Source organism: Patella vulgata, chromosome 1 (assembly GCF_932274485.2).
Source record: "Patella vulgata chromosome 1, xgPatVulg1.2, whole genome shotgun sequence".
NCBI lineage: Eukaryota > Metazoa > Mollusca > Gastropoda > Patellidae > Patella > Patella vulgata.
The window spans coordinates 43737070-44288514 of NC_065879.2; the positions used below are offsets into that span (position 1 = coordinate 43737070).

At 36.4% G+C, this 551445-nt stretch overlaps 11 protein-coding genes and 1 long non-coding RNA gene across 17 annotated transcripts; 6 read left to right on the plus strand and 6 right to left on the minus strand.

Moving 5' to 3' along the window:
• Positions 1–3771: 3771 nt before the first annotated feature.
• LOC126820998 (ubiquitin-like-conjugating enzyme ATG3) lies at positions 3772–21977 on the minus strand. 2 transcript variants are annotated; one of them, XM_050549240.2, is made up of 10 exons: positions 21827–21977; positions 18620–18661; positions 18269–18389; positions 17828–17935; positions 14775–14833; positions 12758–12874; positions 12205–12357; positions 10922–11049; positions 8284–8352; positions 3772–7105 (listed from the first exon to the last, which is right to left on the minus strand). In XM_050549240.2, exons 1-10 carry the CDS (start codon positions 21896–21898, stop codon positions 7024–7026), a joined length of 951 nt encoding a protein of 316 aa, XP_050405197.1. In that variant the 5' UTR covers positions 21899–21977; the 3' UTR covers positions 3772–7023. The 2 variants fall into 2 exon arrangements, with proteins under 2 accessions (XP_050405197.1, XP_055955840.1); XM_056099865.1 differs by having other exon boundaries at positions 12205–12353; positions 12754–12874.
• A 10679-nt stretch (positions 21978–32656) lies between these two features.
• LOC126821008 (uncharacterized) lies at positions 32657–45478 on the minus strand. Its single transcript, XM_050549251.2, has 4 exons — positions 45345–45478; positions 36447–36819; positions 34383–34556; positions 32657–33856 (listed from the first exon to the last, which is right to left on the minus strand). Exons 2-4 carry the CDS (start codon positions 36789–36791, stop codon positions 33524–33526), a joined length of 852 nt encoding a protein of 283 aa, XP_050405208.1. The 5' UTR covers positions 36792–36819; positions 45345–45478; the 3' UTR covers positions 32657–33523.
• Positions 45479–54528: 9050 nt separating this feature from the next.
• Positions 54529–80859, minus strand: LOC126826099 (uncharacterized). Its single transcript, XM_050555547.2, has 15 exons — positions 80774–80859; positions 78985–79209; positions 77965–78159; positions 68917–69135; positions 66846–67070; positions 66258–66476; positions 62420–62644; positions 61488–61691; positions 59919–61211; positions 59427–59645; positions 58569–58799; positions 57499–57693; positions 56739–56969; positions 56004–56231; positions 54529–55325 (listed from the first exon to the last, which is right to left on the minus strand). The coding sequence occupies exons 2-15, from the start codon at positions 79178–79180 to the stop codon at positions 55072–55074; spliced, it is 4134 nt and encodes a 1377-aa protein (XP_050411504.1). The 5' UTR covers positions 79181–79209; positions 80774–80859; the 3' UTR covers positions 54529–55071.
• LOC126826115 (G-protein coupled receptor 84) lies at positions 71319–77481 on the plus strand. 2 transcript variants are annotated; one of them, XM_050555548.1, is made up of 2 exons: positions 71319–71401; positions 75913–77481. In XM_050555548.1, exon 2 carries the CDS (start codon positions 76111–76113, stop codon positions 77410–77412), a length of 1302 nt encoding a protein of 433 aa, XP_050411505.1. In that variant the 5' UTR covers positions 71319–71401; positions 75913–76110; the 3' UTR covers positions 77413–77481. The 2 variants fall into 2 exon arrangements, with proteins under 2 accessions (XP_050411505.1, XP_050411506.1); XM_050555549.2 differs by lacking the exon at positions 71319–71401 and adding an exon at positions 75400–75727.
• A 15740-nt stretch (positions 80860–96599) lies between the features above and the next one.
• Positions 96600–157477, minus strand: LOC126819664 (tyrosine-protein kinase HTK16). 3 transcript variants are annotated; one of them, XM_050547837.2, is made up of 19 exons: positions 157210–157477; positions 155137–155304; positions 149712–149855; positions 149224–149295; positions 148710–148825; positions 139985–140125; positions 139101–139206; positions 138604–138671; positions 133898–134047; positions 131901–132030; positions 125467–125547; positions 122989–123176; positions 122252–122354; positions 114724–114803; positions 114006–114155; positions 113306–113494; positions 112566–112657; positions 111621–111747; positions 96600–99693 (listed from the first exon to the last, which is right to left on the minus strand). In XM_050547837.2, the coding sequence occupies exons 1-19, from the start codon at positions 157472–157474 to the stop codon at positions 99514–99516; spliced, it is 2550 nt and encodes an 849-aa protein (XP_050403794.1). In that variant the 5' UTR covers positions 157475–157477; the 3' UTR covers positions 96600–99513. The 3 variants fall into 3 exon arrangements, with proteins under 3 accessions (XP_050403794.1, XP_055956821.1, XP_050403787.1); XM_050547830.2 differs by lacking the exon at positions 96600–99693 and adding an exon at positions 101204–102161; XM_056100846.1 differs by lacking the exons at positions 96600–99693; positions 125467–125547 and adding an exon at positions 101201–102161.
• A 4407-nt stretch (positions 157478–161884) lies between these two features.
• Positions 161885–171948, plus strand: LOC126819983 (RING-box protein 2). Its single transcript, XM_050548053.1, has 3 exons — positions 161885–162130; positions 168366–168413; positions 170247–171948. Exons 1-3 carry the CDS (start codon positions 161971–161973, stop codon positions 170363–170365), a joined length of 327 nt encoding a protein of 108 aa, XP_050404010.1. The 5' UTR covers positions 161885–161970; the 3' UTR covers positions 170366–171948.
• Positions 171949–187418: 15470 nt separating this feature from the next.
• On the minus strand, positions 187419–344107 carry LOC126809899 (tachykinin-like peptides receptor 99D). Its single transcript, XM_050534762.2, has 4 exons — positions 343547–344107; positions 212392–212492; positions 198018–198108; positions 187419–188270 (listed from the first exon to the last, which is right to left on the minus strand). Exons 1-4 carry the CDS (start codon positions 344090–344092, stop codon positions 188049–188051), a joined length of 960 nt encoding a protein of 319 aa, XP_050390719.2. The 5' UTR covers positions 344093–344107; the 3' UTR covers positions 187419–188048.
• A 28830-nt stretch (positions 344108–372937) lies between these two features.
• LOC126820021 (uncharacterized) lies at positions 372938–373744 on the plus strand. The gene is made up of 3 exons (XR_007679887.2): positions 372938–372973; positions 373084–373235; positions 373412–373744. It is a non-coding gene; the product is annotated as an uncharacterized LOC126820021 (long non-coding RNA).
• Positions 373745–460886: 87142 nt separating this feature from the next.
• On the plus strand, positions 460887–480814 carry LOC126819839 (uncharacterized). 2 transcript variants are annotated; one of them, XM_050548044.2, is made up of 13 exons: positions 460907–461249; positions 462910–463030; positions 466648–466775; positions 467102–467213; positions 468272–468393; positions 468955–468999; positions 471165–471312; positions 471997–472112; positions 472631–472720; positions 474190–474310; positions 474996–475108; positions 475862–475949; positions 480564–480814. In XM_050548044.2, exons 1-13 carry the CDS (start codon positions 461213–461215, stop codon positions 480688–480690), a joined length of 1368 nt encoding a protein of 455 aa, XP_050404001.2. In that variant the 5' UTR covers positions 460907–461212; the 3' UTR covers positions 480691–480814. The 2 variants fall into 2 exon arrangements, with proteins under 2 accessions (XP_055959485.1, XP_050404001.2); XM_056103510.1 differs by lacking the exons at positions 474996–475108; positions 475862–475949; positions 480564–480814 and having other exon boundaries at positions 460887–461249; positions 474190–474314.
• A 12510-nt stretch (positions 480815–493324) lies between these two features.
• On the plus strand, positions 493325–496688 carry LOC126819755 (glycoprotein 3-alpha-L-fucosyltransferase A). The gene is made up of 2 exons (XM_050547957.2): positions 493325–494622; positions 495718–496688. Exons 1-2 carry the CDS (start codon positions 493397–493399, stop codon positions 496031–496033), a joined length of 1542 nt encoding a protein of 513 aa, XP_050403914.1. The 5' UTR covers positions 493325–493396; the 3' UTR covers positions 496034–496688.
• A 27781-nt stretch (positions 496689–524469) lies between these two features.
• Positions 524470–535868, plus strand: LOC126819687 (protein fem-1 homolog C). The gene is made up of 2 exons (XM_050547872.1): positions 524470–524539; positions 530569–535868. The coding sequence occupies exon 2, from the start codon at positions 530582–530584 to the stop codon at positions 532625–532627; it is 2046 nt and encodes a 681-aa protein (XP_050403829.1). The 5' UTR covers positions 524470–524539; positions 530569–530581; the 3' UTR covers positions 532628–535868.
• A 2983-nt stretch (positions 535869–538851) lies between these two features.
• On the minus strand, positions 538852–544012 carry LOC126819967 (uncharacterized). The gene is made up of 2 exons (XM_050548052.2): positions 543939–544012; positions 538852–539851 (listed from the first exon to the last, which is right to left on the minus strand). Exon 2 carries the CDS (start codon positions 539845–539847, stop codon positions 538852–538854), a length of 996 nt encoding a protein of 331 aa, XP_050404009.1. The 5' UTR covers positions 539848–539851; positions 543939–544012.
• Positions 544013–551445: the final 7433 nt, after the last annotated feature.

The following is a 551445-nucleotide window of genomic DNA, read 5'->3' on the forward strand; positions in this document are numbered from 1 at the left end:
AGTTGGGCATTGTAGGTGGGTCATGGGGTCAGGCATTTAGTAATTGAAGCATAATCAAATAACACACTATTTATGGATAACAAATTCTATAGTTTAATTCACATGTCCTTACCAAGCATATAACATTAATAAACAAGCCAACAGTGAGGCTGATGACCCCGTCGAAATCCCTAAATAAATAGATGACCCATAATAATTAATCGCACATTTATTTTTTTCAAAAGTATCGAGCAATCAAACTGATTATCAACTATACACTAAGTTTCATCACTCTCTATCAGATAGAATCAAAGTTATCTTGTCCCAAAGCATCGATCATTGAAATTGCTTAGCTCTGCTTAGCTTTAGCCCGAAATGTTAATTACTGAACTGAGTCAAGACATTCAGCTAATGAACATTTACATCAAGTTTCAGCATTCTACCTTAATTAAGAGGAGTTATTGCGTTCCAAAGTCCTGACCAATCAAATTGCTTATCGCCCTTTAGCCTAAGCAGCAAATTCTCACGATCGAACTTAGTCAAGCTAATATCGCCCTCACTTCATTATAACCAAAGTTATCATGCCCCAAAGCATCAACCAATCAGATAGCTTATCTCTGCTTACCCTTAACAGACAATGTTCATGATCGAACTCCATCAAGGCATTCAATTAATGAACGCCTACACCCAGTTTGAACATTCTACCTCAATTAGAATGAGAGTTATTGTGTTCTAAAGTCTCGGCCAATCAAATTGCTTATCGTTCTGCTTACCCTGAGCAGAAAACTCTCATTATCGAACTTAGTCAAGGTATTGATGTAATGAAACTATACACCAAGTTTTATCACTCTCACTTAATTAGAACTAAAGTACTATCGTGTCCCAAAGCATCAACCAATAAAATTGCTTATCTCTGCTTACCCTAAGCAAAAAATTCTCATCTTCGAACTCCATCAAGGCATTGACCTAATAAACACCTACACCAAGTTTGAACATTCTTGTTCAATTAGAAAGAGACTTATTGTGTCCCAAATAGTGTGACGGACGGACAGACGAACCCATTTTAATAGTCATCTGCTTTCTTCGAAAGGCGGGGGACAATAAAATGAAAAGAATATGGCTATTTATATACAAGAGCGGTGCTGACCCTCCAAAGGGATGCAAAGTCAGCTAGTATGGGCATTGTAGTGTCCCAAGCCGTTAGATAATCAAATGCACATATACAGGTATAAACTGTAATTGGTATAGATAAGCACAAGAACAAAAGATCAAACAATTATTCAAGCGGTATAATGAACCACGAGCAATAGGCCATAACAGTAAAAACATGATAACGACATGTAAAATCTTGTTGAAACGTCACAGTGAAATAAACTATAGTAATTGTTATCCACAAATAGTGTGTTATTTGCTTAAAAAGACATATTACAAGCTACATTAAACAGAAAATCGATCATTTTACGGAAATTCTGGCCGCCATTATGAATATTCACCATCTTGGATTTTTTTAAACACTCTGTGTTTTGGTTAATTTTAATGTCAGTAATCCCTTTCAATTGGATATTACATGTAATATCAAACTGTGAAATAACTATTATCTGACAAATTGGCCATTTGAGCAACTTTTGGCCGCCATTTTGAATTTATGCCATCTTGGATTTTGGACACTCATATTAGAGATTATTTTTTTATGATCAATGTTTCTGATATCTAGTAAATCACTTTAGTTGACCAAATAGATAAATTGGCTTATATGGGTCTGAACAAGATTTTTTTAGTAAAATTATGAACAGACATCATGAAAAAAAAACCGAAAATATTGCTGTTTTCAGATCAGTCTTTTATTTTGAAACCGAAAGCATTTCTTAAACAACACGAGTCATATACCAGCAGATTTAGAATTGTATTATGAACATTTTGAGCCATTTTACATATCCATAGGTGAACCTGTTGAGGAGTTGTGTGTTAATGTTCTTTATTTCACCTTTTTATAATTATACTTTCATTTTACCTTTATCACTTTACTTTCACTTTGTTTATACCGGAAGTGGAACTCTTCACTGAAGGAGTCTGGGTTAGTGTGAAATAAATATGGTTGACAGAGCACATGTGTTTTATTGAATAAGAGCCAATTTTAGCTGATTAACAGTGGTAGCAGAGCGTGGTTGATAAACTATAGAGTGTAATATTGAAATATTAAGTGAACAATCAAAATGACCACAAAAATTTACCCACCAGATTAACATTGTGGAGGTTTCCCTGACTTGCACTATTTCAAATAAAAAAATGGCGGCCATTTTTAAAGATGGCCGCCAAACTCACATTTGGCAAAGTGACCCGGATGTCCATCAACCAATTTTGGACACTTTAGACCTAAGGCTAACTGAAAATCATGGTTAAATTTATTCATCAAATTGGTAATGAAAATCTGTCTGTCACATGGACTATAATTTCTAGAGTTATGGCGGTAGTGAACCTTGTCACAAAAGTGATCATCTAATCTGTATGAAATTTATATGCATTATTTAAATTAGTAAAACGAACAGCCTGTCAAATTTCAACAATTTCTGTAGATTACTTCGAGAGTTGAGACCCTTGTTTCAGTTTGTAGAACCTTGTGAACCCTCAAACGGCAAAAATTATAATCTGATCTGTATGGAACTGTCTTGTAAAGGCCCCCAAACCTACAAAGGAATAAATATGCGACAACCCTTGTCGATCACTCGGACAAATTAGTTGCTGTGGGCGTATGTTTCGTAGCTTTGCAACCTATCTTAAGCTTGGTGCAGACGGTCAACTTTTCGTCGCTTGTTGCTGCAATAGGCAACTACTGGCAACTCCGAGCAATTGGCAACTCGAGGTCTCCCGTGTGCGCTGACTGGCAACGAGAAGCAATTTTTCCCCGGATGTATCCGGAATGCCGATATCACGTGATCAAAGAGACAGCCATGTTTTTTTGCACGATCCGAAATCCGAATACTCGGCTGAGCTTACATCATACAATACTGGCCGCTCAGCCCACATTTCCACCAACATGTCTTCCATCTCCACGGACCATGTTAATGTTGTTAGCTGTTCCATCTTGAAGTATCATATGACAGTAGAGTGCTCGCTGATTGGACAGTTAACCAGTTGCTTGTTGCCTGTTGTCGCCTACCGCCGCAGACGAGCAATTTTGAAGCAACAGATGAACAATTTCTCCGCGACAAGCGATTTTCTGTTGTCGAATATCAAACATGTTTGATATTTAGCAACTCGGAGCAACAGCAGGCAACTATTGTTGCCCGTTGGCGCAGACGAGTGATTTTTTCTTTCAACGACCAGCGATTTCACTGTTGCCTGAAAGTTGCTCGAAAAAGTTGCCCGTCTGCGCCTGGCTTTAGTCCAAATATATCATCAAATCACAAAGTTTGTGCGCGGGAATGTATCTTTAAGTTCATCTAAATCGGATAAAAATTCTGAACTTTAAAATCGATCTGATTTTCAGAAAATTTGGACGTAACAGTGATATATTTGAACGGTTTTGAAAATAATATTAAAATGGTTATGTCTTGAGGGCCCACAAGCTAAAAACGTGATATTTCGTATAATCTGGGGTCATAATCCAGAATGTTACGGTCAAATATGCACCAATATCGAAAGGAACCCAGACCTTTTGAGATATATCAAAATTGGATAAAAATTCGAACCTCTGGATGGCCCACAACCTGGGTATTACATTCTTTTAAGGGTAGCGTTCATTTTTTCTAGCAGTTTTGTTCTGATTTTCACAAAATTTGAACTCGGACGTAATTATGGTGTAACAGTGATATATTTAAATGGTTTTGACAATCAAATAAAAACTGTGAGGTCTAGAGGGTCCACAAGCTAAAAATGTTGAGATCTTTCGGTTATAAACATACATTGTCAGTTTCATCAAAATTGTATAACAATTGTGAACTTCTAGGATGGTAGCCCCACCTAATCAAGAACTGCTTTCGCCGGCCCCGTACATGTGTCAGTCACGATTACTTGTGAATACTCTAGAGACTATGTATGATTTTTATCAGGGATATAATAATACTTGTATAATCCCTCTTATTTGAATAGTTAAAATTTTCAGTGACAAAACTGAACATGTTAATAGACAGAGAGACGTGTATGGCATAATAGTAAGCCTTTTGGGTTAAAAAGAAAAACAAATTACATTGTACTTATTCTTCGTTGATAATCATTATTAGTGCATAAAAACAGAATCAGTACAAACAGATCCAAGTTATAATTTATTTAATAGTGACAGGATGAGATTAAATAAATATATAACAGACATTTATGATAAATATATTTAATTCAGTATTTAATTCAGTTGACATACACCTGCTTAATATTGTGATTCCCTCTTTGAGAAATACAGATTTGATCCCAAATTTATGATAAACATGCAAGTTCCATAGAGTTTTCCTGTATTCTCTGATTAATAGGAGTTTAAAATGTATTTCTTATTGAACCAAATAAATGTATAATCCAGAATAGCATGAACAAGAAATCATAACTTTTTGGAACAATTTGAGTCCAAATTTTGAGGGAAGATAACATCTATTATATAATGTTGAACAATGAATGAATTTTAAAATTTTGTCCCCTACAGCAATATTATTTGTTGTTTATTTCTTGCAATGTGTGTATTTTGTCTTATCGGTCATCCTGCACTTACTATTAACCGATTAAGAAGTAATCCTTGCTTAAATTCATTATTTCTTAAAAAATTAAAGTTTATTTCAATCATCATATACAATAATTTAATTAAACTTGAAGTATGACCCAATTGAAATGAGTTACAATTAATTTCATTTGTCTTAAACATGGACAGAATTAAACCTCATTACCACATCATCATATAGGCAAAAAAAACACCCTTTCTTAAAAAGCTTGAGAAATAATGTTTCATATCGGTTTCTAGGGTTGTACGTAGTTGCATAATCATACAGAAGAAAGTAAGCAATGCATTCGTATTATTATTAGTACTATTCACATATCTTTCATAACAACTATTGACACATCAACATTGTTCAGTCTGGGCACTAGAAAAATCTTACCTGCAAGACAATGTTGATTTTAGATACAAAATTACCCAAACACATTCTAGTTGTATTTTAAGTTTAGTGAATTGACGATGTCTATGGTTATTTCTTATATCGAATGCTGATTTTCCTATTCAAATATTTTCCTGTGAATACAAGGTATCCTTACACTTTCTAGAACACAGATATCACTTCCCATTGATGAAGTAGGGCTTTAAACTCCATTTCATTTCATTTAGGTTTTTATTTATCACAGTTTGAATTTTATGTTGACTTGCAAAGAGAAAAGCTTAAAGGAGCTAAATCGCTAACATTTAGGACCTAGAAATTGACACAAGTGGGTCGCAACTCATATAATACTGTAATATGAATGTATATAAACTGATATACATTCAATGGTTTCCGTTTTTACTCTAATTTCAAATCAGTTATGTTCCGCGAAATAAGCCTGAAGTCTCAATCGAATGCAAATTTTTAGCGCCTGGTTATTCCAGTCTACACACGCCGTTTGGTTTGGTGCAATATGTCTAGCCTCGTTCCTCGAGTCTCTTGCTAGAACTGGGGCTGAAACGCATTATGGTGCACGATTCATGTACCAATGGCAAAATGTTTATTTTGGCTGAAACGCATTATGGTACACGATTCATGTACCAATGGCAAAATGTTTATTTTGTCTTAAACATTGGATATCAGAAGCCCATCTTTTTCCGGTAAGATCACAGCATTAATGTTGATTTAAATTGACAAATAATTTGTGTTTTCAATGTTGAAGATTTTGGATGATACTGAGTTAGAGACTTTGCTACTTTAAATAAGGTTTTAAGATTTTTCTAGTACCCGACTGCTGTACTCCAAGGGAAAACTCTTTCTGAAATTAGCTAGATTAAATACTAGTATAAATATGTATATGATAAATAATAGTAGTATACAGGAAGTTAAACATGCAATTTGACTTGGTACCCTGTTTGGTTTGGTACCATAGACTTGAAATTTTGAAACAAAAATGGTAAACATAAGCCTCGTTTACACTTGGCCGCGATAAGCATGCTGTTCTGGGCACGGTACCAGGCCGCGATAAATTTCAAGAAATTGACCGGTTTACATTACTCTAAAATAACCGGTCTCAGAACCGTGCCAAGCACGCTAAATGTGGAACTCTTAACAGAAAAGTTAATTTCAGTCCCTATACAAATTACCCAGATGAAAACAATTATGATGGTTGATTTAGTTTGAGAAGCCATTTTGACAGAACTGATGACAGAGCTGTCAAAGTTTGTGGGGAAAAAGGTTAAGGTTCATTTGGCGCATGTGCAGTAATCCATGCTCAGACCGGTTAGCGTTTACACTACGAAAATTTAAAGCGAGCCAGTCCTGGTACCGTTCCGAGACCACCTCACTTCAGTGGGCCAGATTGGCACCGTACCAGGCGTGGCACGCTTACGTTTGACCTGTATACACTACAAAAAAGCAAAGCGTGCCGTACCCAGTACCGTGCCTGGTGCGCTTAAAATTTGTAATGTAAACAGGGTTATACATAACATACAAGACAGTAAACGTATTTAAAGACCTAAATAGACCTAATAATAATGAATAGTAAAGGAATATGAAAATAAATTTTAAACCATATCAATGATTCATAATAATGATTCATATCAACAGGTTGTTGAAAGTTTTTCAGCAATGAAAAGGTAAGAAGTGAAGCAACGTGATACATTTATTCTCAGTCAGTAAAAAAATTGAAACCGTATGAAAACAAATGATGGAACCAAATAAATATGTCCATGTAAATTGAGTCACATTCAAGTAACCAAGCCAATTCAAGTACCAAGTCAATCCATGACAAATGAAAGTTATTTGTAGTTTAACTTTGTGGAAAAATTTAGTACCTATATTTTAATAGAATCATTGACCCCTGTATATTTTCGTATTAATGACATATTTTTTATCTGCTGTATATTGAAGTTGAGATGAAATGTTGTAATGATCACATGGTAAAATGGCGTGTATAATCGTATTCTATCGTAGGTATCACAGCTTGTACAAATTTTAAAAATATCATCAAATACCTGGAATAATTGTTAAGGAAAATATAAATCTAATTATCTTTGAGTCATCAATTTTTATATTCAAAGAGAGAGAGAGAAATGGGGTTTAAGGTCCACAAGACACAAACTAGGTCATTTCTAGACTAATGGATGGTTCAATTTTATTTAAATAATTAGCTTCACGTGTAAGGTTCTTTAGCTGTGGAAGGAAAGCAGACAAGCAGGTAATGGAAACCATGTTAAAGGGACAATAACACTCTTGCTGGCTTGACAGCTCCAGAAAATAAATAATAGCCTTATTCTAAGTATTAGATGTTTAAGTATCCTACCTGTTCTGTAAATTATCCATTAAATCCTATTTTACTTGTCCAGAGGGTTCGAAAATATTTTTAAATCCAAGTCACATTTGAAAAGCTTTACGTTAGGCTTTTCAAATCATTTAGTTGAATTTTTCCAATTTTTTCAATTAGGTGTGTTAAGATGAAATTTGTATCATCAATTAATTGGAATATTGTAAAATAGTACAATTTGTTGACCAGAATAAAGATTGGGACATATTATTCAGTTACAACAAGAGTGGTATTGAGCCTTTAAACGATTTGGCCACCCAACCCCCTATTTTTTTTATTCAATCTATTTACAGATTGTTTTAAGGAAGGCAACATAATATGCATGCCCACCAACAGCCATCTTAACGGAGGTATAGTATAGTATGTTGTAATGTACAAATGTTCTCAAGAAGATAACAAAGATTTTGTAAATGGGACAATAACTCCACACAAAAAGATGCACATCTCTGAATTTTGATTATGGTTCATCTTTATGACTAGCAGAATATTTTGGATAAAAACTCAACAGCAGGTGGTTATAGGGTTGGCGAGAATGGCAATGATTCTTTGTAAAATTATACGTCATGAGTAGATCATAAAGAATTTTGAAATCCAAAAAATGGTTGTTTACAGTAAGTGACATTATAGAGAGATAAAACTACCAGAATTTCTAATGTAAATTGCATTGTCAAGAATTAACATGATTGGAACTATCTCGCCATAATAGATTAAAAAAAACCACCACAATTGGAATTCAACCATTTTTGGAATGATATTCCTTTTAGAGATTCAACTCTCACAATAGTAAAGTTTGCAAAGGATTTGTAATCCCTCAAATCGGCTTAAAGAAATCATATAATACAAGGATACATGTGAACACCAAGTTCTCCCCCTCCTTCTGCTACTGTTTGTATAATCTTCTTCATAACATCAGCATGTCTACAATAATACACAAAATCTCTTGATATTGTTCTTGTATTGATAATTTTCAAAACAATAAATTATATTCAGATATCTTCTGTACCGACTGGGCTATTGAAGACGGACATAAGTGTGCTATGAGGGAACTTTTGTCTGGACAGCGTTGCTATGGCCTACTTTTATTTCGAATTCCAACTGTCAAGGGTTCTTTTATGTGCATACCCATGTGTACACAGGACCGTGTTTTTTTTTGTCCCATCCAACCAACTAGGCACTGTCCTTGCCAGGCCCTTCATCCTGCACTACTGACTTGAGAAAATCGTGGCAGAAAATCCTGAGAAACTTTCTAAGCCAACACTGGAAGCAAACCTGACACGTACTGGTTAGCCTCTTACTCACTAAGCCACCAGCATTCTGGCAGATATATACCAGCGGTTGCCAGGCAGGATATGCCCACATTTTGCAAGAGATGAATAGAGAACAAGCTAAAAACAAAAAGGATTTTTTGTACAATCAGGGGTCATAATCCAGAAAGTTATGGTCTGAAATGTGAGATTTTTGGAATATAAAGATATGTTTAAGTTTTATCAAAATTGGATAAAATTGTGACCGCTAGAGCGTCCATAACCTTTGTATTTCATACTTATCCACAATTTGCGTACAAAGAGCGGCCATTTTGTCGCGCAGTTTCATTTCGATTTTCCCAAAATTCCAATTCAATCTTCATTATGGTGGAATGGTGATATATCTAAACGGTTTTTAAAATTGGAAAAAAAATTCTGACCTCTAGAGAATCCACAAGCTAAAAATGCAATTTTCGACCAATCAGGGGCCATAATCCAAGACATTATGTTTGGATATGTGTGATTATCAAAAGGAACCAAGACATATATTTAAAGTTTCATCCAAATCGGATAAAAACTGTGTCCTCTAGAGGGTCCACAACCTTGATATACCATTTTTTTTACACAATTTGCGTACAATTTTTGTCAGATTTTCACGAAATTCGAACTCAACCATCATCAGTGTATAACTATGATATATTCACAAGTTTTTTTTTTAAATCGGATAAAAATTGTGACCTCTATAGGGACCACAAGGTCAAAACGCGATTTTTCGTACAATAAAGTGCCATAATTCAGGAAGTTACGATCCGATATGCGCAAATATCGAAAGGAACCAATATCGTTGGGTTATAAACATGTATTTCAAGTTTCATCAAAATTGTGACCTCTAGAGGGTCCACAACCTTGATTTACCAGATGTTTACACTATTTGCGTACGAGGGGTGGCCATTTTGTCCGTCAGTTTTGGACTGATTTTCACAAAATTCGAACTCAACAAACATTTTGATGTAACGGTGATATATTCTTAATCGAATCAAAATTGTGCCTTCTAGGAGGTCCACAACCTTGATATACTAGATGTTCACACTATTTGCGTACAAGGGGCGGTGATTTTGTCCGACAGTTTTGGTCCGATTGTCACGAAATTTGAACTCAACCATCATTAGGGTGTAACGGGGATATACTAAACCGTTTTTTTAAATCGGATAAAAATTATAACCTCTAAAGTGACTCACAAGTTAAAAGCATGATTTTTTGTACAATCAGGAGCCATAATTCAGGAAGTTACAATCCGATATCGAAAGGAACCAAGATCTTTGGGATATAAACATCCATTCTAAGTTTCATCAAAATTGAATGAAAATTGTGAATTCTAGAGGGTCCACAACCTCGATATACCATATTTTACACTATTTGCAACCATTTTGTCTGGCAGTTTTGGTCCGATTTTCACGAAATTCTAACTCAACCATCATTAGGGTGTAACGGTGATATACTAAAACGCTTTTTTTAAATCGGATAAAAATTGTGACCTCTATAGGGACCACAAGCTCATACAATCAAGGGCCAAAATTCCGGAAGTTACGATCCGATATGAGCGAATATCGAAAGGAACCAAGATCTTTGGGTTATAAACATGTATTTCAAGTTTCATCAAAATCAAATCAAAATGTGGGCGTATAAAAAAGATTCATGCTTTATACAATGTACCAAGGCATTTTGAACATGTTATCCGAGTTGTAAAGTTTGGGAATCAGAATTCAATTTGCAGTACTTAAGCATTTACCATGATCTTATTGTTACTAGAATACTACTGTACTATTAAGAAATAACCAACAAATGCCAGTTTTGAAAATAATGTATAAACAATCACTCCCGATGGCGAAATGCCACAGAAAAGTTAAAGTTTACAATCTTTCGTTATTCTTAAAAAAATAATTTGAGAAACTGAGAATGATAGAAATCAACACAAACTAGGTCATTTTGGGACTAACATATTGTTCAATTGTAATTCATTAATTTGCTTGCACATAGGGGTCTTTAGCTGTGGGGTGAAACTAGAGAAAACCCACGCAGTTGGACAGGCGACTCAACTCCTTGTCACGTACAAGCAGGGAATTGAAACCACGTGACTTGACTTAATGACAGACCTTATGATCTTATGTGCACATGTTAACCCATTTGGCCACCCAATTCCCCTCAAGAAACGGAAGTGAAACAATCATTTTAATATTACTTACTTGCATGGATGAACAGACGCTAATGGTGGTCCTGGTAAATGAGGATGTGCTTCCATGGTGACAGTTTTTTTGGCATGATCTTGACTAAAATCATCATATAATTCATCTACTGTTAAAGGTTTTCTATTCTAAAAAAACAATTCATTTAAATTATTTCTTTATTTTAATATTTCATAAAAGCAAAACAAGCCAGCTAGTTCACATTACTAAATATGTAAGATTTTAATTTAAAGACTGTTGCCCTAATATCAAGCATAACATTTTTTTCCAAGGATTGCTGAGAATCTTATTAGGCTAATTTTCAACACATCCGAATTCTTATCCCCCAAAATTAAACAGGCATTATGCAAGAGCTAAATCTTCCTATTTCAGATCTTTCTTTGGGCATTAAATGTTACTCAAACTATATTTAGACATTTATTAACTTGACAAGACCATAATCAACTCTTGATGCCATCGAATGGTTCCGATTTTAAGTAGATTAGAACTGTTTGGCTATTTAATGATTTAATTTAAAAATGGTGAAGCAAGACTAAGTCTCGAACAACCGGTACAGTGGTTACAGTCAGTGAACACATCTTGTCAAACCTTCAAATACTAATATCTTTGCCCAGAATAAAGAAATTTTAATGAAGTTTTCAATATATTCATTTTGCCTTATCTATTTTTGAACTATTATAGCAAGAACGACCAGCTCTTTATAAATAAATCTTACATACTGCTTCTTTAATCTAGTTTCTTCATGTTACTGGTCTAGAAATTACCATATCCCTAAATGAATTGACTAGAGGTTGAAGCATTTGTCCAAGTTTCATAAAGTTCTTTAAGATTTAATGTAGTTTTTAAAAAAAAACAGGGACAACCCAAAAAATTTGACCTTAATCTTTAACTTTCAGTGACTTTCATCAAAGGGAATCAAAGACATCAATGAACAGTGGACAAGGCTTGACAGCAAAATTGTTGCCATCATTGCGGAATAACAATTAAGAATCGATCATCCAGTGCTGTTTGTGATTGTCAGTAGTGTTTCCCATAGTTATGTACTTAATAGCTGAGTCTAGTGTTCAGCTCCTCTTTTCAAGAAATGTTTAATAGAGTTACTTCTGTTGATCATGGGCAATATGAACATGCGGAAATTGTTAACTTCGTTTTTATCGCATTTTTACTTAAAAATAAAAATAGGTGACACAGTCGATTTATGATGACACAGTGGTATCCGAGAACCAGAATATTTTTTTATTTTTTCTTTGTGTGGTCTAAAATTGAAAATTAAAACAACTTACTTCATCATAACCAAAGAGCCATAATCGAGGTGTTTGATAATATTTATCATAAGTTATATTTAAATCATAAGTTCTAGTTTGTATAATACCACTATCACCACCACCAGCAGCGCCATCAGATTCTGATACTACTGCCTCTGGTTTCAATGCTGCCTGCAAAATAAAAATGAAGCAATAAATTAATCATGGAATTATACAAATATATCATTTGCTCAGTTACAGAAAACATGACGTTTAGATCATGGAATTCTTTTAAACATTTCTGATTTGGAGGCAATGCAATATTTGAATTTGAGTGTGTTATGCAAAACTATAAATTTCAATAAATAAAACCTTTTGCATTAAGAATTACAAACATTTATGTACTGTGTTAGAAATATCAATTAACATTTTAAATCCTATTCAGAATGTACATGCTTTATGTATAATTATATACAGAAATTAGAAGACAAGTGTGGACCATTTGCTACCATTATATCAAGTAAACATTTCTGAGCAGAGCAGTCAATTAAGTGACTTAGCAAATTAATGTTCACAAAATTAAGGTACTTACATCATCCTCTTCTTCTAACATGCCACCTTGTTCAAAAGCTTCCATGTCTTCTGCTTCACCATCATCCTCTTCATCGTCATCATTATCTTCATCACGGTCTGCTTTTGTTTGACTAGTCTAAATTTAGAAATAAGTGTAATGATGGACTGACTCACAATCCCCGAAATATTGAGTTTAGGACAATTTACTAAGGCAAACTTCCCATCATATTCTCAATTCTTAAACTGATATTTCATGCATCTTCAAATCCATAATTCAAATAATACAAATGTTCTGTTTACATATAAACAGTTAAAAATACTGCCATGTTGGACTGTCTTTTGTGGCCTACTATTCCATTGAAATACATTCATGGAATTTTTCTAATGGAGTTTTGGAATAAGAATGCATGATTGTGATTTAACTAAAAGTTCATTCAATATAAAAAATAGATGTCCAAAGTCACCAATAATTTACACACACTCTTGTTGATCTTTTGTCTACATGAATTTTAATAAATCAAATGATAGAAAGTGTGTTGTACTCAATTGGACAACCATCAAAGTTAATTTACAAACAAAATGAGAGTAGAGTGAAAATAATGATACACCATGAATTTTTTACAAAAAGCACTACAGACATGTGCTAGTGCTTCTCAATCTCAATTAATAAAAATGTCTGTATACCAGTTGAGTTTAAAAATGAAAAGACAATACTTAATTAATCATAATTTCTTATCTCAGGCCTGGCAGAGTGGGGGGGGGGGTACTTTTAAAAAAGAAAAAACTGTTATGCTCTATACTGATCCCTAGGTAAAGAGACTCCCAGTTGCGAGTCACGATTAGTTTACTGAACAGTCAATCTTTATTTCAAGCCCATTTCACTTCCATTGTATCTCACTTTCGTCCCTTATCTGTCAAATAATTCACTGCTATCAGTTATGAACAGTTAAATCAAGAGGTTGCCATACAAAATACGCCTACATTTTCCAAGAAATGTATGGAGAAGAGGCAAAACCAATAGGACTCATCCTCACCAATTGTAGCTCCACTAGAGGCCCTAAAAATTCATACACATTTCACATTTTGCGTAAAAAGCAGGGGCTATAGCTCTAAAACGTGAGGTCTGCTCACTCTGCTGCATACCAAAGTTATCCAAAAACTTTTGATCCTTATACATAGTTTAAGTTTCATCTCATGAATCAGAAAAAAAATGTAGCCTTAAGAAGGTCCACAAACTTCATTCATATTTTACATTTTGCGTAAAAGGCAGGGGCCAATGCACACCAAAATTGAACTCATCCAAGAGCTAGTGATACTGTTTTATGTTCATATAAATCGGATAAAAATTCTGAACTTTCAAATACATGTATATTTGAACGGTTTTGAAAATAAGATTAAAATGGTGACCTCTAGAGGGGTCCACAAGCTAAAAATGTGATATTTTGTACAATCAGGGGCCATAATTCAGAAAGTTACAACCCAATACGAACCTTTGGAATATATCAAAATTGGATGAAAATTTGAATCTCTGGATGGCCCACAACCTGGATATTTAATGGTTTTAAGGGTAGCGACCATTTTGTCAGGCAGTGTAACAGTGATATATTTGAACGGTTCTGACAATCAAATAAAAACTGTGAGGTCTAGAGGGTCCACAAGCCAAAAATGTTGAGATCTTTCAGTTATAAACATACACTGGACAGAAGTACAAATTAAACGATTTATGGTGATTTTAAACAGTTTTTACGAATTTTTAAACAAAGATTTGATATTAAACGAATGTGAAAGAAATTAGTGCTAGATACACAAGATTAAATGATACCTGGTTTACAGTGATATCCCCAGGAGTTTTCGGCTCCTGGACCCTCGCCTCAAGTCCTAGGATGGTAGCACCCCCAATCATGAATTGCTTATGTCGACCCTGTATCTAATAAGTGCAGCTAAAGAAAGTGAGTATTTTATAACCAATTTGTATCTTCCTTCAAATGACAAACTCAATGTATTAACTCGGATATTAAATACTGGTAAAAATTTACCTTAGAATCTAATGTCATTTCTGCTACAAGTTCTGCTGTGTTCACAACATTAGAATCAGCTGAAATAGAACAAGCCAACAGTGAGGTTGATGTCCCCCACCAAAATCCCAAAATAAATAGATGACACATATTAATTAATAGCACATTTATTTTTTTAAAAAGTATCGAGCAATCAAACTACATACATGTATACACTAAGTTTCCTCACTCTCTATCAGATATAATCAAGATTATTGATCAATGAAATAGATCAGCTCTGCTTAGCTTCAGCTCGAAATGTTAATCATTGAACTCGGTCAAGACATTCACCTAATGCACATCTACACCAGCAGAGTTGTTATGTTCCAAAGTCTTGACCAGTCAAATTGCTTATCGCTCCTTAGCCTAAGCAGAAAACTCTCACCATCGAACTTAGTCAAGGTAATGATATCATGAATCTATATTCAGAGTTTCATCGCTCTCACTTCATTATAACCAAAGTTATCGTGCCCCAAAGCATCAACCAATCAAATTGCTTATCTCTGCTTACCGTAAGCCGACAATGTTCATCAATGAACTCTATCAAGGCATTCACCTACATGTAATGAGAGAGAGAGAGAAGTGGGGTTTAACATCCACTCGACACAAACTAGGTCATTTCGGGACAAACATACATGTATGGTTCAATTTTATTTGCATAATTCGCTTGCACGTAGGGGTCTTTAGCAGTGGGAGGAAACCGAAGGACCCGGAGAAAACCCACGAGGTTGGACAGGCGACCCTACTCCTTGTCACGTACAACCGGGGAATCGAAACCACGCCAGTTGACTCAATGACAGACTTTATGATACAGCGCGCACGTGCTAACCATTCAGCCATCCAACCCCCCCATTCACCTAATGAACGCAGGCATACACCAAGTTTGAACATTCTACCTCAATTAGAAAGAGAGTTATTGTGTCCCAAAAAATATGATGGACAGAGGGACACACAGACAGATGAACCCATTTTAATAGTCCCCTGCTTTCTTCGAAAGGCGGGGGATAATTATATAAAAAAAGATAGGTTGCCAGGCAACAAAACATACGCCCACAGCAGCTAAATCGTCCGAGCGGTCAACAAGGGTTGTCACATATTTATTCTTTTGTAGGTAATTAGGGGCATTTAATAGACAATTTCATACAGATGACATTATAATTTTCGTCGTTTGAGGGGTCACAAGGTTCTAAAAACTAAAATAAGGGCCATAGCACTGGAAGTAATCTACAGAAATTATTGAAATTCGACAGGATTTTTCGTTTTACTAATTCAAATAATGCATATAAATTCCTATACTCCTCGCAGTGTTTCGTTTGTTTAGAGCTAATCCCACTACTCACTGCTGTAAACAAAGAAAATTCTTGTTCTAAATTATGACTGGTCAATAGTCCGATTAACAACCAATAGATTACTGCGTAACAATACCAAACAAAGCTCCAAATTGGACCAAATATGTTTATATAACGTTATGTCATGACGCACGATTTTATTATGCCCAATTAACCAGTGCATAGCAGAATATTGCAGAAAAACTAATTGTGTGACAAACAAGGCTATCAACTGTCAACACGATTTTTACTCTGTGGATATTATGTAAACAATATAGTTTTGAGACGAACAACACTTTCACCGTTTTTAATACCTTAAATCACTGTCCAAAGTTTTAGGGAAGACCCCTGATTAAACGAAGGGCTGTCATGTTGCTGTGATTTTGGATAGATTTGATTGAACGGGAAGAATAGACACACTCCCTCAAAAGCGCAAGTATCAGAAGCTAATCCAGCAATGGCCAGAGAGGGATTTCTCGGGCCATTGCTTCAGGAATATGATAAATTCCATACAGATTGGATGATAGTAAAACAAGGGCCATAACTCTAGAAGTAATTGACGGAAATTGCTTACATTCAATAGGCTTCTTCATTTCACTAATTTAAATGATGCATTTGAATTTCATACATATTGGGTGATAACTTTTGTCATTCGAGCATTCACAAGATTCAACAAAGTGAAACAATGGCCATAACTATACACGTAGATGTAATTAACGGAAATTTGCTGAAACTCAAAAGGCTTGTTCGTTTTACTAATTTAAACCATACATGTAAATTTCATACAGATCCGATAATAATTTTTGTCGTCAGAGCATTCACAAGGTACAACAAATTGAAACAAGGGCCATAACTCATGGCATAGTTAATGGAAATTGATGAAATTCAATAGGATTCTTTGTTTTACTTATTTAAATGATGCATATAAATTTCATACAGATCGTTTGATAACTTTTGTCATTAGAGCGTTCACAAGGTGCAACAAGGGCCATAACTCATGGCGTAATGAACGGAAATTTGCTGAAACTCAATAGACTTGTTCGTTTTACTAATTTAAACCATACATATAAATTTTAAACAGATCGGATGATAACTGTTGTCATTAGAGTGAAACAAGGGCCATAACTCTAGATGTAATTAAAGCAAATCTCTGAAATTCAAAAGGATTCTTTGTTTTACTATCTAAATGATGCAAATGCATATAAATTTCATACAGATCGGTTGATCACTTTTGTTGTTAAAGCGTTCACAAGGTGCAACAAAGTGAAACAAGGACCATAACTCCAGACGAAATTAACGGAAGTTATTGAAATTAAATAGGCTTCTTCATCTCACTAATGCAAACAACATATATTAATTTCAAAACAATCAGATGATAAATGTAGTCTGTAGAGTATTCCCAAGAAATTGTGGACCATGGATGGACGGACCGACCGACAGACAGACGGACGCAACGGCAATATACGACCACATTTCCATGGGGGTGTATAATGACAATGAATACATCTCAGTAATTTAGTCTAGGAGAATAAATTCACCATAAAAGCTACCATTTTTATTATTCAATGCAGGCTACAATTTTTATGAGTTGTTAACCAAAGGAACTGGAACAAACAATGTCCAATTTGGCAATCAGTACAAGCTTTCCCTTTTACCTGGAACATTTTAAGACATCAAAAATTATGAGAAGCCATAGCGGGTACTTACGAGCAAAATGGTGTGTATCCACCCAACCACCATCATCATCTTCCTCAATAACCTTTTCTTGTTCTTGTTGATGTGTATCCATTTGTTTTACTCTTTTATAACATGGTACTACAATAACAAACTATTATACTATTAACTACAGCTCTTGTTTTCACATATATTGGTCAGTCAAGACTGACATACACTGAAATTTAACGCTCCATACATAAAACTTAGGACGTTTTATTTGGTGTAAAAGATTTGGTAAGCTTACACAAGGGCCATTACAGATCTGGGGCTTGGACAGTGCAGTGGATGATTTGATAGTTGTCTATATGTGTGATTATTTGTTTGTTTCTAGTACATTGTCGTGTGTGGTGCTGTCAGTCTGCAATTACTATTATAAGCTTACAGATTTATCTCAATTATATAGTTTTAAGATAATTGCAAGAAGAATCTTACCATTTCGAGTTATAAGGAATTGTTTATCTGGAGGTAAATATGGTCTTATCTTTATGTCTTCTCCAGTTGCCCACTGCCATGTTGGACAATGATGTACAATGTGATCACCAGCAACTACAAACTATAAAATAACAAAACTATCAAACAGGGTTGATTCCAAATCCACAGTTTCATTACTGGTTCTACTTTTCACTCAAATCTACACTTGTACTTAAGAGTAATCCATATATTATTGTTTTCCAAATTTAATCTTTCATTTACTACTCGGTAACATTGCATTCTGACCTTTCCATTGAGAGCAATCAACATAACCATGACTTATAGTATTGATAAATTAGGGAAAGAACAAACCTCCTCTGGTGTTATAACGCCTGTTTCTTTAAATTTTGATTCCTGTAAATGTGAAATGAAGATTAACAGTAAATACATGTATTCAAAAATGATGCCTGAAAATTCAATACACATTCACAGCAATCAACAAGCGTTGAGTATTGTCAAATAAATGAAATGGGTTTTAAGTTTTAACGTCACACTTTGTCAAACGAATTGTCAAATGGTTGTGGGAATGAGGAATAGTTCTGGAGAGAGAGAAAGAGAAATGGAGTTTAACGTCCACTCGACACAAACTAGGTCCTTGCGCGTAGGAGTCTTTAGCAGTGGGAGAAAACCGGAGGACCCGGAGAAAACCCACGAGGTTGGAGGGGCGACCCTACTCCTTCTCACGTACAACCGGGGAATCGAAACCCTGCCAGTTGACTCAATGACATACCGTATGATATAGCGCGCACATGCTAACCATTCGGCCATCCATGGGCATCCAACCCCCCGAATAGTTCTGGAAAAACTATAATATTATATAAGTTACATTAGTAATAATTTTTATACATCCATCCACCACAAATATTTGATCATCTCTGGAACATTAGGCTTCAAAAAGAAAATGTCTTCTCCCTTATATTTCTTTCCTTTCAATAATAACTGTATATTTTATCATGTATTACTATTTTGTTTTCTACCAATTTGGTATGTCGGCTATATATTTGTTTATAGTTGGGGAACAGCAGGGGCTCTCATTACTCTCAAGTGTGTAAGACACTGGATCACTAACCAAGAGATAATGGCGGATTTGGGTAAATCGATTTACAGTAGTAAATCAAGAAGCTTGGAGAATGGTGAGGCTGTACAGTGTTGATGGTGGGATTTCATTACTGACAAAAAAGATCTACATGTATTACAGGGCCAGATTCCTAGAAAATTCTTAAATTAAGCACAAAGTCATGCTTCACTTTTTCTTACGTAAGAAACTTTATAAAATACCGTCTCTAGAAAATTCTCAAGAACATTCTTACGTAAGCACCAGTCAAGTACGAGTCTAAGCACATTGTGACTGGTAAACTGAGACTACGATACTCTCTAACGTCATAAAAACAATTTTGGTATGCCAATTACGTCATAAAATGGTCAATTTAGATGCATTTGACATGACCCCTATATACATATAAAATGAGCCACAAGCTAAAAAAAAAAAACCAAGCCCATGCAGACAGACTGAATAAGTGTGAGAGTGTCTGATCTTAAAGTAGCCTGTGTATTTGTGTTGTTTACTAATTGGTAAATAAATCAGATGGTTTCAGGGTAGAAGCAAAATTTTCTATAGCATTCTTCTTGAGAATATGTTTCTAAAGGATTTTCTGTCTTTCAATTGTCTCTTTGGTATCAAAAGATGTAGGAAATACGTGGAATAACTCTATGTCAACATTGATGTTGTGATCTTACCGGGAAAATATTGGCTTCTGATATCCAATATTTAAAACAAAATAAATATTTTACCATTGGTACAGAAATCGTGGACCATAATGCGTTTGGGCGCCATTTGTAACAAGGGCTTAAAGAACGAGGCTAGACATATTCCACAAGTCATGTCAAACGGTGACGGTATATTCTTATCTGGAGAGCATGCACAATAAATACTATCGGTGCAGAATGGAATAACCAGATGCTAGAGACTGCAATTCAACTGAGAGTTCTGCCGTATTTCGCCGAACATAACGGTTTAGAAATTACAGTAAAAACAGAAACGATTGAATGTAAATTAATTTATATACATTCATATTATATTATCATATACGTTGTGACCCATTTGTGTCAATTTCTAGTTCCCAAATATTAGCGATTTAGCTCATTTAAGGTTGGTAAGCAAGCCGTATACCTTGCTTGGGACTTATGCTTAGATTGACAATGTTTAAGAACGAAGTTGTGCTTAAGTTTTTTCTTGGAACACATAATAACGTGCTTGTGCTTATACTGAAGTCTACTTAGAATCTAACACAAGAACGTTAAGAATTTTCTGAAAACAAAAAATAAGATAAGTTTACTTAAAGATACATTATGGGAGATTGTAATAGAGAGTTGGCCATTCTTGCTATAACAGTTCAAAAATAGATGATGGAAGAAGAATATATTGAAAATTTCAGTCAAATTACTTTATTCTGAACAAAGTTATCACCATTGTTATTTTTGACTAGAAATAGGAGTCAACTCTACATGTATCTTCACCGTCTCCGAGAATGGCCGATCGTTTGATTGACAGGCGTTAACTCCACCTACATAATCTTGATTATCAACTAACGTTTTCAATGGCTGTGGTAATGTAAGCCTATTCGGTTTGAGACGCGGTTGCAATTCAATTCATTTCACATTTATTTTAACTACAAATTAAAAATAAGACTTTTAATATATAGATAAGAAGCGAAAGTTTGAAAGGAATGGACCAAATCAATGAGGCAGCATTGTACATGTCATAAGTATAGCCGACTTCTTGTTATACATTGTAGCCTGCGTGTACTCTTGTACTGTAACTGGTAGGCCTACGTGACTCCCGAAGCAAACAAATAGGAAACAGTGATCCAATGGGACTGCAATTCAACTGGGGTGAAGTTAGCTGCGATGTTTATCAATTTCCATAATTTTTCTAAAAACGCAAGAGACAAAAGAGCGTATAATACCGACATCCAAACTCTCATTTTAACCACAACTAAATGATAATATCAAGGCCGTATATTGAACTTTCAATCAAATTGACTGACATGCTCAACAGCGGCCTCGCTTCGTACGCTCTATCATTTAGCTACGATCATCACTGCCTTTTATGGAAAATTTCCGGGAGTATGATGTCAACGTAAGGATTAATCTTCGCTTACGACGCCATTTAAAAATTTAATCAATCAATGAAATCCTGTTTAAATCCAAACCATTCGTGGGTCTTCAGAGTTGATTTTGATCTTGTTGTGTAAATAAAGATTTAATTTATAATTTCTATGACATCTGAAGCCTAAATAAAGACTTAAAATATGCTGATTTAGCTCTTGCATAATGCATGTTTAAATGCAAAGTCTACTTGCCCAGTTCTCAAGAATAGTCTTTGTTTCAATTTCCTATTTGTGATTAGGCTACATCTATGCTGCCTCTGCACAAATCAAATGTGTTGTCCCTATATATTTAATAATTTGTTGGGTTTTTTTCCCCCATCAGTTTGTTTTAAATAAATGGCAATCATACCGTGAGTACAGGTGTCAGGTATTCGGCAACACCTCGGGCTGTGCCCTTTACAGCATTTATCATATTCTGCATGGTTCTTGGTTAAATATTGAAGTCTAATACATCACGGGACAGCTTGTTATTATTTTTAGCCCCCTCCCACTAGTAGTAATTAATTAATTTCAAAATAGGAGAGCTGAAACGGGAAATAACTCTAATAGCGGTTTTCGCACCGTAGCTGTGGTGGTAAGTGTGCCCCCTTCTCAAGGCGATTAAGGGTGTTTGGTCAAGCCTACCGTGAATGCAATTCTTTTTCTTTGTCCGCAGCCGCAAAAATTTTAAAATGACTAGACCTGAATGTGTATGGAGATTATAATATTGTGCATTCTTTTGTGAGATGAACTTGCTGTCTTCGTTGATATAGTCAGCACTAGATAAGAAACATCATCTCTCAAACCCCCGTGTTTCGAGATAAGAGATGGTGCTATATAGTTTCATTCAAAACAACAATTGAGTATTGTTTTACAATTAAGCTTAAAATCCTACCTGACACGGGTACAAATCCCCAGCTTTTAAATCGAAGGAGTAATAGATTGCTTTCTCCGACGTCGTGTAAATAAGCATGTTTTAGTGAAAACAAGCATTTTTCTTGTTCCTCTTAATTATTGCATGCAAATATTAGTATTTGTGATTGTTTTTATAGGTACGTGTACATGCATTCATTTATGTATTGTTTTTATCTCACCTTGGGTAAAACGTAATTGATTCCGTGTAATCCAGCACTTATTTATTTTCCCCTTTATTTTTATTTATTTATTTTTTTGGTATTATTATTTAATTATTTCTTTTATTAAAAAAAATAAATATAATAAAATAAAATTAAGCTCAATGTATAACTTCTTAACTCAGAGGGGCCTACGGTTCTGTCACCTAAATCTATGTCATTTATATAACAAATTAGATGAACTAAAGCTGTTAATTGAAAACTGTGATATAGTAGGTTTTTCAGAAACACATTTAAATCAAATCATCAAGGATGATTATTATCTAAGTATACCCGGATTTTACCCCCTATTTCGTAAAGATGGTTGCAACGCAACCTCGTCTGGAACCATAATTTATGTAAGAGAGTCACTTAAATGTAAACAAAGAAATCATTTAGAACACAGTAATATTGAGTCAGTCTTTGTTGAAATCAATTTAAAAAACACACAGCCTTTATTAATTTCTTGTACATATAGAAACCCTGCATCAAGATCTAAGTGGTTAATAGATTTTAAGGAAATTACTACTAAACAGAAAATTAAACAGAGTCAGTCTAACCTGTCAATAATTATCAATAATTCTATTATAGAAAATGTCTCAAACTTCAAACTACTAGGCGTAATCATGGATAACCATCTTCAGTGGAATGAACATGTTAAATATGTTTCAAAAATCATTAACCAAAAATTATTTCAACTTCGCAAATTAAAACAACTTCTACCTATTAAATTTCGGTCTATGTTTTACAAATCAAATATTCAACCCTATTTTGATTACTGTTCACCTATATGGGACAGCTCTGATAAACATTTTTCAGACTTCCTTCAACACCAGCAAAATTCAGCCCTTAAACTCATTCTTGATGTTCGACACACTGCCGAAATTTCGTATGCAGCCAATGATAACAATATCAATGTTTTGAAAGTGGAAAACAGGCAACTATTAAATAAACACATGCTCTTGCACAAAATTATAAATCAGCAATGCCCAAACTACCTCGCTGAAACACTGTTATATAATTCCACCCGTTACTCTAACATTAATAAACGACTGATTGTACTAAGACCAAATCTTAGTGTAGTCAAAAATAGTATTAAATTCTGTGGACCACGCCTATGGAATACATTACGTACCATGTTTTCTCAAACAGTTGAAATCCGGCAACGCCTTCCGCGTCGAACTAATTAAATATCTAAATGAAAATTAATTATACCGTCTTTCACCCGATTTGATTAACCTTATATTCATACAATCTATATAGTATATACATTGTTGCATGTATTAATTATGAACTTGTCACAGTCAATCTTCTTGAAAGCCATGTTGCACCTTTTATGTGCCAAAAATGTACATCTGTAAATACATGTTCAACTTGTTTTGTTTCTTGGGGAGGGTTTGGGTTTTTTATGATTGTTTCTTTTTATATATATTATATTTATAATATATATTTTTGATGTATACATTTCTATCCCTTTTCTATCTATTAATGTACATATGTTCCCATTGTTTAAAGGGCAAAATGTAAGAAAGGCCATTGGCCTAATTTTCAACCCTTCTGAAATAAAGTAATTATTATTATTATTATTATTATTATTACATTTTAAATTTACGCCTTTAACACATCGGGCTTCAAATAAGCCAAATCGACAAATTTTTATTCAAAACAACGATTGATTTTTATTATTTATAACATTTCTGCACATCCAACTACAATTAAGCAGAACATCCTACCCGACACGGGTACAAATCTCTTTTTAAATCCTCTTTTGGCGCTTAGTGGCCGAGATTGTCAACTCAGAGTAGGGCAGTGGCCAGAAACCTCGAACAAACCAGATGGACGGTATCGGAGGAAGCTTAAATTTTCCTGAACTACATCTTTATTTCGTTCTGATTTAAATATTCTGCTGGTCTACACTAGCCCGAAGAAAATTTGGATCAAAAGGCAATCTTTTCCGATAATTCTGACAGTGAACCGTGATTCAAGGTTTTCGGTATGCTCAGAGAAGGATTTGACCGACTGTTTTAAGTGGACTGTACCCAAAAATACTTTACAAAGGAACTCTTGGACGATAAATACTTTCAAGTCTTGGAGTGTGTGGAGAAATAATCGAAATGTGGACGGAAAGAAAATTCTGAAAGATATCTTAGACATGGAGTATGGATAACCGATTTAATATGCCGCACTCGGCAAACCTCGGCAGATTCCGTTACTCTACATCTAGCCTCGGCTGTATGACGGTAAGTGATATGTACCTACGCCTATACAATTGCAATGCGGCACCGGGTTACTTATTAGGAAAACTTGCCGCTTTTAAAAAGAAGTTATCAAAATTGCGTCTTTCGAAGCGTGTGTAGAATTTTCGGTGCATAGTTGTACTTGTTTGAAGAAAATCGGATAAACTTGAAATAAAAACAGCTTCAGACTTTGAAATACGTGTATGATAAAACATTCTTGAAAGGCGTCGTCATGGGTAACGCTGTTAGTAATCCGGGGGCTTGAAAGTAGTTCCGAGGCTAGATGTAGGGTACTGGAACCTGCTGAGGTTTGCCGAGTGAAATATGCCGATAAGCACGCCGTCTATTTCGGTCCTGAATGCTACAAACTGTACCATAACAATTTTTAACTGTCAAAAGAATAAAAATTTATTTCTGTGTTCTTTGTATTATTTCGATCATCTACGTCATTAGCGAATGCCGATAAGCACGCAGTCTATTTCGGTCCTGAATGCTACAAACTGTACCATAACAATTTTTAACTGTCAAAAGAATAAAAAATTATTTCTGTGTTCTTTGTATTATTTCAATCATCTACGTCATCAGCGGTTGATATCAGCCGAATATATTGACCTGAGATGACGTCATTAGCGGTTGAAATGAAATATCAACCTGTCAGGACGTCATCAGCGGTTGATATGAACCGAATATATCAACCTATGGTGACGTCATGACAGGTTGTTATGAGATATAACTGCTATGGACATCAAAGAAAAAACTACCGCCAGTTGTATATTGACTATTATCAACCACCGGATACACTTTGTATTATTTCGATCATCTACGTCATGAGCGGTTGATATGAGCCGAATATATTGACCTGAGATGACGCCATTGATGTCCCACAGGGCAGTGTATTGGGACCACTATTATTTTTATTATAATATACAATCAAACATCAGACTATTTGCAGATGACACTTCTCTGTACTTAAAAATAGATGACGTAGAGGCATGCGCAGTTACCCTAAAAAAAGATCCCCAAACAATTAATATAGGGGAGGAAACGTGGCTAGTGACATTTAACCCCCTCAAGACAGAAACTTTAACACTCACGACTAAACGCAACATTGTGAAACCACCCCTTTTAATGAACTCAATTAAAATAAAGGAAGTAACTGAACATAAACATTTTGGACTTTCTTTTCAAGCTAATTGTAAATGGAACAGCCACATTGATAGTATCATTAGTAAAGTATCAAAATTAGTAAACTGCCTACACTCCTTGAAATATCGTTTAAACAGAAAATCGCCAAATACCTTATATTCTTCATTCATTCGGCCGCACTTTGACTATGCCGATGTTATCTGGGACGGACGCACAGACTACTTATCTAATAATCCAGTAGACGTGGTGCAAGGGTTAATCAGCGAACTGGATGTATAAAATGTGTTGTTGACGTTTGGGAAAGTAGGACGAGGGGAAATGTGTAGGGAGTGAAGTGCTGTAAAGGGATAGTTAGATGTATTATGAATGGTTAGAGTGGCTGTGGTGTTACGGTGAAATACTATGCCGCCACCGTAACACCACAGCTTTATGATTTGTTAGACAGGAGTGATGTAATGGGTGTCAGCAACTGGGTATGCTGGTACCGTCGCAACGTAGCCGTGAAATATATATTGTGGGGGGGAAGGGCGGAAACGGAAAAATATACAATGTTGACAGTATGTGACAGGCATGAGGCTGCGCAGACCGAGCGGCAGCTCGATAGGGAGTGTGTGGGAGGGTCACCCTCATAAAAAATTTTTTTTTTAAATTTCAGTTTTCTGTAAGCAGTGAAAACACTATTTTGGCATTGTTTGCGGGGTTAAACCTAAAAATCACATTAATACACCTATTGCACGATATTGTGAAACTAGCTGACGAAGACAGCTCGGGCGGCGATTGTTCGACTCGGGGCTGCTCTGTCAGTATCTAACAAACGCATTTAGTTCGCGTACAACTTTTAAAAACCGAATGTCAGTATGGTATTTCTCACATAATTGGTTATCGCAAAAACAGAGTAAACTGAAAATGAGTAATCTCGACTCAAACCTATAGTCTATAGCCTACTTACAGTACTACACTCGTCACTAGGCTTCCCATATTATTGTTTGTGGACGGTTTACTACTCAGTGATAAGCCTGCGCCGCAAAAAGAGGTCTCGCCTTTTATTATTAGTATAATGACTTCCTCATGTGCGGCAGGTTAGTTTGCTTCTAAAAACACTATTTTCCGTTCCAAAAAATACAAAAGTAATTTTCTACCAGATGACCATGGTTCTTTTCACCGAGACTAGATAATTTCTCTCGGTGTAAGGATATAGCTATGGATAAGTTCATACAACGTCAATAAATCCGCGGTCACTTCGGGTCACACTGTTGAGAAAATAAACCGATGGGTTTGTTTAGTAGCAAATCGAGCGTGAATCAACTGAGTTTGTACTGAAAAATTTTTGAGTGATATGTATGAACTGTCTTCACACATTCGGTTTATAATTAGCGATACACAGGTACAGTGGCAAGAGTTGTACTTCACAGACTGTTTACCTCCGAACTACCTCCGCACGAAATCCCCGATTTGGGTTCTTGTTAAAAGAAAAAGAAATAGTACCTGTGCGCGTGCCAGTAAAAAAAAACCTAAGAGTTCGCGCATAAAAATGCCCGAACGTACCAGGCGCCAGGTCATCCAGTAGACGTGGTACAAGGGTTAATCAGCGAACTGGATGTATAAAATGTGTTGTTGACGTTTGGGAAAGTAGGACGAGGGGAAATGTGTAGGGAGTGAAGTGCTGTAAAGGGATAGTTAGATGTATTATGAATGGTTAGAGTGGCTGTGGTGTTACGGTGAAATACTATGCCGCCACCGTAACACCACAGCTTTATGATTTGTTAGACAGGAGTGATGTAATGGGTGTCAGCAACTGGGTATGCTGGTACCGTCGCAACGTAGCCGTGAAATATATATTGTGGGGGGGGGAAGGGCGGAAACGGAAAAATATACAATGTTGACAGTATGTGCCAGGCATGAGGCTGCGCAGACCGAGCGGCAGCTCGATAGGGAGTGTGTGGGAGGGTCACCCTCATAAAAAAATTTTTTTTTAAATTTCAGTTTTCTGTAAGCAGTGAAAACACTATTTTGGCATTGTTTGCGGGGTTAAACCTAAAAATCACATTAATACACCTATTGCACGATATTGTGAAACTAGCTGACGAAGACAGCTCGGGCGGCGATTGTTCGACTCGGGGCTGCTCTGTCAGTATCTAACAAACGCATTTAGTTCGCGTACAACTTTTAAAAACCGAATAGTTTATAGCCTACTTACTACACTCGTCACTAGGCTTCCTATATTATTGTTTGTTGACGGTTTACTACTCAGTGATAAGCCTGCGCCGCAAAAAGAGGTCTCGCCTTTTATTATTAGTATAATGACTTCCTCATGTGCGGCAGGTTAGTTTGCTTCTAAAAACACTGTTTTCCGTTCCAAAAAATACAAAAGTAATTTTCTACCAGATGACCATGGTTCTTTTCACCGAGACTAGATAATTTCTCTCGGTGTAAGGATATAGCTATGGATAAGTTCATACAAGGTCAATAAATCCGCGGTCACTTCGGGTCACACTGTTGAAAAAATAAACCGATGGGTTTGTTTAGTAGCAAATCGAGCGTGAATCAACTGAGTTTGTACTGAAAAATTTTTGAGTGATATGTATGAACTGTCTTCACACATTCGGTTTATAATTAGCGATACACAGGTACAGTGGCAAGTGTTGTACTTCACAGACTGTTTACCTCCGAACTACCTCCGCACGAAATCCCCGATTTGGGTACTTGTTAAAAGAAAAAGAAATAGTACCTGTGCGCATGCCAGTAAAAAAAACCTAAGAGTTCGCGCATAAAAATGCCCGAACGTACCAGGCGCCAGGTCATCCATAGGGAGTGTGTGGGAGGGTCACCCTCATAAAAAATTTTTTTTTTAAATTTCAGTTTTCTGTAAGCAGTGAAAACACTATTTTGGCATTGTTTGCGGGGTTAAACCTAAAAATCACATTAATACACCTATTGCACGATATTGTGAAACTAGCTGACGAAGACAGCTCGGGCGGCGATTGTTCGACTCGGGGCTGCTCTGTCAGTATCTAACAAACGCATTTAGTTCGCGTACAACTTTTAAAAACCGAATGTCAGTATGGTATTTCTCACATAATTGGTTATCGCAAAAACAGAGTAAACTGAAAGCGAGTAATCTCGACTCAAACCTATAGTCTATAGCCTTCTTACAGTACTACACTCGTCACTAGGCTTCCTATATTATTGTTTGTGGACGGTTTACTACTCAGTGATAAGCCTGCGCCGCAAAAAGAGGTCTCGCCTTTTATTATTAGTATAATGACTTCCTCATGTGCGGCAGGTTAGTTTGCTTCTAAAAACACTATTTTCCGTTCCAAAAAATACAAAAGTAATTTTCTACCAGATGACCATGGTTCTTTTCACCGAGACTAGATAATTTCTCTCGGTGTAAGGATATAGCTATGGATAAGTTCATACAAGGTCAATAAATCCGCGGTCACTTCGGGTAACACTGTTGAGAAAATAAACCGATGGGTTTGTTTAGTAGCAAATCGAGCGTGAATCAACTGAGTTTGTACTGAAAAATTTTTGAGTGATATGTATGAACTGTCTTCACACATTCGGTTTATAATTAGCGATACACAGGTACAGTGGCAAATGTTGTACTTCACAGACTGTTTACCTCCGAACTACCTCCGCACGAAATCCCCGATTTGGGTACTTGTTAAAAGAAAAAGAAATAGTACCTGTGCGCGTGCCAGTAAAAAAAACCTAAGAGTTCGCGCATAAAAATGCCCGAACGTACCAGGCGCCAGGTCATCCATAGGGAGTGTGTGGGAGGGTCACCCTCATAAAATATTTTTTTTTTAAATTTCAGTTTTCTGTAAGCAGTGAAAACACTATTTTGGCATTGTTTGCGGGGTTAAACCTAAAAATCACATTAATACACCTATTGCACGATATTGTGAAACTAGCTGACGAAGACAGCTCGGGCGGCGATTGTTCGACTCGGGGCTGCTCTGTCAGTATCTAACAAACGCATTTAGTTCGCGTACAACTTTTAAAAACCGAATGTCAGTATGGTATTTCTCACATAATTGGTTATCGCAAAAACAGAGTAAACTGAAAGCGAGTAATCTCGACTCAAACCTATAGTCTATAGCCTTCTTACAGTACTACACTCGTCACTAGGCTTCCTATATTATTGTTTGTGGACGGTTTACTACTCAGTGATAAGCCTGCGCCGCAAAAAGAGGTCTCGCCTTTTATTATTAGTATAATGACTTCCTCATGTGCGGCAGGTTAGTTTGCTTCTAAAAACACTGTTTTCCGTTTCAAAAAATACAAAAGTAATTTTCTACCAGATGACCATGGTTCTTTTCACCGAGACTAGATAATTTCTCTCGGTGTAAGGATATAGCTATGGATAAGTTCATACAAGGTCAATAAATCCGCGGTCACTTCGGGTAACACTGTTGAGAAAATAAACCGATGGGTTTGTTTAGTAGCAAATCGAGCGTGAATCAACTGAGTTTGTACTGAAAAATTTTTGAGTGATATGTATGAACTGTCTTCACACATTCGGTTTATAATTAGCGATACACAGGTACAGTGGCAAATGTTGTACTTCACAGACTGTTTACCTCCGAACTACCTCCGCACGAAATCCCCGATTTGGGTACTTGTTAAAAGAAAAAGAAATAGTACCTGTGCGCGTGCCAGTAAAAAAAACCCTAAGAGTTCGCGCATAAAAATGCCCGAACGTACCAGGCGCCAGGTCATCCAGTAGACGTGGTACAAGGGTTAATCAGCGAACTGGATGTATGAGATGTGTTGTTGACGTTTGGGAAAGTAGGACGAGGGGAAATGTGTAGGGAGTGAAGTGCTGTAAAGGGATAGTTAGATGTATTATGAATGGTTAGAGTGGCTGTGGTGTTACGGTGAAATACTATGCCGCCACCGTAACACCACAGCTTTATGATTTGTTAGACAGGAGTGATGTAATGGGTGTCAACAACTGGGTATGCTGGTACCGTCGCAACGTAGCCGTGAAATATATATTGTGGGGGGGGGGGGGGAGGGCGGAAACGGAAAAATATACAATGTTGACAGTATGTGCCAGGCATGAGGCTGCGCAGACCGAGCGGCAGCTCGATAGGGAGTGTGTGGGAGGGTCACCCTCATAAAAAAATTTTTTTTTAAATTTCAGTTTTCTGTAAGCAGTGAAAACACTATTTTGGCATTGTTTGCGGGGTTAAACCTAAAAATCACATTAATACACCTATTGCACGATATTGTGAAACTAGCTGACGAAGACAGCTCGGGCGGCGATTGTTCGACTCGGGGCTGCTCTGTCAGTATCTAACAAACGCATTTAGTTGGCGTACAACTTTTAAAAACCGAATGTCAGTATGGTATTTCTCACATAATTGGTTATCGCAAAAACAGAGTAAACTGAACGCGAGTAATCTCGACTCAAACCTATAGTCTATAGCCGACTTACTACACACGTCACTAGGCTTCCTATATTATTGTTTGTGGACGGTTTACTACTCAGTGATAAGCCTGCGCCGCAAAAAGAGGTCTCGCCTTTTATTATTAGTATAATGACTTCCTCACGTGCGGCAGGTTAGTTTGCTTCTAAAAACACTGTTTTCCGTTCCAAAATATACAAAAGTAATTTTCTACCAGATGACAATGGTTATTTTCACCGAGACTAGATAATTTCTCTCGGTGTAAGGATATAGCTATGGATAAGTTCATACAAGGTCAATAAATCCGCGGTCACTTCGGGTCACACTGTTGAGAAAATAAACCGATGGGTTTGTTTAGTAGCAAATCGAGCGTGAATCAACTGAGTTTGTACTGAAAAATTTTTGAGTGATATGTATGAACTGTCTTCACACATTCGGTTTATAATTAGCGATACACAGGTACAGTGGCAAGTGTTGTACTTCACAGACTGTTTACCTCCGAACTACCTCCGCACGAAATCCCCGATTTGGGTACTTGTTAAAAGAAAAAGAAATAGTACCTGTGCGCATGCCAGTAAAAAAAACCTAAGAGTTCGCGCATAAAAATGCCCGAACGTACCAGGCGCCAGGTCATCTAGAATCCCTTCAGCTTGATGCACTACGCACTATTTGTGGGTACTAGCCACGCTTCCCTCTACGCAGAAACTGGGTTTATTCCACTCAAAGAACGACGAAATCGACACATAGTAAAATTACTATACAAATTTATAAATAACCTTACTAATCCCTATCTTAAGAATCTCATAAATCTGGAACAACAAGTACATATTCATTTCGAAATGCAGATAAAATAAAAGAAATTCGATGTCGTACTGAAATATTTCTAAATCATTTATCCCATCTAGTATAAGAGAGGGGAATAAACTCAGCAGCCATGTAAAAAACTCAAGAACTCTTAAAATATTCTCCGACCATCTCTCCAAATCAGATATAAAAAATTCCATATTTTTACTATAATGGTCAGCGGAAACTCCAGATAATCCATAGTAAACTTAGACTTCGATGTTCTGACCTACAGGGCCACAAATACCTCCGACATGTTGCTGACAGCCCCGCATGCCTCCGTGGTCACATTTTTTAAGATCCTGATCACTACCCCTTGCAATGCTCTTTATATTCAAATACACGAAAGGAACCATAGACAAACTACAATACGACCTCAGAAACATTAATTGTCTTCTGTTCGGGTCCTCAACCCTCTGTATCGATGTAAACAACAACATTTTTAACCAAGTCCACAAGTTTATTGATATGTCAAACAGATTTTAATCTCGCTTACTAGTTGTTTAATTTACAATATTAATTTTAAATTTACGTAACAATGTAACATATAGTATATATTATACATTCTCCATCCATCTCATTATATGTATTTACACTTATATATGTATGTGTTTGTCATTTTAACTGTGTATATACATGTACACCCATTTTGTTCCTTTGTTTTAATACTATGTATCTAGGGAGAGGGGTTTTACATAGGCTAAGCCTGTTCCCCAATCCCATTCAGACATCCTGAATAAAAGTATTGTTTATAAAAAAAAATCAACTTGTCATGACGTCATCAGCGGTTGATATGAACCGAGTAATTATATCAACCTATGATGACGTCATGACAGGTTGTTATGAGATATAACTGCTATGGACATCAAAGAAAAACTACCGCCAGTTGTATATTGACTATTATCAACCAGCGGATACACTTACACCCTAGTTATCACCCACGTTTTAATTTAATGCAACCGTTACCTGCATGAATTTTTATTTAAAAGTTGAAAGGCTGGTAGTGCGCGATAAAACCAACAACTTACTTTGATAATTTAATTGTCTGTGACACATATAGATGCCATCAAAGGGGTGTCTCTGAACTATAGTTTCCTGCCATTGACACACACTTTTGAGGCTAATTCACGCTTTTGCTGATCGACATCCACTCCGGGTATAAATGGCATGGGTCTAAGACGAGTTGATTCTATTGAATAACCAGTTATAATCCACAGCATCATATTATTAAACTGTATCCAACTTTATTTTCTGATAGGAACATTTGAGTGGCACAAAAGGGTATTAATGCAAGGTCACCTTACAACGCAACTTATTTATGTTCGAACACAATATCCCGTGTGTGTTGAACATGGTTATCAAATTGAGTATTTGCATTGAATCCCATACCACCTAAAAAAGTAATAATGTCCGAAACGCCACTTTTTGGCATTTCCATTGAAATTGCTATGGAGATAAACTTCATGTTAATTTGATCAAAAGGAACCGTTTTTAATAAGTTGAGCTCTTCATTTTTTACATCTATATTTAAAAGGTCGATTTCCGTTCTTTCTGTTGCCTCTAGTAACGTTTTTAACCATAAACATGGTGTCACGTTTGTAGTGGTTGGGTCTTTTAAAAATCTGCCATCCAAAGTGGCATTTATCTGAAAAAGAAAATAATACAAAATAATAAATCGTACAGTGGATTTAACAGTCGGAAGTTGATTTATTATCTTGTTTCACTTTTTTTGATTGCATTTCTGCAAGACTCTTCTTGTTAATATGTTTATTTCTACTTAGGTCTAATAAATAATGAATTGCATATTATGTTACTTCTAAATTTCTCATGCTTAGGTCGATTTGTTTAAAGTGTATACTTGCAAATTATGAAGCACCTCTGTGTTATTAAGTTTCCTATCTCTTCATAACATGATGTGCCAATTCATTATATTCGTCGTTTTGAATTTATTTATTGTTTGGGTAACTAGCATTGGAGAATGTTATTGATATTAAAAATGAATTAGGCAATGAGCTAAACCGGTTCCGGGACCTTCTGGTCCAGTCCAGCCCAGTCCAGCCCCCCCCCCTCCCTCTTGTTTACCCGCAAATATCCAGAAAACATTCAAATATATAAACAAAATACATTTTCTAAATACATATTCTGTTTGAATTCTTCCAAAGTCTACATACCCTAACGCATACGTTAGCCGTTACAGCCTGGCGATGTTTATTGATCATTTGGTTATACAACTCTAAACTAGGCTCTATCAGCAAACCCGTCCAGTGTCTTTCACGTTCAAAATATAGAGATACGGATCCTGTTTCTCCATTGCCAGCACCAATATCAACAAAATAACCCCGTTCCTGGATAAAAGAAATTAAATGAAATTAAATAGGGTTTAACGTCTTACTTTTCTGCACCAACCAGACTAATGAAGACGTGCCTCGATAATGCACAAAATAACAGCTGCCCGTAACCCCATCACACCACTCTTATGCAAAACAACAAATAAAAACACACACACACAGAAAAAAATCAGAATTTAAATCAGTTTTACAAAAGTTTGTCCACGTCTCTTTATTATGTTTCTTAACAGTCCAGTAGACATGAAATAATTTCTACAAAACGGCGTGTGCTAAAACTTTCGTTGATTATTATCTATAGATTTAGATGTACTTAAACTATGTATAAACTTAAAATAAAGTTTGTCAGTGATTTCTTGTTTATTACAGAAATAAAGGTTCACTCAAGTATATTGTGATTGTTTGGTACTCAATGAAATCATTTGTTATGCTCAACTGACCATGTCCAGATAATCACTTATGTGTAAAACGTAAAATTAATATTTTATATTTGAATCCACACATCATTATGTTAAATAAAATACCATTAAGTTATTATTATGGTTAAATTGAATAGCAGCTGTAGCATAATATAAGTACTAGGTGGGATATTCTTTCTAGAATACCTGATGCCAATTCTTCTCTTTAGTAGACCACAGAACTAACACTTCTTGGGTTTATTTTTGAATTTAAACCTCTGTGGTGTTGACACTGCAGGTGGCCTTTGACCCCACGGCCATGTTATGTTAAAGCAGTAACGGGTATCTTGCATGAGTCGGGGTATGCTTACTATTTCAAGAACAACTTATATCACTTGTCGTTTGATGATTTTAGGCAGCTTATTTTGTTGCATAAGTGCGGAATCGTTTATACTAAATGTGACTAGGCTAAACGGTGTCGCATTACCATGTTCAGGAATATTGGTTTTAGGCTAAAATAAAAAGTGGCGAGTTACGTGTAAACCAAAACAATATCATTTGCAAACTAAAGAAGACAGTGCCGTTTCCAGACAAAACAGGGCGAGTCGATGATTACGTAATGTTTAGACTTTGGGTCACACCGTGTTAAGACTAAACAGGATCACATTATGTTCAGAAGAGGAGATGTCAGGTCCGGGAAGATATTATTTATCATGTAGCCGACCTTTGTCTTTCACTGCACATGTACACATATCATACATATTTTATTACAAATACGAGTCCTTTAATTAAGAACTGTGAGTGTCAAGACTTTAAGATTCTGAAAGTTATCATAAACACACAACTTGTTCTGCTGTGTTCATGAATGATTATTCTATTGTTTTAGTTTGTTTTTGAAATACTTTGCAACAGAGAATGTTCAGTTGGTACCGAGACTTCAGGGTGTCTGGGGATCTAATACGCTAACCAGCAGTAAATAATTCCTAGACAAATTAAACCAATTTTTAAAGATCAAGCATGAGTTTGTTTTGCACTCTCTTCCCATTGTACTTGTCAATGTATTGATATAAACTAGAGCGTCTTTAGTATGACACAGACACAAAACATGATGTGTTGGTTCAATACACCCATTTAGGGTGACTCTTTCATAGCCATCAACCATAAATGAAGTCGTTATTTCAGATTTTCTTTATAATCATAAACCCAATTAAACGAGACTAGCCTATTATGAATGTGGATTATTGATTAAGTATTCGCCTTTCAAACCAATGTTAACCATAATATGGATAGTAAAATTCACCAGCCATTCAGTAACTACACTGACAAGGCGTAAATGTCCAAACCGCAACGTAAATGGACAGTAAGATGCACCAGACAGTCTTAACTTAAGTCTGAGAATGCTTTATGAACTCGGAACCAGGCTTTTTTGGTAATGTATAATGGTATGGACCTTATATTATAAGGTCCATGATAATGGTGACAAAGTACAAACCTTTTGGCCATTTGCCTTGTCAATGTTACGGCTTTGACCTCTTGAAAAATCCATTATTGATGTGTCGCTCAAATTGTAAGTAGAGCTTGAAGGATATTGAAAAATCGAGGATTTCACTAGTTTCAGCAATTCCGGATCATCCATCGCCATATTATGGTAGTTTTGCATTTTCAAAAAACTATTTCTGTGTCCAGAACCAAATAGAGCACCGAAATTTTCTGGGTCACTAACACGTATTGTTTTGGAAGATGACTTAAGGCTGAGTTGTGCTGACACCAGGAATAACAAAACAAGGGCTAGACATAATAAATAGGGACGTTTACTCCTTCTGGTTAAAGAAAACATGCTTGATCGTTACACGGAAATCTCCCACCTGCAAAATAAATATATGACAGATATCAACATACATGAAAGTTACATAAATTGCAATGCTCTAAGTGTCAAGACTATGCCCAATTCCCATTGGCATCATCAAAATGATATATATGCAAATCAGGCGAATCGGGTTAGATTGCACAAAAATATGCCAGTCAAAATCGGTCTTACACCCCTTGGCAAAAGTTACAGGGTAGTGGGCATGTTGAAATAAAACACGGATTTGTTAGCCATGTAGACTCCTGAAATGAGAAGTGGTAATAGGCAGGTGTTCGCGATACAACCCTATACAAATCATCGCTTGCAAAGCTCGACAACACAATTCATGATCGACAGATTGATATTCATTATACATATTATCTGTTCCTACACGCGAAACAGAACGAGCCATATTATTATAAACATTGTTGTCGGGTAGTATAATCTTGAAGATGTCTGTAATTTCGCAAGAACTAATATTTAACGGGCCCCGTTACACACGCTATTCGGATGAAATATATCATTTTTATGTCCGTCATTATGCCTGTCACTATATGACATTTAAAATAACAACATATTAATTAGACACATATACATATAATGTGAGTCACAATATTTTTGTTGAGAATTTGTTACATAAAACGATAAAAGTTTCAATAACATGGTGGTTGATTGGTAACATGTCGTGATGTCAACCTTCATGTGGCGATAATCCTACATCACGACAATTTAACTGGACACAAGAGCTTGAGTTTTTTCTCCTATGTACACAACTAGATACTGTTCTTTGCCAGGCCCCCGTCCTGCGCTACAGATAGGGAGAAACCACACTAAAATACCGGGAAACTTTCTTGAACAACACTAGGATTAGTGTACATAATACTAGGATTATATCTATGTTTTATTAACCCTAATTCGTCGTCACGATTCATGTTTGTATGAAATGTGGAATTTATTTCGGGAAGGGGTAGAACTCTTTCTCGACTTTAGCTAAAAGTTTCATTGTCCATGCGTAACCAGCAGGTTTTTTTTATGTGGGTGATTATCCAGTAATATTTCGTTAAATGTGGACAACTCATCCAGTAGTTCCCCTGTACGTTGAAAACTAGGTGTATGAGACTTATCCACCTTTTTGTGGCCCATCAAATAGTATGCTTCTTTGGGGTTTCCCGCGTTTAATCACGCGAAGTGACGTATTTAATCGCGATCGTCATGACATGTTTTATATTATCATATTTTAAAAGAATCAAGCAAAGTTTGTATCAAATCAACGAATAATGAAAGGAGATAGACCTGTGACAACAGGACAACATCGTCACTGTTGTTGATGTTCTTAGTGTTTAACGTCCGTTTCCACCGAAGGTGATGTCGCAGACCAGTTGTCTTATATTCATTACTTTATCATGTTCGACATGCCATAGGAGCTGCATTATCGTCACAGATTAGTTGTCTTATTTCTATATCTATTATATTAGCGCACGCGCATGGGTCTTTCCTGTGGGAGGAAACGGGAGTACCCGGAGCAAACCCACGAGGTTGAGAAGGCGCCCATATCTTCATACCACATACGCTAACAGGGATCAAAACCACAACCGCATTAAGCCAGATTTGACCGGCCAGCTAGAGGTCGAAGCGAGACCCCCCCCCCCCAAGGTCCCCCATCATCACTGTTCCATACTAATTTTAAATTAGCCTCACATGGTATGTGTATGCAAGCTTTAAAGAACATCAACTGAAAAAAATGACGAAATATCTCTTTAAAGGGCTAAAATCCCTTAAAATCCTCTACCTTAGGGCCGAGCAACTAACTCAACATATTAAATATGTGATACGTTTCCAAACAACTTAAACCCGTCAGTCTTTATCTTGAAATGGAGACCAGTGTCCCAAGCTGTATTATGCGGTGTCTGCATAAAACCAGACTTTTATTTTATAAAAATAATGTGTAGGTGAAATTTACCTTTCATTATCAAGTACAGCACATGGGTCATTCATTGTAGAGACCTCTAAAGGAACGGGCGTCGATTATCAGGTCACCCAACGAAAAAATTGAGCCAAAATCTTAAAAGGGTTACGTGTCCGGATAAGGAATTTTGACGTTCACGTCCAAACAACTCAATATATTGAGCTGAAATTTTGAGACAAGGTAAATACACCATTCCTCTATATTTTGGCGCTTACATTTCATACGTACTCAGACTTTTATTTTTGAAACTCTGTTCAAATCGGGATAGCCCCTTTAACAATTTGTTAGTAGAAGATACTATCTTTTTATGGTTTATTCTGTAACTTTAATATTCGTTTTATACACATACGTTTTATAATGTTCAACAGACCCTGAACACAACAAATTATAGATATCGAGATCTGATAACAATTTATGACTTCTGTAAGTACAGCAAAAATATGCGCATTAATTTAGTTTTATGTTAAATAAGGAATAATTCCCACAAGTGTCATTGGTGGTTTTACTTCCTAAAATATTACTTCGATAAATTTTCGTGTCTTTGACCCCCGGCTTTTATCGCGGCAACACTCTAAAAGAGCTTTCTTATTAGAACTATTAACTTTTGAATACAGTTCGACTCAACGCGCCGCGGTGTTATATGGATAGTAGAGGTTACATAAAAAATCAGAAACAATCATTAGTAGATCGTATATAGCCCATACGCATATTATTAATATTTCGTTCGTTTGAATTTGTATTGCTGTACCATGCAATAGTAATGACTGTAGCTTTTGAGCAGCCATGGGCATTGGCCGTCTAAATTTGGTCGAAATTATTCCATTTCTAAAAGACTTTGCTAAGACAAATCTATAAACTGAATGGCTATGGCTGAAATTACTAGCTTTAATTATCATGTGTATTAATTATTGTTAATCGATATTTGTTTTTCATAATGGACATTACCACATTCTGTGATATAGGCATATAATTGTATGATTTGTATATCGTAATGGATGTAAACACAATCTGTGATATAGGTTTATAATAAATTGTATGATTTGTATATCGTAATGAATATTACCACATTCTGTGATATAGGTATATAATTGTACGGTTTGCATATGGTAATGGAAATTACCACAATTTGTGGGATAAGTATATAATTTATTAAAATGATTGTACATCATTATTTGTATTTATAGACTTATGTAAATATTGGACTGTTAAATGTGTTTTAATAATATTAAGTATTTATATAATCAACTTAGTATTTCGATGAAAGCAGAGGACCAAAAAGCAGAACCCACAGGAATTTTCGAACCTTACAGTTACTTGTTAGGGGTGGTGCCTGTCGGGCTAAATGTGTGTGGTCGTTCAGATGGGACAAACAAATGAGAACAATCATGTGCACGTAAAATAACCCTTGGCAGTTGAAACAGCACACCATATGTTACTTCCAAAATGACCAAAGCGTGTTACTCAATATAAACATAAAGGACAAGAGAAACAGAGCTTAGTTCGTGTTGAGGCGCTTTTAACTGGGAATTTTAAGAAGAAGATTATATTACCCTATTATTAATGGAAGAATGGCCTCGCTGACATTGTGTACATGTTATATGTTATTTAGGTATTCTTTGTGGATACAAACGAAAAAATATCCAAAGGTTGCATTCACATCACAAAATAAGAGTAGACCTACGTTCTCAGTAGCTTTCGTTCAAGGCTACTATTCGGCACGTGTTGTTTTAAAATGTGTAATCCAATACTCAAGTGACTATATTATCAAGGTGATATTGGTTGAAAAAAATCAGTATAACACTGTGGTGTTTGTCATAATGATAAATATACTTTATTACATCCTTTTATAATTATTTTAACGCAAGAAAACCAGCCAAGCATAAATTTTAACAGTTATGAAAATGTATGCATTTGTCATAATGTCATGACACATATAGCACATAACCCGAAAGTATCCAGACTGTCCAGAAATTTATTAAAGACACAACAAATTAGATCGTTAACACTATATATCAAAATCAAAAATAAATTGGTACCGCTCAACACAATGGTGCAATCGTATTTCGATAATTCGTTCGAGCGTAAGCGGGCTTTAACAGTGGATGGGGAGGGGGCGGAGAAAACTACCCTAAATCGCAAAGAAAACACTAGTTATTCCCCTCTCACAAATCGTTTTGGTATTTATCTTCATTGTAATACTACTATCCCAGCGTGCCTTAAACCAGGTACAAACGGCGCTCTTTATGTTGATGACTTTCAGATGTGCTATGGTTCTACAGACATGCGGATAGTCGAACGTAAGTTGCAGCTTTGTTTGAATTCACTTCAACAATGGGCAACCGAAAATGGATTTCGTTTTTCGAAATCCAAGACTGTCTGCATGCATTTCTGTCAGAAACGAGGTTTGCATCCAGATCCAGAACTTTATTTGGATGGCAACCGCCTTCCAGTTGTGGATGAAACCAAATTTCTGGGGCTGATATTTGATAAGAAATTGTCATTTATCCCCCACATTAAAAACCTAAAAAAGAAATGTCTGAAAGCCCTCAACATATTGAGAGTCTTATCAAATACTGACTGGGGAGCAGACCGTAAGGTCTTGCTCAGATTATATCGAGCATTAATAAGATCAAAACTCGATTATGGGTGTATTGTGTATGGGTCTGCCCGCGAGTCTTATCTCAAAGAGCTCGACACCATACACAACCAGGGACTTAGAATCAGTTTAGGAGCATTTCGTACATCTCCAGTGGAAAGTTTATACGTCGAGGCGCACGAGCTCTCATTGCACAACAGACGTGATAAGCTTGCCCTGCAGTATGCTACGAAAATTGCATCACTTCCAAATCATATTTCATATAATACCATATTTAGACCTTATCATGAGCATTTATATCTGCGAAAGACTAAGGTTATTCCATCATTCGGTATTCGCATACAACCCCTCATGTCGGAGGCTGGTATCAGCCTTGACAGTATTGCGAATACCCCTTTCTTTAGGTCTCCGCCGTGGGCTATATCTCTCCCAAAGATCGATTTCGATCTTACTCAACATAAGAAGAGAGATACTAGCTCGACGGTGTTCCAATCTCTTTTTAGAGAGCTAAGGTCTAAATATGGTGATTATGCTCCTATTTACACAGATGGCTCTAAAGATGGTGATCGGGTGGCTTCGGCTACAGTGACGCCAACTGAGACTATTTCTGTGTGTCTTCCACCTGCTGCTTCAATATTTACAGCTGAGCTCCAGGCCATTCTTCAGGCTTTGGAGTTCATTCAATCATCACATTTACTACAGCACATCATCTTTACTGATTCTCTGTCCTTGCTTCAAGCAATTAACAATAAACAGCTTGAACACCCATTAGTAGCAGATGTTTATCGTCTGCTACTATCTTACGAGTTGAGCAGCAAGGACATTGTCTTTTGCTGGCTCCCCAGTCACGTTGATATAAGGGGGAATGATCAAGCAGATTTTGCTGCCAAAGCTGCTTTAGATCTTCCCCAATCACCTTTTTTAATACCATATAAAGATTTTAAAGCATGTATAAATCATTTTATTTATGACCGCTGGCAACGGTCTTGGGTTTTTGCAGGCACAAATAAACTTCATCATATCAAGCCTCTCTTAGGAGACTGGCCAAGCTCCTATAGAACCAACAGGAGGGATGAAGTTGTTTTGTGTCGCTCTCGCATTGGTCATACTTTTTTAACTCACTTTTTCATCTTGAAACGAGAACCTCAACCAGAATGTGAACACTGTCATATTCCTTTGACAGTGAAGCACATTTTGATCGAGTGCAAGTATCTTGGAAATATTAGATCTAAATTTTACCGTTGCCAGACATTACATCATTTATTTGCTCAACCGGAGCTATATTGTGAGATACTAAACTTTTTAAAAGAGACAAAATTTTATTATAAGTTTTAACTGTATATATATATATGTATCCTATCTTCTTTCATTTTAATTGTTTATATTCATAAAGTATTTGATATTTATTTTTAACTTTATATTTTATCTGTGATATTTGTTTTTATTTATGGATATAAATATATTTCTGTGATTTCCTTTATTTTGTCTTGAATTTTTCACCATATGTTTGGCGCAATATAGCCCGGTTGGAGCTGACGTGCCATAAAACCACATTTCATTCATTCATTCATTCATTGTAATACTGAGCTTCAATATAAGTCCTGCCGTCTTTAATACAAATATCATGGGCGTAAATAATTGCCTTAGCCCTTGTGTTGTGAATGTTTAATTAATGGTGCATTTTGTAAGAGCTAAATCTGCCTTTTGCAGGTCTTTTGTCTGACTTCAAATCATATAAATTATTATTTAGACATTTATTAACACGACAAGCCTTTCTAGAACATCGGGTGATCGAGATTTAAATGGATTTCAACACCCACGTGATTTAATAATTTAACAATAATCGGAATGATCCACGCTACATCTTCAAACTGTCAAAACGTCGCTCAGAATCAAGTTATTTGAATGAAATTTACAATACATTCATTTTTGCATCATCTATATTTGAACTATTATTGCAAGAACAGCCAACTCTTTATTCAGATCTTACAAAATGCGTTTTTAAAATTACGATACTAGAAGAATGCCCGGCTTCGCCCGGGGGGTCATAACCCCGAAACCGGAAGTGGTAGACTAACGCCACCTGGCCTATGTTACTCCCCGGTCCGAGCTACCCCTATACCCCAAATTTCAGACTCGGGGCAGACCTAGTGTAGCCGCCAACCCCGAACAGACAGACAGACAGACAACCAAACAAACAGACAGACAAACGACAGTCACAAATATTAGTATAGATGACATATGACAATATAATGTGCTATCTAATTAGTTACGTGGCTTTAATCCGCAATATTCTTCGATCAGATCTCCCCTGATATTGTTTATCCGTACCCAGTGGCGGCGCCGGGGGGGGGGCAAGGGGGGCGGCATCCCCCCCATTAATCTGGTCTGCCCTCTGTTTGCCCCCCCCCCCCAATAATTTTAGAAAATAACAAAAAGTATTTGTGATACGTTTCGGTAATCAATACCTTCTACTGTGAATAAATCCCACATCCACACTCAGTCATAAACTTTCATGTTGTAGAGCATTTCCGACAAGTCTATTTTTCAGTCTATTGGGGCAACGAGAACCTGCGCACATGTTGGCTGTAAACACGTAAAAGAACTAGTGCCGGGTACTGCTGCTGTAGTACGATACGTATTGCGATTCAGGTACTACGATACGATTCGAATTACGATTCATAACAATAATTGATATTTTTAGTTCTGCCGATGTCTAAGAAATAAAACTGTTTTATATCACGATAGTGATGTGGATCAAAGTAAGGACCAAAATAATTCAAGAATGATTGTGTACTTATGGATAATGTCTGTGTAACATGGATAATTAGGAGTGACTGGTTATTTCCTTAAAGATACATTATGGGAGATTAGATAAAGATCTGACAGTTCTCACTATAATAGTTAAAAACTAGATAATGTAAAGGGAGTTTGCTGAAAATTCAGTCAAACTTATCCACTCTGAACCGAGATTTTAGCGATTGAGTTTTCGGACTAGCCTCGATCATCATTACTCAAGTCGGTACGATAAAAACATAGTCTCGATTATCCATTACATGATTAAATCATGAATGGAAGTCGAACAGCAAATCGAAACCTAATCCTCATTAATAATTTAGATAACATTTCAGGCCTTAAGAAAGACCTGCAATAGGCAGATTTAGCTCTTGCATAATGTGTGTTTAAGCAACAAAACACATAAAAAAAGAATCGCAATACATCGATTCAACGATATATCGTGCCAACGCTAAAAAGTACCCTTGGCAAGTTGCCAGTGACCTTGGCAGGTGATTTTGACAAAGAGAAGGCACAATTTCACTCATAGCATATGCCAGTCTCACTTGTCCTGATTGACATAGAAAAGTGTTACGTTTAACACCGTTTCATTTCAACTCGTGGGTAATCGTCATGCACATGAAAGCCAATTATTCAAATACAAATATGCCATGTTTGAAATAATATATTCCATTTTAGTCCCGAAATGACCTAGTTGTTTATGCCTCTGCCGACCTTCACCAGGAGCTTGCACCGCATAAATCGCTGCTAATAATGTAGTTATTAAAGCAATCTATGGATTCATTGCAATCACAGCCTTGCACACACTATAAAACGTATTATAGTATTTGAAGATGGTCGAAGATATAACACAAAAATAAAATAGCCTAATCTTACGAGGGCTTGACACAAAACAAAAGATAGGTGTAGCGTCATCCCACGACGAGTCATTTCTAGTGATAAACGTTATTCAATAACTTACTTGTGCGCAGGGGTGTTTAGCAGTGGGGAACTAGATAATCCGGAAAAACAAACAAACGAGGGCAGTGGAGACATGATATGATATGCCTTGTCGCGTAAAACGTGGGTTTGAAACCATGGGGAGACTATGACAGGCTTCATAATCTTTAGCACCCAGTTAGGCAATCCGGTCTCTACAACCACACCATGATTAAATGTTTGATAAAAATGTTGATAAAAATCTTACTATTATGTCTGTATATAAAATCTGTTACTCAACATAGCAAAGTCAAGACGACTAAATACCAAACTTCCTCATTGTACATTCACAACAGGTAGTAGTTGAAGTGACGTCTGTGTGTCGTCTGCTCGAAATAAGACGTAGACTTGTTTTGCAACTATATATATATATATATTAGATACACCGACGCGTCTATTGTTACCAGCTTTCAAAAGACCAGATTCATATTAAAGTCGATAGGCCAAAGTTATCGGTAGAGCGTAAATATAAGACATATTTCAAACTCAGTTTGTTGTTATAAATTTTATACATGTATTTAGTTCTGGAAAATGAAAATGTTAGTTATGCAGGCAGTACGCATTGTCATGCACGCACAATGTTGAGATGATCTGTTTACGTCACTGTCAGTGCTAGCCGTCAGGAACCTTCTAATTAAAATTTGATTTGTATTATATCCCAATTTAATTCTGAATTGGTTATATGTCGTATTTGGCATCTGGTTTGGGCCATCGTGGTTTGTTGAAATATTATTGCAAAATGAAATGCATCTCCTTATTATTGCCTATCATGGGAGGTACACTTTTCTTTGCGATGTTAAAGGAGCAAAACCTCTAACTCAATATTATCCATATAATATTCGAAATTAAAAACACAAATTAGAATTCAATATTGATGTTGTTATCTTATCTCGAAATATTTGATATTAATATCCAATATTTAAGACACAATGAATATTTTATAATCACTACAAGAGTAGTGTACTCTACTGTTTCGGGGTTTCATTTGCATCAGTGCCGGACTGGAGGGCCAAAGGCCCACCTGTCAGGTCATTCACCAAGCCCCACACAAGTACGTGCTTCGGCGCGCGAACGTCTGGGGGTGGGGAGGGGTCTCCCCTTAGGAACATTTTGAAATTGACAACCGCAAATCCATTTTCCAAGCATATCAGACCAAAGCAGAAGAAGGCAAATTTTTGATTTCCTGATACAATTAGATAACAGAATGACCTAAGAGCACTATCATAAAAGCAACCTTTTATTCTCCGTGATGAAAATAATGCAAATTATAATTTATACATACAGTACACGTATTTGACACTTCTGATGACGCACATCACAGAATATAGCGAGAATCTTCGCACTCACAGAAGTGAAACGAATATCATCATAAGCCCCTGAACCTCACAAGCTTATGATGATATTTGTTTACTTCTGTGATGATAACTGATAATTAATTGTTTTCTAAGAAGTAACAAATTATTTCTTTAGCTTCAAGGATAGCCAAAGTAATCTTCAGGTCTTTTTCTTTCTTATTTTTTCTTTATAGGCTTAGGCCCACTTTTTTTAATGAGCTTAGGCCCACCTGCCACGGACAGGTGGACAGGTGGACAGGTGGGCCCAGTCCGGCACTGATTTGCATTGAACAAAGAAAACATATACTACAGGACAACGCAGAAGTAATTAATAATGGCTGATTCACAAACGTCAAAATTAAACATGCATTATGCAAGAGCTAAATCTGCCTATTTCAGGTCTTTCTTTAGGCCTGAAATGTTATTTAAATTATTAATTAGACATTAATTAACCTATCCAGGCCATACTCAACTCTAGATGGCTGCGCTAGCCTGCGATCTTTAGTGGATTGTAAGCCGATTTACTGCATAACTTTCCTTCTCATTAAACGATTAAATGGATAATCGAAACTATGCTGTTTATCGTACTGACTTTAGTAATGATGACCGAGGCTTATGGGAATTTCAGTCGCTTAGTTCTCGGTTCATAGTGGATCAATTTGAATGAAATTTTCACCAAATTGCCTTCTACCTCATCTAGTTTTTAACTATTATAGTGAGAACTGCCAACTCGTTACCGAATCTTCCATAATGTATCTTTAATAAAAATAACGCCTAGAATGGACAAGGTTGGCGTTAACGACTGCCATTTAATTTGGACTGTTCATGTATTTCACCGAAAACAATTGATCAGAAATTACCATAACAGTTTTAAAATTGAATATAAATAGAATAGATGCGTATTACATTAACGTATGCTTTTAGATTCAATTTAGACCATTTTAAGGTTCCAAAGAATAGAGCCATACGCCTTTATTGATAACATTGTTATTAGAATGCAGTTAGTAACTTTCGTGGAAAGCTCTTGTGTCTGATACATGCGCACTTGTTTCATACTTGTTTAAACCATTCTCATGTTCTATACTAGAGCTTGTCTAGTCTAGGTCACCCAGAACCTCCTAATCTTCAACGGTCTGGGACCGTTGTCAATATTTGACGAAAAGTCCATTGTCCATGCGTAACCGGGAGTTTGGTTTTTAATGTGGTAGCCTCGGTCACCCAAAACCCCATAGTCTTCAACGTACACGTCTCGTTGTCGATACTTGTTACTACATGGAAACTATCATCAGCCAAGAGGATATATAGCGGGAGTTACCCTTTAAATGTAAGCCATATAAAGCGTACTCTAGGACATGACATTGTTATTATTCTATGGGCATTATATTTCATTGATACGAGTCGGTGACAGATGATGAAGTTATGTGAATGAATGTACTAGCGATGCATGAAGAGTAATTATTGTGTGTATAGCGTGTGTATGTAACCTGTATCACGGTTACTGTAGCTATAAAACTTTCACTTATTTAACCTACACGTTGCATGTGTTTCTTTCATAGATTCCGCATTTAAAAAACCTCGGTTCAAGATGATAAAAGTTTTTTTTACAGACTTAGAATTAACAAACGTATAACTAAATTTTAAAATGTCTGAATCCGTTCGAACTTTAATCATTTAAAAAACGCAAAAATACACATTACTGTAAGGCAAGACTACATTTTTATGAAATAGCTAATACTATACATATTAATTTATTAGAAAATCTGAATCAGCTCGGACTTTAAATCAACCGCTTTGACAGTGGCACAAAGCAAGATTTTGTTTCATTTCTTAGCTGGAACAAATTTCAAACACAGAAAGTGTTAATGTACACTTTAGAATTAGTAATGACATAGTATAGATTCGACAATGCCGTTTTAAAAAAATACCCAGGTATTTAAATCTTTATTAGTTTTATACGTAGGAGCCCCCACCCCACAGAAAGTGTTAATGCCTTTATAAAAATTACCCAGGTATTTAAACATTTGAATGAAGCCGCATGATTTATTAATTTGTTTATCCTAAACAATTAATCTTTATGATGCCTTCAAGCCGTTTATTAATGCAGTTTAAGTATGAATTAAACTTCATTTAATTATTAATAACATTTGATGTGTCTCTTTAATTATAAATCTTCAAACTAACTTTGACCTCTTGACCTTAACTCCGTAATGGATAATTTTATAATTTCCGTTTCTGTTTTAGAATTCCGCCAAAACAATTTCATTATTATTTTATATTTCTCCCGTTAGTAATGTGACCTTTTTCACCTAATCATTTATAAATTTGTATTTCGTTTTTTTATAAACACTACCCAACATTACATAAATATTTCCTATCAGACTGACACTGACACAAGCTGAGCTCAAACTTATGACAATACCAGACTATAATTTATATGTCCCAAAGTAAGTGACGTGCACTTCATTCCCTCGGAACACCAGTCTATATTTTAGAAACACGACAATCAGAATTATACCTAGCTTTTAATTACACATATAGTTTCATTCAACTCATCACTGAAATCACGTGACTTTCACATACGTCAAATTTAGAACCGATTGTTTATAATAACCAGACAAAAGAGTACAATGTGACATGTCAAATTACACATTCCTTATCACCTCGCGTGAACAATTTAAAGCAAAATTTAATTAATGACACAAAATAGCATTTAGCAAATATAACGTTTATATTACGATTCTAAAGCAAAATTTAATGACAAAAAATTTTATACGGACAAAATTTACCGTATAACCTATCACTTTTCTAAAAAGTTATCCAATGGAAAATATACCTACATCCCTAGATTTAACCACATGGGATTTTAACACAACCTAACTTTTTATTCAAAAGTTAAATAACCATAATTTTGAAACTTGGACTAAGGGTCTCAAAATTACAATAGCTCTACTTAGCTGAACACATGGGTCACACAATAACACAAATTTGTAGCAATCTAACCTTTTATTCAAAAGCTAAATTACCTAATTTAGTCTTACTCGACTAAAACCATAATTCTGAAACGTGGACTAAGAGTCTCCAAATTACATTAGCTCTACTTGGCTAAACACATATATGAACGACACAAAAACATACATTTTAACGGATCAAAGTAGAAACATGCCAACTCTATCCTTTGCTCTGCCATCTTCCCACTTTGATCCGGAGACAACATTAATTCCTTATTTTATTCCCTATTCCGTTTCCTTATTATTATTCCTTAGCTATACCCCCTATACCCACTTTACATTCAATTTTATTACTCAGATTTACTATACTTACTACAGGTCATGTTAACTTGACAATACACATACCTAACTCATGGTATTATACTATTAAAAAAAAGTAGGGGATATTTGATTTTTAAGTGTTATTAAAGTCACCTAATGAAACTGACGAAGAAACAAATGACAAAATGAAATGAAGTTCACATTCATCGATTTATTCCAAATGATCGTTAGACTAAGTAAGGCACAGACTGACCATTATAAGGGTAAAATGATACCCGGGGTCAAACAGCAAAGTTACCACAGCATCACAACCAAGTCAGTAACGGGTAAATCCTCCTCTGTTTGCCAAACAAGCATTGATCCGACGTGGCATACTCCTAATGAGACGTCTAAGGTCATTTTGGTCCAGATTGTCCCATTCCTGTTGCAACGCAGCAGCAAGTTCTTGGACATTGGCAGGACGTTATTGACGTTGACGTAACCTCTGTCCAAGCATGTCCCAGACATGCTCGATGGGGGAGAGGTCGGGACTCAGTGCTGGCCAAGGTAATGTGGTGATGTTCTGTTGTTGGAGGTAACCTGTAACGATCCTGGCCCTGTGACATCTTGCGTTGTCATCCTGCTCGATGGGGGAGAGGTCGGGACTCAGTGCTGGCCAAGGTAATGTGGTGATGTTCTGTTGTTGGAGGTAACCTGTAACGATCCTGGCCCTGTGACATCTTGCGTTGTCATCCTGGAAGATGAAACGGCGGCCATGACGTCGTGCGAACGGCACAACATGTAAAGCCGTTCTTCCAGCAACAGTGATGCCTCCCCACACCATAACAGAACCACCCCCAAATCGATCATGTCTGATGACGTTAACGTCTTGGAAGCGCTCGTTTCGACGACGCCACACCCTCCTACGTCTGTCCAAAAAATCAACAGTGAACCTTGACTCATCTGAAAACATCACATTGCTCCAGCGTCGATTATCCCAGTGTTGACGATCCCTACACCGATGACGTCTTGCCTGAATGTGATGATCTCTCAAACAAGGGATCACGCGAGGACGTCGGGCGCGAAGGTGACCCCTATGCAGTCGATTCCGAATCGTCTGGCCACTCACTCTCACACCAGTGTCTGTTTGAAGACGAGCGCTGATCTGATTTGCTGTGATGACACGATTTCTCAAGGCCAAGGTACGGATAAATCGATCCTGGGCTTGAGTTGTCGCCCTTGGTCGACCTGAGCGTGGTCTGTCCTGTACAGATTGTGTATCACGGTATCTGGACCATAGCCTGCTTATGACAGACTGAGAAACATTCATCGTCCGCGCCACAACCGCCTGTGTTGTGCCGATCTGTAGCATGCCAAGGGCACGTAACCTTTCATTTTGGGTAAGCCGACGCATATCAAAATTGGTTTTCTGGTCACTAAAACAATTAAACTGATGTTTCCACCCTGGAATTCAATGCCACAATGACTGTAACATTCAAAGTCAGAGTCGTGCAAATCTTGGGTTGGACCCCCATGATGATCCCAAGCATCACCTGCATTCCATGCGGTAGCTATTGGTGCGTTTGGGCGTCACATGTAACTGGGAATGTTTCTTCTGTTAGGTTCTATAGTGACTTTTTTCGTAGTCATTTGCATATTTTAGTATTATGCCCCCAAAATCAAATATCCCCTACTTTTTTTGAATAGTATATATTGTTTAATATACTCTGTCTATCAAAACCTATGAAAGACTATATTTTATGTTCTATACAGTTGCATTTTAAACATTTTTAATTTTATATTACTATTATGTGGTCTGTTAACAACGGAACACATTCAATTTTCCCGGGAAAATGTATTTACCCAATTTTGTGAACATTTCCACCAAAAATTGTTCTTCCAGCAGATTTTGTTCCCACCAATTTGTTTTTCCACCAGATTTCTTTGGGGTACTGGTTCTATGGGTTTTCTTCTTCCAGATTTCTTTCAGGGTACTCGATCTTTTAGTCACGTGCACCAAATAGGATATGTTTTCTTCTTCCAAAGGTCGAAACTGCGTTACGGCACCAAATAGAATATGCATTACCATGGGTCTTTCTGTCAGACCTGGAGAGCGGACCGCCAAATTCGGTCGCCTCATCCTACGTACGACCCATGCACATGTTCTTACTACATATCTTAGTAGCTTTGTGATAGTCTAGTATTTTCACTTGTTGTCTTTGCTTCCCCTTCACGTTGTGTATTCTCTTCTTCCTTATCGATCTCTGTAGTTTAAGACAGTTGTCTTACCAGGAACAACAATGCAACAGTTCGTTTTTACATTTTATATATCATAGCCGGATACATGGATAAAGCATAGTATAGATTACAATACTAAAGTCATTCTCAACACTAGCCAGTCAGCAAGTCTGCTGATAGAAATTGCTACATCGTTCCCTTCTGGAATCAAGCTGCTGTCTGGCGAATTCTCAAAAGTATGATAGTTTTGTAGCTTTGGGTTTTGGACCTTCAATTATCTAATTGGTCAAATATGATGTAAATAGTTAGAGAGATTGGTTAATTGAGCCAAATGACGTCGAAACCCACCCTTTATATGGTTAGTGGAACTTTACTGGAGAAACTTCCCATGAGATATCTGTTATCAACCTCGATTGAATGTTTACCACATTATGACTCTTTTTTATGTAACCATCTGTCACTCATTCGCTAACTTAATTAAATTACAAATATGTGAATCTACTAACTTGCCAGAGATATTATTTAATACAATATAATGCTATCCTTAATTTAAAGAGCAAAAATTCTAGCAAAAGTCTTACAAATGTTTAGTATAATACATTAACAGTTTATAACACTTCTAGATAAAAACAAATTATTTATTGGCGTTATTCACACCTTCAAAAGACTCTTTAGACCATAAAATTCATTTTATTTGTAATCACTTATTGGATTAAGTTCACCATAAGTTTTCTGCCTAAAGCTGAATTATAATTAAAAGGAGTAGGGAATGAATTAAAATGGGGATTGACGTCCTACGTTGTTCACCAACTGAGATAATAAAGACGGACAAGCGCCATACAGTGTGCTATAAGCGAAATTTTGCCCTGGTAGCAATTAAATTCCAACTATCAAGTTTTATTATACGCGCACTTCAACGTATACACTTGCCCTCGGTTTCCTGTCCTATCCGAACGACTAGACGCCGTTCCTGCACCACTGACACAGGGAAACCACGCTGGAAAATACCTGGGAATCTTTCTCGGTCAACATCTAAACTGAACCCTGTACCTCCCGGTTAGTGAGCCAGCGCCTTACCCATCGAGCCTCGAAAAAAGTAGGAGCTCTGAGTAGAATTTGAATGCACGGGTCTCCTTAAACCAGCTCCAAATATAATTATCACCATAAAATGACATTTATATATAATTAACATTGACTGACATTATAACAATCATTCATGCATATTGATATGCGTTTTCAAAATAGTGGATGTGAAAGACGAAATTTAATATAAAAAGAAATTGTTAACCAAGTTTGCAGGATTTCGTTGATGACAGGACATAGATTGCATATTTATTCATATTGTATACGTTAATCTATATTTTATTACCGTAACCTAAATACATGTATATTATATCTTGCTGCTTATGAATGTTATTACTCTGGAATTTGCATTGTGTGTGCAGTGAAACGCCGAACATAATGTAATATATTATATTACGTATTATGCAAACGTTAATAAAAACTAGAGCACGCAACATAAAAAGTTATGCAAGAAATACGACTATCTGTATAACAAACAATAACTGTATAAACTCTACTCTATTCAATGTTTTTCTTTTGTTTACGTTTCATGTAAAATTTGTGTAATAAAATTTGTGACCTAGTTTCCCTTGATGTTTGCGATTGACTATTGAATTGAACCTTTACAGAACTATACATGAAATGAAATGGGGTTTAACCTTCTAGTATTCTGCTCTGGCTGGGCTAATGAAGACGGGCATACCCCATGCCGTGTGCAACGAGGAAAATTGTGCCTGACAGCACCGCTACGGCCTACTCTTATTTGGAATTCCAGCTGTGTCAAGGGTTCTTTTACAGTTGCCTAACCTGTCAATTGATGCATTGTTTCCGATTCGTTTTTCCATAGACCAAGTTAGCAATCTGCTTCCATATTTGGTCAATCATCTCTGATATAATTATGTACGTGCAACATATTTTGGATTGTCAATTATTTAAGAAATGTGTAATACAATTTAGTCAGGTTTACATGCATGTTATATTGCGCAACTATGAAGGGTTTCCGATTCGTTTTTCCATAGACCAAGTTAGCAATCTGCTTCCATATTTGGTCAATCATCTCTGATATAATTATGTACGTGCAACATATTTTGGATTGTCAATTATTTAAGAAATGTGTAATACAATTTAGTCAGGTTTACATGCATGTTATATTGCGCAACTATGAAGGGTTTCTACCACTTTAGGACCAGCAAGTTTGAAAAGCATATCGCCAAAACGCTGAACTGTAGAGCCCTTACAATGTTTTAGTGAAAGGGGCCGTAACGTAGTTGCGTGACTCTAAATATCAATATAATTCCTCCTCTGACCTCTACATGAAGTATGGACAAACGGACAGAAGTGAAAGAGTAACGATAATATAATCCCACATGTTTTGTGGGTATGTCAAAAACACAAAAATAGAGAATGTCTGAGTTTGATTTGAATCATTTCTATTGTAGCTATACAGCAAATAAATGTGTCCAGTCTATTGAAAACATGACAACGCACAGTCTTTTAAATACGACTTTATTCAATGAATGACAAGACCACCCTACATTGTCATTTACACAAAACGAATTATTTTGAACAATATTCACCAAATCTGTGTGTCCTAATTACATCTTCTGGTGTTTGCACAGTAAGTTTATACCGTCCCGATTTCTGTGCATGTTCTTAAGGTAAAGAAATATTATTTTCAATGAAGGTGCTCAAAATACCCCGTATTTACTGTTATGAAATACACAAATATGTCACTGCTATTTAAATTACATTTTAAAAATATCAATAATGATGATGTTTATATATAAATGATAATAATATGTCCATGTTACAAATGACATGATGAGCACATTCAAATTCTTATTTTTGAAGGAAGTTCATAATACTTTTGAACATAAAACAGTTTTTGTAACGCATACATGTATATATGTGAACACAAGAAACTACCGGAACAATTCACTACCAAAATAAGCAATACCCGGATAGTTCATAATTAAATAGATTACCAAAGTAATCCACAAATATTTCTGATACTTATGCAGTTCATAGCAACCGAGTAGTTTAAATAATACATCTAACCCAACGTCGTCCGAGATGGTAATGCGGCACAATCTCCCGCTGCCTTATTGTAATACTGTCCTCGAGCACATACGCCGTATGCAATGGTTCTATTGTCATAGCAGAAGTACCATTCAGAAGCAAATTGTACGGTATTATTAGGTACTAAGTTCACGCCAGGATCGTTAAGACTTGGTCTGTTGCAGCTTGGTAGGTTTCTCTTGCATTGGTCACAGTTAGGTTGGGTAGGACAATGTTCATGGTATTCACCTGAAATAATACAAATCATTTAATAGTTAATCACTTATCTTCCTGAAAAGTATTATTTAGAAGTGATTTAATTTTAATATATTAAACACACGATATCGGATAGAAAACGTCATGGCGTCGAGGTTTGTAGATACAAATCTATAAGGCGTGTAATCATTAATGCAAAGATCAAAGGAAATGTTTATGTAATCAGTGATCTAAAGTGGGTAGTAGTTTAGCATATTAAACAAGAGGTACAGGATAGATAACATACTGACCTCGATGTTAACGGATACAAATCAGGCGCCACAAGGTGTGAAATGGTTAATGCACAAATCAAAGTAAGAGTTGATATAACCTGTGATCTAAAGCGGACTATAAATGTTAAGAATGCATTGTCGCGACTACACTAAGCCAAATAGAAGAGAAACTTACAAAGTGGGTAGAATGTATTATTTATAATAAATGAAAATGAAATGAAATAGAGTTTAACGTCCTACTGTTCTACTCTGTTTGGGCTAGTGAAGACGGGCATACACTATACAGTGTGCTACGAGGAAAAATGTGCCCGGACAGGGGCACTACGGCGTATTCTTATATGGAATACCAACGGTCAATGGTTCTTTTACGTGCACGCCAATGTCTACGCGGGGGAACCCAGCCGGAGAAAAAACATTGTCAAATAGCAAAAATACTTACAGGGTTCTACAGGTGTATATCGTGTACCACACCCACCGGTTTGTGTGGTCTGTAGGAAGCTTTCACATTTATTACTGAGAGTAGAAAAGAAATCTGGATATTTACATTCACCATGGAATGGTCGGTCTAATAATATTTCCTTCATACTACAATTAAAATATCTAGCACAATTTTCAGGATCTGGAAACTTGGCTGTCGGATGTCTCATACAGATACTGGCAACACTGGCTAAAAAATACAATTTGAGGGTTTTCATTTCATTTACATCTCGGCTATAGTGTCAGACTCAGTGAGAGCCTGGCGCAACAATAACACATTCATAATCGTAGCACCATCTCCAATTGACTAAGTTACATATACATATTTTCTTTTACAAATAAATCTTTCAGATTGGTGTATTTACCCGGCGTGGCTTTCAAAAACATTACAATCTTTCCCAAAAGTATCTACCACAAATGTTTGTTTTGTAACGTCCGGTAGACGCGAATTACAGTCTCTAGGTAGAAATGAGTTTAGGCAAGCTTAATAACCCGTACTCGTGTGTCGACAAAATCAAACTTGGTTTTCTATTTAATATGTAGCAACACGGTGGAATCGTGTTTTCCGAAGCGTATCTCGTCACGTTTACCACACCCTTCACAGTTCGTACTTAAAAAGCTATAAATAATTGGAGCATCTTACTTTGATTGGAACCGAGTTAATATATCCTGTAGATTGGGCCATAAAAAAACATACCGATTGAAATTGTGCCAGAACACTGTTTGGTTGTTGGATTAAAGATGTTTTTCTGACACTGCATCACCGCCGATGTTCTACCCGAGTCACATAGGACAAAGAGTTGTGATGGTGGTCGTCCTGGGTATGCTTGCTTGTCATTAGACATACCAACACAGCTTGGTATTCTCTGTTCACATGGTTCACAGCTAGTTTTACCTGGTGGGCAGCGACGATTCTGAGCATATTCACCTTTAAGAAGATTTACCATATATATTCAAAGAGGCATTATCATAATACTGCATTAAAAATATTCAAAATAGTCATATAATTAACTAAAATTTGAGGACAGGTATTTTGCACGCACGTCTATAAATTCATAGGCGATAATATATACGATGGATCGTCAGGTTTGTCTCAAATTTGACATAAAACCTATTTATCCACTTAAATTACTGACTAGCAAAAGATGAACACCTGTTCTTCTTTAAGACGAGGATATGTAGAAAATACACGCAATTTGGTCATTTCATGAATTATTGACAAATCTGTGGTCCGAAGGGCCACCAACAACAACGAAAGACCATGTCATGAATTGTTGACAAATCCGTGGTCTGAAGAGCCACCAACAACAACGACAGACCATGCCATGCACTGTTGACAAATTTGTGGTCCCAAGAGCCACCAACAACAACGGCAGACCATGTCATGAATTGTTGACAAATCTGTGGTCCGAAGAGCTACCAACAATGTAGGCTAATCCCACTCTTACTATACTTACATGGAGCTACAGGTTTATATCGTTGTTTGCAGTCAACCTTTTTAAAGTCATCACAATCTGTACCGTTAAATAAACGAGGATACCCACACTCTATGACCAGACTGCCCTGGGCAGTGCATTTTAAAAACTGCGCACAGTTAAAGGGATGCTGATGTACTGTATTCGGATACAACATGCAGAATTTATCGATGGATTCTAAAAGAAAAGAAGCAAATTTCAACAATCGCCATATTATTTAAGAATTCATTGTCCTGATATAATTAGAAAGGAGGGCGGCGGGGCGAATAAAGGTGTGTTGCATTCCGAGTAATATTATGTTTGTTGGAGCATTGGTAATCGTTTTAATACGAGAGAGAGAGAGAGATATAGAGAGAAAGAGGGGGGGGAGAGAGAGAGAGAGAGAGACAGATAGAGAGAGGGGCGGTAACGTCCACTCGACACAAACTAGGTGATTTCTGGACTAACATATATTTTCGTGACTTTTGCTTGTTACAAATCAGACGCATTAGACCATTCGGCCACCCAAACCCCCTAGGCGTTAAACGACCAAGAGATACATAAAAGAATAGAATGGGGGTGGGTTTGACGCCTCGTCGACACTTTACTTCGGTCATTTTCATACTCAAATTATATGTTTATTTTTTATTTCTATGCCCGGCTAAATCATTTGACCTGATTTTCATCCTCCTGATTTAACTCTGGCGGTACCACCAATGACAAGCCAGAACCGTACTTGAAAAAATTCTTCGAGATGTTCTCGGCCAAAGTCGAGATAATACGACAGACGTATAAAGATCCATTGGTATAGTTGGAATTCATTTAATAACATGGTTTTCACACCCTTTACGTCTGTTGATTAATAGATCTATTGACAACGCACCGTTAACACTTCCATATTCAGCTGCGTTGCCCGTGACGCTATCGCAAATTAAAATCATAATTTTGTGATATCAATTTACTGTCTTCATTAGCCAAGTTGGTGCGAAAATAGCATTTTAAGCCCCGGTTCATTTCGATATCAATTTCTTTTCGTATCGTATTCAAAACGAGTATCAATGTCATTTACGTACCTTTGGTGAGTTCGTGATTACAACGTTTCGTAACGGGATCATAGAAAGTTTCGGGTTGGCAGCTGATGACCCTTATTGTTCTTCCAGTATGACAGACGGTATACCGAGGACTCATGGCATCGCCAGGGTATGGGTGGGTTCCATCTGATAGTCCTTTACAACTCGGGTTATTCACTTCACAGGGTGGGCAGTTAGTATTGTTACATTCAGCCATATATTTATCATATTCACCTACATAAAATAATCATATTATCAATAATTGGCGGGAAGGGTGCATGTGTAACCTATACAAGCTTACAGTTTACATTTAAAAGTAAAATGTGGAGTATTACATGTAAGTATAAAATAATGTCTAAAATATATATTTAAAGATGCATTTGTGTAAGAGTTAGATAAAGAGCTAGCCGTTGTTGCTATAATAGTTAAAGATAATGCAAAATAAATATATCGAAAATTTCATTCAAATTACTTTATTCTTTATCACTGTTTTGACAATATGTGGCATAGATTGTTTATTATCGTTGCAACGGTACTTGTTAATCAACACTCGATTCACCATTCCTAAATCAAATCATTAAATCTCAACAAGGACAGTAACAAGGATAGAGCACCACTCAACACTGTGTGATCTTCGGTAAGAGGTGGTGGAGGGAGGCGCCAATGGTTAAACGCGTGCACGTTACACCACAGGGTCTGTAAATGAGTAAAGTAGCGTGGTGTCGATTCCTCACTTGTACGTCAGGTCGCCTGTCCAACCTCATGGGTTTTCCCGGGTCCTCCGGTTTCCTCCCACAGCGTTATATGCAGAAACAATCGCAAGGTCGTTCGTAATAAATCATAGGATCGAAAGATACTTACATGGCGCAACAGGTTCTAAAACTCCAGGTACACACCGGACATCTACGTAATATTTACAAGTTCTGCTGGTGAAATCATACAGTTGTGGATACGGACATTCCGACACGTACGGCTCATATATACTTGACGGTACCATACAGTTATAGTACTTTGCACAACTGTTCGGATGTGGGAAAATGTCGTAACGGTTGGCCGCACAATAAACATTAACATCAAATCCTGTGGAAAAAATATAAAGCAATATAACTCGCATGTTTTTAATTGCATCTTGTAATAATTTTATAGGAGAGGGGCATTTTTGTTTAGTGTTAGGCTGGTTTATTCTGGTGTGAGTGATGATGCAAATTCTACCAATTCTCAACATAGAACCATCTACCATTTCTCTATGTGATCTTTTCATTTCTGGACAAATGTAGAAAAGATACATGTTTACAACGATGTTTTAAAATCATTATTGTGTCAAAAGACTTACAATAAGCATTAAATACCTACCTGCTTGTCCTGGTCTTGGTAAAGCAGGTGTAGTTGGTATCGGAGTTGTAGTAACAACGATTGGGGGTTGTGGTCTAGTTTGAATCTGAAAAACCGGAGCTCCGTCAAAAATGGACGAACTGGGTGGATTTGTTTGTCCTGGCGATTGAGAAAAACTATTGGGAGGAAGCGTTGAATAGGTGGTTATTTTCGTTGTACCGATATTTAATGGTAATCTTGATGATTGAGTAGAAGACTGTCCGACTGGTTGTTGTGGTTGAGCGACTGGTTGCTGAGGTTGAGCAGCTGGCTGTTGTGGTTGAGAAATACCAGATGGTGGCTGAGGAGACTGGACAGGTGATGGCGTTTGTTGTTGTTGAACAGTAGGTAATGGACGTTGTGGTTGATATGGCTGTGGTTGAAGGGGGGCCGCTGGTTGCTGTGGTTGATACGGTTGACTCGGTTGTTGTGGTTGATTTGATGGTTGCGATTGAGTCATACCTGATGGTTTTTGTGGCTGATTTGATGTTTGCGGTTGCGTCATCCCGGATGGTTGCGGTTGATTTGGTGGTTGCGGTTGAGTCATCCCTGATGGTTGTTGTGGCTGATATGGTAGACTCGGTTGTTGTGGTTGATTTGATGGTTGTGTTTGAGTCATCCCTGACGGTTGTTGTGGCTGATATGGTAGACTCGGTTGTTGTGGTTGATTTGAAGGTTGCGGTTGAGTCATTCCCGACGGTTGCTGTGGCTGATATGGTAGACTCGGTTGTTGTGGTTGTTGTGGTTGATTTGGTGGTTGCGATTGAGTCATCCCCGACGGTTGTTGTGGCTGATATGGTAGATTCGGTTGTTGTGGTTGATTTTGTGGTTGCGGTTGATTTGACGTTTGCAGTTGAGTCATCCCTAATGGTTGCTGTGGTTGATTTGATGGTTGCTGTTGATATGGTTGTTGGTTATACTGTGTAGGTTGTTGAAGTGATGGTTGTATCTGTCCTTTTGGATCCTGCGTGAAGATATTTGACAATGGTTGCTTTATTGCAGTGGCCCTGTATGGCTCGATAGCTGGGGGTGGTGGTTTTGTTACTGGAGGAATGGTAACAGGGTCTAAACATCTCTTTAGTTCATTACTAAATGTGGTTCGACATGTCTTTAGGATTGCTCTTCCTCTATTACAGATGTAATACTGGTTACCAGTTCCTGGCAAAGCTGCTACGAAACCCTCTGGTTGAAGATGACACGAGGGGTAGAGAGATTCACAAGGTGGACATTGAGACGGGTCGGGACTGGAACACCTGTAGAATCGCCGATAATCGCCTACAATAAGTATATGATAACCAAATTATATCTTAATTTCTAAAAGTAAATGAAACCGCTAAAGAGGGAATTTTACTTAACACATTCCCAGTGTTTAAAATGTAATTTTGATTGTAATGTAGAGGATTATAACAATAAAGATCTCAATATATTTATTACAGACGCATAAAGATTAGAAGACGGCGTAAACATCAAATGGGAATAACTTACTTTAGCATTTGTCGATTTGAATAACAATTGAACCAATTTCATTTCCATTGTTTTTTATTTACTTACAAGGATTTTTAAAATCTATTCTTCGGCCGCAATCTACCTCGGTAAATGGGCGACATTCCATGTACTCGTAGGAGAAGAGTTGAGGGTAGGGACATTCAACAAGTCTTGATGACATCGGGGCCGTACAGTCGGAATACTGCGCGCAATGTAATGGGTTTCCTATGCGACCCGCTGGATACTTGGTACAATAAGCGTCCATAGAAGCTGAAAATATCAAAAGTCAATTCTATACATTTGAGGAATTCTTTGGTGTGTATTTCGAGGTTGATTAATTTTCGATTGATCCTGTAGATAATACAAAGCATATACGATGCAATTTCCTGCTAGAGTCAACAAACCGGCGGTGGGGGGGGGGGGGGTGAACGTAAACACATGCATTTTTAGTCAACAATTGGGAATATTTAGCCAAAAAAGGAAAATATTTAGCCAAAAATTGAAAAAAAAAAGTGGGAGCCATCAAGTAAAAAAGTGGGAGCCAACAACTGAAAAAAATTGTGAAAACATTATGAGCCAACAATTGAGAAATTGTGAGCTAATAAGAATACTGGAAAGAAAGGCATATATGGTCGTCCTCGTTTAGATTATAAGGCCTGCCATTGAGTAAAGTAACGTGGTTTTGATAGCAGGCTTGAACGTGACCTTGTGGGTTTTCTTTTAATCCCCCGAGTTCCCCCCCCCCCCCCACTGCCGAATACACTTGTGCCCAACACGGTCTAGCGAATGAATTGGGGAAAATCAAGTAATGATGCACAATAATTTGTTAGTGTGGAAATAACATAGTTTGTGTTATTTCCCGCTTTAAGAACAAACAGTGCCGTAACTAGCTCAGAGCAACCAAGGGGGCGAGAAGTGTTCTCAGGGGTGCTGTAAAATTGACGGACAATGTATCTTTCATCAAGGAGTTCTAGAAAATGTAATGTTAAAAAGAGTACCTTGTGAAATTGTGGTTGCGCATCGTTTTGTGAGGATGTCAAATATCTGGCCAGGTGGGCAATCATAACGGAACATAAACCTGAAGTTTTGACATACAATATATGATGACGTCAATTCCCATCGTGGTACTGTGTAATAGCCATCTTCTCTTCCCGTACAGTCTGGTAACACCTGGTTACAAGGGACACAACTCTTGTCTGTACACTGATATTGGAGATAGTCACCTGAAAAAATGAGTGTGTTGGTTGAATGGTGCGGTTTGAAACTTATATAAATATACAAAGAATCTAAATATTTCGCTGCACCCACGTGATACTATGAATTTAGAAAATAATGCCCAACAATATCCCTCAAAAATGGGATCCATGTTTTAACATTAAAACATAAGAATGACTCATGCATCTTAGGCCTGCAGCCCAAATTACTAGCTATAAATTTTTGGAAAGTTTATAACACCAGGAACACAAATCCAGAGAGTTCCAAGCAAAAAGTCTGCAGTAACTCGATTTAGGGCCAGATGAAAATTGTGATAATTGTCAAGTAAATGCTATATTTATAATAATAATTGTCAAGTTGACATAAAGTTAAATATTGGCGAAAACACCCGATGCCTTCATCCTCGGCAAAGAATATGCTGTTGGTTACATCATGGAAATAAAATTGTATATTTGTATAATTAATTCAAAATAAACAACCATCACAGCTTTGTGGAAAATTCATTTTAGTTAATGACTGATTCATTCAGAAAATTTGGGTGACAAATTTTTCAGGCAAATAGGCTCAGCCCCCACCCCCATCCCCAAGTGAGATTAGCCCCCTACACCCATGTAGCCCCCTACCTATTTGTTGAATCAAATATTGTTTAAACTATTGTTTTCCCTCCCATCCGAACCACTGGGCATTGTCCTTCCAGCCCACTCCCATCCCGTACCACTGACAGGGGGATACCGCACAGGGTTTGTCTTGTACATGTACGTATCTAATCTGTGTAAGTGTAGTAAATGTGAATATGAAACAAAAAGACTGTTAAAGAAACTGAATTTGATGTTTATACATGTAGTGGAAGTGATAATGATAACGACTAACTTTGATGGCATTTAAAGTGCAGGGTAACTGCGTAATTTTGATTTTCAATAATTGACTTACTTCAATAAATAATTTTTGTCTTAAATCTATATTTGTTAGCAAATTACACAGTTATAGATACGGTTTCAGTTTAAATGTTTGTAATTCGGCCTTGAATATCTGAACTAGAGATTTACAGCTACCTGTAGTAAAAATAACGTAGCGTCTAATTGGAAGGGTATGTCGGTGTGGGTTTATGTTTTAGTGGAAACAATCACGTGGTTTCAATGCGATTTACAAAACTACGGACATAGTCTGGTCTCCATTACTTCATAGACATATTGCTCAACCAATGTCAAACATATCTCCTTTCTCATCAGACTAGGCGCTCCGCCCATAATTTCTCGGTAAACACCCGCTCACCACCACTTTCAGTCCCCATTAACGATATAATTATTGGGTTTGTGTGCTCACACATGGTCTTGTGCGTCATACAGCATCAGCAGTCAACACGCACCTGAAATACTCGTACGTAACTAACGTACGAAAATTAATTGGTGGCTAGCTTTTTTTGCACGTATACAGTGAATGGCCATTTTGCTCAGTAATCCCAGCCAGAATTTGGCTATTTTCTAAATTTGCGTTAAAGTTTAAAATAGTTAAAATAAATTAACTATTAGTCAATCCCAACGCTAAAAACATTAACAGAAAGGATTATGTATATCTGAAATAGACCCGACCGAAGCACAAAATAGTGCCCTCTATGAATAACAATTCGCAGACGCTGTCATTGAAGACAACGTCAATTCTATGAGTTGTAGATGTTATTTTTGGGAAAAATAATTGGAAGAAGAGAGAAGATGTTGGGACTGTACGAATGATATAGTCTTTATGGGTGCTAAGGACACAATGCTGAAGATAAACCTAATAGAGACTTTTGGCAAGCGTAAATTCCTGGTCCGTATCGCGTATCCGTGACGATTTTGCGTGTGCGTGTGTGTATTTCCCATACGTGATACGGCACACGGATACGGCAGCACGTATCGAACAGCTTTTATACGGAAGAGGTCCGTATAACATCGTCGTCTTTTTACCGTATTGTTTACTACTTTTAGACGCTGAAATGTTGTGCCGTAGCGTTTTTTATGAATCAATGTGTATCTAGAACACGAAGGTGTATATTTGATGTGATTTAAACCATGATAAAGACTGGAATTAATTAATCATTACTTTTGATGAACTTTTCGCGGAATTTTCATAATTTTCCTGTCTGTCTGCACGCTGGTTGATCTACGTGCTAAATTTAGGGAGGTGGGACCTTGCAAATCTGTAAATGATGTGATTCTATGGTAGAGGGGGGTAAACTTTCTGAAAGGATACATTAATGAAAATAAAAATTGCTGTCGAGTCGAAGTCGAGCTACTTCACTCCCTCCATGAAATTGTAGGCTAGGTACTTGACTAGTACTGATGTTGATCTTGGTAGATAACTGCCACCATGCTGTAATAGAACTACGCTCAGCTCAGCTACCCATACGTACGCGGCGCGAAAATCTGCCAAAAGTCTGAAACTATATAGACGCAACGTATCACGTGACGACACGGATACGCGATACGGGTGGGAAAAATTCAACTTGCCAAAAGTCTCTATTGTTTCCAATATAACGTGTTGTTGACCTCATGACCTGTGATGTGTAGATCACGTGGTATGGATATCATGGCTGTTGACTGTGTCTGAGATACTTCTCCGCAGGTAGCGTGTCTCAGATGTTCAAAATGCTGAAATACTGTTACCAATTGCTGACAGTTGACAGAAAGGGAGATAACTCTCTATTACCGTTAATGGATTTCCAAAATTGTTTTCGCCAATATTTAATTGTATGTCAACTTCACAATTATTAGTATAAATATACCATTTACTTGACAATTCATCTGGCCCTAAATCGAGTTAGTGCAGACTTGTTGCTTGGAACTCCTGATTTGTGTTCCTGGTGTTATAAGCTTTCCAAAAATGTATAGTTTGTTTATTAGGGAGGACCATGTAGCGGAATTGTGTTTCTAAGCAAGCTAGAAATTTTGGCTGCAGGACTATCAGCAAAACAGTGAATATTAGCAGTATATTTTTTATGTAAAGTGAATATCAGCAGTATAATATTATGAAAAGCAGTGAATATCAGCAGTCAAACAGTGAATAGTAGCAGTATATTAGTATGTAAAGCAGTGAATATATAAAGCAGTGAATATCAGAAGTAAAACAGTGAATATTAGCACTATATTATTATATAAAGCCGTGAATATCAACAGTATATTATTATGTAAAACTTGATGTTAGCAGTATATTACTACATGTATTAAAACAGAGAATATTAACAGTATGTTATTTTTTTTTTTATAAACAATATTTTATTCAGTTTGTCTGAATGAGATTGGGGAACAGGCTTAGCGTATGTAAAACCCCTCTCTCTAGATAATATACATACACAATATTAAAACAAAGGAACAAAATGGGTGTATATACACAGTTAAAATGGCAATCACATACATAAATATATGTAAATACATATATCAAGAGACGGATGGCAATGTACAATATATATTATATGTTACATCATCACATAAATTTAAAACTAATATTTTAAATTAAAACAATTAATAAGCAAGATTAAAATCTGTTTGACATGTTATTATGTAAACAGTGAATATTTGCAGTATATTATTATGTAAAACAGTGCATTTAGTATGTTATTATGTAAAACGGTATCGTAATACTTACAAGGAGAGATGGGTTCTCGACGTTTCTCGCAAGTAACATTGAAAAAGTCGACACATGCTAGACTGGTCGTGTCAAACAAGTTGGGGTATTTACATTCTCTTTCGTAGATCTGGAAGTTGCCTATAGTGCTCGTCTGTTTACAGTCATAATACATGGCACACTCTCCGGGGTGAGAGATGATGGTACCAGGATTAGCTTCACAGAATAACCTCATAGTTTCTGAAATAAAACCAAATTCAATAGCTTCATATTGTTAATACTGCTGAGGCTGTTGGTGTTGTTGGTGCTATTGGTGTTAATACGGCTGCGTCTGTTGTTAGTTAGGCTAGTCTGGGATTTCATGGGAGCATTAAAATGCTATATTGGTAAAAAGACTTAATTGAAGAGTTGTGATCCAAGTATTAGAACCATTACTCTTTCAGAAACGTTTCTAATCTGAGCGTAACACTGCATGCTACTGATCTTTAAAATGAATCAAAATTCTTGGTAATATGAAGCTTTTGCTTTGTTTCTTCTATATTGAGAGAAAATACATAAAACAAATAAAAAACTATCCAAGATATCTTTAAAGACATAAAAAGGTCTTACCTGTGGCAATCTGAGCAACACAGCCACCAACAATCGGATCAAAAACTTGACTATCTGGACATACTTTAACGTTGATAGTTCTTCCAGCCGCACACAATAGATAATAAGGTGTCAAAGAACGTCCTGGGTATACATTTAATCCATCTGGCAAGGTTACACAGTTAGCATCGCATGATATACACTGGTCATGATTTCTACCATAACAATGGCCTCTTTCATATTCACCTGAATTTCAAAAGAAAAGGTAACAATGATCTGTTACTTTACAATTATTCTAATTCTCCTGTAATCTGAAAGTAATATAGTTTGTCTCCTTCCCTGAAAAAGCTTTTAATTATCTTTACCTAAAAAGCCAAAATAAATTGGTTTATATTCAATGGCTTAATCCTGAAACAAAACAGTTTTCCTTTGTTTTCTCAAATTAACATTCAACAGACATACTAGGTTTTCTCAAATTACAGGAGATATTTTTTTATATATATTATAATAATGATAGGATTATTGATTCCATTTTAATTGTGAGTTACTCCCCTTTATATTATCGTGATTGGCCGTCATTTTGGTGGCATGATGCCTGGGGCTCTTTAAAAAGGTTAGATTTATTTCACATTCACACCTCACCTGTAGATTTCATCGCTAGACTGCTACAATCACTGATAAGGATGACATCGATGCGACTTAATGAGCCACAAATTAAATTCTAAAACTTTTTTTTTTATGTATTAGAAAAAAAAAACGTTTGAAGTATTTGTAGGTAAAAAGTATTTCCTAGTTTAGTGTGAATGGGTATTAAAATGAGTAAAAGGCGACATTCTGCTCGAATCAGTAACGTCTTATGTAAACAATTTAAGCGCCATTGAGCCAATGATTGACGCCGCGTGATATGACGTCCTGTGTTGAAGGCGGTCATCTTTTACAGATATATTAGAAGCCTCTCGTAATACTCTGTGAAACAGATTGGATCACAAGATGTAAACAGGGCCAGCACTAGCCCTAACTAAAACATGTGGCCACCTAAGATGCACAATCATAAACATATCCGACCATTTCCATAACAAAACATCTGGCACACAATTCCCAATATTAGACCAACTTTCATGCAGCAGTTCAAACATAATTTATCTAATTTCATGTAGACAATGTAGGGGAAATCAAATATGCACTTAGTTAGCTAATAGAAAAGACTAAGAGCGACTTTGAAAATCCAGAAGAAATTAATACGTTTAGGCTAACTAGAGAAAAACTCTGGATTGCCAAATTGAAAACAACAGCCCCCCCCCCCCCCCGGTTTGAATATTCATACGGCTAGCTCGATAGCCCCTTTTGTAGTCCCATGTAGCGCTACAGCAGCAAATGCGTCCAAAATCATCAGAAAACATTATACTGATCTCTTGGAAAATCACCTGAAAATCTTCACACAGAAACCTATTATTACATATTCTAAAAATATAAATCTGAACGACATCTTAGTGCACAGTAAATTAGATTTAAATAAGACCAGTGCTCACCCTAGCCCCCCAAAACATATATCAAACCCTAGCCCTAACCGTTAGTAAATAAAATCAACTAGATATAAAAATCCCTAGCTCTATCCCGGTGATAGTGGAACAAACACAATTTTAGATAATCCAATTCTTAGTAAGAAACACATTTATGTGGCTCTCAACCGAGAACCTCAAATTTATTCTTTTTTCTTCAGTAAACCAAAATACCAGAATACCACAGGAGACATCGAAGGAAAACCACCAGCGCCACCAACACCAAAGAAAAACCCAGCGAAACCAAAATATGTATAAATCTAATGTATTGCACTAATAAAACTAGGAAATATCACGAACCAAATTTTCATCATCCTAGGTCAGTGCTTATGTGGAGACATAACCTCTCCCCCAAATTCTTAAACCTAACTCACAATCCTCGGCAACAATCACGTGCCGTAACCCTGTTTATACCTTGTGACCTTGGGGATATTTGCAGGTTTGCATTTGAAATAGACAAAGCCCTTTAAAATGCACCCACATATAATGTAAATTATTTTTTTTAATTTCAACAACACATTGTTTTGACTTACATGGAGCTCTTGGTTCTGGTCTTGATTGACATTTAGCTTGTAAAAAGTAAACACACCGTTTAAGATCCACGTCATACAAGTAAAGATAAACACACTCCGTCTGATAAGCGTAAAGATTGGTGTCGTGTTCGTACCTAGAACAATCATAGAACAAGGCACAGCTTGCAGGATCAGGGAACTTGGCCTGCGGGTTCTGGGAACAATAGCTCTGTGCAGAAGCTGGAAAAAAGATCAATTGATTACGAATGCTTAAAACCGTACAAGTGAACATAAATACATCTTAACAATGTCTGATGTGTATAGTTTTATAAAGTACAAGAAAATGTATGATTTGTAATCCGTGTGGTGAAGACAGTACGGTCTGAACCACGGGGGCATAGATCACCAGACATGTTTTGCATATCAGCATACCTTAGAGTGGATCTGACGTCGGATCTGGTATATACTTGGGTCTAAACTGGGATATTAGAGAGTGCTCACAGTAGGACTGTCTGGTCCTCAACAACAGGAACGCAATACATACCAGAATTAAAGGAAACATGACAAATACTGCAGAAATCCCAAGGTATTGTCCAACCGCTTCTTTAATTTTTTTTACAAAATGGGGTGCAATTTTATTCAGCATTAGTTCATTTGCCCCGCTACTTACTTATTATACTAAAAAGTGACCTGTCTCTATTTTTGTTTAGACTAGCTCGTATGATGCACGTCAGCAGTCAATCATCTGTATCATAGAATGTTATCCAATGTATCTGACACGTAATGTTTCAGGTATAGATCAAATAAATTAGTTACACAGCGCCTGGGAATCAGATTCTAAATTCATTCTGAATTTATTCCTTCAGATGATTCAATCTGATTCAGATATGTCTGTAGGCATGGATTCTTCGAATTCGAATTAACGGTCATGTATATGGCAGCAACCGATGGCTATCTTCCGTTTTATCAATTGCGAATCCAAATGAAATGAAATGAGATTTAACATCCTACTGGTATGCACCAACCGGGCCATTTAAGACGTACGCTTTCCAGTGTGCTATGGGAAAATTTCGCCCTAACAGCGGCTCTATACGTTCGTTTACATCAGTGATTCTCAACCTGTGTGCCGCGGCACACATGTGTGCCGCAAGATCTTCCTAAGTGTGCCGCGAAATTTTGGACGGCACACTAAGAAAATGCGAAAACCCACGTGATCCCAATTGAGTATTCACTGGTGTCTACTGATAAGTTCATAACTGTGTTTTTCTTTATTTAGTTTGAGGGGGGGTTGGATGGCTGAATGGTTAGCGTGCGCACGCCCATACGAACGGTTTATGTTCATGTGCAGGCAATTGGCCTGTTATTAACATACACTGGTTACCTCTAATAAAAAACAGCGGTGCATTTCCGCAGTTTTGTATTGTTTCTGAATATCCCCTACTTTTTTTGAAAAGTATATGAAGTTATGAATGGTAACGAGTACAATAAATGCTCAGGATAGTCAAACAGAACAGATTATATATTTATTAATTGATTTTCAACAGTCATTAATTAGGTTTAACAAGCAACTAATTCGAATAGAACAAATATTTACGGAATCCTGTTAGACGCGCTTGACATTTTGAGGGATCAATCGCAGTTATATTACGTAAGTTAATAAAATCATTTAATTCTTTAGGTAAGGCATGGTCTGCCATACTACTAATAAAACTATACAGTTATATGGGACAACAATCACTGGTTTATTATACACAAGCACGACGTTTCGATAAGTATTCTCTTATCGTTATCAAGCACAATACCAGTGATTGTTGTCCCATATAACTGTATAGTTTTGTTATGTTTCCAATTGCTAAATGCCACTAAAGGATTACATACTACTAATGTAGAATCGGACGTTTAATTATCAGCTGTTGTACTATTAAACCTGTTTTCCAAGTACGCGTTTGCCGAATGCGCGCGAACGTCCGAGGGGGTCTCCCCTAGGAAAATTTTGAAAATTGACAACCGCAAACCCATTTTCCAAGCATTTCAGACCAAAGCAGAAGATGGCAAATTTTTGATTTCCTGATACAATTAGATAACAGAATGACCTAAGAGCACTATCATTAGATGAATTTGAGAATTCTAGTACACTTTTTTTTTGTGTTTTTCCTATCTTTTCTTTCTCCTGTCCAATGTCCTGTCCTGTCCTCTCCTTCCTTCTTTCGCCCCCCCCCCTCTCCTTTCTTTCTCTTTTTTTCTTTTTTTTCTTTTTTCTTTTTTCTTTATAGGCTTAGGCCCACTTTTTTTTAATGAGCTTAGGCCCACCAGTTACGGACAGATAGACAGGTGGGCCCAGTCCGGCACTGATAGTGTTTCTTTATAACGAAATGAGTTTACTCTATAAACTGAATACACGGTGTCGTGTATAATGAACAGTACATTTATTCATACATCCCCACAAGCTTATCATTGTTGTGATAGTTGATATAGGGTATAGAACAGTATATATGAAGCAGATAAGGTAGGTCGTATAGAGTTTTATTATATACACCTCTCTCTCTCTCTCTCTCTCTCTCTCTCTCTCTCTCTCTCCTCTATGTGTGTGTACGTATACAGTTTTCCTAGTTACACTATGTAATATACTCATCTAGGTACATTTGGGCTGATGGAGTGACGTCGGACTAGGGCGTTTAAAGGCAAAGCATAATCCATTCCTACTCGAAGATCAGTTTTGGTAAAAATGGCATTCTGTCGATATCCTGCTTAGCCAATATCAACAGGCTTGAACGTGACACAGATCTAGTCACTTGTCGAAGTTCGTGGGTCTTCTCAGAGTTCTCTGATATCCTCCCGCTGTTATAGGCACATGCGCTCAAGCGAGTTATGAAATGAAAAGTACGTGGACCTTAATCCCCATTTCTCTATCTCATTGTACTTAATGTATTTAAGTGACTATATGAACCAAAAAGTGGATCTTAACCCCCATTTCTATCTCTCTGAATTTTTAATGTTTCTTGTCGTGATATGTATCTAATAACTCGAGGTGGGGAGGGGGGGGGCAAATGGTTGGCATGTGCGTGCTGCATCATAAGGTCTGTCACCGAGTCAACTGGTGTGGTTTCGCTTCCCCGGTTGTACTTAACAAGGAGTAGGTTCGCCTGCCCTACCTCGTGGGTTTTCTCCGGGCCCACCGGTTTCCTCCCACTGCTAAAGACCCCTACGCACAAGGGAATTATTGAAATAACATTAAACCATTATGTTAGTCCCGAAATGACCTAATTTGTGTCGAGTGGACGTTAAATCCTCTCTCTCTCTCTCTCTCTCTCTAATAACTCGGGAGTTATTTTAAAAATGTAAATGATAATGAAATAACAATATGAGAGGTAAATAGTTAATGCTATAAACATAAAGCTAATCTTATTCGTTTATTTTAATTAAATTGAAAAATAAAACATGTAGAAGTAATTAAATAGAGAGATTATCGTGATATATAACTATATATTATTATCGCAAACATATTTTCCTGCATTTACAATTGATACAATATTTATAGCTGTGAGGGTGTCACCAGCCAGACAAAGTGCGTTCAACCTTCCGGAACACTTGATTTATGATACACCCCCTTTTGATAGTCCCAGATAAAAAAAAATCTAACAAAGGAAATAGTCCACCACTTTCTATATTCTAACAAAAGATAAATAATGATCATGTTAGAAAAAGAACTTAAAAACGGTGACGTGTTTAGTTATTTATTAAGATTTGTGTATTCTGTATGTTAAACTTATCTGCTACTAGATGAGCCATTGTAAAAAATAAAGTGTGTTCGTTCCGTATGAGTAAACTATTTAATTATGGTTATTAAAACATTTCCACCCATTTAACTATAATTGATGAAAAAGACTATAACCTTATGTTTATACAGTTTGTTTTGTTAGGGTTTTTTTTTTTGGGGGGGGGGGCTAAATAATTCAACAATCTTCATGTGGAAGTATACAGCGTCGGATTAACCATGGCGGGGGCCCTGGGGTCTTGAGCATGTGGAAGCCCCCAACCTAACACAAGTGACCAGAACTTAGGCAATATCTTTCGTCGTCATTTTCTGCCAGGATCCCCGCCAGTCGGGGGACACGTCTAACCAATCACCTAAGACGGCTGTGTATGATACATGATAAAAACAAACCTCCCCCAACACTCGAATAAAAAGGTCATAACGTTCACAATTCGTTGGAACCAGAACGTGAAATGTCGTAAAGTAATGTAATCTATACAGAAACTACAAATATTATACGAAGCAAATTATCAAATAACTATAGTCTAGGGGCTAAACATCGAAAAATACGAGTCCAGAAACCAAAGTTCTTCGATTCACCCACAACAAAAATGAAAAACGTACGTTCGGAGATTACCAATAGAGACCTTTGGCAAGCGTAAATTCCTGGTCCGTATCGCGCATCCGTATCGATTTTACGTATGACGTCATCGATATGTGTGTGTATTTCTCATACATGATACGGCACACGGATACGGCAGCACGACATCGAAAAGCTTTCATACGGAAAAGGTCCGTATATCTTTTTACCGTTTTTTTGCTACTTTTATGCGCTGAAATGTTGTGCCATAGCGTTTTTATGAATCTATGTGTATCCTAGAATACGAAAGTGTATATTTGATGTGTTTTAAACCATGATAAAGACTTGAATTTAATCAGTATTTTTGATGAGTTTTCTCTGAATTTTCATAGTTTTTCTGTCTTCCTGCTTGCTTGCATGCTGGTTGATCTACGTGCTGAATTTAGAGAGGTAGGACCTTGCAAATCTGTAAATGATGTGATTTATGGTAAAGGGGTATAAACTTTCTGAAATGCTACATTAGTGAAACCAAAATTGCTGTCGAGTCGAAGTCGAAGATTTTTTAACAAGATTAGACATTAAATTTTATTTTCTTCTAAACGGTGGCGTGTCAGTCTCTGTGAACGCCTGTACAATTTAGAGAAAGGTTTTAGTGAGAAAATAAGACCTTCCTTACCTCGCTAGAATCAGTATGTGCGACACAACATGCTGTTAAAAATACGCCCCCCCCCCCTTCTGCTAATCGGCTTGGCAGAAGCCATTGAAATCTAAGCAGGTGAAACAAAATTGTAATTTTTGAAAAAAATCGATTGTAATTAGGCAAGGCAAGGCAATAAATGACTGAAGATTCTCAACTTTTTGGCACATCTCAGATTGTAACTTTTTGGATTATTTCCCCTTGTACGAAAATCACGTACATATTTTATGGACCCGCTAGAGATCACCATTTATGAAACTTAATATACATAATATACTTAATATATCAAAAATATCTCCGATGGGTCCCTATTATTGGCACATACAGGAATCGCGTACATAAATGTAAAATTGTTATTCGGTTATTACACCACATATTTTGCGGAAGAGTTCTATTTTCGTGGAAATTGGACCATAACTTCCCGTTAAGATTACTCCTACCCTTTATGCAAAATGTGGCAAAGTGTGTGATGTATTACTATACCAGTGTTGCGAATCCTCATAGATGAAACTTAAAATATGTATTAATCATCAAAAGATCTTGGATGCGTTTGATTTTGGTGAGCAGGCTGATCGGGTTATGGCCCCTGCCTTTTACGAAAAATGTGGTCGACTTTCTATCGATTGTCATAATTCTCTGCTGGTCCATCTGTCGATTATCAGCATTCCGCAACCTTATTCCCTTTGCCGAAAACCTTGTCAAAGCAATAGATGCTATTATAGTTTTTAACAGATTTTCTTTCAATTTTTGTTTTTGGTGTAAAGCATTGGGATCATGAAATAACAAACCTCATCGATATTCAGGAAGTTTCTGTTTCAGAACTGGATATATGCTACAGGTTTTTTTACAGCTTGTTTTCTCATATTCAATGTGAAGCTTTGGGGCAATGCAAATCACTGGAAAAATGAGAGGATTAACCCTATCGATTTTCCTTATTTTCCTTCCCTCTCTTTCAAAATATGGGCGTGTGTTGCATGGCAACCACTTGTTATCTATTGCTAAATATATTTAGATAATATGTTGAAATTTTGATCCACATAACGGAATTTGACGAGTCACGGTTATCAGTGTGACAATTACTCATTCTAATATCACGGGTGTTTTTTTTATTATTATTACTCCTTATCAAGTTAAAACGATAGCTTATTATTTATTTGTAATGAATAAAGAAAACTATATCCTACAAGGCAATGGGAAAATAATTAGTAATGGCTGATTCACAAACGACAAACACGTGTAGAATGGGTTAAGCGGCTATAAACAACTGTCGTTCAATTTGGATTGTATACGTATTTCACCCAACAAATTGAATATAAATCACTTTATATACATTCATTTTAATGTGTGCTTTTAGATCCACTGTCGCCTATTTAAGGTTACAAAGAATAGAGCCATACGCCAGAGGCATTATGTGAGAGGTAAACGTGTTTATTGAAGGGCGTTTATCATGACCTCCCCGTCTTCATTACTCCAGTAGGGGCAGAACAGTTGGACGTTAAACGTCATTTCATTTCATTTATCATGGCTTCAATTAGAATTATGTTCAATAGGCGACTCTACTCCTTGTCACATACAGATCGGAGATGAACACTTGTCTTTAGTGACGGATTGACATAGCAGCAATGGGCGAAATGCTTGCAAGTTATCAATTCCGATTAAGTGATATTATCACGATTTATAATACTATACTGTCTTGTACTACACTGCCTTGTTCTATCACTATCTATAATACTATCCTGTTTTTAACTGTTATGGTCAACTGACAGATTAACGTAAGGAATTTTAGCCAAATCATCGTCAGGTATGAAGTACATGTATAGCCAAGACCCCAATGTTAAAATTATATCCAGAATCTGTTTAACCTTTTCGATCACATAATGGGTATATCAGAAAGACATTAATATCCATATGTCTAAACAAATATACTCGTGTCATTGACATTGAAATTGAATATCAATATGTACTTTGTATTATTTTTCATTTCAGACTTCTATATCTATAGTGTACAAATGAGTGTAATATTTTGTAGTAAGTTTGTAGGCCTACTTACCAAAATGCTTGAAATTAGGTGGTGTATACTACTGTAGCTGATTGCAAACTATGGTTACATTTAGTAAGCAGATACAGCCACAACTCTATACTACTCTGTTACAATAGTAATAAATTCAGAATTCTAATAATATAATGACGTCGTATATCAATACCACACTGGAACTCAAGGACATGAGCACGACTGGTGTACCGGAAGTTCCCAGACAACGTTTCGTCAACAGAGTTACTGCATCTTATATCGGAATAATTTTGAGCATTGGGTTAATTGGAAACGCAGTTGTGGTATATATATACGGATTTCGCTTTAAACCATCCGCCTTCAATATCATTATCCTATTCCTCGGGGTTATAAATCTAATATTCTGTGTTTTTGATATGCCTTTAGAAATAAGTAATATGACGTATCCAGTCGAGTTCAGGGGATGTTGGATTATCTTTACACTGGCTACGTTTACAGCATGGGCGACGGGGATGGCTTTGCTAGCTATAGCAGCACTCAGATATCGAGCCGTGTGCCAACCACTAAAACCATCCATCAGTGTGTTTCGTGCTCGGGTTTTGGTAACTGTGATTTTCTTCACATCAATTCTGACTTCGGCTCCTACGGGTATAGTTGTGGTGAACTCCCATGAAAATCTCGAAGGTAATTTGTATGTAGTGAACTGCGATAATGATAAGGATTCTGAAGAAACAGTTTACCCAATGCTGTACCTCGGATTTGAGTTCTGTGTTTTCGCTGTTGCTTTTATAAGCATCATCGTGTTGTACAGTTTCATAGGTAAATTGCTATGGAAACGGAATAAATATGGTCCATCGGCTATGAACAAACATGTATCACGTAACAGATTTGAAAGTGAAGATTCGACTCTGTCAACTAGTACTAGTACAATTACAAGTGAAATTTATATATTGACAGTTGAAATGAACAGCATTTCATCGTCATCAAGTAAAACTTTAAAAAACGATACGATTGACAATGCCAACCAGCAACCAGTTTACAAAAGTGAATCATCTTATTGTCCAGTGTATACGACAGTAACTGCAAATACACCCAGCGGTAAGGTGCAACCACGTGCGACAAAGGAACGAAATATCAGTGCCATTTCTCAACTAGACAATAAAGCGTTTAATAAATTAACACCAATCAAAATGTTAATTATTATGACGCTTATATTCTTTTTATGTTATGTTCCACATTTATGTTTGATGATTTATATTCAAGCCGGATTTCAACTGAGACCGTCTCGTGTTTCAGAGAGTATAATAGGTACAGTGATCCGATCGAATTTATTAAGTAGTGCCGCTAACCCTATTTTATATGGCTGCTACAACCGAAAATTCAGAGATGAGGTCAAGTCGATTTTCAAAAATGTTACACAGCGTTTAGGCCATATAAGGAAACCTCGCCACGCGAAAATGAACAATTACAATTAGCGTATATAAGATATATTACGTGTATGTATTTTGTTAAAATAACGCAAAATAAAAAAATATATATTGTCATATACCTTTTATTCCTGAAAATATAAGCTGGGATTGGATATGGATACGTGAGGTGTCTATGCTGACAAAATGTAAAATATTATAAACGGAACACCTGGTACGACTTCTCATTTGGGGCTTAAATATGACAAGATTTTGTAGTAATGTATTTAAACCTCTGACTTTACATGTATAAAAAGAGAGAGAGAGAGGGAGAGAGAGAGAGAGAGAGACTAGGTCATTTCGGGACTAACATATGGTTCAATTTTATTTCAATAATTCGCTTGTGCGTAAGGGTCTTTAGCAGTGGGAGCAAACCGGGGGACCCGGAGAAAACCCACGAGGTTGGACAGGCGACTCTACTCCTTGTCACTACAAACGGGGAAAGAAACGTAACCACGCCAGTTGACTAAATGGCAGACCTTATGATGCAGCGCGCACACGCTAACCATTCGCCCCCCCCCCCTTATAAAGACAGAATCATGTCCTTAAATAAATACTTACTTGGTACGATACCGATGGAACAGTTCTTGTTTATAGGATCGAATATCTCTCCAGCTCCAGTACATTTTCTTATAGCAACGAACTGTCCCGTTATACACTCATAATATTCGGACGTAAAGGGTGCGTCTTTTAAAGCATAATAACCATTTGGTGCACCCTGGCATTCTGGTAGTTTACAGAGTTTTCTGTAGCCGCCTACGATCAAAGAAAAGGAAGTACATATTTAGCTGTTTATATAGAATGCTGAGGTATTTGTTTCCCTGATTTCATGGCCCCTGGAGTAAGACAAGTAATTGTTTATCCTGATTTCTAAGCTCCTGGACTAAGTCTTATAATGTAGTTCGTCTATTCCTAGCAATTCTTTCTATTTACGCGTTCCCCGCTTTTGTATGGCAATATTTGTTGACATTTTGTTCTAGAATCGAAGAAGAGGTGTTTGAATTCGCATCTTCTGTCAGGGTTTGGTGAATAGTCATGTTTTGGAGGTGGGGGTGGGGGTGGTCAGGAAATAAACAGAAAAAAATAGGGAAATCACCAAAAGGAAAAAAATAGTTTATCAGATGGCTGAGACATTGAGGCAATGAGGAGCGAATTATTAGTTGAATTCCAGATTTTAAACAGATTTATCTCCCCTTTATAATTTTCTCAGCTTGTATAATTATACATATACATTAAAATTCCTGTGCTCAGGTAGTGTAATTCTAAATTTAACAATCAGGTCCTTCCGCTAGTAGAGCTTCTATTCATTATAGTCCTTTCTCGGAATTTGATAAAAGAGAAAATAATAGCGGCCGTGTTAACTGAGAAATACCTAGGGATTTTCCGGCTTGGTTTCCACTTGCCAGTGATGCATGTCGACGGGTCTAAGCTAAGAACAATGTCTAGTTGTTCTGCGTGGACGTAAATTAACAGATGCCAGTTGGAATTCGAAATAAGAGCAGGCCGTAGCACCGCTGATGGTCACGTATTCATTGGCTTTAAACCTGATTTCATTTTTGTGTTAGTAATATGTATACTTACAGGTGCCTGAAGGTATAACTCTATCTCCACATCTTACTTGATCAGCTGGCTTACAGATAGCATCTCTTTCGTCAAACAAGAAGCCAGCCCCGCATTCATTCTCATAGACTCTCAGATTTGTATGTGGTTTGGTATTGTTACATTGATAAAACATGGCACAACTATCGGGATGTTTGAATGCCATGTTAGAGCTCATACCTGATTGACAAAAAGCCACTGACGTTGCTGAAATAAGAAATTCAGAAATGAACACAACATTATGGTAATAACGGCGAGACCGTTAAATTGGGGATGATAACCAAAAATGTCCATGGAATCACCAAAAGCTATAGGTAGACATTGATGTATATATATATATATATATATATATATATATATTTGGTTTAAGATTGGATTGCTAAACAGACTTCAAATGAAATGAAATGGGGTTTAACGTCTTACTGTTCTGCTCTAAACTGGGCTAATGAAATTGGTGTCCGATCAAAACTATCGGAAATATGTCTAATGATGATTGATTTGTATACATATAATATGATCATGCAATTGGGTATATAGTTGTTGTGGGAAACCCATGTCATTTCCGTTAATTGACAAATATATCAGATAATGCGAGATGGATTTCAAATGTTATTTTCGCCACATCAACATCTAAAGACGAGTTTGTGAAAAGGGCGTTCTGGGACTTGGGAAACAACGTAATAGTACGTTTGATTAGTCAGGCCATCAACAGTTTGGATTTTGCTGAATTTTCCTTTGCACGGGTTTTGATTAGAAGGTTGATTTGGAGTGGAGCAATCGCGCGCACTACTAAGAACTATCTTTGGACTACGGTAAAATAGGGCAAACAAATGAAATTTAAAATGGCACAAAAAATATAATATAATAGTCTGCTATTTGTTAATGTTGATTTTTGTGAAATGTTGAAATAAAAAGTGGATCAAGAAAAAATCTAATTTGCATTTTTCATCCAATTCAAACAGGCCATTTGATATACACGATACCACATTCAAATCGAGATGTTTTCAGAAATTGCTTTATTTTTCCAGTGCGTTCATGGACATTGTATTATAATCTATTAAATGTATGACACAGCAAACTGCATTGTCCATTTTAACAAATGCGGAGAAATTCTAGATTTGACAGTGTAACTAGCATTTTTTTATTAAAGGGGCATTATGGAAGATTGGACAAAGAGCTGGCAGTTCTCGCTATAATAGTTAAATAATAGATAATGAAAACAATATATGCTGAAGATTTCAGTCAAATTGCTTCACTCTGAACCACGCGAGCTATCCATTTTTACGTAAAATCATCCGTCATAAAAGGTATTCAAATCCACTAAATATGGCAGGTTAACGATGGCATTGAGAGTTGATTATGGTCTTGATAAGCTAATTGGTGTTTTATAAATAATTGAGATAACATTTCAGGTCTATATAGAAAGACCTACAATAGGCAGATTTAGCTCTTGCATAATGTATGTTTAATAAAAGTGGGTTTAAATATACAAATGCCAAAATGCCAAGAAATAGGTCAAATAGTTTGTTTATCTGGCATGTTTAGTAGTGTGCGTACGGTTACTGGTTGACTTCAGGACACAGAAATGGCGCGAACCATTTAAAAAGCTTTGGTCGGCTTATCATGGTCAAGGGTACTATACCCTCACGCCACAGGCTCAGAAGTAGATGTCTTTATGATATCTAGTTTTTATTAAATTGATATTTACAATTGATCAACTCGCATTTGTCTGCTTTAGAAATATACCCAAGAAATTGATTGGGATACTTACTCTTTTGGTCTGGACAAAGGGTCTTGGCTACACAATTCCTGCTAAGTGCACTAAAACTAAGGGTTGGAGGACAACGGGTCCAAACTGCAGCGAAACCTCCGTCAATTTTGGGAATACAGTCAATCCATCCAGTACAATCCCAGGTAACGGCCATATACCTCTCTTGAGCATATCCGATATTACACAGAGGATCATAAGCCGGTACATACCCCTTCTCTAGTCCGGCAGTATAGGTAATAAAATAAAGAGACAGTACCAGGCACACATAATGTTGTAACTTTATCATCCTGAAATAACAACATAAAAAATAGTTTCAGATAAATAAGATGTTGTAACTTTCTCATCTTGAACAAAAAACATATAAATACGATGTTGTAACTTAACATCATGAAATAACAGCATAAGAGATATTGTAATTTTATCATCCTAAAAAGTAATTAAATAAAAAGTAAAATTAAGTAAAAAGGCCAAAGGAAGGTGTAACGTTATCATTCTGGACAACCAAATATGCAGTAATAATTTTAAAAAATAATTAAATAAAACACAGTAAAAAGGCCAAAGGAAAGTGTAATATTATTATCCTGAACAACCAAATAATATACAGTAATAATTATTTAGAAAATATGCTGTATATTACTAATAGAAGAAAGGGGGGGGGGCTGCTTGAATCAAAAGCAAGCATAGACTAGAGGCGCCGAAATCTACGTTTACCTTAGGTAACACAAATCATTTCATTTACGCATAGACTTTCTGAAATGATGATTAGAAATTATAAATTAAATTCAGAGTTTCTTTTTTAAATGATCTTGAACTATAAACTCATAGGTAAGCTGAAGTCAAGGGACGATATATTTCTCCGACACAGTTTTTCATAAGAAATACGTGCAGCATAAATGATGTCCCATTGTGTTTTACTACCGGTATGAATAATAAGAAACTGACTACGCCTGCCATAAAATGTCGGTTAAAGCCATTGACAAGATGTCACTTGACCTGTATAAATAATAATAATAATAACAATAATGTTTTTTGATGACATAAACGGGTCAGTGTCAGAGTCACCTCGTAAAACTTGGTGACCTTTTATGTTGGAAAGTCATCGTTTTCACCAATCCCTTTCTCTACTGTTGGAATTTTATTAACCCATCTAACCAACAGTAGACATGTCTCATGCAAAATCTTAATCAGCCATCTGGATTTCATCATTTATGATTGACTGGAATTCAGCAGTAAAAATTTCATTTTGGACGGAGCTATTCACAATAATTGACAGGTATATCTCCTGTAGATATATAATGTAAACCAACCACCCATTTGATACTGACTGGACTTCAGCTGACAAAATCACATTTTGGGCCTAGCTATCCGTAATGATTGACACTACGGCAGACACATCTGAAAATCATTTTAAATCTGAGACATTACATGACTATATCGGTTTGCAACAATCTGGTGAAACAGTCATTCAAAATCTTACAAATGTAACATCACGTCGTTAAAATGGTTGAAATTAGAAACTATATATATATATTAAAGTACACGCATTAATAATTTAAGGAAGACAGTAAACAGTCTATTTTTACTGTAATGGCTATTCTTTGCTTTGCTTAAACTTGCATTATGTAAGATTTAGATAAAAGCTGGCTGTTCTTGTTATAACATTCAAAAAAGATAATAAACAAGTACGATCGTACTATGGACCAGGAACTGGCCAAGTTGTTGGATGTAGTTCAAAAATCTTATTCACCAAATCGATCCAGAATTCTTCAAAAAAGAAGTATGTCAATTTTCATGTTGATCGAGTTTGAATTGACGGAGTCTTGGGCTATTTCGAAGAGCGTCACCCAACAAGAAGAAGAACAGCAACAAGATGAGTTGCGGTTAGCGACCAGTTCCTGTTCCAACAAAAATGAATATATTGAAAATTTCTTTAAAATTAAGTTATTCTGAGCGAAATTATAGTTATATTTTAAAATCTCGCGGATGTTTAAATCCATTTTTAATCTCACCCACCCGAAGTTCTTGAGAGTTGATTATAGGCTTTCCATATAAATACATAGTTTAAAGTGATAAGTTATATAACACTTGAAGCCAAAATAAAGACCTGCAAGATTTAGCTCTTACATAATGCATCTTTAATAACCAATTATCTATTCGTGTTAAGAAGGCAAGTTTGGTTTTATGAGTCAAGCACTCCATTGAAACTAATCGCTAGATGAAAAACCCATCTTATTTTAAAGTTTAGAGAGATTTTCAACCACCCATTATTTTACTATTAGTATAATTCTTTGATTTAGAGTTGCATTTATTATCTATTTAGGCCTACATATTTTTCAGGCCTACGTATTATAATTAAGTCTACTTCAGCCTATTGGAGACCAGATATGTCAGCCCTTTCATTTTCAAAAATGTGATTGCTAAAGCCGGCTGCCGACTTCCCTAAAGCCACGTCGCCAACTCATACAACCACTGACCACTAAGTTGCTTCTTTGGTCTATTTTTGTTCAGTTTTTTTCCTGCATATTTCCTGAAACTAATCATTCGTGCAAACATTAGACTGTCCAAAAGTTTCGCCAGAATTTATTTAAAAAATAACAAATAAGATTGCAATTTTTAGACACCTTAAATAACGATGCGTCATTTGCATCTGTCGCAATAATATCATATGTCTCGGGGCTTAATCCATGCTAATTATTAATGTGTACTCAGATTGGTTATTTAATATTTAATCAAGAAAACGGAATTAAAATACTAACCCTGGATAACTTAAGATAGGCCCATTGATTCTATTCTCCCACAACAAAATGACGACGGGCTTATTACATAGCGAGCAGTATAAATCGATTTAATTTGAATTCAACATATCTTTGTATATACTGAACCGGATTAAAACAATATTGTTTGTAGCTTGCAAAGGATTCCCTTTGCTCTAAAATAACGCAATGGGACTTTAAGGCCCCCACTCAACATTACCGACGATCAAATTGTTGTGAAATGTTTTTAACTTAAAATTATCATCTTTAGAGAAAAAATAAACGGGCAGTTGACTATTTGATCATAATATTATGTTCGGCTTTATTATGTTCGGCCTTATTATCGCAGTGTGATATCCACTTTATAGCAAAACAGTAGGACGTTAAATCCCATTTCATTTCATTTCATCCACTTTATAGTCGCTTGTAAGTGAGACTGGATAACAGCTCATAAATCTGTTAATGTCCGGCTATGATAGATGCACGGACTGATATTAATCATTTCATTGTTTTAATCTATTGTGTATAGACCGATTCTTTGTTTTAATCTAGGGTATACACAGTTCCTCAATCTCGAATGTCGTTTTTATTTGTTATCTTGATTAATGTCCCATTTTTCACTTTTGTTTTAAATAACGGATCATATCTTGGTCAGAGGAGTTAAGATTGGCTTACTGTGTGGTATATGATCAGTTAGTAAGGTGTCGCCTATTATGTTACATATTTGCCGGCATTAAAGAATTGAAGAAATATTCCAAGTTTGTTGAATATCTGGAGTTTTACACTATTTAATTATTAAGAAAATATAGGACATAGTATGCTACACCCTACAAATTATCATAACGTTTTATACGAATAATAAGATATTTTTATTATATTTGACAATCAATCCAACAAAACGCTAACAGAGGGGATAATGACTTCGTACGTCTCCAATAACACTAGCAACAGATCCGAAATACATGATGATCATTTGCGTGTTTCTGTTGGATTAAACGTTTCTTGCATACATGTTTTAATAACTGTTTGTTAAAATTATATAAAAGTTGACCGCGGCCTTAATGTGATTCCATCGTGCCATGGTTTAATGATGACGTTTTCTTACCAAATGCTTCAAATTGAAAAATAAACGGAAGTATTTAAATATTTTTAAAACACACTCAATGTTATATTCACTAAAACAATAGATGTATATGGTGGCCCATGATCGCAATAGCGTTCTTGGGGTTATTTTTTGTATTTCATTTAAAATAATAAAAAATAAAAGTAAAAAAAAAGAAACATTTTTTTTCTTTTGTTTTACAAAATAAAAAAAATCTTTTTAAAATTTAAAAAAAAAAAAAAAAATCTTTTTTAAATACCAAAAAAATCTATAAAAAAAAATTAATAAAATATTTAAGATTAAAAAAATCTATAAAAAAAATAACATTTCAATTAAAAAAAAAAAATACGTGAAATAGAAAAAATCAAAAAAGAATTCTGCACGTGGCCATGTGTTTATTATAAATCTATGCACGTGGCCCATCGTCGTAATAGTGTCTTGATTATCCAGATTCAGTATAAAGTCAGCCTATGACAGCTATTATTAGACTCGAGTGACCAGAAATACCTCGTGGCCCATTGTTGCTATAGTGTCTCGATTATCCTATGTGGCATAACCCGAGCGACAAGAAACGAGTTTGTAGTTATCTCCCCTTCTAAAAGGAAAAAAGTAAACAGACATCAACACATGAAACACGATTTTCCACCCATGACGTCTATGGACTTGGATATATGTATCTATACATATGCAAGTCCATAGAAATGTATATTTAATAGACTATAGAAGCCTGGCGTCATTTAGACTAGGTTATCCAGGCTAACTAGAAGTAGGCCTACATACATAATGACGTTGAAGTCATTGACTTTAATGACACCATTCGGCCTACAACTAAAGTACTACTAGTGCACAAGGCCTATTCTCCCCTCAAATGGCTTATGTAATGTTTTTAAAACACTTGGTCTCCCTGAGGTCAAGATCCTCACTATTCCCCCTAAACATCTCCTACGGCCAGAGACGGTGCCAAATTGCAGTATTTTGTATGACAGAAACTATTGAGAATTGTCACACATGAAATTTGTGGGCGTTCTTCGGGAATTTACAAAACATAATTAATATTTTTAATATGATTAGACAGAGCATAGCAATATAAGGTACGACTCAACCAACGGCAATTGTCACGTTTTACAAACTGTAGATAGACTGTAAATTACTGTCGAATTTCAAAAGTAGTTAACTTTGGGGGGTTGGGTGGCTGAATAGTTAGCGTGCGCGCGCGCTGTATCATAAAGTCTGTCATTGAGTCGACTGGCGTGGTTTCGAATCCCCGGTTGTACGTGACAAGGAGTAGGGTCGCCTGTCCAACCTCGTGGGTTTTCTCCGGGTCCTCCGGTTTCCTCCCACTGCTAAAGACCCCTACGCGCAAGCGAATTATGTAAATAAAATTAAACCGTAGGTTAGTCCCGAAATGACCTAGTTTGTGTCGAGTGGACGTTAAACCCCATTTCTCTCTCTCTTGCAACTAATCCTCGAAGTATAGGCGTACTACGAAGTAGCCGGGGGGGGGGGCGAATGGTTATCATAAAGCCTGCCATATCATAAAGCCCGTCATTGAGTCAACTGGCGTGATTTCGAATCCCCGGTTGTACGTGACAAGGAGTAGGATGACCTGTCAAACCTCGTGGGTCTGTCGTTCAGATTATCCTGTGTGGGATCTATGAAGACCGTATAGACTCGAGCGACAAGAAACGAGTCTATAGTTACGTACCTCACATCAAGGCACAAGTAATTTTAACTAAAATCTATTAAATTTAAATTTTAAGTTACAATCGATCTTCGTGAAACGCATAAATTTCAAATTTCACTTTGATTTTAGTTAAAATCTATGTTAGTGGTTTTAGCTTCAGTTTTTGTGAAACCCCTGCTCTCCCTGAGGTCATCGCTAGTCCCCCGCTACGACCACGGGAACTGGTAAGAGGTGCGAAAGTGCGATGGCGCACAACATCAATTTCAAAGACAAAATAGAGCATGATAACCTACGGACTTCGTCTGGGGCCTGTTTAACTAAGATAAAATCCAAATTTTAGCTTAGCCAATCAAAATCGAAGTATCTACTAAAATTGGATTTTATATTTAGTTAAGAATTCGATAAACAGGCCCCAGGGGAACATAAATATGCCAAAGTTCCGTCACTCACATGTTGATGTGAGATAACTACAGACTCGTTTCTTGTGGTTCGGGTCTATACGTTCTTCATAGATCCCACACATGATAATCGAGATACTACTGCAACAATGGGCCAAAAATTGTTTCTGGTCGCTCTAGTCTAATAGTAGCTGTATACGGGGTCTGGATACTCAAGACACTATTGCGACGATGGGCCACGTCGAGAATTATTTTTTATCTTTTCTTTTTCAATTTTTTTTTATTCATTTAATTTTTTTTTTAATATTATTTCTTTTTTCTTTTTTTTTAAATATATTTTATTCATTGTTTTATATATATAGAGAGAGATTCTTTTTTTTTAATTTTAAAAAGATTTCTTTTTTAAAAAATTTTAAAAAGATTTTTTTTTTTTTGTTAATTTTAAAAAGATTTTTTTTTATTTTGTAAAATAATAAAAAAAAATGTTTCTTTTTTTTTTTACTAATATTTTTAGTATTTTAAATGAAATACAAAAAATAACCCCAAAAACGCTATTGCGACCATGGGCCACCATAGATGTATCGTTAATTATGGATTTTCGTATAATATTTAAGAAATTAAAGAGAGTGTCGCTCAAATATGGGAATAACTAATGTAACTGTCAGTAGGTGTCGTCTTTCAAAGCATATTTCAACCAGTAAACGTCATTCGTGACACATTATGACCTGTAACATTCTTTAATACACGACTTTTATTTAACTCGTTTCGTTGTTGATGCATGCAGGTAGGATAAAAATATTTTCAGAAAACAAAACTTGTCACGTACAGGCGGGGATTCGAAACCACGCTACTTGAATCAGTGACAGGCCTTATGATGTAACGCGTACGCAACTACCCCCCCCCCCAAAAAAAAAAACAACAAAAAAACAGCGATCATTTGCAGGCGACCCCGTTTCTTGGTTCATATTATCCTGGCATTAAAACTATGGCACCTGAATCGATGAAAGAAAATATGATATAATCGACCACACGGCCACCCAAGATAAACATTTAAAGGGGAATAGATAAGAATAGATAAAGTGCTGAGGGTTTTGCTATAATAGTTTAAAAAGTAGATAATGAAAACAGAATATGCTGAGAATTACACACAAATTGCTTCATTCTGAACTCGATCACAATTAACCATTTTTACACAAAATGTATTCAAATCCACTAAATATCACAGGCTAACGATGGCATCGAGAGTTGATAAGTTAATTAATGTCTAATTAATAATTTAGATAACATTTCAGGCCCCAAGAAAGACCTAGAATAGGCAGATTTGGCTCCTTCATAATGCATAATCTGTTTTCAATGCGGTTTCACGTGTCATATATTAGAGACTTTTGGCAAGCGTAAATTTCTGGTCCGTATCGCGTATCCGTTTGGATTTTGTGTCTGACGTCATCAATGTGTGTGTATTTTTCATACGTGATACGGCACACGGATACGACTGCACGTATCGAACAGATTCCATACGGCAAAGGTCCGTATAACATTGTCGTCTTTTTACCGTCCTTTTTGCTACTTTTAAATCCCGAAATGTTGTATCATAGCGTTTTTATCAATCAATGTGTATCCTAGAACACGAAGGTGTATATTTGCTGTGATTTTAACCATGATAAAGACTGAAATTTAATCATTTTTAAATGGGTTTTAATCGGAATTTTCATATTTTTCCTGTGTGCGTGTCTGTCTGCATGCTGCTTGATCTACGCGCTAAATTTAGGGAGGTGGGACCTTGCAAATCTGTAGATTATTTTATTCTATGGTAAAGGGGTATAAATGAAACGAAATGATACATTATTAGTGAAACAAAAATTGCTGTCAGTTGAAGTCGAAGATGTGTAATAAGATTCGACATTGATTTTTTTTTAATAGCTCAGCGACATCGGACGACTTTACTGTAAATACTACCTCCGGGAAATTGTAGGCTAGGCACTTGACTAGCACTGATGGTGATCTAGGTAGATATCTGCCGTTATGCTGTAATAGAACTAAACTCAGCTCAGCTATGCATACGTACGCGACGTGAAAATCTGCCAAAACTCTAAAACTACATTGACACAGCGTACCACGTATACGATACGGATACGTGATACGGATGGGAAAATTCCGCTTGCCAAAAGTCTCTATTGTGCGATAAGACGTGTAATTTAGACCACAGTTTAGAATAAGTACATGTACATGCTCTAACTTTTATCAATTAGTATACCGAAGATAAATGAGAAATAATATTACCTAATCTTTGTTAATAGGTTATGTCTTAGAATTGTTTAATAACAATGTGACCATGATGAATCTAAAACAATTAATTATATTAACACGTGATCGCACAGTCTTACGTATAGTTTCTTTGATGTCTTATTCAATTTTAGGTAACCATTGTTTATCAAAAATAATTTCATATAAATCAGTTATAATTCAACTCGTTCAAATATCTTTTGGAGATCTTCGGTGGTAGGTAAAAAATAATTCAAAAATAAAATGATATGCATAATTTGAGACAGGTCTAGGTAATTACATGTGTTTCATAATTGTTTAGCTGAAAAGTAGACCAGGGGCCGGTTGGTCAAAGCACCGTTAACTTATAACGACTGGTTAACATGGAGTTAACGGAAAGTAATCTTAACGGAGAGAAAGTCTGTTGCTGGAAGCCCCGTTAACTTTAACATGTCTTTAACTCGCCGTTATATTTAACGATGGTGTTGGGCTCTGTATCTGTGTATACCCTTAGCAAAAAGTCATAGATTACCGCTGTAGTTTTCTATAGAATTCTATAAAACATTCTAGAGGGTTGGTGGGTGGGATCTATCCGATTTTTTATAGTATTCTACAGAATTTGGGAGGGGGGGGGGGGCTTGTAGAAAAAAACGTTCCCATATATTCCAGTTTCTGTAGTGCAAAACATACAGATTTATGCTAAAATGTCTAAAGGAAAATACTCTAGTATTCTATAGACTTTTGTATAGTGTTTTCTGAAGGAAATTCTACAGTTATCTTTTTGTCTTTAATCAAGTTGTGTCAACAGACTCCACAGTTTCTTGTTAATACTAACTTCTTTGAAATTGTTATATGTGTACATTTCATTTAAAATTTTAAAATCCAGCCAATGACCAAACAGTCTTTTCGTGGATTAACTTTTATCAGTCCGTTTAGCTGACGGATAATCAAATTGGTTTTCCAGCAACAAAAATTTTATTGGCCGTAACAAACGACACGATAGCAAGATAACGATCCAAGTTTGGGTATTACAGTAAATCTAGATATCATATTAAAATATCAACATTTATTTGTTGAAAGTGCTAACGTCCCTTTAAAATTATGACAGGAAGACAAAGTTGGCATCTTAGAGTTGTGTATTTTTCATAAATTCATCAAGGTCTGTTTTCGTGCTTTAAATAGTTTTTACGACCGCTATTATCATGAATTAGCAATTATGTTCACTTATGGCTCGTTTCATTGTTTCCAGGATAATCCGTTACTGACACGAATTTTTTTAATGACCTATTTTTGGTGGAACGCTTCTTCAGTAATTTGTCAGTTTACAGGGTTTTTTTTTTTTTTTTTTTTTTTTTTACTTATTGACCCCATTGCAGTCCCGCAACTTGCCAAATTTTATTTCAGTGATCCGCGAATATTCATCGTCTCCAGCATTATGTGGAAAATATTTTTCAAAAACAAGCACAAGGCACAAGAATTCCAATAATATCGCTATGCAAAACATTAAATTAAATTAAAGAAGTAGCAGTAGCTGGTGGTTTAGCGTCTGGCGTCTGCTTACAATTTTGCATACAATTGAAAATAAAACATAATGGATAGTTTATATTGAGGAATAACAAATCAATAATTGACAAATGTAAACGGAGCATAGCATTCGAGTCGACTAGCCTATTTTATATATTTTGAGTCTGGATTTTGATTTATTATTTACGAAATATGGAGCTTCAGATTTGTAATTCATAAAATATTTTGTCCTATATCCGCTCCATAGTTTTCAAAATTTGTTGTTTTCTACCACGATGCCTTCTAAACAAGCCCTGGTTCCTGCTTGTCAGTGATATAACTTGAAGGGTCTGGAAAGGGCAGCGCATAGTCGTTCGGATGGGACACAGCACCGAGGTCCCGTGCACACGTTGACAGTTGGAATTCAATTGCAATGCAACCCGGGCAAAATTTCCCTCGTAGCAAACTGTATGGCGTATGCCTGTCTTCATTATCCAGGCAAGTACAGAAAAGTGGGACGTTAAACAATATTTCATTCCTTCACTCTTCACAAGCCCATAAATACCAATCCAGTCCACGGCCCATTATCGTCATTATAGAACAAATTCTTATGTTTTACGTAGCTTAATCAAACAGTGTGCGAGTTATTGAAATCTCAGTTTGCAGGTGCGAATACAGACATTCTGGAAAGCTGCACATTGGAAGACTCTCGCCCCATCCTGGGTTCCGTTGTAATGACTATTCGCTCATCGATCAGTAGTCATTATTTGGAGACGACTGGCCTCCGAGAAAGTGCTCAAGAGATATCTTAATTATTGGAAGAATGCTAAAAGGAAAAGCTACTCCCGCCTATCCTGGGTTCCGTTATAATGGCCATTTGCTCAGTAGTCATTATTTGGAGACGTCTGGTTTCCCAGAATGTACTCAGGAGATACCTTTATAACTATTGGAAGAATGCTAAAATTAATATCTTTAATAAAATTCTATTTTCTATGATTAGTAGGGGTTTCCTTTTTCAAAATGGATACCAATGTACTTACCGAATTTGTTATATGAAAATGCTGTTTTAGATCAATGTCGAAATACCAAAGTAATTGTTATATCTTAAACAATGCCTTTAACATTTTGATAAATTCCTACCTTGACCAGATGATGATATGTTTCCTTCAATAACTCCAAGCAAATTAGCTTGTACGCACCTCTCTCTGTTCGGCCCCGCCTCCAAGATGTCCAAATGTACATGTATTAACTTGAACAATGTCAAGAAACTGACAGCCACTCTCCCGAAAGCATAAGACACGGATGAGACGTAGATGACGTATGGACCTGTCATGACGTGTTATGAATTACAATGAATTATACATGCTTGGACAGGGATCATTACTTAAACCACCTCTATTTTAGTTGTCTTTTAACGCCCCCCCCCCCCCGCTTTTTTTTTAAACTGACGTCAAAATATACGATACACTAACATATGTTAATAAAAAATAATCATCTTAATAATCTGCTCATTAGATATCGAATGAATCACAGTGGATTATTTAGAACTGCTAAAGCAAACATCTTGGCGGGTACATTGGGCCTCTGTTACAGTTTCAAGAAACCCAAGACCCGAGGAATTATTTCATAGCTTTTAATACGTAATGAAAATAGATTGAATCGCTTCCACTTAAAATTAAATATTGTGGACACCCAGTTACATGTAGATATAAGAATGATAATAATGGTAATACATAATAATACTAATGAAAACGCATAAATTAATTTCTATTTTATAACGGTCAGAGTAACTTGTGACTGTTTTGCCAAATGTAAACTGCAAAATGTAAGATTCAATAGTTTACAACACTCAGTGTTACACCTTCATGCTTTCATCTTCAGTTTTATCTGGTGCCCAGAACGCAACCGTTGTCAAGAGTCCAAAAACGGTAATATTTGAGTAAACCAATTATTCTTTCCGGAAAGAAATGAAATGGGGTTTAACATCCTACTGTTCTGCTTCGACTGGGTTAATGAAGACTGACATACGCCATGCAGTGTGCTATGAGGAAATTTTTTACCCAGACAGCGGTGCTACGGCTTACTCTTACATCGAATTCCAACTGACAGGGAATCATTTACGTGTACACGGAACCTCGGTTTTTCGTCCTATCCGAAAGTCTGGACAGCTGTCCTTGTCAGTCCCTTCGTTATGCACCACTGACAAGGGGGAAATCCCGTAAAGAAATAAAGTTGTCAAATAAAGCCTTCCTGGATTACAAGCATTTGGACTATTTACTACTTTAAAGGAGCTAAATCGCTAATATTTGGGACCTAGAAATTGACCAAAATGGGTCGAAACGCATATAATAATGTAATCTGATTGTATATAAACTGATTTACATTCAATTGTTTCCCTTTTGACTCTAATTTCAAATCAGTTATGTCCAGCGAAATACAGCATGTGTCTCAACCCTATAGCAATTTCTAGCGTCTGGTTATTCCAGTCTATTAAGCAGGCTCTCCAGTTGAATATGTCTAGCCTCGTTCTTTCTGGTCACTTGTTGCAAATGACGCTAAAACGCACTATTATACACGATTCGTGTACCAATGGTAAAATGTTTATTTTGTCTTAAATATTGGATATCAGAAGCCTGCCCTTTCTTGCTAAGATCACAATTCGTATTTTCAATGTGTAAGACTTTGAATGATATTGAGTTAGAGACTTAGCTACTTTAAGGAAAGAACCAGGATACATAATATAAACCCACCTATTTCTAATTAAATATATAACATTGACTAGGGTGTGTGATAAACATCCAGTAATACTTATCCTCTATGAACAGAATTAAATCCTTGTAAATTCAGAGTTTTCAGGGTTTTTTTCAAACATGCTTGGATTATTGCCAGGCAACCTATGTTTATGACTCTTTTTCCTGATTCTTCACTATAATGGTCTGTGGTGATATGGGGGGGGGGGTGTAACCAATTATACAATTATAAATTTGAGAATAAATTTATGGAATGCCGCTCTAATATTGATATCTTGAATGGTTTGGTTTATTAGATATCAAAATCTATGTCAAATATGTTTCCAATGGAGATACAAAAATTATTAGGACCAAATGTGTATTTGTAGAATGTTTGGAAACAGATATGAACAGAGCTCATTTCAGTATACCCCCCGGCATTAATTTTGCTTGAGATGGGATTAACATAAGCAAAACTACTATGAGTTTGTATCATCCAAACAAACTATAATGTATAATAAAAAATAGTTTTATTTCTTAAAAGAATTATGAAAATATTACAGGGCTTTATTATATTTAACAAGAGTCCTAAACATAGAAATATATTATAAGCAATCTAAATATTAACCATGCTTTATAAGCATCAATAATAATATAATAAACAGGTGATTAAAATGTTCATGCTATATTCAACAATTTAAAGAATCTTAAATACATCATCTAAGTGAACCAAATTTGTCAAGTCATGTTCACAAATCAACTGAATTCATTGTCTCACTATCCAAGTAAACCTTCTTGTCAATCTTAATTACCAAATCTTGGTAAACTATGTCTTGTTTCATATCAGTACTGTAATCCTAATTTAGTCACTGATTGAATCCTCTCAGACTACACTGTGCAAATATATGTACCCAGTCTTGTCTGTTGGTCTATCTCTGTACTAAGTCTTGCCTCTCTATCTCAGTATCAAGATCTCAGTACACAGTCTTGTCTCTCTATCTCAGTTTCAAGAGACTTGTCTCTATCTCAGCAAACTAATCCTTGTCTGACTATCTATCTCAGTACCATGACTTGTCATTATCACCCAATAGCACATTCTACAGTAGATATGCTTGTGTGATAAATTTCTTAATCTACTGGATATCTCCTTAGGAGATATCGCTTTACATGAATTTGATTGGTCAACTCAAAAGGAACTTTTTTTTTATTTTCAAAGACCAATTCATTTTTAATTAAAAGTAACTTCTTTATTTAATTGACCTTGATGGAAACACTGGGTCAATATAAAGGACTTTGCAATGGTGAATTGCTGTCAAAAAAAGGTAAACCAATATGCTCTAATGTAATCAGGTTCAGTAAAAGTGAAATCTATAGCAAAGAGTAAAAAAGGATTGGGTGATAAAAAAATCTCCTACTCGTCTTTTTTGATATGGAAAAATATCAACACTTGTCGATAGAGTTGAAAACCCCACGGCAAAGCCTAGGTTTCTTTTTTTACTCTTTTGACTTGAGCTGATATTTTTGACATCAAAAATGACCCGTAGGAGATTCTCTATACATCAGTACAAAGTCTTGTCTATAAGTACAAGGTCTTGTCTATATATCAGTACAAAGTCTTGTCCATCTATCTCAATACACAGTCTTGTCTATCTCAATAAATGAATCATTGTCTTGACTATTGTAGTAAACCAAGATTTGTATATCTCAGTATCAAGTCGTGTAACTCTGGCCTATTTCATTATCTTGATTGTCTAACAATTTATCTTGTCCAACTATCCGAATAAGTTAGTTAGTTTTATCCCACTATCTTAGCGACTAAAGTCTTTGATTATCTGATAAGGCTTGTAACAAATAAAAAGATAAACAAATTAATAATAACCTTAAAAGCATAATTCAACATAGAGATCCTCCGTAATAGTCAAGGAACCATTTAACTTAATTATTTGTTTTGTCTTATTATTATTTGAGGAGGATTCTATATATATTCCATTAGATATACATATATATTATATATACTGTGAATCAGTAAAATCAAAAAATAAAATAAATATATCAAGCAGGTTCATATATAGCATGGATAACAATAAAATCAATAGAATACAAATCTTTAATAAAAATCAATAGATTTTGTTTAACAAAAAATATAAAATTACTAATGCTGAATGCAATGGATCAGAAATGTAGCATGTGCACTAGAGCATCACTATAGCAAAGTTTGCTGCATTTCCCAGGATGCAGGCATCAGTATAGTGTGTTATAGTGAAGTCCTGGCTAAGTTACATTATGCTGTCCTTATATTTTGTGGCATTTCAGCCTTCCGTGTATAAAATAATATATCTTTTTTTAACCAGATATCACCTGGGTGGAAGCCATTAGCCAACATTAAATAAAGCTATTTCAATTACCCCAACTAAATCTTTATGTTAAAATAAACGATATAATTCATTCACGTTTAATTATTCCCCTTTCAATTTCTTTATTAAATTGAAAATATAATAATTCTAATGAATGGGAAAAATAAATCATAGAGTGTAATCATAGCTAGTAAATGGGAATCTGTTGCAGATAATGACAAAATATTATATTATGCTGATGTTGGGCTTGCGATAAGATGTGTGTGATCATTGGATTGTAATGGATTTAGATTTGATTACAGAAAATTTATCCAAATCTATAATAAAGAAATGATCTTAACGTTGTCTCTACAATTTCTAGTTCATTTTTAGTGTAAAACTTTTAAATTCAATTATCGAGACCAATAGGAGGCATGCAGTTATTATTTTGGCCGCCAGCAGCCTGATAAAAAATGATAGAAAAAAACAAATCAAACCTAAGTACAAAATTTTCAATCCTTACAGTGAATACTTTATAACTATATAAAATCAACAAATATAGGAAAATTTCCATAAAACAATTCAGGCTTTTGATTTTGTCAAAATAAACATTTTGCTGATCCTCGGATGAAAGACCAATTGGTCAGGTTAAAAGAGTTTCTCAAAATCAGCATTTTAACATTAAATGTAATAACAATCAAATGCATACATTTTGGGCCATCATCAGGAAATAGATCTGAGCAACATTAATAATTAAAGTAATAAGATCTCCACATAATTAATATTTTACAGTTATCAGTAAATAAAAAAAAAACCAACTTAATCTTCTTTAAGAGGCATTGAACAGTAACACACTAAACACTATTTATGGAATGACAATTACTGGTTTATTAATTTGCTTGATAAAGATGAGAGTATGCTAATAAACCAGTAATTGTTATTCCGTAAATAGAGTTTAGTGTGACCCCCCCCCCCCCCCCAACTTTACAGCTATCTACATTATCCAAGACATGCAAAGTCATTATCTTTTCACTTTGCTCACCCCCCCCCCCCCCCAAAAAAAAAACAAAAACAAGCTTTCCATAAAAAATATTACCTATTGAGGAAAATTTGATATATTATAATTTTCCAAAAACATTAAATAATGCTAAACAAAAGTTTCAGATGCAATTTTGCATACTGAATAATTATGTTTTAAAATACAAATACAATATATAATAAATTATAAAACATAATAATATATATGATTTTATGGAACCAGGGATTAATGACATCTCATGTCTTTGAAATACTCAAATCTAACCGTTATTAAAATATTCTACTGTCACTGGCAGAAATATTACATAACACAACTTTGCTCTGGCTATTTAAACTACAAATCATGCAACTTTTATTTATCAGATACTGTATTAATACTTCTGTTTAAATATTCTCTCAAATTAACTAAGTTACTGCTCTGCTAGGAGACACAAAATTGTATTTTGTATTACGAGAGGTGCAGTCAGTGAACATAAAATAATCAACATGTTTCTATATTGCTTAAAATAAACATAACAAATACTATATACATAGTTACATACAAAAATTATTTAACAATACACACTAGTGTATTTGTGGTTTCCGGATACGACAACAGAGCCGCAATACAATTGATACTCTTCTTCAAATTACAACTGCCAAGGGTTCTTTTACATGCACGTCCCATCCACAAGACTAGATGTTATTCATCGCCTGGCCCTCCATCGAGCACCACTAACAAGGGAAGATCGAACCCTGAGTCACTGTGGATTGCCTTGTGACAACAGACTGCAAATAACTTGTACCAGCAAGTATGAACGTGAGCTTGAAAATGAATCTGATCTTACGAAAATGTAATAAAACGGTAGCAAATAAATATCAGTATTTGATTTTTAAAAAGAATTATGTCATTTGTTTCCCCTGTCACATGGCCTAATTGTTAAAATATATATATATATTTAGGAGCTGTGGTTAAAAATGCATTAATAATCAGAAATAGTGCTGGGTATCGTCACTGCAGTCATGGTAAGATAAGTATTGCGATGCAGGTGCTACGATTCGTATCACGATTCGTCAATATTTACCAAGAAAACAACAGGATAAGGAATAATTGATATTTTTAGTTCTGCAGAATCAAAGAAATTAAACGGTTTTATATCACATTATTGACGTAGATCAAAGTAAGGACCAAAACAATTTCTGAGAGTTTGTGTGGTAATATGTGACAGGGATAATTAAGAGTGACAGGTTACTTACTGAAGCAACAAAAAAACATAAAAAAAAGAATCGCCGTATATCGTTTCAGGATCTTGTGATTGCGAATCATGAGAAGGTGAATCGCAAAACATCAATATATCTTGCCAGCACTAATGACAAATAATATTGAAGTGATATTTAAGAAACGGGTTTTAAAACATTATGTTGCGTGAGCTCCACAATCCATTATGTTTGATATCATGGCTGCAGCTTTAAAAGACTGTATCAGGGTTTTGCAAAAAATGTTGAGCTCCTACAGTTTCTGATCGTCATTTGAGTGATTTCTAATTCCTTGCAAACTGAATATTGTGGGTGTTGAATCTCTGCAGACAATATACATGTAAACAGGATATGGTCAAAAAAAGCCAGCAGCACCACCACTAATCTTTCCTAAAATCTATTGATGGGCCTTTTTGTATTAAGATTAAAACTATGCTGGGAGATTATCAGCTGCTTTAGTAAAACGTTGCCTCAAAATGTACACAAAATATAATAGTCATATTTCTGAAGAATGTGTAGCTGGTTAAATAGCATTTTGCTATCCATTTGTTAGAGAAAGGCTGCTGCTTAAAGCTATTCACAGACATAAGCAAGCTAAACCTTACAATACATAATCTAAATACATGTAAGTTGGTTTAAACAAAATATGCAATTGATCCTTAAATCAAATTAAACATTTAAAAGAGTACATCAAGAACAGATCACAGAAATGGTTTATGCTGTACATTCCTTAAAGTATGGTATTAATAATAAATTATATAATTTTTAAATTCATCAATATGCATTTCTAGGACAGAATCTTTACAATGATTAATCAGAGTTAAATATATAGATAACAGAAAAGGATCTTTTGCATTTATTCTTCAATAGCTAGTGTCTTACTAGGGTACTTGTAAGTCTTGGTTGATTAATGCTTAAAATTCTCAAGTAAGAGTATCCCCGGAGATTGATGTATAAATATCTTGTGCATTTATTCTTCAATAGCTAGTGTCTTACTAGGGTACTTGTAAGTCTTGGTTGATTAATGCTTAAAATTCTCAAGTAAGAGTATCCCGGAGATTGAAGTATAAATATAATAACTGTAGTTTTCATCTTGACACTGCAATTTTACTAGAAAAAAAGTGATAGGTTATTTCTATTAATGATGAGACAAGCCCTATATGATCATGTCTTTCTTTCACAAGATTAAAACGGATATACATTTGTTTACTGATTTTTGTTTAAATTTGGCTTACTGTGTAGCCAGTGAAACTCAGAAACGACCTATTAATATTTTAAAATAAGACAGATCATTATCCCGTAAAACAAATCACTATATAAAATCAAATGAAGTTTTATTTGTGACCAAATTATGTCTGACAAATTGTTCACCAAATCATGACCTAATTTTAATCAGATTGGTCACAATTTAGGAAATTAAAAAAAACCCAATACTTTCTTCGGTTTTACAAATCTTACAAAGTAAACAAAATAATGCATCATATTTCTAAACAATGAGCAAAAATCAAGCTTCCTTTGCTTGATATTATAGAAGATCAGAAATTTGGATTACCATGTCAGAGTTATTAGGAATATATCATATAGTTTATATGGTGCTGTTCTGAGATAGAAATTTTAATGTTATTTAGTACATATTTCTTTAGTTATTTTGTTATGGAAAATAAACAAAATGTAAACATCAAATTGGGACAGAGCATCTGGGTTATTTTAGTAAATGATAAACAGTGGAATATTCGTCATGTTTAAATTCAGAAAACAGGTTGTTGAAAGTGGGGCGCTCCACGGCACGCAATTTCCAGCAACTTAGCATGAGATCATAAACTCTATCTGGGCATTTTTCGGGTTTAGGTAATCGACAGCCTTGCTCAATGAACTCCAACACCTGAAAACAAGAGGGTGGACATTGTAGACAAAGACACATATGCATGTATGAGGCAAAAGCAGACACAAAGAATCAGAATACAACATTGGATAAGTATTAGCAGAAGCCTGTAAAAATAGAAGGCTTATGGTTAATTGGTTAAAAAGTAACCCAGTTCAATAAAATAAGGCTATATTAGTTGGTGGTTAGATAGGGTGATGTGATTATTACACATTCTATTTCCTATTATATGTACTCTGTCATTCTCCATACTATGAAAGGGTATTGCTGACAATATTAAATGCTCTGCGACAATGTCTTTTCCATTGATTATATGTAAAAAGTACAAAGTACAAAGAAAGTCCTAATACCGATAAAGTCAAAATACCTCTAATGCAAGAGTTAAATGTAAAATGTCAAATGTTAAGTGTTAAATGATAAATGTTTTGTGGGATAATTCTTTTTTTGAAATGTCTACATTTTACATTTCTCTCATTACATTTTACATTTGCGCTCTGCCACATCCCATTTGTCCATCACGATTTCTACATAGCAACTTTCGCACAGCATCAACTTTCATATGCAAGTGTAGGATATCGCGTGACTTATTAACATATACGGAAACCTCCTGGCACACTATAAACTAGCAAACTATAAGGATATTCACCGCACTATAACAGTAAATCAAGCTGGTACACCTTAAGAAACTATCTAGACGACCGTGCGTAATCATGAATGTGCCATGAAATAATTGATAGCCAAAGAAACATACTTTCCAGTAATTTATAACACAATAACTAGAATTTCATATTAATACCCATATTTTGATATTTTAAACACCTCCCACTCTTACAGCCTAATTAACTTTGATCCATTAAAAAAAACCAATATAAGCATTGTGCCCAACAAATAAATAATAAATTTAAAGAGAGGAATTTAAAGTTAACTTAAGCAAATATGAATGTGCCAGAAAATTATTTGCATATTTGAATAGGGCAATCAGAGATATGTAACATGGTATCTGGAATTTCGTATTTAGACCAGTATTTTTACTTGAATACCCCTTTAATAGTGTGATATTTATTGGAATTGAATTATGAAAATACGATTGTCCCAGAAAACTATTTACATATTTACAAATACAAATCAACGTGCTTTTCACTAATATGTAACATGATACCTGGAATTTCGTATTTGGACAATCGCACAGCCCCCACACCCATCCCCGTAATCATGGTAAAGTACCTTCCAAAGTGTCAAGGTAAGTAAATTTTTATTGTGTGCTAGGCTGATTTCCTGTTATAGTGTCGTGAATATACTTGTTCTGGCTTATAGTGTGCCAGGTTTCGGTATATATGTTAATACGTCACGTGATATCCTACATTTGCATATGAAAGTTGATGCTGTGCGAAACATGCTATGTTGAATGCACGAAGGACAAATGGGATGTGGCAAAGAGCAAATGTAAAATGTAATGAGAGAAATGTAAAATGTAGACACGTCAAAAAAAGCATTTTCCCACAAAACATTTGTCATTTAACACTTAACATTTGACGTTTTACATTTAACTCTGTATTTTGACTTTATCTTTACCGGTATTAGGACTTTGTACATTGTACATATAATCAATGGAAAAGACATTGCAGCAGAGCATTTAATATTGGCAGCGATACCCTTCCATACCAATCAGGATGATCATTACTCTTTTGTGAGTTCCACACAGTCTAGATTACAATGGAATGATGCAGAATTGAGTTTTGTAACAGCTATAAAAGATATACTATGAGAGTACAAGAATATATTACTATCAAACATCACTGGAGATGGGTTAATATTTAGCAATGAACTAAGGGTTTTCTTAAATGTCAAGAATCTAACATTACAACCATGAAAGTTGTGGTAATTGTTTTTTAAACTTGGCTTAAAGCATTGTCTAGTTTCAATATAACCATTTAGTTTTGAGTGCATCATTTAGAAACTAACTGTGTATTTAACTATTCCACACACTGATTCTATCAATAAATCATGTATCCCCCATGAATTACCAGAGATTATATCCAAATAAGCAAATAAATGAACAATTAATGTCACTTAAACAGGGTATGAAAAGCTCATTGAACAATAAATGAAGCCTTGCTGTAAGGTAAATGATACATTCTTTTGACATTTGATATCAAAGATAAATGCAGTATAGTTGTACAATCTTAAAATATGCAAAATACCCCCACTTTCAGGATATGTTTTTGAGTAATCGTGTATCGAAAGACTGATGTGTAATAATAAAAATCACACAAAAATCAGACTTATTATTTCAGATTATGTGAAATTTCCCCATATTCTGGATCATCAATAAATTCATGGTATAAATCATTAAATGTTGGACGCTTATTAGGTGTAAGTAACCAGCACTTCTGCATAAGGTTATAAACTAGTGGAGGACAATCGTTAGGACGTGTCAATCGACGACCTTTTTCTAGATACTGTATAACCTGAAACATAATTCATATTCATCAAATTAAAACAAGCCAACATTGAGGCTGAGGTCCCCAGTCTTAATCCTCCCCAAAAATGATGACACTTATTAATCAGTAATTACTTCCACATTTTTCCTTTTATAAAGCACTGAGCAATGGAATTGTTATCAGTGTGCCTACTGTGTGAACCGTGTTAAATAATAAACGGATTTCTTCGATTATGAGCAAACTACTATACTTTGGTTATTATAAACTTACCTGTGTGTTTGAAATTACCTCCGGTTATATAAAATCCATTGTACAACTATATGTCCTAGCGATTAAAAAAGTTCTCTCTTGTAAAATTGAACTCATCACAAACTTTGACACCGAGAAATAACCAAAATGGAAGCTAATTACGTCACTTATCGGGATATATCATTTCGTATAGGGGGAGTCAAAGCAAGGCTTGTCTGTCGTAACGGTTGTGTATGAATAAGCTATTTTTCTCGGAACCCAGTAATGAGTTTGGGCGTTTAAAAACATAAATACGGCCGTAGTCCGGTATTTTGTTTCCCTCTTGTATTATAATTATTTGGTTAGAGAGTTTGGTTGGATTATTTCTTTTGAACTATATTTGTTTTACTGACCTTGAATTAATTTCACCCTTGAATATTTTTAATATTTCCTGATGAACTTCAGCTGTCCTGTCAATTAACCTCAGCAATCTGCTGTAGCCGAGGTACATGCCGATGTATTTTACATTTGCCTAGACAACATTAATAGCCGAGGCCATTGAATCATTGGCAGAACAGTAGGACGTTAAACCCCATTTCATTTCATTTCCATTGAATCATTGAATAGGTATAGGCCTATAACGTTATTTTTTTTTTTTATACACAAATACCAAAAATTATTACCAACAATTAATCATACCGCACACCGGATTAATTATCGGCAGATAGTTCAGTTTCTTTCTATTTCGCTCTGAAAATTATTTCCGGTGTGCAAAAAACTGTTTAGAAAAATTTATAATCGTACGTGATCGGTAACACAATTATTTTGTAAATTCCCGGCTTTGTTTTGAAATTCACAAGGCAATAGTATCCAATATACAACTATATATACAGGTGTTAAAAACAATATTATATTTACGAGTATTCGTATAATTGGTGATATATTCATTGTGAATAAAATTTAGTAGACTGACAATCAATTGTTTCCAAATCAATGTCTTTGTCTCAGTTGCTATTGTGTTGCCCAACTCAAAAAATCGAAACGGTCGTGCGCTGTTGTGATTACAACACACGTGATTCAACCTTTACCCCCTTCAACATATTATGATGGTTTAGCTCATGACGTGACATGTGTAATGTTGTGATGGACACTGTCGTGCGCTGTTGTGATTACAACACACATGATTCAACCTTTACCCCCTTCAACATATTATGATGGTTTAGCTCATGACGTGACATGTGTAATGTTGTGATGGACACTGTCGAAAATACAAGCAAAAACATCGACTTTTCAAGAGAGAACTTTTGTTTTGGTTTGGATATTTAATTGTGCAATGGATTTTATTCAACCGGAGGTGATTTCAAACACATAGGCAAGTTTTTAATAACAATTATTCAGTAGTTTGTTCACAATCGAAGAAACCCGTTTATAATTTACCATGGTTCACACAGTAACCTTAGTCACGGTACTGGTTTAAAACTATACACTAAGTTTCATCACTCTCACTTGATTTGAATCAGAGTTATTGTGTTCCATATAGCATTGATACATGTAATTGTTGATCATCATTGAAATCAATCAAGACATTCACCAATGAATATGTACACCAAGGTTGAATATTACTCCTCCATTAGAAGCAGAGTTAGTGTTACAAAAGGTGTGAGGAATAGCCAGACTGCCAGCTACACTGATCATAGAGTGGAATAATAGTCTGATGAAATGTCATAGATTTTCCTTACTATTATAGGGATTGTTTCAAATAAGTTAGATGTCAATTTATTTGTCAGGCCCTCAATATACTCACCACAAGCAAAGTCTTCTGTGCTAAATCTTATATTATAGCCAACATATTAGTACTTTGTACTAGGCTTTAAAAAGTAAAAATGTGAACAGAAAAATCAATCCGCCCTAGTTTGAAAAATTCCATTTGATCAAGTATCGCGAAATAAAATTTCTTGAATTTTAAATTAAACGGGAGGGAGAATGTGAACAGCTATGTCCATGAAGGTTGTTGGTTATCTTAACGTAAATCAAAAAACAAAATTCTTATACTGTATATAACATCACTGGTGCATTGACAAGATTATACAACATAATAAAGGGCATTAACAAGTAACTCTATATGTCTCAATAATAATAAAAACAAATATATATTTTAAAAAGATCATAAATGTCATCTATACAGTTTGTTAACAAGAAATTGAGAATGATATACAAGGGTGATAGCAATATTAAAATCCATTGTAAACTTAGTGTCATTAACCGGTTTTAACAGTTAAAATATGTACAACCTGAAAATCATGATATTTAAATAGGGTTCTTCTTTATGCTACAATGGGCAACCTTAACGAGTTTTAAAATTTCTCACAACTGTGCCTCGCTTTCACAAGATTTCATGAATTTGAAAGTAAATAGGGAGCCACATATACAACTATATGGCTATATAAGGGCATTTTCAGGTGCAAATTACATTAATCATAGATGTTTCAGCGTAATTACTATTTTCGGTCAATATTGGGCTAATCTAGTTTCTGCATATATCCAAGAAAATGTCTACATCTAGAACGCAAATAGACTGTTAATTAGCACTATATAAAATTTTTAAAAAATAAGGCTGAAATGAGTGCAATGACTGAATTTAAAATATAGTTTCTACACATAAATCTATAAACCAAGAATGCAAATAGACTGAAAAATTAGCATAAGATAGAATATAAACAAATACGGCTGATTCTATAACTTGACAAATAGATTGACAAATTAGCTCTAATATAGAAATAAATATTTCTGAAATGAGTGTAAAATGATTGAATTAAGAACAATACAGTTTCTGTATATACATATACTGGTACACACACTTTCAATTAACTATGGTAATATGTTTCTGTATATACAAGTACCAGTATACACACTTTCAATTAACTATGGTAATATGTTTCTCTCAGTAATGGGATTTTGCCTGTATATTTCAGACATGTCCAACGCTATTTTCCAAATGTCCTAAATTGTCTGACCAGGACCATGCTCAATTGGAAATCAAGACATGGTGAATAATATTCATAATTCCAAATTAAAATTTGTACTGAGTGTATAACTACCACTCAACCCGATTATCCTTGATAATAGGCTCGATTGATTTGTGATTAAGTGATCAACGTATTTATCGTGTTAAACCATCTAGACACCTACCTTGATGAACTACTTAATCTGCCTTGACAAATCGGCCCCGTTTGTCGCGACGCAGGAGCGCCATCACGTAGTGATCTCTAAAACTATTATGGCCACTTCCGCCTTCATTTCTATAGGGTTTGGATCTTAAAGGACGGCAATAAACTCGCTCTAACTTGACTGAATGTAAAATCTAACATACCTTTCGACTTTGTGGAATAACAATCTATAATTCTAGTGATCTTTTTTTTTGAAAATCTTATCGGATTCCTGAGAACAGATGTATTTTCTTCATGATCACCATCAAAACATTGAAGAATCGATTATATCGTAAATTTTATGTTAATTAGATTGCCATTACTTAGATTTTCCTTTTTCTCACTGTTTTAGTGTCTATTGGGATGATACGAATATTTAGTATATATTAAAGACGTCTCTATTCATTTGACGTTTAAACCTATATAATGTACATGAATTTTAGGTACTATTTTTTTTGGCGGATGAATACAGCTGTTCTGTATTGTATTCTGTTGTAGACTGTGAAAATTTTGGATCCATGTGTCGATGCTTTAAATCACATGGATCCATGTGTCGACGCTTTAAATCACATGGATCCATTAAACCTTCTAACTGTTTAATTCCATTTTTTTCATTGAAGATTCTTATATTACAAATCTTTCCTTACACTAGAAACGTAATCACTGGATTGACTGACTTAATCCTTTGTTGGACAATTCAGCAATTTTATTCTAATCTTAAACTGAAGTCATTGCTTCCCCTTGTTGAACTATTCATCAATCCAATAAGAGTGATTATAATTTTAATCTATGTGTTTACCTCATGGTTTCTCCATTGTCAGACATTAATCGCATTGATGTGAGTGAGTGTATTGGTTATAATACAACAATCGAAAACTCAAGTAGAACTCTCGCGAGACGCGTGAAATTATGAGAGATGTAAACGTGACAATTATAAATGCCAGAGAAAAGACAATAAATTATACCTGGATATCAAAACAACGATGCCCTCAATATTAAAATATAAGATCACTTGGCATAGAAAATGGTAAAAAATACCAAGTTTAATTTCTTCTTATCACAACAATGATCATCATACTAAAAGCCACTCCGGCAATATAAATCTTGCAAATTCTATTGTAATATCTCCCATAGAGAGTGTCCACGCTATGAGACGCACCAGTGATTCTCATAGACATATTCAATAGGATAATTTAGTAACCATCAAATATTCTTCTTCCTATCACCTCCCGAGTAACACACAGCTATCCGTCTGGAACGCTAGATCAGTATGCAACAAGCTGTCATATGCGTCTCTATATTCAGTCAGAAAATAGATATTTTCATCATCACTGAAACTTGGTTGAGTGAAAATGCCAAGCAGCAAACCGTTCTAGGAGAATTTAAGTCACTACTTTCGGTATATGACTTCATAGAGAGTGTCCACGCTATGAGACGCACCAGTGATTCTCATAGACATATTCAATAGGATAATTTAGTAACCATCAAATATTCTTCTTCCTATCACCTCCCGAGTAACACACAGCTATCCGTCTGGAACGCTAGATCAGTATGCAACAAGCTGTCATATGCGTCTCTATATTCAGTCAGAAAATAGATATTTTCATCATCACTGAAACTTGGTTGAGTGAAAATGCCAAGCAACAAACCGTTCTAGGAGAATTTAAGTCACTACTTCATCAGTAATCCTCGTCGGAATCGCAAAAACAAAAGGAGTTGGTGTTATTGTTCGTCAGGGGCTCAAGGTTCAGATTAAGTCATTTGAACACTTAGACGTAAATATCTCCATGCAATCAAACTTGATCCATCTCATAAACATCTATAGACCCACGCAGTCAAAAAACAACAGTCAATCGACACAAAAGTTCCTTCTGGAGTTTGCTTCCTTTCTAGAATCTGCAATAATATGTAGTGGAATACTTCTAATAACAGGGTATTTCAATCTTCACTTTCAAGATGATACTATTTCAGATGTTAAACAGTTTAAAAACATTCTTGATTCATTTGGGTTTGTGCAGCATATTCATGTTCCTACTCATGAGAACGGTCATACCTTGGACTTGGTGATCACAAGAGCCTCCAAGAACTATTTCAGTCGTTTCAATGTAGATTTCTCCCTCTCGTCAGATCATGGTGTACTTCTTTTCTGAGTTGACCAAACCTTGTCTGCAAAACACTGCAGAAAACTACATCCTATCACAACCAGAGGATGCATCTGTCCACGAACTCGTTGATGAGTATAATACCAAACTATCATTGGTGCTTGATGAACTGGCTCCCACTAAGGAGAAGGTCATTACAGCGAAATCTAGAGCCCCCTGGTTTAATGACACAGTCTTCAAGGCCAGGGCCCAACTTCGTTCTGCGGAGAGAAAATGGAAGCAGCATAATCTTCAAATTCACAAGCAGATCTTCCTTGAAAAGCGTGCCGAATATAAACATCTTCCCAATCAATCGCAGGTAGAGTACTTCAGGTCACGCACTGAAAATTCTGATCAATATTTCTCTGAAATTGACATCATGACTTGTGGTGAATCGGTTTGCAGTGTACTTGCACATCATACTGATCCCGCTGAACTTGCACAAAAGTTTGCGGACTTCTTCACAAACAAGACCGATACACTACCCTCCAAATTTACAGGTATTGCTGCCGACAGTGAAAATTCAAACCTTGGTCATCTTTTTCCCAGTTTCTTTATAATGTGTCATCGATCTATGTTTTGCGTTTGTTGAAATCGATGAAACCTAAGTCATGTGAGCTGGACCCAATCCGAACATATCTTCTCAAGCTATGCTTGTCGAGCACTTTACCATACATTACTAAGGTGATCAACGCTTCTCTTGCAGAGGGTGTGTTTCCGTCCTCTGAAAAGTGTGCGATTGTCAGACCACTCTTAAAGAAATCAGGACTTAATCCAAATGACCTAAACAATTACAGACTTGTGTCAAATATACTATTCAAAAAAAGTAGGGGATATTTGATTTTGGGGGCATAATACTAAAATATGCAAATGACTACGAAAAAAGTCACTATAGAACCTAACAGATGAAACATTTCCAGTTACATGTGACGCCCAAACGCACCAATAGCTACCGCATGGAATGCAGGTGATGCTTGGGATCATCATGGGGGTCCAACCCAAGATTTGCACGACTCTGACTTTGAATGTTACAGTCATTGTGGCATTGAATTCCAGGGTGGAAACATCAGTTTAATTGTTTTAGTGACCAGAAAACAAATTTTGATATGCGTCGGCTTACCCAAAATGAAAGGTTACGTGACCTTGGCATGCTACAGATCGGCACAACACAGGCGGTTGTGGCGAGGACGATGAATGTTTCTCAGTCTGTCATAAGCAGGCTATGGTCCAGATACCGTGATGCACAATCTGTACAGGACAGACCACGCTCAGGTCGACCAAGGGCGACAACTCAAGCCCAGGATCGATTTATCCGTACCTTGGCCTTGAGAAATCGTGTCATCACAGCAAATCAGATCAGCGCTCGTCTTCAAACAGACACTGGTGTGAGAGTGAGTGGCCAGACGATTCGGAATCGACTGCATAGGGGTCACCTTCGCGCCCGACGTCCTCGCGTGATCCCTTGTTTGAGAGATCATCACATTCAGGCAAGACGTCGTTGGTGTAGGGATCGTCAACACTGGGATAATCGACGCTGGAGCAATGTGATGTTTTCAGATGAGTCAAGGTTCACTGTTGATTTTTTGGACAGACGTTGGAGGGTGTGGCGTCGTCGAAACGAGCGCTTCCAAGACGTTAACGTCATCAGACATGATCGATTTGGGGGTGGTTCTGTTATGGTGTGGGGAGGCATCACTGTTGCTGGAAGAACGGCTTTACATGTTGTTGCAGGGCGTGTTACAGGCCAGTACTACCGGGACAACATCTTGGCAGTCCATGTTGTGCCGTTCGCACGACGTCATGGCCGCCGTTTCATCTTCCAGGATGACAACGCAAGATGTCACAGGGCCAGGATCGTTACAGGTTACCTCCAACAACAGAACATCACCACATTACCTTGGCCAGCACTGAGTCCCGACCTCTCCCCCATCGAGCATGTCTGGAACATGCTTGGACAGAGGTTACGTCAACGTCAACAACGTCCTGCCAATGTCCAAGAACTTGCTGCTGCGTTGCAACAGGAATGGGACAATCTGGACCAAAATGACCTTAGACGTCTCATTAGGAGTATGCCACGTCGGATCAATGCTTGTTTGGCAAACAGAGGAGGATTTACCTGTTACTGACTTGGTTGTGATGCTGTGGTAACTTTGCTGTTTGACCCCGGGTATCATTTTACCCTTATAATGGTCAGTCTGTGCCTTACTTAGTCTAACGATCATTTGGAATAAATCGATGAATGTGAACTTCATTTCATTTTGTCATTTGTTTCTTCGTCAGTTTCATTAGGTGACTTTAATAACACTTAAAAATCAAATATCCCCTACTTTTTTTGAATAGTATATTTTGTTCCTTGGCAAAAGGTTGTTTTTAATCAAGTCGATAAGTATCTATCTGATAACTCCATGTACTGCAAGTTCCAATCGATATATTGCAAATTCCATTCCACAGAGACTGCACTGGTAAAAGTTTTTAATGACATTTTGATCTCACTGAACAATCATCACGAAGTCGTTCTGGTAATGCTTGACCTTTCAGCAGCTTTTGATACGATCGACCATTCCATTCTATTACAAACTTTGAATAGATGCTTCTGATTCAGTTGTAAAGCCCTCTCTTGGTTTGAAACCTACTTAGTCGGCAGAAAATAATCTGTGAAAGTAGGCTCTACATCATCAGTAACATCAATATTAAAATATGGCGTCCCGCAAGGCAGTGTGTTAGGTTCCGTTTTGTTCAGTCTGTACTGTACACCACTTGAGGACATTATAAATCAGCATGGTCATTTAAATCCGATGATCTGTGTACTAATTCAATAGAAAAATGTGTAGATGAAATCAGGGCATGGATGGCAGCAAACAGACTTGTACTTAACGACGGAAAGACAGAGGTTATACATTTTTATTTTAAATTTCGTAATCAGTCTATTTTAAACAATGTTCGTATTGGTAGTGAATTTGTACATCCTGTAAATAGTGTTAGAAATCTTGGTTTTAATCTCATTATCATTATCATCACATATTATTTCTGTATGTAAATCTGCAAGTTTTACTTTGTATCGAATAGGCCGAATTAGAAATATTTTAGATCGCACCAATACTGAGAAAGTAGTCCACGCTTTTATCACTTCTCGTTTAGACTATTGTAATAGCTTACATCTTAATGCACCTGACTATCTAATGAAGCGTATCCAATGTCTTCAAAACTTCGCTGTACGTCTTGTCTGTCGCACTAAGAAATCTTCACATATCACTCCCATTCTTTTCTCACTACACTGGTTACCTGTCACACAACAAATCCATGTTAAAGTATTTATCATGGTTTTTAAAATTCTACACAATCAAACACCTTTGTATTTATGTGATCTTATCTCCTATCGTCAGTCAACTAGAACCACCAGATCTTCATCAGGAATACAACTTTTCAAGCCAAGATACAAGCAGGAGTTTTATGGCAAGCGAGCATTTTCCATTGCCGCCCCTCGTCCTTGGAATGCCACACCTTTAAAGATCCGTAATGCACCATCACTTGAAGCTTTTAAATCCCGACTAAAAACTCATCTTTTTAGCATAGCATATTATCAGTTTTAATTATTATATTTGAGTCATTTAAGCAATTTTAAACTTTTGTTTTTGTTCTTAGACTCTTTTCTGTTCTAAGTTAATTCTTTTAATTGTGGATCTACTTTTTAACGTAAATGTTCTTTTATACCTACATATTTTTTTTTTTGGCAATGCTCTGTGATATTTCATTGTTTATTGTTGTACCGCCTATTGAGATCGATGTTGATGTAATTGGCGTTAAATAATAAATATTATTATTATTATGGTAATATGTTTCTGCAATACAAGTACCAGTATACACACTTTCAATTGACTATATGGTATTATGCTTCAGCTTCTAAAACTCACCTCAATTCCCTTCTTCTCTCCATATGGTGGTTCACCAAAAGAAAACATTTCCCACAGAGTTACTCCATAACTCCAAACATCACTGGCATGTGTAAACTTGCCATAGTTAACACTTTCAGGGGCATACCTATAATTGACATAAATTGACAAAAAAAAAAAGCCATACGATCATATTCATAGCAGTCAAATTATCCAGACATTCCATAAAAATTGTCACAATATTATTCTTTCATAAGTAATAGGAGCATTTATATGACACTAAAAGTTGATCAAGGACTAAAATTCATGAATCAATCATTGTATCAGTCAAATGATAAGCCTAGTTATTAGAGTTATCAAAAATTATTGAAACACAAAAGGCTTTTTTGTCCCAAGAACATAAACACTATAAATTTCAAATCAATCAAAATTGTGATCAAGAACTTTAAAGTAGCTAAGTCTCTAACTCAATGTCATCTAAAGTCTTCGACATTGAAAACACCAATTATTTGTCAATTTATATCAACATTGATGTTGTGATCTTACTGGAAAAAGGTGGGCTTCTGATATCCAATATTTAAGACAAAATAAACATTTTACCATTGGTACACGAATCGTATACCATAATGCATTTCAGAGCCATTTGTAACAAGGGTCTTCGAACAATGAGGCTAGATATATTCCACGAGTCATGTCAAACGGTGACATCACATTCTTATCGGGAGAGCATGTGCAATAAATACTATCGGTGTAGACTGGAATAACCAGACGCTTGAGATTGGCAGTCGATTGAGAGTTCTGGCGTATTACCAAAAAGTAATGTTGGTTATTTTTAGATTTAAAATATAAATATCTTCACTTGGAAGACACAATAAGCTTCTTCTGGTAGATGGGAATAGTTTAACCTCATGCCACATATCAAAGGAACATATTTTTAAATATGAAATCTGTGTAATAACCAATTACCATTTGATAGGCCACCGTCCACCTGCACTAGCTTGATAATAATCACTGTTTTCACCAGTCATTCTTGATAAACCAAAATCACTAATTTTTATCTGTAAAAAAAATGCACAAGATGACCACAATAGCATAATTAGATAATCTATTTGACCCATAAACTATGTGCTTCCTCAGATATAATTAAGTCATCTGTTCAACTCTCTAAGCATATCTAATATTTTTCTTTCTTATGCCACAAGAAATGCCATATATTGCTGACAAATCAACGCATCATTTTCAAAATTAACAGAATCACTTTCAACTGTTTAAACAATCCTTTGGTACCATCCTATTTATCCGATTTGATTAAACAATATGTACCTTCTCGTTCCTTACGTTCATCTCATAAAAACCAACTTGTATGTCCAGTACAGAAGTCAAAATTTGGTGAGAGAGCTTTTGCATACGCAGCACCAAAAGAATGGAATAAATTGCCTCTGGAAGTCCAAAATAGTCCAAACTTGGCTATAAATATAGCCAATGACATCTAAAAACCCTGTTTGAACTATAATTTAAATGCTTCACTTTCCATTTGTATATTCTAACTTGACAATTCCTTTGTATTCTTTTGTTTATTTGTAAATACATGTATGTTTTTTATAATGATATCTACATTGTAAAGCGCCACAGAGCAGTCAGACTGACTGAATGTTCAGCGCTATAGAAAACGATTATTATTATTATTATAATGATTCCAGACTTACCTGTCTTTTAGATGCTAAAAGAATATTTCTAGCCGCTAAATCACGATGTACCAAATTCTTGGATTCTAAGTATTCCATTCCTTGGGCAATCTGACCAGCCCACAAATACAGGTCGACTTTGATTTCGATTTCAGATTTGTGGTCAATTAAGTAGTCTAACATTGATCCCATGGGAACATATTCTTCGACCTATTGAAAAAAAAAAAGCTTTCTCTTTTATAGTCATACTGTATAAATACTGGACTGGTATCATGACTGAGCTCTAACAGCATAACAGCAAAAATAGCCGATTGTTATTTTCTGCATATAGAATTAGATTTGAATTCAAACTTTGAAATGGGGTTTTACATAAAAACACCAGTACAAATACAGGATGACCAATTCTGTACCAGAAATCTTTTTTAAAAATTATTTCTCTTGTGGAGGATCACGGTTGATTGTTTCAACAATTGTGTCTTTACCATGGATGTAAGAAAGTGTAATTGTACTATGGAAGAAAGAAAGTGTAACTGTTTTTACTATGAAAGTAAGAAAGTGTAACTGTTTTTACTATGGAAGTAAGAAAGTGTAACTGTTTTTACTCTGGAAAAAAAAAAGAGTACCGGTTAATAATTTTTACCATGAATGTAAAAACGTGTAACAGTTTTCTTGACGGAAAGTGTAATTGTTTTTATGATGGAACTATGAAAGGATAACTTACCAACATCAGTTTTGTTTTTTCATTACACACTCCCAATAATTTAGTGATGCATTTATGATCTAAAGATCCCATTACTTCTGCTTCTCTTAAAAAATCTGGCTCACTACCAACACACCCTTCATGGAATGTTTTGATAGCTACTTCTATCTTCTACATAGAAAATAAATTTTAAGATTGTTTAATCATGCAGTTAGCTGTTTTGACTAGGGCAGGGAAGAGCCAGATCCATAAGGCACGATTTTTAGTCAGTTTATTGGAAATTGGAATCTTTTGAGTATTCAGCACAACATTTTACATCGATTGAAACACATCTATTTTAAGAATAGAGAATTTCATTTACTGAGAGTTTAAATCAGCTCTCTTATTTGTGGGCTGCATTCTTAAAATATTTCAGCATACGTTTTTCTTGAATAAATGAAATGAAATGGTGTTTAAGTTAAAGTCCTACTTTTCTGCCTCGACTGGGCTAATGAAGACAGATTTTCGTGAATAAGTTCCCTGTGCAATAAGTAAACTTTTCAGTTGGTTTGAAAAGTTAAATCAATGCAGCTTCCATATGTATCAAGTAGTCACAATCAACCAGTCTAAAATCTATTGTATGCCAAATAAATAAATTTTAATTTTCTAAAAAATCAGAAATATGTTTTTTTATTTACTGCCATATATGTAGTTTATCAAAATTGGATTTACCTGTTAACATATACAGAGACAAACTTACCTTTTTGGATATTAATCCATCAGATACAGTGAGTACTCCTTTAATAACAGAACCATACTCCCCTTCTCCTAATATATTACCTGATTAAAGATACATTATTATGTAAGATTTAGATAAAGAACTAGCCATTCTTGCTATAATAGTTCGAAAATAGATAATGCAAAATGAATATATTGAAAATTTCATTAACATTACTTTAAGTGAGCGAATATATTAGCCTTTGAAGGTTTGACAAGATGTGTGCATTAATTGGACCACCATATTGGTTGTTCGAAGCTAAGCCTCGCTTCCCCATTTTTAAATCAAATCAAAATATGGCGGAACCATTCTAATCTACTTAATATCTGAGATATCCAATGGCATCAATAGTTGATTATGGTCTTTTCATGTTCATAAATGTCTAATTAATAGTTTATATAACATTTCAGGCCTAAAGAAAGACCTGCAATAGGCAAATATACAAAAATAAAAGACATATTCAATTCAAAGTTAGTTAGGTCATGCAAATCTACCCTTAAATCTTTTCTAAAATGTGATACAATGCTTCCCATCAAATTTGACAAGCGGCTGCCATGCAAGATATGCCCACATTTTGCAAGAGATGGACAGAGAATGAACTTAAAAATTAATGTGATTTTTTGTACAATCAGGGGCCATAATCCAGGAAGATATGCGTGAATATCGAAAAGAACCGAGATCTTTGGGTTATGAACATACATTTCAAGTTCCATCAAAATCGCCTATAGAGGGTCCACAACCTTCGTATTACATACTTTTACACAATTTGCGTACAAAGAGCGGTTATTTTGTTGGGCAATTTCATTCAATTTTCCTGAAATTTGAATTCAACCTTCCTTATGGTGGAAAGGTGATATATTTAAACGTTTTTTAAAATCAGAAAAAAAAATGTGACCTCAAGAGAATCCGCAAGCTAAAAATGCGATTTTTCGAACAATCAGGGGCCAAAATCCAGGAAGTTATGTTCGGATATGCGCGATTATCAAAAGGAACTAAGATCTTAGTGTGTAACAGTGACATATTCACATGTTTTTTTTAAATCAGATAAAAATTGTGACCTCTATATTTGGTACAATAAAGGGCCATAATTCAGGAAGTTACAATCTGATATGCGGAAATATCGAAAGGAACCAAGATCTGTGGGTTATAATAAACATGTATTTCAAGTTTCATCAAAAATGGATAAAAATTGTGACCTCTAGAGGGTCCACAATATTCATATACCAGACGTTTACACTATTTGCGTACGATGGGTGGCCATTTTGTCTGGCAGTTTTGATCCGACTTTCACAAAATTTGAACTCAACCAACACAATCTGGGGCCATAATTCGGGAAGTTACGATCCGATATGCGTGAATATCGGAAGGAAACAAGAACTCTGGGTTATAAACATGCATTTCACGTTTCATCAAAATCGAGTGAAAATTGTGACCTCTACAGAGTCCACAACCTTGATATACCATTTTTTTATATTATTAGCATACATGGGGCGGCCATTTTTCCGGCAGTTTTGGTCCGATTTTCACGAAATTCGAACTCAACCATCATTAGGGTATAACTGTAATATATTCATACCATCAAGGGCCATAATTCATGAAGTTACGATCTGATATGTGTGAATATCGAAAGGAACCAAGATCTTTGGGTTATATACATGTATTTCAAGTTTCATCAAAATCGGATTAAAATTGTGACCTCTTATGGGTACACAACCTTGATATACCATATTTTTACACTATTAGCGTACGAGGGGCGGCCATTTTGTCTGGCAGTTTTGATCTGATTTTCACGAAATTCAAACTCAACCATCATTACGGTGTAACAGTGATATAATCAAACGTTTTTTTAAATTGGATAATAATTGTGACCTCTAGAGGGACCACAAGCTAAAAACGCGATTTTTTGTACAATTAGGGGCCATAATTCAGGAAGTTACCATCTGATATGAGCAAATATTGAAAAAACCCAAGATCTTTGAGTTATAAACATGCATTTCAATTTTCATCAAAATCAAAACATGATTTTTCGAAAAATCAGGAGCCATAATCCATAAAGTTATGCTCCGATATATGCCAATACCGGTTTTCAAGGTAAGTTCATAGTAGATTTACTAAATTCAGTAGAAAGATGATTTAGTGCCAAACACAGCTGACAGATCCAAAAGAATAAGAAGAACACATTCACAAATTCTCCAGTGAGAGAAGAATATCTCTGTGAACCAATGATGGGATTTTAAAATTTTTCTTGTCGGACATTTTACCGAAAATAAAGGGGAATAACTCTTATAGTTATTTAAGCCGGTGATTTCATACCACAATTAAAAATCACATGTCAGCAAAATATTCAAATCCTGTAAGTACAGTGGACTCTGTCACATCCGACATCGTACGGGATCGTTACAATATGCCGGATCACACAGAGCGTCGGAATACCCAGTTTTCTCAAAACGGGAAATATTGTAACATCGAAAACCGGAAGTATTATTATTATAATGTAGCTTCGAATCACCAGAATGTTATTCCCTTTAAAACGATAAACCTTTCTGTACATTCAAAATTTTATTACATTAATTTTTATTTCATTTAACATGCGTAGGCATTTTGAATAGGTCAGGTCTGTCGTTAATTTATCTTCTTTACCGTCTTCAGTTGATCGCACTCTTGTCTTTGCTATCACGTGTTCATTGATAATGGGCGAACTCGATTGAACGTTCCGGAATTGAATTCTCTCAATCCCAAAAATAGTGACAATCGGGCTACAACGCATGCGTCGACTGGATATATAAATATCTCATCCAACCATGCAGCCGAAACCTGTTCGTTGAGTTTAATTACGTCACAATTCTACTCACATCAGCTCCGTCACTCGATTGCAATTCTGTCAATTCGGGACGTTTCGGACTGTGAATCGAGCATCACCAGTCGAAGAGATCCGTAGGGTGACCAAAAATGGGTTATTCAGGTTCAATCGGCATGCGCAACGAATGTTTCCAACAGGTGATTGGAAAATTTTTACAACTATGAATTCGGGAGAAAATTTGTGGGTATTTTTGAGTATTTGTAACAACTGACGTACAAGGGATTAAAATTATCAAAGTAATCAACACAGACCGGCGCTAGCGAGTTTTAATCTCATAGATAATTGATTGGTGATTGCTTGTTAATCTTTTGTGGCTTCACACCCATCCAGTTTTAATCTCACTGATAATTGATCGGTATGTTTGCTTCACACCCACCGAATGAAGGCCGGATTATACAGTGTCGATTCAATGGAAATCGTATGACGGGACGGCCGATTGATGTCTTAATCCGGAACGTACAGAGGTCGAATGTGACAGAGATTTTTTGGCTGAAGTAATAAGGAAATAAATTGGGACATGAAAATGGTGTCGGATGTAACAGAGATCCGGAGTGATCAGAGATCGGATGTGACCGAGTGCACTGTAATAAAAATAGGAGGAAACCTCGCTATTTTTCATATTTAATTCCTGTACGGTATTCAAAACCCAGGCCAGTAATATTTCTCCAAAATTACAGGTCTTGGTTTATACAGCAACAAATGAAAGAAAGGCGTGGTGATGTCAAAACACCATTTTCTTCCTTCATAAATCAGTATTTTAAAATTACATTGATAGTTAAATCACTCGTAAAAAGGCATAGCAAACTTCAGCGTATGGCGTACATGACTCATAGCACATAGCAATACTGTCTTATATGTTAAGCAATTTCCGCGCTGCAATCGAGATCGCGGGGAAAGTGCAACTGTGGATGAAAATTTCTATATGGAGTCTTAAAAGACATGAAAGATATTGCAGACAAAATGACTGTCCATTGAATTAGGGTGTTATATACTCTTACGATATGTGACATCTATGACTAGTTTATACATGCTGTCGGTTGATGCATGCTGTGATTAAAATGTCTGACAACGGAGAAACCATGAGGTAAACACGTAGATTAAAATTATAACCACTCATTCAATCATGGCAGATTAAGTAGTTAATCAAGGTAGGTGTATAGACGGTATAACACGATAAATACGTTGATCACTTAATCAATCCAGCCTATTATCAACGATAATCAGGTTGAGTGGTAGTTATACACTCAGTACACTATAATAATTTTGGAATTTTGAATATGATTCACCATATCTTGATGTCCGATTGGGCGTATTCCTGGTCGGACAATTTCAGACATTTGGAAAATAGCGTCGGACAAGTCCGGAATATACAGTCGAAATCCCATCACTGCTGTGAACTCCAGTAAATGCGATTTCTGTGCTGTGAAATTTTCGGTAAGCACTTTGATATTGTTCTATCAAACAATTATGTTCAACGTAATTGGTGAGCAATGTATTTTACAAGACTTTAGATATAAAACTAAGGTTTGATAGTAGCTTGTAATTTTTTAACAGATCGCAATCAAGATTTGCCTTTTTAATCAAAGAACACATATCAGCAATTTTAAAACTGTTCAGAAAAATGGATTCTAGAAGAGTTGGAAAGGGTTCCAAGGTTCAGGACGATGATGTGATGTGATTATTTTTGAGATATCCTCTTTCTTTAAGGGCTGGAAGCAAGACAAGCAAACATTGGGTGATACTTGTAATGGTAACTCATAGTAACACTCAGAACTAATGGTAGACTATCCCCGATAATTGAAATTTTGTTTAAAAAAAAAGTCCGAAAAATCATTTAAGTTTAGATTATGAAAAGGAAGTATTGTTAAGAATATTTTAGTAATAGTGTGTTATCTGGGTATGTGCAGTTCTTTCATGTTACATGTAAATGTTGAAACTTTTTTGTTCACTAGCAGGATACCCGGGTTCGCCTAGGGCCTAAATTCGCTGGGAGCCCAAATTTTTAAGTGGCCCAAAATCGCAAAGGGCCCAAAATTGCCAGGGGTCCAAATACACCTTGGGCCCAAATTCGATGGCCTAAAACATTCACAGGGTCATGCTGGTTAATTTCAAACCACATATGTTGTGGTGGAGTCTGCCGACAAAACATGATTCATCCAGGGCCCAGGCCCAAATTCGATGGCCTAAAACATTCATGGGGTTATGCTGGTTAATTTGATACCACATATAATGGGGTTGAAGCAGTGATGGGATTTCAAAATTTTCTTTTCTTGTTGGACATATTTTCCCAAAAATAAAGAAACATAACTCTTATCGTTATTTGGAGGCAGACCACCATTAATTTCCCCATTGACTTCAATGTTAATTCTGGCCTCTTTGCCCACCTCCAACTTTTCCCCAAATTTTCGTTGGGCTGAATGCTTTTCACTACAGACAGAGGAACAAATGGTCATGTCTTTGCACTAAAATTTGTATGAGGTTGACCACCAAAATTTTGAGATACACAAACTTGAAGAAGCATACTAAAAACATGTAACTAGTTGCCGTACATATCGCCGTAGCTTGCTAACCTGATAACCCTCTTATCCTTCCGCCTCAAAATCATGAATATTTACCAAAACCTGGCAGAAAATGTTAATTCAAACCCTCTTCGTCCATTCTAGACCAAAAAATCAACACAAATGGGCATGCAGAAGGGGAGAAAAGAGAGAGAGAGAGAGAATTGCTATAAATAGACGAACAACAATTCGTGGGTACCGAGATGATGAAATTTAATGGTGGTCTGCCTCCATTTAAGCAGGCGTTTTCAGACCACAATTAAAAATCATGTGTCAATATTCCTACAAAATTACGTGTTGTAGTAATATGATAGAATGAAAGCGTGCCGACCCGTACCTGTTTCAAATTCCTCCAAAATTACTGTATTTTTCGGGGTATAAGTCAATACATTTTTCAGCGGAAGTCCGGCATTCGACTAATACTTCCTTCCAAATTACACACGGAAGTTTAAAAAAATACATCCTGAAATTTATTTGGAAGTAACCGTCACTCTATCACAATGAGCGAGTGACATCTGCTAAAAAATCGCAATCGACCCTAGCACGCACTATCGTCTAAAACAATTAACTACTTACATTGTTCCAATCGAAATATTCGTCACAATTTTTTAGCGTGTTTATTTATCTAAAAACATACATGTAAACCCGATTCAAAATATCATCATAAATCCGAGAATATGCCATCAAAATAGAATCTTTAGACGTGTTAGATTCGGCACGTTTACATCCCTTAATTTCACGTGTCTCGCGAGATTTCTACTTTCATTTCAGTATTGTACTCTTAATTTCACGTGTCTCGTGAGATTTCTACTATCATTTCAGTTATTGTACTGCCACCTGCGATCAACAAACAGTCTAGTATTTATCGGATATGCATGTGTGTTTAATAGCTTTATTTAACTTCAGCTTCCAGCGAAGAAATATCACAGACAAGTTATCAGACACAATGTATATTGATTTGGGGTGTTATATACTATTAGGATATGTGACATATATGACTAATTCCTATGTGTTGTCAACCGACATCAAGGAGATTGAAATGGCCGACATTGGGGAAATCACGAGATAAACATGTAGATTAAAAATATAATCAATCTTATTGGATTGATGAATAGTCCAACAAACAGGAAGCAATGACTTCTGTTTAAGATTAGATTGATGAATTGTCAGACAAAGGATTAAGTCAGTCAAACAAGGCAGATTAAGTAGTTAATCAAGGTAGGTCTATAGACGGTATAACACGATAAATACGTTGATCACTTAATTACCTAATCAATCCAGCGTATTATCAACGATAATCGGGTTGAGTGGTAGTTATACACTCAGTAAACTATATTAATTTTGGAATTTTGAATATTATTCACCATGTCTTGATGTCCGATTGGGCATATTCCCGGTCGGACAATTTTGGGCGTTTGGAAAATAGCGTCGGACAAGTCCGGAATATACGGGCGAAATCCCATCCCTGGGTTGAAGCGCGGCAACAAATCGTGATGGGCAAACATACATATACATACACACATTTTTGATTTTATTTACATAGTCTGTCTTACATGTGTACAACATGGGGGGTTTGATGACCGAATGGTTAGCATGTGCGCGCTGTATCATAAGGTCTGTCATTGAGTCAACTGGCGTGGTTTCTAATCCCTGGTTGTATGTGACAAGGAGTAGGGTCGCCTGTCCATCCTCGGGGGTTTTCTCCGGGTCCTCCCACTGCTAAAGACCCCTATGCGCAAGCGAATTATTGAAATAAAACTTAACCATATGTTAGTCCCGAAATGAACTAGTTTGTGTCGAGTGGACGTTAAACCTCATTTCTCTCTCATGTGTACAACACAATGGTGACCATTTTCAAATTCATAAATTCAGCTTCACTATAAGTATCCCGAAATTCCGAAACAAGAACTGTTCTTTGTAATGAATATATTTTCCCTAGCCTTTGCATTGAATTATAAACAAAACAAAGGCATTTTATCCTGTCTGATGGTTTGAGTTAGTCAAAGGTCACAAATAGTACTTAGCACCAAGAGAAAAGCTTGTTACTAAGTGACAGGTTTGCAATAGAATAGGATTCCACTGAAGAACTAACCTTTTTTGATATGTTTTTCCTTGATTTCTTTGATTTCTGAAACTATTTTAGCTGGCTGTGCTTCCAATTCTGCTCCACCAGAACCTTTTCTTGAGAGTGATGCCTGCCAAAAAATGAAATACACAAAATAATACTTGTAGCTTGGAGAATCATATCAAGACAAACTATACGTGGATCCAAGCTTCAGAAAAAAAATTGTGTCAAATAAAATTTCAAATAAAATTAATATCGCTGACTTATTAACTTAGCACTATTTTATCTCTTTCGGTGAACGGCTGAGCGAAAATTTGCTGTAAATCAATTTCAACAAGTACCTCTATTCGCACAGATATTATTCTACGTTATAAATTTTATGATGCTTACAGTGTATATAACTAAAATGAAATGAAATGGGGTTTAACATCCTAATGTTCTGCTCCGACTGGGCTTATGGGGACGGACATACGACATAGTGTGCTATGAGGGAAATTTTGCCTGGACAGCAGCGCTACAGTCTACTCTTATATCGAATACCAACTGCCAAGGGATCTTTTACCTGCAAGTCAATGTGTACATGAGACCTTGGTTTTTTGTCCTGTCCTAATGACTAGACAGCTGTCCTTGTCAGGCCCTCTGTTCTGTACCACTGACAAGGGTAAACCACTCTGGAAAATCCTGATGAACTTTCTCAACCAACGCCGGGAGCATACCCGTGACCTCCAGACTTGCGAGCCAGAGTCTTACTCAGTTGTACTTACATGTGGTTTTGTAAAATCTGCTTTAGCACCATCTGATTTCCGTAAATCGCCTCTTACAGGTGGTGGTCTCTCGGAAGGTAGTGGTGGTGCCTGCGTCTTTATTTTTGGAGATGTAGGTATGGTTGATTGTAGAGGTGGTGGGGGAGCTGTAGCTTCTAGTCGAGGCGGTAAAATGGGTTTGTGAGGAGCTGATAATTAATTTGCAACAAAACCAGTTTAAATTAATTTCTCAATATCATTTCAAGATTTGTTTATATCAATATAGAATTTATTTCATTTAAAATAAGTTTAAAATAAATTGTCAAGTTTATCATTTCTATACACTGACATTCATTTTTTTCTGTGTCATCACTTCTTTACACTGCATCTTTCGGGACCCTTTAATTTAAATGGTTTCATCTATATGTACTTAAATGCACAACAAATTCTGCTTTTCCTTAGACTCAAATGAAAATACCTAATAGGCAAGTATTAAAAAATTCACAAGATTTAAAAGTCAAAATCAGACTAGCAATGGAAATTGGGAAATGCATTCAAAATTTTTGACAACATTGAATTCAATATGGTCCTTCCTTATACGTTTAAAATTTCAAAATTTACGAACTTGAGAAAATCTTAACATAAATGGGAAGATACCTCTGAAATTTATGATCAAAATTTTTTTAAATTTCAATAGGGCTCTTCCATATGACCATAGATATTTCTTGCTCATTTGAAATATATAAGAACACAACGAAACATATGTCTACCAACAGCTAAGTCGTCATAGCAAATATGAACCAAAGCACTCCAAGAAATTTCAAGAAGGCCTGATCATAAGTATACAATCAATATAATTTATCCATATCACTTTTGGTAACATGAAACATGAATTGAAGATGGACTCACAAACGGGCACCCAGGGGTAGTAGCAATATTGGATATTGTGAATAAAATGTCTCTTATTGACAGACGAATGGATAGCTATAGCATACTAAACTGTATAATGCATTTAATTGTTAATGCGTTGACAGGATAGGATACATTTAAATTAAAGATAGGTTGCCAGGCAATGAAACATACTCCCACAGCAGCTAAATCGTCCGGGCAGTCAACAAGTGTTGTCGCATATTTTTACTTTTTTCGGTAATGAAGCATTTATAATACACTAAAATCTGATTAAGAGTAACAACTCATGAAGTAATTATCAGAAAACCATTAGAATTTGTTTGGTTTTTATAAAGTTCTGCCCCATGCTAACGTTTAGTATACAAAACTTTTAATATCATGGATTTAGCTGTTCAAGTCATAAAAATCCATTGAAAATCTATATACATACTTGTTTGTCTCAAGATCTTAAACGCTGTGTATCAATCTTAAGTCATAACTTTGGCAGTAATTATCGGATATCGTTGAAAATCAATAAGATTCTTTGTCTCATGACCTCAAAAACTGTGTATAAATTTTAAGTCAATCGGATATGAACTTTAGCCTGTAGAGCATCCACAAGATTTTTTGAAGTGATCAAGGGCCATAACTCTGGCAGTAATTATTGAAAATCACTGAAAATGAAAAGACTTCCTCGTCTCATGACCTTAAACACTGTGTATAAATTTAAAGTCAATCGCATATCAACTTTAGCCTCTAGAGCGACCACAAGATTTTTCAAAGTGATCAAGGGCCATAACTCTGGCAGTACTTATCGTAAATCGCTGAAAATCAACACGCTTCTTCGTCTCATGACCTTAAGCACTGTGTATAAATTTAAAGTCAATCGGATAATAACTTTGGCCTCTAGAGCGTCCACAAAATGTTTTGAAGTGATCAAGGGTCACAACTCTGGCAGTAAGTATCGAAAATTGCTGAAAATGAATAGACATCTTCATCTCATGACCTTAAACACTGTGTATAAATTTAAAGTCAATTGGATATTAACTTTGGCCTCTAGAGTGTCCACAAGATTTTTTGAAGTGATCAAGGGCAATAACCCTGGCAGTAATTATCGAAAATCGCCGAAAATGAATAGACTTCTTTGTCTCATGACCTTAAGCACTGTGTATAAATTTAAAGTCAATCGGATATTAACTTTAGCCTCTAGAGCGTCCACAAGATTTTTAAAAGTGATCAAGGGCCATAACTCTGGCAGTAATTATCTGAAATCACTGAAAATCAACAGGCTTCTTCGTCTCATGACCTTAAACACTGTGTATAAATTTAAAGTCAATCGGATATTAAATTTCGCCTCTAGAGCGTCCACAAGATTTTTTGAATTGATCAAGGGCCATAACTCTGGCAGTAATTATCGGAAATCGCTGAAAATCAATAGGCTTCTTCGTCTCATGGCCTTAAACACTGTACATAAATTTAAAGTCAATCGGATATTAACTTTAGCCTCTAGAGCGTCCACCACAAGCAATTGTGGACAGACGGATGGACGGGGGCGACGACAATAAACGACCACATTTCAATGTGGGCGTATAAAAACAAATATTAGTTCACCTTTGTTTGTAACTGTGGTATTTACATCTAAAGACAAGTTATAATAATCTTCATGTCTAGGTATTTCATCTATCTCAAAATCTAATAAAAGATTTAAAAAAAACCCAAGTAATCAACAATTTATTGCATACATAAGACGATGTTGTCTTTAATCGCTTACTATTTATTACAAATATAGAATCCTAATTAAATTCTCGGATTATCCACTACCCACGTCTTTTTCAGTCATTTTTATCTCAGAAAGTGTTGTACGTCTAACTCTTCATAAAGTTTATCAACTTGTACAACAAGCGCTCGATATTCGCATTTGACCTTTGACATCACGCGTGCAGAAATTCCTAATCGTCGGGCTGTCGATTAGGGGAACCCTTACATTTTTGTCCTGTATCCGCTCCATGAGTGTTTTTTGGGGAATTCAGTAATTTTCTAGTAAGATTGGATATCTCTACTTTCCATACCAAAATTGCCATACTTTTATTGGAAATAACCACTCGATAAATACTTTTCTGGGAACCCATCTTTATTAAAGAGGTAGTTAGAGCTTCAAAATCTTAATTAGATACATATAAAGTATAAATCCAGCATGCAATCAGCCCAGTCTTAAACAAATTACATTGACTCTCACACAAAATATCAGACAATGATAATCAGATTTTGTGTCAATTTTTAAATCAAAAGTGAAAACTTGGTTATTTAGGCATTTTCATTAACAATCCAAATGCCATAAATGGAGAACATTTTCTAGCACCTAGAGCATTCCCTGGTAGATTGAATAGTTGTGCAATACAAATATCATTATTATTAGGCCAGACAATAAAAAATATTTCAAGGCACTAAATTTATCATGTTATCTAGGATCATTTATGATTGTCAGTAATGCGGTGGACACACTAGCCGATTCGGCCGAATGAGTGGACACACTAAGACTTGGCGAATGCTTCGACCGATTCACCAATCAATTGCATCATCATTCACGTGATAAGTCACATGATTAAACATGGCGGCAACCAACAAAAACAGGAAGCTAGCTGCAGCTTTGGGGATTTTTTTAATTTTACGCCGTACTCGACGGCGTAGAAAGAGGTGGGAGAATAGGGGTGAGTGAGCAAAGACCTGGATCCGTCGCCGAGACATTCAGGGTATTTTCAACAACCTCGTTCGAGAATTGGCAGAGGAAGACGTTGGTAGTTATGTTTCCTATATGCGAATGTCACCAGCAAATTTCAACCAGTTGTTGGCTATGGTGGGCCCGTCAATAACGAAGAACAACACAAGATTCAGACGGGCTATAAGCCCTCAGCAAAGACTGGCAATAGCCCTCAGATTTTTGGCCACTGGTATGTGTTGAAAATAAATTTTCTACTTTTACTTTTACAAAGGCCCTGGCTCTAGCACTCTAAAATTTTAATACCTACTGCCTGGCACTGACAGACTGGTTGCATGAGAAATATACTTGAATAAATATACACAAGCTTGACTTGAAGTTGGGAGCGCAGTTTAGGTTTTTGTATGGCAGATCACTTATTTCACATATGTATAAAATATACCTGGTGGAAATCAGAATCTAGCCACATAAACAATAAAATAAACAAAAAAGTCAGAATAGCTCCCCCAATCATGGCAGTCAATTAATAGTGATTTCTGGACACCTTTTAGAATTCTATAATGCCGACTGGAAGCTGTGTATTAAATGTGCCACCATACATGTATCTCGTTATAATGCAAATTTTGACGCAGTGTGAGACTCCTACTGTACTTCTGTGCTTAGATTTTCTGCGCATTGGATTTCAGCGATTAAAGAATCCTTATTTTTTGATAATCATGAGTTGAATAGAGTAGTTTCTGTTTGAATATTGCATACTCATTACTGTGCCAACTCCAGATCCTAGCATGCTTTAGTTGAGATATTTGCTAGACAGCCATTATTTATGGCCTTTTCATTATTTATTATTTTTTTTTAGGTGAATCTTACCACAGCCTGAGTTTTTCCTACAGAGTTGGACGAAGTACCATATCAGGCATAATAGATGATACTTGCAGTGCCTTATTTGACACAATGAAGGACGTCTATTTAAAGGTTATTATTTAAATTCATCTTTTAGTTCTGTGTAAATTCAGCAACCTCAATAACTTTGCACAAATGGTAATAATGAAAATAACCAACACAGTAATATACTCTTCAGTAGAATGACTCCATGATGTCATTACTATTTTTTATATATAGCAAAATAATAGAATTTTGATATTTATTCAAGATGATTGTAACATAAATTGATTATGAACAGGTTTCTGTTGCAATGTGAAAATTGTTATGAACAAGGAAATTAATACATGTGTAAAACTAACAAAATCTAAACAACATGAAACAAAATATTTTAATTATTTGAATTGTACATTTCCATTGAATCGGATAAAACATTGAATAATGGGACTCTGTCACTCAAATGGGGTGAACTAGAGCTGTGCATACCGTTTTGATGGTACTGTTGATGTGTTATCGGTGTACCAGTATATGCCGGGAAAGTTGAGGAAGAGGGTGAATGAGTGGGAGGGGCATGGACCTGCGGGAAAAAAATTCCCATTTCTGCCTCATTGACCAGACAATTAATTTTGTGTTTTATCATAGTAAATGTTCTTGCATCAAATTTCTGGAGTGTTTTAGCAAGACAGTTGCAAAAGGCTGCCACCTCTCCTTCCTCACCAGGTTTCTGCTGAGATTGATCATCTGATTTCAGATATTTTTGTAATCCTTCTAAGACAGCTAATTCTGCATCATCCCTTTTTTTTCTTGCAGTTTTAGATGCTACCAGTATTTTTTGTTTTGAAATTGGACGCTTGACTGCCTTTTTCTCTACACTTGATGTGGTTGGTGGAGTTTTAGGTGTTCCTGGGGAATCATTTGTTAAAACATCCTCATCATCATCATCATCATATTCATTGACTATATGTGCATTATTTGTACTATCATTGTCCTCATGAATATCCTCTTCGAGAATCTTAAAATATAAGCAAGATATCTATTTTGATTTGTTCTTATCTCAACAATTCATTCACATTATAGTGATAGTTGCTGTCTTTTATTTCCAGATGCCAGATACAGAAGATCAATGGAAAGAAATTGCCACAAACTTCGAAACTAAGTGGAATTACCCATACTGCATGGAGGCCCTCGACGGGAAACATGTGAGGATAAAAAACCCAGCAAATGCCGGCTCGATCTATTTTAATTATAAGAACTTCTACAGTGTTTTACTTCTAGCATTAGTGGATGCCAACTATAAATTTATTTATGTATCTGCAGGAGCACCTGGAAGAAATGGTGACGCAGGTGTTTATGGGGATTCAACATTGAAAGTCGGACTAGATAAGAACTTGTTTAAAATACCAGTTGCTGGCAAATTGAAAGGCTCAAATGACTTGTGTCACTATCATATAGTCGGAGATGATGCTTTCCCTTTAGGTAAAAACATGATGAAGCCATTTCCTCATAGAAACTTGGCAAGGGATGTTCTACTATTCAATTATCACATTGAGCCGTGCACTGCGAGTAGTCGAAAATGCCTTTGGCATATTGGCAGCCAGATTTAGGGTTTTTCAAACTCCAATTGAGCTGGAGCCAGCAAAAGTGATAAATTTATTGATGGCATCATGTTGCCTGCATAACTATCTAGTTGAAAAACAAGCACCCCAATACATTTCAAATTTAGTTGACAATGATGGCAAATTCGATCGGAACAGAAGTGTAGCTTTAACAGAAATGAGTAGCAATACAAATAGAAACTCTAAATTTAGTGCGAAAACTCAACAAGACAGTCTGAAAAACTATTTTCTGTCAGAAGAGGGTTCTGTTCCTTGGCAAAACAGAATCGTTGATAAAAAAATTGCAACGATCACTTCCGAGCTATAAGATTAAAAAGATACCAATGTTATTACCGCAGATGGGTACAGATTTGCCAAACAGGGTGAAGTTTGCCAAGACAGCAGCATATGACCTACTCTTACTAGCGACTTGTATTTAACACCCGATTCAATCAGTTAAAACTTTTATCTACCAAAGCTCAATTACATTTATTTAATCCGTCTTCATTAGCCCAGTTTAGGAGCAGAACAGTAGGACATTAAACCCCATTTCATTTCATATCATATTTATTTACATTAATGTACATTTATTTACATTTGCTTACATTTATTTACATCTATTATTTATATTTACATCTATTATTTATGTACATTTATTATTTATTTACATTTATTATTTATTTACATTTATTACATTTAAGCCTATTTACATTTATAAGCATTTATTATTTATTTGCATTTATTATTTATTTACATTTATAATTTATTTACATTTATGTATATTTATTATTTATTTACATTTATTTAAATAAATATTATCAAGTTCGGAAATAAGTGACCAATGTATAGTGCTCATCTAATATAAATTAATAATAGTGAATAATATATATTTTTGTTCTCATCCAGTGTTGTTATTTAACATTCGCTGCTAACTTAATCATATTGCAAATGGGCATATTTTCCATTGATGGCTAATTCTGCCAAGATAATATGCTCTACCAATCTACCGTCCTTTTTTTTTAATCTGTCAGATGGACTAGATTGCTCTTCAGTGCTAGTCCTCATCTGACAACGGGACCCCAGTCAGAAAACCCCACAAGATTCACCCCAACCTCCGCCGAGATTCGAACACTTGACCTCCACACTGATTCGTCCATATCGACCGCTCCAACCAACCCCAAACCTATTCTGCACACAGAGATCCATCTACTTTATACTTTGAGAAGTATAAGACAAACATTTTAAAAAAATACATTAAAATTATTTACTTGAAATGATGACGTTGTTGCTTGTGAATTTACCAAGTGGGGCTTGAGGAAATGTAGATTATCTACAACCCATTTTTCTTTAATGGTCATTGATTTACAGGCACTGCCACTTGGTGTTTTCTTCGAACAGATTTTGGACAAGACCGTTCTCAACGACTTCATACGTTTATCAACATCGACTACTGTAAAACATTAAAAAAATGCATAAGAATTAAAACTTTTGATCAGTAAATTAATCATGTAAATCAGTATTTCATTTTGTAACAAAACTAAAATTGCTGACTGGCTGATCCAAAATGGACACTGGACCTATATTAAAAGTCAAAGACCTATGCACGGTGGACTCTTTGTGAGCATCATACAGTACAGCAGCAATAAAAAAAGACTAGAATAAGCCTACTGTAGTGCCTAGTGGAGTAGGCCCATGTTATGGAATTTATCGTTTGTATCCAGATTGTTTACACACATAGGTGGCCAACAAATTGAATAATATAAAAAGAAATATCCAAAATTATCGTGATGCTAATTGATCCTGATGGAAATTCAAATAGCCTTAATATAGGCCTAATAAAATATGTCAGTGGCCTGCTGACTTTACGGGCGAAGATAGGCTTAAATTTAATAATGGAAATAAATGCTCAACACAAATTGGCGGTACAGAGACATTTCTTTATTCAACCCATCTTTGAAATTTTATGGTGAATGAAAATAGGTCGAACAATGCGTATTACTACTAGTTCAGTTGACTAGTCTAAAAAAAAAGAGATAGGCGAACGCCATAGTGTCGCTCGCCCGACTGGGTTATGGTGTGACTTACCGGTTACTCCTAATTGTTCAGCTATTGATCTTTTAGCAGCCTCCTTCATCGTGCTATCTCTATACTCCGGCAGGGAGGTATTGTATAGACAAACCTTCTCCTCCAATAAGGTAATAAGTTCCGATTCTTTCTCGGAATTCCAAGTCTCGATGACAGTCGCCATTTTGTCTCCAATCACGTGACCTTCGACATCAGCGGTGATTGGCTAACGAATTCTACATACGGGCGAATGCTTCGGCGAAGTGGCGCATCAGCCGAATATGATTTGGCCGAATAAAAATTCGACCGAATATATCAAACATGTTTGATTCGGGCGAATGACAGTGGACACACTAGGCAAATTTCGACGCCGATTGATTCAGCCGAATCATTCGGCTAGTGTGTCCACCGCATAACATTTATCAGGTTTGTGTAATTGTGCTACATTTCTAGATTCATTCAAATTTTTTTATCAAATTACTTCCTGAAACTGGGGTAAAATCATTTACGTGCGGTAATTAATAGAGGATATTTGTCGTTTTAGGGTGAATAACATATTTTATTTCATCGAGAAGCAAGAAAACTTATATTTTCACGAATGCATAGCATTCGTGAAAATATAAATGTTTTCTTTCTTTGAGATGAAATAAACGTTTTTATTCTTTGCGATTAAAACAGGTCATGCGATCCTTTTTAAGAAATTCACGTGTATTCTTTGATAAATTCAAGTGTAGCAGGAATATCTGAGAACCAAATATTTTTTTTTATATGACCTTCAATTCAATACTTACTAGTTGTGATAGCAGCTAATAAAATACATGGCAGACCACCTTCCCACCGACTATAGTAATATATCAGATGCTCTAGCGATAATAAGTATGGTCCCTTATCAATAAAATAGCAATGTTTTTTTAGTTCTCCCTGAAAATAAAATAGTACATTTCTTCTCTGTCCTCCTTATGAATAGTCCAACAATTCCAAAAATATCCAAAGGCTCAATTTGTCATTTGTATTTACGTTAAATATGTACTCATATTGATTATCTAACTTTTAAAGATGTATTATGTAAGATTTAGATATATTGAAAATTTCATTCAAATTACTTTATTCTGGGTGAAGTTATGACTGTTTGAAGATGTAACTTAGATTTGGTTTATAATCTTAGCAATGTTACTGGAGAACCAAGACTAAAACTTGATCATTTGATGCTCTAGAGAGTTGATTGTAGGTTTGTCATTAAAATAAATGTCTAAATAATTTATTTAAGATTTGATGACAGAAAAAAGACCCGAAATAGAAAGATTTAGCTCTTACACAATGCATCTTTAATTAAGAAAACAAAATCAAAACGCATAGATAATCTCCTGGGTTGGATTCAATCTTATTTAAACTGGGCCCATCAGGTGAATCATAACAAGCCAACAATGAGGCTAATGTCCCCCACCGAAATCCCGAAATAAATAGATGACACATATTAATTGCACGTTTATCTTTTTTAAAACTATCGGGCAATCAAACTGATTATCACCTATAAACTAAGCTTATCGCTCTGCTTACCTTCAGGAGAAAATGTTCATTATCAAACTTAGTCAAGATATTGATGTGATGAAACTATACACCAAGTTTCATCACTCTCACTTAATTAGAACTGAAGTTATCGTGTCCCAAAGCATCAACCAATCAAATTGCTTACCCCAAACAGAAAGTTTCGAATTCGAACTCCATTAAGGCATCGGCTTAATAAACACCTACACCAAGTTTGAACATTCTAGCTCAATTAGAAGGAGAGTTATTGTGTCCTAAAGTCTCAACCAATCAAATTGCTTAGCGCTCTGCTTACCCTCGGAAGAAAATGTTCATTATCGACCTTAGTCAAGGTATTGATGTGATGAAACTATACACCATCACTCTCACTTAATTAGAACTAAAGTTATCGTGCCCCAAAGCATCAACTAATCAAATTGCTTATCTCTGCTTGCCCGGAGCAAAAAATGCTTATCTTCGAACTCCATCAAGGCATCGACCTAATAAACACCTACACCATGTTTGAAAATTCTAGCTCAATTAGAAGGAGAGTTATTGTGTTTCAAAGTTTTGACCAATCAAATTGTGTATCGCACTGCTTACCCTGAGCAGAAAATGTTCTTTATCGAACTTAGTCAAGGTATTGATGTAATGAAACTACACACCAAGTCTGATCACTCTCACTTAATTAGAACTAAAGTTATCGTGTCCCAAAGCATCAACCAATCAAATTGCTTATCTCTGCTTACCCTAAGCAGAAAATGCTCATCTTCGAACTCAATCAATGTATCAACCTAATAAACACCTACACCAAGTTTGAACATTCTAACTCAATTAGAAGGAGAGTTATTGTGTACCAAAAAGTGTGACAGACGGACCGACAGACAGATGGACGGACAAACCCATTTTAATAGTCACCTGCTATCTTTGAAAGGCGGGGGACAAAAAGATGGTGGCGTCTTGTTAATAGCGAGCAGCACAGACCGATGTAATTTCAAATTATCATAACTTTGTCAATACTGAACGGAATTGAGCTGTTATGGGGCTGATATTTTACAATCTTGTAGTCTGCAAGGGATTCCTATAGCACTAAATGACACATCAATCCTTTAAAGTAGCAATATTATTAACAATTTATAAAAACAACAAAATTATTCTTTCCATGGAGTAATGAAGTAGGGTATAATGGTCATCTACACCCTCATTAAATCTTACACTCTTTTCAAATATGTTAGAAGAGATAAACAAGTATTCAAACACTTACATCAAATTTATTTTTGATGACATAATTATGGGGTTCTCCCATGTAACATACACTTAACACATACGCCGATGCTGGGTCTCTTTTAGTGCTCGTTCGAATCAAAAACAACCCATCTCTCTTTCCCTTTACTTCAAATAACTTGATGGCACCCTAAAACAATAAAACATGTATGTATATATCGCCATATTTTATAAAATGTCAATAATTTCAGTTTATCACCTTTTAAATGTAAATAAACATGCATAAAAAGTTGGAAATACCCCCTGAGTATTAATTTGACATTTTCTAATCAATATCATTAGAATTTTTTAGCATAAATACAGTACCGGATTTACAAAATAAATTGAATGAGCTGGTTCAAACATACATCTATATACCCATGAAAACTTGTTAAAAAGTGTTGGTCTATAAAAAGGTTGGTATATAATACAGACCACCCTTTTTAGCAAGTCTTCATGGCTATATAGACTCTATATGTTGTTGCTGTTTATTACAATTTTAATTTCCAATATATTAATTATGATATTTTATTTAAATTAAGAATATTTACATATGAAGGAGGCACAAATATGTAAAAAAAAAAAAAAAACATAAAAGAAAGTTTGTGTTCTTTCGGTAGTGCATGTTTTTATAGCTACGGGGACAATTGGGTGCTATTCATTTACCCTTGCCAACTCTTTTTCTCATTCAAGCTTATGCCTTTTTGAAAATGCATTATACAAGAATACTAAATAAAACATAAGTACTATGTCACAAAGTATCCACTAATTTACTCAAATAGCAATTTTGCAGATGACGAACCACCATGACATGTCCGATGCTGAATGATAACCAGCCTATTGGTACTCTCTATATAGTTGACATTATTTATATTTCTGCTTTATTAAAATTTATTTCAGCCTATTGGTACTCTCGATATAGTTGACATTATTTATATTTCTGCTTTATTAAAATTTATTTCAATCAGAAAATCAATAAGTCCTTTGGAAAATCAAAGTATCTGTAGATTATTAACAATTCGTCAAGATGCATATAAAAATTGAACAAAAGCAGGTATTGGTCGGGTGGAAAAGTAAGCGTGAAGTCACGTGAGAAAAACAAAGCTCTTTAACAGCGTTTGCAACTCTGTGAAATGAACACTCAGGAGCAGGGCTTTCACTTCAAAATTTTCACTGCCGGTCATTTTTGATAACCCGAGAAAACTTTTCAAAGTAAATTTATATTTCATGTTTTTTTATTTATGGTAGGGTATTGTGAATTCACGTGCCTCTACCTTTTTGTCAGCATGGGGTACACAAAAAAATATATATTGGACTTAAAAATGAAATATTAGTATGGCTTATGATAATTATACTCAGCCAAATTAAAAACTTGACACTGATGAATTTCAACAAATTTTTTTTTCTGGTAAGTCAAATAAATTTTAAAGTGTTTCTAACGATAGTAAGTAGTAAGAAGCCTTTAATTTCATAAAATTGTAAAGTCACGTGGATCACGTGAATCTCGATTCTCTTTGAGATTTGCCGATGACAGGGCCCGAGTGTGGCAGTACGAGACGCTAGAGGAGGCCACAACCGTTACTAAACACTTTATTCTGATTGTTCTCCAAGTCTGTGTATTTCATTTTGGGGGGTACTGTGACATCACGAACGTTATCAATGTCAAGGACTTTTGGCGAGACGTATTCTTGCTTTCTGTTGATGTCAAGGTCGTCTGTGCACAACATAACACTAAAATAGTTGCCTTAAACCAAATATTAAAAATCTAGTATATATTTATTAATTAAATATTCCCTTTTGGCTACTTAAATAACGAAATAGCTGAATTGGCCATAGAAAAACCATTCCAGTGGCTCACAAGTAATTACCATGTGCTCTAAACACTGACCTGGATAATTTTGAGTTGTTGTAATACAATAACTTTGAAATGAAGATACATATATAATTATCCACGGCATATATCTTACATTTATTGGTTTTAGACCATCTCTTACGGGATTATGGGCCGCAGAATTGTGACGTAGATCCTAATGATGTATAACTATGACCAACTGATAACTAACTTCACAGCTAGCGACACTAGCACCCCCTAGAATATCGTCGTGTATAAGAGTAACTGTATATACACAACATTTTTGCTACACGTGGAATTATCAATATTGCTGCACAATAGAACTGGAATACGTAATTTTCTTAATTTTTCGGTAAGCAAGTTAACTAATCTCTAGATTTTACTTCTACAATTACCACAAGGCCGTAATACCGCTGTAAAAATTATAATGCATTTTTCTCCCAACACGTACGTTGTTGAAGATTTACGTAATTTCTATGCTGTTTTTATTTGATATGACTGTTGATTGGATTCAAAGAGCAGTACTTCATATCAATTGCCCTTTTCCGAAGATCATTGTTGTAGAAAATTCTTATGACACGTGGACAATACGTGAATGATTAACAATGGACCGCTTCACGCCATTGATTAGATTCCCACATATCAATTAACTTTTATTGCTCTACTACCAGACACTCAACATTAATTATCAACACAACACTCAGTATAATCTGTTGACGACTGTATACAACTTTGTAACACCAATCACGAGATTATGTGGCTTCTATACGTGTGGAATTTTCTGTACTGGCTGTACAATTGTATAGTTACATAGTGGAAGTCGATCGTAGACATGTTTGAAAATTAGGTTTTGAATAAAAAGGCTTTCTTTCCGGCTCTAGTTATGGTCATTTTCCATAGCCCTAGGTTCTGACCGGCATATACGCTCAGGAGTATATAACAGCGGGGCTGCTGACAACCAGTATCACAGCTCAATTTGCGATACATATTTTGTCCGTTGCTAACCAAAAATTAATATGCCTGTCATTTTGGATATTGACACGAAGATTTATCCACATTTCTCAACACTTGCAACGTGTATAAAATATCAAATAAATTTTATAAACAAAACTGAATTCTCCGTGTTACTGTGACATTTTCTTCTTGAACTACCCAGACTCAATTCATTATACTATATAATACAGGGACATAACTCTATGAATTGGGACTATTAAACCGGAAATAGTGAATCAAGTAGTACCACTCATGTTGCGAGACATGTCAATTTCAAGTAATTATATCAGTATTCAATTTGAAAAAAATAAATTCAGTGTATTCCCCAGGTATTGTAAATAAAATATAAAATATAAATACATGTAAACGTATTGTAAAATGAGAAATCAAAGTAACAATTCCCGTAAAATATTATTGTTTATATCGCGTGCGTCTTGTTAATCGAGATTATTCGTAAAATACTGTGTGCGTCCGATTGAACAAAAATAGCAACACACGATAAAAAGCAGACGAAATTGTTTTCTAACGAAGAAATAAGAATTAAAATGAGTGGGACTTCGGAAGCCACCCAAGAATAGGCTTCAGACATAAGGCCTAATCAAAGTCTACATTCAGAAATGTTCACAGCTACCTGTAGCAGTGCTAAAATTCTAAAAAACCTTAAGAATGAAATCTAATCATTTGTTATAAATTAAAATTAAAATAATCTTGTTATTTAAGTGTTTTATGTTGAAACTGAAAAACTGCTAATCAATTTTTAAATTTGCTAATCAAATTTATCAAATTTGGCAAAATTGGACTTTCACTGCTAATCATCTGTGAAAAATTATAGACAGCCCTGTATAACAGTATTTATTCATCATTAAACATACATTATGAAAGAGCTAAATCTGCCTATTGCAGGTCTTTCTTTAGGCCTGAAATGTTATATAAACTATTAATTAGACATTTATTAACAAAACAAAACCATAAGCGACTCTCGATGGCATCGGATACTCAAGATTTTAACTAGATTAAAACGGTTCGCCATTTAAAAATTTAATTTAAAAATGGGAAAGCGAGGCCAAGTTCTGATTATACCAGTGCCCTGGTTACCACTGTGCACACATCTTGTCAAAACTACAAACATGGCTAACTTGGCTGAGAATGAAGTAATTTGAATTATTATAGCAAGAATGACCAACTCTTTATTAATCTCTTAACTAATGTATCTTTAAGCAATAACATATTGCAAATAGCATAAAGAGGAAGACATTTTTACAATTTAATTTCAATAATTTGATTGCACGTAGGGGTCTTTAGCAGTGGGAGGAAACCGGAGGGCCCAGAGAAAACACACAAGGTTGGACAGGCGACCCTACTCCTTATCATGTACAACCTGAGGAATCAAAACTGCGCCAGTTGACTCGATGACAGACCTTATGATACAACGCACACACGGGGGAGTTTTATCTTCATCCATATATAAGTTGAAGTGAAGTATAAGACGATGGCTTTACTTCCGCAAAAAGAAGTAAGTTGTTATTGGTGAGAAGCAGCGGTGGGTCAGTGAGTAAGATGCTGGCGGACTAACCACGCTATTTTGGCTGAAAAAGTTCCTCTTGATTTTCCGTCGCAGTTATCCCTTGTTGTCGGTGTAAGGACGGTGTCTAGTTGTTTGAATAAGACGAAATACCATGGTCCTGTGTACACATGGGCATGCAAGTACAAAAAAACCAACCAAACTTAGTGCCACTGTCCAGGAGAAAATTTCCCTCGTAGCTCACTGTTTTATTAGCCCAACAGAAATGTAGGATCATAGTTATTGCCGAAAAAACATTATTGATAATTAGGATATTTTAGCATTCAGTAATTCGACTTACCTCTCTATCCAACTCAGAATGATAGTAGACACGAATTTGTTTAATTACTTCAGGCAATTTATACTTCTCTGTAGAAAAATAAACAAAATTAGAATAGATCATCAACTAATTATAACAAAGAATAGATTGTCAGTCAATTATAACATAGGACAGACTGTCTAACATTTAGAAGATAGAATAGATATTTTCCGGCATAGAATATTTTCCGGTGTTGTTTCTGTTGTCATGGTGCAGGACAGAGGCATGACACGGACAGCTGTCTAGTCATTCGGATAGGACGGAAAACAGAGGTCACGTGTACACATTGGCATGCACGTAAATGATCCCTTGGCAGTTGGAATTTGATAAAAGAATAGGCCGTAGCACTGCTGTCCGGGCAAAATTTGCCTTATAGCACACTGTATGGCATATGCCCGTCTTCATTAGCACAGTCCGAGCAGAACAGTGGGACAATAAACCCCATTTCATTTTATTTCCATCTAATCTAACATACTTACCAAAATATTTCTGACACTCATTTCGCCCATATGTTTTAGCAAGATGATATGGTGTATTTTTATCTGCATTTCTGGGATATGGACATGGACACAATGATAGCAAAATCTAAATGGTGTAAAAAAAATTCAATAACATTCAAAAAATATTGCTCACATATCCAAACCGTGACCACATAGTATTACAGACTTACTACTTCAAATGAAGATTCTCTTGCAGATATAAACATTTTAAACAACAAAATACTTGATAAATTTTAAAAAATGCTTCCATATTTCATTATACAATTCAAATATATAAGGCTAAAATTCGAAATCAACTAAGACACCAGTTTTATACAGAATACAACATACAATAAATGACAATATAGTAGCTATAGGGTCCTACTGTATTTATTAAATACACTCCAATTGTTTCAATCTAAATAGCTGTTAAGTTGACACTTTTAAAATGTCTTTGAATTCTGACTGCCAGAAAAATTATGGTGGATACATGCACTTAGATGTACCCACCTCCAGACTCTATCTCCTGTAGCAACTATTGATGTTTTAAGGTTGCTATTCCCTATATCAACCTTTTATCAAGTCATTATGGGTTGATATTGAGGTAATATTGACTTCCAATAACCGCATGCTTTAAATTTCACATGTACAAGGTAAGCTGTAGTTGATACTTAGTGATAATCTTTATAGTTTGTGACAATGTATAAGTCAGATAGCAACCGCTTTCCGATTGTTATCTGAAATAAAACCTGCGTGCTCTGCCCTTAGGATTATTATTTCGCAAAACAACCAGGAAATCGGTTGCTGTCTATTACATGTACTTATTGGCTAATTTCTAGGCTTAATAGTGCAAAATCGCTGTTAGGAAACACAAGCAGTTATACCTTGACAGATTTAATGTGTCCTCTCATAGCAGCTTCATGTAAGGCTGTCCATCCATTATGCGGAGATTCATCAAATGGATCAGATTTACCAGTTTGTGTTAATAAATGAATAGTATTGTCATGATCAGTTACTGCAGCTCTCTGTAAACATAAACAGTGGTAAAACGTTTTTCTCCACTGGAAAATGTTATTAATACATTTAATTATTAAGAGAAACATTGGTAGTGAGCACCGACATTGTATCAAAATATGTGACGTCATAATGTATGACGTCATGTAGTCCAGACGTAGTTCACTTACATGTACCTTTAGAATAGTATACTGCTAAAAAAAATTCACACTTACAATTCACACTTTTTTATTCTTTATATGAATAAAGCTGAAAATGGATGGAATAGCATCATTTTTGTTTTTTAAACTTGCAGCCCCCAAAATTCACTATCCAAGTTTTGTACATTTAACCGTATCAATATTCCAAAACCAAAGAATTGCTTTGTGTCTGTCTATTGGTCTTTTGTTTGGGATTGAAATCTTAAAATAGGTCACATTCCAATTTTACAGGTCATATTTAAACACTCAAAAGCTGGACATTTAGGTATATCATCTATAAGCCATAAAGGCTAGTGCACTCTGACGTCAATAATTCACAGACGTAACTACTAATCTTAATTTTGATTGGTTGAGACATATCGATGGGTGGGAATATGGTGCCACCCAATGTAGATTTTGATCTTTAAAATTTTACATTTGTTTAATTCTTCAACACAGATGTTATTTTTAATAGTGTATTTATCATGACTAAGAAAAATAATCTGATTGGGTGAACTTTTCATTTAAAAGTATAAATATGCACAGAAGAATAACTCTCAAAGATAGGTTGCCAGACAACGAAACATACGCCCACAGCAGCTAAGTCGTCCGGGCAGTCAACAAGTGTTGCAGCATATTTTTTCTTTTGTCAGTAATGAGAACATTTACAACACATGAAAATCTGATGAAGAGTAATAACCGATGAAGTAATTATTAGAAAACATTAGAATTTGTTTCGACTGTTTGTCTCAATATTATTATTATTTTTAAGAACATTTATATAGCCCAAATGCGCATTACAAAGTAAGTAGTAAAAACAACATAAAACAAACAAAGTACAATACAATAATTCAGAAATAAAATAAACTAACATAAAATTTTAAAAACTTATACATAAAACTGTAAATAATATAATATAAGAAAACTATTGAATAGAGAAATAAGACTATTTAAATATCACGATCTGGATTAAAATATACATTCTTTAAAAAATACTTTAATTATAAATTAAAAGCTTCTTTAAATAAATGAGTTTTAATATTTTTCTTAAAAATTGTAATTGTTGTCGAATTTCTGATGTTAAAAGGTAATGAATTCCAAACGTTTGGTGCATGAATACTGAATGCTCCATCACCTATTGTTTTTAATCTTGATCACTGTTGACATAACAGTAAACAATCAGATGAGGACCTCAAAGTTCTAGAGGGTGTGTAAATTTGAATTAAATCGCTCAAGTATGAAGGCGCATTTAAAAACTAAGAGAAGCAATTCATATGCGATTCTAAAACAAATGGGTAGCCAGTGTAATTTAATTAATATAGGGGTTATATGATCGTTATGTTTCGATTTTGTGATAAGCCTAGCAGCTGAGTTCTGTACCATTTGAAGTTTGTGAATTAAATTATCAGGGATACCAGCTAAGAGAGAGTTACAGCTGTCTAGTCTAGAAGTTACAAGTGAAATTACAATGGTTTTTATAACATCAGGGGCTAAATTTGTACGAATTCTACTTATGTTTCTGAGATGAAAGTAACATTGCTCATGACCATATAACTGTCAACAAATACACCAATGTTTCTGGTTAACTCAACAGGTTTGATAATATGTTAACATCACTTTTTAATTTCAACACAGACAATTTGGATCCAAAAAGGATGTACTCTGTTTTATTGTCGTTTAATTTTAAAAAGTTAACAAACATCCAGGATTTAATTTCTGATATACACATTTCTATTTGTTGCTTTGAATAATTAGACGAGGCAGGATTAAAAGGGATATAGCCAGGTCTCCGTTATGGCAAACAGGTCACATTCGGAATTAATAAGAGTACACCAACACTACCCTAAGTTTACAATTTTTAGTTGATACAATAGAATCGAGATATTCAAAGGAAGACAGATTTAAACGTTCTGAACATTTACGGAGATGGTTGATTTGTATATTAGTGAGACACCACCTCCCCTCTTAAGCCGAGTAGCATTCTTAAAGTTGTAGCCCTTTGAGACTAGAGATGCCAATGTAACATTGTCACATTGTCATTGACAGTACCTAGCCAGGTCTCTGTTATGGCAAACAGGTCACATTCGGAATTAATAAGAGTGTCATTTAACTCTGAAGCTTTGTTGTTCACAGATCTGGCATTTAAAAGTAGAAACCTTGAACTTTTGTGTTGTAAAGGCCTTTTACGATTTTTGGTTCTGCACATGGTTGCGTATTTGGGAAACACGAACAGGAATTGCTTGTCTGCATTTTCGCCCAGCAGAACAAGCTCGCCTGGTTCGCTTTATTACTGACTTTGTAACATGTTTGAGGAATTGAATCTGGTTCTTATTCAATAAGTCATATGTAGAGTATTGTAAAAGTTTGTCCTTTGAATATAAACTGGTCATATTGAGAGTTGTTCAGTGAGTTTGTTTAATAAAGAGAACTCACTCACCACCTAGACAGAGTTTGTGTTCAATGATACACATGAATGATCACTATAAATAACCATATAACATCTTAATTCTCCAATAATTCACAAATTTCAAAAAGTTTCACTAAAATTACCTTATTGATGAGTACTATATAGTCATAGAATTATCAATGCAAAAATTCAAACACTTAAATGAACGTGAAACTGTAGAATTTCTTAAGAGAAAGAACGAGCAGCCTTATGCTCTAAAGTCCACTATCATGACCTTAAACAATTTATATTAACTTTAGCCTCTAGAGTGAATGAATGAATGGAATGGAGTTTTAGCCTCTAGACCGTCCACAAAATTTTTCAAAGTGATCAAGGGCTTTAACTCTTGACAGTAATTATCTGAAATCGTTGAAAATTAATAGGATTCTTTGTCTCATGTACTTAAACACTGTGTATAAGTTTAGAGTCAATCAGATATTAATTTTAGCCTCAAGAGCTTCTACAAGACTTTTCAAAGATAAATAATCCCAAGAAGGAGACGATAAAACCTCACACTTGATAGGAAAAGAAAGGCGGAAGAGTCCCTATAACAGTGCAGGCAAGTTTTGATCTCAGTGATGCATCCGAGGAAAAAATGGAACCATTCCGTATAGATAAATCATAGTAAAAAAATCCCTGGTAACAAACTAGACAAGACTGTGTGTATATAAAAAGGATTTATCTAGGATAATATATTCACACGTTGTTTTTAAATCGGACATAAATTGTGACCTCTACAGGGACCACAAGCTAAAAACGTGATTTTTTGTTCAATCAAGGGCCATAATTCAGGAAGTTATGATCCGATATACGCGATTATCAAAAGGAACCAATATCTTTGGGTTATAAACATAAATTTCAAGTTTCATCGAAATCGGATCAAAATTGTGACCTCTAGAGGGTCCGCAATCTTGATTTCCCAGATGTTTACACTATTTGCGTACGAGGGATGGCCATTTTGTCCGGCAGTTTTGCCCAATTTTCACGAAATTCGAACTCAACAAACATTACAGAGTAACGGTGATATATTCAAACGTTTTTTTTAAATCGGATAATAATTGTGACCTCTAGAGAGACCACAAGCTAAAAACGTGATTTTTCGTACAATCAGAGGCCATAATTCAGGAAGTTACGATCTGATATACGCGAATATTGAAAGGAATCAAGATCTTTGGGATATAAACTTGCATTTCAAGTTTCATTAAAATCGGATTAAAATTGTGACCTCTTGAGGGTCCACAACCTTGATATACCATATTTTTACACTATTAGCGTACGAGAGGTGTCCATTTTGTCCGGCAGTTTTGGTCCGATTTTCACGAAATTCGAAATCAACCATCATTTTGTTCGTCCGCTTCGATTCCATTTTTACGAAATTCGAACTCAACAATCCTTAGGTTGTAAAGGTGATACAGTGCACTCTGTCACATCCGACATCGTACGGGATCGTTACAATATGTCGGATTACGCAGAGTGTCGGATACCCAGTTTTCTTCGCCGTCTTCAGTTGATCGCACTCTTGTCTTTGCTATCACGTGTTCATTGATAATGGGCGTACTCAATAGAACGTTCCGGAATTGAATTCTCTCAATCCCAAAAATATTGACAATCGAGTGAAAATGGATATATATATATCTCATCCAACCATGGAGCAGAAACCTGTTCGTCGTGTTTAATTACGTCATAATTCTACTCACACCACCTCCGTCGTCGGGCCTGACAGAACTGTGACAGGACTGAATTCCGCGTCATTTGATTGTAATTCTGTCAATTCGGGACGTTCTGGACTGTGAATCGAGCATCCCCAGGTTCGAAGAGATCCGTAGGGTGACCAAACTTATAGGTTATTCAGGTTCAGTCGGCATGCGCAACGAATGTTTCCAACAGGTGCTAGGAATATTTTTACTACTGTGAATTCGAGGGAAAATTCGTGGATATTCTTGAGTAGTTGTCACAACTGTCGTACAAGAGATTAAAATTATCAAAGTAATCAACAAAGACCCACGGTAGCGAGTTTTAATCTCACAGATAATTGATTGGTGATTGCTTGTTGATCTGTTGTGGCTTCACACCCACCGATTGAAGGCCGGATTATATGGTGTCGATTCAATGGAAATCGTATGACGGGACGGCTGATTGATGTCGTAATCCGGAACGTACAGAGGTCGAATTACCCAGAGTTTTTTTGGCTGAAGTAATAAGGAAATAAATTGGGACATGAAAATGGTGTCAGATGTAACAGAGTACCGGAGTGATCAGAGGTCGGATGTGACAGAGTGCACTGTATATTCAAACGTTTTTTTAAATCGGATAATAATTGTGACCTCTAGAGGGACCACAAGGTAAAAACGTGATTTTTCGTACAATCAAGGGTCACAATTCAGGAAGTTACGATTCGATATGTACAAAAATGGAAAGGAACCAAGATATTTGGGTTATAAACATGCATTTCAAGTTTCATCTAAATCAGATGAAAATTGTGACCTCCAGAGGGTCCACAACCCTGATACACAATATTTTGTCACTATTTGTGAACGAGGGGCGGACATTTTGTCCGTCCGTTTCTATCCGATTTTTACGAAATTCAAATTCAACATCCTTAGGGTGTAACGGTGATATTCCAAAGGTTTTTTAAATCAGATAAAAATTGTGACTTCTATAGGATCCACAAGCTTTCGTAAAATCAGGGGCCATAATTAAGGAAGTTATGGTCCGATATGCCCGATTATCGAAAGGAACCGAGATCTGTGAGTTATAAACATACGTTTCAAGTCTAAACCAAATCGGATAAAAATTGTGATCTCTACAGTGTTCACAAGCTAAAAATGTGATTTTTAGTACAATCAGGGGCCATAATCCATGAAGTTACAGTCCAATACATGCCAATATCGAAAGGAACCAAGATCTTAGGGTGATAAACCTATATTTCAAGTTTCATTCAAATTGGATAAAAATTGTAACCTGTAGAGTATTCACGGACGGACAGATAGGGTTGACGACAATATATGTCCACATGAAAATGTGGGCGTATAAAAATTTTACCTTTATTATAATAAGCTAACCTTACATCATAGAAATATATACTGTATATTTCTATGCTTACATGTTATGTATTTAAGTCTATGACGTCATCATTCCTATGATGTCATAACTTCTTATAATGTCTTAACTGACTTCCAGTCATTTTGCATTTAGTTCTTCATCCCTAAAGAAGTTAGTATTTTTACTGACGAAACGTTGGATAAAACAATGTTTTTTTATATTGTATTCTATTAATTATTGTATATCACATTTCGGGCGCAGGCTGTTTCGTAACCTGGCTATTTCGTACTTAGTTCATTCGTACCTCACTTTGTACCTCAAATTGATTCGTATTTTTTCCTATGTTGTTGAAATCATTTGAAACAAATTGAATATGCCGAACCAGAATTAGAATACGCACGAGATTTGTACCTCAAATTGATTAGTTCCTTTTCCTAAATCCAATGGCTGGGCTAAAATAAATTTATATAAATGGCTGCCAAACGAGAATTAGAATGCACACGTGATTTGTACCTCAAATTGATTCGTACCTTTTCCACATGTTGTTGAAATAAAATAAAAGAAATTAAAATAAATCTATATGTTGTTGAAAGAAATTGAAATAATAAACGATTACCTGCCTTTTGTTTTTTTTTAATCTGGTGTTATTATCAACCCATTCTGCTTAGTGAGTTGTGATTATTGACGACAATTGATTGGTGATTGTTAAAGCAGTTTAAAAAAACGGTTGAAAAAGTATTTAAAGATACATAATGGGAGATAAGATAAAGAGATGGCAGTTCTCGCTATAATAGTTAAAAACTAGATAGTGTAAAGGTAATTTGCTGAAAATTTCAGTCAAATTGATCCACTATGAGCCGAGAAAGAAGCGGGTGAAATTTTTGCATAGTCTTGGTAATGCATGTTTAATCTGGTGTTGATTATTGAACCCATTCTGCTGAGTTATGATTGTGATTTGTGATTATTGACGATAATTGATTGGTGATTGTTAAAGTGGTTAAAAGCGATTGAATATACTAAGAATTCTAAAATGTGACACGTAATGTATTATTCATTATATAATGAACCTTAAATCAATTTAACTCACTGTAGAGAGTGCTACGTTGAAGGTAATAGCATCATCTCTTATCTCGAAACACGGAGGGTTGAGAGATAAGGTTTGTTATCTAAGCAAGTCTCCAAAAGGTGCCTATGTGTGAAGATGGGCGTACGCGTTTCTTTGATCTGATATATCACGGGGTAATTCTGTTATTGAAACCGAACTCCATGAAAATGGCTTTCGATCGTAACCGATGTTGGATTTGAACAAATCGTTTAATCATGTTTCACCTTTATTTCAATTTCTTTCAAACACATTTAGGAAAACAAACTAATCTCGTGCATATTCTAATTATGGCTCGGCAGCCACTTTTATACATTTAGCGTAGCCGTTGGATTTGATCAAATAGATTCACCTTTATTTCAATTTCTTTTAACTGATTTCAACAACACAGGAAAAGGTGCGAATCAATTTGAGGTACGAAGTGAAGTAGGAAACGTCTCATGTGAGGTACGAATGAACTACGACACGACACGAAATGGCTTGCCATTTCTTCAATTTTTAATTTAGACGACTAAAACTTAGTGACATACCTGGAATTGCCATCCCATTACTTTCTTACACGAGGAAACCAAATTCAGATCAAGCTATATAACCTCTCTCTCATGAAAAATCATAGTTTGTTTACATCCCGCTGTTGAACATCAGCCATGTTTGACCTAGTTATCCAGAAGAGTCGAAGAGGGAGGGGGCGTTGGTTTGGCTCAAGTCGTTTCGGTCTACTTGGTTGTCAAGGAAGTTGTTCGGCCCAGTAGTATATAACTTTTATTTTTACGGAATCCAAGACCACCGCAGTTTGCCAAACTGATTTGAATATTTAATTGGCCCCGAGGGCTGTAGCGTTTTGATATTCATATAAACTGCGTACAAATTTTATCCTGAACTGCATGTGATGGAAATTTTGACGGGGGCTATAGGCGTACACAATAACTTGGTCCATAATATGCAAAAGTAATTGCAGATTGCATAGTTAATATAAGTTATTCTCTTGCTTACGACATGCCGTTGATTCTGTGTCAATCGGATAATTATTATTTAGTTTATAGGCTAAAAACTGCAAGGCCAAAGGGAAATAATCTGGACAAATATATTTTGAATATTTATATACAGCTGATCAAAACCTATGTACATTGGAAAACTAATAAACTTTTTATAAAAATGTCATATCTCTAGACCTTACTCCCAAAAACCGAGTGGCTTAATGCGCAGTTTCTGCAAAATAAGCGGGTTAAAACAGAACATAATATTAATTCGACCAAAAAACATGATCCACAGTCTGAAACCTAAGTATTACTTCTGCAAAAGAAACGGGCGAATTTTCCTTCACTATATATTTCTAACCGAATGTACCCGATTAGGAGATAACTGTCTACCCTATACGCTAAATGCAAGTCTCCCATTACGCAGATGCACTTGTAATGTTGATGTTTTGAGAAAGAAACGATGTCGAAATATGTGAAATTTCCAAGAGGAGAGTGGATCTTATCGAACTTTTAGGCGTTAGGGCTTGACGAAGCGAGCAACGGGATGACAATTTCAGGTATGTCACCAATTTTTGGCCGTTTAAATTAAAAACTGAAGAAATGGCAAGGAATTTGAGAGTCAGAGTATCTCTTGGAACAGACAGTAAGTACGAAACAGCCAGGTTAGGAAACAGCTGACATCCCACATTTCAATGTGGGCTTATAAAAATTTGTGTTTTGAAAATTGTGAAATGCAATTGGATTCATTTTTTGTCCCAATAAACCATCTCACCAAGGTTTAAAATTTCCATTGAGAAGAGAAAAGTAGGATGTTAAACCCCGATTCATTTTGTTTGATTAAGCTACCTGTAAAGGAGTGTGATGATTGGCATCTCTTATTGTAACATCTGCACCATGTTTTAACAACATAGAAACAATACGATCCAGACCCAGTTCACTGGCTTCATGTAAAGCTGTAGCACCTGAAAAATGATTCAAATAATGAGAGAGAGAACTAACACATAGTTCAATTTTATTTCAATAATTCGCTTGCGCAAAGAGGTCTTTAGCAGTGGGAGCAAACCGGAGGACCCGGATAAAACACAAAAGGTTAGACAGTCGACCCTACTCCATGTCACGTACAACCGGGGAATCAAAACCCCACAAGTTGACTCAATGACAGACCGTATGATAAAGCGCGCACTTGCTAACCATTCGGCTATCGGACCCCCCCACCGATTCAAATAATGAGTTTACTGATGTAAATGATACCTTCATCATTTTGACCGATAAAAGAACAGAAATACAGATTTTTTTTTTGATACCAGGTTTTATCAAACATACCAGGAGTTATTATTCTTCAATTTAAATTTGTCCTTACCCTTTGCATTTTTGGCATTAATTTCGGGACATTTTGAATGTTGTAAGATCTTCTCAACAACTTTTTCATTCTCTGAAATAATAAATAGATTACAACCCCCATGTTAACAGCATGGACGATAACATGATGAAGGTTGCTAAAGGTTGCAGATAAGCATAGGCCCATACTTTCTGCAATGTATGGCTATGAATCAAATTGATATTCAGGTACAAAAAGTCTGACTGAAATCCTGTGTACATGTATGAGACACCAAGCAATTTCTAGTAGAAAATTTTTTTTGTTTGACCAATCAGGGCAAGCTAAAATATGATCCTGCAAGATTAGCTGTGGAAATCCCTTCATTGTTGTCTGCAAATTGATTGTACATGCACACAGCTGTGATTTTGAAAGCATCGCTGGTTGCCTATTGAGGATGTATGTTCCGGGCTTTGGAAATAAAATTTGCATTTCTTAATTTACTATTTTTTTTAACTAACAAAAATATATACCTTCAACCACAGCTCTGTGTAATAAATTTGTAAAACCCCTGTGTCTACTCGCAACTGGTGGACTCTTTCCTCCACAAAATAGACTAAGTTTTGATGGCAATCCATGGCTATCTGAGTTATAATGATCAACAAGCTTATCTAAACCTGAATATAAAAACATGAGAATTAAGAAATAAAAAAAATCCAATGATTAGTTAACAATTTAAGCTGATGTACCTATACCTATATGTTGGTCAGGATTACAGTAGGTCAAATCCCAAAATAAATAGATGACACATTTATTTTTTTCAAAAGTATCAAGCAATCAAACTGATTATCAACTATACACTAAGTTTTATCACTCTCTATCAGATAGAATCAAAGTTATCTTGTCCTAAAGCATTGACCAATGAAATTGCTTAGCTCTGCTTAGGTTTAGTTCAAAATGTTAATCATTGAACTCAGTCAAGACATTCACCTACATCTACATCAAGTTTAAACATTAAAGCTTAATTAAAAACAGAGTTGTTATGTTCAAAAGTCTTGACCAACCAAATTGCTTATCTCTCCTTAGCCTAAGCAGAAAATTTCATCATCGAACTTAGTCAAGGTAATGATATAATGAAGACACAATGCGCAGAAATCACAAACAAACGAACAATTCAAATAACTCAAATTTGAAAACAATCAGGAATATAACCCAGAGAAACCATTGTGTAATGCCAGCATGAGTCATGATCTGCTATATGAAATATGAGTGTAAGCAACATTGAAGTAAAATTTAACTATACAAGTAACCACATAGGTGAAATGTATAAAAAAAAACCAAGCAGTCTAAAACTAAATGCTCTAAGTCAATTAAGAAACATTTTAGTATTCAATAGAATCGAGGCATATTGAATACAGTTAGGGCACATGTTCCACCCATCACAAAAACAGAGCAAAAAACAAACAATACTGAATACAACGAAGCAAATGTAGACCGTCTTGAAAGACAGCTGTCTGCTGACTGATTGACGTGACGTAAAAAAGGCAGAAGGTTGCAAATGACATCAAAATTTAGGTGACAAAACACCACAATAAAAAGGGCGATAATCCAGATAAAATAACTCCAAAAGGTTAATAAACTATCAATTTAGCAACTAATCAGAATTATTAAGTTATGTAATATATAATTGCACAAAATATAATAGTAATACATAATACCCCACACAAGAAATGCAAAACGGGTATGCTGAAGAAATCGTACAATCTAAGTGTATTTATAAAAGCATAAAATAAGGGCAATAATCCAGATAGGATTAGGTAACTACAGAAAACTTAAAATAAATATTAAATTGGATCATTATCCAAAATGAAGTCAGTTATATACTGTACTTATAAGAAATGTTGAAGAAATGGAAGTTTCGAAATTTCTTTTAAAATGCGTAACTGTGTACTGCCTTTGGCAGTGCACTTAAAATAAAGAGATTTTAATCTAGAAAAAAATAGTTCTTTATCTTTATATACTGTTGATAATCATAATGCCTGTGAATTGAAAACATTATATTATTATAGCATGACATCTGGTATGTTACTATAAACCGATGGGTATTTTACCACTTCAAAGCCAAATTTGTCCGTTTTGTCGAAAATAACGACATTAAATTTATTGTTAATTATATACTCAAAGCCATTAAAAACACAGTGCCAAATTCAAAGTTTATTTACTGCAACAACTTTTAACAAATGTACATAACAATTAACAAAATCGAGATAACAAGCATCTGTGGATAATTTCATGAAAGAATTCACCATAAATGCACAAAACCGAAACATCGGAGAACCATGAAACAAAGCAGGGGTCTGCTGAAGTCAGTATAGGGTATGTCCACCATGAGCTCTTACACATGCCTGAAGTCGCCTCAGCATGGACTGGCACAGATGTCTCACTAAACGCTGTGGGATTGTTTGCCAATGGTTTTGGAGTGCCTGTGCCAACTCTGCAACAGTTCATGGTGGCATGGCTTGAGTTCGAACCTGTCATCCAAGTTCATCCCAAAGATGTTTGATCGAGTTCATGTCAGGAGACATAGCGGGCCAATCCATAACACGGACATGATGATTGTTCAGAAAGTCTATTGTCAACCTGGCAGTGTGGGGTCGGGCGTTGTCATGCTGGAAAATCATCTGTCAACGGATACCATGTTGAGCCAGCAATGGAAGCAACACCGAATGAAGGATGGCGTCAACATAATGTTGAGCGTTGAGATTGCCTTGGACCACCACTAACTGGGACCGGAAGTTGACATTGATAGCGGCACAAACCATGACGCCACCTCCCCCGAAACGATCCCTTTCCAGCATGCAGTTACAAGCAAAGCGTTCATGTCTACGTCGGTAGATACAGTGACATCCATCAGGAAAACTGAGGTTGAATCGGGATTCATCCGAGAAGATGACATTTCGCCATGGTGTGTTGTGCAGATACCTGATTTGCGGCCCATTGCTGTCTGGCAAGTCGATGATGATGCAAAAAGATTTGACCTTGGTAAGGTCTACGGCAGCATAACCCAAGCGCAGTAAAATTCCTTCGGACTGTTTGAGGGCTGATCTGACATTGCTGTGTTCCAACGGTTCCCTTGGCAGTAGCAGTAGCTGACTGGTATTTGTTGTACAGATGCTGTAGTCGGTTGTGGCCATCTTGAGCAGCAGTTGCAGTTATTACAGGTGGTACTCCAGATCGGGGTCGATCGGCAACTGTTCCAGCAATGGTCGATGGGTTGATATTAAAGTGTCTGGCGACGGCTAACTGTGAAGCCTCCTGATCCAGCATGCCAATAGCTCTGTTCCTGTTTTCTTGTGTAAGGCGTGGCATTTTTCCGAAGTGATGAATGTTGAAATTTAAAGTGCCAAAGAGCAGGGAATGCATGTGCAAAACGTGTAACATGAGCTGCTTAAAATCGTGAAAAAAGACAAGTGTTCAAACCCAGAACTCCACAAAAAGAGACCCATCACAAGTTTCACCTATGTGCCATAAGATAGGAAAACCCAAGAAAATGTTAACCAGAAATATTTCACGAATTAGGCATTGTGTTTTTAATGGCTTTGAGTGTATTAATGTCTGGGTCAAGAACAGATGCATTTATAGTGCCGGAATTTTCTTTATTTAATATTAGTTCTGGGGGATATATACTATTCAAAAAAAGTAGGGGATATTTGATTTTGGGGGCATAATACTAAAATATGTAAATGACTACGAAAAAAGTCACTATAGAACCTAACAGAAGAAACATTTCCAGTTACATGTGACGCCCAAACGCACCAATAGCTACCGCCTGGAATGCAGGTGATGCTTGGGATCATCATGGGGGTCCAACCCAAGATTTGCACGACTCTGACTTTGAATGTTACAGTCATTGTGGCATTGAATTCCAGGGTGGAAACATCAGTTTAATTGTTTTAGTGACCAGAAAACAAATTTTGATATGCGTCGGCTTACCCAAAATGAAAGGTTACGTGCCCTTGGCATGCTACAGATCGGCACAACACAGGCGGTTGTGGCGCAGACGATGAATGTTTCTCAGTCTGTCATAAGCAGGCTATGGTCCAGATACCGTGATACACAATCTGTACAGGACAGACCATGCTCAGGTCGACCGAGGGCGACAACTCAAGCCCAGGATCGATTTATCCGTACCTTGGCCTTGAGAAATCGTGTCATCACAGCAAATCAGATCAACGCTCGTCTTCAAACAGACACTGGTGTGAGAGTGAGTGGCCAGACGATTCGGAATCGACTGCATAGGGGTCACCTTCGCGCCCGACGTCCTCGCGTGATCCCTTGTTTGAGAGATCATCACATTCAGGCAAGACGTCGTTGGTGTAGGGATCGTCAACACTGGGATAATCGACGCTGGAGCAATGTGATGTTTTCAGATGAGTCAAGGTTCACTGTTGATTTTTTTGACAGACGTAGGAGGGTGTGGCGTCGTGGAAACGTGCGCTTCCAAGACGTTAACGTCATCAGACATGATCGATTTGGGGGTGGTTCTGTTATGGTGTGGGGAGGCATCACTGTTGCTGGAAGAACGGCTTTACATGTTGTTGCAGGGCGTGTTACAGGCCAGTACTACCGGGACAACATCTTGCCAGTCCATGTTGTGCCGTTCGCACGACGTCATGGCCGCCGTTTCATCTTCCAGGATGACAACGCAAGATGTCACAGGGCCAGGATCGTTACAGGTTACCTCCAACAACAGAACATCACCACATTACCTTGGCCAGCACTGAGTCCCGACCTCTCCCCCATCGAGCATGTCTGGGACATGCTTGGACAGAGGTTACGTCAACGTCAACAACGTCCTGCCAATGTCCAAGAACTTGCTGCTGCGTTGCAACAGGAATGGGACAATCTGGACCAAAATGACCTTAGACATCTCATTAGGAGTATGCAACGTCGGATCAATGCTTGTTTGGCAAACAGAGGAGGATTTACCCGTTACTGACTTGGTTGTGATGCTGTGGTAACTTTGCTGTTTGACCCCGGGTATCATTTTACCCTTATAATGGTCAGTCTGTGCCTTACTTAGTCTAACGATCATTTGGAATAAATCGATGAATGTGAACTTCATTTCATTTTGTCATTTGTTTCTTCGTCAGTTTCATTAGGTGACTTTAATAACACTTAAAAATCAAATATCCCCTACTTTTTTTGAATAGTATATTTCACTTTTATATATGTTGAAATTTCCATTATCATTGATGGGTGTTATGTCATCAATGTATCGGAAGGTATAGTTTAGACTTTTAGCTACTTTGTAATCTGTTTTTTGTTTATGATCCTGAAAGCAGAATTCATATTTATATCAATTTGTATTTGCCGTAAATGGGGCGGGTCAGTTCCCATTAGTAAACCAATAGTTTGGTGTATTATCTGATCCCCAAACTCAAATATGGCATTGTCAATGAGAAAATGTATGATGTGTGGAAACTTTTCTTAATCAAAACATCCAGTGTGGGCAATGCAACATTTTATAATCCATTTAGCATCTTCTGAGTAAATGTCCATCAAGTTTCTGCCTTTCCCGAAAGCTACATTAAAAGCTTTATCTACAAACCAATCCAAATTATCTTTAAGATTTGAATGTCGAAGCATAGTTATCGTGTCCCAAAGCATCAACCAATCAAATTGCTTATCTCTGATAACCCAACGCAGAAACCGCTCATCTTCAAACTCCATCAAGGCATTGACCTAATAGATACCTACACCAAGTTTGAACATTCTAGCTCAATTAGAAGGAAAGTTATTGTGTCCCAAAAATTGTAACGAAAAGACAGACAGACAGACTCTTTTTAATAGTCCCCTGCTTTCTTTGAAAGATGAGGGAAAAAAATAGTTTAGAGGTTATGTACATGTAACTCCTTTCGAGCGCAATTTCTTCTTTAACAATTTCAATTTTCTCACCTTTAATTTTAGGACCATCGTCAATCTGAAAATATCCCGGAGATTTCTGTTCAATGATAAAATGGAAACATTTGTTGTTACTGATTAAGGACAGTGCAAAGTTCTTCCCACTTTCTCGAATCAGAAACAATCCATCTGAATTTGCTTCATCCCCTGCTTTGTATTTACCTGCAAAGAAAGAGATGTTAGAAAATGGAATGGACTGTAGATATGATAATATAGTTCTGTTACAATACACATCTGCATTGTATTTGTATGATACAAGATACACAAGGCTTACTTCAAGAATACATATTTCATTCATCTAATTCAAAAAGATCCATATGCAATTTTCTGAGCAATAAAATACCTTTCACAAGCTATTATACATATATATAATAAGTAAAATTCAAATATTATTAGAGAAAAAACACTAAAAATTAATGTTTTGGATAGTACTTTCATCGTTATCAATTTAGAAACGAATTGCCAGACCATTTTAATGCGTTACTAACTAATTTGAAAAAGAAATACTAAAACGCAAATGAAAATATTTACTTGGCATGCATGTTTTCTACAAGTGAAGTCCCTAGAAATTTTTAACGATAATCAGTAAGCTGCACTTTGGCATGCATTCCTCGACAAGCTTTCAATAGAAGGTAGTACCAACCGATAAATTAGTGCGTACAAAGAAATGTCTTTTCAGAATATTAGAAATGTTATTATAGTATGTGCAAAGAAATCTTACAGTTCTTTGTTGGATGAGGAAACACGCGAGTTGTCAATCATCGATAATCACGGTATTGTGTATTGCAATTATTCCATTTAACATAAAAGACATTTAGCTTTCACAATTATAAAAACATCGGCAGTGATCGATCAATCAAACAACGAAGAATTACTAAATATACACAAACTAGCAGTGTTTATATTTTATTGACGGTCTCAAAAATCGCTGATCATTTATATTCAGTCTTTTACTAGCAGTTAAGAATACCAACAATGTTAATAATTATTGTTAAAAAACTTTCATCAGCCTAACTTAAAACCCCAGCTATTACTACACATTTTCAACAGTCTTCTATTTATTTATTAAGACCGAAATGTTGCCAGACCGAGCTTGAACAGTCGTCAAGTAAGTTCGAATCATCGTAAAACTGAGTCTGAAACGTCACTTGTGTTGAGTCGAAAGGTCGGGGGACCGAAATTTTGTTCAACCTTCCAGTCAAGTACATCTCATAAAATAAACAAAATCTAATACATGTATGTGTCAATTACGTAGCTATGGTTATGATCATATTTACTGAACCAACAGGTAGCCTACCCTGTGCCTCCATGGACCACGATGATCATTAGATAACAAATCTTACCTCTCAACCCTCCGTGTTTTGAGATAAGAGATGATGTAGCACATGCGGGATCGATTCGCACCCGCAATTTGTGAATAAAATTGACAATATTTTTAATCAAAACAACGATTGTTTATCGTTATTTATAATATTTCTGCCACATCCAACTACAATTTAGCATATAATCTTACCTGAAACGGGTACAAATCGTCGTTTTTAAAATCGAGGCGTTAAGCCGTTACTAAGACCACCATCTTTTTAAACGATACGCTGTCATCATGAAGGCGGGGCTAAATATAAGACTTTCATAACAGCCAATCAAAAGGGCAATCTAAAGCATTTTAACTATGAATGGATTTCGATGGCGGTGAATGTCAGACAAAAACAACGCTTCATTAATTTAAACGAGTTAGGCGACAGTTGTGCCACTACATTGGCCTCTGTAAGTTTAATTAATCATAATAGCATAAACTCATCTTATTTTAAAGATGTAACATGCATTAATAATAATAAAGAAATTGAGTTTGGCATCCAATCGTAGCTAAAAACAAACACATCAGTATCTCAACGTTTTTAGCTACGTTCTCGTAGCTCTAAATGATCATGTGTACCACCACCATCGGCATATGAACTATCAACAGACCTGCCTACCGTATCAAATCACTGTCCTGACACTGTTGCAGCAGTGAGTAGCCTTTTAAAAATGAAGGAGTCAAAGAATCAGGATGAACAAAACCCAGGTTACCTTCTCTTAAAAGTGTCTCAGCACCTTCCCTGGTCACACTTCCGTGAAACCATTGTACTCGTTGATCATTTTCTTCTTCCTTCTTTCTTTCTGCTGCCAGTAAGTCATCCAAAGAAAGCGTTTTTAGCAGTTTACTCACGCGAGGAGACTCATTTGTGCCAACATTAACACTGTTTTTCAAGTCGGCCACACGATATTGTTTCCGAGCATCTGTCATTTTGTGGCACAAGTTTAACTTCCTTATTCCATGTTTTATTTTGATCATGTGACAAGGCTCTACACGGAAGTACTTTTTGGTTTTATGCTGGGCTGAAGTCAGCGGACGTTACGCTGAGCGGACGTTTTATGACCTTGACCCTCATCGTCGAAAGCTGCGGTTAACAAAACACAATGTTTAGCCGTTGAAGTGAGCGTACGGAATGAATAACAAATTTCCGCACTACAAATCTATTTAAACCACTGAAGACACACAATAATTGGCACGAAATGAAACAGTCTTTATCCAACATTTCTGTAACACCATAGATAATTTCGGAAAGTCACTGGAATACACCGCAAAACAGGTTGAATTAATACCGGTTAAACAGCAAAACACTTCAATGTCAATTCTGTTTACGTAACGTCCGCTGCGCTGCTGTTTCATTTTCTTGAGCCACTCAATACTTGGCATTTAATGAAAGAGTGTTTATCCCTCTTTCATGTACAGACACCATAGATTATTCTTGAAAGTCCTCAACATAATCTGAAATCCGTCATAGGAAAGCAGTACCCCCCCCCCCCCCCCGTCTTGTTTGAATTCTGTTTTACCAAACGGCTGCTGTTATTTTATTTTCTTGAGCCACTAAATACATGACATGGAATTAAAGAGTGTAAAGAGTATTTATCCCTCTTTCATGTGGTACCATAGATTATTTCTGAAAGCCCTCGATTCAGACTTAAATCCGTCCCAGGAAAACTCCCCCCCCCCCCTTTTATGTCCATAATCAAACCAAACGCCTGCTGTTTCATGTTCTTGAGCCACACATTACATGGCATGGAATTAAAGAGTGTTTATCCCTCTTTCATGTTGCAACATAGCTTATTCTTTAAAATCCTCGTCATAGTCTGAAATACGTCCGAAAAGCCCCCCCCCCCCCTTTTCTTTCTTTGTGAACTGTGCTTTACCAAACTACCGCTACTATTTCATTTTCTTGAGCCACGCAATACGTGGCATTGAATGAAAGAGTGTTTATCCCTCTTTCATGTGGCACCATAGATTATTTTTGAAAGTCCTCAACATAATCTGAAATCCGTCCTAGGAAAGCAGTCCCCCCCCCCGTCCTGTTTGTCAATTTTGTTTTACCAAACGGCCGCTGCTTTTTTATTTTCTCTTTCATGTGGCACCAAAGATTAAAAGATTATTTCTGAAAGCCCTCGATTCAGTCTTAAATCCGTCCCAGGAAAGCTGCCCCCCCCCCCCCGTTTATGTCCATAATCATACCAAACCTCTGCTGTTTCATGTTCTTGAGCAACTCATTACATGGCATGGAATTAAATAGTGTTTATCCCTCTTTTGTGTTCCAACATAGCTTATTCTTTAAAATCCTCGTCATAGTCTGAAATACGTCCGAAAGCCCCCCCCCCACTCTTTCTTTGTGAAGTGTGCTTTACCAAACTACCGCTACTATTCCATTTTCTTGAGCCACACAATACTTGACACAGAATGAAAGAGTGGTTGTCCCTCTATCATGTGGCACCATAGATTATTCTTGAAAGTCCTCAGCATAATCTGAAATCCGTCCTAGGAAAGTAGTACCCCCCCCCCCCCCTCTGTCTTGTTTGTCAATTCTGTTTTATCAAACGGCCGCTGCTATTTTATTTTCTTGAGCCACTCATTACATGACATGGAATTAAATAGTGTTATCCCTCTTTCATGATGCAACACAACTTATTCTTTAAAATCCTCGTCATAGAAATACTTCCGAAAAGCCCCCCCCCCCACTTTTTCTTTGTGAGCTGTGCTTTACCAAATGTCCGCTGCTGTTTCATTTGGACATAAAGGGGGGGGGGGGTGGTGGACAGCTTTCCTTGGACGGATTAAAGACTGAATCGAGGGCTTTCAGAAATAATCTATGGTGCCACATTCGGACGTATTTCAGACTATGACGAGGATCTTAAAGAATAAGCTATGTTGCAACATGAAAGAGGGATAAACACTCTTTAATTCCATGTCATGTATTTAGTGGCTCAAGAAAATAAAATAGCAGCGGCCGTTTGGTAAAACAGAATTGACAAACAAGTCGGAGGGGGGAGGGGGGGTACTGCTTTCCTAGGACGGATTTCAGACTTTCAAGAATAATCTATGGTGCCACATGGCTAAAAAACATGAAACAGCTGACGTTTGGTATGATTATGGACATAAAGGGGGGGGGGCAGCTTTCCTGGGACGGATTTAAGACTGAATCGAGGTCTTTCAGAAATAATCTATGGTGCCACATGAAAGAGAGATAAACACTCTTTAATTCCATGTCATGTATTTAGTGGCTCAAGAAAATAAAATAGCAGCGGCCGTTTGGTAAAACAGAATTGACAAACAAGTCGGAGGGGGGGGGGGGGTACTGCTTTCCTAGGACGGATTTCAGACTTTCAAGAATAATCTATGGTGCCACATGAAAGACGGATAAACACTCTTTTATTCAATGCCAAGTATTGAGTGTCTAAAGAAAATGAAACAGCAGCGCAGCCATAGGCGTACGGGCTCGATGACAGTTAGGGGGGCAGAACCCGAAATGCCCGAAAAAATTTCGGGTGTACAGACAGCGGCGTCGGTATTCCTCCAGAGGCGAAGAAGCAGAGCTCCCCTTGTATTGTACCCCCCCCCCCCCCACAAGAAAATTTTTGAATATTTGACGGCTGCAAACATAATTTCCTGCTATTTCAGCCCGTGAACAAAGCAACTTCAAAGTGGTCTAATATAGCCTAATTAAGATGGCTGACTCGAATTCCAATCAAAAGATCAATCGTTTACAGTCCACGGAGACGGGACCGTTTGGAGAAAATTTTGAAAATTTAACAGCCGCATACGCGTTTTCCTGCTATTCCAGTCTGTGAATACAGCAAATTCAATTTGGTCCAATATAGCCCCCCCCCCCCCAAGAAAATTTTTGAATATTTGACGGCTGCAAACATAATTTCCTGCTATTTCAGCCCGTGAACAAAGCAACTTCAAAGTGGTCTAATATAGCCTAATTAAGATGGCTGACTCGAATTCCAATCAAAAGATCAATCGTTTACAGTCCACGGAGACGGGACCGTTTGGAGAAAATTTTGAAAATTTAACAGCCGCATACGCGTTTTCCTGCTATTCCAGTCTGTGAATACAGCAAATTCAATTTGGTCCAATATAGCCCCCCCCCCCCCCAAGAAAATTTTTGAATATTTGACGGCTGCAAACATAATTTCCTGCTATTTCAGCCCGTGAACAAAGCAACTTCAAAGTGGTCTAATATAGCCTAATTAAGATGGCTGACTCGAATTCCAATCAAAAGATCAATCGTTTACAGTCCACGGAGACGGGACCGTTTGGAGAAAATTTTGAAAATTTAACAGTCGCATACGCGTTTTCCTGCTATTCCAGTCTGTGAATACAGCAACTTCAATTTGGTCCAATATAGCCTACCTGGCTGACCCGAATTCCAAACAACCATTCAATCGTCGCGGGGTATGGGGGGGGGGGGGGGCTCACCCTTGGGACCTCACCCTCCCCGAGAAAATTTTGAAAATCTAACCACCGCAAATGCGTTTTCTGCTATTCTAGCCCGTGTAAGAAACTCCAAAAGTATCCAATGGTTTTGTAACCGAAATCCCATTCTGAATTACAACCATCCAATCAGACCGTTGCAGTTGCATTCACAAATAAATAATCGATGCTCGAAAAATGTCGCACAAAGTAGAGTGGCTCCAGACAAAATGTTTTAATCCATAGTCAACTCAGTACAAATTTGTGGTATTCAATTAAAAGAAAAGTAAAATTAGTGTTTTATTAGGGCTCAATGACAGTTAGGGAAGAAAAACTAGAAATGCCCGAAAAAATTTCAGGTTTACAGACAGCGGCGCCGGTTTTCTTCGAGGGGTGAAGAAGCAGAACTGACCTTGTATGGACCCCCGAAGAAAATTTTGGAATATTTGACGGCCGCAACGCGTTTTACTGCTATTCCAGCCAGTAAAATTAGTGTTTTATTAGATTTCGGGCACTTTATTTTGCCAAGTAGATGAAATAAAAAATTTTTTTCACTTTACCCTTCTGCCCGAAAAGTCAGCTTGCCCGAAAGTTAGGGGGGGGGGGGGGCAGCTGCCCCCCCCCCCCTGACTCCCTGGCTCGTACGCCTTTGAGCGCAGCGGACGTTTGGTAAACAGAATTGACATTAAAGTGTTTTGCTGTTTAACCGGTGATTAATTCAACCTGTTTTGCGGTGTATTCCAGTGACTTTCCGAAATTATCTATGGTGTTACAGAAATGTTGGATAAAGACTGTTTCATTTCGTGCCAATTATTGTGTGTCTTCAGTGGTTTAAATAGATTAGTAGTGTGGACATTTGTTATTCATTCCGTACGCTCACTTCAACGGCTAAACATTGTGTTTTGTTAACCGCAGCTTTCGACGATGAGGGTCAAGTTCATAAAACGTCCACTCATCGTAACGTCCGCTGACTTCAGCCCAGCGTCTCGATCACCACTGTCTTGTTTAAAATTTTATGTTTCTCCTTCGTTTTAGCATAAAAGATGGCGTCTATCGAAGATATGGATGTGGACAGGGAGCAAGAAAAAGATCCAAATAACAAACCCGACAAGATGTTTACTCTTAAAAAATGGAATTTGGTTGCTATGTGGAGTTGGGATGTCGAATGTGATACTTGTGCTATTTGTAGGGTCCAAGTCATGGGTTTGTATTGCTTAAAATTAAGAACTACTTCACTCAGTGAGTGAGTGACTTACTTAGTGAGTTAGGCCTGGTCGAAATCAAACTATTTCAAGTAGCAATGCAAAAGCTTTTTTATATTTTTGAATCTGACTAAAACTGAATATTTACTAGCATTCCAACCCCCTTCCCATTTAAGAAACCAAAAAAAATTTAAAAATCGGTTAAGAAATAAAAAAGTTATTGCACTTTTAAGACCCCAAATTGATGGGTACTATTTCAGTAACGTACCTCTACCAGTTCCCATGATCGTAGAGAGTTGAAATTTCCAGGGGGTATTCATGGTGCCTGGCCATGACCTCACACCAAATTTCAGCCGAATCTGTTAATATCTTTTTATTTTAACGTAGTTTAGCTTATAACGAGAAAGTTTATCCGATTTTGACGCCATTTTGTTTGTTGGCTATTGGAATTTTTAAATTTGGTCTATATAATTTACTTGTTTTGATATGGGTTCTGCAACATGGATAAAAAACCCAAATTTGGTTAATTTGACTTTTTTAAGATAGAATTCACATATATGATGGACCTCAAATTTCGAGTGTTGCTTTATGCCGGCAGAATTAATCCTTATAACAACTTCCTAGACTGCTCCTCGATTTGTTGGTATCTAGGGATCTTTAATGTGCGCCGCCAATCCGTACGTACGAACTTGTTTTTCGTTCAACTTATCATTGGCAGGTTCTCTGATCCGCAAAACAAAGTGAATTCTGGGGATGGAGCACCAAACATCCCATACTCATCTAGCCCATTCTCTTTTCTGGCAACAGGGAGCCATGGTAGCTCAGTGGGTAGAACGTTGGCTCACTCAACTGGATGTGCCGTGTCCAATTCCTGCATTGGTTGAGCAAGTTCATTGTGTTATACACACCAGCCTCCCCCAAGATGTACAACGGATGACCTAGCAAGTGACAACATAGTCATTCGGATAGAATGAAAAACTGATGTCCCGTGTGCGCATAAAAGAACCCTTGACAGATGGAATTCGAAATAAGAGTAGGCTGTTGCGCCGCTGTTTTGGCAAAGTTTCCCCTCATAGCACACTGAAATAGTGTGTTCCCCGCACCCACGCCCCCGCCGTCTTCATTAGCCCAGTAGGAGTAGAACATTAAACCCCATTTCATTTTCTTGTAACAGATTCCATATGGCTGTCATTTGATCACCAACAAAAGAGAAAGTAATCCAAGAGATAATTTTTAACAAAATGTTATTTTAGGGAAGTGTTATTAGAATCAATAGAATCAATAAAATATTGTAACAATACAAGAGAAAGAATTCAAACCGTGCACCAGACTTTATACCCCTAAAAAGTGCACGTGAAAATTGTGCCTCTGAACCAGCCCACTGTTAGCAAAAGGGAAACTTGGTTTGACACGTTCACTATAACAAGAAAGCTGCTGTGGTCTGCACCCATATCGGGTGGAGTTATCTTTTTCTTCCACATTATTATTATTATTATTATTATTCGATTTATATAGCGCTTCATTACACATGAGCATGATTTATTTTCCCGAGCTCTGGCACTAGTTCCAATGGTTGGTGAATGAAATACAGTCAATATAACTAGAAAAGGGGTCATTTTATGAGAAAATACGTTTACTTCCAGTGACCAGCGTCGTTTCTGCCTTTTTCTGATAATTTTATTTTTTCAAAATATAAAAAATCAGTCGTAAATACGTTTCTGAATGTTCAAACCACGCTCGACACAAATAATGTTTTCTTCTCTTCACGAAAAGTAAAAAGTCATCGGTGTTGGTGGTCATACACCTTCCCAAAGTCGCGGAATAAAAACAGCACATTTTGCGGTCAGATTTTTTGACAGTGATAAAAATAGTATCAGTGGCGCCCCTAGCGAACTTTTGCATTGCTATTTCAAGTATTTGACCCTCCACTATAAAACCAGTCACATATTATGTATAATCATGGTCCTTATAATACATTAAAAGTAGCTACGAGAACGTAGCTAAAAACGTTGAGATAATGATGTGCTTGTTTTTAGCACAAGTTTAAATATCCGTGGACATGAATGATCCATTCTGGAGGCTATCTTACCTCTGCCTTGGGTCTCGCCACAGTTACTGATCTTCATGATATCTTCCTCCTTAATTGACCGATCGCAGCTATCAGTTTTTCCATATTGTCATCATATTACTCCTAGATACAGCTTTCATCGAAATAACACTGGCACAGTAAACTGTTCGTAATTATTATTTTGGTTTGGTAATAATAATAATAATAATAATGAGGTTTTATATAGCGTCTTTTCCAAGTTGACACATGCTCAAAACGCTTTTAGTAATGGCTCTACTGGTAAAACTGTCAAAACAGGAAAGTCTTTATAGTGCGGATTTAAATTGATTAAAAGTTTGTTGATTCTTGATCTGTTGTGGAAGTTCGTTCCATAATCTAGGACCAGCTGAACTGAAAGACCTATACTTATACCCATATGACTTTGAATTATATCTTGGAACAACTAATGACTGTTTATTTTGAGAGCGAAGTGATCTAATAGGGTTGTAGTCATATAAGAGTTCAGATAAGTATTGAGGAGCTGCATTATTGCGACATTTTATACACTAATGTAAGTATTTTGTATTTGACTCGCGCCTCAGCAGGTAACCAGTGTAAAGAAGCTAGCACATTCTGGATGTGATCAAACTTATGTGTCCTTGTTACTATTCGGGCTGCAGTATTAAGAACTTTCTGGATCTTGGCTAGACGTGCTTGTAGGATTCCATAGAGTAAACTATTATTACAATAATCAATCCTTGATAAAATCAGTGATCTCACAAGTACGGTTGTAGTTTACTTTATTTCTAGTGTTACAGCCATTTAATGGCTTGCAAATATGTCAACCAGTTATTACGATTGTACTTTAAGTTGATATAACAGTCTGTTGGACCCCTAGCTTGATGTACCGGGTACTTATTGCCCCTTAAAGATACATTATGGGAGATAAGATAAAGAGATGGCAGTTCTCACTATAATAGTCAAAAACTAGATAGTGTAAAGGTAATTTGCTGAAAATTTCAGTCAAATTGATCCATTACTAAAATCAATAATATAAACAGCATAGTCTCGATTATCCACTTTTTTTGATTTAATTAATATTGGCCGTTGGCGGCATATAGGAATCTAATCCAGCCAACATCGAAGGCTAGCCTTGACATCGAGAGTTTATTATGGTCTGGATAAGTTAATTAAAGATACATTATGGGAGATTTTTATAGAGAGTTGGCCATTCTTGCTATAACAGTTCAAAAGAAGATGATGAAAGAAGAATATATTGAAAATTTCAGTCAAATTACTTTATTCTGAACATAGTTATCATCGTTGTAATATTTTACTAGAAATGGTAGTGAAATGTGCCTTCAGCTTGGCCGATCGTTTGATTGACAGGCGTTAACTCCACCTACATATCTCGATTATCAAGTAAAGTTTTCAATGGCATGTGGAAATGCTCTACAGCGGCCTCGCTAAGTACACTCTATCATTTAGCCTCAATCTAACTGACGTATTCTCATCAGGGTGTGCCATATTTGAATTAATCAATGAGTGAAATCCTATTTAAATCCGAGCTGTAGCCGAGCCATCCGTGGGTCTACAGAGTTGATTTTGGTCTTGTTGTTTAAATAAAGATCTAATTTATAATTTCTATAACATCTGAAGCCTAAATTAAGACTTGCAATAATCAGATTTTGCTCTTGCACAGTGTATGTTTAATGTCTAATTGATAATTTAGATAACATTTCAGGCCTAAAGAAAGACTTGTAATAAGCAGATTTTGCTCTTGCATAATGCATGTTTAAATCTTCAAATAGTCTGTTGTTTCAATTTTCTTCCAGTAATGGCCAAAAACAGAGATCCTATTTCGTTTTGTTTTTTATAGTTCAAAATTTCGTTTTACTTAGTCTTCACAACACTAGGATCTGGAAGAATTGTTATATAACCCACATTCTGGTTGAAGAACGGTCTGTTATGGCCAGTTCTTGGCATGTGATGCAGGGACCTGGGTAAACTACTAGAAATGTCAATGTTGATTGATTTATTAATGTCTGACACCATAGGGTGAAAAGACGCTTGTAGGACCCCGGACTCGACCTTTCACTACAACCGGTCAGATCTTCATGTAGTGTAGGCCATCGAAACGAAATAATCAGATTGAGTAATGGCATCTATATAGTCCCTCATACTTGTAGTTTGATAGACTGTCTATTGGTGATGTGGAATTGCTGTGCAGCCATTGTTATTTATTCTTAATATCTCCTGTGAATTTTAGGCTACAAACACAGGATGTGCCAAGTTTACGAAAGTGTATGCAATAGTACCTAGACTATTAAACATACATTATGCAAGAGCTAAATCTGCCTATTGCAGGTCTTTCTTTACGCCTGAAATGTTTTATAAATTATTAATTACATTAATTAACTTATCCAGGCCATAATCAACTCTTGATGGCATGGGATTTCTCCGATATTTAATATTTTAATTTAATTTAAAAATGGAGGAGCGAGACTTAGCTTCGAACAACCAGTACGGTGGTTGCAATTGTTCCAACCTTCAAAGGCTAATATCTTCGCTCGCAATAGAGTAATTGGAATGAAATTTTCAAATTATTCATTTTACATTATCTATTTTCGTATTATTATAGCAAGAATGGCTTGCTCTTTATGTAAATCTTACATAATGTATCTTTAAGTCTTATAAATTATACATGTAGCAGTACATGTATATTACATAGTCCATTCTGAGATCTGGCCCCAAGTTCACAAAGCATTCTCAGACTTAAGTTGAGAATTTACTCAACTTTCAATCACTCTTTATGAGAAATATGTTTGATCAAGAAACACAAAACTTTGCACATGGTTTCTTATTGATGTATTTGATACATTAAAACAACAAAAGTTTTGTAAAGAGCTATATATTAGTTAAAATAAGGCGAACAATTTTGAGTAAATTCTCAACTTAAGTCTGAGAATGCTTTGTGAACTTGGGGCCTGATTCTTTCACTGCCAACTGGTCAACACTGCCATATGTAAAATTAAACACAAAAGTGTCATTGATTGAGATGACTGGCAACTACATGTACATGTTAGACCAAAATGGAAAATGTGCCTGGAAATAAGACACCAGTCACAGTTATTGTCAGGCACAAATTCAAGTTTTGTCAGCACAATCTTTCTGGTGCCTGTCATTTTGCCTGTCACTGATCTGTTTTTTTTATACGCCCACATTTAAATGTGGTCGTATATTGTCGTCGCCCCAGTCCGACCGGCGGTCCGGCATCCACAATTGCTTGTGGACGCTCTAGAGGCTAAAGTTAATATCCGATTGACTTTAAATTTATACACAGTGTTTAACATCATGAGACGAAGAAGCCTATTGATTTTCAGCGATTTCCGATAATTACTGCCAGAATTATGGCCCTTGATCACTTCAAAAAATCTTGTGGACGCTCTAGAGGCCAAAGTTAATATCCGATTGATCTTAAATTTATACACAGTGTTTAAGGTCATGAGACGAAGAAGCCTATTGATTTTCAGCGATTTCTGATAATTACTGCCAGAGTTATGGCCCTTAATCACTTTGAAAACTAGAGGCCAAAGTTAATATCCGATTGACCTTAAATTTATACACAGTGTTTAGGATCATGAGATGAAGAATCCTATTGATTTTCAACGATTTCCGATAATTACTGCCAAAGTTATGGCCCTTGATCACTTTGCAAAATCTTGTGACGCTCTAAAGGCTAAAGTTATCATCTGATTGACTTCAGATTGATACACAGAGTTTAAGATCTTGAGAGGAACAAATATATTGATTTTCAATGAATTTTTATGACTTGGAACAGCTAAATCCATGATATTAAAAGTTTATACAAAACGTTAGCATGGGGTAGAACTTTATAAAAACCAAACAAATTCTAATGGTTTTCTGAGTTGTTGCTCTTAATCAGATTTTAGTGTATTATAAATGTTTCATTACCGAAAAAAGTAAAAATATGCGACAACTCTTGTTGACTGTCCGGACGATTTAGCTGCTGTGGGCGTATGTTTCGTTGCCTGGCAACTTATCTTTTTCTGTGTTTTTATTGATATTACGAATACATATATCTGGCGAAAAGTCATAGAACTAAGACCTCTAAGGCCTGTACATCTAGAAATTATGTAAATTGTATTTTTAAACTAATATCTTTCAGATGCTTGTTTACGATGTCAGGCAGAAAACAAACAAGATGATTGTGTTGGTAAGTTTTTGACCTACATGTAATACATATAGGTATCTACCCCATGAATTTCAAATCACTATTTGTTTGATGTAGAGTAGACCTGGATAACTCGCTTTCCAATCAGCAGAATAGGTTCTATTTTAGAGAATTTAGGCATCAATATTTTCACTAGTGAACACCCATTCCAGCAAATACATGAGGCATCATAATGCAAGAGAAAGTTTGTTTGTTTATAGGTAACGAAACACACATTTTTGTCCCCGCCTTTCGAAGAAAGCAGGGGACTATTAAAATGGGTTCGTCCGTCTGTCAGTCACACTTTTTGGGACACAATAACTCTCTTTCTAATTGAGCTAGAATGTTCAAACTTGGTGTAAGTGTTTATTAGGTCAATGCCTTGATGGAGTTTGAAGATGAGCATTTTTTGTTTAGGGTAAGCAGAGATAAGCAATTTAATTGGTTGATGCTTTGGGACACCATAACTATAGTTCTAATTTATGGAGAATGATGAAACTTGGTGTATAGTTTCATTACATCAATACCTTGACTAAGTTCGATAATGAGCATTTTCTGCTCAGGGTAAGCAGAGTGATAAGCAATTTGATTGACCAAGACTTTGGAACGCAATAACTCTCCTTCTAATTGAGCGAGAATGTTCAAACTTGGTGTAGGTATTTATTAGGCGAATGCCTTGATGGAGTTGAAAGATGAGCATTTTCTGCTTAGGGTAAGCAGAGATAAGCAATTTGATTGGTTGATGCTTTGAACACGATAACTTTAGTTCTAATTAAATGAGAGTGATGAAACTTGGTGTTTAGTTTCATTACATCAATACCTTGACTAAGTTCGATGATGAGCATGTTCTGCTCAGGATAAGTTAAGCGATAAGCAATTTGATTGGTTGAGACTTTGGAACACAATAACTCTCATTCTAATTGAGTTAGAATGTTCACACTTGGCATAGGTGTCTATTATTAGGTGAATGCCTTGATGGAGTTTGAAGATGAGAATTGTCTGCTTAGGGTAAGCAGAGATAAGCAATTTGATTGTTTGATGCTTTGGGACACGATAACTTTAGTTCTAATTAAGTGAGAGTGAGGACACTTGTATAGCTTTATTACATCTATGCCTTTACTAAGTTCGATAATGAACATTTTCTGCGGAGGGTAAGCAGAGTGATAAGCAATTTGATTGGTCGAGACTTTGGAACACAATAACTCTCCTTCTAATTGAGGTAGAAAGAATGTTCAAATTTGGTGTAGCCATTCATTAAGTGAATGCCTTGATAGAGTTCGATGATGAACAGAGATAAGCAATCTGATTGGTTGATGCTTTGGGGCACGATAACTTTGGTTATAATGAAGTGAGAGTGATGAAGCTCCGAATAAAGATTTATTATATGACCTTGACTAAGTTTGACGGTGCAAATTTTCTGCTTAGGCTAAGGTGCGATAAGAAATTTGATTGGTCAAGACTTTGGAACATAACAACTCTGCTTTTAATTGGGATAGAATGTTTAAACTTGATGTACATGTTCATTAGGTGAATGTCTCGACATGAGTTCAATGATTAACATTTCGAGCTAAAGCTAAGCAGAGCTAATAAATTTCATTGGTTGATGCTTTGGGACAAGATAATCTTGATTCTTTCTGATAGAGAGTGATGAAACTTAGTGTATAGTTTGATTGCTCGATGCTTTTGAAAAAAATAAATGTGCGATTAATTAATATGTGTCATCTATTTATTTTTAGATTTCGGCGGGGGACATCAGCCGCACTGTTGGATTGTTAAGCCTATATTTGGTTGTTAACTTGTAATAGTAGTAATACTTTTGTTTTTTGTTTATTTTAGTTGTGTGGGGTGAATGTAACCATTCCTTTCATAATTGCTGCATGTCTTTGTGGGTTAAACAGAACAACAGATGTCCATTATGCCAACAAGAGTGGGTTGTACAAAGAATTGGAAAATAGTGATTGTGCTATGCAGGACAATAAATGATCATTTGATTCTAGGTGTGAATCATATTTAGCAAATTGGGCTTCACTATAACCAGAGGTATACTGAATCTCCCATATATTATAAGGGGCTTCAGTATAATACTGCTGGGAGCTGTGTGGACCCCACAGGCTTCTACCTTATAGTGAGGTCTGTGTATATTGAAGACTGTAGAATCCAAGTTAAATAATCGGGGGCCCCAGAAATCTAAAAATAACAGCACAACTTAGTGTAAAGCGGTGGACACACTGGACGAATCATTCACCACAGAAATTTGCCTAGTGTCTCAAGTATCATTCAAACGAATTTCTATTGGCCCAAATCAAACATGTTTGTTATATTCATCTAGTATGTCCGGTTCGCCAAAGCATTCGTCCGTTTTTTTAGAATTCAGTAGCCAATCACCACTGATGTCGAGAAGTCACATGATTGTTTGAAGACATGGTCGCTGCCATGTTTAGTCATGTGACGTGAATGGTGATGCAATCAACTGGTGAAACGGGCGGAGAATTCATCTAGTGTGTCCCCTCATTCTGCGCAGTTAATATTTTTCAGTAACTTTGCTTTGTGACTTTGTACATGATTACCAATTTGAATATCTCTCAATATGTATGGAGTATGGATGAATCAAAATGAGATGCCTCAGTCATAATTTGAAAGGGTTTTAGGAGCTCTGCTTTCCAAACAAAATTCCCTTTCTTGGCATAGTAAAATTAGCATATATTTTAAATAAATGTTGTGCCAAGCTTAGTGTGGCAAAAAATCCAGCAGATGTTTTAATCTCATTTTGAAAATCCAGTAGATGGAGAATGCAATCTTGCTATACAAAAATGGTATTTTGTGTAGAATTTCGCAAGAGTGTACATACAGTTTTTACTACATTAGATTACAATACAAAAACCTGATAATCCTGAAATGATTGTTGGAATTCTGAAAAGAACTGGATATTAGATTTTAACCTAACAATCCACACTTACAATTGTCAATGGATCTAGCAAAAAACGGAACAGATTCACAGACGTGTAAGTGAATTGATATATGTATAGATAGATAGAATAAGACATACACATGATACATCGTATTATGTTGTTAATGTCCAGGTATTTGGGTGTAAAGTCTGGACAGGTTTCTTAGTTTTGTCAAGGTATGGTATAAAGAATGTTGATGCTAAAACTGTCCAGCTTATTCCTTTATCTCACCCATTGTCATCCTGGCTAAAATATTTTATGGCAAAAATGGTCCCTCTTTTGTGCCACTGTGTTAAGTGTGTGATTATCTAAATCATTATTGCTAGTGTCAAATCATCTCTTCATTTAAAGATGGTTTTAGACTGCAGTGTAAACATTGAACGAAAAGAAAAGACAGAAAGTGTAATATTAATTAAACCTTCTTACTTTTCCATTATTTTGTAATCATATTTAATGACAACCTACATGTATGTTGTATTCATATTTATAATTCATTGACAGCTGATGTGTATTTGTTTTGTTATGTTTTTGTCAAAATATGTACATTGTTTTTAAAATTGTAAATAAAAGTACGTTGTGATTCTATGAAAGTTTTTTCCCTGTTATTTTTTTTGTTTTTTTTTTTGTTTTCTTGATCAGAGTCACTTGAAGTTATTAAAATAAAACATTAGTTTGACTATACTAGAATAGGAACAAAGATAATTGCCTGTCAACTTTGGAAATGGATTTGTCTCCCTTTAAACCTCTCTCTCTCTCTCTCTCTCTCACTCTCCCTCTCTCCCCCACCCCAATTCACTTTTACTTTTATAAACACGATTTTAAAAATTCATGGTGATATTAAATTCGCCTTTATTTTTAAAAACCCAAATTGAGTTATTATTTGACAATTAACTAACCCTTGTGCGGACACGTCGCACGAAAAACATTGTCGGCAGCAAGGGCAATCTGATTAAAACACAGATCCAATTTCGTTTCGTTTTTATAGTTCAAAATTTCGATTTTACTTGTCTTTACTACACTTGGAGGTCCGAGGTTTGATCCCAGTGTTGACCTAGACAGTTCCCCAAACTTTCCAGCGTTGTTTCCGTTTGATGCAGGAAGTGGGGATGGGTTGGCTGTGATGGGCAGCGTCTAGTTTTTCGGATGGAATATAAAACTGAGGTTCCGTGCACGCGTTGGCGTGCACGTAAAAGAACTTTTAAGTCAAGACCGTAACGTTGCTGTTTGGACCAAATTCCCCCTATAGCATAATGTATGGCAGGCGTATACGTACATCTTCATTATCCCGGTTGATACTGAACAGTTAGGCATTAAACTCCATTTGATTTTTTTTCTTCTCTTCATTACAATTGACACTCCCATACAGTATTATTTAGGCTTTGCCATATATCTATTGTAGTGAGAAAATTAAATATAGGTGCTTTGTTTCAATTCAAATATTTAGCCCCAAATCTTATCTGAACTAAAAGTTTACAGATATATTAGTAGCAATACTGTTTTGGGAGAACTTATATGCCCCCTCGCCCTCCCCCCACCTCCCAGATTCCTTGAACCGTCCATATTTCGGGCAATGTATTTCAGTTTTTAGGACACAAGCATCAGAGAAAGGAGAATGTGACCATATCTCATGGAAATATAATTAATTAAAAATAAACAACCATCACAACTTTGTGGAAATTTTTTTTTAGTTTGGCTGACAAAGAAATTTTTCGGGCAAATAGGCTCAGCCCCCCCCCCCCCCAAATGAGATTGGCCCCCTACACCCATGTAGCCTCTTACCTTTTGTTCAATCCGATTCAGTTTGTTGAATCAAATATTGTTTAAACTATTGTTTTCCCTCCCATCCGAACGACTGGGCATTGTCCTTCCAACCCACTCCCATCCCGTACCACTGACGGGGGGGGGGGGGGCGCATCGCGGTTGTCTTGTACATGTACATATCTAATCTGTGTAAGTGTAGTAAATGTGAAACTGAAACAAAAAGACTGTTAAAGAAACTGAATTTGATGTTTATATATGTTGTGACAGTGATGATGATAACGAGCAACTTTGATGACATTTAAAGTGCAGAGTAACTGCGTAATTTTGATTTTCAATAATTGTTTTACTTAAATAAATAATTAGTTTTTTTCTTATATCTATATTTGTTAGCAAATTACACAATTATAGATACGGTTTCAGTTCAAATGTTTGTAATTCGGCCTTAAATATCTGAACTAGAGGTTTACAGCCAACTGTAGTAAAAATAATGTAGGGTCTAATTGAAAGGGTATGTGGGTGTGGGTTTATGTTTTAGTGGAAAAAAAAATCACGTGGTTTCAGTGCGATTTACAAAACTACGAACAGAGTCCGGTGTCCATTACTTCATAGACATATTGCTCTACCAATGTCAACATATCTCCTTGCTAATCAGACTAGACGTTCCGCCCATAATTTCTGGGTGAACACCCATCATATCCTATTACCAGCATATCCTATGCTATTAACCAATAGCATATCCTTTGCCGAGGATGAAGGCATTGGGTGTTTTCGCCAATATTTAATTTTATGTCAACTTCACAATCGTTACTATAAATATAGCACTTACTTGAAAATTATAACAATTTTCATCTGGCCCTAAATCGAGTTAGTGCAAACAAATTAATTTGCTTGGAACTCTCTGGATTTGTGTTCCTGGTGTTATAAGCGTTCCAAAAATGTATAGTTTGTTTATTAGGGAGGAGCATGTAGCGGAATTGTGTTTCTAAGCAAGCTAGAGCCTGTCTAACGTCGTGGGTTTTCGCCGGGTCCTCCGGTTTCCTCCCACTGCTAATGACCCCTATGCACAAGTGGGAGGGAACCGGAGGACATGTAGAAAACCCACGAGGTTGGACAGAAATTCCAACGCCTTGTCACGTACAAACGGGGAATTGAAACCACGTCACTTGACTCATGACACAGACCTTTTGATTCCACGTATACACGTTAACCATTGCCCCCCCCCCCCATTCCCGTTCAAGAGGCAATCCTACAGTTCAGCTAGTCAAGACCGGGGGAAAAAGTGTATTCCTCACTGACTGAATGAGGGGTTTATTTGACAATTCGTTAGTCCTTTGCATTCCTAATGTAGTGCCTGATCCAAGTCGTCAACATTATGTACTGGTGGATCCCTCAGACGAAATTTAAGCCCGAAAATGTTCCAGACACGGCGGGCTCAGTTTTTCTGTCATCTCGAGATTTTTCTTCGAGTCTTTCTTTTCCCAGCATAACCTCAGACAAATGCTTTATCACTTACGTAAATGTGGATGCGAATGCGTCGAATTTATAAGGTTTCTACACCATTGATAGGGTTCCTTAAACGTGCAGATTTGGACATTTTCGCATATTCAACTTTTAAGTTTAAAATCTCCCGAACCGCTTGCTGAATTTCAAACCAAATTTGGTGGAGCTGTAGGCCTAATGCTGTTTTCCAATACAAACGACGATAACACAGATCAATTATAAAAAATGGAACTTACTGTGAGCACCAACATGCCGAAGTTACAATACAATATTGAACGTAATACAATACCACCTACGGATTTGAATAATTTTATAATAATATTTGATAATAAATGGTAAAGATGCATTCTGTATGGGCTAAATCTTCCTATTGCATGTTTTCATTTTGGCTTCAAATGTTATATACATTATTTTTTAGATATTTAATCCAATGACAAGCCAGTACAACCGGATGGCGGAGATATAAACGGGTTGAAATACGATGGCCATTTAGTGATTTAATCTGAAAATGGAGAAGCGAGACTGAGTCTCGAGTAACAAGTAACGTTCCTACACTAATGAACAATCTATGCCACACGGGTACCCTCCCATTTCGCCTACGTCCAATTTCGACTACAGCTTATAACAAACAGATTATATGGTCTGGTGGTTTTATTATCCCTACTTATATACCCTCTCCTCTCTATAGCTAAAATAGATTATTCCATAAAACATCCCATTTAGGCTACAGCGTATAACACATTACATCGAAACAAATAGAAACAAGAATAAAAAAAATATAAACAAATATTTCTACTTCCAAATTCCCGAATTTGAAAATAAACACAATATTTGTTATAAAGGAATTCTAATAAGATAACAAAAATTTTGATTGAATGATAGTCAACTTGAATAATAGAAACAATTCATCTTATATAAATGTAATCTCCAAATATTACAAATATTTGTCAAAACAAAAATGTACTCTTGAGTTGATATTTTTGTTTTGATATTAAAGAAAACAAGCTATAATATATAATGAATAAGCTAATTTAACAATAATCATTGGATTAATTACATCTCTTAATCAGTGGAACAGTTCAATGTTGATTAGTTGGGGGTCAGGTTTTTGAGGGTAATAAAATTTGGGTGTATTCCCACGAAGGCGCAAGAATCAAGAAGCTAGTTTGAAAAGCCCATCCGAATGTTTTTGAAATGATCACATTTTTACAACTAGGACAAAATATTAACCATCAAGGAAGAGATATAAATATGCTCAAATCCAAAGCCAGCTCCGTGAATTGAAAGGAAGACATGAGGAAGAGGAATTGACTTTAGTCGAGTATTTAGACAGGGTGTCTTATTTGGCGAAATTAAATTAATCTTTGTTATAGTGTAGTTATATTTTCATTTCTTATGCCAAAAATGATGCTAAAATGGTGTGTTCCCACTTAGCCGGCAGACTGTTAATCCTTTGATTGATCTTAAAACTATAGTCTGTTTAAAAGTAGTCACTCAAGAACTGTTCACAAGTGTTCAGCGTTAATGAGCTCTTAATCCCTCTTAATAAAATTTATTAACCAACAAATCAATGACATTTTGAACACAGTTCATGCCGGCGTTATGATTTCAAACATGAATTCAATTCACTATTCACCATTTCACAGATATTATTTGGTGGTACCAAAAGGCCTCGAGTTAAGAAATATCGACAACTTGATACAATAACTGAACATTTGAAAACACAGTTATTAAATGGCTCTTTAAGTGTAAATCGGTATGGAACAAATATTTCCTATTTAGTGGGGCTGTAAAATGATTGTTATGTTGTAAGGCATTTATTTAAATAAATATTAAATTTGTTAAAATCAATATATTTTTATATGTGTAAGCTATTTAATGTTATTTAATAAAAGTTAAATATGTTAAAATCAATACAGTTTTAGTCTTAAAAAAGATATGGACTATAGTTTATAACACCATTGTTCTAGGATTAACTCTGGATTAGCGGCAAAATTTGACATCAAAGCCTGCCGGCTAAGAGGGAATGCCCCGCTAAACTGTTGGTTAATTAGTTACATTGGGGATTATGAAAGTGTAAATTCTTATCATAACAATCTATAACACCATTGTTACGATTTTAATCCATTTTAATCCCTAGGAGCTGGATTCCCAAGAAGTCGTCGAAAACGACCTCGTTTAATCCGTTACGGTCAATAACTGCGCCTTCGTGGGAATAAACCAAAATTTGTAGTCGAAATGGGGTGTAGTCAAAATGGGACGTAGTCGAAATGGAGTGTAGTCGAAATGGGAGTGAACCGCCACATGTCTACAAACTTAAAACAGCGATAACGTCGCTCAGATTAAAGTAATTAGAATGAAGTTTTCAATATATTAATTTTGAATAATTTATTTTGGAACTATAATAGCAAGAACGGCAAGCTCTTTATCTAAATCTTACATAATGCATCATTGAGACGTTAAAGAACGAGGTGTTTTAATACTGGAGGATATAGGAATAGAAGGAACGCGTGTTAATTGTAATTAAGCAAATGTCGTAACATTAAATATTTATAAACTCAGTTAAAAGACTTGAAAGATTACCGAGATATCAATTCGGACATTAGTCAATTGCTACTTTTAACATGCAGAATTTAAATGTATGGCAAAATCTATCTTCTTGAAATCATCGCAGAAGATCAATCTTTGAAAAAATATATTTCCTTGCAAATCATAAAAAACTGCTCCATTCTTCTTGACATTTTTGACATTTAATGCAAATCAAACAACAAACCTTGATGTATTCTATAGATTTATTAAATAAAATCTCAGATGCTAAACTTATTTGATTTAGGTCGACGTATTGTCCACGGCGTATCGTCGGCTATACAGACTTAAAACCAGTAGGCTTGATAAATCCAGATGCAAGTATTATTAGGAGGGATATTATTTTTCTTTTAAAACCTTTTCTATAGACCACCATGTTTAGTTTCGTATAAACTAGCGATAGTATGGGCGAACGCTTGAATAAAATAGAATTGTCTTTTGAAACTTACACGCTTTGAAGGTTTACATCGTTACGTTTGCAACGTGAGAGGGAGACTTTGCTCGGACAGTGAGCGTTTTCACATACATGTTTTCGAATTCCAACTGCCCGTGGATCTTTTACGTTCATTATCAATTTGTACATGACCTTTTGATTTTTTGGTACCATCGATACACTTGTCTGTGTCATCTTTGTCAATTGAGAGCCGAGCTTGAAACTATGTATTATAAAGAATCGACGAACCTCTCGAAAACTGTTTGAAGGAGCCAAAGCTCTTTGATTTAGCTTAAAATAGAGTATTGAATTGGATTTAGCTAATGTGTTATTTCCATTAGTGATGGGGAAGCTTGATAGACGAATTCAGCAAACTCGATCTATTGATGAATTCAACTGATTCGCCACATGAGAAAAATATGTATTTTTTATATGCGTAGGCCTACGTTACGTATTAACGTGGACGTAGGTCGGTGTCAATTTAAATGCGCACTATTATATTCCTTATCGATTTTAGGCATTTTCGCAAAAGTAATCCCAATTATTACAGTTGCCAACCGATTGTGACACACTTTTTAGAAATCGATTTTAGTATTTTGGAGGCAGACCACCATTATTTCCCCATTGACTTCAATGTTAATTCTGGCCTCTTTGCCCACCTCCAACTTTTCCCCAAATTTTCGTTGGGCTGAATGCTTTTCACTACAGACAGAGGAACAAATAGTCATGTCTTTGCACTAAAATTTGTATGAGGTTGACCACCAAAATTTTGAGATACACATGTAAAAACATGTAACTAGTTGCCGTACATATCACCGTAGCCAACCTGATAACTCCGTTATCCTTCCGCCCCAAAATCATGAATATTTACAAAAACCTGGCAGAAAATGTTAATTCAAACCCTCTTCGTCCATTCTAGACCAAAAAATCAACAAAAATGGGCATGCAAAAGGGGAGAAAGGAGACACAGAGAGAATTGCTACAAATAGACGAACTACAATTTGTGGGGACCGAGTTGGTGAAGTTTAATGGTGGTCTGCCTCCTTTATGGTTTTATAAGTTCATATATCATCAAAATTCTTTTCTTTATAGCTTCACATTTATTTTTGCAACATTTTTATAATACAGAATCAAATTTTTAAAAAAAATTACTGCAGAAGGCCCACCTGTCAGGTCATTGACCAGGGCCCACACAAGTATGCGCCTATTTCTCTAAAATAGACTAATCTGATTGATGTAACAGTAATATTTACAATTTGTTGTAAAAAATACTATTTCAAATGGCATTTCTGTTAATATACAGCTCACATAATGTAAACTGACATATGGTTGTATTTTTACATTACGTTTGATGTAATCTAACATGTGGCCAAAGAGGGAATAACCGATGTGGCCACTATTTGAAAGTTAATTTACAATTTGCTGGGGTGGGTGGGGTGGTTGGTGCCCCAAAAATGTAGTTAGGTTCTTAGTATGTTACATAATAATAATAATAATAATAATAACTTTATTTCCTTATAAAACTACAAATATACATATGAAGACTCCAGGGGAAAAACTGGCGATGTCACGTTTTCTGACTTTTGAGTAAATGGAAATTTCCAGTTTAAACATTCATTTCTTCAGTTCAGAAGAGTTTGTTTTTAAATATTGCAAGTTTCTATGAAGAATCATGCATTTAGTGAGAACATTAATTAAGCTGGTGCACACTCCCATAGCATTGCTATGGTGTATTTTGGGCATTTGATTTGACTGACCATGGTTTGGACATCACCAGTTTTTCTCTTTTATGCCTTTCAAAAAACCCTCTGTAGAGAGTGGCATGTACAGTGCCGGACTGGTGGGTCGAAGGCCCACCTGTCAGGTCATTGACCAAGGCAGACACAGGTATGCGCCGAAAGGGCGCTACGAGCACGCCAAAGGCGCGCGAGCGTCTGGGGGGGGGGGGGGTTCTTCCATCAGGAAGATTTTGAAAATTGACAACCGCAGACCCATTTTCCAAGCATTTCAGAACAAAGCAGAAGAAGGCAAATTTTTGATTTCCTGTGTCCTGTCCTCTTCTTCCTTCCTTCTTTCTTTTCTTTCCTCCCCTCCCCTCTCCTTTCTTTCTCTTTTCTTTTTCCTTTTTTCTTTTTTTTTCTTTTTTTCTTTCTTTTTTTCTTTTTTCTTTATAGGCTTAGGCCCACTTTTTTTTAATGAGCTTAGGCCCACCTGTCACGGACAGGTAGACAGGTGGGCCCAGTCCGGCACGGATGTCCAATTGTTCCATACAATATTTATGGAGAAGAAAGAAGGGACCAAGGGGTAAAATCAGGGGAAGTATTCGAACAAAAGCATAAAATCACCAGTTTTTCCCATATGGTCTTCATATTATTTACAGACAAATGATCTAATAAAACAATCACTAAAATACAGATGTAATGTTACTATACGGCTTCCAACTAACTGCATCAATAGCTTTACGGCAAGTGAAATTAAATGTTCTTCTTAGAGGAAAGCCGCCTTTACTGCACAAAGACTAAACTAAACGGAAATGGTTCCAAGAGCTTCAGTCCTTCCCACAGAGTCAATGGTTAAAAAATAGACAATATGGTGGATGCTTACTGAATGACGGGTAATGGCAACTCCAATTTAATATTATAAATACAAAATACAAATATAGGTTCATGTACCAGGCCTGTAGGATGGAAACTAAGTGTACAGAATCTTTTACTAAACTAACGGACCGAGTACCGACTATATTTAAGATCTGAATGCTGCTAAGGGTGTCTGTGGTTTTTTTTAATACAAAATCGCGTATTAATAAATATGCATTTTAAGTGATTTGGAGGAGTTTTTACCAAATAAAAAAAGTTCAATTTTTATTTGAAGGCACATGACAGATTCTACAATATCTCTTTTGCGATGAATAAGTTCTTAATTTCTAAATCATCAATAAAAGAGAACTACATTTTATTTACTTGTAATATACACAACTAAAAACAGTTGTTTATGTGACTGTAACTCGTGGCTTACTGTACTCCAAACAATAGAGGGTTCGAGTCTTAAGATTTCTATTTAATTGTCTAACTATAGACACTCTGAATTTAAATTTGCTATTAAATTGGACACATTCAAGAACACAATATTTTTTTATATAACTTTTACAAATTGCAATTGTGTGCCCAAATTTTCCCATCCCCCCACCCCGCCAAGCCCCCCCCCCAGCTCTTACGCCTATGGTGCTGAAATATGTAGGGTATTACGTGAAGGCCTTGATAAGATAAAGCGAGATCAAGCCCTCTATTGAAGATGTGTATTCATATGCATTTACACCGTTTTGAATTTAAATTAACAAACTATGTGATATTACAAATCGGACACTGTATTTTAAGTATACTTATAACTGTAAATATACATATAATTTTAACAGTTTAATAGGGATCTTTTACGTGCACACCTACCTGTACACGGGACCTCAGTGTTTCGTCCCATCCGAGCGAGTAGACAGCTATCCTTGTCCGGCCCTCCGTCCTGCATCACTGACAAGGGGGAACCACGCCGGAAAGTCTGGATGAACTTTCTCGGCTAATGCAGGGATCGAACATTCGACCTCAAGGATAGCAAGCCAGCGTCTTACCCACTTAGCCACCGTGACCCCCCGATAAGTGGACTATAGTATAGACGAAGAGTAATGAAGCCTTAAAAGGTCTATCAATGTTAAAGTTCTAAAGAGATGTACAATTACACGCTTCCTACAATTGTACACAAATCCCGTAGTTAAACATGTTTGAATAGTAGAATTACCCATAAAAACAGTTAAAGTAAAACATACATGTACTTTTAACCGACAAAATTGTATCAAAAAAGAATACATGTAATAAAAATACAGTTCTAACTTGTAAAACTACACTTTTATTGTTAATTTACAAATTTCTTATAGTAATCTCATGTTACCTCACTAATACAGTAAATGTATTGTACAAAAATATGCAGTGGTATTTTTACAGCATTATGTTAAAGAAATTACATATTTTTCACTATAATTTTACATTTATTTTTAACAGTGAACAGCTTGCAGTGATGAAATTCAAAGTTTGAGCGACAAATGTCTCACTAAAATCCACCCAAATACATTCCTTTTCTATTGTGATACCTATCAGCGGCATTGTAAAGAATGTTCGCAGATGTTAGCAACAGGCGACATGTATCTAAGAAAAACCATTTAAATATTCGCATATAAATCCTATTTTTATGCTATATCGGAGTGATGGCCCCTTTTCTGTTGGTGTTCTGGGATCGATTGCTCAAAACTCATTTATTTTAACGATCCGTTCAACTCTAGAATTTCCTATACAAAACACTATAAAAATCTAGAGAATTTTTAGCATAAATCCGCAGGAAAAATTATAGGATTTGCATTACAGAAACTGTAGAATATTTGAGGTCATTATTTCCTACAGCCCCGAAAATTCTGTAAAATACTATAGAATTTCATCCTATAGAAAATGGGATAACCCCCAAAGCCCAACCCTCGAGAATGTTCTGTAGAAAATTACTATTACTTTCTGTTACTTTTTGCAAAGGGTATACTTCGACTGACAGCCGACTAATGCCATCGTTAAACAGATAAAGAAGCCCAAAACCTCCGAACGTCAAGTTAACGACATGTTAAAGTTAACGGAGCTTCCAACAACAGACTTTCTCTCCGTTAAAGATTATGATCCACTAACTCCATGTTAACGAATTGTTAAAAGTTAACGGAACTTTGAACAACCGGCCCCTGCTCTTTTGCAGGTTCTTCCCGATATTCCACATTTCTACGATGTTATCATCTATTTAACCCCAATCAAAAATACGGCGCATATCACTATACATGTACTCCGACTGCATGCTCGTTTTATAATGACCAAAGTCTGCATTTCAAAATTTTGATGGTCGCCATCACGATATTATTGATCGCTATTATAACATGTACGTGTCTGCTATAGTATGCCTACCACTTCATGAAAATCTGTTACCGCTTTCCATGATGGACATTCTTACGTGACGATACATCAAATCAGCAGAATTCGACACTTTAGTTTGAATTTAATTTCGTGAAAATTTGGGACTTCTCATTTAAGCCAACTTTCTGACAAATAATGACTGAGGCCGCTTGATTCAGAGTTGGACGAGAAAGTTCCTCGGGATATTCCGTTGTGGTTTATCTGTGTCGTTGGCCAAGGAGGCCATTTGCACACGTTGACGGGCAAACAAAAGAACTATTAGTATTCGAAATAAGAATAGTCCATATCATTGCCGCAATCAGGGCAAATTTTCTGTCATAGCACACATATGGGATATGCCCATCCTCATTAACAATCTTACTTTCCGAGAGAGAGAGAGAGAGAGAGAGAGAGAGAGAGAGAGAGGGGGGCTTAACGTCCACTCGACACAAACTAGGTCATTTCGGGACTAACACATAGTTTAATTTGATTTCAATAATTCGCTTGCGCGTAGGGGTCTTTAGCACTGGGAGGAGACCCGAGGACCCGGAGAAAAGCCACGAGGCTGGACAGGCGACCCTACTCCTTGCCACGTACAACCGGGGAATCGAAACCACGTCAGTTAACTAAATGACAGACCTTATGATACAGCGCGCACGTACTAACCATTAGGCCAACCAAGGCCCCTAATAATTAGAGAAGCCTAGTCGAAACGTCGTTCAGTAATAAGCAGTAATTGTATTCCATACAATTGTAACCAGCATATTTATCAATCCGGTCGTTACAGAAAAGTAGGTCGTTACACCCTATTTCATTTCGTGTTGAATAATAAGTCAAAAACAAAAGGTAGACTGTTTAATAACAGGAAAATAATACATCATAACCAACAAAAATCATCTTAATACATGTACAGCATAATATATATGTTCAAATAACTTTATTTATACACTTTGAACATTTTATGGGAAATGTCAATCTGATTAAAATAGAGATCTATATTTCGTTTCGTTTTCTTTTATACTTTAGATTGCCTATACACTACATGAAGAACTGACAATTTGTACTGGAAGGTCGTGTCAGGGTCGTACGAGCGACTTTTGACCCAATGGCGTCAAACATTGATTAATCAATCAGCGTTGACGTTTCTAGTGGTTTACCTACATAGTTCAATTGGCTAATCACTCACTTCAACCAAAACGCCGGTAATATAACAACTTTTTTTGAACTATAAAAAACGAAACGAAATAGGATCTGTGTTTTAATCAGATTAGGGGAAATGTGGTGGCATTCAACACCAGTTTCAGTTTGAATTAATCGCAACGACTATTATAATTACAGTCACTGGTATTCTAAACTGTAAATCATTTCGTCGCGAGACTTAAGTCTGGCGTGTATTGCAATTTTATTTTCAATGACAAAGTTTAAGCGGCGTTCAGTTGTCCATTAGTGTCTCGAAAAAAAAAAAAAAAAAAATTGGTCGTCGCTCTGGAATCGTACATCAATGTCTATTTTTATGTTTGACCAATCAGTGCAAGCTAAAATATCATTTTATCTGTCTTAAGCTCCCCGCCTTAAATTTGATTTTCATCCATGTGGAACGGATCAGCGATGGCAATACAAGAACAATCGCCCGTCAATTGATTGTACGGGCACACCCATAGCCGTGATTTCGGCAGCATCGCTACTTGTCAAAGAATTAATCGCTGTGGATCACCCGTGAGCGTCTGGTTTACTCATGGTCGTATGGTAATGTTATAGTAAAAGTGGTTTAGGTAGTTTTATGTCACCGTAAGCCAATAGGCAATCTAAAGAATCGCCACATATCGTCGCTGCTTTAGGAGAGGAATTAAACATACCTTGTTAAAACCACCCCCTGTTAATTCTTTCTAGCAGTCTTATTTTGAAATAATAACTTAGATACGAAATTTTAAAGCTAGCAAAATATACGCTTCCAATGATACCACTAAGAAACCGAGGATTTCAAAATTTGTTAATATGCCTTAATATGCCAGAATATTCAAATTTACATTGGTTTCAATGCATGCCACACCATCATCTCTATCTAGTAGAAATAATTATGTCGTTTCATACAAAACAGCCCGAAGCAGTCTTCATGAATTTAAAAGAAAATACATGTTTTACTTTTGACATAATAATATGTGAATGTTCTGGCTTGGCTTAGTAAGTTACACCAGAGTTAGAAATACAGAGTTAGAACGTTCTGACTTGGCTTAGTAAGTTACATCATAGTTAGAAATACAACAATGTCAGCCATTAAATATGACTTCTCGACCTTTATAACCTGATATACAATATTTGGGGAGCCACGTCATTCAATTTATTAAGCCATCTTCAATTGCGATAGCGTTAGGAAAACTATACAAACACGTGGACAACAACAAGAAAACCTGTTTCATTCAAAAAGGTTTGACAGATATATGTGTACAGTCTGGTTTGGTTTTAGTAAATTACATCAGAATTATAAATACAACAATATCAGCCTTAAATATGACTTCCTGACCTTTATAACCCAATAAACAATAATATTTGGAGAGACTGCATTTGCATTTAAAGCAATCTAAAATTGCGATAGGGTTACGAAAAGTTGACAAAAATGTGGACAACAGCAAGCAGACCTGTTTCATTCAAAACAGTTTATATAATAATTATTATTTACCATGACATATGACATTTTGCAGTCGTACCGACGTTATGTATTTAGTGTTTGAAGCTAGATAAATGTACACGGATATATTATCCGGGTGAAAGCTAGACTTTTATACAATATACAGACATATATATATATATATATATACACACACACACATATTATAAATATGCAATATATACAGGTATCATTATTATTATTGTCATCATAGATTTATATAGGTATGAACATTCATGGCAATATATATTAGAGTTAAAGGTTAGAAAAATCATAATTCATGTACATTTCAAATGATATTTAAATATAACAATAATATCACATTCATTTCTCATATCAATATTCCAGCTTAGCATCAGGAGATTACCCTGCGTGTGCTTTCGTCCAGCCTTGACAGCGAACGCTCCATTATATGTGCTAACTAGTTAGCGTAACGAGAGTATATTGGACAAATTAGCATAAAATTACTACTATCAAAGCAAAAATGTTCTAGTTCTTATTCGCCTTCCGTGATGGGTGGGGGTGCGACATTATCGGTTAATTAAATATTCATAACAAATTAAACTAAAGAAATATTACCATGAATAACCTTTTCTCGAAAACACTTATTTGTATAATCCTACACTCGTGGAAGTAATGAAATGAAATGAAATGAAATGGGGTTTAACGTTGTGACAAATGTTTGTTTACGACTGACTAACATGATGTAAGATCGGATGATTGATTTTTATCCCCGTAAAATTCAATCGCTTAAATGTTGTGCCAATCCTAATTATGACTTTTAGTTTTTTCATTACACCTGATATGTAAATTAATGAGAACATTGTATCTACCCTTGAGCATCCAGTCCCATTACACTATGTTTAACTGAACCGATCGCGGTGAAATATAATAAAACAATTAATATACATTTTGTGACTACAAACAATTAGTTCTGCTCACATATCCCAACATATTCTCTTAAATATGCAAACTACAACTTCCAGGTTTAAAATCATATCATTGAAAATGGTACATTAAAAAGATGATAAAACAGTTATCCCATTCGTGCGTGTTGTGATATAAAATTTATCAACACTAGTCAATAAAGTAAAAACAAAAAAACAAACTAACACGAAATATTAAAACGTCTGATACAAAATTAAATAGCATGACGGTTTTTTTTTATCAACCAATATAATTCAAATCCAAAATCGGCGTAACCAATCAAAACTAAACATTGCATTCGGCCCGGACCGTTATTCTCGAATTACACAGTCAATTTGTGTTTAAATCAAAAAGACGGAAATCTAAGGTTAAGCGCTTAGAACATAGGAAATTAATGCGGTTTCATGTAAGTTATCCCAGCAGAATTTAAACTCCCGCGAAAATATTGTACTGAATATAAGATCAATCAGTTTGAACAAATTTAAAACGTTTAAACATATGTTATCTAAATTATTAATTAGACATTAATTAATCTATCTAGACCATAATCAACTCTCGATGGCACATTATAGTGTGATCAATTCATGAAGCATCGAGTTATATTGATATACAAATTCAACAATTAATCTGGAACATATTATATATTACAATAAAGCGCCATTGAAATATTACTGAAACATTGACTATAACAAAGTCCCAAATGTTATTAATATAACATACGATAAATAAAACCGACTTAACTTCTTTCAGTTTTCTTGAAGACTTAAACAACTCTTATCTAAATCAAAACTATCTTTATAAATAATCAGATGGAGTCCTTGACATTCAAATTCGATTAACACACCGAATAATTTTTGCATTCACATAATGCAAAAGAAAAAATATTCCGACGGAATTTTTTGTCTTTTTCCCACATTCATTAAACAGATTATGTAAGTCATAAATATTAATGTCACACCATAGATGCATTTGGACATTCACATTCAAAGACGAATATTTTCACAGAATTATTAAAGCACGTACACCTTAATTGTCATTAATTATTAAAGCACGTACCATTATAACAATTTAAACATTTGTCATATCAGTATTTAATTTAAAAAAAGTAATGACATCCAACACTTGCAATGGAAAGCCCAAAAAAAAAACACATTTTCACTCAAGCACACAACAAGTTATTGTTAAAATAATTTAATGATTTTTTTTGGCTTAAAGATTTAGTACACTTGCAATAGTGGAGTCGGAATGGGAAACGTAATAAGATAGCGGACTTTCCCCGCATTTGACCCAAAGCCCACATTTATCTAATAAAACAAACGTTTGTCTTGAAAGCGCTTACATCTGACCATAAGTGGGATGGATGTTAGCGACAGCACATAGCCTACAATAAGGGATACTGAATAATCGCCACAATCCATTTCAGATTTTCAGCAGGCATTGTATTACCAAACGCCCCAAATCCACAAGCAAGCCATCACAATCGTCACAAGACAAACGAATTCCGAATACGAAACAAACCAGTTCTTTACAAGTTGCGTCATCCCACATTATTAATATTTACGAAGGGCATCAAACCTCAGTTGGTCCGAGTTTTTCGCCAACATCATTCGGTAAGAAAGGATATACAGGCCTGTACACCTTTTCTTGTCGTCCGATATGAGTGAGGCCCACATCCGGCGGAAGTAGAGCTACCGGAAACATTGGTTTATATGACGATTCCTCGATACACGAATTACCATCTCCTCCATCCTGTGGGTGTTTACTTTTTCGCGATTGTCCCCGCGATTGGCCTTGATTCTGACTTTGAGCCTTATCCTTATCTTTTATCTGTCCCAATTTTGACCGTGCTAGTCAAATCTGCGACGTCTCTGTTGTGTCGGTCGGGGGTCGGAAGAAGCGCCTACTTCCGTCACGACAGAAGTTATATCGCACAGTGATATTTCTGGTGACACTACAGCGTCTATAAGTATGGTTTCCATCCTCAGAATAATCAATGTACTCCTTGCTTTCTGGTTGAACACATTTACATGGACACATAGAGAATAAAATACGAAACTCTCGTTTAAACTTCTCCTGCAAAAGATAATATAAAATGTTTATTTAAACATACATATTATACAAGAGCTAAATCTGCCTATTGCAGGTCATTCTTTAGGCCTGAAATGTTATCTAAATTTTTAATTAGGCATTAATTAACTTATCCAGATCATAATCAACTCTCGATGTCATCACTAGCCTGCGATATTTACTGGATTGGAATCCGATCTGCTGTTCAACGCTCATTAATGACAAATCAAAAAATAGATAGTCAAGACTATGTTTATTATCGTACCAACTTTGGTAATGATGATCGAGTCTAGACCTAAAATTCAATCTCTAAATTCTCGGGTCAGAGGGGATCAATTTGACTGAAATTTTCAGCAAATCCCCTTTACATTATCTAGTTTTTAACCGTCACAGTGAGAACTGTCAGCTCTTTATCTAATCTCCTATAATGTATCTGTAATCTTTAATTATTCCGAGTAACACCCAATACTGTACTGATGTGACGTTACGTGGATATAACGCTAAAATCAGACCAATCCCAGCGCAGAAACGATATAACCGGATTTTACTGTCTTATCAGAATCAGAGATCAAAGGGAAAATATTAAACTAATCTAACTACCAAAGCCTGCCACGCAATTAACAGACAGCTATACATTAATTTAAATTTCAAGAAAACACCCGTTAAAGATGTAACAACCCGAAAGGTTTTGACCACCCAGTATCTGAGCCCCTGCAGTTGATGGGTTAGGGAATGGAATTGAACTGACAGTCAGGATGTTTAGTGCGAGAGAAAAAAAGTACTGACCCTGTATAGCTATCGATAGTGCACGTAAAAGACCCTTTAGCAGTTGGAACAGGAAATAGTTGGTATGTATTAATATTGCTAGAGTTTTTTCTCTTATAATTAATGATAGCATTATATTGTATTAATTAATATCTCTGGCAAATTAGTAGATTCAGATTCACATATTTGTACTTAAATCAAGTTCGCGAATGAGTGACACATGGTTAGGTAAAAAAAGAGTTATAATGTGGTAAACATTCAATTCTAGGTTCATAACAGGTATCTCATGGGAAGTTTCTCCAGTAAATTTCCATTACCATATATAAGGGTGGGTTTCGACGTCATTAGCCTAAATTGACCAATCTCTTTGATTATTTACATCATAATTTGACCGATTGGATAATTGAACGTCAAAACCCAAGCGACAAAACTATCATTTGTGTGAGCAATCGCCAGACAGCAGCGAGTCTGGATGGCTAGTGTTTGAGAATGACTTTAGTATTGTAATCTATACTATGCTTGTATCCATGTATCCGGCTATGTTGCATTGTTATTCCTGGTAAGACAAACGCCTTAACTAACTAAGAAAACAGTAAGAAAATACACAACGTGAAGGGGGAGAAAGACAACAGGTGAAAATACTAGACGATCACAAGGCTACTAAAATATGTAGTAAGAAAAGATGCATGGGTCGTACGTAGGATGTGGCGACCGGTTCGAGAAGTTCTGCTCTCCACGTCTGACAGAAGGCCCATGGTGCTACATATTTGACTTGGTTTCCGTGACTAGAATCGACCTTCAAGGGAATCTAGAAGAATACATATTTGATTTGGTGAACGTGAGTAAAAGATCGAGTACCCTAGACGAAATATGGAAGAAGAAAACCCGTAGACCAGTACCCCAAAGAAATCTGGTGGAGAAACAAATTGGTGGAAAAACATCTGGTGGAAGAACAATTTTTGGTGGAAATATTCGCAGAATTGTTTAAATCCATTTTTTTGGGGGAAAATTGAATATGGCGTTGTTTAACAGATCAAAAAATGTTAATGCAAGGTTAAAATCTGATTAAAATACAATAAATGTTAAAATGCAACTGTATAGAGAATAAAATATAGTCATATTTTGATAGGCAGATTTATAAACAATATAATATCATTAGTTAGGTATGTATACTATCAGGTTAACATGACCTGTAGTAAGTATGGTAAATTTGAGTAATTCAATTGAAATTAAAGTGGGTCTGAGTAGTTTAAAAAACATTTCTTTTTATATAAGTAAGGAATAATCATACGAAAACGGAAAAGGGAAATAAAATAAAGAATTAATGTTGTCTCCGGATCAAAGTGGGAAGAGGGCAGAGCTAAGGATAGGGGCATGTTTCTACTTTGATTCGTTAAAATGTGTGTTTTTGTGTCGTTCGTATATGTGGTTAGCTAATTAAAGATAATATAGTTTTGAGGCTCTAGTCCAAGTTTCAAGATTATGGTTTTAGTCGAGTAAGACTAAATTAGGTAATTTAGCTTTTGAATAAAATGCTAGATTGCTAAAAGAATTGTGTTATTGTTTTGTCCATGTGTTCAGGTAAGTAAAGCTAATGTAATTTTGAAACCCTTAGTCCAAGTTTCAAGATTATGGTATGTTAACTTTTAAATAAAAAGTTGGGTTGTGTAAAAATCCCATATATGTCAATCTAAGGATGTAGGTATAGTTTTTCCCGAAAACCCCCCCACTAAAATTGATGACTCGTTAATCGCAAAGGCATTAATACGAGGTTAAGGTGAGAATAGGACATTTTTTTTAGAAAAGTGATAGATTATACAGTATATTTTATCCGTATATAATTTTGCGTAATTAAATTTTGCTTTAGACACGTAATATAAACGTTAAATATACATTTGCTAAATGTTATTTTGTCATGAATAAAATTTTGCTTTAAATTGTTCACGCGAGGTGGCAAGAATCTGTAATTTGACATGTCACATTCTACTCTTTCGTCTTGTTAGTATAAACAATAGTTTTCATACTATGTTAAAGTTGAGGTGTGTGAAAGTCACGTGATGCAATAATATATAAGTCTGCCGGATTTAGATTATTTCCTAGATTGGTCGACCTTGACTTTTGATCCCACCTCAAAAATTTTCCCCAAGTGATCATGATGGGTCATTTTTTTCTGGAGTACCTAGTGACCCCACCTTTTATTTGAGACCAAGTTTGCTTTGACGGGACTCTTTTCCAGTAAAACACATCAATCTGTGTTTATCCGGCAGACTATATAGGATATAGTTAATTAAAAGTTAGGTATATCTGCGTCTCGATTTTGACAATTGCCATAAACTTAGTGTTAAATTGTACGATAAACGTGATGACTTCGACTTTCCTATTGTTAACTTTTCATTTATTAGTAGTAACATGTCGATATGGGGTGTTTGTGTCTCAGCTAATTCGTTACGCGAGAGCTTGTTCATTTTATTCTGATTTTTTAAGTAGATCGAGGCATTTGTCATCTAAGCTTCAACTACAGGGATACTTGCGAACTAAACTTATTAAAACCTTTAAAAAGTTTTATGGCCGTCATATTGACTTGATTGGTAAATATAACATGTCTTTCTCGGCTATTATTCTAGATATATTTTATTGACTCGTATACTATCTCCTTGATAATATCTGTCTACTACATCGTTAACACTGTTTATCACGTGCATCTTGCATACCGATAGTCCATTGGCCAATCACGCTATTTTACCGAGATTTCGCCTAATAGTTTGGATGCAGCTATGGCGGGTGTGGCGCCAGGCAGGGTAAGATCTTCCGGACACCTGTTACCACTGTTTGTCGTGTATTTTGTACACGGTGAACAGTCCATATGCTGATTACACTATTTTGCCTATACGGTTTTCTTTAGGACTTCGAATTTTGTCTAATGGTTTGGATTGTTCGTACTTGGTTTTATTTTATTTCTACCACTGGGTGGGTTACTCTGCTGGTGGATATTTTATGTCCCCGAGGTTACCTGAAACCCAGTAGCTTTATAGTTACATGTTAAGTACAAATAACCAATATATACGGCTGGGAGGCAGTTTGATGGTACAAAAACTGCTACGATACCCCCAAGGGCACGAGGGTAATCGGTGATATATCCCAAAATACTAGTAAGAGTATGGGAGATATTCTTCGTTCAGGTGCCTGTAATCTTTTAAATTCCTCGTATACTTCATTAATCTCAACCCAACCATGGTCTGTCAAACTAACTGATATTTTGCATTTTTCACCAGATCAATATAATTGTTATATGTCTAAATCTACGTCTAATAATTGTAAAACTTGTCCTATTTTGAATAGTAATAATTTTTTTACAAGTTCATTAACAAAGAAAACATATTTTACACGTGGGTTTGAGAAACTAAATTGTAAAACCTCCAATATTATCTACGGTATAGAATGTACACTCTGCGGACTGGTTTATGTTGGCGAAACTAAAGGACCTTTACATTTACGCATTAACGGTCATCGTCACAATATTAATAAGGGTAGTAGCCAGATTCTTTATATACGTTTTAACCAACCTGACCACTCTATACTATCTATGAGGGTGTCTATATTAGAGAAAATTTACCACCATACCAACAGCCCTACATTGAGTACTCCCTTTCGCAGAAGCCGAGAGGAATACTGGAAACGTACATTAGGTACTACCACCCCTTACGGGTGCAATGACAATGTGTCTAGTATTGGAAATTTGTCTAGTCCTGCGTGTAGCAATGTTAATGTCATGACGTTATTCCCAAAGTTTCTTCGTCGAAAACGCAGTCATGGACATCGTCTCTACAGACCACCCAAGCTTAGCACTATTACACTTGATGCCCCTTTGGAAATTATCAAAGAACCACTAGGGCCACACCATATCCGTACTAAATTATATTCGATTCCATTTACTATTTTGAAATTACTTAAATCTGAATGTTTGGATTCAAATTGTACTGATCCTGCATCCACTGAATAAGGGTTGTATCCATTGTTCTTAACATTGCCCATCGTCGTTTGGACATTTCGACTGCGCCTGATGTGTCTAACACCACCAATAGTTCATTTCTAAAACTGAAATTTGCTAATAAAGGCATTGATGCTATCGGGTTAAGCCAAATATTACACCATAAGCAGGTCACAGCACACATCCCTCCTTACTTCAAAACTGTTACTGTTCCAAGGATTTCTTATACGTATACTAAACCCATTGCATCCAAAATATTTAATTACTGAAACGCATTATCTAACATCAATGCAAAAGAATTATATGATAACCCTCTACCCTGTTCTTGCTCTACGTCGTCCTTCATTTACCAACCAGCTGGACATGTAGTCACTGGTGATTTAAACATAGTCCAGAATAATAAGTTACGTGAGATTTTGTCTAAAGGACCCAAATACCGGGAACCGCAACCATTTTCATGGGATCAAAATTTCAAACTTATTATGGATGCCGTAGAGGACTACGCTAGATCATGGGCCAAGAGGGAAGATGTTATCTCTGATACTCTCTCAGATTGGACTAAGACTATCAGTCGTTTACTTAAACGAAGAATTTATATGCAACGTTTGTTAGTTGACACTAGGCCTAAATCTATTTTCAATAATGTTAGCATTGTTGAAAATATCAACGCCTTACATGACAACAGGGGCGAATCCAGGAATTTTTGCAGGAGGGGGTTTGCCAGGTTCCTGAGACAATGTATCTCCCCCCCCCCCCACATGGTCTCTATCGCCATTTTGGCGTATATACATACACATTGAGCTTTTTAAACAGAGAAATTCAACACCTCGTTTGACGTCAATTTTTATTATGAATTAAAACAATAACATTGTGATTCAATTTCATGGATGCAAAGCATTCATCGTGATATCACATAATGTCTATATCATTATCTCGTGCTTTAAGTGCCCATCCTATCCCACATCTGACGATAAAGGATAAAGCACACGGCCGAGAAACTTTTCTCATAAAAAGTGTTGATTTACAAAAAAAATAATGTCATTGTACCGGCTGACAAAGCGTCCAATAAGTTAGTGTTTATATGTAAACGATATTATTATGACTGCCTGTTCAAAGAGCTTAATTTCGGGAAATCAATCGACAGTGTTACGTATAAACGCCCTACTCTTAATAAGGATGAAATTATATCCAATCACAGATCTGTACTCACTTCATTTGGTACTCCATGTGGAGATACCTATACAGATCTGGCCTTGTTATATTGGATACCTAAACTACATAAAAATCCCTACAAGCAACGTTTTATAGTAGGTTCATCCCGTTGTTCCACAAAACCACTTTCAAAAGTATTGACATCTATACTAACCGCAGTGAAAGACGGTATTCAAAAATACTGTGACAAAATATACTCTCGTAGTGGCTTTAATCAAATGTGGATATTACAAAATTCCAAAGAATTACTTGATGGTTTGCAATCTAGATCACTTGCTTCAAACTCATCTATACAAACGTTTGACTATTCTACTTTGTTAAATAAAATACCCCATAGTAAATTAAAAGCTCGGTTAAAAGACATTATTCACAGTGTCTTTTCATCTAAATCGGGAAATGTTAGATATCAATAGTGATTCTAAAAATAAATTCACCGCCAACAAGATAATTTAGATGTTGGATTTTTTAACTGATAATATATTTGTTGAATTTGGAGGGGAGATTTATCAGCAAGTGGTAGGTATCCCCATGGGCACCAACTGTGCACCTTTGCTTGCTGATTTGTTTCTCTATTCCTACGAAGCCGATTACATACAGGCACTCGGAAATCAAATAAACGATTAGTCAAGACATTTTAATTTCACTTATCGATATATCGATGTTGTTCTATCACTGAATAATCAAAAATTTAGTGACATGTAGAATTCATATATCCTGATGAGCTCGAAATTAAAAACACTACTGACAGTGACAATTACGCTTCCTACTTGGATATGCGTCTCGATTTTGACAATTGCCATAAACTTAGTGTTAAATTGTACGATACACATGATGACTTTGACTTTCCGATTGTTAACTTTCCATTTATTAGTAGTAACATTCCGATAACACCAGCCTATGGAGTGTTTGTGTCTCACCTAATTCGTTACGCGAGAGCTTGTTCATTTTATTCTGATTTTTTAATTAAAATTTAACTTCATTTAATTATTAATAAACTTTGATGTGTCTCTTTAATTATAAATCTCCAAACTAACTTTGACCTCTTGAGATTATAATTCTAAAACAAAAACGGAAATTATAAAATTATAATCTCAAGAGGTCAAAGTTAGTTTGGAGATTTATAATTAAAGAGACACATCAAAGTTTATTAATAATTAAATGAAGTTAAATTTAAATTAAAAAATCAGAATAAAATGAACAAGCTCTCGCGTAACGAATTAGGTGAGACACAAACACTCCATAGGCTGGTGTTATCGGAATGTTACTACTAATAAATGGAAAGTTAACAATCGGAAAGTCAAAGTCATCATGTTTATCGTACAATTTAACTCATCGAGACGCAGATCCAAGTAGGAAGCGTAATTGTCACTGTCAGTAGTGTTTTTAATTTCGAGCTCATCAGGATATATGAATTCTACATGTCACTAAAATTAGTATTATTCAGTGATAGAACATCATCGATATATCGATAAGTGAAATTAAAATGTTTTGACTAATCGTTTATTTGATTTTCCGAGTGCCTGTATGTAATTGGCTTCGTAGGAATAGAGAAACAAATCAGCAAGCAAAGGTGCACAGTTGGTGCCCATGGGAATACCTACCACTTGCTGATAAATCTCCCTTGACCCCCAAAACATACAGAAATTTTATAACCCTTTACCATAGAATAACATCATTTACAGATTTGCATGGGGCCACCTACCTAAATTTAGCACGTTGATACACCAGCATGCAGACAGACAAGAAAAATATGAATAGGTTAGACATCAAAATTATCATCCTATACTAAATACTATGGGAGTTATAGGGGATTATTTAAAAGGGTGACCCAGGTTCACCCGCTAGATTCTGGAAGAGGACATCCTAGGCTACTAACATCAATCATAAAAAACTTTGCATACAATTTCCAGGTTCAGACATAGTTCTGTTGGACTATTAATTGGGCTGCAACTATTGAAATATTGAGATTTGTGCAATATACAGATCACATTTTTCTATAGACTATACATGTAATAACGAAATATCTCTACAGAACCAACTAAAGGCCAATATACACGAGCCCACCTTTGAGGGCAATAGAGACTTTTGGCAAGCGTAAATTCCTGTTACGTATCGCGTATCCGTATCTATTTTGCGTGTGACGCCACCAATATGTGTGTATTTCTCATACGTGTCACAGCACACGCATACAACAGCACGTATCGAGCACCGTTCATACGGAAAAGGTCCTTATAACATCGCCGTCTTTTTACCGTTCTTTTTGCTACTTTTAGATGGAGAAATGTTGTGCCATAGCATTTTATTTTTTAATCTATGTGTATCCTAGAAACAACTATAAAGACTGGAATCTAATCAGTTTTTCTCGGATTTTTCATACTTTTCCTGTCTGTGTGCTTGCTAGTTGATCTAGGTGCCTAGCCTACAAATTCCTGGAAGGAGTAAAGTCGTTCGACAGTCGCTGAGCTATTAAAAAAAATAATGTCGAATCTTATTAAAAATCTCCGACTTCGACTCTACAGCAATTTTAGGTTTCACTAATGTATCATTTCAGAAAGTTTATACCCCTTTACCATAGAATAACATCATTTACGGATCTGCATTGTCCCACCTCCCTAAATTTAGCACGTAGATCAACCAGCATGCAGACAGAAAAATATGAAAATTCCGACAAAAAACTCATCAAAAATAATTATTAAATGCCTGTCTTTATCATGGTTAAAATCAGATCAAATATACTCCTTCGTGTTCTAGGATACACAAAGATTCATAAAAACGCAATCTGATTAAAATACAGATCTATATTTCGTTTCGTTTTTTTTATACTTTCGATGGCCTACACTACATGAAGATCTGACAGGTTGTAACGATAGATCGCGTCAGAAGTCATACGAGTGGCTTTTGACCCTATGACGTGCAAAACACGCCTAAAGCTCGTCGTAACCGACCGTTTCATTGGCTAATTCCTCACACTATTCAGAACACGTCAATGATAATAACTTTTCCAGATCCTAGTGTAGTAAAGACAAGTAAACGAAATTTTGAACTATAAAAACGAAACGAAATAGGATCTGTGTTTTAATCAGATTGATAAAAACGCAATTGCACAACATTTCAGCGTCTAAAAGTAGCCAAAAAGGCGGGAAGAAGACGACGATGTTATATGATCTTTCCCGTATGAAAGCTGTTTGATGCGTGTTGCCGTATCCGTGTTATCACGTATGAGAAATATACACGCAATACGGATATGCGATACGTATGCTTTTGTTGATTGTAGGATCCATTTTTATACGCCCACATTTTCATGTGGACGTACATTGTCGTCGCCTCTGTCCGTCCGTCTGGACGTCCGTCCGACCGTCCACAATTGTTTGTGAACAGTCTACAGGTCACAATTTTTAACCGATTTCAATGAAACTTGAAATATAGGTTTATCACCCTAAGATCTCGGTTCCTTTCGATATTGGCATGTATCAGACCCTAACTTCATGGATTATGGCCCCTGATTGTACGAAAAATCACGTTTTTAGCTTGTGAACACTGTAGAGGTCACAATTTTTATCCGATTTAGTTTAAACTTGAAATGTATGATTATAACCTAAAGATCTCGGTTCCTTTCGATATTCGCGCATATCAGAACGTAACTTCCTGAATTATGGCCCCTGATTGTACGAAAAATCGCGTTTTTAGCTTGTGGACCCTATAGAGGTCATAATTTTTATCCTATTTAAAAAACCGTATTATTATATCACCGTTAAACCCTAAGACCAAAACGAAGCAATTATACTTACGTTACATAAACCATATATAAATGGATTATAACAGGAGTTACTCATCGCAAACCAATTAGAACATAACCATATAATATTCATGTAGTGATAGCTGTAATAAGAACCACACATGCAGATAATTAGTCCTAAAAAGCATAAAATAAGGATTACAGGTAGTGAGACATGCTATAAGATCAATACTAAAGATAATTTGTCCTTATTATATAGATTACAAATAAAATGTTATTCAATTATCATACCAAAAAAAAAATCTTTTAAATTTACCCCCTCCCCCGAAAGTATACAATTGGTGGGCTCTCGTCAAAAGCAACTACAGTACAAATGTATACGGTAGAGAGTTTAACGGAAGTCCCAGTTTTCACGGAGCTTCAGGAAAAGCATATACACATCGAATGCCAGAATGTGACGAAAGAGTTTCAACTTAAATATAGAGTCGTTTGGAAATGAATAGGGGTTACGTAATATTTTAAGTACGCCCGTCTCTAAATTTTCATTGAGTGACCTGTTAAATGCGTTTATTTTATATTTGTTAACGTGTCTGGGTTAAAGACATTTTTATCCAGGAAGAGAGTGACTGCCAGTCCAGCTGAGGGGATAGAATAAAGTGTTCTGATGTGCATTCCACACATTGTTAAAGATACATTAACAATGCATTTAAGATGTAAGAACTAAATCTGCCTAATGCAGATCTTTCGTCTGGCCTCAAATGTTATATAAATAGTTAGACAATTATAGTCCGGCAGCAGGTCGACAAACCTGGAAATATAGCCCACCTAAAGTTTTTTGATGGATTATATATCTTCAGATTGTCCCAAATCGTGTTTGGACGGTTGATTAGGAGCATGTCACGACGAATTGCTGAATGTCTGAGGATTGGTGGAGCAATTACTCATTATTAAGACAAAAATCTAAAACGTCCATTTTCACTTTTGACAGTGTATCTCTTTGCGAGTGAAATGGGCCCATCAGATAAGCCGCCCATGTGAACTATTTATGTTCATGTGTAGACAATTGGCCTGTTATTAACATACACTGGTTACCTCTAATAAAAACAGAAGTGCATTTCCGCAGGATTTGTGTGCTAAAATTGATTTTTTGTTGTTTTGAGTTGATTACGGTCCAAACTATCAAAAAATGTCTGGGTTCAAATTTTCCGACCCCTTGACCCCTCTGGGAGAAGCATTTTTGAAAGCGGGACCCCTCTGAACGAGAACATGGCTATCTCCGCCAATAATAGTTGGATATTCATGATCTGAAGTCCATTCTCGTGTTTTGTCACCATGCCGACCCATCTATGACACCCTTAAAGCTATTGGAAGTAGTTTTCATTGACTTCCGGTGGGGAATACCAATTTCCGGTGTCAAACTCGGATTGATTTCAGCCAATAATATTTGGATTTTCATGATCTAAAGTTCATTCTGGTAGTTTTTTCATCATGCCGACCCCATCTATAATACATTTAGAGCGAATTGAAGTAGTTTTTTTTACCGACTTCCTGTTGGACATACCAATTTCCGGTGTTAAACTCGGATTGATTTCAGCCAATAATATTTGGATTTTCATAATCTGAAGTTCATTCTGGGTGTTTTTTCATCATGCCGACCCCATCTATGATACACTTAAAGGGAATGGAAGTAGGTTTTTTTTGTCGACTTCCGGTTGGAAATACCAATTTCCGGTGTCATTGGAATGTTGTCATGTGATTGAAGACGAATCTGACGTTTGTGACAAGTAAACAAGTTTGATATCAAAAACAAAAAGATATAATAACAGGCCAGAAGTCGCCAGAAACGAAAACAACGAAATTCCTATCTTGGAAATAAACACAACGCAGTCCACTACATCAGCGATGCATCATCCTCGTCTCCTTGCACATCCCTGATCATATCAAAACCCGTGCACAGAGATGTACAAGGTCGACCAATATTTGGAAACTGCATCGCTCCGTGCAGCCTGTTCTACAACCACTTTTTTGTTAGTTCAGTTAAAGCACGAGGGCCAGGCAGAGTAAGATTCTGCACAGGAACATACATGCCTTTGTCAAAGTGCCAGCCCGTTTGTTCAATGGCTGAAAGGTTCGAAGATCTGGTCACGTAAGACGGTGTAATTCACCAATTTAGTAATATCACGCCTTCAAAACAGTTGATTACAGGGTCGTCACCTTCAAGCTTAAGGTATGCATGAACCAATGTATTTTTTATGGTGCCCACAAACTTGCCTCCGCAGTCAGCACCGGGGAGGTTGGGAAATCCAATCAGACCTTGACACATTTGACTTCCAATGGCACATAGTCGCTTAATCACATGTATGTCTCTCTATTTTGCGGCCGTCGCAGTTAAAATCTTGAAACGACCTCGAGATACAAGGTCTAGGTGAATTGTGAGGACATCACTATAAGCTACAGATGCAAGAACTTAGTGAAGTATGAGTGTGTCATCCTATTCATGTGCGACCAAATACTACACGTCCTCAACTTTATAAAACCAGTATGGAGTCGATTCGCCTGGCAAATGCCTCTTGTAAGCCAGAGAGTTTCTGCATGTTTGATGTTTTCTTCATACTCTGAAGCACAGCCATAGCGTCAATGATGAGAACTTTGGGTGGTGTAGCCCGTGCTGTATCAGCTAGGCTAGCATATGACACTGGTTGAGCCTTTGCTCCTAGTCTGTTTGATACAGCAAAGGCTACACCACACCAGGTTCTAATCATTGAGCAACTCTCGGATCTTGCATTTGTAGGCGAGAGTTACTGGCGGGAAGCACGTCTTTGCCCCCACAATTCTCATGAACCTTGTCGTCTCGGTATTCGCAGTCATTTCAAGTTTGTAACTGAGAAGGCTGCAAAATACAGAGGTTTAGAGTTAGATGTGATCGAACGAGTGCGTGTCAGTGGAAGTCATAAGTCTAAAGGTCTGATTGGACTTCGCGGCTTCTCTGGTTCTGACTGGAGAGGTAAATTTGTGGGCATCACAAAGAAAACATTGGTTAGTGCACACATAAAGCTTGATGGTGATGACCCTGTTTTTATCTGTTTCATCATCTCAACTGAGCTGTTGAATAATGACTTTCTTTCGCAGGTCAAGGAATTGGAGAGGTTTGTCTGCCAAGTCTACTCTTCGTCTGTTCCATTAAACCTACCAGCACTTGTTCAGAAAAAACTTGGAGAGAAAGATGCTTCCACCGACTCGCGCTGCATTGTTGCCCGATATCACAGGAACAAAGCACACCACGATATGCGACAAGTCGTACCTAACCAGATCCCAGAACCTTCCTGTCATTTAACGAAAGCTTCTGGCAGTTGGACAAAGGCGTTATGTTCCTGTGTAGAATCCTGATCTGCCTGCCCCTCGCGCTGGAAATGAACTCACAAAATGTGGTTGTAAAACAGGCTGTAAGAGGCGATGTAGTTGCCACAAAGTGGTTTGCTTTATACATCTCTCTGCACGTGTTTTGATAGGGACCGTACCAATATGATAAGGGGTGTGCAGGAGGACGAGGATGATGAATAACTAATGTAGTAAACTGTATTGTATTTATTTCCAAGATAGAGTCCTTTTGTTTCATTTCTGGCTTGTTAAGATTCTTTTTGTGTTTCATATTAAACTTGTTTACTTGTTACAAATGTCAAAATGTCTTGAAACATTCCAGTCACCCAAACGTGACCATATGAAACTTTTTATCATGCTTCAAAAGCCACAAAACAGTAGTAGGCCGAGACAACAGAAATTGGTATTCCCCACTGGAATGCAATGAAAACTACTCCCATTTGCTTTAAGTGTATCATAGATGGGGTTGGCATGATGACAAAAACCCAGAATGAACTTCGGTCAGGGGGGCCCGGATTTCAAAAAGGCCCCTCCCAGACGGGTCAAGGGTCGAAAACGAAACATTTGAACCCTAGAATTGGGTCCGCATGATGAACAAATATCAGAATGAACATCAGATCATGAATATCCAAAGGTTATTGGCTGAATTCGATCCGTGTGTGACACCGGAAATTGGTATTTCCTACCGGAAGTCAATGAAGGCTATATCCATTCGCTTTAATTATATCATAGATGGGGTCGGCATCATGAAAAAACACCAGAATAAACTTCAGATCATGAAAATCCAACCATTATTGGCGGAGATAGCCATGGCCTCGGTCAGAGGGATCCTGATTTTAAATGCCCCTTCCAGAGTGGTCACGGGGTCGGAAAATTGAAACCCCAACATTTTTGGATAGCTTGGTCCACCATCAACCCAAAACAAGAAAATAAAAATCAGTTTTAGCATACAAATCCTACGGGATGACATGCCACACCACACTAATATCCCCTACCTTTTTTGAAGAGTATATTACTTCAATATGTGTAGTTTCAGAATCCGGATAATACCACTTTGGCATCCTTGTGGAAATTAAAATATTCAAGATAGCCGTCATGAGGCATTTTCTGGTTATTTACTTTAGTTTAATGGGGTACAATTCGGGACAAATTCTTTTGGACCTCTGTATGAAGGTGTTTTCTGTAAGAATTTGATCCGCTGAATCTATTGAGCTTGGGCATGTCTCCTAAACGTGACGGCTAATTCTGCTAGGTGGCCAATTCACAATGGCAGCTCGTTTTTTTGAGGTAAACTCACAATGCTCCCTAATACGGTGTGTAATTTATTGAAATATAGCTTTTCGTTGTCAATTTCTTCAGATATGTTCGATCTAAAGGTACTGCAACCCGATGATATTCTTCCACTTACAGTCTTATAAGGACACACATTATACACGGTCAAACACAATCAACTATCGGAGCAATGTGCGTTGAAAGCAAATGTTACTAATAGCAAACTGGGACTCACATATTTGTCTTGCGCAACCTCGGTTATTTGTCTTAACTAACCCTTTCTTAAAACACTGGGATACTCACAATGGGTAGAACAGTCTGATTCTTCCCATTCCATCCGTATCATGCAACGAAGATAACATTTGTCTTGCCAGTTATTTGGTCATTCATAAGCGCCGGTAAAGCTGGAGTTTGTATCACGCTGACAAACATTTCCCATTCCTTATTCCACTGTTTTCTAGTAGAGAAGGTGACACGGACGCGTGTCAAAGTAGATCATAATTTATGCTTGACAATTCCTCTCCGTAGCTTCTGTTCGTATGTTCCTGTAATTCGTAGTCCTGTGATACATAAGTTTTTAAATTACCGATTCAATTTTCTTCCATGGTCTACTAAACGTAGTTATTTTGTTGAATTTGGGAACCATATTGGCGTTTTTTCGGTCATGAACATTTCGCCATTCGCCATTAGTTTAATACATTACTAATATCCAAATATGGCCACCATTTTGATTATGAGCTCAACCTGGAATACTTTTTGGTCGGAACACCGAAAACGTATAGTTTAATATATTGCACAGCTTTTTCGGGAGACTTTATGTGTTTCCCTCCAAAATGAGCCTCCATTTTGAATTTGGTCCCTATTGGAATTAGCCAGCTTTTTTTTTAGGAGGAATACCCAAGTTCATTGGATTCAGCGGGTCAAATTCTGATAGAAATCTTCATACCGTGGTCCTCAAGAATCTGTCCCGAATTTTACCCCACTAAATTAAAGTAAATAACCAGAAAATGCCTCATGACGGCAATCTTGAATTTTTTAATTTCCTCAAGAATCTGTCACATATTTTACCCCACTAAATAACCAGAAAATATCTCATGGCGGCCATCTTGAATATTTTTATTTCCCCAATGGTACCAGGGTTGCATCATCCGGATTCTTAATCTACACATATTGAAGATATATAAGCCACCAAAAACATTAGGTGGACTATATTTCCACGTTAAGGCTTAAACTGGGGTTTGGCAACTGGACTAATTCACATGCTAAGCCCATAATTAACTCTCTAGATCATCGGATGGTTTTGGCAGTTAATAATTCCATTACAAATGGATAATCGAGACATTGTTTATTATGGTAACAACGGTAACAATGACAATCAAGACAATTAAGACAACATTGTTCTTCAAACGGCGATAACTCCGTCCAGAATGAAGTAATTTGAGTGAAACATTCAATATATTCTCTTTTCATTAACTACTTTTAACTATTATAACAAGAACTGCCAACTCTTGATCTAGATTTTACAAAATGCATCTTAATCAATTTTATTCACTGAAATATTTTTTTTTTGAGGTTTAAGTTTCTCATTTAATCTATAAAAATGGAAATAAGGAGACCATCTTAAATGTAATTACATGCATATTAACAATAGTGATTATTTCAAATGTGTTCTCATCACGAACTTATATAATAGCAATTCAATGATTAAAGATATATTTCCTCGACCAGAGACACTATAATTACATAAACATTAATAGGAAATAATATACATTTAATCTGACGATGACTATATATTTTGTTGCTATAAACATTATATCTTATGAGACATAATATCAAGACAAGTACATTTCAAGTGTTATTATGAGGCTATCACCGAACAAAACCTTGACCACTTCTTCTATTGTTGTTTAACCTCCGCTCCCGCCGATGATGATATCGCAGACAAGTTGTCTTATTTTAGTATGCGTAGCGCACGCGCGTGGGCCTTTCCTCGGGGAAGAAAGTTGACAAGGCGCCCCTATCTGGACTGCGATATAACATTTATTTTTAAATTAGCACACACACTTGACAACAACGTGACTGCGCACCTTTCACCGACGCGGTTGGTGAAGAATTCTGGCAGATCAATAATTGAAATTGCTGTTTTTACAGAAAGTTTACATTTTTCATCTGTCGGAACATTACTGCCAACTTTTTCATTCCAAAGAAAAGTTATATTTTGATCATAGATAACGCGAAATTTAAATTTTACAATTTTTGGAGAAAAAAGTGTGATAACATAATCTGATTAGTTGAGTTCGTGTTTTTACGTCATACTGGTTGACGTAGTGGATATATTAATAACCTTCAACCATTAATGTTAAATTAAGGTGGAAAATAACAGAACAAACTTTAAAAGGTGCATTGATTGACACCAGCAGTAGAGTAAGTATCAGAATCTGAGTTCAAATGTGTCCCCATAACAATCTAGTTCTAAGATACGTCATTAACTGACATTCCAAAAATACGTTTCCATGTTTATTAAAATCATTAAACTACTTATTATGTGTAGGCTTTTTCAAAATTATAGTAATCTAATGTCTTTAAAGATAGGGTTTTTCAGGCATTTTTCAAAATTATAGTAATCTAATGTCTGTAAAGATAGGGTTTTTCGGGCATTCCTTGTTACATGACGTCAGTTGCATGTCTCAGAGAGTAAGACGTTGGCTTGCTTACCTGGGGGTTCAGTGTTTGATCCCTGCGTTGGCCGAGAAAGTTCATCGGGATTTTACGGCGTGGTACCCCTTGTCAGTGGTGCAGGGCAGAAGACCTGGCAAGGGACAACGTACATCTTCGGATGAGACGAAAAACAAAAGCGCACACAATTGTCATATAACCTAATTGAATTCATAAGAAAAATCAAAATAAAAGATACACCAGATATATTTGTTTCATCAGTGAAATTTCTGGTGACATGTGAATGCAACGACAACAGCCTGGTTGATTGATTTGTTGATTGGAGTTCAGATGTCTTCATTATGATGGACCACTTTCAGGTTGCTGTATTCACGACCTGAATTGTGTAGCAAGAAAACACGTTTTCCGGCTTGTAATTTTCGTCAATTTTGTGGGAAAGACAGGCCCCAACAAATCCCACGACGGCGTGTTTCACGACTTCTACACTCGACGGTGACTTTTAATTCAGAGACATCGACATCCATTTAAAAGACATAGTAAATTATTGCCGGTCTTATCGGAAAAATGCCATATTAGTACTAAGTTCATCTCAACAAATCTGAATACGCTAATGGAACAATATAACAAGCTCACTTTGATGTTGACAAATACGTAAGGCAACTGAAATGTGATATATATGCGACATAGATTAACAGATCTACATTCAAGTTAAACCAACTGTATATACTTATTTTAAATCTTACGTCGAACTGAATAAACTATATGATTTATTGTCATTAAAACACCAATGGCTGGTTAACAGCGTGTAATTAAAGACTATAATTGGATCTTTGTAAGAATAATCATATTAATAAATTTAAGGTGTCATACGGTTGCACATACCTCCAAGGTAGATTCAAAGACATGCTATAAACTAAGATATCATTACATATTTTAATTACAATACTCAGTGGGGAGCGGGAGGGGTATAATTTAGTGTGTAACATTGTGATTGCAATTAATAAAACAATAAATTCCGTCCTATACCACAAACAAGTCATAGCAAGAAATCCCTCCTGTTGCCAATATTTTAATGTATCTAGAATTTTCTACACCAAGTCTATTACATCCAGATATTTAAAGCGTGTTAACAATATATCATTTAAGAAAAACTATGTCATTTTGGGATTAACATATCGCACAATTCATATTTATGTGATGATCGACCTCCTATTTACAAAACTATAGTGCATACGAACTACAGTATAAACATGGTTTAGAAACTCTATCTTAACTACAGAGTACATCCGAACTATAGGGTACATGGTTGTTTAGAGCGACTCTATCCGAATTACAGGGTACATCATAGTTTAAAGACTCAATACGAACTACAGGATACATCATGATTTGGAGAATCAATATGAACTACAGTGCACATAATAGTTTAGAGTCTATATCCGAACTACAGGGTACATCGTGATTTAGAGACCCTCGACTCCCGGTCCGTCCCTGGTAACATCAAGACCGATAGTTACTGCGGTTTCATTTCTGTTTGTTATTCATTTCACGACCGGCACTTGTGATTACCCCAGTAGTACAGTTTTTCACAAGCTAGGGGGCCGAGGGTCTCTGAACCTGGCCTCGCGAGGGGTTCCCACTCTATTGGAGGTCCGGTGAGGTTCTGTCCTTGCTTTTACAAAACTGACCGTAAAAGATGATTTCTGTAATTTGTCCTAATGTTTCTAGCTTACGCACAAATTTGGTGGGTGACAATCCTATTTGAAATTAAGTTTTGAACCCAACATTGAATTAAGTAACCCTAAAAACCACCAAATCCACATATAAGACATATCCAACGGAAAAAAATGACGGATAATTAAAATAGCACCAATTTAGATTTCATTTTGCCGTCCATTTTGAATTTCTACCATCAAGAATTCTCGAAATTTATTTTTGAGATCAGAGTTGTGCCAACAACTTCAAAACACATATATAAGATATATAACCAAATTCCGCAAATTTGGAAAACACTTTGCCGACCATTTTGAATTTCTGCCATCATGGAGTCATTTTTGAGATCAGTATTGAACTCGGCGACATCGAGAACCGTGTAAATGACATGTTACAAGTAATATCCAACAAGGAAAAATGACGATTAAATTAACATCAGCCGATTTGTGTTGCTGCCATTTTGGATTTTAGAAATTTATCTTTTAATTCGGACATCGAAAACCATATAAAAGTCATAGCAAAAGTCATATCTTACGAAATTATCGCTGCCCTTTTATTACCATATTATTTATGTTGTTTTTTTTAAAAAATTGCATTATATTTCCAAATTTGGCAGCCACTTTGAAAGAACTGCTCGGCACCACATTTTGTTTAATTGATATTTGTCAAATTCGACTTTTCGGCACATTTGGCTTGCATAATCGTTCTGTGTTTGAGGAATTAAAAAATTATTTATTCTTCCACCACTGAAACACATTGATTGCGAGATGTCGCTCTCCGAAAATTCCTGAAGACCGCCATATTGAATTATGTTGATTACGTCATTTTACCTTGGCCAAATTCGACCGATTTTGAGTATAATTTTGTCTGACATATTTATCATTGAACCAAACTGCATTGGTGCAATTTGTTTAAGGTAAAACGTTATATCTTTCCCCACCTATATAATGCTGCATGAAGTAAATAAAACGTTTTGTAATGATAAGTAAAGCTGTATGACGCCATGGTTTTTCTGGCGTCATAGTTGGGATCCAAAATGGCGCCTGGAAATGAGTTGTCGTAACTTTCCTTATATAGGGCTTTGGTTACGATAAGGTAGTAGGAAAAAAATGTCGGCAATTTTGAACTCGGGAGTATCGATTTCCTATAGGTCGGTAATACATTTAGTTGCACTAAAGCCAACCGTTTCGGAGATTTCGTCGATTTTCTAGTCCACTGGCGGCCATCTTGGAATTAAGTTATTTATGCAAATTTCCCCAAGACCGATAATGGCCGCTTTTGTTATGGGAGTACTAGAGACCATACCTGAACAGTTCCCAAAGAAATGATTTCTGTTGCAGTTTGTTCTAGGCCCCCCCCCCCTATCATATTGTTATATCTACCCACCTAATTAGGTTGATCTGGTATATGTATTTCGATTTGTGACTTAACATGCTTTATACGATTAAATGTTTAGAAAAATTAAGGGAAAGTCTAAAACGGCTATACCTCAAGCATATCTTAGCTTACTGTTTCGACAGTTGAACCAATTGAACCAAAACCAAGAGGTCTAGCCAGTTTAATTCATATGTCTGATTTATATGTTTTGAGTAATTGTTGACCTGGTTTTTTTATTGTTTCCCCACATACGCTATTTACTATTCATTTCGCAATGTGATTTAATCTGATACATTTTAAACACCCATTAACAGACGTTCAAAAGTAGAGCAGTAACATATTTAATGCGCCTTCTAAATGGGATGTTTGCATTTAATTACTAGCAGAGGGTAGTGTTAATTAAATTATAAATATAAATGGACAAAGTAAATATAGTACCAAGTGTTCTTAAGTGCATCAACAATACAGGTATACAATTGACGTAGGCATTGTCAAAAATACCAAACCAGTTTAAAGGGATATAATACCTAAACTCAATTATTTTTCCTTATACATGTTGCTTAATATCGATGCTTATATAAAGATCCAATATCCTAATGATTGGGGAAAACAATCATGCGGTCAGAGAAGTTAATGCAGGATCACGCGGGTTTATTACATCCGGTGTATTCTGTTACGTGGCCAATTCGCTATTTTGCGGGGTTATGTAAAAATTCACCAGTTTGAATTATCACCATTGTCGTATTTTTGTTTAACATTGCGTTCGGAACACATATAGCACTGTGATTTTGTTCCCCTTCCTTAATTTTATCTTGCACCTTCGCCATCCTGGCACCAAATAAATCTGGATAGGGTCGATAACATGGATATGGTGGTTTATTCAAAGATACAAGGACTCAAAAACCATTCCAAAATGAGGACTGAATTTTAAACTGCTTAAGACCAAAAATAAGTTTCACTTGGTAAAAGGGAACCACCGAATCACTTGTGATTTCTACAATTAAATGTATGTATGAAACACGAAATGAAATGAAATGGGACTTAACGGCCCGTTGGTCTGCTCCTTGGTTAATGAAAACGGGCAAACGCCATGCAGTGTACTATGACGGACATTTTGGCCTGACAGCGGCGTTGTAGCGTACTCTTATTTCGAATACCAACTGTCAAAGGTTCTTGTACGTGTACGCCAAGGTGTACACGGTATCTCTAGTTTTTGTCCCATCCGGACGACTAGACAGCTGTCCTTAATCACGATGAACTTTCTTGGCGAACTCGCGACCACCAGGATAGCGAGCCAGTGTCTTACTCACTGATCCATCGTGGCCCCCGTTTGTGAAATACCTAATCAATCAGAAACACACGTGGATAGTCATTGTGATATTAATTCCATCTACTGTTCAACAAGAAAGCAGAACTCTCGGTTGTGTCATACAATAATTTCTTGATAAAGATTCGTTCCGTTATACCCCCGTCAGACCAGAGCGTGGTGGAAACGCCAGCTATCGTGCTGTGGTCACCATGGTCGCCAATGATTGCCGAGTCACGGCGTTTGTTTTGAGCATGTTCAAAACAAACGCCAAGGTTCTGCGATCTGAACTGGAAAGCTATGACATTTTCGCGTATTGTGTTCTCGTTTGCCGGCGACCTTGTGCAGCAGATAAAATGAAATGAAATGGGGTTTAACGTCCTACTGATTGTGCAGCAGATAATATCCAGTAAACTGAAGAGATAGAAGACCGAATTATTGGCAGACTAGATGTTAGCCCCGATGTACTCACAGTAATCATCAGTTGATAATTTTTCGACAAATTAAATATTGAACTAACAACTGTAATCAATGTTGGCCATTAATAAAATTTGGCGTTGCTGGCGTTACGAAAGTGGAATTAATCAACATGGCATATAGTATACATTGGCTTTTTTCCCTACAATTGAAGAATGGCCAATCTACTAGGCCATTCTTGCATGAACTTTTCAATATCGATTAATCCATTTAGTTAAAAGCAAATTTATTTGCTACTAACCTATAATAATACATATAAATATTTTTCTAGATTTTGACCAAAAGCATAATAATTACACTATTTATATTATGACCATTTCAATTGTATAAAAGTACAAAATTAATGTTTTTACTAAACGTTGCAACAAATCCTTGTCAGTTGTACAGATCTATCAGTAAATTGATAGATTACCCCATTTAACAATTGGAAAACGATTTTCCGTTCGTTTGGCTGAAGTACTAAGGATTTTTATATCGAATGAAATATACCCTACATTGGTGAAACAATGCTGACTAAAGAAAGAATAATGATAACCTCCACTTTACACAAATGAGGAAATAATCGAGAAAAGCGGGTTTAAAACATTTTTCTTTGTCCATCTTAATGTGTCATTAGGGGGAGTATTATCGTTTTACGAGTTTCTAACTTCATCGAGTTGTTTTGTACACAAGAGATTCACACCACATTAGCTATGGTATTAATGTCATTTTCTCGTTATTTTACGATAGAAAATAAGAAAAGAATATCTCAGTGATTGAACCGTCATTTAATTAATGCCTCCTATAGCTTAATTGAAAAAAAAGTAATCTGTTCGTTTACCAAATCGACCTAAAAGATTTATACGATTGTTATGTGCGTTATCTTGAAATCAGATTATTATCATCTGCGATTGCGAAATCTAAAAGATGTGCAATTGATATTGGAATTTAAAGATAATTTGCCAGGCAAACACCCGCAAGATTTATGATGCGCATTAACGTCGGAGGCAAGTAATGGAAATCAGCTAATATGTATAGTGAAAATAAACCGATAAACAATAATTCACTATCAATATGTTTTTTTACACACGAGTTGTGGAAATGTCCGAGATGCATCGTTGGAAAGGTAAATGATCCAGCTTTTGAACAGTTTATAATGTAATATTATATACCAGAGAAAGAATCCATGACAAAATGCGCAAAAATGTCGAACCAACAAAAACTGACACACAATCCTGCCTGCCTTACTGTTCTGACAATTATCAAAAGGCTAAAACTTGAGTGTTCAAGGAGGCATCCACAAATTGCTGCGACTAGCCGCAGCTCGATAGGAATCCACTAAGGGCTAGCCGAACTATCCCTGTTAGTCTGAAACAACAGCGGTTTACTAAGATTAATAATTTCATAGAGAAAAACTAATAATGAATTCCAGTGTTCGTTCATATCAATTGGCGCATTTCGTATGCCATCAAAGATGATTCGTGATAGTTGCAAGACATTTCAAGTGATTATATGCCTAACAGTACAGTGCGTCCTCTTTGTCCATGACGAAGCGAGTCTTGAGAATTATAATATTATGATGTGTTTAATTGCTAAATGTCAAACGAATATATATATTCTATTCTATCCATTTTGGCTTTTTTTTCTTGCATATTTTATGGCCGTGTCGTGTGGATACTTCGGATTCAAAATGGTGGTCATTCAGACCAGTGGTTCTCAACCTTGTTTTGCCAATGGCACACCTTGGAACACATGAAAAAAAAATAGCGGCACACCTGGCTAAATATATATGAAAAATATTTGAATTTTGAAAAATGAAAATATGGCAAGTCATAGACGACATACAACCGTAGACACAGACTAGTCATAGAAACACAGAATGAGTCAAACTAAATAAAGAAAACACAGCTATGAACTTACCAGTAGACACCAGTGAATACTCAATTGGGATCACGTGGTTTTTCGCATTTTCTTAGTTTACCTTTTAAACTTTCGTGGCACACTTAGAAAGATCTCGCAGCGTGGCGCGACACACTGGTTGAGAATCACTGACTCAGACGAAAAAAACAGAGCATGCTAGTTTTCTTAAAAATCAATCTGGATTCCAGATTTCTATGTACTATGTCTACGATATCACCCAAGGTGGAAGCTGACGTAAAATCTTACGAACGAACAACGGACTTGTATCTTACGCGGAATCTGGCAATATAATATGGATTCCAGAAAATGTAAATCGTTCTTGTATACTTACTCATTGATGACTGGGTATAAGACGTTGAGTAGATTATAAGTTTGTAATGGCAGCCAACACAAAACAAAGGAACAGACTACAATAATCATCATCTTTACAACCTGGAAATACAAAACATTTTATACAAAAATAGTGTATACAAAACATTTTATACAAAAATAGTGTATACAAAACATTATACAAAAATAGTGTATACAAAACATTTTATACAAAAATAGTGTATACAAAACATTTTATACAAAAATAGTGTATGTTGTCTCTATCAAAATCATGAATTTCTAATCGGTTTATTTGCGAACAGATACTTCATCTTCGCTGGACCAGCGAACGGAGTGCTGTGATTGGCTGGTTCTTACTGTGTCGGTGGACATATAGGATTCACAATATTGGGCCGAGAAGATCCATCAGTTTGTTTCAGGCTCAGTTTCTAGTGTCAGGGGAAAAGTTGGGACTTTGAAAAATGTGTGTTAAGGTGTTCGGATGGCACAAAATGAAAATTCGAGGGCACTAAAGCCCATTGTACAATATTATTTTACCAATTCGCTTGCAGTGGGAGGAAACCGAATGGACATGTGATGCAACCCTACTCCTTGTCACTTACAAGTTTGGGATCAAAACCACGCCGGTTGACTCACTGGCAGACTTTATGATCCAAAGTGAATGCACAACGACCCAACCCCAAAGTATGTAACTGTATAGTTTGATGTAGGTATTCATGAAATGTGGGTGCATATAAAAATCACTTAATATAATACGCTCATGTACAGTTTGACGTGGGTAATTAACCCATTGTACGTATCATATAATTCCCTGTGTGACTTTGTGCGACGATTGCATGATATGCAATATGTCTAAATGGATAACGATGTTTGTTGAAGATATCTCCCAGAAGATTCCAATTGAACCATTATTATGCATCGTAAAATATCAAATCATAGCCCGGAGAATACTTTGTCTTTAATTCTCTTTTAAATTTCTCCCTTGACGTACATAAAATATCTGAACATAAAAAATAATTTGAGCTGCATTTATTTGGCAGTTTTCTTTCTAATAGGGATAAAAGATAGTTCACGTAATGTGGGCAATAACCACATACGTCATGCGTAATAGCTCTTACTTAACACATTGTAATAATTACAATTTGAATTTGGTAACAATTTAGGGCTTAGGATCTGATAACGACCTATTCAATGCATACTAAGATTTCACAATAATTGAATATAACTTTGGACAACCAAGAGTCACGATGACTCAGTCAGTATGGCAATGGCTCTCCAACCAGAAGGTCCAGAGTTCCTACTTTCCGTGAAGAGAATGACGAAACGCCGTTGTCCGACCAAACTTTCCATCATAGCACATTATTAGCGCATGTCCGCCTTCATTAGCCCAGATAAATGCCATTGCATTTAAATTACATTGGACAATGATTCAGTGAACCGTATCTCAAAATAAATATTGTATAAACAACGTTTCCTTAGGTAAAATTTGTAATTAAACGAAGATCTTTGCCGAAAGACAATTATCTCCCGGAAAAGGCTAAATAAACTATGTAATAGATCATATCCCGTAAAGGTATCTGTCTTTAAATCAGACATTTGCATTCAAATGTCTTTACTTATTAGCTATTTCATGTGTCATAACGCGAGCATTGTAGATCATAAGGTCATTGATTCGATACCACATAATCTTGTATGTGATAAGGAGAGAGGCCGACGCCCTGACCTAGTGACTTTCCTCCAGGTTCCACCTACTGGTAAAGTGTTGAAATAAAAATATACCATCCGTACCAAACATTAGATATATACAATTTTATTTCGAATAAACGATAATTTTTAAACTATCGCGTATTCGAAACAAAATTGGTTTTATCCAATCTTAAAAGATTAAAAGAGCAATCGAACCCAACACAGTTAATTTTCCTCTGTTATTTAAAGGATATATTTCTCCAACAATTACGTCCCTAATGTATAAGTAACAATCCCAATACATGTTCATATTACTTGGAAAACATATTATCTCTTGCCAACAAATTATCTTACGGCATACCCCAACGAAGGTAAGTTTACATCTACAAATTTTAACTTAGCAGCCATGATCTAGTCCACCTGAAAGATGGCGGTTGGTAGTGCAGGACTAATACACCCACTGGTCGATGTTGTGTAATAATGAAATCTATGATTTATTTTCCCTTAAAATATAGATATGACGTCACCCTTTGATGTTGGCGTACCATTATTTCAAATAATCGTACGGACAACTTGTCAATCGTACATTATTTATACTAGTAAAATATTGGACTCGCGTGACTTATTTCACTGTAAAAACACGTGCGGAGTGTCTGTATTTTAAGTCGTTTAATGGTCTCGAACTTAAAACATTGCGTAATATATTGTAAAAAAACACTCGGGCCTAAAAAACACTCGGGCCTATGGCCCTCTTGTTGTTACAATATATTACTTAATGTCTCGCTCTCGACCATACAATACTTAATATTACAACTATATGATATTTCCACACGAAAGTATATATTGGGAAACTGAATTCAAATGGATCTCAAATAAATTTGAAGATCATTTTTTTTTTAAATATAATTATTATGGTTTATTTGCAAATACATATAGGAATATGCGTATATACAAACGGGATCAGAACAAATTATATACAATTTACGAATCTTCTCCCAGTATAATCTAAAATATTTACAATTACCACCGAAATTTTTAATACATAGTTATATACATACATGTATACATTATACATAACATGGCATGCTACATTATGATGATAAGACAATGTCATTACATACAAAGTGAATATTAATAGTGTTAAACCACTGGAGAATTACAATAATAGCTACCGAGTACATGTGAATCTTTTCGTGTGTGTGTGAAATAGCTTCATTTAACACGAAGATCTGTTATTTAGATCCATACGATGACTGACTTTGATGATCTTATTATTAAAAAGTTTAGCCCAGATAATACCTTCTGTTGACCAAGCACTGATAACGCCGTGCGCATTTGAAGTTGTTTACAACAGATCAGCGTTTAAGCTAGTTAAGATCTCCCTGATAACAATCTTTGATCATTTAAGTAATTTACAATTTCCTATTACTGCTATTTTGTCCTTACGTGAGAGAAATTTCACAATGATGCCCGGGTTTTTTTTATGTTGAAATGGGCTATGTCTATGAGATATATCGATATGATTCGATGGGATTTCACTGCGTATAGATTTAAACTCTTAGGCCCATGTTTTCGAACAGTGTCTAAAATAATCTGTGATTAGGTCTAATCAGTAACTAGCTAGTTAGAGGTTAGTGGTTGACTAAGGTTGGTATTCTCAAAAGCCAGATTAGTTAATCTTTGACTATAATTTTTTTGTAATCAACGATTAAAATTCATGTTTAAACTTTGATTATAATTAAACATTTAATCAATGATTATATATAATCAGTGATTAAAAAGGCTTTTGTCATTGATAAAGGGGCCCAATTACAGGACGTAGATTAGAAAAATATATGTTTTAGAACAGTTTTTCCCATCCTAGGGTTCGTGAAATTATTTTTAGGGTCCGCAAAGTCAAAGGGGTTCATATGGGTGGGCAGGAAAGAAATAAAATGTGTGAAAAAAAGGCAATTAAAATTGAGTTCGGATATGTTTAGTATGCGAAATGAAATGAAATGGGGGTTACTGTTCAACTCAAGCTGGGTTAAGGGAGACGAACATACGCAATACAGTGTGCTATGAGGGCAATTTCGCCTTGACAGCGGCACTACGGCTCACAGTTATGCCAAATTCTAACTGCCAAGGTTTTTTTTACGCGCACCCCAATGTGTACACGGTACTTAGGTTTGTTATCCAATCCAAACGACTCAACCTTGTTCCATTCATCCTGCATCACCGTGGCTCCCTTTTAGTAATCGAAATATGAATTTCTGTTGCTAATATCAAAGTCCCATTTATTCTCCTGATGCAATTAATTTTATGCCACCTCTTTTCTATTAAAATCCAAAATTATCACTTATTGTCTATTTTGCATAAACTTGCTATATCTGTATTATTAATTTATTTATCCGCTTTTAATACCACACTTTCCCAAATTGTAGTGGGATTTTGGTTTTCTTTGTATATAGGCGATTTTATTAATTATTATTTATAACAAAATTTTACGAGTTGCTTGACCTATTGAGACACAAGATGTATGCATTTGTTTTTATTATACAACTGTTGAACTGGGTGCAAAACAAATAAAATGTCATTAATTATTGTATAAAAATGTGAAACATTGATTTACATTTATCAAGTTTCAAAGAACTCGATTGTTTTTCGTTTCTTAAATCTCTTACATCCGAAACATTGCTTGAATAGCTAAAACTAAGAATGTAACAAATTATTTTTATTGACAAAAGGAAAGCCATTGTGGACACCTTGAAAAAAAACCCCATAAAGATTATGTTAAATCAAAAGAAACGTTTGACTTTTCTACTTTGTATACTATTACTATGCTTCAATATTTCTATTGGTTCTTTCATGTATTCAGTACTAGGCTTGAAATTTATACATAGTGTTTAAGGTCATGAGACACAAAAGCCTATTCATTTTAAACAATTTCCGATAATTACCTCCAGAGTTATGGCCCTTGATCACTTTGAAAAATCTTATGAACGCTCCATAGGCTAAAGGTTATATCCGATTGACTTTAAATGTATACACAATATTTAAGGCCACGAGACGGAGGATCCTATTGATTTCTGATCTTTACTACTAGAGTTATTGCCCTTGATCACTTTGAAAGCTAAAGTTAGAAATCCGATTGATTATAGATTTATACACAGTGTTTAGGGTCATGAGATGAAGAATCCTATTGATTTTTTCAACGATTTCCGATAATTACTGCCAGCATTATGGTCCTTGATCACTTTGAAAAACCTTGTGGACGCTCTAGGGGGGCTAAAGTTGGTATCCGATTGACTATAGATTTATACACAATGTTTAAGGTCCAGAGATGAGGAAGCCTTTTGATTTCCAACGATTTACGATACTTACTGTTCGAGTTATTGTCTTTGATCACTTTGAAAAATCTTGTCGACGCCCTAGAGACTAAAGTTAATATCTGACAGTGTGTAAGGTTATTGATCACTTTGAAAAATCTTGTGGATGCTCTAAAGTTAATATCCCATTGACTTGAAATTTATACACAGTGTTTAACTTGATTGTCAATGCTTTCCGATAATTACTTCCAGAATTATGGTCCTTGATACTAAATGTTTTGTATAGTAAACGTTCGTAGAGGGCAGAACTAGAAACCAAACAAATTCTACTTATTTCTGATAATTACTTGATGGGTTGTTACTCGTACTCAGATTTTAGAGTCGTAAATGTTTTCATTACTGACCAAAGAAAAAAAATATGTGACAACCCTTGTTGACTGCCCGGACGACTTAGCTGCTGTGGGTTCCCTTTTGTGCTAAGAGGTTGATTTGCTCCGTTCTTTGCAATTCCTTTTGTTAAAAGGTTCTTTGACACTTCTAAAAATTATTTATATTTTGTAGTTTATTCATTTTGACTAAAGTACACATAATTATTTATGTTTTATATCATAGAGAATGTTAAATATTTAAAAAAATCTTTTTCACCAGAATTTACGGTGAATGTAAATTTTTTGCTTTCGTGGCAAAATATAAGTGCAGTGTGTCTGAATTCAATGAAAAATAATCATTTCTATAACATTCAATACGTTGTAATGCATATCCATGTACTTAATCCATCCTTAAACTACCCCCCTGAGATGACTAAATATTGGGGTGATTTAGTCAATGATTAAGTACAAGTCAACGTTCGAGAATACCACATTTTATGGTATTCTCGAACAATGATTTACTCACTGATTAGGCTAATCAAAGTTTATACAAATTTAATCAGCTTTTCAGAATATGGCTGGTCAGAAAATCAGAGATTAAATCTATGATTAGCACTTATCCACTTTCGAAAATACGCGCCTTAATGGCTAGATTTATCAACATATTGAATCTTCTGCTGGGTCTTTATCAGCAACACCATAGATTCTAACACTTAACCGTCTTGTCCACTGTTCGAGATCGTTTACTCTTTTCGTTGCAACAGCAGCGATCCCTTTAGCGTCCCCAAGTTCAGACTGGAGACATCGCTCGATTTGACTTCGTCCTTCAAGCAGGTTTTTCAAATATTTATTTTCGAGTTGAGGGGTTGGATGGCCGAATGGTTAGCGTGTGCGCGCTGTATCATAAAGTCTGTCAACTGGCGTGGTTTCGATTCCCCGGCTGTACGTGACAAGGAGTAGGGGCGCTTGTCCAACCTCGTGGGGGTTCTCCGGTTTCCTTCCACTGCTAAAGACGCCTACGCGCAAGCGAATTATTGAAATAAAATTGAACCATATTAGTCCCGAAAGACCTAATTTGTTCATGTCGAGTGGACGTTAAACCCATCTCTCTCTCTCTCTCTCCCTCTCTTGTATTTAGAGTTGTAATCTCTCTTTGGAATTAAAAGCACCTGGGTCAAAATAACCCCATAATGCAAATATAGATCAATTGTACAGAAGTAATATAGATATAAATTTAAAATGTAAATACGTAGTTTCTGGTAAACACGACAAGGTTATAATAGTCTGCTCGTTAAAACTTATCCAACGTTGATACAATTTTCTTTACAGGCAAACTAATATGTTTCATCGTCAAATATGACTGACAGCTATTATTAGAATCATTAAAACAATGTAAACTTCAGAATATACCAGGAAGTAACTGGATGTCACAAGAAACTCTTGACTGGCAAAGAATAACAAGTAATTTAAACACCGGAATATACTAGGACGTAACGGAATATAACCCGAATATCACGACAGTGGGCAGTTAACAAAACAAATATAGTGTCCTGGATAAAAAAAAACCCCAAAGCTCTAGAAAATGCACAAGGAAGAAACTAAATGTGAATGTATCACATATTTTTTTGATTATAGTCTGTACTGCACAGAAAGTGTTTCAGAATACCAAATAAAAACAAGTTAATCCATTGTGGACATTCGATCACAGCTGTATATATCATGTGATATGGCTACAGCGCAGTGATGGAATCAATTCGTGGCAGCTTTTGTACTATTTGTTTCTCATAAAGCCAATGTTTACTAATAAACGAACTTAATCTTAAAACTGAGTAACTGAGGTATATTAAACTAGAATGGCAGCGCCACCAGTTCTTACAGTATAGCGTGACAAGCATCCCTCAGATGATAATTTATGGTGTTGTTTTGAGTGATTTTGTCAATTTCTTTCATTCTGTCGTATATAGTGGATGGTTGAGAGCAGATTTTTAAAGTCTTTTTCGTTATTTTTTTTATTTTCAATTAAAATATACGAATTTGTCGACTCACTAGTGTAAATGTAAATCAATCTATTTGAGCCTAAATACCCCCGTATATTCACGTAATATAGTCTTTCATACGACCGGTTTATTTTGTTGGATCAGTAATAAATGTCATACCCCATGAATACACTTGGCTCAATATTATGAAAATATTGCTAAAGCACTACATATGCCTTGATAGGCGTATCCAATTTGTACATTTTTTGGAGAGACGCTCATTGAAAAAACCTAAGTCAACAATAATTCAAGTACCATCGATATGACACTTGGTAGGTTAGTTTATTGGACAATTGCGCATCGATTGACAAACTTTGATTATTGATATGAAGTCACAATTCCAAGATATCGACATGGTCGGTTCCTTGGACCATACAGTACAGTCTGTAATGATATTAACTACATTCCAGTATACCACTTTATAACTATATTAAATAAGTTCCGAAGATTTGTCCTTGCGCGATAGATTTTACAAAGTAAAATATTAGCTGCTTCATCTACATGTACTTTCGTCATATTACTATACCATTTCGTTGAGAAATTTAAGAGGCTTAGTTAGATATTGTTTAAGTCAATAGAGAATCTGGGTGCAAAGGTTGAATTAAATCCAGATTTGTATGAGTTTGTTTTTAAAGCCATAAAAGTTAGTAATAAAAAATATGACAAAATATAATTTTTATATAGACTCTCTTGTTACAACATATTTTTATAATGCGTAGAGAGATTAATGACATTGAAATAGAAGAGCACTTAAAAGTCTCTTATATTAATAGTCTTAGATGGACTTTGTTGTCAGGGTAATATTATACAGATAATATACTATTCAAAAAAAGTAGGGGATATTTGATTTTTAAGTGTTATTAAAGTCACCTAATGAAACTGACGAAGAAACAAATGACAAAATGAAATGAAGTTCACATTCATCGATTTATTACAAATGATCGTTAGACTAAGTAAGGCACAGACTGACCATTATAAGGGTAAAATGATACCCGGGGTCAAACAGCAAAGTTACCACAGCATCACAACCAAGTCAGTAACGGGTAAATCCTCCTCTGTTTGCCAAACAAGCATTGATCCGACGTGGCATACTCCTAATGAGACGTCTAAGGTCATTTTGGTCCAGATTGTCCCATTCCTGTTGCAACGCAGCAGCAAGTTCTTGGACATTGGCAGGACGTTGTTGACGTTGACGTAACCTCTGTCCAAGCATGTCCCAGACATGCTCGATGGGGGAGAGGTCGGGACTCAGTGCTGGCCAAGGTAATGTGGTGATGTTCTGTTGTTGGAGGTAACCTGTAACGATCCTGGCCCTGTGACATCTTGCGTTGTCATCCTGGAAGATGAAACGGCGGCCATGACGTCGTGCGAACGGCACAACATGGACTGGCAAGATGTTGTCCCGGTAGTACTGGCCTGTAACACGCCCTGCAACAACATGTAAAGCCGTTCTTCCAGCAACAGTGATGCCTCCCCACACCATAACAGAACCACCCCCAAATCGATCATGTCTGATGACGTTAACGTCTTGGAAGCGCTCGTTTCGACGACGCCACACCCTCCTACGTCTGTCCAAAAAATCAACAGTGAACCTTGACTCATCTGAAAACATCACATTGCTCCAGCGTCGATTATCCCAGTGTTCACGATCCCTACACCAACGACGTCTTGCCTGAATGTGATGATCTCTCAAACAAGGGATCACGCGAGGACGTCGGGCGGGAAGGTGACCCCTATGCAGTCGATTCCGAATCGTCTGGCCACTCACTCTCACACCAGTGTCTGTTTGAAGACGAGCGCTGATCTGATTTGCTGTGATGACACGATTTCTCAAGGCCAAGGTACGGATAAATCGATCCTGGGCTTGAGTTGTCGCCCTTGGTCGACCTGAGCGTGGTCTGTCCTGTACAGATTGTGTATCACGGTATCTGGACCATAGCCTGCTTATGACAGACTGAGAAACATTCATCGTCCGCGCCACAACCGCCTGTGTTGTGCCGATCTGTAGCATGCCAAGGGCACGTAACTTTTCATTTTGGGTAAGCCGACGCATATCAAAATTTGTTTTCTGGTCACTAAAACAATTAAACTGATGTTTCCACCCTGGAATTCAATGCCACAATGACTGTAACATTCAAAGTCAGAGTCGTGCAAATCTTGGGTTGGACCCCCATGATGATCCCAAGCATCACCTGCATTCCATGCGGTAGCTATTGGTGTGTTTGGGCGTCACATGTAACTGGAAATGTTTCTTCTGTTAGGTTCTATAGTGACTTTTTTCGTAGTCATTTGCATATTTTAGTATTATGCCCCCAAAATCAAATATCCCCTACTTTTTTTGAATAGTATACTTAGTTTTGATAATTCTTTGCTATAATAGTAATATGACGACAGCATTAAAATATATCGGCTGACCCAATACAAAAACCGAGTATACTATTAAAAGTGGAATAATTAAAAGCGTATTGTACCTATATCATTAACGTTGTCCAACATCCATATTGTGAATGATATACAATAGGTATAATACTTTTTGATTCCACTTTAAATGGTGTACTCGGTTTGTCTGGACCATTTGATTTAATCGATTGTTCCTGTGTAGACATAGTAAGCCAAAAATGAATAAAATTAGTTCCGGTTTTGTTCTGAGCCATCTGATATTGACCTTGATTACACAGATTAACTTTCAGACAATGTGACGTTTCGGACAGAAAGGTAAAGTGATTTTTTTTATTATTTCATCTAGTTGGCAAAATAAAGTGCCAGAAATCTAATAAAACACTAATTTTACTCTGTTTTTAATTGAATACCACAAATTTGTACTGAATTGACTATGGATTAAAACATTTTGTCTGGAGCCACTTTACTTTGTGTTACATTTATCGGGCATCGATTATTTTTTTGTGAATGCAGCTCCAACAGTCTGATTGGATGGCTGGAATTCAAATCGGCCTAGAGTGGGATTTCGGTTGCAAAACTGTGGAAACTTTGGTGTTACTACTATTTCAGCTCCCATACCCCGCGAGGATTGGTTGGTTGATTGTTTGGGATTCAGGTCAGCCATCTAAGGTAGGCTTTGATGAACCACGTTGAAGTTGCTGTATTTACTGGCTGGAATAGTAGGAAAACGCTTTTGTGGTCGTTTGCGGCAGTTTAATTTTCAAAATGTGTATGTGTGTGTGTGTGTGTGTGTGTGGGGGGGGGGGGGTCCGTCAGCAAGCCGAATTTGTTTCGGTCTTTTTAGGTTCTGCCCCCTTAACTTTCATCGAGCACCACATTCCTGCTCTTTTTTTTACTTTGACAAAGAGAGGTGTGTTGGTTTAAACAGATTATTCGTAAATTCATAATATAAAAAATTGTAATGATTTTATTATTTACCCTTTTATAGTAAGTGCAGGGGGGCTGCACCACACATAATTACACAAAAATAAATCTATGGACAAGACACAATACGCAGAAATCACAAACGTACATACCAGATTAAATGAATGGATCCGGCATTGTATAATCAATCTTCAAGAAAACAATTACTAGAGTACTGTACAATAATTAATGAAAAAGCATTAAGAAATGATGTTGTTGTTCTCTCTGCAAAAATAATTATTACTTCCTGTATATAACATGTCAAATTTATTATAGGTATAATCATCCTGATCGTGAACATAAGCTTATATCGGAAAAATCAAAAACACGCAATAGTTCGATGCAACGAGTTAGTGTATTGTGATTAATCATATTCGAAACCATGTAAATTTTAAATGGACATAACTTGATAGATTTGAGTTTTAATTAAATTTTGGGCCAAATTGTATCTTTTTTTAAAAATTATAATCCATTTTTCATTCATTCGTTTTGAAATAGGAATCCATATAATTTCGGACAAGTAGATATGTTCATATTAAAAGGCAAGACTGAACTATCCATTTTAGACAGACGTGATTTCATCTGCAACGCAGTTACCTTCTCATCATATAATTTCTTATTTTTGATAATGAAAAATATGCTTTCAATATTCTACCAACAGACGAATACGTTTTAAAAGCCTTTTAACACTTGACTCTAACAGATCATGTTATCATAAGGTCGGTTTAATATAGATCACACAATTTCAAATTATTGGATAGACCTTTCAAATGTGATACCTTTTCAATTTGAAAGTCTTTCAAAATCCACTCACGCCCTTCATTTGATTTAGCTTATTGCTTAACGGGTAGGGCTGTTATTGTAAAACCACCACTCCTGGGCATACCTGCTTTATCCCATGTGTTTGCCCCCACCCCCTCTCTCTTTCACACACACACCCACCCACACACACACGTTTGTGCTGCGCTAAACAAATGTCACAACCCTTTCTTTCTCTTTCTTCCTCGAGCCAGATTCCCTGCATTTCTCATATTAAGTTTGCCCAGTTTCCGACTGTCGACTGTTGTCATTACTACACCTTTCATAATAGTGTGACTGAAATTGATAGCAATATTTATGGCCCCGCTTTCAAACTTGAATACAAGTTTTATTAGACCAGACAATATGGAAATTCTACAGAATTGTTTTTATACGCCCACATTTTCATGTGGACGTATTATGCCGTCGGGCCTGTCCGTCCGTCCACAATTTGTTTGTGGATACTCTACAGGTCACAATTCTTATCCGATTTTGACGAAACTTGAAATATAGGTTTATCCCCAAAAGATTTCGGCTGCTTTCGATATTGGCATGTATCGGATAGAAACTTCATGGATTATGGCCCCTGTTTGTACGAAAAATCACGTTTTTAGGTTGTGGACCCTATAGAGGTTACAATTTTTATCCGATTTTGTTGAAACTTGAAATGTAGGTTTATAACCCAAAGATCCCAGTTCCTTTCGATATTCGATGGCCCCTGATTGTACGAAAAATCGATTTTAGCTTGTGGATCCTATAGAGGTCATAATTTTTATCCGATTTAAAAAAACATATTATTATTACACCGTTACACCCTAAGGTCACAATTTTAAGTCGATTTTGTTGAAACTTGAAATGTAAGTTTATAACCCAAAGATCTCGGTTCCTTTTGATATTCTCGCATATCGGACCTTAATTGCCTGAATTATGACCCCTGATTGTACAAAAAATCGCGTTTTTAGCTTGTGGACCCTATAGAGGTCATAATTTTTATCCGATTTAAAAAAAACTATTATTATATCACCGTTACACCCTAAGGACGGCTCAGTTCGAATTTCGTGAAAATCGGCCCAAAATTGACAGACAAAATGGCCGCCGTTCGTTCTCAAATAGCGAAAAAATATGGTATATCAAGGTTGTGGACCCTATAGAGTTCACAATTTTTATCCGATGTAAGTTTATAACCCAAAGATCTTGGTTCCTTTCGATTCGCGTATATCGAATTATAATTTCCTGAATTATGGCCCTTGATTGTACGAAAAATCACATTCTTCTTAACTTGTTCTCTATCCATCTCTCGAAAATGTGGGCGTATCCTGCCTGGCAGCCGCTTGTTAGATAAATACAGAGAATGGAAGGTATTGCCATTTGCCACTTTGTTTATCGAGAACGACCATAACATTTCCTCTCTTGTTTTCAAACGTTAAATATGTGGAATTTACTAGACAATATTATAATTATTTAATATTATCATGTACATATTGTCTATGTTACATTAGAAAAAAAACCCATTCGAACGATAAAGTAATAAGATGCTACTGTTGTGCATACTGGTATCAGCTAAGGATTACTCTTTAAAATTTAAGTGAAAATGTTTATGTCTGCGAATGGCGCTGTGGAATGGGAATTGATCTGATGTACTAGTGATTATTAACACTTTACATGGAACTAATTACATGCACAGATATAAGCATGTGCTTATGAGCAGTTATAGTTTTTTGGGTAAATGTATCTGGGCTGTGGCGTTTGCTTTCACTGAATTCCAAAGGCCCTTTTATGTGCAGTCAGTGTGTACACACGACCTTATACTAAGTGTGAGTCGTCAGTAACAGATCTACGCTGGAATTATCATTGGAACTATTATGACAAAGTTCTCTAGAACTTATTGACCTCAGCTATTTTTTTTTGATAATATATGATATTGACTTTTCAACTCTATATACTTCTGCTTAGGAATGTTCTAATTAAACATGTAATCAATCCCATGTCATTTACAAACTACATATGATCTGTGTTCAAGCTCTGCATGGCTTGAAAGAAATACGCACTGGTCAGTAATCATACCATGACGTGATAAGAAGACAATTCCATATATGATCTTCAGTCTTATCTGTTTTACCTATTGTCGGACGCTATATAACCAGGAGTTTGCTGACAGTTAGATAGACTACCAGAAACGAGCGGGGAGAAGAGAGGCTTGAATGAATGCATCGACTCATCCGAGTTCCGCCGCTGCCTTGGCAGAGGGGCGGAATGGTGGATTTAATATAGTTATGTACCGTCCTGATGTGTATCTGTCGTAGTCTAGTTTCTGTTTAATATATGTTCCTATTGTAATTATGTAGCTGTGTTATGTTCTGTTCCGATGTAAATAAACCCTAAATGTACACTATATATAGTTTAATACCGGGAAAATGAATATATGTGGAAAAGAACTTACGGCTAGCAGAGTAGAAACGGTATAAAACTGAGAATATTCATTGAATGTACAGACCGGTAATTATAGTAAAATGGAATCATAGGAATTAACAATATGCCAACATTACTAACAACAAAATAAGAGGAGAGATTAAACATAAAAGGCATTACAATACAATTAAACAATGTCGTATTTCCTGAAGTCATTAAGAATTATCACTTGGACTTATTTTATCGACTGTCTCCTCTCTCTCTCTTTCTCTGTCTCTCTCATTAGGGTTTCACACTGCGTAGCTTGTGTGAAACACTATTGTTTTTGTTAAAATTCTTATTCTTATTATTATTATTCTTCTTCTTTTGTTTTGAGTAGATCTCAGCAACTGTTTGTCGGATCGTTACGATTTCTTCGGTTTTACTGGAAAAGAGGGTGTGACTTAGAGGATAAAGCTATTTTGAACGTTCTGCGACAATGCGAAATGTCCGAAATCACCAAAGCTATCGTTTTTAGAAATATTGAAATAATTTTAACAATAATCATTGGATTTTAACTTTCGATACATTTTGGCATAGCCGGAGACAGGGCACATAGCTACGCTACTTTTGATTTTTGATTTTCTTAAAATCTTCGCAGATATTAGGCGCCAAATTGCGAAAATTTAAATTTTTACAAAAAACTTTTTTATTTATGAATATTTTTTAGTCGTGCTTTACACAAAATTAACGAGTCAACTGACTTGAGCAAAAATCTGAATTTTTTTTGTCTCAGTAATTTTCCTTGGCCGCCATTGGCTAATTCAGTTTTTCAGTCCTAGATTAATTATTTATTGTTCGATTTGTATAAAACAAAGTTCATATGCTCCGTTGTCTCAATTGCCATTTCTTTTGTTACCGATAGAGTTATCTGTCGGCACCGAAAGTGGCGTAATTTTACCAAAAACTACAATTTTGACAGTTAGGTACCACTTTTCGAAAGCAAATATTATTTTTTTCAAATCTGGTATAACTGAAATTTTGAGCCCAGTTTTTTTAATTTCGATTCCGTTTTCGGGCTATTTCGATTAAAAGGTGAAAAAAGGTGTAAAATGAAGCTATTTACAACCCATCCAGCGTTATCATATTTTAAAATATTACTTCGTAACTTTCATAAACTCGTAGCAATAATCTATACGGAGAGAATGTATGTGAAAATTAATTTGTAATATGCGCAGTTGCTGAGAAATGGTCAATTTTGCATGAGTCACTCTTTACGCTATTGTACCTGTAAAAGAGTCAATTATTATTGGATTTTCATAAAAGTGAAACCATTTGATGCATAATGTCAATTGTGACTAGTTCAACTCAATTTAACATTTTCAATGTCACCGGAAATGACGAAATTTGGACAAAAATTGTATTTATAGCCGTCGAAACAAATAATTTATTCAAATGAGTCGTATTTGTTGTTTGTTTAAGATTTTGATATTTGATTCTAATTAACTAAAAGAATGGACCCATACGATCATATAGATATCACAAAATGGTTTCTAACTTGTTCAGTTACGGAGAAATAGGCAATTTTCAACAGGTCACTTTTCAAGGTTTTTTGTCCATAAAAGTGTCAATTATTATTCGATTTTCAAGAAATTTTAACTGTGGGTTACCTAATGCCATTTACGATTTCATACAAGTAATTTAAGATTTTCATTATCACCGGAAGTAACGTCATTTTGGCAAAAACTGTATTTTTAGCCTTCAAAACAGATACTTTATTCAATTGAATCTGATTTGTAATGTTTTTACAATTATGATATTTGATTCCAATCAGCAAATAGATTGAACCCATACGATCATACAGATACCAGAAAATGGTTTCTAACTTGTACGGTTGCAGAGAAATAGACGATTTTCTACAAGTCACTTTTCAAGGTTTTTGGTCTATAAAAGTGGCAATTATTATCCGATTTACATCAAATTTTAACCATGTGATGCCTTATGCCATTTCTGATTTCATAAAACTAATTGAACATTTTCACTATCACCGGAAGTACTGTACAATTACATGTAACAAATGTATAAAATGAATTGATATTGCTGGATTTGGTTGATTCGGCGTCCATTTTATTTGATGTGTGCAATGCTTATGTGGAAACCTGTTTAATGGTTTCCTTGGTACCGGAAGTGACATGTTTAGAGTAACGTGGCACCGGTGAAACCCGTCATTAATGCATTGCAGTTCTAGTTTACATTTTAATTTTCTTTTGGGTTCAGAATAATAATGGCTGATAAGTGATATCCCCTGCTACCTTGTTGATATGGAATATAGCAGCACTTGTCGTTGATTTATGATATAAGATTGTCTATTTATCTGCAAATGTATCGCCATTATTAGATCGTTATAATCAATTCAAGACAGATAAGATTAAGTAAGGTGGAATATAGAATACTCAAGATGATTTCTAATTTTGAACACCCAACACCAGACTAATCGATCGAATAGTTGTGGGCACACATCTATGTAATGAATTATATGGAAAGAAGATAACAAAACCTCTGACGTAGTTTGCAATATTATTGAATCGTTCGTGATTTATTTTTTTAAATGTTTGGCTTGGAAGTCGACACTTCGGTCATTTTGAGACTAACGTACGGTTAGTTTCATCAATGTTGATGCAACATTTGGCCACAACCGTGGCGTTTTCCAACTGTCAAAGATTTCTTTTCACTCGCATGTTGAAGTAAACACGGACGACTATTACTAACGTAACTAGAATATAAAGAACTGATGGGGGGAAAAAAGATTAGAATTATTTTATTATTTTATTTTTTTTTAAAAAAAAGACTCCTTTTATGGCTTTAATTGGTTTAAAGAAGGATTTGACACAAGTTAAAGAATCAAAAAACGTCTTAGTTTAAGCTTTGGCCAATGTGATGAGGAGACTACGCCTGTATCTGTCGCGTGACGTGCGTTCGTGTATTACAAGAATGGTAAATTATTCATTATTGTCTGTAAAGACTTCTAAATGTCCACAAATACCAGTGCCACTTTTGTCCATTCATCCATCCATCCAAATCAATAAAGATCCTCTAAATATGTCTAACGTAGCTACAGTATATAACTGTAATTTAAAGCAGTAATTGGTGTTAGTCCTATAACTGACATTTTCAAAAAGGTATGTTTTCAGAAATCTTTTAGCGTCGCGATTCTTCTTATGGCGACGTTAATGTTACACGGTCGTTATTGATGACGTTGATGCGAACTCCCTTCCCTTTTTGTATTGGAATACAATAAACCGGAATTTGGCGACCATCCATGCACGAGTTTTGATGGTTCGTTAAGGTATTAAGCCTTTGAAAAGCTGGCGGTTCTAATGGGATCTGCATAGACTTTGTATTTTAACGAATAAATAAGTCGTTACCAAAGTTTATACCTAATGACGAAGTCATAGCTAGAGGCAAATCTAAACATATAAACCAAACATCTAAACCAAAATGAATGTAATGAGATGGCACGTGAATAAGACGGAGAAATTAGGTTCATTTAATAAAATAACATACATAAGGTGCCCGACTTAAACCTAAATATCAGCAAAAGAACGCCATTTTAGTTGCCGAATAATTTAAGAAACTGGGTTTTAAAGGTTTCTTTTTTTTTAGAAAGGCGGAAGATTTTAGAATGCAAAAAGCTATAATGTATGACACTACTTCATTCAAGATATGGACATTAATAACGACATTGCTACTTTAACGGCTCGGTCACACCTCAGTGCGGGGGAGGGGGGGGGTCCATCAAATGGGCACAAAACCAGACCCAACTTTTCTAGAGTAAAATTTTGCGTAGAATACAATGCCGATAGGTAATCAGTCCGCCGTTGGGGCGTTTTCGAGATATTCGGGGTCAAAGGTAAAATGGGTTCATTTGCACTGAAAGTGAATGCGCAGTCATTCTTGTATCATGAAAATAAGCTGAAAATGATCGAAAGTAATCACACTTTCAATAAAAATGTAAACTTACTAAATTCACCTTAGTTCTTTGTGACCCCAGAGGTCAGAAGGTCACATTTTCCGTTTTTGCACTAGGAAGATTTAAAGCAATAAAATATCAACGTAAAATATATATCATTAGTATGCATTATATTATATCTATTTGACATGAAACTTAATATTTTTTGTGAACACAGCGTTTTATGGTATATTATTTTTGTTATGAGACTATAACAAATGTTTAGTTAATCTTAAGAATACAATATTGTGTGGATTTTTGTTTTTGTTTTTTTTTGTTTTGTTTAATTCTTATGTATACTATTTTTAAAGCCCCAACGAAATTAAATGGAAAGTTAACGTGAAGTAAACATGCCATTTTTACACATAATTTTCACTTAAATTAATGACAGTTTATAGAACTCTTTTTTTTATCTGTCAGATGCAGTTGGAGCCCTCTATCCGGTGGTCTTTTGAATCCATATTTTAGCTGCATGAGCGAAGTGTCCGGAGTTGTGGTCGATGCTAAGCTGCAAGTACGTCTTTTGATTGCGTTCCTTATCCCGGACTTTCTCCAAATACTTTCAACCTTGTAATTAATTCGCATGTCTTGCATTACTAATTGATGTAGTGTTATAAGTCGTGCTTTTCTTTCTGATAGCATTTCAAGTATGTCGATTGATCACTTTTGATTCAACCTTATAGGAGTGAACATCAAGGGTCATAGAAATGTAGTATGAGAAGAACAGGCGATGACCCAGGTGAGCAACTGCTTCATTAAGAAATAAAAAATTACAGGAAAGAGATAAACATGTCTGCTTAAGGAATGCGTGTCTTACCTGAAAGATTGTTATATAGCTCAACATCACGATATGTTTTGTTTTATCAATGGGGCTTACTTTAGTGCCAGCGTATCCATAATTAATAATAATGCAAGTCTCAGGTTTAGGAATCTTATCAATACAAAAGTTAACTGAACTCCCTTGGTGAACTATGATTGTCTGACAAGCATAGTGTCCTAGCCAATGAAAATCAATTAACGCGGTAAATATCGAGCATTTCTAGTATGTTTCGGTAAATGTATAAACACGGGCATAACAAAAGTGCAACTTCTCGGTCTAAATAGAAGTGATTTCAAAGGTTAGCGAGATAATACTTGTCTCGAGACGACGCTTGAAATTAGATCATTCCTGAAAGATGTTTTCTTTTCTATACACGAGGAATCATGATATACTGTTTTATTGATGAAGCACACATTCGTGACTGGTTGCCAGTCGTCTAAATATTGATAAACATACATTAATAATTATGTATATTGAAAATGCTTAATTCCTCCCCGTGGCTAGTTGGCAAAGGTAACGAGTGACACTATAAGCGCGACCATCATCATGCTGTGACAAAAGCGTCCATTTCTAATTTACAGCAAGGAGCTAGCTACATTTCTCTTCGCATCCCCATTCTCTGACAGCGTTATGTCGACTGAAATTTCGGAGCATAGATGAAACTTGAATCGATATACAAATATATTAATAATTAAGCCGACTAAGACATAGTCTTATCTGCTTTTACATACCGGGAGATATCCATAATTAAAAATAACGAGGGCCTGTGGTAATTATTCGAGACCGATACTTGCATCCATAGATTATTAGTATACATTCATAAGAAAGAAGGTATGTCCTTAACATGCAGCGAAAGTTTCCATTATTAATTATAAAGAATGCCCTAGGAGAATAAGCCAAAAACGTCTTCATTCTTTCACAGCTACAACCCCATCGTCACAATATCCCAGAAACAAGAGTGCCGAGCTTTATTAGCCCATCAACCATTGCCAGGCTTTAGAAGTGCCGAGGGGAGACCCAAATTGTCACCTACCCTCCTTTTTGATTTAACCTACACGGTTACTATATTTCCGTTTTAAATTACCCCTTTTGCTTACATACTTAAAATTCTAGATGAAAGGATGGTCGACCATGTGTTCTTAAATTTTATTGTCACATTCGAATATTGTGCAGCCAGAGAGTTTTCTAGTGGCGGACGTAGTTTGTCACTAAAAGGCAGTACATGCCGAAAATCGTGCTTACGTCCGTTTACTGTTTTTGTCAATTTATAAGCCTGTGGTTATCAGAACGAACTCAAGAGAACGATGGTTGGCATTCTTATTTATTATTAATAATTGATATATTTCTGTAAAACAATTATCGCGAAAACCATATCAGCATCAAGCGATAAAAGTCTTGATAAATATTTGATAAACTAATTCCAATTCACCTTTTTAACACGAATTTGTGTTAAAGATACATTAGTTAAGAGTTTAATAAAGAGTTGACCATTCTTGCTATAATAATTAAAAAATAGGTGATAAAAAGAAAATATTGAAAATTTCAGTCAAATTACTTTATTCTGAACGGACTTGTCACTGTTGGAAGTTTGGACTAGAAATAGACATCAACTGTGTCTGCGCCGTCTACGAGAATTGCCGATCGTTTGATTGATAGACGATAACACGACCCACATATTCTCGATTATCAAGTTACATTCTCAGTGGCTATGGTTATACTGGATAACCTACTCTAATACGCCAGACTCGCTCCTACGTCACTCCTTTTTCTGACTTTGCATATATTGAAGTCGGAATCATAGAAACATAATATTTATATATTTCTATGGTCAGAATAGCGCAGTGACGTAGAAACCAGTATGACGTCATTTAGAGCAGGTTGTCCAGTCTATGGCTTGGCAGCCCTTTCATTGGAAGTCTCCAGTAGTGAGGTCAGTGACTAACGGTAAACGTTAGCTTGGTCGGCCATTTATTGATTTAATTTTAAATGGACGACTGTTTAAATCCAAGCCATCTGAGGTTCTACAGGGTTAATTTTGAGCTTGTCATGTAAATAAAGGTCTAATTAATAATTTCTATAACATCTGAAACCTAAATAAAGACTTGCAATATGCAGATTTAGCTCTTGTATAATGTATGTTTAATTCAGAGGGGATTTATTGGTACTGAAGGTTGTTTTTTGTTATATTTGTTTTACTCAAGATAAGCAAATGCGTTGTTGCCGTATATAGATAAAGTTGCGACTTACTGTGAAGCCAGAAATTTCATATGACGTCATGAAATTATGACGTCAAGTGAACAAAGACGCCATCTTGGGTCCCAAGTATTTGTACCTACTCACTTTCTATTTTATGTCCTATCATACTGTTGTGTCGATGTTGGCTGCCAATGACAGGGATGTAGATGGATATCTCATAGAATTCCGCGAAAAGGAGATAAAATATACATTTTTTTAAACGAAAAGTATAGCTGAACAAACTATTATTATTATTATACAACAAAAAGCGCACATTATTGTTATAATAATATAGTCCATTTCATAAGAAAATGAAATGAAAGATACACCAGATAAAAGCGCTATTAAATATATTTAACTTGCATACGCTTTTAAAAATCAGTTTTTTTGTACAGACGGGTAAAGTGAAAAATTAAAATTTAAATTATATAGTAATTTGGAACATAAAACCTTTTTGCCTTCTAGCCGGCAAAATAAATGCCTGAAATTCCATTATTTTTTGGTCTGGAGCCATTCCGGATTGGGTCATCAATCATTAATTGTATCATCAATTTTTCGAAAATAGAAATTTCTTTAAATTGACTAGATAAAACATTTAAAATCAGTGTAATTTAAAGGAGCTAAATCGCTAATATTTGGGACCTAGAAATTGACACAAATGGGTCGCAACGCATATAATAATGTTATATGAATGTATATACTTTGATTTACGTTCAATCGTTTCCGTGTTTACTCTAATTTCAAGTCAGTTATGTTCGGCGAAATAATCCAGAGGTCTCAATCGAATGGCAGTCACTATAGCATCTGGTTATTCCAGTATACACCGATAGTATTTATTGCGCATGCTCTTCAGATAAGAATATGGCGTCACCGTTTGACATGACTCGTGGAATATGTCAAGCCTAGTTTTTCGAGTCCCTTGTTACAAATGGCACCGAAACGCATTATGGTACACGATTCGAGTATCAAAGGTAAAATGTTAATTTTGTCTTATCAGAAGGCCGTCCTTTCCCGGTAAGATCACAACATCATTGTTGATTTAAATTGACAAATAATTCGTGTTTTCAATGTCATCCAAAACCTTCGACAATGAAAACACGAATTATTGGTGTTGTGATCTTGCCGGAAAAAGATGGGCTTCTGATATCTAATATTTAAGACAAAATAAATATTTTACGATTGGTACATGAATCGTGTACATTGTACCATAATGCATTTCAGCGCAAATTGTAGCAACTGACTCGAAGAACGAGGTTAGACATATTCCACAAGTCTTGTCAAACGGTGACCCCAAATTATTATCTGGAGAGCATGCGCAATAAATAATATCGGTGTAGACTGGAATAACCAAACGCTAGAGATTGTCATTGGATTGATACTTCTGGCGTATTTCGCCGAACTTAACTGCTTTGAAATTAGAGTAAAAACGTAAACGATTGAATGTAAATCAGTTTTTTTACATTCATATTACATTATTATATACGTTGCGACCCATTTGTGTCAATTTGTAAGTCCCAATTATTAGCGATGTAGCTCCTTTAAATAAAAGGTGTCTAGCGTAACATGTGTTTCGGGCATATGTTTCATCAGTGACATGTGAGACGAGATATCGCTCTACGAAACTTCCTGGTGTCTTTTGCAATTTGTTTAGGGTAAGACGTTATCTCTCCCCGCCCATGAGTAATATTAATCTAATATATAAACCTCACAAATTTAACAGATACAAATAATGTATATGTTATTCCATAGGTAGACATATATTGAAGGGGCCCAGTGAAGGAGACGCAGTTGCTTTAGAGTTTGTCCGACAGCTTTGGGTATTTGCGTCCCATTTCCAACTAGTAACAAATATACTGAGCGCCATGGAAAACGCATCACTTAGTTTTTCGTATAACAAAATGATCTTGTAAACATATCTTATTTATTTTGCTTCTTATTGTGAACAATATTCAAATGGGAACACATCAATAACAACACATTTGTACACTTATGGATGTTTAATCTGTAATCAAGGGTACAAAGTCAGAGGGGTCAAAACCAAAAGTACGACACAGATGTCAGTAGCGCGTGTGTCCTCCACGGGCTCTTACGCACGCTGTGCAGCGACGTCGCATGGAATTTACCAATGTTTGAAAGAAGGCTTGGGGCATACTGTTCCATTCTTAGACAAGAGCAGCTTCTAAAGCAGCAATGGTGTGCATCTGTGGTCTCCGATACAGACGGCGTCCAATCTCATCCCAGACATGTTCTATCGGTGCCATTACCGGAGACATGGCTGGCCAGTCCAAGACACTGATGTTGTTAGTCCATACTAAAACGGGCGGTATGCGGACGTGCATTATCCTGTTGGAAGTGCTGAAGTTCTGGGTGCGCTCGAAACATCGGAACAACAATTGGTTGCAAGACATCATCACGGTAGGCTACAGCATTAACGCGACCCCTGCAAATGTGTAGGGCGGTCCGGTGAGGAAATGTGAAGCCTCCCCACACCATTACACTCCCCCACCCCATCGATTCGTTTCGAAGACGCAGCAGTCTGCAAGACGTTCCTCAAGGCGTCTCCACACACTTTGGCGGCCATCAGCGTGATAAAGATGAAAGCGACTCTCATCACTGAAGAGCACACTTTGCCAATCTACTCTTCTCCATGTCTGGTGTCCTTGAGCCCATATCAAACGCCACTAACGGTGATGATCCCTGAGGATAGCTCCAACATAAGGTCGTCGTGCACGGAGTCCTACTTCTCTTAGACGACGTCTTACGGTGTTGGGACTTACTGGTCCTTGTCTTCCGACGATTGCTGCACCTGTTCGAGTCGCTGGGCGGAATCTGTCACGCAGATGAGTGACCCGGATGTAGCGGTCTTGAGCCTGGGTTGTAACGCGTTGTGGACCAGGACGTTGACGGTCACGTGTTGATCCAGTAACTCGAACACGTTCCACCAACCATACAATAGTGGACTGATGACAATTTAAGTGTCTGGCAATAGCACGTGTAGACATGCCAGCCCTGGACATTCCCATGGCTTCATTCCGTTGATTTTCAGTAAGTCTCGGCATCTCTAGCTCGATTCCTTCACACGTCCAACAACAAATTACGACAGATTGACGTTTCACAGTTCATGTACTGCACATTAAGTTGAAAACATGTTTTTAAAGGGCTCACACACAATGCTGCACGTGAATATTGGGTTTTTCATGTGCATCTCGTGCATTTTTTTTTTGTGCACACGGGCCGATATTTTTTGAGTTTGGGAGCATTGTGTGAAAAAATAGTTCATAGTATTGCATAATATTATACATACAAAATCACCTGGCGCTCAGTATATATACTTTTCAAAAAAGTAGGGGATATTCAGAAACAATACAAAACTTCGGAAATGTACTGCTGTTTTTATTAGAGGTAACCAGTGTATGTCAATAACAGGCCAATTCCCTACACATGAATATAAACATTTCATATCGGCGGCTTATCTGACGGCCCCATTCCACCCGTAGATGTTATAAATCACATAATTTATTCAGCTCGACGCAAGATTTAAAATGAATAGATGCGGTTCGTTTAACTTGAATGTAGATATTATATTATGCATATATAGGACCTTTCGGTTGAATCATGTCATAGAAATATCTTATTTGCATAGTTTTACGTAATTGTCGACATTAAGGTGTACGTGTTCTATAGTTCCATTTAGCCTATACATTTTCTTGTTTCACTTGACTAACAAAACATTGTGTAGGAATGTAGGCTTTTATATATTAAACAAAAAGCTGATAAATGATGAGATGTGTGGACCATGCTCGAGGCAATTTGTAACAAATCTCAGGCACGATATACCCTTTAAAAAAAGTAGGGGATATTAAAATGGAAATACCTATGCAGGTTGTAATATGATAAATAGTCATGGACACTAGACATGCTTTGAGAGTATGTTCACAGATGCAGAACTTATCGCCCCAACAGAACCACTGAGCGGCACATGCGACATCCAATAGCGCCATATACGTGGGTTCATTGTCGAATTTGACACTTCAAGGAAGGGTTGATGAAAACTGCCGCGTGCTGGTTTATCTATCCATGTTTGCTTTCCTATCAGTACCTGCATAAGATTTACTGTTTAGCGTATCTTTGCTTTAGTGTGTTATGTTTAATTTGATCTGGAGATTTGTTCGTCGATGTCAACGTCAACTGACAACACTGCAAGAATTAGCCGTCGCACTGCAAGAGGAGTGGGTCAGATTGCCCCAAATCGTGACTGGACGGTTGATTACATTTCAATGTAGCTTGAATTTTCTACACCTTGTCTATTGCATCTAGATGTTTAAAGCGCGTTAACATAATATTCATTTAAGAGCAACTATGTCATTTCGGGATTAATATACCACATATTACAAGTAATACCCAACGGAAAGAAATGACGATTAATGAAAATTCCACCATTTTGAATTTCTACCATCAAGAATTTCGAAATAAAATTTTTGAGATTATCGCTGCCCTTTTATTACCAAATCAATGGGGTTTTTTCATTTTTTTAAAATTTGGCAGTCATTTTGAAAGAAATGCCCGCCATCAAATGAAAAATACATTTTTAAATTGATGTTTGTCAAATTCGATTTTTCGATACACTTCGCTTGCATAACCAATCTGTGTTTGTGGAATTTAAAAATAAATTATTTATCCTACCACCACTGAAAGACACTGATTACGATATAGCGCTCTCGATAATTCCTGAAGAACGCCAAATTGAATTATGTTAATCATGTCATTTTGCCATGGCCGATTTTGAGTATGGCGCCTGTAAATGAGTTGTTGTAACTTTCCCTATACAGGGCTTTGGTCAGAATAGCGCAGTGACGTAGAAACCAGTATGACGTCATTTAGAGCAGGTTGTCCAGTCTATGGCTTGGCAGCCCTTTCATCGGAAGTCTCCAGTAGTGAGGTCAGTGACTAACGGTAAACGTTAGCTTGGTCGGCCATTTATTGATTTAATTTTTAATGGACGACTGTTTAAATTCAAGCCATCTGAGGTTCTACAGGGTTAATTTTGAGCTTGTCATGTAAATAAAGGTCTAATTAATAATTTCTATAACATCTGAAACCTAAATAAAGACTTGCAATATGCAGATTTAGCTCTTGTATAACGTATGTTTAATTCAGAGGAGATTTATTGGTACTGAAGGTTGTTTTTTGTTATATTTGTTTTACTCAAGATAAGCAAATGCGTTGTTGAGAAATGATTGCATGGTTGTAATAATAATAGTTATAAAAGATAGTAGCTTCAGCAATATTATTGACCATATTTTGGACTTCAGCAATATTTTCAAGCCCCAAACTAGTAATTACTTTAAATAAGGCAAGAATGGAACACAAATTTATTACACCTAAAACACACAAGTAATTAGTTTCTCACCCGTTCTGCACGTAATTAGGTGTATAAGTCAGGGCTGTAAATTTTCACGAATTTCTTGATTTGGGTATACATAATATTTGTTGAATTTCGTTGTTGTTAGTTTGTGTAAATTGCTTTATTTCATTAGTAGGCGGTGGAAGGGTCGATTTCGCCAATTAGAGAGTGCCACAAGAGGCTCATAAAAGTCATACGCTTCTTTGATCAGTTTGTTCTCGGTCAGAAAACAAAAGTAAAGATCCATCAAGTTTCTTGACTATTAACCCGAATAACTCATTTACGTCCTAACTACTATCCCTGACTAACTCGCCTATCATGTCATTTATCAATAGTACTAAGTTCCGCTCCTGTGCTCTTGAATTAACTGCCAAATTCGTTCATTCAATCGGGGTAATAAGGCAATATGGCGGATATATTACTCCCTTTGAGTCATACATCAAGATATATTATTAGTTATTGGAACCAGCCAAATCTAATAAGCTATCTTAACAAATGGTGCAACGTACATTAGGGTCATTATGGTCAATTATAAAAGCCCCCACCCCCACCCCGCCGCATGAATTATTAGCACATATTCTAGGTCACGAGCCCACGGCAGTTTCTTAGTTACGATTTATATACCACCGCCATTCAACTTTCGAGTGCAAATGGCAGGACTTGATGAGTAATGAGGTGGATAATTTAGATTTCAAGTGCCTATCTTAACAATAAAAGGTCTCTGATAATGATAATGACTTATAACTACTAATGACCCTGGCAAATCATGCCTTCTCTTTGAATTGCCTCAATCAAACCATTTACATTTGGAGTAGAGATAATTCGCAATAATTCGATACATGGTTTAGTTGAAGTTGTCTAAGCAATATAATTAAATTTTATGTTTTAAGAAATGGTGATGTGGATTGGATACACGGGGCGTGTTAATAAATATAATTATCTTTCCTAATACTATTCAAAAAGAGTAGGGGATATTTGATTTTGGGGGCATAATACTAAAATATGCAAATGACTACGAAAAAAGTCACTATAGAACCTAACAGAAGAAACATTTCCAGTTACATGTGACGCCCAAACGCACCAATAGCTACCGCATGGAATGCAGGTGATGCTTGGGATCATCATGGGGGTCCAACCCAAGATTTGCACGACTCTGACTTTGAAAGTTACAGTCCTTGTGGCATTGAATTCCAGGGTGGAAACATCAGTTTAATTGTTTTAGTGACCAGAAAACAAATTTTGATATGCGTCGGCTTACCCAAAATGAAAGGTTACGTGCCCTTGGCATGCTACAGATCGGCACAACACAGGCGGTTGTGGCGCGGACGATGAATGTTTCTCAGTCTGTCATAAGCAGGCTATGGTCCAGATACCGTGATACACAATCTGTACAGGACAGACCACGCTCAGGTCGACCAAGGGCGACAACTCAAGCCCAGGATCGATTTATCCGTACCTTGGCCTTGAGAAATCGTGTCATCACAGCAAATCAGATCAGCGCTCGTCTTCAAACAGACACTGGTGTGAGAGTGAGTGGCCAGACGATTCGGAATCGACTGCATAGGGGTCACCTTCGCGCCCGACGTCCTCGCGTGATCCCTTGTTTGAGAGATCATCACATTCAGGCAAGACGTCGTTGGTGTAGGGATCGTCAACACTGGGATAATCGACGCTGGAGCAATGTGATGTTTTCAGATGAGTCAAGGTTCACTGTTGATTTTTTGGACAGACGTAGGAGGGTGTGGCGTCGTCGAAACGAGCGCTTCCAAGACGTTAACGTCATCAGACATGATCGATTTGGGGGTGGTTCTGTTATGGTGTGGGGAGGCATCACTGTTGCTGGAAGAACGGCTTTACATGTTGTTGCAGGGCGTGTTACAGGCCAGTACTACCGGGACAACATCTTGGCAGTCCATGTTGTGCCGTTCGCACGACGTCATGGCCGCCGTTTCATCTTCCAGGATGACAACGCAAGATGTCACAGGGCCAGGATCGTTACAGGTTACCTCCAACAACAGAACATCACCACATTACCTTGGCCAGCACTGAGTCCCGACCTCTCCTGCTTGGACAGAGGTTACGTCAACGTCAACAACGTCCTGCCAATGTCCAAGAACTTGCTGCTGCGTTGCAACAGGAATGGGACAATCTGGACCAAAATGACCTTAGACGTCTCATTAGGAGTATGCCACGTCGGATCAATGCTTGTTTGGCAAACAGAGGAGGATTTACCCGTTACTGACTTGGTTGTGATGCTGTGGTAACTTTGCTGTTTGACCCCGGGTATCATTTTACCCTTATAATGGTCAGTCTGTGCCTTACTTAGTCTAACGATCATTTGGAATAAATCGATGAATGTGAACTTCATTTCATTTTGTCATTTGTTTCTTCGTCAGTTTCATTAGGTGACTCTAATAACACTTAAAAATCAAATATCCCCTACTTTTTTTGAATAGTATATAAAACAATCATATACATTTTCCATGCAAAACAAAACGAGTTTTTGTTTTGATAACGAATCACAGATGCATTGGATGCATGTGGAAAGAGCTTTTTTTAAAATATGTGATTGCCTCGCGGCCATTTTTGTTATAAATCAATACTTTCACTGAAAAACTAAAACGCATCAGGTTTAACATCTCGTAACTTAGTAGTAATAGTCCTATATAATAAAGGAGCTGATCCATCCGTTTCTGCATTGTAACAAGTCAAGCGATATGAAGATGACATCGACGAGCTATATGTACATGTACGTGTATGTATTTATTTTATCAAACGCCTGGCTGTTCCTGTTCAGCGTTAACGACGTCATATAAATGCCAGATCTTTCAATATGGGATTCTCATAAATTTGTCCTTTCATGAATCGCTCAAATTGTTTTGTTTCATTTATTTTTCATATGTTTAAATTAAGTGTTTGCAAATTTTGCTAGTTCTGGTTCTGAACGCAATCTTTGTTTTAGTGTATAAAGCGTCCAAAATAAAAACTTGATTCTAGTATTTATTGCCTTTTCTAATGGACAATCCCCTCTTCTACAAGTGACATTGTGGCCGCATGGAGGCGTCTATTTAAAGATTACAAGTAGCTATTTACATAGTATCTTTCTCGTGAATTCCCCTGCAACTAAACATACAAATTCTCACCGAAGCCTTTTGCCACTAATCCATAATAAGTTTTAAAAACTCCATCGTAATGTGTTTTATTGACCATCCTCGACTTTTACAATGTCAATGTACTGTGACATACGTGTTATTTCCTTGTGTCTTACATTTCTCTGCCAATCTCATTTTGTATTTCTTTTTTTTTATCTTTCTTTTCTAAAAGTGCCTCAACAACAAATCTAATTGGCAGTGATTATCGTGACAAGATCAAATTATATTCAGTAGAGGCCTTTATGAAAACGCTGTTGGCTCGGCGCTACGGTAAGTAAACACAAGTATTAACTACGACGAACAAGAAAAACAGGGAGACATAAGTGCATTTCAAATTAGAATTAACCGCCATTTTTAAACTATCCAAAGTATGACATAGATTGAGTAATTTATTGGACGCTCTCTAAATGTTTGAAAATAAAAACAGAACGACAAAAGTGTATACAATATTGTTCTTGTTTATTAGTCCGTCCGCTGGACTGTCGTTCACAGTCCTTGTCAGGACTGTAAAGTGTGCGTTAATCCATATAAATTTTTGAAATGACGAAGTCTATTGACGTTCAACTTTTTCCGATAATCGCCTACAACGTAGTCTCGGTCACCCATAACCTCCTAGTCTTCAACGTACGGAGGGTCTGGGACCGTTGTCAATATTTGACGAAAAGTCCATTGCCCATGCGTAACCGGGAGTTTGGTTTTTAATGTGGTTGATTATCCAGTATCTTTGGCCAAGTCAAGTAATAAATCCCATAATTCACGCATTAATATAAACAAACATAAATCGTGACGACGAATTGGGATTAATTTTTAAAAAACATATATGGCTCATTAATAATTGACCTGGCAATGCCATCAAATGGATTTTTAGAAATGACAGTCTTAACTTAATTTCATGGGCATCAACATATTGTTATAGGACTATTTACCTCCCTTAGGTAAAAGACCGCATAATCTAGTCGATGACCTATTATTCTCAAATGTTGACAACGCATCCAGACTAATATTTGTAGGATATTTTTCTGGATGATAGAGACTACCTACAACGTTATGTACGTTCCTAAAGAGAGAGAGAGAGAGAGAGAAATAGGGTTTAACGTCCACTCGACACAAACTAGGTCATTTCGGGACTAACATATGGTTTTTAATTTTATATCAATAATTCGTTTGCGCGTAGGGGTCTTTAGAAGTGGGAGGAAACCGGAGGACCCGGATAAAACCCACGAGGTTGGACAGGCGACCCTACTCCTTGTCACGTACAACCGGGGATTCGAAACGTTCCTAAAAAATAACGTATCTATCCTGTTAAAATGAAAAAAAAAACATATTCATTTTCAAAGATTTTCAATAATAACTTTCTCGGTTATTTCTCTTTATGAAGACCACAACTTTCAGTACACTAGAGGCTACAATAATCCATACTGAAATTGACGTGCTGTGTATCTCATTGATTTTTAACGTTTTTCAAATATCACCACCAGAATAATATTACAAATTTTATTTTAGAACTTTATCAATTGCAATTACTGACATTTCTTTTTGGAATTTATATTGGATACGAATCCTACTGAACGGAAGAATCTTACTGATTTTACGAAATATTTTCAGCACTGTCGGGGATTTAATTAATATCCGATCTTATAGAATGTTTCAAGGGTTGTTATATCGGACGACTTAGCTACTGGTGGGCGTATGTTTCGTTGCCAAGAACATATAAGACCTCATCGATGATTGATGGATAATCGAAACTCGTTGACCCACTCCACATGCGTTTTCTTTTTCTCTTTTGAGTTAATATTATACAACATAATTGAAGTGGCGGTACCACGACTTTGTCACTATTAAATCACATTAATGATTACGAGATCAATGGAAATTCTTCTTAGCATTATATCGGTGGTGTTTATTTTATTAGGTTGTGAGGAAAAGCAGAAATGGTTTAACAATAAACAAACCTTGAAATAAAGTATTTATCCTTATATACTGTAGTTAAGACAAAAGACAATTAAACCGGTCTATTTTTGTTTAAAAAATCAATATGGATGAAGGTTTGACACTTAGCCTTTGAAGAAAAGACTGTAACATAAAATTAGCGCAGGTCGATACAAATACATGAATATTGTTTCAGGAGTCAATAACAAAATAGTCAAGCATGGCCATTTGCGACTACTTCAAGTCCTTTTAGATAACTCTTAAATTTCATTTCTATTTTCTCTTACACTACTGACTGAAGAATTGACTGTTACACGACAGGTAACTATTTAACCCTTTCGATGCCGAAAGTTATCAACTGTATAAATCAGTGCAATACAATAATAGTATAACCTTGAAAACCTGTTTCATAAATATGATTAAACTAAGGCATCGGATTATCCCTAAAGTATGACAACCAAATTATATCAATAGATAGTATCAATGAGATCTGCAATAATTAGACCGCTGAATGATGCAAATATTAAGTATTAAAATATTAATCACTTCTGAAGTTTTGGTAGATGAAAAAATGACATTTCCAATATATCAAAAAAGAAAAAGAAGGTAATCATGCCCAGGGTGCTGAAGACTTGCATTATTAAGTTGTATACGTATTATTTTTTTTCGTTGCATGGGGCTGGTTTCTCTTTCAGATGAAGCCTGTCTACTCTAAATGCTATGGGTTATGTGGGTTTTTTTAAAGTCTGGACGATTATTTGAAATTTTATTACGATAATAATATGAAAATTCCCTATATATTGCCATTGTTGCAATATTATACTACTTCAAGACAAGAGGCTAGAAAAGCGGTGATAAATGCTTCAAACAGATCTTTGAGAAGCATGTAAATATAAATCGGTCTGACCGTAATATTTGAAATGGTGTATTTTGACAGGTAACTGAATGGTGAAATGAGACATCTATAAACTTATGATTCATTTCCGCTAAACCAATGAATTCCTTTCTGTTACGACCATATCAATTTCTGATTAGAAAAATGCACCTATGCATGATATATTACAGTCAAAAAAGATATAAATATTGGATAGTTTTTTATAAGTATTATTTAGTGCGATGCCTTCAGACCGTTTTATCTTTTAATTTAACTGGAAAGATTTTTTTCTGAACTCAGTAATGCAATAAACGTGTAGGTTACGAAGTAATGACCCATTGTTTTCCAATATGGTATGAAACATATATTGTTTCCTGTCATCAATATCGTTCAGGCATACGCTTTTAAACTATAAAACACTAATAACCGATTTACGCGCCTGGATCTGATTTCTTAATAATATGATAACAAAACCAGAAGTAAGTCAAGAAGCCTGCTACGTAATAATCAGTCTGGACTTGACGGCTTGTCTTTTCAGAGTGGGATAAAAATTCTGAATTTGAAGTTACGCGGAAACGAAAGCTGCTGACTGACAGCTTAATATGCTACTTAAGATGCTGCAAGTAATTTAAACCATTATGTGTATCTGATTAACCGAAATTCGAAGAGAGGTCAAAGTTCAACGTTTGTAAGGACCCTCCCACTCTCAACTGTTTTGACGTTAAGGGTGAAAAACTCTAAGAATACTCTATCATTTGTTAAACGACCCTTCAAGTCACAATATTGAAAGAAATCGACGAGGAAATTTATTCAAACATTGAAGTTGGACGTCTCCGAAACCAAATAAGGCAACTTAATGAAGGAATAATTCTGCTGGACGCATTTCCTTCGAAAATGTCATGGTCGCTTGATCAAATACAAGTGATATTAAGAATATCAAGTGTTGTTTTTCGTGATTATTTTTACACGAATCACACAAGAAGTGAAATTTGCTTTCTTGTAGGAGTCTTCAGAAACGTATTTTTGCGTGTCAATGGTTATGTTCGACTTTTTAAAATAATGACCGTGTTTTCGGTCTAAGTGAACCTATTCATTATGATTCCCGTCCTAATCTGTCTTGGTTTCTGGCATTGGCATAATCATAAGGAAATCCCTGAAAACTTAGTAGCACTGATGGCGCCATGACACACCGGGATATCTATTATTGTGATATTACTGGGTTATTGTACATCCTTTGGACAGACTTGGGTTTCCTGATTTAAAGGTCACCTTTCTGAATGTTTTAGCATCTTAATAAACGCATTGACCAAAGGCCATAATTATACCAAAAAAGTAAATCTATTTTTCATATTAAAAGGAACAAAAAACAACCCAAAACTCCACCAATAAAATACACCCTGTTGGAAATTTACAGTACTTAAATAGAGTTATGGATGTGTTTTATAGTAAAAGCAATTAATGGAATATATAGGGAAAGTTAATTGAATAAATTTCCCATTTACATGCTGCTTTTGGTGCACTGGGCACACCTTCAGTAAATTATTCCCGAATCTTGTTCGAATTCTGTCACTACAAAGATCGCATCTATGTAGGGTCACATAACAGTTTTATTAAAATATAGGTCATTTCGGGACTAACACATGTATCAAATTTATATTTCAATAATTCGCTTGCGCGTAGGGATCTTTAGTAGTGGGAGGAAACCGGGGGACCCGGACAAAACCCACTAGGTTGGACAGGCGAGCCTACTCCTTGTCACGTACAACCGGGGAATCGAGACCACGCCAGTTGACTCAATGGCAGACCTTATGATACAGCGCGCACGTGCTAACCATTCAGCCATCCAACCCCCAAACTCCGCGAAGAGTTGATCAATTAAAATTAGATAAAAATAATAGACTCTTATCGAACTCGCAATGATTTGTGGAATTGCTAACGCAGGTGCCGACAATATAAGTCAATATTAAAATAAATTTTATAATCATGACAGCACCCTATTATAATTCTTCGTATTTTTTATTTGAATATTCATAACTAACATGCATTTTTTGCCAGTAAATACTTTCAATAATGACCCCGATCCCCACACTAGTATGTCAGCTCAAATAGTTAGAAAAATTAATTCAGGCTTTCCTCGTTGGCCTTAAAAAAGAAGCTCAAATTTTGTGATGCAGGACGGAGGGCCTGACAAGGACAGCTGTCTAGTCGTTCGGATGGGACGAAAAAACGATGTCGCGTGTACACCTGACAAGGACAGCTGTCTAGCCGTTCGGACGGGACGAAAAACCGATGTCGTGTGTACACATTGGCATGCAAGTAAAAGATCCTTTAGCAGTTGGAATTCGATATGAGTAGGGCGTAGTGCCGCTGTCCGTTCAAAATTCCACTCATAGCACACTGTATGGCGTATGCCCGTCCTTATTAGCCCAATTTTATTTCATTATCATTTCATTTCGTTCAAATTTTGTGCAATGAGTGACATTGCCTTTTTCGCAAGTGGGGAATTATTAAGGATTGTCTTCCTTGGTATTTCGTGCGTCAATATCAACATGACCAGAACGATCAAAATGAGTCGTCATGCTTCAAACCGATCAATCAGGTCAGGAAAATATCTCATTACATCTAATAACATACCACGGAATTGATATCAAGCTTTATTCCCCCACGTTGTGCTATCTTTGCCTCATCCCATGTCAAAGTAATTTGAAGGGGCTATCGAGGGTTAATTAATTCTTTTGAAATAGATCTTTAGACACTCGTTTATAGAGCTCATTTTGTCATAACAATCCCCACTGATCCTCTTCAATATATTACAAGCATCATTCGGTTTAACTTTACTTGGAATTATGATTGGAGACTTACGTAAATGCGGCTTTAGCTTTCGTGTAATTATTGTCAATGATACTTGTCTTATTCGTATGATGCAACTTAGAGTAGAGCGAAAACAAGAAGATTAAAGCTAACCAAGTGAAATGGCCATATTAAGAGTGTTCAACCGTATTGCTAAAAGTACAATTCACAAAGGTGGTATTGCAGACATAAGATTTCGATTTCCAATATGAACTAAAGAAGGATGAGATTTCAAATTACATCTGACCACAACTTGGTTTTATAAACATAGGAAATGCAATGATATGAAATGGGATTTAACATCCCACTTTTCAGCGCCAGACATGCTAATGGACATGCGCAATGCAGTATGCTATGACACCAACGAGTACACGGGTGAACCTCGTTTTGTAGTTCCACTGTTAGACGCTTTTGGGAAACTGGGCTGTCAAATCCCGAGGAACTTTCTCAATCAACACCGATGGTTAATTGATCCAGCCCTATACCCACCCGACGCCTTTGACCTCGATGATTATATCTTAAAGACAATAGCATTTGCTTTAGTTAGAAATGAGAAGGAACGAATATCGTACACGAGATGGGTTACGCTTACACTTTCTAAAGTATCTGAAAAATTCTGTTGACTCTAGAAGGATCTCCTGGCTAAGAAATTTTAATTGTACTTTTGCATTTTAAAATGATGCAACATATGAAGAATTTTCAGGCCTTAACTTTTTCAAATCAAACAAATTTTTTTCCAACCAGACTAACTTGTTTATAAATGCATTTTCTAATAACAGTTTGGTTTAAAGTGGTGCCACATACGAAGGATTTCCAGACCTTGACTTTTTCAGTTTGAAAAATTTATTTCCAGTTCGACTAACTTTTTTAAACAATGCATTTCTAATAAGTCTAGTTTACATTTAAAAAATAGCTTGATTTGTCTTACTGCTTTACTGAATATTTCTATTTTCATTTTATCGTGGGCGAGCAGATATATATACGCATTTCATTTTTAGGTTAACTGCTCTATTCATGAAATTAATTACAGGTTGAGCAATGAAGCGATGAATCATCTTTCCTTGTGCGTAAATGAAATTATACATTGGTTAATAAACATAGATTGCCATGTTATTTATTAATTAAATATAGGATTTTTTTTATAATTTTGATACATGAAGGTAATGGTCGGCCGAAAAAGGAAACCGGAGTGTTAAACTGGTTCAACATCAGATGTCGAAACTGGCGAACAAAGACGACATGTGTGAATTATAGCATTTTGGAAACATCAGTTCTAAGAGCATATACCCTGCGTTAATCACGATGAGACCAGTGTAATCTACCAGCCTACTCCATTAGGTATACAAATAAAAACTGTATTAAACATCGTGCGATATACGTTTCACTAAGCTACGGATTTCAATGATAAAGTAAACGTCAAGTTATTCTGAAATACGTTATTCTCATGTCAACACCGATGAAGTTGTTTATGTAGCTTGAGCCTAACTTTGTAAAAACTTTAAACGATCCAGATGCCCCTGACGTCCGGGTCTTCAAATACTGTAAATAGTCGTAAAAAATATATTACACGATTTTCAATTATTCGTAGACATGAACTACTGCTGTTTTTTCTTCCCCGCTTCTTATAACCAAGTCTCTTCAAATAATTCAACAATCACATAATTATTTCTATGTCTTTTGCTCAATAGGTTTTCAAATCACTATAATACGATCATGGGCATTATTTCCGACCCTTAAAAATCTATGACACAGGAAATAACAACACAATTACCTCCCCTGTTTTGCTATTGACAACATGGGGCAGCCATTTTCCAACGTTGGAATTTGAAGTTAAAAATGACATTTTTTGCCAATTTCTCAGCCGGCAATAGCGAATTATAGGATTAATAGGATTATTCTTTAACAAGGTAGGGCTGTTTATGGATACCATCTATTTTAAGGCTTTATTTTAATACATTTTAAAAATATAACTTGAAAATTTGCAATTGCAACTTTAACTATAATATACAGCCTCTTTAACTGCAAATCATTTGTACTGACTAGACGATTTAGACTACCCCTTGTATTTAATAAACCAATTAATAACGAGGTTATTTGATTTTCAATGTTATAACAGTATACAGCTACGTAGATCATGTTTGGCATGCAATAAACTGATGGCTTCATAGTAATTAGTTGTAGCCATTGTGTCACGAATTGATTAATCGGTATATCTATAGATCAACCTAGTTATGGTTAAAATTGATCATCAGTATTGACATGTGCTTTTTAACTGAAGGTTAATTAGCTCTTGTTTTCAATATCGCACGTGTTCTTGTTTTCGTTTTTTTCTCTTTATTTTCTTACATCCTACTCACAAATAAACAATATCCCATTCTACAATTCAGTGTGCCCAAAGCACCATAAACGCTCCTTAATTGTCTGAACATTGAAAACCGGCGCTATCGCCAGGTCCGTCGGCGCAGACCTTACTGCGAGCCAACTTCTCGCAGTTTCGGTAAATATCGATGGAAATTATATATACGCGTCTAAAAGTCCAGGGTACCTAAAGTCTGATACTTCGTTTGATTTTGGTCATTTTTTGCCCATTTACTGGCGATCTTGTTAAGGTCAATTGCAAATCCTCCAATGGGCCCTGCTTCATCACAGATCGCTGAACGGATTTTACTAACTTCAACTTAGAAAAGGAGCGCTCACTAAATGAAGACATCATAGGGGCAGTATATAATTTTGAAAATCTGAAAGACTGGGGAAAATATTCTTTCCCCTTGATGTCAGTTATTTGTAAAGTTTCCCGGTGACTGTAAGTTCAGAGGGGTTCTTGGTAACGTGACATGCAGTTCATTGGCCTTGAGCGGATCTCCCCTGGAATCATTTTTGTGTAGTTCGCAATATCAGACTGAAGTTAATTCACAGTATAGGGTTAATGTATACAATTTATCAGCGGTTGAACCACTTCCTCAGCATCTTTGTAGGTGAGTGCTGTTATTTGAGAGTCCAAAACAGTATTCATCATTCGCCTATAATGACCATGTAGGTCTAGTGGTGTATCTGTTTCTGGATTAGCTTCATATCGATGGGGGCGACTACGGTAATGGTTCATGAAAAACGCAAGAAGCCATTGTGAAATCCATGATGGTTGCAACCAGACTATATAAACTGTCACAATGAGCATCCTAGAACGTTGATTTTGGGGTCAGTCTATCCATTAAAACCATTCACTAAGTTATTAAAAATTATCAGAATTAGACGCTGTTACCAGCTGCAAATGTAATCATTAATTGATAGAGTTGTCTTATTCCATTACTGAGATTAACTTGATCATCTGCACCCCAATAGGACAGCGTTCTCTTATTCCGTTTATGAGATAAGCGTGTGCTTTCGATTGTGGTCATCTTTCATCCAGAAGGAAAATCGCAGCCAGATCAATCCCAATAAAATATCTGTTTTATATCAATAATAAGTGTGTGTGTTATGTTTGTCAATGACGTTGATCAAGTTCACTGCATCTTTAATGTAAACCCATCCATTGCATGGAAACTGTACAAGTTATCGAAAATCATTTCAGAACCAATGTTTAGAATGATGGTTTGTAGAATGGCACAAAGTACACGTTGTAAACAAATGCAAACACAAAATTTCTTCACACAACAAGGATTATACTCATTTCTGCATTGCATTGATTCCAGGCGTCCAATGATAACTGTTATGTATACAATTGAATAGGTGGAACTCCGAATGAAGACTGAAAAATGATTTCAGACAAGTCTCTTGCGATAGGGTTATACAAGTAGATCAAGGAGCATTTGTGTACCATTTTAATAACTTTGCATGATGCAAAACATTAACAGAATCCGGAAAATCAATGATGATAAACATACCGAAGTTAATCCAGAACGAAGTTAACCAAGAACGAAGTTAATCGGGACCAGAAGGCCTTTTATGCTGGTGGACTTTCAACTCCTCTAAAGCACCTTTCGCCTCTGATAACAATGATGTTGACAAATAATGTATCTTCGCAAATATAACTTCTTTAATATAGAGTCTAGGATTAGGAACTTCAGCGGTTTCACAGTTTTTTGTGATCAAGTCTACAACATTCATCCAGGTTATCAGATAAATTACGAAGTTTCCCATAGCACTTTATCCACGCTGAATTTTTAGAATCCATCTCCTCTAAGCGAATGACGCGGTACGCGTTCGAGTACATTTTACATGTATTGTCATTTATATTTGCGTGTTTGTTTAATCACGTTCATTCTTCTTTTGATATATTTGTGTTACTAATTTGGTCTCCAATCCTGTCTATTTGTTCAATTTATTGATAATTTCCTCACACTTCGTTTGATGTATCTATGTTATTGTATTGTGGATTTTTCCGTTATGCAATGAACTAAGGCTCGCCAAAAGATCTCCAATCAAGATTACATTTGTTATAGGTACCGATTTCAAAAGCGATCATTCCGTTTTCCGCAAACACTTCAGATTCTTAAATGCCAAATTCACAGTTAATTAGGTTGTTTGAGGGTTGGTTGAACTTTTTATATTTAAATTATGACTCGCGTAATTACTGAAAGATGTAATATGTATGACTTAAAAAACGTAAACATTCCAAAGTTACAACATGAAATTATTTAAGTGGCTTTTTGTGTTCATACAGCTTTTTTTAGGATGGGTGATTCTAACAAAACAGCAATATTCAATGGCGTACAAAATTTTATGTTCATGGATACGCTTTTAATGACGCTTTGTCATGTTCTTTGTAAATGATATAATCTAGTAAAAAAGCCAATACTGGCTTTGTTCCATATTCTTTACTATAGGACATACTAGTTTACTATTAAAATTACTACCGAGACAATTTCTGCACTCACGTACATGTCATGCGCCTTTTTTCTTTAAGTTCCCAAAATGTGAAAATTCGTATAAAGATATAAATAATGAAGAGCAAAATGTAACATAAAAAGCTAAAATACACGTACAATTTATTTTAATATTACAACTGCTTTTACTTTCTTTTTTGAATAATGAATTAGAACCGGGTATACGCAATGCAGTAAGAAACGAAATTAAATGGGGTTTATCGTCCTACAGTTCGGTCTCGCCTGGGCTAATGAAGACCGGTATACGCAATGCAGAGTACTACTAGGAAAATTCTGCCCTAACAGCGGCGCTAGTGCCTACTCTTATTTCGAATTCCAACTGTCAGATGTTCTTTAAAGTGCGCATCGATGTATATACGGGATCTCGGTTTTTCGGCCGATGCAAACGACAACATACTGTCCCGTGCCATCCTACATAACTGACAAGGGAAAATCACACTGATATTCCAGGGAACGAACCCCGGACAACCTGGTTAGTGAGGTAGCGCCTTACTCACTGAGCTACCGTGCCTCCTGGAACGTAAGAGTTGCATTGTAATTATATTGCTAAGTAAAATGCTAAATCTTTACTTATACCGAAACACATTTAGTAGAGCACAAGGTTGTACAAGACAACATTCTAGATATTTTATAAAATGTTTGCAAGCAGACCAGAATATATTTTGAACCGCTGGTTTATTGGCGAAGATTGTACAACATTTCAAAACCCATTTTAGTTCAGTAAAGAAAAGCTTATAAATGTCAAGCAAATTGGGTGCACATTTAAAGTTAGGGAGTTTACAAGAACTACAGAGCGGTCAGGGGCAACAACGCATGAAGTAGCTGTGTTTCGATAGCCTTCGACTACTGTAAAGACATATAAATTCCGAAAAGACTGCAAGATAAATGTAGTTTCTGGAGTGCGTACATGAAATTATAGAACACGGATAGAGTAGATCACATTACGTGTTTATATGCACTGTAGGAATAAAATACAACGGTATTTGATATTAAGAGCATTTCGTGGGAAGTTAAGTGATAAAGTATTGTCATGGGGCACTCGTAGCTATGAAGTGTGCCTTGAGGTAATTTGTCCTGCACCACTGACATGGGGAAACCAGGCTAGAAATTCCTGGGAAACTTTCTAGGATAACACTCGCCGTTATGTCTGGTACAATATCTTGTTTTAACCATATCAATACAATATACTCTACCATGTTTTCTGAAATGTAAATTTTAAAACGGCCTGTGCAATACGGAACAATGTCTTGTGATAAGTACCGTACAATACAATCCACAAGCTTTTGAAATCTAACTCATTTCATTGTGGAATATACATGTATTTTGATATCTCTAGTTATCATTTACTCTGTCAAGCTGGCCGAATAATGTGGAAAATGTGGAAACATCAAAGGTATTGTCTCAGTTAATCAGTTAAAGAGGCATTATCTGTATGGAGATCTTCGTCGATCAGTGGAAAGTGCCGTGCATTGACTTTACAAGTACAGTTACATCGGAGGTGTAATTAGATTATGTAAAATTGTCCAATTTATTCGTTTAAATCTGTTTGTTTAATGTTCACCTAGTTTTACAATCCTTTAATGCTTCTGCAGCATATTTTACCTTTACCACCCCTGGCTTTGATTTCGGATAAGTAGGCAAAGTGATGGTTATCGAGGGATTGTTCAAAGTGATAAGATCTTTTTTAAAGACTTAAACCATAAACCTTCCAATTTAACTGAAGTCATTTATTGTAGGCTATAAAGTACTTCAATACTGGACACTGCAATATTTGGAGATACCCCGTAGAACAACAGAATCAACGACAGCTGTTAAAAACTCCTCAAGGGAAATATTTCACCATTGAATATGCCAACTTGTACAAACAACCAGATGAAGAAACTATTAAAAATCGAACCTAACGTTTTTCCTAATCTGAACCCGCTATTTGCACGGTTTAATTCACAAAATCAGTTATTTCAAAATCGAAGGTGACTGACCTACGTCGTGCTATCCACTGTCATTATATCTTTATTTTGATTCCAATTTTGCTCATACATGTAGTACCATGGGTTATTGTCATCCTACGTATGACCAATGCATTCTTTACTTACTACATATATTAGTAGCCTTGTGATCGTCTAGTATTTTCACCTGTCGTCTTTGCTTCCTCTTATCTAAGTAGTTAAACCTCAGTAGTTACGACGTTTGTCTTACCAGGAATAACAATGCAACAGTTCGTTTTTACATTTTATGTATAAACCTGCTTACATATGGTACAATGCATAATAGATTACAGTGAAATCATTCTCTCAAACCCCAGCCAGCCAGACGGTGATAGAAATTACTACGTCTTCCCTTTCTAGAATCCAGCTGTTGTCTGACGAATGCCCAAAGATATCATGTTCTTGTAACTTTGGATTTTAGACCTTCGATTATCTAATTGGTCAAATATGACGTAATTAAAAGTATAAAGATTGGTTAATTAGTATAATGACGTCGAAAACCACCCTTATATGGATAGTGGAAACATATGTAAACATTTCACACGTGATATCTGTTATCAACCTAGAATTGAATGTTTACCAAATTATACTTCTTTTTATGTATCAATCTGTCACCCAGTCTAAAGTACAAATATTCTCGGTATATGGAATGGGCACAACAGCAATGCTACCAATGTTTCAATATTAAACTACCACCTATGGAATGGGCACCAAAGAACTGTCTATTGAGCACTGTTGCATTGCAACCAATGTTCCAATTATATATTAACTACCACTTCCATGACAAAATCAAATCATTAGCAAGGCAGTTGTGTGACATACAATAATCGTATTTGACACGTGTAATACTCATACTTTACATGTAAACCTTTAACTACTGTCAATAAAATAACGTTCGTTTATTCACCATGTATTTATTTTGCATGACTCTTTGTTTGCGTGGTGGTGTATATCATTTTGCTACTCATCATAGTATAGTATGTACACTGAAAGCCTTAGCAATCCATTTAACTCATTTACAGCCCAGATGCGTAAGAATTATTGTTTAGAGGTATATTGTATTATCTTGATTTACCCGTTAGTCAGCGGTATACTGAGCCTATTTCTACTATATCTATAATATAAAAATAAACTACTGAAACTGCAAGTAGTGTTTGGTGACCTTGACACAGGTCATCATAGCCCGATTTTGGTTTGGTCATTTTTGTTCCTGATATTCTAGGCTAATCCAGGTTTAAAATGGACACGGTAAGGAAAGGATTAAATGTATCCATATTTGTTATATCCCGTAATAGTAATAATAATATGTAAGGGTTATTATCAAAATAGCATAACGTTCGCCACGTGTCATTATATACGTATTTGTTGTTTAATGTTCATTTGTTAAACATACAGATTGGGTAACAGACTCCCTCTATATATATTTCTGATCCAGAACCCACACAACAAAGTAGAGTCATAACTTCCTTTATTATCTTCTTCTGTTACTTACATGCACGTACCAGTTTTATGTCAGAATTAAGAACTAAATGTGGTAATTTACTTGTATTTGATCACGATGAAACCAGATCTTGCCAATTTTGTTCCTGAATTAGCTTTGCATTTGTCTTATACAACATTAGGACAGACAAGCCTGTCATCTTCCATTTAAAGAACTATCTTATGCTTCCTAAGAAGGTTACATAGTATTACAATTCTAACATACCATTTAAAATATTCGTCAACACAAAATAAAAGCACAAATAACCATATAACGCAACCTAGCAGCTTTGTCGCTCATATTGACTTGCTATTATTAACAAAATGCCTATAAATCGAACAGATCTGTGGATTGACGTAAATATACCCCTACATAAATTGTGGGTAGCATGTCTAGGAAATGCAAAACGATTTAACTTTTAATACATTGTTGCCTAACATATACAGGATAAATGGGCAAATTTATCATAAACCGAATGCTATAATAACTGTTATTGGTTTATTGATTCAGTTGTTGAATTATCCCTTAGGGAGGTCGTAAATACAATTGCACATCGCTTTTTTAATCAAGATTAAGAGGATCAACTACATTTAAAAAGCTTGTAATTCGTTAGACCGAGTAATCAAGTCTCTTGGGGCCCCATTCGTTTATCCAGAACGACTACCATTCATTCAAGGCTAGTTCTTCCAGAGCCTAATCCTCTTTGGTTAATGTAAACATAAAGTACTGAATTCTGTCTGATTGCACAAGATCTTGGCGATTAAACGTTTGTTTGGAAGCATTAAGCGGAAGTCGACTTGTTACTAATTTTAGTGTAATAATTTGCTTACTGTGTCAACACTGGAACACTATAGCTTTAACTGTAGAGTTAAAATCTTGAACGAAGATATGTCGTCATGACACAAAAGAAACAAACGTATGAATTCCAATGGCATTTTATACCCATTCTGTCAAGTTAAACTAAACTCTTATTCTCTCAAATTCTATACTAGGGAATACTATTATATAAACACGATATCGATTTAAATTTTCCTGTATAATGGGCTCCTATATTTCATTTCCAATGATCCTGGATATACAGTCTCAGAATACGATTGCAGCAATTATGTCGTCTATTCAAATATTGGAATTTTTCAGACCATCCTTTTGTTGAATAAAGATTAATTCAGTCAGAATTTTAATGAAAAATGCACAGATCATATCTATTGTTATTATTTCTATTGAGCACCATAAAATGAACTAGACCAAATGTTCCACACGCGACCGATTGTTTTAGAAGTTAAGTGCACATATACGAGGGCTGATTGAAAAGTTCTAAGCATGAAAAGGACAGATCAATTGGTTTGAAACAAACTTTTGCCACCAAGTACAATCATTGAATGAAACATAGACATAAAAACTGTTACTGTAGTGTTATTATTGTCTAAGTATCAGATGAACCTACCCATTGAAGTCACCAGAAATGTACAAAACTGGCTATACGGTAGTCATCAAGTACCTGCAACTGAAAAGACTAACCCCAACACAGATGGTCTCCACTTTAGGGGATGGTGCACCTTACTTTTCCACGGTAAAGCAGTGGGCAGCGGAAATTAAGCCTTGACGATGACCCGCGTCCTGGAAGGCCACCAACAGCAACCATTCAAAGAAGCATTACCCGGGTGCATGACAAATGGTGATAGCTGAGCGCCCACTCGACATATTGCCAGTTGTTGGCATCTCTCATAAGAGGGTTGAGTGCATTATCGCCAACGAGTTAGGAATGACAAAAGTTAGGACCTCTTTCCAAAAATGAAAATGTGACTAGACGGTCGTCATGTCCCTAGTAATGAAGACATAACTGTCAACGACTTTGTACAGGTCATTCACAGATAGGCTTAGAATCTTTCAGCCAGCCCTCATATATGTTCGTTACTTTAAAATTTTAACCATCTCAATGTTCTTGACATCGAAACGTTAGAAACGAACAATAAGTCACAGTGGGGTTTTTTGCGCTTGTTTCAGAAATTTAACGTATTCATATAGAGTTTGTTGTGGCTGGCGTTGGCGGAATTATTACCCCTTAAGCTGTCCTTGCTTTGCATGAGTTACTGGGATAATCAGTTATGTCCCTGTCATAGAAACCTTATACCAATGTATAGTTTTGTAGATCTGCCTTTCAAACTTGTTTCTATTGGTCGATGAATCATGCTTCAAGTATTTAATTACACAGTTAACTTCCTTGTCACGGAAACCTTGCAAAAATTGCATGCAAACAATTCCGGAATCTTTAGACTAACCATCGCAGCTTTGAAAGATTGTACGTAGCCGTTCTCTTTATCTTATCGATAAAAGGGCCTTGTAGCGATGGACTTGCAGACAAACAGTAGAAATATCTGCTGAAATCGAAAGACGACACAACAAATACGATCGGCTTGTCACCCACTTTCTCAACCCCTATTTTCGACATTAAAAATAAAGCACAATCACTTTTTAAAAAAACCCCTTAAATTGTGAATATATCTTAGCACGTGCATAACTTAAACGTGGTCCTCTAAGCACAATCCCTCGGCTTTGCGACGTCTGGCAAGAGCACCACATAATGTCGTTTATCGTTCAAGTTTGTAGATTGTAATAGGCCAGAATTCTAATTGAAAAAGTGTACACGGCACCTCACGAAAACAAATTGTAAACAAAGTTTCTCCCTATTTTCTTCTGTTTTATTCAAGCCACGATATATCTGTCTTTAAAAGTCTTAAATTTACTATAATAGTGTAAGATACCCTGATCTATCACAAGTTAATAGTATACAAATATAGGTTATAGAGTCCTGTTATGTTCCATCCACATTCCATTAGTTTTAATCAAACACCACTATCTCAACCCACTGTACTAATATACTCCGTTCTATCACTCGGAAACCTACGTACAAATCGCTACAAAGCTGTGTCTTATTGGGTGATTACAGTACGTTATCAATTTATTTTCTACTATCACTATCAGCTACGGTTTCGTATTAACTAGGTTATTATGTAGATCAATGGACATTTTAGACTATACCAATTAACTTTATTAACCACCATGACATTGTGCTACCAAGTCGTAACCAAGCTACATATTAAATACTCTAAATAAGCTAAGGCCGTTGTACTGGAGATTGACCGCATATTTTTGATATTCACCTGTTTTGTTTTAGTGTGAGAGTAATTATCGATGATCCCATGAATATAATCATTGTGTCCAAATCTGAAATCAATCTGGTCATAACTGTGGCCTCTAGATCACCCTCCATATCCCAAGCGGGTTCATTCCGTTCTACTCCACTAACCCCTGGGTTAATCTATGGGTAGGGGGGACACGTTTTCAAGTTATGCGCCCTTGATGATTGTGCAATTTTTATCGACCAATCCCACAACTTCTTAATTGCAAAGGAAGTTGGCAAAGGGAAGCAACTCTCATCGCACAAGGTTAGGAGTTAGCCTAAATGAGAGAAGTCCAAATTATTCTAAGTGCGTATTTATTAACAACAAATTATATAATATTAAATTTATTGAGAATCGTTCGTTCGTTCCCGGAATTTTACGTCCATGTGATATTGTAGACAAGTTATTGTGAATCAAATTGCCAAGTATAAGTTCAATAATAATAAACATAACAGAATGAAACATTTCAGACTAAAGAACGAATAGTAATAATAACTAGAACTGCGATGCAGTAATGACGGGTTTCACCGGTGCCACGCTACCCTGGAACTTATATCACTTCTGGTGCCACGTTACCTAGCAATATCAATTTCATTTATACATTTGTTACCATGTGTTACATATGTCAAAAAAGTGACACTGACAAAAGTTAAGCTGACTTTCTAATGGGAAATTTCTCAACAAGGGAAGATGCTAGAAGCATATGATCGTATTGATCCAATATATATGCCCATTGGAATCAAATATAATGTTAAACGAATAATAAATATAACTCACTTCAAAACAATATTGTTTTGTTTTGAAGACTAATAATACAGTTTTTGCCAAAATTACATTACTTCCGCTGATAATGAAAATGTTAAATTAATTTTATGAAATCTTAAATGACATTAGGCATCACATGGTGAAAATTTAATGAAAATCGAATAATAATTGACAATTTTATGGACCAAAAACCTTGAAAAATGAATTGTAGAAAATCGTCTATTTCTCGGCAACTGAATAAGTTAGAAACTACTTTGTGATATCTATATGATCGCATGGGTTCATTCTATTTGTTGATTGGAATTACATATCTTAATTATAAACAAATAATAAATATGACTCAGTTGAATAAAATATTTGTTTTGGAGGCAAAAAAAACAGTTTTTGCCAAAATCACGCCATTTCCGGTGGCAGTGAAAATGTTAAATTGGTTTGACCATGTCACAATTAGCATTAGGCATAAAATGGCCAAAATCACGCCATTTCCGGTGGCAGTGAAAATGATAAATTGGTTTGACCATATCACAATTAGCATTAGGCATCAGATGGTGAAAACGATTTCAAAATCGATCAATAACTGAAACTCATGCAATATTGCCTATTTCTCGGCAACCGCTCAAGTTGCAAACTAACTTTTGTATAGATTGTCTTCGTGTGGATTATGGCTACAATTTCATAAAAGTTACGAAGAAATATTTCAAAATATGAAGACGCTGAATGGGTTGTAAATAGCTTAATTTTATACCCTTTTATCCAAACTCTATCGAATGGCTCGAAAATGAAATCGAAACTTAAAAAACTGAGCGCGAGATTCTAAGCGCCTTTACAGGACACACCCTTTTAGTAATATCAGATTTTAAAAAAAAAATTCCTTTCAAAAAGTGGTACCGAACTGTCAAAATTGTAGTTTTTTTTTAAATTACGTTACTTCCGGTGTAAAATACCATCAAAAAATATTCATAAATTAAAATGTTTTTTGTAAAATATTAAATTTTCTAAATTTGGCGCCTAATATCGACGACGATTTGTCTCTGACTATACCAAAATGTATTGAAGGTTAAAATCCGACGATTATTGTTAAAATTACGGCGATATTTTTAAAAACGACAACTTTGGTAATTTCGGACATTTCGCATTGTCGCAGAACGTTCTAAATAGCTTTAGACCCTAAGTCACACCCAATTTACCAATAAAATCGAAGAAATCGTATCGATCCGACATGTAGTTTCTGAGATACAATCAAATTGGAAAAAAAAAAAAAATAATAATAAAAAAAATAATCTTAACAAAAACAATAGTGTTTCACCCAAGCAACGGAGTGTGAAACCCAAATAACAAAAGTCAAACATATAGATGTTATACATATTTAAAATCAGCGAAATATACTACAGATTTTGATAATACAATTAAATATAAATGAATTAGAAATATACTCCTCAAAAAAAGTAGGGGATATTTAGAAACACTACGAAACTGCGGAAATGCACTGCTGTTTTTATTAGAGGTAACCAGCGTATGTTAATAACATGCCAATTGCCTACACATGAACATAAACAGTTCATATGGGCGGCTTATCTACCCCATTTCAAGCGCAAAGAGATACACTGTCAAAAGTGAAAATGAACGTTTTTGATTTTTGTCTTAATAATGAGTAATTGCTCCACCAGTCCTCAGACATTCAGCAATTCGTCGTGGCATGCTCCTAATCAACCGTCCAATCACGATTTGGGGCAATCTGGTCCACTCCTCTTACAGTGCCACGGCCAATTCTTGCAGTGTTGTCCGTTGATGTTGACGCCGACGAACACGTCTCCCGATGAAATTAAACGTAACACGCTAAAGCAAAGATACGCTAAACAGTAAATCTTATGCAAGAACCGACAGAAAAGCAAACATGGATAGGATAAACCAGCAAGCGGCAGTTTTCATCAACCCTTCCTTGAAGCTCATTGGTTCTGTTGGGGCGATAAGTTCTTCATCTGTGAACATACTCTCAAAGCATGTCAAGTGTCCATGACTATTTATCATATCACAACCTGTATAGGTATTTGCTTTCCAATATTCCCTACTTTTTTTGAAGAGTATATATACATTAATTACATCAGTCATTCAGTAAATGGACCTGAATATGGCTATCTGCCCTTATAAAAACGAAACAACTGGTTTGTAGACTGTTTTTCGATCGGTTCGTAGACTTTACCTACAATTAAGGCCAGGGCAGATAATCTGAAATCGTGGAAACCCTATGGATTAACCCAGGTTATTGTGAAATAGAACGGAATGAGAACACTGGCGATACCGAGGATGCCTCTAGATAATCCACAAAATCAAGGACCATGACTCTAGTATTAATCTGATATAGTCTAATCGGTTCCCCAATCTCTGTCTAATGTTTCCAATGTATATACTTTCAAGAAAATCGGGCGGACGGAAACGATATACTATTACAAAGTGCTAGTATGATATGCATTTCAGAAAGGAAACAGCTGTCAAATAAACCATGTTTCAACGCGTGTGGATACGAAACTACGGGAGAATCTAGTGAAACAAAGTTAAATATATGCACCAAGAAATTTTCTCACAAAAACAAAATGTTAAGCAACTGCACAAGGACTCATATCATTGGCAGAATTAGACAAGGGACGGAAAATCAAATGTATCTTCAGTATTAACATCGCCATGTTAATATTGGAGTCGATACATATTGTATGGTGTCCTTATCGTTGGTTTCCAACCTACCTTCTAGAAAATAAGATTGTTCATTTTTGGACACCTTTCAAGCCAAAAGCTTTTATTATGAAATTTAAATCGATCCAAAAAGATTGTAAAAAAACCCGTTCAAGCAAAAAATCGATGTGGTATATAGAAATGTCTGACGTTGCATGTATGAAAGCCCCTCATTGTGTGCCGCAATCTTTAAAAATAAATACAATAAAGGCAGAAAGTGCTCTTACACCGCTGGTGAAGGACTGTCAGCAATTGATTAAGTAACTACAAAATGCAAAAAGTGAAATTATTATAAATTTAGGTCATCTTGTATTGGATACTCGAAATCACTCATAAATAATTAACCACGGGGCACGGCCCTGTAATGACTACAAAAGAGCTATAATCATTTCCATATATAACTATTGTCTGTTTTATCAATAATTCGATGGAGCAGAACATGTCCATTGTTGTGTAACTCAAGGACTTCTTTCTTGCAATGGGTTTTGAAGTGAATAAGTTTAATTCAAGATGATTTTTTTCTGAACCTGAAAAATTGCTCTTAGTTGTCATTCGATTCTGAAATAAGATAATACAAATGACACAGGCATAACTTTACGTCAAAAACCCCTGATGTGTGTAAATATAAAATTGGTAGAATTTTGTTTTTTTTACTTTTTTACATCGATTCAAATTCCTGAATTCAAACAAGAATTTTCATGGTTATACCAGCCATCTGTTTACCGGTTAAAATATAAAATATCAAAATGAATGCTCCCCTGGTTGTATTAATTCACAGGCATATATATATATATACGATAAGATGTTTATCACACCAAGACGCCCATTAAAGGACATGCTAACATGTGCATTTAGACAAAATCACATATTCTACAGAAACTGTAAATTCTCAGGAATTCTTCTTTAAAATTGGCATCAGGGATGCAAAATGATTATAACACAATGTTTCTTGATTGACACTTTATCCCATAAATGGAACAAACGTGTGTTTAAGATTTAGTGCATTATAAATGAAAAACTAAAGAAATTTGTCATTTATTCCTCAAAATTGTCTTTATATCTGTTACCATTGCGACCCTGACATGTTATTAACGTCTGTGTCAATCGTCACACCAGAAACACACCGAAGTTAATTTCCGGCCTCCTCTAATACATTATAGTGAGCTCTTTGTTTCTTAATGCCACAAATTTATGAAATTTTGTTAATTGGCTTCAAGACGATCATCGGTTTACCTCCAGGGTTTCCTTTGCCAGACGCGACGATTACCGTACTAATTGCTCGCTGAAAGGTTTATGTTATGTTATCAAACGACGGCCTGCATTTATTTAATACAAGTAATTGCAGAATCAGAAACTTCCACCGATATAACAATAAATAGTTCGTTTTATTCCTTTGACCATTGTATTTCAGAAATTAAAAAAACAAACCCGAAATTAAAAAATAAACCCGAAATTAAAAAAAATCTGAGTCCGACTTTTTTGCGCCTTTAGTAGGAGCATTCACCTTGGTTTACCAGGTTTGTTCCTACCAGTCAAAATAGTAGTTTTTGGAAAAATTACGTCACTTTTGGTGCCGACAAAAAACTTTACCGGTAATAAAAAAGTTGAAAATTTGCAACCATGCAACATATGAACTTTGTTTTATACAAATCGGACAATAAATGATTATCGAGACAAAAAATGTTCACATTTTTGCTCAAATCAGATAACCCTTTAACCCTGGGTAAAATGCTATAGAAAAAAAAAATATTCATTAATAAAAATGTTTTTTTGTCAAAATTAAAATTTTGTTTATCTCTGCAGAGTCGCCAAATAACACAATTATATAGAGCCGTAGCTATGTAGCTTGTCTCTGGCTATGTCAAAATGTATCAAATGTTAAAACCCGACGATTATTGTTAATATTACGGCAATAATTCAAAAAACGACAACTTCGGTGATTTCGGACATTTCGCATGGTCGCAGAACGTTAGAAATAGCTTTAAACTTTAAGTTCAACCCACTTTTCCAGTAAAACCGAAGACATGGAATCGATCCGACAAGTAGTTTCTGAGATATGCTCAAGTGTGAAACCTTAATAATAATCTTATCAAAAACAATAGTGTTTCACACAAGCTACGCAGTGTGCACGCTCTACTTAAGTTAGGTTCACACCAACGGCGCATTGATGGCGCTTTAAAGCGGCACCAAAGCTCGCCTAAAGCGTCAGGGTTTTAATAGATCGTTGGAAAGCTTTGAGCAAAGCGGGACATTCGGCAAGAGCGCCAACAAAGTTTAAGACTGTTTCAAAATTTTGGGCGCTCTGTCACGAATTGATTAATGCGCCGAGAGCGTATCAAAGCTTAACAAGGCGTAACAAAGTTCAGCAAAGCTTGACTCAAAGCGTAGCAAAGCTTAACAGGGCTTTGTTCAAAGCGGGGACCCCAGTCTTCACGGTCTGTCACCACTTGACACGCTTTGTTAAGATGTCTCAAGATTTGTTACGATCTGGCATGAAGATCTGACACGCAGCACCACAGCGATTTCCATCAAATGTCTGACGGTCTCTACCTTCTGTTCCAGTGTTCCCAGCAGGCACCTGAACCTGTTTGCCAGGATGCCAAAGTCATTCTCCACCACTCTTCTACCCCTCGAGATCCTGTAGTTGTAGATTCTCTGCTCATCTGTCATCCCTCTTCTACTGTATGGGATCATCATGTAGCTCTTCAGGGCAAAAGCATCATCAACCAGGATGAGGTATGTAATATCTGGCTCAGTTTCCCCAGGGAGAGGGCATGATGGGGGTAGCCCTATGGACCCATCTGCTGGCCATTTAAAGAGCTCAGAGTCTATGAATATTTGGGAGTCAGACATGTGTCCTTTACCTCCCAGCTCAATCCAGATGAACTTGTACTGTGCATCTACCAAGGCCAGCTTTGGTATGGAGAAGAACTCCTTGTAGTTGTTGTAGAGACTGCCTGTGTTTGCCGGCTTCTTGATGGCTATATGTTTTCCATCCAAGGCACCAAATGCATGGGAGACATGCCACCTCTGCTCAAACTGCTGGGCAAGATTTCTCCATGCTTCAGGGGAGGTAGGTGGGTTGAAGACCTCATCTTTATACGCCTGTACAATGGCCCTGCACACTTCCGGAATCAGCTCTGATATGGTGGAGATACCACATCGGAATCCATATGCCAGTGACCTGTAGTTGTCCCAGTGGCCAGATGTCTCAAGGTTATTGCCAGCGGACAAGGGGTGCCTGTAGTTAGTCTGCTGCTTCTGGATGACTGGTGCCACTCTCTCCAGGATATCATCGAACACCTCAGGGGTAAATCTGGTGAAGTTTCTGAAGGTAGCAGTGTATTGACCATTCATCAACAGCCCCTGATGAATAGTCTTCTCCCTCCTGCTGGTAGATCAACCTCCCCTTGTCGTTGCTGTTCATCCTCCGCCTCAAGGGCTAGGATGTATTTATACAGTAGGGAGACAAACACCATGTCTTCTTCAGATAGATTATGCTCTGGTACATCTGGAACTTGTAGTAATAAAGCTTATTATTATTATTATTATTATTGTTCGATTTATATAGCGCTTCATTACACATGAAGTGTTTCTAAGCACATATCACTAACATTTACTTCAAACACACAGAAACAATCAAAATCAGGAGAACATAATTAAACACAATTAAACACAGCTGCCTGTTAGGCGCTATTATTCAAAGGTTTATATCCAATAAATCAACCGGCTAATCTCTATATTGAACTCAGTCGAGGTATAACCTGATGAACACCTACACCAAGTAGAGTTCAAAAATAAAAAACGAAGTTTAAAAGAATCAACTTCATTAACAAAAATTAAACAATCAAAAACTAAACAGATAAATCAAATTCAAACGAAACAAATAAAACAAAGAAAATGAAAAGAGCAGTTCATTACCATTCTACATTAACAAAATAAAGGAAAACAACTTGTGAAAATTTTTCAAAAAATAAGAGCAAAGTAACACTAATGTTAATACTTTTTTAACGAACATATGTTATATAAAGTATTAATTAGACATTTATTCACATGACAAGCCAATAATCAACTCGTATCATGCTGTTACCATTGTACATCCGTACGTCTGTTCACATTTGTTTGTGGACACTCTACAGGTCACAATTTTTATCCAATTTAGATGAAGCTTACAATATATGTTTATTTCCCAAATAACTCGGACACATGTCGAACTTTAAATTTATGGATTATTACCCCTGATTGTACGTTCATGGGAGGACGAACTCCATCAATAATCAGTGCTCCACAAAACTCTGTTCCGGAGTTAACCCCTGAAAACCTCCGAAAAGCAATAGAGGCTACAGTTTTTCAACAGATTTATATCAAATGTGGTGTTCCTGAATCCCCCCCTCCTTCTCCAAACACGATAGGGGCTACATCTTTTAACAGATAGGGTTTATCTCCTATTTTTCTGCATGGTTTGGCTAATGATGACAGGTGTTTGACATACAGTGTGCTTTGAAGTAAATTTGGCCCAAACAGCAGGGTAATTACCTACTCCTATTTCGATTTCTGTCAAGGATTCTTTTACACGTACTCCAACGAATCGAATTGACAATGTCCTTGCCAGGCCCTCCGTCCGAAATTACTGACAGTAAAGTCTTTTGACTTGCAATAAAGTCTTTTATTCATGGAGGGTTGTAGCAGGGTAGAGCTCATCTTATATTAAAGCGTGATTTAAAGCGTAACAAGGCTTGATCAAATCGGGAAATAATTCGTCCCCCAAAGCTTAACCAATTCGTATCAGAGCTTATCAGAGCGTAACATTACTTAGGAGATCGTGATATTTTTGGAAAAGTAAACAAAAATGATGGCGCTTTGCTCGCCGATTTAAAGCGCGACATTCGCCGTTGGTGTGAACTAGATTTAGCCCTCACATAAACAAAATATATATGTACGGCAGTTAGGGGATAACTTTGCCTGTTTGAACTATCGGAAACCGTTGAAAATCATTAGGATTCTTGAACATAAACAGTGTGTATCTATTTCGAGTCAACCTAGCGCGTCAGCAAGCAAATGTGGACGAATAGCCGACTGACGGACAAAAGCGACCAATATACAACTTTTCAGTGTGGGAAAATAAAAAGGCTAGGTCGTTAATTGACAAGCGTTGTCTGCGATATCGCCTCGGCGAAAAGAGAACATTAAATAAAGCTACCCCCCCCCCCACACACACACACACACAAACGCCCATACACAATTAACAAGCTATTCTGGCGCGTTTCCGAGGAAACTGTTATCCACGATATCACTCTCTATTGAAGCAGGCGTTAAGCCCTACCAACATACCAATCATGTAGTGTAGATGAATCTTCCGTAGATGACCGTCTAGCAAAGTTATTTCTTTATTTCGTTTCATCTTTAGGGTTTTGATTTTGTAATTTTGATTATTTTCATAGCTGGTGTTTAGGCGCTTTACCTCGTCTACATGATACACGCGACTTGGGTGAGTATATACATAGATCACTTGGTGATGTTTTGACATGACTGGAAAAGTGTAGCGTCTTCTTCATTGACTGTTAACAGTATACAACTTAGAATGTAAAATAACTTGTCTAGAAAAATGTTATCTGGTAACTTATAAAACATGGGATATTAAAAAATGAACTGGTATTAAAGTATTAAACTCTCTAACTCAATATTATGCAAAGTCGTCGACATTCAAATCACGAATTATTTGTCAATTTAAATCAACATTGATGTTGTGATCTTACCGGGAAAAGATTGGCTTCTGTTATCGAATATTTTAGACCAAATAAACATTTTACCATTGGTGCACGAATCGTGTACCATAGTGTGTTTCAGTGCCATTTGTAACAAGGGGCTCAAAGAACGAGGCTAGACATATTCCACAAGTCATATCAAATGATGACCTCATATTCTTACCTGGAGAGCATGCGCAATAAATACTATCGGTGTAAACTGGAATAACAAGACGCTAGAGATTGCCATTTCGCCGAACATAACTGATTAGAAATAAGAGTAAAAACGGAAACGATTGAACGTATATCAGTTTATATACATTCATATTACATTATTATATGCGTTGCGACCCATTAGTGTCAATTTCTAGGTCCCACATATTAGCGATTTAGCTCCTTTAATCATGATAACGTGGGATTACGCAATGAAACACCCAAATAGCCTAATGCCAAGTTTAAATATACAAGAGTATGTCGTCACAAGACTAATTACATCCCATGCTATCGCTCGTAAATCTTGAGTACATGATAATTTCAAATAACATTAACCTCTTGGAAATGGTATATAAGGGAGACACAATTTCATATATTACCAAGGTATTGTCGAAATATAATTAGACGTTAAAGCAAGGAATTAGATGTCGCGACAGCTCCATCAGGCAGGGAAATTGATTGTTGGCCATTTCCCATTTATAAAGTCTATAATTAATCAGCGATAATTGTTTGAATAATGAACAAGGGGGGCTTTTAGTAGACAATATCCCATTAAACACCTGGACGAGATGTCACACAAAGAGAGTCTCGTCTGGACAAGAAAAATGATGGAATTCTGAAAATCTCAGTAATTTGACCCTTGAAACTAGTAAATGTCCTGATAAACATACAGTGCAACAGATAAATGAGATCATGGGTATGTGGTTTTCTAGACAATATAAGCAGGTCAAACGCCATGCAGGGCATTTGCTTTTACTTGGATCGCTAAATAGCGGGATTTGGTGTAAAATGCCCATCACCCCCAATGGAATTCCGGGTTTTAAATGGACCAAGGATTCAATCATTCAGTATCTAAATGGCATTATAGGTTCTAGTTGTCGCTACATGGCGGGATTTGGTTTGCAAAACAAGTGGGTTGGTGTAAAATGCCCACCTTTGCCAGACCAACTGCAAGGGTGTAGCCTTTAAAAAGGGCCAAGGATTCAATCATCTAGTATTTGTCGCTAAATCGGCGGTATTCGGTTCCGAAAAGAAGGGGTTTGGTGTCAAAGTCTATCTCTCCCGCATGGTCGTTAAGGCTGTGTGGACCAATAGAATTCCAGGACGGGGGCTAGCGATTTCATCTAGTATTTGTCGATAAATCGGCGGTATTCGGTTCGCAAAAGAAGGGGTTTATTGTAAAAGTCTTTTTCTCCCGCATGGTCGTTAAGGCTGTGGACCAATAGAATTCCAGGGCGGGAGCTAGCGAATTCATCTAGTATTTGTCGCTAAATCGGCGGTATTCGGTTCGCAAAAGAAGGGGTTTGGTGTAGAAGTCTTCCTCTCCAGCATGGTCGTTAAGGCTGTGGACTAATAGAATTCCAGGGCGGGGGCTAGCCATTCTATCATCAATTATTTAAATGCCGGCATATAGGTTAGACTTTATGTTAACAACCACTAAAGGACAGACCTACTTGGTAGAAGGTAAACGCTTTGCAATCGCCACCAGTCGAGTAATTGAAATTACAAAATACACTCGATATAAAGATATTAGAACTTCATATATAACCGAGAACTGCGAAAAGTACATCTTGCCTAATACAAAACACCAATTATTTATGTCTAAAAGTGGGTGCGACTAAAGGAGTATCCATAAACTTTGCGGGTGTCGACGAAAGAAGAGTCTTCTATAAGAGCACGGAATAATTAAACTATACAAAAAAGGACAGAATTATATAAAAGAGATTTTACAGCTATTTATAAAAAATATGACCTAGTAAAATAAATAGAAACTAACGCTAACCCAAAATGGCAAAAACATAAAGAGGCATTAATGATTTTATTATTGTTTTTTAAAAAAAAGTCAATTGAATTAGGTCATAGTTAAAATTAGATGATATGTTAATTGTTTAGATAACTCTGCCAAGTCATTGCTAAGATATACGTTTTCACTTTAAATACATGTATATACGCATTTTGGTAATTTTCAAGGATCTTAACAAACGCTCGCGAAAATGAGACTAAGTTTCAAGTTAATCGCATTTATTACATTGGTAAGGGTATAAATGTTTGATTAATCTACATTGAAATAATTGTAATTGCTTCATTTGTTAAATTTATGTGAGTTATATCCATCAGTTAGTTAAATTAACTGTCGGCATTCTTTTTCTCGTGTATTATTGGTTCAATCAATGTCGTAGGTTGACGAAAACAGCAGACGGAGAAATGTCTGGACGGAAAATTGAGATCAGAACACGCTGCTTTTCGGAAAACCCGATGACAGGACAGAGGAAATTGACTGAGTGACCATGGGGTCATATTTAATGTTCTAAAATATCGACAACTCTCTCACCTAAATGTCTCCTTGAACACGCTGTTATTCAAATATTCTGTTGCGGCATTCGAGAACTTGTAGTGTTTTCGGGACCTGGTTACTATCTATTAAGTAATTAAGAAAAGATTGGCGAGGCGTTCGAGGGCTCTGTCACCATCTCAGTATTTATGTTACACGAAACGGACAGACTTCCATTAGCTAATCAAGCGTATACATTCCAAACAAATAGATTGAAATACAAATCAAAATTTCGTTTCATTATAACTAGATGATCTTCACACCGTATATATAGGACCGGATTGAGTGGGACATGTCAGGGGGTCATATGAGAATTTTGAATACGTGACGCAGAATATATAAATTTGAATTTTGTTTAATTTTTTTCTGTACTGCTGTATATATGGTGTCTCTGTACTGCTTTATCAGATGATTGCATTAAGTAATTACCCACAACCATCATCAGGTGGTGTATTTAAAAATCATTTCAGACATTTCAACTATACAAACGAAATGAAATAGGATTTATGTATCAATCAGATTACTGTATCCCAAAAGAAATTCGCGACTTTTTGGGTTAGTGAAAAAAAAGTTCAACGATTGGTTTAAAACAATGTTGGGTGTCCAAATTAACGTATGGTCTGTGAGTCTGTCCAATGCGATATTGTAATGTATCAAGTATTTGGGTGGATAAATCCTGCTTTGTAAAAGAATTGAATGAATTATAAAATCTCATTTAACTTGTTTACTTTTTATAACGAGGATGGCGTTGTTGGAGAAATATATCTAAGTTAATGATTCTTAAAGGTTGATGAACTATCACACAAAACGTCTTAATTTCTTGTTGACAATAACAATCTTTATTATTTTCTCATCACTTTAACCAGTCCATGTTGATCAGTTACAGAGAATTAAACAATGTTACAATCATTAGCCGATAAATTGTCTAGCTTTAGGTAGGGTTCAGACCGAATCAGTTGAATACTTAATGAACATCTTGAAAAGGTGATATTGTCTTTCATTATCTACTGAGTTGCACATCACGAAACAAATAAGTACATGATATCGACTCTGTTTTTCAAGTCTGATTAAAAATTCGAGACCACTTCTTTACGCGACTAAATCAAGAACATTATTTGAATCGACCTTGTCTCGTGGTCCGCATTACAAAGCTTCACCAATATGGCTATCCGTAAGAATCGCATCGACAAGACAAATGGGTTTCCCGTCTGAAAGAAGCAGATTTCTATTCATGACTTATATAATGCATGCGGAAGTAGTAGGTCGACTATTGAATTTATATTCAATTCTAAATCATGAGATAGCCGAGACCGAAGATGATCTAAGGTGAACTGCCCCAAGATCGAAATGTCGACGTTATCTATTCCGCGAAGAAGTAATTTATCTAATGACAATATGCTTTGTTATCTGGCTGTATTAGAAATATCGTTCCATATCCAGAATCATTTAAGACATCACGATGTGGCCTTTGTCGTTAAAAATATTTTGCAACTAAACACAAATTGCAATAAAAGTAGCATTAACCGAACCCCAAGCATTCCGCAATAACGCACATAAATATCTGCTAACGCTATTTTTCCAACTTGATTCGCTTAAACACGCAATACTCGAAAACTGTATAGAAAATAGTACACCAAAGTGAGGAAAAAAGCTTTTTCAGTTTTTGTGTCTTGCAAAACCTTTTATTAGACGCTACAATATCTAAAAGAAAGAAGTTGAATTGCTTGATTCAAACCCAAATTTAAGAAAGAAATTATTACAATTATTTATTTAGTAATTAAACAAATAACACACTAAAACTTATCATGGAATAATCAGGTTTATAAAGCAGTAATTGTTATTGTAGCAAAGAGTTTACCATCGTCGAAACGTTGCATGTTTGTAAACCAGCAAATGTTATTCCATGACTAGTTTTAGTGTGTTACAATTAATAAACACCCAAGTTTATAAACCAGTAATTGCATTTCATGAATAGTTTAGTGTAAAATTAAATCAAACAAAACAACTAAATTATTATATATCAAAATCACACAAATCAATTTCTGGAAAGCTTACATAAGATTTCGAACATTAATCATTTCCCTCTTTCAGGTCACGGATGTTTTTGTGTATTTGGTTTAAGGTTTTAAGTAAACGTACCCGTCTTAAAAGAACAGGGGAAATAAATAAAGATACGACATGATGATATTCTGCATATACCTATGGCGTTATTCTTTTACTAAAGCATGCTATATTCAACGCATGACATGCTTTTAATGACATTGTGTGTAGACACTCTGTATAAATGTTATGCTTGATGTCGGTACATTGGCATCTTTATTTTCTTAAATGTCACGTTTTACGGATAACGAAGGGTGTAAAATGAGAAAATAGGAGGGGGGATTTTATATTTTAATAGCTGCGTGACTCTCTATCCTGCATAACAATACACTGAACAGCACAAGAAACGCAAACATTGGAAATTATGTTTAAAAAACACAAACTGCATGTAAATATTCAACACTAAACATTGTAAAAGAAATGACGCTACCCTAAGCAGTGAAAAATAACTTTCCTAGGTGTCTCTTATATTAGCGATTTTGCACGTTTGTAATTAAGGCTTCTCCAACGTGGTGATACGCGTGCTTCTCCACGTGATAACAATTTTATTCGGATTCTATTGGTGGGCTATTGTTCAATTAACCATATACAAGAAATCTACCACGATTTTATCAGATTCCCATCTTTTCAGAAGATGGTTAAATTTTTGTATAGGTGCGTTTCTTTTGTTTTTCGGGTTACATAATTTATAATTAATTAACTTTTCATTTTGATCTCATGAAAAGTCTTGTTTTCTAATTAAACTGTCACTCTTTGCATTAAGCATTTATTCTAAATTGCTGAAAGATATTTGAGAGATATATTCCACAAAGGTTACTTTTCTGTTCTTCTTGCAAGTCTATTAAGACAAAAAGCGACAGCGTTAAAATTTGCAAACTGAAAGACAAAACCCTGGTATAATCAAAGGGATCGAGGTTATTCAACAAATAGAACACAATTCAACTGGAACTCCTTCTTCTGGTCCAAAACAAAAGAGGTGGTGATATTACCACCTGATACTACTTCGCATTTGATTTTCAGAATTTTTGTGTTTGTATTGATTTTGTGTTTGTATTGCATTCAGAATAAACGACTCCTCATCACTGTTTCCAAATAGAAGGTAAACAGTGAGTAAAATAGAATAATAAATAGATTTGAACAAATCTCATATTGATTTTTAGTTAAAAGTAAAGCTTTATAAAACCAACGGCTGTCGATCTTAATCGAAAATACAAAGGTCTCGTTAACATTTCGGATATGAATATCACTATCCTGAAAGATCACGGACATAGTTTAATTAACACGAAATTATATGTATAGCACTTTCAAAAACATGCAATGGTTTTCATGAAAATTGGATCGTAGCACGGGAGTTTTCAAGTTGTTTGTGTATTTCTGGTAGGCTGTCTGTCAAATTAGCCACGCAAAAAAATCTGTCCACGATAGGGAAGAGTGCGAACAATTCCGCTTTAGTCTTTCAAGCTATACAATGTAAAGAGTAGGATATGTGGTGTTTTACATACTCTCACCGTTTTGAAAGATGGGATGGTGTTCGAGGCCTCAAATACAAACCACTCCTTTTCATAATTACCATACGGTTCTTCATACCCGAAGGGAGTTTGGTATAAGGGGGTCAATACATACTAGCCCGTCCTAGAACTTTTGCACAGAATACAACCCAGAACATGGTTAGAATTGGCTGGCTAATGTGGAAATATATTTTTTTTCAGTGAACATTATCATGCAACACAAATTCAGTCGCCATGTTCAAATTAATCTCATTATTAGCAGGAAAACTGACTTAATAGTTTGAATTTCTGCGAACTACTCTAACGAATAGCGTTAAAATACGGTTGAAGGCGTCAATTCAATTGGTCTAAGGAAAAGATTTAGTTTATTGAGGCTCTCGCTGCACGTGGTTAGAGTTCTATGGAAGCATCTTCTATGAAAGGTTGACGTTATTTGCATGACAAACGGTAATAAATACTCCCCAGCGTCTTTTTAAAGTGTGTAGTAACTCTTATATTTCACATAACAATCACTTACTAACTTGAATTACCGCTCATCAGTAGCTAAACCGAAGTCGTCTTTGACTATGATTTCCCCTTCTACGCGATCAATTTATTTCATCAATCATGCCCCTTGTCCTTAATTGCTTGTTCCATAGATCCTGTCGATTATAGGTAATGCGATCAAGTAGATTTTAAATTATATTCTTTGCTCTTCTCCTGTTTCAGTCAAAGAGGATTGGATATCCCGGATCGGTACAATAAATCTCTTTATAGTAGCTTTTAATCAAATACATCAAAGAAAACCTAGTATTGTATTTATTAATCTGTCGCGATAATTCAAAAATAAAACATCTAGATTGTATCGGATTAATTTTAGTTACGTAATAATTGGTGTAGTGCTGTGATCTATTTGAATGTCTTAAAGGAGAACCAGGTTCCATCGATCAGATAATTATAGTTGTCCTATATAAAGATATCCCTATTCTCGGATTAGAATGCATAGATTAAAGAGATAGGGTCACTTTTAACGGGTCCTAGTAATCACCGAAAGAACCGACAGGAGTGTGTTTTTGTCAGTATCTCCCAAAGTATTTCAAAAGGTAAACGACAAGGACAATATGTATAGTTATGGATATTCCACACATATTAAAATGCTATCACACATTGTTTTACCTGGAAGTAACAGAATCGTATAGAAATAGCCAGACTATCATCAATTAGTATATTCTATGTCACTGAAAACAACCACTTTTTAAATCTAATAGTGGTTCTTATAACACCATCATTAAAGCTGTCCAATGAACTTTAAGCCGCTTCATGTACAAAATCAGGTTCGTAAATGATATGACGACCAGAAATTGTTTTTATTGTACAATGTATTTATTATACTACACCGAACGAATTTAGGGAGGGATAATGAAATGGGGTCCGTCCGTCCATCCCGATTTAGTTTCCGGGGCATATCTCATAAACCGTTCAATATATCATGTTACAGTAGTTGTGCCTTTTGCAATTTAGGAATTTCTGGGATTTATATGTTTTGTGTTTCCATGGAAACAAATTTGACTTAGTTTTTGGTGTATAATTTTGTTTCTGGAGCATATCTCATAAACCATTCAAGATATCTTCATGAAACTTTGTACAAACTTCAACCTATTATAGTAGTTGTGCATTCTGCTAATTTAGAATTTCTGGGATTTAATAATTTTTATGTTTCCATGGAAACAAATTTGAGTTAGTTTTTGGTGTATAATTTTGTTTCTGGGGCATATCTCATAAACCCTTCAAGATATCTTCATGAAACTTTGTACAAACCTATAAAGTAGTTGTGCCTTTTGCTGATTTGGAATTTCTCGGATTTAACCATTTTTGTGTTTCCATGATAACAAATTTGACTTATTTTTATGTACAATTTTGTTTCCGGAGCATTTCTCACAAACCGTTCAAAATATAATTTTGAAACTTTGCACACATCATCCGATTACCGTAGCTGTGCCTTTTGAATTAGAAATTTTTCGGATTTTTGAATTTTTACTACACATTTGAATTATTTTTGGTATATAATTATTTTTCTAGAGCATATCCCAGAAACTGTTCAAGATACCTTGATACCACTTTTACATTCATTAACCTATCATTTAATTTTCTGATGACCGTTCAAGAAATCTTTTTGAAACTATTGTAGAATTTTATTTTCTGATGTATAAGCTTAATGTTTAACATACAGCAGCTGATTCAGGTAGGCAAAGGTTGTGCAAACCTTACAGGGAGTAGCGACCATACCTTACCGAGCTACTGTGACTAGTCACATTGATATGCCAAGAAGTTGTTTTTACTTATGCCTTCCAAACAAGTGCAAGGGCGCGGGATGGTGATGACGTGTCATCGTGTTACTACTTGATCTATAGTATATTGAGTTAGTTTGGCTTTAAAGCATCCGTTTGATTACTTACTGTACTCTTACGTCTCCGCCTTTAAGGTTAGCTTGACCTGACTTTCTTTTGTACATGTACGATCTAGAAACTATGTCTATACAATTAGAGAAAAATCGATTTTTACCATTTCGTAAAGTTTTTGCTTCGTAGCTTAAAAATATATATTACACTAAGTTATATCAACATGGACTTTCCAGGAAACGATAACTCACCAACAAAGATCTGCCATAGTACGTGTATGTCGTGATGAAAAAAAACAAAACAGCTCAAATACGATGGGCTTTTACAGGTTTTGGTGGCAGGTGCGTGATTCTAATTTTCGAAAGGCATCATACATATGATATATGATTAGCTGAAGAATCCCAGTAAATTTGAAAAGAAAATGGCGTTAAGTGGACCGACAGACAGGGATGACGACAATTCAATTGTAACAACTGAATGCATAAACATAATGTAATAATATCGTTTGCACAAACGCGGCAATATTCAAAAGATTATTTCAAGAAGAGGGATGGATGGAGACTACTTTTTTTCAGTTTATTCCATAAAATAACCCCGACAAGTGTTAGTTTTAATACTCAGGATTCCTTTTACTCTCAGATTGTGCGTTTTTCTTTCATTACTATAAACGATCATGTCCCTATGGAATTATTTCCAGAGTTTTCCGTGTGCCAACCTTTTATGGACAAATTACGAAACTATGGTTGGTAAAGCTATACATCCAAGATTCATTGCCCATGAAATTCTTATCAAATTATTGGCTATAAAAGAAGAAAGCGTGAATAGTTTATTAGTTTTCAAAGTAAAATTGTTTCATTGCGAGGAAATGGAGTCAGACGTTACAGATATCTTAGATGAACAGAAAAATAAATTTGTCTCATTTTTGATTTACTGTGACAAGTGTGGCAATTTTTCATTTGTGTGATAACTTTAATGGGGCGATCGTCTAAGTCCAGGTTGCGTCGACACATCCCCGGCAAAAAATGTTAAGATCAAAAATGGATGTTATTTGAAGGACATACCCAGAAATTGGATGACACATTGAATTTGGCATGTGGTGTGTTTTTGGCATGTGCGTTTCTTTTCACATTAAAACACCACGCCAAATAAGATTAAGCCAATGTTAAGATATATGAAGGATTATAATTATGATCTGTTAAAAACATAATTAGTAAATTGGCATCCAATTTCTCTGCTGGACTGCCAAAAATATATATAAATATATATATATATATATATATATATATATATATATTTTTGGATATAAATATTTTTGGCAGTCCATATAAACTAAATCTTTCATAAATCAAATAACCTGAAGATATTTAGTACGAACAGAAAGCGCTAGCCGTTACGTTAGTATTTTGGTGTCCGTCTTTAATATATATATATATAAAATACGTCCAGGTTAAAAACATCTCCATCTTACTTCATTCTGACATACATTAAATCATATAAGCTAGCTGTCTGTCCTCTATAGGCGTCTTCGGATATTAATAATGTATACAAAATATTGAAAATACCATGCACACACATGAGATGAAATCAGTGTTCATAGACCAATTATGTACTCTGACTATAAAACTTAACCTTTCATTAATTTACATAGTCTTCCTGGTATAATCTGACAAAAGTGAAGAGATGAATGAAATGTATAGATCAATTAGGTAATTTGGCTATTAATTTAAACTGTCATTATCAATTTTATTCTCTAACAAACCGATAATAGAAAAAAGGAATTACAGGATTTAATATCTCCTTATACAGTGCCGAAGTAAAAAGGGTAAAAATATATATTAAGATTTAGTTAAATATTATTAGAATAGTAACACGGTGGCAAGGGCGCAAATTATGCATTTAAGCCTGGTAAGAACCGGTCAATAAAGTATGTTTTCACATTCCGCCTCTTGATAGTATTATCAATTGTGACTTTATATAAAAAAATGTTAAATTTTTAAATTCTTAGCACAAGTATTTAAATTTTTATAGACTTTGAAAACAGGATCGGTTTGTATACTCGTAGCCTATGTACTCGGATGCGTGCGCATAGTTCAGTACCGCATTCCCCTATCTAATTCTTTTTACTTTGGTTGTACACAAGAACTTAAATTAAATTTTTAGTAATACAATTCATATTATCAATGATTCTAAACGTATAATTAGTATTAGAAAAAGTGAATTTAGTATTAATAATCATATGGTGGCAACATTTACAAAGTTGGCTAGTGAGTAATTTTTTAAGGATAAGTGGCTGACGTTTACTATTAATTAATTATATGCCATGGAATTGATTATTAAGATTATCTTTAGATGGGAGAACATTCTTAGTATCATAAATATGTTGAAAACATTATTATATGTTGATGATTATATGTCGAAATAAAAGTAATACAAGTATTTCTTTTGGCGTTCTTAATGCCTCAGTAGTTTGACCCTTAGCTTTTTAAATACGTATATTAATAACTCCAAGTGGATAATCTGTTTTCAATAAATTGGATCTCAATTCATAAAGTCGCCGAATTCTGAGATCTCCGTCTAAAAATATAGTGCATAGTTTTCTGGCAAGAGAAAAGGGTATATTATTTTTAACATGACGAGAATGACAATATGACTTGTAAGATAAATAATTTTTGGTATTTGTCTCTTTGGAGCAAATATCTGTAACGATTCGATTATTAAGTCTCTTAACGAAAACATCTATAAAAGTAATTTCCTTATAACTAGTTTCAATAGAAAATTTAAGATTAATATCTAGGTCATTTAAAAGTTTGTGCAAATCTGCTATGTGGCCAAAATTAGTTTTCCAAATGAGGATGTGGTTTCTATAGTGAATACCAAATTTGTTTTCAGTTATTGTACATAATTTTTCTTCTAAAAATCCCATAGCAAGATTACTAAAGTCTGGTGAACACACCGAGCCCATAGCACAGCCTTTAATTTGTATAAAATTACGTTTTTCAAATTCGAAAGTATTATTCCTGAGAATAATATCGATAGCTTTTAAAATAAAAGTTTTTGAATAACTTGGATTTCGAAGTAAAGGTAATTTATCAATCCAATAACTGACTGCCTTCAGGCACAAATTATGTGAGATTGCTATCTACAGACATCCAATGTTACAAATATTTCCTCATCGTTTATTTCATGAGGCAGTTTATTCAGGAAGTCAATGGCATCCTTTATATATGATTTAACTCTAGGGACAAAGGGTTTTATAAGAATATCAATTAAATGTAATAATCTGTTTGTAGCATACGACGTACCGACTATAACTGGTCAAAGGGTACGATTACGCGGTCTATTGATCATCACATATTCACTATTTTGTTCTATGACAATTAAATCCGATTTCGTGTATTTTCAGAAGGCCATAGAATTACTAGCTTTACAATTAAACTTGATTAAGAACCTTTTATGTTAAACCGTGACCACCCTTTTCAATTAAAATATTAATTAAAGTTATAGTCCCTTTGTCCCTATTTGAATCTATTTCAAAATAAGTACTCCTATCCTCTAAAATATAAAAGTCCACATCCATTATAACTATGGGCCGCGCCTTTGTCAGATTCTTTGATGATAATAGAATCATTAGTCTGTAAGTTATTTATTGCTTATCCTCGTCGTTGTTAATATTGTTTCTTACATTTTCTTCTCCGGTAGGGGTAAATCATTCAGAAGATCGATATATTTGTCTAAAGTTTTATCCTTTCCGCGACGTGGATTATAACAACTTTTGTTGCGTACTAAATCCTCTTTAGAATAATTTAAATCCCCAAATTCTTCCCGCAATCGTAGTTTTCGACATATAATATTTTAAATATTACATTTGAATTCACACATATTGGTTTTAGGTGTAAGTGTGAATTCGTTTGGGGTCAGTCTTCTGCTCTGTTGATAATCCCCCTGTCGGTTATTTGGTGGTCGACGTGGTTTGATGTGGCCGTGGTCTAAAAAAATGCCTATATTCAGACCGGTTATACTGATTATTGTGGTTATTGTATTTAGGGCTCTTTTTCCGAGAAACCTCCCTCCACTGATCATCACTAGGCGGACGAGGGTTTTTATTCTCATTTCTTACCTCGGTGGAGGCATCTGGTTATGTTGATTAGTTTCTTTGAGTTCTTTAGTTGGTAAACTCGAAAGGAATGCTTTTCTTTTATTCCAGATTTTATTGGATTTTTTCCTCTTCCATTTTAATCTCCTTGGACCAAACCAATTTAAGTGACGTTTTGACCTCTTCGTTTGGGTGGGTCCCTGGCTCCTTTGCAGAGATTTCAAACAAAAAATCTATTCCATTCTCCATTCTCTGTATACTCAGTTCATTTCTTCTTTTTATTGACTTTCTGTCTCAGATATAAGGTTACCACACATTTCACGTGGCACGACCACAGACCGCAATTATCAACCGATATCCATGAAACTTTTAGAATATGATAACATTAATGATATCTCAGAGTAGCCACAATCTCAACTACTTCCGGTTAGCGGTTTCCGAGATATCAGGTTACCACACATTTGATGTGACACCACTGCATACCGCAATAATCAACCGATTTCAATGAAACACACAGCCAAAATTGTGATATCTTCCAGTTAGCGGGTCCGAGATATCAGTTTACAACACATTTCATGTTGCACGACTTCAGACCGCAAATATCAACCGATATCTATGAAACTTACAGAATATGATAACATTAACAATATCTCAGAGTAGCCAACTTTTCGACCACTTCCGGTTAACGGTTTCCAAGATATCAGGTTACCACACATTTCATGTGGCACGACTACAGACCGAAATTATAAACCGATATCCATGCAACTTTCAGAATATGATAACACTAGCAGGATACCCGGCTTCGCTCGGGGGTCATAACTCCGAAACCGGAAGTGGTAGACTAACGCCACCTGGCCCATGTTACTCCGAGCTACCCCTATACCCCAAATTTCAGACTCGGGCAAACCTAGTGTAGCCGTCAACTAACGCCACCTGGCCTATGTTACTCCCCGGTCCGAGCTACCCCTATACCTCAAATTTCAGACTCGGGGCAGACCTAGTGTAGCCGCCAACCCCGAACAGATAGACAGACAGATACCCGGCTTCGTTCGGGGGTCAGAACTCCGAAACCAAAAGTGGTAGACTAACGCCACCTGACCTATGTTACTCCCCGCTTCGAGCTACCCCTATACCCCAAATTTCAGACTCTGTGCAGACCTAGTGTAGCCGCCAACCCCGAACAGACCGGCTTCGCTCGGGGGTCATAACTCCGAAATCGGAAGTGGTAGACTAACGCCACCTGGCCTATGTTACTCCCCGGTCCGAGCTACCCCTATACCCCAAATTTCAGACTCGGGGCAGACCTAGTGTAGCCGCCAACCCCGAACAGACAGACAGACAGACAAACGACAGTCACAAATATATAAATATATATACACTAGCAGGATACCCGGCTTCGCTCGGGGGTCCTAACTCCGAAACCGGAAGTGGTAGACTAACGTCACCTGGCCTATGTTACTCCCCGGTCCGAGCTACCCCTATACCCAAAATTTCAGACTCGGGCCAGACCTAGTGTAGCCGCCAACCCCGAACAGACCGGCTTCGCTCGGGGGTCATAACTCCGAAACCAGAAGTTGTAGACTAACGCCACCTGGCCTATGTTACTCCCCGGTCCGAGCTACCCCTATACGCCAAATTTTAGACTCGGGGCAGACCTAGTGTAGCCGCCAACACCGAACAGACAGACTTCGCTCGGGGGTCATAACTCCGAAACCGGAAGTGGTAGACTAACGCCACCTGGCCTATGTTACTCCCCGGTCCGAGCTACCCCTATACCCCAAATTTCAGACTCGGGGCAGACCTAGTGTAGCCGCCAACCCCGAACAGACCGGCTTCGCTCGGGGGTCGTAACTCTGAAACCGGAAGTGGTAGACTAACGCCACCTGGTCTATCTTACTCCCCGGTCCGAGCTTCCCCTATACCCCAAATTTCAGACTCGGGGCAGATGTAGCCGCCAACCCCGAACAGACAGACTTCGCTCGGGGGTCATAACTCCGAAACCGGAAGTGGTAGACTAACGCCACCTAGCCTATGTTACTCCCCGGTCCAAGCTACCCCTATACCTTGAATTTCAGACTCGGGGCAGACCTAGTGTAGCCGCCAACCCCGAACAGACCGGCTTCGCTTGGGGGTCATAACTCCGAAACCGGAAGTGGTAGACTAACGCCACCTGGCCTATGTTACTCCCCGGTCCGAGCTACCCCAAGACCCCAAATTTCAGACTCGGGGCACACCTAGTGTAGCCGCCAACCCCGAACAGACAGACAGACAGACAAACGACAGTCACAAATATATATATAGATAGATAGATTATAAATATCTCAGAGTAGCCAAAATTTCGACCACTTACGGTTAACGGTTTTGGAGATATCGGGTTACCACACATTTCATTTGGCACGACTAAAGACCGAAATTAGGAACCGATATCCATGAAACTTTCAAAATATGATAACACTGGCAGGATACCCGGCTTCGCTCGGGGGTCATAACTCCGAAACCAGAAGTGGTAGACTAACGCCATCTGGCCTATGTTACTCCCCGGTCCGAGCTACCCCATACCCCAAATTTCAGACTCGGGGCAGACCTAGTGTACCCGCCAGCCCCGAACAGACAGACAAATACCCGGCTTCGCTCGGGGTTCATAACTCCGAAACCGGAAGTGGTAGACTAACGCCACCTGGCCTATGTTACTCCCCGATCCGAGCTTCCCCTATACCCCAAATTTCAGACTCGGGGCAGACCTAGTGTAGGCGCCAACCCCGAACAGACAGACTTCGCTCGGGGGTCATAACTCCGAAACCGGAAGTGGTAGACTAACGCCACCTGGCCTATGTTACTCCCCGGTCCGAGCTACCCCTATACCCCAAATTTCAGACTCGGGTCAGACCTAGTGTAGCCGCCAACCCCGAACAGACCGGCTTCGCTCGGGGGTCATAACCCCGAAACCGGAAGTGGTAGACTAACGCCATCTGGCCTATGTTACTCCCCGGTCCGAGCTACCCCTATACCCAAATTTCAGACTCGGGGCAGATGTAGCCGCCAACCCCGAACAGACAGACTTCGCTCGGGGGTCATATCTCCGAAACCGGAAGTGGTAGACTAACGCCACCTGGCCTATGCTACTCCCCGGTCCGGGCTACCCCTATACCCCAAATTTCAGACTCGGGGCAGACCTAGTGTAGCCGCCAACCCGAACAGACCGGCTTCGCTCGGGAGTCATAACTCCGAAACTGGAAGTGGTAGACTAACGCCACCTGGCCTATGTTACTCCCCGGTCCGAGTTAACCCTATACCCCAAATTTCAGACTCGGGGCAGACCTAGTGTAGCCGCCAACCCCGAACAGACAGACAGACAGACAGACAAACGACAGTCACAAATATATATATAGATAGATTATCAATATCTCAGAGTAGCCACAATTTCGACCACTTCCAGTTAACGGTTTCCGAGATATCGGGTTACCACACATTTCATGCGGCACAAATGCAGATCGCAATTACCAACGGATTTCAATTAAACATACAGATTATAATTACATTAATAATATATCATTAATAATAAGTTTCATGCGGTTTGTAGTCGTGCAACATGAAATTTGTGGTAACCAGATATCTCGGAAACCACTAAACGGAAATGGCCGAAATTTTGGCTACTTTAAAGGAGCTAAATCGCTAACATTTGGGACCTAGAAATTGACAAAAGTAGGTCGCAACACATATAATACTGTAGTATGAATGTATATAAACTGATTTACATTCAATGGTTTCCGTTTTTACTCCAATTTCAAATCAGTTATGTTCGGCGAAATAAGCCAGCAGTCTCAAGCGAGCGCAAATTTCTAGCGTCTAGTTATTCCAGTCTACATACGCCGTTTGATTTGGTGCAATGTGTCTAGCCTCGTCCTTCGAGTCTCTTGATACAACTGGGGCTGAAGCGCATTATGGTACACGATTCGTGTACCAATGGTAAAATGTTTATTTTGTCTTAAATATTGAATATCAAAAGCCCATCTTTTTCCGGTAAAATCACAACATGAATGTTGATTTAATTTGACAAATAAATCGTGTTTTCAATGTTGAAGATTTTGAATGATATTGAGTTAGAGACTTAGCTACTTTAAGATATTATTAATGTTATCATAATCGGTGAGTTTCATTGAAATCTGTTGATTATTGCGGAGTGTAGCCGTGCCACGTGAAATGTGTTTCATTTCATTTCATATACCTGAGAGTAGAATCTTTTATTAACTTTTATCTTTTGCGGAAAATATAACATAAATATTAATACTATAATGGCGGTGTAAAATCAATAGAAATTAAATGAATTTAAGTTTAAGCCCCCCCCCCCCCTACTCTTCGTCGAAATGCTGCACTCAAGACTTCAAGGACACTTTCCAGGCCAAACCCGGGACATACTGGTATTGGTTGGTGAGTGAGTGTCTTGCTTATTGAGCCATCGTGACTTGGAAATCAATAGAAACCACTGTAAACTTTAAATGGCATAATTTTTGGGCAAAATGCATTTTCTTTTAACAAAAGTACTCTATAATCATACTAGTCTTCACTTGATCTTTATTTACGATTTCAAAATGTCGAACTTGGCATTGTTCTTTTTTATTTATAGATTTATATTTTATATCAGCCAAGAACACGATAACTGTCTCTAAGACCAGTGGATAGCGATTAAGTAAACACAAATGTTTTACTTTTTCTTATGAAAAATGTGTGACATCTATTTCGTTATCTGATAGATGTTCTTGTGTTGGCTTTAAAATGTGATCAAGTCAAGTTGGTGGACGCGTATGTGCAGGTACACAGAAGAGAAATAAAATGGATAAAATACACCGACTTTCATAAAATAAAAAATCGCTTGAAAAGTACATTGGTAAATGATTTGAGACAACATTTCAACTAAGGGGTCTATTTCAATTTATTTCACGTCACCTAATAATAGAAAGCCCGACCCTTGGGATGCGTGAATGTACCTTTTTCCTTATCTAGCCCGAGATTATCTCCCACTCATTGTTTCTAAATTATACCCATATACAACAGGTTAACACACGTGTAAACATTTTTTTCTGTTTGTTAAGTATGTTCTATATGTTCTATATAACTACAGACAATTGTATCTAGAGATAATTAAAACAGCAGTGTTACTATGTAACTAATGTATAAATTGGAGTATGGTGTCCATCTCTATGCAGTGGCACTATTTATGAATAGCCACAAGACGGGCGTAAGTGTTGAATCAGTTTGTGTCGGCTTTCATTTTATCTTTTCATCATTTACCGCGAAACAAAGTAGTGCAGCTTTATGGCTGTGCTAATATTTTGGATATATACTATTCAAAAAAAGTAGGGGATATTTGATTTTGGGGGCATAATACTAAAATATGCAAATGACTACGAAAAAAGTCACTATAGAACCTAACAGAAGAAACATTTCCAGTTACATGTGACGCCCAAACGCACCAATAGCTACCGCATGGAATGCAGGTGATGCTTGGGATCATCATGGGGGTCCAACCCAAGATTTGCACGACTCTGACTTTGAATGTTACAGTCATTGTGGCATTGAATTCCAGGGTGGAAACATCAGTTTAATTGTTTTAGTGACCAGAAAACAAATTTTGATATGCGTCGGCTTACCCAAAATGAAAGGTTACGTGCCCTTGGCATGCTACAGATCGGCACAACACAGGCGGTTGTGGCGCGGACGATGAATGTTTCTCAGTCTGTCATAAGCAGGCTATGGTCCAGATACCGTGATACACAATCTGTACAGGACAGACCACGCTCAGGTCGACCAAGGGCGACAACTCAAGCCCAGGATCGATTTATCCGTACCTTGGCCTTGAGAAATCGTGTCATCACAGCAAATCAGATCAGCGCTCGTCTTCAAACAGACACTGGTGTGAGAGTGAGTGGCCAGACGATTCGGAATCGACTGCATAGGGGTCACCTTCGCGCCCGACGTCCTCGCGTGATCCCTTGTTTGAGAGATCATCACATTCAGGCAAGACGTCGTTGGTGTAGGGATCGTCAACACTGGGATAATCGACGCTGGAGCAATGTGATGTTTTCAGATGAGTCAAGGTTCACTGTTGATTTTTTGGACAGACGTAGGAGGGTGTGGCGTCGTCGAAACGAGCGCTTCCAAGACGTTAACGTCATGAGACATGATCGATTTGGGGGTGGTTCTGTTATGGTGTGGGGAGGCATCACTGTTGCTGGAAGAACGGCTTTACATGTTGTTGCAGGGCGTGTTACAGGCCAGTACTACCGGGACAACATCTTGGCAGTCCATGTTGTGCCGTTCGCACGACGTCATGGCCGCCGTTTCATCTTCCAGGATGACAACGCAAGATGTTACAGGGCCAGGATCGTTACAGGTTACCTCCAACAACAGAACATCACCACATTACCTTGGCCAGCACTGAGTCCCGACCTCTCCCCCATCGAGCATGTCTGTGACATGCTTGGACAGAGGTTACGTCAACGTCAACAACGTCCTGCCAATGTCCAAGAACTTGCTGTTGCGTTGCAACAGGAATGGGACAATCTGGACCAAAATGACCTTAGACGTCTCATTAGGAGTATGCCACGTCGGATCAATGCTTGTTTGGCAAACAGAGGAGGATTTACCCGTTACTGACTTGGTTGTGATGCTGTGGTAACTTTGCTGTTTGACCCCGGGTATCATTTTACCCTTATAATGGTCAGTCTGTGCCTTACTTAGTCTAACGATCATTTGGAATAAATCGATGAATGTGAACTTCATTTCATTTTGTCATTTGTTTCTTCGTCAGTTTCATTAGGTGACTTTAATAACACTTAAAAATCAAATATCCCCTACTTTTTTGAATAGTATATATACCTACATCGATGAGTTCGAGACCTTCTTTAAGATGTAAATAAGGCAATAAAGCCAGACCCAAATTACATGTCTTGATCGGAAAGGCTTTGACATGTGCATATAGAATGGTATAGATTCTTTAAATTAAATCGTCAACAATTTCAGCATTTGCTGCTTCCAATGGTACCACGCTAAATTTATTGAATGTACTTAATCGAGTACATTGACTTTTAAAATAAACGATATATTCCATATTAGCGACGTCGGTATATCAATTTTATAAATCTTAATAAATTGCAAGATCCTAGACTTATATAAAGCTAAAATGAAAGCCTAATCATGTTTGAAGTCATTATACATTCATTGACATGATCTTAAATATCCTAACATAACATTCTAAATATTGATTTATTGTTTATGAAAATGCAAAAGAATAGAAATTATGTTTAATCTTGTAGTCTGTATAAACAGACTGATAAAACTCCCGGCTGTGGCCATGTCAATGAAACAATAACGATGGGTCTAAAAGGTTCATTATTAGGTGACGTGATATAAATTGAAATAGAACCCTTAGTTGAAATGTTGTCTCAATTCATTTACCAATATACTTTTCAAGCGATTTTTTATTTTATGAAAGTCAGTATATTTTATCCATTTTATTTCGTCTTCTGTGTACCTGCACATACCCGTCCACCAACTTGACTTGATCACATTTTAAAGCCAACACAAGAACATCTATCAGATAACGAAATAGATGTCACACATTTTTCATAAGAAAAAGTAAAACATTTGTGTTTACTTAATCGCTATCCACTGGTCTTAGAGACAGTTATGGTGTTCTTGGCTGATAAAAAATATAAATCTATAAATAAAAAAAGCAATGCCAAGTTCGACATTTTTAAAATCGTAAATAAAGATCAAGTAAAGACTAATATGATTATAGAGTATTTTTGTTAGAAGAAAATGAATTTTGGCCAAAAATTATGCCAAGTTGAGTTATTGCCAACCAGTATGTCCCGGGTGTGGCCTACAAAGTGTCCAAAAAATCTTGAGTGCTACAATTCGACGAAGAGTAGTAGGGGGGGGGGGGGGCTTAAACTTAAATTCATTTAATTTCTATTGATTTTACACCGCCATTATAGTATTAATATTTATGTTATATTTTCCGCAAAAGATAAAAGTTAATAAAAGATTCTACTCTCAGGTATATGAAATGAAATGAAATGGGGTTTAACGTCCTACTGTTCTGCTCAAACTGGGCTAATGAAGACGGGCATACAGTGGGCTATGAGGGAAATTTTGTACGGGCAGCGACACTATGGCCTACTCTTATATCCAGTTCCAACTGTTTAGGGATCTTTAACGTGCACGCCAATGTATAACGGATCCTCGGTTTTTCGTCCCATCCGAACGACTAGGCAGCTGCCCTTGTCACCCATCCGTCCTGCACCACTGACATGGGGAAACCACGTCGGAAAATCCCGATGAACTCTCGGCCAATGCAGGGCTCGAACACTCGAACCCCAGGCTAGTGAGCGAGCGTCTTACCCACTCAGCCACCGGGGCTCGCCTGTTTATTGTTTACGGTAGATAACTGCATAAATAAATAAAAAAAAATACTTCCAGGTAAAAAGAAATTCTCCTCTTTACTTCATTCTGACATGCATTAAATCATATAAGCTAGCTGTCTGCCCTCCATAGGCGGCTTCAGATATTAATAATGTATACAAAATATTGAAATACCATACATGTATATATACATTCTTAGAATAATAGATTTCCATGACAATGCATTATGAAAAATTTTAGGTAAGGTTAAAAGTATATAATAGATAACATGACATTAATTTACATAGTTTTCCTGGTATAGTTTGACAATAGCCAATACAGGAATAATGAGATGAAATCAATGTTCATAGACCAATTATGTAATCTGGCTATAAAACGTAATCTTTCACTAGTTCACATTGTCTTCATAGTATAATCATTGTCAATTTTATTTTATATTATATGTTGATTTCAATTTCGGGATGACAATCTGCCTTCGTTAATAATGTAATACCTGTAAATAAAGCCTGTAATAAGACATCACCCATTTTCTGTTCCACTGTCTTTTAATGCACCGGACAGTAAATAGCCTGGTATTAGCCTATTGTTTCGAAACCAAAATATTATTCTATAGAACTGATCCCGTCACCAACCGAAATAACAGACCATATCAACCCTATTTAATACTATCTTTTGACACAAATTACCGTAATGTGCTCACCACTCACAGACCTGTCTGGAACCCGTCGTTCCTTTCCAAAATCACCAATAGGCTATAAACAAACGATTACAACTATTTCTTGTCTCTCCTAATCTTTTGAACCAGTTTCAATCTGATTACAGACCAAAATCATAGCACGGGGATAACTATTATGCATTTGTTGAATGATCTGCAGGGCTCCGTTGACGTGTCCTTGACCCTGATAGACTTGTCCGCCGCGTTCGATACCATATTACCTGACTCAAAGACACCAGAATATCTTTGTCCACAGAACCGAATCTAAATTTATAAAACTTAGCTGTGGGTGCCACAGATATCCGTTCTATGGTGGTATAATTCTGTAGAACAACTGTCCCAGAATCATTACAAGGACATCAAGACACTTTTAAAAAAACAAAAACGCCCACGTCTTTAAACCTCTACATCATGGTTACCAATAGAGAGACGGTTCAAATTGAAAATCCTTGTGAACTTGTGAAAACGTATGTATCAAATCGATCACTTCGTCCTGAGAATAAAGGATACTATACTATCATTTTGTGATAAATGAAATGAAATGGTGTTTAATGTCCTGCTGTTCTGTCCCGACTAGGCTAATGAAGACGGGTCTACAATTTTCCCAGGACAGCGGAACTATACGGAATACACATATGCTCTTTTACGTGCATAACAATGATTACACTATTCGTTGCCCCTTGCCAGGCCCTCCGGCATACACCTCTGGCAAAGGGAAACCGGGCTGGAAAATCCCAATGAACGTTCTCGCCCAACACCGGAATCGAACACGGGACCTCCTAATTAGTGATCCAACGTCTTATTCACTGAGTCACTGCGGCCCCTATTTAGTGATAAAGCTTTTAGTGGATACGATTCGCGATTGTGGAATGACTTACAGCTGTAATAAAGTGTAATCAGAAACGATTGCTTGGTTAAATCTAGACACACGTATATCCATGGTGATAAAGTGTCCAGAAAAGATTGTTTGGCCGAAATCTAGACTTAAGACACGTATGCCCATGGTAATAAAGTGTTGAGAGGCGATTGTCCGGTTTAAATCTGGGCTTATGACATGCCACAAATGTCAATGGTCATAAAGTTTAAAACTTAAAACTAGACTTAGGACACATATGTTCATGGTGATAAAGTTTTAAACTAGACTTAAGACACATATATCTATGGTGATAAATGATCAGAAACGATTGCTTAGATGAAATCTAGACTTAAGACACATATAATGTGTTCATATTGTTCATGGCGTTTTATCCACAGTAGTCAATGAGTTATTACCACGCGTAGCGCCTACAGCCAAAATTTCTAGCTTGCTTAGAAACACAATTCTGTTACAATGTACTCCCTACAAAACAAACTATACATTATGGAAAGTTTATAACACCAGGAACACAAATCCAGAGAGTTACAAGCAAAATGTTTGCAATAACTCGATTCAGGGTCAGATGAAAAATGTGATAATTGTCAAGTAAATAGTATATTTATTCTAACAATTGTGAAGTTGATATAAAATTAAATATTGGCGTAAACACCCTATGTCTTTATCCTCGGCAAATATTATGGTATTAGTTTTAATTTAAAACAAAATGCAGAAACACAAGGGAACATACAGAATGTTAGAAATCCATTAACGGTAGTAGAGAGTTATCTCCCTTCCTGTCAAATGCACTTGATAACAGTATTTCAGCTGTGTGTTGACTACGGATGATGTATGCCTCACAAGACTGTGTGAGCACACAAGCCTAATATTTATATCGTTAACGGGGTCCCAGGGGCTTGTGAGAGTTGGTGACCGGATGTTTACCCAGATTTTATGGACGGAGTGCCAGGAGATATGTTTGGCATCGGTAGAGCAATATGGTTATGAAATAATGGCGACAAGAGTCTGTCCGTCGTTTTGTAAATCGCATTGAAACCACGTGAATTTTTCCACTAAAATTTTAATACGGGTAGCTGTAAACCTCTAGTTCAGATATTTAAGGCCAACTTACAAACATTTAAACTGAACCCTATCTATTATTATGTAATTTGCTAACAACTATAGAAAATAACCAGCGGCTGCCCGGCAGGATACGCCCACATTTTCGAGAGATGGATAGAGAACAAGCTAAAAGGGCCATAATTCAGGAAATTACAATTCGATATGCACAAATATCGAAAGGAACCGAGATCTTTGGGTTAAAAAACTTACATTTCAAGTTTCAACAAAATCGGATAAAAATTGTGACCTCTATAGGGTCCACAACCTTGATATACCATATTTTTACGCTATTTGAGAAAGAACGGCGGCCATTTTGTCCGTCAGTTTTGGGCCGATTTTCACGAAATTAGAACTCAGCCGCCCTTAGGGTTTAACGGCGATATAATAATACGTTTTTTTTAAATCGGATAAAAATTATGACCTATATAGGGTCCACAAGCTAAAAACACGATTTTTCGTACAATCAAGGGCCATAATTCATGAAGTTATCGTCCGATATGCGCGAATATCGAAAGGAAACAAGATCTTTGGGTTATAAACTTACATTTCAAGTTTCAACAAAATCGGATAAAAATTGTGACATGTATAGGGTCCACAACCTTGATATACCATATTTTTACGTTATTTGAGAACGAAGGGCGGCCATTTTGTCTGTCAGTTTTGGGCCGATTTTCACAAAATTCGAACTCAGTCGTCCTTAGGGTGTAACGGTGATATAATAATACGGTTTTTTAAATCGGATAAAAATTATGACCTCTATAGGGTCCACAAGCTAACAACGCGATTTTTCGTACAATCAGGGGCCATAATTCAGGAAGTTACGTTCCGATATGCACGAATATCGAAATGAACCGAGATCGTTGGGTTATAAGTATACATTTCAAGTTTAAACCAAATCGGATAAAAATTGTGACCTCTACGTTGTTCACAAGCTAAAAACGTGATTTTTCGTACAATCAGGGGCCATAATCCATGAAGTTACAATCCGATACATGCCGATATCGAAAGGAACCGAGATCTTAGGGTGATAAACCTATATTTCAAGTTTCATTGAAATCGGATAAAAATTGTGACCTGTAGACTGTTCACAAACAATTGTGGACGGATGGGCGGACGGACAGGGGCGACGACAATATACGTCCACATGAAAATGTGGTCGTATAAAAAGACAAAAACCTAATAATTATTTATTTAAGTAAAACAATCATTGAAAATAAAAATTACGCAGTTACTCTTCACTTTAAATATCATCAAAGTTAGTCGTCATCATCACAGATTAGACATGTACATGTACAATACAACTCCTGTGCGGTTTCCCCCCTGTCAGTGGTACGGGATGGAAAAGGCCTGGAACGACACTGTCCAGTCGTTCGCGTGGGAGGGAAGACAATAGTTTAAACACTGTTTGATTCAACAAACTGAATCGGATAGAACAGCAGGTAAGGGAGTATACGTGAGTAACAAACTAAATCGGATTGAACAACATGTAAGGGGGGGGGGGGAATGATGGGCGTGGGGACCAATCTCAGATGGGCGGGGGGTAGGGGTAGGGGGGGGGGTCTGAGTATATTTGTCCGGAAGTTTTCTTCGTCACCCGAATTTTCTGAATGAGCGAATCATTAACTAAAACGGATTTTCCACAAAGATGTGAAGATTGTTTTTTGAGCCACGGACAAGGTGAAACCACGCCGGATCAGGATCTTACCGAGTCACCGCAGCTTCCTTGCACTGATGACACTTGCATGGAAAGCAGGAGTACTAGCCTTGCCTATTATGTTTTCTTCATTTTGGTTTAAATCAAAATTTAACCAATAATATATATAGCATATTCTTTGCATAGGATGAAGGCATCTGGTGTTGTCGCCAATATTTAATTTTATGTCAACTTCACAATTATTAGTATAAATATAGCATTTACTTGACAATTATCACAATTTTCATCTGGCCTTAAATCGAGCTATTGCTTGAAACTCCCCGGATTCGTGTTCTTGGTGTTATAAATCTTCCAAAAATGTATAGTTTGTTTTGTAGGGAGGATCTTGTGGCGGAACTTCAAGCTAGAAATTTTGACTACAGGCCTAGTACCTTGGTTTGATATGGTACTCTATAAATGCATATGTGTAACTTCTATTTATATCCTTACAAAACAACTTATATAATAATTTTCGGTTGATCTGTCGTTTTCTAATTGAAAAGGGTGGTGTTTGTGAAAAGGGCATAGGGGAAATGTCACACAAGCCACTAACATCTAAGGCTTAGCACTTTGAAGACTTCCCTAGTGGTGAGGAGAAATACAGCCAACATCTAAACTCAAAATCCGTCAGTCTTACGTTGATGACCAAGCCAGACATTATGCCAGACCAGAGATTTAGTTTTAGTGTCATCCATTCGGTTATACAAAATGGGAAGCAAGTACAATTAGTACCTATCCACAAACATACTTTCTTGTATGAGTTGGAAACAATAATATGAAAAAAAAACTTTAAAAGAGGAATTCGAACTCTCAACTTTAAAATAAACGGCCCTGCTAATCATTCTTGTCTGTGATTAGTAGCCTCGTTTTTGTTCAAATTTCAATTATTCGTACTTTGGTCAGTTTTGTATGAAATCATAAAAAAAAGTTGTGTGGAATTTACACGGAATCTTACAATATATGTATGTCTCGAATTTTGAATACCACAGATATAACTACATCGTCAAATCGAAATTTGTGTTTACCCCCAACTGGTCCAGATCTCACGAGCACTTACTCCTCCAGATCTCTAAATACGAATTGATTTTAAAAGATCGCAACCTTCCACCACCCGCTAGCTGTTCAACGCAAAAACATCTATAGTTTCCATTCAGATCACAGGCAAGGCTGTGGATTAATTCTAGGTTCCATTAATATTAATTGAAAACAACATTAACTGGAAGCTGTTTATATCAAAATCTGACACTGTCTGGATTAGCTATATATTAAAGTTCTCGTATCTTTAGGCTATCTTCGTCGCGTCGATGCTGATCCAACAAAATACACTTTGATTAATCGAGAACTTACCATCTCGAAATTAATACAAATGAACATTGTTATGTATAGAATTACTTTTATGTAATAATCATCGAAACCATATATGAAGAAATCGTGACTATTTAAGCGAAAGATCAAGTCTTATTATTGAGCTTCAAAGATTAAGAATAAAATCGACAGCCTGCACAGATATCGATACTATAGTGCCTCTTAAACTCAGTGTGAGAACGACAAGCCGACGCACTGTCGGTCACGAGAGAGGGGAATTGAAATGAAATAAAATGTCGCCCAGTATACATCGAATCCCACTGTCAAGGATTATGCAATCTGATTAAAACATAGATCCTATTTCGTTTCAATTTCTATAGTTCAAAATTTAGTTTTACTTGTCTTTACTACACTAGGATCTGGAAGCGTTGTTATCGTTGACGTGTTCTGGATGATGTGAGGGTTTAGCCAATGAAACGGTCTAATACGGCGAGCTTTTGGCGTGTGGTGCACGGAACTGTGGGTAATTCACTAGACACATCAACGCTGACGTCATAGGGTCAAAATCCGCTCGTATGACCTCTGACGCGACTTATCACTACAACCGGTCAGATCTTCATGTAGTGTAGACCATCGAAAGTATAAATTGTTAATCTCCCTTAAGCGCAAACTTTGATGCCATAATAGGACATTCTCATATCTTTACTTCTGTAGAATTATAGCGATTAGCCTACGTTGGTCTCCAATGAAGATCTTAATTGTTACAAGGAAAAGAACCAATTAGAACACCTATACCAAGCTTACTGTCAATTTAGTATTAGTCTGTCACATTACGTGTGATTATCGCCAACTGTCAAAAAGATTACATGAGACCTGTCTCGCAGACAATTTTAAGTCACACGTCACTTAAAGGTTACCCGGCGAATTATTAGGATTCATTATCCTTACAATGGTTTATAAGTCTTTAGTTTGTAAATTTATATACTTGATACAATCTCGACATTACACTATTGATGTAAATAAATTAATTCTATCCTTATTGCATTTAGGTTTAACGCGTCAATTTGCCTCTAAATAACATCTCCGCCAAATCCCCAATATAGAAGATCTTACGTCAAACATGGGAGGGATTATGGTTGCAGGAAACATTTTCATGAGTGGATGCCCTTGCTTAGTTAAGTCATAAAATTTAGAGAAAATATTATTTGCGAGAGCCTTCTATTAAATGAATGAATGACCTTTAAGATCCTTGCAGTATAGTTCTGAGCATTACATCTCCCCACAGGGCATCATTAAAACGTGTGCTGTTTATTCAAGTGGCGCCTTTTACCCATTGCGTACTTTACTATTAAATGCACCCATTCACACTAAATAGGAAATATTGTTTATCCAGATAATAGTTCCAACACATTTTTTTTTCTTTATAATTTAAAAGATTGTTTTAGAACTAAATTTGCAGAAAATTTTTTTTATTAGTATTTACAGCTAATTAACTTGCCCAAATGTCATCCCTCTAAGTGGTAGTAGCGGCCAAGCGAATATTTACTGCTGATCAGTTTGTAATTCTAATACTACTCACTCATTGTACAACAAGCCAACAGTGAGGCTGATGTCCCCCGCCGAAATCTCCAAATAGATGACAAATATTAATTAATCGCACATTTATTTTTTTCAAAAGTATCAAGCAATCAAATTGTTTATAAACTATACACTAAAGTACATCACTCTCTATCAGATAGAATCAATGTTATCTTGTCCCAAAGCATCGACCAATGAAATTGCTTAGCTCTGTTTAGCTTTAGCTCCAAATGTTAATCATTGAACTCAGTCAAGACAGTCACCTAATGAACATTACCATCAAGTCTAAACATTCTACCTCAATAAAAGCAGAGTTGTTATGTTCCAATGTCTTGACCAATCAAATTGCTTATCGATCCTTGGGCTAAGCAGAAATTTCTCATCATCAAACTTAGTCAAAGTAATGATATAATGAATCTATATTCGGAGTTTCATCACTTTCACTAAATTAAAACCAAAGTTATTGGCCCCAATGCATCAACCAATCAGATTGCTTATCTCTGCTTACCCTAAGCAGAAAATGCTCCCTATCGAACTTAGTCAAGGTATTGATGTAATAAAACTATACACCAAATTTAATCACTCTCACTTAATTAGAACTAAAGTTATCGTGTCCCAAAGCATCAAAAATTCAAATTGCCTATTTCTGCTTACCCTAAGCAGAAAATGCTCATCTTTGAACGCCATCAAGGCATTTGTCTAATAAACACCTACACAATGTTTGAATGTTCGAGCTAAATTAGAAGGAGGGTTATTGTGTTCCAAAGTCTCGGCCAATTAAATATCTTATGATGTAATGAAACTATACACCAAGTTCCACCCCTCTTACTTAATTAGAACTAAAGTTATCGTGCCCAAAAGCATCAACAAATCAAATTGCTTATCTCCGCTTAACCTCAGCAGAAAATGCTCATCTTCGAACTCCATCAAGGCATTGGCCTAATAAACACCTACACTAAGTTTGAACATTCTAGCTCAATTAGAAAAAAAGAGTTATTGTGTCCCAAAAAGTGTAACGGACAGACAGACGGGCGGACAGAACGAACCCATTTTAATAGTCCCCTGCTTTCTTCGAAATGCGGAGGACAATAATCGGCACACATCTGCACAGTGAATGAAACCAAAAACTTCTCAGCTTAATGCGCAGTCCCATATTTTTACTGGGATTCGGTTGGGTGTGCTAATGATACGCAAAATAAAGAGGCAATCCTTGCAACTAGTTTGTATAATCGTAGCCTTAGTGGATATTAACACATTTATAGTTTCTCTTTATGTCATTCAATTTTGATTACGCAATGAATACATTCAAACCTAGCTACTTCAATTTGTGCCGTAAATAAACCAGACACTACTTCAAACTTCTATTATAAATAAATTTCATTCAATAGGGATAACATTTCTTAACACATATTCGTTTTTTTTCAAGAAAACTAATTGTATTCTTGTATTGATGTTTAAACAGCTGGATGATTTCTTTTCCAATTGTCTACCATCATCCTACAAATCTTCATAAAAATCTAGTGAACAAGATATTCATTTTTTTTTTGTGGACCAATTTTCATATCCGAATAAAACAAACTGGATAGGTCGATGTATATTATTATACCCGGTGTTGCACTATCAATTCTATGACCCTTTTCATTATAAAGTTGCATTATAATGTCGATATATTGGTTTATTTTACGAAATATTAATTTCTAATGGAATTGAAATAATGTAAATCAGCTCAATGGTCACAGAGAAGAGTCCAGTGACGGACAGAGGTGCTCCCACCGTAACCCCATTTTATGCAAACGCCCGAGGCGTTCCATGTTATATATTTTATTTACACCTAATTGTCCATCTTCTTTCAATTTATCAAAATTGCAACTTGAGAACTGTATTAGTTAAATTAGAAATGTCAAAGAACTTTCTAAAATTAAATGATGATAAAACAGAATATTTGTTATTAGGCTCAGTTAAGTAAAATGCACATGATAACTCCTCTGTTGTAATTGGTAATTGTGATATATTTTCATCTTATTCTGTCCGAAATATTGGCGCAATCTTTGATAGTTTTATGCTCATGGGAGCTCAAGTAAATAATATTTATAAATTGTGCTATTTTAATATCAGAAATATTGGTAAAATACGGAAATTTGTAACTGTTGAGGCACTTGTTATTTCTATGGTCACTTTTAGTTTAGATAACTTTAATTCACTTTAGTTGGTTTACCTTTAAAGCTTACAGAATACTGCAGCTAAACTTGTTAGTTTAAAGATACATTATGGGAGATTCGATAACGAGTTGGCAGTTCTCATAATAATAGTTTTAAACTAGATAATGTAAAGGCAATTTGCTAATTCATTCAAATTGATCCACTAGGAACCGAGAACTAAGCGATTGAAATTTCCGCCTAGCCTCGATCATCATTACTAAAGTCAGTGCGATAAACAGCATAGTTTCGATTACCTATTTAATCGTTAAATCGTTGAAGGGAAGTTATGCAATAAATCGGCTCATAATCCACTAAAGATCGAAGACTAGCGATGCCATCTAGAGTTGATTGTGGACTGGATAGGTTAATTAATGTCTAATTAATAATTTAGATAACATTTCAGGCCTAAAGAAAGACCTGCAATAGACAGATTTAGCTCTTGCATAATGTATGTTTAACTAAGAAATTTGACCACGTAACTCTTGTTTTATATAATTTACACTAGTTATCTGATAAATATCGAACTGATTTTAAGATTTTATTACTTACTTTAAAATGTTTAAATAATTTAGCTCCTGTTTACCTCTAAGATCTCTTAGAAATGTATACACCTGACCGAACATTACGCACCTCAGACAAACTACTTTTAAAGCCCAAAACTGTTCAACTATAATGATCAACGCTCTTTTGGTTATCCAGTAGACGTGGTACAAGGGTTAATCAGCGAACTGGATGTATGAGATGTGTTGTTGACGTTTGGGAAAGTAGGACGAGGGGAAATGTGTAGGGAGTGAAGTGCTGTAAAGGGATAGTTAGATGTATTATGAATGGTTAGAGTGGCTGTGGTGTTACGGTGAAATACTATGCCGCCACCGTAACACCACAGCTTTATGATTTGTTAGACAGGAGTGATGTAATGGGTGTCAACAACTGGGTATGCTGGTACCGTCGCAACGTAGCCGTGAAATATATATTGTGGGGGGGGGAGGGCGGAAACGGAAAAATATACAATGTTGACAGTATGTGCCAGGCATGAGGCTGCGCAGACCGAGCGGCAGCTCGATAGGGAGTGTGTGGGAGGGTCACCCTCATAAAAATTTTTTTTTAAATTTCAGTTTTCTGTAAGCAGTGAAAACACTATTTTGGCATTGTTTGCGGGGTTAAACCTAAAAATCACAATAATACACCTATTGCACGATATTGTGAAACTAGCTGACGAAGACAGCTCGGGCGGCGATTGTTCGACTCGGGGCTGCTCTGTCAGTATCTAACAAACGCATTTAGTTCGCGTACAACTTTTAAAAACCGAATGTCAGTATGGTATTTCTCACATAATTGGTTATCGCAAAAACAGAGTAAACTGAAAGCGAGTAATCTCGACTCAAACCTATAGTCTATAGCCTACTTACTACACTCGTCACTAGGCTTCCTATATTATTGTTTGTGGACGGTTTACTACTCAGTGATAAGCCTGCGCCGCAAATAGAGGTCTCGCCTTTTATTATTAGTATAATGACTTCCTCATGTGCGGCAGGTAAGTTTGCTTCTAAAAACACTGTTTTCCGTTCCAAAATATACAAAAGTAATTTTCTACCAGATGACCATGGTTCTTTTCACCGAGACTAGATAATTTCTCTCGGTGTAAGGATATAGCTATGGATAAGTTCATACAAGGTCAATAAATCCGCGGTCACTTCGGGTCACACTGTTGAGAATATAAACCGATGGGTTTGTTTAGTAGCAAATCGAGCGTGAATCAACTGAGTTTGTACTGAAACATTTTTGAGTGATATGTATGAACTGTCTTCACACATTCGGTTTATAATTAGCGATACACAGGTACAGTGGCAAGTGTTGTACTTCACAGACTGTTTACCTCCGAACTACCTCCGCACGAAATCCCCGATTTGGGTACTTGTTAAAAGAAAAAGAAATAGTACCTGTGCGCGTGCCAGTAAAAAAAACCTAAGAGTTCGCGCATAAAAATGCCCGAACGTACCAGGCGCCAGGTCATCAAGCACCTGTTTTATGGAACAATTTACCATTTAGTTTAGTATTGTAATCTCTATATTCTTTTAAAAAAACAACTTAAAGGAGCTAAATCGCTAATATTTGGGACCTAGAAATTGACATAAATGGGTCGTAGCGCATATAATAATGTAATATGAATGTATATAAACTGATTTACATTTAATCATTTAAGTTTTTACTCTAATTTCAAATCAGTTATGTTCGGCGAAATACGCCAGAAGTGTCAATCGAATGGCAATCTCTAGCGTCTGGTTATTCCCGTCTACACCGAAAGTATTTATTGCGTATGTTCTCCAGATAAGAATATGACGTCACCGTTGGACATGACTTGTGAAATAAACCAGCGCTTTACCCACTTAGCCACGTGATCCCTGCCCCCATTAATGTATAATTGGGCCTTCGTTGTTTCTTCTTGCATCAACATTGGTTTTCCCTTGTCAGTGATGCAAGTCCCTTATTGCAAATGGCGCTGAAACGCATTATGGTACACGATACGATAACAACACCAATGTTGATTGAAATTGACAAATAATTCTGCTTTTCAGGCCTGCGGTTATTGTAATTTAATGCACTCAATATTTCTAACCCTGCTTTTCTACATCACCATAACATCCAGTGAAGTACCACTCAATATTTTAAATTGTCAACCTTCAGGGGACTATTGATCATTGTGCAGTCATTGTTCTAAGGGTTTTTCGTATATCAGTGTAATCACTCGCATCAACATCCACATATCAATTATTTTGGTTATAACACAAATCAAATCTCATCTTCGTGGGATGTTGTCATTATCAAAACCTCATCAAATCGTTGTAAATACTCCACAACTATCTATTCTTTTACCATTTGTATCCATTTCAGTGAAAGGGGTCGTTGATAACATTTCATCAATTTTCATTTTCTTGCAACGTTTGTATTATTAAAACCCACTAATCACTGTGTATACTCCACAACAACTTATCCATTAATCAATTAGTCAATTTTTTAGGTTAATTGGTATTATTACTTATTAGCGTACAATTAAATCAGATTACCATTAGGTACACGTAATTAAGTTACATCCCTGGTTTGTCATCATTAACTTAGCATTGTGGTGTACATGTATATATTGTCCTGTCATATTTTCATTTTTTATCATAGCTTGATAATGACTAGAGAAGCCTAGTCGAAACGTCGCTCAGTAAAAAGCAGTAATTGTGTTCCATAGAATTGTGACCTGTATACTCGAAGACTTTGGATGATATTGAGTTAGAGACTTAGCTACTTTAAAACACATTTATTTAATCAGGCTTTTAACTGACTCTGTATGTAATTGATCTTGTTGTTTATTTATGATTACATTGTCACTTTGTAAAGTGCCACTGAACATGTTATATGAAAGGGCGCACTATACATCTGTTGTAATAATAATAATAAATAATAATATCGTACCTGGCTTTGTAAACGAACACAGCATGACTACTACTTCATAGTTTGGGTATCACCCTTTCTTACGTTAATTCCCCCCATTGTTATGTACATGTATTTCCCAGAGAAATGTCTATTTTTCACCATGTAACAATGATTAGCTGGCACTCATTAATTACTTGCACAATTAGTTTTTTCACCGGGCTTTCTGGGTGTGAACAACAATTATAGCTTATAGAGATTCAACAAGTACCAAGAAACCCAGCTTCTAGAGATTCAATAATCCGGAAACCCAGCTTCTAGGGATTCATAACGATACTGCAAACGACGAAGCAAAACTTTGTTAATAATTGTCTAACCAATGTTGATGCAAGAAGAAACAACGAAGGCCCAATTATACATTAATGGGGGAGGGATCACGTGGCTATGTGGGTAAGGCGCTGGCTCGCTAGCCTGGAGGTCGTGTGTTCGGTCCGGCATTGGCCGAGAAACTTCATCACGATTTTCCGGCGTGGTTTCCCCTTGTCAGTGATGCAGGACGGAGGGCCTGACAAGGACAGCTGTCTAGTCGTTCGGATGGGACGAAAAACCGAGGTGCACGTAAAAGATCCCTTGGCAGTTGGAATTCGATATAAGAGTAGGCCGTAGCGCCGCTGCCCGGGCAAAATTTCCCTCATAGCACACTGTATGGCGTATGCCCGTCTTCATTAGCCCAGGTTAGGAGCAGAACAGTAGGACGTTAAACCCCATTTCATTTCATTTCATCTTATACATTAATGGCTCGCGAAGAGAGATCTGTAAGTCAGTAGGTTTGAGCCTACAAGAAATCGGTCTGTTGGTAGTAAATAATCCTTTAAGAAGAAAAGCCTTCATCGGGTTTTTATTCGCTTTGTAAACTATGACACGTTTTGCGTTGATATTGAATAATATTCTTACAATATTTGAAATACCCAGGGTTCACATTAGCCAAAAGGTAAACAAAGACTCGCAAATTCATGGACATTGTGCCTTCTATATTTATAAAATATTATTTTAATTGAGGGCATGAACAATCTTACATCGTGCTTAAAGCAACTGTCAACATATCAGTATATTGATTGCAGTACATTAAAACATCATTTCTTTCTAAGTTTCTGTAAATATAGCACACCACGGGTTTGAATCAAAAAATCACAATAACAATATCTTCGACATTCAAAATACGAATCATTTGTCAATTTAAATCAGCATTGATGTTGTGATCTTACGAGAAAAGATGGATTTCTGATATCCAATATTTAAGACAAAATAAACATGTTACCATTGGTACACGAATCGCGTACCATAATGCGTTTCAGCGCCATTTGTAGCTAACTGGGCGAGGGGGGGGGGGAATACGAAGCCAATACCAACATACCCCTCTTGCCCCCACGCCGCTAGCTACGGGCCTGGAGGCTAGACATGTTCAACATGTAAAACGCTGACGCCATATTCTTATCTGGAGAGCATGTGCATTAAATACTATCGGTATAAACTGGAATAACCAGACGCTAGAGATTCCCATTGGATTTAGACATCTGGCGTATTTCGCCGAATATAATTGATTAGAATTTACAGTAAAATCAGAAACGATTGAATGTTAACCAGTTTATATGCATTCATATTACATTATCATATGTGCTGCGACACATTAATGTAAATTTCTAGGTCCCAAATATTAGCGATTTAGCTCTTTTAAGCACCACCATTAGCCAAGTTAGTTCTTTGTATAATCTGTCAGTTGTTTGACTATTTATTGATTGATACTTTACGAGTTATAAAATCATTATGGTAATCAGATGTGCATCTTTTTTGCCACCGAGGATATTTTAACTAAGGCCAAGCAGTTAGTAAACTGTCCCAAACCGATTATAAATATGATCTGATTATAAAATTGTGACCACGTTACTTCTGGTAACGTGGTTACAAGACCGCGGATAACCGACTAGTACCTAATGCTACTAAGTCGGATAGACCTAAATGACTGGCGTATCAAGTACAATAACATATTTATATGGAATTACTTCTAATCACTTGACTAGATCAAGTCTTGACGTAAATAAGCAAGCATTAATGTAATAATGTACGACATAAGAAATAAAACAATGGTAAATAAAACAATTATTAGATTAATCATACGATTGGCATGTTCACCAGACAGTTCATATTGTCAGTTGATTTTCTATTTATAACAGTTTTATAAACAATACGGAATTATAATAAATTAACATGTCATTAGAATTACGTAACATTTCACCCATGGCTATAGTCACCTTCAATATCAAACACACATAATGTTTTGAAGTAATATAATAATTATTGTCCTTAGAGTTTACATGTATACAGAATTCAATTTGATGACTATCCTTTTTAAAATTAAAGCATTATCTGAAATATTCTAGATTTAAATAGAACTACCATAACCAGCACGGTTATAAAATCAACAAATTAAATAGATATGATAGAGAGATGTCAAAGTTATTGCAGGTTGACAAATTTGGCAGGGGATAGATAACTACTTTGCACGAAATGAATGGGGATTAGCGTCCCAGTCTTCTGTGCAGTTTGCTATGAGGGAAATTTTGCTCTGATAATAGAGTATCTACTAATCTAGACCCCAGTCTATGGACGGTTTGGCAATAATTTGTCTTACTCTTGTAGCCGCGGTGCCTCAGTGGATAAGTCGCTTTCTTGGTTTCGCTTCTCACTGACATTTTTGTCGTGATTTCACCTGGGTGCAGAATGGTCCAATTGGCAAGGAACAAGGTCTAATCGTTTGGGTGGAACCCAAAGAACGAGGCCCAGTTTACAAGTTGGCGTGTACGTGAAAGAACCCTTCACAGCTGGAATTCAGTATTGGATGGCGTACGCTCGGACGGACATATAAAAATGGGGGCTTATAAAAAGTATTAATATCTGTCAACCTAACAAGTCAAATTATTTTGTACCGTTTTAGAAATGATATAAACTAACAGTATTGGGTTTGTCAAATTATTTTGTCCCGTTTTATTAACAAAAACTGCCCATACTATATGGCAAGTCAAATAATAACAACTTTCTTATTTAGTTAAAGTCATTAGTATTTTCGAAGGATTTGTTCCAAAGGCCATTCTAGTGCTTGAACCACTCATCACAAGAATACATTTAGTTAATACATACTAGAATCATTAACACCTCATTTCAAATTACGGATGAACCTGGTATGGAAGGATTTCTATTTTCGCTTCAAACATCCCGCGGTCCCAATTGAAATTAGTGTATGCGAGGAATGAAATGAACTGCACAACCGGACATCCGTCCGTCCAAAATTTCTTTGTGGACAGTCTACAGGTCACAATTTTTATCCGATTTTGACGAAACTTGAAATATAGGTTTATCCTTCAAGGATCATGGTTCCTTTCGATATTAGCATGTATCGGGTCATAACTTCATCGATTATGACCCCTGATTGTACGAAAAATCACGTTTTTAGCTTGTGGAGACTCTAGAGGTAACAGTTTGTAAAGATTCTCATTTGATGGAAGACATTTTTTAAAGATATGTTAGGGATTTCCCCCTTTTTGTAGCGACTTTATTTTTATTTAACAAACGGTGCAAAACTTGAACATTGTATACCTTTTAACATTGGATACCTTTTAACAAAGAACGATTGGAATTATTCTCATTTGATGGAAGACGTTTTTTAAAGATTTGTTTGGGATTTCCCTCTTTTTGTAGCGACTTTATTTTTATTTAACAAACGGTGCAAAACTTGAACATTGTATACCTTTTAACATTGGATACCTTTTAACAAAGAACGATGGGAATTATTCTCATTTGATGGAAGACGTTTTTTAAAGATTTGTTTGGGATTTCCCTCTTTTTGTAGCGACTTTATTTTTAATATCCGAGATTTTAGCCTGTTTTATTGATAGGGTGTAAATAGCTGTGTCTTTACTGTATAAGAAATAAGAAATAAATATCAGAATTGCCGTATGTAGACGATAAACACAAAAATTGGGCGTGGCTCTGCCCCTGGGTGTTGGAGATGGAACAATATAAATAGGCACAACCCTGTTATTGAAATGATTTGTATACTGAATTTAAACAAAATATGTCCATAATTGCATCCTTTAGAGTATTTACAGACAAAATTAACAAAAAAAGCAACACAGACACACCAAGAAAAAATGAGTGTGGATCTGCCCCTCCCGATCGGGCATTCACCAAAAACAATAGTGAAGATCCTTAGGGTATAAGGAATATGTATGCAAAGTGGATCCGTTAAGAAATGCAGCATGTAGACGACAAACAAACAAATACAAAGAATGGGCGTGGCTCCCCCTCCGGGATCAGGCATGTACCAAATACAATAGAGATCATTCTTAGGGTATAAGGAATAAGTATGTAAAGTTTCAAGGCGATCAGTTAAAAATACATTATGGGAGATTAAATAAAGAACTGGTAGTTCTCACAATAATGGTTACAAACTAAACAATGTGAAGGGAACTTGCTGAGTTAATTATGGTCTGGATAAGTTAATTAATGTCTAATAAATAATATGTCTAATTTATCAAAGTGCGACCTTGAAATTGGTTTTGTTTATAATTTTGTTAATGCTGACCGTAGTTTTGAATCAGGTTAATTTTGTTGATTGGTTGAATTGATTTGCCCTCACATGCCCATTTAACTGTGACGATCATGGCCACCATAGCGTAAGCGGATTGTGATCTTTTGAGATCATTTGCATAGTGTTATAGCCATTGTCTGAATAATGACAAAAATACATGTGAGAGAAGTGATGAATTGGAAGCATAATTGGGCGCTGGGTAAGTTTCTAGGGACATTCCATTCTGGTTTTCCGATGCCACTCAGGACGGGTGACCATGTACTGAAAAGCATCTGGTCTTTGAGATGTGACGAAAAACCGCCATAAAAGAATCTGTTGCCGTCGGGATTCGATAAAATGTAGGTTACTACCCCCCCCCCCCCCGCTGTCCGGGAATATTTGCCTCATAGCCCATTGCATGATGTATGCCCCTCTTCCTTAGCCCCGTACGTATGAGAATACATGTTGCTTTTTCGACCTTTACTAAATAAAGTTATTGACATTCAGCGGTACATTCTTTGAAAGTATGTACGTCCTTCCACTACATAGATTTTCGGGAATGTAAATCTCAAATTGGCACAAACATTCTTAATTAATAGAAGAACACATCAACAAAATCATCTTAATGGTATCAAATATTATGATCTTACTAGCAGTACCCTTAATCGCCTTAAATGGATTTAGTGATGTGTAGTATGTTCACTAGACTCACTTCAACGTCTAATGGCATATATTGTCGGGTTTCTATTACTAGCCAGGTAGTCAAAAGTATACTGCTTTATGCATGCCTACGCATAACAAATTATGAAATCGGGTTGAATCTTAAATAATTAGTATTGTTGATAAGTGGTTTTAGCAAGTACCCTGCAGGTAGTAGATGCTTTCTTCCCCTTATAAATTAAACTAGGAACTTGTTCTCTTTTTTAGACAAATTGTATCTTGTAAAACGAGTCTAGGGATTCATTTGTTATTTGTGATATACTTATTATCCCAAAAACTGTTTTTAACAAAATAATTTGGTTGATCTGGTGTGTTATTTCGATAGTCGTAGGTCAAGCTTTATACGATTTAAGCGGAGGTGTTTGTTTACCGTTTTTCGTTTACTCTGTCGATGCAGGGACACGCGATTCTGAAATCCATGTTTAAATTATCACTCTAATTATTACTGGCTGGTGTCTGACACAAAGACATGTATTCATATTTTGTCTGGCCTATTGAGCGTAGACAAATATGTAGGTTTGTGAATAAATTACACCAGGGGGAACTTGTAAATAATATCACTGTCTGACCTTATCAAGGAAAACATTTATTAACACAGTGCAAAGGCATGATTTAATACAAAGGTGAAGCCTTGGCCATCAGACTGAATTTTAATATTGCACGATGTCAAAAGTAGTTAAATCGACCCTTCCGTAATGTCACGTAATCACCCCTCTGGACTGACCAACCTTTTTATACGCTCACATTGAAATGTGGTCGTATAGTTTCGTCACCCCCGTCCGTAGTCCTCTAGAGGCTAAATGTATACACAATGGTTAAGGTCATGAGACGAAAGAGCATATTGATTTTCAACGAATTCTGGTAATTACTGTCAGAGTTATGACCATTGAATACTTTGAAAAACCTTGTGGACGCGCTAGAGGCTAAAGTTAATATCCGGTTGACTTTAAATTTATACACAGTTTTTAAGGTCATGCAATGAAGAAGCCTGTTGATTTTTAACGATTTCCAATAATTACTGCCAGTGTTATGGCCCTTGGCAACTTTGAAAAATCTTTTAGATGCTCTGGAGACCAATGGCATGAGACGAAGACACCTATATAATTTCAAGATTTCCGATAATTACTTCGAAAAATCTTGCGGATGCTCTACAGGCGAAAGTGATCCTTCGATTGACTTTAGATTAATACACAGTAAATTGATTTTCAATGATTTTTGATAACTTGAACAGCTAAATCCACGATATTATATAATATGGTCCGTATGCTAAACGTTTGCATGGGGCAGACTTGGAAGCCAATCAAATTCAAATGATTTTGCGATAATTACTTAATGAATTGTTACTCTTAAATAGATTTTAGTGTATAATAAATGTTTCATTACCGACAAAAGAAAAAACACGCGACAGCTCTTGTGGACTGCCCAGACGACTTGGCTGCTGAGAGCGTTTGTTTCGTTGTCTGGCAACCTATCTTATTACAAAGGACAATAAGGATCCTGAAGAACAGCAAGTATAAATTCGTTGGCCGAATGGAGATTATATTGGACAATATTAAAGAAAAGGGTAGCTAATTCTGAATAATTCGATTTCTCACATAATATCTACCGATAGATAACAATTTCGACCGAGTTATTTGCCCCTGTATTTGATAATCTTGTCTTCGAACATAAAGCTTGTAATCATTATCCAAAATACATATTGAAGAAATTGTTTACATTTTCCAATCTATGGGCACCCGCTCTGTACTTACCAAATGTGTCAATGGGCTTATTCTTTTCCCTGATCTTAGTAATTTCGCAAAGGGGGCCTTTCTCAATCTTAAAGAATCTCCTGCTTCAAACTTATGGGTCAGAGACATCGTGATACACAACAATATGCATTAGTTATAACACACCAGATACCCAAAAGAATATGGAAGAAAGAAAGCACCCAAAGACAGCATTTGAAAATAATGAAAGCATTATGTCCCTTTGTTATACTGTAACTATTATAATTTAATATCCTTATAAGCCCAAAAGTTGTAGAAAATAATTAATAATGCATCAGTAGACTCATTATGATGGAGCATTTATCATAACATTGCCACCAAAGCTGAACTATTATCTCATTTGCCTTTGATCTTGAAATATTAATAATGAACCCAGCACTTCTGTCAAGAAAACAATTTGAATTGATTACGTTTTAATTCACAACCTTTAAGAATCAATCAAAGTAATCAAACAGGAACAAGGGTGTCACAATTCACTGTGACAATGGCCGAAGGGTAGCATTAAAGATATATTTTTGTTCTTTGTGTGTGAATATATTTTTATCATGCCTGCTTCCACCGGGGTGATACCGTAGACAAGAGTTTTGTTAATGATAAACATGTTTTTATATCATGTTTTTTTGTTACTCGTGACAATAGATTGAACCGATGTTATATAAATGAAATGAAACTGGGTTTAACGTCCTACTGCTCTGCTCCTGCAGTGCTAATGAAAATGGGGGTGGGGGAGGAGGTGCGAAATACAAGTACAAGAAGATATATAAATGAAATAATTGACTTTTATATATACATTGACTATTTTAAGATCATAATCCTTAATCTAATATGACGGCCATCAAATCTTATTTAAGGCCGATCACTAAAGAAATGAAATTAAATGGGGTTTAACGCCCTACTATTCTGAGCTATGAGGGAAAGTTTTCCCGGACAACGGCACTACGGCTTACTCTTATATCGAATTCCAACTCTTAAGGGATCTTTTACGTGCAGGCCAATGTGTACCTCGGTTTTGCGACCCATCAAAACGATTAGACAGCTGTCCTTGTCAGGCCCTCCGACCTGCATCACTGACAGGGGGGGGGGGGGGGAGCACCCAGATCACTAAAGAGCAGAACAGTAGGAAGTTAAATCCCTACTTTTAATTTCGCACATTCTGTTCCAGTACATGATATCGGTATTTTATGTTATACAGAGTGTGATTATAGATTGTAAATGGCATGGAATTGCTTGGAATGCATAAATGACTTTTGAAACCCGAAGTGTTGATAATCGCTATTGCTTCACCATATATAATTTTAATATAAGAAATTAAATGTAAATCACTAATTATCTAGCTTTACGATCAATTTTTGTGTAATTTGAAAAACAAAATGAAATCACTTGACATTTAGAGTTAATTAAGCAAAAATTAATGGAGAAACAATAAATATTCCGTGGGCTGACTTTTTGTGCAGAATAAATACAAATAAATGCAAATAATATCTTGGCTTCGAAAACGCAAACGTTTGAGCAACAATTATTTATTGAAAGGCGGTATGGACCTTTAAGCTGGCTGTTTAGTGCGGAATTACGAGAAGAATCAAACGCTTGAGCAAGAATGCTTTTAAAGGTGTGGATCTATAACTTCTCATAGCAGATTATGGATGTGTTTATAAGCATTAACTTACACATAAATGAAACAGAAAAAACACTTTCAGCTTTTTACATAAAATTTAACATAAGACATTGAACAAAGAATCTAATTTGGTGAAAAATATATGTGATAAATGTTATTGACACAACCAACCAACAAGAGTAATGATAACACATGACAAACAAAATCTATTTTGTAGTATTTTAGAATAGAATGATGTCCCCGAAATTGAATTTTATGAACACATATTAAACACTAACGATTGAAAGATAAAGAAATACAGAAAAGAAAATCGAGATAAGTATTTCTCGGAAATGTTTGACATTTATTTACACACATTTCGAAACGATATAAAACAAACTCTACAAGTGTCTTGTAGATAATGGCAATTAAAATAACAAGATGACACTGCCCGAATTATGATCTGGCTAATCTTTCACGGCTCCGAACTCTTGGGGTGTATACTTAAAGTTGCATTATGGGAGATCAGATAAAGAGCTGGCAGTTCTCGCTATGATAGTTAAATACTAGATAATGTAAAATTTCAGCCAAATTGATCCGCTCTGAACCGAGATTTTATCTTTTGAATATTAGGCCTAGCCTCAATCATCATTACTAAAGTATTCTTTAAGTGGCATTTAGTAATTGGGCAGATAAATAAATTGTATTAGCTTGAAAACATTGAGAGAATACTCTTCGAAACGTCGCCTAAATAAATGAGTAGTTGTTTTCCATAAGTATGTTTATAGTTTAATTACTAAAGTAGGTACGATAAAAACCTAGTCTTATGCATTTTTAGATTAAATCATCAATGAGCGTTGAGCAGCAAATCGGATTCAAATGCAGTAAATATCGCAGGCTAGCGATGACTTCGAGAGTTGATTATGGTTTGGATAAGTTAATCAATGTTTAATTAATAATTTAGATAACATTTCAGGCATTAAGAAAGACTTGAAATAGGCAGATTTAGCTCTTGCATAAGGTAAGGTATGTTTAATGTAGTGCCATATATATTGAGATGCCATGGAAACACGCCAATGAATTTCTGGAGAGACATACTGCAGCTAAAATGTGAATTTTAGTATGGATTGTAGACTACGTCAAATGGGTTTTTCCAGAAGGAAAGTCACCTGGCGAGATGTAAACGCCAATATTCGCATTTGCTATTTTAGACTGACGGCTAACGAATAATTAGAGTAACTATGATGTTCGTGATTGTGGCAGATATAAACAAAGATTGTATGATCGGTGTTGCTTTCAATCCGTTTCTAGGCCGTCAACTGACTGCCACGGAAGCGCAAAAAAAGTAATCCCGACTATATAATATTTATATTTACATCTGCTATCACTATATCAAGCTCCTTACAAACATTCTTTAGTCGGCATAGTTACTAATTTACGCTGGTCTTTAGGCTAAATTTGAAAGTGGTCGCAGTATAATATGGCGAATGGCGTCGTTTGGACCTCATCATGTCAAGGACATATGACACTCAGTCTGGCAAAACATAGGCGCAGACGGACAGTGCCAGCATCGTTGACCCCATATGGTGCCCGAACAGTAGCGCGGGCAGCGGGCGTTCCTGCAGATGTTGCCGGATAATCTACCGGTCTTGTCAAGGCGTTATCGTCCGTCCGTCTCCCTCACCTTGTCTGAAGGAAACGATCAGGCAGTCTCATGAAGGTAGTGTGATGGCATCCAAACTCTCGGGGGGGGGGGGGGGGGCTCTGATACTCATTTCCTCTTGAATTAACGTTCAGGTGGCAAAATATTCTATCCTGTTATCCTTACTTTGACAAACAAATGGCTGATTGCAATAGTATAGTTATTCCCCCGAGTCTAATTAAAATCCTGGATTTCTGCCAACGTTCAGTTTTATATTTTGTTTGTTTACTCAATTTCATGTTCTAAAAACATTTCGTTAAAAGGCACGTTAAGCAATACAGAGAATGTGATATGTCAACTCCCGTTAAATCTTTACAAAGACTTCCATTATCTGGAAATTTGATTGACTGTCTAATCACAGACTTGTTTCTTGTCACAAAATGTCAGATGTTAATGACCATCCAAATTAAAGGAACGAAAACAATACCCCGCCATTTGACTCAATTCCTTAACCCATCAGAAAATCCACAGACCATGCGTCCGTTAAAATTTCAGCTTTTATGAGGAGGGTGCATAATCTATAACGTTTAACCCGCGTTCGGCTTATCTGATCTTATACCTGTCCATATATCAATAAATTTAGAGACCAACACCCCAATCCCGGCTATTTACATCGCATTTACAGACAGTAACCTTGCGTTATTTACGGTGTGCTAAATTATTATCTTTTAGATCTTACCTAATGAAAACTATATTTTCTCAGGGATATATATGCGTTATCTGTTCGACCCTCTAAACGTATTATTGTCTGAATTATTGAATTTGTAGGAATTTTGTTTGTTTTTATTTTATTTACAATCCGAATTTACTACTAGTAGAGGCCCCCAGTATTTGGCATACGATGGATTTGTGGATCAAAGCCGTAGGAAGAGACCCGTATCCAACTGGGAAACTTGGAAATGCAAGTTTCCAGACTGTAAAGCTACAGCTTCATCAAAACATGGTATTATAACATATACCAGTAACAACAGTAACCACCAACCTGTACCAGGCCACTGTCGTAACTTTACATTTTAAGAATTCTAGCCTAAATGCAAAACATGTTTGATGAATTTCGTTACATTGCCATGAAATAAAACACCCAAGTCATGAAAAGGAAGATTTTTTTTTTTCAGGAACAAAAACGAATCTATGCCAGTATATTGCAAATTGCCAATGACAGACGTAATTGAAATTAATATTGTTGACATTCATCAGAGATATACAACAAATACTTAAATCATCTGACGCAACGAGACAGGAAATTAAATTATACATACTTTAAATATATCTAGATTGTCTGAAAGAAAATTGTAAAAAGTTTTAAATTAAATTATATTAGTTTCAACACCCTATTGTGTTTAAAGGGTCCATCCTGTAAAATTGACCACAGATTATCGATTAGGTGGATATAGTATAACATCCCAAATATAAAATAATAATAATAATAATAATAAAAGAAACACCTGGTGTGTTATAATAAATTAATGTAATCTATTTCATTTTCAAATTTCATAAGATTAAATTGAATAACTTCACACTAAACTGAACACAGAACACTTTAAATTCAGTAGAATAGCCTCATTTAATTTATCTGTGGTTCAAAAAATAGAAAATATATTCCAATGCCGAATAAACAAAACTATTCATTGTTTTTGCTAACTTATTAAGTAATTAATTAATGGAAATTCCTTCGGATAGACCAATTTGAATTGCTTTAGAGCTAGGCTGTGTTCGACGGAGATAAATCTGAATCTTTGCTTATATTTTTACCGATTACATTTGAAAATTAACTGGGTAATCAAGCACATAAAAACCCAAACTCCTGGTTACGCATGGGCAATGGAACTTTTTGTCAAATGTTGACAACCCACCCAGACCCCTATACATTGAAGACTAGGAGGTTCTGGGTGACATTAAACGGAAGTCCGGTTGTTTACTATTTATAGTTTGTGTTTAGCTTACTGTGTCGACGAAGATAGCTGACCGTAGATCTGCCCCTGGGGGTTGACATTGGATCAGTATTAATAGGTACAACCCTATGATGGATCATTCCGAATTGGATCCAAATGTGTTAATAATTGCAACCTGTATATCATTTACAGACAAAATATTAACAAAAAGTGGGTGTGGCACCACCCTAAAAAAAGGGGGGGGGGTGTCATGCACTAAAATCAATAGGCCTATTTGAGTAGTATACCAAGTTCCAAAGTGATCCATTCCGTCTTTCAGCCTGTATACGATAAAGATTTTCCGGTGTGGTCGCCCCTTGTCAGTGATGCTGGACGAAGGGCCTGACAAAGACAGCTGTTTAGTCGTTCGGGTGTACACATTGGCCTGCACGTAAAAGATCCCTTGACAGTTGGAATTCGATATAAGAGTAGGCCGTAGGGCCGCCATCCGGGCAAAATTTCCCTCGTAGCACACTGCGTGGCGTATGCCCGTCGTCATTAGCCTACTTGGAGCAGAACAGTAGAACGTTAAACTCCATTTCATTTCATTTGTATACGATAAACACAAAAATTGGGCGTGGCTCTACCTCTGTGGGTCGGTACATGCGCCAAAATCAATAGTTGCCGTCCTGAGGCTATAAGGAATACATATGTCAAGTTCAAAGACGATCTATTAAGAATTGTGGCCTGTAGGCAACACAGACACAAAAAATTGACGGTGGCTCTGCCCATGGTAGTGGTGTGTGTGTGGGGGGGGGGGGCAAAGTATACAAAAGGATCTGTTAAGAATTGCGACCTGTAGGCGAAACACATTATGAATGTGAACGTATCAAAAGAGGCAAAGAAAACAATTTTGCCCTGTTTTCCACTCTTTCTCAAGGCAAAGATGAATAATTTTAGCATTTACACGAGCTTAAGAAATCCACTGGTTATCTTTATGAAAAATCGAAGGTTTTCAAATACTCTAGGTTATATTAATCACCTTTCAATGTTTGGTATTTGTGGTAATAAAGCACAAACACACCAAAACAGATTTTCAACGAGCTAATCGGATTTTACATAAACCGCGATATTGACATCTGGATGATTTATTGGTATCATTATCATTTTATTAATTATTCTTTTAGTTTTATTTAGATCGTTTAAAATTATTGAGTGAAATAAAATAGGTTTTAACGTTCTACGCTTCTAACCAAGGGCTATTATAATGCAGGCGTCACACTGTCCCGAAACCGACAATCTGATTAAAATACAGATCTATATTTCGTTTCTTTTTTTATGCTTTCGATGGCCTACACTACATGAAAATCTTACCGGTTCTAGTGATAGGTCTCGTCAGAGGTCATACCAGCGGCTTTTGACCCTATGACGTCAGATATTGATTAACCAATCAGCGTTGATGTTTCTAGTGGAATACTCACAGTTCTGTGCACCTAACGTAAAAAACTCGTCGCAACAGACAGTTTCATTGGCTAATCCCTCCCATTAACCAGAACGCGGCTTATATATCAACTCTTCCAGATCCTTGTGTTGTGAAGACAAGTAAAAACGAAGTTTTGTACTATAAAAAAACGAAACGAAATAGGATCTGTGTTTTAATCAGATTGCGAAATTGACACCAGATTCAAATTCAGCTCTCATCGTAAAACATCGGGTCATTCCTAGGAGCATCTTAAGCCATCGTATGACCGCCTGTGGTGTTTCTCAGGCGCCGACAGCAACTTTATGAGCGCTGACAACTTTTTTGCATGCCAAAAAGTTGCCGAAAGACCTTGCGAAGGTTTATTTTCGTGTTTAAATTCGTGTGGCCATATTGTCTTCGTAAGGAAAATTGTCCAATGGCACCGATGACCACATGAAGTAAATAGGAGGGATGACACGATTTGAAAAGATGCCCTCACTATGGCCTTATAAATGGCAAAACGCGACCATCTGGTGGGATATTGTAAAAACCGCAAAAACATCTCCCTGCGTCAGTCCTGAGCAACTCTACAGGGTCATCGTATGGCATTCGTGCGTCCTGCGGGTTTAAACCATTATACAAAATTCATATCTTTCTATAACCTTCGTGTGTGGTTCAGGTGCCATCGTGTGAGCTTCTGGATCATTCCGAATTGGATCCAAATGTGTTAATAATTGCAACCTGTATATCATTTACAGACAAAATATTAACAAAAAGTGGGTGTGGCACCACCCTAAAAAAAGGGGGGGGGTGTCATGCACTAAAATCAATAGGCCTATTTGAGTAGTATACCAAGTTCCAAAGTGATCCATTCCGTATTTCGGCCTGTATACGATAAAGATTTTCCGGTGTGGTCGCCCCTTGTCAGTGATGCTGGACGAAGGGCCTGACAAAGACAGCTGTTTAGTCGTTCGGGTGTACACATTGGCCTGCACGTAAAAGATCCCTTGACAGTTGGAATTCGATATAAGAGTAGGCCGTAGGGCCGCCATCCGGGCAAAATTTCCCTCATAGCACACTGCGTGGCGTATGCCCGTCGTCATTAGCCTACTTGGAGCAGAACAGTAGAACGTTAAACTCCATTTCATTTCATTTGTATACGATAAACACAAAAATTGGGCGTGGCTCTACCTCTGTGGGTCGGTACATGCGCCAAAATCAATAGTTGCCGTCCTGAGGCTATAAGGAATACATATGTCAAGTTCAAAGACGATCTATTAAGAATTGTGGCCTGTAGGCAACACAGACACAAAAAATTGACGGTGGCTCTGCCCATGGTAGTGGTGTGTGTGTGGGGGGGGGGGGGGCAAAGTATACAAAAGGATCTGTTAAGAATTGCGACCTGTAGGCGAAACACATTATGAATGTGAACGTATCAAAAGAGGCAAAGAAAACAATTTTGCCCTGTTTTCCACTCTTTCTCAAGGCAAAGATGAATAATTTTAGCATTTACACGAGCTTAAGAAATCCACTGGTTATCTTTATGAAAAATCGAAGGTTTTCAAATACTCTAGGTTATATTAATCACCTTTCAATGTTTGGTATTTGTGGTAATAAAGCACAAACACACCAAAACAGATTTTCAACGAGCTAATCGGATTTTACATAAACCGCGATATTGACATCTGGATGATTTATTGGTATCATTATCATTTTATTAATTATTCTTTTAGTTTTATTTAGATCGTTTAAAATTATTGAGTGAAATAAAATAGGTTTTAACGTTCTACGCTTCTAACCAAGGGCTATTATAATGCAGGCGTCACACTGTCCCGAAACCGACAATCTGATTAAAATACAGATCTATATTTCGTTTCTTTTTTTATGCTTTCGATGGCCTACACTACATGAAAATCTTACCGGTTCTAGTGATAGGTCTCGTCAGAGGTCATACGAGCGGCTTTTGACCCTATGACGTCAGATATTGATTAACCAATCAGCGTTGATGTTTCTAGTGGAATACTCACAGTTCTGTGCACCTAACGTAAAAAACTCGTCGCAACAGACAGTTTCATTGGCTAATCCCTCCCATTAACCAGAACGCGGCTTATATATCAACTCTTCCAGATCCTTGTGTTGTGAAGACAAGTAAAAACGAAGTTTTGTACAATAAAAAAAACGAAACGAAATAGGATCTGTGTTTTAATCAGATTGCGAAATTGACACCAGATTCAAATTCAGCTCTCATCGTAAAACATCGGGTCATTCCTAGGAGCATCTTAAGCCATCGTATGACCGCCTGTGGTGTTTCTCAGGCGCCGACAGCAACTTTATGAGCGCTGACAACTTTTTTGCATGCCAAAAAGTTGCCGAAAGACCTTGCGAAGGTTTATTTTCGTGTTTAAATTCGTGTGGCCATATTGTCTTCGTAAGGAAAATTGTCCAATGGCACCGATGACCACATGAAGTAAATAGGAGGGATGACACGATTTGAAAAGATGCCCTCACTATGGCCTTATAAATGGCAAAACGCGACCATCTGGTGGGATATTGTAAAAACCGCAAAAACATCTCCCTGCGTCAGTCCTGAGCAACTCTACAGGGTCATCGTATGGCATTCGTGCGTCCTGCGGGTTTAAACCATTATACAAAATTCATATCTTTCTATAACCTTCGTGTGTGGTTCAGGTGCCATCGTGTGAGCTTCTGTAGGCACCGCACTTGGTTCGGCTGTTGATTGGCCTTTGAAAAAGTTCTTGGTCATCTTCGCGCGAAATTCAAAATTTCATGTTTATATCACCATTTGGTATCAATTTCGGGACAGTGTACAATGAGGAAATAGCGGCATCAATTCCAACTTTCAAGGGTGATTTTACTCGCACGCCATCGTGTACATGTCCATCTTATGCCTAGTTTTCATTGGGGAAAAATCATCAGCGATGAGGAAATGAACAAATTTTCTTCCGATAGTTCCACATGGCTCGCGAAGCTCTCAGAGAGGATCATCAATTTTCATCGCTAATACATCTCCGAGCCACCCCCCCAACCCCCAACAAACCAGTGGGACATATGCTTTAACTACTAGATGTTTAATAAAATATAAGATTCTTTGAGTTAAAAACATGACACTTTGTTAAGTAATGAATTCCCACGCATATGTAATAAAACTTGAATGACCAAGCTTTGCTCTTTTTAATGGTATGAGAATTAAAGTGACGAGTATCCGTATCAGTAGGGGATTATGTTGAAGCATGGTCCCCCAAGAGACCAGACTTCATCGACGTCTATTGCTTTTAAAGTTTGTGGGTTTAGGACCAACAACCAATACATATTTGAATGAAATTGAAAATCTTAGAAGTGGTCAACATACGGTTTCTTTGTTGACATTTTCTATGAAATGACAGAAAACCAACGAAATTGAAATACTTCTTTATGATATGGATATCTTTGGAGTCTTACGAATAAGATATTTTACTTTCCACTGATAACTAAATTTTGTCCTAATTAATATCTTTTTTGATTCCGTTTATAACCAAGCGTATTAATTTATATAAATCATCTCCTGGGTGTTTTCCAAGATTGAAAGAAAGTTCCCGTTGTTGTCTCAAAGGCTTTGACAAGGATCAATTTTAAACAAAGGTGTTACTTTCATCGCAATTAATAAATAATTAATTATTGAATATACCTTGGGGTACAAAATCTAAACATTCCATTTTGGCGTATCTTTGAAGAATTGTTTCCATGACAGATTGTTTCCGGCGATATATCCATTGATTGAAATATATAATCTACTTCGAAAAAACATTACCTCTTACCAGCCGATTTTCCTGCCCTTTTAGTCAGGTTTGTTCAGATAAGTCGGACGTTAAACCACATTTCTGCTCACATGCTTATTTTAACGTAACCGCCTTAAGAGGAGCGCCACCATCTGAAACATTGACTAAAGAACCTTATTTAATACATTTTGAATACATTTTGACTTTATTACCAATCTGGGGCTATACTTATCAGCAATTTTGTTTCTCCTTCAAACATGATATATCCAGCTACGACCATGAACTCAATTGTCTTTTGATTGCAGGCCGTGTTAATTAAAACTAGAGGTTCCATGCCGAAGACACTGACAAAACTGTTTCCTTGTACACGTGATAAATTGCATTACATATTCGGGATCAATTCTTTGACAGCAAGGGTCGTGTTTAAGAAGTTCTGGCGAGGCCGTGAATTCCTTTGAGTAATCACAAGCCATTGAAAGTAGTTCATATTTCTCAGTGATTCCTCAAATATGGCATTATTATTCCAAAGTAAATCAACAAACGTCAGACTAATAACATCTCTGAATGGAAGCCTCGCCATGTGGTTGATGCAAAGATGACAGTATCAATAGAAATTTAACCCTTGGCACTCTATGACGTGACAGATACTATCTTCTAATAACTGATCTAGAGCACCGGCCTTGCACGACATAAAAAAATACCGATATGACTAATATATTAGGTAATATATATTTAGACAATCTTAGTAACTGCATCTTTGTTGCCCGTAGGTTTGATCATGGATGTGAAAGTATATTGCGGAATAACATTTTCTTGTATGATACGTGTTCATTACTTATATATACCGAGCGGCATGTGGTTGTTGATAGGAAGGTGATATGCATTTTTCTAATTACAATACATTTAATTCAATCTAATTAAACTATATATAGACTTGCAATTTCACATGCTTTGGTCGACTTCGATTTGAAGCTACAGTTCCAAGATCGCGGGCACTCGTCAGAACAAGACGTCCCGTAGTTATTTACCGGCGGGACGGTTTACCCAATACTACCCAGTACCACTCCAACATCACCACATACTACCCAATACTACAACACAATGGTGCCAAATGAGCATATTACTTGATCTTTTTCAAAAATAGTGAGATATATCGTGGGAAATGTACTTCAAATGTGATTACCGATGTCTGGCTGTCCCATTTGCCTCCCTATATCACCCAAATCAAGCAAATAATAACCGAATACTATCAAATACTACCCAATATTATGAAATACAAACCTAATATCGTCAATTAGCAGCAATACTACCCAATATTATAAAATACAAACCTAATATCGTCAATTAGCAGCATATCAGTATAATAATTGCAACGAATATTCGATAATTTACAGAAAATTGAAATATTTACGCAGTTATCTCCCTTTACAACTGACAAATAGATTTTAGATGGCTACTCAAATTAATCATCTTGTTGGAAGAGTGACCCGTGCACTCTACAGAAAGTTGGTCTCGACACGGCTAAATGTGCACGCTTCAGTTGCGTGTCTCGAACTGATTTCTGACTACCCCGCACTCTCTTTGAGTCGATAAATAGCCATGGCACGTGCAATTCTCTACAAATATATCAACTATTACAGCCGTAAAAAATCTATTGTTGACAATTTGGAATAGCAGTAAAATTTAACTTCTTGGTTATTACAGCAGCTTTAGAAATTATGTTTGTTATATTTTTTAAATTGCTTTATCATTAACTGTACCGTTAAGAGCGGCATCTTTTGGTTTAGTACAAATACTATCTATGAATCTTTTTCTTTAGCAGGAACGTGATACTAGCTGTAGTTTCATTTTACTTTTACGAGTTTCTTAAAACAATTGTTGAGTTGTCTAAAGTGCTTATTTCTAAATTCAATTTCTTGTTCTAGCTTTCTGTTATGTTTCGTAAAAAAGTAGTCTTGATTATCCCGACCTGTCAATCAGACGTAGAATGGTCGATAGACTGGTTAAGCGAGACTAATTTCAAAACAAGGGCACGTAACCTATCTTTTACTCAAAAGTGTCTGGATGTTATGGACGACATTTGGAACCATATATATATATATATATATATATATATATATATATATACATACTATGTCTAAATGTTCGTACAAATTTATGTCTGTTTTGTCAAATGTCCGTATTGCGTGCATGTCTGCAAATGTTTGTCCTTGTCCAAATGTCCGTCCACATTCATGTCTGTTTTGTCACAAATTCGTCTGTTTGTAAACGTCTACTGGCACTATTTTATTCTTTTCACCTGTTATCTCATGTCTCGTCCTGCTATCTATTGTCTTCTGTACATATATATAAAATCCTAATTATCCTCTTTTTCACTAATCACATTGTAAATTATTGCACCTTGTATACATAACATGTTATTGTCTGCGATATCACCTCGGTGGAAGCGGACGTAAAATACAAATTACACACACACGTTCCTGACATATTATACCTAAATGATTTTTTACAGGACCGAGTGCACTTGTAGACAGCGTGTTATCATACTAAAATCATCAGGATGAAGAAATAATTATAGTACAAGAAGACTTTTGAATAGATCACGGGACTGTTAAATGAACATTTTTAAATCAACCTCTAAAAAATACTCTTTTATTTGGATGTTTGGTTATTTAATTTATAAAACTATAGCGGAGGCATCTATAATTACCTGTTTTCCTTATTTTAACTTCGTCGTCTTGGAAACAAACTGCAAAGCCCAACAATAGGGTGACCCACCATAAATAAATATCTCCAAATATCTCGACAATTACGCCACAACATTTATATATATATGCCAAGCCTGAAATCAGTTTCACACAATTTTAGTCACTAAATAAACGATCATGTTGTACTTAATTAGCTATGACCATTAATCATCTATAAATAATAGACTGAAAACTGGTTCCAAATGTCGTCCATAACATCCAGACACTTTTGAGTAAAAGATAGGTTACGTGCCCTTGTTTTGAAATTAGTCTCGCTTAACCAGTCTATCGACCATTCTACGTCTGATTGACAGGTCGGGATAATCAAGACTACTTTTTTACGAAACATAACAGAAAGCTAGAACAAGAAATTGAATTTAGAAATAAGCACTTTAGACAACTCAACAATTGTTTTAAGAAACTTGTAAAAGTAAAATGAAACTACAGCTAGTATCACGTTCCTGCTAAAGAAAGTGATTCAGAGATAGTATTTGTACTAAACCAAAAGATGCCGCTCTTAACGGTACAGTTAATGATAAAGCAATTTAAAAAATAAAACAAACGTAATTTCTAAAGCTGCTGTAATAACCAAGAAGTTAAATTTTACTGCTATTCAAAATTGTCAACAATAGATTTTTTACGGCTGTAATAGTTGATATATTTGTAGAGAATTGCACGTGCCATGGCTATTTATCGACTCAAAGAGAGTGCGGGGTAGTCAGAAATCAGTTCGAGACACGCAACTGAAGCGTGCACATTTAGCCGTGTCGAGACCAACTTTCTGTAGAGTGCACGGGTCACTCTAGATTAATTTGAGTAGCCATCTAAAATCTATTTGTCAGTTGTAAAGGGAGATAACTGCGTAAATATTTCAATTTTCTGTAAATTATCGAATATTCGTTGCAATTATTATACTGATGTGCTGCTAATTGACGATATTAGGTTTGTATTTTATAATATTGGGTAGTATTGCTGCTAATTGACAATATTAGGTTTGTATTTTATAATATTGGGTAGCATTTGATAGTATTCGGTTATTATTTGCTTGATTTGGGTGATATAGGGAGGCAAATGGGACAGCCAGACATCGGTAATCACATTTGCTACGCGTATGGTAGTTCCGAAATGACCTAGTTTGTGTCGAGTGGAAGTTAAACCACATCTCTCTTTCTCTTTCTGTCTCTCATAAGATCTTGAATCTCCAAATTGCCTTTAGAGTATTGATTCAGTGGGTCTGGGCGACATTTATATTTAGTGTTTCACAATATATTTACCATCGCTTGTAAAGGAGACTTGATACTTTACATTACCGAAACCTAGTTTAAAATTGTTTTGATGCCCCACTAACACTAGTTAATACTGAATTGAGTTTCTGGAGTGGGGATGTCGCGATCTTATTTGTTGTATATTGCATTATATATTCGATCACATTTCCAGTTGTTGTTTTTTAAACGACCGTAAGCTTATTACATCAGAATGCTATTACACAGTGTGAATTATAACGAAATAGAGTTGTCACAGTTTGATATTAATTGAATCGAAGAAAATACCCTCTTTAAAGTTGTTTGCCAACAGATATTGATGAAAAAATGGCCGCGGTGAAGTAATAAAGTCAGCATGATCAATGTTTTAAAAAACTTTCAGTGAATTGACTACATGCAACAAACCATGCACTGGGAAAATGTGGTCATCTACATTTTTGTGAAGTAGTGAAAACCAACACATACCCAAAATTCACCCAAATTAGAGCTGCTTATTCAAACACTTTCTAAGGCGGATGCCAGTCCGGGGCATCACGCTCAAATTGCAGTCTACCCCTATGGTTGCGTGAACTGATATGCCAAATCTGAAGCAGTCATGTTGAAAATCCCACTAGACAAAAGACGGGTAATCTTTTTTTTTAAAACGTATGATAGTATAGTGCGTTTAACTACGACTGTCTAATAGATTCTTCAAGATAGCAATTCCGGTTATAGAAGCGATTACTCCAGGTTCATCACGGAGAACAAACAATCTGAATGACCCAGGCCTATCCTTGTTATTGATTTCAGCTGTGTTACCAGAATGTTTAATAAGCTTCCACTTACAGGTTAATCTCGTGGTGCCTTTAAGTATTTGCACTGTTTAGCCAATTAGCCATCTTTCGTATTGCATGGAATTGGTTCCAACTAACGGCGATTCATTTTACCAAAAAGCACTGATGTGTTGTAAACTAAGCTAGATATCTTCCCATTAATGTAATGATAAAATGGCAAATCGTGCATCTAAGTAAATAAGCTTAACGAAACACTGAAATTTATTTTAAATGATGTATTTACTATTAAATATTGGAATAAACAATTTGTCACGTTTTTTTTTCTACTTTTTGTCTATATGTGTTCACCCAGTTTTATTTTAAACGATTGAAATTTCTGATATGGGAATACACACTATATATGTCACGATTTTGTTTTCGACTTTTAGTCCATATGGTTCTGATATTCTGACAGCCAATACATGTATTTTAAAAATATGATTTGATGAATGAAAAGATCTCGGGTGGATGAAAGGTTGTTTACGATTCGTCTGTAAGTTAATGTCACGGGGTACCATGACATGTTGACGTTATTTTTTGTCTTGTTTGTGACAATGCAGAACTATTTTCTTCAACAGTCATGTGTAATAACCTAAAATAAGAATGGGCATGTGTGGTTAAACCGGTATAATCGGAAAATTCAATAATGATTGTTTTGTTCACCGTCTTTAAGTGCAACCTAGGAGCTATTAAACTAGGATTTTCCGACCTTCTGCCACTCTCTAAAGCGGGCTTCACACTGTCCCGAAATTGACACACGAAAGAGTAAATCTTCAAATTCGGTCCTCACAATAGAGTAAATATTCAAATTCGGCCCTGATCGTAAAAACATCGGGCCATTCGGGAGGGCATCTTAAGCTATCGTATGGCTCCGGCAGCAACTTCTTAAGCGCTGGCAAAAAATCATTTTTGTTTTGAATTCGCGTGTCCATTTTGTCTTTCATAAGGCCATCGTGAGGGCACCTTGTCAAACCGTGTCATCTTCGTCTTTACTTCGTCTGATTATCGTTGTCATTGAGCATTCTTATACGCCAACATTTTCATTTGGACTTTTATTGTCGTCGACTCTGTCCGTCCTCCCACAAATTGTTTGTGGATACTCTACCGGTCACAATTTTTATCCGATTTTGACGGATTTTGAAATATGGGGTTATCACCCAAAGTTCTGGGTTCCTTTCGACATTATCATGGATTATAGCCCCAGATAGTACGCAAAATCGTGGTTTTCGAGTGTGGTTCCTCTAGAAATCTCAATATCTATCCGATTTCGAAAAACGGTTTAATGTATCCCTGTTACACCACACTGACGGTTGTGTTCGAATTTTGTGAAGACTGGACGGAAACTGCCTGACAAAATGGCCGCTCCCCGTATGCAAATAGTGTAAAAGTATGTAATACCAAGGTTGTGGACCCTCTAGAGATCACAATTTTAATCCAATTTTGATGAAACTTGAAATTTATATTTATAATTCAACCACCCCATGCCTTTCGATGTTCGCGCTTATCGGGCAGTAACTTCCTGGATTATTGACCCCAGATGGTGCATAAAATCGCTTTTTTTTATCTTGTCCTCTCTCCATCGCCTGCAAAATGTGGGCCCATCTTGCATGACAACCGCTACTTTTCCATACGAACACAATACGAAGTAACCAAGAAGAATCTTTTTGACATGCTAAAGATTTTGCCAGCGATCACAAAGTTGCTGCCGGAGCTCGAAAAACTTCACAGGCGGTCATACGGTGGCTTAAGATGCTCTCATGAATGGTCCGATGTTTTAACGACCAGAGCCGAATTTACTTTATCGTGTGAGTATCTGATATCAATCCCGATTGTGAGCAACTTTACAGAGCCATCATATGGCTGTCATATGTACTGCGGGTATAAACTACTACACAAAATTCACATCTTCGTATTACCTTCGTGTGTTATTCGGGGGGACATTTTCGCGCAAAATTCCATATTAGTGTGACGCCAGCATAAAGAATGCAATAATTTTATTTCTGGTGGATGGATTTAGATCAAGCTTGGAATATACCTTCAATATCAGACATCAAGCTATCCGTTAGTATTTATTTAGAATACGGCAATCTGATGTGTTGATCCCGTTAAAGCTTAATCCATATCTTTATTATCACAGGTATCCACTTAAGGATGAATCTTTTGTCATGTTTATAAATTCGAAAGTTACTGGGTCTAATGGGTGTAAATATAGGGTTTATTTACATCGGAACAGAATATAACACATCTACATCCAAAATAATACAGGAACTTAAACTAAATGTACAGGAACTAGACTACGACAGGAACACATATAACAATATTAAATCCACCATTCCGCCCCTCTGCCAAGGCAGCGGCCGAACTCGGATGAGTCCATACGCCAGTCTTTCCGCCTCTCTTCCTCTCCAGTCGTCTGCCTAATTGTCAGCAAACTCCTCCTTATATAGCGTACGACAATTAGGGAAAAGGGTTAAGAGTGATCATCATATATGGTATTGTTTATTTATCAGATTATGGTATCTGTAATTGCACTGCGTATTTCCTCTAAAGTCATAAACAGGTCATGCTATCAGGCACTGACCACTAGTGCCGAGTGTTGCACGCAGATCATGTGCAGCCCGTAAATGGCATATTGAATTAATTACATGTTTAATTACAACACAGACAATCGTGCCTTAAGAAAAGTGCATAGAGAGTTGAAAGGTCAATATTATATATATTATCAAAACAGCTGGAGGTCAATTTGATAAAAGTTATAGTGTACTTCGTTACATGGGGAATAAGAGTGTTTCTCGGTATCCAACAACCTGTATAATGGGCCAAAGTTCACAATGTCATATATTCTATTTTTCAATGGGTTGCATGAGACGGAGTATAAGATTTGCAAGTTACCGGTATGGATATCGTCAATCTCCATTCAATCAGTGATGAAACTCTTCTGGTATGTCTATATTCGCTTTGGATCTCCCGTTTCTGCACACGGGGGCCCGATGATTAAGACACTTATTTACCAGGAGATCGGGGACTCGATCGCGGTGTTGACAGAAAAAGTGTTCCAGCGTGTTCTCCCTTGTGATGCAGGGGGAAGACCGGGCAGTCGTTCGGGTGGTATAAAAACCCGAGGTCCCGCGTACGGGTATGAGAATTACCCTTAGCATTTTTGGAATTCGAAATAAGAGTTCTGCTTTACGGGCTAAATTTCCCTCACCGCATGTCCGTTCAGTCGTTTGGGTGGTATAAAAACCCGAGGTCCCGCGTACGGGTATGGGAATTACCCTTAGCATTTTTGGAATTCGAAAAAAGAGTTCTGCTTTACGGACTATATTTCCCTCACCGCATGTCCGTCTTCCTTGGTCCGTTTGGTCAAGAAAAGAAGGATGTTATACTTTAACTGCAAAACAAAATAGCACAGAGCAAACGATACGGATACACTTCAGAGACATCACAATCAGATACAAATTCCCGGAGAATGACACTGGGATTTAAAAGCTAGAATATAATCTACGAAAACGTGTGGTGAAAGAACACTGGTTCTTGATGAACCCATCATGCAGACCATCGAAAGAAAATTTTGTTGTCATAAAACAAATTATATCAATGATAACAGTTCCAAGGTATTTAATAAGATCCACAGGGAAAAACAAGGAATTATTCCGATTAGAAACGTCTCATTTCTGACATGTAGGGGTATTATGTGTTATTGTTTTCGTCCGCTGAAACCTACGCAGTGTATCATTTGTAAAACTGGTACAGTTGGGAGTTTTACATACCCAATATTATTGTGGGCTGTATGTACGTTCACTTAATAAACTACTTTCGGTTCATCGTGACACCCAGTTTACAGTTCAGTACTTTGCGTTCATTTAGAAACCAGCGAATATGGAACGCTCAACTGGAATCTGAGTCAGTAAAACGACAAGGCCAATGACTAATATTGGTGTGAAATGACCAGTGCCCAATGTTAGTTTGATATCTATCCGTGTTCAAAGTATTGGCCTTGTTAGGAATTATGGTTGTATAAAAATATTACATATTTGGGTATATTATGCTATCCATACAACAAACTTATTATAAAAGTAATTATATGTTAAATAAATTGGAATGCCAACTTCCTGTGATTGGTAACTATAGTGTAACCATAAAAAGGTTCAAATGAATCCTGAGCCAGCTGTGGCCTTGTTACTTTATTAGCTATATACATGTTGATTTTAATAGAGATACAGCTAACCAAAACAATTAATAAGCATTCTATATATATTAAATTGATATATGTATTGCTAATTCATATTGTGACATCTTGTATTGAACTGTATAAATAAAATGCTGTTATTGAGTTAATCAACGTAGAGAGACGACAGTTATTGATGTATAACATGGTCATTATATCAGCATCTTACATGTTAATGATCATTATTAGCATACATTGTCACATTTATAGGAATATTAATAAATTAATGGGCAACGTGACCTTGGAAACGGTTCTTTAAGTGGTGTGTGACCGATTGCACAGAGAGTTTTCCCAGCGCGTCCATTAATGCTACATAATGCCCCCCTCCCCCACACACACACTTGTCAGTGATGGGACGACACGAACCCTTGACAGTTGGAATTTGATATAAAGAGTAGGTCATAGCACTGTGCAGCTGTCCGGGGAAAATGGCCCTCATGCCTGTCATTATAAGCCAAGTCGGTGCAGAAAAGTAGGACGTTATACCCCTATTTCATTTTAATTTCATGATGCATAACGTTCTGAGCTACATTACGTCTATTAATGGAGAGTGTGATTAACTCCAGATATAATGCATTTCTGGATCGGTTTTAAGAGGAAAATTAAAGAAATGCCATATTTTCGATAATATATTAATTTTAAACAGAATTTGTGTCTATAAAACAATTTTATGTAGCATAAATGGACACCATTTTGAGGTTGGGCTGCGAAACTATCTCTCTGCACAAAGAATGATATTAAGTTTAATTAAGTTTTTAAAAAAATTGTTGCCGGGCAAGGAACCATACAGACCATAGCTACTGCGTTCGCGAAATTAGGAAAATCGTACATACAATGTACTAAACAACTTTTTCACCTTGGCTCAGTGAATAAGACTCTGGCTCGCCCCCGGTGTTTGCCGAGGACGTTCCTCGGAATTTTCCGGTGTGGTTTCCCCTTGTTAGTGGTGCAGGACGGGACTAAAACCTAGGTCCCGTGTACCCAAACAACTCTTGATAGTTGGAATTAGAAATAAAAGTAGGCCATAGTGTCATTGTCTGGGGTAAATTTCACCCATAGTGCACTGTATGTCGTATGTCCATATTACATTTATTCACCTTTTAAAAGGATAATTGTGGTCTCCAGAGAAAGTGTGGACGGAGATGGTGGCAACAATGCCAACAGCATTAAGCGCATGATAACATATTGATAGCTCTAGATGTTTGGTTTATAGGACATCGTTGAAAATTTTAGTCTCTTTATCCTTGATAGCACCAATGAGATGTTTCTGACTGGCAAAGGGTCATAACTCTAAGTGTAATTAATTATTGATTACTTAAAGCATCCACAAGCCATTTGCGACAATATACGACCAGATTTCGAAGTCGCAGTATAAATATGCAATTTGCGGATGACTGTCACACATTTTGTAAATGAGAAACATTTGAAGGACATCTCTGATGTTGGCATCCGGAGTACGTGACAAGCCCCGGTGAATAAAATACGGTAAAAGCCATTAAATATTTATTTCTGTTTTATCACAGATACGAGATATCACGTTTCCCCAAAAGGCTATTTTTAATCCAAATGTTTCCGATTTGTTCACAGTAACAGGCAAGAACACTAAAACAGTAAAACTGATATCTGCTACACAAACTTCAAATATTAAGATAGGGAGATATACCTTCCAACAACAAAATTAGTAATACATAAAACAGTGCTAAAACTCCATGACAAAAAGGACTATTTATACCATATCACAAATTATCATAGATTTGACAACTTTAAGCTATGGCCTACTTGGAGCAAAGCGTTCTACACATTCGTCCGTTAAATTTCTTGAGCAGAAGTACTTTGGACAAGGAACAGTCTTGAAATAGTGGTGTCAATGGGTGTGCAATTGCCCGAGGAACAAGGTATTACTTATTTCAATAGACTCGAAAACTTTAAACCATGGCCTTCTTGGAGCAAAGCATTCGGAATAAGCGTCCGTTGAACATCTTGGGAGAAGTACTGTGGACAAGGAACCGAGTGTCACGTCGTCACAGCCATCTTGGAATTGTGGCGTCAATCGATGGACAATTATTGTCCAAGGAACAAGCACGCCAAGTTTCACGTCAACCGTATTTGAATTGGCGGAGCCTTGGGCTTTTTCGAAGAGCGCCGTCCCTAAGAAGAATAACAACATGAGTAGCGCTTGGGGGTCCAATCCTTTCCTGCTCCATAAAAAACACTATGGGCTGTAACATATAGGTCGAATTTCAGATTCGAAAACTACATACATGTATATTTTAAAAACAAAACACATGACGAAGATCTCTAAAGGGATAACACACTTTTAATTGCATTTAAATGTGACACCTGTGTTATGTGTAGTTAAAAAGCCACTTAAATTATTACAAAACAAAATTTATCTTTAATCTGGTGTTCTGATTGTGAATTGATTTAATGGGTGTTGTTTTAAAGATGGCAAATTGGAAAATATCAAGATTTATGCAAGACATTTCTTGTAGTTAACGGACTGATTTGTTTGAGATGGAAATAATGTGAAGTTCTCAGTTGGGTAGATTTAGTAAATTGTTATATATGGATCTATCACGTTACGTTATTTCGATGTTATTCATCAAGACGACCATTCTAGACTTAACAATGATGCTGGGGTTTGAATCAAAACCGGCTCAGGTGTTCACTATTCTTATGGTAACTAAGGCCGACAGAAATTGCAGAGTAAATCACGGAAAACTAAATACATGTACAAATTAAAGGTTTGTCTAGTTCTGTTTATTGGTATATGCTGACCTTGGTTTAAAGATTTTGGTAACAAGCCAATCAATGATAGATTACTTTACTTTAAATAAAGCAGAGCCTTGGGTTTCGACAAATAGGTAGGTCTAATTTTAAATTGGATGTAATATTATTGAAAATATATTACATTAATTTTATTAATGAAAATCACAAATCATATTGTTTGGGTTTTTTTTTAGTATAAATGAAAGAGTGCCAAGTTTTTCGTATTTATAGGTTCATTAAAAATTACTTCTAATTTCTTCTTTCTGTAGTTCAGATACAGTCGAACTGTAGGTCAAACCAGAATGTTCCATCACCAAATGAAATAACACACCACATCAACCAATTAATTCATTTATTTTGACCTAAATTAATCAGGTGTAGCACTTTTTAGCGACATAAAAATCGTTTCGGAAATTCAGGATAAATCACAGCCTTGTCTTTGGTGGCTTAATTTGTACCATCATTCGTCTGATCCTTTGACTCTGTTTTATTTTTGTTTTTTTATGATGTAACCTGAACGTAGTAATTGGATTACCCACTTTATTTATTTTAGACCTGTAGAAGCGAACATTAACTACCGTTTTTCAACTCAAATCAAATTTCAACGAAGTTATGTATCATTAAACCCAGACTGTGCTCAATTCCAACTTGCGAAGCCAAATATCACAATTTACTGAACGTGAGGAAAAGAACCACTCACTTTTTTTATAGAAAAATGTAATATCTTAAAAGAGTACAAATGTATTTATATATGGCCACATATCTTTTGTTGGTATAATGTTCAAAATAGGTTTTCGCAGTTCAATACTTCCGATCTCAGATCAATTAACGTTTTCAGCTAAGGGGAATGGACTATTTCACCCTTTTTATGTCGACAATAAACGCCAACAGAGCCGTGAAGTAAATGGGCATAATCAGCTGTAGTTAATAAAAGTTTTACAGTAGTCATAAAGTTAACTAACCGTACTTATCACGTACATCGTCTAGATAGAGGATTGTAGATTTGGAAGAAAATCTTATTTGAATCACTTGTTTTAAAGGAGCTAAATCGCTGATATTTGGGACCTAGAAATTGACCCAAACGGGTCACAACGCATATAATAATGTAATCTGATTGTATATAAACTGATTTACATTCAATTGTTTCCGTTTTGACTCTAATTTCAAATCAGTTACGTAGAGCGAAATACGGCTTGAGTCTCAACCGAATGGCAATTTCTAGCGTCTGGTTATTCCAGTCTATTTGACATGAGATGTGGCATATGTCTAGCCTCGTTCTTTCTGGTCACTTGTTACAAATGATGCTGAAACGCACTATGGTACTGTTTATTTTGTCTAAAATATTGGATATCAGAAGTCTACCTTTTCCCGGTAAGATCACAACATCAATGTTGATTTGAATTGACAAATAATTCGCGTTTTCAACGTGTAAGACTTTGGATGATATTGAGTTAGAGACTTAGCTACTTTAACTATCACCCAGTGGAGAATGGTGTCGTATATGAGTCACGGTTTGCACTTAATACCGACATATGTAATTTGTATGGAAGAGATCGCTGCCAATATTAAATGCTCTGCTAAAATGTCTTTTCTATTGATTACGTGGAAAAAGTACAATGTACAAAGTCTTAATACCGGTAATGATAAAGTCAAATAACCCCAAAGACGAAAGTTAAATATAAAACGTCAAATGCAATGTGTCAAATGTTTTATTGAAAAATACGTGTCTACTTTTGACATTCCCTCATCACATTTTACATTTGCGTTTTGCCGCATCTCATTTGTCCTTCACGCTTTCTACATAACATCTTACGCAGAGCACCAAGTTTGATATGCAAATATAGGATATCACGTGACTTAAGATACACGGAAACGAGGCCGAGGTCAACCTGGCACACTATAAGCCAGCACACTATAAGATATTTACATTGTCTGCGATATCAACTCGGTGGAAGCGAACGTTAAATAAAGCTATTTCACACACAAGATCTTTACCTCACGGTATTGAGGCAATCAACATGGCTGGCAACTTATAAGAAATTCACGGGACGACCGTGCCTGCAATAAAATCATGTGATTGGTATGGTTAATCCATGCCTTTGACAAATAACATAAATTGACAGTATAGTACAGCGACACATTTCTTTCGACAAAACAATGAAGACTTTTCTTTCCCTAAAGTACGTTATTATGAATATGCCAGGAAATAACTGATAGATTCAAAGAGCCATAGAAACATACTTTCAAGTGATGTATAACACGATAACTGGAATTTCGTATTAAGACCCGTATTTTTGACATTTTAAACTCTCGCCATCGCTCCATACCCTCTCTCTAAATTTTAGTACAGGCTAATTAACTTTAATACATTATTTTAAAAAAAAGTATAATCATTGTGCCCAACAAATAATGAATATACATGTAGGCTACTTAAAGAGAGGAAAGAGTATACATGAACGTGCTATTACTGATACGTAACATGATATCGTGAATATCGTATTATGACCCGTATTTTGACATTGCATACCCTCCCCTATTCGTAATCATGGTAATATACCATCCAAATTTGATCGTTTTTTCAAGGTAAGTAAATTTCTTATAGTGTGCCAGGTTGATTTCCCCTTATCGTGTGCTGACTTATAGTGTGCCAGGTTGATCTCGGCCTCGTTTCCGTATATGTTAATAAGTCACGTGATATTCCACATTTGCATAGTTAGTGCTCAGCATAAGATGCTATGTGGAAAATGTAAAGATCAAATGAAATGCGGCAGAACGCAAATGTAAAATGTAATGAGGGAAATATAAAATGTAAAAACTTGCCATTTGACACATTACATTTGACGTTTTACATTTAACTTTGGCCTTAGAGGTATTTTGACTTCATCATTCCCGGTTTTAGGACATTGTACTTTTTAAATATAATCAATGGAAAAGACATTTTAGCAGAGCATTTACTATTGTACGTTGTACTTTTTAAATATAATCAATGGAAAAGACATTTTAGCAGAGCATTTACTATTAACAGCAATACCCATCCATAAATCTGAACGACTAACAACGGACACAACTGACAGTACACGAACGCAACACAGAAATACACGATTGAACAAAAGTAACCCACATCTGGCAACCTCTTTCTTAAAAGATGAAATGTCTTCATTACCCAATGCGGTGCAGAAAAGTAGGACGTTAAACCTCATTTTATTTCTTAACGATGAACCCAGTGTTCCGCGTATAATACGCAGCTCTACATCGTAAAAATGACAAATTATTGTCAGGATGCCTACAATTTGTACCAAGATTATTGAAGGTCGAAAGCACCCAAACTAAGACGGTATAGACTTAGGGTAAGATGTTTGAAAACCAGAATATTTAGTGTATGTATTATAAAGGATATTTATATTTACAAAGCACACAATCAAACCTAAACGAATGTTTGAATAGAGTGAAGGTCAAGTTTGATGTTTCCATAATTGAAAAAATTTACTAATTGTATCCCTATGAACTTAATTATAGGTTTTAAAAACCAACTCTTGTGTTTTAAATCATCCCCGGTAAAATAAAATTCGTTCTTCAATTAAAATATCCCAACCCATAAAACCGTTCTCTCTCATCATTTCGATCGCTTGAGTTTCTGCAACGAAAAACTTCAATTGAAGATTATTACATTGGTGATATCACATTGGAAATTACTTGGCAAAATTTGAACGAACGAACACATCTCAATCTTTAAAAACTTAGACTTAAATTTTTCGTCCAGCTCAGACAGAATGTACTGGACTATTCTAAATTTGAGTTTTGTGGGTTATCAAGATGACGTACTAACCCACAGAATTAAAAAAAACGTCCGCGTAGTCTTCCTTAACGAATATTTATTGGTATATAACACGTAATATTGTGGAAAATCGCCCCAGTCAGCACTAAGAGGGGGTTAATTCTTTATCTGACGGTGCTATCTATGGTATGCTCAATACTCCCACTTATTGTTATTGCTAGCCATCTATCTTTTTACAGAACAGCTTTAGTACAAGAAGAATTGGTTCTTTCTAAAAGTACGGAATATGTGATCGCTATGAATATTCTCTGTGGTTCCATTTAATGGTGATTACTCACATGTCATTTTTATGGACAAAGATGTTGTTGACCCCCTTAAAATAATATTGATAAGGGTACTAAAGCGGACATAGTCAAAAGCTGATATTGTGCGTTTCATTCTACAGACCGATGCTAGAAGGAAATCGATTGTTCCGTTTGGGAAATTTGGTTCTTTTTTGGAGGTTTTTATTTGCATTGTCCAGCACATATAAGAGAGAAAATTTGCCTAAATGATATATTAAAATTTGATGTTCCATAAAATCCAATTCATTTACATGAGAGCACTAGACATAAAACAAGTATATTGGTGGGAAAAGATACCGTGGTGATTCTTATCACTGCTTTTTAAATGGTTGGAATGGGGTCGAACATATCTAGATCAGTCTATTCACCACAATCCAATTTCAACTTTATGACTATAATAAATACATGAAGCTCTGTTATCACCTGAAAGCATTAAAAAAAACTAACCTACCGTTTTAGGCTGCAATGTGCCATGTTGACATTTGTTATTATCAATAAATCAATTTGTTAATTAATTAAACTGCTTTTCTAGTTCTTGATAGGATATGAGTTTAATTGATAACTGTGATATATTACAAGAAAACACCATTAGAACTTTGTTCTATATCCGCTTCTACATAATAACATGCATTTTGGTTGTCTTTTTTTAAGTCTACATTAAGAGATTTCGCCTTGTCTTAAATTGACTGAATAAATCTGGCGAGTGTTCAAATCCATCTAAATCTCGACCACCATCCGATGTTCTAGAGGATGGATTATTGGCTTGTCGTGTGCATAAATGTTTAATTAATACCGTATATAACATTTGAGGCCAAAAGAAAGGATTGCAATAGGCAGACATAGCTCTTACATCATGCACCTTTAAAGGCATATGTTAATGTTTTATTTATCTTGCAGATATTTAGAGATGCTCCCTTGGGTTTCTTTATGTAAACGGGGTGGTGATGCTTCCAGATTATTGCTACTGGCGAACTCCAAATGCATCTAATATAGCGGATTGCGCAAACAACTTTTACATGCTACCTTATGTAATGAACAATAGGTGTTTTATTGTAGTTTTGAGTTGTTCAGAGCAGCTATGGAATTGGATTTTTCCAATGACTGAGCACAATACCGTAATTTTTTAAATGATATTTTTCAAATAGATATTACTTAATCTTTTAAAAATAGTGGAAAGGTGATTGACATTTTGAAAAATAAAGAAATGTATCAATATGCATGTAGGACCTCAAACCCCATTGCATTTCATTTCGATTCCACATATCAGTTATCCGATACGGGTAAGTTCACAGAGCTTACAATTTTGTACTTCTGTTTCAAGATCTTTCTAGATATAAGGAACTGAATATCCATCTCAGGCATCTAATTGTTTGAGGACTTTTGATTAGCTTTATACCGGTGTTTAGTCTAGATGACATCTGTATTCAAAAATAAGATAGTAATAACTGCATATTTACTAAGGAAAGCAATCTGAGGCAAAGGGCAATAGTATATATTTATTCTTATACTATGTAAATATAAATATTAGAAAAAAATATTAGCATGAAAATTCTAATTACATTTTTTGTTTCCACTTACATATTTTTTCAAAATTTAACTTATTCATTTTAAAAATTAAATGATAGAATTGTGTTGGTGGATGGGCCTCTTTTTGTCTCCTGGCAACCAATATTTTCAGACCCAGTCCGCCACTGTATAGTTGTAGTAAAATATTCTGGTCGTGGGACAGATTAAGAAGCCATTGTAAATAGTAAAATGCAATATAACTGCTAAAGAAACCATATAACAAAGCATAAATACAGCAAAGACAGTCCAAGACTGAAAGGTTAAATCAATAGGTTAGCCACTTGAACCTAGCAAAAGACAGTGGTAAGAGGTATCTGCAGGTCCCTCGGTAAACATTTTGCTAACACATATAATGCAAGGGTGAAAGGTATACTATATCTGAGTAAATAAAACCCATTATATTCTGGATTCACTACTACTCAAATCAGTGCTTAAATTGATAAAAAATCACACGCCATTTAATAGTTCAGTTTGTGGCGCCATCTTATGGTCAGCGTTGTTATTTCTACGAGATGATCTTATATTAACTAACTGAACTTTCATCATAACCTGTGAAACATTCCATACTACAGGAAAACCAATCAAGACAAGTTTTAATAACATAATCACCATAATAGATTTCTAGTTTCCATACCAACTTATCGTACACTGCTTACAAATTAGGGCAAAATTTTTATCGAATAAGCAGCAAGATCATATGAATAAGAAGTATATGCATCGGATTTTTAATATTTAACTACAATATCATATTTAATTTAAGTTTTGGAGAAGTGTGACGTCATGGGCATAAGATCGAGGGGAATATGTATATTATGTCCTAACAAAACTATCGGGGCGGTAAAAGCAATAATTTAGTCGGTCTTTCCTTAATTTAACTATATAATTGAGTTTCTGCCAACTTCTCTCCAGGTTCATATTTACGTGCACTATGCTACTATAAGTGGTGGAGTTACTTGTTGGCATCTAGGACTCACTATGATATTCAAATAGTTCCTTTCACAGTGAAAATTCAAAACTAGTACTTGTTGGATTGCTTCCAATATCGAAACCTGAAATTTGTGTATGTGCTGTGACGGTCGCTCATTTTAATTTGTGGTTCTTTTTTTTTTGCTGTCTCTGGATACTGTTACGTAAACACTCATATGAAGGAGCAAACCCGCTAAGCTATCCCAATATATGAATTTTAAATTCATAAAATGGGCCCCTTGGTATGAATCAAAATAGATAAATCGAATATTATTTCATTGGTTTTAATCTTCCTGGTGGGAGTAATAATCCCCATTACTGTGCAAAGAACCAATGTTCAACATAATTGAAATGCGTGGGAATAAATTACAAGTTATTTTAAATAATAAATGAAAAGGAATTACAAGTTATTCTAAAAAAAAATATGAAAATAAACATCATGGACATGAATAATTTGGGAACTTTCATTTTTTAGTTTTGAATTTGCACTCAAATCCATTTATCGTCATGAATATATGAATATAACTTTTTTTTTTAAATGCAACAAAAAATTGATGAAAATAATAAAACGTGGACAAGTTAATATGTATATAGACGGTAATTTAATATTAATACATAACATTGCGTGTATTTAGTGTCGATCATCCCTGTCAACATTGTCTACTCTTCGACTTCAAGCAATATGTAGTCTGGAAAAAATAGCGCCAAATTGGTATACAGTGTCAAAGGTCATGTGGAAATTCTCGCCCAATTGGTTGAAAGGAAATGACCTTGTCAACTAAGTGGACTGAGAGTTGGTTTTTTTTCGTGAACGGTAGTTCACCATATTGGTTGTAATGAGCGAGACAAGAGGGTACAACGTTGACTTTAAAATCAATCTAAATGAAATCGAGTTTAACGTCCCCCGTTTATGCTCCATCCGAGCTAATGAAGAGGGGCTGACTTTAAAACCGTATAATGTTTTGTGTTTGGATAATCGCATCTTAGAGGGAATTCCCCTTGACACCATATAAATATCCAAAAACTGAGGGCTACTAAAGCAAAAGACAGTTCGGATAATATCATTACCTTTGTCGCTACGCATAACCCCCAACTTCTTTAAAACAATGTACGAGACCAGGGCAATCCTGGCATCAAACGACAACCTCAGAATAAAATTTAATAATGTTCAATTCATTAAATCACAAAGACAGCCACCTAATCTCAAACGCCTCCTAACCAAAGCAAAATTCAATTCATCTATCACAAGGAATAGCTTTTATGTATCTAAATGCCCGGATCTTCGATGTAAATGTTACGACCATATTACGCCAAATATCAACGACACAAAATATCTCATATATGTCTTGACTTACAATGGGTGTCTAAATTTTTACATGGGGGGACGTCCACGCATCTACGGGATAGAGTATCAACCATCGACAGGATTATAATATTGAAAATGGGCCCTTAATTGTAAATAGACATATCTTTAAATGTGCACAACACCAACACGTAAAATTCCAAATTTTCCCCATTTTATAAAATGAAAGTCGATGACACCACGAAAAGGAAATTAATGGAAAACCATTTTATCAAAAAAATACGTTGCTTGAGTTAATAGTCAATTAGCTTCATTAATTTTCTTTTTAATCTATCCCATGATTATCTTCCACTCATTTGTTCATAAATTGAACCCATATACTAGAGATTAACACACGTGTGTACATGTTTTCTATTAGTTAACGATATACTATGTAACCATAGACAATGGTAACTATAGCCAATTAAAACCACAGTGTTACTATGTAAATATGTATAAATATACTATACTGTCCATCTTTATACAATGACATTATTTATGAATAGTCCCAAGACGGACGAAAAGTACTTTAAAATGTTAAAATGTTATTAAACCAGTGTTGAAATCAGTTTGTGTCGGCATCCCCTTGTGTTATCTTTTCATCATTTACCGTGAAACAAAGTAGTGCAGCTTTGCGGTTGTGTTTTTAATTTTGGATATATATAGACGTTAGTGCAGCTTTGCGGTTGTGCTTATAATTTTGGATATATATAGACGTCAATGGTCCACCGTGAAACTGTTACTGGAGACAGCCATGGCTGTTTACTGCGGATCACGTCACCGATGTGTACAACGTCATATTTTATTCAAAAAACTGATCTAGATCGGGGAAAACGTTTATACACACCACACATACTAGGACCCTTCATAATGAGTCACTATGTACATGCAGATTTCCCTGTCTTAGGGGTGTGTCACCACATTAACATATATCTTTGATATACCCTAACATGAGCTATTTTAATCTGAAAAATTAAACTATAAAACAAATATGAATGAAACAATACGTATTTTGTGACATCAAGCTATCCTGTTTGTCCATTATTCATGTTCACAACCATTCTCGTAAAACCCACAGCAAGATGATCGCCATTCCTATGAATGTATCTCTGATATCAGCTACCTACAGTTCCCTACTGAATTATATTTGGATATCATTTTTTCACGGATCCCCTTTTCCTCAAAGACGACCGACAGATCATCCAAAATTTATTAAAAGGACAAAAGATTGAGAAACACTTCTCTAGTCATTAAATGAGACTCAGCTTATTGTGGCACTTCACTGATAATGATCATAATTCAAAATATGTGATTAACATAGGTTAATGTTAATTCAACACCTCGATTTGAATTTACAATTACAGCTAGGAATTTTGTGCGGTCTGATTATTAAATTAAAAGAATCAGACATGTTAAGATATATTACTCATCCAATATGTATATTATAGGACTGGACTGGTCCAACATCTGGATTTAAATTGATAATTAAAGCAAGGAAGTCTTATTAAACTACAAGGATCACGCTCAAAAAAATTAGAGATTTTTTATTAATGATATGCTAAAGGATCCGTCATGTGAGAATATCGACGAGCGATATCTTAATGAGGCGTTGTCAATTAGGAAATTGAAAGAGGTCAACTTTATATAACGTCATATTCATAGATTTTTCTACTTATCGAACCCAGCTTATATCCTTAAGCTTTCGGAATCACCGGATAGGACATACATTTTACTATTGCATACAAACAGAAAAAGTGAGTGTTTGAGACGAGAAAGCAATGTTGAATTTGGGAACAAGTCCTTTAAAGTGTCGTCTTTATATCCATCTTTAAGTGTTTTTTCGATATTTTATCATCTTTCCGACACAAATTTAAATCCAAACCTCTAGTGGATATTTTTTGCTTTTAGGCTAAGACAGTCTAAGGCACATTTCATGTGGGCCGTGGCAAACTCGTTTCCATTTGGTTCCCTGCTTTCATATGGAATCTATTTCATAATAGCCGAGAATTTATTGATCACCTTTTCCCATTGGCATAAATCTTTGATTTGTTGTCATATCTCTTATTTGTTTGTATATTTTACTTATGGTTATTAGGTCTACTTAGATCTTTTTGGTACCGTAGTATATTATTATTAGGTCCATTCAGGACTGTATTATATATTAATAATAATTACTATTTTTTGTCAAAAAATATCACAGCTAAGTCTGTTAATTTTGTATAGAACTACGGTACGAAGTCAAGCCCGGCTCCAAGCCAGAGCTCATTAAAGTTACATGTCTATGATTTATGCGATCCTATCAACGGTCATATGTTAGTCGACACTACAGCCAAATTCAATCAAGTCGATCAAAATTAAAAGGTTACTGCCTTTTTAAAAAAAACTGCCCTGCTTGATACTGACATGCCATTAAACACCATTTCATTTCGTTTTTTAAAACTAGTCTAGATGTACTCACTTAAATGTGTTGATCGCAATAAAAGTAAGATTTAGAATAAACTGTCTGAATACACTATGCCATAAATGATCAAGTCAGATATGATTAATAACTTGATTTATAATGCAAATGATTGATTTTGAAACAAAACGATCAATTATACTCATATGATGTATTCAACGCTTAAAGAGAACCCTTTTGGAGTTTAGTAAAAGCAAATAATCTCAATTTGACGTGATACAGTTACATGGGACAATATGAAATGAGACTGCTTGCTCAATTTGAGACAGATATACCCAATCGTGGCGCAGAGATATCAGTTTTAACTTTCCATCTACGAATCGCGCAACTGTTTTAGTAATATTCTTAGTTGGCCAATACTTTTAATTTTGATAATTTGATTAGTCCAAGATATTATTCAAAACTAATTACATGATATGCAATGAAAATAATTTTGTAAAGAAACAGGAAAGCAACAAAATGATACATTAATATTCCAAAATTCTGATTAGCAGGAACTATTTTTGATATAACGTTAATTAAATCAATTATTTATCCTGTATGTTAGACTCTACGATCATTTGCATGAATGTACTCGGTGGATCAAAATAAACCACATAAAATATCCTCATTCATCTCCACCACTTGTCTTATTTGCCGATGAAGATTCATTTAATTTCAGAGATAATGATTAACTCGTTAGAACTTTCAAGTATCCCCTTGAAATATTAAAGCTTTGCACTTATAAATATTTTGACATAAAAATAAGAGTATAATATTCGGTTTTACGAAACACTTTTAACGATCTTTTAGTAAATATTTATAAATCAATGGGATTTTAAATGTAGATACATATGAATATATTTTAACTGTACCTACCTATGGACTCAAATATTTTTGACCCAGCCCCACGGAATTCCCTTCTTTTAAGAATAAAGAACTAAAGACCCTGGAATCTTTCAAGTCACAAATAACGATATCTATTTGCTTCATCATATTAACTTCTTTCAGTATATGTAGAGAGGTGACAATTGTGTCATGAGCGTACACGAATGGAATGTGCGCATTATAAATACACACTATTATTATTATTAATTTAAAAAACAATAATAGTATACCTATCTTGTAGATGTGTTTGTTACTGTTCGAAGTCTAAATTCAATTATTCCTGTATTATTTTTGGAGAATCTATGAAAATGGACGGACGACGGATATCAATCGGATTCTTTATTGTATTTATAAAAAATATATTTTGCAGTAGGTGGTTGTATGTCCATGTAAGTATATTCATGTTAGGTCGTGTTAACTGTAAAAAAACAACATTCGAAGTCTGTTCTTTATATACTCACTGGGCCGTTGCTATAATACCACTGGACCTACTAAGTTACGATTTTAGATAATGGATACTTGCTTGCCTTGGTACAAAATAGTGTGCACCGGACCTTTATATAGATTTAATAAATCGAACCTACCTTTTTCTTGTTACGGCTTCTGATGTCTTCCGTGTTTATATTATTCCCGGGTGCACGGGCTCCCCAAATATGGCTGGCGATCCGGAAATAGCAGAAACTGATGACGATAAGTGGTAATATGTATTGGATAAAAACCAGGAATAAGTTGTAAAATGAAGGAAATAAGTCCCAAAAGTCAGGCCAGGTGGGTTGGCATTGCAAGGTATTCCCCATGTGCTTAACTCGGTAGAAGAGAACATACGGCAAAGCAGTGGTAATTGCCACCCACCAAATAACAGTTATAATAATGGCCGCAGATTTTTTAGAACATCCTGCTTTAAACGGGTGCAGTACTGCAATATAGCGATCACACGCTATGACACTTAATGTGAATATACTAACGTTAACGGAGATGACTTGAACAAACGGAGCTAGAGAGCACATAAAATGGGCTAAAACCCAACGTTGCAGCAACGCAGCTTGGAACTGAAATGGCACCGAAAACATTCCAATAACAACATCCGCAACAGCTAAATTAGCGATAAATATATTGGTAACTGTTTGCATTTTACGGTTTTTAACGATAACCAGTATAACAATGCCATTACCAATCACAGCAAGTAAAGATATAATGCCGTAAACAAGAGCCAGTAGAAAGATGATGCCCGGGGGTACCTCGTAAGGCTCCTCAGAAAAAGTGTAGTTGTCAGTAGAGGAAAGCAGAGTTGATGCATTATACTTTAAGGTACCGTTTTCCTCGTCAGGGGACTCCATTATGGCGCTAAACTCTGCTAAACTCATCTTGAATAGTCTTTAAAATATTTGAAAATATAATAGAAAAGTTATTTCATTCTCTGTTTTAAATAGTCTTCGGAAAGCTAGATTTTTTTCAACGAGGAAATAAAATGCAATATGTTAAAACTCCCGCACTTCAGACACGATTTTTAACGTATGAAATACAAAGCGATATGTAACACAAAATGTACTCTTTGGAAAACTCTCGAAAAGTTTCGTTAACAAAAACACTTTTAAAGTTATTCCAATATGCACGTTTGCGATAAAACGGTAGCTGAAAAAATCCACATTCGTCTTTATCCCGATAGCTGCAAATGAAGAGATTGGTGTCTGTTATGTTTATGTTTTTTTCCAACCTCTCTTCGCAAGAAATACTCACGGTACTGCTGGGATATTAGGCTTCACTACAATTCTATAGGGCTGTGTATCAAAACAGATGAGGCGTGAGTAAGAATATCATACAAACTTCGCAGACAGGTGTTGGCTTGGACGACTTATAATTAATCCCTTCGTTACTTCTTATCAAGTCCTGTTCTTCAGATTATCAGTTTCATCCCAATTCTTATCAGCCTCGTCTAAGCCGATCAATACAGTCACTAACTAATACAGTTTGATTATTTTCTGGTACCCTTCGTCTACTGTAGCATTTCTCCACTTCCGTATTTCCACGTATATAAATTTTTCGCTTTTTCTCTCAAATAATATTCCGAGTCTAATGCGTTCGATAACTACTGTTAAGTTTGACAGATATCAGAAACTCCTCCTTTTCGTATCATCTTTAATAGCAGCCTCTCAACTTTTTTCGTTTTCCGTAAAAATTGTTGACTTTTAAGGCTAAGGTGTGTCCTACTAATGGGACATCCAGTACTGTTTGATGTAAGTACGTAACTTAATTGGTCCTATCTCGTGATATGCTCCACGGAATTGGCTAAATTTACTTCTCTACAAGATGCAAAACCGCGGATCAATACTAAGTGAACTGAACTACTCCAGAATGATCCGAACTTTTAGTGACAATCCCTCGTCTATTCTAACTTATTTTAAATAAAAAAAAAATTCTTAATTAAAAATAAAAAATACAACATTGGTTAATCGTGTATTAAAGATTTACTCCAATTAACAATTCAAGGTCTGTTGGTGGATACGGTAAGCGCCAATCTGGTTTTTAAAAATCCCAGACCAATTTGTCATTTCCAACAAAATTTAGGATTCATCACAGACTTGATGACATTGATTTTAGTGGTAGCAAACTGTCAGGAACTTGTTAAATACACCGTCCCAAATCACTATATGTTTAAATAAACATTATTCAAGCTGAAAGCGCTTCGAGCTATTTGACATCAATATTGGTAAGACTCGGTTGTCGCTGTTTAACCTGACAATGTTTTCACAATCAGTGATTTGCCGTGTTTCCCTTACAGCGATCCTCGGTTATCGTTGGAGCGAATGGAGAAGCTTTATTTGATTCTGGCTGGCATGCACACAAGTCGATAACTCCACGATCACAGGTAGGCGTTGACAAGCCGGCCATACTCCATACCTCAATACTAAAAGGAAAGATATGTAAATACCATTAATTCGATTTGACAGAAATCTTGACATTAATATAATAATAAATCTTGTCAGAATAAGTGATAAGAGTAATTTAATTGTGTTTATTTATAGTTGACACATGATTAAATAGAAAATTAAAGTTGTTATTGATATTTTAGACTTTATATCTCCCGAGAGCCATGTGTGTGTGTGTGTGTGTGAGAGAGAGAGAGATGGGGTTTAACGTCCACTCGACACAAACTAGGTCATTTCGGGACTAACATATGGTTTAATTTTATTTGGGGTCTTTAGCAGTGGGAGGACACCGTACTCCTTGTCACGTACAACCGTGGATTCGAAACCACGCCAGTTGACTCAATGACAGGCTTTATGAAACAGCGCGCGGCTGCTAACCATACGGCCATCCACCCCACCCCACCCCCATCACCCTCGGGAGCCATGTGATATTTATATTACATATATTACATCGATCTTTTGCTCTATACCTGTCTGCATTAACCTGGCACACGGCTGACAGATATTTTAAAGACATCTTAATAATTTACTAAGTTTTCCTTTTTTCCGTATTTGACAACCGAGACACATTTTTTTAATATCTACTATCTATCTATTTTACGACCTTAACTATGTGTGTGGCCCTTTGTCAAACTGAAAACTGTGACAATTCAAACAACACTCAAAAGGTCGATACTCAGGGGGAGGATAACACTCAAAACTGAACGCTCTGATACTTATTCTATGGACAAGGGTGTTTGTGCATTAGGTGATAGTGGACAGCTGAAGGTCATGAATTCAATTTCGTAATGATTGAACAGCTCGGTGACATCCAAAGTTGTCTTAATATGTTCCTTGTCCCCAAAAACCTGGAGATAGACATCAAGATCATCAAATTTGAGTCAATAGTTACGGAGTGGAGGTGTTGGCGGCCATTTTTGACATAATAGGCCAACATTATTTTTAATGATCTTAATGAGTTCTTTGCCCCCCCCCCCAACCTAGGAATAGACCCCAAGAACATGAAATTTGGGTTAATAGTTACATAATTATGATCATTAAGACGTTTCGGTGGCCATCTTTGACACCATCTTGAAAAAAAAACCCACTTTTCTGGAGGTCCTACTTTGGTAAACTTTTAGTATGTTATAAACTACACTAAACCCTGCCAGAATCAGTTGAGAAACATTTTGTAGCAATTTTTTTAGGGTTATTGTATTTTGACCTGACTAATTAAGAGAGAAAAGACAGTGCATAGATACAGCAAAATAATGGAATGAAGGAGCGAAAATGACATAGGGTTTTCTGCACCAACCGGGCTAATGAATACGCACATACACAATGAACTGTGCTACGGCCAACTCTTATTTCGAATTTCAACTGGCAAGGGTTCTTTTAAATGCCCGCCCGTGTGCACCCGGGGCCTCAGTTTGTCTTCCATCCGAACGACCAAACGCTGTTACTTATCAGGTCCTCCGCTCTATACCAATTGCAAGGAGAAGCCACGAGTAACCTTTTCGGTCAATACCGGGATCGAACCCGAGACTTCCTGATTAGCAAGCCAACACTTAATACACTGCGTCACCAGACAATCCGAAATGTTACAAGTTATAAGTTACGAGGACCCAGGTCGCAGTGATTTCCCTCACACTGAAACCGACAATTGGATTAGTTGCACTAAATCAGACGTATTAGCTCCCAAATTGTTATTTCGGGGTCACTCATCATCAATGGGTGCCCCGAATCACCCCCCCCCCCCCATATAATCCCAAGTAGTACTGGTCTTATAAATAGATGAACTGATAGATTAAGATAATCCATGTAATCCCTATACCTAAATTGATATAAAATACACATTCGAGTATAATTAGATATCTTTCCAACCCACTGCTATAAATGTCAGGTACACGTTAGACTATTGTGTTCACTGTATTTAGATAACATGTCTTGTCATTTATATAAAAATATGGTTATTGTAAAGGAAAATACGTCATAAGAATGTAGGTTCTATAAATACAAACAATAGGAAAATACGTCATAAGAATGTAGGTGCTATAAATACACCCAATAATAAATAACACGATAAACAACAAGTAGGAAATTAATGGTTGTTAAAGTTGTAAGTAATAATAGGTAATAACAATAAAAATGAACATCATAGTTAATAGATATTATAACATATCGCATTTTTAGGATTGCTACATTTTTATGCTTAGTAATTGGCTTTTTTATGTATTCTTCAAACACATTGCCTGGAACGCATCGATTACCGGCTATGCTGTCGGGCTTTGCATGTATAGATTGCCTTATTTATACAAATTGAATAGATCTAAATAATTTTCTTCAGTGAACTAACATAGGGATATTTTTGTAAACACACAACACACAGCAGATCATGATATACGCTAAAATAATACATTTTTTGTGAAATACTTCCCTTTCGTCTTTTTTGGGTTGTCTCCCTTTTTGCGAGCTCGGGGTTTTTCTTGCGTAAGTTTTATTTCTATGTTAAAGTTTCTGGTGGTTAATCCCTTGCAAATACGATATTGTTAAACTTGAATCTCTAAAAGGAAATAAGTCTTAAATGACCGTTCAGTATTTACACAGAAAATACGATACGTCAAGACACGCCTGTTCGACCTGACCTATGATTTGTGCTGAATGAAGACGGGCATACGCCATACAGTGTGCTATGAGGAAATTTTTCCCGGACAGCGGCGCCACGGCCTACTCTTATATCAAATTCCAACTGCCAGGGGTTCTTTTATGTACACGCCAATGTGTAAACGGAACCTCGGTTTTTTGCACAATCCGAACGACTATACGCCGTCTCTTGCCAGGCCCTCCGTCCTGTATTACTGACAAGTGGGAACCACGCCGGAAAATTCCGAGGAACTTTCTCGGCCAACGACGGGGTCGAACACGGGACCTCAAGGTTAGCGAACCAGCGTGTTACTCACTGAACCACCGTGACTCCCGTGCTGAAATCGTATGATGGACCTTTTCTTCATCCGATTCTTTGAATCAAAGAAAATAATTAATAAAAGAATAAATGTAACTGGAAAATGAATGCTGGTCATGAGATCGAAGACAAAACTTGGAGAGACTTTTATGTTTCTTGTAAAACCACTATATAGAAGCAAAACTTCAGAAAATTTAGTTCAGAAATTTAGACAGAATTCTAACCATAAAAGCAATCTTTAGGCTGTGATTTAGCCCTGAAAATCGTTTCATCTCGTCCCAGCAAATTCCGGATGAAAATCTGACGCTTTGTTACATGAGTAAACCAGTAGGCCGTCACTGTCGCATACATTTCTTTCCCGATGCATTGCACAGTACGTCTTCCACTCGAATTACGTCTCGAACTATATTTGTCAAGTGTAGCCATAATCGAGCGAAAAATCAAATTCTAAGCCAATAAGAAACCATAAAAGCAAAGATCGTCATAGGGTCACGGGTCAGGTCAATAGCCATAAATATACCAGGGAATTCCTTTTACGAGACGGAATAGGTTGGCTTGTTTACATTTGTCAGAGAGAATTTCTCTGCAAATATGCCGGGATTACTGGATAATACCACCTGGCAAATGTTTCATTGACACGGTGAAGACGACTAACCCCTGATCTGTGGCATAAATCTGGCCAATAATAGGGAAATAGCACCAATGATTGAATGAATCTGTTCTTTTCTGGAAACAAGTATTTTTTCAAAACTATTTCAGTGAAACAATATACTTAATACAGATGAAAACGATTTTGGCATGATTGAAATACTGGTACATTCTTATAATTATATATAATGTAAAGAAAAACAAAAATAATAATACCATGTGATCTGAACGATACAATTAATAATAATTCACCTTCATCAATTATACTATTCTTTTTTAATAAAAGAAAACAATAGACTTATTATAAGAGTATGTAGAGAGAAATGGGATTTAACTTCCACTCGACACAAACTTGGTAATTTCGAGAATAACACATGGTTCAATTTTATTCCAATAATTCGCTTGCGTGTAGTGGTCTTTAGCTGTGGGAGGAAACCGGAGAAAACCCATAAGGTTGGACAGTCAACCCTTCTCCTTGTCACGTACAACCGTGGAATCTAAACCACGCCAGTGGACTCAATGACAGACCTTATGATACAGCGCGCACATGCTTCCCATTCGGCTACCCAACCCCCCTATAAGAGAGTATAAGATATGTACATTTATTTAAAGAAAGAAATTAAAAAATAAAAATAAACAAATGCAATTATATAAATTTCCTCCTACACAACAATACCATACATCACTAGTATTAATGAAAAATGTATATAATAATAATAATAATAACATCATCATTTATAAAGTGTATTAATACTGGAGAACGGTTTCTAATGCGCTGTTCAGGTTCTTATATTCACAGAATACATGTATTTACACACAGATCAGGTCTTGTGCCCTTATACACTGTACCAAATTTAAAGATATATATCAACGAGTAAATAAAAGTACATATAAGAGAGAAAAGAAACAACAAAACAGACCTATGAAAATATATTTTCTAAAACTCTTTTAATTTTGAAATTATATTGTTTTCACATGTGCTAAGTATTTTAGCGAATAGTTATAGAAAGGGTCTTGTAGATTAAGAGTATAGCGCATGTGCAGTTTTAAACTTCCGAGACGACAAGTCGATGATACGACAGTTTGGCTTTTATCGCCACGAGAAGTCGATGATACGACGGCACGACAAAATCAGACGATCTTACGATAAAATCGGTAAGATCAAACTGTCGTAAGATCGCCTGATTTTGTCGTATCATCGACCTTATTTCGTCGCGCTGTCGTATCATCGACTTATCGCCACGACAAGTCGATGATACGACGGCACGACAAAAAGCCTAGCTTGATAATGATTAGAGAAGCCTAGTCGAAACGTCGCTCAGTAATAAGCAGTAATTGTATTCCATAGAATTGTGACCTGTATACTCTAGTTCAATTACTAAATGCCATTGAAACAGTTTACCATTTCTTATTCAAGGAAATAACATAGCTAATTCACTTTGGTCCTGCTATTGTAATTCTAGATTTTTGAGTATAATACCAAATATAATTCACTTTTGGGCGCAAAATGTTTCATTATTTTGAGAAAACAAATAATTAATCAACGTTTTCCTATTATCTCTTTTGCACGAGTCTTATTTATATTTATCTAATCTGCTACTTATATGATGTAATGAGTACAGCTGTATTTAAGTGACTTGTAGAAAGAGACTAAGTCGACAAGTCGACATCTCGACGTTACGACAAAAATAGCACGATGTTACGAAAGAGTAAAGTGTCGTATGATTGTCTCAATACTGTCGTGATGTCGTGTTGTCGCGTTATGAAAAGGGTGAGATTTAAAATGGCCACTATCAGCCACCATAAGTAGCTAGTTCATCAGCAAGGACCTTGTACTTTGCTGGCTCCTCATTCACATGGATGTAAAAGGGAACCAAGCGTGCGAAAGTGCACAATGGGAGTGGTGTGGGTACCGGCCGGAGCTCCTTGACCCTTCATTGAAAGATATTACAAAAGAAAATGATGTTGGACTCTATTTTCGGAACACTAATTCGGATCATTTTGATTTAGTGACAGAAATGCACTCTACTGAAATGCTCCCAAAGAAACGACAAGTCGATTTAAGTGCTTTCAAATTCGTGAATAAAAGAAAGAAGACCTAGACAGAGAATTCATTCATAACTAAAATAGACTATAGGGTTTTGGAATACTAATTATTGTGAATGATAATAATTGCAAGCATATTTCGCTGGTTAGTTTTAGTGTTTTTACCTAAACTTGTTTGATTTGTTTTTGCCTTCAACTTGAAATAGGTTAGAAGCTAATCCCGTTTGGGCTTAAAATGTTATTTCAATTTTATTTTCTAACTACCTCTTTCACCCACTTTCATAGCTACCTATACATGACAGACAATCGTAATTGTTTGGTTCTTTATGCACATTGAATAGTTTTATTTGAGTAGATAATGTAGACGTATCTATCTTCGCATTCGTATCTTATCGTGGCAATATCAAATACTTGATGATAGAGGTTCTTTCTTTCGTTTCGTGTCGAATCTCTCGCTCGATGTTCATTCATATGAGTTTCAGAGACTTGTTTTCAAGCAGATAATTGGTATCAACTGTGCCCTTTGATGATTTATTTGAGTCATGCCATTACACAAATACTTGTGTGTTTCTTGTTGCTCAACGATTTTAGGTTTAATTCAATGAGGTGTCGATTAAATCATGTTGCGACGCATGTATCTTATTTCTGATCGAACACTCAGAAAAATACCACAGATACATAAGTGTGTCACGCTAAAGAATTTATATGTCACATTAATTCCGATGGGATGACGATCTGAATTGAACACCAGTTAACTTCTATTTTTGACAAATCACCTTATAATTTAATCAATTTATAATACTTTTTCATAACCACAAAATGGAAAGAAAGTATTTTATTCTTATTGTTCTCGGGTTGCAGATATAAATAAAAATGACATGTAATGGCAATACAAAAGTAAGACAAAATCAGAAATTGTACCCAGATAGAAAGAGTAGTCATGCATTGTCCCGTGCACAACAGCATACAAATAATTAAACGGTGAAATCGTGATTGTCTTAGGACAATATTCAGCATTCATTACGCTAAGCATGTTTATTTCAGCTTAATAATGTTCAAAGCGCGAAAATACATGAAATGCATACGGTATGTCATCACGAAACCGGGATTACAATATATGTATTACACACCACAAACTCAATAACCATTTCTTGGACATGATTATTTCACAATTTTAATAACAGATTTTCATCAGAAGACTGCTAGTGTAAGGCCTGTAATGTTGTTTTTTAAAATTACGCATAGATATTTAAACACGTGATCGTTTTTCGTTCTTTTTAGTTACCAAATAAAACGGTTGAAACACCCGCCACATACGATCATCGCTAATCACACTCGCACTACCCTCTCGAGAAACACCACACTTTTACATAGCACCGCGCTGGTCCGAAATAATCTAGTACAGGTCTATTGCATATTGTTATAAATGACGCTTTAATTTTTAAAAAAATAATAATAATACCAATTTTAATATTAAAACAGATTCTTTGCAACCGTTCCTATCACTCCACTTTCCTTGTGAATTCAGACAAATGAACTCACAGCATCACGCCTTGGCTGCTTCCCTCCCTATTCTATTTTATGATTTTAAGGGTCTTAAGGCCCGGTCCCAGTGGCCGATGGGCACAAAACGTATGCAAAAAGGACACAGCGGACGAGCAAAGTTTCGGGGGTGGCTCCATCCGTTTTCATCCGCTCATGAAATGGGCAAAATTTAACGAAAATTTGCGAAAACAGAACGGAAAAGAACGAACGTGGGAAGTATGTAGCGGGGATGTTAAATGGATGTTCATCGGAAGCCTAGCGGATGGAAGTGGATGACAGCTCCGACAGGGTTATCGGGGATAATTTCGAAGCAGACGCATAGCGGAAAGAGCGGAGGCATAGCGGGTGAAGCGGATGCATCACGTACTCCTTATGGAAACAAAGGGGATCCCGCGCGGATGTATATCGGATGCAAACCGTTCACTGCGCATGCGGGGTGTATGAATTGCGTTCGCTCCGCAGATATAATGTGGAAAGACGTGCTGGCGGCTACATCGATACATCTCCACTACATCTTGTATCTACAGGCCCGGTCCCACTGCACTTATGGATGCAAAGAGGATGTAAAACGGGGAAAAAAACGTGCCCTGCGTTTGAAAACCCCATGCATCCGTTGTGTACTCATTGCATACGTGTTTCATACGCTCTATCCATCGAGCTTCCGTTCACTTTGATTTCATCCGCGCTAAAAGTTTTGAGCTGCACAAAAATTTTATAACGGATGAACTTTCTGCCGTGTACGATGTAAATGCGCGACATATACGAGCACCAAACCTTCCATGTCCGTTATCATCCGTTAAACGTCCACTGTAATTATTAAAAACGTGTGAACGTATGGAAAACTTGCCTATACTTGCATAGGTTTCTTAAATAGCTATTTCGGGCAGCAACAATATCAACAGTTTCTTTCGCGTATCTTTTACCGTGATTTCTGTAGTACTTGAATCCCATTTCATTGATTGCCCGATAAAGAGTTGTTTTTGATAGTTGTTCATCTTTCTCTCTCAAGTGGCGTTGTAAAATGTGTAATGAAACCTTCAATTATATAGACAATTATGTAGACAATTATTACATCAAGGTTATGTAATGCAGAACATGGCATATGTGTAAAAGTCGAAGAGCAATGATGAAACATATTTAAATGAACTGCACTTACATACTGGCCATTGCCGTGTAGTTTATGGATGGTCTCTTATTGTCATCAGGTCAAAATTATCTAATTTTGTTGAACATTTGTTGACCTTGCTTTTTTTATTTTCCTGCGTTGTAGATGATTCATTTTTCAAAGCCCCGTACACGGATTTTAAGGATATATTCAATGCGTAAGCAATCTCCTTTTTGGAACTTTTATAAAATTCATTTTAATCTGTTTCTCAAAATAAGTAAATAAACGATTGATACATTGGTTCACATCTCGCGTAATCTTCATCTTGAAATTGTAAATAACAATAATCACTTACCCAGTATCCACCTTCTTATATACACACATCATCGTGCACTTGCAAATGCATGTGATGAAAGGATGATCCATTATTCAAGGAATTATATTTTCTGCGATTCGTTTTTTTTTTATCTAATCTACGACAATATCTGAAACAAATCTTGTGTGCCTGTGGAACGCGAATATAAATAAAAAAAATAGATACCGGTAATCAAAACTATTTAAATTCATAAAATTATAAGATATCGTACAATATTTACACTTTATCAGAAAGGTTACCATGCCATCTAATGCTGAAAATAAGTTTTCTGTGAGGAATATTTTAGGAGACATGCAGAACTATGAATATCTCTAAGGAATATTAAATACCGATAAACCTAAACACACACACATACGCACACAATCACACGCACACACACATACACTCGCACTGCCGCAAAACAAACCTGCGAATCCTCCCGCGCTAAGCATTATTAACCGAATGCAACCGATTTGTGGAATACCTTATACCCCTACATGATATACGAGTGACCCAACTTACGCAAGCGCAGTGATAATGTTTATGTTTTGAGAAATTGATTAGTGTCGAAAAATGTGAAATTTACAAGAGAATAAAGGATTTTATCGAACTTATAGGCGTTAAGGCTCGACGAAGAAAGTAACGGGGTGACAATTCCAAGTAGGTCGTTAAGTTTTAACCATTTTAATTAAAAATTGAAGAAATAGTAAGCAATTTTCGAGTCGCAGTGTCGCCTGGAACAGACAGTAACAAGAATTTGCTTGCTTATTTCTTAATTTGGACATTAAATAAAGAAGAAATCCAGGTTAAAATTACCAATGAAATGTATTTTCATTAAAATAAATATTCCTCCAAAAATCTTTCAAATCGAGTAATTCCAACTTTAGTTGTAGCCATTTCAAGCTCACACTCACATTATTTTTTTATGTGTCCTAGATGAATAAACCAATAATATTTTTCGTATATGCCAGTCCATTCTTCGTGAAAAAATATCATTTCTGTACTCGCGTGTGCTTAATTGAATAATAAAAACAAGCTTTATATTGAAGATGATACATTATGTAAGATTTAGATAAAGAGCTGACTTTCTTGCAATAATAGTTCAATAATAGATAATGAAAAATGAATATTTTGAAAATGTCATTCAAATTACACTATTATGGGCTATGTTAAGAATGTTTGAAGATATAACGGAGATCGTTTATTATCGTAGCAACGATACTTGACAACCGACACTAAGCCTCGAGGGGGATTGGATGGCTGAATGGTTAGCGTGCGCGCGCTGTATCATAAAGTCTGTCATTGAGTCGACTGGCGTGGTTTCGAATCCCCGGTTGTACGTGGCAAGGAGTAGGGTCGCCTGTCCAACCTCGTGGGTTTTCTCCGGGTCCTCCCACTGCTAAAGACCCCTACGCGCAAGCGAATTATGTAAATAAAATTAAACCATATGTTAGTCCCGAAATTACCTAGTTTGTGTCGAGTGGACGTTAAACCCCATTTCTCTCTCTCTCTCTCACTAAGCCTCGATTATTCATTTCAATGTTTAAATCTCGCGGGTGTTCAAATTCATTTAAATCTCAGTCTAGAGAGTAGTTGATTATAGCCTTGACATGTGAATAAATGTCTAAATAATAATTTATATAACATTTGAAGCCAGAAAAAGAGCCAATTTAACTCTTACATAATGAATCTTTAAAATAGTACATGTTTCGACTTTGGGATATATGCCAACGGTTAGACTTGTCACTTGTTGTGCCTTTAATCGCTACTTTTGAGAAAATTGATAAACCCCCGTATAGATAATGAGTAGCAATAACTTCCACAATCGACCCCCAACAAATCAAAGCCGACCTTGCGTAATCCCGCTTTAAATGTAAACACCTTTTATTTCATCATGGAGTTGATTTTACATGAAACAGAACGATGCACCGACGTACTGAGAGGTGTCCCAAATAGTTGTATGGTCAATATAACTTTGTTATGACATCACGAAAACAAATTTTAATAAATGCTTCGATAAAGGAGAAATGTTCAAGGCATGTATTTAACTTAAAGTAGCCAATTCTCTCACTCAATATTATCCTTCATCTTCTACATTAAAAACAAGAATTATAATTTAATATTGATCCATTTAAATCAATATTAACGCTATCTTACCGTGAACATACAGGCTCATGATATTCAAATTTTGCACAAGGGAGACATTCCTCACATGGTGAATTGACGAAATCTCGCGTTGATAAACGAGATGATGGTTTATTTTTAGCGACACTAACACCGCATGCTAGGGTTGGGTTTGGGTTTGGTCCAAAAATCCTAACGTCATGTGCAATTCAAAGTGATTGACCTCGTGAGGAATGTCTCCCCGGCGTCCAACCTATGATATTCAATATTTACGACACCTGTAACAATTAAGGCGCCTGGGTGTATGGAAGACCAAACAGCTCTTATTCAGGGAGATACAGAGAGAAATGGGGCTTAACGTCCACTCGACACAAACTTGGTCATTTCGGGACTAACATATGGTTTAATTTTATTTCAAAAATTCGCTTGCGCGTAGGGGTCTTTAGCAGAGGGGGAAACCGCACCCCTTGTCACGTAACTCCCGAAGCAGATAAATAGTAAACATTGATTCAGTGGGGCTGCAATTCAACCGGGGTGATGTTAGCTGCGATGTTTTTCATTTTCCATAATTTTTTTGTAAACGCAAGTGACCAAAGAGCGTATAATACCGACATCCAAACTCTCATTTTAACCATAACTAAACATAATATCAAGGCCGTATCGAATTGACTGACATGCAGCCTCGCTTCGTACACTCTATCTTTTACCCTCGTTCTAAAATTTCCGGGAGTATGGCGTCAACGTAACGGTTAATCTCCGCTTACGACGCCATTTAAAAATTTAATCAATCAATGAAATCTTGTTTAAATCCAAGTCGAATCCAAGCCACCCGTGGGTTTGCAGAGTTGATTTTGTGCTTGTTGTGTAAATAAAGATCTAATTTAAATTTTTCTGTGACATCTGAAGCCTAAATAAAGACTTGCAATAATCAGATTTAGCTCTTGCATAATGTGGCTTCACTACAGTCGCGGTCATGAGCGATTTTTATTATTGCATATGCTTGCTTGATTCCCCATTATTGTATGGTGACTTCTTTTATGCTAGGTTGATTTCCGCTCATGTCGTCATAATGTTCCGGTTCGATGAATTTCGAGAAATGTTTTTAAAGAAATGATTTTAGAGAAATGTTTTTCATGATTTGTATTTGGAAATCTGTTGTTGGAGATTTGTTTTTCCTTGTATTTCCCTGATGAAATGTAAATATAGGCTATTTTTTGATTTTCTAAAATAAATTTTATCTTTATATTAAAATACAGTTAAGTTAAACAAAAATACATTTACAAATCTGTAATGACAAATGTCTAATTTGTAAAACAAATACTGATTTTAAGATACAAATGTTAACTTTAGCCTACAAATGTCGGAATACGACAGCAAATGAAGAAAATAAAAATTAAGGACTATGAATTTAGAACTAAGAACACTGAATAAAGAGCTGTTTGGTTTTCCATATGGGTGAACCAGGCAAATGATCAGCGCGGAAGTGAAATAATTTTAATGCCCATGGTGCAAAATGCATATGTCAGCAGTTTACAATACGTATTTAGTTTTACAATGTGCAATGTCCATTGCTCAACAATACCAATGTCACAGTGTTTAAAATACACTTTCCAATAATACAAATTTATTTTGCACATTATACTTCTCCATTCTGTATATTTTTATAAACATTCATATTACATTAATATTTGCTTTTCGACACATTTAATCGATTTTACATTCCAAAGAATAGCTAATTTAAAAACTGCAAATTATCAGTCGTGTAGTATTATCTTTTTTAGTGGTTCAACAACAGTTTTGAAATAGTAAACCATCATGTCTATTTACACAGCTCATAATTTCATTTATGTATCAAAAAGTACTATGTTCGGGTTTGTTATTAGCTGGCGTTAAATGAATCTCATGTTATGAAGCTATCACAATACTGCGGTTCCTTACGGCCATCGCATATTTTCAATTAACACGCAATTCAGAAAAGAAAAGTATGTTATAAACGTTTGATAAGAGCGTTGCCTATTGAGATTCATATCATGTTGAATATCTGTCAAGCTGTGTTTAGGTCTCTACGAATATTGTCACGACATCCTTTAAAAAAATAATTATAACAAATTTCACGTTTCGGGCAATTTTCTAGCGATAAGAATTTACGAGTTCTGAAAGGTTTGTGAACATTCGATGTCGTGTTTACATGTCTTTCATGTGTTTATAACCGTCCTTGATTGAATCTGGACACGAAAAGGGCATAATAGATTTAAAAAACCAATGCATGTTGTTTTTTTTTAATTTAGTGATTTATCATTTCATAGATTCATAGCAATACCACCGCAAGTCCAAATATATCTTAGGTAATAAAACATGGTCATTCAATTAAAAGGGGCTAGCAATCATTGACAGACATGCAGACTTTCTGTTTCTATGCGCGGTTGACCATAAGGCTCCAAATTCCACGATATGTATAATTATGTCTGTATCCACTTGCCGAAGTAAAGGATCGTCGTGATTATAATATTACCCATGCGTAGTTGTGACCATTAATTGACATTATACCAAAAATATACTATTTCGATGTTAATTATATTTTTCCTGAAGAATATGATCACCGAGCTTGAATCGTGTGTCTGTAATTATTTTGAGGACTGATGCAATGCTGTTTTAAACGATCACAAATATTTGCAAGAGATATACCATGTCTAGCACGAAAACCTTTCTGTTTTAATTCATTTCTATTGTGTAAAAAATAAACAGGATGTAGTGATACTAATGCACGGTTTGTTTACAAACGGTGAAAATAAAATATGTTGATGGTCCCGACTAATTGGTCGGATTAAAACTTTGTTCCCATTTCAATACCGTTTTTTATGCAAGAGTTATGAACTGAGGTAAACAGCGACCTTTCTTACATTCATGGTCAGGCCGTAAGTTTAAGACCACCAACCTGTAAAATAAATGTATTTTGACCCCCCCCCCCCCCTACTGCACCCAAAATATCAATGATTCCATCTGCAATTGTTTTTAAATTGCACCGGCCATCAATTAGAAAATTTGTTGTTTTAGTTGCATTTTAGCCTTTGGTCATTAACTGATAAAAGCTGTTTATTAACAATACAAATTGTATTATTAATCAAAAGACCTGTAATATTCCATAATAACTTGTATATTAACGGCACTGTTCTATTAATTTACAGCGTTATACTGTTGGATTTAGTTAACGCATGCGCTTGGCAGACTTTACTTATGGCGGTGGATGTTCGAATGTGCGCAGAAAAAAGAACAGAGGGTAATCAGCAATAGGATGTGAAGGTAAGTCTTCCTAATAATATTATGTGTTAAGGCAAATCTACAGCATAGGTAGATACTGAGTATGTTATTGGAACTTAAAGACACAGCCTCTGTTTGGCTGTTTAGTTTGCTGCTTTGTTATGTTTGGAATCTGTGATTAATAAAATAGAGGCCATGTAATTGTATGTTGTATTGTATAAATATTTGAGAGAGAAATCGGGTTTAACGTCCACTCGACACAAACTAGGTCATTTCGGGACTAACATATTGTTCAATTTTATTTCAATAATTCGCTTGCGCGTAGGGATCTTTAGCGGTGGGAGGAAATTTACAGGAAAAAAAATTGGTGAAGACGTGCATTTGAAGAAGTACGGAAAATATTCAGATAAGAAATGGCCTAGGTGTCTCTTTTATGGACCGGTGGTGAACTGTAAATGTCTGCAATGTCCACTGCAATATTAATAAAAGCAATAATTTCACAAAGTGTAATAGCTGAAGAATCCACATGGCTAACCTATCGTAGCTAAATCACCTAATTGTCGCTTTTACTTTACTTTTAAGAGAGCGTTAGCCCTTAGATTAGCGAAAGTGTCATTTTTGAAATATTGGGCACTAATGTGTTTTTCATTTGTCAGTTTAGCTATCATTTGCAAAGTTTTCTAAATTATCACTACAATTACCGTCAAATAACAATATGGAAAATTGTTCAATACATAACACTTAAATATTTTGTTATGTGACGTCAAACTTAACACCATGCTATTAATTTCAAAAGACTTTGTCTTTGGTTATGTCGTTAATCAAGATCATAAATATTTCATATATAAATATTTTGTTATGTGACAGCACACTTCACGCCCTTCTATAAATACTTTTTGAAAGACTAAAGGCGGCTTGGTTTTTGATGAATGTACTATTATAATAGATAATATTTTATCTAAATATTGTTCTGTTCACAGTGATCGAATACAATCCTGCAAACTCCGGTCATACACACTTTTAGAAAGGGAACCCGTGGGGTGGGGGTGCCGGGGTCAACCTAGCTGAAAAGTGTACCAATTGTCTCCTATATTGTATCAATGCATGCATATCTGGTATCATGAGAATATAAGTCTGCCGGGTATCTGGTCGTGGGTGTGGTATTCCACGCTCAAAATGCCATGCCCCCCCCCCAACTAGGCTAGATTAGCTAAAATTTATACCACCGCAGTGCTATGTATTAGTATTCTACGCATCCTGGAAAAATATTTAATTTTTTAGAACACGGGAACAGTGTCCGGTAATCTATCCTAGTTGGGGGCGTGGCATTTTAGGGCGTGTCTGTTAGGGGTAACCCACCGCACAAATTGTCTGGAAGTGACCATTCATGTTTCCTGTGGTGGTACTGAACAACTCCAAGCTGTGTTAGGTGGTACAGATTTCAGCTAATCTAGCCTACAACTGTGGTCTGGAAATTAGTTAATTCTTGTCAAGGATACTCACCCACTACAAATATCTGGCAATTACATAGCTCTGTCAGGGGTATCCCATCACTAGACATGTCTGTCAGACTGTTTTTGAAATACCTGAAGATGTACGGTACACTGCTGTATGATTTCCATGTACACTTTTGAGCTAATCTAGCCTACCCGGCAGATTTACATTCTGATGATACTAGATATGCATAAATTGATACCATATAGGAGAAAATTGGTATACTTTTCAGCTAGGTTGACCCCCTCACTCCCCTGTAACATATATATGTTAGTAACTCACTGCCTGTACATGTCCACCATTGTATTGTAAACATAAGAGGCGTTTTTACGAGAAAACAAATCGGTTTTGATTACCTATCTCGTTTTGTACAAAGACATAGGTCTCGAGTTGGTATTCGAATCGGTTCTCGTAAACGCAATGAGTTGCCTCGCAAGATGGCTGAAGAATTGAGGAAAAATGTTTAAAAAAAATCACTTTTCTTTATTATGTACAGATCTTTTTCATATTAGAGAATAGTGCTGCGAGGGATAGCCCATATTTTCGGTTCGTTTAGTTACATGTAAGTTTTAATTGCTTGCAGAATTTCGAACTTGTCAGGATTGTTGCCGAGGTGGTACTTATTCAAATTTGTTTAGACGAAGTATTGCAGCTCCCTTGATAAGATGGGTACATGGTTCCCATGGGAGGGTGGGGGATATCAGGCATATAACACCTTTAAGGATTTCAGCCACATTTGATATATGCTTGAGTTATACGGGGGCAGACCACCACAAATTGTAGTTCGTCTATTTATAGCAATTCTCTCTCGGTCTCTTTTCTCCCCTTTTGCATGCCCATTTTTGTTGATTCCTTTGGTCTAGAATGGACGAAGAGGGTTTGAATTAACATTTTCTGCCAGGTTTTGGTAAATATTCATGATTTTTAGGCGGAAGGATAACAGAGTTATCAGGTTGGTTACGATGATATGTATGGCGAATAGTTACATGTTTTTAGTATGCTTCTTCAAGTTTGTGTATCTCAGTTTGGTGGTCAACCTAATACAAATTTTAGTGCAAAGACACGACCATTTGTTTCTCTGTCTGTAGTAATTCAACCCAACGAAAATTTTTGGGGAAAATTGGAGGCGGGCAAAAAGGCCAGAATTAACATTGAAGTCAATGGGGAAATTAATGGTGGCTTTCAATATTAGAAGACGTTTTAATATATGGACAAGCCCATTATAAACACTCTAGACCTGTTTTTCAATAAACACGATCACCATTTAATAATTTAATTACAAAATGGGTAATTGAGACTTTATTATCGTAACAATAGTACTTGACAGTCGAGACTATATTGTGAACAATTCGATGTCATAGTTCTGATAGGTGTTAAGTCTCAAAAATTGTCGGATTTAGTTTTTGAGATATGAGAGGAAAACCTATTCCAATCTTAATAACGCAATTAGGATATCAACATTTTTAAAAGCAATTTTTTTGTCAAAGTTACGACCTTACAGTTCTGAAATTGTGCATAGAGAAGTCCCTCGATGTGATTAGTGTTCCTATGCAAAAAGCTATTTGGGTCATAAGTGGCACTTGCAACCTTCCAGAACTATGGCATCGAATTATTCACCCCGCACACGCACATACACACCCAAACACCATCACACACAACCCCAAAATTAAGATGGATTTTATAACAAGTTGTATCACAATAAAAACAATAAGTAAGTGGCACGACCATCTTTGTCTTCTACATGGGAAGACTCGGTGAGCAAATCAATTGCTTCTCTTGAAAGGACATGATGTGATCCGAATTGGTTTTTGCAATTTGAAGATGTTTGCCATGGATGACATATTTTTATTCCAAACACTTGATACAACCAAAGTTGAAATTGATCTATATTTAAATCGAAAATCACTCAGACATGTTATCTAAGACAACAAAACATGTCAGATAGACATACAATAGTTTTACATCATTTCGAGTGGAAAATAAATATACCCTCTCTAGAATTTTCTATCACATTTTTTTTCTATTCAAAGGATTTATATTGTACTAGCATTCCCGTGTGGAATTGAATTAGAAATTTATGCTGCGATGAACTGTTTGCTTCATACAAATTCGAAAACAATGAGTCATACCATAAATGGTTACCAGAAAATACAAAATACACCTGGGGTTTAGGAGGCTGCGTACGCTTTAGATGCCAATGTCTGTCTTAGATGCCACGGTTTGTCATTGGCCGTGTTTTGATCACAGGTCTGTACGTGATTAAGGAGCAGGGTTGCCTGGCTACTCCCGCCCCTCACACACACACACGCACACCCACACTGTTATTGAAATAAAAATGTTTAATTAGCCGTATATATTATTTTTAAAGTTATTAAGAACACACAGACAGGGTCTTTGTGAAACATCATCGCAAAGTATGGAGTTTGTATATTTATTTTCTGTAAACGGTTAGAGAAACAGTTACATACATTAAACATTGTAGCCTCCCCGGAATTTGGCATAACATCGCAAGTTGATGGGATTCTTCTTCTTCATTTAGCTAAACAATCTGTACATAAAGATCTGATGGTGACATGTCGTTACTAGGGTGTTAAACCATCTTAAGTATAAGAAATTCCTTAAAATTAAGAATTGCCCATAAAACCACCCTTAAGGAAGTATCCAATCACAGAGTGAAATTTAAATTACGTTTCATGAAATTATCGATGTTAAAAATTATGTACTGGTTGCCCTACGTAATTTACACAAAAATGCTGTCTTTTTTACATACGAATTATATAAAATCTCGCATTTGTCAGTAGGCCTGCTTTAATGCACCGACGGATGACAGGTATCGTTTTGATTGAAAAGTAATTCTGTTTATCACCGATTTGATATTGTTGAGCTTGCCACGTAAAACAGCTATTCTTTTAATGTACTCCTCAATCAATACTTCTTTCTCCACGGCAAACCAGTTTTGCCACCTCGAACACTTTTTCTACCCCTGAGATGGTATTGTGTATTGCAGCTTAAGATGGGGCTTTCCCAGTGAAAGGGGTTTCCCTTATGAAAATACCCATTGTAAAACTTATACCCATTGGTTGAATAAAATTACCTAATTGGATGACAATTTAAGAAAATCTCTTCTGTAAGGTATCACCTAAGTCGTTTTATGCATACACTTTAAGGGGGATTCCATAAAGGCAGTTAAGGGAAAATCTTACCTTAGATTTAAGATGTTTATGCATATGGGCCCTGTCGTGTAATACTGATATGTGTGAAGTCATTATTGTCTTTAAGCTATTCTCACGCTGACAGAACGGTGTTTTTAACAATCTACAGGAAATATTTTTCATATAAATTCCAGATTATGTGGTAGTGAGAATTGAAAAACGTAACATAAAGTATTTTTAATATAAATTTTAGGTAATATAGTAGGTTGTCATATCAGGCGGTGTGGTCGTCTGAATATTATAAAAAGTATTTTTAATATAAATTTCAGCTAATGTGATAGAATGGATTCCATATAAATTTCAGGTAATGTGATTTATATTCAAATTTTTAACAGAATATTGTAATTTATAATCAAATATGATCGGTGAAATACGTGAACAGTTCAAATTGACCGGCTGGTTAATCCATTCTACACGTTTTTTTTTAATTATTATTTTTGAATCAGTCATTACTAATTACTTTCACATTGTCTTGTAGGATATGTTTTTATTTGTTCGTTACAAAATGACACCCAAAACGATAGCATACACGATTCGTGTACTGATTATAAAATATTAATTGTGTCTTAAATATTGGATATTAGGATCCTATAATTTAAAGGCAAGATAAAAACACCAATATTGATTGAAATTGGTCAATATAAAGGAAATATTTTACATATATAATTCAGGTAATGTGGTCCCTGAATTTAATTAAAAACATAACATACTTTCAATATCAATTTTAGTATATTTTCAGCATTTTTGATTCTCTATTCACATCTTTAATGCCAATAATAAAAACATCTTTGATTCGTTCACCGCTATGTAACCCCCACCCCCTTCCCCTATTTCATTGCGGCGTTATAAAAATATGAAATTAGTAAAATATCAGTTGGTTTAGAAAATATTGGGGTGTAGCTTCTAGAAACATTTTTATCTGCGTGCAGATTTCTCATTATTTTGAGTAGGACATTTATTCCTTCAACAGGAAATGTATTATTAAACATGGTATATGGAGTTCAGACACTCAATTTACGTGGTTTCCATTTATAAATAAAGTCAGGAAAGATTAGAACGTACTGTCGATGAAATAATAAATAACTGTGATGATATCTCTATGACCGTTATGTTATTAATACTTGTCGGAATAAACAATAAATGATGCTGTAGAATTGAGTTGCTGAATCCTTTGATCTGAGTTATGTTTAACTCGGTGAAAAGGTATGACAAAATGGAGTTAGTAATTCTGCTCACATCCATCACGTGATTAAAATCATTGCCAAGATGGATGACCATGTTTACCGGATATCACAATCAAAGTCATATATCTTTGTCGTCTATTTTTGAATGATAATGGTGAACAAGTGTCAATTTTATCACCCCCCAACAAATGATAGAAACTGTTTGGACGGGAAATGAATGAGTATATGACATTTCAGTATTAAAAGTGGGTCGCGATAGTGTAATATGAAATGGGGTTTAACGTCCTATGTTTGTTTCTGCACATTCCGGTCCATGCTGTGTGCTATCAGGGAAATTTTGTCTACTCTTCACTGAAATAAAACTGTCCTCGGGTGATGCTGTGTGTTTCAAACACTAGACCCATTTCCCTCGAAATTGGAGTAACTTTCTCGGCCAATACCGGTTCCTCGTGGTTAGCTAACTCAGTATTTACGGAACCACATTTGCTCCCTTGTGATAGTGCTTTGAATATAACTATAAGACACCGGAAGTTTTAAAAAAAGTTTAAAGCTGCTGGTTGCGATTTGCAATTTTGGAAAAATATGGTATTTGATTTCAGTCTTTATGCACGTTAAATCTGTACCAAAAAAAAGGATTATTTAACATTTAAACAAGACCAAATACCAACGGTAGATAAGCTCTTGGCTTGAATTCAATCGGATTAAAAGACGCCCCAAAAAAGATTTTATCTTAGACTTAAAGGTGATCCCGGCTTGTCTGTTTTGTCTGCAAAGATTACCGAAAAAGGCAAGAAATAATCATTGCAAAGTTAAGAAGTCTAGCCCCTTGTTAGTTCCGCTGTGTTCATTTTTTGCCTCCGGACTTTATCTGCCATTCGCACTCCTATATTCATCATCTTCAGCTTTTGGTTTCTCTAGGACTAGAAGAAAAGGTTTCTAGCGGTAAATCGAAAGCCTTCTTTTAAATCTGTACAACACAAGATGACTGACTTTTTAGTTCACGTGCAGTGTAGGACTATGTGAGACGTCACATTATACACGTACATTGTTTACATCGGATGTAGTATCACAAACTGTTCGAGGCAGATTGGGGCATTTTACTCATGTGCCAATTTACACTAAATAGGAAATATTTTTTATCCAGATATACTTTTAATTTTTTATCCTGATAATTTAATAAAGTTGCTTTAGAAATTAATTTTGTAGAATAAAAATAATAATTTGAGGACTAATTTAACTCGCCCTGATGTCATCCCTTTCAGCGGTATCATTTGTTAGCGAAAGTATTTTAATTAACCCAAATCATTTGTAACAGACATGGCCAAATTTATATAAAACCCAACACCAACTGTGTATCAACAATAATTTTTACCAAGGGGTCGCTTTTGGCAACACCGAATAAAGGAAGATGACAGTTTGTAGCTTGGAATTGTGAATGAGGTAATAACTTGATATAATTATGTGTCATTCTATTGAGAATATGGTAAGCCAGAAGTCGCGGAGTTCTATTAAAATCCATGGATGAAAATCTTACGGCATTGACACTTCTTACGTAGTAATCATCTATTATTTAGTATAATGAACCCCATTACGTAACACACTACTGTAGGGTTTAACGTCCACTCGACACAAACTAGGTAATTTCGGGACTAACATATGGTTTAATTTTATTTCAATAATTGGCTTGCGCGTAGGGGTCATTAGCAGTGGGGGGAAAACGGAGAAAACCCACGAGGCTGGACAGGCGACCCTACTCCTTGTCACGTACAACCGGGGATTCGAAACCAGGCCAGTTGACTCAATGACAGGCATTATGATACAGCACGCACGTGCTAACCATTCGGCCATCTACCCCCCCCCCCCCTTTGCTGATATAAGGTTTGTCATTGATTCAAGTAGAGTAGTACGTGACAAGGAGTATAACGTCGCCTACCTCGTGTGTATTTTCTGGGTCCTTCGGTTTCCTCCCACTGCCAAAGACCCCCTATAATTAATGAAAAAAAATGTACCAAGATTTTGTCAAGTGGATGTTAAACCCCATTTCTCTCTATATATGTAATATGAAATACTTTATAGACCAATACATTATTTAGATTTTTCCCCCGTTGGAATATCTGGTAATAATCAGATCAGCATAGAACATAACGTGCAGTCAATAATGTCAAATATGGACATTTCCCCTCAAAGAAACCGTCGAAAATTAAGACTAGACAGATATGGAAATATTTAAAAAAGCATGATCTAATTTGGTTAAGAATGATTCGCGCTTTTACCATACTCGCAGACATATACAAATATTGCATATTGCTAAACAAAATCCAATTACTTTTTTTATTTATTTTTTTTTTTTCAGAAAAATGAATAAGTTGTTAAGAATTAAGAGGAGATAAACACCTTTTGTTTAGAATTATCGGACTGTTATTGTCCATTTGATACTGTTTAATTAATAGGCTGCCATAATTAGGCCTGCATCTCACGTTTGTGGCAGAAATGTACAAACTAAGCCTTCTCGGTTTTAAATGATAGATTACACCCAGTAGTGTTACAGAAAAAAAAGCCCCATCAATTGGCAAAAGGGAAAATTTTGTAGAAGCCAAAATCCAAAATGGCCGCTGGTTTTGGTATGTAAATTCCAACCATTTTGTGAATTATATTCGCCACCTGCTTCAATAGGCATGGTCAGTTTCCGCAGTCGACATACCCCTACGCCGCTACCGCAGTAAGACATTCCAAATGAAAGTTACTTGATACTGGATGAAGGTCATTGTATTAGGTCTAAGGTAGGGGTATCATTAATATCCTATCCCTAATCGGAAATCTTAATCCCTAATTTGAATTTCTCCTATACTGACACGGGGATTCACTTCATCAATAAAATGTGTACAAAAATGGATACAGCTACCTCGAAAACGTATATTTTGAAACCAAATTTGATCCTTATGTAAAATTCGAATTTTCCCGCCAAAACTGACCGCCATATTGAATAACTCCCAATATTGACCCAGCGGTAACACCTATCACAAAAGTATGTATGGAAATGGATTCAGTTACCCCGAAAATGTATATTTTGATTCCAAATTCGATCATATTATGATAATTGGGTAGAAATTTGAATTTACAATCCAAAACCAGCAGCCATTTTGGATTTTGGCCTCTCAAAATTTTTCCATTTTTTTTTCTGTAACACTACTGGGTGTAATCTATCATTTAAAACCAAGAAAGGTTAGTTTGCACATTTCTGTCACAAAATTCCGGCAGCCTATAAAGCATTAACGTAGTGCCTCTAATGAAAAATTTAAGCGGTATCAAATGGACAATAACAGTCCGATAAATTCTATAAAAAGGAGGTGTTTATCGATATTGTAGCCCAAAGTATGTAAAAAAAATTCTTGGAATTATTTCTTTCGCCTTCTCATAATATCAATTTTCAGGTAGTTCTAATTTTTACAGCAGAATAAAAATACGCGGGAAATAAAGGAATCCCGATCATGAAGTCGTATTATCCCTATTTTTTTTTTTTTTGCGTTCGCCATTCGCTGTTTTACGAGAATCACAGACACCGGCCTGTACCATGTTTTCTTTTGTAGTAATCTTATATTATCCTCAATAGTCTATCATTGTAGAGCCGTTTTATTATAGGCATATACCCTAATAATTTTTTTAGTAACTTTATTTTATCTTCATACTAACTGTAATTTTATAGTCTTGTAAATATAAACATACAGAATTTATTTTGTATTAAACTTTTTCTTTATGTTCTCACTTTAAGAGAAAAAGAAACGAATTAACAAGAGGCGCCATGCAAAATACGTCCTCATATTGCAAGAGATGGACAGACAAGAAGAAAATAAGGTGATTTTTTCGTAGTCAGGTGTCATAATCCAAAATGTTAGGGTGCGTCAATAAAGAAAGCAGCGGCGATCTTTGGGGCATAAACATGTATTTTAAGTTTCAACAAAATCGAATAAAAATTGTGACCTCTAGGGATTCTATACAGGCTAAAAATGTGATCTTTCGTAAATTCAGGGGCATAATCCATAAAGTTACGGTCCAATACATACCAATGAATATCGAGAGTCACAACCTTTGCATCACATAGGGAGCTGTCATTTTGTCAACATCGATCCGATTTTCAAGAAATTCCAACTCAACAGTCATTATGGATGGGGTATTTGTGATATATTTGAACGGTTTTTTAAAATCAAATAAAAATTGTTCGACCTAAAAGGTCCATAGGCTAAAACGGGATTTCCATAATCTAGAAAGGTAAGGTCCGATACGCGCGAATATTGACAAAAACAGAGATCTTTGGAATATAAACACACATTTTAAGTTTCATCAAAATCGGATAAAAAAGTATGACCCCTAGAGTGTCCACAGCACAATATATTGGGGCTTGTTATGTTCTCTTCAAAGTTATTTTTTAAAGCCTTTAGTTGTTTGTTTTTAAAAATTACGCCTTATAGGCCTATGTCCAATTCTTCTTTAGAAATGCACAATATATGTAAGCCATTTAATTCATGTGGCTCCATGTCATCTCATAGTCTAAAATATTTTAGTGCCGTTAATCTATATTAAAAAAGTACTGGCAAATAAAATACTTAGGCGATTATCTTTGATCTGACTACCTTTTTTCATCAGCGATATTTCCACTATATAATCCTAACCCTAAACATTTGGTGATAAAAAAATTAAAAGTTGGAAAAAGGGTGTCGGATCAAACATAATCGCCAAAACTTACATAGGCCTATGTCCATTTTTTTCTAGGTTTCCTATGCTTATCCACATTTACATATATATGCACATTGTTGTTATGCCTGTAACTTTAGAGCGTTTCTTTTACTGTATGAGAAATATATCACAAACATCGTATAACCAGTATAGGTTTTTAGTAGGATAAGCCTATGGCTTTATGCTTGGCCTTAATCTGTTGTAAAGCATGTTTTCCTTTACTGTTCCTTTTTATTCATTAATTTCTTTCTCCTTTCTTCCTGTACGGTATAAAAGCTGGGAATCGGAAGTAGGCCTAAATTCTAAATCAACGTGAACGCTGTCTTATCTTGTGAGCAAATAATAGGGCGTGAAACGTGACTAAACTGACCCTATTTTCGACTAAATGTGACTGTTATTTCACTTACTCACGTATGAAATGATAAAATCAAAATGTAAAGTTTGTGGCTGCTTTTGAATGCAGCATAACACGGCATTATCGGCAAACCTGCATAAGGCAACGTTGAACAAAGGCGTCATGTGGGGTAGCGGAAGGTGGCGGATTTTCCACTTCCTGTGGCGTCACTGTTGTCCATATTGACATCATTGGGTGAAGCAGTCGATAGCCTAGACTGGATAACCTGCTCTAATACGCAAGATTCACTCCTACGTCACTCCTTTTCTGACTTGGATATATAGAAATCCGAATAGCGCAGTCATTTAGAGCATAGAGCAGATTATCAGTTACGACTCATTTCCAGGCGACATTTTGGGTCCCAACTATGACGCCATAAAAATTATGACGTCATGACATCATACAGCTTTACTTTTCAGAAGGTTTTATTTTTTTTTCTTGCTAAATAGGATAGTTATTCAGACTTTTCAACAATATTGTCCAATAATCAACTACTGTCTGTTCCAGGCGACACTACGACTCGAAAATTGCTTACTATTTCTTCAATTTTTAATTAAAATGGTTAAAACTTAACGACCTACCTGGAATTGTCACCCCGTTACTTTCTTCGTCGAGCCTTAACGCCTATAAGTTCGATAAAATCCTTTATTCTCTTGTAAATTTCACATTTTTCGACACTAATCAATTTCTCAAAACATAAACATTATCACTGCGCTTGCGTAAGTTGGGTCACTCGTATATCATGTAGGGGTATAAGGTATTCCACAAATCGGTTGCATTCGGTTAATAATGCTTAGCGCGGGAGGATTCGCAGGTTTGTTTTGCGGCAGTGCGAGTGTGTGTGTGTGATTGTATGCGTATGTGTGTGTGTTTAGGTTAATCGGTATTTAATATTCCTTAAAGATATTCATAGTTCTGCATGTCTCCTAAAATATTCCTCACAGAACACTTATTTTCAGCATTAGATGGCATGGTAACCTTTCTGATAAAGTGTAAATATTGTACGATATCTTATAATTTTATGAACTTAAATAGTTTTGATTACTGGTATCTATTTTTTTATTTATATTCGCGTTCCACAGGCACACACGATTTGTTTCAGATATTGTCGTAGATTAGATAAAAAAAAACGAATCGCAGAAAATATAATTCCTTGAATAATGGATCATCCTTTCATCACATGCATTTGCAAGTGCACGATGATGTGTGTATATAAGAAGGTGCATACTGGGTAAGTGATTATTGTTATTTACAATTTCAAGATGAAGATTACGCGAGATGTGAACCAATGTATCAATCGTTTATTTACTTATTTTGAGAAACAGATTAAAATGAATTTTATAAAAGTTCCAAAAAGGAGATTGCTTACGCATTGAATATATCCTTAAAATCCGTGTACGGGGCTTTGAAAAATGAATCATCTACAACGCAGGAAAATAAAAAAAGCAAGGTCAACAAATGTTCAACAAAATTAGATAATTTTGACCTGATGACAATAAGAGACCATCCATAAACTACACGGCAATGGCCAGTATGTAAGTGCAGTTCATTTAAATATGTTTCATCATTGCTCTTCGACTTTTACACATATGCCATGTTCTGCATTACATAACCTTGATGTAATAATTGTCTACATAATTGTCTATATAATTGAAGGTTTCATTACACATTTTACAACGCCACTTGAGAGAGAAAGATGAACAACTATCAAAAACAACTCTTTATCGGGCAATCAATGAAATGGGATTCAAGTACTACAGAAATCACGGTAAAAGATACGCGAAAGAAACTGTTGATATTGTTGCTGCCCGAAATAGCTATTTAAGAAACCTATGCAAATATAGGCAAGTTTTCCATACGTTCACACGTTTTTAATAATTATTTTATGAAAATATTAGATTAGTCTGTCGAACAAAATTGTATAACTCAATTACTTATTCAAAAGTTGGATATTTTTAAGAGTGAAGGCTATGAAATTATATACCTGGATGAAACATGGTAAATGCAAACCAAGCCATCCATGGAACATGGACAGAAAACAGGAAAGGTAATGACTTTTTTAATTGCTTTCTTATTACGTATACTTATGCAAGTTTATATTTTTAATGTAGTATCTATGGATAGACATATTTTAATCATATGTTATTATATTTATAGGGTCATTGGGCATAATTCTCCCAAACTGCAATGAATGCGATAGATTCATTCCTTCTGGTAAGGGATCAAGACTGATCATCTTAGATGCTGGTTCGGTTGATCGGGGTTACCAGTAAGGCACTGCGAGTTAAACCCAATAGAGATAATTCAAGGTAATACTTAACACTGCAATTTGGACGGCAGTCAAGTTGACGACATTGAAAGATAATAAATCTTGTCTTATCTGTGATGTTAAAAAGGGTTAAAACATTCATTTATGGAAGCCTTTACTACATCTTATAACATTTTAAAGTTTATCCACATTAAATCAAAAATATTTTAATTTTAGCACAAGAAAAGGCCTATGTCGCCCGAAAAAATACCACTTTCAAAATCAAAGACGTTAAACGTCTGTTCCTTTAGGCCAAGGCTAGTGTGACAACTACAGACTGGGCTAAGGCATGTCAACACGTCATAGACAAGGTGGAGGATCGGTTTTAGGAAGCGGGAAGATTGAATGAGGAAGTACCACCAGCCGTATTTTCGTTCGGGAGTGACAGCGAGTTTGGGTGTGAGAGTGAAGATTTGGGCGAGAATGTCAGTGGAGAGAGTGATAGTGAAAAGGTTACTGAGAATATGGATGGTGGTGGTGTTGCGAATGAAGATTCGAGTGATGATGATAAAAATGTGTGTAGTGTATGTGATTGTGAGAACCCACCGGGAAGTGAGTCGGGTGCGATTGTGGATTGGGTGGGTTGTGATTTGTGTGAAAGGTGGATGCATGTGAAATGTACAGGGAAAGAGATTGATGTAAGTGCAAGTGTGGTGAAGTGTGTAGATTGTTTGCGTAAATTGTATGATAGATAGCGTGAATGTAGGCCAGACAACTTCTATAATTTATATTGTATATAGTTGGAGCATTTTCTGTGAGTTTGTGTAAATAAATGATTTTGTATAAAACAATTTATTTTCCGTTTTCTTGTTTAACAGGTAGACTGGCAGAAACTTAATTTAGTTCACGACGAATCAATATGAATAAATTAAATGTAAAAAAACACCCGTGGTCTGAACACAAAAAAGGAATTACGTGCCCTTGATCTATCAGGAGTTGACCTTGTGTGGCTACTACCCCGTTGCGTTTTCTATCATATTATCGATTGGTTAGGGGCATTTCACAAAATAAAAAAAAACTAAATCAAACAAGAAATAGAGTAGGCTATCTATAAAAATATCTTAGGAGCGCCCCCTTTTCAATTGGATTAAAACTTTTAAAAAAGAAAAAAAAAACAAACAAGAAAATAGTATTAAAAGTCGTACAAAGCCAAATAAAAGCGACAGTTATATATCTATTATCCCAAAGCTAGATACTTCTAAATTTCCATGACGTGTCACTACAATATTAGGTCACACTTTGTATGTAGTTTATATCCGAAAGCCACCAGACTGGGGCCGCCAATTTAATATCTAAGGCAGTGGAGCAAACAAGTGTGGTCTGAAACCAAATAGCAAATTCATATATTACCTCCCGTAAATAGCTCATTAAAGCAAGTTATATTCTACTGGGTCGAAACAACTATTTAAACATGCAAGTAGGACGAAACGACCCAAAGTCAAATCCACACCCCTGTTCGATTTGGTTTATTCCAGATAACTAGGTCAAGCATGGCTGTCTTCAATACCGCGAAGTAAATAAACAACGATTTTTCAAGACAGAAATGTTATATAGCTTGATCTGAAATTAGTTAACGTGCGGTAGAAAGTAAAGGGATGACAATTCCAGGTAGGTCGTTAAGTTTTAACAATTTTAATTAAAAATTGAAGAAATAGCAAGCAATTTTCGAGTCGTAGTGTCGCCTGGAACAGACAGTAACTAGAAATTTTACTATAGGTAGATTCTATTGATTCAAATATACATGTAATACTATACTAAACAGCAAAAAAAAACACCCCAAAACGTCAGTACGACTTCAAAATTAGAGAGGCACTTTAATCAAATCATTCTAGAAAACTATTTACTAAATTTTAATGGATCAAAGCAATTTTATGTGAACAGTATGTTGACACATTAGTGATTAATTCATCACAATTCTAAGACATTACGAGAAGGTTTAGAGTCTGTACACAGTCTATACATCAGTATCTGGTGTGTCCACCGCAAGTGTCAATAACAGCAGCGCAGCGTCTGTACACGGAGTGGACCAGGCGGTTAATGAACGTCATTGGCACCGGAACCACATTCTTAGAAAAGCCTGGCGTAATCCACCGGCTGACCAGTGCATAACGTACCGTTCTGCTGTAAAAAGTCCCGATTAACTCTGGCGGTGTGGGCACGGGCGTTGTCATGCTGGAAAAATTTGTTTCGATGACGTGCGAAATGTGGTATGACGTGGGGTCTGAGAGCTTGATCGATGAAGCGCACTGTTATGATGTCGCCTCCTCTCTCTGGACCAAGATTTTGGAACATCACAGAAGCCACTCTCTGGTTCAGGCCGATTCCACCCCAAACTAGTATGCTTGGACCTCCCCATGAGTCTCGTTCCATGACACATTGGTCTGAATAACGCCGGCCACGTCGACGCCATTTTCTGGTCCTACCATCTGCAGTTCATACGCAATACGCAGTTCTCCATTGCCTGTGTCGCCAGTTCTTGTTGGGCAAAATGTCGATGGCGAGGGGTGAGGGTCGTTCCACGGTAAGGTCTATGGCAATGGATGTTATCTCTGGTGAGACGTCGGTGCACTGTATCGGTTCTGATGGGTATTCCGTGTGTTCCCACAGTCTGACGTGCTGTCTCAGATGTCTGTGTGAAGGGATTCTGCACGTGCTGTCGCACAACATGGCGGTCTTGTCGCCTTGTGGTAACCCTTGGTCTACCAGTGCGGGGGCGATTATCCGTGGTGTTGATGGCCCAAAAGCGTTGCTGAAGCCTGTAGATGGTCCGAACATTGACCTGGAAGTGATTGGCAACGGCTTGGGCAATGTGGCTAGCGTCGAAACTTCCAAGCGCCTCGTTCCTCTGAGGAGTCGTGGCATGTTGCTGATGTTGTAGTGCGAGTGATTCAATCAGGTGTGGGGGTGGTAGGGCTGGTCCCGGTGAACAGCAAGTGAAGCATGAGTAACATGAAAATCATGGAGAACATATTACCATCTCAGAAGTCAGGTTGCGATTTTGATAACATTTCCTGGCCTCAATTCTGTGTTTGGGAGCCTTATTGCTGAGGTAAAGTTGGAGATGTGGTCACAAATATACAATAAAACAGTTGGCAAGTTTTATGCAAAGCGTCTATTCGGAGTAAAATACCAACCTGACGATTTTTTTGCTGCTTGGTATATTTACACGGGGTTCAACAGCCTACTTTTCTCCTCCATCCGGACCAATAAAGATGGGTATATGCCAGTAAGACCAATGTGTAATACATGGTCAACAAGACATCTTAAATATAATTTTGAAACTCTTCCACTTCAAAAACCTTGAAATATAACCACCTTTCCGTAAAACAGTACTAAAATACTTCGCTACGATATGTAACCATACTGCGCCGAATAACTATTATATCATGAACACGATAGGTTGATCGAAAATACATAACTAAACAACCACAACCCACTGTGTCCTGAAATGAAATGCAGGATTGATTTACCTTGACCCAGGAAAACGTTAGTTACCCAACACTTCAATCCAACCTATCTGGAAAATATGCTAAGTGACTGTAGGAGGCTGTATCTTATACACCCCACAGTGTTTCGTTTGATTAGACCTAATCCCACTTAACACTGCTGTAATGGAAGCAAATTTCTGTTCCAAATTATGACTGGTCAATAGTCCGATTAACAACCAATAGCTAACTGTGTACTAATATTCGGCTTTAAACAAAGCTCAAAATTTGACCAAATATGTTTACCTAACGTTACGTCATGTCTCACGAAATTTATAACGCCCAATATTAACCAGTGCATAGCAGAATATTGCAGAAAGACTAATTACGTGACAAACGAGGCAATCAAACGTTTACGATGTAAACAATACTGTTTGGAGACGAACAATCCTTTCACTGTTTTTAATACCTAAATCACTGTCCAAAGTTTTTAGGGAAGACCTCAGATTAAACGAAGGGCTGTCATATTTCTGTACTTGGGATAGATTTGATTAAACAGGAAGAATACGGCACACTTCCTCAAAAGTTCACGTATCGGAAGCCAATCCAGCATTAGCCAGAAAAGGGATTTCTCGGGCCATTGCTTCAGGAATATGGCTGTAACTATGCAGACAGATCTTTCACCGAATAACGCCCATGTTTTAACAGATTATAATGTTATTAAAATAACATTATAATCTACTCTACTATGTGGGCGTACAAGAAAGAGATGGTAAAACACATGAATTAAAACACAGTCATCTGAAATAAATTAAATACACGGAAACATAGTTTGGTGGAGAAGTCCCGTGGAACTATCCTGTTAGCAACGCTTTAATTCACCAAGTAATATGTAAGACATAAACAAAAACTACCGAGTGAACTTCTGCAGCTGTTTGTACAACTTGTACGTATTTGACAAATTGTGGGATGTTTTTTATGAATAGTGATACAGCTGCACACATTATTCTGTAATTACCTTCATTCAACAGGAAATTACACCGATATAAGTAACGTGGAATCCAGGAAGTTCACTCGACAAAAAGGGGACATTTTTTAGACGAATCTGAGAATACGTAATGCTATTAGTACAATATTTAAAGGACGTGTCACTTTATTGAACATAGATCAAACTTAGCTTTGAGACTGGACGTCATGATGTACAATCGAAATTCCAGACAGGCAACTTCTCGATGCTTCACTGTGCAATCCATCAAGAAATCGCGTCCACGTGACAGCAGGTGTATGTATGTGGAGGTGGTAATTCGTTTTTCGGATCCAAATATTCCGAGTGTACGTAGGATGCTTTTTTATCGGCCAAATGAACAATCCTAGCAAATATGGACAACACACCGGTAAAACCTATGACCTGTAGTTTATGCATGCAGAGGGATACACACCCTCAAAACAAATATGACATGGTGATTATATAGACTAGCCTTTGGTTGCGCAGTGTGGCTGTTTTTGGCAATGTGAAATCTTACCCATTTCATATATCGACAGTATTTGGGCCACGATAACTTTAAGGTGAAGTACACTAATAGAGTCACTTATAACTGGTGGGGGAATGAAGTCCTTTGTAAATTCCTGGGTGAGCACCCTTTAACATATGCTCTCTATGGAGTGTTTCCGGATCTATTGCCTCCAAACAGCTTGTTAATAATACTAGCACTATTTATATTTAAGCGTACGCTCCCGTGGTCACGGTTGGGTTGAAAAAAACAACAGGAAGTTGTATGTGCAAATTGGAATCAATCACATGGATATTAAGGCACGTTATAATTTTTAATATATTTAATTTCATGGGGCACGGCGTTTATATAGACCTACATAGGTAAGTATTCGTGTCAATTTATCTTCATTTATCTTCCTATAGTGCCCTTTTGATTTAATGTTATGGACAACTACCCCATCAATAGATCAAGGTCTATTTGGTTTCAGAAATTTACGGAAGCTTTGTCTATTTCTCATATCTACAGACTTTTATTAACAGCATCTCGAGAAATTATTAGCATCACCCACCTCCATCGATAGAATTTACAACATTTGAGAAAACGTTAATATTGATCGAGAACACGTTAACGCTGGCGATGACAATTATTAGATATGAATTGTCCGGTACTTTCAGCAAAAACATCCTTCGAATCCCAATTCTTCGAGTGGAACGAGAACTTACGTTCAGAGCAGAACTACAGATAATTGCCGTCTCCATTAGCCCAGTTGGAGCAGAACAGTAGGAAATTAAACCCCATTTCATTTCATTCATATGATAATTGTATCATGTTCGTCTTTCTGTGCCCTAGCGGACGCGCTATATTTGGGGTGTGTCAATAAAATGAAATTAATTTTAACGTCTTACATTCCTGAACCCGTCGGGCTAATCTAGACGGATATTCACCATACAGTGTTCTACGGGGGAAATCTTGCCCTGCCAGCATCGCTACGTCCCACTTTTTATTCCGGTTGCCAAATGCCAGAAGATCTTGTGGCCCCTCTAGATGTCACAATTTTCATCCTGTTTAAAAAAAAAACTGTTACACCCCCTAATGATGGTTACTTCGAATTTCGTGAAAATTGGACGAAAACTGCCGGACAAAATGGTCGCCCCTCATACGCAATTGGTATATCAAGGTTGGGGGCCCTCTAGAAGCCACAATTTTGATCCGATTTTGATGAGACTTTAAATTAATGTTGATATCACAAGGATCTTGGTTCCTTTCGATAATCGCACATATCCGAACGTAACTGGATTATGGCCCCAATTGTTCGAAAAATCGCATTTTAAAAAAATCACCGTTACCGATCAATGAAGGTTGAGTTAAAATTTCGTAAAAATCTGACCCAAACTGCCGGACAAAATGGCCGCTCTTTGTACACAAATAGTGTTAAAGTATGTAATATCAAGGTTGTAGACACTCTAGAACTACTAGAAGTCACAATTTGTATCCGATTTTGATGAAACTTGAAATGTATGATTATAATCCAAAGATCTTGGGTTCTTTTATAATTGCGCATATAAGACCGTAATTTCCTGGATTATGGCTCTTGGTTGTACGAAAAAATCACGTTTTTAGCTTGTGGACACTCTAGAGGTCACAATTTTTATCCGATTTAAAAAAAAAACAACGTTTAAATGTATTACCGTTACACCCTAAGGACGGTTGAGTTCGAATTGTCTGACATAATAGGCGCTCCTTGTACCCAAATAGTGTAAAAGTATGTAATACCAAGGTTGTGGACTCTCTAGAGAAGTCACAATTTTTATCCGATTTTGATAAAACTTAAAATATATCTATGTATCCCAAATATTTCAGTCCATTTCGATATTCGCGCATTTCAGACCAAAACTTCCTGGATTATGGGCCCTGATTGTACGAAAAATCGCCTTTTTTTATACGCCCACATTTTCATGTGGACGTATTATGCCGTCGGCCCCGTCCGTCCTCAATTTGTTTGTGGACACTCTACAGGTGACAATTTCTATGCGATTTCAACGAAACTTAAAATGGGTTTATCTCCCTAAGATCTCGGTTCCTTTCGATATTGGCATGTAACGGACCGTAACTTCATGGATTATGGCCCCTGATTGTACGAAAAATCGCGTTTTAGTTTGTAGACCCTATAGACGTCACAATTTTTATCCGAGTTTGTTGATACGTGAAATGTATGTTTATAACACAAAGATCTCATTTCCTTTCGATATTCGACCATATCGGACAGTAACTTCCTGTATTATGGCCCCTGATTGTACGAAAATTCGCGTTATTATCCGATTTAACCAGCGGCTGCCAGGCAGGATACGCCCACATTTTGCAAGAGATGGATAGGGAACAAGCTAAAAACGAAAACAATTTTTGAAACAATCTGGGGCCATAAACCAGAAAGTTATGGTCTGAAATGCGCAGATATCAAAAGGGACTGAGATTTTTGGAATATAAAGATATGTGTTAAGTTTTATCAAAATCTGATAAAAATTGTGACCTCTAGAGGGTCCATAACCTTTGTATTACATGCTTATACACAATTTGCGTACAAAGAACGGCCATTTTGTCGTTCAGTTTAATTTCGATTTTCCCCAAATTCCAATCCAACCTTCGTTATGGTGGAATGGTGATATATCTAAACGGTTTTTAAACAATTGTGACCTCTAGAGAATCCACAAGCTAAAAATGCGATTTTTCGATCAATCAGGGGCCATAATCCAGGAAGTTACGTAAGATATGCGTAATTATCAAAAGGAACTAAGATCTTTATGATAAAAACATATTTAAAGTTTCATCCAAATCGGATAAAAACCGTGGTCCCTAGAGGGCCCACAACCTTGATAAACCATATTTTTACACTATTTGCGTACAAAAGGCGGCCATTATTTCCGTTAGTTTTTTTCTAATTTTCACGAAATTCATCATTAGTGTATAACTGTGTTATTTACACGTTTTCTTAAATTGGATAAAAATTGTGACCACAAGCTCAAAACGCGATTTTTCGTACAATCAGAGGCCATACTTCAAGCAGGTACAATCCGATATGCGGGAATATCAAAATGAACCAAGATCTTTGGGTTACAAACATGCATTTCAAGTTTCATCAAAATCGGATCAAAAATGTGACCTCTAGGAAGTCCACAACCTTGATATACCAGATGATTACACTATTTGCGTACGAGGGGCGGCCATTTTGTCCGACAGTTTTGGTCCGATTTTCACAAAATTCGACCTCGACAATCATTAAGGTGTAACGATGATATACTTAAATGGTTTCTTAAATCGGATAAAAATTGTGACCTCTAGAGGGACCACAAGCTAAAGGTGCAATTTTTCGTACAATCAGGGGCTATAATTCAGGAACCAAGATCTTTGGAATATAAACATGCACTCCAAGTTTCATCAAAATCAGATGAAAATTGGGACATCTAGAGGGTCCACAATCTTGATATATCATATTTTACACTATTTGCGTACCAGGAGCGGCCATTTTGTCCGGCAGTTCTGGTCCGATTTTCACAAAATTCGAACTGAACCATCATTTGGGTGTAACGGTGATATACTAAAACGTTTTTTAAATCTGATAAAAATTGTGACCTCTAGAGGGACCACAAGCTAAAAACGCTATTTTTCGTACATTCAGGGGCAATAATTCAGGTAGTTACTATCCGATATGCGCGAATATCGAAAGGACGCAAGATCTGTAGGCTATTAACATGCATTTCAAGTTTCATCAAAATCCGATCAAAATTGTGACCTCTAGAGTGTCCACAAGCTAAAAACGTAATTTTTTGTACAATCAGTGGCCATTATCCACGAAGTTATGGCCCGATACATGCCAATATCGAAAGGAACCGAGATCTTTGGGAGATAGACCTATATTTCAAGTTTCGTCAAATGGTGACCTGTAGAGTGTCCACAAACAAATTGTGGACGGACGGACAGGGGCGACGACAATATACGTCCACATGAAAATGTGGGTGTATAAAAAAACGTTTGGACATATCACCGTTACACCCGAAGGATGGTTGAGTTCGAATTTAGTAAAAATCGGACCAAAACTGACAGACAAAATGGCCACCCCTCGTACTCAAATAGTGTATAACATCTGGTATATCAAGGTTGTGGACCCTCTAGAGGTCACAATTTTCATTCAATTTTAACGAAACTTGAAATACATGTTTATAACCCAACGATCTTGGTTCCTTTTGATATTCGCGCAAATCGGATTGTAACTTCCTGTATTATGGTTCATGGTTGTACGAAAATCGCGTTTTTAGCTTGTGGTCCCTCTAGAGGTCACAATTTTTATCCGATTTAAAAAGCAACTTGTGAATATATCACCATTACACACTAAGATCTTGGTTCCTTTTGATAATCGCGCATATCCGAACGTAACTTCCTGGATTATGGCGCCTGATTGTTCGAAAAATCGAATTTTTTGCTTGCACAATTTTTTTCCCCATTTTAAAAACCGTTTAAATATATCACCATTCCACCATAATGAAGGTTGAATTCGAATTTCGGTAAAATCGAAATGAAACTGCCTGACAAAATGGCCGCTCTTTGTACGCAAATTGTGTAAAAGTATGCAATATGAAGGTTGTGGACCTTTATCCGATTTTGATGAAACTTAAAACATATCTTTATATCCCAAAGATCTCAGTTCCTTTTGATACTTGCGTATTTCAGACCATAACTTTCTAGATTATGGCCCCTGATTGTACAAAAAATCCTGTTTGTTTTTAGCTTGTTCTCTATCCGTCTCTTGCAAAATTTGGGCGTATCCTGCCTGGCACCCGCTGGTTTTGGCTTGTTCTCTATCCATCTCTAGCAAAATGTGGACGTATCTTGCCTGGCAACCGCTGGTAAACTTTATACAGTGGCTGTGTTTGAATGGCTCCGTTAATGTGAATATATGCTGTTTTAATCAACGATTGCTTCAGGGAATTAGTTAGACAAAATACGTTAAACTCCCTATACATGTCAGTTTTCTCTTATCAATCTTAAAGTGTAAAATCATGAAGAAAATACTTGCATGTTTAAATATGAAATGGGGTTTAACGTCGTCTGTTCTGCTCCGACCGGGCTGATGAAAACGGACAGCGGCGCTACAGCCTTCTCTTATATCGAATTCCAACTGTACCTTGTCAGGTTCTCTGGCCTGGCCCACTGACAACGGGGAACTACGCGGAAAATTCCAAAGAACTTTCTCGGCCAACACAGAGATTGAACCCGGGATCTCCAGGTTAGTGAACCGAAGTCTTACTCGCTGAGTCAAAGCGGCTCCTTAGTTTATATAGCACCACCTCTTTACTTACGTGCTCAGTGAAATAAAATCATGAAATACGCTAAATAAAAACTAAAAAGTGAAAAGACAGTCTCCCGCGCAATAGATTCCCCCCAAAGTAAAGAACGATACATTGAATTTGTCAACAGCCGTGTTGACTTTCCACTTGAGAAAATGTAAAATATAATAGCATAGAATCTGTAATTCATGTTTTAAAATAAGTCTGGTATTATTCGATTTTTAACCTTACAAAGTACACTATATTAGAGGCAAGTGCTTGAAATCTATATCACTTTCCGTAATAAAATTGCAGAAATACGTTTGTAGAACTATCTCTCAAAACCATTACATAGACTTACTATCACTTTATATCACTGTCCTCAATTTACGACGACTAACCTTGCACAACACTTAATTTGGGTGGGGCGTTTAAATACATCCAACTAACAATTTTCGGGGTACTAATCAACAGCAACTAGGGGAAGGGGTCAATAGCGTGGAGTTAAATCTCTTCGCCCCTTCTTGCCTTCGCCTTTCGGTTACTGACTCGGTTACCTTCACCCGTTGTGTTAACAACGCGAAGGCAAAAAATAATCAACGCGAAGCTAAGAAGTGATGCAACTGACTATTTCTTGACATTAAAGTTGAACTCGACACGGCAAATGTGCACGCTTCAGTGGCTTGTCTCGAAGTGATTTCTGGCTAATCACGCAATGCGATAACAGGGTCTATGAGTCTATAAATAGCCATTGCATGTAAAATTCTCGACACATCTATCAACTATTACAGCCGTAAAAAATCTATTGTTGACGATTCTGAATAGCAGTAATATTTAACTTTATGGTTATTACAGCAGCTTTAGAAATTACTTTCGTTTTATGTTTTAATTTGCTTTATCATTAATTATACCGTTAGAAGCTGGTTTAGTACAAATAATATCTCTGAAACACTCGGCTTAGACAAGAACATGATTCTAGCAGTAGTTTCGTTTTACTTTTACAAGGTTCTTAAAACAATTGTTGAGATTCCTAACGTGTGTGTTTTTAAATTCAATTTCCTGTTCCAGCTTTCTGTTGTTTGTGAAAAAAAAAAGTAGTTTTGATTATCCTGGTCTGTCAATCAGACGTAGAATGGTTGGTAGACTGGTTAATTTCAAAACAAGGGTACGTAACCTATTTTTTACTCAAAAGTGCCCGGATGTTATGACCGACACTCGGAACCATTTTTCAGTCTATTATTTATTGCATTTTCAGTCTATTATTTATGGATAGCTAAATGGTCATAGCTTATTAAGTACAACATGACTGTTTATTTATTGACTATAAATGTGCGAAACTGATTTAAGACTTGATATATATTGTGGCGTAATAGACGAGATATTTGGAGATATTTATTTATGGTGGGGCACCCTAACATTACGCTATTGACTCAAAAAAAGTAGGGGATATTCAGAAACAATACAAAACTGCAGAAATGCACTGCTGTTTTTATTAGAGGTAACCAGTGTATGTTAATAACAGGCCAATTGCCTACACATGAACATAAACAGTTCATATGGGCAGCTTGCAGTACCACAGCCAATTCTTGCAGTGTTTTCGGTTGACGTTGAGGTCGACGAACACGTCTCCCGGTCATGGACATGCTCTATAGGGGAAAGGTCAGGACTCATGACTGGCCAAGGCATATGGACAATATGGTGACGCTGGAGGTAGTCATTCACGACACGAGCGCGGCGGGCACGGGCATTATCATCTTGAAAGATGAAACGTCGACCTGCAAGTTGAGCAAAGGGAAGAACTATCGGTGCCAGCATGTGGTCACGGTAGTACACACCAGTGACCTTTCCTTGAACAATATGCAAGTCCGTTCTGCCAGTCGTGGTGATTCCTCCCCACACCATAAGAGACCCAAGCCCGACTCTGGCAGTCTGGCATGCTGTCTGACGTTAACGTTACCATGACGCTCATTTACACGCCTCCAAACCTGAGCACGCCTATCGGTGAAATATACTTGCTGTTCTTAAAATAACATTAAAACAATTTGGTGATAAAAGTTTCAGTGCTGCTGCACCTCGCCTTTGGGATCAGTTAACAATAAACATTAGAGAATCTCAGACTTTCACAATCTTTAAGTCACATCTTAAAAGTCTTTTGTTTAAACTCTATTTTCCAGATTAGAAACCGATTGTTTATGTGTGTTTTTATTGAAGAGAGACACCTTAAATGTTGCACTTTGAGCATGCGTATATGGATGGATTGTTAACCGCATTACAAATAAACATTGTTATTATTAAAAAAAAGAAATTTGTTCTTTTACGGTCGGATATGCGTGAATCTACAGGAACCTAAATTTTCGGCATATAAACATATTTTAGGTTTCATCAAAATCAGATAAAAATTGTGACATCTAGAGGGTCCACAACCTTGGTATTACATACTTTACACTATTTGCGTACAAGAAGCGAACGGCCATTCTGTCGGGCAGTTTCGATCCGATTTTTACAATATTCAAACTCAAGCAACTGTCTCTGGCAATATCGGTTCGGTAGCGAACCTTCTGGTTAGCGAGGCAATGCCTTACTCATTGACTGAGCCACCACGGCTCTTTTAAAAAACAAAAGTAAGATTAGATTTTCAAAAAGGCTCAAATGTTCTTAACGACACCTGGAAATCTTCAAAGTATGATACAATCATTTTACTGTAAAACGGCGCCACAGGAGAGCTTTTATTTTAATGGTTTTCAATGAAGACGTCATGTAGACAAAATTCGATGGCAAACAATTACATACTCAAATGACTTATTTTCACTGTAGAAGCCAAAAACACATATTTTGATAAACATTTAAACCAAACATAACAAATATTAAAGGTGCTGTGCCAAAATCTATCACATTAATCTTTTTTAAAAGTTGCACAAAGCCTTTGTTTATAAACTGATTTTGATAAAACTTTCAGAATATGCACCAAATGACTCAATTTATCGTTTGTCATTGACATTTTACCTGATTTCAAAGTCTTACACTTTTTAGAAAAAACTTGAATTTTATGACGTCACTTTAAACAAATCTAGGTCAAATATCAAATTTCTACTTCTACAATCGATAGCGAATTGTGAATGATTTCCAAAACTATGACGATATTGAAAATTGAATCAAAAATTGTAGGGCGAGTAGGGTTTTGATAAAACTTTCAGAATATGCACCAAATGACTCAATTTATTGACATTTAACCTGATTTCAAAGTCTTATACCTTTTTTTAAAAAAAAACCCCAAAACTTCAATTTTATGACCTCACTTTAAAAAAAAAAAAATTCTCAACGCACCGATCGATTGCGAATGTTTTCCAAAAATATGACGACATTGAAAATTCAATAAAAATTGTAGGGCAAGTAGGATTTTGAAGACTGACTTACATTATCAAAATGGGGCACTTCCGGTGAATTTTAACTTGATTAGATTTCTCTAAAAATTTGATAGACGACTCGTATTGACAAATATTTTAAAATAAAGCAAAATTAAAGAATTTGAAAATCTGACTTCATCTTCAAAGGGGAGATAATCGGAAAATTTTTGTTGACATTTTTGGCTTAATCGACCCATTTATAATGCATTCTAAAAGTTTCAAGTCGAAATCTTCAAAAATATAAAAGTTACACTCAGAATTTCCACTTTTGATCTTAAAATTGTGCCATACACATGCATCATAGATGCCACTATGCCGAGACATAAAAGCTGAGAAATACGAACAGCTACAAAGTGGTGAAAACCGCATTCAAATTGGTTGAAAAACAAAAGAGTTTCCTTTGATATCTAATATTGGTCTATTTTCGTCGATGGCGTCGCTTCCTGTTATCATTTTATTTTTGTTATTCACTCACGTTTCGAACTTAATACCTTTCGGATAGTATAGAGTTTAATTCTGTAGAATGTTTGGCGAAATATGCGAAAAGTCAGAATTGAATGTCTACACCGGTAGTATTCTCCTACATGGGATATGTTTAGCCTCGTTCATCCAGTCGCTTCATACAACCTGCGCTCGAAAGCATTCTGGCAAACGATTGATTCGTCGAAGAGTGTGGATGATATTGAGTTAAAGACTGGGCTCCTTTAAGATACATTAATAAATGCCCATTTTCAATTCATTCACAGTGTTGGATAACCCCTGAAGTGTTTCATTATATTCATGAACGTGATTTTCATAAGAAAAAAGGCAATACTCTGCAATTTAAACATTTTCGTAATAAAGTTAAATCTCTTATTCGTAGTAATAAAAGGAAATGTCTTGACTTATTAGTCACTGATCGCAAAAACAGGAAACAAATTTGGAAAGCCATCAATACTGCTAATTCTGAGGGTAAATCTCATGATTGTTCTTACATTCCTGTTGCCCCTGATATTGTTAATGCTCATTTTGTTAATGTTGCAAAGTACATTATACCTAGTCCATCAAATAATTTAGATCGTTCTACCTGTAATGTGATATCTACATTTGTATCTAATCATCTTGAAAACAATACCTTGTGTCATCTTCCAATATCTTCATTCTCTTGATACTTCCAAATCAATAGGATTAGATCAAGTTGGTCCTCATTTTCTTGGTGCTCCAATTCTTTGTGATTCATTGACATTTATTTATAATCTTTGTATATATAAGAATATTTTTCCGTCCACCCTTAAACAGGCTAAAGTTCTTCCATTATATAAATCAGGTCCAGCCCAATAATTATCGCCCCATATCTATACTTCAAACTATTTCTAAACCCTTGGAAAAGCATATTTGTAAACACATTAATAACTTTCTCCTGGATCACGATTTACTTTATTCTCATCACTCTGGTTTTAGGTCCAAATTTTCTTGTCATACTGCCCTTACAAATATTGCAGAAAATGTTTATTCTGCCATTAATAAAGGTCAATACACTGGTTTAGTTTTCTTTGATTTCCGTAAAGCCTTTGATATGGTCAATCACTCCCTGTTACTTGAGAAACTAAAATTATACCAAATTTCTAGCAAATTATGCACATTATTAGAAGGGTACTTATCTGAGCGTTATCAATGCACTCAAATTGGTGAAACCAAGTCCTTTCTTGATCTCATAACTCATGGTGTTCCTCAAGGCTCCATTCTTGGACCACTACTATTTAATCTGTTTATTAATGACCTTCCTCTAAATTTGACAGCTCAATGTGATCTTTTTGCTGATGATACCACAGTATATTCTTCTTCTACCAATTTTGATTCTCTTAACTCTACACTTCAGTCAGAAACTGATAAAATTATACAATATTGCAACTCCAATGACATGATAATCAATGAAACTAAAACTATATGTATGATTATTGCTTCAAAACCTAAAATAAATTCCTTATCTACACATTTGTCCATTTCTATTAATTCTACCTTCATTGAACATGTATCTGACTTTAAACTCTTAGGAGTATATTTTGACTCTAATCTTTCTTGGGACACTCATGTAAACCATTTATGTACTATTTTAAAACAGAAAAACTTTCAACTTAGGAAAATCAAATCATTACTTCCAACTGATGTATTAAAATTATTTTATAACGCTCACTTTCAATCACATCTTGACTACTGCTCTACCATTTGGGACTCCTGTCAAATTTCTTCTCTTCATAAACTTAAAATTATCCAAAAATTATCATTTAAAATTATATTCAACAAACCTATTATTAAATATAATTCTTCTGATTCTTCATATTCCATTCTTTCAAAATCTTTAAAACTGCCTACCATTCAGCAACGTCATTTAATGAATAAATATATATTTCTGTTCAAAATATTAAACTATAAAAGTCCAAATAACTTGTGTTCCTTATTTCAATTTAAAAATACTCCTTACAACTCCATAAATCTTGAATTACAAATTCCACATCCAAATTGTACTAAATTTAAACATAGTCTTAGTTATAATGGACCAGTTTTATGGAATTCACTTCTAAATAATTTTAACTCATTACATGTTCTCTCAACTTTTAAAAAATCACTGCATAATTATTTCCAAAATGTTATAAAACTATTCTGTATATTTAAATTTAAACCATTATCGGTTTCTGCATTTGATGTTATTTGGAATGTAAAGAATACATTTTCATTATTCAGTTCCCTTGTATGTATAATATATGTATGTGTATGTTTGTTTTGTCTATTGTCATTTAAGGGCAGAATTGTAAACAGGCTGCAAAGCCTAACTTTTCACCCTTTTGAAAATAAAGAACTTATTATTATTATTATTGTTATTTTATACTTGATTTATCAAACTGGGCAAGATACTGCGCTAAATCTATTTGTTAAGACCAGCTCAATTTTTGCCAAGGTCGCTGAGATGTAAATAAGGTTTGGGCACGTGATTGTTGTAGACATTGTATGGTACGGGTAAGCAGTGGGGCTAGGTCCAGGTTTAGGATTAGCGCTAGCCCCTTGACCCCGAATATCTCGAAAATGCACCAACGGCGGACTGATTACCACTCGGCGTCGTATTATACGGAAAATTTTACTCTAGAAATGTTAGGTTTGGCTTTGTGCCCATTTGATGGATACCCCCCCCCCCCCGGTCTACCCTATATAACTATACCCAGCCAAATTAAAAACTTGACACTCGGGATTTTTGGGACTAGATTTTTAATATTTGGTTTAACTATTTTAGTGTTATGTTGTGCACAGACGACCTTGACATCGTCACAGTACCCCCCAAAATTAAATTCACAGACTTGGAGAATAATCGGAATAAAGTGTTTAGTAACGGTTGTGGCCTCCTCTAGCGTCTCGTACTGCCACACAACATCTTCTCATGGATCTCAGAACATTAGTAAACACTACCCACTGCTCAGCAGGAGCATGTTGAAGGTCCTGCAACGTCAGTGGTGGATTCCCTTGCTGACGAACTCGTCGACCCAGATGTGTTCAATAGGATTACGGTCGGGGCTAAGCGACGGCCAATCCAGGACTTGGACACCGGCATTTCTTAAAAAATTCTGGGTAGCAATTGCTGTATGGGGTCGAGCATTGTCTTGTTGAAACGTTAGTCCAGGCCCATGTCTCTGCATAAACGGAAGAAGAACAGGTTGCAAAATCTGATCCCTGTACTGGACAGCATTTAAGTTTCCTTGGACAACAACAAGAGGAGAAAGCCCATGTGCACAAAAAGAACCCCAAACCATGACGCTGCCGCCACCAAATCGGTCAACTTCTCTGACGCATACTTGAGCGTAACGCTCACCTCGTCTGCGGTACACTCGGACCCTGCCATCGGCAAATCTCAAAGGGAATCGAGATTCGTCGCTAAAGACAACCAAATTTCACTGTCTTTGAGTAAATCTTATGTGTCTTGTGGCCCACACAAGTCGGTTATGGCGATGAAGAGGTGTCAATATTGGTCCATTATAGGGCCTCCGAGCTCGAAGACCAGCAGCCTGGAGGTTGCAGTGACAAATCTGTTTCTAAGATGACGTAATCGTATTGCTTGATCTTCCTGGAGTGACGTCACACGTGGCACTCCCGCCCCTGGGCGGTCGGTAATAGTTCCAGTTTGAAGCACTCTCATTCTAAGATTAATTATTGTCTGGCGTGAACAATTAAAGGCTCTTGCAACAGTGACCACAGACTGACCAGCATAGAGCCTACCAATAGCACGTAGACGTTCTACATTTGAAAGACGCGGCATTTTCTGACAAAGATGAAAATAACAATTTTAATTTGTTTTTCCATTTCAAGTTACTTCTGCGTGTTCAGTTTAAGCAAACTTGCATCGATTGACCTCACGAGTTTGTGTTTGCACGTGTTTTTCAGGTTTTTCATCTTTATATGCTCAAAAGTCACGTGTTACAATTTTATGAAATTAAAGGCTTCTTACTACTTACTATCGTTAGAAACACTTTAAAATTTATTTGACTTACAAGAAAAAACATTTTGTTGAAATTCATCATTGTCAAGTTTTTAATTTGGCTGAGTTTTTAACAAGATGACACGTGAAATATAAAACTGTGATATTGTATTACAAAAGCATTATGCTATGTACTTGATAGATATATGTCTGGGTTAAATTAAAAGATTCTAAATCCATATATATATTTCACATCGTCATAATTTAGGTATTATACACAAACTTGGAGCCACGCTGGACTGAATATGGCGCTGGCTCACTGACTAGGGTTGAATATCCAATTTATCGTCTATCGACTCAATTCAGAACTGTATTATAAACTGTAAATCAAAACAATTATTTATATATCTCTTGCTTAAAGATGCATTATGTAAGAGCTAAATATGTCTATTGCAGGCCTTTCTTCTGTTTTCAAATGCTATATAAATTATTATTTAGACATTTATTAACATGGCAAGCCTAGAATCAACTCTCTAGACTATCGGATGACCGATATTGAAATAGATTTAAATATCCGCGAGATGCAACATTAAATGATCCGCATGTATCAATCATTGGCATTGAAATTTTATTAGCCTTGCATTTAAAAGATGGCTTCCATGGTGTTAATTAGTTATTTGATAGTCAGTGTTATTCGTAATCTCCATCACGACATTGATAGGGTAAGGGAGTTGAACCACGTTAAAACATAATATATTATTATATAATTGAACAAGGGTTAATTAATATTTACCCAAACGTAAGGATTTTTGAATATGACCCGTAGCAATAGATCTGTCTATAAATTGCCTAATGTCGGAATACATTTATTTAATACCTGGACACACTATTGGCAACATGCGTGGGCTCTTATAAACTTTTTATTTTCAATAATATTCATCCAGTTGGTTGAGTTTTACATAGAAGTATGGATATTTCAAGTAGATAATGTGGCAATCGTTTATCGATATGTCTGTAGAGGCATCCCGGCATGCTCAAAAACATGGTTTGACAAATGGAATATTTTGTCTCTCACAGTACTATCTCTACCTCCTCATTTCTGGATATCGGACAATTCTCGAGACCGAAGATACAAAATGATCAATTGTTTTTATTACCGATACTATATAATAAATTATTAAAGTCACTGATTAATTGATTAATTCCTTGCAAACTACAGTATGGATAAAGTACAACTGCGGGTCAAGCGACCGAAATTTTAAAGTAGTGTTCTCTGAGCGGTGTGAAGAGGATAGCCTGTCTTGAGGTATAATTCCAGGTGAAGTTTGGTCTAAAGAATTAGTGTCCTTTATCTGTATTTTAATTTTTATTCGGGACATTGATTTAAACCGAATAGTATTTTGGTTCGTCATGCTAGTTCGTAATTTTACATTAGCTATCGTCAATTTCGTTTTTGGCATTCCCTACATATAGCCTATTCCTGAAGCAATGGCCCGGGAAATCCCTCAATGGCCATTCATTGCTGGATTGACTTGATACTTGAACTTTTGAGGGAGTGTATCTATTCTTCCCGTTCAATCAAATCTCTTCTAAGTATAGCAACATGACAGCCCTTCGTTTAATCGGAGGTCTTCCCTAAAACTTTGGACGGTGATTTAAAGGTATTAAAAACGTTGAAAGTATTGTTCGTCTCCAAAGAGTATTGTTTACATTGTAATCGTTGATAGCCTCGTTTGTCACACGATTAGTTTTTCTGCAATATTCTGCTATGCATTGGTTAATTGTGACGTTATGTCATGACGTAACGTTATGTAAACAACGTGGGGCTTTGTTTAAACCCGGGAGTAGGGTCGCCTGCCCAACCTCGTGGGTTTTCTCCGGGTCCTCCGGTTTCCTCCCACTTCTAAAGACCCCTACGCGCAAGAAAATTATTAAAATAAAATTGAACCATATGTTAGTCCCAAAATGACCTGGTTTGTGTCGAGTGGACGTTAAACCCATCTCTCTCTCTCTCTCTCTCTCTTCTCTCTCTCTCTCTCTCTGTGTTTAAACCCGAATGACACAATATTACACAATTTTAAATCCAATTTTATAGCGTTGATATTATGATTTGAGTACATCTGCAATTAAATGTTACATAATCAATCTGAATACATATTACATGTAGCATGGATTAAGCCGTGATAAATTTGATATATTAGCGAAAAATGCTAATTGTGCATCGGGACATTAATTATCGGCAAAATAATGGCCGCTGGAATAATCTTTAGATTATCTTTCGTTAACTGCCAATGTGTGCACTTGGCCTAAGACAAAATCACTGGTTCACTGTTCAGGGTCCGAGGTCCCGGTAAGGAACAGACGTCTAGTCGTTTTGATGCGACGAAAAACGTTGGAACGAAAAACATAAAGTTGTTATTATGAACTTTTTTATAGGCCCACATTTTCATATTGTCGTCGACCCTGTTCGTCCACAAACAATGAAACTTAAAATATAGCTTTATCTCCCTAAGATCTCGGTTCCTTTCGATATTGGCATACATCGGACCGTAACTTCATAGATTATGGCCCCTGATTTTACGAAAAATCGCGTTTTTAGCTTGTGGACCCTATAACGGTTATAATTTTTATCCGATTATAAAAAAAACGTTTGAATATATCACCGTTACACCCTTAGGATGGTTGAGTTCGAATTTCGTAAAAATCGGACAAAACTGACAGACAAAATGGCCGCCCCTCGTACTCAAATAGCGTAAAAATATGGTATATCAATGTTGTGGACCCTCTAGAGGTCACAATTTTCTTCTGATTTTGATGAAACTTGAAATGTAAGTTTATACCCTATAGATCTTGGTTCCTTTCGATATTCGCGCATATAGGATAGTAACTTCCTGAATTATGGCCCCTAATTTTACGAAAAATTGCGTTTTTAGCTAGAGGTCCCTCTAGATGTCACAATTATTATCCGATTTAAATAAACGTTCAAATATATCACTGTTACACTGTAATTTTGGTTGAGTTCGAATTTTGTGAAAATCGGGCCAAAACTGCCGGACAAAATGGCCGCCCCTCGTACGCAAATAGTGTATAGCATCTGGTACATCAAGCTTGTGGACCCTCTAGAGGTCACAATTTTGACCTGGTTTTGATGAGAGTTGAACTACATGTTTATAACCTCTCGATATTCGCGCGTATCGGATCGTAACTTCCTGAATTATGGCCCTTGAATGTACAAAAAATCACGTTTTTAGCTTGCCGTCCATGTAGAGGTCACAATTTTTATCCGATTTAAAAAAAAACATGTGAATATATCACTATTACACACACTAAGATCTTGGTTCCTTTTATAATGAAGGTTGAATTCGAATTTCGGGAAACTGCCCGACAAAATGGCCGATCTTTGTACGCAAATTGTGTAAAAGTATGCAATACGAAGGTCGTGGACCCTCTAGAGGTCACAACTTTTATCTTATTCTGATGAAACTTAAAACATATCTTTATATCCCAAAGATCTAAGTCCCTTTTGATATTTGCGCATTTCAGACCATAACTTTTGGATTATTGCCCCTGATTGTACAAAAAATCCCGTTTGTTTTTAGCTTGTTCTCGATCAATCTCTTACAAAATGTGGGCGTATCCTGCCTGGCAGCCGCTGGTTTATTGTTCAAAAGCCTTCCACCAATACATGTTATCGTCGCTTTGGTCTGGGCTCCATTTCCGCATGTAAACTTATTTTGGTTTAAATCAGATTAACGACTATCCATCATTAATCATAGAATAACATTATGCAATGTGGATCAAAGAATCAATATGATCTAAATGGAAATACAGAATCACAAACCCTTGACATAAGAAGCAATTTAATTCCATAATCAACTTGTTAATAGAAACTCAATTGAACGTCTGTGAACACGTGTATTACTTGTTGGGCAAACTTGTTATTTTTAAAGAGGCACGAAATCGACTGAAGTGAGTATACACCTATTTTGTTGAAAATTAGAGGTTGTAGACGGCTAGTTACATGTAATATGTTAGCTATGACTGAAGACCATTTGAAAGTATACTGCGCAACCAAAAGACATGTCATGTATCTTCCTATGGATCCATGAAAGAATCAGTAATACGAATAACTTTAAAGCTATTTATATTCTCAAATATGTGCAATATCTGTGTAAAAACTACAACATAATGCACAGGATACAGTTCAATAAATCCCCTGCATGGGTGACGCTTCGAATGGATTCACTAGCCTTTAACAACCAAAGCATAAAAAATTACTTCCATAGGTAAAGCCACAGTTCCATTAGAGGTTTATCTTCTTTAAATGAACGACGCAGCATTGAGAAACACTCTGTTTATATACAGATCAAGCTTACAGAAGTGGATTTACCCCAGACACATTAAATGACTCAAGTTATTAAATGTGTGTATATTCTATCAGTCGGCAAGAGTCTAGACATTTCTAACAACATATTGTCAATCTTGCAGATTTATTAACAGATATAGTAGGATTAACTAAATGATAGAGATAGGTAGGTGGGGTTGATGGTTAGACGACCTGCAAATATATAGGTAATTCGATATTAAATTAAATCTTTTTGTATATAGTTTCCAATTATGGGTTATAGAGTGAATGGCGATAATCATTCCAGGTGGGCGACGTGCCTCACATGAGTATTAGCGCAATACAGCCGTGTTCTTTTATTTCTAGAATAGCTTTCAGTTTATTTTACAGATAGTAAAGAGAACCGTACAGATTTACTGGCCAAGACATATTACAGACGATATTTTAGATAGTATAAAGAATCGTATACTCATTAAATGGTCAACAACATTGACTAATTCGTATACATGTGCTTTACTGGCACATTGTGAACGAGGGAAAAATTAAACAAGCATTATGCAAGAGCTAAATATGCCTATTGAAGGTCCTTCTTTAGGTTTAAAATGTTACATGAATTATTAATTAGACATTAATTAACATAACAAGACCATAATAGGCCAATGAAGGGCTCCGATTTAATGATTTTATTTAAAAATAGATAATAGAGACTTTGCTTATTATCTTAACGGTACCAATGACAATCGGGGTTACACTGTTCTCGGCTCAGAGGGAAGTAATTTTACTGAAATTTTCAACATTTTCCGTTTTCATTATCTATTTTATACGCCCACATTTTATACGCGCGCATATCGAATCGTACCGTCCTGAATTATGGTCCCTGATTGCACGAAAAATCGCGCTCTTAGCTTGTTGTCCCTCTAGAGGTCAAAATTTTTATCCGATTTAATGATGGTTCAGTTCGAATATCGTGAAAATCCGACTAAAACTATCGGACAAAATGGCCGCCTATTGAACGCGAATAGTGCAAACATCTGGTATATCAAGGTTGTGGACCTCCTAGAGGTCACCATTTTGATCCGATTTTGATGAAACTTGAAATGCACGTTTATAACCCAACGATCTTGGTCCCTGTCGATATTCGCGCATATCGAATTGTAACTTCCTGAATTATGGCCCTTGATTGTACGAAAAATCGCGTTTTCAGCTTGTGGTTCCTATACAAGTCACAATTTTTTATCTGTACGCAAATAGTGTAAAAATATGGTACATGTATATCAAGGTTGTGGGTCTAATTTGAATGAAACTTTAAATATATGATTTTTATCATAAAGATCTTGGTTCCTTTCGATAATCACAACTATCCGAGCATAACTTCCTGGATTATGGCCTCTGATTGGTGGAAAAATCGCAATTTTAGCTTGTGGATTCTCTAGAGGTCACAATTTTTTTCCGATTTGAAAAACCCTTTATCACCATTCCACCACAATGAAGGTTGAATTCGAATTTCTGGAAAATCGAAATGAAACTGGCCGACAAAATGACCGCTTATTGTACGCAAATTGTATATAAGTATGTAATACAAAGGTTATGGACCCTCTAGAGGTCACAATTTTTATCCGATTTTGATGAAACTTAAAACATATCTTTATATTCCAACAATCTTAGTCCCTGTCGATATTTGCGCATTTCAGACCATAACTTTCTTGATTATGGCACCTGATTGTACAAAAAATCGTTTTTGTTTTTAGCTTGTTCTCTATCCATCGCTTGCAAATTATGGGCGTATCCTGTCTGGCAGCGGCTGGTTTTAACTATTATAGTGAGAACTGTTGGCTCTTTATCTAATCTTACATAACGCCTCTTTAAATAAGAATATTTTGGAAACCAATGCACATTGTGTACATTTAAGCCGCATTTAAAGTCCTGGTCGGTTTTTTAGGATCTCCTTACAACCGGTCTACTAGGGTGGCCCATGTGCTCTACAGAAATAAAGTCCACCGCTGATAGTTCGAGACTACCACTGAAGCGTACACATTCGCCGTGCCGAGACCAACTGTCTGACAATATGATACTATAAATAGCCATGGCACGTGCAATTCTCTACAAATCTATCAACTATTACAGCCGTAAAAAATTTATTGTTGACGATTTTGAATAGCAGTGAAATTAAGCTTCTTGGTTATTACAGCAGATTTAGAAATTACGTTCGTTTCATTTTTTAAATCGCTTTATCATTAACTGTACCGTTAAGAGCGGCATCTTTTGGTTTAGTACAAATAATATCTCTGAATCACTCGGATTAGACAGGAACATGATACTTGCAGTAGTTTCATTTTACTTTTACAAGGTTCTTAAAACGATTGTTGAGCTACCTAACGTGCTTATTTCTAAATTCAATTTCTTGTTCTAGCTTTCTGTTATGTTTCGTAAAAAAGTAGTCTTGATTATCCCGACCTGTCAATAAGACGTAGAATGGTCGATAGACTGGTTAAGCGAGACTAATTTCAAAACAAGGGCACGTAACCTATCTTTTACTCAAAAGTGTCTGGATGTAATGGACGACACTTGGAACCAGTTTTCAGTCTATTATTTATAGATGATTAATGGTCATAGCTTATTAAGTACAACATGATCGTTTATTTAGTGACTATAATTGTGTGAAACTGATTTGAGGCTTGGCATATATATAAATATTGTGGCGTAATTGTCGAGATATAAGGAGATATATGGAGATATTTATTTATGGTGGGTCACCCTAGGTCTACTTTTGAAGAATGTCAATAATATGGAAGGGTATCGCTGCCAATATTAAATGCTCTGCTAAAATATCTTCTGTTGATTACGTGTAAAATATACAAAGTCTTAATACCGGTAATGATAAAGCCCAATTACGTCTAAGGCCGAAGTTAAATGCAAAACGCCAAATGCAATGTGTCAAATGTCAAATGTTTTATTGGAAAATGCTGTTTTTGACATGTCTAGATTTGACATTTCCCTCATCACATTTTACATTTGCGTTCTGTCGCATCTCATTTGTCCTTCGCGCTTTCAATATAGCATCTTACGCAGAGCACTAACTATGATATGCATATGAAGGATATCACGTGACTTAACATATACGGAAACGAGGCCGAGATCAACCTGGCACACTATAAGCGAGCACAGTATAAGATATTTACATTGTGTGTGATATCACCGCGGTGGAAGCGGGCATTAAATAAAGCTTTCTCACACACATAAGATATTTACCACACGATACTGAGGCAATCAACATGGCAAACTATAAGAAATTCACTAGATAATCGTGCCTGCAATAAAATCATATGATTGGTATGGCTAATCCGAGCTTTGACAAATAACATAAATTGACAGTATAGTCTATATAATCACTGTGCCCAACAAATAAAGAATATACAGAGAGAGAGAGAAATAGGGTTTAACGTCCACTCGACACAAACTAGGTCATTTCGGGACTAACATGGTTCAATTTTATTTCCATAATTCGCTTGCGCGTAGGGGTCTTTAGCAGTTGGAGGAAAACAGAGAACCCGGAGAAAACCCACGGAGTTGGACAGGCAATGAATATACATGTAGGCTACTTAAAGAGAGGAAAGAGTATACATGAACGTGCTTTTCACTGATATGTAACATGATGTCGTGAATATCGCATTATGACCCGTATTTTAACATTACACCCCCCCCCCCTTCGCAATCATGGTAATATAGTTTAGTACCATCCAAATTTGATCGTTTTTTTTCAAGATAAGTAAATTTCTTACAGTGTGCCAGGTTGATTCCCCCTTATCGTGTGCTGGCTTATAGTGTGTCAGGTTGATCCCGGCCTCGTTTCCGTATATGTTAATAAGTCACATGATATTCAACATTTGCATATCATAGGTAATGCTCTGCCTAAGATGCTATGTAGAAAGCGTGAACGTCAAATAAGATGCGTCAGAACGCAAATGTAAAATGTACTGAGGGAAATGTAAAATGTAGACACGCCACAAAACAGCCTTTTTCTAATCAAACATTTGTCATTTGACACATTACGTTTTACATTTAACTTTGGTCTTAGAGGTATTTTGACTTCATCATTACCGGTTTTAGAGCTTTGTATGTACTTTTTACATAATAATCAATGGAAAAGACATTTTAGCAGAGCATTTAATATTGGCAGCGATACTCTTCCATACAATAAAACCCACTAAATGTTGGGAACGATTTCTGAATCTTATTCAGATTTTGTTTGTCTAAATACTCTTAACATTGATTCATATGCATTGGTTCTTTCCAAGCACAAATTGTAGAAATCCATCACATGTTTTTTGAAAATACGCTGTAGTTTTAAAACGCTAAATTTATGTTTAATAGGTACTTATAACTAGTACCTGAAAATAAAGTAACGCACCAATCAAATTTTGATAAAAACCTGTTACGCGGTTTAGGAGAATATTTTGTTTTTTGGCGTCTTTACCTGAGTGACCCCACAAAAATCAAACGATATTAAATATATTCAGCAACACAAACACACCCATAAAATAACATGGTGAAACATCGGATAATAGAATGTTTTCCATCTTTATCATAGCAAGATTGTAATGAAAATACTAATCAATATCAGTTGGAGATAACACCCATGCAGTTGATGGTTATAATGATAGGTCTTTACGAAGAACTAATTAAGTATCCTACTTATTGGTAGTTTATACGTGAAAGCATATCGTTTATGAGTGTATAAATAATAATTAACATGACAATGTACTACATGTGGATAAACATGTTAATAAACTGTTTCTGATAGCGTTATTTGCTACTCTCTTAAAACATAATTATTGGTTAATAGCATATTTTGAGTTTTCTTACAATAACATTTGGGCATTAATATTTTTTTTAATTTCCATATGTAGATATATATAAATTAAAAGACAGTGACAATTTAAGTACATTAAGTAATTAAATAAAAGTAAACACATATGAATTGCTCACACCTGCAAGTCATTTATGTAAACTTAAAAAAAAAAAAAGAGATACTTTGTCTTGCAACAAAAAAGACGAAGATGAAAAGCATCTCCGGGTATATAAATTAACTGTTTTGTGTGTATATAGGAGATCAAGGGGTTAATATGGGTGCATAAATCAAATTTCCGATAGAAAAATTATATATCATTTAAGGCTGGGATTATTTAATTGTAATAAACCGATATAGATAAATCAAACGCTTTAACCTGTTCGCTGAAACGGTGAAACCTAGCAGGGATAATTAAGGTAGTACGAAGTCAGTATTTAAAAATAAGAAAATGTGACCTAAATGCTGGAGTTGAACACTTTCATGCGAGGTACGTACACATTTTCAATTTGATAGTGTCTGTTAACCCCATTTGTTCAAATACAGTTTTTGTTGCCGTTGTGTTTGATTTGTATATTTCCAAGTGTTTGTGGATTCGCCATTTTGACCTAATGTTACTTAAAGAATGGGAAACAAGAGAAGAAATTGCCGAAGAAAATTATCTAAATACCAGAACCAGGACACCACCCACATTGCTTTAATCCATTCCATGTTTTGTGACCGACGGTTAGATTTCATGTAACTGTTAGAAAGTACTATCCAGCAGTGAGGCTGGTAGCCTCGATTCCCCTATTTAATAGATGACACATGTACATGCGTGCACATTTATCTTTTTATAAAGCATCGACCAATTATCAAACTTAGTCATCTAATAATGATACTATACAATATTTAATTACATTTTTTTCTTGATGATCTGACAATGCCTCTATAAGTATTCGTGCGAATCTTCATAAAGCCCATATATACTGTCATCTTTAAAGATACACATTAATAACAAGAGATAATCAGTTATGGTATCATGGTAATGCCGATTCTGGTACCGTTTATATATCCTTGGAGGGTTTCCGGTGCTAATTAAGTATCGGTTTGGTTTTAAAGTACATGTATAATTACATATATGGCTTCAAAACATGTCGAGAAGCTTAGCATCTTTGACAATACAAATCATATTAATCTGCTTTTTGTTTTATTGTTGTCATTGTAATGTCATCTGGGAATCCAATTCCCGGGTGTGCTTCTTAATTATTAATCTGTAAATATGTTCACAGTCAATGTGATATCGTAGGTGGTGTCCAATTGAAATTAAGCAGATTAAAGGAGCGAAATCCCTATTCTTTGTCACTTAGAAATGGACACAAATGGGTCGCAACGCATATATACTCTTTAAAAAAGTAGGGGATATTGAAATGCAAATACCTATGCAGGTTGTGATATGATAAATAGTAATAGACACTTGACATGCCTGCACATGCGACACGTAATAGCGCCATACATGTGGGAAGGGTTCATTGTCAAATTTGACACTTCAATTAAGGGTTGATGAAAACTGCCACGTGCTGGTTTATCTATCCATTTTAGCATTCCTATCGGTTCTTGCATAAGATTTACTGTTTAGCGTATCTTTGCTTTAGCGTGTGTTATGTTTAATTTTATCGGGAGACGTGTTCGTCGACGTCAACGTCATACGACAACACTGCAAGAACTGGCCGTGGCACTGCAAGAGGAGTGGGTCAGATTGCCCCAAATCGTGATTCGGACGGTTGATTGGGGGCATGCCACGACGAATTGCTGAATGTCTGAGGATTGGTGGAGCAATTACTCATTATTAACACAAAAATCAAAAACGTCCATTTTCACTTTTGACGATGTATCTCTTTGCGAGTGAAATGGGGCCGTCAGATAAGCCGCTCATATGAACTGTTTATGTTCATGTATAGGCAAGTGGTCTGTTATTAACATACACTGGTTACCTCTAATAAACACAGCAGTGCATTTCCGTATTTATATTGTTTCTGAATATCCCCTACTTTTTTTTTGAAGAGTATAATAATGTAATATGCATGTATATAAACTGACTTACATTCAATCGTTTCTGTTTTTACTGTAATTTCTAATCAGTTATGTTCGGCGAAGAGTCCACATTGAATGAAAGTCTGGTTATTCCAGTCTACACTGGTAGTATTCTCCTGTGGGGTATGTTTACAAATGGCGCTCGAAAGCATTCTATCACGCGATTCGTTTGCTAATTTTAAAATGTGAATTTTGTCTTAAATATATGGATGTCAGAAGCGCATCTTTTCACGGTAAGATAACATCAATGTAGATTTGAATTGACCAATAAGTCGTGTTTGCAATGTCGAAGACTATGGATGATAATGAGTTAAAAGACTTGCCAACTTTAAAATAGACGAGGTTTGCCTTGATTCAAAGATTATGGGTCGATCACCTTGGCCGACGTCAGGTATTTTCTATTCTCGATCAAGTTGTTTTCGGTAATTAGTTTTTAATTTAATTGTATGTTTTGAGGCAGTATTTTACATAAGCATATTAAATATGTAGTTTAATATCTCGCTAATTATGGCTGATAATTTAATAAGATGTCTATTACAAGATCTTTTTTTCACAAAAAAACATGGATTATGATTTGAAATAAATGTTTATAATTCCAAACATGTTTTTCAAGACAAATCAACCTTCTTGTTAAATGACAGCTAAGTGTACCTCATCCTGGGTAAATCTTATCTTTATAAATGCAACTGTTTTGAAGATGACAAAATGAATGTATTTAAACAGTTTTCAGTATTCAAATGACATGTCTTGTTTGATAATAATATATTCACTGTCACCTTATCCATCAATTTATACATGTCACTGACACATAAATTTTAAACGTCTAGCCAACTCTGTTAAAAATACAGAATACGTCATGAAGAAAAAATTCAGGTTTATACACTAAAACTGGTTGGTGTTGCAAGCAAGCCTAAGATATACTGGAACGAGATGAAAATATAATTCTAATCACATCCCGGGCACATCAAACTTACTTCTTGAACCCTTCTACTAAAACAAGCGGTTTTACCATGCAGGATACGGCCACATTTTGCCATAATATTATATTGAACGAGAACTGGGGCTCGTCCTCTCATGGTTTCAGTGTTTCACATCGTATTAGAAATACCTCTGTTAAAACCTGTAGCATATATGGTGTTCGCAAGGTTTTCGAAAATGGGGGTAACTTCTGTTCGTCCTCTCATGACCCCAGTGCTGCACACCAAAACTGTAGCCTCTATCGAGTCGATAAGATTTTCAAAAGGGGGCATAACTCCGGATCGGAAGGTCCAATGCAACCCCAATAAACCTCATCTAAAATCTGCGATCCTTAACATTTTTGTTAAGTTTCTTCAGAATCGAACAAAAAAATCTGGCATCAGGGTCCACAAACCTCGTACATATTTTCGGATTTTGCATAAAAGACAGAGGGTGTAACTCCCAAACGGAAGATCCAATGCGCACCAAAATCAACTCACCCAAGATCAGTTGATTCTTAACACATATTTTAAGTTTCATCGACATCGAACAAAACTTGTATTCTCGGGAGGGTCTACAAACTTTGTACAAACATGTATTTCACATTTTGCGTAAAAGGCAGGAGGCGTAACACCAGAACGAAAGGCCCCAAGCGCTCCTACGTCGGATAACAATTGTGGCCTCTAGAGGGTCTACAACATTTGTATATTATGCATTACGTGCTTTGCGAATGTTTGGGTAAAGGTGGTGGACATTTTGAAGGGAAGTTTCGGTCCTATTTTCACGAAATTCGAACTCATCCGTGATTATGTTGAACGGTTTTTAAAATCAAATGAAAATTATGACAGGTATATTTCGTACAATCAGGGGCAAAAAAACAGAAAGGTAAGGCCCGGTACGTGCCAATATCGAACTCATCAGCGGTCTTTGGGATGTAAACATATATTTTAAGTTTCGTAAAACTTGGATAAAAATGTGACGTATAGCGTGTCCACAAACAAATGTGAATGGGCACAGAAACGGATAGGGTCCACGACATAATGCGCCCAAATGATTAGAATATGCCCAAACACAGATTCAGTGGAAGCTAGCTCATAACATTCAATAATACTGTTTTTAGAGGAGTCTTAAGTTTGTGTCCGAGAGATGCAAATACTCATGTTTCTTTAAAGTATTGGATAACTAATCAATGTTTCAGGAATGGATACCGTAGTTTTAATGATTTTTCAAACGATCTAAGCTACAGGATATCTGGGAGCAATGGTCATTAAGGACCCTTCAGCCTTCATATTGCTTAATTATATCTGTATTTAGGCCCTATGATCTGCTCTTATTGTATTGTTTCTTTCCAAAGAGATGAAAACAAAAACCAGATCAATATTATTCACACAACAAGCAAACTTAGGAACGAACAAAACTGTTTAATTTTCAGTGCATTTATATCATCAGTTATGCACTTCAAAGGAGAGTGTGGACTTTAATACCACTATACTGTTTTGTCATCTTTCGGGATTCCCAGGATCCTTCAGCCCACGAACATTGGACGTTATATACAGTCATTAGAATAGAGAAACACTGCAAAGCCAAATATTTTTAGACTGTCCACTTTGAAATTCCTCCGCTTTGCGAAATAGTCCCTTGGTTCTCTTTTAGTTTGTAGATAATAATGCCGGGCTATAATATGACGGAATGATGGAATGACTATTTTGAAATTAATTTCTCCCCTTTGGGAAATAGTCCCTTGGTTCTCTTGTCGTTTATAGATAACAATCGAGGGCTATAATATGGGATACCCTGGACAGGCGCGTGCTGATAAAATGACCAGGGTAGGGTGGCAGTACTTAGCTAACGGAGCGTAGTTGAAAATGTGGGTAGTTCGAAGCATAAAGGTATGGTGGGACGTGAGAGCAGAGGATGGGGGCCGCGACACTTGTTTCAGGGACCCAGAGACTAGAGAGGCCCGGAGGTATGCCAAGCAATGTTTAAATTTTAATAAAATTGTTGGTATAAACTTAAAAAAAAATACACTTTTGCTTGATCCTAAACTAGAAGAAAACTGGTGACTTTTCCGAATGTGATTACCTAGTGGTAAAAAATTGGCGAATTAAAAACTTAAAGCCACCTGTCCAGGCCTTCGAAATTTGTTTTCGGCACACACCCCAACACTATATCCAACAATATAATTCTTACAGGTGTCTTAGGACCCAATAATATTCTACGATTCTGTATTCGGGGTAAGACGTTGACTTATCTAGACAGCTGTTTTAACATCACAAAATAACAGACTACGCATGATTTAAAATGGATATTATTGAGCACACTGTCTGAAAGGATAAACTCGTCAAATATGTTACTACCTTTTTAGACAATATAATGATATATATGTATGCAAGAGCCAAATCAATAGATTAATAATGTCTCTACATTCGAATATGTCCCCATTTGCCAGGTTTTTTTTTAAAGAGTCTATATGCTTTATTTCACATGTTAAAGCCAATAGGTCTACTATATGTTGCTCAAATAGTAAGAACAAATTGAAAAATGTCTAATTTTGTTTTAATGCAACCTTATAACCGCCTTGATCAAATGCACTAATTGAATAATTATAAATAATTACCACCTAAGCAACAAATACGACAAATGTGGTTTCGAATCCAATGAGTGTTTTAGACAAAAAAAAAGTCATAACCATCTAAACAGAGCCCTTCAAGATGCCGGCATGAGGCCGGACAACAACTATATTTATACAAATCTCAATATACACTCTGCAAGCTACTTACTGACCAGCATGGTTTGAAAAGCCAGTAACCTTCAAGCTAAAGAAAATGACCCCTTTCAGCTGCTTCCGTTCGAAATCCACCCTGCCATTGAGAATAAGTGTCCCCGTCATCCCCATGTATGGCACTAAACAATTTAATTTGAACTAATCTGAATATGTTCTACCCAAGCAACTTTCGGTTAAAATAAATAAAATATGCAAAAACGTCATTTGTCCCTTTCAAATCACATGAACAAATATAAAGAAGCACCATCAATGCAACACATCTGCACAATGTGGTAGTAATCCACTCCATGTTTTAGGAGAGCAATTCAGAAATGCGTAAACATGTCTAGTTTTTTCTCTTTGAGATTTCATGGCCAACTCCATTAAAGTTAATTCGAACAATTACCTCGAAAAGTAACACCCACCAAATTTTGTTGGAATTCACCTGGCGCTTTAGGAGAAGATGTCGAATATTTCAGAAAGGGGAATGACATAAAACATTGGGCTAATAATAAATCACACTCCATAATATAGGATTATTATGTAGGGTATACTATCGAGTAATTACAAACATATTTTTTAACTTCATTTTAATGTTTAATGGCTTAAAAATAAAAGAAATGTCATTGATGTCGTTCAACATGACAATATGATCGATTACGAAAAAAACATGATCTAATATTTTAATACTCTAAGAGCTAACGTACAACGAACGACATGAGTTGATGTTATACGTCTAAAACAAATACCCGAGGGTTCAATTTGCTAACAACAATATCTTTTTTTTTTCATGTTACGAGAAAAGATCTGGGATTTTTCGTGTACTAATATATTCTTTACCGTTGACAAGTAACTGCACACGAGTGCATATATGTCTTGATAATGATCAAAATGTTTTAATCGGATAGCTACACAGATTTCCCGTATCCACACCTGGGTTATAAATCGGACAAGGCATAGTATTTGAAATATATTGAATATATTCTTTATTTTATCGCATCTCAATTACACGAGGATGCCTTTGCATAAATCATCATTTTATTGATCAAAAGAAAAACCGAAATCAATCTTAAGTCAAGGAGACATATCCAGGAAAATATAAGTTCAAATGTTGTAAAAGATGTGGTCTTTTCATTGGTTAGGCTTCAAAATCCTAGTATAAATTTTAGCTCTTGGCTTTATGTTTTATATGGAATTGTTGTCCCCCTGCCTTTAAGAGAAAGCCGGGGACAATTAGAATGTTCTCTTCCGTCAAGTCGTCACACCCTTTTGAACACAATAACGAAATCTGTTTCTAATTATTCTAGGTGTTATTATGTTAACACAATGTACAATTTTATGGATACATAATTACTGAGTTTAATACTAAGCGACGTTTCGTCGAGGATACTCTCGTATATATCAAACAGAACTAAATACTAAGCGACATTTCGACGAGGATATTCTCGTCGAAACGTCGCTTAGTATTAAACTCAGTAATTGTGTATCCATAAAATTATACCTTTTGTTAATATGTTCAATTACTAAATGCCAATCAAAGAAGATGTTATTATACTGAGTTTAGTGATTATCACATTCTGTATTGTTTAATGGTAGAGAGCGAGACATTAAGTAATATATTGTAACAACAAGAGGACCGTCAGGTCCGAGTGTTTTTACAATATATTACGCAATGTCTCAGCTCGAGACCATTAAACATCTTAAAATACAGACACTCCGCACGTCCGTTTAAAGTGCACGTCCGTTTAAAGTGAAATACGTCACTCGAGTCTAATATTTGACTAGGTACGATTGGCAAGTTGCCCGTACGATTATTTGAAATAATGGTACGCCAACATCAAAGGGTGACGTCACATCTGTATTTTAAGTACAGTTAATGTCTTGACTGAGATCAGTGATTATTACATTCTGATAAGCAATTTGATTTGTACATGGGACACAATAACTTCACAGACGCTTGTAAGATGTAACACATCTTTCGGAAATAATATTAAACAGGGGCAAAGTATTACGCCTAAATTCTATTAGATAATGTAGGGTCAATGTCCCGATAGCCCCATTTGATCCCACCTTTCTCTGTGAAAAGGTAAACGATTTAAATATTTCTATTGATAGAGAAGCGGTTTTAGGCTAGTTATTTGCCACTGAAACTGAAGATCTCAGATGTGAATATGAACGTAGAAGAATTTACGCGCACACTATTTAGCCCCAGCTTAATGTTATATTTGAGAGTTATTTTTCCGTATTACAAGCTCCTGTGGATTCTAATCGACCGAGAGCTGTGAAAAGTTTTATGATATCAATACCTCGACTAAATTTGATTATGACCATTTATAATCAAGAGTGAAAAGATAAATGTACAAGTAAAATAATGTGTGTAATCTATTTATTTTCAGATTGAGGTGGCTAACGCCAGCCCATTGTTGCTTATTTGCTTACGGTTTTCCAATTCCTTAGATTCATGTTGTGAAATTAAGTGGTACTATTATTAGAAAAAATGATATTGTTTCGATCTGGAAGCATCCCATTATAACTAAAATGCGCAAACTTTTACTATCAATACTTTATAAATTCTGTAATCAAAAGTAAAGATACGATTGAGTTAAAAGTACATTGTAATTGCATCATTGGAAATGCATCAACGTAACTACACCAAACAGTGAAATAATATAAGATGTCTCATAAATTATATAACCGTACTAGTCCACCTCGAGATTCTCTTTCAATCGGTAAGTTACTACATTAACCGTATTCTCATAATGAAAGAAACTGATACAGATGAATGTGCAGATAAGAATGGACGACTCTCGCCTTTAATATTAAGTATGGATGGTGATATGGGTGATTATTAAGAACTAGAAAGAAGAACTGTATGATAGGTAAGGAATAGATTCTATAGCAGGACAAACCATCCAGGCTATATTGAACCCACAGTAAATACATGTGTATGTTGAGCGCAGATTACTCCCGCGCATCTCAAATTTCCGATGATTAATCTGCGCGGGCAATTTAATGGATTACCGCGATGATAATCCGCCTAATCTTACTCGGCATTCACCATGGATTACTGTGTTAGTATTATTCGTTTTAATGAATTTTGTGACCGTCAGTTTACACTGTTAAAAATAAATGTTAATTTACCGTAAGAATATGGTAAAATATTTACGTAGTTGTATGTTATTTTACATATGTATGTTTTATTACACCAAAACAGGAGTGATAGTACAAATAGTCGTTAAAAAACCCATATTATACAGGTGATTTTACCCTGAAATAATTCATTTTACAAACGTAACGTCAAAATACAGTAATTTACAGTGTATTCCTACTATAGTAAGATGTACCGTAGCCCAAATGTGTTGTCGTAAAAAGTTGATATCACAGAAATATTTTATTCAATAGTAATGAAATAAAAAATTGAAAATATTTTTGTTAGCATTTCTCAGCACACAACCAATTAGCAGTGATCATTGAAGTCCACAACCAAATAGCAAATGATGTTATGATAACTATCACGTACACTGTCAGACATTTATGTAAAATTACAGTAGTACAAGTGGTTTTTGTACCTCAATAGTCGGTATATTTTACAACATATACTACTTTTACCAAGTCGGGTGTATTTTTACCGAATTTCGTGTATGTTTATCGAGTTTCATGTCGTTTTGACAATAAACGGCGATGAAATCAAAGACATAATCAAAGTCCGGTAAAAAAATACATTCTTACATATTATGTAATAAAATTGAACTGAAAGTAACGAAGCAAGCGTTAACTTTACAGATTTACGTTTATTCACATTATTATGTAATTTACTTTTAGGTAAGAAATATGAGTAAAAGTACAGCAGTTAAAGTATTTGTTTTTACCTTAAAATGTTAAGAATATTTACCAATATTCAAAAGGCACATTCAAAATTCGGTAAAAATAATGCTTATTATGTAATATTTCAATATTGAACGTAAAATAACATAGCCAGCATGTAATTTTACAGATTTACGTTTATTCGCGTTATTTTGTAAATTTACTTATTGGTAGTTATCGTAATCGGTAAATTTACTATCTCTTATTTTATTTTATTATTCCATAGCAACGAAACATTCCTAATAATTATCTTCTTATAGTATTCATTTAAATTTGTTAACCATAATATGGACAATCACATTTTGTAAATTTAGGTATATTGCATCTCATGTATATCTAATTTCCGTAATTTATACGATCTGTAAATTGTATTGTTATTTATCGTACGTTAATCAGTTTGTAAGTATTTTCTTAAATGTATAACAACAATGTTTTGACTTTCTGCCCGTTGCATTATCTCGTTATCAAGTTAACTTGAAGACGGTTAATTAAACCGATTGGCCAGTGTTAGCTGGAGCGGACTGTCTTTAAAGCAGGATTATAATGCTGCAAATAGATAGTACCGCAAGCTTACATCTGGAAGCCTGGAACCATGCTCTTGTCTACCAAACAGGGTTTTTGATATTCAATATACATTAGAGTAATGTTAATACGAAATTTTACACCGGGGCTACTGGTTGCTAACTCTCAGCAAACGTTGTCCGAATCCTGCCTGTAAAATTACCAATATTTAGTATTTTTAACTAAAGTGTAAATTAACAGTGTGATGTATTTTTACAAGAAATGTAAATTAACATAGTGATGTATTTTTACAAGAAATGTAAATTAACATTGTGATGTATTTTTACAAGAAATGTAAATTGACATATATGTCCTTTTACAGTAAAATGTTAAATAACCAATGGTGTAATTTTACCTATGATTTAGGGGCAACTTTTGCTGCCCGTAATTTTAGGGTAAAATAACCAAACTATTTCTAACAGTGTATATGTACAAATACGAGCAAAGCGATACGGAAACAAAAGCATGACCGCATAGTTGACTACCTCAGTACCTGAACGGAAGAAATAGTACGAGAATTCTAAATCGTTAGTTCGGTGGGTGAAAGCGTTTCCGTCGTTAGGTCTACATGACATACTTTGTGAACCTACATGTACAAGTACCAAAGCAAAGGTAAAATTACCAAGTTACGAATCTACTTTATCTTTCCACTGATTGTTTCTGAAGTGAAAGAAGGTAAATGCCTGGAATCGACTGAAGAGTAGATATTCCAGTATTTTCTTTCATTCTTTTCAGGGAAACTGATTTGGCATTAATTTCTGAAAATCAGTTTTTTTAAACCTAGTGCAAGTGGGCTTTTGAAATTTGCGATTGTTCCGTAGACAATTTCTGCCATTAATATGGATGGGTAGGTTATCTTGTCTTGCAACAGATTTTTATTCATTTTAATAATAATAGGACCCTGATCTTGTTTCTTCTAACTAGTCTCGGCTATAGTGTTAGTAATCCATTTTTTCTTGCACTAATAACAATAGTAATATTAGATATTAGTAACAAGCTAATAGCCAAAACTAGCTTGATTTTAATCTCATACTCATAGCAGATTAGTGCTTGCTTTGTTATGTTATTATTGGCATGTTAAATCACTTTAATAAAACCAATCAAAAGATAGACTTTTAAATCACTGAGATGAGAGGACTAATTAGCTTTTCCTTGGCTTGTATTTGGGATTACATGTTGGCTGAATGTGGAGAATACTTCTTCAGACTTTACAGAAGTTAATTTATAACTTATAAAAGTAGACGTTAAAAGTACAGTAAGAGTAAGGATTTTAGATTAAAAACAAAAGTTATACCTTTTGAACGGTTCTTTTTAAAAGGTTGTTTAATACTTTTTATTTTATTATTTCTTCTTAAAATTAAAGGAACCAATACAACACATTGTTTTATTTGTGGGTGACAAAAGTAAGTTTAAAATTGATCATGTCACCGACCTTAATAAAGGTCAATGGGAATATCCCATTGCTTAGGGCAGAAAAGACGGAGGAAAGCCTGTTGGAATGGGAAGAGGGTGAAATTATGGTCTGCCATCAAGAAAATGGAGGAATGTTAATATGTTCAATTACTAAATGCCAATCAAAGAAGAAAATGGGGAAAGGTGTGGCGGTTATTTTTCTCTTTGATGGTAAGAAGGAGCTACTACAAAATATCATGTTTTATTTAAACTGTATCCTTTATGTGTCGAAGTTTGTGGGGCCTGAGGAAGTACAGTTAATTGTACTTAGAGTCAGACATCTGTGCCGAGAAAGTAATGCAAGATTTTCAAGCCCGGTTTTTCTATGACATCTATTTCAGAGACATTCCACTTTCATTCTGGGGTCAACTATATTAAGTATCTTTTTTAGTATGTCATCTACTGAAATATTGGTACACGCTGCTGTCTTCCGCAGCTTGTACCCCCGGAGTTACTGATAATTCATAACAGCGACAGAGAGTAGTAACCAGTGGTATGTTCAGCTCGTTGTTGTGTTAGCCACGCACTGTGGTCACCTGCCTTTAATAGACAATTGTCCACCCACATTGTCATTTCTCACATTTATAGCAGCATTTAAGCAGCCATTAATTATTACAAATGTGGTACCCTAAACGGCATGCCAGGGTTTTCTTTCAGTCAAAGCCTCAAAGGTAATGCTTCATTTTTTTTTCCAGTACGGTGAGGCTTTAATTACAGGCAGTCACCCCTATAATTATGCGCAGCAACATGTACCATGGTATTGGAAATATATTGCTAGTGCATTGGTCTATGCCTCAACCACCAAATCAACCCTTTGTGGCCCGTCAGCTACATGTTTGAGGTCGAGAAACAAACTTATCCAATGGATAGAATGTGACAATTGTGGTCGGTGGCTGCATGTTAAATATGCTGGTATCAAATCAAATTACACGTAAAAGATTTGCCGGTTTAATTTTACTGTAGTGGCTGCCAATAATTGTCACATTATATCACAATTTTTATTCGATTTTAAAATCTGTTCAAATATATCACCATTACACTTAATGATGAATGAGATGGAATTTTGTGAAAATTGGACCGATATCTGTTCCTTTCGATATTCGCGCATATGGAACCCTAACTTCCTGGATTATGGCCGCAGATTGTATGAAAAATCGCCTTTTTTGTGAACCCATGAGATGTCACAATTGTTATCCGGTGTTAAAAACCATTTAAATATATCACCGTTGCGCCCTAAGGAAGGTTGAGTTTTAATTTTGTGAAAATCGGACCGAAATTGACGACAAAATGGCCGCTCCTGGTACGCAAATAGTGTAATAAAAGTATGTAATAGGAAGGTTGTGGACCTTCTATAGGTCACAATTTTTTTCCGATTTTTATGAAACTTAAAATGTATGTTTACATTAATATACCTCAGTGCCTTTTGATATTCCTGCATATTGGACCTGAACTTCCAAGATTATGGCCCCTGATTGTACGGAAAATCACGGTTTAAGCTTGTGGTCACAAATTTTATCCAATTTTAAAAACCATTCTAATTTATCACCGTTGCACTCTAATGACGGTTGGATAATTTCGTAATTACCCCATTCTGTTGAAACTTAAGATATATGTTTATATCCCGAAGATATTGGCTCCTTTTGATATCGTTGCATGTCTGGCAGTGCCATTAATGGATTTTGGCCCCTGATTATACGAAATCCGGCTTTTTTAGCTTGTTCGACCCATCTCTCGCAAAATGTTGGCGTATATTGCATGGCAACTGCTTGTTCAATACTGTGTTTTTGTTCAACTATATATATTATATAAATTATTGAAATTGTTAATTGGGGATTATTTTAGAAAAGTTCTTTGTCTGGCAACCTACCTTTAATAATGATAAAGAATTCTTGAAGTAAAATGGTAAATGTTTTGCTTTTTATTTTATACGGGGGTCATTTACTGTCCTTGAGCCACGGTGGCTTAGTGGGTAAGACGCTGGCTGGCTAGCATGGAGGCCGCTTGTTCGATCCCTGCATTGGCCGAGAAAGTTCATCGGGATTTTCCGGCGGGATTTCCCCTGGTCAGTGGTGCAGGTCGGGAGCCTGCCAAGGACAGCTGTCTAGTCGTCCGGATGGTATGGAAAACCGAACTCCCGTGTATACATTGGAGTGCATGTAAAAGATCCCTTGGCAGTTGGAATTCGATATACGAGTAGGCCATAGTGCCGCTGCCCGGGTAAAATTTCCCTCATAGCACACTGTATGCCCATCTTATTAGATCAATCGGGACAGAATAGTAGGAAGTTAAATCCCATTTCATTTCATCTAAAGTCCGAAATTCTTAACAGATCGTCTTGGAACTTACTTACCCCTTATGGACCAGCACCTATTGATTTTGGTACATGCTCAACCCTCAGATGTCAGTAAATAGTACACAGTCAAACCAAGCATGTGGACGTTTCATGCAGCGTTAGCATTTTTCTTGTTACTTGCATGATATAGGAGTAGAAATCACAATTGTTTAATGTTGTATAAGGGTTGGTATCCTCATCATTATGCATTACATGAAGCATAAATTATCGCGGACCCCATACACAAAAATAATGTATAAAGGTGTGCTGCACATGCCGAAACCATAAAAAAATCTCTTGGTGCCATCAGATGCTCGAGATTTTCAACGGCTTTAAATGGGGTTTAACGTCCTACTGTTCTGCTCCTACTGGGCTAATAAAGACGGTGACTCTAAACAAGGTGGGTGGTTAATGATTTAATTAAAAATGAGTAATCGTTTACTATCCAAACAACGGGAGCAATGACAATCGAGATTGCTATTTGAAGGATTAAAAGTGACAGCAAAGCATCTACAAATAATTAAAAGCCGTGATGTTTATAAAACAAAACAAAAATATGTATCTTCCTGATACGAAGTTGTAAGCTTAGTATATATGGTGCAAACTTAGTGTGGAAACCGAACAAAGTAATGGTTATTCCCCCCCCCTCCCACACACGCTCTCTCTCGTTCTCTCTCTCTTTCTCTCTTAATAATATCCAACCGGCTGACAATTGAAAATATCATGGCTAGGCACTGGTAGGCACATAACTTGTTCATCCCACCTTGTTTAAGTGCTTCAAACGTTTTCCTAATTCTAGTTTTAAATTTACTAGTATGCCACTGTCCCCAAACCACCGATTTAATTAAAATTTTAAAAGGTATGTTTGTTTGGAGTTGCTTACAATAATATATTTTGGTGGGTACTGAGAAAATTTTGACTGCGCAGCCCGACAACCTTTTTGTAAAAAATTGGGCCCACACAATGTGGGCATACACATATCTGAGAATTTACATGTATGACCACTGACTCGGAGTTCAGAAACTTTAGGTTATATTACACATTGATAAAATATTTAAATATCTGTCAACTGTTTACTATAAATGTATTTATTTCAATCATACAAAAATAACACATAAGTTTACGTAATTACAGCAAATCTTTTTTGACATTCAGTGACTTGATCAGCGACGATTGCGAGGTAATGAGGACTAGAAGTTAAATCTTATTTGTTATAAATGTATTTATTTCAGTTATACAAAAATAACACGTAAGTTTACGGTAATTACAGCAAATATTTTTGGACATTCAGTCACGTGATCAGCGACGATTACGAGGTACCTAGGATTAGAATTTAAATCTTATTTTCTAAGCACACACGCTAATTGTGCACTGATTTTGATAATTATTTGAAAATCTTTACAGTACAATCTGCACAAGGGGGTGAAGATTGCGCCTAACATGTATAATAGATATTATCGATAATTGTTCTGAGATCTGCCATTTTAGCACCAGGAAAGCAGGACATTTCGAACTTTGAATAATTTCGTCAATTTAAAAAATTTCGTCAATAGGCTATCAACTTGCGATTGCATATTAGCTAATCCGGTGCAATACATTATGGGATGTACGTGCTAAACTTTTGGTGGTTAAGTTACTAAAACATTTCCTCCCAGCAGTCCCTCGCCCTCAACATTCGTTCCTATAAAGACGGGTTTTCACTGACTTTCACTTTAGTTTTTAATATACATAGGTACGAGTTTATAATGTAATCATGTAATAAGTATCAGTTTAAGACACCTGTAGCGATTTCAGAAAAGAATTTGAATTAATGGTGAAAATTTCAGCTTTCGATTGATGACAAATTTTTTAATCTTGAAGTTTATTCACGTGACAAAAATTTCTTAAGTTACAAACTATATCGAAATAGGTTATTGGGAGTTATGATTTTGCAGTGAGCCGGTAAACTGTATGGTGCATTTTAAAATTCCTTTGATCCAGATGAAATCGCACGGAGAAAAGGCACACCGTTTAATAATAAGGAAATGTTCTGTTCTTGGGCTAAACTTCAGTACACATATGGATCCACACGGACTTGCTATTCACGAAACCATTGATGGGTTCAGCCGTCAAATTTTGTAGCTAGAGCTGTCAAACAAATAACGACGCGACGCGTATTGCTTCCTATTACGCATAAGAATGGTTCGATGTATTCTGGAATAAAAAATACTCCAATCTTACTTTACATAATGATGAAGAAATACAAGGAATCAAATAGAAATCTAAGCCAGTTCGTCAGATTGTGTATTTAGAAAATTCAAAATATTTTGCATATATCCCCACTTAATCTAAGTTAAAGACACATTCTTATTTTAATAGTATGTCACAATCATTGCAGTAATTAACAGACTCATACACTGAAAGGGTCGAATACATTTAAATATCAAAAACAGAAAACTAGGAAGTTGAGAGTCTGAAGCCAGAAGTCGCTGTCAGGCTTCCATAATTATACAAAATGATAATAATTACGACTAACGATAATTATAATCATGGTACGTATGGTTATCTGAATCAGGGTGGTGATTAGGACGAAGACAGGTGGTTAGAGTAAGAATGCTTAGAATGCGCGACCTGTATGACAGACCGGAAATAATACGAGATGGCAGGAATAAAACTTCCAGGAATATTATGATGATCATAATCCTGCGGAGGATTGGTTACTGACGAGGTCTAAAAGTATGATCCAGTCGGACAATGAAGATGAATCCGAAAACTACTGATTCATTGATATAAAGATATAAACGACGGAAGGTGATCAATGGTGGGGATAGATGAAGATGCAGCATACTGTAAATTTGGATTGGTTGTATAACTATACAGGTAACAACTCTATGAATACAACTACTGCTTATTATTGAGCGACGTTTCGACTAGGCTTCTTTAGTCATTATCAAACAATGATAAAATATGAAAACATAACAAGACAATATATACATGTACACAACAATGCTGACTTACCCTACTAATTACCTTAAAGGGAACCCTAACTTAATTAAGGATTATAAATGTTTAATACTAATAACAACATTCAATACGGCATATATACCACTTTATCTGAAATGGTCGCATGCCAGTGTGCCCACTTTTCTAATAAAAACAAGTTTCACCCAGGCGAAGAACAATAGAGGGATTAACAAGCGTTAACGAGGGAACAATAGAGAGATTAACAAGGGATTAATTAGTGTGGTCATGTACTTAGCACATATCTCCTGATATGTGGACTACAGCTCACCTGAATTTGCAGAAGTAAACTGGAAATGACTAAATATTCAGTCTTATGATTGGTGAGATGAACTCACTCTAATCGTTAAATTGATGAATTTTATGAAAAGATGATTACACTTGAATATAGTATGAATAATATTCAGCACACATTCAGCAAGCGTACTCTGAGGTCACCATACTGCCGTTGGGTGCCAACGGCAAATTACGGCCTAAGAGAAGGAAGTACCGGCAACTTGAAACCCGACTTTATTCGAGTATGCCGATGGCGTAGCCCGTTTGACTGCTTTGTAAATGACATGAATAATTATAGATTTGATTTTTTATTGTTTATGTTTTACTATTATGATATTTTTAATTTTAACCAGTTCATTGTTTATCTTGTTGTAACTATAATTATCCCATTATTATTTGTATGTTATATTTTTTATTGAATTGTAAAATGTGATGTATTATATATATTAAACAGAGAAAAATTTAAAAAAAACAACTTTATACAGTAATATCTATATTTTTTTCCTTCCATGTACCCACAATAAACTAATCCTAATCCGCTTAATACACTAATCCACATAATTCTTAATTGGACTTAATCCCTAATTTTTCAAACCTGAAATTACACAAATTGATAAATGGATAAGTCAAACGCAGCAACCAACAACTCAGCTGTAACTGAACACTTGAACTCCAACCCCCGCCACAGTCCAATGATCAAATGTTAATAATAGTAATCTTTATTCATGTATTGAAGCCTTACGGCCATAGTACAAATTTAGCATATTGAAGTGAAAATTATGTACACTTATTTCTATTTTAACCATTAAATAATACTTTATAGATTTATGCAAAACATATAGATACAATAAATAGAGTGGTGCACAAAGTAGAAAAGGAAAGGGACAGTTTAGTGTAGAAAATGACTAATATTTACAATGTTATAATAGTGTATAAATAACTATACCTATGACAATGTGATTAGTAAAGAAAGGAATAATATCTACAATTTTGAATATGAATATTTTCTTGTGATAATTGACAAACTGTATACAAAATTTATGCAGAAGTTGATAATGTTTTACGTATTTCAATTGCAAAATATATAAATTTTGAGATATTTATAACGACAGTTTGTTCGTTATTTGACATTAATTGAATAAACTGGTACTTTGTATCATACTTGTTATCTACGTGGATATATTTTGATCTAAGGCTATCGTATGCCGAGCATCTTAATAGAAAGTGACACTCATCTTCGCACTCATGCAGATCACATAAACGACATATTTTGTAATCCTCTGGCAATTTACGCCATTTACAAAGCGTGTTCATAAACAGGTATGATCCACAACGAAATTTAATAAGCGCGCGCTTAAATGTCTTGTCATATGTTGACAGCAAATACGTCTTGAGTTTTCATATAAGGAATAGTGCCATTCTTGGGAACAACATTCACGGATTCTCTGCGTGAATAGGTAAATAAATTCAGCACAATTTCTTATTGTTTGGGAAATCCATACTATACCAAAGCCATACCTAAATAGTAGATTTTTAACATCGCTTGCCCATGTTTTCCTACCATTCATATCCAAGTTATGTAGCATTACATACGCTTGTATGGGAAGTCGATGGTCTGGCATGCATAAAAGTTTAACCCAATATCTGATACATCTATTTGCAGAGTTAACAAAAAGGTAGGATCTCCCGAGTTCACCTAAAACAGCAGAGTTACTAGTATGATGAGGCAGTTTTAATACATAATTGAAGAATTTTAAATGGACATTTTCTATTTTTGTACAAAAAGAATGCCCCCATATCTCGGAGCCATACAATACAATTGGAAGGATCATTTTATCAAATATTTGTACAGCACAACTAAGACTGATACCATGACACTTTTTGTCTATACATTTCATGATATTAATAACTTTCTCGGATTGTAGAATTTGAACTTCTTTTGTTTTCGACCATTTAAGTTTTGTTGAGAACACAACCCCTAGATATTTGTAGAAAGAAACGGTATCTATTGGGACATTATTGTAACTCCATTAATCATATGCTCTCAGTGGACCACCGTTTCTAAATACAAGTATCTTGGTTTTTTGGGTGTTGATGGACATTCCATATTTCTCACAAAATGATGCTAGACAGTTAATTTGGTGTTGTAGATTAAACACAGTATCGGCGATGTTTCCGATGTCATCGGCAAATAGCAAAGAGAATACATTGGGAAATACATTGGATAAAAAGATACCATTACATTTCTTATTTTGCAACTCACTGACATATAGATTTATGAAGAGCGAAAATAATAACGGGCTTAATATACAGCCTTGTCTGGTACCCGTATTACATGCAAAGAAGTCAGTTAGTCCCAGTGGTGTAACAACACACGATTTGCACTTGGAATACATGTTTCTGATGATATAGATGAATTTTCCATGGATACCTGCTTCCATCATGTTGACCCAGAGCAAGTCATGCTGGACGGAATCAAACGCTTTGTGGAAGTCCACAAATAGCAGATATATTCGCCCCCTTTTTCTCGATAGATATTTACTTATAATACCTTGTAAGGAGAATATATTATCGACAGTTGGGTATTTTTGGCGGAACCCAGCTTGATACTCATGGATAATATTATTTAAATTACACCAGGATAGAAGTCTGTTGTTTAATACTTTTGTAAATATTTTACACAAACTGGACAGCAAGGAGATTCCCCTGTAGTTATCGACATTGTCCACACAACCTTTCTTGCGTATAGGACTTATAATGACCTTGCCCCATTTCTCAGGGAAGTTCCCGCTATTCAGGATTGCGTTAAATATATTACAAAGGGCTGACTTTATGATGGCCTCACTCTCTTTGATCAGTTCATTACATAGTCCATCAATGCCAGGTGACTTATTATTGCGGACACTCCTAATTGCCTGAGAAACTTCAAATTCTGTGATGGGTTTATTTAATTATTCGGGAGTATCACTTTCACGAATATCACAATGATCATCATGTGATGTTAAAGACTCTAGGTACCAGTGGTCGGTTAATGGACTATTAGAGTTCAAAAGATCACGAAAGTATGCTATCCATTCATCGCAACAGATGTTTGAATTGGCTGGTGGTCTCCGTAGAAAGGATTTTACTTTTCCCCAAAAATTTTGCGGGTTCCGGATGCCACTTTCCAAATTACAACTAAGTTGTTGACAGAACTCATTCTTTTTCGAGGAACACAGGCTTTTGAACTCTTTTTTGTTTTGTTTTGTATAATTGTTGAGGTCAATATCACGTTTACTAGTTCTGTAGATATTTAGAGATTTAGATTTTGATTGTTTTAGAAGTTCACAATTTTAATCGAACCACGGAGATTGGGTATAGAGACGACGATATGGACGACATACTGTGAACATTGGTTTAGCTGCTCTATCAAGGACATGACTGAGCTTTTCAACTGAAACATTAACGTCAAGTGTCAAAGCGTTTTCAAGATCACCAAGAATATTGGAGGAGTAATCGTCTGAGATAGTATTTATAAAGCCATTTTTGTGTAATGGGTTCCATTTGAACATATGCCGCTCATGTATCTGTAAATCACATTCATTTGTTGTGTTTTGTATTTGATCGATGTAAGCCTTTATCTCACACTGAATTGGAAAGTGGTCAGAGCCATCAAATTGTCCAACCTTAAAGTATCTTATTTGTGGAAAAAGATCTGCGGAGGCCACTATATAGTCAACTACACTCTAGCCATTATTAGCCAGACACGTAAAGTCACCTTTAGGATCACTAGCAAAACGTCCATTCAATATGTGAATCCCAAACACCTTACACAACCTGATAAATTCTCGCCCAAAGTTGTTTTCTTGTTCGTCCAGGTTGTTTCAAGGTGCACTGAACGTGTCTTGCTCATAAACGTCATTGGTGTCTTGTATATATTTCAAAGAGTCATCATGGGTAAAGTCATCTAGTTGTCCAGTCCTGCAATTGAAATCCCCAGCAAGTAATATGGAACACTGTGGGAAATCGGACTGGCATAGGACAAGGATTTCCTATAATGATTCACTTGTTGAGGAGTCTTTATCATGGTAGTATTTAGAGCTTTCGGGTGAGATATATATATAAAGATAACAATAACGTCCATTTGGAACCCCAAAAATTGATGGTCCAGTTTGATGCTAATAGTATCTGGATAGCTGGCATAGATTCGAATTATGCCGGCCTTTATAGAAAGGGATATATACACAAGCAGGCCTCAGTTTTTACCTTTCTGCCTATATGAGGAAGAACATTGATCAAATGTTAAAGCACTATGCAACAATATAAGCAACAAGAGAGGGCACCGATTGCACGAAGCCATTCAGAAACGAAGACACAAAACAACGATGAACAGAGATCGAGGATTATTCCTCGCCAGGGCGCATGACACTCTTATTGCATAATATGTAATGAATATTTAATATTTAACATTATTCTCACAACTATTCATGATTAATAATCTAAATTTTGTAATGATTAAAATAATCCTTTTTAAAAAAAAAAAATGATAATTAACAATTGGCTATTATTTTGCTTTTCCGGGCTGTTGTTATTGAAATTCAATGCACCTAATAGTTCAAATCTTGCTTTTCTAAATTACTCTAGCATCCAGTGTAAATACTACTCACTAATTTAAATAGTCTGTCTTGAGGGGACCATTGAAGATTTGTGCGGTCACTGGTTGTTGTTTATTAAAGATTTAATGCCCAATACATTAAATATTGGTCTAAGGGGTTTTGTATTTAAGTGCAACCACTTACATCAACATGCATATATCAACAATTTCGTCTTTTTTTTTTAGGGTGTTGTGATTATTAAAACCTAACCAAATCATTGTAAATACTCCACAATAAGCTATCCATTAATTAATTTGTGTTATTTTCAGGTAAAGTGGTCGTTGATAACATTATTCAAATTTTCATCTTCTTTCAGGGTGTTGAGATTATTAAAACCTGTTTAAATTATTGTATATTCTCCACAACAAGTTATCCATTAAAACGCAGTTTTAAAATCACTGTCGTGGGAATCTTCCTCTCTCTAACCACAACAGCGATTTTAAAACTGTGTTTTAAAGTGACCTTTAGATATACAAGAACTTTTTATTTTTAGTCATTTTAAAACTGTGTTTTAAAGTGACTTTTAGATATACAAGAACTTTTTTTTACCCATCTTCTTTATATTACCCCTACATATGTAAATAACTTAATTAAATCAACCTGTCCATAATACCATACCTTATTATTAGACGCTAAATTTGTAATAAACAACATCATCTGTTAATTTCAGGTAAAGTGGTATATATGCTGTATTGAATGTTGTTATTAGCATTAGACTTTTATAATCCTTAATTAAGTTCGATTCCCTGTAAGGTTATTAGAAGGGTATCTCTGGTTGGTCAGCATTAACCAAGTATTGTTGTGTACATGTATATTGTCTTGTTATATTTTCATATTTTATCATTACTTGATAATGACTAGAGAAGCCTAGTCGAAACGTCGCTCAGTAATAAGCAGTAATTGTATTCCATAGAATTGTGACCTGTATACTCTAGTTCAATTACTAAATGCCATTGAAACAATTTGGTTGTATGCACATTACACAATCCAGCGGGAGAATACGTCAGGATCTAGTAACAATAGCAAGGGGACTTGCCAAAGGAAAGAAATCCTACAATGGAAAGTGGTACCAAGTGTTCTTTTTGTAATACAAACTTTGATATCTTGATACTAGACAAACTTGATTATCTTCATACCTGCACGAGCAAATTTATGTTACACACAAAACAAAACAAAATTAGACGTATGTGCACATCAATTCAAATAAATTAACACATAAGTGCTGTAAGTTGTAAGGCTAGTGCCGGTGGCGTTATAGGCATTTTCTTGATAAATTTCGAGACGGTTTTTTAGGACTTTGAATTCTGTCTTATGGTTTGGATTGTTCGTACTTGGTTTTATTTTATTTTTATCCAAACAGGATGCTTAAAAGCACTGACTTTTAAAGTCACTCAAAATACACGGAAGAAATATAATAACCAGTATTACGTTATGCACGGCTGACATGAAGTGGTATGGGGTTTACCGTCCTACTTTTCTGCACCAACCAGTATAATGAAGACGGGCATGCAGTATGCTATATACGAGGGATATATTTACGTGAACGATAGTATACGCGGAAACTTGCTATTTTGTCCCATCGGAACAACTAGACGCTGGCAAGAGGAAATCTCACCGGAAAATACCGAGTAGCTTTTTCGGCCATCGCTATATACTCAATGATCCAACGTGGATCCTGTTGTCTATAAAGTGGGTTAACCGGCAAATATGGCCCGCTACTGAATTTGTCATCTCTGTGATAATAACAGGAGTATAGTTGTAGTAATAATGGGTCATGGTTATTGAAAGATAATGCATTCCTACCTCCGTTTAAGCTTGTCTAGATGATATCACATATTTTGATCCTGACCATGATTACACACATAATATAAGAAGTTATTATTTCACACGTATAAAAATAATAAAAATTGCATTTCCTAGAGAGATGTATCATTTTTGACAGATCTCATAAAACTAATGTATAAATGACACATAACAAAACTTCAATGAAATATTAGTTTTAAGAATATGCAAACCAATAAAATTATGATGTCTTCTTTGACATTAAGGGTGTTTCTATTTTCTTTACTTTTAAACGTCAGTATCTTTGTCATTTACTTTACTGATAAGAAACATTTATTTACATCGCAGAAACAGTTTGCTTTGAAGTTTGCAATTATGTACACGATTTTTAAAACACATATAACGGAGTTGTGTAAAAGACATGAACCCTGCTCTTAATTCATGACAGCGGACCATTGAAGTTGTAGGGTTTGGCTGAGGGATCGAGTCATAATGTAGCTTAATGAACAGAAGGAGAGGGGAATCAGGTAGTAATATCAACCGACAGCAACCCGTACTTTTGTAAATCTTATCGTAATCGCTGTTTGTCCGGTTTCCTAAATGGAATGCCTAATTCAGCATTGAAAACCTACAAGAACAGCTGCAGAGTGGTATAGAGTGGGGTTAAAGGACTCGTCAATACGTTGATGCCTATTCGTCTCCGAACTTACAATGTATTATTTGCCGAAGTAAACGTATAGTTACGGAGAGAGAAATGGGGTTTAACGTACACTCGACACAAACTAGGTCATTTCGGGACTAACATATGGGTAATTTTATTTCAGTAATTCGCTTGTGCGTAAGGGTCGTTAGCAGTGGGAGGAAATCGGAGGACCCGGAGAAAACCCACGAGGTTGGACATGCGACACTTCCCTTGTCCCATTCAAGCGGAGAATCGAAACCACAACACTTGACTCAATCACTAGACCAGCTACCCCTTCCCCTAATTACTGCAGCACACGTGTGAAAATGGACGTTTTTGATTTTTGTCTTAATAATGAGTAATCCTCAGGCATTCAGCAATTCGTCGTGGCATGCTCCTAACCAACTGTCCAATCACGACTTGGGGCAATCTGACCCACTCCTCTTGCACTGCCACGGCCAATTCTTGCAGTGTTGTCGGATGACGTTGACGTCGACGAACACGTCTCCCGATAAAATTAAACGTAACACACGCTAAAGCAAAGATACGCTAAACAGTAAATCTTATGCAAGAACCGATAGGAATGCTAAAATGGATAGATAAACCAGCACGCGACAGTTTTCATCAACCCTCCCTTGAAGTGTCAAATTTGACAATGAACCCCTCCCACGTGTATGGCGCTATTGCGTGTTGCATGTGCAGCTCAGTGGTTCTGTTGGGGCGATAAGTTCTTCATCTGTGAACATACTCTCAAAGCATGTCAAGTGTGCATGACTATTTATCATATCACAACTTGCATAGGTATTTGCATTTCAATATCCACTACATTTTTTGAAGAGTTTATTTTTCCGAAAAGCAACATACTTTGATAACGGAATAAATTGTGCATGGGTGAATATTAAACGGCATTCGCAACCCCAGGCTGGTGGCCTTTATATCAAAAGCTAACACTACGGCATCCCATAATTCTATCGGATGTCTTGATATTGCTGTACATCTTATGGCGTTAGTTTGGTGACAATTCCCAAGCTGGAGAAGGAGCGTACAGTGGTGATAGGCGAGTGCTATAGATCATAAGATATGTTACCAAAACAAGTTATGGTTCAACTTCCTGATTGTAAGTGACTAATAATAACAATTTGATGTCTGGTTAGTCGTTAAGCCCTCCTCCTTCTCTTTCCCTGAATTAACATGGGATATGTTAATTGCCATAATTGACTTGATCTTTAAAGTTGGAACAACCCCCATGTGGGCAGCCCGAGCTTCTTGTCACGTACAAGAGTGGGGCGAAGGAATGACTTGCATAGTTGCAGGGCACGTGTTAGGCGACCCAGCACTCACCCCACCGTCGGGGTCTAACATAATAAACGTTCTTTCAATATATCTTACTGTTTAATATGCGAGAGCCCGTCTTCATTATCCCGGTCGGAGCAAATCAGTAGGCCGTTAAACTCCATTTCATTTCATATGTGAATACGCCATCTTGTAGTGGTTTCATGTAGCTAGGTGTTGGTGTCTGTACCATGTAAACGTTTTTCTTTGTTTTAATGTGAAATTGTATTCTCTGTTTTGTAGTTAAAGAGGGAAAGTGGCTAACTCAATACCACCCACAGTCATCGACATTTCAAACTTATTGGTCAATTTAAATTAACATTGGTGTTGTGAAAAGATATGCTTTTGATATCCAATATTTAAGACAAAATGAAAATTTCAAAATTTGAACACGAATCACGTGCCAGAATGCTTTCGAGTGCCAGTTGTAATGAAGCGACTCGATTAACACGACAAATATATCCCACAGGAGAATACTACCGATGTAGACTGGATAACCCAGAAACGATTAAATGTAAATCAGTTTATATACATTCATATTACATTATTATATGCGCTGCAACCAATCTGTCTCCATTTCTAGATGTCCAACAAACGCAATTTAGCTGCATTAATCCGTTTTGTGAGCAATAATGATTTAGTTGTTGAACATAAGTACAACCAATTACAACCCCCATGTTCATCAAAGTTAAGAATCGACTAAAGAAAAGGCATATCACTGCAGAAGATCATGTTCCCAAACGAATAACATTTCATTAAAAGCGTGAGGTTTTTTTATCTCGAAATATCTCATTTCTAATGAAGAGTCAAAATTAAAATAAAGATAGATTCAAAATAATCCGAAAATAAAATACATATAAAATTAAAGCTTGACATCCACTTAACCCACTTTAGCTGCTTTCACACTGCATGTGCATTCAATGCAAATTCCGGAGACCGGCCTCCGGAATTCGGATTGGTTTGTCTCGGATTGAAAACGGTGCGTCACATTACAGCTTATTCGGATTGAATTCAAATTAAAACGCGCATAACTAGCCATTGATATGCAAGATGGATGCGCCCGTCAATCGTATTCGTGATCTTCTATGGCTAATATTTAATTTCTTGGAGCGAGCAAGGCTACATCAGCGACGCCAGGTCTTGCACCTTCGGCATCAGACTTGCTATTGAACGTCGGGCACGATTTCGTCTGCAAGAATCAAAAGCGAATGAGGATGATTACTCTTCTGATCGCGTTTCCTATGCATCAACAAGTATGCACATGCACTTCACTATCGACTCTGTTGTACTAGCGAAGATACATTTCATAGTTCAAATCCTTTCAGCACTAAACATGCACAATGCAAAGCAATAAATTTTGTTGTCAATGTAATCGAACTACATACAATACATTCCAGAGACTAGATTCTACTAGACTCAAGATGCCCTGCCCTGCCCTGCCCCTAATTTATAGGCCTTAAATGAACAGCCGTGGTCTGAACACATCATATCTTTGTATTTGGATTTTTAACTGGTTATGTTACAGCAGTATATGTTTCAGTGAGGTAGGGCTACGGCTATGTAGGCTATACGCCAACTGATTTATGTTTGCAATATTACTTTTTGAAAATACACACGTTTCCCTCCATGCGATAAAACTGGAGTAGAAGTGAACATGCGCGCATAGTTATTCGGTTCCGGTAAACCCGTCGATCTAAATCAAGCGCGTCACGCTCAAATTTTTACTGCGAATAACCCGATCGGGAATAGTTGTTCCAGATTGAATTCGGAAAAATATACGGATTCGTTATTTCAGATTGAGTTCGGATTTTAGCGAATTGAGTGTGACGCCTAAATCCGGAATAAGGCTTTATTCTGAATTCAATTCAGATTAAACCCCAAGTGTGAACGCACCTTTTGCTATCTTGGAGCGTGTCATACTCAAAAGGTTGCCCAGTCATAATAGCGTTAAAATGTGCAGATTATCAAAACAATTTCCCGTATGTCATGATATGGGCTTTTGGTAACAGCAAATATATTTTCCTGGTAGTTTGGCTGCAAAAGTACACCACAAATTTGTTATAGCCATGCGTTTTCTACTCGATATATTTTATATATACATAGAGAAAAAAGTGAAGACCCCCCGTATATTATTCACAATGACATGTATTACGAGGTTTGGCGTTGAAATCCAGATAATATAACCTTGGACAACAAAGTCTGGTTTGCAAGAATACATACTTTAAATTTATCACTAACTATAATCTCTAATGTGACATACTAGATTCAATATATTTAAAGTACAAACAGGCTTAATGAAGGTTTCGATTTCAAAAAGGGAAATCAAGAATTCATTCATGTGGCGTCAGAACAGCGACCGCTTACTTTTTGTAAACACACAGTTATGATAACAGAGATTACATAAAGCGATTAGATTTTAACAGTTGTTTGAAAAGGATTAACGTTTGTTTGTAACCTTGATGTAAAGCGAAATGCAAACCCTCGTTTATATATTCTTTTGGTGATAACAATCTAGAATCTTCTATTGGAAAGGACGACTTCCTTTCTAAATTACTTTAATTTCTTAAATCAAGCGAATACATTATAGTCAACATGATACCGCCCACCTACAATATGCTCCTTCCGCATTGCAATCTTTTTCTGGAATATTTTGGTTAAAATATTCATTAAGTCAAAGCACTACATTTTAACCAAATCTCCCTGATACACATTAATAATGGCTTACCATTAAACAAGAACGTGATAAATTACCTTTATCCACTACTTTATGACTAGATAAATAGCAAACTTTGTTTATATAAATTAGATGACTCTAATCACCTACAAATTCAGGCCCAAAATTAGCTTTTATGATTTAGCACCCACCCCACCCCTTCCGGAATCCACACGCCCCTAGGACGTTCCGGCGTCCCTAAATTTATGTCTTTTAAATCTAGCTGATTGGTTGACTGAATGCTGATAACTACTAATCTATTCCAAAATCCACTTTGTTTCAGTTTAAATATATAAAAGAAGCGACCGAAAATGGTTCTTTATAATTTATTTATATGTGGATTTGTGTCAAATATGCATAAATGCTAAAATATGGCTACTTAGATGGTGATACGGACTCTGACCAATGGTTACTGGATAAATGCTCCGTCTTATTTTTAGCTTTCCATAAATCATTGTTTAACCCCAAATTTATACATGGTAAGTTTGGTTGGGGGTTTTTATTCCGAGTTATTCAAATTAAGTGACAAGTGAATGTGTAGCTGGCAAATTTTCACTTTTTGTTGAGTTTATCTGCTGAACCATTAGATGAAATTCAACAAAGGTTTGTACGGATGTTGCATTTCATAATAATTTATTTTCAGAATCATGTCAAAGCCCTAATTTAAATAGTCACCTGATATATATATAATAACATATGTCGGTTTTACATCATTTACCATGACTAAAACAGATAATCAGGAGAAAATTCAAACCATAACGATATCACCCCAGATAATTCAAATTAGAAATTAAATGTCAGATATAAGTTACACGTTGAAGTTTGAAATAAGTTTAGACATAACCGTGTTGATATAACATTTCAAGATATTTTGATGCAGATTTCAACGTTTGAAGTAGGTATTTGGTCAAGTCGATAGCTTAAAGATACTTTACCAGAAAAGTATTTATCGGGTGGTTCTTTCCAATAAAAGTATATCAAATTTGGTATATATGGAAAGTATTGACACCGATTCTTACTAGAAAAATACTGGATTACCCGAAAAACGCCCATGGGGCAAGCACTGGGCAAAATTGTCAGGGTATCACTAACTGGCAACCCGACTGTTATCTGCCAGCCTTATTGTGTGCCAGCTTAAGTGAGGGAGCGGTTGTTATTTCTTGAGCAAATGGTTAGGCGGTTTGGGAACATTGAGGGGTGTCAACGTACAAAAGACTTTGCAAATAAACGGCGGAAAAAGAAGTTGACAAATATAATTAAGAATTTACTAAGGCCTTAATATGTATGGTAAATGGACAGTTAGTAATAATAAATACATTCTGAAAAATGGACCCTCCCACAATGAAGCTAAATTGACAGACATTGCGTCTAACAACAGCTTACTTATAGCTATAGGTATCCCCGGCGAATACAAAGTTTTGAAAGGGAATTGAAGCAAATTTTTGATAGATTTGTTACTTGGAATATATTTTAGTCCAAAAATATATTCAAATCACAAAGTTTGTACGCGGGGATGTATCTTTTAAGTTACATATCTACGCTTTATATACACAGTTTTAGAGGGGTTTTTTGTTTTGTCTTTGTTTTGTTTTTTGGGGGTTTTTTGTTTGTTTTTTAAAAACTGTTATTAACTGTAAGTACAATTTAATAAATGTCGCCAACAGTGACTCGAATTGACGTGGGAATCACAAAAAGAGAATACTTGGAGTTAGAAGCCGCATCGAAAGCTTTACACAGACTGTTGCTTTTAATGGAAGGATAGATTTGAATAAATGTCAGATAACCAGGTTCAGTTTAAAGTGGGTAGATACCATTAGTCGCGTCGCTTAAAACTGTACTCAAAACTGTGTAATTCAGTTTGACGAAAAATTGTTTGAAGTAGTTATGAAAACGTTGCTAAAAGAGTAGAGACAGTTCTGATTTGTTTGTTTTAGATATGATTGGGACACTTTATTGTCACCTTATAAAATCTATTTGTTTATTAATGAGTGTAACACATTAAATACCTGATATTTACATTAGTATGAGTAAATTAAGTACGCTAGAGAAGCTGAAAATGGTATTGGTTTTTTTTTATAGTCCTGACAAGTGATTTACCGCGGCCTTCGTGACGCTCGTCTCCCGTTTTCGACTGGAAATGAAAATGCATCCCTAGTAACAAATAGTATTTGAACATAAAATTTGAATAACGAAGCATTTTATACCACACAGTCTAAAATCCAACAATAAAGTATATTCGATATATTAAAAGATAACAAAATACGAAATTGTTCTTATTTTTAAGTTTTCCGTCCAAAATCTAAGACAGTTAAACTATATCTACATTAAAGATACATTCCAACCAAAAATATTTATCGGGTGGTTATTTCCAATAAAAGTATGGCAATTTTGGTATATATAAAAGTAGAGACACCAAATCTTACTAGAAAAATACTGGATTCCCTGAAACACACCCATGGAGCGTGCACAGAACAAAAATGAGAGGGTGTCACTAATTGGCGACTTAGGGCTGCCTGTTCGGCTGACGTCAAAGGTTACACACGTAGATTCTCTGTCCTCTTTTCATTAGTGAGCGCGTAATGTATATGTTGATAAACATGATAGTAAGCGGGCGTGGAAAGTTATTCTGATACTAAACTGACCACTTTTCATTTGGGAGCTCGTAATGTATATGTTGATAAACATGATAGTGAGCGGGCGTGGAAAAGGGTTCTGAGACTAAACTGCGGAAAAAGAAATGGGTAGCGGATAATCCCAGAAGTTACTTAGGCTTCGATATTTATGGTAAATGGACAGCAAATTATTGATAGATTAATTAGTTTGAATATGTTTTCAGTCCAAATATAACATCAAATCGCCCAATTTGTACATGGAAAGGCAACTTTAATCATGAAAATCTGAAACTTGTTTGATAATATGTTCATATTGTTCGTAGGTTTCTATTACAAACTTATGGTACACAAATTTAAAAGACGTGGGCGAATCGGCTGAAGGGTGTATTTGCGATGGCTTCATCCTATTTATAGGTAGTCTACAGACTACAGATATTTACATAACCCACAACACAAATCAAATTATAGGAAAACAACTGAATGAAATCCAACATTTTATTCTTGACGCACATGAAAGAGGGGGTAGCTATGCATAATTCGGAAAGTGGTTGTTTCTTTTTTCTTCAGATTATTTTATTGATTAGTTTCGGGTTTGTTATATATAACAATCTGATAATTGTCAAGAATCACCGGTTAATTTAATCACGTAGAAATACCCAGAATATATCACTGGAAAGGTCAATAATAATGTTTTCCATTGATATAAAAGCGTTTCAGAAGGAAGCGGTGAGCAAATATCAACAGATCGTCGAAAAATTTTAATATATATATATACCCTTTATGTCGTCGCATTCTTAAGTCATGTAGGAGATTACATCAGAATTTGTTCAAACATCTCCTATAGTGATTTAACAATTCGTTTTATTAACAATAGGTCCTAACGAATAGGGGACGGCGGGGCGGGGCGCGGCTAGTGGTTTAACGTATGTGCGTGAAATCACAAGGTATATCGTTGAGTCAAGTGGCGTGTTTTCGATTTCCCGCTTGAACGTGACAAGGTGTACGGTCGCCTGTCCAGCCTCGTGGGTTTTCTCCGTGTACTCCGGTTTCCTCCCACTGCTAAAGACCCCTACGCGCAAGTGAATTATTGAAATAGCATTGAACTATGTTAGTCCCGAAATGACTTAGTTTGTGTCTGGTGGATGTTTTTCTCTCTTTCTTCCGCCTAACGAATGGTTTCCCCAAACGACACTGAATTACGAAAGTATCATTCCTTGTGGGTTTAAGCCAAGACCCCTTACCGTAATTTTGTTTCTTTGTTTAAAAAAAACAATTTCATGTTGTTTATATTGACACCATGTTAATTAAAAGTATATTGCCTCAATAAATTTGTATTTAGTTGTTGAAATGTGTACCTGAAATGTAATGACCAGGGTCCAGACCAAAAACCAATTAACTGTCAGTATACAGCATATAAATTGTACTCTTTGATTGGACGCCCTCTTGAAATTGATGGTGGGGTATGTCGCCCCCTATGCACGCCACTGGAGGTGATTAGGTTTTAAACGTTTCATAATACTAATATTATAATACTAAACACTCTTTCACTGTGACTGTTTATAGAATAATATATTCTTCAAAAAATAGAAACGCATTCTGACATTTCGTCGTCGGTATACCCTCTACCATCGCCTCGTTGAAACAGGTACCGCGACTCGTCGCTGCATCGAACAGTTCTCCAGCGTTGCTGTAGCCATACCCTATGTGTCTGAACCCATTGAAGTCGGGATTTGACGGTGTCGGCGTATTCGAAACAGCAACTCTCTTTGGGCGTCTGGCTCGTAATCCGGTTTCACTTAGGCGTTTTCGGACTGTCTGGTCTGAGATCCCACGTCGTCCAGGAATTGCTGCTGCATAAGAGGTCGCTGTTGTGAACCGTTTCCGCAAATGACGTAACCGGGTTGGCGATCCAGGGTAGGCGAGGTCACTCTTGTTAGGCCTGGGCTTGGGCGGCCAGGTGTTGAACTCCGCTATCGGTACCTATCCCAAAGGCGAAAGATAGTACGCTCTGGGAAACATTCATCAGCCTGGCTACATCTGTCTGGGATTCACCAGCCTTGATCTTCTTTCGGATGTGGCATCACTTGGCTCTTTGAGTGTTTACATGTGCAACTGATTTTGAAACCGAGAACCCCGGGATTTTAAAGTCCTTAGAGTTGGGTTTCATGCGAAAAGCTTGCGAAGTTGTTAAACTCATGTGTCTTGGTGCAATCAAATGAAAACAAATTTCGGCAAAAAGTGTGTCCAGTCACAATTAGTGACCTTACATTTAAAAAAAATAATGAATTTCTTTTATCCTTACATAACGACATTAAAAACATGTAAGATGTATGGAAACAACGACCCCGTTCAAATACAAAAAGATGAAAAATAGGATATGCGTTTCATTGTTGTTCTTTTAAGAGTATATATTGTATGAGACTCTTTAAAAATCAGCATACGCGCAACACTTTACCTGAGACCTCAGTTCTCTGAATCTCAGCAACGTATTGACAGATCTGTGTTCTAACTTTAACATCCCTATCTTAACCGACTTGTGAAGATATCTTTGTGTATATTGGACCATTCTACATCTAAAAAATTAGTAAATTGTGAATTGTACATATCATGTAAATTGATGTGGAATAACGGCAGGAAATGTTTTCCTCGTATTTTGAAACTGTTAAATTTACGATATAAAATCGCATCGTGGTCGATTAGTTTCTGCAAGTGGTTTAATTACATCTGTAAATTTTCTATGAAGTTGACAAACTCTGTTCCGAACAAAAGTCTCAACAAGTTAGTGTTTGAACTAAAAAACTGCAAGCAGATTGGTTATTTGCTGATCAGTGTGGCGGAAACCCATTTCACAGGACAACTTTGAATTAAATTCTCTACACGACGAATCCGTATCGACACACGGCTCGCTTGAAGAATGATTTTGCCGCGTATTCAGTAAAGTGATTCGCTGTGAAACATCTTAACAAGCCGGTAGTTGAACATATAGCGTGTTGTGATATATCACGTTACTAAAGTTGACCAGAACTTATTATTGACTGAAATTCCACCCCATTTACTTCAACCATGGATGGCGTAAAACTAATTGGCAGTGGTTTAATTTTTGTCATACGAGCGTGTCACCAGCTGGAAACCTCGAGAAATTACACAGATTATTTTACACGGCGGAATATTTTAATGAATAGTGTTCAAAACATACATATTTGAAGCAAAAATGAAGTGTCGGGGGTGGGCGGGGGCACTGTTTTTCGTCCTTCTGCCCTTCACTACTTTACCGGCCATTCTTAAATCGGTAATAAGTCTCTATGCAAGCGAGAATAATTTGTCGTCGTAAATCAGCTTCTAGTCATACTAATGGTTGAATATGCATATTAATTTAGCAAGTTTAATAGTTTGAGCCCTGGTGGTTTCATTCTACTTGAATAATGTCCATTGTTTATTGTTAATGTGCGGTTTAATGTTGAGTAATATATTGATACTGCACGAGGCCGTTAGCCCGAGTGTTGTTTCAATATATTACGCAATGTCTTGCTCGAGATCATTAGAAACAATTCAAAATATAGACACTATCCCGCACGTGCATTTCGATGAAATAGTCACGCGACTCCAATATTTTGACTAGTATAAATAATGTACGATTCCCACGTTGCCAGTAGCATTATTTGATATAACGGTACGCCAACATCAAAAGGTGACGTCGCGTCTGAATTTTTATCTCTCTATATAATAATACTGTCTTTGTTGCAATCTTAACTTCTTACTTTCTTGCATTTGAAAATCATTGCCTTCTCGTCTCTCAATTTCTCGCCCCAAACCCTTCGACATCTCGCTGAGAGGGGAGAGCGTGGACGTTTCTGGCATTTATTTATTGTAAATATACCTTACATTGTTTTAGTTTACTATTTAAGGGGGAGCATTTATTAGATAGATTTATTTATTTCAATTATGCCACATTTACATTAAAAGGTAATTTCTTGGATAAACAATACTTAGCTCTGGTTCGCTGAAGGAGAGTTAAATTGCAAAAGAATTACGTCACTTTCCACAACAACAACAACAACAAAAGATATTCGTAATAAGACAGGCAGCAACAAATGTCCAATATTTTAACATCTTCTATTGTGGTTAGTTCTGATATTAATTAACCAATCAAAAGAAAGATTATATGATAATATTTGAGATACAGGATGTGTACAAACCATGGCATTGCCTGAACCTGGCTGCTGATGATATCGCAGACACTGTACGAACCATCTTCAATATCCCCTACCATACCTTAGCAATTGCTTATTCCAACCTTACTTGTTATCTTGTATTGTTTTGTTCTACTTGATGGTTAGTTTATCAATCGATTGCATTCTTGATGTATGTCTTACTCTTCATCTTTATCATGCAGAGGGATGCTTAAACCCAAACTGCTGCTTACCATGGACACGCGGACCGGACAGTGTTCCCAACTCTGTCTATTATAAAACACCACCCTCGTAGTGGGATCAAGAGTGAGTCTTAAACTATTTTCAAAAATGTCGTAACTTTAAAATTGCAACTGGTGTTCTGCGAAACCATTGACTCTAGTTCAGTGCTATTGAAACATATAGGACTCGTGGATCTGGTTTGCAGATAAGCGATTATCTTTAATCATCTAACCAGAAATATCTCTTCTACTGCAAATGGTTAAGTCAATTGTATACATGATATTTATAAAAACGGGCGAAGTTGATACCATGCCCTATGCCCAAATAAATTATTCAACAAAGCATTTCAGACAGATTATTTTACTCTAGAATGGTCAAGGCCATAAGATATGTCTTATCGGCACATCAGAGGGACTGGCAACGGAAAAACATATAGTCGTTCGGACTGGATGAAAAAACGTGATCCCCATCGTACAAACGTAGACTAGGGATGTGACAATAACAAGGTATTTTCCTGAATTAAAATGTGCAGGGTTTTTTTCCTAGGCGAAATGAGCTGAAAAATTCATTTTTTACAACATATTTCACCTAGCACAATTTTTTTGGTCGGGGGTCGGCCATTTTCAAGTATATTTTGATTTTTTTTCACGATATTGTATTAGAAACACTTCAAATAGGCATTTTAGGGTATCCTTTATAGGGTTTTCCAAGACGAAAACATGAATACAATATAATTTTTCGTTTTCGAAAATCCAATATGGCGGACATTTCATATACCGTGTAATAATTATGTCCTTTATAGGGTTTTCGGGGTTGACAAGTGCGGATACGATATATTTGACCAATTTCAGTGATCCAATTTCTGCGGCCATTTGGCGGATAATTATGCAAACGAGTATGAATATATTGGATACACTTTCCAATATGTGCTTTATATGGTTTAGAGAGTCAACAAACCCTAATTTAATATAATTTTCCAATTTCAATGATCCAATATAGCGGCTATTTGGCGGCCATTCACAAAATGGTGGATAATTCACCAATATGAATATATTTATTATACTTTTTAATTTTGAATAACCTGTATAGGTGTTTGGGGTCGACAAACACGAATTTAAGATAAGTTTTCACTTTCTAAAATCGAAAAGAAAAAGAGTTAAACACCGAACGGTACATACAAATGCGAAAACGTTACGATGGACGAATTCAAACAGGCCATAAATGGCGTGGTTAAACCAGAAACTAAATTTATTAGAAATGTATATACTTTACTAAAACTAGTGCTCTCCTAGATATGTATTTTGTACATTCTAACCTAACACACTTTTAATATGCTTCACGATGTAGTGATATGTGATGTGGGGTCAGAAGCCCAGTGGTTTTCGACGGATCCATAAATTTATAAAAGTCGGTTAAGAAAAGATATACAGTGCTTCTATCAAAACAGTCGAAACGCATATGCCAAAAAATACATAAATATTTGTAAATTTGGTTCAGAAATTGTTGTGAAGAAACATTTTGTTATTAAAAACATTTCATTCATAGCTTGCGGAATACCCTTATTTAAAGAAACGATGCGCCATTGATTTTTTTTCGCTAAGATATTAAATTTCTCACTGCTTAATTCACGCTAATATGTACTTACATTGATTATTTAACATTTTATTAAGAAAACAAAATCAAAATGCCAACGCTAGATGATGTCCCGGATTAAGATTGGTATAAAACACAATAGTCAATAAATACAAGTGATCATTTACTAACTATAAACTTCTCTAATCCAGACACAAGTTAATGAAGCAGAAGCGGCAATTTCGATGTTTTATGAGCACTAATTAAAGCGATAATACCTTCATAGAGGGTGTATTATCGTCTTTTATTATCGTCATATTCTTTTCCATTACATTTCCTCTAGTTAATAGTGGACATTTCCCGACCTCTGTCCTATAAACAACCTTTATGGGATATAAAATGGCAAATTATAGACGACGACCGCCTAGTCCTTTCTGACACGGAAACGACCAGCCGATATCGCGCTCAATGTCGGAACCTATGTATATTGATTGAGGACTGAATTAGTTTTAATCAGATTTTCAAATACAAAGGTGGTACATCAACGGAAATCGGTACCAAATTATGAAGATGAGACGAGAAAAAAATCAATTTAAACACTAAACTTCAAAAGGTGGATATAAAATTTCGTACCAGATTACCCTTGCTTTTGCAGTGCATTTAGAAGCTAATTTGTCTTGGATAAATCAGAATTATCATTGTTTAATTTCGTTATGCTTATTTAAGTTAAATTGGCATTTAGGATATTATAGTCCTTGTTATTCTTCTCAAGCAGAATTACCATTCTTTACTTTCACTTATGGCTGGTGGGCTGTCTTTCTTTGTGTGTATTTATGTTACATAGGCATTTAGGATATTATAGTCCCTCGTGTGCTTTGCTAATTGGTTTACTTTTCAAAGTATATGATTGATACTGTAATTAAACTGTCTCGCAGAGTGTAATATTGGTTCTAACTGAACATTAAACCTAGTTTAGCGATATTGTCCGCTAGACTTGCGTCAGAAAAGCAAACTGCACAATTGTCTCGTTAACCTTTACTTCACTTTTAAATGTACATAATTTTCTTTCATTTTTATTCACCCACATTTCGTGTGTAAAAACCCACATTTCGTGTGTCATAGTACTTAACCGACTTTTTTTTAATTTTGAAAGGATAGTTAAAGAATAAATTCAGTTAGGGGAGAACTATCATTGGCGCCTATATACCTGTGGCCACCGACGATTATTTGTCGCCGACAGCCTGATGACTTGTAGGGCAAAACACATAACAGATTGTGCAATGAATGAATGAAATGTTGTTTTATGGCACGTCAGCTCCTACCGGGCTATATTGCGCCAAACATATGGTGAAAAATTCAAGACAAAATAAAGGAAATCACAGAAATATATTTATATCCATAAATAAAAACCAAATATCACAGATAATATATAAAGTTAAAAATAAATATCAAATACTTTATGAATATAAACAATTAAATGAAAGAAGATAGGATACATATATATATATACAGTTAAAACTTATAATAAAATTTTGTCTCTTTTAAAAAGTTTAGTATCTCACAATATAGCTCCGGTTGAGCAAATAAATGATGTAATGTCTGGCAACGGTAAAATTTAGATCTAATATTTCCAAGATACTTGCACTCGATCAAAATGTGCTTCACTGTCAAAGTAACATGACAGTGTTCACATTCTGGTTGAGGCTCTCGTTTCAAGATGAAAAAGTGAGTTAAAAAAGTATGACCAATGCGAGAGCGACACAAAACAACTTCATCCCTCCTGTTGGTTCTATAGGAGCTTGGCCAGTCTCCTAAGAGAGGCTTGATATGATGAAGTTTATTTGTGCCTGCAAGATCCCAAGACCGTTGCCAGCGGTCATAAATAAAATGATTTATACATGCTTTAAAATCTTTATATGGTATTAAAAAGGTGATTGGGGAAGATCTAAAGCAGCTTTGGCAGCAAAATCTGCTTGATCATTCCCCCTTATATCAACGTGACTGGGGAGCCAGCAAAAGACAATGTCCTTGCTGCTCAACTCGTAAGATAGTAGCAGACGATAAACATCTGCTACTAATGGGTGTTCAAGCTGTTTATTGTTAATTGCTTGAAGCGAGGACAGAGAATCAGTAAAGATGATGTGCTGTAGTAAATGTGATGATTGAATGAACTCCAAAGCCTGAAGAATGGCCTGGAGCTCAGCTGTAAATATTGAAGCAGCAGGTGGAAGACACACAGAAATGGTCTCAGTTGGCGTCACTGTAGCCGAAGCCACCCGATCACCATCTTTAGAGCCATCTGTGTAAATAGGAGCATAATCACCATATTTAGACCTTAGCTCTCTAAAAAGAGATTGGAACACCGTCGAGCTAGTATCTCTCTTCTTATGTTGAGTAAGATCGAAATCGATCTTTGGGAGAGATATAGCCCACGGCCGAGACCTAAAGAAAGGGGTATTCGCAATACTGTCAAGGCTGATACCAGCCTCCGACATGAGGGGTTGTATGCGAATACCGAATGATGGAATAACCTTAGTCTTTCGCAGATATAAATGCTCATGATAAGGTCTAAATATGGTATTATATGAAATATGATTTGGAAGTGATGCAATTTTCGTAGCATACTGCAGGGCAAGCTTTTCACGTCTGTTGTGCAATGAGAGCTCGTGCGCCTCGACGTATAAACTTTCCACTAGAGATGTACGAAATGCTCCTAAACTGATTCTAAGTCCCTGGTTGTGTATGGTGTCCAGCTCTTTGAGATAAGACTCGCGGGCAGACCCATACACAATACACCCATAATCGAGTTTTGATCTTATTAATGCTCGATATAATCTGAGCAAGACCTTACGGTCTGCTCCCCAGTCAGTATTTGATAAGACTCTCAATATGTTGAGGGCTTTCAGACATTTCTTTTTTAGGTTTTTAATGTGGGGGATAAATGACAATTTCTTATCAAATATCAGCCCCAGAAATTTGGTTTCATCCACAACTGGAAGGCGGTTGCCATCCAAATAAAGTTCTGGATCTGGATGCAAACCTCGTTTCTGACAGAAATGCATGCAGACAGTCTTGGATTTCGAAAAACGAAATCCATTTTCGGTTGCCCATTGTTGAAGTGAATTCAAACAAAGCTGCAACTTGCGTTCGACTATTCGCATGTCTGTAGAACCATAGCACATCTGAAAGTCATCAACATAAAGAGCGCCGTTTGTACCTGGTTTAAGGCACGCTGGGATAGTATTAATTTTTATCGCAAAAAGAGTTGGAGATAAAATACTTCCCTGAGGAACCCCCATTTCCTGAGAAAATGGGTCAGAGAATATTGATCCCAGTCGTACCTTAAATGACCTATCTTCCAGGAAATTTTTAATGAAGATAGGTAAGCGACCTCGTAGGCCGAGGTTATGGAGGTCGCGCATGATACCGTGTTTCCACGTTGTATCATATGCTTTCTCCAGATCAAAAAATATTGCAACTAAATGTTGCTTCTGGATGAAAGCGTCCCTGACAAACGTTTCAAATCTAACGAGATGATCAAGAGTGCTCCTTTGGGACCGAAATCCACATTGGAGGTCTGTAATGAGGTTGTTGGACTCAAGGTACCAAACAAGCCTTCGATTGATCAATCTCTCCATGGTTTTGCAAATACAGCTTGTTAAAGCGATCGGACGATAATTGGTAGGATTCGTATGATCTTTACCGGGTTTAGGGAACAGATTGTGCATCAAGGATACCAGCAGTATTGAAATATGTTTGTACAACATCCAGTGGATGTCATTCATTAAACTACAGATCCGATGATATGACATGAAATTAAATAATGAGGTTTGACGTCCTGCTGTTCTTTTCCTACTGGGCTAATAAAGACGGATAAGCCATACAATGTGCTGTGGAGGACATTTTGCCCGGACATGGCCTACTCTTATATCAAATTCTAACGGCCAATGGATCTTTTACGTGCACGCCAAAGTATATACGGGACCTGTGTTCTCGGCGTTGAAAAGGTGAGTGCATCGCCATTTATGTAACATCTATTATTTCCGATTTCACTTTTAAATACTGGATCATAACCAATATAAAAAAGCACCATTAAAAACTGGATATTATGGTGTCTCAAGGTCGTAAGCACTATGTACAAGGTGGATATCGCCTATAACCAAATGCTGCAAAATGGATTTTTTCTCCCTTGGTCATCCTGCCATTCTGGAGAACGGGGGGGGGGGGGGTGCAGATGTTTCGTATCGCGAGGCACAAATAAAAGACATTTTGTGATTGTGAAACAAAAATCGCTACACATCCCCAATCCCACTTTATCAACAATTACGTTCGTAACTTTCATCATCAATTATTTTAGACACCCCTCCCCCCAATCGTGATTAATTTACTTTGTTTTAGCCGTTTTCCTGAATTCATCACAATCTTATTTCGTTATAGCAACCCGTGAACGTAGACCTATTTCCGTCTTACCGAGGCCATTACATATAGCTTTTAAATCAGTCTAACATTGTATCCTTGTTCGTGACTACAAGGATTTTTTTTTACCACGACCAGTGAAGAAAAACCATCTTATGAGCACGAAAACCGCGACTTAGGAGAGCAATCAGTCCGATAATTCTTTCGTCACTGACGTCAATGGTTTGATTTGTGGCATTGCCTTGTAACATATTAACTAGATTTGTTTCGGGGTGACCTCGGTCTGTGGATTCTCGTGTTTGTTCAAATTCTGAACATGATCATGGACCTCTTGGACCTGCTTAGATCTATTTCGTAAGGCCAACTCAATTTACGTCAAGGTCGCTGAGATATAAATAAGGTTAGGGCACGTGAAAGTTCGCGGGGTTGTAGGTTAGGGTAAGGACAAGCGTTAGGGCTAGGTCCAGGATTGGGATCAGCTCTAGCTCTGTTTACTGCATCTCGTGACCTTTGGCATTGTAATCTAAGCTGACAACACCTTCAGATACATTCGGAACACTTCGTTTTCGGTCATGGACCTTTCGAAGAAATGAAATTGAGTTTAATATCCTACTTTTCTGTCTTTGCCAAGACGATTGTCTATTCAGTAACTGTTGATGAACAATAAAATGTATCATTCATGATATTTTTGGAATAGTAAGCAGTCAATTATGTTAGTTAACACCATGGGAACACTGTTTTGTAAAGAATAGGTATCTGGTTATAATCTGTAAATGTTAGCTGTTACTCTATGAACCCTTTAACAAAGTACTTCCCGATAGCACTCTGCTGCCCCAGTTTATTGACAACAGAAGCTGTCATTTAAAAACGTTTGTACCGAGATCTATCACAAATTGTGAAACAAAAACAACTTTCAAACTTTTATTGACATAATATCTCAATATTGTCGTTTTAAAAAGTGTGTGGCGTTAATGATACTGATCAATCGAGTTATTTCATGTTGCACTATTTGGATTTTTGTTTTTGAAGGATCAATATCAGCGACGTGGAAGCATCCTCGGTATCCCCAGTGGTCTATTCCGTTCTACTCTACTATACCCTGGGTTAATCCATAGGGAGGCAGACCACCATTAAATTTCACCATGTCGGTACCCACAAATTGTAGTTCGTCTATTTATAGCAATTCTCTCTCTGTCTCTTTTCTCCCTTTTTGCATGCCCATTTTTGTCGATTTTTTGTTCTAGAATGGACGGAGAGGGTTTGAATTAACAGTTTCTGCCAGGTTTTGGGAAATATTCATGATGTTGTGGCGGAAGGATAACAGAGTTATCTCAAAGTTTTGGTGGTCAACCTCATACAAATTTTAGTGCAAAGACATGACCATTTGTTTCTCTGTCTGTAGTGATTCAGCCCAACGAAAATTTGGGGAAAAATTGGAGGTGGGCAAAGAGGCCAGAATTAACGTTGAGGTCAATGGGGAAATTATTGTTGGTCTGCCTCCATAAGGTTTTCACGATTTCAAATTATCTGCTTTGGCCTTGATCGTAGCTTGAGTCTGCGGACCAAACAAAAATCAGTTTACAAACTAGTACTTACTAAGACATTGTAGCCTTTTTGATTACGTTCACAACAATATTGTAGCTTGTTGCAACACGATGAGAGTTACCACCCTTCGTCAACTTCCTTTGCAATTAACGATTTATGGGATAGGTCGAAAATAGCAAAATCATCACGGGCAGCTAACTTGAATACCCCACCACCACCAGTACCCAGAGGTTAGTGGAGTAGAACGGAATAAGATCACTGGGGAAACCGAGGATGTAGTGGAAGCGACCGTTAAGTAAAGCTATTTCAGACCCAATGATCAATGAACAACTGTGACCAGACATATTCACATGTTTTAATGCATCAAATATGAATAACGGATTAACGCAGTCAATGTACTGACGAAGGGGACCTAACTATTGATTGGTTATAATTGATTGATAAGACGATCTTTCTAAAATTCGTACAGCGCTTTCATTCACATTTTGATTATCTAATATGCCCCTGTGCATTTACTAACACCGCCTTTTCACGGCAAGCCACTTTGGTGAATAAAGCTTTGGCTCACTACTAGGAGTTCCCGGAATCAATTCAGGTAATTGCGAAGAAAGGTTCCCCAGGATTTCCAAGCCCTGGTATCCCTTTTTTAGTGGTCCAGGAAGACGACCGAATGTACACGTTTGAGTGCACATAAAAGACTCACTTATCTGGAATGCGACGGAAAAATTCGGGAACATCTGTCCTCGTTAACCTTTTATCCGTCATGCTGAGGCAGATAAACATTAATGGTGTTCGTTTACCATGATGGTTACTAGATCTATCAAATGATGATAAGAAAGCTATGTTTAAAGACATGTTCCCTTGACATTATTGACTGCATATTTTTGCTAGATATGTCCCTTCAGTACAAAATACGTTTACTGATACATCTATTATATTTTAATGACTAAGAAAAATATAATCAAACATAAAAATTGGATAATGGACCCCACAATAAATGAACTTTATTATTATACAACGTTAACCACTTGTCGTATGTGAGCACATGCTGTTGTCCAGTTAAGGTTCTCATTCTCTGATAGTTTAACAGCATCACCCACAATGTCCACTAGTTTAACATCACCCACAATGTCCACTAGTTTAACAGCATCACCCACAATGTCCACTAGTTTAACATCACCCACAATGTCCACTAGTTTAACAGCATCACCCACAATGTCCACTAGTTTAACAGCATCACCCACAATGTCCACTAGTTTAAAATTTATATTATGTAAAATGGGATTGTCGCGATTATATCGTAAAACATAATTATTTTTGTAACAAGTAAATATTTTCAGTGGATTCAGTGTTTTTTCTATCAATAGTTATGCATTTAGGAAATAAGTTGTCCATAAAATATATCTTTAAGTCTAACAAAGAATTGAATTTGACTTAATGGCTTCTCGAAGTGTAAATTGATACAGAACAAATTATAGACAACTTCCAGAAGAATAATTCCACTGAATAAATAGTTGATGACAAGATAAATATTTGCTGATTGACCAAGTGATTTGTTTACAAGGTAATAGTTAACTTAATTATATGTGAACAAATACACATGATTTGCTGAGTAGGATCGCTTTAAGATCGATGTTGTCGTTTATAAGAAAAGACGAGTGGGCTTTGATGTTCAAATTAAACTATATTCTATTCAACAATGCTCCCAGTTAATGAATGATCCCTTCTTGGTTCATATTAATAACATTGCCCTTGTAATGTCATTGAACATAATGCGAATAACGGATCGAGTAATATGTATCTCACTGCCCATTATATATTATGCGTACATCGATACAGACTTACAGCATCAAGTTGCTTTATTTAACGAGTGTTTTACTCTATTCATTAGAACCTTAAAATAGAAGGAAATAGGTCTAAAATCGCATATTAATGTAATATGAATGTATACAAAGTGAATAATAATCCGTTGTTAAAAAGAATATTGTTATTTATAATCAAATATGTTTGGTGAAATATGCGAATAGTTAAAATTGAACGACTTTCGTCCATGCCTGTTTAGTCCATTCTACACGTTTTTTATTATTATTATTTTGTCGCTTGTGAATCAGCCGTTACTAATTACTTCTGCATTGTCTTCTAGGAACTGTTTTACTCTATTCATTACAAATGGCGCCTGAAACCTTAGACTACACCACTCGTGTACTGATTATAAAATGTTCATTGTGTCTAAAAATATTATATATTAGGACCCCACATGTTCACCCCATGCTAACAAAATCTATATTGATTGAAACAGGCTAATATTGAATTCTAATATTGTTTCAGTCCAAAATAAATGTTTATATATGGTATATAGTGTACTTGTATTTTGCTGCCCATCAAGAACGATGCAAAATAAATGAAACGGGGGTTAAGGTCCTAATTGTATGCACCGACATCGGTTAATGAAGACGGGTGTACACCATACAGTATGATATGACGAAAATCTTGCGCTACGGCTTACTCTCATATCGAATTCAAACTGTCAAGGGTTCTTTTACCTGCACGAGAACGTTAACACCGAGTCTCGACTTTTCGTACCACACGAACGGCTATACTCTTTCATCCGTCCTAGATATATATATATATATATATATATATATATATATATATATATATATATATATATATATACTATTCAAAAAAAGTAGGGGATATTTGATTTTTAAGTGTTATTAAAGTCACCTAATGAAACTGACGAAGAAACAAATGACAAAATGAAATGAAGTTCACATTCATCGATTTATTCCAAATGATCGTTAGACTAAGTAAGGCACAGACTGACCATTATAAGGGTAAAATGATACCCGGGGTCAAACAGCAAAGTTACCAAAGCATCACAACCAAGTCAGTAACGGGTAAATCCTCCTCTGTTTGCCAAACAAGCATTGATCCGACGTGGCATACTCCTAATGAGACGTCTAAGGTCATTTTGGTCCAGATTGTCCCATTCCTGTTGCAACGCAGCAGCAAGTTCTTGGACATTGGCAGGACGTTGTTGACGTTGACGTAACCTCTGTCCAAGCATGTCCCAGACATGCTCGATGGGGGAGAGGTCGGGACTCAGTGCTGGCCAAGGTAATGTGGTGATGTTCTGTTGTTGGAGGTAACCTGTAACGATCCTGGCCCTGTGACATCTTGCGTTGTCATCCTGGAAGATGAAACGGCGGCCATGACGTCGTGCGAACGGCACAACATGGACTGCCAAGATGTTGCCCCGGTAGTACTGGCCTGTAACACGCCCTGCAACAACATGTAAAGCCGTTCTTCCAGCAACAGTGATGCCTCCCCACACCATAACAGAACCACCCCCAAATCGATCTTGTCTGATGACGTTAACGTCTTGGAAGCGCTCGTTTCGACGACGCCACACCCTCCTACGTCTGTCCAAAAAATCAACAGTGAACCTTGACTCATCTGAAAACATCACATTGCTCCAGCGTCGATTATCCCAGTGTTGACGATCCCTACACCAACGACGTCTTGCCTGAATGTGATGATCTCTCAAACAAGGGATCACGGGAGGACGTCGGGCGCGAAGGTGACCCCTATGCAGTCGATTCCGAATCGTCTGGCCACTCACTCTCACACCAGTGTCTGTTTGAAGACGAGCGGTGATCTGATTTGCTGTGATGACACGATTTCTCAAGGCCAAGGTACGGATAAATCGATCCTGGGCTTGAGTTGTCGCCCTTGGTCGACCTGAGCGTGGTCTGTCCTGTACAGATTGTGTATCACGGTATCTGGACTATAGCCTGCTTATGACAGACTGAGAAACATTCATCGTCCGCGCCACAACCGCCTGTGTTGTGCCGATCTGTAGCATGCCAAGGGCACGTAACCTTTCATTTTGGGTAAGCCGACGCATATCAAAATTTGTTTTCTGGTCACTAAAACAATTAAACTGATGTTTCCACCCTGGAATTCAATGCCACAATGACTGTAACATTCAAAGTCAGAGTCGTGCAAATCTTGGGTTGGACCCCCATGATGATCCCAAGCATCACCTGCATTCCATGCGGTAGCTATTGGTGCGTTTGGGCGTCACATGTAACTGGAAATGTTTCTTCTGTTAGGTTCTATAGTGACTTTTTTCGTAGTCATTTGCATATTTTAGTATTATGCCCCCAAAATCAAATATCCCCTACTTTTTTTGAATAGTATATATATATATTATATAGTCATTCGAGTGGGACGAAAAACCGAGGTCCCGTGTACACATAGACATGCACGTAAAACATCCCTTCGCAGATGGAATCGATATAAGTGTAGAGTAGGCCCTAGCACCGCTGTCCGGGCAAAATGTCACTCATAGAATACTGCATGGCCTATGCCCGTCTTCATCAGCCTAGTCGGCGGGACAGTAGAACCTTAAACCACATTTCATTCATTCTCTTTATTTATATATTGCATAAGTTTTTTAAAAGTTTAGTACAATTTTTTTTAAAATTTAGTACAGTTGATATTGTGAATTTAATTGTATTTCCTTGTTGTCATGAGTTTTTAAGGTAGGTTTTATTGGATAACTTATACCTACAAATAAGACAGTTAGAGATTACGCTTGTTACTGAAGTTTAGCATAGTCCAGAACAGGTGTATAATTTAGAGTCAATATCTCTGGATTTACTAGATTTAAATTCAGTAAGACGGGTCGCAGATCTGATTGCCAAGTCCAAAGGCAGGGAAGTGCCATTACAGTTGTAGACTCAAATGATGGGGGACATAATCTGGTTAAAGAATGAAAACCATAGGGTTTAAGGAAGACCTGTATACGCGATAGAGTATGCTGAGGGAAATTTTGTCATACAACGACACTACGACCTACCCTCATTCGAATCCCAATTACCAAGGGTTCTTTTACATACACGACAATGTGTACACGGAACTGGTTTTTTGTCCTACCCGAACGACTAGGCACTCTCCTTACCAGGCCGTTCTGCACCCCTGACAAGAGGTACTCTACTCTGGAGCGAACACGAGACCTCCAGCGTCTTACTCACTTAGCAACCGCGGCTCCCTTGGTTAAAGATTTCAAAACTAACGCTATATTTTCCTTGTATCAATATATATCCCAACACAAAATTCAACTTTTTAGGAATCTAAAAATATAAATCCATTTGATATTATTGAAAATGTCATAATAAAATACAAACAAAATGGTGAATAAGTTTAGGTATAGGGACATACCGTAAAGTTAAGTGTGATTATAATGACTTCTTCTAACAGGGGTACACAATGTAGAGCAGGTCCGTAAGGGCGATTTGTTCAGTCTAACTTTAACTTGGTTAGAAGATGTTTTTACTACTCAGTATACACTCTTAAAAAAATCAAGTTTTATCATATACGACCACGATTCAAAAACTGCACTTAAAAAAGTCAACTCTCCCTAAACAACTATTCATACAAAGGTTGTGGAATATCATTTATTATAGTCATAATGTAATCATGTGTTACAATATATATTTCGACAGATAATTTCCTAGTTGCAGTGACAACTAATATGATGATTGAGTAGTGGTACCCTTAAAGATACATTATGGGAGATTAGATAAAGAGCTGGTAGTTCTCACTATAATAATAGTTAAAAACTAGATAATGTAAAAGGAATTTGCTGAAAATTTCAGTCAGATTGATCCACTCGGAACCGAGTATTTAGCAATTGAATTTTGGGTCTAGCCTCGATCATCATTACTAAAGTCAGTACGAAAAACAGCATAGTCTCGATTATTCATTTGTTGATTTAATCAGAAGCAGCAGACCGGGTTCAAATCCAGTCAGTATCGCATGCTAGCGATGCCATCAAGAGTTGATTAAGGTCTTCTCATGTTAATAGATGTATTATAAATAATTTATATAACATCTCAGGCCTAAAGAATAGGCAGATTTACCTCTTGCATTTATGTATGTTTATGGGAACTTTTCTTCGAAGTTGGAAACACTACAGTTGACAGTTGTAGGTATTCCTTAAGTTAGAATTCCCGGGATTTGGCGGCTGCTGACATTCCAAGCTTTAGATTGGTTGAAATAAAAAAAAAGAAAGCTTAAAAACATGGTTTGACAAAGATTACATACTAAGTGCCAATCCCTGATCTGTATACTTTGGAAAAGAAAAGGGAATACAAAATAACAAAATTTGAATTCAGACAGGCGATGGGTTAGAAACGTGTAATCATAAAGAGTACCGGAAACTGGTTATTTCCCTTGTAAATGGAAAAATCATTTCTCAAACTTAATCTATAACACTTCTATTCAAGATATTGATGGAATTGACATGAAAACCCATTCCATGGAATGTTCGTTGACTATAAATGGTGAAATTAATAAAGAAATATCCGTATCCGAGTTACGTCTCGCATTTAATAATCTCAAACGCTATAAGTCCAGTGAACCCAATATTTATGAAATGCCCATGTCCTTTGGTAAAATCATGATTGATCAGTACTTCAAACTCTTTAACTTAATTTTATAATCTGGTATATTCTCTGAAATGTATCAGGATTCTTTTACTCTACGATGACCCAAACAAATACAGAAGAATAGCCCGTGTTACTTCTTTGAGTAAATGCCTCCTATCATTAATAAATAATTCGTATTTAGAGTCAAAAAGCCTTCTTGATCAATCATAATATGGCTTGAGTACAGATAGAAGAACTTCGGGCAATGTATTTGTTCTAAATAGGTTGCTTAAAATACAGGAATAAAACTCAATATTTATGTATATGTGATTTTCAGTCGGAGAAAAGCTCTATTTCTTAAGTTGATGAACCATAATACACATGGCAATATATTATTATTATGCTTCCATAACAAAAGGCCATTTATTACATCTACCCATGGATATCTTTCTGAAAAAAAGTGGTGTGTGCTTAGTCTTACTCTTTTCAATATATATATATATATATATATATATATATATATATATATATATATATATATATATATAATTGAAATTAAAGATGGCAAAATAAAACTACATTTTTATGCTAATGTTTTCACCGCGATAGCGGCTCTTCGGGCATTTATTAAACAATAATTCAATTAACAATAGTCTATGACGTCACAATGTCATAGTTACATTATTATACAGGCAAGGGTAGTAATTTCTTAGCCTACAGACTACAAATATTCAATCCCACCACGGTCTTTATTTTATTTAATTTAATTTAATTATTCTCTTATTTAGAATTAAGTTTCGGGTGGTACTTCTCAATAAAATAGCTTTCTTTTGCCTCCAAGGGGTCGTTGTTTTTGCTATTAAGTCTATATAAAGGAAAAACACTAATTAATTTACCCCCACCACATACTTCAAGATGCTCACTGAGCGGGATCATCCTGTATTTTGGTTGAAGTATGTGCTGTCGATGGAGGTTCATTCTCAACCTAAGCATCATTTGGGTCTTTCCTATATACCTTCCCTTCCATCCCGGACACGCTATAAGGTAAATTACATAGTTCGATTGGCAATTCATTTCCTGTTTGATATAAAATGTATTATCATCATTAATTTTTATGGATGATCCCTCAATAATAATGTCACAGGTTTTACACTTTGAATTACCACATTTCGAAACTACTGGAATTGAAGCGACTGAATCATATTTAGAAGATGTTATAATCCTAGCTAGATTGGAAGGATGCTTTAGACTGTTGATTATATTTGTTTTTTTTCTCAATATTTTATCCATCGTTTGGCTATTTTTAAGGATATGGATGTAATTTTCAATGATAGACTTCCCATTTTCCTGGGACGGATTGAATGTAGTAACTAAAGCAACGTTCCTTTTATCAGAGTCTACAGGAACTTTAGGTTGTCTTAAAACGCTTTGGTCCAGACTCAATGCTCTTTGGTTAGCATCGTCTATTAATTTACCTGGATAGTGTTGTTTTAATAAGAAACCTTTTAGTTCGTGTAGTCTCTGAACTTTGACATCTTGATTGGACACAATTGTACAAATTCGTCTAGCTAAGTTATATGAGATGTTTCGTTTCGTATGAGGTGGGTGACAAGAATTAAAATTTAGATATTGATGTGTATCGGTTTTTTTGTAATACACATCAGTTTCAATAGAGCCGTTTGCGTGTAGCTTAACTGTGGCATCCAGAAAATTTAATGTGGATTGACTCTGCTCAATTGTAAACTGAATACTGTCATCTAAACTATTTAACATTTTATGATGCTTAGGTTGAGAATGAACCTCCATCGACAGCACATACTTCAACCAAAATACAGGATGATCCCGCTCAGTGAGCATCTTGAAGAATGTGGTGGGGGTAAATTTAGTGTTTTTCCTTTATATAGACTTAATAGCAAAAACAACGACCTCTTGGAGGCAAAAGAAAGCTATTTTATTGAGAAGTACCACCCGAAACTTAATTCTAAATAAGAGAATAATAAAATAAAATTAAATTAAATGGGATTGAATATTTGTAGTCTGTAGGCTAAGAAATTACTACCCTTGCCTGTATAATAATGTAACTATGACATTGTGACGTCATAGACTATTGTAAATTGAATTATTGTTTAATAAATACCTGAAGAGCCGCTATCGCGGTGAAAACATTAGCATAAAAATGTAGTTTTATTTTGCCATCTTTAATTTCAATTATATATTACCAAAGAGCAGCTTTAATTAACTATTCTAATATATATATATATTAACAATTTCTAATGTTCAACAACTCAAATTGGACTCCTTCAGTTAGATAATAAAAGAATCTGCCATTCACTGTTATGCTAACAACTACGGTAGTCTCCAAAATAGTTTTAATTTTCTCGCACAGTTTTCCAACGATTCAAAATTATCAAAAACACCCTAAAATAAACATTCATGGTGTTTACTGTTTAACAATGGTAGTAAATTTAAGAAACGTATACAATTTCAACCATATATTCTAAGCAGCAAAAGAAACGTCAGTTTAGTATGTTACTTTGAATAGGCGCATTGCATAAAACTTGCCAAATATTTTTATTGTATATTTGTGACCACATCTCCAACTTTACCTGAGCAATAAGGCTCCTTCCCAAACACAGAATTGGACCCAGGAAATGTTCTCAAAAACGGAACCTGACTTCTGAGATGGTAATGTGTTCTCCATGATTTTCATGTAACTCATGCTGCACGTACTATTCGCCGGGACCAACCCTATAAAATGCACCCCCATACCTGGTTGAATCATTCACGCCACGACTCGCGTCAGACAGTGGGAACACACGGAAGACTCATCAGTACGTATCGATACAATGCGCCGACGTCTCACCAGAGAGAACATCCATTGCCGTAGATCTTACCGTGGACCGATCCTCACTCCTCGCCATCGACGTGAACGTCTACAGTTTGCCTAACAACACCAGAACTGGCGACATGGGCAATGTAGATCTGTTCTGTTCACAGATGAGAGTGGGTAACTGGGTATTGTGTATCAACTGCAGATAGCAGGACCAGAATATGGCGTCGGCGTGGCCAGCGTTATTCTGACCAATGTGTCATGGAACGAGACCATGGGGAGGTCCAAGCATAATGGTTTGGGGTGGAATCGGCTTGAACCAGAGAGTCGGTCCTGTGGCGTTTCAAAATCTTGGTCCAGGGAGAAGAGGCGGTATCACAGCAGTGCACTACATCGATCAAACTCCCAGACCCCATGTCATACCTCATTTCGCATGTCATCGAAACAACGTTTTCAAGCATGACAACGCCCGTGCCCACACCGGGACTTTCTACAGCAGAACGGTGTCAACATTATGCACTGGTTAGCCCTTAGTCCGGACTTAAACCCGATTGAACATCTTTGGGATGAAATTCAGGGGGAGACTTAATAACGTCGTACCGAGACCAAACACAGCCGATGGATTGTGCCAGACTTTTCTGAGAGTGTGGTTCCAGGTGCCAATGGCATTCATCAATCGTCTGGCCTACTCTATGTACATTCGCTGTGCTGCTGTTATTGACACTCGCGGTGGACAAACCAAAATACTGATGTATAGACTGTGTACAGACTCTAAATCTTTTCACTAATGTGTCAATATACTGTTTACAAAAAATTGCTTTGCTCCATTTAGTAAGTCGTTTTCTAGAATGATTTGATTAAAGTGCCTCTCTGATTTTGAAATCGTACTGACGTTGTTTTTTTTAGTGCTTTAGTATATATTAGTTTATGTTTACTGTAAGCTTGCATAATATCCACCATTTATAAAATACAATGCTTCGGGGGATTTTTTTTGGAAGCATACTTCCGAATCATACTTCGTTCCTCACAATTAATTACACTCCCTTAAGAAGCACATATTTTTCTTTTTTTGGGGGGGGGGGGTGTAACATGCGGATTATCTTACGTTTTTCGTTTTGTTTTTTAATTTTAAAACTAAATATATTTTTGTCTACACCGAATGAAATTTTAAAAGCAGAGAGGTTAAGCCTAACTATTATAAATCGTTAATGGCTGCCGTTCGCTATCTTGAATTAATTGTACAAATCTAAAGACTGCAGACGAAATCTAGAGTTGATTTTTAGAAATGCTTTTTAAAATGTATTGTTTATTTCCCAAATTGACATTTAAACTCTTTTGGATTATTGACATCTCCTTCATCAGTAGGTTCTTCATCATTTACTAAAGATTAGTATAGACAATATATATTTAATCATGCATTAGCACATCCTGAAACTAACATTAGTCTGACAACGTCAAGTCCCCGACCCTAATTGATTTATAAACATTAAAATGGAACTCATCCAGTTTCAAGCGGTGCAAGATAGAGAATTTTGTTCTGAAAGATGTAATAACCTTTAGGAAAGTAAGGTGGGAATAATCCGAAATATACTGAATATCGATACGGTTCTTTTCGATGTCCCCATATCGTCGTGTTATTGTCGAACTGGCGAATATAACCATTTTTGACAAATAGACTTTTTGTGGTTTTCTTAGCAATCCTATTCTGCTCTTTCTAATGGTAGGGTGACCCACCATAAATAAATATCTCCATATATCTCGACAATAACGCCACAATATTTATATATATGCCAAGCCTCAAATCAGTTTCACACAATTATAGTCACTAAATAAACGATCACGTTGTACTTAATAAGCTATGACCATTAATCGTGTATAAATAATAGACTGAAAACTGGTTCCAAGAGTCGTCCATAACATCCAGACACTTTTGAGTAAAAGATAGGTTACGTGCCCTTGTTTTGAAATTAGTCTCGCTTAACCATTCTATCGACCAGTCTACGTCTGATTGTCAGGTCGGGATAATCAAGACTACTTTTTTACGAAACATAACAGAAAGCTAGAACAAGAAATTGAATTTAGAAATAAGCACGTTAGGTAGCTCAACAATCGTTTTAAGAAGCTTGTAAAAGTAAAATGAAACTACTGCTAGTATCATGTTTCTGTCTAACCCGAGTGATTCAGAGATATTATTTGTACTAAACCAAAAGATGCCGCTCTTAACGGTACAGTTAATGATAAAGCGATTTAAAAAATGAAACGAACGTAATTTCTAAATCTGCTGTAATAACCAAGAAGCTTAATTTTACTGCTATTCAAAATCGTCAACAATAAATTTTTTACGGCTGTAATAGTTGATAGATTTGTAGAGAATTGCACGTGCCATGGCTATTTATAGTATCATACTGTCAGAAAGTTGGTCTCGGCACGGCGAATGTGCACGCTTCAGTGGTAGTCTCGAACTATCAGCGGTGGACTGTATTTCTGTGAGTACATGGGTCACCCTACTAATGGTATTTATATTGTGGTTCTTGTTTGATAAATTACCAAGTTTTCCTAATATTCGCCGTGTCTTAGTTATTATATGACTAAATGTGTTTGGGGCAAACTGGCGAATATACGTATTATTCGCCGGTTAGTTAATAAAGTATATGCCTCATGACCCACGAGACATTGGGCTAGCAAACTGGCGAATCCTTTCAGAACCTATTTTTATCAGGTTATGCGAGGGGGTATGCTAGAAACATATCGATTGTGCTTTCTAAATGGAAACAATTCAAAAGTTTCAAGTTTTTATGGAATAAAAATGTTTGTCAAGAGTAGCACAGCAGCAGAATGGAACACATCCCTGTCTTTTATATACCTCTGCTATTTATTCTTAGCACAGAGTTCATAATTCATAATTTTCAAGTTTCTGAATTAAATGTGTAGTATTTCTAAATTCTGACACGCTTAAACAAATATGTTACGCAGTAAAGAAATGAAATTTAGAGATAGAGAATTTCATTGAATTGACCAGCTGTTTATATATCCTTTCTGATGTAAAATAACCAAACTTTGTCATTAAAACAGGGTTTTCTTACGGTTGGAAAATAGGTAAGACCGACAATTTTGAGATATGATGTAAAATAGGAATGATACTTTTCTATTTTTCATTTTTCTGCTTTCGTTGTCTCTATGCTTCACAGCCTATATCGCGTTCATAAGGTTTTCCGGAAAATGGGGGTAACTCCGGAACGTTAGATCGGAGAACGCTGAATATCAATAGAGTTCGCCCTCTCATGAACCCAATGCATCACAACATCTTTGAACTCAATCTGTAAATAACCTTATCCTCTATCTCGTACAGAAGGTTTTGGGAAAAGGTGGGTAACTCCGGGGGAAGGTCGAAGATCGCTGAATAGTGGAGAGGGTTTATCATAATATCATGACCAATCTCACAGCAGAGTTTCTATGGTGATCCCCGTGGGGGAAGCATGAATTGTAAGGGAGAAGAATATTCTGTAATCATTTTTTTATATATCTTCGCTTGTCAAAATCCACACTCTCTTGATCCCGGAGCTACGGTGGCTCAGTGGGTAAGGCGCTGGCTTACTAACCATTTGGTCCTTGGTTCAATCCCGGTGTTGTCCGAAACATTTCCCTGAATTTCCCAGCGTGGTTTTCAGTTGTTTGGTGGGACAAAAAACAGAGGTTCCGTTAGGACTTTGGCGTGCATGGACTAAACCCGTCTTTATTCGCCCAGTCGGTGCAGAAAGCCCGTTTCATTTCATTTCCCTTGATGGCCGCTTTTCTACCGATGATAGAGAAATACCAGTACTATCCCAAACAGGGGCGGATTGGGCCATCGGGCGATCGCCCGAAGGGCCGGTCGGACAAAAAATGAAAAAAATAATTTTGTCCAATTCGTCAAAAAAAACAAAAAACAACCCCTTTTTCTGATGAACATTATATGGGGGGGGGGGGGTATTGGAAGATCCATGGAGCGATGATGATCATGTTGTATGTGGCCGGTGGCTTTAACGGGCCGCCACGCCATCACTGGAGTCTGGAATGGGCTGGTATAATAGACTTTCTGGGCAGGGTGTGCTGGGTGTGGGCCGGAATTCGGAATCCTGCAATGGGGATTCCGAATTTCATCCGAAAATTTCATGGGAGTCACCCGCCACTGTCGCCCGCAAATTTACTAATTATTAAGTCACTTGCACTCTGTTTGTGGTTGTAAATTACTTGCAGGTCGGGGTTTTGGCCTAAATTAATCGATTTATGAGATATATTATTTGACAGAGATTATAATCAGATATGCCACCAAATCGCATATTTGGGGTTCATTTATCAAAATTTTTCCGGGGGAGAGCACCCGGACCCCTCGTCCGGACTCCGCGGTCAGTAAAAGGGGCCGCTCCGACACAGGTGCCCGGGCCGGTTCCCGGCCCCAATCCGCCCCTGATCCCAAAGCAGGTGGACTATTAAGGATACGGGTTCCAATACTTCCAATTGGTCGGAGATGATTCTACAACTTAAAGACATGAGGATATTTGCAGTATGAAGGCATCAATCTACTGTGACAAGCTTCATATCCAACCCTACTGGTCTATGTGAGACCAACTTTCGATCGGCGGTGGAGGATTATTTTTCATATGATCAAAAGTAAATCTCTAAGGAATGATACGTATTGTTTATTGGCATGAAATGGGGTAATACATATTTAAGATCATTATTATACGCTACAGCCATCAGTATCAGAATTTGGATAGCATCTAGTAAGAAACAAAAATACCTATGTCCCGTTTACATGGTCATGCGTCAAACACCTATAAACCATTAGAAACACACACGAATAGTAATTATGATTTTAAATTATGCTGCTACCGAAGTATATTTTTTAAAAACTTCCTGACGAAATTCGCCATTTGGAGTATCCCCACCCACACTTTCTGGCGTCTCCGATCCTCTGCGTTTGACAATTTGTCAGGTGTACTATAATTTCTTGACATGGTAAAAAAAATTCTAATAGTTCACTGCCGAATTGTTGAAGAAGCCGGAAAATTTCAGTTGTATAACCAAACAGGGAATAATTCATTTTAGCACATCTCACAGTGATTCTGTTGGTTTTCTGTTGTTATGGCGGCGCGGGGAAATGATTTTATTTTTGAAAATTATGAATTAAATCACCGGTTTTAGAAATTTGTTGAAACTTTCCAGAGATTGTCATTTACTTATGGGTAAAGGGAAATAACTACATTATAGTCGGGAATAGGACTAGTAATTCTCTCTTTAAGTTACAATTTCATATGTTTAAGTTATATTTTTAAAATGTATTAAAATATAGCCCTAAAATAGATGGTATCTATAAACAGTCCTACCTTGTTAAAGAATAATCCTATTAATCCTATAATTCACTATTGCCAGTTGAGAAATTGGCAAAAATATCATTTTCAACTTCAAATTCAAACGTTTGAAGATAGCTATTCCATGGTGGGGAATAGGAAAACAAAGGAGGTAATTGGGAGGTAATTGTTTTATTATTTCCGGTGTGAAGTTTTCTAAGTGTGAGAAAGATAACCCATGATCGTATAATAGTGAGTTGACAACCTATTGAGCAAAAGACATAGAAATAATTATGTTTTGACTTTCTTAGAAAATATTAAATTGTAACTTCTAAGTGTTTTCAATTTTCCATACATGACATTTTTTGTCAAAAAAAACCCTTTCTACTTCATTGTTAAATCCACGACATTGACATTTTATGGCTTATATCTTTTGAATTTTCAGCAAAGTGGCAAACATTAACGTAGGACATTAAACCCCATTTCATTTCATTTAAGCATGGAAGCCACGGTGACTCAGTGAATAAGACGTTGGCTCGCTAGCCTGGTGGTTGCGGGTTCGCTCCCGGTGTTGGCCGAAAACGTTCCTCGGGATGTTCAGACGTGACTTACATTGTCAATGATGCAGGGCGGAGGGTCTGGCTTGGACAGCTGTCTAGTCATTGGGATGGTATCAGAAACCCGAGGTCCCGTGTACACATTGGCGGACACGTAAAAGATCCCTTGGCAGTTGGAATTCGATATACGATTGCCCTTGTCCGGACGAAAATTTCCCACATAGTCCGTTTTCATTATCCCAGTCGGAGCAGAACAATAGGACATTAAACCCCATTTCATTTTTTATTATTATTATTTTTTTATTATTATTATTATTCTAAGCTATGGACAAATAAAACATTTAAAGAGCACATAAAATGACCATATAAAAGTGGTATATACTTGAAGCTAGTTTGTACTATAGTATTAAATAGTTTATACCAATTTCACACCAATCTGATTACAATTATTCAGTGTGTATGTGCCAGACATTCTAGAACATTCTTAAGGTTTTCGAATACATTTATAATCGAGTTGACTGATGAGTGACGTCACAGGGACAGCAAAATCTTTCTGGTTACTTCCAATTTAATGACTAGCGCTCTCTGAAATTATTTAAGCAAAATTAAGAGTTCAATTTTAGAAACTGTTTATTAATACCATTGCTGAACTGTTTTTCATTTTTGATATCTACAAGTATGTTTTTCGTCATTTACTACATATTAGTATAGACAATATATATTTAAAGATGCTGAAACTGGCAGTCACGTCACCAGCCTTAATTGGTTTATAACTTTAAAGGAGCTGTCACATATGTATTTTGGTGAAGCAAACGTGTCAATTCTGTGATAGCGTATCAGATGTTTCCAAAATACAAAAGTAGAATTATGGTTTATTTTGGTTATGACGTCATCAATATATAACAGTATAAAATTTTATAATCTAGATTTTACTCCATTATTTTTGTTATGATTTGACATCGAAACCTGAAACTTTGATTTAAGGTGCATCTTGATATAGTGATCATGCAGGACGGGGGGGCTGACAAGGAAAGCTGTCTAGTCGTTCGGATGGGACGAAAAACCGAGGTCCCGTGTACACATTGGCGTGCACGTAAAAGATCCTTGGCAGTTGGAATTCGACATAAGAGTAGGCCGAAGTGCCGCTGTCCGGGCAAAATTTCCCTCATAGCACACTGTATGGCGTATGCCCGTCTTCATTAGCCCAGTATATAAGGAGCAGAACAGTAGGACGTTAAACTCAATTTCATTTCATTTCATTTGATATAGTGATCACATTCAAACAAGAACATTGTTTGGTCCCACTTTATGCTGTAATACCAATTTTAACATTTGTTTAAAACCCAAATTTACAAATTACGTAGTTCACTAAAATGAAAAATTGCACATTAAGTCTTATTCTGAACTGGTACAATGTTTTAACGGAAACTGTAATTTAATTGTGACTATACGATAGTAACCTTAAAGGTTTATTTTGATAAAAAGGGTGGGGAAGGGTAATGAACTTGGAGATTTGCGCAAAGAGAATAAAACAAAAAAGAAGCAGTTTTATAAATCAATTCTAGGCCGTTATAAAATGGGTTCCGTATGAATAGAGGAGCCGCGATGGCTCAGTGATTAGGAGTTGGCTCGCTATCCTGTATGTTTCGGGTTCGATCCCGGAGTTGACCAAGAGAGTTCGTCAGTTTTACCATGTCAGTGGTGTAGGGCGCAGGAGCCAAAAAGAACGGCGTCTAGTCGTTCGAAAGTGCGAGTAGGAGAATGCTTGACAATTTTAATTCGAAATAAGAGTAGGCCGTTGCGCCGCTGTCCGGGTAAAACTTTTCCTCGTAGCACACTTAGCAAATATTCCCTGACAACAACGCTACGACCAACAGACTACTAACACGGGGAAATAGGATTGGATACCCCGATTTACTTCCTAGGACAAAACTGGGTCGAACTCAGCACGTAGGTCCACCCGTGCACATATTGGCGTACACGTGAAAGAACCCCTGACAGGCGGAAATCGAAGAAAATCAGGCGGAAATGTCACTGCTTGGACTAATATCTTTAATTTATCATCAGCGCACACCTAAACATAGAAATGAAAATAATCATATGTTTGTCTCAAAATGATCAAAGTATTGTGTAGACGACACATTAAATCCTTTCCCTTTTCGCTAACTATTACGTATCGTATACATGTATATTCAATTTGCATCCTGTTATATGCATTACACTTATAGAATAATTGGGTAATATAGTTATAATCGCATAATGGTGGACTATACCGCTATCGAATCTAAATGCGGATTTTCTGTTTTTTTATAATTATTTATCACATCGACTCTACGGAGTAAATTGCTTACTGACTTCAAAGGTAATCAACTCGATAGCAGGAAAATGTCAGGAACCATGTAAATTGGTATAATAAATTGACAATTGGTTGTAATTAACCATGATGGTATTTTAAACAACAGCTCACAACTAAATAAATAGGTTAAACATCCCACTCACACATACTGTTACATTACTTATATACCCCATGTTATATATATATATATATATATTTATCCCTACTTGCTTCCATAATGGACGTTCTAACACTGAAGATATTCATAACATTAGGTAAGTCTATTAAAATAATGACCTAGATCCATATATTATATTTACCAACTTGTAATTTTTTTTAATTCTTAGAAGTGATAAATATGATTTAACCTTTTTTTTTATTTTCTCCTAAAACTCAAAATTGAGATATATAACTGAATATGTAATACTTTCAATGCTTACTACTGTTGTTGGTATCCTTATATTTGTCTCGCTGTTTTTCTTGATGTTAAAGGAATTGGTGACATTTGTATGTATAACTGGATATGTAATACCTTCTTAGCATTTGTGTCCTTATATTTGTCTGTATGTTTATATTAAAATACTTGTTTTCTTTGTAAGTATAACTGAATATGTGACACCTGAATATGTGTCGTTGGTTATCCTTATATTTGTTAGAAATGGCGAAGCCGTTTTTAAATGCTATATGTTTGAACAATTGACTACTGACAAATTTCTAAACGAAATACTGGAAATTGTCGAAGTATATTCTGTGTTTTGAGCATTTGGGCCTATTAATTAGAATGTGAATTTTTCATTCTGTACTTCGCATAAGTTAGGCCACTGTCAAATAAGGATGAATTACGATTTTCGAAGGCAGATAGTCGAAATTCTTTTTATCAGAGAACCCGTAAATGATTCCTTGTCAAGTTCTGAGTACATTAATATCGTGAAATATGTTTATATGCTGATCAAGATTAAATGCTGATAAAAATCGATTAAAGCCAATAACTTTAGGACTGTCTGCATTATCAATCTACTTGTTGCCGTAGAAAATTCACATTTGTTAACCACTGATACTGTCCACATGTTGTATAACTTAACTATTATCTTTGACTACAGTCTCAATTAACTCAAAGCCCTGCTTTAATTTTTCAACTGTGATAAAAAAAACATCCCAAGTATGTAAAACCTTAAAAGAATTACCAGCAACATGATTTTGAGTTACAGTCTTTGTAGCTTTAACCAACTATAGTCATTACAAACAGCTGGCCAATAATAATATACCATTCACGATGACATCGTGGATGATATTACGATGATAGCGACCACCCTAGTATTCTTGGATAGGGCCTCGAAATGTAGAGTCAATATTTCTCTCTTTTTGAAAGGTTGTGGTCATCTAAACGATGTAGAGACAAATTGTTTGAATGGCATTTAGTAATTGAACTAGAAGAGTATACAGGTCACAATTCTATGGAATACAATTACTGCTTATTACTGAGCGACATTTCGGCCAGGCTTCTCTAGTCATTATCAAGCAGTAATAGTATTCAATATAGAATTGTGACCTGTATGATGTAGAGACACTACAGAACAAAGTTGGGAGAGGAAATCTTCACTGGTCATAGAAAGGATCGAATTGCATTTTTGATCCGCGATGCGAGGTATGCCTACGATGACATCATGGATTATATTACGATGATAGCGACCGCCCTAGTATTCTTGAATTGTGCCTCGACACGACATGTCACCCGCGACGATTAACTTTTGAAATAAGGAAGGAACTCTGTCGAGCAACGATTTTCATGGAAGATTCGATTTGTCAGAGTCTTTGAATTTTTTTATTTTATGAACCCAAAGGAAGAAGCTTGTATTAAAATTTCATTTTTTCAACATTTATTTTACCCTGCCAGCAAAACAGTCTTGTTATACAATTATTATTGCATTATTTCAGTTGTTTTCTATTGTGTTAATGCCGCTTGCCCACCTAATCCAAAGGTTAAAGCAGCAGAATGCGGGCAAGTATTTACACAATTTGGTAAAACCCAGGCGGATCAACGACAGGCTATGTGTCCGTAAGTATGATATTGTAACTGAAAGACATTTGCCACGGCAGCACTCCTACCCCTAAGAATTTGTCTTTTGGTTTATAAAGGTAAAATAATTTTAACGGCGTCAACTCCAAGTTATACCAAGGAAACTACGCTTTGATTTTCTTTTTATTTTGACATGATTTAAATACTCTCTCTTGTAGTTATATGAAATGAAGATAAATATAATTCTACGTTTAAATACTGGTATCATAATAATACATTCCATGTGATAAGTATTGAAATAACGCCCTTTCCCATTTACTTTCATAGTTAATCAAAGAACGTGTTCAGGTTTAATGTGGACACAATATGGCAAGTCGATTAACTTTTCGTAGGCTATGAATCCGGGATGCTATTAATAATATAATAAATAGGTGTGGTATATCTGATGACTTCTACGTTATAATGAAAATAAACATCTCCGTGAATATAGAGGCATTCAAGATGTAAACACATATTTGTTCGTTCTAGTTTGATTCATACTGAATTATATAGTCACATTTACAATTTAATGAATATACATGTACAATCATGTACTCGTATGTTAAGAGGGGAATTATTAACCCATAGAAATTAAATACACGTATAGATCTGTGATAGATACCTGGATTATTGCTAAGTAAATTGTTAAAGAGCACATAAAATGGTCATATAAAATTATATATCTGTATACTAATAACCAGTATTTATTATAAAAACTTTAGCCATTTGCACATCAATTTGATTAAAATGATTCGATATACTGCGGTTTATATGACCCTATAAAACACGTTTCAATTTTTCGATTACAGTCTTAATCCAGTTAATTGGCGCGTGACGTCAATGGGACTGCACATCTTAAACACAAGAGATGTGGATTGACGACGCGCAACAAATTAAACTTGATTACAAAATCAACAGTCATAATCTCCAGACCACTCAGGTGTTAATAATTAGTTCGTGATATTATCAGCAGTTATCCTCATAAAAGTCATCATAAATAAAACATAGATTACTAATTTATGAAAGTTAATGGATTATTATCATTTTGATTTGTTCTAAGGTAAATGAAATGAAATGAAATGAAATGGGGTTTAACGTCCTACTGTTCTGCTCCTAACCTGGGCTAATGAAGACGGGCATACGCCATACAGTGTGCTATGAGGGAAATTTTGCCCGGACAGTGGCACTACGGCCTACTCTTATATCGAATTCCAACTGCCAAGGGATCTTTTACGTGCACGCCAATGTGTACACGGGACCTCGGTTTTTCGTCCCATCCGAACGACTAGACAGCTTTCCTTGTCAGCCCCTCCGTCCTGCATCACTGACAAGGGAGAACCACGCCGGAAAATCTGGATGAACTTTCTCGGCCAATGCAGGGATCGAACACCCGACCTCCAGGCTAGCGAGCGTCTTACCCACTTAGCCACGTGATCCCCGTTCTAAGGTAAAACATTGTTAAAGGGAATGTGAATATGCCGAATGTATTGTGGATGTTTCTTTGCGAAAAGAGTACAGTGAATGAGATAACAATGGATAAAACATGATGTGACTATAGCAATCATTTGTCTTGACAAATACTGTCCGAATTCAAAAAGGGGGCCACGGTGGGTAAGACGCTGGATCGCTAGCCTGGAGGTCGGGTGTTCGATCCCTGCATTGGCCGAGAAAGTTCATCCAGATTATCCGGCGTGGTTCCCCCTTGTCATTGATGCAGGACGGAGGGCCTGACAAGGTCAGCTGTCTAGTCGTTCGGATCGGACGAAAATCTGAGGTCCCGTGTACACATTCGAGTGCACGTAAAAGATCCCTTGACAGTTGGAATTCGATTTAAGAGTAGATCGTAGTGCCGCTGTCCGGGCAAAATTTCCCTCATAGCACACTGGCGTATGGCCATTTTCGATATCCCGGTTCACCGCAGAACAGTTGAACGTTAAACTCCATTTCATTTCATTTCCGAATTGATAAAATACTACTATTACACGATCACTTTAAATATTCTTTCTCCATTTACTAAAGGACCAATAACATAAGTATTCTGGAGAATAAATTGTTATGACTTTTCTAGAAACATATTATATTATATTAGGGTGGCCCACGCACCTACAGAAATACAGTCCACCGCTGATAGTTCGAGACTACCACTGAAGCGTGCACATTCGCCGTGTCGAGGCCAACTTTCTGACAGTATGATACTATAAATAGCCATGGCACGTGCAATTCTCTACAAATCTATCAACTATTACAGCCGTAAAAAAATTATTGTTGACGATTTTGAATAGCAGTGAAATTAAGCTTCTTGGTTATTACAGCAGATTTAGAAATTACGTTCGTTTCATTTTTTAAATCGCTTTATCATTAACTGTACCGTTAAGAGCGGCATCTTTTGGTTTAGTACAAATAATATCTCAGAAACACTCGGGTTAGACAGGAACATGATACTAGCAGTAGTTTCATTTTACTTTTACAAGCTTCTTAAAACAATTGTTGAGCTAGCTAACGTGCTCATTTCTAAATTCAATTTCTTGTTCTAGCTTTCTGTTATGTTTCGTAAAAAAGTAGTTTTGATTATCCCGACCTGTCAATCAGCCCTAGAATGGTCGATAGACTGGTTAAACGAGACTAATTTCAAAACAAGGGCACGTAACCTATCTTTTACTCAAAAGTGTCTGGATGTTATGGACGACACATGGAACCAGTTTTCAGTCTATTATTTATAGATGATTAATGGTCATAGCTTATTAAGTACAACATGATCGTTTATTTAGTGACTATAATTGTGTGAAACTGATTTGAGGCTTGGCATATATATAAATATTGTGGCGAAATTGTCGAGATATATGGAGATATTTATTTATGGTGGGTCACCCTATAAATTATATATTATAAATATTGCTTATTACCGTTTGCAAAACAGAGCGGGTCATAATTTAAAACGAAACTTTGGAAGAAAGATCTGTCTTGTTTAGAGAAAATAAGGTTTCACGTCTTATTGTTTTAACTAACCGAGGTAATGAATACGTGCATACGCCTTGCAGTGTGCTATGGGGATATTTAGCCAGGGCTGCGGCATTTCCGCTAACTTTTTGTCGAATTCCTACGGCTAGTCTTTACTAGCCCGTTGCAGCAGTGGGGACCACGGTGGCTACGTGAGTAAGCCGCTGGCTCGCTAGCTTGGAGGTCGTGGCGTTCAACCCGGTGTTAGCCGACAAATTAATGTCATCGGTTTTTACCGGCGGGGTTTCCCCTTGTCAGTGGTTCAGGACGGATGGCCTTACAAGAACAGCTGTCTAGTCGTTCGGATTGGACGAGAAACCGAGGTTCCGTGTACGTAAAAGATCCTTTGGCAGTTGGAATTCGATATAAGAGTAGATCGTAGCGCATCTGTCCAGGCAAAATTTCCCTCACAGCACACTGTATGGCGTATGTTCGTCTTCATTATCCCAGTCGGAGCAGAACAGTAAGACGTTAAACCCCATTTCATTTCATTTCCGTTGCAACAGAGGCGCAGAGTGTTAAATATCATTTCATCTCTCATTTCTTTTAATGGTTATATAATCAGAACCTTTTATTTCAAGGAAATATAATTTATCTTATATGGGTGGTTTTATTTTTAGGGCTGTTTATAACGCTGTGTATTGCTTAGTTAATCTGATGAAGGAATGTAAAGAGTTTGAAAATTCCGCAGATCCAGAATCTTTCAAGAAGAAAATCCTACCTTCAATAGATCACGTGTGTGCCCCAGGTAGATCTGAATATTTTTTTTATATATTTATAATTCTCAGTATTCTGTAGATATATACAAAAGTACAGCAACAATTGTTAACAATTCATAAGTGGTATCAGGCGTTCTAGATGGAGTTTGAGCATGGTTTACACAGTACATAATATAATTTCGTGTATAGCCAAAATACTCAAAATATTATGTTATGAAATAAATGTATAATGAAAAACTAACTTTTATTTGAAGAATTGTAGAGCAGTCCGTTAACCTAAGTATCGCGTAGCCTAACTATTCAAAGTATTATGTTTTTAGATACATGTATAAAGAAAAAACAAATTTCAATTTAGGAATGGTAGAGGAATCTGTTAATCCGTGTAATAGAAGTGGTTTTGCACAGATGATCAATCAGTGTTCAGATCTAGCCTTAGAAGAATATAACGTTAGAGGTGAAGTTTGTAGGTAAGAGGACGAAACCTTTATAGCTTCACTACAGTGATGAGCTGAGAAGGAGCCTGTAAGTAGTGTAGGCCCTCAGGGGACACTAAGGAAGTGGAATTTCTCACGTAATTTTGGGGCCCTTTTTAATCTTAAATTGATAAACAGATAAACAACGCAGTCTCTGGGGGATATAGGTACCCAGAATGTTAGGAAGCACCATTTACAGTAATTTTTTCCCACACAACCCACCCGCTAATAATGGTTGCCCTTCACAGGTCCATTTACAGGGGAATCCAGCCCCTGCTGCATTATTATATAACAATTGACATGGCTTTACTATGATCAGTGTTTGACTTTAAAGTAGCTAAGTCTTTTTTTTTAAAAAAACCTCTTCGACATTGTAAACACGACTTATTGGTCAATTTAAATCAACATTGATGTTGTTATCTTACTATGAAAAGTTGGGCTTCTGATATCCAATATTTAAGACAAAATGAAAATTTTAAAATTGATTCGTGTGCCAGAATGCCTTTGAGCGTCAATTGTATGAAGCGATTCAATTCAGACTCTTCGCGTATATCGCCGAACATAACTGATTAGAAATTACAGTAAAAACAGAAACGATTGAATGTAAGTATACATTCATATTACATTATTATAAGCGCTGCGACCCATTTGTGTCCAGTTCTAGGCGCCAAAGAATAGCGATTTAGCTCCTTTAAACGGAGATTTCTACATCTACTCAAGATATATTTGTTTTCTAGACGTGTTGTTTCCTGATAGATTACATATGGAGAATAACTAATATAAATATCAAGATTGAGTCTTCGCAGATATAGGAGTATTTGAATGCTACCTAGTAACAAATTCGATTTATATTCGCCAATATTATATTTCATATACTCTGATAGCAGGTTAAAGACAAAACTATGTTAATTTCTCTGTGTTCTAGGCCGGTCAATTATATTTCTGTATACTTACTGAATATTAGCAAGACCGCTACAATCACTGAAAGGTATGACATCGGTGCGGGTTAATGCGTTCGCCGTGTTCGCTTTATTCCTTCTGTTTGATTGTAGGTATGTGGTCAGTAAAGGTAACTGTATGGAAAACGTGTTAAATCACTGCAGAAATGTACTTGCAAACAATATGCCGGGGATGGAAGAATATGAGGCATATATTGGTCGATATAGGGAAGCTTGTGAGTATCTAGATACTTTGTTTGCTGCAAAGCATTGTGCAGTCGATCTTAGGCCAATTATTGATATAACCACTGTGCCCAACAATGGCTATAATTACCTGGGTCCGATCTATTTACGAAGGCCACTTGAAGATTTCCTCAAGGTCATGAGATGTAAACAGGGCTGGGGCACGTGATTGTTGCCGGAGATTGTGGGTTAGGGTTTTGGTAAATATTAGGGCTAGGTCTTATGGTGACCTTGAGGAAATCTGCAGGTGACCTTCGTAAATAGGTCTAACCAGTCTCCTGCTATACTCTGAGATTCCTCTGTTTCACAATGTAGCATATATAGCAATTTTTTTGGAGAAATGTTTCTTGTAAATGAATTAATTTGAATTTTTCGTAAACACACAACTGTACCGCAAAGCTCGACACGTGGCACGAAAGGGTTTAATAAATAAAAGAGAAAATATTTCTGATGGGTTAATTTTTAAAAGAATTTTTTTTTTAATAATAAACCATCGTTAGATTAATAATTTAACTATATGTTTATATATATTTTATATTTTATTTTAACTACAGGTAAAAAAGGGGAAACACCCAAAATAACTTTTGAGAACAATTATGGTGAGTGTACAAAACAAGACCATTAATAATCATTCTAATAGGCCTTTTTAAAAGGGTTGGCTTAAAATCCTAAGAGATTTCAAATCAATCCAAATTCAGTAGGTAATTACCCCTACCTATTGAGTAGACATTTCAAAACTATGCAAAATAGTTTGTATGCATAGAAATATCTAAGCGATCCCGGATATGGCAGTTTTCCAATTTCTGAACCCTAAGTTAATTCTAACTGATTTCTTTTCGTCTTGTTACTGTAGTTCCTTAGTTCGAAATGTAATAGGGTATCGCATCCTACTTTGCTACACCAACCGGACTAATGAAGACAAGCATATACATTGTACTGTGCTTGGGTAGTTATTATGTCCGGAACTCAGTCTATCGTACCATCCCAGCGACTATAGACGCTATTTCTTGCCAGACCCTTCACCCTGCACAACCAACAAAATGGAAACCACGCCACAAATACCGCGGATCTGTCTCGGCCAACACCTGGATTGAACCAGAGATGTTTTTTTTTTTTAAACAATATTTTATTCAGAAAATTTTGGATTGGGGAACAGGCTTAGCCTATGGACCCCCTCTCCATAGTATACAAATACAAACATTAAAATACAAAATAATAGTAATAAATATACAAGATAATTGAAATTTGATGGCTATTTACATTATATACAAATTTCACAGCCACAACAATGTTTAAATTCATAATTCATGACTTTAAAACCTCTTGGAGATGTCGAGAAAATGATGAACTGCATTAAATATCTGTGTTGCCTTATAGCTATCTTTTACGCCGAATAATAGGGAGTTAATATTGTGATGTTCTGGTTCTAATTGAAAAATAGTTTGAGAACGGGCATCTGAATGTAAGGAGCAAACTAACAGAAAGTGTTCAGAGTCTTCAAAAAAGTGACCGCAATCGCATGTAGGAATGTCCGAAATATGCCTTAGAAATTTATGTCCGTTTAAATCACTGCAAGAAAGTCGAAGTCGAGAATGGAGAATTTGATTCTTCCTGCAACCAATATAGTAGACAGATGGAACAGAGTTGTCTATAGCTCGTAATTTTGATTTAAAAGAAGAAATGGTAAGTGCGTTTTTGGTAGCATTATCAAGGTTATTCCATTCTTTAATAGTGGATGGTATGAAAGTAGAAGAGAAGAGAGTTGTTCGGCAAAAATAATCTGGTAAATTGTTTTGGTTTCGTAGATTGTATGAATATGATTGATTGCAAGGAATAAGTTTAAATAAATAGTCGGGAGTAAAATGATTTAAAATTTTATACATTAATATTAGTTTGTGTCGCCTTCGTCGTTCTTGCAGTGATATAAACCCGGTCTCCTGATATATTAACTTATGACTGGTACCCTTTACAGCACCGCATATAGTCCTGAGTGCATCTAATTGTAAATATTCTAGATTGTTAGTCAGTTCATTAGTGCTCCCGTCCCATATTATGTCACAGTAGTCAAAATGAGGAAGAATGTAAGAAGTGTACATAATTTCTAGGGATTTGCGACTAAGTCGGTACTTTAGAGATCGAAGACAGTTCACGAGTTTACCAGTTTTTGTTAAGATGTTATTGATATGCATATCCCACTTACAATTATTTTGAAATGTCAGTCCCAGATGTTTGTGATACGAAACTTCTTGAATTGGAATGCTGTCTAAGTTTAGTGTCGGTAATATAATTTTCTTCTTAGTAGTAAGTGCAAGTGTTTCAGTTTTCAGCGGGTTAAAGGATACCAGCCATGTTTTTGCCCAAATATTTATTTTTTCCAGATCAGCATTAAGAACATTCGCACATGCCGTTGGGTCACTTACTTTTATATATAAACTTGTATCGTCTGCAAATAGTCTGATGTTCGAGTCAATGTTTTTGACAATATCATTGATATAAACAAGGAACAAAAGGGGTCCGAGAACGGAGCCCTGTGGGACACCAGCTGGGACAGTCAGAGGTTCAGAAGAAGCACCCCCAATAACCACACATTGTTTTCTATTACTAAGATAGTCTTCAAACCACTCTAGTAGATGTCACCTAACTAAATGAGTCACCGCGACACCCCTTCTTAGTTCTTAGAGCCCATTACACATTAACACCGGTTATAAAAGTCGTATTTTTTTTAACCCGATATTCATCATTATCCTATTGTTTCTCCTGTTAGTGAATCCACCAGATGGTTATGTAAATGATAATGCCGGAGGGAATACACCTGTTATAACGGAACCGAATGGCGTGAATTTTGTGAAATGCAGCGAACTGGCCCAAAAATGTGTCAATATGTCAATGGAAAATACAAAACCAGAATGCCCGTAAGTACTGTATGAGAAAAGTTTCTCGGCCGTGTGCTTTATTCTTTATCGTCAGATGTGGGACAGGATGGGCACTCAAAGCACGAGATAATGATATAGACATTATGTGATATCACAATTAATGCTTTGCATCCATCAAATTGAATCACAATGTCATTGTATTAATTCATAATAAAAATTGACGTCAAACGAGGTGTTGAATTTATCTGTTTAAAAAAGCTCAATGTGTATGTATATACGCCAAAATGACGATAGAGACCATGGGGAGGGGGAGATACATTGTCTCAGGAACCTGGCAAACCCCCTCCTGCAAAAATTCCTGGATCCGCCCCTGTTGTTTTCCGCTTAAACATTCTTGGTATGAAAAAAAGAATAATGGTACAGAGCCTGCTCTATTTTTAAATGCAGGATTAATTATACAGAATAAAATATATCCTGAGCTCATGTCAGGTTCAACAACTCTGCGCACAAAATATGGCAATAGGAACAACCCCAATTCAAAGTGTTCAACATAAACAGCCTCGAAATCGTCTTAGATTCCAATTTTTCGAAATAGTCATATCAAAGTATATTATGATAAAGGAAAAACACGAACACGCTATATTAACTAACAAATGTATCGATAGTATAAATAATCTCGATTTGTCTATGTTGTAAATTCATATAAATGGTTATATTTTGTAGGGTAATGAAAGCTACCGTTAAATGTATGGACGAGGTTATGACTACGTGTAACAGTTTATTGCCAGATTCCTTCAGATTGAAAATAGAATATTCAAGACAAGAATACCATATACAATGTAAATATCCCACTTTCTAAACAGTGGATTATTGGGACTGGGGTAGCGATTGGGGGACACAAAATATTATAAACTGTTTTAATATCTTACTCACTCTTACTGATTTTACATATGGCAAAGATTATCAGGTGTTATAGAAACGGTAGGAACCATACAAGCATCAATATATTTGTATATAGAACAGGGCCCTCATATAGGGGGAGGCTGAAGGGGGGGGGCATATGCCCAGGGGCGACACGTCTTGGGAGGAGGGGGAGGGTTGCAGGCACACTGAACAAAGCAGTTACAGTATGCGTCATCGGGAGCGTCACTGAAAGTTTTGCCCTGTTGCGCCACATAGACTTGTGAAGGCCCTGATATAGATTGACCTTCTGTCAGGATTTTATCGATTAGCCTTTTGTGTAAACCGATTTTTGTATACCCTGGGTATTCGATAAACTATTGTCTTTTAACTGCATGGGTCACGATTGAATGTATATTTCCTAAGGTAAAATTTAGTATGTTCATGTTCTTTAAAGGTGAGAACGATAATGACAGGGTCGGCGGTACAGAATCAGGGATGCCGGGAAATAATAATGATATGGGACAGACGGTTTCTGGTGAAAAAGGTATGACTGTATATTCAACCTGTAATTAAAACATGTTATGTACATGTCTGTGGTTGTGTGTTACAGTAGTATAGTCCGATTTGCTATACGACCAAATGCTTTTAAAGAGGCATTACATTTCATCGGTCGGTATAATTTTCAATTTGACGTGATTTAATTATGGAGTTACATTAGCATGTTCACACCACACTGGTCGTATTGGATGTTATACAATGAACATTCAATCTGATTAAAACACAGATCCTATTTCGTTTCGTTTTTTATAGATCAAAATTTCGTTTTACTTGTCTTTACTACACTAGAATCTGGAAGAGTTGTTATATAACCTGCGTTTCGTTTGATGAGAGGGATTAGCCAATGAAACGGTCTGTTACGGCGAGTATTTTGGCGTGCGTTGCACCGAACTGTGGGTATCCCAATAGAAACATCCACGCTGATTAGTTAATCAAAAGTCAGATGTTATAGGGTCAAAAGCCGTTCGAATAATCCCTGACGCGACCTCCCACCACAAATGGTCAGATCTTCATGTAGTAAAGGCCATCGAAAGCATAAAAAAACCGAAACGAAATATAGATCTGTATTTTCATCAGATTGAGTGAACATTCAGGTTACTGGCAGGTAAGGTATCAAAACAATGTTGACAATATTCTTATTTCGCTCCACAGACTGAAATGTAAAATAGGTCAATACGTCGCTTTAATGTAAAGGTTTTAAAATTTTAATTTACTGGTCGTACAGGTGTTTAGATATCTCACTCTAACGTCTAATGTTGTTTTGATATGATGTTTTAATATTTTCTTGATACAAGTTATGGCCCCGCATGTACCTTATGAAAGATCTAATATGTTTTCTGTATAAATTTTTTGGGGTAAATACAGGTTCTTGTTTATGGTCAATATCCATATGAGATAATTATGTTTCATTTTTCTGTTAACTTATAGCACATGAATTAAGACTAGTTTGTTCATTTAACAGTGACCTCAATGCTGAATCCATGACATTTTTGGCATAGTTATGTAGTATGGTATTTCAAGTTTGTGTGTCTCAATATTTTACTCGTCAGCCTCATGCAAACTTTGGAGCAAGACATGGCCACAAGTTACTCCGTGTGTGGTGGAAAGCATTCTTCAACCCAACGAAAAAATAAGGAAAACTGATTAAAGTCAATGTTGAAATTATTGGTAGTCTGTTTCCAAATAGAAAAAAGAGTTTGTTCCCTTCTATTAGCTTATTAATCCTATCAAACCATCAACAGATATTTGCCAAATCATTTGACAAATGGATGTATGTGTATGATCTGGTTTATGGGCGGATTGCACGAGGCGATTATGGTTTCCTTAGAGAATTAGGGGGAATATTTAGCACTCCATTTTGAATTACATAGCCGGCCCCTCCCACCTCACGCCCCCCTTTACGACATATCCTTCGTTTTCCCCTAGAGTTAGTAAATTCCATGGAAACTTTTTCAGAATTTGATATTACCAAATTCAAACCTAAAGGAGAAATAACAGTAGTAGAATGTAATCATCTGATAAAGTTATGTTCTGATATGATAGTTAATATTTATAGACCGGAAGAAGAACAATGCAGGTAAGTATTAGTGTTAGTTAATTTCAGGCGTTTTGATATAACAAAAATCCTCGAAATATTGATTTAGGAACGAATAGTGTGGTTCTAAACCTGAGACAACAATCCAAAGGGAGGGAAGAGACATTCAACATAAACTAGGTCATTTCTGAATTACCATAATAAATATGTATATTTTCCTTTTACCGGGGGGGGGGGGTCGAGTGCAATTCCGGTGTTGTCGGGTTTCATCTTGTCACGAGAGCTGGAAAGAGAGAGAGAGGATGACGGCAAGTAAAGCGTCCATTCGTTTGGGTGAGACCAAAACTGCGTTCCTGTGTATACCATTGGAAGCATGTTAATGGAAATGAAATGGGGTTTAACGTCCTACTGTTCTGCCCCGACTGGGCTAATGAAGACGGTCATACGCCATACAGGCATGTTAATGGTCTCTTGACAGATGGAAATCGAAATAAGATGTAGACCGCAACGTCATTGTCAGGGTAAATTTTCCAACACGTAGAACGTGACTCTGGAATAACTTTTAGGATATTTTAATCCCAGTTTCAACTTGCACAAGGTATTTGACAAGAAAAATGTGTCACCACGAAGGGGACACACAATCCAAATTGGCCGATATTATCTGAAACACTTTTTAGGTTAATTATATTATGGTTTTTAGAAACGTTATATTTATATTACTTTTTAGGAAAAACGAAAGAATACGCCATTGTTTGATGTCGACCATACATATGTGTTTGTTTGTTTTACAACCAGAATTAATCGCCGACCTTAGACAATCTGTTGACCTGTACAAAACATGTAAGTACGAAACTAAAATGAAAGGTTATTATCCACAATTTGCCCAGACCATTTTGAGATTAAAATGGTGATCTGAGTATATCGACAAATGGGAGACGACAGGTGTTCCAGTCGAAGGTTTACCAGTTGACAAGCCCATATCATCTTAATTATTAATGAATTAACTTTCAGATTTGTTCCGAAATTTTAGTCATCCTAACCTTACAGACAGACTACAGACAAAAATGGCTAGCAGCCCACTTGTGGACCAGAATGTCAACTGTTGATTGGCTGAAAATGGGGTAGTTGCTCACAATTTACAAACAATCAGGGTCCAGGATGCCCTTTCACCCGGGAAGACATGATCTTTTACTCTATATACAGATGATCGAGAATTCACGTTCCTCAACATTTTCAGTATTCTTATTTCATGTTTTAACAATGTTCAGAAGTAGTCTCTGATGCACTTCCCATCTTAATTGTTTGCAGAATAAAATCCGTTGTATATTGTTTTGCATAAGGGGTGAATTTGCCGAGCCATCACTCACATATTCACGTGTTTATAAACTCAATTGTGGGGTATACTGCCGTCACATTTGTATGTTTTAGTTTAAGGAGATTCACTACCCAAAGTGAAAAGCAACCTGCACTATGCTAGGTTGATTATGCAGTTTTCTCGGGATATGATAGTCATGAATGATATTCTGTTTCAAGAATTGAGAAAACGTTTAATTGAAATATCTGTGAAATGTTATGAATTATTTATATCTACAGGTAAAATCGACCCATGTCCCAACCCTGACCGTGACTTTGAACAATGTGAAGATATAATGGATGGAGTTAAACCACATGGGATATGCAAGTAAGTGTTTTTACTTAAAGGAAATGAAGTGAAATGCAATGGGGTTTAACGTCCGACTATGCTAATGAAGACGGACATACGCCATACATTGTGCTATGAGGAAAGTTCTTCCCGGACAGCGGCACTAAGGGATCTTTAATGTCCATGCCAATGTGTACACGTGACCTCGTTTTTTTTTGTCCCATCCGAAAGACTATACGTTGTCCTTTCGCCAAGCCTTCTGAACTTTCTCGGCCAACGCCAATGGCTCAGTGCGTAAGATCTTGGCAGGCTAACCTGCGTTGGCCGAGAAAGTTGTCAATGGTGCAGGACCGATGACCTGGCAAGAAACAACGTATAGTCGTTGGGATGGGACAAAAAACCGAAGTCCCGTGTACATAATGGCTTACACCTAAAAGATCCCTTATCAGTTGGAATTCGATATAAGTGTAGGCCTAAGCGCCGCCGTCCGGACAAAATTTCCCTCATAGCACACAGTAAGTGATATGCCCGTCTTCATTAGCCCAATCGGAGCAGAACAGTATGACGCTAAACCCCATTTCATTTCGTTTCTATTTTTATGTGACAGCATGACGAGACACCATTTGATATTAGATATAAGATAAGCTATTTTATCAACTGTTTGATATTTGATATAAGATATGCTAATGTGATATCTACAATATTGTTGTTAATCCTACCACGATATTCATATTGTTTATATTTGCACAGCTGAGATAGATGAGGATCAATAAAAAACTGATTTGTAAAATAACATGGTTGTTTGTTTGCTTAGTTTTAGACATATTCAGCCAAATAATTTTATAGGGTTATGCCAAATCATATACATATATTAAATATTTATATATTACGATTATATTCTAATACCAATTTGACATCATCAGCACTGGTTTCTTATATACTAAAGAGCAAAAATAAAACGTCAGTACGATTTCAAAATCAGAGAGGCACTTTAATCAAATCATTCTAGAAAACGACTTACTAAATGGATCAATAAACATTTGTTGTGAACAGTATGTTAACACATTAGTGATTAATTCATCACAATTCCAAGCCATTACGAAAAGGTTTAGAGTCTGTACACAGTCTATACATCAGTATCTGGTGTGTCCACCGCGAGTGTGCAGTAGCAGCAGCGCAGCGTCTGTACATGGAGTGGACCAGACGATTGATGGACGCCGTTGACACCTGGAACCACACTCTCAGAAAAGCCTGACGCAATCCATCGGCTGTGTTTGGTTTCGATACGACGTTATTAAGTCTCCTTTGAATTTCATCCCAAAGATGTTCAATCGGGTTTAAGTCCGGACTAAGGGCTGGCCAGTGCATAACGTTGACACCGTTCTGCTGTAGAAAGTCCCGAGTAACTCTGACGGTGTGGGCACGAACGTTGTCATGCTGGAAAACGTTGTTTCGATGACGTGCGAAATGTGGTATGACGTGGTGTCTGAGAGCTTTATCGATGTAGCGCACTGCTGTGATGCCGCATCCTCTCCCTGGACCAATATTTTGGAACACCACGGGATCTACTCTCTAGTTCAGGCCGATTCCACCCCAAACCATTATACTTGGACCTCCCCATGAGTCTCGTTCCACGACACATTGGTCAGAATAACGCTGGCCACGTCGACGCCATATTCTGGTCCTGCCATCTGCAGTTGATACGCAATACCGACTCTCATCTGTGAACAGAACAGTTCTCCATTGCCTGTGTCGCCAGTTCTGGTGTTGTTGGGCAAACGTTCACGTCGATGGCGAGGGGCGAGGGTCAGTCCACGGTAAAGTCTACGGCAATGGATGTTCTCTCTGGTGAGACGTCGGCGCACTATATCGGTAATATATGACGAGAGGGGTGGGGGGGATAACGTCCACTCAACACAAGCTAGGTCATTTAGGGACTAACACATGGTTTAATTTTATTTCAATAATTCGCTTGCGCGTAGGGGTCTTTAGCAGTGTGAGGAAACCGGAGGACCCGGAGGACCGGGAAAAAAACCACGAGGTTGAACAGGCGACCCAACTCCTTGTCACATACTTTAAATCCCACCTAATGGCTAACCGCTTTTGCAGGCTGTAAAATCCCAAGATATTATACGACATTACGACGTGTGTGATAAAATCGGCTTTATATGAAAACAGAAAACAAAATAGATACGTAACTCACAGATGTGTTTCTAAATCGAATCCCCTACATTAAGCCCTTGGCCAAATCGGGTATCCAGTTATTCCGCTCCAACAGGTTATTTTACTATGAATATATTACACATAGATAAGTCCTTTTCTAATCATATTCCCGAGAAGCTTATATAAAAGACACATTAGTTTAATAAAGAGTTGTCCATTCTTGCTATAATAATTCAAAAATAGATGATAAAAAAATAAAATATTGAACATTTCAGTCAAAGTACTTTATTCTGAAGTTTGAACTAGAAATAGGCATTGGTGAGCATAATAATATGTAGGGCAGGTTTAATGAGGGCGTCTTTTATCGTAATGATTGATATGTATTTCAATGCTGAATATGTCTTGCTAGCCGTAAGTTATAGTGTGTTTGAATATAAGTTCTATATATGACTCTTTTTTATACGCCCACTTTTTCATGTGGACGTATATTGTCGTCGCCCCTGTCGGTCCGTCCGTCCACAATTGTTTGTGAACACTCTACAGGTTACAATTTTTATCCGATTTCAATGAAACTTGAAATATAGGTTTATCACCCTTTCGATATTGGCATGTATCGGACTGTAACTTAATTGATTATTGCCCCTGGTTGTACGAAAAATCACGTTTTTAGCCTGTGAACACTGTGTGATGACAATTTTTATCCGATTTGGTTTAAACTTGAAATGTATGTTTATAACCCACAGATCTCGGTTCCTTTCGATATTCGCGCATATCGGACCCTAAATTCCTGAATTATGGCCCCAAATTGTACGGACGATCGCGTTTTTAGCTTGTGGACCCTATAGAGGTCACAATTTTTATCCGATTTAAAACAACGTTGGAATATATCACCGTTATATCCTAAGGATGGTTGAGTTCGAATTTCGTGAAAATCGGACCGAAACTGCTGAACAAAATGGCCGCCGCTCGTTCGCAAATAGGGTTGTGGGCCCTCTAGAGATCACAATTTTGATCCGATTTCGATGAAACTTGAAATACAGGTTTATAACCCAATGATCTTGGTTCCTTTTGATATTCTCGCATATCGGACCGTAACGTCATGAATTATGGCCCTTGATTTTACGAAAAGTCACGTTTTTAGCTTCTTGTTCCTCCAGAGGTCACAATTTTTATCCGATTTAAAAAAAAAACGATTGAATATACCACCTTTACACCCTACTGATGGTTGACTTCAAATTTGGTGAAAATCGGACCGAAACTGCTGGACAAAATGGCCGCCGCTCGTTCGCAAATAGTATAAAAATATGGTATATCAACGTTTCGGACCCTCTAGAGGCCACGATTTTGATCCGATTTTGATGGAACATGAAACATATCTTTATTTCCCAAGATTTTGGATCCTTTCGTTATTTGCACATATCAGATCGTAACTTCCTGGATTATGGCCCCTAATTGTACGAAAAATCGCGTTTTTAGCTATTGGACCCTCTAGAGGTCATAATTTTTATCTGATTTTAAAAACCGCTTCAATAGATCACCGTTGCACCATAATGATGGTTGAGTTTGAATTTCGTAAAACCAGATCAAAGCTGCCCGACGACAAAATGGCCGCTCTATCGGTCACAATTTTTATACGATTTAGATGAAACTTGAGATGTATGTTTATAACCCACAGATCTCTGTACTTTTCGATATTCGCGCATATCACGGTGTAACTTCCTCGATTATGGCCCCTGATTATACGAAATATTGTTTTTTTAGTTTGTGGTCGCCGTAGAGGTCTAGAAGTCACAATTTTTATTATATTTTAAAAATCTTTTAAACATTTCATGTTTACACCCTAATGATGGTCGAGTTCTAATTTCATGAAAATCAAACCGAAACTGCCAGACAATTTGGCCGTTCCTTTTACAGTCGGACCAAGACAGACGACCACTCGGACCAAGACAGAAGACCACTCGGACCAATGTTTTTGAAAAAATAAAGTATTGTTTTAATAAATTGATGATTGTGTTTGTTTTAGTACATTTGTTTTCTTTGTAGCCTACTTACATGTGTTTTTATCACATCATGAAGCACAGAAATAAAAAAAACATTGACAACTGAGTACTTATTAATTCTCTATACTGCTGAAAAGACTATAAGTATGTATTGGGTATAAGTATGTAATACAAAGGTTATGAACCCTCTAGAGGTCACATTTTTTATCCGATTTTGATGAAACTTAAAAGATATCTTTATATTCCAAATATCTCAGTCCCTTTTGATATTTGCGCATTTCAGACCATAACTTTATGGATTATGGCCCCTGATTGTACAAAAAATCGTTTTTGTTTTTAGCTTGTCTCTACCCATCTCTTGCAAAATGTGGGCGTATCTTTCCTGGCAGCCGCTGGTTTTATTTCAGAGCTGATTATTTTACTCTGAAATGTTACAGTAACCTATATAGTGTGTTTGAGTATTAGTGTATGACCCTTTTGTTTATTTCAGAGCTGGTTATATCACCCTAGAGTGTTACAAAGTCTACATGGCAAGATGCGAAGACAAAATGACAAGCTATATGAAAGGCGGGGTTAGAGATTTCAAAGCATTCATAAAGCGACGTTGTGGCTACTGATCACATTTATCAGTTATTTCATTGAATGAATTTTAAAAGACATAAATATTATAGGGAACATATTATTGTATATGTACTTTTCAATAGGTTTATTTCTGGAGAAAAAATTATGTTAAAATCTAAATCATGAGTAAGTTTACATACTTCCTTGAGGTCTTGACCATTAAAACACCTTATTTGAGAATTTCCCATGGATAAGAAATTTTGTTTTACCTTTTTGCGGGAAGTTACAAAGATTTAACCACAGGAAACAGCTGCCAATAGCATCCATTGTTTTGTGGATTATTTTAAGACTTTCAAACGTAATTTCTGCCCTTCATAAGTTTTAGCGTGCGCGGCTTGCCAGGCTATAATAATGTGTATGTAACGCGAACAATTTCTCGTTAAAATTGGCTTGGTCGAGAAACGAACGACATAACGCCGGAATTGATGAAACACAAACTGCAGACTGTGAATAGCGATTCTGGGGACGATTCAAGACGCACAACAGACCCAAATGATCATCATCCAGTGGTTCCTACGCTCACCTTTCCCGTCACTCCTGGAGCCAGCGTCAGCCCGGAGAAACCTGCGGTGATTAGCCCCGCTGTAAACATACAGAATCCAATCCATCGTCCTTCTAGTCCTAGTATTGCACAATCCGATCCTGAACTTGCCACACTCCAATCAGAGCCCCAATGCGATTCGAATAGAGCGCCAGAAGGTTTTACTTCGACGACAGTTCGAAGAAGAAAAGTCGAACCTCGCTGTACAGGAATTATGGTCAAATACACGATTGCTCAGACGGCCATTGTTGAAGGTAAGCTGATTAATCTGTCGTTTAATATAATTTCTGACTTAAATCCCCATTAAGTAATAAGCCCGAGCAGAAGGCCCTACATATCATGAATTTCTTGTTGCCTGACCCAGTGCCGGCCTATATAAGCTTTCACGGTTGACACTGATGTCGAATGTCGCATCGGGAGGAAGAGGGCATTAGAAATAGTTAGTGCGGAGGAATGGGCTTATGCCAACATCAGCATTATGCAGGACATTATTTTCTCTGTGAAAATATAGGAACTGACCATGATGCTTGAGAATAATAATAATATGGTACATAGCGTTCCCCCTCATTTGGGCACATAGAGTTTTAACATACGGGTATTAGAGACTTTTGGCAAGCATAAAAGAGAGAGAGAGAAATGGGGTTTAACGTCCACTCGACACAAACTAGGTCATTTCGGGACTAACATATGGTTTAATTTTATTTCAATAATTCGCTTGCGCATAGGGGTCTTTAGCAGTGGGAGGAAACCGGAGGACCCGGAGAAAACCCACGAGGTTGGACAGGCGACCCTACTCCTTGTCACGTACAACCGGGGATTCGAAACCACGCCAGTCGACTCAATGACAGACTTTATGATACAACGCGTGCACGCTAACCATTCGGCCATCCAACCCCCCGGCAAGCATAAAAGCCAGGTCCGTATCGCGTATCCGTATCGATTTTGCGTGTGACGTCATCAATGCGTGTGTATATCTCATACGTGGCACACGGATACGGCAGCACGTATCGAACAGCTTTCATATGGAAAAGGTCCGTATAACATCGTTTTCTTTTTACTTTATTATTTGCTACTTTTAGACGATGAAATGTTGTGCCGTTTTTATGAATTTATGTGTATCCTAGAACACGAAGATGTATATTTGATGTGATTTAACCATGATAAAGACTGGAATTTAATCATTACTTTTGATGGGCTCTTCACGGCATTTTCATATTTGTCCTGTCTGTCTATCTGCACGCTCATGGTTGATCTACGTGCTAAATTCGGGACCTTGCAAATCTGTAACAAGACTGTAAAAAATATCCATTATTTATGTCGCCGAATTCCGTAGTTTAACACCTTTTTTTCTGTTAATCGATGGCTTTTTTGGAGAAATTGTGTTAATAATGTGAATTATTTCTTCAAATTACGTGTTTTATGTTTTTCTGTGGAATATTCAGTATTAAACAGGAAATTTCCGTGAAATTTAGGGATAAAATGTTTTATTCCCGTCTATAATGGACTTAATTCTGTTATTTTACGGAATAAACGGTGGAATGACCAGGAAGTTCCGTGAAATTTAGGGATAAAATGTTTTATTCCGTTCTGTAATGGACTTAATTCTGTTATTTTACGGGATAAACGGTGCAACGATAAGTAATCGTATACATATATAACCATTCCTAATAATTATCATGTTATAGTATCCATTTCAATTTATTAACCATAATATGAAGAATAATATTTTGTAACGTGTGGTATGTTAATGTCCATTATTTATAAGATCTATAAAGTGTATTGTTATTCATTATTGATACGGTAATCAGATTGTAAGTATTTTCATAAATGTGTAAAAATATGTTTTAACGCTGCGTGTGGATAGGTTGTATTATCTGGTAATCAAGCACGCTTAAATCCGGACAGTATAACCGATTGGCCAGTGTAATTCGGTTTGTCTCTATGGCAGAGTCTACATACCTGCGAATTGATAGTACCGCTATAGCTTACACCTGAAAGCCCCCAACCACTGATGAGTAGCGGTTTGTGATACCTTGCTCTCGATTAGGATATTCCGTATTCTTACATTAGCGAAAACAGGTTACGTTTAAAGATTGTCAGCGAATATCACTTCGGTGGAAGCGGACGTTAAATAAAGCTATCTTACGCTCGCGTATAAAGTTAATTCAATGAAATTTTTATCACCTTCGTGCTCAGGACACAAAATTTACCAGGATTTCTTTTTTCTGTATTTGAAAATGGATTTCTGTAAATTACAGGAAAAACAAATACGGATAAAATTTTCCTGGTAATTTTTGTTTCCGGAATTTTTTACGTTTTTTCACGGATATTTTTGTTACAGTGTATATACTTTCTGAAATGATACATTTAGTGAAACCGAACATTTTTAATGAGATTCGACACTAGATCTTTTTAAAATTTTAAATAGCTCAGCGACTGTTGAGCGACTTTACTTTATTTCGACTTTGCTCGTGTCATCATGCTGTAATAGAACTAAGCTCAGCTCAGCTATATACGTACGCGCCGCGTGACGATACGGATACGTAAAATGAAATGAAATGAAATGGGGTTTAACGTCCTACTGCTCTGCTCCTAACCTGGGCTAATGAAGACGGGCATACGCTATACAGTGTGCTATGAGGGAAATTTTGCCCGGGCAGCGGCGCTACGGCCTACTCTTATATCGAATTCCAACTGCCAAGGGATCTTTTACGTCCACGCTAATGTGTACACGGGACCTCGGTTTTTCGTCCCATCCGAACGACTAGACAGCTGTCCTTGTCAGGCCCTCCGTCCTGTATCACTGACAAGGGGAAGATACGGATACGTGATACGGATGAGAAAAATTCCACTTGCCAAAAGTCTCTATTGTTCTCTGCGTATACACCTATCACTCTGTAAAGACAGAATTGGAAAAGCTTTCTTTAACGAAGGCTGACACTGTTATGAAAGAAGATCAAGAAGTGGAATAAGATGAATAGCGGTTAGCGACAAATTCCTGTACACTGGTCTGTACATTGTAACATAAAAATCCGTGAAAAAACGTAAAACGTTCTCAAAACAAAAATACCCAGGATAATTTGATCCTGTAATTTACATAAATTCCTTCAATTACGATAAATTCCATTTTCAAATACATTCCATTTGTTTCCAGAACCTTTTCCCCATTTGACTGTCCAATTATTATAGTTATTAAACCGAAATGAATACTATAACATGATAATTATTAGGAATAATTATATATGTTTACGATAACTTATCGTTGCTATGGAATAATAAAATAAAATAAAGAGTTCAAATCGGGTTCACCATAGCTGTTATCGGTGAATTCTTGGTCATTCCACCGTTTATCTTAATAACAGCTTTAATAAAACATTTTATCCCTAAATTTCACAGAGAGAGAGAGAGAGAGAGAGAGGGGTGTTAACGTCCTCGACACAAACTAGGTCATTTCGAGACTAACACATGGTTTAATTTTATTTCAATGATTCGCTTGCGCATAGGGGTCTTTAGCAGTGTGTATGTGTTGGGGGGGGGGGGGGGGCTGGCGGAGGACCCAGAGAAACCCACGAGGTTGGACAGGCGATCCTACTCCTTATCACGTACAGCCGGGGAATCGAAACCACACCAGACCTAATGATGCAACGCGCACGCGTTAAACATCATTCGGCCATCCAACTCCCCATAATTTGAAGAAATAATTCACACTTTTAACACATTTTCTCCCAAAAAAAGCCAACGTCTATTAACAGAATGAAATAGTTAAACTACGGAATTAGGTTCAATTTTATTTCAAAAATTCGCTTGCGCATACACTGTAACAAAAATTTCCGTGAAAAAACGTAAAAAATTCCGGAAACAAAAATTACCAGGAAAATTTTATCCGTATTTGTTTTTCCTGTAATTTACAGAAATTCCTTCAATTAACATAAATTCCATTTTCAAATACAGAAAAAAAAAATCCTGGTAAATTTTGTTTCCTGACCATGAAGGTGATAAAAATTTCATTGAATTAACCATTGACTTTATACGCGTGCGTGAAATAGCTTTATTTAACGTCCGCTTCCACCGAAGTGATATCGCAAATAATTATTTAAACGTAACCTCTTTTCGCTATTATAAGAATCGAGAGCAAGGTATCACAAACCGCTACTCGTCAGTGGTTGGAGGCTTTCAGATGTAAGTTTGCGGTATTAACAATTCGCAGGTATGCAGACTGCCATAGAGACAAACCGACTTACACTGGCCAACCGGTTGTACTACCCGGACTTTAGCGTGCTTGATTACCAGATATTACAACCTTAACACTCGCACCATTAAAACATACTTTTACATATTTATGAAAATACTTAAAATCTGATTACCGTATGATGAATAACAATACAGTTTATAGATCTTATAAATAATGGAAATTAGATATACCTGTCAATTAATATACCAAACGTTACAAAATATGATTCTTCATATTATGGTTAATAAATTGAAATGAATACTATAACATGATGATTATTAGGAATGATTATATATGTATACGATTACTTATCGTTGCACCGTTTATCCCGTAAAACAACAGAATTAAGTCCATTACAGAACGGAATAAAACATTTTATCCCTAAATTTCACGGAACTTCCTTGTCATTCCACCGTTTATTCCGTAAAATAACAGAATTAAGTCCGTTATAGAAGGGAATAAAACATTTTATCCCTAAATTTCACGGAAATTTCCTGTTTAATACTGAATATTCCACAGAAATACATAAAACACGTAATTTGAAGAAATAATTCAGACAGTTAACACAATTTCTCCAAAAAATCCATCGATTAACAGAAAAAAGGTGTTAAATTACGGAATTCGGCCACATAAAAAATGGATATTTTTTACAGTGTAGGGGTCTTTAACAATGGGACACGGAGGACACGGAGAAATCCACGAGGTTTGACAGGTGATCCTACTCCTTGTCACGTACAACCGGGGAATCGAAACCAAGCCAGTTGACTCAATGACAGACCTTATGATTCAACGCGCACGCGCTAACCATTCTGCCATCCAACCCCCCATAATTTGAAGAAATAATGCACCCTTTTAACACATTTCTCTAAAAAAGAAACATTTATTAACAGAATAAAATAAACTACGGAATTGGGTCCCACATAATTTGTTTACGGTGTACATATAATAAAAAGTAAGTTGAAGAGTCGTTACTCAACTGTTTAAGACACGCCTTGTCAATACAAAAAACTATAAAAATAGGCAATGTGCAAATGTATTTAAAAATATACTTTGAATACACATAGACAAAATAGAAATATATAAATGTGTTTGAACAACTGTATTTATTTAAAGTAAATATAATGGATTGATCAGGTGTCCTATCTCCATCGATGACAAAAACCTAAAAGATTAATTTTCGTTTCGAAATATTAAGTGGTAGTTTACTAATTATATTGTCAATCTATTAGAGGCATTTATTGGGTAGAGCAATAACTATAATACATACTTATAGAATAACAGCTACTGATTTATTTGGGCGACGTTCGAAGAGTATACATTCTCTCAACGCTATCAAGCTACTAACACACAGGTATTTGGAGGGATTAAAATAAAACTTCTTACTACAGGGCCCTGTTTCACAAAAACTTAAACTAAAATCACTAAATAGATTATAACTAAAATCAAAATGAAATTTTAAATTTTATGCGTTTCACGAAGATCGATTGTAACTTAAAATGCAAGTTTAATAGATTTTAGTTAAAATTGCTTGCGCTCGCGCAGTGCACAATTCCGGCGAGGGAACTCAGGGTGTAAGCTTAAACGCTTCGGAACTGAAAAATGTTGCCAGGTTGAACTAACCGTTACAGACAGTCGTAGAGAGATGAAATAAATAAGTTTATTGCGTATTATTCGTTTTGAAATGTATCAGTTGGTTGGCCTTGAACTTGCATGTCGCTTTCGTGAACTTGGCATTTGATTTACTCACTGGCTTCAATAGAAATAATGCGTATCGATAAACTAAATCGCTTGAATTTCGTAGTTTTATGGTATTTTGGATAACAGAAACTATTGACAATTGTCACAAACATGTGATATTTCTGACTCAAACGATTAATCTAGACTAAACTATTGTCGAATTTTAAAAGTATTTAACCACTTTTAAACTAATACACGAAATAACCAATGTTCCGATGCTTAGATTTGAAATGTCAGTCCCATGGACCCTTTCAACAATACTTTGAAAATGCCAAAGTGCCACACTCCTTATTGGATAACGCCTATCTATCTTACTAAATTAAAATGATTTATTCCCCCAATATAAAATACCCTTGACTCCTATATAAATCATCATAACCCCAAAACCATAAATACTTTGCATATGGCGTATCTATATTATAGGACTGACGGGGTTTCGATTCCCCGGTTGTACTTGATGACGATAAGAGAATACTTGTCGAAACGTCGTGCGTTGTGTATAAACCAGTGATTGTATTCCATATAAATTGTGCTGCTGGTTCTTAATGTGCTCAATCACCAAATGCCACTCAAGGATTATAGCTCAATGGATGTTTCTGAAATTTCTGGTGCAGAAAGTTAAGTATCTACGCAACGTGTTACAACTAACTCGACAATTATCCATAAACCGGAAGTAGTCGAAAAAATATTCGACATTTTGAAAAAAAAAACGTAAAAAATAAAAATAAATGGTGCTCTTGCCAAAATAGTGGTTACTACGCCAGATTTCACCAAACAAAAAACACTAAAGTGTCATTGGATAGCCCGAATAATGAAAGATCTTATGACATCAAATTATACAAATTCGATGGTTAGGCAATAGATTATGGGACTCTGAAAATCTGATATTTTCCTTTTTGGAGCCTATTCAGACGCTTTTATCTGGAAATCTACTCTTATTTCTTTTCTTAAACTTCTGTTACTCAGGGTCCTATCGGTGGTCTAAGGTATGAATCCAATGTTAAAAACCGCTGTGTGATATAAAGGGTCCAAAAATCTACTCTTATTTCTTTTCTTAAACTTCTGTTACTCGGGGTCCTATCGGTGGTCTAAGGTATGAATCCAAAGTTAAAAGTCTCAGTGTGATATAAAGGGTCCAAAAATGGCCTCAGTCTTTGGAAAAAGTTGCAAAATTGCTAAATACCTGAAAATGCACTTCTAATCTTCCTTTTTGTAAACTGCTCAATGGATGTTTCTGAAACTTCTGGTACAGGAAGTTATGTGCCAACGTCCCGTGTTAAAACTATCCCGACAATGATATTTAAACAGGAGGTAGTAGAAAATATATCCGATATTTTGAAAAAAAATGCACCCCCGCCCCCGCTCCCCCCCCCTCCTCCCCCAAAAGAAGATTTTTGCGAAGAACGCGATTTCTCCGTCGGATATTACCGAATCGAAACAGCTAAAGTATCATTGGATAGCACAATGAATGGACTCTCGTATGATTCCTTCGGGTCTGTTACCTTAAAGCCGATTCAGCACTGCCATTTAGGTCTAGTTTATGTTGTTTTTGGTTTAAACTGTCAACCGTGAAACACACTCAGTCATTGACTTTGTTTAGAAACCCGTCTTAAATGTAGGGGAGATGCATTATGTAACATTTAGATAAAGAATTGATAGTTCTTGTTCAGACCATGGGTTCCTTGTCAGCCGTATATGCCGGTCGAGATCGAGGGCTATGGAAAATGACCGAAACTAGATCTGACCCAGATAATGAAAAATGAATAATAATATATTGAAAATGTCAGTACTGAGCGAAATGGAAAACGCATCACTTAGTTTTTCGTATAACAAAATGATCCTGTAAACATATCTTATTTATTTTGCTTCTTTTTGTGAACAATATTCAAATGGGAACACATCAATAACAACACATTTGTACACTTACGGATGTTTAATCTGTAATCAACGGTACAAAGTCAGAGGGGTCAAAACCAAAAGTACGACACAGATGTCAGTAGCGCGTGTGTCCTCCACGGGCTCTTACGCACGCTGTGCAGCGACGTCGCATGGAATTAACCAATGTTTGAAAGAAGGCCGGGGGCAAATTGTTCCATTCTTGGACAAGAGCAGCTTCTAAAGCAGCAATGGTGTGCATCTGTGGTCTCCGATACAGACGGCGTCCAATCTCATTCCCGACATGTTCTATCGGTGCCATGTCCGGAGACATTGATGTTGTTAGCAGTCAGGTAGTCCATACTAAAACGGGCGGTATGCGGACGTGGATTATCCTGTTGGAAGTGCTGAAGTTGTTGGTGCGCTCGAAAAATCGGAACAACAATTGGTTGCAAGACATCATCACGGTAGGCTACAGCATTAACCCCTGCAAATGTGTAGGGCGGTCCGGTGATGAAATGTGAAGCCTCCCCACACCATTAAACTTCCCCCACCCCATCGATTCGTTTCGAAGACGCGGCAGTCTGTAAGACGTTCCCCAAGACGTCTCCACACACGTTGACGGCCATCAGCGTGATAAAGATGAAAGCGACTCTCATCACTGAAGAGCACACTTTGCCAGTCTACTCTTCTCCATGTCTGGTCTCCTTGAGCCCATATCAAACGTCGCTGACGGTGATGATCCCTGTCCCAACATAAGGTCGTCGTGCACGGAGTCCTACTTCTCTTAGACGACGTCTTACGGTGTTGGCACTTACTGGTCCTTGTCTTCCGACGACTGCTGCACCTGTTCGGGTCGCTGGGTGGAATCTGTCACGCAGATGAGTGACCCTGATGTAGCGTTCTTGAGCCTGGGTTGTAACGCGTTGCGGTCCAGGACGTTGACGGTCACGTGTTGATCCAGTAACTCGAACACGTTCCACCAACCTTACAATAGTGGACTGATGACAATTGAAGTGTCTGGCAATAGCACGTGTAGACATGCCAGCCCGGGGCATTCCCATGGCTTCATTCCGTTGATTTTCAGTAAGTTTCGGCATCTCTAGCTCGATTCCTTCACACGTCCAACAACAAATTACGACAGATTGACGTTTCACAGTTCATGTACTGCACATTAAGTTGAAAACATGCTTTTAAAGGGCTCACACACAATGCTGCACGTGAATATTGGATTTTTCATGTGCATCTCGTGCAATTTTTTTTTGTGCACACGGGCCGATATTTTTTTGCGTTTGGGAGCATTGTGTGAAATAATAGTTCATAGTATTGCATAATATTATACATACAAAACCACCTAGTAATAAAATATTTGGGAAAAAAAGTGATGCGTTTTCCATGGCGCTCAGTATATTACTGTATTCTGAGCGAAGTTATGCGGTTTGAAATAGTCGATTGTCAAGTACCATTGCTATTATAATAAACGAAATCTCGATTGTAAGCCATTTTTATTGAGCTAAAGACTCCTACGCGTAAGCGAATTGTTGAAATAAAACTGAACCATGTGTTAGTTCCGAAATGACATAGTTTGTGTCGAGTGGACGTGACACCCCATTTTACCGTTTATTTTTACTATATCCACCCACGATTGCTCGTGTGTGTAATTGGACTTTTCTAAAAGGTGCCAGAAAGAATCTTGGCAAACCGAAATGGCCGTAGGTTTGTCTGTCGGTCCCGGGTGGGCATCCGTAAAAATCGAAAAACTACGGTCCAGTGGGTATAGGGGTCACCTTTGTCGGTATTGTTGACGTTGTTTTGAGAATAGTTATTAAGATTACATTTGGTACATGTGATTTCGGAACCTTACTCAACCAAAGGCGCGAGATCAACGATTATGGCTTAAAAATTATTTCAAGAAATAGTTAAAGAAATAGTCACCAAGAACTTATGAGTTAAGATCGATTTCTAAGACATTATCGTATTCGGCAAATTCCACTGATAAGACTGAGGCTCTTGGTTGGTGCTGCTGCCAATACTCGTAGTTTGAAAGAAAGAATTTGCCGTGGTCCACAGACGCCATTCGCCATCACATAGTTAAACATGCATTATGCAAGAGCAAAATCGGCCTATTGCAGGTCTTTCTTTAGGCCTGAAATGTTATAAAAACTATTAATTAGACATTAATTAACTTATCCAGACCATAATCAGCTCTCGATGTCAAGGATTGCCTGCGATATTTGTTGGATTGCAGTCCGATTTGCTGCAAAACTTTCCTTCGTGATTAACGATTAAATGGATAATCAAGACTATTAGTTTTGTCTTATCGACTTCAGTAATGATGATCGAGACTAAGCGGAACTTTCATCCGCTTGGTTCTCGGCTCATAGTGGATCAATTTGACTGAAATTTTCAGCAAGTTGCCTTTACATTATGTAGTTTTTAACTATTATAGTGAGAACTGCCAACTCGTTATCTCATCTCCCATAATGTATCTTTAACAGATCATCAGTGATTTGTTTGGCAGTTGGGAAGAATATGCGCCCACTACATCGAATCATTACGCAGGGCGACGTTAATGAGTCCTGAAGCAGGAGCAAGACGTTTTGGGTAAGCGGTCATCGTGAAAGGGGGTAGCTTTCTTTTGTGGAATGCGAGAGACCAGTTTGAGTCTATTATGTAATGATACCCATACATCACATTAAATGGACGACGTATTCTGTGTAATGAAGTTGGGCAGGTTTGTTGGTATTTCGGTTTCTGTACTATTTATGAATTAACCCTTAAAAGTCGTTTTTGTGGACAATAACTAAGTAAGACAATCCAAACACCATTCTCTTGTCCAGTACACATCACATAAAACATTTAAACTTTCTGTGGGAAATGTCTTGTGATTACGGAGCCCGGTAAGGGACGCAAAAAAAAAATAAAAAATAATAATAACCGGCGCGCGCCCGATAATAACTGGCGCGCGCCGGATAATTTCCAATAAGAAATAGAATGAAATGGAGTTTAAAGTCCTACTGTTCTGCTCCTACTGGACTAATCAAGACGGGCATACGCCATATATAGTGCGTACTATGAGGAAAAGTTTGCCCGGGCATTGGTACTACGGCTTACTCTTATATCGAATTCTAAATGCCAGGGGATCATTTACGTGCATACCAATGTGGACACCAGACCTCGGTATTTCGTCCCGTCCCACTTACTGTACGTTGACCGTAGGCTCGCTATCCAGGAGACCCCTTGTTCCATCACTGCTTTGGCCGAGAAAGTTCATCGGCATTTTCCAGCATGGTTCCTCCTGCACCATTGATTGACAAGCAGGAACCACGCCGGAAAATCCCGAGGAACTTTCTCGGCCAACGCAGGGATGGAACACGGGACCACCTAGATAGCAGGCCAACGTCTTATTAATTGAACCACGTTGGGTAGCCAAATAAGGTCTGACATTGAATCAAGTGACGTGGTTTTGATTCCCGCCTTGTACGTGGCAAAAGGAGGGTCGGGTCGCCTGTTCAACCGTTTTCTTTCGGGTGTTCTGGTTTCCTCCTACTGCTAATTACCCCTTCGCACAACCCAAGAGAATTATTAAAATAAAATGTAAGCATATGTTAGTCCCGAAATGACCTAGTTTGTGTCGAGTAGACGTTAAACCCCACATGTCTGTTCTTTCGGGTGTTCTGGTTTCCTCCTACTGCTAATTACCCCTTCGCACAACACAAGAGAATTATTAAAATAAAATGTAAGCATATGTTAGTCCCGAAATGACCTAGTTTGTGTCGGGTAGACGTTAAACCCCACATGTCTGTTGGTGGAAAATTCAATTTATCCGGCGCGCGCCAGTTAATATCCGGCGCGGGCTAGTTATTTATCCGGCGCGCGCCAGTTATTTATCCGGCGCGCGCCAGTTATTTATCCGGCGCGCGCCAGTTATTTATCCGGCGCGCGCCAGTTATTTATCCGGCGCGCGCCGGTTATTATTATTATTTTTTTTTTTTTTTTTTGCGTCCCTTACCGGGCTCCGGAAATGTACATGTATATGTAAATGAGATGCGTTCATAACAAGACGAAGAGTGTTAAATTGGGACAATTGGTTTCGTTTTACCAGATAATTTTACTTTATATCTATATATCCTAAATAGGAAGCGCTAGATAATGTACATCAAAACTATGTCAAAGTTAACCCGATTTATAAAATTTTATCAGCGTAAAGATAACACGCGTTGTTCATTGTCATAGTACACGTATGCAGTGAATGATCTGCGTAGGTTTATTACATGTTTGTGTACTGAAGAGTTTCAGTTTATAATTTTAATGGGCTATGCGGTCCTTGTATCTAAAGTTTATTGGTTTGATCGTCGGATTTGTGTTTCTGTCCTTGGGATTCCAGTGGTTCGTGTGGAAACATGCTCTTGTGCAAGTTTCGAAACACGCAGACGCAGAACAAAATGTGAAAGATTCTGTGGTAACGAAGATATGTGAGAAAAGTAAATCATGTAATGTTAAAGTGAAGAAATTGGATACGCTCGCACCTCCTGAAAAACAGGTATTGGTTGTGCCCAGTCTCGTCGATCTAACTGAGTCTGTTCCTAAGAAGGGTAATGCAGCAAAAGGTCACCAGCATGTAGCAAAAGTACCTAAACTTAAAAAGCTTACAACCAAAACAACAAAAGTGGTAAGCATACCAAAACTGACAAAGCCGCAAAAAGGTAAAACACAGATTGGTGCCACGGCTAGATCATACAATTTAAGCATCAAAGAACTGATATCAAATATCATATTATCCAAATCGGGATTACCAATTCAACATCCGAAGCATGTTGGTATTTGGAACACTAAATCGGGGTCTGACAGAATTGTTGAACAGATGTGCTATATTCCAAAATCGTCCCCCATATCTGTCAAAAAACCTAAACTCATATTGACTGACGGTGGTTCCGGTACTTGGGGTGTAACGCCTGGTAGTGAAACATTCAAACGTCACAAATGTCCAGTTCAAAACTGTGAAATCATTAATACTCATCCCGAGGACGGGGGTAAAATAGACGCCTTGTTGCTAGGACAATTTCTGCCGGATTTGGAAAACTATATCAAACTGTATCGTAAACCTGAAATAGTGTGGTTATTTTTCTGCTTAGAAAGTCCCCGGGCGACTACTACATTTCATTTATTAGAAAATCTTGTGAACTGGACTGCTACATACAGAAGTGATTCCACGATAGTAGCTCCTTATGAAAAATGGGTACCTCATCAAAATTTAACAGCTGCGATTAAACCAAAACGGAATTATGCCGAAGGCAAAACAAAAATGACTGCTATGTTTGTATCGAATTGTGCATCATCTAACGATCGACTATATTATGCATACGATTTACAAAAAAATATAACCGTTGATATTTACGGATATTGTGGAACATTAAAGTGTCCAAGGAACGCTGGGTCAAAATGTTTTGAAATGATGAGTAAAGTTTATAAATTTTATTTAGCGTTTGAGAATGCTAACTGTAAAGACTATATAACAGAGAAATTTTTTGTAAATGGTCTACAGTAAGTATTTCGTTATATGTATACTGTTACGCTTGAATTGTATGTGGTGTCCAGTTTCATTATACATACCAGTCACATTACATTAATACATTTTTATTCTAAGTTATTTATGATAATGCAGGTATCATACGTATATTGCGACATGCCGCAACGTTCTATATCTTGCGATCTACTGTTAATGCTAGGTTCCGACTATTACGATTCGTGCCGCAGTTGAAATCGTGGTTTTATTCATGGAGTAATCGTGGTGATCCTATCAGGTCTTAGCATACATCGAGGTCAGTCGTAGCTATCATGTTGATCGTATCGGATCGTTTCCAAACGTATCAGTAGGCCTACATACCAAATCGTGGACTCAAAAGGGACAATCATATCGTAACACATCGCACGACAGTGGGAACTTAGCATTAATTTATACCATTTATGCAGTAGTAAAAAATGAATTGGAAAAGAGTGTTATCCTTGGGCAGCGAGTCTGATCAAATATATGGATGTAAACGAATATTTGTTTTTCTACTCAAGTTCTATTGAACACATTGTGTGTCCGTTGTTTACACAGGGATAAGTTTAACAACTGGCAGATTGTATGAAGAGAGAGAGAGAGAGAGAGAGAGAGAGAGAGACTAGGTCATTTCGTTACTAACATATGGATCAATTTTATTTCAATAATTCGCTTGTGCGTAAGGGTCTTTAGTAGTGGGAGGAAACCGGAGAACCCGGAGAAAACCCACGAGGTTGGACAGGCGGCCCTACTCCTAGCCACGCACAACCGAGAAATCGAAACCACGACAATTGAATCAATGATACAGCGCGTACATGCTAACCATTTCACAGCAAGTGTCAAATTTCGCAATATAAAAGTATATTATTTAACATTTAAGGAATTTTGTCTGATCGTCCAAGCTGAAAGTCTTGAGTTATACGACAATCCTTCTCTTAGATGGGAGCGGGGGACCAGCGCTGGACTTGTCCGAGTTAACCTTGGAAGACACGCATTTCATTTCATTTATTTAGATGTTACACATTGATTAGAAATCTACTAAATGCTTAATTTATTTTTGTTCTTTATGCTTATCTTTATTACATTTTCTCCAGACATGACGTCATACCAGTGGTAATGGGGGCAAGGAAGGAAGACTATGAAAAGGTCGCGCCACCAAACAGTTTTATCCATGTGGATGATTTCAAATCTCCTGAAGAGCTAGCAGCATATCTTCAAAAACTAGATCAAAATGATGATTTGTATAATCAATATTTTAAATGGAAGGGGACGGGTAATTTCCTAAACACAAAATTCTGGTGTAGACTCTGTGCCTTGCTCAATGATGAAAATAGACCTAATATAAATGTTAACTTAGAAGAATGGTGGAGATCCGAGGGGGTTTGTACTAAAGCTAGGTGGAAAACATAGTCTTATTCACGTTCTACTTTTAAAGCATTGTTTTAACTGCAATATAGATAGATCATTTGTTTAGTATGTAAGTCTGTCATCATTAGTCCAGCCGGAGCATAACAGTAGGACGTTTTAACGATCCCATTTCATTTTATTTAGTATGTAAGTGTCTCAGATGCACTAACTTGCTTGGTCAGTGGGGCGTCTCTCCTCGGGTGAACACACTTTGGATGGACAACTTCGTGGATAAATTACCATTACATTACTGAAGACATTATTCTTCTGGTGTGATGAAGGACATAGAGCCTACTGGTTGTGAATGGTATTCTGAGGGTCATTCATTTTTTAGATTTGTTTTAGATGGTGCTTTCGTTTTAAATTTCAGATTTCGTTCGTATTTTATTTATGTCACAAATTTCTTACGTTGAAAGAAAAAACGATAGGTTAAATCATAAGTGGAAATAAATCATTTGTAATAATACAATGATCTCCCTTTCTCTAGTTTAGCTTAGGAGAAATCTATGATTGAATGCACTCAACCATGACACAGAATACAGGTTAACAGATTCCTTGATTTCTATTTTGTAAAGAAATGATTTGTTGTACTTGCTTGAAAACGTTTGAGAGAATACTCTTCGAAACGTTGCCAAAAAATAAATCAGTAATTATTCTTCCATAAGTATGTGTTATAGTTTACTGAAATGATTATGGTGACGCTATGCAACCATAATAATACTAGGACAGTTCAGGCATGCCGAATCGGTTTGTGGATGGTTTTCATAGCCAGGTAAGCGGTGGTTAAAGACCGTTATACTGTACCAGATAAAAAAAACACTATGAAGAGTACATTGTTATGCCTATGATGCAGGTGTATTACATTGATATTACAATTTCCAAGCACATTATTTACCAAACCCAACATGCAACTTTAACACAAAAATCCTTACATTTCACTGAATGTAATTATTTTAAATTTTGGTTACAAACGGTAAATGGGGAAATAATGTTTTACAATGCCCCACAGTGCAATATGTGGTCGAAATAGGGCCTGTATATAACTTATCTATAACGCGCTTACTTTTTTTAAAAGCCAGCAACGCCAGCATTACAGGCAAAATCAATCTTCATTTAGTCCGCGATTTAGGCAAATTTAAAACTAGATAATGACTTACAAATAAAATAACTAATGACTGGTGTTATCCTTTAATGCAAGTTAAATTTCACAGTCCTGTTCTTTACTGACAGGGCGTCACGATGGCTAAGTGAGTAAGACGCTGGCTCGCTAGTCTGGAGGTCGGGTGTCTGATCCCTGCATTGGCTGAGAAAGTTCATCCAGATTTTCCGGCGAGGTTTCCCCCTTGTCAGTGATACAGGGCGGAAGGACTGACTAGGACAGCTGTCTAGTCCTTCGGATGGGACGAAAAACCGAGACCCCGTGTACACATTGGCGTGCACGTTAAAGATCCCTTGACAGTTGGAATTTGATATTAGAGTAGGCCGTAGTGCCGCTGTCCGGGCAAAATTTCCCTCATAACACACTGTATTGCGTATGCCCGTCTTCATTAGCCCAGTTCGACGTTAGGACGCAGAACAGTAGGACGTTAAATCCCATTTTATTTCATTTCTTTACTTTCAGGGAAAATAATTTTTATAAATATTATTTGTAATATGAATAGTTGCTATAGGTCAAAAACTTTGTGTTTATCGTTTATAATTAAAATCAGTCATAATTTTAAAATGATTAAAGGTGAATTATGAAAGACTTAGATAAAAGATGGCAGTTCTTGCTATAATAGTTCAAATATAAATAATGAAAAATTAATATAGAAGAGAAATTATTTATTATAGTGACGTTATGTTATACAATATGGGCCTATTAGTCACTTTAAATATAATTAATAATAAAATAAATGAGTACATGTTATAATAATATAAATATTTGTAGTTATTTTTGTGAAATTAGTTAGGATTAAATAAAGATTTCTCGTCTTATATTAAACGACTTTGTAATGTATTTTGCATAATATCGAGGGTAATTCATTAATTAATTTAATCATTTTGTTATTGTCATTTAAGTTTGCGAAATCAGGTTCCAGTTTTGTCATTGTTTCTTACATTTATCTTCTTTCCTCATTGTTTTTTGGACAATGAAGAATAAATTATGTCACTCATATTCAATACTCCGGGAATGACACATTACACACAATCTATTATCGATCGTTTGACCAGTATAACGTCCAGTCTCCTTTTTCAAGGGAAGAATACCACATCTGAACTGGGCTAATTGTGATCTCTCAACTTTGCTAAGAGTGGTGGTAACTTTAGTTTCTGTACTAAATGTATCTTTAAATTTGACGTATGTTCGAAGTTTTGAGATAGATTTTATGTCGTTCGACCAGTCACATGAGTAATTATTAATATGTTATTATTGTTCTATTTCTTTTATATTTCATTGTAGTTTGTTACTGAAAATGTGACCCACACCATTGAGCACAGATTTTACTTCGGAACACCAATTCCAATTTGCGTTATTAAAATCAACTTTGAACGCATCTTTAATTAAACGATCCGAACTCACTAATATTAGATTGTTCCAATATTTCACCATATTGATCCAGCGTCGTATAAAGCATGGTGTCCAACCTATATCGCCATTATAGCCCACCTTAGGCGCAAATCCGTGGAGTCTGTGACAATGTTTTTAAATTAAGACTGAGTCCAAGTAACTTCTATGTGATTTATTAAACATTGATAATTCAACAAATATTTACAAGAAAGAGAGAGATCCGATCCGTTCTAAATCATAGCTCCCTCTCTATTTGAAATACAGTTCTACAAAATATATAATAGACAATTATGACACATTGACAATTAAACTATAAAATAGTGCTTCTCCGTTTAGACCTAAAACAATAGTTCGTTTTGTAGAGAGTTTGGTCAATGACCAATTCTTAATCCGCGAATTGTTAGACTGCAATGCATAGTACAAATTGTATCTGAAGTAATAGCCATTGGCTGGATTAAAGTCTCTCACAAATTTAGACAAGAAGGTTCTGTATCCCAGGGGCCAGTTGACATTGGATTGTAAAGAGTTTTACCATAGGTGTTTTTATAAGAACAATATGTCACTCATGCCATGTCTGTTTAATTCAACACGTATCTCACAAGAAAAATCATTAGGTAAATAAAATATATTTAATATACATTAATGATGGCAAAGATATGTTTACCAAAATGGGAAATGTAACATAGGCTTTTAATATATTGAACTCATATGATTTATGTCGTTCATAATTCCCAAGAAATAACGTTACATCCCTAAACACCAGAGCAGTAATCAGTTATAGGAACAACACAACTTTCATACAGTTTTTGATTTTTATACGTTTTAAACTTATACCGTTTAAGTATGTATTTTTGAAATGACAGCACTCATTTACTGAACATTCCAGTGCGATTACTTTATACTGAGCGAAGTTATGAGCGTTTGGAGTTTTGACAATATAGTCTGGATTTTCAAGTACCATTGTAAAGATGACATAGAAAGTACCCTTCTCAAGTAAAGTTATTATTATTATATGTCTCGATTATCCATTTTAACGTTAAATTATTAAATGGCGCGAACGTTCTAATCCATTCAATAACTAAGCCATCCGGTGGTCTAGAGATTTTTTTATGGGCTTGTCATGAGAATATATGTCTAAATAATCATTTACATAACATTTTTAAAGCTGCTAGGCAGATTTACCTCACGCATAATGCATCTTTAAAGAATAGTATAAATAAACTAAAATATGTTTTGTCTTTCGATGATATATCAGTATTGAACCGATGCAGCTCAAAAGAAATTCAATTCAACCAGATGGAATTTAAATAAACAAGAATAACACTGTTTACAAATTGTGTGCTTTCTGTTAAAAACAAAAATCTATATCTGATCCTTTTGTTGTGTATACATGTATGCCAAATCTGAAATAAATAATATAGTGTATTGATTAGTAGGTAAAACCATCCCTGTATTATTTTAAAAATAATAATAATATATGATTAAATCATTGTATTAATCATTGATAATGATATAATTATTTATTATTAACACCAAGTGCCAAATTAAGACTATAAGCTATAAATCGAGTCGGGAATAGTCCATTTTAATTTTCTCCAACAAAGTTTGAGCTAAAGGTACATCGGCTATTTTAAGTATTGTCCAAATCTATTCTAGCAACTTCACAGTGTCAAATTATTCCTACATTCGTTTGAAATGAACATGGGGTTTAATCTCCTGCATTTCTGCACCGACTAGGCTAATGAAATGAAATAAATTAAAATGAAATGAATTAAAATGAAATGAATTAAAATGAAATGAATGAAAATGAAATTGAAATTGAAATTGAAAATTGAAATGAAATCTAGGGTTTAACGGCATACTGTTCTGCTCCGACTAGACTAATGAAGACGGGCCTCACGCCATACAGTGGTTATGAAGGAAATTTTGCCCGGACTGCGGCATAACGAGGCTACTCTTATTTCGAATTTGAGGGGGTTGGATGGCCGAATGGTTAGCACGTGCGTGCTGTATCACAAGACCTGTCATTGAGTCAACTGGCGTGGTTTCGAATCCCCGGTTGTACGTGACAAGGATTAGGGTCGCCTGTCCAACCTCGTGGGTTTTCTCCAGGTCCTCCGGTTTCCTCCCACTGCTAAAGACTCCTAGGCGCAAGCGAATTATTGAAATAAAATTAAACCATATGTTAGTCCCGAAATGACCTAGTTTGTGTCGAGTGGACGTTAAACCCAATTTCTCTCTCTCTCTCTCTCTCTCTCTCTCTCCCTCCCTCTCTCTATTTCGAATTCTCTCTCTCTCTCCCTCTCTATTTCGAATTCTAACTGCCAAAGGCTATTTTACGCGCACGCCAATCTCCCGTGATCTGGAAAAACCTAGTAAGTCAGTCGAACATGAATTTGAGAAAACGAAGGAAAACTGTTTTGGTTCAGGATTAAGCTGCTGTAAAGCAGATAAATTTGAGTTTGGCTTTTCATATGTACATGACATGAAGTAATTCTAGTGCATTAGTATTTATCAAATTTACTTGCGTAATCTGGTTACATAACGACTTATAGGTTTTACCAGAGTTAACCTGATGTATAATCAAGAATTTTCATCAACAACAACCTACAACCTGTAGTTTGATATTCACTAAGTCTTTATTGCTAAAATCAAGAATAGAATTCAACAGAATCAGACAGGAACTACAATATTAATGAGCGAATCTGATTGGTTCATACCTAGCAACAGCCTAATAAAGCCTAGCAAGTGGACTTGCTAGGTTTTTTTGGATAAATTTGCATGATTTGCTTGAAACTTGCTGACTTACTAGGTTCTGCCAGATGCGAAGCTGACAATATCGAAAAGTTTCACACACTTTAACTTAATAAAAAGTTTGGGTAAAGCCTAGTAAGTCCAAATTTGTGACTAACTAAATTTTCACCAAATATCGACTTACTAGGTTTTTCTAGATCACGGGAGCAATGTATACACGGGACGTCGGGTTTCTGTTCCATCCGAACGAGTAGACAAATTTCTTTATCGGGTTATCGATCGGTAAATCGCACGCCGGTAAATCGCGAGGAACTTTCTAGACGGAAGCGAAACCTAGACCTCCTGGTAAACAAGATAGCGTCCTACTCACCGAACCACCGTGGCTCCTAACATTCGCTTGATGCGTTGCTGTGTTAATGTAATTGCGATAGTGACGTACGCCTGGGGTTAAATGTTCCAGGTTGTTTTTAATTCCGTGAATCTGAAAATAAAACAGGAAATCTTGTGTTCTGCATGGGTGAAACTGTATAATCAACTGTACTACTTATTCCGTTATTCGCGTCTTGATTATGTCCAAGAAAACCACTATGAAAATATCACTTCCTATCTGGAAACTTGGTCTTTAATTGACTTGGTACCAAATAAAAGACATATTTCAAGAGTATCCCATATGAGATACCACCCTATGTACATGTAGATACATCTTTTCGACAATAGTTTTGTTTATTGTTCGAACACTTTACACTATAATACAATAGTAGATGAAGAGTACGGACAATTACTGTGATTTTTTTAAATTTTTGCTGAAAGGGTCAAAACCTATAAACTACAAACTACAAACTCTCAGACCCCGGTTCAGTTCGGATTTTGTTCGTTCAATGCAGAACCGAAGAACACCCAGCAGTCAAGAGTTTGGATATCAAAGATAATGCGACCTCGGTGAGTTTTAGTACTAAACTAATACGGTTATTGAACTACAGGGGGTTTAAGTAGCCAAATCTTTAACTCGGTATCACCCACGGTCTTCGACATTGCAACACGATGTATTGGTCAATTTAAATCAACATTGATGTTGTTGTCTTACTTTGAAAAGATAGGCTTCTGGTATTCAATATTTCGAGCGCCATTTGTAATGAAGTGGCTGGTTTGAACGAGGCTAAACATATCCCACAAGGGAAAACTATCGGGGTAAACTAAAATAACCAGACGCCAAATATTGCCATTCAATTTGCACTCTTCGCGTATTTCGCCGAATATAACTGTTTAGATATTACACTAAAAACAGAAATGATTGAATCACAGAAACGACTGAATGTAGATCAGTTTATATACATTCATATAACATTATTATATAAGCGTTGTGTTAATAATTGTGGAACATACTACAAAGAACTTTTTCGATTAGCTTTTCACCAACGCCTGATACAAAGCAAAACTAATTATACTGCATTATATTTATTAACTAATGTTTCTTTCTTCATAATGTTCATAAATGAAATAGCTTATGGGTGAAAACAACGTTAACTGAATACAGAATTGCTTTTGTGATTTTGAATATCAAATATCACTTGAGTGATCAACTGTTCGAGATTTTATTTATTTCACTTATGGCATGTCATAACATCGATTTGTTGTCGATAAAAACCAAAACAGACAGGATTTTTTTTAAAATATTGATCCGTTTCTAGGACGATCAGATTTATATTCTGTCCAAACCCATTAAAAATATTAAATATGAAGGAAGTGACATAGTATACGTTTTCATATAAAGTCCACAGCTTAATGTAATTCTAAATTATGGAGTAGTGAATAAAATCATGCAGTGAGTGTCTACCAAATCTATTTCCATAAAGAATTCATAAGATTAAATGCCTTTATATATCCCAATAAATATATGAAAGACAATGTCAATGTTTAAGAGATTACCTACGCTTAAATAAAAAAACCGTATCGATTTAAATGCGATCATTATTTTTTAAACCACTAGACCATGCCCTGAAAAGCGTTAATGTCTCTTAAAATGTCCATAGTCAAATCGAAAATTACGTTTTTTTGTAAAATTCAATATGGCGGCGAAGGGGTTGAAAATGTTATAGAACAAGGTCTCAGAAAATGAAAGATAATATCTGGGGCTAATACCATCATATTATGTCTTTTTTGGCCTATTTTGAAAATGGGGAGAACTATTCATGTTCGGGGTTGGGCTTTCGTGTCTATGCGCCCAATCTTGTTTGAGTGGGAAGTTAATGACAACAACTTTACTATCATTCATCAACTTTTTATTTTCTTTGAACGTTTGGCTGAAAGTATAAAACTATTAAGTGAATAGTAAATAAAAAAAAAAACTTTCCTAACTAAAATCCTATTTGTGGTAATTGAGACTACAAGCAGAAAAATTGGACATGGACCGTCTGCAGCACATAATGACATGATGATCGAGACCACGCTGTCACTGATATCGACGAGGGATTTCGCCTAAACTTTTGATCAAATTCACAATGAAAATTAAGTGACACTAATTATAATGGACATAATTCAATTCTAAAATTATCAAAGTTGTATAAACCATAAATTTAGGCCCTTGATATTTCGACTTCAACTGATAAATTTTAGTTTAGAACTGAATTCAGAATTTTGGTACTATCTAATGGTCAAAGGGGACGAACCCCTGCCAATATAACCTAAACAGACAACAATTCTTCAATAATGTATATTTTGAACCTTACAGCGGCGACGAAGCCTGATGGGCGAACATACACACATATACACAGACCTATTTGATTTTATTTATAAAGATAACGGGGGGTGGGGGAGGTGTTGGACGGCCGAATGTTCAGCACGTGCGCGCTGTATCATAAAGTGTGTCATTGAGTCAACTAGCGTGGTTTCGACTCCCCGGTTGCACGTGACAAGGAGTAGGGTCGCCTGTCCAGCCTCGTGGGTTTTCTCCGGGTCCTCCGGTTTCCTCCCACTACTAAAGACCCTTACGCGCAAGCAAATTATGGAAATGAAATTGAACCATGTGTTAGTGCCGAAATGACCTAGTTTGTGTCGAGTGGACCTCTCTCTCTCTCTCTCTCTCTCTCGTTAACTAGTAGGAAAACCCAAATTCGCCCTGGGCCAAAAATCGATGACCAAAACATTCACGTGATCATGCTGGTTAATTTGATACCACATGTGGGGCCAAATTCGATGGCTTAAAACATTCACGGAGTCATGGTGGTTATTTTGTTACCGTGTGGGCGTGGACCGCGGCGACGAACCGTGATGGGCGAACATACATACTTACACACATGTTTGGTTTTATTTATATGGATAATATAGTCACAGTGAGAGATGGGTATTGAGATATCTCAGTGATATGCAGAATACTGTTCTAAGCTCTAGTTTGGCAGTCCCTTGTGCGTGATGGTCACACATTTGATTCCTTAGGTGAGTGTATGGGAATTGTAGCGCCTTCTCCAGCATGCGGTAGTGTCGCAATACGCAAAAATAGGGATTGAGATGTCATGTCTTCAAACAAGATATGCCGCGGTGGTTCAGTAAGTATGGTGTTTCCTCAGTAACCAGGAGATCCGGTGTTCGGCAAGAAAGTTCCCCGTGGAATTTCCTGCCCGGTTTCCCCTTGTTGGTAATACAGGACGGATGACCTGTCGATGAAAAACGCCTAGTCCTTCAGTTGGAATGAAATAATGAGGCCGACGTATACCATTGGCAGCACGAAATAAGAGTAGGGTGTATCGCTGCTGTCCCGGAAATATTTCCCTCATAGCCAACTGAATGGCGCATGCCCGTCTTCATTAGCAAATGCACTGGATTAAAAACTTCGAGGTTCAGCGCTCGTAGCCGATATCGAACTTTGTTTACCCCATCTCCTCCACCACTTATTCCAGGCTACAACTGCAAATACGCCCAGAAACTTTCAAATCATGGCTTTAAAAGGCCCGTAGAAAGAATGGTATATGCCGCCTTTTAATTGCCCTATATTGTATTTACTTTTTACCTACCTTACAAAATGGATAATAAGGGATTGAGAATAATAATACCATATTACTATTATTCACACCAATCTGAACGATATAGCGCAGAAAAAACGAAGCTAGCTACCATTTAATTTTCTTACGTTAGCTACGTACGTTATTCACACAGGACGTTTTGACGAGATTTCAGTAGCCATTATCAATACACAATTTACAAATGCGCAAAGACAGTTGATAATACGCTAATCTCAGGAAAAAAAACCATGGGCTATATACCTGCTACATTCGTGAATAATTACTTAGATAATTAAAGGAGCTAAATCGCTAACATTTGAGGCCTAGAAATTGACAAAAGTGGGTAGCAACGCATATAATACTGTAATATGAATGTATATAAACTGATTTACATTCAATGGTTTCCGTTTTTACTCCAATTTCAAATCAGTTATGTTCGGCGAAATAAGCCAGCAGTCTCAAGCGAGTGCAAATTTCTAGCGTCTGGTTATTCCAGTCTACATACACCGTTTGATTTGGTGCAATGTGTCTAGCCCCGTCCCTCGAGTCTCTTGATACAACTGGGCTGAAGCGCATTATGGTACACGATTCGTGTACCAATGGTAAAATGTTTATTTTGTCGTTGACATCATGTTCATCATATATACAAAGGTTAAGGGTCATTGAAAGGTTAGGTCACCAGATAGAAGATCAAAAGTCGAACAAAATTCAAAGTGAAACCAGAAGTAAACGAAATCGAAATTCAAACTCGACTCCCTAAGAAATGTTACCATTTGGAGTAGGTTCAAAACAACAAGAGGTTTTCGAAAATTGGAATCACACTGGCGGCTGGATATCGATTTGAAGGTTTTTTGTCAAATGCAATATGGCGGCCAAACGATTGAAATTGTAATGGAACAAGGCCTCTGAAAATGAAAGATAATATCTGGGGCTAACAGTACTGTATGTCATTTTTGGTTTATTTTTAAAATGGAGAGAACTATTTATGTTCGGGGAAAACCGGAAGGCCTCGATAATTTCCGTAAGCCGTCACAATTTTTTTTATATGTCATTTTGAAGTTGATACCACAAATACTAAAGGAGATACGCCCTTTTTAATGTCGAGGAAATGCTGAAGAAAACTTTCACAAATCTTTTATGCTAAAACTAATCGAGCGAACTTCAGAATTACGAAAAACCGTCAGTCAGAACCCCTATGGGATTCGTCCAAAGAATCCAAAGATGAAAACCTGACGAAGATCCGTTGACAAAAGGGGGATATGGGGAATCTAAGATTATCTTTTGTCCTATCCTGTTTATCAAAAATAACCCAATAGATCCACGGAGGCCAACCACATCAACGTTGGCAGAATGTTTGCACCATGTCCAGGTTTGGCTGCAACCCCCCCCCCCCCAAAAAAAAATAAAATAAATAAAATAAAAATAAAAACCATTACGAAAACAATAATGTTAAATATCTCATGCCACCGAGGTAAATATTTAAAAAAAAAACACCTTCATCTTATCTAAGGCCCTAAAACGATTATATTTACTTACCCCCAATACAAGTCCGTGATGAATATAAGGGTCCAATGTGTAAGTCACCTATACTACTTGAAGCGTGTCAACAACATAGTTTACAAACAGATAATATAAGTGTTATCGTGATCTAGGAGATGTTAGGTGAGGTCAAATGTAGTGTTGGAGTAAATGGTTATGACGTAATGTAACACTAGTGTAACTGTTTTCCTATCTTTTGACCTCAAAGTGTTAAGCCAAAATGGGGATAATTGCATCTTTGTTTTCATTCAACTGTGGATACAATTGCAAGGTAGAGTCTCCAGACAACGCCTATAGGTGTTACCCAAAACAAATTCAAACATGGTTTCCGCTTATGTTGCTTCGATAATTTCTTGCCTTATTTCTAATGAATTGACCCCAACAAATGTCAGATTGTGTGTGTTTTGTGTAAATATTAAATAACTTTTAATATTGAATAATGATATAAGACGAAAGAATAACAACATTTTATGAAAATTGGATAATACTTTACATCTTACTTTTGACTTCGATAAAGTAAGGGAAGAGAGGTCGTGTCCTTTGAGCCGGTGATAAAAAAATAGGAAAACTTTTATAAGCTGAGATTCAGGATTCACTTCAATTGAATAATTAAAAGCCAAGATACTGTTAAAACAGCGACTTAGTGTTAAGTTTAGAGGTAAAACATTGAGTAAAAATAAAGTTTTAACTGCTTGTCTTAGTTGCATTATATAATTCTCCACTAATAATGTACTTAGAAGTATACAGAACAAACCAGTTATGGAAAATGACCATAAGTTTCATTTTTAAAATTTAATATATTTTCCAAAGTGTGACCTTCTTTTTAAACCTGAACATCAAATTAAGGGACCAAGGTTAACACTTTTACTGACACAAACTCTAACAATAGCACTAACTTTTTGTTCTGACGTCACCCATTTAGTAAAAGACCACATGGATCTAACGTAGCGTAAGCTTTGCACGTACCAACCCATGTGATTTTTAGTGTTGTTTTCAGTAACGAAATGAAATTCCATTAGTGTTCTCCCATGTGTAACATCAATGCCCATATTAGCTAATAATCGCAGATTGATTTTATTTTCAAAAGAGGTACCTTATCAATGAATGGTTATTGTAACACGCAGAAATGTGAAACTAAATATTGAATATCATGTCATCTCAATACCCATTATTCTAATTTTAAAAAAAAAACCCATGGTAACTAGATCGTCGAGCTTAAAAATACACCAATTATACCTGAATTGTATGCTGTGGGAAAATGATTCTACTAATCGTACCTAATTTTTGGCCTCTGTACATTATTGCATGAACGTTAATGAGTTACAGAAGACATGCCAAGAAGTTTACATGGTATACCCTTACTTAAATTGTCAACAATCAGTGGAATTAATTTTACGTGATATAAACGGTTGATAATTAATCAAGTTAATCGATTATCGCATTAAAACAGGTGATAATTAGCGACGGTATTGCACGGAAAAAATCAACAAATCAGATTTCATAAACCCTCGATCAATATATACAAAATTTGAAAACTGACAAGAATTGGCGAAATTGTGGCAAAAAACTATTCACATCAGATTTCAGGAACCCTTATCAAATATTCATAGGCTACATCATAGGCGATGCATTTGTATATAAATTTTGAGCACTGTCAACAAATCAGATTTCTGGAACCTCATTAATATGCCCAAATCATGTTAGCCTCTAGCTCAGTCGGACAACAGACGATGACAACTGACAGCCCTCACCAAACCCACCCACTTCGTGAAAGAAGTGTAAAAAGACATTTTACATATTATTTCATTAATATATCAGAGATAAGTTTTTCTTGTGCAGATGAATACTAATGGTACTTAGCTCATCTTACATAATCATTGGCGATGTGTTCGAAATGCCAAATAACTATAACTGCTATCTGATAAATGATAGTCCTATGATTAACTAAGGGTAAATCAAACATATTTAGATCTTCGCTAAATGATTTAACTGATAAATGGCATAGTAGTAATGACCCAATGTAAACTCTCGATATAACGTTCTTTGTCACTTGGTATTTGTTCAGCAGCGATGGCTCACAATAATGTTGTAGGTGGACTAGAGGTGTGTAAAAAATCCTTTAAAGGTATTAAATATCTAGCTCGAGAAATAATTACTAATTTAGTTGTGAAACGTTTGGAAGTTTATTCTCTCCGGGTGTTCAATCAAGTCATAAATGAAATGAAATGAAATGAAATTGGGTTTAACGTCCTACTGTTTTGCTCCGACAGGGCTAATGAAGACGGGTCAATCAAATCATAACACAAACTCGTTCATATCGCATATATTTCAAAGGTCCAAAATCACATCTTGGTATAAAAATGGCCTTCGTGACTTTAAGGCCAGAGTTCTACAATTACAATAAATATGTTTGTCTAGAGATAAAGACAGAGCTGTAAAATTAATAGACACCATTGTAAACTTAGAATGGCCGTAGCCTAAATTAGAATTGATCGATCACAATAACATTTTAACCAAATTATAGGTGTTTTTTTTTTTAAATAAAAGTACTTTTGATTGTGCATGGCCTTAAACTTTACTCTGCCATGTTGGGGTCTTAATGTCGTGGGTAAATATAAAGAATTCTTATATTAATCAATTAGATCTGTCTATTATAGTTTAACATCATTGAATTAAGGAATCAATCTAATCACTTGTTGTGGAAAACCTAGTAATTCCAGGAGGAATATAAATTTATTGAATTGATATTAAAACACATATGGAGATTAGACAGAAAAGTCTGATAATAGCAACCATGTGATGATCAGAAATATAAACCTAATAATAAACTCTACATTATATCGGCCGTTTAATCTTAAAAGTTAATTTCCTCAAATTGATTAGGTTTAGTAGCGTGTAGCCTTATATTTACGAAACATTATCTTTAATCATCTATTTAATCATATTTTACCTGGGAAGTAGTAGTGTCAGAACTAACGCCCACTTCCACCTGACAAATGAACTGACAAATGTGACTTAGGAATGCGATTGCTGGAAAAGCGTAGGGTACATTAATTTTTGAAAAATTAAATATATGAGAATTTTGTCCCAAATCGACGATCGACAAAACTAGATCCGTGATTCAGTGACATAACATAATTTGGGAGAATTTGATATGTTTGAGGAAAAATTTTAAACTAGCATAGCCTACACCCGACAGCATTCCCACCTATATCTTTGTATTTATACACATGTTTTAACATGCATATATTATGCCAAGCGCCGACGTATGCCGCGGGTGTATAAAATAAATATGCGGAAGTCAAAGGTTCATCCAAATCAAATGTTAACTGTACCACTAGAGTTTGTATTTTTATTTAATACTAAATATTTTCAGAGATATTCAATTAAACGATTAAAGTCAACAAATAACTATTATCAGGCTTACTATAGCAGTTACCTTAGATTACTGCGAATAGTATCAATGTCCATTAGAACACCGGAATAAAACACTGTACATGTCGACAATGATTAAATTAAAAGCTATCGATCCACCAATTTCGATAGATATATATGACGTATAGGCATAGAAATAGTTCCGCGATTACTGGTCTCGAAGACGAGCAATTACAGACATATAATCTAGTGATTGTGTACAGAAAAGGATGATTGGAACAAATTCCTCATATAACGTTGAGAAACGATACACAGGACAGCTGGTTAGTTTCACAGTTCTTTTGAGTATGTATTCTATATTTGGGACGTTCAGTAATACTGTTATTTTAATCGTTTACGTCAATAAGAGTGTGAAACAACTTCATAATCTCCAGATCCGAGTACTGGGTATCACAGACTTGGTCATATCTGCGGTTGTCATACCTTATGCTATATCGTTTGAATGGAAGACAGTGTCATCCGATATTATCTGCAGGGGTGTTGAATTTTTTAGACATTTTCTCGAATTCTTTTCCAACAGTATCCTTTGCCTCATTGCACTGGAACGTTATTTTGCAGTTCTGAAACCCATGAAAAAACTCAGCTACACAAACGTGTGCGTGGGTATATGTTCAGCATTAGCATTCAGTATAGCAATGGGACTTCCGGCAGCTATCCTATTTTCTGTTAGAAGAGTCAAGGTAGAACTATACGCAGACAGTGTCAGCAGTAACGCAACCATAATGGCCGATGTTTGCACCTATTCAACAGACATTGTTGGAAATGCTGGTGCAGTGACTTACCAGTTATTGCAGACAATTACGTTTGTTATGGGTGTCTTCATATTGATTATCCTCTATGCAATTGTGTATAGGGCTATCTGGAAAAGAGCCCGGAAACGACGTAAGAACCGTATTGGGGTAATGGCTATGTCTGATCTTATGAGCCCCGGTGATAATTCCAGCCAAAAACACCAGATGACGCCAAACACATCTCCTTTTGTCGTTTCTCCAAGTAGGAGCTTTGCTCCAATGCCACACATGAACATCCCGGATAATACGTCGACAAGCGCCAGCAACAATAAATTGCCTAGTGCCTCTTACAGTGGTCAAGCCAGATCGGAAAATCTCAAGAAAGAAACGACAAAAGCAGGCACCATGCTTTTTGCTTGCACAGTTATCTATGTGGTTACGTGGATACCGTTTTTTATTGAGGTATTCAGCTCTGTTGGTGGACTATCCCTCAGATATTTGTTCCTGGTAAGTCACGTCACAAATCCACTCGTTTACAGCATATTTAATAAAGAAGTTCGCAATCGGGTATTTAGGTTGTTCAGCTTAAACAAAATACGTAACCGGTTGAATGGTAGTTAAGTAAAACCCCGGAAGTCTGTTTGCAAGTGGTATTCAGCTCTGTTGGTGGACTATCCCTCAGATATTTTTTCATGGTAAAACTGTAAGTGATGAAGCAACCCATATGAAGTGTGGATGACACTACACTGAGACACGTCACAAATCCATTTGTTTACATCATATTTAATAAAAAAAAGTTCGCAGTCTGGTCTTTCAGTTGTTCAGCTTAACCAAATATGTAACCGGTTGAATGGTAGTTATGTAAAACCCCGGAAGTGGTGTAAATAATGTGCCGCTAAAGATTGATACAGTGGGCTGCCACATGTGACGAGGATTCACCAAAAGATACCAAAAACTGTTATATTCAGTTACTGGGACTTAAAAATACATACCAGTGTACAAACCGTGTGATTTGATGGACTAAAACATATTCAAACTAATTTATATATCAAAAGTTAGCTTCGAATTAATCTGATCTTATCATCTGTGTTTATCACGTGACTTGAATGAGGGAGAATCCGTTGTCGTTAGTCGCTTTCCATCTACCATAAATATCCAACCCTTAGTAAATTCCTGGATGATCCTCTCCCAACTACTTTTCCCGCTGTTAACTCGCAGAGTCTACCGTACAGTTAATTAGCTCAATGTTCTCACCACCGTTAGTCATTAGATCAACACACAAGAAGCAGACAACTAATCTAACTGCCTGTCGTTTAGGGATACCCATACATTTTTTGTCTTGTTCCCGCCCCATGGATGTTTATTTGGGAATCTAGTACTTTTTTTTGGTAAGAGTGATTGTCCCTACTTCCATATATACCAACAATGTCATACTTTTATTGGAAATAACTATCTGATGCATACTTAGAATTTGAAAATTTAACAAACACGTCGGGTTATTGTAACTGGCAGTGATCATGTTCCAGGCCATATAAAACATATTCTGGTTCTCAGGTTCTCTTGAGTCACCAACGATGAACCGCATAAAACAATAACATAATTACCGCATGTAAATACCCCCCCCCACCCACACACACACACACACATACTTTCCGCAGTCGCAAGTATAAAATACGCAACCCTGATAAATGTTATTGACAACCATATATGATACTGGATAATGATGCATTCAACAACATGATGAGATGTAGGTAGTGCTTTGAAATGAGATGCTTATGAGAAGTCATTTAGCCCAGCAGTGATCCTTTAACAAAACGAAAACTCCCTCCCGCATCAGATTTCTAGGACGGATTGTCTGAGAACCAGAATATTTTCTCTGTATGGCGCGATAAGAACATAGTCAACAACTAATTAAACACTGACATTCCATTTTCTTTTCTACAAGTTATGTGATAAAAGTATAAAAAGCTATATTATATAAAATATTGTTTTAAAGTAACGCAGTTGTTATTGATTGATAAAATAAACCATGTGCTGTATTATGGTAATCCATGCATCAATGTACCGTACAAATCGCGACATTTGTCAAATCGGGGTTTCAAATGACTTGATTGGTAACGAGAATTCCGTTTATTTATCCCAATTGTTTTTTTGTGGGGGGGGGGGGGGTCTGAATATACTTGCCCCGCCCACCCACCCAAAAAAAACAAAAATAAAACATTTACATAGTAGGCCCTAACTCCTATTTATTAACAAAAATTATTAGGATTAGTTAAGATTCTATCTGTATAAAACAATGTACAAATTAAAACATAAACACTTATGTTTACTTTTTGAAATCCATTTATAATGTACAAAATACTTTAAATATCTATACAACTTTCTTGTAAATGTCAATGTGTATGGATATAGTATTGCATCCTCATAAACTACAGTGCCAACAAGCTAAAAACGTGATTTTTCGTACAATCAAGGGCCATAATTCAGGAAGTTACGATTCGATATGCGCAAATATCGAAAGGAACCAAGATCTTTGAGTTATAAACATGCATTTCAAGTTTCATCAAAATCTGATGAAAAATGTGACCTCTATAAGGTTCACAAGCTAAGAGCGTGATTTTTTGTACAATCAGGGGCCATAATCCATGAAGTTATCATCCGATATATGCCAATATCGAAAGGAATCGAGATCTTTGGGAGATAGACCTATATTTTATGTTTCGTCGAAATCGGGAAAAAACGGTGACCTGTAGAGGACGGGCGGACGGAGGTCCGGACAAACAGGGGCGACGGCATAATACGTCCACATGAAAATGTGGGCCAATAAAAAGTGAGGGCGCTCGTCAAAATGGCCGCAAAAATCATAGATAATCATTATATTTTGTAATAAGCATTTATTAGGCCACGCAATGGTCACATTTTACATTAATTGTGATTAGAGTTATTCACAAAGCATCTTCATATGTATCACACATATTATAAAGATGTAAAATGATGAGGGTGCTCTTCAAAATGGTAGCATATTAATTGAAGGGCACTGTCTTGTACGTCAGCTAATGTATACGTGATAGGATGTGGCGTCACGCGCCAATCAAATGGATTAAGACTGTAATCGAAAAGTGTTTTAGAGGGTCTGACACACAAACGATCATATAACGAATAATTTTATAAATCAGATCGGTGTGCAATTGGCTGAAATGTCTATAATAAACATTGTCTTCATGTACATATCACTTTCATATGGTGGAGATATGGCCGAATGGTTAATAGCGCATGCGCGTGGTATCATAAGGTCTGTCATCGAGTCAACTGGCGTGGTTTCGATTCCTCGGTTGTACGTGACGAGGAGTAGGGTCACCGGTCCAACCTCGTGGGTTTTCTCCGGGTCCGCCCCCCCCCACTCCACTGCTATATAGACCCCCACCATTACATCGATCATAGTCACGGTATTAATGTAACGACCTATACACCCTGTTCCATCACTCTCACCCAGTTCAATTTGAACTTAATTTATCATGTGCAAATTTCTTCACTAATCAAACGTCTTATCTTCTTACATGGGTGGGGGTTGGATCGCCGAATGGTTACCACACGCGCGCTGTATCATACGGTCTGTCATTGAGTCAACTGGCGGGGTTTCGATTCCCCGATTGCACGTGACAAGGAGTAGGGTCGCCTGTCCAACCTCGTGGGTTTTCTCCGGGTCCTCCGGTTTTCTCCCACAGCTAAAGACCCCTACGCGCAAGCGAATTATGGAAATAAAATTGAACCATATGTTAGTCCCGAAATGACCTGGTTTGTGTCGAGTGGACGTTAAACCCCATTTCTCTCTCTCTCTCACTCTCTCTCTCTCTCTCTCTTATATGGGTAGAAAATGTTCATCATTGAACTTAATCTTGTAATAGTGTCATGAAACCATACGCCCAATTTCGCCGCTCAAGAGTTATCGTGTTCCAAAGCATCGGACAAATCTTTTCGTTGCTTAAGCAGAAAATTCTCATCACTGGACATCTACACAAAGTTTGAATAGCCTATGCAGAAAATGTTCGCAGTCAAGAAATTACCTACTGCACGTCTATACCAACTTAGAAAATGAAATGAAATGGGGTTTAACGTCCTACTGTTCTGCTACTAAACTGGGATAATGAAGACGGGCATACGCCATACAGTGTGCTATGAGGGAAATTTTGCCCGGGCAGCGGCACTACGGCCTACTCTTATATCGAATTCCAACTGCCAAGGGATCTTTTACGTGCACGCCAATATGTACACGGGGCCTCGGTTTTTCGTCCCATCCGAACGACTAGACAGTTGTTGTCAGGACCTCCGTTCTGCATCACTGACAAGGGGAAACCACGCCGGAAAATCTGGATGAACTTTCTCGGCCAATGCAGGGATCGAACACCCGACCTCCAGGCTAGCGAGCCAGCGTCTTACCCACTTAGCCACATGATCCCCCGCCAACTTAGAACTTCCTAACTCAATCAAATTAATTATATCAGCTTAAAGATATATACATTAGTTAAGAGCTAAATGTACCTATGGCAAGTCTTTCTATAGGCTTCATATTAATGTTATAGAAATTATTATTTAGACCTTTATTATCATAACAAGCCCAAAATTAACTCTGTAGATCCCCGAATGTCTTGGATACAGCTTGGTTTTAAACAGTCGTCCATTCCATAATTAAAACATTAAAGGGGCATTATGGAAGATTAGATAAAGAGCTGGCAGTTCTCGCCAGTCAAATTGCTCCACTCTGAACCGAGATATTATCAATTGAAATTTAGGCCTAGCCTCGATCATCATTACTAAAGTCTGTACGATAAAGAAAACATAGTCTCGGTTATCCATTTTTGGATTTAATCATCAATGAGCGTTGAGCAGATAATCGGATTCAAATTCAGTGAAAATCCGACACATAAGAATGGCATCGAGGGTTGATCAAGATCTTTTCGTGTTAATAAAGGTCTAATTAATAGTTTATATAACGTTTCAGTCCCAAAAAAAGACCTTCAATAGGCAGATTTAGCTCTTGCATAATCTTTAAATGGCTGACCAACTTACCGTTAATCACTGACGTCACTCTCGAAGACTACCGATGAAAGGGCTGACAATCGGGGGTACAGTGGGAATTGAGAATGTCACTTGACAATTGAGAATATGTGGGCGGGGTTATCATCTCTCAATCAATCGATCAACAATTCCATCAGACGGTTCGGAGACAGATGATGTCTCTTTCTAGTCCAATCCTATAACAGTGATAATTTCCTTCAGAATAAAATAACTTGACTAAAATTTTCAATATTTTCTTTTTTTATCATCTATTTTTGAACTGTTATGTCAAGAATGGCCAACTCTTTATTAAAACCTAAACTAATGTATCTTTAATCTAAACAGAAAATATTCACCATCGACCTTTGCCAAGACATTCATCTAATGAACATCTAGCTCAATTAGAAACAGGGTTCTTGTGTCCCATAATTCGTGATGGACCGACAGGCAGGCAGGCAGAATGACGAGTCAAAGGTGTTCTAGTCGAGTAGCGCTTTTTAGGTAAGTATTCGTGCCATTTATCTTCATTGCTCTTCTAATAGTGCCCTTTTAATTTAATGTTATGGACAACTACCCCATCATTAGATCAAGGTCCATTTGGTTTCAGAAATTTACGGAAGTTTTGTCTATTTCTCATATCTACAGACTTTATTAACAGCATCTCTAGAAATTATTAGCATGACCCACCCCTATCAATAGAATGTACAACATCTGAGAAAACTTTAACATTGGCCGAGAACACGTTAACGCTGGCGATGACAATTTGTACACATGAATTGTCCGGCACTTTCAGCGAAAACATCCTTCGAATCCCAATTCTTCGAATGGAACGAGAACTTACGTTCAGGGCTGAACTACAGATAATTGCCGTCTTCATTAGCCCATCGGAGCAGAACAGTAGGAAATTAAACCCCATTTCATTTCATTTATCAGATAATTGTAACATATTCGTCTGTCTGTGCCCTAGCGGACGCGCTATATTTGGGGTGTGTCAATACAATGAAATGAATTTTAACGTCTTACATTCCTGAACCCGTCGGGCAAATCTAGACGGATATTCACCATACAGTGTTCTACGGGGGTTATCATGCCTTGCCAGCGTCGCTACTTCCCACTCCTTATTTCGATTGCCAAATGTCAGAAGATCTTGAACGTGCTGCCAATGGAAAACGGGGTGCTTCGGTTTTTCGTCCCACCAGAACGACTACAAGTCTTTCCTTGCCAAGTCCTCACAGCTGAAAGAACTTCTAACTTTTAAATTTTAACGCCTTATTTCATATTTGTAATTTGCTATAACAAAATTATTATATGAATGTCATGGTTTGTTTTTATTCGTGGATTAAAGCATACTTCCTTTTTATACGCCCACATTTTCATGTAGACGTATATTGTCGTCGCACCCTGTCCGTCCGGACGTCCGTCTGTCTGTCCGTCCACAATTTGTTTGTGGACACTCTACAGGTCACAATTTTAGGTCTATCTACCAAAGCTCTAAGTTCCTTTCGATTTTTGCATGTATCAGGCCATAACTTATGGATTATGGTCCCTGATTGTATGAAAAATCGCGTTTTCAGGTTATGGTCCCTCTAGAGGTCACAATTTTTATCCGATTTAAAAAAAAAATAACGTTTGAATATATCACCGTTACACCCTAATGATGGTTGAGTTCGAATTTTGTGAAAATCAGACAAAAACTGCGGGACAAAATGGCCGCCCCTCGTTCGCAAATAGTGTAAAAAATATGGAATATTGAATATCAAGGTTGTGGACCCTCTAGAGGCTACAATTTTGATCCGTTTTTAATAAAACTTTCAATTTATGTTTATATCACAAAGATCTTGGGTACCTGTTGATAATCACGCATATCCGAACCAACTTCCTGGATTGTGGCCCCGGATTGTTCGAAAATGAGCATTTTTAGCTTGTGAACCCGCTAGAAGTCACAATTTGTATTCAATTTTAAAAAAACGTTTAAATATATCACCGTTACACGTCGATGAAGGCTGAGTTCGAATTTCGTAAAAGTCTGACCGAAACTGCCGGACAAAATGGCCGCTCCATGTACGCAAATAGTGTAAAAGTATGTAATACCAAGGTTGTGGACACTCTAGAATTCACAATTTTTATCCGATTTTGATGAAACTTCAAATGTATGTTTATTAACATTTGATCTTCGTTCCTTTCGATATTTGCGGATATCGGACCGAACTTCCTGGATTATGGCTCCTGATTATACGAAAAATCACGTTTAGTTCAAATCGGACCGAAAGTGCCCGAGAAAATGACCGCTCCTTGTGCGCAAATTGTGTACAAGTATGTAATACGAAGGTTGTGGGCCCTATAGAGGTCACAGTGTTTGTCCGATTTTGATGAAACTTAAAATATATCTTTTCATTCCCAAAGATCTGTCTCTGTCGATATTCGCGCATTTCAGATCATAACTTCTTGGATTATTGCCCCTGATTGTACGAAAAATCGCGGGGTTTTGTTTTAGCTTGTTCTCTATCCATCTCTTGAGAAATGTGGGCGTATCTTGCCTGGCAACCACTGTTTTTTTCTCGCTATCATTAAACGTGTGACTTTATTAACCTCCATAGTTTTATTTCGTTGACTATTAATTTCGTACCTGATCTCAAGCCAAATGTATCGTTTTATACATATCATATTTCATTGTTTAATAGATGAAGTAGTCGAAGAAGATTATTCCAGATTAGGGTTGGGCGATATACCGTTTTTTCGGTATATCGTGATAAAATCATCGGCGAGGTTTCTAAATATATATAGTTTGTTTAATTTATTTTATTCTTTTTTAAATAAAACCAACATTAAATAAAGGCTAGAAAATGTCATTACGATAGAACTTTTCTGGGGATCACGGTGGTTAAGTGGGTAAGACGCTGGCTCGCTAGCCTGGAGGTCGGGTGTCCGATCCCTGTATTGCCCGAGAAAGTTCATCCCGATTTTCTGGCGTGGTTCCTCTTATCACCGATGCAGGACGGAGGGCCTGGTAAGGACAGCTGTCTAGTCGTTCGGATGGGACGATAAACCGAGGTCCCGTGTACACAATGGCGTGCACGTAAAAGATCCCTTTACAGTTGGAATTCGGTATAAGAGTAGGCCATAGTGCCGCTGTCCGGGCACAATTTCCCTCATAGCACACTGTATGGCGTATGCCCGCCTTCATTAGCCCAGTTCGGAGCAGAACAGTAGGACGTTAAACCCCATTTAATTACATTTCAGAACCTTTCTGCTGACAAGAAACTCTCATAATTTCTCGCAAGAATTCTACTTTGGTTTTCAGCTAAATTAACCAATCATAAAGCCCGTAATTTTTTTATTTTTTTTTTGTTTTTGTCCAATCAATATACGCCTTCTATTTTACTTTATTCTATTATTAGGAACACTGTGTATTGTCTTTGTATTTATCGGAGATATTGGAATAAAAAAAAGTTTCAAATGAATCAAGAACAAAACTAAGAATAATACTTAAGTTAGTCCTACTTTAGCAACTAATTATTTTACAATAATTGATTTTTTACGTACATCTATCGGCACAACATTAGACTAGGATAATTACACTACTAAGATTATATACCCGAAATGAATGGAAAAACATTCGTTTTACACTACACCGCTTCGACTTCGGAAAAACAGTAAAATATGACGATTCGACTTTTACTCCACATCGAATTATACCCAATAAATTCGCAACTGTCACTGTCTTGTAAATATCAAAAAGTAGATTTTAAAACCCTTCCAGTAATGTTTACGTATTACCATTATTAATATTTTACTTTGACTAACTTGTATGACATTCTATTGATAGAATTAAATTCATCAGTAAAAATAGCATTATTAAAGTAGCTAATTAAGTCTCTAACTCAATATCATCCAAAATCTTCAACATTGAAAACACGAATTATTTGTCAATTTAAAACAACATTGATGCTGTGATCTTACCGGGAAAAGATGGGCTTCTGATATCCAATATTTAAGACAAAATAAACATTTTACCACTGGTACACGAATCGTGTACCATAATGCGTTTCAGCCCCAGTTCTAGCAAGAGACTCGAGGTACGAGGCTAGACATATTGCACCAAACCAAACGGCGTATGTAGACTGGAATAACCAGGCGCTAGAAATTTGCATTCGATTGAGACTGCTGGCTTATTTCACGGAACATAACTGGTTTGAAATTAGAGTAAAAACGGAAACGATTGAATGTATATCAGTTTATATACATTCATATTACAGTATTATTTGAGTTGCAACCCACTTGTGTCAATTTCTAGGTCCCAAATGTTAGCGATTTAGCTCCTTTAAGTACCTGCTGGTCTAAGGTAAATCTCCATCATGGCGTCGTTAGTTAAAAACACGCCAAAACATGTAGGATTCTTTATTTAGGTTAATCACATAAATATATGATCGTAAATGACATGCAAAACAATTTACACCCAATACAGATAAACAAGATTAAGGAATATATTATACATAACACAGATGCACCACTTTAAATTATAGCCGTTTACGAATATAGATCGAACACGTCATACTTAAACTCATCAGCAACTATAAAGCTATTGATGATAAATATAAGATATTGAATATAATCTTACCATTCAACGTGTGGTTTAATACTATAAATACATATGGAATATGTTATCTAAATACACACACATGTAAATGTGTCTATTCCATATGTTCTATATTAGTGGAGTGCAGTTGAATATCCGTGCATTTCGCGGCTGGAGTTAAAAACCAATCAAATCATTCAAACAATCTCACGTGACGGACACACCCATGCTTACCGACAAAGAACAAACTATTATGGACAACCTCAACACACAAAAATAAAATACGCTAGCGCAACATTAATATACATAATATTAACCCTGCGACATTAGCAACAAAAATGTGACATCAAGTATTGAAAATTTGACTTCTTAAAGACACATTTCCGCGTACAAACTGCGTGATTTGATGATATATTTGGACTAAAAACATATTCAAACTAATTAATTTATCATAGTTTTGTTTCAAACTCTTCTCAAAATATTGCAACATCCTAGGAATACCCTTACTATAAAAAAAAACGACCAAAAGAGGTCATGTATGTGTCACGTGACTTACCTCTCTCGGTACCTAGCAACGGGGGCGAAGTCGAAGGAGAATTCATTGCATAGACAAGACAATGTTGTCTTCAATCGCTGTCTATTTATTACAAATATCGAAGCCGAATTAAATTCTCGGATTATCCACTGCCCAAGTTTTTTTCCGTGGTTTTTAACTCAGAAACTGTTGTACGTCTAACTCTTCATAAACTTTATCAACATGTACATCAGACGCTCAATCTCTTCGTGCAACCTTTGACGTCACGCGTGCCGACACTCCTAATCGTCGGGCTGTCGATTAGAAAAACCCTTACAGTTTTGTCCTGTATGCGCTCCATGAGTGTTTTTCAGGGCATCGAGTATTTTTCTAGTAAGATTGGATATTTCTACACCAAAATTGACATACTTTTATTGGAAATAACCACCCGATAAATACTTTTCTGGGAACCTATCTTTAAGACACACGTATAAATTATCGCGATAATATCGTTTATCGTGATATTTAATAAATTATTATCATGATATTTTTTTTTCCCCATTGTCGTCCAACCCTATTCCAGATTAAGAGCCATACACAATACAAAGTCACAATGAACGGATGTCATAGCCATCTAAAAACTTCTATTCGTTTCTATTCGGTTCTTTTAAAAGATCGATAACCGATAATTCATGTCTATGGCAAAATGTCACCTAATCATTTTTGCCAATTTACAGCTGCTAAGTAACTGATTATTGACCGTCTGGTGTATTCAGGATTTATTAATTGCTATTAACCAGCCTGCAGTAGACATTCCATACTTATTTGTGTATCAAGACTGTTTAATCCTCGGTTAAAGCTGTTAGAACCAGTAATCGCGGTGGTTCAGTGAGTAAGGCGACATCTTGGATTTCACCATTCCCCCATGATTAAGAGTGGCCACCCAAGTTTTATTTTTACTCTCACTTGCCTCCAACATGATTCAAGAGTCAAATCTGGGGAACATATAAATGCACACAGCACCATCATCAGCTGACAGACTACTTGGTAGGCAGAGGGCATGGTAAGGAACAGTCCTATAGTCGTTCGGATGAGAAGAAAATCCCGTTTACATGTACACGTAAAAGAACCCTTCACCTTTGGAATTTGTTGAACAGTTGGCCAATAATTTATGGCCCTAAAGCACACTGGGCAGGGCGTTAAACCCCATTTAATTTCCAATTTGTGAGAGAGAGAGAGAGAGAGAGAGAGAGAGAGAGAGAGAGAGAAAGGGGGGGTGTTAACGTCCACTCGACACAAACTAGGTCATTTCGGGACTAACATATGGTTTAATTTTATTTCAATAATTCGCTCGCGAGTTGGGGTCTTTAGCAGTGGGAGGAAACCGGAGGACGCGGAGAAAACTAACGAGGTTGGACAGGCGACCCTAATTCTTGTCACGTACAACCGGGGATTCGAAACCAAGCCAGTTGACTCAATGATAGGCCTTATGATACAGCACGCACTTGCTAACCATTCGGCCATCCACCCACCCCCCCTCTAATTTGTTATAGAAACATTTATCCTAGTCAGGTGTAGCTATTCAAAGTGTCGACTGCATCAGTGTCTGGAAAACCATGTCTATATAAAGCCTAGCATCATCCCTTGGCAGGAGAGTCCAAGACAAATTTGTAGGCCGACAACTTCGTGGATTTTTTCGTAATTTAGAAAACATACCGTACACATTGTTTTACATGAATTCGTTCAACATTGGAATCCCTGAGTATACTATAATGATATCCACTTGTCGATTCTAAGCTGTGTTTGTTTCCAATAAAATAGATCAAGTGGCCTATTATTTGTTTAATCTTCTGACCTGAATTATTTGATCACTCCCAAAGATTTTCGGGCATTCATGTTTGATGTGACTCCCATTTTTGTGTCTCAATATATCATTGTTGTTGAAGATTTTGTCTTACTCATTGGTTTAATCTTAAAGTAGCTAAGTCTCTTACTCAATATCATCCAAAATCTTCAACATTGAAAACACAAATTATTTGTCAATTTAAATCAACATTGATGCTGTGATCTTACCGGAAAAAGATGGGCTTCTGATATCCAATGTTTAAGACAAAATAAAAATTTTGCCATTGGTACACGAATCGTGTACCATAATGCGTTTCAGCCCCAGTTCTAGCAAGAGACTCGAGGAACGAGGCTAGACATATTGCACCAAACCAAACGGCGTATGTAGACTGGAATAACCAGGCGCTAAAAATTTGCATTCGATTGAGATTTCGGGCTTATTTCGCGGAACATAACTGATTTGAAATTAGAGTAAAAACGGAAACCATTGAATGTATATCAGTTTATATACATTCATATTACAGTATTATATGAGTTGCGACCCACTTGTGTTAGCGATTTAGCTCCTTTAAACCTCTAACCCTGAATTTATAGGTTTTAATCTTAAATACCTGGCCCTAGCCCTAACCCTAAAATGTAAAAGTGATGGAATGTAAAAGTGATGAAAATAGAAAAGTGAGTCGGACCAAACATGATCGCCATCACACTGTTATTTTGTGTAGCCTATTTATTGATTTCAAACATTTATTTCGAAATGCGTTTTGTCTTACCTACGTGTGGGATTCCTCGAAATTTTCTGCCATGGTTCCTCTTTGTCAATGATATAGGGCGTGTGTGGGGGGGGGGGGGGAGGCCAAGGACAGTGCCTATGTTTCGAATATGTGTGCTAACTTGATCTCGAATCTGGGTGCTGGAATACGGGTGAGAGATTCCGCTCGGTGCCTATGGCAAGAAAAACCGCGGTCCCGGCTTCATGTGGCTTACGTCATGGCGTAGCCAACACGTAAAAGAAACCTTGACATTAAAAATTAAATTGCTGTCTGGGCAAAATTTTACTCATTACACACTGTATGGCGTGTGTCCGTCTTCATAGTTCGGCAGGTGCACAAAGTAAGACCCCGCCCCATGGCATTCATATATTTAATAGCCTACCGGGTACCTTTATGTTGAAATTTTAGTGTCACTAACCTTTGAGGGCGGGATTATCGAGAGACTATATATTATGTAAATTCAAAAATTCAGAAAATAGTTCAAATCATAGAAAAAATTTCTATGGTTCGAATCCTAGAAATTCGTTCAGAACGGTGTCTGAGTCTTAAAATTGTAGTTCGCTATTAAAGGGCACAACCTACCTGTTTCTGGTCAGGCCCAATTGGTCAGGCCGTTGCGGGCGAAACAAATCTTATAAAGACGATGTAAGTCGAATGATGTACAGGGAGAGAACTCCAAATAAAGGGACAACTTCCTGTTATTTTTTTTCGTGTTTATTTTTAATTGATAATCAAAAATCCCAGGTAGGTAGGCTAAATTAGTCAATTGTAAAGTATAATTTTTATAATAAAGACGCGGTGTTAAAGTCTCAATTCATTGATCTTCACTAAAACTTCAGTAGTGAGCCCATAAAACACTCTACCACTGTGCCCAGTACCCCTGGGCCCTGGCTCTGTGAACTGAAACGACCCGCGTCTGCGAGTAGGACGGGACAAATCGAGCCAACAAAATCGTGATTTTATGAAGACGGAAGTGAATTCAACGAGTTGAGAGTGCGAACTACCCTTATATAAAGTAGCTAAGTCTCTAACTCAATATCATCCAAAATCTTCAACATTGAAAACACGATTTATTTGTCAAATTACATCAACATTGATGTTGTGATCTTACCGGGAAAAGATGGGCTTCTGATATCCAATATTTAAGAAAAAATAAACATTTTACCATTGGTACATGAATCGTGTACCATAATGCGTTTCAGCGCCATTTGTAACAATGGACTCAAAGAACGAGGCTAGACATATTCCACAAGTCATGTCAAACGGTGACACCATGTTCTTATGTGCAATAAATACTATATAGTGTACACTAGAATAACCAGACGCTAGAGATTGCCATTCGATTGAGATTTCTGGCGTATTTTGCCAAACCTAACTGAGCAAAAACAGAAACGATTGAATGTAAATCAGTTTATATATTTTGCCTAACATTCATATTACATTATAGTCTGGAGGCTCAGCGAGGGGGTGGGGGTGTGTCCATCAAATGGGCACAAAACCAGACCCAACTTTTCTAGAGTAAAATTTTGCGTAGAAAATGATGCCGAGTGGTAATCAATCGCCGTTGGGGCGTTTTCGAGATATTCAGGGTCAAAGGTCAAATGGGTTCATTTGCACTGAAAGTGAATGCGCGGTCATTCTTGTATCATGAAAATAAGCTGAAAATGATCGAAAGTAATCAATTTCAATAAAAATGTAAACTTGCTAAATTCACCTTTGTTCTTTGTGACCCCAGAGGTCAAAAGGTCACATTTTCCGTTTTAGCACTAGGAAGATTTAAAGTATTTTAAAGTAATAAATGTTGGCGTAAAATATAAAAAACTAAAGCAAAACCTGTTCTAATTAATAATAGGAACATTTAACATTTATCTTTAGGTGGTCTTAGCATCAAACGTTTACTTTGGAACGTCGAAAATGATCTTGCATAACAGAAGCAAAACGCTTCGGAGCCTGTTTCAAAAATACGTAAAAACTGTTACATCAAAATCTCTCCGAATTAGTTTTACAACGATTGCTATACATAATGTACTAGTTGTCTGAAAAAAACAATTAAATAGTTCCATGGCTGGACTCCAGCCTGCAGGCCGCATCACAAAGCCTGCCAAAGTTTTCCCCGCTAACATTTACCGATACGACATATATATCCTGCATTTGTCGGTTTTATCTGCGTCCATGTTACGGCGAAATTCATAAAAACTCATAATAAAAAGTTTGCAAACTTTTAATCTCGTCGTCAGATGCGTGTTTTCCCATCACAGATTAACGTCGGTTTTCCTAGACTGGGATTCTCGGAAATCCACGCGGCCTGCAGGCTGGAGTCCAACACTGAAACTATTCAATTGTTTTTCAGATAACTAGTATCATTATGTATAACAATCGTTGTGAAAATAAATCGGAGGTTTCAAAGTGTGTTGGTTCTGTTATGCAAGATCATTTTCGACGTTCCATAGTAAAAGTTCGGTGCTAAGACCACCTATTATTAATTAGAACAGGTTTCGCTTTAATTTTTAAATTTTACGTTGACATTTTATTGCTTTAAATCTTCCTAGAGCAAAAATGGTAAATTTCACCTTTTGACCTCCAGGGTCACTAAGCCTAAAGGTGAATTTAGCAAGTTTACATTATAGTTTACATTGCGGCTCCTTGTACGCAAATTGGGTCAAAGTATGCAATACCAAGGTTGTGGACACTCTAGAAGTCACAATTTTTATCCGATTTTGACGAAACTTGAAATGTATGTTTATAATCCAAAGATAGTGGTTACTTTTGATATTTGAGCAGATAATTAATGGCCCCTGTTTGTACAAAAAATCTCGTTGTTAGCTTGTGGATCCTCTAGAGGTCACAATTTTTATCCCGTTTTAAAAAACATTTAAATTTAGCACCGTTACACCTGATTGTACGAAAATTAATGTTTTTTAGCTTGTGGATTCTCTACAGGTCACAATTTTTTATCCAATTTTGGAAACCGTTTAAATATATCTAGGGTTGTAACGATTCATCGCCATGTTTTAAAAATCCATGATGCACGATACAATCAATGTCCATATCGCAATTCGTTATCCAAATAATCATTTCACAAAAATAGACCGATATTCCTTTAAATGCGTAACAAAGTCCATGAGCAAAATAACTTTTTTACTTTCAGCGAGTGTTAATGCATTTTCGACACATGAAGTGGCTAATTATAGCTTTTTCGTCAAGAATAAAATATCAGTCTGGTTAAGCAAGTCGTGCAGGAAATTAAATTCGTTCAAATTACACACTTGAATAATATATACGGAAAAAATCATACAACATTTAATATACATATTATATGCCACTAATATGTGATTTGTGATAATATTACTGTATACAATAAGAATGGCGATTTGTAGTTGTACATACATGTACTATGTACATTGATCACCACATATTTTCAATGTATATTAAATATTTCATATTAAAATCTTCCTAACGTTATTTCCTTTGCTGTTCTGTAATGTATGACTGACCTGACAACGAGAATGCTTTTCATTGGCTGAAATTGTTGTGGCAATACGAGCCAGGCAGCTGAATTTTTTTCATGATGAATTCACCAAATTCAAGTCGCACGATCGACAAAAGCAATATTGAGATCGAAATCCCCTATACCAAGTATAAGTGAAGTCACAAGTATGGGAGTTCTTAGGATTTCCCGTTAAGCATGACAGCAATGAAATCCGTTCAGTTGACCGAGAAAACACCACATTAAAGTAAATCATAAAAGTAGGCCTTTTGAAAGACTTTAGATTTATTTCCTATATCGTGATATTAATCGTATTCTATGCTATGAATCGTGATGTGCATCGTAATGTGGCCTGGCGTATTGTTGCAGCCCTAAATATATCACTATTCCACCATAATGATGGTTGAATTCGAATTTCGGGAAAATCGAAACTAAACTGCCCGACAAAATGGCCGCTCTTTGTACGCAAATTGTGTTAAACATATGTAATACAGTGGTTGTGGGCCCTCTATAGGTCACAGTTTTTATCCGATTTTGATGAAACTTAAAATATATGTTTATGTCCCAAATCCCAAAGATATCAGTCCCTTTCGATATTTGCACATTTCAGGCCATAACTTTCTGGATTATTGCCCCTGATTGTACAAAAAATCGTGTTTGTTTTTAGCTTGTTCTCTATCCATCTCTTGTAAAATGTGTCCGTATCTTGCCTGGCAGCCGCTAGTTAACAGATTTATTTCAAATTTGGTGTGTAGCATCAGGGCCCAGTCATAGGACGTACCCTATCAATATTCGACGATCCGTAACATTCTGTTCCAAAGTTACCCCCTTTTTGCGTAAACCTTGGTATCGCTGTAGGGGCTACAGTTTTTAAAGCCCACATTTTCATGTGGACGTATATTGTCGTTGCCTCCGTCCACAATTGTTTGTGAAAACCCACAGGTCACAATTTTTATCCGATTTCAATGAAACTTGAAATATAGGTTCACCCTAAGATCTTGGTTCCTTTCGATATTGGCATGTTTTGGACTGTAACTTCATGGATTATGGCCCCTGATTGTACGTAAAATCACGTTTTTAGCTTGTGAACACTGTAGAGGTCACAATTTTTATCTGATTTAGTTTATACTTGAAATGTATGTTTATAACCCACAGATCTCGGTTCCTTTCGATATTAGCGCATTACGGACCATAACTTCCTGAATTGTACGAAAAATCGCGTTTTTAGCTTGTGGACCCCATAGAGGTCACGATTCAAAAAGACGTGTGAATATATCACTGTTACACCCTAAGAATGGTTGAGTTCGAATTTCGTAAAAATCGGACCGAAACTGCCGGACAAAAGGGCCGCCCATCGTTCGTCAATTGTGGAGGTCACAATTTTCATCTGATTTTTATGAAACTTGAAATGCATGTTTATAACCCACAGATCTCGGTTTTCGATTGTACAAAAAATCACGTTTTTAGCTTGTGGTTCCTATAGAGGTCACAATTATTATCCGATTTAAAAAAACGTTCGAATATATCACCGTTACACCGTAATTTTGTCGAAGGTTGAGTTTCATGAAATTCGGACCAAAATTGCCAGACAAAATGGCCGCCCCTCATACCCAAATAGTGTAAACATCTGGTATATCAAAGTTGTGGACCCTCTAGAGGCCACAGTTTTGATCCGATTTTGATGAAACTTGAAATGCAAGTTTATAACCCAAAGATCTTGGTTCCTTTCAATATTTGCGCATATCGAATCGTAACTTCCTGCTGAATTATGGCCTCTGGTTGTATGAAAAATCGTGTTTTTAAACTTTTTAGCTTGTGGTCCCTCTAGAGGTCACAATTATTATTCGATTTAAAAAAAAGTTTGAATATACATGTATCACCGTTACACCATAATGTTTGTTGACTTCGAATTTCGTGAAAATCGGGCCGAAACTGCTGGACAAAATGGCCACCACTGGTACGCAAATAGTGTAAACATCTGGTAAATCAAGGTTGTGGACCCTCTAGAGGTCACAGTTTTGATCCGATTTTGATGAAAGATGAAATACATGTTTATAACCCAAAGATCTTGGTTCCTTTCGATACTTGCGCGTATCGGATTGTATCATGGCCCTTGAATGTACAAAAAATCGCTTTTTGGCTTGCGGACCCTCTAGAGGTCACAATTATTATTTGATTTAAAAAAACGTTTGAATATGTGACCGTTACACCATAATGTTTGTTGACTTCGAATTTCGTGAAAATCAGGTCAAAACTGCTGGACAAAATGGCCGCCCCTCGTACGCAAATAGTGTAAACATCTGGTAAATCAATGTTGTGGACTGTGGACCCTCTAGAGGTCACAATTTTGATCCGATTTTGATGAAAGTTGAAATACATGTTTATAACCCAAAGATCTTGGCTCCTTTCGATATTCACGCGTATCGGATTGTATCTTCCTGAATTATGGCCCTTGAATGTAGAGGTCACAATTATTATTCGATATAAAAAAACGTTCGAATATATCACCGTTACACCGTAACTTCCTGGATTATGGCTCCTGATTGTTCAAAAAATCGCATTTTTAGCATGAGGATTCTCTAGAGGTCACAATTTTTTTTTCCGGATTTTAAAAACTTTTTAATTATATCACCATTCCACCATAATGAAGGTTGAATTCGAATTTCGGGAAAATGGAAATGAAACTGCCCGACAAATTGGCCGCACTTTGTACACAAATTGTGTAAAAGTATGCTACGAAGGTTGTGGACCCTCTGGAGGTCACTATTTTTATCCGATTTTGTTGAAACTTAAAACATATCTTTATATCCCAAAGATCTCAGTCCCTTTTGATATTTGGGCATTTCAGACCATAACTTTCTGGATTATTGCCCCTGATTGTACAAAAAATCCTGTTTGTTTTTAGCTTGTTCTCTATCCATCTCTTGCAAAATGTGGGCGTATACTGCCTGGCAGCCGCAGGTTAACAGACAATAAGACTAATAGTAAGTGCAGGGGGACTGCACCACACAAAATTTACACAAAAACAAATACACAGACAAGACATCATACTCAGGAAAACACAAACAGACAGACAATTCAAAAAAAGTGAATGGATCCGGGGGCTAGCCGTAAGCTCTATTTCCCAGTTATCCGTCCATCTATTGCAAAATATGGGTGTATCTTGCATGTCAACCGCATGTTTAGTTACAGATGTCAAAGGAAAGGAATATTTACATGTACCTTGTGTAATGGACTAATTCAAATTTAAGATTCTGAAAACAAATTCTTTTATTTCTTATTTCAGGTCTTTATTCGAAATGGCTGAAGGGAATTTTGAAGACTTATCTCAGTATGTTTCTGATCTTTCTGAAAAAGTTCATCAAATTATTCAAGAAGACGATGGTTCTTCAGTTAGACTAAAGGGCTTATTCAAAACAGCTGAAGGGAATTTTGAAGATTTATCTCAGGATGTTTCTGAACTTTCTGAAAAAGTCCATAAAATTATTCAAGAAGACAATGGTCCTTCAGTTAGACTAAAAGGCTTAATGAAAAAGTTGAATAAAGATATACGTAAAAAAGTTGTAAGCTACAGTGACGATCATGTAAGTAACCCACCGTTATTTGTCGCCTGCTGGTTAGGAAAGGTTGGTTTCGTTGAATATCTGATAGACGAGTGTTGTGCTGATATCGAACAGAAGGGGATATATGAAGTAGAAGAGGATCAATCAAAGCATAATGTCACTCCATTATGGTGTGCAGCTGTTTCAGATAGATTGGATGTGGTCAAATCTTTAACAGAAAGAAAAGCTGATGTGAACAGTCCGTCCGATACCAAATCAACTCCAGTTAGATCTGCTTGTTACATGACGAATATAGACTGTATCAAATATTTGGTCGAACACGGAGCTGATATACACCAGCCTAATATTAATGGTGGAACATGTCTTATAAATGCAGTGCAAAGTTCCGAGCTGTGTAAATATTTAATCGAAAAAGGAGCAGATGTGAATGACCATGATAGTTCTGGAAATTTAGCTCTCCATTACGCTGTGCGAGAAGGTCGACTTGAAACCGTTAAACTCCTTGTTGGATATGACACAAAGCTTCTTGCAGTCAATGATTTTGGTGATGACGCTTTACAAACTGCAGCCCTCCGTGGTCATATAGATATAATGCAGTATTTGCTACCATTTTATGTCGATTTTGAAAAAAGGATCCACGCTTTCGAATTATTGGGAGCTAATCTTATAGATGATAAACACGATATTGTAGGTGGCATCAAAATGTGGAAAAAAGCCATGCAATTAAGATTTGCTGACCCAAACAATACCGTTTTTAAGAAGGTTTGTGATAAGCCGAATCCAGCATATGGCAATGTTTTGGAAGCAAAAGATCTTCAAGAACTAGAAACAATAGTTTATGATCCTGAGTCTATTTACATGCAATCTTTGTTAATACGGGAGCGGATTCTAGGTTCCTCACACAAAGATACAACATATGGCTTGATGTATCGTGGAGCCGTCTACGCGGATACACAGAATTATCAGAAATGTGTAGATTTGTGGAAATATGCTCTTCAGTTGAGAGGGGGGAAAGATATTCACAGTCACGAGTGCTTATTAACGCTTCAAGCTTTAGCCAAATTATTCTGGGAAATGGATTCGGAGGTACAGGCTAATCCAAGAATTAATGGCATTCATTTTGATGACGCTGTTCAAGTATTTGCCATTTTGGTTCATTATATTAAAACAACAGAAGAACCTACAACAGGCAGTAGAAGATATCTCCACTTAAACCATGAACAAGAGCCCCTGATATTGATGAAACTTTCATTACAGTTAATCAACCTACTTCAGAAACAAAAACCCACAGGGGATAATTTGTCCAGATTTGTCCAACTGGTTCATGAATTGATCAACATGAACTTAAGGGATTGTCACCAAAAAACACTTCTTCATTTAGCACTACACAAATCCACCTCAACAATCTGTGGGGAGCCATATTCAGAAATGCCCACTTTAGAAACGGTCAAAGTTCTGCTTGCTTGTGGTGCTGACCCTGAAGCTTTAGATGTCGAGAAAAATACTGTTCTTATTGATTGCGTAAATTATTGCCCTATCGAGCTAGACAAAAATGGCAAAGACATTTTAAACTGTTTATTACGGAGTGGATCACATCTAGATTCCTGCAATGAACATGGTGAAAATGCTTTAGATGTATTACACAGAAAGCATTTCCCCATCTTTTCTTTAAATTTTATAAATCTTAAATGTCTAGCATCGCGGGTCATCGTAAAAAAGAAGCTAAATTTTGTGAACCAGGTACCAAACTCTCTAACAAACTTTATATTAAAACATGGATAGGCTTGTGAAAGCTTTGTTTTTATTACGTTGTTTTAGTTTCAGATATTTAACAAATAGTAGTCGACATAATTAAAACATGTTTTTAAGGGCAAAAAAATGGTTTTTATATGCCCACATTTTCATGTGGATGTATTATGCCGTCGCCCCTGTCGGTCCGTTCGTCCACAATTTGTTTGTGGACACTCTACAGGTCACAATTTTTATCCGACTTTGACGAAACTTGAAATATAGGTCTAAATTGTATCTCCCAAATATCTTGGTTCCTTTCAATATTGGCATGTATCAGATCATAACTTCATGGATTTTGGCCCCAGATTGTACAAAAAATCACGTGTTTAGCTTGTGGATACTCTAGAGGTCACAATTGTGGATGAAACTTGATATGCATGGTTATAACCCAAAGATTTTGGTTCCTCTTTATATTCGCGCATATTGTAACGTCCTGAATTATGGCCTTTGATAGTACGAAAAATCATGTTTTTTTAGATTGTGGTCGCTCCAGATGTCACTGTTTTTATCCGATTTATAAAAAAACATTTGAATATATCACCATTACACCCTAATGATGGTTGAGTTCGAATTTCGTGAAAATCCAACCAAACATCGTGGTTTTTTTAGCTTGTGGTCCCTCCAGAGGTCACAATTTTTATCCGATTTATAAAAACATTTGAATATATCACCATTACACCCTAATGATGGTTGAGTTCGAATTTCGTAAAAATCAGAACAAAACTGCCGGACAAAATGGCCGCCCCACGTATGCAAATAGTGTAAAAATATGGTATATGCAGGTTGTGGACCCTCTAGAGGTCACAATTTTTACTTGACTTTAATGAAACTTAAAAACACAACACAGTTTATATGGAAATACAATCACTGGTTTATAAGTATAGCACGACGTTTCGACAAGTATTCTCTTATCGTTATCAAGCACAAATGATATTTAGTTAAACTAAAAGGTGATATTTATAGTAAAACAAAAAAGAAGCCATAGATAAATGCTGTTATAATACAAGATGATGGTTATATTGATCAAAGGATAATTAAAACTTAAATAATAGTTAATAGATGGGGGTTAACAATAATCAGGGAGCAACAAAGACATAAATTTAATATAGACAAAATAAACACAACTGAGGCCCTATTAAGTGTTTAATAATGTATAAATTGATCAAAGGATAATTAAAACTTAAATAATAGTTAATTGATAGGGGTTAACAAAATCAGGGTTTAACAATAATCAGGGATCAACAAAGCCATAAATTTAATATAGACAAAATAAACACAATTTGAAGCCCTATTAATAAGAAATGTATAATAATGGATGTATACAGTATAACCCCTTAATTTGGTAATTACAAAATGTGAGCTATATAACAGATATTATACTTGAAATACATGTTTATAACCCAAAGATCTTGGTTCCTTTTGATATTCACGCGCACATCGGATTGTCACGTCCTGAATTATGACCCTTGATTGTACGAAAAAAATCATGTTTTTTAGCTTGTAGTCCCTCTATAAAAAAACGTTTGAATATATCACCATTACACCCTAATGATGGTTGAGTTCGAATTTCATGAAAATCGGACCAAAACTTCCGGACAAAATGGTCGCCCCTCGTACGTAAATGGTGTAAAAATATGGTATATCAATGTTGTGGACCCTCTAGAGGCCACAATTTGATCTGATTTTGATGAAACTAGAAATGTGTGTTTATAATCCAAAGATCTTGGCTCCTTTCGATACGCATATCAGACTTTAATTTCCTGAATTATGGCCCATTAATTGTACCAAAAATAATCGTGTTTTTAGCTTGTGGATTCTCTAGAGGTCACAATTTTTACCTGACTTTAAAAACTGTGGAACTATATCACCATTCCACCATAATGAAGGTTGAATTCAAAACTAAACTGCCTGACAAAATGGCCGCTCTTGTACGCAAATTGTGTAAAAGTATGTAATACGAAGGTTGTGAACCCTCTAGAGATCACAATTGATGAAACCTAAAATATATCTTTATATCTCAAAGATTCGGTCCCTTTCGATATTTGAGCAGTTCAGACCACACCTTTCTGGATTATGGCCCCTGATTGTACGAAAAAACGCCTTTGTTTTTTGCTTGTTTTCTGTCCATCTCTTGCAAAATGTGGGCGTATCTTGGCTTGCAACTGCTGCAATCTGAAACATTGTTGCGTTATATTTCCATTACATTTCACAAGACTTGGGGGGTTTTTTTGATATGATTCATTGTTTTTGATTTCCTTTTATAGACAATATATCTTTTGTTTTTTGAATGATCATTCAAAGAAAATGTTAAGGGTAAGATTTTATCGGACTAACTAATATTTTTTAGAATGGTAACTTATGGCCTGTAAGTGGAATAAACTAGCTAAAGAGATGACATCTCCAGGCAGGAGATTTTAAAGTCATTTACTTTTCTTTTTGATATTGTTTTTGTTATTGATTGTATTAATTTTAATATCAAATTTGATAACTTTCACTCTGTTATATTCACAAATGTCCATAACAAAACGAGGTTGTCTCCCTTTAACCTGTGAAATAAGGTTACCTGAAAGACCAATCTTACACCTGCCATATCTTGGGCTTTTATTAAATTAAAATTATTATTTAACCTATCAATACAAGCAATACCTGCATTTACTGAACATTTTATATTTGGACACTTTTAAAAGATATGCTATCTTGTATGCCAAAAGGTGAATCGTCGAGTATTAAACTGGCTTTTAAACAAGTCGTCCCGTTCCATTCTGGCTTTGGCTTTGAAAATTAGATGAAAAAGAACAAAACTTCAACTCTGACCACCATAGAGGACAGTTCCTTTAAGACAGCCTCCGATCAGAGACAATTCCTAATGTAACTACCACAGAGGTTGCTCTTCTGCGCGTTGGTTTTGAATCCCCGGTTGTACGTGACAAGGAGTAGGGTGGGTTTTCTCTGGGTCCTCTGGTTTCCTCCCACTGCTAAAGACCCCTACGCGCAAGCGAATTATTAAAATAAATTAAACCATATGTGTCGAGTGGACGTTAAACCCCATTTCTCTCTCTCTTCTGCGCGTCCTCCTTCTCACTTCTATCAGACAGAATCGAATGTTTTAGCCAGAGATTTTTGTTGCCATAATTTCTTCAAAGATACAGCATCGATACATAATAATATTGAATAAATTGGTTATGTTATTTAAATTGTTATGTACATATATTATTAAAGTGTTTTGTGTCCATTTAGTTTTTTGTTTTATAAGTTCTGACCAGCTAGTGTTGGACTAGGGGTCTGGTGTCGCTTCTTCCAAGCAAGATTTGATTTAAACACAGAGCCATACCCTGCCGTCAATAAAAAGCTTGAAGAATATTGATCATTTCTGTCACATTCAGACCCTCTGTTGTGAAGCTATTTGGAGAAAAAAAAAGACGCTTTCTGGGATTTTGGAGATAATTGAGATATGTAATTCTGTCTGTTTGCCCTAATTTAAACGAAATGTATAACATTTTAATAACAGTAAACTTTTAGTAATACACTGAAGATGCTCTCTTGCAGAAGATATAATAAACAAAGAGCCATATTATCGCGGGGGAGGGGAGCTAAAAACCGTAATTTCTGTAACGCAACCGCCTAATCTGCATATTTCAGATTATTTAATAGACTGATTGAATTATAATTGTTTTCACTGGATTCTTAACTCCCATAACCATAGGGCACTGATATTTGAAGTTGTTGAGTAAAGCCTGCTTTTCAGATAAGTCATACTTATTCCAAATGTTTTTTTTAAGATTGGACTAAGTGTGTGTTTTCAAGTCATGGCTGAGGTGTCTAATTTGCATATTCTATATTATGCAATATAACGGTGCTGTTCTCCTAGTGCTTTTCGGCACCATTGACCCTGTAATTATGGGCATAGGTACTAGTGTCAAGAGCTAGGTCAAAGAGTTTAAAATTTAGATGGAAAATAAGTCTTTCACTAATGGCGGCTGTTTATTTGCATATTGGGTCCTGTGTACATATTGGCGTGCACGTAAAAGATCCCTTGGCAGTTGGAATTAGACATAAGAGTGGGCCATAGCACCGCTGCCCGGGCAAAATTTCCCTCGTAGCACACTGTGTGATGTATGTCCGTCTTCATTAGCCCAGTTTAGGAAAAGGATGTTAAACCCCATTTCATTTCATTTCATTTTCTTTATTTGCATATTGTGCATCATGTAATTCAACATACATTATGCAAGAGATAAATCTTCCTTCTGCAGGTTTTTCTTTTGGCCTGAAATGTTTTCTAAATCGTGAATTAGACATTAATTAACTTATCCAGACCATAATCAACTCTCTATGGCATTGGATTTCTCCGATATTAAATAGTTTATAACAGTTCGGCCATATTTTGATAAATGGAGGAGCGAGACTTGGCTTCGAACAAGCAGTAAGGTGGTTGAAATTATTGCACACGTCTTCGCTCGCAATAGAGTGATTTGAATGAAATTTTCAAATTATTCATTTTACATTATCTATTTTCGAACAATTATAGCAAGAATGGCTAGCTCTTTATCTAAATCTTACATAATGTATCTTTAAGTGATTATATTCTAAATGTGTTTATTTGCTTCCCTGGCCACGAAAATATGGGTTTAGATACAATTTCTACCAAATTTGAACATTTGATCATTTGATAGCCAAGTTATAGCATTAAGTCAATTTTTGAAACATGCAATTATGCTAATTAGCATATTACGCAATTTGATCCCTTTCCACAAAAATTTTTGGGAACATTTTTAGTTTGATGAGCAGGAAACCTTACTGAAATGCATACCTCCAAAAGAAATTCTGTTGCAATCAGAAAGGTTGCGGGGCATGTATCTTGTATCTTTTTACTTTTAATATGTAATATGGACATTGAGGGAAGGGGCGGGGTTCTCGTATAAATATTATCCTTGATATTTAACCTACCAGTGGCCTTTACTCTTATTCAAATTGATTCTAGGGACTATTTTTATATCTACTGCTAATGGCCGAACCTCGGTTTTTCCGACTTCGAAATGGCAAGATCTTATAAATTCCAGAATCACCCTACCCCGGCAAACACCTCCAAAATGACTGACATGTAAATTATGTAAGACTGAATATTGCCCACTCTTGACTTAAATCAATACATTTTCATCTGATGTTCAGTAAAAAGAAAGACGTGTTCTATTCTAACATCATACATGTAGCACAGAGGGGCAGGACTATGGTTTTCAGCGGAGGGGGTGACGAAATTTCATATCTCCATATTAAAATTCGCGAGCGCCGAATTTGTGATAATGATGTCTATGGCTATCCTGACTGTTGCAACTTTGCTTTTGTCCACTCCTATTCAAATTCCAATTAGGCTACAAACATATCGTTTATGTTACTTTACCCATTTTTACATGTACCATTTTAATCCGCGTTCTTTTATTGAAGTCCAGATAATTAAATGTTGAATTATGTTTAGTGGAAATCGGCTTGTTTACACCTACTTTATATATTTTCTTTGTTAAACATGACGATGACGTCAACGGGGCCATCTTGGAATTATAACGTATCAAAAATCTGCCAATCTATACACAACTGTCCAAGAAATTACTCAAACTAGCATGCAAAGTTGCGTGTCGATTGTACTGGAATTGGCGGAGCATCGTTACCAATAAGAACATGATGAGTAGTAGTGCTTAGGACCCAGTTCCTAGTCCAAATACGTATTAAATCCAATGATTGGTAGGCTACCAACCTTGGTCGTAAAAACCATAATGTCTGTCATTGAGTGGCGTGGTTTCTATTCCCTACTTGCTTGCAAGGAGTAAGGTCGCCTGTCACTTCTTGGGTTTTCTCCGGATCCTCCCACTGCTAAAGACCCCTACGCAATGAGTGAAATAAAAAAATTGAAGCATATTATGTTGGTCCCAAAATGACAGGGCATAGTTTGTGTTGAGTGGACGTTAACTCGCTCTCTCTCTCTCTCTCTCTCTCTCTCTCTCAAAACATACACACACCAATTTAGAGAAAATAACACCTATGTAGATGAAATAGTTTAAAAATCTATAATAATTTGTACACATTTGTAAAATAAACAGTGACAATTAAAAATATGACACAAACTAAAGTTATATGTACAATTGTAAAAATTGTTAAAAAAAAAATTCAAGATATATATATACATGTATATATATATATATATATATATATATATATATATGAAGTTATTTACAAAGTGCAGCAAGGATACGGCGTGGTGGAGTAAATGGTCTTCGCGCATGTAAAACCTGTCTGTTGTCCACCATAAAAACATCGCCTTTTTCCCATGTGATGTCCACTGCAAGTTTATCCAAAGTTGCGCTTAGATCTTCCATTATCTTCCTGGGCATTTGCGACCCGTCTCCAAATGTAATGGCAGTTTCTGGATCATTCCTGCTATCCTTCCATCCCGTGTAAGCAGCTATTACTGAATTGAACCAAGTTTTCTTACCAGTGCGACCATCGACTCGAATTGCTGGTAGTACGGCGGTAACGGTCTTCATACAGCCATTCGGTAACCACTCGAACGAAGTGCCCTGATTGCGGCATTTCTCCTCGGCTTCTTTCTTATCCGTGGTCCCGAAAGTTGACTTCCAACCTCGGCCTATTGGAGAAGAGGGATCATCCACCTCCGGAAGTACTCTGGTGTATAAAACACCTTTATCTTCCAGTTCTTGAACAAAATCGGGATGCTTCTCCTTCATGGCTCCATAAATTTCGTTGGAAATAACCAATGGCGTCTGTCCACCTTGGCTTGGTTCCTTGTCACAGTAGAAGAATAACACTTTAGGAAAGGTAGGAACCTGTGCCATTTCATGATGGAAGGGAATTGGTTGATCGGGCGGAGACTCGTTAGCGGTGAAAACGTTACCGACCACTACCGACCTGGGCGCCGCACCTCCGACATAGGGCAAAGGCTCCATACCAAATGCCTTAACAAATAGATCGAATTCAGTTGGGTTTGTTATCGGGAAGTTTCTGAATAAAATAGCGCCGTTCTTTAACAGGAGTTGATCGAATATCTGGGAATGCAAAGTTATCCATTCTACCATAGTTTGGTTGTTTTCCAACTGGTTTTTCGATCTTGGGGACAGTATCAACGGAAAGGATGTCCCATTAAAACTCTTCTGTTCGATGCTGGTCACCTCCCTGATAGGAAAATTATCAGGTACAGATGGCATTGATCTAAAATTATAAGAGAGTAGAACGAAAGGACAAAAATTAAGTTCTGTTTAAATTTTGAAAATTAAAACAAACAAAACAATGCAAATTCCGTCAATTAATATTTTAATAATCAACTATTACGGTACATATCTTCAAAGTTACAAAACAGGAAAATGTATTTAAAATTAATCATTGTATATTTACATTTCAAATAATAAAAAACAACTATGTGTACTTTCGATTACATTGTTACATTATTTTATAAAATTCCGAGCTGGATCTTTATTTCAATTTAAATTCCAACATCAATAACTATTAGAATTTTCTAACGGTAGTCTAAATAAAAAATACTAAGATATTTTGTACTTGATAACGATAACAGAATACTTGTCTAAACTTTACGCTTTTTGTATATCAACTAGTGATTGCATTCCATATAATTGTGTTTGTTTTGTTTTATCGTGCCCAATCACTAAATGCCACTCAAGGATTATACGACATTTTTGTATAAAAAAAAATATCTGCCATAAAAGAAGGTAAATTGAATTTTGTTTGATTGTGCTCAATCGCCAAATGTTACTCAAGTATTATTGTCCGACACATTTGTCGTTTTGAAAGATGGCATGATCAAGCTCTGGACTAAAATGCTAGCTTCCTCAGGGCAAATATATGGTCAAAAATAATACAAAATCAGAGACAGTTATGTGACTATAAGGTCATGTTGGTTACTAAGGGGTCACCTGTTTTGGGAAGCCCCTGCTTGTTGGTGATGTCTTCTCTAACCATCTGAAATATATGTGGTCAATATGCACTACATGTTTAGTAATAAAGAAAAAAATGGCTTATCTGAAAGAAGATTCAAAACCAAACCAATATTAAAAATATAAAGTATTCTGAACATGGGTAAGGAAATGTTTGTCACATATGGATAGATTTACTAAATTTAGATGATTTAATTTTTCATTAAAAGTAATCTTAATTGGTTTTTTTTTACTATGCGAGGAAGTAGGTCTACACAGATGACATACCAAAAGGCAAAGAAAATGTTTTAAATTACAAAACTGCATCTACTGCAAAAAATAAACCAGCTTTGGGCAGTTTTTTAAAACTGTACACATCATAAGTGCGGATGTCTTGTTCCATAAAAATTGTGTCTGAACACTAAAAGAGCGCTGACAATGCGTTATAAGATTAGCGGTTTTACGCAGGGGCGTAAATGTGTGAAAAAAATAGTCGGTCTCAAAATAAGTGCAGTCGGTCTCATCATTATGCATCGGTGACTAAATAAATTAATGCAGTAACTTTCGATACTTTTTTTTAAAGTAGACTACATTACATGTAATAAAAGCCAACCTTTTGACACCCACCCACCCCATGTAAGGCATGCATGTATGTCGCCACTGGAATGACCCCCAAACCCCCTCCCCCTCCCCATACATAACAGTAGAGTACCCCCCTCTGTCACCAAGTACCTGCCGTCTGCTGATAGTGACTGGCGGCCAATTTGGTTGATATTCTTTCGAGTTTTGGGAGGTCCATGTAAACTGCTAAACGATGACAAAACGTTGCCATTTTTGACACCCACCGCCTGTGCCGTTATGAATTGCATTGAAACGTTATGGTATGTTGTGGTTAGGACGCTTGTTTCTCATGATGGGGGCTCGGTGTGGAAGAGTGAAATGAGGGTCCGGTGTGGCAAAGTAGAGTAAGTCCCTATGTGGCCGAGTGGGGGGGGGGGGGTGTCCGAGTGGTGGTAGAAACCCGATATGACTGAGTCCCCTTTGTCACCAAGTACCATTCTGTCTGCTGATAGTGACTGACGGCCATTTGGCTGATATCCTTTCGAGTTTTTGGAGGTCCATGTAAACTGTTAAACGATGACAAAACGTTGCAATTTTTGACACCTACCACCCACCGCCCGTTACGTAATTGTTGAATGGTCTACGGTCAGCTATTGTAACTATACAACTAGTTGGAATTGGTACATACACACGTCTTTCTATATGAATTATTTCGTTTAAACGAAATAATTAATTCGTTTAAACTAAATACATGATATTATTTCGTTTAAACGAATTAATTATTTCGTTTAAACGAAATAATTAAAAAAAAGTATCGAAAATTGCGCTTAAGGGGCTCCGTACTCCGTAGATATCAAGTGAGTAAAACAGATTATATATATATACTACTTGTTATATCCGCATCCTATTGTTCTTGTAATAAGTACTAGAAATTAAATGGTATGGGGATTACCGCCCTGCTCGTCTGCACTGACAAGGCTAATGAAGAAGGGCATATACGCCATACATGTAGCGGGCTATGAGGGTTACAGCATGCTCTTATATCGAATTCTAACCGCCACGGTTCTTTTATGTGCACGCCCACGTACACGGAACCTTCATTTTGTACCACCCGAACGACTAGATACCCTCCGGCCTGCACCACACACACAATGGGACACTAAACTGGAAGATCATGGAGAACTTTCTCGATCAACACCGGGATCGAACCCCTGACTTTCTGTTAACGAGTCAGCGACTTGCCCACTAAAAAGCGGGCGTAACAACAAGGGACAACTTATAGTCTTTCGGATTGTACGAAAAACCGAGACCTCATGTACACATATACGTGAAATATCCCTTGGCAGTTGGAATTTCAAACGAATTTCTCCAAGTACTTTAATTCAGCATTTACCATTGAATTCATTTTCACTTTGTTTCCGTGTAGTGGGCGATTCAGAACCACTCGTCCACTGGCCAATTAGAATCCTCTATTATTATTGTTGGGTTTTTTGGGGGGGGGTTTTGGCGCAAAAATGCTTATTATCCCGTATCAGTAATGAGTCCAGTAAAGCCGTGACAATTAAATGTATGGTTTGAATAGGTGTCCCATATTCTTTTTAAAATGTGAATTTCATCTCTGCTTTGCCACATGGAAATATACTTATAGTACTATCAAGATGTTCATAACATGGGGGTTAATATACTTTCTCCACCAACATTGTTAATGAAGTGTGATACAGGCCAATTTCATATGAGCGCCTGGGTTTTAGGTCCCATCCAAACAACTAGACACTTGCCAGGCCCTCCGTCCTGCACCACTGACAACTGGAAACCTCACCGAATAATTCCGAGGAACTCCCAAGCCGAACATCGTGATCTCGAAGACGAGTAGGCGGAAACGACGCTGTTCGGGCAAAATGGCTCGTCATAGAACATTACCCGTCTTCATTAATCCAGTTGTTGCAGAAGAGCAGAATGTTAAACCCAATTTCATTTGTTTTTCTCTAGATATGGGGAACGAAACCATTGGTTCCAGTATGTAACTAAATCAAAAGGAAACTACTCCGACGATCTAATTTTCTTTGTCAGGACCATCGAACCCCCGTGACTAGGGCTCTTCGGAACGTGCTGCCTCTAGCGGCCGGTCCACTATTCCTCCCTTGTGTATACTTATGATTCATGATGGGATATCACAATACGTGCCAGTTTTTTTTTATAGCTGAAATGAAATGAAATGGGGTTTAACGTCCTACTGTTCTGCTCCGAACAATGCTGATGAAGACGGGTTTTTCATAGCTCAAATTAGTCATACTGTTATGCGTTCAGTAATGAAACAAGAACTTCTCAATGAACTGTTTACTCTGGCGTGAGAGCGGGGCCTACCGGACACGATCGATCTTGACAAAATCATCCATCGGTGGTCAAACTTGACTAAGCGCGGGAGGTTGATGGAAATATGTGGACATAGTCATATCTTTGCTAATTTATATATATTAACCACAACAATATATGGAAGATATTGGTTCATGTAAATGATGTATACTTTGTACGTTCTTGCAAAATTCGTAATAAATAACATGAATTCCGATGCGTAGTATTCAATTTTACTCATGTTAAATGTGTTTTCTGACCATCAGATTCCCATAAAACGTTCCTCAAAACTCCAGGAAACTCCAGATTTATAATTCATGGATACATTTCCGAGATAATTGCGTTGATAATAAAATATTTGCCTTTTGGTATAGATCAGGGATAAACAGACGAAAATACAAACAACGGCTAAGCAGTGAAAGGAAAATAGCGTAACCTAAATAAATAAATCCTACCTTTTGTTATTACACTTGTAGTTTTACCGTTATCTGGGGAGAAGTTATCTTACAAAATGAGGGATCGATCAGCCGTCATTATATACATGTAGTATAAGATATGATAACCGTATTATCTTGCACTATTTGATAATGGTAAAGTAGACTAATACGATTGTATATGTCCAAAGTTCAACAAATCACACCTAATATCACCATAAATTCTTAAAGTAAGAATAGCGTTTTTATTTCATAAAATTAATCAAGTCCGATCTTTGTATGTAGTTAGGAACTGCAGAGTTCCGCACTACACGTGAATAAATCCGGGGGACAGTCGTAAGCATCCACTGCGCAGTAAAATCCCGGGTCTGTAATGATGCAGACTTCACTCAAAATGAAAAAAAATATATTTACAAGAAAGACGTAACAGAACTAATGCGCCTGATCTTGTCTGTTGAATGGCTATAGTCTACCGGTCGACGTCATGAGTTAAAACGTTAAACAATTTTAACAAGAGCGGTAATCCGGATAGATTCTCGGAAAACGCTATTAGAATAAATAACAAAATCCACACCCACGCAATTTTCCAATACCCGCCATGTTTGTCCACCGTAAGCTACCGGTGTCGGGTAATAAACAAGAGATGGGGTTCGAATGGGTTCCAAGTAATGGGGTTAATATTGTTAGAATTTCTAAATATTAAATATATCTGTTTAACATGGTTTAAAGCCGACGAATCCGATAAATTATAGTTGTCTGCATAGACTTGAATGTTTGTTTGGCATTTTATATGGGGAGTGAGGCTCAGTGAGTAAAGAGCGTGGTTTCCCCCTTGTCAGTGGTGCAGGACAGAGAACCTGGCAAGCTGCTTAGTTGATCGGGTGTGTCGAAAAAGCGAGACCCTTGTACACGATGACAAAATAAGAGTAGGCCGTAGAGCCGCTTTCCAACATAGTACACTGCATGTGTTATGTCCATCTTCATCATCACAGTTGGTGGAGAAAAGTGAGACCTAAAACCCCATTTCGTTCCAGAATTATAAAGAGCGTGGAGACTGATAAATAATTATCACAAGAAGCCATTATTAGTGTATGAAAAAAGTTTCGAGTGCTTTGTTGTAGAAGAAATGTATTTTTTGATAGTTCCCTTTAATTGGAAAACTGACAAAGCGTAATTCGATTAATGTTTGTTTTATCAATTAATCAGCAAAAATCATAAGCTTGTCACGTGATCAGATAGATTTCTGCATCTAAATAAAATGTCCACAAATCTAGCTGAAACTGGATCGTGTTGGTAAAAAGTAGAAATGATAGTAAACAACAACTATTAATTTAAAGGGAGGGCCCCAGATTTCTCAGGATACCGTAAATCAAAGCGTGGTAAATCATGCTCTCTAATATAATGTGACGATGTAATCTTTAACATAGAATCCAAATATAGGGCCATTTTCCAATTGTATGAAGAGCTTGACCACTTACCATTATACAGTACTGGCCAAATTAATAGTAATTTTTTTCTAAAAACGTTGCAGAATTAAATCACTAAAATTGAAGTATGAATAAAATCATACACCGTGAATATATTGAACTGAATATTCTTACACATAACCATATTGACTGTTTCGTACTTTGTTCATTCGTACCTCACTTCGTACCTCAAATTGATTCGTACCTTTTCCCATGTTGTTAAAATCAGTTGAAAGAAATTGATTATGCCGAACCAGAATTAGAATATGCACGAGATTTGTACCTCGAATTGATTAGTTTGTTTTCCTAAATGTGTTTGAAGGAAATTGAAATAAAGATGAAACATATTAAACGATCTGATCAAATCCAACGGCTGCGCTAAATTTATAAAAATGGCTGCCGACGGGCATTAGCTACGATGATTTGATAACATAAAGCGAATTTTAGGCATTTGTAATTACATAAATATGAAAAATTTAAATCATATACCACGGCCTGTTAAAATATTAAAAAGAACATTTTTTTTACGGAGTGGATATTCGCCATTCGAATGGCGAATATCCACTCCGTAAAAAAAATGTTCTTTTTAATATTTTAACAGGCCGTGGTATATGATTTAAATTTTTCATATTTATGTAATTACAAATGCCTAAAATTCGCTTTTTGTTATCAAATCATCGTAGCTAATGCCCGTCGGCAGCCATTTTTATACATTTAGCGCAGCCGTTGGATTTGATCAAATCGTTTAATATGTTTCATCTTTATTTCAATTTTCTTCAAACACATTTAGGAAAACAAACTAATCAATTCGAGGTACAAATCTCGTGCATATTCTAATTCTGGTTCGGCATAATCAATTTCTTTCAACTGATTTCAACAACACGGGAAAAGGTACGAATCAATTTGAGGTACGAATGAACTAAGTACGAAACAGCCAGGTTACGAAACAGCATGCACCCATCTACTTCACATTGCATGGTAGGTCGACGCAACGCCGTGTATAGATAAAGTTGCGACAACTGTGAAGCCAGGAATTTCATAATTATGACGTCATGCAAACTTATTATCTATTTATATGACCTATTATATTGTTGGATGTCATAGATTTCAGCGAATGTCTATAGGACATAAAACATACATTTTTTAAACGAAAAGTATAGCTGAACATACTATTATTAGTATTATACAACAAGAAGCGCACATTATTGTTATATAGCCTTATTCTATAAGAAAAATCAAAATAAAAGATACACTAGATAAAAGTACTATTAAACATATTTAACTTGCATTCGCTTTTAAAGGAGCTAAATCGCTAATATTTGGGACCTTGAATTTGTCACAAATGGGTCGCACTAACAGCGACATTTGTTTCAGGCATATTTGTTTCATCGGTGACACGTCTGGTGTCATGTGAATGCAACGACAACAGCCTGGTTGATTGATTTGTTGATTGGAGTTCAGATGTCTACATTAAAATCGACCAATTTCAGGTTGCCGTATTCACGGCCAGGCAAGACAGACTTGAAATTTCTAGAAATTTTTCTGGGTGAGACAGGCCCCAACAAATCCCCCGACGGTGCGTTTCACGACTTTGGCGCAAGACGGTGACCTTGAAGAGACGTCGAAAACCATTTAATAGACATAGTAAAAGTCATATCTTACGATATTATCGCTGGTCTTGTCAGAAAATGCTATTTTATATTTGACAGTCATTTTGAAAGAAATGCCCGGCGCCATACATGTGAAAAATACATTTTTTGATTTTTGTCAAATTCGGTTTTCGGCACATTTCGCCTCTATTACCAGTTTGTGTTTGAAAAATTTAAAAAGAAATTATTTATTCCCCCACCATTAAAGCAAACTAATTACGAAATATCGCTCTCAGAAACTTCATGGTTTCTTTTGCAATTTGTTTGGGGTAAGACGTCATATAAATAATATCAATCTGTCTACCACACAAATTTAACAGATACAAATGCATGTTATTCCACAGGTAGACAGACAGGGCCTCCTTTGAAGGGACTCAGTGAAGGGAACGCGGTTGGTTTAGAGTTTGTCTGACCCCTTAGAATATTTGCGTCTCATCTCCAATGAAAACAATCATGTTGCTCTCATGCTGTTCTCAACCAGAATCAAACATATATCGTACCTGAGATTTGTTAGCATGTTCCACACAACCCAACATTTATCGGCACCGGGATTAAGGGTGTATATCTTTGTTTCTAACGCTTATTGGGAATACGCCACGGAAACTACAATCAAAACTTATTTACAAAAACATTCTAAAGAGTGAAAACTGACATATTTCAAGCTTTACTGTATTTAAAGAAATAATTTAAATCAGCCGGCTGAAACCCCGTCTCCGCTATTTGTTCAATCATTCTTTAGGTATAGTGCCAGTTTCCACCGACAATGATATCGCAAACAAGTGTCCAATCTATAAAAGCATACATTCCTACAAAATGTTTCTTTAGTCAAGTGAAATAATAAATTCATAACTATGCGAGGGTGGGGTGAGTAAATTCGTGGTAACAAGTCTGAATAGGCTAATCGGACAATAGAGCAAGTTCACCTTGATGTTGACAAATACGTAAGACGATATGAACATCAACTAAAAAGATATGTAATGTGATTCAGCTGCAAGGTGATATATGCATATATGCAGCATAGATAATTAAAACTTCTATTCAAGTTAAACCAACTGTATCTATTTATTTAAGTCTTACGTCGAGCTGAATACATTTTATGAGTTGAAGGGTTCCGCGCCAAAACAGCCTAAGTCAGACTTAGGTTGTTTTGACATAGTACTATAGCGAAATAGCCCTAGCAGTTCTCCATCTTCTACTGAAAAGCATATCGTTCTACGTCAACTCTTTGCACCTAAATTTTGAGGTTGAAACCTCAACGCCCAGTGCAAAAATAGCCTAAGTCAGACTAAGGTTGTTTTGCCTTGATGTCGCTTGACTTAGGCTACTTTGCTTGGTAGCTCTCGGGAAAAGAAGGTGGTAAAAGTACGAAATAGGGTCAAGGTCACCGTGACGGTCAAGCCTTAAAACCGATTTCTGTGATAATTAGAGTACATTTCGATATTCTGTCTGTTAAGATTTATGAAAAAAGTATTGCAGATTACCAAAATAACCAATATTATTTAAATCAGGGTGTAGTTATTGGCTAGTTCCTCAGTTTCTCCATTGCTGACTTAGGTCGTTTTGCCTGGCAATGAAAGATACAATATTGTCTATGAATGCATTTGCTCACACTACCCTAATCTCTTTTCTAGAATATCCTTCTATATTATTTTGTACTAATTTATTGTTTTCTGGTAAATGGCGAGGATACAGAAGCTGGGATTGTAACAGTTAAACCAACTGTTCACTTTTAGCGGTAGATTTCACTTTTGGCGGTAGTTGGCTGTTGGGAAAGTAGTGCTCCTTAAAAGTGATATAGTCAAGACAAATCGGTGACTAGAGACAATGTGGTATGGGGGTGGGAGGAGATGAAATAGTAAGAGATGGTTGGGTGGAACAGTACAGTAACGTGGTGCAGTAGATAAAACAGAATAGCAGAGATGAATAGCAGAGTAGACCAAGAGTGGACATGGATTATTAAACAGAGCAGTAGTTGGGGGGGGGGGGGTGAAAATGTATAGATGGGTGGTATAGTAGAGGATGGCAGAACAGTAGATGAACCTGGAAAAGTAGAAATGGTTAGAACATTAGAGTTGGTGCAGTAGTGAATGGTGGAATTTCAGAGATGGGTTGTAGATTAGAAGTAGATGAAACACCAGAGATGGGTAATGTAGTAGTGATTGGTTGAACATTAGAGATGGGCTGCGCAGTAGAAAAAGGTGCAACATCGTCGATGTTTTGTACAGTGGAATTTCAGAGATGTGCATGCAAGGGAAGAAAGTGAGCCATCAGAGATGGATTGTACAGTAGATGGTTCACGCAGTGGAAGATGGTTGGAACATTGGAGATGTGCTATGCAGTAGAAGAGGGTGCAACCTCAGAGATTATTTGTACAGTGGAATAAGGTGCAATATTAGAGATGGGTTATGCAGTAGTGGATGATGCAATATTAGTGATGGACTGTGCTGTACAAGTAGGTGGAACATAAGAAATGGGTTATGCAGTAGTGTATTGATCATGAGAGATGGGCTATGCAGTAGTAGAAGGTGGCACATCAGAAATGTGCAGTCGGGATGTGGGATTGAGGAGGGCCAGCGATGGAGACTAGGATTTGACATGCTTTGAGAGTATGTTCACAGATGAAGAACTTATCGCCCCAACAGAACCACAGCTGCATATGCCACACGCAATAGCGCCATACACGTGGGAGGGGTTCATTGTCAAATTTGACATTGATGAAAACTGAATCGTCTTGGTTTATCTATCCATGTTTGCTTTTCTACCGGTTCTCACATACGATTTACTGTTTAGCATATCTTTGCTTTAGTGTGTTACGTTTATTTTGATCGGGAGACGTGTTCGTCGACGTCAACGGACAAAACTTCAAGAATTGGCCGTGGCACTGCAAGAGGAGTGGGTCAGATTGCCCCAAATCATGAGTGAACGGTTGATTAGGAGCATGCCACGACGAATTGCTGAATGTCTGAGGATTGGTGGAGCAATTACTCATTATTAAGACAAAAATCAAAAACGTCCATTTTCACTTTTGACGTTGTATCTCTTTGCGAGTGAAATGGGGCCGTCAGATAAGCCGCCCATATGAACTGTTTACGTTCATGTGTAGGCAATTGGCCTGTTATTAACATACACTGGTTACTTCTAATAAAAACAGCAGTGCATTTCCGCAGTTTTGTATTGTTTCTGAATATCCCCTACTTTTTGTGAAGAGTATATTTTTGATTTTTGAAATATATAAGAACGATCTGGCTTGATGTGCCTTCAAATGGAAGCTTAAATCGATATTGTTTTCCTCAAAAAGCCGCAAACCTTGTGATGATTTGTATTCTTACTCTTTTATCTGTTCTCTTTATTGCATGTGTACGGTTACCCCTCAATTGGAGCTATGTATCGTCTTTTTCTAAATCCTGACCCGACTTAGGCTTTTTTGCCTGGAAGTTTTTATCTGACTTAGGTCATTTTGCTCTGAATTAATTGCCTTCAAAATAGAATTTTGTAATTTTCTCCTTTATAAGCATACAATGTTACTGCACTCATGGTTAATATTAACATATTTTATACATATTAACCATAGAAAAACATTTAGTTTGATAGGTACAGTAGTTTAAAAGATCACGTTTTTTGCTTTTCCTGGAAAGTTGGAACAAGTGACTTAGGTCGTTTTGACAGGAAACCCTTCGTTTATTGTCATCTATTGGTGGTTAACAGTGTGTAACTAAAAACTAAAATTGGATCTTTTTATTGCCAATGATATAATGTACCTTGAATTTTTTTATCACGAAGTCTATCGCATCCAAATATTTAATGTGCGTTTACAATATATTCATTTTTTTGTTATTTCAGGATGGATTTATCGTAAAATTCATCTTCATTTGACGAACTACACCCAAACTACAGTCAGTGTAAACACGGTTTGGAGACTGTATCTGAACTACAGGGTAGATCGAACTACAGTGTACATCATGCTTTAGAGACACTATCTAATATCCAACAGGAAAAATGACGATTAATTTAATATCCGCCAATTTGTGTTGCTGCTATTTTATATTTTCAAAATTTATCTTCAAAATCAGAGACATCGAAAACCATATAAAGGACATAGCAAAAGTCATATCTTACGTATCTTAAGAGATGCCCTTTAGTCTACCAAATTTATGGGTTTTTTGTTAAATTGCCTTATATTACCAAATTCGGCAGCCATTTTAAAAGAAATGCCCGGCACCTCATGGAAAATACATTTCTTTAATTGATGTTTGTCAAATTCGATTTCCGCACATTTCGCGTACATAACCACGATGTAATGGTCGAACATTACGTACATCAGATAAACTACTTTTAAAGCCCAAAACTGTTCAACTGGTCTCTTTTAGTTATCAAGCACATGTTTTATGGGATAATCTACCATTTAGCTTAAGA

Excerpts from the sequence above, each read along its gene's own strand:
- LOC126820998 (XM_050549240.2), bottom strand. The coding sequence starts at position 21,898 with ATGCAGAATATGATAAATGCTGTAAAGGGCACAGCCCGAGGTGTTGCC. Across the intron at positions 18,390-18,619 it reads GCGTTATAACACCAGAGGAG|TTTGTAGTTGCTGGTGATCA; the intron begins GTTTGTTCTTTC and ends GTTATTTTATAG. Across the intron at positions 7,106-8,283 it reads GGAGAACTTGGTGTTCACAT|GTATTTGATGATATTTTTAA; the intron begins GTATCCTTGTAT and ends CAATTATTCCAG.
- LOC126821008 (XM_050549251.2), bottom strand. The coding sequence starts at position 36,791 with ATGTTTTCTTTAACCAGAAGGAGTAAACGTCCCTATTTATTATGTCTA. Across the intron at positions 34,557-36,446 it reads ACAAGGCAAATGGCCAAAAG|GAACGGGGTTATTTTGTTGA; the intron begins GTTTGTACTTTG and ends TCTTTTATCCAG. Across the intron at positions 33,857-34,382 it reads CGGCTAACGTATGCGTTAGG|ATAAATGCCACTTTGGATGG; the intron begins GTATGTAGACTT and ends TTTCTTTTTCAG.
- LOC126826115 (XM_050555548.1), top strand. The coding sequence starts at position 76,111 with ATGACGTCGTATATCAATACCACACTGGAACTCAAGGACATGAGCACG.
- LOC126826099 (XM_050555547.2), bottom strand. The coding sequence starts at position 79,180 with ATGAGCTCTAACATGGCATTCAAACATCCCGATAGTTGTGCCATGTTT. Across the intron at positions 69,136-77,964 it reads TTCCATCGGTATCGTACCAA|CTTCTGCACAGAGCTATTGT; the intron begins GTAAGTATTTAT and ends TCTTTTTTCCAG. Across the intron at positions 56,232-56,738 it reads TTCTGGCACAATTTCAATCG|CCAGTGTTGCCAGTATCTGT; the intron begins GTATGTTTTTTT and ends TGTATTTTTTAG.
- LOC126819664 (XM_050547830.2), bottom strand. The coding sequence starts at position 157,474 with ATGATCAAAATAAAACATGGAATAAGGAAGTTAAACTTGTGCCACAAA. Across the intron at positions 149,296-149,711 it reads ACACAGAGCTGTGGTTGAAG|AGAATGAAAAAGTTGTTGAG; the intron begins GTATATATTTTT and ends TTATTATTTCAG. Across the intron at positions 138,672-139,100 it reads TGAGTGTCAGAAATATTTTG|AGAAGTATAAATTGCCTGAA; the intron begins GTAAGTATGTTA and ends ATTTTTCTACAG.
- LOC126819983 (XM_050548053.1), top strand. The coding sequence starts at position 161,971 with ATGGCGTCTATCGAAGATATGGATGTGGACAGGGAGCAAGAAAAAGAT. Across the intron at positions 162,131-168,365 it reads TTGTAGGGTCCAAGTCATGG|ATGCTTGTTTACGATGTCAG; the intron begins GTTTGTATTGCT and ends AATATCTTTCAG. Across the intron at positions 168,414-170,246 it reads CAAACAAGATGATTGTGTTG|TTGTGTGGGGTGAATGTAAC; the intron begins GTAAGTTTTTGA and ends TGTTTATTTTAG.
- LOC126809899 (XM_050534762.2), bottom strand. The coding sequence starts at position 344,092 with ATGCAAACAGTTACCAATATATTTATCGCTAATTTAGCTGTTGCGGAT. Across the intron at positions 212,493-343,546 it reads GAAGCCGTAACAAGAAAAAG|GTTGTAAAGATGATGATTAT; the intron begins GTAGGTTCGATT and ends TTGTATTTCCAG. Across the intron at positions 188,271-198,017 it reads TTATATATGGTTTATGTAAC|GAGAAGTTTAAACGAGAGTT; the intron begins GTAAGTATAATT and ends TATCTTTTGCAG.
- LOC126819839 (XM_050548044.2), top strand. The coding sequence starts at position 461,213 with ATGGACGTTCTAACACTGAAGATATTCATAACATTAG. Across the intron at positions 466,776-467,101 it reads AGATCACGTGTGTGCCCCAG|GAATGGTAGAGGAATCTGTT; the intron begins GTAGATCTGAAT and ends ATTTCAATTTAG. Across the intron at positions 475,109-475,861 it reads TGTTGACCTGTACAAAACAT|GTAAAATCGACCCATGTCCC; the intron begins GTAAGTACGAAA and ends TTATATCTACAG.
- LOC126819755 (XM_050547957.2), top strand. The coding sequence starts at position 493,397 with ATGCGGTCCTTGTATCTAAAGTTTATTGGTTTGATCGTCGGATTTGTG. Across the intron at positions 494,623-495,717 it reads TTTTTTGTAAATGGTCTACA|ACATGACGTCATACCAGTGG; the intron begins GTAAGTATTTCG and ends CATTTTCTCCAG.
- LOC126819687 (XM_050547872.1), top strand. The coding sequence starts at position 530,582 with ATGGCTGAAGGGAATTTTGAAGACTTATCTCAGTATGTTTCTGATCTT.
- LOC126819967 (XM_050548052.2), bottom strand. The coding sequence starts at position 539,847 with ATGCCATCTGTACCTGATAATTTTCCTATCAGGGAGGTGACCAGCATC.